Source organism: Acomys minous (genome assembly GCF_964271855.1).
Source record: "Acomys minous genome assembly, chromosome: 1".
Taxonomy (NCBI): domain Eukaryota; kingdom Metazoa; phylum Chordata; class Mammalia; order Rodentia; family Muridae; genus Acomys; species Acomys minous.
Window position 1 is genome coordinate 113,611,277 of NC_140483.1, and position 576,716 is coordinate 114,187,992.

At 39.9% G+C, this 576,716-nt stretch overlaps 1 protein-coding gene across 1 annotated transcript; it reads left to right on the forward strand.

Moving 5' to 3' along the window:
- The first annotated feature begins 99,052 nt into the window (after positions 1 to 99,052).
- Positions 99,053 to 473,848, forward strand: XKR4 (XK related 4). The gene is made up of 4 exons (XM_084776633.1): positions 99,053 to 99,995; positions 325,981 to 326,180; positions 456,781 to 460,347; positions 466,281 to 473,848. Exons 1-3 carry the CDS (start codon positions 99,199 to 99,201, stop codon positions 457,725 to 457,727), a joined length of 1,944 nt encoding a protein of 647 aa, XP_084632759.1. The 5' UTR covers positions 99,053 to 99,198; the 3' UTR covers positions 457,728 to 460,347; positions 466,281 to 473,848.
- The last annotated feature ends 102,868 nt before the right edge of the window (positions 473,849 to 576,716 follow it).

Consider the following 576,716-nt stretch of genomic DNA (forward strand, 5'->3'; position numbering starts at 1 on the left):
CAGAAACTCCTGTCTTCCTTGGGAGCTGTTTGCTGTACACACATTGATCTAACTTACAATTTCTTAACCCTCTAAAAGTGAGTGATTTAAAATAAAATTGTTATACCACTTTAGAAAATGGCTCACTGCTCCACTGAGCAAAAACAGTGCTTTGCTGGTGTAAGTGAAGCCTAGTTGCTTGAAGAGTCAAATCCTCACCATTGTCTGATAGGGGGTCTTGAGGTAGCTTTGGGCTCTGGGAAGCATGTCACGGGTCCAAGAGAAACATTCCTTGGGTTAAATATTTGCCTTGTCTGGGGGCCACAGGTACTTCACACTTAAGAAGGAATTCCCCTCTAGAAGGTAATATGCTGTTTGTTAGGAAGACTGCATGGCTGGGCATGGGCCTTTCCTGGAACGTTATCACTGATTATAACTTGGATAACCCAGGGCAGCGAAGCAGTCAGTGAATAACAAGCTGATGAAACCATGCCACTTTACTAAGGGACCATGTAGGGTACAAAGGGTTATGTTCCTCCCTTTATCTTAACAGATAGCTTTGTCTCCTCCAGGCTAATTCATTTATCCCAGAAGTCCCAGCTTCCAACTGAGAGTTACAGAGTTAAATAATATATTCAGATAAATCTATCAACTTTCTTCACAAGTCAAATATTTGAGGTAGCACAGTTCATTTTACATATAAAAAAGAGGATTCACTTAACTTACATCATTAAAGCCAAAACAACCTAAACAGGCTTTTTTTTGAGAACTCCTTGACAGGTGACACATAGTAGAACACATGGAGAAGAGGGGGTTCAAATCTCAAATCAAGATGCAACAGGAGGCCTAGGGGCCAGGCTGGCTCCCTTTGTAGCCTTCTCAAGAAAACTACCGAGCAGTCAAATGAAAACTGCTTAATCCCTATTATAAGCACATCTCCAGGTGCCAAAGTTCGTTTCACCAGGCCCCACTTCTTAAAAGGTCCACCCTCTTCCAATATTTTCACCTTGGAGATCAAGCCGCCAACTAACTACCCTGCCTTTGGTGGGGGAAGCCATCAAACTAAGCACCAGAGGAGTGAAAGGTGGCTTCAACCTAGAGGCCTTTTTAAGTGCCCATAAATACTCAGTGGGTTCTTACAGTCTGCGTGCAGTGTGTTTGTTTGCCTTTCCGTTTTCAGTTCTCTTTAGTCAAAGAATAGATATGTCCTCTAGAGGTGACTGGGTTCTCACTGGCTTGTAACAATCTAAGGATGCACTTCCATATCCTGGCCCTTCCAGACACGTCAACTAACTGGTGGTTTGTAATAAAAGAAATGAGGGGAATGTGAAGACAGGTGTTAGTTCCAATTCTGTTGGATTTCCCACACGAGGGAGCTCAGGCCAAGTCTCTGACTTCTAAGCTATCTGGGCTGGTAGGCCTTTAAATGGCATTTGGCAGGACTGCCATGGTGATCTCCTGGGTCTGAGCAGAGGCTCCATCATTTAAGTGATCATGCAGGTGAGCGGTTACCTCTGCACTCCAGAATTGCATTTGCCAGGGAGGCACGCATGAGGGGCTCAGACCAGTGATGTCTATGTCTAAATCTCAGGAAGGCTGGGCTGAGAGCAAAACTAGTCTTTGATTTTTTTCCAGGTTTTTCAAAGACTTCAAAGACATCACTTAACTTAAAGGAAATATGATTAAGCCTGGTACTAATGTAAGATTCAAAGTTGACAGAAAATGGCCAAGTTTTCTCAGTCTTCCATTGTGATTCTTTATCACTGTGTGCATCCAACATTCTGTTTCGTTTCTAGCATCATCGTTCTTTTTATTTATTCACTTTGTAAATGAGGAGATACAGTAATCATTAAATTATATCTATTTGCTCTTTTTAAAATTTATTTATTTATTAATTCATTCATATTACATCTCAATTGTTATCCCATCCCTTCTATCCTCCCATTCCTCCCTCCCTCCCACTTTCACCCTATTCCCATCCCCTATAACTGTGACTGAGGGGGACCTCCTCATATATATTTGCTCTTAATTGTAAATTATGGCCAGAAAATAAGGTTGGGAACCCTAATCAGAAACTCAACCTTGTCCCTAACCAAAATCCATTATCTCTAGAAACTGCACTCTACACATCATGATATAACAAACCACGTAGTTAAAATGTCTACCTCAAAACAAATTGCACAGAGATTATAAGCCAGTTAAAAATATAAGCCTAATTTCATTAAATGAACTGACAGAATCAGTGAACAACCACCTACTCTGTCCTTTGGCTACTGAGTTGTGGAATATGTTTAAACAGTGTCTTTTTTATTCATTTGTTTCTAAGTACCACATAGCTATAAAATAAAATGCCCTGTTGTCACTAGAAGCCAAAATATTTGTAAGGATAACAGAAATGGAATTTTCATTTTGAAAGTTGCACTGGTAATCTTACGAAATGTTTTCTTTATTATGAGACTTTATCCTGCCTCAAAGATGCCAGTAAACAGAAACTGTGTTTTACCATTGAAGAAAAGTGTTGTCAAAATATGAAATTAGTTATATAGCAATCTGGTTGGCAGGAACACAAATATCACTTCTGTTGTGCCCTGAAGATTAGAAAGGTACGAAGGAAAATAGAAAACATAAAAATTCCAATGGATTCGTTATGGATGGAAAGCTCATTTTTAAAATAATAGATTCTTCACTTTGTGAAGCAAACACCAGAAATATGGAGTGACAGAAACTAAACTTCATATCCAAAGCTGTAATGATGAAAATCAAAATCCAGGTCCACAAATAAGCCAGAAAAATCAGTAGCAAAGAAAGCAGGCAGATGCAGAACTAGAACATTTTTCATTGTTGGGGTTTTGTTTTAATAACATTTAGAATGCTCTTTCACTTCACAGAGATGTCCAGCATCCTCTCATTAGTGATCTAACGCACTAAGTCATCACAGCAGATGTGGTTATCTGAGTGGATAAACAGAGGTCGGGTTATTGATGAACCACAGAAAATGCATTTGAGACAATGCATGTGTTCCTGAATAGCAAACTTGTATGGGTTTTATATTGGGTTGTTTCAGAGGAATGTGTGAAGGGAATATGAAGGGTAAATCTTTTCACTGGTCTCCTTTGTTCTCAGAACAAAACCTACAGAGTAGCTACTTCCAAGACCCTCTTTGAATGCCCCTCTGACTAACTTCACTGACCATCATCCATCAATCTATTTCTTGTTCACAGTGTTAGTTGATATTTCTAGTTCTTTTTGTTACCATAGTTTAGAACCATCTATCCATAGTGTGTTAAGCATTTTATTTCACCTTCACCACAAGGATAAATTACTGGTTACTTGGGGGAAAAAAATCGAATAATCCCTGACTTCAAGGACACTTAGAATATTGTGTGCAGAGAGAACTGTAAATTGAAAGTGGTGAATTTTATAAAACAAAGACTACAAAATATGCAAATTTTTCTGACCTCACGACATATATTTTAGCAGGTCAGGAAAATGAGTGGGCTACAGTAGCATTTGGAAAGGAAGTTTGGATTTGGAAATGAAATCTTAATTGATATAATAAACTGGCAAGGAGAGGTCTTCTGGGGGAGAACAAAGGCATGGGAAATGGTTTGAAGACTGAATGATATCATCTGTGAGGGATCCTTCAGGGAAACAAGAGTTGATCAACACTGAGAAGAAAATGGATTTGACCAGATGAACTAAATCCTTATTGCTAACTGTGCTTTGAGTCTTATGTTTGTGCAGAACATGGACCCTATCACAGTAGGGCAGGACACAGATACACAATTCACACTTATCTGACTCTCTTTGCCTCCTCTCAGGGTGCTACATTAGAAAAGCATAACAATACAAGTGAGAGCGCAGCTGAACTTAGGTTGTTCCAGACTATAGAAAAGACTGTAATCAACTTTTTTTTTCTTTTGAAATGTCTGATGTATTAGAAATGGAAAAATAGTACATGCTTATAAAAGTTCTAATATACTTTAATAGATATTTGACTTTATACATAAAATAAAAATATACAATGTTGAAGATGGATTCAACAGTGCAACAAAAGCTTAAAATTATATGATGAACAACTTCTATATATAAACATAACTTCAGATGTCTAAGTTAGAAGATATGAGGCCTGATGTGTATTTGTCTTTGGCTATCATTATCACAAGCCTATTTTGTGTCAGACACAATCCCTGGTGTTGACCATAAAGCAGTGAACAGACTCTTGAGAACTTACAGCTAGCATTGGAGAACCATGGACCTTCCATAGTATGTAATTCAGCATTTCTGCAACTGACACTACCTACAAAACAAGTGGACATGCTTGAATAAAATCTAAAGAAAAAATTTGCGTTGCCAATGTAAATCAAGGTAGCTCAATGGTGGGGTAGGGGTCATGATAAAAATGGAAATACTGAGTTGAATAAATATTATTAATTAATGTTTATACTCAGCAGACATTAAGGTGATGGTAAGGGGATAAAATAGAAAACTTCCTATATACTAGATTAATTATATTTCAATCATTATAATAAATATCCAAGTTAACAATGCAAAGAGAAAAGATTCCTTTGACTCATACTTTCACAGGTTCCTGTTCATGAGCAAATAGCCCTGTTGCTTTTGGGCCTATAAAAAAGGCAGTGCATTGTGCTGAGCACTCATACAGAGCAATGCCATTCACTTCATGGATTTAAAAAAAGTGAAGAATCTCTTTGAATCTACTGACCTAATGACCTTCTCATGGACCCTGTCTTTTCAATGGTTTCCTGCAGTAGGATGCCATTATGTGTTGTGGGTGTTTTTCCTCCTATCCCTTAGCTCCCAGAATAATGACTCATGAGACTCTCGTTAAATACATAAATAACTAGGCCATATAGCTAGGCTCTTCCCTGACTAGCTAAGAACTTACAATAACCCTTACTCTAATTTATATTTCCACATGGCTGGTGCTCAGGCACCATGCAACCATCCTCCTCACATCTTGGCGACTCAATCTCACATGCTTGTCTCCATCCCAAAGTCCCTTCTGCCTGCTGGGTATCCCACCCCTGTTCCTGCCTAAGCTATAGGCCACAGGATTTTTAATTGCCAGCTGTTATATCCATATAATACACAAGAGATTCCTTTTACAGTTTCTCATTTCCTAGTAGAATATCCGTGAGGAAGAAGTTAATAACGCATGGACATATTGGGGACATTTAAGATCCAAACTATAGCAAGGTGTTAATGAGAAACTGGACAATATAGTACAAGTTAGTGCTACACTTGTCATGAAAGTGCTGGATGAGAAAATGGTTATAGTCACAGAATAGGGAGCAGGATAAATCTGGCAGAACGTTTGTTTTGTTTTGTTATTTTAAGACAGGATTTCTCTGTGTAACAGCCATTGTGGTCCTGGACTCACTTCATAGACCAGGATAGCCTTGAACTCACAGAGATACACCTGCTTCTGCCTCTAAAGTACTGGGATTAAAGGTGTATATTAACATACCTTATAGACAGTCTCCATCAATGAAATAAGCTAATTAAAGCCAAATTAAAATATAAAATCAGGTTTATTGGTGGCAATTCTTGGACAGGTTCACCAGCCTCAATGAATGGGGCCAGGAAAATCATTCAGAGGGACATATGGAGGACAGTGAAGAAAGAATAAAGTGATTGTGTGTGTGTGTGTGTGTGTGTGTGTGTGTGTGTGTGTGTGTGTGTGTTTGTGTGTGTGTGTGTACATTATATAAGAATTAGTACATTCAAAATTATGTACATGTATTACAATTCATGCTGTACATTAGCTTGTTATTTATCTTATGCATCATAACATTTATTTTTTATGTGTGTGTATGTATTTCTTTGTGAAGGTATGTATGCCACATGCGTATAGGTTTTCTCAAAGGCTACAAAGAGTGAGATGGATCCCCTAGAGCTGGAGAGCTGTGACCTGCCCTCTATGGGTGCTGGGAATGAATTTGGCTTTTGTAGAACAACAGCAAAACTTTAACTTGCACAGCTGTTTCCCCAACCAAATATCTGTCTGTCTGTCTGTCTATCATCTATCTATCTTCCTATCTATCTATCTATCTATCTATCTATCCATCTATCTATCTATCTCTTTATCTATATCTAGTTTATCTACTTATATATGGTGATCCACGTTAGGGCCACCCTCATACTTGCCATGCTGATGGGTTGTGCTCAGGAGCTCCATTCTGAAACTGTCCCTTTCCAAGGCTGTGAAGCTGGTTTTCTAGCACCTGTGGCCTGGGTAGTTGTTGTTGTTGTTGTTTGGTTTTGTTGTTGTTGTTTACAAATGACTTTCTTCACTGACATCTGGAGAAGATAATGTTAAGATACATCCCTGGCTAAAACCCATTCTATAGTCAGAACACATACCTCAAAGGAGCTAGAGTCCTTTGGTATTCACCCAAGGTACCACACTTGATGACAAAGCCCTTCTATGGGCCACATCCAAAGTAGTGTAGGTATGAAGATACAACCTACATCTATATCAGAAGGTCAGATGTTCAGGCTTCCTGGATAAATCATGGCATTTCCATGAGCACACTCTCCCTAAGTAAGTAAAGAAAATATTGGGCACACTTCTCAAGGACAGATAAGCTTAGAAATAATCTGCTCTACATGCGTAAGCTAGAGTGTCTCGGGAATGGTAGTACTGAGGTTTACTACTTAACACAGTAACCCTTCTTTTGGCCCTATACCCCTTTAGGCTTCCAGAATATTTACCACTAGCCGTGCTCTGAGCTCCTTCTTGGTGCAGAACATGGACCCTAGCATTTAGGACAGGACACACATCCATAATTCATACTTATATAAATCTCCTCGCTTCTTCTGAGTGCTACATTATAAAACCATAGTGAATATGAGTGAGAGAGCATCTGGATTTAGGTTTGTTCAGACCTGCCATTCTTAGTGAATGCCTCATTCTTTGAGAGCCTTGTAACATTCTTTGCCTGCTTTGCTTAGTAGTCTGGAAAAGAGAAGGAGCAAATTCTTACTCTGTGCCCAAGCACAGCTTAATAAGTATCACCATATCTCATGGCTGTCCCCAATGTGACATGTCTGTAATACTCAGAGGTCTTTCTGTGACTGGGAAACAATTTAGAGTCTCTTTACGTTTGAGTTGTGACTTCAGACAGAAAACTCTCATACTTTTTTCTTACTGTGTGTTTTCCTTCCTCAGTCCATCTCAGGGTTATTTCTATGTATATTTCTTCCTTAAGAATTATTGCAACACTCATTCTAAAATATGGTTCTTTGATTTTTATCTCCCACAAAAATGAAGCTTGTGATCTTCAAAAAGCATCCAAACTTTAATAAACCATCGGTCTGATAATGCAGCATGACCTCTTTAATATAAATAAAAACTTTAAATCATTCTGTTCTGCTTATTGGAAAGATAATAGATTAAAATATATCCCCTCAAAGAAAAAATGATAGCACAAGAACACTTATTTTCTTCTTTGCTCCTCAAATTTGTCTTTTAGTAGTTGAGAGCAGATGACATCTTTTATCACTATATTTAGACGTCAACCAGGCAGGTCGGTGCCATGGTAACCACTGCACAAAGAAACTAGGGAGGTGGGGCCATGAGTGATCTGAGGAAGGAGTTACATGGGTCAGCAGAGGGGCAGTAAGGGTATTGCTTAGCCTAGGCTGTAGTACCTTCTGCATATGTGCTTACCTGTACAGAGAAGGCAGTCATGAGTACCACTGTCATCTGCATCAGCAAGACTCTGATGTAGGATGCTGTAAATGTGTCCCTGAGGCATCTGCATTTCCCTCTAAATGTATTTTACCTCCTTGACCTCAACAAGGCTGCTGAGCTCGCAACGATCCCACTCACAGTGAGTCTCGGGATTATATTACATGCTTCACCTACAGCAAGGTCTACATAACACAATCTGATCCTTCATGCCCATATTACACTACGACCTTTACCACATGGGAAGAATTCATAGGGCCAATAGGTTCTTAGTGAAAACTTGCCTTTTTGTTCAAGACCCTGGAGATCAAAGGGTGAAAAGACATGCAGTGTCTTTGCCTTGTTGATATTTCATTTTGTTGCAAGAGAGAGATACATGATAATGAGAAATATAAATAATAAGAACAAATACACAGGAGACATATTTTAAAATGTCTGTGTAAATGGTTTGAAGACTGTCTGTGGAGTGAAGAAGTTTCACACGAAGGTGCTGGTGAGTGAATAGAATACTAGGAAATTAGGCTCTGCAAGGCAGATAGCAAGCCACACTGAAGATGGAGAACAGGCTTCCTGGAGAGAACGTGTAGAGGTAATGGCTTGCAGTGTTCCACAAATACAATTGTGGAGGAGCAGGAACAGTCAGTGTTCAAGTGCAAAGCAGCTCTTATGCATGCCGTTTAAAAACAATCTTGGTTCTGTGTGTGCCCTTAACCCACAAGTCAGGTGTACATAGTATTCCCAGTAAGAGCTCACAGGAAAAGCCCAGGACTTCTAGCTACGTGTGCCTTTCCCTTTCTCAAGAGCTCATTTCACTGCAGCTGGATTGAAGCCCAGAGAGGGATGATATTTTTTTTCTTTTGTCTCTAGATTTTTATCCATGGTAACTGCCAAAGCCACGAATGCCATCTGCTGCATCTTCTGATCATACTAACAAGAGAGGCACTGCTGAATCAAGGAGGATTTAAAGGCTTCCTGGTTTACCTGGGACTCAAGTGGCCTCTCCTTCAAGCTTTATCTCCCATACACAGGCACCCAAGTCGTCAGCCTTGTTATCCTAGCTGCTTGTACCAGCACCAGGTGATATGGGAAATTCTCCACTCCTATCCTCTACCAAAGTCTTCTTTCTGCAGAGCCCATCAAAAGTATCTGGTCACCGAAGCTGGGGAAATCCAAAGGCCTCCTCAGTCTCAACCTCTGAGCTAGCCTGGGGTAAAACTTCTTTGGCTTCCTTTTCCTAGAGCCCGTTGACTTATGTGGTAGTACCTGCCCCATCAGTTTCCCATCAATGCAGATGAATGACATACCCATATGTAGAAACACTGTGCATTCAAAGTGGCTCTTGCAAAGGACATTTACATTTTGGCCTGTGACAGACCCTCACCCAAGGCAATTGAGAAACGTGTGCCATAGCAGTGAGCTATGCAGCGAGGACAAAAGTTTTTTGAAGCTGCTCAGAGGAATACACAAAGGTTGGGTTGGATTGAGCTTCCTGAGTATACCGCATTGTTTCCTTGTGCGATTAACCAGATTAACTACAATGGTCTGTAGCTCCATTAAACCCCATGGAATGGAATGCACTTCAAGGGGACTGAGGAGTACTAGGAAATATGATGGGGCTGGGCAGAATACTCAGTGGGAAGTTGTTGCACAAGCATAAGGACTTAAATTCAGCTCCTTAGCACTCAAATAAAACCTGGGTGTGTAGATGTGGTCCCAGCCCAGGGGGTGTTGGGGTGAGGAGGCAGAGACTCCTTGTGCTTGCTGAGGGCCAGTCTGGCAGAAAAAACCAACAACTCCTCATCCAGTGAGATATTGCACACAGCAACGAAGTACAATTGATACCCTCTTCCTGCCTTCTCATGTGCAGATACATGCAAGCAAATGTGTGTACACACAACTTCTAAAAATCAAACAGATAGGATGTTATCAAAAGAAATGGTCTCGAGCCTTAGTCAGATTCCCACCCAGCCTGGCTGTGAATGTTTGAGAAGATGCTGAACACATGGTGCCAAAGACAAGCATGTTCTTAGACTGAGATTGATGTCATAATCTCTGCCCAAGAGGAGACTACGAATTAGAAAGAAAAACTTAGTTTTCCTTAAAAAGAAGATAGAGCATTGAAGCAGGCAGCATATGGAATAATAGTTGAAATGTGTTTTTTAGGCTAAAACACACTTGCTCTGTTCAGAGTGAGAAAAAGGAGGAAATGAAATTTCTTCTTCAAGAGTGTGACTTTGAAGCAGTAGAAGATGTATTATTCCTCACACTGTGATGAGAAAACATGGGGAAGTGGGACATTGGACACTGTTTTCAAGGAACATTATGGAATAGCCATCAAGTGGATTGGCTTTTGGGTGGTTGCTCCCCCGTAAAGGTGGAGTAGTATACTCTGTGTACATTTATTGAGAGGCACTGGGTAAGTCAGTCTGGTGAACAATTGCTCAAGTTAATAGCTGTGTTGATAACACTTTACCAACATGCTTTTCTAGGAAATGAGTGACTAAGTTTGCTGAACAATACTTGTTCACCGGCAAGATATTGATTCAAAGATACTTTTGTGCTTCAGTTCTCTATTTTCAGGATAAAATATTAAAGTTATTGTATGATGTTTTATGGCCCTTTTGTTTGTTTGTTTGTTTGTTTGTTTGTTTGTTTTTTCGAGATAGGGTTTCTCTGTGTAGCCTTGGCCTTGCTTTGTAGACCGAGCTGGCCTCGAACTCACAGTGATCCACCTACCTCTGCCTCCTGTGTGCTGGGATTAAAGGCGTGAGCCAGCATGCCTAGCATTTTTATGGCCTTTTTAAAAAAGACTCCCCTACACCTATCGGGTCTTCTATCTTTTGTCCTTGGGATCCTATTGCAGTGAAGCATTTGTTAGGGGTCAGTCCAAGTGTGTGGCACAAATACCAGGCTTTTGTTGTTTCATCATTCTGTAGGTTATAGGTCTGAAATAAAGATGCAAATAGAGTTGATTTTATCTAATGGCACAAGCACCAGGCTTTTGTTGTCTCACCGTTATATAGGTTACAGGTCTAAAATGAAGGTGTTAATGGAGTTGATTTTGTCTGACATCTCAGGAGAAAGGTCTAGTTTTGACATTTGTCATGGGCATGTATATTGCCATCTTCATGTGTCTCTGGCATTCTCCCAGTAGACATGCATATATCTCTATGTCCCAATTGCCTTTGTTTTCTCTGAGATATGTAGACAAAGCTGGCCTCGTATTCACTGTCATCCTGCCTCAGCTTCCCCAGTGTTGGCTTTTCCGGTGTCTCAGGTAAATTTGCCTTTATAAGTTAATATCACCACCAAATTGAATTAGAATCACCCCATGACATCATTTCACCAGGGTCACATCTACATCATTATTTTTTAATCAAGGTTTATTGGTTGTAGAGTACAACTGAAGGTTGTAACTCCAACCCATGAATTTTTGAAAAAACAATTAAACCCACAGCAAAGAGTCTAGTTTTACTTGCAGTGTTCTGTAACACATTGCTATCTACTTTCTTCTTATTTCTGTTCTTTACAATGCTACCCTCTTGAAGTCTGTCATCCTTCAAATCTAATTCAATGGATACCACCTCCTTCTTGTCCACACAGGGTTTTTTGTTTGTTTGTTTGTTTATCTTTTTTCTTTTTTTCTTTCTCTAGCTGCATTTAACAGAGTTTTAAGGGTTCTGAAAGCAGTTTTTATGACTTATCTTAAATGCAGTTTCATTTATTTTAATAATTTGACTATTGTTTTCATTATGATACAATTCAGTAAATAAATACTTTAAGCTAATATAAGTACCTCTAAATTGTTTCTAATTCTAAATTGGACTGTAAATTCCCCCAAATAACAGAAGTGAAATACGTTTTTCTTAAAAAGCAAAAGCACATGTCTCTGTGTGCAGGATGAGAGGGAAGAGCAAACCTCAAGTAAGCTGCAGGACGCTGACTTGAGAGAGACTCCCAGAAAAGACTTCAGAGGATACTCTTCCTGTTGGTCCTCAGAGAACAGAGGCTGAAGACTCTTCACCTCGCTCACATCTCATCACAGTGCATCGACTACTGGTTCTGTCTAACGATGAACCCTGTCGCTAGGCTGATAGGTAAATTGGTGTATTGATTTGCCGTAAGAAATGGACTGTCATCAATGCTGAGGCAGGTCTCTCCGGATTAGTTCTGAGTGAGGAACTTGATATAAGCAGAAGTTTGCTGGTCAGTGTGTGGAGTCAGATAAAGTGAAAAACCATTAAGTGATTCAAATATTTAATGAATCAGGCTAAGTTAATCTGATCCTTCATGATTCTCTTGCCGAGGCAATATTGTTCCTTAGCTTACTTGCCTAGAGAGATAGACATCAGCATTGTTTGAGCCTTCGGCTATTTCTTTTCATTGTATAACATGGTTATTCTGGCTTTTATAATCTTCTGGAATCACACCTTCATTTTAATAACCAAATAAAACACTTTATGGCACCCATATGGCATGACTATAAATGTTTCCATCACATCTTAAATATCTCTCAGTTTCCTATGTTGCTTCTCATTGACTATCACTCACTTCAACTTCTGCTCAGAGGTGCCTCTTCCTCCTTGTCAGACTGGTTGGATCATGGTAATCACTGAAGGAGACTTTATTTACTTATTTTTTATTTTTATTTTTATTTTTATTTAAAAATTTCCACATTATATATGTTGCTCCTGTTCTGTTTCTTCTTCCAACTTTCCCAGATCTTCCCCACTTCCCTTCTCACTGACCTTTATATTCTTTCTTATTCTCAAAACAGAAGCAAAAACAAAACACACACAAAGACAAAAGAAATACCAACATGAAACAAAATTCCTGGAAAAACAAATCCATGAAATCCATTTTGCTTTGGGTACAATGGACCTGAGGCCTGAGTATGGGTGCTGTCTTGGGGTATGATTAATACATCCAGTGGAACTCCAGTAAAGAAAACGGATTTTCTCTTTCCCATCAGGTATCCATTGTGAATGGCTTCATGGTTAGGGGTAGAGCATTGCGTCCATTTCTCCCTCTGAGGGCTGGGCTTTTGTCTGGTTTGAATCTGTGCAGATCTTATGTATACTGCCACAGTCTGTGAGTTCCTATGTGTATCAGTTCTGTTGTGTCTACAGATGTTGTGTTTTTGGAGCCACCCACCACATCTGGCTCTTTTCACCTCCTCTTCATAGACTCCTGAGCTTTGAGGGAAGGAGGCGAGCGCTCCAAAGTCTTTCCGTTTCTCTAAGTCATCCCGTTGTGGGTCTCTGTATTAACTACCATCTATTGCAAGAAGAGGCTTGTCTGGTGAGAGTTGAGCATGCATTGCTCTGAGTCTTAGCCTAGGATGGCTGCTGTTGTGTCCTGAGAAAGGGTTTTTGGTGGTCATTGGGATCATAAATGGGTAGAGCTGGCCTAGAAGCAAAGCCTGAAAGGGGCAAAGAACTCTGGGCACTCTAGGTCCACACTAAGAAATGAGGTCCCTAGGTTATGTGAAAGGACCAGAATTGTCAAAAGGCACAGCAAGACCAAATTCTCAGCACAAAGGAAATATATTTGCCCCAGAGAGACAAAGGGCAGGGGTAATACACAAAGAGAGAAGACAGAACATGAAGGAGAAAGGAAAGGGAACTGCTTCTGGACATCGAGGAGACAGATGTGGCCCATAGGCAAATGGCAATTTATAAAGGTAAAAAGGGGAACCCCCATGTTAGAATGAGTTGGTTTGTTTTGATTGGGCATGTTAACTAGGGTAGCCAAAGGAGGACTTTTGATTTCTGGACCTCAGTGCTTTGAAAGTGAGAACTTGGCAGTCAGCCTCAGGAGGAGGAAGTGGCCAAGTAAGAGAACAGACCTCTGCAGCCAAGTTTAGGATCTATGGCTTACAAGGGAGAGGGAAGGGAGACAGGCAAGGCCTGCCAGGGCCACATTTGCCATGCTCAGGGCTAATAGAACCCTTCAGTAGGGGGTGAGGGCTCCTGTGAGCAGGCTGCCCTAGGACTAAGAATATATCTGGAGAGACAACTGGAATAGAGAGAGGGACTACATGAGGTGTTGGTTCTCACTGCTCTACCTCTGTTTCCTGCTTACATCTCCAGAGCAAGAGGGTCGGCCACAAGGCTGTAGTAGTTTCCTGATCAGCCAAAGCAGTGTCATTGAGGAATTTCAAAACCAGAAGAGAGAGAAAAGGCAAAATAGCTATCACCACTTCCAAATATGATTGGCCATGGGTTGCCATAGACTAATCCTTATGGCAATCCTTCCTTCATCATCTTGAACCCATATCTTTCTTCCTTTTTGCTCTCTTCATTTTCTAAGCTCTCTAGTTAACTTTTTCAGCCCATGTGGAAGAATAGCAGTAAAATTCCTCATTTAAAACCATAGTAGCCCCATGCTATATGAGAATATACTCATTTCCACAAAATGTGTGTCAATGCTTACTAGGTGCCAACTCTTTTCTAGGCTTAGGATACAATGGGAGGGGAAAAGCCAAACACAGTCTGTGTTCCCAGGAAATGTCCATAAAAACAATTATACAAATGAGTGTATAGTTATAAAATGAGACTGGTGTTCTGAGGAAAGAGACATGAAATTTGGAAAGTGGTGGTGAGAGATGCTGGTGGGCTCATGAAAATATCACACAAAGGACAAGACTATTAAGAGGGTAGAGAGAGAAGGGTGGACATATAAGTGTGGCCTTACAGGCAAGGGAAGCACTGGGCTGCTCAGGATGCCAACAAAGATCAGTGGACTGAAGAGGAAAATGGCAGAAGGCCACACAACGAGACTGGGGACAGAAGCAGAAAGCCAAGACTGAGTATCAACTTGGAGGCTTATTAAGGCTCAGATTTCAGTTGTAAAAAAAAAAAGAATTGCTTTAACACAGCAAGATAGTCTGGTTCAAAAATGAAGGATTGTTAGAGGTAGGAACAGCAGCCAAGTGGGCAAAAAGGAGGAAAATTGAGCTTCCTTGGGAAACATTAATGGCAAGTTGGCATGGATTAGTTTTATCACAGAGATGAATAAAAGGGAGAATGCTACAGCATGATTCACAGATATGTAAAATGCAATAGGAAACCAGGAAGAAAAGCAGAATTTGGAGGCTAAAGAGGTGAGGTCTACCTGTTTATGTTGAATCTGAAGTGCCCTTGAAACATCTACATCTAGTTTGCGGTAGATGCTGAATGTTAGGTGAGCGGTCGAAGCTGTGATTATTTAAGCCACATTTGATTTTCTGATCTAGTTAAAGGTGGATGAGCCTCTCTGGAAGGCAGAGTGAGTGAGGAAAGCAGAGGACTTAGACATGAGCTGTATGTTATTCCACCATTTCATAGAAATACTGTTCCCCAGATACTTTCTATAAAACATGAGAAAAAGAGTTCAGTTACAATAGGGACATATATAAAGATAAATTTTAGCTTAATGTTCATGAGATTTGATTAGGAGAGTTTAAATGACAGCAACACTATTGTTGATAGACAAGGATGACTGGGCTAGAATGTATGGGGAGTGGACGAAGCCCTGAATAACTGTGAAAGAAGCAGCTGAAGTACTAATGAATGTATATCATTGACATGAACACAGCCTTGCCAAGGACTCCAATGCCTCATTCCCACGGATGTAGACAAGTTTTCCCCAGGTAAGGCTCAAAGGATGACAATGCTTTCTTCTGGTACAAGTGGTATTGTTTCTGAATGATTAACAAGTATATGTAAAGTCTAGTAGCTGTAGCTTCCTCCTCCAAGATGACTACAACAAGAGACTGCTCCCCTTAAGAGACCTCTTATTTAACCTAGCTAACCCCTCCTCTTGGGCACTAAAAGTAGTGAGATTCCAGGTCACTGTTGTAGTAGTTACCTGTCCATCACATTGAGTATAACCTACATAATCCCAGCTTTCCTGTATGAATGTCTGTGTATCTGTCCTTTCTTCATCCCTGGTCTACCTGGTGAGATTTTGAGGACTGATCCATACAAAACACATCAAGAGAGATGGCATAAGTGGTAACTTGGGGTTACTAAGGCTAAAACGCTAGTATAGGTACCATCTTGTATAGGAGGGACACTGCTAAACCAGAATAGGAACAAAGTGAGTGTGAACAAACATAGACTAGGTATGCTTGTGCATGTGTGTTATCATAGAACTTTAGTACCTGAAGCAAGGGATTGTGAACTGGGGACAGACTGTCCTATATAGTGAATTTAACGTCAACCTCGACAACATAGTGAGACCCTGTCTCAAACTCCACCACCGCAAGAGTACAAGTAAGTGACATGCTTGGCAGTTGAAGAATCCTGCCATTTCTGTTAGGTAAAAAGTTGTCTTTGTTTGCTAAACAGCAGTTCAGTAGAAACGGAAAGAAGCAAAGACACTTTGAAGTGGTCAATCGAGGCAGATGAAACACACACTGTGGCAGGCCTACTTGGAAGGTGGTTCTGTTATAGGACATGAGAGTAGCACAGATAGAAAAGGGTATGAATAAAGCAAGAAGAAGGACTGGTCGAATTTTTCCATATAAATATGAGGGAAATAGGAGAAAGATAATCCATGGTATTGACAAAACTGTCTCCGAAGAGTGTATAATAAAGTTGGGTAAATAGAGAAGCAAAGAAAATAGAAGAAAAATCTAGATTATTTGACACTGCCAAAGGACCTTGCAAGTTTAGAATGCCACATAATAGGGATAGGTGAAAAGACAGGGAGGCAATGAACTTGGGAAGAGTGATAGTGACACGTCTAAGGTGTAAACTGAGAGTGCAGAGTTGAGGTAGAGAGGAAAGGTCTTTCTGCAGAAAGATATCAAGGAGCTAAACAATTGCTGTATTGGATAGAGCATCATCATGAGAAATGAGGAAGACATATTACTATGAGGATCCTGACTAAATATTGACAATCAATATACAAACCAAAATAGTCTATGAGCATGCTTTCACAGTTAAAATGTGAATCTTTTTTTTTAACTTCATAAGTGGCTTATATCCCAGAAGCCAAATCTGTCTCATCTTTTCCAACACTAATTCTCCAGTTCTCTCACACTGTTACAAACTGTCTTAGTTAGGGTTTCTATTGCTGCAACAAAACACCATGACCAAAAAGCAAGCTGGGGAGGAAAGAGTTTGATTCAGTTTATACTTCCATATTTCTGCTTATTACCAAAAGAAGTCAAGACAGAAATTCAAACAGAGGAAGAACATGGAAGTAGAAGCTGATGCAGAGGCCATGGAGGGGTACTGCTTTCTTCCCATGGCTTGCTCAGCCTGCTTTCTTACAGAATCCAGGACCAACAGCCCATGGGTGGAACCATTCACAATGGGCTGGGGCTTCCACCATCAATAGATAAAAAAATACCTTACAGTTGGATCTTATAGAGGCATTTTCTCAATTAATATTCCCTCTGTTAAGATACCTCATTTATGTGTCAAATTGATATGACTAGCTAGCAAAGAAATGAACTTTATGTTACCTTCCCTGCCCTCCTCAAATCCCTATGTCAAGATGAGGCCATTATCATCAGTATGGATGTGTTTGGAGTAAGGAAGGCATTGGGATCAAGAGCCATTGTAAGGTGAGGTTCTGGACTGTGCAGTTAGAATGCACACCAGATTGGGCTTGTTTCTCTTTTTTTCCATGCATGCAAGGAGTTCAATGTGAGAATATAGCATGAAGGTGCTCTTCTGAAAGACAGGAGGAGAACCCTTATCAGAAATCAACCATGATTGATCTTCGATTTCAAGCCTCCAAAACTGTGAAGAAGAAAAAAATACCTTTCCTTGTCAAAGGCATCCAGTATTCTATTATGAAAAATTCAAGTAGACAGAGACACTAGCTATACAGTTAGTGCACATCCCACAAAGGAATACTCTTAGTTCAAGAACAACCACAGACAAGCATAGCAAGTCCCAGCTTCAAAGTACCTGAACTTCTGTCTCCCATGGCTTCAAATTCAGAGGCTCCTACAATCTACCTTGAGTCTTATAATGCATGATAAAAAAGGAAAAAAAAAACAATACTCTTGGAAATGCTTGCACCTATTGGTTTATAAAGGACACAGCACAAACCCAATGGAAGAGACGGATAGTGAAAGAAGGAGAAGAAGAAGGGAGACACTGCTTTTGCCCTCTCTTCAGGGGTACAAAGCTCAAGTGTCCTGGTGCGTTCACCAAGCCAAAACCTCTAGAATTCTTTTATTTAGGGGAGTTTATGAACGCTGTATTAATGTGTATTGTTGAGTAAATTATTGGCCATTGGTATTTGTTAGAGTTTAAATTTGACATGCCTCCCTTAGGCTCGTGTTTTGAATACTTGGTCACCAGGTGTTGGTGCCATTTGTTGAGACTGTAGAAACTCTGTGACATGGTACCTAGCTGGCAGACATAGGCCATTAGTGGCAGGACTTTGAAGGTTATAATCTTTCCTTGATATGAGTCCTTTTGTTCTTTGTAATCCACCAAAATGAAGGGATACTGCCTCAAGTTCCAACCACCATGAGTGTTGTGGCCCCCTCCCCATAGCCCTTCCCTTCCCTTCCCTTCCCTTCCCTTCCCTTCCCTTCCCTTGACTTCCCTTCCCTTCCCTTCCCTTCCTCTCCCTTCCCTTCCCTTCCCTACATCGATGCATGGTTCCTTCTGAAATGAACAAGAATAAACCTCTTCTTCCCTAAATCGTTTCTGCCAGGTATTTTGTCACAGAAAAGAACAAAAAAGTAATGATTCAATCTCTAACCCTTTAGAGGTTAATACTATAGCTGGAAGCTCAGGTTCTCTTACTATACTTGCACTTTCTTTCGAGCAGCTGCTAAGCTATCCAGAGATTTGCCAAGGGTAACTTCATTAGCGTAAACCCAGTTTCAGTCAAAAGGTCCTGATACCCTTATACTCCATAGTATTCTGAAGCTCTGTGACAGCAAATGAAGACAAAGACCAAATATGTATTCCTAATACTTCCCATTATGTCACCCTTGGGTGATGAACTTGGTTGCAGACAACATTGGAAATAGCAGCTAGGCTATTTATATTTTACATTTTTGTTGCAGTCCTCATTGATCACCAAGCCTCCATGCAATTAGCCTGGGATCATTCATTTAGTCAATTGCAGTCAATCCACCCTAGATGAAAGCTGATGTAATTTGTCCAAATTGATGGGTGGCTCTCTTACCAAGTGATCATATTTTCAGTGTGTACTTCAACTCTCTCTTCTCTCCTCTCTCCTCTCTCTTCTCACAAACTTAAATATTACATTGGATGAATAAGTCTTCCAACATCACTGAAATAAAAATGATAAATGGCCATATGTGTTCTACTACTTAATTAAAGTGTTCCCTATTATGTTGTCTAGCATTAATTGATATCTTTGTATTGCTGAAATAAATAATTGTATATGACACATACAGTTATAGACATCCACCTGAACACTACTACTGATGCTTACTGCTCACTTTCCTGTGCTCAGATGTTTCTTCAAAACACTTCAAAGTTTAAAGGGGGAATTACAGTTTTTTCTTTTCTTTTCTGGAGAAATGTTATGGTAAATTTAGTAAGGACTACTGTACGTTGGTGGACATTTATATTTCAGAATAAAATGTGTCATAGATGCATAAATATTCTGCACAGCCTGTAAATGGTTCCAGGGATCTTAGATTTATTATTAAATAAAATCTTCTAATTTTCTAAAGGAGAAAATTAGGACCCTTGAGACCCATGCTGCAGTAATGCAGACAAGTTACTCTAACTTGCAACTCTGGTCTTTTTTCTGAATGAAGAAAGAACCTTTGGCCCAGATCAGCCCCTTCATAATGTTCTTCTCATAGGTAGATCTGGGCCCAGGGGTCCTGCTCAAACTATGGCACCAAGGAAGGACAATATGTGCAGTAAACTTCGAACCCCTATCCATATCTAGCCAATGGACAGGACATTCTCTACAGCTGAGTGGAGAGTGGGGTCTGACTTTCACATGAACTCTGGTGCCCCATATTCGACCACGTCCCCTTGATGGGGAGGCCTGGTGGCACTCAGAGGAAGAATAACAGGTTACCAAGAAGAGACTTGATACCCTATGATCATATACAGGAGGAGGAAGTCCCTCTCAGTCACAGATGTGTGTGGGGGGAATAGGGGGAAAGAGGGAAGGATGGAGGAATGGGAGGAAACAAGGGATGGGATAACAATTAGATGTAATATGAATAAATTAACTTTTAAAAGTTTAAGAGAGAGAGAGAGAGAGAGAGAGAGAGAGAGAGAGAGAGAGAGAGAGAGAGAGAGAGAGAGAGAACCTTCGAAGTGGCAGCTCAATGCAAATAGGTAAGATAGTTGCTTTCCTAATTCTTCTTTACACTTTACTAACAGGGTGCTCCAAATTCTCCTTCAATGGATGGTGATGGCTTTCAAATTAAGATGAGCTCTTTTTACAGCTCATAATAATCTACTCTTGATATTTGATTACAACCATTTATTGCTTCAGTTGTACTGAGACATAACAGTACGCAGGAGAACACAATGCGCAATGAGCTTGAAGTCTCCAAGGTTTAGCTTTAAATATGTCAGATGATAAACAATAGAATGATGTTTCAGTAGGAGATGATTAGATTTTAGTGTTGTTTATCTACTCTACTTATTTTATGGGATACAATGTGATATTCATTATGTTTAATTTTATTTTATTTCTCTGTGTGTATTACATGGATGTACACATGGATACATGTACAAATGGGTACATGTGCCCATGAGTGCATATTTGTAGATGTGGAGGCCAGAGGCCGGTATCCAGTGTCTTCTCTCACTCTCCACTATATGTTTTGAAACAGAATCTCTTACTGAGTCTGGAGCTCATCAGTCGGCTAGACTGGCTATCCCCTACGGGATACTGCAGTCTCCTTCACAGCCCTATGATCACAGACACAGTATGCATGCCTGGCATTTTTGTTGTTATTGTTGTTTTGAACATGGGTTCTGGAGATTAAGATACTCATGTTTGTATATCAACAATTTACCCATGTAATTTACCCATAGACTGCACTATGAGAGTTGAATAGGTATGTACATATATGCACTGTGCAATGCACAGGTGACTTAGCATGTCAAAGTTCATCCAGCATTTTCTGTACGAGCATCACATTATGTCTAGCTATTTATATTAGTCTCAGATGTAGATCCCAGAACTATGGCTTTCAGAGACTAGGACGCAGTGGCAAGAACTTGATCAGGGAAATTTACCTGGATGCTGTGAGGTTAAATCCCTGTGTTCTACCAACCGGTACAGTGATCAGAGTTAACAGCAACATTTCTATCTTTGGGTGTGTGTGTCACTTAATAGATTTTCTTTCTATCTTTCTTTCTTTTCTATTTTTCTTGTTTTTTTTTTTTTGAGACAGGATTTCTCTGTGTAGCCTTGCCTGTTCTAGACTTGCTTTGTACACCAAGCTGGCCTTGAACTCACAGTGATCCACCTGCCTCTGCCTCCCTCAGTTCTGGGATTAAAGTCATGCTCCACCATGCCTAGCTCCAGCTATTAGATTTTTAAATGTCAGCAGCATAATATTTAAACTCTGTGGGTCTCTATATTCATTGGTAAAATAGACAAAAACAATGCCAATCTCAAAGGGATGTTGTGAAGATAAAAAATTAAAATATGTAGAATGGTGTTTAATGAATGCTTGTTCTTTTCCCTGTCAATAAAACAAATGTTTATTCTGAATCAGTGAATCACTTAGAACGAAGTGTAGATGGAAAACCCCAACTCTCACAGGGTTTATGTCTCTACTTCAGTCAGCAATGACTTCCACAGATCCATAGGTGGGACTGCAGGTTGAACGACTGTGGAAGTACCACTTCTAGGGCTTCTGATGAAGACGGCTTCTTGTATTAATTACAAGAACTCTGACTTGAGGAGAGGTGGGAAACCGTATCCAAGGATAAGCCTGCAAATCCAGACTGTGGAACTGTTCTCAGCACAAGTTTTCAAGTTCATTTCCCAGAGAGGCCCCTACAACGGATGATTCAGCCCCAGGCAGGAGTCAATGGCTTTTCCTTGAGTGAAATTTTGTCACACCTTTCTGCATACAGTTGGACATCTCATCGTCGTGAAGCGAGATGGAACCTGTGGCACACGGATGTGCTCAGAGAAACAGCTGCCTTGGTTTTTTATTAACACTAGATGGGAAAGGCAGGCAAAACTTTGACTGGCATCTGGAAATAATTGTGAAGGAGGCGCTTAGTGATGTCCAGAACTTCCCAGAAACACACCCAAATATTGCTAGTGACACTGAAAATCAGATGGTTTGGTTATTCCAGTTTTTCCTTGTAAAAAAAAAATCATAAATTTGTGCATAATTTTCTAAAATCATTTTGGAAATGCTGTGATATACTCAAACATCATTGCTGTTTGCAACTTGCACTGTAAGCATCCCTGGCATCCGGTAACTACAAAAGCTTTGGCCAGTTTCCACATTGCAGGCAAGGCTGAAGCCCTGGAGTTGGATTGGCTTTCCCATTTTTGAAGCTTATTTATTGGAAGAATTGGGAGAAAGAAAAGAAATGCACTCCAAGCGCAACAAAACCTGTGTTCTCTAAATGCTATCCACTGAGAAAAAAATGTGTGGTTTAATTGGAAAACTCTGTATGTGAAACATCACAAAATGCAGCATCACAGAGTGGTCAGGGCAGCCCTACATCTTTCAGTAAGAACCACTCAAAAGGTAAAGCCTGTGAATACATTGCATCAGCTTGGTGGCTATCCTCAAAAGGCCCCAGGGAGGCCCTACAGTTATAAATAGCAAAATTCTCAGCTTTTGTGGACTTTATGATTCTCTACATTATGGAGGCCTTTGCTACATTGTTTCTAGAGGACCCTAATCTTCTCTGCTGCTATTGTCAATATGTACTTTGCTATCCAATTTTATTTATCTAATCTTAAATTTTTTTTCATTCAGAAGGAAGTGAATAACTGTCATTTGCTTAACTAACCATATACCACACATTATTCAAATATTAAATAGACTTAACAATGAATTCTTAGGAACAATAAGTATTCCAAACCGTGGTGTCAAGTGCTCTGGGAACCACAAGAGCACAGGCTAGCGCCTTCCTGGACGTCATCTAATGGAATTATCAGAGAAAAGTTTGCATGTTATTGTACACAACTGTGCCTTGTTCTAAGCAGTCAGAGTGATAGAAAAAGGCAGACGCATTCAAACCATGATGATGCAGATGATATATAAATCAAGAAAATGAAACATGGTGAACAGTCCGGATCTGAAGCTTTTCAAAGTAGTATGCACGTTCACACTGTGCAGGAGGCCAAAGCTAAATGGAAAAGTGCACTGAAGGCTTCTCAGTTTAATCCTCAGGAAAATGGACAAAACCGTTTAGCCACAAATGAATACACTTGCTCTTTATCACTTAGACAGTGTTTGGCCAAAAACATTAATTTGGATTCCAATCTCCTTTTCAATTAAAAATCCAGGAAATCAAATACTTGCAGTGCCATAGAGAGAGCAATAATGGAAGTCGGGTGGGACCTGGGCAATTCAGCCTCTGTACCCAGTCACTGTCAGCTGTTAAGACTGTGTGTAAATTGCCTTTTGCAAGAAAGCCAGCTGATATGCTGGGCTACTCAAAAATGAAAATAAATTTAGAGTGTATTAGCCAGCCCAAATACACATGTTCATTTATTATAAGCATTTCTTGCTGGTCTCAAGTTATTCCTGCTATAACTTTGGCCCCCAAAAGAGAGAAATTGGTTTTCTAAGCCAGTTCAATTACACCGAATGCCTGTCTCGCTTCAAGGTAGAAGCACGAACAGTGGAAAAAATGCCCCCCGGGATGAGTCTGGCACAAATGAGTGCTCACAAAGAGCGTGGGGAAAGTACAGACATTTATTTCTTAAAACTATTTTTTACTATCTTATAACAAAAACATTTATCTGGTGTTTTATTATTTCTTCATGTAATTTTATTAAAAGGCACATACACACACGTGTATGTGCATGTATGCACATGTGCACACACGTGCACGTGAACACTGTCACACTATGCAAACACAGGGATATGAGTAGTGTTACAGGAGTAGGAGGGGGTACGCTTTAGGAACAATGGGGGCATAGATTTTCCAAAGTCCACCCTCTGGACCACCATCCTAGTCCTGGATACTGAAAATAAGACAACACAAGAAAACTCAGATCATAGAAGGAAGATACCTGAGGACATTAGGACCTGAATATCACCATGGAGAGGGAGACACTGGTTTTTCTCCTCATCTTGTATGCCTCAAGACTAGAAAATAGATGCAAGGGAGAATGTGAGGGGTTCTGTCTTACATCTTGGTTATGGAGTGTTGCAGAATCTGTCCCGTGGAGCATGGTATAGAGCACTGTACACACTTTAAGCTGGTGTCGATTTCCCACTGAGCTTCCACAGAAGAGGCAATCAGTAAGAGACACAGTGTGTGGGAGATCCACAGGGTCATTCTGTGAAGTCTTTGCAATTTTCTGGACGATACAATCATTTCCAAACAAATTTTTTAATTAGCACACATTTATTGTACAAACGAATGTGGTTTATTATGACATTTTCACACACACATATAATGTGCTTTAATCTTATTCATCTCCCACTTAGTCCCTTATGTCTTGTTTTTTCTTTTTCTTTTTCTTTTCTTTTCTTTTCTTTTTTTTTTTTTTGAGACAGGGTTTCTCTGTGTAGCCTTGGCTGTCCTGGACTCGCTCTGTAGACCAGGCTGGCCTCGAACTCACAGCGATCCGCCTGCCTCTGCCTCCCGAGTGCTGGGATTAAAGGCGTGCGCCACCACGCCCGGCTTGTTTTTTCTTTTGAATCTATCTCATGCATATGTGAGAAAATATGACATTTCTCTTTCGGAGCCTGGCTGATTTTGATGGTCTTCCAGTTCTACCTTTTTCTTGCAAATGATATCATCTCCTTCTTTTCGGTGAATAGATCAAACCTACATGTCAGGGGTGTGGCTGTACAGCCCTTCTGGTTGTCTGAAGACCCCACACACGGCCTTCCATGGTGGTTGCACCAGCAGTATAGAACGTATGCTGTCATCTTGGTCGGCAGCTTTGTTGTTTAAACTCTTCATGAGAGCCATTCTGACTGGGGTGAGGGAGAATTTAAATGTATTTTTGACTTGCATTTCTTTGATGGCTGAGGATGTTGAACATCTTTTTATATATTTGTTTGGAATTCATACTTTTCTCAGTAATTTGAAATTATTTGACAAGTTCATACTTGTGTAAAATGTACATAGTCACCCCCTCATTATTATGCTCTTCCGTGTCATGCTAACCCTTGGCTCTCCTCTTAACTGTGTGTGTGTGTGTGTGTGTGTGTGTGTGTGTGTGTGTGTGTGTGTGACCCAGGTCTTGTGCACTGACCATATCATATCCAGATGGTAGTATTTCAAAGTACGCTTTGTCATTCTTTGGCTATTCCAGTCTTCCAGCCCACACTTAGTGGTATTCCCTGGGCCTCGGGTAGAGGATGCTGAGCACCCAGCAGTTCTTTGACTTTTTATAGGTTAAGAGTCCATGATCTGACCTTTGCCCATTTCAAAAGAGGCTTCTACATCCAAAGTTGAAAGCCATGGATATAGTCATAAATGCTTAAGAGGTATGTGACTACATGTCCATTTAGAAAGTAGTATTGGGCCTCACATCACACAGGGAAACAATTGGATCCCCCCAGAACAGTCTTCATTCAAGCCCCACGTTTTCAATTCATTCACCATTTATTGATTAGTTTTGGGAGTGGGTGGGCTTTGGGCTCAATATCTTGAGGTTTTTATTTATTCTAAGTGTTCCTCCCCTGTTGAATAGCCTGCACATTTCCTCTCCTTTTGTAGGCTGTCATTTTACTCCGCTAATTGTTTCCTTTGCTGTGTAGATTTGATGTATTGTAATTTGATGTAATCTTATTCTCAACTACCCAGGCTTTTGCAATTATTTCCTGAGCTATTGTATTTTGATTTGGAAAGCCCATTGCTTATGCCTAGATCTTGGAGGCCTCCCATCACTTTTTCTCTAGCAGTTTCAAGGAAAGGGCTATCATATTAAAGCTTTGTTCTATTTTCAGTTGATTTTGTAGAGGGTAAGAGCTAGAGTTTCATCCTTCTACATGTGGATATCCAGTTTTCCCAAAACATCCGCAATGTTTTTTTTGACTCCTTGTTGAGAAGCAGATGAATATAGCGGCATGGTTTTATTCCTGATATCTTTGTACTATTCTATGGTCCTCATGCCATGTTTGTGTTACTATCTGGTTTCTGTGCAATTCTTATGGTGTTAGGGATCAAACTCATGACACTGTGTACACTAAATGCACACATCACCTCTGAGCTCTGTTCAGAACAGCTTCTGCAAATCACATTTGGTTATATACCTTTGTGAATAAAATCTGTGTTTCACCATCGTAGGCCACACATAGGCCACATGGGGTTTTCTGGAGGACAAGGCCTCAGGAGGAGATAATTTGGGTCATTGTCTTCTCAGCTCTCACCCCTTTCACTTGGGAACAATTGGCAAAATCCGACTTGAGCTGAAGAGTTTGGGAAGCCACAGAGCTGTGCTCTTCATTATTTTAAAACACAGAAGAGAGCAACAATAGGTACTTTTAGTCATTCTATAAATAAAACACTTCCTTTTCCTTTTAATGGAGACAGATGGATGGAGCCCCACTGAGTAGCCATTAAGAGAAACTGTCTGGTGGGGTATGTATCTCACTGCGATAAATGACTCTGGAGGCCAAAGCTATCTAATAGACATGGTCTTCATTATGCTTTTTATATGTTTAACATTTTCTAGAATGCCATCTCTTATTCCTGGATTTAATTTTAGTTAAACTGAAATTTATTTTAGTTTTACTTTAGAATTAGTAAATTTAGACAAGTTTCTTTGGTTTTTTTTTTTCCTTTGTTTCTTTTTTCCTTCCTTTTTACATGCCCGACATTTCCTCTAATGCATAACTGGGCAAGACACTCTATTTTCATATCCCTCTTTATCCTTGAGTGCTACTTTATGACACTAGAGGACCATAGTCAAAGAACTGGAAAAGTCTACCCACACTATCTAGTTCCTAGGCATTGGGTTGGCAGCCAAAGGCACATTCTGCTGTGGATCATGGTTTCCTTTTATCTGATGGAATTTACATTTGGTGTGGAGCTTCCTTTATTTAAGATCAAACCCTATTTAGGGTATGCCATGCTTGGAGTTTTACCATGAGATGCTACTTCTTCTTCCTGAATTCTCAGCTAAGAGAGAAGAGTTTTTTTTCACACTCGCATAGCAAATTCATTTCAAAACTGGGACTCTGCTACATCTCAGGTTCCTGTCTTGCAACTTACTCCACTACTCTGGTATACTCCAGCAGACACCAGGGCCTGAGAACAAGCCAGAAACCCTACCTGAGCAGGAGGATTATCTTTGTGTATTCAAAGGTGCTTAAAAGAGGAGCCTGGCAGGACTCTCCAGCCCAGGACAGAGTGGCCTCTTATTGCTTCATGTGGATCAGGCCCTACAGTGAGAAACAACAGCCCAAAAGGTCTACTCTCTCCTGCCCCCATCTCCACTCCAAATTGATTTTGTGCTTCCTGTTTTTCTGTGCTTGACAAAGAAAGCCAAAGTAACATGCTGTCAGTGGACAGTTGCCAAAAAGCAGAGTGGCCTTACCAAAAAAAAAAAAAAAAAAATCACTGCTTCAAATTTCCAACTGTAGTTCAAAGTTGCTTTGCAAGCAGTCACTGCATTATGCTAATAATATGCAAAATCATTAAGGTCTTCCTATTTGTCTATTGATTGTTTAAGTAGAATGTTATGACAGGGAAGTATTGGTGCTAGGAATATTGATCCAGCCTCAGTGTGTTCTTAAGCAGGCAGCTTTGCTGCAAGCATTACTCTAACTCTGATGTATTGCCTTTCATAAGCCATCTCATCTGGATCCTTGGCATTAAGCAATAGCAGACTTTCGAGAACTTTACCTCGCTAGGAATAAAAAAAAGAAAGACTATAAACCTTCATGTAAAAATAATATTAGTAATCAGATACTTGGTTTCCATGAGCCAAGCAGTCTACAAAGAATTTTGCCTGCATCATTTCAAGTACAGCACTCCTGCATATGGAAAAGACCATCTCCTTTGTCATTCCATGCAGTTGGGACTCAGAAAGGTCAAATCACTTCTAAACAGGTACCTGGTGGTAGCTGCTGTCAGTATTTGAACATAGATAACTCCAAGTTGAAGAACTTGCTTTTAAATGAACTCTTGTCCTACTTAAGGAATGAGTTGAGTTGCTGGTGTGTTTGAGGTAGCAGATGAGGATCAGTTAATGAGTTTTAGAAAAGCCAGCTCTCCCCTTACAGTGGTAAGATGAAGAGGATTGCATATGAGTGGGTTTAGCTTCAAAGTGATCCTAGTGGAAATGGTAACAAATATCCATAAAGAGACACACCCTTGATAACCCAAGAGCCCCATTCATTGTAAATGGAAGTCTGGACACACGCTGGCCACTTAGGTAAGCTACCAAGGAAGCTGGAGAGATCATGGCCTAAGGGGTTCTAAGCACTTACGCATAGTCCAGCTAGTGTGTCAAAGGAAGAATTGGTTCATAAGTTCCTTTATGAAGAAGCCTTTAAGCTGAGCATCATGGAGATGTCTTTGCAGAGAGGAGGTAGAGAAAGAGGCAAGAGTTGAAGGTCAGCATCTGGATGCCACTAGCTTTTTGTATGGCCAACTCTTTTTCTTCTTACTCTTAAGGGCTATGCATAAGCTTTGACATCTAAAGTGAAAAACTGAAGTGGCATTTGAATTGTTCCGAATCACTTGGATACTCATCATAAATAATATAAAAAGATCTATCTAACACTTTCTTTTCTTCAAGTCTAGAAATTAATTATAGAAAAAATTACTCCTTGTCTAGTTCACTCCTTGTTTCCTCAATATTAATTTAGAAAATAGAATTCTTTAACGTTCATACTCACCTGAGTGTGGTCCAATTTCTTGATTTTTCCATGACAACACAGAAGAGATGAAGACAACCAACACTAACTCTCCACTCACTTCCCCCTGCATCAGCTTCCGGTCAGAAGACAGCACTATTCACCACACAAGTCAATGGACAGCCCTCTGTTAATAGAAACTAAAGGTTTTCCTGTTACCGTTGCTTTAAATTTCAAAAAGTCTTTCCCCATTTTGAGAGTATTTTTCCTCCTGTGGTACATTCTTAAATTCATATTTTCATTTCCTAATTATTCTTATGTATGTCACAAATTTCTACACACAAGACAGCTCTCTTTCGTTTTTCTCAACTTGTTGTTTAACTAAGCTTTGGTTTCTGTCCAAAGAGTTTTTAGAGATATGCTTCCACTTTTGTCCCTTTCCTTTTGTGACATTATGGTGTAAAAGCACTTAAAAGTGAAATTTCACAGCAGTCCTCTTGCTATATCCTATGCAGCTTGGGTCCTGAAACCATGATTAAGGGCATCAAGGGAATGGAAAAAGGACAGAAACATAGACACATGGACAATCAAGCCAGGGTCAGGTGGGGTATACTATTACTGCAACCTAGAACATGTTTATTAAGTACAGCACAAGTGTAAGGGTTAGATAGCGTTAGTAGGAGGCATCTGCATCCCAGCAATCTCAAGCTATAAACATCCTGAAGGAGGAAGATGCAGTTACTAGTCTTTGTACACACAGTGCACTCATTCGTAAACTCCTGAAGAAAACTTTGTCATTCTTCTTGAGCCTGGCCCATATAGGTAATGGCTTGGCCATCAGAGGCCTTAGAGTCCTCAATAGACCATTCCTATGCCAAAAATACATTCAGTCAGCTTTTCACTCTCTCAGGACATCTGGCTTCCTATAGTCCTCCCTGTCTTCTGGACACAGCACTTAGGAACTCATAGCAGCTGTTTTCATGCATGCTGATCAGTTTTGTAACCCTGCATTGATCACCATCTACTACAAAAATTAGCTTTTATGAAACAGGTTGAACGATGCATTAGTCTATGGGTATGAAGATAAGAACTCAAGGACAGTTTATTACTATGTCCATTTCTAAGAATAATACTACTAGGTTTTCCACTGGGGCCTCTGACCTAGGCCTCCATGGATTTAGGTATCATTTAACAGTACCAAGCATGAGTGTCATCTTGGATTCTTGGATTTGAATATGTTCATAATATTTATGCCTCTCTGGCACCACTGGACATGTTTTGCCAGGCCAGTAATGTGCTGTAGGTGACAGGGTTCATAGCTGAGTAAAAATATTAATTACTTTTTTTTTCCCTTGGTACTGTACCATAGCACCTTCCCACACTATGAAAGTTATCCAGTAGGATGAGGCTTTTAGGTCAGTATACAGTTGACTTCTCTATGTCTTGTTTCGCAAAAGTGTGGTATCTTTGGCAATTGGTTATTACCATCAAGTTCAGGAGGGTAACCAAGAGCAAAGACAACAGCCTGTAATATCTGGAGAAGTCTGTAGTCCCCACTGACCAACTCAAAGAGAGGTTACTCATACCTGGTGCTGGGTTTTTCGTTAGTAGCCTGTAGTGTCTAGGGAGACATTGTCCCCTCTTGATAGAGTACACTTGTAGTTACACTTGAAGCATGCATTTTAGGGTGGTTCCATAGTGATAGGCTCCCAAAGTTCACTAGTGTTAGTTATCAGTCTCATAATCCTTCTTGCATTCTGCCCTATAACCCCTACCTACTAACCCTTCCTGTTTGATTGCTCTTCTTCCCCTCTTCAACTGCTAACTCATGCCCTAAGTTCTTTAAAAAGCAAAATTGTAAAACTTTTCACTGGAAATGGTTTTCATCAGCTATGTTCCATAGAGAATATCATGGTATTTTAAAAATAAGAAAGCTATAGCATTTTTTAATATCAGTTCAAGAAACATTTGTTGCATATCTCCTACATAAGTCCTGCACACAGTTTATGAGACCAAGTGAGTCACACAGTACCAGAAGCACTCCATATGGTGTCTGCAAGGTCATTCTCATAACCTTGTTCCTGACTTTTTGTCCTCAGCATATGAACATGTTTCTCTGTCTTAAGTGAAAAACAAATTTCCTTTCATTGCGCTCACACCCACATATGATTAATGCTCTCTGCTTCACAGCTAAACTTTAAAAAATGTTAAATTATGTTTCCTGTTCTTGCTTCTTAAATGCCTATCAGATATTCTGGTCTAGTGTAACTTGTTCTACCTACTGGCACATCATTGATATTGTTCTGACTTTGAGGAAAATATAATATTAGCTACCATTGAAAAATCATCACTCACCTTATACTTGGATGTGAATCTTCCTGTTGGCAGAGTGTTCTTGTGGACTGTTTATTTTTGTTCATTCCAATGCTGGTTTTTCCACTCTTCTCCCTGGATCAATCTGGACATTGCATTTTGATGGTTCAAGTTTGTATAAAAATGTCACCATTTGTTCTCTGTACTGCCAATAAAACAAAACAGCCAATGCTGAGCAATAACAGAGAACAGAGTGGGACATGATGATCAAGTGAGTGGGGGAGAAAAAGAAGAAAGGAGAAGATCAAGGCAAATGAACTGGGTTTAGGGGATGATTTAAAAGCAACTACCATGTGGGAAATCTGGATGGGAAGAAACTATACTAGCATGGAAGTTTAGGATGGAATAATTATTGTGCAGCATTGTGCTATAGGCTAATTAAATAGATCTTGGTCTCTCTGTATGGTTATTTGGATATAAAGCTGGTTAAGGAGTAACTGCTGATATTACTAAAATAATAACTGACTATTAAATATTAATAACCTTCAATATCTTCCTCATCAGATTAATGACCATAGAAAAGGACCATATCTAACTGTGTTTCAAATTATGTTAAATTATTTTTGTATTGCTATGAACTTCTTTTAACTCACATAAATATCAATTTAGTATCAACTTACTATTTCCATATCATTTAGCACTAAGCACAGAGTAACATTGCAAAGGTTAGCTTTAATTAGCATTCACCATCTGAATAAAGTAAATAATATCTATAATTTATAATTTAATTAATAATATGCTAAATTTTAAACTTATATTTGTTGATTTGAATTTATCTTACATTTTATTTCCCAAGGGCAAGAAGTTGCCTTGGATCTTAGACCTGAATTCATTGGTCCAATCATATCGCTTGCCACACATTTGCAAACCCTGAGAAGCATAGGCTTTCTTTTCAAAAACCTATTGCTCCCAGAAACAACTTGTTCACCTCTCTGAAGCAAAGTATCATATTTCTCACAGTTAATGCACTAGGCTTTAAAGTATGAGGCTTTTAGCACCAGGTCACAATTTCTTTGTAAATGACCAAATTTTCCTCATTTTGCTATTAGAGACCTTTAGCAATAGCTTGTTTTGTGATATTAACATGATACTTGTGAGAAGCAATATTGGTCGTGTTCCTTATCCACTTTTCTATTGGTGCTCCTATGTCTTTAACACTCTAATACATCTTTCACATTCAGTATTTGCATTCTCAAACACAAGGATCTCTATCAACACCTATCTCTCATCAGGGTCTCATATGGCTTCCTTTACAGCTGAAACCAGTCTTTGCAAGTAATCTGTGAAGGCTTCCCCAGAGCCTTGTACAACCTTAATAAATGACATGAGCCTTTTCCTGGACTCTTCAACTTTATTCCAAGCTAAATGTTTGATCGCTGAAGTGCCAAGGACCAAAGTAAATTTTACTGAAAGAAAACATTGTTCACATGTTATACATTCTAATACATAAGAAAGCTTACAGGGTGAAAGGGGGTGTTAATATGATGAAATTGGGAGTAAAATGTTAGATGTTCCTGGTGAAAGTATTGATATATATCATCAAAAACCACTTCAGGCTATGTTAATTGTCCAAACACAGGACAAGCAAGCAGTTGTAGAAAGAACTAAGTGCACTTAAAAAGAAATGCTGAAGAAGAAGAAGAAGAAGAAGAAGAAGAAGAAGAAGAAGAAGAAGAAGAGTAAAGACCCCCCAAGAATAGACTGAATGATGCTTTGTTAATTTTAACCTTTCTGAATGCTAATGAAAAAGGAACAACATAAGATGCACAAGGGTATAGAAAAGTAGAAAAAAATGCTACGGAATTATATCTGTGACGGCCTCCCCAGAGCCTCCTACAATCTTAGTGAACAAGGTAATCCTTTTTCTGGGATCTTCAACTTTATCCCAAGCTCTTAAAGCTGCTAAGGGACATTGTTCTATAACAACATCAACAGATCAAATTTGTTGTTATAAATCAGTACCACCCTTCCCCCAAGCAATTGTTGTTTGACAATTTCATTCCCCTTGCTCTATTTCACTGTTAAATATCTGTGGCCTCTTCCCTCCACCACATTAACCACTGTAACTGCTGGCTGGTCTCTAACACACCTGTTTCCAGACCCTTCCAATCCTGGGGAATAATTCTATTTTGGGTAGCCCAGTTACTTAATATTGTTTCACATAAGGTGAATGCATTCTGTAGAAAATAAAAGCCTCTTTAAAGCACCTCAGATTTATCCTTGCTATAGGATGCCATGGTATTTCATCATAATCATGATCTGCACCATTAGCAGGCATGTGATAAATGATTACTGGAAAAACTTGTGGTGTTTTGCAATCTCAGGCTACCCTCCTTTGATGGCGTAGTTGGCTCAAGACTAACCCTTTCTCTAAAAATGGGCTGTTTTTCTTTAGCCCCCTCACTGTGCAAAGCCTCCTCTTCCTCTTCTTCCTCAGCCTTCCTCACTGAGCTCTTTTGGGTGCTACGGAGACTGAAAACAGAAAGTGGGGAATGACAGTAAGGGCCATTATCTACCTGCTAGCAGTTTGTTTCCCCCTTCCATCCTGTAGGAAATTGTTGCTCTCTTGTTCAGTGACTGGGTCTGAGCCTTTTATTTCTCCCCTTTCCAGTGCTACTCACTTTGCAAGTGCTTCCATCTCTACCTGCAGTTTTTCCAGCTGCACAACCAACTCTGAAATGAGAGTGGAGTGACCCTTTTTGTTTTCCCATTTCAGCCATTTTTTAATTTTTCAGATTCCTTCATTTCCACTAGCATTTTTTCCAATTTCTCAGCCATTCTCCAAATCTTTTTTGAGGCAGAATATAGGAAGAGGAAAACAAAACAAAACAAACAAACAAAAAGAAAATTGCTCTGGGAGCAAAGCAGGGGAAGTCCTAGAGGCAGCTGCCACAATAAGACTTTTGTGACATCTTAAAACAAGATATTCATCCCTCCATCTCCTGATATTTTATCTTCTGCATTTGTAATCAAATTTCCCGTTATGCCTAGCCCCATGTCTGGGCATGACCCATAGCCAAACTTTTGGTTATTTTATTGGATTCATTCCCATACCTTTCTAGACCACCTTATCCCTTCCAACCCCCAACATTAGGTAGGAAAGAAAAAAGGTTAGAGGGAAGGGAGCATCAATATCTCTAGACTATGTCCTGCTGATTAGGGATAGTGAGTCCCTTGAGGGAAGCTTGATCTTTGCCATCAGGAGACCTCCAATCAGCAACCAGAAATCTAGAAAACAGCAACCAACAGCAACCAGAAACAGCAACGGGAGCAAACAGTCACCAGAAACAGCAGCAGCAGCAGGAGTAGAGCAGAGACTGCAGATGCAGCAGAAGTGGCAGAGGAAGCGCAGCCCCTGCAGGACCTCTCTGGCTCTTTGCATTTATACCCTCTCAAGAGTGCTCAGTATTTCAAATGTAAACTTTCTTCAGCTGCCAAAATCGTGCTCCTGCTAGAGTATGAGGCAACCCATGGTCAGCTGCTGTGGACAGTCTGAAGCAGCTCCATACCCTACACCTGGTATTGAAAAAAAAACATATTCACATAATGTCTCTCTCTTTCTCTCTTTTTTTTAAATTTCTCACTACAGTAGACCATTCTATTAATAGAGAGACAGTTAATTTGGAGAAAACAAATGTCTGGCTATCTCTTAGGGACAGAGAATAGCAGCTGAGGGGGAAAGCCTTGTCAGTTTTATGGGGACAGGTAGTTGTGGGAGGAAGTATGCAATCCAGAACAGTCTGGGCTTGGATTGGTTGTAGGCTCTTTAGTTTAATCAGGACTAGATGTCCTTTGTCCAAGGGAGTTGCCCATTGAGGGTTGGATAAGAGAAGTAATGGCTTTTCTTGTCAAACAGAAATCTGCTTCACAAGATTTCTAAGGAGTGCCAAATTTAGGTTTCTATTTACCTAATAATAATTCTTCTGTTTACCCAGTCAGGGTCCTGACTGGGCTTATCCCAGGCTGCCATTTAGAACACGTCTCATCAGAATTGCCATTTCACGGGCCTGCTTTGCACATAACAGAGATCGTGTTACGTGTGTGTGTGTGTGTGTGTGTGTGTGTGTGTGTGTGTGTGTCTGTGTGTAGGCAAGATAGCAACTTTCGGTCTTGTTTCTTTTTTTTTCTTTTTTTCTTTTTTTGGTTTTTCGAGACAGAGTCTCTCTGTGTAGCCGTGGCTGTCCTGGACTCACTTTGTAGACCAGGCTGGCCTCGAACTCACAGCGATCCGCCTGCCTCTGCCTCCCGAGTGCTGGGATTAAAGGCATGCGCCACCACGCCCGGCTCGGTCTTGTTTCTTAGGCTCTGCCCCATAGGTTTTCCTGGCTCTCTCAGCATCCTGGAACTCTCCAAGTAGGCTAGGCTTTCAGGCTAGTAAGCCACAGGGATCTACCTGTCTGTGACTCCCCAAAACTTGGACTGCAAATGTATAGTATCATGTCTAACTTTTTCAAAACATTATTTTACATATATATGTGTGTGTTCCTGAGTGTAAGTATATGCATCGTGTTGTGTATGTGTGTGTGTGTGTGTGTGTGTGTGTGTGTGTGTGTGTGTGTGTCCACAGAGATCAGAAGAGGGAATCAAAATTATAGTCACAACCCCATACTTCTGCAAGAGCATCAAGTGTTTTCAACTGCTGAGCCAACTCTCCAGCCTTCCAACTTAAAAAAAATATAAAAATAATATGAGTTACACGGAGTGAACTCAGGTTCTCACATTTCCATAGCCAATATATTATCAACTGAGCTATCTTCCCAGCTCCACAAGTTACTCCTTTATGAAAATATTCTCATTCCATTTGTTATACCAGTATTATATTTATTATATTATATATCATGTTTTGTGGTGCTGGAGATGGAATGGCCTTACATGTGCTAGGTACATACTCTACAATGATGTAAATTCACAAGTCCTAGAGGTGTTACTTTAAAATTAAAATATGGAGGCATTTTAGAGTCAAATTTGTAATCTGTCTTAGAATCATAACCTACTTTTCTCTTTCTTATTACAGTGTATCATATCTGTGTGTTATACATTTAAATAATATATGATTTGTATATTATATGGTTTCTAGGCATTTTTCTAACTTTGAGAGTTAAGTTCACCTTAAACCTTTTGCTCTCGTAAGAGACACATGTACTTTCTCTAACTAGAAGCCACGTCTTAAGAAAGGCAGAAAGCCTTTTTACCCTCCAATATCTACAGAAAATCGAATTCAGCTTCCCTTTGTCTGAGTTAATAACACTTTTCCAATTCTCTTTTCAACAGTGTGATGATAATCTTGGATGTTTTTGTTGTTGCTATTGTATTTTTCTTTTTAGTCAATTCAACTGGTAAAAATGTATTGTATTCTTTTCTACAGTAATAATCAAACATATTTTAAGTGAGTTAGTAGAGTAGAAGAAAAATATATGCAATATAGATTGCTGGAGGTATTAGAAACTTGTGTATCAGGCGTAACACTAGCCTAGACATTTACCAGATGGGAGTAAGCTAAGTCTCCCCCAGGACTCTGGGGTTGTCTTCGGGGAAAGCTAAGAAATTAAAATTGGAGCAAAGGTCACATCTCTATATTTTCAAGGAGGAAGTATACAGGAAAGTATATTTGTTAGTTCATCCTCTGGAACAGCTTGTAATAAAAACAATATACACCAATCCTAGCAAAAGGAATATCCCAAATTAAGTAGACTGGGAAGACGTCATTGCCATGTAGACTATGTGTTGTAATCACCTCCACATATCTGTATGGATACACCATTAGCTAGGATAAACTAATCAAAATAAAGACTGAAGAAATGCTTTGGCAAGAAAAGTTCAAATTATGATGCTTAACTTAGAGAAACGTTCATAATTATTCAAGTATTACACGTTCACACACTTTTGGTTAACTTCAAATAAGAACAGCAAAGCTGTTTAAGGGAAAAATGCTAATGTAGGATAGTGTGGTGTAGTAACCAAACAACATAAAGCCAACTGACAAATGATCTGAATCACACACAGTGGCTTTCTGAAATGGAGATATGTGTAAAAAAATTTTAGCTTTAACTATAAATGGGTTAACTGAACAGAAAATCAATAAGAGAGTTCTGGACTTAATACTTCTGATCAAATTACCTTAACAGGACCTCCCACCAAGCAGCAATATAATATTCATTCCTACCACACATGGAGCATTCTCCATAATTGAATATATGTTAAGGTATCAAGCAAGGATTAACTATGTAGAGGGATTGAAATTGTTACCTAGTATCATTTAGATTATAGTAGTACGATACCAAAAGCTGTGTAACTAAGTAAAAGCACTTTTAGGAAGAAGTTTATAAGAATACATCAGGAAAGGAATAAAATACCCCAACTAAACAGCCTAACATTATTTTTCAAAGAATTATCTTCAAATTAATAAGATAAGGAAAATAATAATAATTTAAACTATAGCAGAAACAAGTCAAATAGAAAAAAGAAGCAATAAATTTGTGTTTTGAAAAATAAAGTTGATAAAACTCATAGTTTTCTTAAGGGAAAAAATAGAAGAGTCCATTACATAAAAAAGCAAGTAAAATAACAGCAGCTGCCTTAGAAATAAAATGGATCATATGGAACAAGTCTGTGCCAACAAATGAGATAACCTAAGGAAAATGGATAAATTTGCAGTTGAAAACAACCTACCAATACCATACCAGAAAGAAACAGTATGCCTTAACTAATCAAGAACAAGTAAAGATTAAGAATATTCTTTGGTGGGCCAATAGCTCACCAAAAATGAAAAGCCAAGAACCAGATAAATTCACAGCTGAATGCTAACAAACATTCACAGAAGAATTAATACCTTCTAAACCGTCTTAAAAGTAGTTACAGTAATTCCTTCAAAAAACACTTTATAGAGCCAGCATCACTTTAGTGTTTAAGCCATACAAAAGCATCACAAGAAAACTATAGCTAATTGTGTCTTACGGATATCAATTAAAAAATTCAAGATAAACCATTAGCAAAGTAAATATTATAAATAAGAAAAATTGTATTATGATTAAATGAAACTTATCCCTGGCAAGCAAGGCTAGAAAATTAGTCAATGTGGGTATTACATTAAAAGAATGAAATATAAAATAATAATTGGCCCAGATCTATATACAGGGGATGGAAGTCCCCCTCAGTCACAGTCACATGAGAGGGGAGTAAGGGGAAAATGGGAGGGAGGGAGGAATGGAAGGATACAAGGGATGGGATAACAATTAATCTTAATATGAATAAATTAATAAAATATCTTTTAAAAATTAAACAATAATAATAATTGGTCATCTACCCTGATAAGGAAAAAAAGAATGAACTCTTTTTTAGTCTCAATGCTTCTAAATACTTGTGAGACATAGTAAAGGCCATTTATGAAATGCCACAGCTAACATCACCTTGGGAAACTGAAATCTTTGATTCTGAGATGCATATCCTTCTACATATGTTCAACTGAATACTGGTTTTTTTTTTTTCAAAGCAAGAGCAATTAGAAATAAAAACATCCAAATCAGGGAAAGAGAGTTAAAAATATCTCTCTTTGCAAATGAGATCATCCTATGTCAAAAAACTCAGATTCCACAAAAAAGTGAAATTATAAAAAAAAAAAAACATGATGTGAACAATTACTTGAAATGTGAACAGTAGAATTTGTTCTCAGCAACAAATAAAAGCCCTGTCTAGTGTTTAAAATTGTTGCATTAAGTAGTATTTGATGGAATCATTGGAAATAGTCAGGGTATTATGAACATCAAGAGCATGGACCATGCAGTGGATTTGTAATTATAAAAAGTAAGTGAGATATTAGTGATGTTTGATCCACGTATCAGGGAGGCAGCATAGTTTCCGGGGTCTTTGTCCCACAGGTGGTTGTCCGTTGCCTTCTTACTGGGCCTTGAAATATGGTAAGGCAAGGCAGAAAGAGTTGGGCTGGAGCCAGAAAGAACTGCATCTGAATCCTGCTGGTGTGGCCAACTAGTTACATCACTATGGCAGAGTTACATGTTGGGAGGCAATGTGATCAATGACTAAGTGATTCATGTCTGTTTCAAATTTCATCTGTAACACTGAACACTCTTGCACACTGTCCAGTCATAATTAATATTCCTATCAGATGCAGATGATGAAAAACATTTCTCACGCTATTTAAAAAATGATAACAATGGTTAATATTTATTATTTGTGTTTTGGAGGATATGAAATAGAACACAAACAAGTAGAATGAGCAATGATGGTGAGGCAGCCTGAATAGGCAAACACAATTAATGCCAACATTCAGTGGAAATGGCTGAGCATCCTTTTATTTAAAATGTGACATTCACTTATTCATGTGTGCATATATATACATGTGGCATAGCATGAATGTGGAGAACAAAGGATAACATGTAGGAGTCGATTCCTTCTTTTATCTTTCCATAAGTTGTAGGGATCAAACTGAGGTCTTCTGTCTTGAGGTGAGTGTCCTTGCTGGGTGAGCCATCTCATCAGTCTGTATCTAATTTTTAACTGAATGATACAGTCTTATTGTTGATTAAGAATTAGATATTAATTAACTAGAGACTCACAGAAAAGTAGTTCTTAAATTCATAAATTAGTGTCATCATTAAAACAACAATCTATGTATGTGGTTTTAGGAGAAGATTTAGCATATATACAGACTGCTAATTTTCCCCAGTGTGTGAGGAGACTAAACTAAAATGAGTGTCTGATATACATAGAAAGAGCATCAGACTAATTTCCACATGGCATCCTCATGGTGTGGACTGTGCTGTGGTCTGAGTGTACAGTGTTTCTCAAAGGAAAAAATGTCAAAACTTTGCTCCCTAGTGAAGTAACATAGAATGTGGTCGTGGTTCCTTAAAGTGATATGGTCCAGAGGGAATATTTAGGTTATGGGAGGTGTGGCCTCCAGAGGAACTAATATAGTACTCATGGGGACCCTAGCTTGATTTTGAAGAGCTCCTTATAAAAGAGCAACTCCACTCTCTTTCCTCACATGGCTCGCTTTCCATGTCACTACGTCATTGTCACCATCTCTCAGTTGCACACTTGCCATGATGTAATGAAGCCAGTGTGTCTTAATTAGAGCCACACTTTTGCAACTCCAAAACTCTGATTCAAATAGATAATTTAATTTTTTATATTATTCAGATTTTAGAGTTTTCTTACAACAATGGAAAATGGTGAAGCCAAGGACTATGGTCATCACTCTAACTAGTTCTGAAAACTCTAGAAGCAGCTTTAGAGCCAGACGAAAGACAAACAGACTAGAAATGACCTGGCACAGTGACAGATAGATATGGCCATCATACTGAAAATGGAAGTAAAAGTAACAGCAACCACAGTTAACACCATTGCAAAGATTTCAGCTAGACTATAACATGCACTGGGACTTTCTGAGAGGCCAAATATAAGGACCAATGACTTTTTATTTCTCAGAATAAAAGTGTCAACAATAATGTACTCGATCTATAGCATTTTAGGTGGTATTTTTTCAAATGGAGTCTTGCTATGTTGCCCAGGGTGGTCTCAAACTCTTGAACTCAAGGAATTCTCCTGCCTTTTATAGGTTGCATGTAGTCAGATTTACAGTGAGACTGGTAACCAAAAAGGAAGGGATACATTTGAAAAATATACAATTGACAAAGAGCAAAACAGCATGCTCTAGAAACACAGCAAGGATCAGCTGAGCAATTGCTTGTTGAGGTCAACCGGATAAAGGGGAACCATGTGTTAATCCGCTAAATAAATACAGAAGAGTCCAAGGGCCTCCAAATGTCTTTGAAGATGTCTGGCCAATTACAATTTTGGAGCTGCAGAATACAAAAGCACAGTGAGGGCTCTAGGTGAGCTTCACACCGTGGACCATAGTTGCACCATTTCCTGGAGATACAAGTGATCAGAGACAAGAAGATGGGTTGCCTGTCTCTTCTAAAGAAAACCCAGGAATTGTAGAACACCCTTCTAAGACAATGTCTCAATGGCCTGAAAGTATCCTATGAGGAGTCACTTATTTTTCCTTTTATATAAAACAGTTTTCTTTTTAAACACATAATACACCCTGCTTCTGGCTCTCCTTCCCTCTCCTCCTCCTAGTTTCTCCCCACCTCCACTATCGTATAGATCCACTCCTTTTCTGTGTCTTATTAGAAAACACACTTCTAAGGGACAGTAATAAGATAAGCTATAATAAGATAAAGCAAAAACTAATTCACTGGGATTGAACAAAACCAAAAACATTCTGTTGTCAATTGATTCCACAGACCTTCAAGGGATGATCATCTTTAGAGTTACATTTGCAGGACTGTGTTGGCTTCTTCTGTGAAGAAGAAAGAAAGTGACCAAGGTTAGTGAGGAACTTCTTAACCTATAGAGACATTTTCACACATTGAACTCTAGTGAATAAACTGTGAGAAAGTGAGGCCTAGGAATAACACAAATGTGTCCAAGAAAGGTTCAATGGAGGTGTGGGAGATTGCAGTGGGCAGAGACCAGTATCAGAGACTGACATCTACCGGGATTCCCCACTGTAAAAGACAAGGTAAAGACGGCCTACTCTACTACACTCAGGACCTAGTTATTAATTATTGTCATTGACAGGACCAAAGCAATCATATTTATTTTCTCCTGTCTGAGTGTTTATAGTGTTGTAGACAAAAAAAAATTGTTTTGATGAGGAGTAATCTCACATTTCAAATCTAACCAGGAGGATGTGCCTGGGCATAACCTTTGTTCTATTTAACCCTCCCCTCTCTGTTCACCCTGAGCATAGACAACAAAGCAAGAGCAAACCAACCTCCTGAGCATGAGGCTGTTTCTTTCAGTCTGCAGTTCTAAACACATATGTTTCCTGTTCAGAATGTCCAAAACTAAAAGCAAATCTGCCATTACAGGGCAGAAATTGCACTTACAGCTTTCTTTCTTTCTTTCTTTCTTTCTTTCTTTCTTTCTTTCTATTTTTCCTTAAAAGAACAGGAGATGTATCTTCTTTTCTCTGCTACAGAATCTTGATCTTTCAAATTTTTGTTAATCTTTAAAGCCCATCTCTAGGTTATTTCTCGATTCTCTGTAGCTCCTCAGGACATTAGTGTGATTGTGTGTTACCTACATGCATGTTTGTGTACCTAGTACCCTATCTCTAGTATTCTACATTATTTGGGATAGTTTTGGCACTTTCATGGTGTGAAAGTGGATATGCATGTATTGTATATATTATATAATGTATGTATGTATGTTTGTACATATGTCCTCTATGGTCCATAAACCTAGAGACTGCATGGCTTTGAACGTTAACAACTGGTTTGTGAGTCTATTCATCACACTATAACTGGGTGAAGCCACTTCCCTTTGTTCATTCCTCTTAAAAGTTAACAGTCACTTGATATAATGGAAGAGCAGCTATCATGTTTACAGAACAGAATGTTAACTGCAAACAAGTATAGGAAACATCCTGTCAGCCATCTGCTTAGTGCAGTCACCAAACTGACCCAGTCCAGGTCTTGACTTTTAATGCTGACTCTTCTATATTTTATTAGCCACTCTGTTCTATTTTAAAGGCTAATGTATTCTGCATTAAAAGAACTGGGGATAACTACAGAGAGTTGGATGTGAACATAATGGAATAGGACTTGATAAGTCCTCTTTATGCAAATGTTGCAGAGCTGGAGTTATCCCAGATATCTATCAGTGTCTTTTATTCTCAAAGAAACTGCCACTGAGTGTGTTGCTAAATATGTGCACGAGGAAGGCTGAAAAGACCAATGTGACCAGCTGTCCTTTCTGCAGTGCATTTGAATGAAGGCTGTTCTTTCCTTAGCAGCTGGAGATACTGTGTGCAGAGATTACTGCTATTTTTGACTTAGCCCTCTTCAAAAAGCAGAAAAATAAAAGCAAAAAGTTAAACCCCCTCTACTGGCCCCATGTCCAGCTGTGCTCTGTCCACCTTACCCAGGCTTGGGACTAAAGCAGCCAATATTTCTTGCTTTCTGTTCACCTCTCCACAGTGGCTGCTTACTTACTCAGAGCTGTACATCAGCTTTGCATCTGGATCAGGAAAGAAGTCACAAGCCATGTTCGGCAACGTCAGCCCCGTGGCTACCTCCCAAGGCTTCGTGTTCTTTTTCCCATATTTATTCGTGGATATTGACTCCTGAGTAACACTAGCTAAGTTTCCACAGAAATATCCATGTGGACGATGAGATCATCTGTGTCTTCTGGCTGCAGGCTTGTGGGTCCTGACGTCTTCTCAGCATTCCTGTTTTCCAAAAATTGACTAATTTGAACTGGCAGCCCTGACACAGACATAGCCACCGCCTTTCCCTGTGTGAAGCCAAATGCAATCACTCACTGCTTCATTAGTGAAGGGGAATGTGCTGTACGCTGGTGGATCTGAAACAGCTGCTTTTCTTTGGTTTGCTCTCCCTGTCGTTGTGCTAACTGAATAAGAGAACACAGTTCTGTGTGAGATGCTCCAGGCTCCACACTTATAGCTCTGACCCCTATTGACTGACATAAAAGATCCCACCCTTCTACTCTCCACTGCCTTTAGACACACCTGGATACTTTGCTCATTAGTGATAACTCTCTAGCTAGGCATCCCAAATGTTCCCATTGGTACTTCTTCACACTGTTTCAATGTTCTTCTACATGCTAAGGACTCCCTACGTCTGGTGTTTTTTAAAAAATAAAATAAACATTGCTCAATGAAGATAATTCTAAAATATCTATATAAGCCATATATACTGACAATGGTATAACAGAAAGACATAAGACATCCCCAAAGGAAGTCTAGGAGTTTTTGTCCTTCTCCAAGTGAGGTATCACGTGTCTGTGAAGCTGGGGTTCAAGACTGAGATCTGTCCTCTGTGAATTTATAACCTTTCCAACATATTCCTTTTTAATCTTCTTCAGTTAAATAATAGTACCAGAAAAAGTATATCAGTATTACAGGATTGCTATAAGAAAGACACTTTTATAATATGTATAAGTTATATAAGTATATATAATTAAGGCTTAGGAGGTATTATTTAAGTAAACAGTTCTGCAAGCAGCTGTTAATAATTTCCAGAATCGCCACAACTATGGAGTTTAGAATATTTCAACTGATCATGAACTTTCCATACATGGTAAATGAACAAATATATTTGATGTATATTTCATGATATACATTTCACCTTCCTGGTTATAACCATGAAAATGCTTTCTTTGAAATGTGTGTCTTTTCTAAGAACGTAAGGGTCAAGAAGAAAAAAACACATTTGGAAGTCATCTCTACTCATTGTTTTCAGTTTTTAGCAGAAAATTATCTTTGGGCACCAATTTCTGTCCACTATTGCTATTACTAAAATATCACTATGCATAAAGCCATACATTTTAATAATATTTTAGTATGAACTTATAAATGCCCTTAAATATGCCAGAGGCTACAATTTTCTTCATGTGTTTTGCTGTCAAGTCAAGTCAATGAATTGCATGCTAACTTCTCTCCTTGGAACAGTGCTTAAAAACATGTTTCTTATATTTGATGAACACAAATCAACTAGACTATCATAGTCACTTAGGCCAAGGAAAGCAACCACTCATGTTTATTAAATTCCAGAACCATGATGAAAAATTAATGAAAAATCAACAGATTCTACACAGCTGAAATGAATATACAGTGTATTCTTTGATACTGGGGAGGGTTTATATTCATAGGTAGTCATAATTTAGTAGAGCCATATGAAAAAAACTGTAAATAACTGTAGCTTTAAGAGATGAAGGTCACAAAGTGAGTTATTTTTGGCCAATTAACTATAACTTTCCAATTTACTGTCTAAATCATAAATGCACTCTCCAGTAGTAGATGCACAAAGTGTGAAATATTCAAACAGAAAATTAGAAGCCTTACTAATGAAATTACTACATTTGGTAATTGCAATATAAGGCATATAGGCCATGGATGACTTCCGATCTATAAGCCGCTCTATTCAGAAACCCCTGAGAAAGAGGAGGGGACAGGTAGGAAGTGGGTGATCAGAAGACAGTGTAAGAAGGAAAGGAAAAAACAAATCTCTCCTGCCAGGCTGTGTTTTGCGGCCACAGGATCAAGACCCACCTCTCTGGTTGTCGTCCATACTCTTGGACAGCATCTTGTAGTGCTAGAAAAAGCTCAGAAAGCAGGCATGGTCTGGTGTGACATCATGCTGATACTTCAGTGTGCTCCGCTTGCCTGCCGTTTGGGTTGTGTTTAAACCAGATGAAGGATCCCCTTCAGAGATTTGAGGCATGTCCTCATACATCACACCAATAAACAACTTTCTCAAAGGAACAGAATAATTCCTGCTCTGCCTTTGGGTTGTGGTGAGGATAGTAATATGTTCCTCTCAGATGCCAAGCCAGCATGAGAATAGAAACAGCTTGTCCTTAAGCAGGCATGAGCACACAACATTTTAAATTATTCCACCTTCTTGAATATATTTTCCCTACAGTTTTCCCTATGGTGGCTGCTCTTTGTTTGTTTGGATTTTTAAGGAGAAATGTCCAAAGAGAAGATGGACTTGGTGAAGAGCACTCATAAATCTTTATTCACCTCAAGAGAAAACAGTTTGTGATTTGTTAAGTCACTTTCTAACCTTTTTTTAAAACAATATTAAATAATCTGGATCAAGATAAATTTTATAAAAGGGGGTAGATATAACTAAAATGAACTCAACTCAAACCAGGAATTTTGTTGGTAAGTGTCCTTGAGAAGCCTAGAGGGGGACTTTGGCTGGAGAAAAGGCAGAATTTATATCAACTTTTCTCTCCTCTTCCCTATAATTTCTCCTGAAAGTTGGCTTGATTCTTCCTTGAAGAAGATTTGCTTAATCTACTATGACAAGACAAAAGGAGATAGACTTTCAGGCCTAACCTGGCCTTGTTTGTGGAAAGAAGCATCTTCATTTCCCCACCCAAATGTCAGTGCAGCTATAAGTAACTTTATTTTTAAGTAACCTTCTTAGGTCAAGTCCCCAAGGACTGAATTCTACCTCTTCCCAAAGCACAGCTACTGCGAGAATAACAAAGGCCTGGATCATGACCCTCCTTCAGAAGCAGAGTGAAGGAAGCCCTGTATTTGACAGCTCTTTTAGGACCTCAGGAGACAGCAAAGTTCTTTCAACAGGTGAGTTGGTTCAACCAGAAGATGTGAGGTGCACCACAAATGGTATCCACTGTGGTTCTTCATGCTTGTCTGTGGGGTTTTTAGCAGGCAGGGTTTATCTTCAAATCAACAGGCCAGCTCAAAGGCATGTGGTCCCTAACTAATGATGTACAGCACCACTTCCTTAATCCATAAGGAGCTCTTCAGTTACTGATGTTTATATGAGCTAAGTCTTCTCTCTGACACAGGTAGGTGAGGGTGGAAAGAGCTTTCCTGCCATAGGTCAGTAAGCAGGTGCTGATGGAATTTTGTAGAAGCTGGTTGGGCAATTGCTGGAACATAGCTGTCTATCTCACAGAACATACAGAGCCAAATCCTAGCTTGGTAAGTCAGTCGCTTTAAGATGCTATCTTTTCTGATGCTCAGTTTCTACCTCCTTGGGCTAGTATGATTGTTTAGGATACTATCTACCTCTCTATATTTCTATGTAGGTCTAAGGCCAGAAGTCTACTCAGTGGCAAGGAAGTGCTAATTAAGCAGTAGTCACTACTATTAGCAAGAGTATTGTCATGTGTTCTTGTTATCAACTTCTCTAGTTGGTACTGAGCATAGCAGATTGGGTTGATGGAGACCTCTTGAATGAGCATCTAGCTTGGGCAATGGTCTGTATAGTACTCAGCATTCTGTCACGTGAATGTTTTGCGTACTCCTGTTTAGTCTTCAAAGCCCCTGCTGAGTTCGATGCCATTAATGTCCAGTTTTCAGGCAAGGAATATGCTCCCTGGTAGGATTGTGGTTTTTACCAACTCAGACAACTAGAAGACACAGAGTCAGGATTCAAACGCAGATTTTTCTGGCACTAGATTTCATTCTGTTTTAATTATACCACAGTACACGGACCCATTTCCTGAGATCTCAGCACGTGTCTGAGTGTCCTGTGGCTAATCAGATAGCATAATGGGCAAGAACTCTGGCTTCAGAAAACCCAGAGATTCTCATGAGGGCACCAAGGTTTTGAAGATTTTCCCACTTATTGTCCGAGAAGTTGATAATGGCTGGCAAGTTGTGATCTGTTTAAGAGAAAAGAGAGAAATTGTTAAGAAGTAAAAGAAGCCTTGTGCGATAAAGAAAGGAAGGATTGGTGAGGGAAATTAAAGTCAGCCAGATTGGGACTAGTAGGAATACAAAGTTAAAAAGTTAAATTTTTTTAACTTTACTGTAATTTTAGGTTAAAAAAAGAAACAAAAACAACAAACAAAACTCTGGTTATTCATGACCAGAGATAACCAGTATCACTTGGAGACTCTGTAAAAGGGAAATGAAAATGACTATTACAGGAAAAAAATAAATTTAATTAAATTTTATCTGTGAATCCATAGGTTTCAACCTTTGGAACTAATACCCTTAGATTCTATAACATCAAATCTATTTGCTTATTTAAGTTATTCCTCTTCTCATATGAAAAACTCAATTTTTAACTTGCAAATATTATGACTTAAAATATCACCTTATAACCTACTCTGTTCACTGTGAAGATGGGATTTAATCTTAATTTATGACTCCAAAACCCGCTGTGAACTTCCAGTTGACAATCTGGAGGGATTGATTAGCGGACAGTCATTAAGCTCCCTTGAAGAGTACACAGAGGTGGGTGAGAGGCACACACAAGTGAGAGCTTTGAAAAATGCTAAAACATACACACAAAAGATGAAACTTTAAACTTACTACTTTGAGTTGAACCCAAAACCCCTCCCAGGCTTATTTCTCCCATGGTACTGCTATTTTGTATGGTTGTGAAATCTTTAGCATGCAGGGAACAGCTGGCAAAAGCAGATCACCGTAACCTTTTAAGGGGCCTCATTTCAGGTCTTCACTGACGTGATCATGTAGAAGGCTACAGGTTTCCTGTATCATGGTCCAGCTGCTCTACCATCCCTTGCCCACCACAGTGGGCTGAAATCCTCTGCAACCATCAGCCAATATCAATCATCACTTGCAGAAACTGCCGCCGCCAGGTGTTATGATCAGAGTTCTGTGCAAATAACTAGTTCACCCATCAGGGCTCGTCATCTTTGGTCATCTAGGTTTTCTCAGCCATTCTCTTCCCTATATATGTATCCAAAAAGTACATGTAGGAACTAAAGAAATATGTGGACTCCAGTCACATTCTTCCTCCAACAAGATGGCACTGAGAAGTGAGATGGATACACAGCCCTAGTGACTCGACTTGATTGTCAGAGGAGGCATCAGCAGGTGGAATTTTCAAGCAAAAAGAAACGGAAAACCAAATAATACCTAGACAAAAGTTTCTTAAATGGCATCATATTCAAATAATCTTTCAGGAAAAGATCCTAGAATCCATGCAATGACAGACGCAGCCTTTAGTGACTACACAGGTGCAGGAATTTTGATATTAGAAACCCAAGATCCCAGCACAGATCACAACTCTATCTAAAGACTTGGGAGATGTGGTGACTATTCACTCCAGCAGAGAACCCAGGCCTGTCCCATGAACAAGCAACTTCTCTCTCCTTTTCTCTGGATTCCCCCTTGTGGTGGTTTGAATAGGTATAGCCATCATAGACTCATGTTTGAATGCTTGTCCATAGGGAGTCATACTATTAGGAAGTGTGGCCTTGGTGGAGTGGGTGTGGCCTTGTTGAAGAAAATGTGTCACTGCAGAGGCAGGCTTTGGGGCTCTTAAATGCCCAAGCTATGCCCAGGGTGAAACACATCCAGTCTCCCCCTTACTACTTGTGGATCAAGATGTATAACTCTCAGCTCCTTCTCCAGCATCATGTCTGGCTGTGTGCTGCCATACTTCCCACCATGATGATAATGAACTAAGCCTCTGAAACCATAGGCCAGCCCCAATTAAATGTTTTCTTTTGTAAGGATTACCTCTTCATAATCTCTTCATAGCAACAAAACCATAACTAAAACACCCTTGTGACCAACTGACCTAGGAAGCAGGTTTGAGATCTTTTAAGCTCCCAGCCTCCCTGTATGATGACAGCACAATGGAGTTTTTCTTTTCATTTTGTAGGAATACATTGTCTCAAGCACTGACTTTTCATGTCTGGAAGTGAGCCCTCAGCTCAGTAATAGTGTCATAAAAAAGTTTAGAAGCTGTCGTTCTTGTTCATATGACACCAAAAATGCTGAGGAATGTGGAAAAACTTCCTTAGATCCAGAAGAGAATCAAGATCCCAGGGCAAGTGACTGCTCCCAACATGAGACAGACAGGTGGGCACACATGGAGACTCTCAACTTATGCAGTATAGACTGACAGATGGTGGCCATTTAGAGTGGGCAAGGCTGCCAGCTAACAGCATCAGCAATGAAGTCGCAGGATCCTATAAGCACAACTCTCTTAGTTTCCATAATTTACCCTTACCAGTTCTCTCCGATGCTTTTGAAAACCTCCCTCCTGTCATTGATAAGTCGGACGGGGAGGTATTTTAAACACAGCAGAGTACCCTGTTCTTAACATGGCCAAGCACGCAGGGGAGCTGCCCCTGGGGAAGGGAGATGCTCAGCTCCAGCCCCTTCTGCCTTCCTTTCTTACAAAGGGAAACCAAACCCAACAACAAGGCTCCTAGGAACACGTCCCAGGGACTCGGGCTTAGTAATCGACCGACATGTGGTCACGGGGCGATGGAAGTTGTCAAGTGCTACAAGAAATATGTGACTCGATACACTTGTTCTCTTTGAGGATATAGAATTCATTGAAACTCAAAATAAGAAAGTCTGTTTTTAAAGGAGAATTTCTATATGAACCCACAGGGAAAATAAAACTCCAAGGCCATAGGAAACTCTGCCAGGCCCTACATAGCCTGTACGTTATGTGCCTTCTCAGGTTCAGTTCCTGTCTCTACATCCTCATTCTCCCATTCCATCCTCACAGGCCTCCCAGATGTAATGGTACTATGCGAGAATATCTCTGTCAGCCTCCTGCTTATCTGAATTGTTGCTCTCTAGCTCTTAGCAGATTCACCGCTTCTCTATTCAGACATTTGTTAAAACGTCTGTATCAGAGAGACCTGAGGCCTGCATTAGTGGCCGCATGATGGTCCCTGTGGCTGTTTCCCTGACCTGGCCTTTTCTGTCTTCAGAGCCTATTCCTCAGCTTGTGTTTGACATTGTGTCTAACCATCTCCCAATCCTTCCCAACAAATGGCTTTGGCAGACATCTAGTAAGCACACATGGAATAACTGAAAAATAAATGGAGGAGGGAAGAAATGTACTAAGACCAGAATAATACATCCCCGGATATACTGATTGGGCATGTGGCTTATGAAGCCTCTTAAGACTCCACAAAGGGAGAGAAAAGCTGACATCATGGTTTTCCTTTTGCAAAAGGTCATATTGCAACAAAGAAAACCTGCATCTGTGGAGATATTCCTCTGTGGCCCAGAAAAGGAGGCCCCTCATAACTCTCATTGATAGACAGGTTCCCTCTTGAACCTGTAAAGTAAAGGTCACGAAACAGCCCATGTGTAGTGTGCTGGTTAGTGACACTCATTCAAGTAACCTGGGAAGAAAAAAAAAACCCACTTGAGAAATTGCCTCCACCAGATAGGCCTGTGGGCAAGTCTGTAGGAGCCTTCCTCTTTGTTAATTGATAGAGAAGAGTTCATTCTAAAGTAGGCCGTATTGTTCTTAGGCAGGTGGTTGTAGGCTTAATAAGAAAGGATGCTGAGGCCGGGCGTGGTGGCGCATGCCTTTAATCCCAGCATTTGGGAGGCAGAGGCAGGCGGATTGCTGTGAGTTCGAGGCCAGCCTGGTCTATAAAGTGAGTCCAGGACAGTCAAGGCTACACAGAAAAACCTTGTCTCAAAAACAAACAAACAAACAAACAAAAAAAAAAGGAGGCTAAGCATGATCAGGGAAGGAAAGCAATAAGCAGTGCTCCTCTGTGGTCTCTGCTTCAGTTCCGACCTCCAGGTTCCAGCCTTGACCTCCTGTCCCGACTTCCCTCAGTGACAGTGTGACCTCAAGGTTGTATCATAAAATAAATCCTTTCTTCTTCATGTTGGGTTTGGTCAGTGCTTTACCATAGCAATGGAAATTTAAACTAGACCATGTTCTGTACTTTTCCTGGTCAACTATTCATATGTTACCTCTCTGCCATTGCCCCAGGCTACCTGCATGATGCACAATTTAAAGGATTTGTTTGTTCTTTTTTTTGTCAGCTGCCCTACCTTTGTCTAGTATGACTCACATGACCTCAGCTGAACAACCTAAGGTGGATGGAGGATGAGCATCAGAGACTAGTTTCTGTATCAGTCTTGCCTCTTACCGTCTCTGCATCTCTCTTCTTCATTCTTCTGATGCTACCTAATCACTTTCTGACACTATGATCACTATGTAATTGGGTAACACAAGATGTAGTTAAAGGAGCATTCCCCACACCCCAGCTCTCCCAAAAGATACATTTCAGCTTCATCCTCAACTTGTACTTCCCTCTATCTCTATAGCAGTAGTCACCATGGCTTCCTGTGTGTGTGTGTGTGTGTGTGTGTGTGTGTGTGTGTGTGTGTGTGTGTGTGTGTTGGGGGATTAAGCATCACATTGCTGGTGATTGTAAATTCCCAAGAAACAGAAGAAACTCAAAAATTTTAAATATATTTTATTAATTTATTCATATTACATCTCAATTGCTATCCCATCCCTTGTATCCTCCCATTCCTCCCTCCCTCCCATTTTCCCCTTACTTACTTACCTCCCTTATGACTGTGACTGAGGGGGACCTCCTCCCCCTGTATATGCTCATAGGGTATCAAGTCTCTTCTTGGTAGTCTGCTGTCCTTCCTCTGAGTGCCACCAGGCCTCCCCATCCAGGGGATGTGGTTAAATATGGGGCACCAGAGTTCTTGTGAAAGTCATACCCCACTCTGCACTCAATTGTGGAGAATGTCCTGTCCATTAGCTAGATCTGTGTAGGGGTTCGAAGTTTACTGCACGTATTGCCCTTGGCTGGTGCCATAGTTTGAGCAGGACCCCTGGCCCAGATCTGCCCATCATAATGTTCTTCTTGTAGGTTTCTAGGACTCTCTGGGTCCTTCTATTTCCCCATTCTCCCATGTTTCTCTCACCTAGAGTCCCAATAGGATGTCCTTCCCTCTGTCCTACTTTCCTGGTAAGTGAAGACTTTCATGGGACATATCCCTTGGGCTAGTGTCCAGATATAAGTGAGTATATATCATTTGACTCTTTCTGCTTCTGAGTGAACTCACTCATTATGATATTTTCTAGTTCAATCCATTTGTCCACAAATTTCAGGATTTCCTTGTTTTTAATAACTGAGTAGTATTCCATAGGCTAAATGTACCACAGTTTCTTTATTCATTCTTCTACTGAGGGACACTTAGGCTGTTTCCAGGTTCTGGCTATTATGAATAAGGCTGCTGTGGACATGGTTGAGCAAATTTTCTTGTTGTGCGCTGGAGCATCTTCTGGGTATATTCCAAGGAGTGGAATAGCTGGGTCTTGAAGAAGCCCTATTCCCAGTTTTTAGATATAGCGTCAGATAGATTTCCAAAGTGGCTGTACTAGCTTGCATTCCCACCAGCAATGAAGGAGTGTTCCTCTCTCTCCACATCCTCGCCAGCATGTAGTGTCACTTGAATTTTTGATCTTAGCCATTCTGATGGGTGTAAGATGGAATCTCAGAGTTGTTTTGATTTGTATTTCCCTGATGACTAAGGAGGTTGAGCATTTCTTTAAGTGTTTCTCAGCCATTTGATATTCCTCTGTTGATAATTTTCTGTTTGGTTCTGAGCCCCATTTCTCAATTGGGTTATCTGGTTTGGTGGTGTTTAGTTTCTTGAGTTCTTTATATATTTTGGATATTAGACCTTCGTCAGATGTAGGGTTGAAACTCAAATTTTATAGTATACATCTGAGGAAGTGAGGTTTGATTTTTTTTATTGTTGTTCATTTTTTTGTCTTAACTGTTTTAAAATTTATACACTCTAACTTATTCACTTGTGCTATCCTAATAAAATGCCCCAAGTCTATGTCAGAACAAGAGTAATACAAGTCTAGTAGTTCAGAAAGCACAGAAATCTGAGATTGGGCTGTCAGTCAACGCTTCTCCATTACTGGTTTTTGCTTTTCTCTTCATATTACCTTTATTGGTAGACATATGAGTGTGGTGAGGCAAGTAGCCTGAGAAGCAAGGAGGACAATACAGAGGGAGGAAGGGGGCAATTCTAGTGCAGTGAGTCATGACTGACCTCTTTGGGAGTCTTATGACCCTTTCACAGGAATTGCATATCAGATATCCTGCATTTAGATATTTACAGTATAATTCCTAACAGTAGATAATTATAGTTATAATTGGGACAGCAAAAGTAAGTTTATGGTTGGGACATCACCGTAATATGAAGAACTGTATTAAAGGGCCACAGTATTAGGAAAGTTGAGAATCACTGTCTAGTGTTTTCTTACATGTACAGTAATCCCATTTGACTAGGGCTTCAGGGCACTGGTTTCATGCCACGTAAAAGCTCTGCTTTCAGATACCAAGAGATTGGGAGTCAGAGCTTCAAAACATACATTTCAAGGAGCATAAACATTGATTCCATAATGAAGGCTCAACAAATAAAATAATTAATATAAATATGGTTTTAGATTCATTATTTACCTGCTACAAGTCTTTTTCTTACAGAAGTCATATGAATGGGTCTGGAGAGATAGACCAGCAGTTAAGAACTCTTGTCCTTTCAGAAGACCCTGGTTTGAGTCCCAGCACCCACTTTGTGTTTCACAGCCATGTAGTTACAGGGGCCATATAACTTTAGAGACAGGTGCTACTCCAAAAGGTGAACTTGAAAATTCAAATGGGGAAATTCAACACTGAATACTTTTTCAGTTTTAGTTTTTCATGCAGTTCTCTCTGCATGGACAAAATACAAAGGCTGTTCAAACCCAGAATGCCCTTCCAGAAAGTTTGGCCATTTCCTTTGCTCCAGAGCAACCCTCAAATCATCACTGACTACCATGAAATGGGTTTACGAACCAAGAATAAAAGATATAGCTCAAGAACTATCTCATTTACAGGGGGCATAAAGCAGAGATTTTTCTCTTGTCCTGAAATATCTAAATAATCCATCCACCAGAATGAAATAATAACTCTTCACCCAGGTTTTTTGTTCAGCTTTTATCTTCAGCTTTACTTCACTTGCCTCATCCTGGCATAACTAGATCAAAACCAGAAAAAAAAAATCTGTGTCTGAGTGATGGGTGTGCGGGAGGAAAGGGAAGAAGGCACACATTTCCAAACACTGTCTGTGCTCCAGACATTTTAGACATATTTCATTTTACAGCTACAAAAACCCTGCAGAGGGCATATTGATGTCTTTACTTTACAAATGAGGAAAGTGAGGCTCAGAGATTCAGTGTTTTGTCTCAACCTCTCACTGGGAAGTCAAAATGCTGGCCTCAGACCAGGATGAAGTACAGGCATTTATATTACCCAAGTTTTTTTATTAGGACTATAATATCAAAATCCACATGATTTCAGTCACTTAAATTAGGTTGGAGTCTCTGCAGATCTACCCCACTCTCTCAGCTCCTTCCAGCAGACAGCCCCTGTCCAACCACATGCATTACCTTCCAGAAGAACAGGTAGGCTGTCCATCCACAGACCTCCTCCACCCTTTACCTTCAGACAAACCCAATTTTCAATGGCCATTGGCCCCTCATTGTTGGGTCCTGGCTTCTAACTTGGGCAGACACCCTCTCATCAATCACAGGCCATGCCTTCCAGAAGACCAGGTAGGCCAGCTACCTTCAGAACTTACCCGTGCTCTCAGTTTCCTCAGGAAGACACTCCATGCCCCACCACAGGCCACACCTCCCAGAAGACCAGGTAGACTGCTTACCCATAGACCTCCTCCATTCACTTTGTGCCACATCTCCGGCATGGTACCCAACTTCCACTTTCCTCTTCATCATTGCGCCTAAGCCCCCAGTGTGGATATATGCTCCCTCTGGCCTATGGCCACCAAAACTCCAGGTAGGCCACCCAACTATGGATTCTCTTAGTGCCCCAGACTGTATCCTCCCTCCCCTTTGTCCTTCTCATCACTATATCCTCCCAATCAGGTGGAGAGTCCCTGTTGGATCAGAGCCCATCAGGCCATGAGAGCTCCAGCCCCAAAACTGGGTGGAGACCCCTTGCTCAACTACAGGCCACCAAGACCAAAAACAAAACAAAACAACAACAACAACAACAACAAAAACAAAACAAAACAGAGAGGAAACAGAAACTAAGAAACAAAATACCCATACAACAAAAACAAATCCAGAAATTGGTAATGAGACCTATAATCAACCTAAACTCAGATGCCTAGAGGACAGCTTAAGAACACAATAAAAAAGATCCAAGGAAGTATGTCAGCACAAGACCCAGCTGTCTTCTACTACTACAGCTGAATATCCTGAATATTCCACACAGCTGAAAGATAAGAAAAAGACTTTAAAAGCAACTTTATGAAGATAACAGAGGTACTTAAAGATGGAGTAATTAAATTCCTTAAGGAAAGCAAGGAAAAGAGAAACAAAAAATCAGAAGAAATTAATAAATTCCTCAAAGAAAGGCAAGAAGAAACAAATAAAGAGTTGAAGGAAATGAAGAAAACTGCTCAAAACCTGAAGATAAAAAATAGAAGCAATAAAGAAAACACAAAATGAGAGAATCTTGGAAATGAATAATCTAGGTAAGTGAACTGGAATTATAGAGACAAGATTTGGCAACAGAATATAAGAGGTGGAAGATAGAAAATCTAGCACTGAAGATACAATAGAATAGATATATCAGTCAATGAAATGGTAAATCTAAAAAATTCTTGATACAAAACATCCAGGAAATCTGGGACACAATGAAAAGACCAAATATAGGAATAATAGGAATTAAAGAAGGAGAAGAATCTGAGCTCAAAGGCCCAGAAAACATTTTGAAAAAAAAATCATAAAAGAAAATGTTCCTAATTTAAGAGAAGAGGTGCTTATAATGGTATAAGAAGAATGCAGCACACAAAATGGATTGGGCCAAGAAAAAAGGTCCCTTTGGTACATAATAACCAAAACACTAGATATACAGGAAAAAAAAAAAAGAAAAAACTCCAAAGAATATTAAAGGCTGCACAGGAAAAGAGCAAGAAACATATAAAGGTAGACCTGTTAAAATTATATCTGACTTATCAATGAAGATTCTAAAAGCCACAATATCCTGGACAGAATGTCCTACAGACTCTAAGTCACCATGGATGCCAGCCCAATTTACTATACTCAGCAAAGATGGAGGAAAAAACATATTCCATAATAAAGTCAAATTTAGATAATATCTAGATTCAAACCAGCCATACAGAAAATACTAGAAGGAAACTCTCACAGGAAAAGATAAACTACACACATAAAAACACAAAAAGTAAATAATATTACATCAGTAGCAAAATAAAATAAAATAAAGGAATCTCTCTCTGACATACACACACACACACACACACACACACACACACATACACCAGCAATGACAAAAATAACAGGAATTAATTATCAATTATTAGCCATTGATATCTGTTACTATCAATGGAATCAATTGCTAAATAAAAAGATGCAGTCTAAGTAAAGGAATGATAGATACAAGATCCATCTTTCTGATGCATCCGGGAAACACACCTCAACATCAAACATTGCTTCATAGTAAAGGATTGGAAAATGACTTTCTGAGAAAACAGACCCAAGAAACAAGGTGGTGTAGCATTCTAATATCTAATAAGATAGACTTCAAACCAAAATTAATCAAAAGAGATAGGGAAGGAAACTTCATATTCATCAAAAGAAAGATTCATCAAGATGATCTTTCAATTCTTAGCATCTATGTCCCCAATGCAAAGGCACCCACACTTATTATAAAACAATAAATAAAACATTATTAAATCTTAAGTCACACACTGACCCTCACACATTGATAATGGCAGACTTTTATGCCCAACTTACACCAACAGACAGGCTATTCAGACAAAAACTAAGAAAAAAATAAAAAGAGCTAAGAGACCAAATAAGCCTAACAATCATCTACAGAAAACTTCACCCAAACACAAATGAATATACCTTCTTCTCAGCACCTCACACAACTTTCCCCAAAATTTAGAACATACTTAGTAACAAAGCATGTCACAATAGAGAGAAGAAAATTGAAATAGCTCCCTGTATCATATCAGACTACCACAGATTAAAGCTGGATTTCAATAACAACAGAAATAACAAAAAGCTTACAAACTGAACAACTCTCTGCTGAATGACTACTGGATCAAAACAAAAATAAAGAAAAAACTAGAGCTTTTAGTATTCAATGAAAATGAATGTACAACATACCCAAACTCATAGAACAAAATGAAAATGGTGCTAAGATGAAAGTTGATAGCACTAAGTACCTGCATAAAGAAATCAGAGACATCATACTAACAACTTAACAGCACCCCTGAGGGCTCTAGAGCACAAAAGAGTAGATGACAGAAAATAATCAAACTGAGGACTGAAATGAGAGAGAGAGAGAGAGAGAGAGAGAGAGAGAGAGAGAGAGAGAGAGAGAGAGAGAGAACAATAGAAAAAGTCAATGAAACAGAGACTTAGTACTTTCAGAAACTCAACAAGAAACAAGATAGAAAATTTTTATTCAGGTGAATTTAAAGACGCAAAGAGAGACTATCCAAATTAAATAAAAATGGAAAAGGGGTAAGTAACATCAGACAATAAGGAAATACAAAGAATAATTAGGTTGTACTTTAAAAACCTGTACTCTCCTGAATTGGAAAAATCTAAAAGAAATGATAACTTTTTCAATAGAAATAATTTACCATAGTAAAATCAAGAGTAGATAAACAATTTAAATAGAATTACAACCCGTAGGGACATAGAAGCAATCATTAAAAGTCTCCAAAACAAACAAGGAAATAAATACACAAATAAACAAACAAAAAACCAGTGTCATATGCCTTCAGCACAGGACTCTACCAAACTTTTAATGAATAGTTTACACTAACATTCCTCAAAATATTCCACAAAATAGAAACAGAAGGAACATTTTAAAATTCATCTTATGAGTCTATACTCACTCTGATAAACAAACCACATAAAGATTCAATAAAGATAGAGAATTGGAGACCAATTTTGCTTATGAACATAGATGCAAAATACCCAACAAAATACTTGCAAACAAAATTCAAGAACATATAAAAAAGATCATCTTCTATGTTCAAGTCAGGTTCATTTCAAATATGTAGAGATGGTTCAACATATGAAAGTCAGACCATCACATAAACAAACTGAAAGAGAAAAGCCACATAATAATCTCATTAGATGCTAAAAAGCTTTTAAAATAACCCAGCACTGCTTCATGATAAAAATCTAGAAGATATTTACAATAAAATAGGCAAACTTAAATAAACTGAATAAAAACGATTTACAGCAAGCCTATAGCCAACTTCAAGTTAAATGGAGAGGAACTCAAAGAATTTCCTCCTCTAATATCAGAAATAAAACCAGGCTGTCCACTGTCCCCATATCTATTCAATATAGTACTTGAATTTCTCTTTAGAGCAACAAGACAACTGAGGGAAATCAAGTGGATACAATTTGGAAAGCGAGAAATCAAAGTATTGTTATTTGCAGATGATATCATAGTATATATACGCAACCCCAAAAATTCTACCAGAGAATACCTACAGCTGATACACAACTTCAGAGATGAGGCTTAATACAAAATTAACTCAAAAAATCAGTAGCCATCCGATATTCAAATGACAAACGGATTGTGAAAGAAACCAGAAGAACAATGCCTTTCACAATATCCACAAACAATACAAAATGTCTTGGGATAATCCTAATCAAACAAGATCTGCATGACAAAACTTTAATCTTTGAAGAAAGAAATTAAGGAAGATATTAGAAGGTGGAAAGATCTCCTTTGCTCATATGTTAGTAAGATTAACATAGTAAAAGTTGCCATTCTATCAAAAAGAATCTACAGAGTCATGGCAATTGCTAGCAAAATTCCAACACAATTCTTAACAGACCTTGAAAGGACAATATTCAATTTCACCCCAACCCTAAAATTCTAGGATAGCTAAAACAATCCCAAACAATAAAAGGACTTCTAGGTGTGTCACCATCCCTGTTTTCAAGTTATATCACAGAGCTATAGTAATAAAAGTCACATGATATTGTCATAAAAACAAACCCGTTGATCAGTGGAATTAAATCAAAGACACAGACATAAATCTAAACACCTATGAACAGATACTTTTTGGGAAAGAAGTCACAAATTCACATTGGGGAAAAAAAGCATTTTTAACAAGTGGTCTAGCTAGATGTCTACATGTAGAAGAATGATAATAGATCCATATTTACCACCATGCACAAAACTTAAATCCAAGTTAATCAAAGACCTCAACATAAAACCAGACACACTGAACCTGATAGAAGAGAAAATGGGGAAAAGTCTTGAACATACAGGAGACCACCTCCTGAACAGAACATTAATAATGTAGGCACTGACAATTAATAAATGGGACAATTAATAAATAAAACTGAGAAGTTTCTGTAAGAAAAAGGACACTATCAAAAAGACAAAATGGTAGCCTACAGAATGGGAAATGATTTTTGCCAACTCCATATCTGACAGAAGTCTAATACTCAAAATATATAAAGAACTCAAGAAACTAGACACAGGCAAAGTAAATAATCCAATTTAAAAATAGGGTACAGATCTAAACAAAGAATTCTCAATAGAGGAATCTCAAGTAGCTGAGAAACACTTAAAGAAAGGTTCAACATTCTTAGCCATGAGGGAAATGTAAATCAAAACTACATTGAGATTCCATGGCTAAGATCAATAACAAAAGAATAGTTCATGCTGGTGAAGATGTCCAGCAGGGAGAACATTACTCCATTGTTGGTAGGAGTGCAAACTTGTACAACTACTATGTAAATCAATTTGATAGTCCTCAGAAAGTTAGGAATCCTTCTACTTCAAGTACCCAGATATACCACTCATGGGCATATACCCAAAAGATGTTCCATTCTACCACAAAGACAGTTTCTCAACCATGTTCTTTGCAGGTTTATTCATAATAGTCAGAAAATTTAATTAACTCTGACGTGCCTCAACTGAAGAATGGATAAAGAAAATGTGATACATGCTTTATACATTCACACAATGAAGTATTATTCAGTTCTTTAAAAATTTCCATCATGAAATTTTCATGCAACTTGATGGAATTAGAAAAAAAAAACCACTGGAGTATGTCAATCCACACCCAGAAAGACAAACATGGGTGTGTACTCACTTGTAAGTGAATATTAGCTGCTAAGGATGATCACAGGACAATCCACATACCCAGAGAAGCTAAGTAACAAGGAGAGCTTAAAAGGGATCCAGAATTCTGACACACTGAACCTGCTAGAAGAGAATATGGGGACTAGCCTTGAACCCATTGATACCAGAGACCACTTCCTGAGCAGAACATTAATAGTGTAGGCACTGACAATAGGTTACAGATCTAAACAGAGAATTGGGAAGGATAAATAGAAGAATAGAATTTGTTGTTGGACTAAGGGCATATGGGGATGAGAACAAGAGGGGACAGGTCAGGTTGGAACAGGTAGAGGGAGAGAGTACAGAGAGAAATGACTAGAATTGGGTTATTTGGGGGATATGTAGAAACCTAGTACAGTGAAAACTTCCTGGAATCTATTGAGAGTGACCCTAGTGAGGACTCCCAGCAATAGAGGAAATGGAACCTGTACTGGCCATCTACTGTAACCAGTCAAGGCTTCTCCACTGGTGGGACTGGGACAGTAAACCAGCCACAAAACCTTCAATCTGCAACCTGTCCTTTCTGCAAGATGTGCTGGGGCAATGATGGCTCAGAGCTTGTGAAAATGGCCAACTACTGGCTGGTCTAATTGAGGCCTACACCATGGAATGGAGCCAATGCCTGACACTGTTTCAATGGTCAAGAACTGGAAGCTGGATGTCCCAGAGACCTAAGGTAGAGCCAAACATGGCAGGGAAGAAAATTCAATGAAATGATATTCTATTGTACTCATAGATCAGCATCTAGAACAATCATCATCAAAACTGCCTCCTCTTGCAGTTGATGGAGCAAATGGACAGACCCATAACTAAATATTAAACAGTGTTTGGGGAACCCTGTGGAAAAGAAGAAGAAATTACTGTAGGAGGCATAGGGGTCAAGATGCCACAAGAAAACCCACAGAATCAACTAGCCAGGATTCATGGAGCTAACAGACTTAAATGGCAATCAAGGACCCTGTATGCATGGCTCTGTACTAGGTCGTCTGCATATATGATGTGCTTGTTTAGCTTGCTGCTTTTGTGGGACTCCTAACAGTGGAGTGGGGATATCTCTGACTCTTTTGTCTGATTTTTAGGCCCTTTTTCTCCTGCTGGGTTGCCTTGTTCAGCCTTGTTATGAGAGTTTATACCTAGTCTTGTTGTAACTCATTATGGCATGTTTGGTTGATGTCTTTTCCTGAAAGGAAACAAAGGAGCAGATTTTCTGGGAGAGAAGGGAGGCATGAGGAGGATCCGGGAAGAGTGGAGGGAGATGAAACTGTGGTCTTCTCCAGATACATTGTTTGAGAGAAGAATAAATAAAAAGAAAAAATAGATTAAAGTTTATCAAAGCCTTAAAGTTCTTCTCAGGCCAGAGTGCAGAACAGCACTGATTAGACCCTTTTCATCCAAAAGTGGAAGCTATGGCTGTAAGAACTTTGTCAGCCACTTGGGTACCAGTACTAAGGTTACCCAGCACTCATGAGTCTGTGGGTCCTTGAGGGGTTACACTTTTCAAGCAGTAGGCCTGTCTCTCTTTCATTCTCTCTCTCTCTCTCTCTCTCTCTCTCTCTCTCTCTCTCTCTCTCTCTCTCTCTCTCTCTCTCTCTCTCTCTCTCTCTCTCTCTCTCTCTCTCTCTCTCTCTCTCTCTCTCTCTCTTGTCATATGATGATTCTGTGTATACTGGCTGCTCAACCCTTTATTTTCTTCATCACTTCTCTGAACCATATCTTCATAGTATGGTGTAAATTGTCCTGGACATTTTAATAGCTACTTTCTTATTACCTTCATGGTGAGCCCAAGTGACATATTTTCTTTTTTTAATATCATAGCTTATTTTCATTGTACAAAACTGATCGATTTTATTTTGATTGTGTGTGTCTGTGTGTGTGTGTGTGTGTGTGTGTGTGTGTGTGTGTGTGTGTGTGTGTATGAGAGAGAGGGGGGAGGGAGGGAGGGAGGGAGAGAGAGATGCTTTGTTCATATTTTAGCAAATATTCTGAAAAGCCAGATATTTTTGCAAAATTTTATACTGAATGAGTATTTGTAAAAAACAAAAATGAACACACTAACATTATTAAAGGATTCCCAAACCTTTCTCTCCTCCTAAGGAACATAATGAAACTGGGACTATAGAATAGGTTGTAGTAACACTTACAACATGAGACTTGGGAAAAATCTTAGATGAAAAGCAATTGTTTTTGTTTGTTTTGTTTTGTTTGTGTGCAAAATAAATAATAGAAACGACATTTTATTTCATACTGGAGGCATGAACAGATTTTACATGGGTTTTACATGAAGTTGGAAGTGTCCCATTAGCCTTGACAATTGAACTGCATGTGCACACTGCCTCTTTGAAAGCACTTGATTATACTTGGGGAAAGCTTCCATGCCTCCTCACAAGAGCTGCATGCAGTATGGTATGCTAAAGTCCTTATGAAGCATTACCTGTGTGTCCACTTTTGTTCTTTCTAAGCATTTATTCTATATTTGCTTCCTCATTTTCTCAAATAAGGGCTAATTTTTTTTCCAGATTTCTTCATATGAAATCATGAGTACCAAAATTATTTACGAAGAGTGTCAAAACAACGAATTAATAGCATTGCACAGTTTAAGACTCTTTAATATGTAATCTATTCATGGCAATGCTAAGCAGTTTTTTAGAAAGTTATATAAATAAGGAACAAGTAAATATTCATGTGAATTTCTTATCTGTATTTCTTGTACACTTAGACCAGCCCATGTTCTGTCTTTCCATCTAGCCATTAATTGTCGATAGGATGGTTTCCCCTGCTTATAAGCCTTTGTTTTATTTATAATTTCTTTATTTTATTAATTTAGTTATTTGAAAACTTTATGCATGTTTACGCATTATGGTTACTCTTCCCTCACTCTCTCTCTTTCTTATGTATCTCTCACTTCTAAGTGCTCCACCAACACTTGTCCCTTTCTCAGACTTTGGCTTTGCTGTATAATCAACCCATTTAGTTTAGTCAAGGTGCAGCCATCTACTAGATGATTAGATTGGGGCTGTTCACTGTAGTCTGGTAGAGTCACCAGTGGGTACAACCAAAGCCACTGACTTCTCCTTTCAGAATCTATCAGAAAGAAACAATTCAGCAGCGATGGATAGGAAATCCTGAGTACCTTTTTTCAATGGGTCCATTCTTAGGCAGACCCAGTGCAATCATTAATAGTTGTTGAGAGTTTAGCATTACAGTGGTTGTGTGTTGCCAAGAATATGGCATTTTGAAGCCTTTCTCCCTACCTTTTGGCTCTTACAATCTTTCTACCCCTTGGCCATAATGTTCCCTGGTACTTAGAGGTGAAGTATAATTGTGCATCTATGAGGTTCTGTCTACATTGCAATTCACTGTCAAGATAGGCTCTTCTGTGTTATGGCTGAGAGTGTTGTCTATAGGTATAAAAACATATATTTAGGTTCAATTTAGATGTCAATATATTTAGATGTCAATTTAGCTAACAACAGAATTAGCCATCCCCTTAGACAATATCTATTTGCTCACTGTATGAGAAAGAAGCTTACAGTGCTAGATAGCTTATCTCTCCTATCAAGTGTGCCTCAAATACAATTGAAGAAGTGTTTAGTTACTCTGTAACACTTGTAAAACTATGGCACAAGTGGGTTCATCTTGCCTGGTAGGTTGACATTATACTTTGTAGAGTTCACATCTAGGTAAGTTCATTGATTTTTCCCTCAGCAAATCATCTTTTAACACAATGAAATCTGTCTTCAAGGGAGAAAGCTTCCAATACACTCCCAGATTTATTTCTCTTTATCATGTAACCAAACTTTTTAATCATCTAGTTCTGGTGGTCCACCAAGAACAATGGCAAAAACCTGCATTTTGTGGGTCTCAAGGTCTTCTTTGACCAAAAACTCCTAAGACATCATCTCACTCCTGGTCTGTCTCTGTCTCTGTCTCTGTCTCTGTCTCTGTCTCTGTCTCTGTCTCTGTCTCTGTCTCTCTCTCTCTTCATCCTTCGTGTGCGTGCATGTGTGTGCGTGTGTGTGCATGGGTTTGCAACCATACTTTCAAGTAGGAGTTTTTTCCAGTCATGCAGAATGTCTCCTTCCAACTTTTTAATTAGTTAATTTATTGATTTACTTTTATTTTGGTTATAATATTGTAGGCTTCTTGTGGATTTTGCATATGTCCTTTATTTTGGTTGGCCCTCTCTTCTGTTTAATCATCTCTATTATCTGCCCACCCTCTCTGGAAGAGGATAGCATGGACATCCAAAGACATGCCCTTGTTATGGGATCACTAAGTTTCCTATATAGTCTTTAATAAGATTGTGTGAAATAGCAATGATCAAATGTGAACACAAGTTTACTATTCCTGTATAGAGAGTCATAAATTAATGTTAGTGGTTGAATTGAGAATGTATTGATGGCTTTTCCATTTTCTCTTTCTGTAAACTTCCAGACGTGCTGATAGAGAAGTGATGATTGACCAGGTTCAGTGGCTGTGTTCCATCACTCTGTGATTAGTAGTAGACTGAGAAACTCTGATATTCATGCCAAGACTACTAAGCCATTTACTGGAAGCTTTTTGAAAACAAGCCACCTCTGGTTGGTTTAGCAGTTATTGTTTTGTGTTTTACTGTCAGAAAAGAGACCAGTCTTTGTTTGCATTGTATTCTGTGTCTGTGGTGAGAACAACTGCTACCATGTTGGTTTCAAAGGGGAGATCTCCTTGAGATGCTAATACTGAGAGAACCATAGAGAAGAAAAGATGGAGCTTACAGATCAAGCACTTATAGTTTAGTTAGACAATCTACATGTTATCAGTTTTGCTTAATCCCATTTCTATCATGTTCTCTGTTCCTGGAACCATAGGCTACTTATGGGTATACCCTCCAAACACCCAAGAACCATGAAACATTTCATATCATGGACGGATTTTCCAGTGTCCTCTCCCTGTCTATCTTAATTTAGCTGTAGCAGAAATGTATGAACTTTTTAGTTTAAATTTTCATAAGTAATTTAGCTGAGATGCTCTGTAGAGGTCCTCACATCTCTTAAAGGGAGAGATGATGATCTAGTGTCCAATAATGTGCACTGAGTGTATGCTATGAGATGTGGTTAGGTTTTATCAGCTTGAAACAAAGTAGAGTCATTTGGAAGAGAAAACTTTGAGAAATTTCTTGCATCATATTGTCCTGGGGTCATGTCTGTGGGGGAATTTTCTTCATTAATGACTGAGGTAGGAGGACTCATATCTCTCTGAACAGAACCACCCTTGGATTGTGTTGTGTAAGAAATCAAATTGAGCAAATCATGAAGAGCAAGCCCATAGGCAGCATTACTCTATGGTCTGTGTTCAGCTCTTGTATCCAGGTTCCTATTTTGAGTTTCTGTCTTGGGCTTCTGCAGAGATGGATTAGGATCAGAAGCTGTAAGTCACATAAGTCGTTCTTCCCCATTTTGCTTATTGTTGTGGTGTTTATTATAGCAATGAAAAGTTAGCTAGAATAATATGCAGTGGTATCTCTTCAAAAATGGCCTCCAAATTTACCTGTTTTTATTGTTTTGGTGTCCACATTTCTATTTTGAAGAAACTGTTATATAGCTAAGTATAAAAATGACTACTTCAACCTAACACTCTTATCTAAAAGATTGAAAATTTGATTTAAAAAATTAAGGAACTAAGTGATTTCTCTATGTCTTATGGCATATTCCTGAGTTAGAAAAACACTACTGATTCTTTGTCCAAAGCCTTTTGGCCTTCATTGCATTCCATAACTTGGTTCAAATAGACTCTCAATGCATGTATACTAACTATATTATTCTTATTTCCCAGGCTTTAATTATCTAGATCAGGTTGTCTGAAAAAATTTGAATCAAAATCTAACAAGAACGGAGTTTCCTATGAAATTTCTAGCACTTCCTATTTTCAGACAGGCTAGAAATACCCTGTGAACAGCCTCTCATGAGATTTTGGCATCTGTCTCTTGCTATGATCAGAAATAAAAAGTTTAGAGGTTGGAGAAAGCTAACTAGAAAAATATACCTGAGAGGAGTTACCTCTGTACATGAATGGAATTTCAAACAGACTAGACCTTGGTGTCACCCACATTCTATTAATTTCTCACTGGACCGAAAGGCTGTCCCATTTCACAGCAGTCACTTCCTAAGTTCAAGGTACTGCATGTTGTGATAACCATTCTGCTTTTATCAATCACACTGACTGATCATCTTCTGTTTGACCTTTATTCTGACAGAACTTTGGGGTCCTCTTAGAAGCCTTTCCTTGTTTTCCCATGTTGTGCTGGTAATAATGTGAATGACTCTTCTTAAGAACCAAGTTGATAAATAGCAACATGACACTGGCCTTATGTAAATACCATTTCTTCTCCTAGTCCTATGCTAGAGATTGGAATGGTTCTTAGTTCCAATCTCAGGACTGTAGTTTGGTGGCTTATTTCAATATTCATTACACCAACATTTTGTTGTGATCTGCTATGCTTGTTTTGTCATTAATTTGCTTTTAATTAATTGTACTTTATATTAATTTTCTTTGACGCTATACTTGATTTTCACATGTAAATACCCCATGTCTAATCTGCTTGCTTCCTAACAGTGATAAGAAATGTTTCATTTTAGTATTCTTATTACTCCCTGGAGATGGGGGAGCTAGTTTTGCTGCATGTGTCTGTGAATCTATGTGCTCTTCCATTAGTGAACAACATGGGAAATGAGTTTTGACCTTACAATTCACTGAAGAACATGCTGTTTTCCTATGGTCAAGTAGGAGTGGGTGGCAACTTCCTTCTCTAATATTAGAGATTGTCCTTGGGGATGACTGTTCTTGGCTTTTAAGGAGAGTAGTTTCCAAGTTTCATCTATGAATGGTGTAGTGGGGGGAAATGGATGGGGAACTAAGTAGAAAGACTTTCACTTTAATTAAGAACAGGGAGCCCAAACTGAAGAATAGTACGTTCAGTTTGAACAAGATTTAAAAGAACATTTCTTTTTCTGACTTCTGAAAATTTCAGGATTTCATATGATATTTTTCCTTTTACTTATTCTTCTTTCATATACTACATCCCAACCTCAGTTTCCTCTCTCTCCCCTTCCCCTAGTCTCCCTCCACTTCCCCTTCCCACCTTTTTTCCAGATCCATCCTCCTTCAACTTCCCTCAGAAAAGAACAGGCCTTCCAACGACATCAACCAGTTACAGCATAGCAAGCTACAGTAAGACCAGGCACATATTCTCACATCGAAGTTGGAGGAGGCAACTCAATAGGTAGAAAAATCAGAGATAGCTTCCGCTCCCACTGTTAGGATTCCCACAAAGACACCAAGCCACACAAACATAACATATATGCAGGGGATCTAGGTCAAACCCACACAGCCTTCTTGACCTCTGTGATCCCACTGGGGTCTCCAACAGCTGGTTTTGTGTGCTGTATTCTTACGGTGTCCTTTATCCCTCTGGTGCCTGCAATCCTTCCACCCCCTCTTCCATAACGCTTCCCAAGAGCTCTGCCTAAGGTGTGGCTGTGAGATTCTGCATCAGCTTCCATTTTCTGGATGAAGTCTTTCTGTTCTGTTTGATGACAATTGTGCTAGGCTCGGGTCCCATGCAGGCGTGACAAACTGCAGGGCAGAGATTTTGTGGCTAGGTTGGTGTCTTAATCCCTTCAGTTGATGCCTTGCCTGGCTACAGTGGATGGCCAGTTCAGGTTTCATGTCCCTGAGTGCTAGGAGTCTTTGCTGGTGTCACCCTTGTAGATTCCATGGAGTTTCCATTTCACTAGGTTTTCTATACGCTCCTGAGATGCCCCCCAATTCCAGTTGTCTCTCCCTGTATTCTTTATCTCCATCTCCTGACCCCAACTGACCCCTCCTGTTCCCATCCCCACCTGTACCCATTCCATGAACAGGAAGATCCTTGTGTCCCCCTTAAGCATTCATTGTTACTTAGCCTCTCTGTGTCTGTGGATTGTAGCGTATCTTTTACGTTACAACTAAACTAATGTTTTAATATAGTTTACATTTAGATAAGATCTTCCCCCTCTCTTGGTACCTCTCTCTCTCTCTCTCTCTCTCTCTCTCTCCCTACCCCCCTCTCTCATGCACAAATACAGACACATAAACATACACACATTCACACATTAATGTAGTATTGTGAACATTATGAAAATAAGTAACACTTAAAAGTTGCTCTAAATCAAAAAACAAATTGACATTAAAATTTATTAAGATAAGCCAGGTACAGTGGCATGCCTATAACCCCAGCACTTGGGAAGGGAGAGGCAGGCAGATCTCTGTGAATTCAAGGGCAGCCTGGTCTACAAAGCAAGTCTAGGACAGCCAAGGCTACACAGAGAAACCCTGTGTCAAAAAACAAAACAAAGCAAAAACAGATTATTAAGATTAAAAATGTCTGTAGACTAGAAAAGTTACTTTATATATTGAGAAGTATTTATTTAGTTGACCCAAATGGCTGTAGCTGTCTTCTATTCTTCTTGCTACTCTGTAAGGAAATTGACAGCACTGCCATTTACTGCATTCAAACTACATGAAGGGTACCACAGTTCCTGTTTCCTTTTCCAATTGGGCCTTTCCAACAACATGCATCTGAACACATTCACTTCGGGACCACTGAAGTTGCTAGTGTTTTAACCAGGAGTCGACATCACTCAAGGACCTGTTAGCAATTGGTCCTATGATGATGGAACACCTGCCCCCATATTCCTTTATGCTGGGTTTCCAGTACACCAAGCTAAGTAGTACACCTGAGAGCTTTGGGGTTTCAGCATAGGCTTATTTCTCGTGGATGGGTTTCTCTGGACTGGTATGAGAAGAATCTGCAGTACCAAATACTGCTACAGGAGCTGTGGCCCTCAGTCCTCTGGTCCTTTTCTAAGACTGAGAGCATATATCTGAATCCTATGAAGGATTTTAATCAGCAGCAGCTGAAAGGTCGTTGAAGGCAACACGATGTTTCAGGGTAGTAACAGTATCATCTTTTCAGTGGTCCTCTTCTCTAATAAGTTTCTGTGTTTCAACACCATCCTAAGAAAAATTAACAAGAATCATTTCGCATGGCCATAGCTTTCAGCTCATTCAGTTTATCAACAATAATGATTTCTAGGATCAAAACTAAAAGACATAATGACCTCAAGTCTTCTCTTTGAACCTTAGATTCCCAGCAGTGGTGGGAGTCTCACTCTCCTTCTCACCCTCATCAAGATAGGATCATCTTCTTTCCCTTGAGGTAGCGCTTGTAATTAAATCTCTGCTTTGTATTCATGGGATTAATCCGTAGACCAAGGTCCTAATTGTTTTTTTTTTTTTTTTGACTCAAAATAGCATTTGATGCCCCTTAAGCCTATTTTCAGAAGAATCAAGTCCAACTGACCGCAATACCCTTGAACACAGTGGTTCCCTCCTTTTACCAGAAGTAATTCGTCTGTGGACAAAGCACTTGCTGATTTCATTAGCAATCTGCCTATTCAAAACTATGCTTGTGTTGAATGCATGACTGGCATTTGCTCACTTACTCTAAAGGCATTGGACTCCTTAGGGAGGCTGTACATTGTAGGACGCCCACATGTCATCCATTATGTATCTATGACCTGCTTAGTTGAGCCATATCTTTCACACACCTCCACTCCTCTACTCCCTTGAGTTATTTTACTAGAGACCATGTTTCTCTTTGTTGTCCCTGTGTGAATCCATTACATTTAACCTTCATAACTTTAGAAAACAAAAAACACACTTTACTTTGCTAGTCTTTTTGTGTTGTTTACTTTAATTGTTCACATTAATTCTTTGTACGTTTCTAATGTATTTGTGCAGTTCCTTAAGATATCTCCAGCATTGCAAATAAGATCTGTATATTGCAAATAAGATCTGTGGGTGCTTGACTACCTAACATTTGTTTATTATCACCTCAAGTGTTGTGGAATCTAATTTAATTCAATCAAATAAAAACTCTCATAAGATTGCTTGTATAGAAGATTATCACATTTTTAATTCTTCATGACAAGTCGACAAATCCTTTATTATATCTCCACAATTTATCTACAGCACACACTAGAGCAGTTTTAAAGAAGTAAGAATATTAAAACTTGAAATACCTGCTATATTTCTGTCTGGCTGTTGTGGAATGGTTTTGTTTCTCTCATTTGTTTTTGTTTTCTGTTTTTTTTTTTAAAGTATAACATGTTTGAATATAAGAGAAAAGAGGATTATTCCTGTATTTCAAATTTTAATGAACATGTTTAGTTACATCTTTCTTATCAGAATAATTTAAAACAATTTAAATCTATTTATAATTTATGAAGAAGCAGAATTGAGCGGTGAAACAACTGGTGCTTTTAGTTTCTTCCATTTGTACTAGACAAACAATAGGCAGTTTCATTTCCACCAACTTCCACACCTTCATTTTTTTCTGAGGCATGCATGAACCACCTCAATTTGTTATAATGCTCTTTCTCAGGGAGCTTGGAAAGTTAATTAAGAAATTTGGAAGTGGCTGGATCCAGGCCCAGTCCTTGCTGAGACTACGAAGGGAGTTCATGCTGTAGAGGAGATTCAAGGAAGGGCACTGGGCAGAGAGGATAGGTGTAGGCTCTGTTTCTTAACAATTAAACTTTATTATACAACCCAACTAGCTTACACAAGAGGGAAAAAAGGTTAAAGGGAAAAAAGAGTGAACCTTCTGGTATCTGTTCCACGGGAAGGGTCCTTAGGGGTCTCTGGCCTGTGTGCTGGTCCAGCCTGTTTGCTGATATACATGCGCTCAAGCCCGGTCTGAACCTGCTGCTGCTCTCCTCCCAGCCTGCCTGGGTCCCTGCAAAGGGCGGGTCTCCTTCTCCCATTGAGGGTCAATTAGAAAGACAATAGTCCAGGTGGAGTCCCCAGGTCTGCTTCCTGAATTCCAGGCCCAGGATGGCTCCACTCAGTCTATCACAGGGTATCCATGGGATGCCCAAGGGTAAAGCCCGCCAAGACTGCTTCCGCCTGTGACAAAGCTTCCAGTCTTTCCCACACATCACAGATAGGGTCTCTGGGCACTTCAACCTCCTCTTCCTTAGAATGTAAGCCCAGGGGAAACTGGAGGGAGAGTAAGGGTACTAAGGATCACGTTGTGTGGAACAGCATTTACCCAGCCCACCACCAGGTCCATTTCAGACTTCCACAGGACTGCTTCACCTCGAGTTAGCACCATGGCTTTGAAAATTCCTTAGTCTTTATGTACCTGCGTTCTTCTGATATTTAATCATGTATTATTTAGAAAATATATCAACTCATTTCATATTTCTAGCTAGAAATTCTTCTGGCTCTGCATGTGCCGTGTTTTACTGCTATACTCAGTGACCTTCAGAAGGTCTCATCACTTTTCTATCTCCAAAAGAAAAATGTCTGGGACTCATAAAGTTAATTGTACATGGCTTGGTTTCCTATTCCAGTCTATCATATTGCTTATATATTTTTCAAACTGTAGAGCATGCCAAACAAACACTCCGGAATCTGACCTCTTTTGACTATTGACATGAACTCACACAAATCTAATCTTAAGAGATGATAGTTGTATCTGTTTATCACATGAGAATAAAGCGTTTGAAGGAATGATCCACATGTTCTTCACATTTTATCTTTACTTACCAGGTACCATTCTGTCTATAAATATATAGTAACATTGTTGTCTACACTTTTATTTACCTAATTCCTTACCTAATATTTATATATTTATACCTGTCATGCAAAGAGGATGAGCATCTCCCTTTTTTATTTTCAGCTAAGGAAATTAAGGCCCATAGAGGTAACATCTTGAAGAACTCAAGACCAACTCAAGACCAACACCTAAGATATCAGTCCAAAGTGAAATCATATTAGTTATCCTCAAAGTCCATGATCATTTAAAGCACCATTATGCTTGCTTCAGGCAAGCTGCTACAGGCCACTGTGCTAGCAATTCTCATGTAATTAATAAACAAGTCATTAAAAGAACTTACGGTCCCTCTTGGTACTTATGATTTGTAACATACATGTGAAGATCAACTCACAATCACCGATAGAAATGCATATGTATAGAAATAACACCCTGGATAGGAGAATGATTACATTTTTATGTTTTTGTTTAGAGCCCATGCCCACAGTGGGTGATGTGTGAATATAAATTATAGGATTTGCAGAATACCAAATGCCTTTTCCTTAAGTTCATATAAAGAAAATATATACAGGAGATTGTGACCGTATTTCATCATAATATTAATTTGCAGTGTGCCATGGAACCAACATATATCTTAGTTAGTCTTTATTCCCTTTGCTCTTAATTACCAGTCACAGTTTTACTTTTTAATTTTCTATATTAAAAATATTCTATATTCCTTCTCTTCTAAAATGAATTAAGAAATGGTAACCTGTGCTCTTTGTGCCATCATTGTTACATGACGTTTAAATTTTGTATGACTCTTTGATGCCAAGCATAAAGTTGGAAAAATCCTCCACAGCCCAAAACTCAAAAGTTTGAAAATACTATTGGATCATCTGCACCAAAGAAAAGAAAGACTAAGTTCTAAACTAGTAGAATTAGACCAACTGCCCTGTGTCTGGGCCTTAAGTGTCTAATGTTCTGCTATTCTGTTTCCCAGGGTCTAATAACATAAAAATATCTTATTTGCAAATTCTTTCCCCTAAAAATAAAAAAGATGCATATCTTTGGATGAGAATAGACAAGCCTTCTCCTCTCCTGCCTGCAGCACTCAGATCTTGAGGTTCCATTAAACGATGCAGAGAAGTACCCCACCTACCCATCTATAACTCAGGAACAGAACTAGGAAACACAATAAAAACACATACCTCAGGCACAGGACACTTTTTAAAGTTGAAGCTGGTATTTTTATCTATATTGAGATGAAATTTGTATCTGGTTCTCAATTGACCTAAAAATATAGTATTAAAAGAGATGCTTTAAAGGATATTGATTAATGGCAAAATATGCATGTCTAGGGTTATCATGCCACGTTGATAGTTGTTTTGGTTCCCAGGCATCATAGCTGGGTAGGATGGTTGGTTGCCTTCCTCCTTTGGACACCCGCATGGTACCCTCTGGTACCATGAAATCTAGTTCACATAGAGGAGACTTTCAGGTCAATTCCAGTTCATGAGCCTCTGTCCTGCGTCTGTAGTGCATGCTGGCTTTAGCAATAGTGCCTTACCTTAAACCTTTGTGGGGCAACCAAGAGCAATAGTAACAGCCTGTATGTTTTGGGAGTCTTTTGGACAACCCTGGCTAACAACTTGAAAAAAGGCTTTTCATACCTGGGCTTGGGGGGCTTTGATAGGTGGCCTTTGACTCTTGAAGAGAGCTGAACAAAGACAACCATGGATATGCCAAAGCTTATAGCAGAAGGACCATGAGGCTTTAACCCCACAGAGAGAACTACAGACAATTAAGCTGGAGAAGTAGTCTTCCTCAGGAAAGGGAACACAAGTCGGTTATCTAATACAAAATGGCCAGCTTGAAAACATAGTGACATTTTACATACTGAACATATTTATGCATATTCATACATATGTGCATGTAACAATTAATTTTAAAAGACCAATAATTTCAAAGAAAGCAAGGAGAGGCATAAAGGAGGACTTGGAAGGAGGAAAAGAAAGGGAGAATTCATATTATAAACTCAAAAATAAACCAAATATCCAGCTTTTTGTAATGATTATCCACCAAGTGCAATACAAATTGGTAAAAAAACAATCCACTACCAAGAGACTAATACTTACCAGGAAAAAAATCGGTTCCCTCCATGAGAGAGAGGAAGTAGGCTATCCATGTTCCTTGAGGATTTGAACAGAAATGTGAGGTCTAATGCGGAAGCCACTGTCTACCTTTCTATATAGTATTCAAAATGTGTTTGGCAGGAACCAAGAGTGGCTAGAAAAGCAGCATATATGCTAGATTACAAAAGCTTGTTTAATAAAAAAATAATAACCTCCTCTATATTGATTTCACACTAAGCTTGCAGCATCTTAGATATATTTTGTAAAATAAAACATAATATTTTTATTTATACAAAACTGAAGTCTTGATATCTCATAAGGTAAATATGCTCATCTCCCAGCCTGATGACCTGAGTTTGATCTCTGGGACATGGAGAGAACTGACATTCTCAAGCTGTATACCTACCTACACACACATACACACATGCACGAGCACACACACACACACACACACACACACACACACACACACACACACACACACAGGGTGGGGGCCAGAGGGAAGGAGGGAGGGAGGAAGAGAGAGAGACAGAGAGACGGGGGGGGGGGGGGGGGGCGAAGAGAGAGAGAGAGACACAGACAGACAGACAGACAGACAGACAGACAGACAGACAGAGACAAAATTGTAACATTTAAAAATAATGTAAAAGAGGGGCTAGGGAGGCTAAGGAAATGGTTCAGTGAATAAAGTGATTTTTGCACAATCATGAGGATATGAATTTCAGTCTCTAGCAGACAAATACAAAATCTGAGCACAGCAGTACTCAACTATAACCTCAGAACTGGGAGAGAAGTGCTAGGTGGATCATAGGGGCTCACTGGCCAGCCAGTGACTTAACCAAACCAGTGAGCTCCAAGAGAGGGGTGTGTGTGTGTGGAGAAAAAGTATTCCTTCAGCCTCTCAGCTTCTTGCTTCTACACATGCATGAGTGGGTGTGTACTATCACTGAGGTGTCCATATGCTCATATAACACACACACACACACACACACACACACACACACACACACACACACAAATGAAGATTTTTAAAAGTATCTATGCAAAAGAATTATACAAAGGAAATCTTCAGGCTCTCTTCTGATAACTCTAAAAGGCTTCAAAGAGTTGTTACTAATAGATGATGCTAATAACTCACCGTCTGTGTATATATTCTGTTTTCAGCAGCCTATCCTATTTGTGAGTTCATTGCATCCACAGCCAGCCAAGTAGAACATTTTATAACCACAGGATTCTTTTGTGGCTGCCTACTCTGTCCTTAACCTCTGGCAATCTCCGCTCTCTATTTCTGTACTTTTGTTATTTGAGGAATATGCTATAAAAAGAGCCATACGTTGTATAGCCTCTTGGGATCAATGTTTTTCACTGTTAAATTCTTCAGAGACTTACCCAAGTTTGTGCCTTTGAATTACTGAGTGGTACTCATTGATGGATTTGCCAGAGGCTGTTTAATCTCCTACCAGGTTAGAGGGATTTGGGTAGTTTCTAGACTGTGGTCATTCTGAATCTAGCTACTATATACTTTCATTCTTGTGAGCATAAAAATGTTAACTTCTGGATAGCGGTCCCTGACTTTATGTGCTGGACATTATGGACATTCCACTTAATTATCCTCTTAGTGCTGGTAGATTGTAAAGTGCTGTCCCTCTCTTTCATATCTAATACTGATAAAATCTTGGCTTCTCTTGTCCTTTCCCAGTCTTCCAATTAGCTTTGTCTACTTCTACAAACATCACATCTTCCAGTTTTACAGAAACCAAATTTTAGAATAATTTTAGATTTTTAAGAAGTTTCAAAGATATAATCTAAAATGGCTCAGTTCTTTGAAACATCCCATATATACCTTAAATTAATGCAAATCTTTATACCAGCCTTGGCATATTACTATAATGATATTGAGTCAATTTGTGTTGCACTGGTTTATTGTCCCCATACTTCACCCTTTGTCTGCTACAATGTGCCACCTGGGACACTAGCTACATAGCATTTAGTGATCAAATCTTCACAGGTTCCTCCTGGCTCTGATAGTCTTTCAGAGTTCCCTTGAGCTTAGTGACCTCAATGATTTTGAGGATTATTGATTAGATGTCTTAGTTAGGGTTTCATTGCTGTGAAAAGACATGATGACTATAGCAACTCTTATAAAGGAAAAGTTTTGATTGGGCCTGGCTTACAGTTTCAGAGTTTGGTCCATTATCAACGTGGCAAGAAGCATCCATAGCAGCATGCATACAGGCAGACATGGTGCTGGAGAAGGAGCTGACAGGTCTATATCTTGATCTGCAGGCAGCAGAAGGAGATTGCCATTTGAGGCCTAGCTTGAGCATGTAGGAGACCTCACCTCAAACTTATGTCCATAGTGACACTCTTCCTCCAGCAAGGCCACACCCACTCCAATAAGGCCATATCTCATCAAACCATCACAATGACTCATTGCTGTTGGCTTTATTTGGGGCCAAGGGAGTGTGGGTAGTTTTCTGCCTAAAAAAAAATCATCTGCATGTTCTCATACTTTATTCCATGTAGCAATTCACTAAACACAGAAACATTGAAGGGTATGGTGAGAATTATGCTGCTTCTGCTGAAGATTATACGCCATTTAATTCTACAACTTTTCTCCCAGTACCAGCATCTAAAATAATGAAGTTCTCTCTTACTCAATTCTATAGGAGTCTACAATTTTTTTCTTTGCGTTGTTATGGGGTTGATTTGTTTTGCAGTTTTCCATTATAGATGCTTCAGCTCATTGGGTGTTAAAAATTATTGTCTGACTTAATCACCATCTGCCATGTTGCTCCTATGGGAAAATGAGTTGGTTTTGTTTTTGTTTTAAAGGGTATGGACATATTCGCAGCCACAGCTATGTCTGGATAAAGCCTGGCTTGCAGGAATATTTCATTTAAAATTTTTATTTGTTTATGCATTTTATGTATATGAGTGCCTTGTCTGCATGCATGTATGCACATGAGAGAGAGAGAGAGAGAGAGAGAGAGAGAGAGAGAGAGAGAGAGAGAGAGAGAGAGAGGAGACCGTCAAAAGAATAAAGAATCTTCTGGTCAGGCTCCTAGAACTCTCAGCCAGTCTCAAACAGGTTCTTATTTCTAATTTGAAATGACTGGCTCCTTGGCCTTGAAACAACTCAGGATTACAAGCAATATTTGAGGTGAAGACTTTGAGATGTGGAAGGTTTCTAGGTAGATGTCAGGGAAAATATTCTAGAATGCTTGCTACTGGATAGCTAGAGAAGTTGTCTCAGTAACACTTCAGCCATTCAAACCGAGGGCATTCTGCTTTCTTTAGATCAGCAAGGGAGGTTGCAGAAGAAAAGCAGAAGCATGGGACAGCAGTTTATACAGCTCTGCCTGAGCTGCTGTAACAAGCAAATCACAAAGTAAGTGGCTGCAGCTTAGGTCGGTTCTCACGTTTCTTAGAGACCTTTGATTAAGATGTCAATCACTTCAATTCTTTTTTTTTTCAGTTTTTTTTCCTTTATTAATTTATTCTTGTTACATCTCAATGGTTATCCCATCCCTTGTATCCTCCCATTCTTCCCTCCCTCCCATTTTCCCCTTATTCCCCTCCCCTATGACTGTTCCTGAGGGGGATTACCTCCCCCTGTATATGCTCATAGGGTATCAAGTCTCTTCTTGGTAACCTGCTGTCCTTCCTCTGAGTGCCACCAGGTCTCCCCCTCCAGGGGACATCACTTCAATTCTTGGTAAGAATTCTTATGGCCTACATACATGTGTCTCCTCACTACAGCAGAGAGAGTGGGAGAGAGAGAGAGAGAGAGAGAGAGAGAGAGAGAGAGAGAGAGAGAGAGAGAGAGAGAGACAGAGACAGAGACAGAGAGACAGAGACAGAGACAGAGACAGAGACAGAGAAGGACAGTGTTGAGAGGAGAGGAAGAAGGAGAGGGAAAGAGAGAAAGAGAATAATTGAATGTGAGCATGTGGATCTTTGTGCTCTCTTCCTCTTGTTAGTAACACCTTACCTCCTGACTGGATCTAAACTATCATGCCCTGAAGACCTAACCTTCAGATACCATCATGAGGATTAGCATTTCAATATATGAGTTTTGACAAGACAGAAACAGTGATTACACAACACGCCCCAACCTGAATCTGTCTATTGCCCACTTGTTGATTTTATCTGTTAGGAAACCTAGGTCTATTCCTTTACTTCACCATCCATCTTTCAGTATTAAATAAACAATAAAATATATAATGTTTATTGTTTTATTGTTCATGTCTACCCTAAATTCAGGAGACTTTTCATATTGAATCTCATACATTCCTGTTTTTTTAGTTTTGTATTGTAAGAAAATCGATAAAATATAGTTCATGTATAAAGACCATAACCAGCACACTCCTATATCCCATGCTCACCTAATAAGAAACTTTAGTGAAATGTTAGCTTCAATGTACACCCCAGTTCTGTGCTGGAACCTATGAAGATAAGCACAAAGCATTACAGGATGTGTGCAGGATTTGTGCAGGATGAAAATGTTGTCCAACATGCCCATATTCATCAACACAAAGTGATCTGGAATCTTGTGTATGCAGTAAGAATTGTAAAGCTCCTAATGAGAGAGACACGAAGGCTAGGTTCCCTAGTAAGTTAGATAGAGGAAAAAGATGACTAAATGAAGGCGAGGGAGCATCTCCTATATGATAAGGATAGCCTTAAAAAGTTGTAATATGAAAACTTAAAAGAGTCATCAAAACTTATGGATAGTGCAGCAGAGCGTTCAAGGAGAGAATCATGTATGTGAAGACCCTGGAGCAGTTGCTTACCTGGTTTGTATGAGAATTAGAAGAGCAGTGTACCTGAACTAGACAGAAGAGGTAGATTAACACAAGGACACAGAACTGGAGGGAAACTGGATATCCAAGAGTCATGTTTATGCTAAACCCTGCTTGACACTATGGGTACTCTCCTTTTTATACAGTGTAGGATCTAAACCTGCTGGATATTTATGGTCCAGGCTAGCTTCATTGATGAGTAAATCAATGTGGATAGACTGAACTACATGCCCAGGTGATATTCAAGAGTCCATGCTCTTGGTAAGCATCATTTTATTCCTGAATCTGTATTTTTAGGTAAAGACCAATGAAATGATGGCATCTCTATTTACACATGGTTCTGACTCCTTAAGATGGCCCCCACATATTATCCAGTTGCTTCATAGAACCTCAGTCCTGTCTTTCCCCCTTCCTATGTACTCCCTTCTTGTCCTATTCATCTGAATTCCTACTGCTGTGTCTGGGATATGTATGCTTCTCAAAGGTTCATGTGCAACAGAGTTGGGAAACTCCTTTGAGATGGGGTCTCAGATGGGAGCCATAGGTTATTGTAGATACTGCACCAAGGAGGATCCTCTAGTTCTGGATCCTCAACTCTAGTCCACTAGTTAATGTATCAGTTTTTGTGTTAGTATTATTTTTTTTACTACTATGACTCTGTAACATAATTTGAAATTGTGTGCTGCCTTTCATACTGCTTCATTTGTTTAGAGTTATTTTGACTATTCATGGATTGTTGTGTTTCTGTATGCATTTTTAAATTATTTCTATATTTTTAAAGAATCTTATTGGCATTTTGATGGGGATTGCATTGATTATATATTATTTTAAATAATGTAGACATTTTCAAAATATCAATTTTTCCAATCCATAAGCATGGGAGGTCTTTCCACTGCACTTCATGAAGCAAACTTTGGAGGTTATTAAGAGAGAGATTGTAAAAGTTGCAGTATTGAATGCTAAGGGTAAGCCTGGCATGGTGGCACATGCCTGTAATCTCAGCACTCAGGAGGCAGAAGCAGGAGGATCTTTGTGAATTCGAGGACAGCCTGGCCTATAAAGGGAGTCCAGCACAGTCAAGGCTACAAAGAGAAACCCTGTCTCAAAAAAAAATTTTTTTAATGCTAAAGGTGAAGAAGGTTTTTCAAATAAGAGAATACAGAAATATCTTACAGTAGCTATGAGTGCAGGGTCACAGTGGGTTGAGGAGTTCTGTTGTTCAAAGGATTTAAGAGATTAAATGAGATGTTTTGATATACTTATTTTTAAAAATAACTTTAGTAAATTAGATTATAAGATGTTTTATGTAGTATAGTGTACAGGTTTAAAGGCTGGAAAGATAAAATTTACAGGGCAACAAGGCCAAAGAAATCTTCACAAAACATAGACCACAAGAAGTCAAACATACAGACTGCAAACATGGCTTGTAATATTGTCTGTGAAATTCTCTTCATCCTAAGTCAGCAAGGGCAGAAGCTTCCACACAGTGCTTAATTCCCTTAATTTTCCCTCCCTGTCTATCTTGCCAGACTTCCACACTGTGAGAGTTCAAGCCCATAATCACAAGGGTTGATGATTGTTGAGGTTCCATTTTTTGAAGCTATTTGATGTGAACATGATAGAGATCTTATGTGCATGACCTGCACGAGATCTAAATTTGGAGATCAATGATCATCATCCCATGGGAAACTTCAAGAAAAGGATGTTTTTTTTCTCAGGATATATACAATAACGCATACAGAAGATTTCTATCCTAACCTAAGACTAATATTTAAGCAGGAGGACATGCCTCACTGAGAGGTGCCTAGGCACCACAATGCTAGTGAACTCTGAAGTCACAAGGCAGAATCTCCCAGATTTAGTGTAGGCATGCAAATCATAGAGAACTGAAGAATACATTGTCAGAGATGTCAGGGTCACACACTCTTTATTGCACTTTAACAATGGCACAAGCAACCCTTCTATTGCTGCTAAACTTCAAGTGACATTCGATTTTGTAAGCGAGCTCTCTTTATTTCATTTTAACCTTTGAGTATGTGTATTACTTTGGGCAGTGAACACACACACACACATACACACACACACACACATACACACACACAGTGACACCTCCCACACATAGAGTGCTCACTATATGTGGAGAATATAACAAAACACCAAGCTGCAATTCCCAGAAGGAACCGAGGCAGGGTGGGTTCAAAAACAAAAACAAAAACAAAACTTTCACACATTACACTCATTACAAGTATTTATTAATAGTGCTCCAAAGAAGCACAACAAACCAAGCCAACATAAAAACAGCCATGAATTCTTTTTAAAAATAGTGTGTATTTACATATAACAGGGTATGGTGTCTTTTTCTCTTGTTTAAGGAGAACTTTGAAGACTTCTAAGGTTTGCACACCTCTGTGACAGAAACCTTCACTCTGACTTTCAGGGAACGATGCCTCTGACATTCACCTTGTGAACTGCCAAGGAAGAATGTCTGTGGCAGAAATTCTCACATTGCCCTCATGGCAGCCTAAAGAATTCTTTGTTTCTTGACATATGCTCCAGAAAAAAAATTATTTAAAGGTTGATCTATTTTCTATATCTTTGTTATTTGTTTCTTTAGTGTTATATAGTTTTCACTGTAGACATCTTTATGCCTAGCTATTTTATTCTTCTTGGGGTTGTTGTTCTCCTGATGTATTTGTCTGTGAGTTCTTTACTAGTGTGTAAAATTTATGGGTTTTTGTATTTTGATGTTGAATCTCGATACCTTGCTGAAGCTTTCAGGTTTACATGTCTTTTGGTAGAGTCTTCAGGGTCTTCTACATATAGAGCTTTGTCATCTGCAAATAGGGTACTACAATTTCTTTTTTAAAATTATTTTTTTGTACACATACATTTATATTATTACTCATATATACAATAGATTATCTATGGCAAGAAGAACCATGAAACAATCAGGAATTATATAATTGTTACATTCTTAGTGTTTTGGCTATTTGTATTTGACAGCCTTGAAGAAGACATCTTTCCTATCTTGTTGCATCTAAACTTCTGAATGTAGATCAATCTCCGTTACATATTGTCTTTATCAACTTAGAACACCTATCTAGACCTAAAAATATCTTAACCTCTAAACAATTAAGCTTCCTTGTAGAACTAAACTACCAGGTCTTCAACTCTCTCAGAGACTTTAGAAGGAGTAAACTTGATTATCTGAGTATGTCGAGAATGCAGATTAGTAGCTTTCGAAATGAAAAGATGACAGAGATAGTTTTCTACCTGAATAGTCACCCAAAACTCTCTATAACATTGGAGTATCTTCTTCATCCTTCTGGCCCAATATATCTCACAGACATATTTGTAAGGCAGGAACCATTGAAGACTGGCTTATTCTGTCTTGGTAGAGTTTGACCATTGACTCTGCCTGCATCCAAGCTTGCCCCCCCCCCTTTTAAGGCAGAATTCTGTTCATGGTAGAAATGAGGACCTTTGCTTAGTGGCTATAGCCACATTTGAAGCCATCTCCATAAGGAATTTCTTTGTTGCTGATCATCTTCTTTGAGGTAGGCTGGGTATTGCCATGAGTTAACTGTCACATTGTCAATGAATCTTTAAAGTAACAAAAACATGTTTAAACACCATATTCTGCATGTCTCTGGGGGTTTTGAAGACCTTGTCTTTTTATACAGTCATATCTATCTGCTGTACCTAAGATGTATATTCTTGTGATAAAGGTAGACTAGCAATTGACATGACCATGATTTAATCTACTAACACTTAATTTGTATAACTTATTTCTCCTAAACAGATTGATAGCACTTTTTAAGCATTGGAAGAAAACCTTGTATTATAATTGAGTTATATGGGTACAATAACTCATATTAGAGTATATCTATCTATCTATCTATATATATATATATATATATATATATAGTGTGTGTGTGTGTGTGTGTGTGTGTGTGTGTGTGTGAAGAATAATCTTACATTTGAATCTATACCACTGTATCTAGAACTTATTTTGCATCGGCATACAAAATTCCATGTCAGTTATTTAAAAATATCTTGTGAGAGACAATTGAGGCATTAAGTTGAGGAGTAGATTCGCTAATCTACTTTTTGTTCTATCTTCTCTATACATTTCTATAGTCCCCCTTCTTTCTTTTCAACCACTTTTCTCCAAACAGGATGTCAATGTCCAGTATGCGGCAAGAAATGTATCCTGTCAGGTCTGATCCAAAGTCAGTGTCTGGTTCTTTGTTCTGAAGGCATATAATTTTTCCACAACATTATACAGTTTTAAAATTGTAAGTGTATAAAAGGTGTGCGTGATGCACAGAACAATTAAGGCTGGATTTCTGCTCTTTGTATGAGCAAGAAAAGAAGACATCTGTAAATTTTCATTTACGCCATATGAAGAATGACATCTAATAGTAATTCATAGAGGTTCTTTAGTCAATAAGAATCATTGTCTGTGCCTAGACATTCACATTTTGACAGTCTCAGAGCTAGTCCTATATGGTGTGATTAGCAATATAAGTTACCTGCTTGAGCCTTATTCATAATAGCCAGAACATGGAAACAGCCTAAGTGTCCCCCAGTAGAAGAATGGATAAAGAAACTGTGGTACATTTACACTATGGAATACTACTCAGCTATTAAAAAAAAAGGAATTCCCGAAATTTGTGGACAAATGGATTGAACTAGAAATGATCATAATGAATGAGCTAACCCAGAAGCAGAGAGACTCTAATGGTGTATACTCACTTATAACTGGACACCAGCCCAAGGGGCATGTCCCATGAAAGTCTGTACCTACCAGGAAAGTAGGATAGAGGTGAGGTCATCCTATTGAGACTCTAGGTGAGAAAAAGATAGGGAATAGGGAAGTAGGTCGATCCAGAGGGTCCTAGAAACCTACAAGAGGAACATTATGATGGGTGGATCTGAGCCCAGGGGTTCTGCTTGATCTAAGGCACCAACCAAGGACAAAACGTGCAGTCATCATCAAACCCCTACCCAGATCTAGCCAAGGGACAGAACATTCTCCACAGTTAAGTGGAGACTGGGGACTGACTTTCACAGGATCTCTGCTGCCCCATATTTGGCCATGTCCCTTTGTTGGGGAGGTCCAGTGGCACTCGGAGGAAGGATAGCGGACTACCAAGAAGAGACCTGATACCCTAGCACCATATTCAGGGGGAGGAGGTCCCCCTCAGTCACATTCATAGGAAAGGGGGATTGGGGTGAAAGTGGGAGGGAGGGAGGAATGGGAGGATGCATGGAATGGGATAGAAAATGAGATGTAATATGAATTATTTTATTTTTCAATAAAAATGTGTTAAAAAAATAAGGTACCTGCTTGTTCTGCAGTTTATATTCTTCACATCCTGATTGTAGCTCCCTCCCTCATTCCCTCCTGATAACCTTTCCCTCCCTCATCCCATCTCCCTCCCTCCCTTAGTACTCAGACAGGAGAACCCTCTTCCCCTAATATCTGACCTCAGCCTATCAAGTCTCATCTGTACTAGCTGTAATCTCTTCCTCTGTAGCCTGGCATGGCCATCTTGCCATGGTGAAGTGATCTAAGTTCGGTGACCAGAGTATATGCCTGAAGCAGTCCCTACTCTCCAGATGTGGGATCCATAAGAAGACTGTGTTACTACATCCAAGCAGTGGGTCTAGGCTCACATCATACATGGTCCTTGGTTGATGTTTCTGACTCTGTTTTGTAGTGTAGTTATCCTGTATTATGTGGCTAATGTCTAATTATCAGTGAGTATATACTACGTGTGGCTTTCGGGGTCTGGGTTACCTGCAAATTTCAAGATTTCCTTGTTTTTAATAGCTGAATAGTATTCCATTGTGTAGATGTACCACAGTTTCTTTAACCATTCTTCAGTAGAGGGACATCTAGGTTGTTTCCAGATTCTAGTTATTAAAAATAAAGCTGCTATGACCATTGTTGAGCAAATGTCCTTGTTGTAAGGTGGAGCATCTTTTGGGTATATTCCAAAGAATGTATGGCTGGGTCCTGAGGTAGAGTTATTCCCAATTTCCTGAAAAAGGACCAGATTGGTTTCCAAAGTGGTTGTACAAGTTTGCACTCCCACCCGCAATGGAGGAGTGTTTCCCTTTCTCCACATCCTTGCCCGCATGTGCTGTCACCTGAGTTTTTGATCCTAGCCATTCAGATAGGTGAAAGATGGAATCTCAGAGTTGTTTTGTGTTGTATTTCCCTGATAACTAGGTATGTTGAGCATTTCTTTAAGTGTTTCTCAGCCATTCGATATTCCTCTATAGAGAATTCTCTGTTTAGTTCTTTACCCCATTTTTAAATTGGATTATTTGGTTTTGGTGGTATTTAATTTCTTGAGTTCTTTATATATTTCAGATATTAGCCCCTTGTCCAATGTTGGGTTGGTGAAGATCTTTTCCCAGTCTGTTGGTTGTTGTTTTGTTCTGTTGAGAGAGTCCTTCACCTTACAGAAGCTTTTCAGTTTCATAAGGTCCCATTTATTGATGATTGATCTGAAGGCCTGAGATGTTGGTATTCTGTTCAGGAAATTGTCTTCTGTGCCTATGAGCTCAACGTTCTTCCCCACTTTTTTATTCTAACAAATTTAGTGTGTCTGGTTTTATGTTAAGGTCTTTACTCCATTTGGACTTCAGTTTTTACAGGGTAATAGATATGGATCTATTTTCATTTTTTCTACATGTAGTCAGTTAGACCAGCACCATTTGTTGAAGATGCTGTCATTTTTCCATTGTATGGATTTGGCTTCTTCATTTAAAAATCAAGTGTCCATAGGTATGTGGGTTTATTTCTGGGCCTTTGATTTGATTCCATTGATCAACTAGCCTATTTCTATGCCAGTACCATGCTGTTTATATTACTGTTGCTCTATAGTACAGCTTGAGATACTAATAGCAGGATTGCAGTTAATAGGTAATATGGCCCAAGCTGCTCACTACTTAGTGAGCTTGCCTTGTGTCTTAGCTGTATCTGAGTGGTATGCTTCAGGCAGTTGTGCATATACAGACCATGGACTGATGTTGTTCTTAGGATGGCAGCTAATGCAGACTGTGGCCAGAGCTGGACTCTGCTCAGCCAAGCACAAGGTTTGTTCCCAGCTAGTAGGCAGCTGGGGGTGTTGTAAGAGATCGGGTCTCCAAGCTTCTCATAAGTTCCACAGGCCCTCTTGGGATGGCAGGGGTATATTTATCTGCTCTGTGACTCAGCCAGTCTAGGCCAGGAAGCAGCTGGCAGTCTGAGATAGCTTGGGGCTCAGAGGTCTCAGAGGTACTTGGGTGCCCCGTACTTTTTTCTAGGGAGGCAGCTAATGTGGATTGTGTCCAGTGCCAGGACTAAGCTCTGTCTGTTCCTTCCCTATCTCCAATCCAGGAAGCAGTAGACAGGGCCTCGGGGAGATGGGAGTGAGAGCCCGGATCTGCATGTATATCCCACAGTTTTTCTGTGCGGGGTCCCGCAAGCGGTAGCTGGCACTGAGGGCCTGAAGCTGCAGGGATTTCCCACAGTCCTTCCCAAGATGGCGACTAATGTGGGCTGCCCGCAGGGATTCTTTCGTGGCTTAGCTGGGTGGCCAGGGGTTGGACCCACCTGTGCCCCACACAATGTGGATTCCTCTCACCTGAGAATTAGAAGTGCTGGTGGTTTGTAGTTCTCAGTTTGGCCTTTAGGTCACCGTGCATTCATGTATTTCCTGCTAATCAGATGCAGTGTGTGATCAGTGCTGCCATCTTGGAAATTCCAACTTCTTCCTTCCTGATTGGGTAACCCTTTTTGTTCTCTTTCTTACATTACTTCTTTGGCTAAAGCTTCAAGTGATGTGTGTGTGTGTGTGTGTGTGTGTGTGTGTGTGTGTGTGTGTGTGTGTGTGTGTGTGATATGAACTTCTTTTTGATTTAGAAGAAATGCTTTCAGTATTTCTCTACTCAGTATGGTGCTGGTTATGTGGTTGTATATAGGATACCATGCTTAAATATTCACATGTAATCAAGTATGTTGCATACAGTCTTCATTATGTAAAGTATGCTATTTTATATTTATAGCTTCTTAAAAGCTTTATAATAAAGAGGTCTTAGATTTTGTCAAAGATATTCTCTTTATTTGTTTAAATGATCACTCAAATTTTGTCTTAGAGTATTTTTATATGCCATACTGTACTTAACTGACTTATAAACCACCAATTTATTCCAGAAATGAATCTAACTTGATCATATTTAATCATACTTTTAATGTGTTGCTGAGTACAGTTTGAACATATTTTTCTTGATGACTTTCTATTCTGAGGGTATTTATCTACAGTTATAATGTTTAGTTGTACCCTTACTCAGTTTTGGTATGAGAGTAATTATTGCTCATAGAACAACTTGAAGAGTGTTCTTATAGTTTTATAGAATAGCTTAAGGAACATTAGAGTTGTTATTCCCCAAAATCTGATAAAATTAATCACTAAATATGCCGGTCTTGAGCTTTTCTTCAGCAGGAAACTTCTTATTATTTTATTTTTCTCATTATTGAATATTATCTTTTTATATCCTCTTAGTTCAATTTTGACAGCTAATATATATCAAGAAATTTACCTCTTTTTTCAAGGTAAGAATGTACATTTCCAGAATAATCCCCATTGTTCTCTGTATTTCAGTAGTATGCCTTGTAGTAATTCAATTTGTTACATTCATCGTGTATATAGGTCTCTTTGACAATATTTTATTAACCTAGCTCCGTGTTCATTATTTCTTTCTTTATACTTATTTCACATTTGCCTATTTTTTTTTATGAAGTCACAAGATACAAACATCATTTGGTTTTTTACTAAATATTTCCCTGGGTTTTAAAAAATGGCATACCTATAAACTTCCTTGTTAAACTGTTCCAACTGTTTCCTGGAGAGTCTGCTATAGTATATTTCCACTTTAATTTGATTCTAAGAAATTTATTTATTTTCAATAAGACAATATGCCTTTTTTATATTTATTCTTTAAGGCAACTGTTGTGTCTTACTTCTTAATCAAGTCAGCTAGGCTGTCTTTAAATTGAAAAATGAAATCCATTTCAATAATATTATAATGGATAAGTAATGAATACTATGATTTTGTTTTCCTGCTAGACTCTTCTTTTGTTCTTATTGGCTTATTTACTTTCCTATTGTTTTCCATGTTTTTAAATTCCTTTTGCTTTCCTTCCTTGTGTGTGGGATTTCTTTAAGTGTGTTTTTGAAGCTGTCTCTTGATCATGAATTGCTTTAAATTGTACTTGTCTTTACTTTATTTCTTCCTTAATCTTGAGGGTAACTGTGCTGAGAAAAATCGTCTTTGTTGGAAGAGTTTTTCATTTTTACTTATTTATTTACCCCCAGAATTGACATACATAATTCTAAGTCCTATTGTCTTTCACAGTTTGTGTTAAGAAATATATTATTCTAAAAGAATTGGTACTTCTCCTTTGCAGCTTTCAATATTCATTCTTTGGCTTGTAATCCTAGTATTTTAGCCATAATATGTCAATGGATAGTTTACTTTTTCATTATGTCTATTTGGAGTTATACATTTTGGGGTCATAAACCTTTCAATATGTCTCCAAATTTAAAATAATGTTTTTACAGCATTGTAAGAATGTAATCTTTATGCCTTTAGTCTATACCTTGCCACATTCTACACTTAAAGTAGTTCTGGAGTTTTAATTGTGTCCCAGAGTTCTTGCATTTCTGTTCACATTTTTTCTTTGTTGTTATTACTGTGTGTTCTAACTCATCAATCTTGTCTTCAAAACCTGATATTTTCTGTTTTACTTGATACAATCAAATGATGAGTTGTATATTGAGATTTATATTATCTTCTTCCAACTTCTCATTTCCAATATTTCTGTTTATTTTTAATAATAAAATCTCATTTTTATTGAACTCATTCATATCTTCTATTTTATTTCTTGTTTGGTTGTTTTTCTATATTCTATTGGAATTATTGTTCTTTTAAAAATCACACTATTAAGTTCTTTTATTCTTAACTTTTTAAATTATAATTCTTTTTTAACATACACATTTATATTATACACATAAATAAAATGAACTACATACAACAGGAAGATCCATGAAGCAACCAGGAGTTATATAAATGTTACATTCATAGTGATTTGGCTATTTGTATTTGGCAAGCTTGAAGCAAACATCATTCCTATCTTGTTGGGTCTAAGATTCTAAATGAAAACGAATAACTATCATATCTCATTTTTGTTAACTAAAACATCTATCTAGATCTAAAAACATCTTAACTCCTAACCAACTAAGTTTAATTGTAATACTAAACTATTTGGTCTTCAACCCCATCAGAGACTTGAGAAGGAATAAAACTTAATTACCTGAGTAAACTGTAAGTGCAGGTTAGCAACTCACAAAAAAAAAAAAAAAAAAAAAAAAGAGACAGAGATAGTTTACTGGCTGAACAGTCACCCAAAACTCTCTATAACATTGGAGCATCATTTTCAGCTTTCTGGCCCAATATATCTGACAGACATATTTGAGAGGCAGGAACAATTGAGAACTTGCTTACCTTGTCTTGACAGATTCTGGCTGTAAGCTCTGCCTGCATCCAAGCTTGCCCATTTTTAGGCAGAATTCTGACTGTGGAAGAAATGAGGACATTTTGTACAGTGGCTGGTTAGCCACATTTGAAGCCATCTCTATAAGGATGTTCATTGATGCTCATTATCTTCTTTGAGGTAAGTTAGGTGTTGCCAGGAATTAACCTTTTTTTTTTTTTTTTTGGCAAAGAATCTTTAAAATAAGAAAACCATCTTTAAATGCCATATTCTGTAGGTCTCTGAGGTTTTTGAAGACCTTGTCTAACTATTTTTTTCCTTCATGTATACATAGAATCATATCTATCTGTTAGACCTAGTATCTAGATTCCTGTGAAAAAATACACTAGTAATGTACATGACCATGGTTTGATGAACTAACAATTAGCTTGTATTGCTTAATTATCCTACACAGCCTGCAATGCCACTTTCAAGGTATTGGGAGTAATCCTTGTATTCTACTTGAGTTGTATGGGTACAATACCTCATATTAGAACAGAAGTATATATAATGTGTGTGAAGAATAATCCCAAATTTGAATTCTATATCAATGTATCAAAATTCAACTTATTTTGCATCAATATAAAATTCTATACCAATTAATTAAAAAAATAACCTTATTTGTGAGTAACAATTAAGGCCTTAAATTGAGGAGTAGATTCAATAATCTACTTTTTGTTCTCTAATCCCTATATATTTCTATATCCCCATTTCTTTCTTTTCAGCTCCTATCTCCTTACCTACAAAAGAAAGATAAAGGAAAAGAGAGACATCCCTGAGTCCAACCTAGTTTTCTGTCTGTGTAAAACCAATAATAACTTATACCCAACACCAGATGAAAATAAGCCTCTGTAGCCCAAGAAAGCAAACAGAAACCTACCTAATCCCCCTTAGGGGAAATGGGGTGTTGTTCTCTTAAGGTTTCTTGGGGCTGATTTGGGGTAAATAATACCTTTGAAGAGACCCATATAAAATTTGGGGAAATGATTAAACATGCCAGGGATAGCATTTGTGGTTCAGTTTCTAACTGTTGAGAAATTCCAGGCTCAATAGGAATCATGTGTGGGGTAGTCTGACATGATGGACCAATTGGGGTCAGCAGCTTTCTATGAAGTTGTCCTGGAAGCTGTCCTGCTCTGATGGATAACAGCAATTGAAATGCCTGAGGCTGGAAAATGAAGGATGCAGGATGTCAGCATTGAGCATGCTGAGAGGAATGAATCCTTTCAGGTAGGATCCAGCATCAGGGTCCGGTTCCTTTGTCCTGTAAACATATAATTTCTCGCAAGCATTAACCAGTTCTAAAATTTTAATTGTGTGAGTTGTGCAGGATGCACAGAACAATTAAGGCTGCTTCTCTGCTCATTGTATGAGCAGAAGTAAGACATCTGCAAATCGTCATTCATGCCATATGAAGAATGGCATCTAATAATAAGTGACAGGGACTCTGCGACCAACACAAAGCCTTGTCTATACATAGACATCATATCTCAGCCAGTCTCAGAGCTATTCCCATGTAGTGGAATTAGCAATATAAGCTACCTGCTTTTCTGCAGCTTGAATCCTTTATTTCCCTATTGTACCCCCTTCGTCATCTCCCCTCCCTCCTCCACTAGTTTTCAGGAAGGGGGACACTCCTTCTCTAACATATGACCTTTGCTTATCATGTCTCATCTGTACTGCCTGTGTCCTCTTCCTCTATGGCCTGGCAAGGCTATTATGCCAGGAGGGAAGTGATCAGCATTAGGAGTCCTGAGTCCATGTCAGAAGTAGTCCCTATCCCCCTCCCTGCCCCCATATTTTGGGGCCCACAAAGAGACTGTGCTGCCTATCTACTACATCTGAGCAGAAGGTCTAGGTCCACATCCTATGGTTGGCACATCAGTCTCTGTATTGTAATGCGGTTATCCTGAATTAAGTCGCTAACATCTGCTTATGAATGAGTATATGCCATGAGTGTCTTTCTGGGTCTGGGTCACCTCACTTTTAAGTTGTTTGTTTCTTTTTATTTAAAAATTTTGGAGTCAGTTGCTAGAGAATTATGAGTTTTGAAGTCTTGTTCTCTTTTTATTTTTTATTCTATTTATTGGGTTATATCTCTTATAGTTTTATGTACAAGACTCCTTTCAGCGAACAGATTTCTTTGGCTGTCCTAAGATACTGGCTTTTTGCAAAATATAGAATACGTTTCCAGTTGGGTATTTTACTGTACACCGGTTACTTCTTCAGTATATATAAACCTGATAGTGCTGCTTTATTTACAGGTTTCACAAGAAAAGGGAATTCTAGTAGATCGGGCAGATGTTCTGTAGATGGTGTCTTCTATAGGAGGTACCGTCTCTAATTATTCTTCCTGTTTATATCAGCAGTACGTGCTTTGAAGAGTGGTGTGCTGCAGCCCCCCATAGATTTGTGTCCACGCTCTTCCTGCTGCTTCCTTCTGCTCTTGCTGTAGGCATGGAAGTCCAGGAATGGGTCTTCAGGACTCCCATGCTCTTGCTGTATCTGTATGGAGCCCAATAATATACTTGAGGTTCTTTTTTTTTTTTTTTTAACTCTCCCTTATTCTTTGGGCTGAGGGCAGTGGTTAGCGGCAGAACATCACAGAGTTCACACGACATTTCAGTTCCATGTAGGAAGGAGAAATAGGAGTAAAAGCACATAGTAAAGGAAGTAAACTAGGTGTCAACGATCATATCTAAAACTACCACAAAAATAACAGGAATAGATAGCAAAGATAACCAAAACATATAAACTATAATAAATTAATAAGTAAATAAATAGGAAAGAAGAAAATGAATTAAAAATATTAGAGTATTTGAAGTGAAAATTTATAGTGATTCTTTGTCTTAAACTACAGAAAGCTTTTTTTTTTCTCCTCCTCTTGGGAGAGACCCAGAGAGATCACCCCAATGAAATCAAGAGATACACAGTGAGAATCATAATGAGATAACAGATGATAGATAGATAGATAGATAGATAGATGGATAGATGAAATAATTTTGTTACTAGGAGAGGAAAAGAGATACAAAAGAATAATATGATAAATACACTGAACAGGAATAAGGAGAAATATTTATACAAATCAATCAGTGAACAAAGAAGCATTGTGTTAATTTTAAAAACAGTGAGAAAATATTATCAGTGCTGAGCTATTGTGAGGGCGTGTGTGGACGTTTAGTGCCTCTACCTCAGTCAGTCTGTACTTTCTCCTTGGGCTGTGCATTTCTGGAGGACAGCAAAGGTGGAATCCTCACCTTCCTTTTTTTTGTGTGTTGTTTACCAGCCAGTCAGTGACCGTGACCTGGCTTGCCTTAGACCTAGTTGAAATGGCTTTCTTCTCTCTGCTCACTATTTTAAAGTAGCAGAGTACTAATCTTCTCTATGCTGGGACTTTTCTATGGAAAGTTTAGCTCAGTCAATTCCTGGAGCTGTGCTTGGTGACATCCTTCCAAATATACGACAAGCCTCTAGGTAACTCCACAAAGTCTACAGGAAATGGTGGGCACCATCTAGGTGGAAGTGGAGCCACCTGTATGCTTATAATCACTCTCTCCATGATTTCTGTGGCTCAGGCCATGAAGGGATCTGTGTGCTTCTCCATCTCCAAGTACCTCTTTCACTGGCATCTCAAGCCACCAGTCTGAAAGGGAACCAAAGCTTTACTCCATTCTGGATCTCCAACACAAATCCCATAGCACATTTTTCAATGAGCTGACTGGATGGTATGACAATACTGAGTTCCAAGGAAAAGGAAAACATAGGGACTTGCTTCCCAAAGCAGCACATTTGCATAATACTTTCTCAAGATCACTGTTACAGCTCCACTCTTTCCTCCAGAGGGGACTTGAAAATCGGAGTGCTCCCTTGTCTTGAGAGCTAGTGGCCTCTGCTGCCCTGGCATGGCTCACTCCAAACTGATCTCTTTGGTATCTTCTCCAGTTTTCTTTATTGTGGATCCTTTTCTTTTTTATCTTACCTATCCATTCTTCTGCTCCATTGAACTTGAGTGTACTGAGTTCTGAAACAGTTTTATGATCATCTATGCATAATCAAGGTTTCTAGGCTTCTCCAAGTCTCTGTCCACTGTCAAACTTTATTCTGTCTCCCCAGTCTCCCAACTGCCTTCTGAGACACTGCTGCTTACCTCTAACCTGCCACCTTAACTTCTATTATATTTATAAAAGTGTTTTTCAACAGTCTTTGCATATAATCAGGGGGCATGAGGTTCTGTTGAGTATACTCTGCAGAGTCCCACCCTCCCCTTTCTCTATGCCCCCACTCTTTTGTCTCTCCTGCTTGGTAAATGACTCTCCCCCCTAACTGTGGTGCTGATGGTGGGAAAGCAAAGAAGAAAACAGTAAGAGGGTAAGGTGGGAATCCAAGTGAGAAATCAGCTGAAGCAAGTCAGAGAATGACCAAAGAAGACAAAAGGCCAAATCAAATATATTTTGAAAGTAGCATCTCAAGTATTTCTTGGCAGGTTAGACTTGAGGGTCTAAGAAAAACAAAGCTGAAGATGAGGATAACTCTTTAACTTTTTCCCCCGTCTTGACAATAAAGCTCAGCTAAAATGAAAAGGAAGGAACAGATAGAGAGATTTGGGTTCAGTTCTGGATAATTTCAAGTTTGAGGTATCTATGAGCGTCTAAATAAGAATGAAAAGACAGGACCATGTACAGACAATGCATCCTGCTTGCAGATGTACCAGAGTCACTAGCCTATAGGGGACATTTCCCCTGTGCTATTTTGTGTAATTATTAAGAAACTAAGAGCATAGAAAGAAAAGTTTGGGGACTGGCCTCATTTAAAGTAATGGAAATGAAAGAGAAGTTCAGGAGTGTGCTGCAGAGAGTGATGCGTCAACCAAGGACCATGCATTGTAAGGACCTAGAGCCTCTGCTCAGATGTAGTAGATACGCATCATAGCCTCTTTGTGGGTCCCATAAAATGGGGGGTATGGTCTACTTCTGACATGGAGTCTGGCCCCAATAAGTTGATCAATTCCCTCTGGCAAGGGCAGTGTTGCCAGGCCACAGAGGAAGAGGATACAGGCATCCCAAGACGAGATTTGATAGGCTGAGGTCAGATGTTGGAGGAGGAGAGCTCCCCTCTCTGAGGACTAGGGAGGAGAAGGAGGGGGGAATGAGGGAGGGTGGGACTAGGAGGAGATGGGAGAAGGGGCTAGAATCCAGATGTAAAATGAACAAAAAAAAATTTTTTTAAAGAAGAAAGAGGAGCCACTGAAACAGAGAGAGAGAAAAAAAAGGAGGTGTGTAGTGAAGAAGAAAGTTCATCAATAAAGGAATGGTATCCCAAGTCAAACACACCAAGCCTCAGGAGGGTACTGCAGAATGCAGGAGTTGGGCACAGAGCACTAGTGACTTTGGAAGATGGCGCCCTAGAAACAGCTGCTGTTTTCTGATGTATGCAAGAGCCGATGGGAGATAAAGAATAAAAGAATCTAAGCCCAAGGATGTATTCTTGGTTTTTTTTTTTTAAACCTTCAAAAACTGCAAGGGTTTCTAGAAAAGAAATACGAAAATGCGGATCAGAAGATATGGGTGCAGATGCCTTCATGTGGCTAAGAAAATAGTGGAATGTATGATCTCGGTTTTGATGTTTTTTTTTTTTTTCAGTTTTCCTCAGTGAAATGAGGGCAAGGATGGGAAAGATGTCCAGACTTTAAGAGAAAAATAATTTCCGTTAGTAGAATCTGTATAGACAAAGAAGATGGGATGAGCTTGCTGAATAGCCTCAGGTTTCACCTTGGGCTGACAGTCAAGGATCTAAAAAAGATGTAGCTAAGCATAGGCATGCCTTAGCCCTGCAGGTGTGCATAAATGCCAACTGCACAGGCTCAGACCAGAAGGAAATGAAGAGCAAGTTTTAATGTGCATGCACGTGTGTGTGTGTGTGTGTGTGTGTGTGTGTGTGTGTGTGTGTGTGTGTGTGCCTGCCTGCATGGGCTGTGCTGGGTACAGAGATGCATTTAAGCAGTGCTAAACATTAAGATTAAGTATGGCAAGTAGAAAGAGTTAAAGCAAACGAAAGTGAGGGGGGAAATCTACTTTCTGGAATGAGCTGACCATCAAGTAGGGGCGAATCAAAACAGGACGACGCCTAAAGCTTAGATTGTACAGCTACAGAGCAATGACAGGCTCAGGTTATGGCAATAGTAATTAATCTTTAGGATAAGGTCACTGAAGATGACGATTTCCAAAAGGCCAGGAATCTGTGAACAGATGCTAAGGAAAGCAGTGTAATCCCCGTGTTTGAAGGATTTGAAAAGAAGCTAAATAACCATACACACACAAAAAATTAATCCTGAAGGAATGACGGAATGGAGTAAACGGGGAAACAGAGCAGAGCAGTGTACTGAGTGTGTGGACACACACGGGACTGTCCCTTTGCATTTTTTAAATTGTGGCTCTGGCATTACTGAATTGCAGAGATGAGAAAAAAAAATGAGCATTTGGGGCATGGCCATTATGTACCATGACCAAGAAAAACTCTGAATCTGAACTTTGATTTCTTATCCATTATGCCCATCTTTTTTGGACAGGTCTAGTGATTATGATGAATCAGGTGGAATTAATAACTAACTCTGAGATGTGATTACTAGATCTATGGGATTAGAGCCTATTGAAAGCAACATTACACACAAAGCCAAGCAATACACACGATCTTGTCTAATCCTCATAGTAATCCTATGTATTAAATAATTTGGCAGGATCATGGGGCCAGTAATTAGCAGAGCCTGGGTTTGAAAATGCTCACTCTGACCTTTCTCTATATACTCCTTCTGCTAGCTATGGGTAGCCATTACTTTTCAGAGATGCACCAGTGCAGCTTTAAAGAGACTCTAAGTGGTTTTGAATAAATATACTAATAAGCAAACCATTACTAGTTATTTCTTTTCAGAATCTAACAGAAAAGTCTCATAACTCCTATGTTTCCATGGGAACATTTGTCAGCACAGAATGTAGCATTCTTCCTGTCATGGAATATTCTTTCTACAAATTCATGCATTCACTTCACTAATATTTATTGAGCAAATAGTCTGTGCAAGTGCTGTGCTGGGGGCAGCCAATAACATCTAGAAAAAAAATCTCCCATTTCTACAGGAACTGTCAGTCTGCAGATAAGAAAACCTCAGCTACTCTACAGGGCTTTCTGAGTCTGGTACAATTTAAGACGTTGCATTTGACCTAGAATACACTCTATCTCTGAGGACCTAGTTACCTAAGAGATCTCCCTAATGGGTTGGCACAAGGCACGATCAGCCATACTACCCTGGAGATGGAATCTTAGATTTGAACTCTGGAGAAAAAGATCCAGGGTATTTTCCAACTCAGGGACTTCCAATTCAAAATGGCCCAGTGTTCAATTTGGATTTTAAAATGCCTGATCCTAAGTGGTTTGGGTTGCCCCTCAATTATTGCCCATCTTTTACTAGCAAATTTGGTTTAGCATGCATCATATAATCACTTATGGGCCCTACCCATGGCCACAAACGCTCCTACTAGGGTGCCAGACAAAGACCAAGTAACAGAAGCCCTGGACATTATTAGTCTTTGAGGACAAGGGCTGTGTATTCACTGGATGAGAAGAATCCTGCGTTGGTAGGTTTGGTGCTAAAATAGCAGTGTTGTAGCACGTGGTGGTATGTCAGTGAGGGTTCTTACGTGCTGAGAAATTCCTGAACTTTCACTGCATGGTGCAAAGAATGGTGCTATAAACTAGAGCAAACTCACCTGCTGCTGCCCCAGGGAGGGGCCAGAAACGGGGAATGCTAAGCTTTATCTCCAGATAGATAAGATAACTTGTGTTCTCCTTGGCTACATCATCAGTGGCCCCACTTCCCTTGGACTCGACATGTGAGTCACGTTGCAATTTAAGAATTGCCCTCTTTCTCCCTCACATTTGCAAAAGCTAAGTGAGACTAACTAAAGCACAGGTTTTCTTAATAATAATAATAATAATAATAATAATAACAACAACAACAACAAGAACAAGAACAAGAATTCCATATTTTATTGGTATTTAATTTTAACTGCAACGTTTTATTCTTACATTTTCTTCGAGGATAGATTAAATTCGAGCCATTTCTGCAGTTTGTGAGACCACACAGTGAGTCTGTACCTTTACAGGTTTAAGGGAAGGTAATTGCAGTTTTAAATAAAAGAGGTGGCATTACTATGAGATCTGCCTCTCCCTAAGAGGCCAAGGGCTGGGCCAGTCCTCCGTTTCTCCTGGTTGCTAACCGCGTCCCTCCGCCCGCCTCCAAGCTCCAGGCTGCCGCCAGGGGTGCTGCATTTCCCACCTGCGCTTAGGAGTGGCCCAGCCACTGAATCTGCCCAGTGCTGGTGCCACGGGCTTTTTCAACTCCAGGAGGGTGGGGTGGTGAGAGGGACACACGGGCCTCCTGAGAAGGCTTGAACCCGAGGGCCTTTGCATTTCCCCAGGTTGGAAAGGGTTTGGCAGTACTCAATCCCTGAGGCTGCCACTACCCGGATACCCCGAGGGCCCGCCCTCCTTTCCCAGCTTTGCTTTGGGTGTTCTAGCCCTGCAGGTGTTGTACCTCTCTGTATCTCCGAAGCCTGGCACGCCCACTACCGCTGCCAGTACAGGGGCCCTGGCTTCCTAGTTAGAGCATGCTTTTCACCCTCGCGGGTGCCAGCAACACACCTATCGCATACCACGCCCGGCCAGGTACCAGAGCACCCGGTGCAGTACAAAGAGGTCTGCGCTTCCCCAGCCCTCGCCGCTGCCACGCCCGCTCGTGTCCATGGTCCCCTGCCAAACGCGGACAGTCTTCCACGCGGCGCGCTCTGTTCTCCCTCCCCACCCCACCCCCCAGCGTCGATCAAATCCACCTAGCGCTTTCCGAAATCCCACGAGCCGGGGCCTCCCAACTGTCGCGCTGCTGTCCTCAGAGTCCAGCACTGGCCAACTGACACCCCCACCCCCAGCCAGCCCGCCGCTCCCCTCGATCCGGGCCCCTCCTCCGGGCCCTCCTTCTCCTCGCCCCTCCCCAGCCGGGGTGGGAGCGGCGGCAGCTGGAAGGGAAGGGATGAGGTCATCCTCTCCCTCAGAGTCAGCTGGTGGAGGAGAGGCTGCGGGAGGAGGGAGCGCGCGCGAGGGGAGGAGAGGAATGTGCAGGTCCGAGGAGCGCCGCGGCGGCCGCTGCTGCTCCTGCTGCTGGCGGCGGCGGCGGCTCGTGCTGCAGCCGCGGGGCCGGGACGGCGCGGAGCGCGGGCGGCTGGCAGGGGCGCGCGCGGGCCGGCGCGAGCAGCTGGGCTCGGCGCAGGCAGCCAGGCGGCGCTCCTGCGGGCCCCGAGCGTGCGGCTAGCCGGGCCCAGCGCCCAGCCCCGCGGGCGGCGGCGGGCGAGCGGGCGCAGGAGTAGGAGCAAGAGAGCGGCGCGGCCAGGAAGGAAGCCGGGGCGAGGCGAGGAGGTGGCGGGAGGAGGAGACAGCAGGGACAGGTGTCAGATAAAGGAGGGCTCTCCTCCACTGCCGAGGCATCATGGCCGCTAAGTCAGACGGGAGACTGAAGATGAAGAAGAGCAGCGACGTGGCGTTCACCCCGCTGCAGAACTCGGACAATTCCGGCTCGGTGCAAGGACTGGCATCTGCCTTGCCGTCGGGGCCCGGAGCCGAGGACGCTGAGGCTGCGGGAGGCGGCTGCTGCCCGGACGGCAGCGGCTGCTCACGCTGCTGTTGCTGCTGCGCGGGGAGCGGCGGCTCAGCGGGCTCGGGCGGCTCCGGCGGCGGCGGCCCGGGCGGCGGGGCGGGCTCGGCGGCGCTGTGCCTGCGCCTGGGCAGGGAGCAGCGGCGCTACTCGCTGTGGGACTGCCTCTGGATCCTGGCCGCCGTGGCCGTGTACTTCGCGGATGTGGGAACGGACATCTGGCTTGCCGTGGACTACTACCTGCGCGGCCAACGCTGGTGGTTTGGGCTCACCCTCTTCTTCGTGGTGCTGGGCTCGCTCTCGGTGCAAGTGTTTAGCTTCCGCTGGTTTGTGCACGATTTCAGCACCGAGGACAGCGCCACGACCGCCGCCTCCGGCTGCCAGCAAACTGGAGCCGACTGCAAGACGGTGGTCAGTGGTGGGTCTGCAGCTGGGGAAGGCGAGGCGCGTCCTTCCACGCCGCAGAGGCAAGCATCCAACGCCAGCAAGAGCAACATCGCCGCCACTAACAGCGGCAGCAACAGCAACGGGGCCACCCGGACCAGCGGCAAACACAGGTCTGCCTCCTGCTCCTTCTGCATCTGGCTCCTGCAGTCACTCATCCACATCTTGCAGCTCGGGCAAATCTGGAGGTACTGTATCAGGGTGGGGGGTCGAGGGGGGACTACTGCTTCTCCTACATACCGACCGTGACCACTGCTCTGCTTTTGCATGAAATCGGTCAGGATGACTGATAGTAAACCTAGTCACTCTTTTTGTTTTTTTCTTTTGCTCTCTCTGTCTCTGTCCATCTGTCTGTCTCTGTCTGTCTCTCTCTCTCTGTTTCTCTCTGTGTCTCTGTCTCTGTCTCTGTCTCTCTGTGTCTCTGTCTCTGTCTCGCTCTCTCTCTCTCTCTCTCTCTCTCTCTCTCTCTCTCTCTCTCTCTCTCTCTCTCTCTCTCTCTCTCTCTCTCTCCCTACCTCATGTTAGGTGAGAAAAGAGAAAGCAGAGAAGGACAGGAATGTGTCTCGGTCTCTCATGCTCCCCATTTTCCCACAGTCTCACTAGCTTTTCCCTATATGCCACAACTTCTTCCCAAAGTGTAGACGTATTCTTTCAGGAGTAGAGGATTCCTGTCACACTTTCTAAAAATCATTTTCGTTGTATAGAATTTGTGGTATGTTGTACTTTGGATACCTTCTTTTGTTCTTGGGGTAAGATTACTAACTCTAATTAAACAGGAACTGTTGCTGCTCAAAGGTACACCCGCACGTGAATGATAACTGCTGAAAAAAAGTACTGTGCTAAAAGTAGTGTTAATACATATTTTATTTGTCATATATATAAAACATGAATCAATATATATCAATATTATTTTATATAACACGTATTTGTGTGTGTGCGCACACACACAAAAGTAGGGGACCCTGACTCGTATAGTGTATTCTAATTACCTTCTGGTATTCCTGTGTCTACTTTTGCAAGTACCTGAGAACCTTTGGAAAAGAGGTAGCAAGCACATTGGGTAAGCTTTAATTGTAATTCAAATTTCATTGGCTGATTTGCTGCTTATCACTTAAATTTACCATGTCTCTTTACATAGTTATCACTTCACTTATACACTGAAGTACAGGACTGGACTTGCTGGGCAGCGGGAAGCCATCCATCAGACAGCACTGTGCAGATGTAGGAATGTGGTGGAACAATATGCTCAGAAATCTGTTCTTTTGACTTTTATGTATTTAGAAGCTTTGTAACAGAATGTTTAACACATAAAAAAAAGTGTGTGGAAAAATGTAGAGGCTAATACCCTAGGGATTTCTTGGTTTTAAAGCAACTTAGTAAATATGTAGGGTGATGTGTGGAAACTTCCTTCCAAGTCTACTGATACTGCTCAGTATTTTGCACTTTCACCTGTATCTCAGTTTTTTGTTTGTTTCTTTTTACGATAAAAGACATGGTAAGTCATTGACATGATGAAGTGTCCCATGAAGAAACAGCTTAGAGAAGTTGTAGAATAGATTCATAAACTTTTGTTTTCTTTCTGGTGAACAGCAGTGTCCTCATCTGAGAAAAGTAAGTGTGATAATTGCTCTTCCTAGGACTGCTATTTGTAAATCAGTGTGAGCATGGCCTTAGCTAGTGACCTCTTTCCTCAGAAAGTATTTAGAGAAGATACTTTCGGGAAAAGCCATGCATGGTGTGTTGCCAGACAAGTTGTCATGGAAACATCCATATTTCAGACTCAGGGAGACTTTCTAAAACATCAGTTAACTGTGGCAGCTCTGTTTCCTACAGACATTTACTGGAAGGCGCAGGTTGGGTATTCTTCAATTCTGAGGAAAAACTAGAAGGCATATTTAGTTACTGGAATTCTTTGGTGGCTTGGATGTACATGATCAGCAATTTTATTCTAGTAGTGTGGTGCAGAAAACTTATCATCCTGTTTGGTTACCTGTGAAAACTTTTAAAAGAGATTTTTGAATCACTTCCTGTCAATTATATGTAAGTCATCATTTCAAGTAATTATTAGTTAAGTCACTGGAAAAACTGTGTATGTCTCCTACAGATGGATATTTCCTGAAAAACACATGGTGTCAAACTCAGTGAACTGAAGAAGTAATTTTAATTATAGTGATTATTAGGATCTAAACATTTTCCCAACTGAAAATAATGCTTCATTTTTTTCAGGAAATGTTGAGAAAGTGAGAATAGGAAAACACTTGGAACAAAATATCACAATGAAGCAATAGCCACTGGGTCAATGGGGCTAACAGAGGAGTCATGAGGAGACACGGGTTTGAGGGTGAGGTGGAACTTGGGAAGGAAACCCCAAGCTATCAGATAAGCACATTACTAGATGAACCCTTGGAGAAACACATGACTCACCTTTTGTTAAGCATCCATACAAAATATTCCCCATGATACTTTGAGGTTTATTTTGATAATGGGCTCATCAGGGTTGAAATGTTCTTTTTGGAAATATCAGGTCTATGTCTTCACTGTCTAATGAGATGTTCACTGTGGAAATCTTAATTGTTATTCAACCCATTATTTTGTTTTGGCTAAAATGTTTGAGGGATCTCATGGTAATATGATAGGACCATGGCCTAAAAATAGCCTCTTCATTTTTTGAAAATGTGCTTTTAAATTACTTTGACCTAATGTAAAGAACTGTAAAGAATGAGAATGAATGTGTAATTTAACATTCAGATGCTTTTTGATATGTTCCAGTTTCTCCATGTGAAACAATTAAGGAGAGCTTTGTGGGGGGGGAGACCCTTTATATTAATTGACAAAAAGGGCGTGTCTAAAATTGCTGTATTAGCTATAGTATAAAAATCTTAGACCACTGTAGGTCTTTAAATTAGACGTATTTCTTAGCCTCTTCTAGCTCTACTTTTCAATGCTTTCTGCACAAATGCTGCACTAACACCAGGCTACTGAGTGGTTTAAAGCTCAGAGGTCATTATTCCTGTTTTGATATGCAACTGTCTTGAATAAGGCTTGCTAACTTTTCATTGCATTGCCGTGACATTGTAGTTATTTCAGGGAAGGATCAGAGTCTAAAATCTTTCTGTAGATAAATCTTTTAAAATAACATCCATGTGGTTGTTTGTTCTGAAATAAGCCATTTGAAACATTGTGAACAAAATTTGCATGTATTATACATGCATTATGAATACAACTGCTAAAAGCAATGATAGATGTTCATTTTAATTAAAGTTTACTAATGGGAAATTAATGGAAGCTTTTAAAGTCATAGGAAGTAGTGCTGGGAAGGAGCCATACAAAATAATGAAGATAATGAAGTGAGCTTTTGCTGCCACGTGGAAAGAGCAACCATAGCTTTAAGGAACTGTGTGTGCAAATGAACGAGAGCATGACTCTTTATTTTACTCTTTATATGATTCCAGAATGGCTAAGAATGCAGCTCAGCCAGTGGGAATCATGAATGGCACATCTGATAACTGTGCCTGTAATAATGTGTTCTGCAAAGAAAAGTTATTCTTTGCAGAACGCCTAAGCCTGGGTTAAAACAGTGAAGGTAATGCTATCAGCAAATGTCAAATCCTTGCCTTTTAAACTGGAAGGGAATGGTTAGTGTCTCTTTGTACAAAAAAACTGGCTTAGCCTGGTTAAGTGTTTTCCAGGGTCACCCTGATAGCACATATCTGGCATTCAGAACCAGGCTTATCTTACTCTAAAGTCCATGCTCTTTCTGGAATCATTTGCTAACTCTCTGTGCCCCTTGGATGATAATAACAACAATATGTGAAAATGATGATTCTTCTGTGCTGAGGTTGGTAGAAAGGAAGTTGCATTTAGACCAGCTGAGGGATGTTTGCAGTAGGCACACTTCAGATGAGCGCAAGCTCCAGGCGTGTGCGTGTGGTCCAAGTCCAACAGTCCTCTGGCTGCCTCACTTCGTTGTTTCAATAAGTCCTGGCTTCATAGCATCATCTTATGGTGGCCTTTAGGATTATATGGAACAATGATTGTGAATATGCAACTAGCAATTGCAAATAATGTTTGTCCTAGAGATAAAGAAGAGCTAGCAACAGAATGTAGGCCACATTTATAAAATATGTGCTTCATTGATACAGTCTGAGTCCTGAATCCTGACATGGCTTAGGCAATATTGGTGCCATTTGATAACGTTCATTGAATAACTATTTTCTGTGTATTTGTGTTCCTTCTTTGTGCATACTTATTATTTTATTTATTTATTCAACTCATATTGAATATCTACTATATACAAGACACTGTTCTAGATACCAGTTTTCCTAAGATAAATAAATATACAGAGGATATTTGAGGAAGACAGAAAATACACAGATAATATAAAAATAAGGCTCAATCTTTAGTAGAAACAAGAAATTCAAACAACCTTGATGGTTCATGAGAGGCAGGAGATGTCTGTTTAAAAGTTTAAAAGATGAGAAAACATTATGATTCACTTTATAGCCTTGAGTACAACAAAGCTTAAATGCTAGGGGGCACAAAATGATCAGGATACACGTGTACCCCACACACAGACTTGGGGAAAGTAGCTAGAGAAGAGACTGAATAATTCTTTGTACCAGATAATGAAAAGGATTGAGGTTTTATTCTGAAGTCAAGGAGGAACCTTTGAAGGATTATAAAGGACATGGGTTTGCAAACTTGTTACAGCTTTGTTTTATTCAAAGACTTTCACAGTTGAAAGTCTCAGAAGAGATGTCATTATTTCCTCTGATTCAACAGTGTCTCTTCTATTTATAAAATACATGAACCTCACAGGACTTGATTTTGGGTATTATTGAAACATGTAAAGAAACCCAATAAAATGAAGAGCTATTTCTCAGAGAAGCAGACTATTTAAATCTACTATACAAACTACAAATGAAAACTCTGGACCAAAATATATTTGGGAGTTTTGTTGTTTTGATTTATAAAGACCTTTTCTCTAGGATATGGTGGGCTTTACCTTATATAATTTGTATTTCTTGCTATGATAAGATCAAATTTGCTACTGCTTTAAAATATCTAAATATCTATATTTTGTTTGATCCCCAACTAATGTTTGAGGTAGTACTTCCATTTTGCATATATGGAAATTGAAACAGAGACTTCGATATGTTATCCTCTGTAGGTCACATGGTTTTGTGTAGATTCTAGGATAGAATTTAATATTGAAGTGGGGGAGGGAAGCAAGCTAAACCTGGCTCTCAAATCTGAGGGTGATGATGAATGTAGAAAAGAAGCAGAAAATTCTGATCTGATGAGAGTTGCAGAACTGTAATGAAAAGAAGTCTTGGTGTTTCATGGAGACTCCAGCAAAATGAGGAGGACAAGACTGAGGCTGTGGCTTCACTTGTGGAGCACTTTTGAATCCATAACAATAAAACTAACACAACCAGACAGAAAAACACAAAGATGAGAGTCATGAAAAGAGATTTTCAAAGGAATTAAGTAATCAAAAAATACCCACCAATCATCAGTGACTCTCTGTTATAAAGGTGCCTCAGCAATAAAAAAAAAAAAAAGAAGTTAGAGGCAAGGTCAGGACACTTGGCCTGTCATGTGGAGAGCTGTGCTGCAAGATTATCTTCTAGGCTTGAGCTTTTGTGACCATTTTCTTAATTATATTTGGCTACGAACACAACAGACTAACTTCTGCTTTTTGTGAAAGGATGCTTAGAAAGCCTTTCCCCTTCAATAGAGCACTTGTACTGCTTCAAAGCTATCCTTTGGTTTATGGACCCGCTCTCTTCTCTGGGGCATCACAAATCCCTATAATGGCCCTGAGTAATCTGAGCTAGCTGGTGGTATAAATCTACACACAATCAGACAGCTCCCTGTGCATTTACTTGGTTTTCTGTGTGAGTTGGAATCATTACCCATTGGTGGGTATAAAGTCCAAAGTTGTTTCCATGCCCTTGAACTGTGAATTGCATTTGCTTCACAAAACAGAAATGTTATACTTATTATTCCTCTACGGCATCTCAGCCTACCTTAACAAGGCAACTGAATACAGGCCCTATGTGTGTGTATACACCCTCAGTTTTGAACATTATCCATTAATCGTTTGGACAGTGGTAACTGAAAGGTCAAAGATCAGTCACTTATTTAAGAAATCATACTGGGGCTTGAGAGATGGCTCTGTGGTTAAGAGTACTGGCTGCTCTTGCAGAGGACCTCTGTTCAACCCTCAGCATCTGCTTGACAGATCACAGCTGTCTATAAGTGCAGTCTCAGGGGTTCTGATGTCCTCTTCTGATCCCTGCTGGCACCAGGCTTGCAAGTAGTGCCTAGACATATATACAGGCCAAACACTCATCACATAAAATAAATAAAATAAATCTTTAAGAATTCATACTGATTAAATTTCCAACACATGTGCCATTAAATGTTTTGTATTTATCAGTTAAACAATGAACAGTTGTCTATCAGCTTAAAAACAAATTATCATTTAACTGTGGTGTGACTTGTCTTTATAGCCTCAAGAGCTAATCAGATTATGCATTTCTTTGATTTGTTTTAGAAAGTCATGTGGAATACTCACTAGTCCTATGAAGGCAAGATTCAGGACTTAAGGGAGGATAGGATTTATTGTTCTACAGTGTGGAGTGTGAGGTAGCTGACAAGAACCAGTCTTTAGAAAGATCAGGTCTGAGTTTACAGTTTTGACACAGTGTTAAAGTTCAAGGAAAATCATGCTCAATTGTTTTCAGCTGCTGTTGATACATTTGATCAGGATACTTCATGAATCTGACCCACCTAACAAAGACTTCACCACGTCCCAACCACTGCAAGGTGTTTCTGATACGGGAAAGAGACCATCAAAAAGTCTGGATGTAGTTCTTCCAATGGTTTACATAAAGAAAAACAAATCTCACAGAACATGACATGAACCGTGGGTAAAACCCAGTCTTCCTCTCCCTTCTTTTGGGGTATGTAGCTGAGCTTTCTGTTTGGCTGTTTTGCTAGTTTCTAATGGTACAGAACATTGGGAAAGGTGTAGTGCTTTCTAGAAAAGATAGAAGAAATCAGCCTCCATCTTTTCCAGATTGCTAATGTTGGGGAAGAGGAACTAACCTCACTCTCTGAAGGAAAAAAAATATTCATCTACAAGCCCCGATAGCTGCTCTAATTCTTGCAGATAGAAGAGTGAGCTCGGGTTAAGCCTTAGGATCAGTGCTTTTATTTAAATGTTATGTATATTTGGCTGATAATATGCTTCTATGTGGAATTATCTGGGAGTCTTTGGGGGCCTTAAATATTTTTTTTAATTTGGGAGCCTTGTTATTATAAGGCATAATTTCATATGCGCAGTATGCATAGAGAAAATGCTGATGGCAAAAGACTCTAAGGTTAAGGTGGATGAAGTTGGTGATGTACACTGACACAGTTAGGTAGAGGGATAAAGTTATAGTTAGATCACCACTGCCAGGAATATGTAGAGATGCATTTATCCATGCAATAGCTGAAAATCCATCGATGTTTGCTGGGGTATATGCATGAGACATACCACAGCTTCCACAGTGCCTCAAAGCTTAGATCTTTTTGTTCATCCTTTTTAATGTCAGGTTCTATTTTAAAGGATACCGTTGGTCAAACATATTATCTAAGGTTCTTCTTAAGTATAAAATTCTCATTCTTTTCTTGCTATAAATCCTTTTATATATCTAATACCTAGATTATATATGCCAGGAAGTCCATATAGTTTTTTAGGTCCCTCGAGATAGACTCTTTTGTTTCTGAATGTGAAAAGAGCTTGACAGTGATATTTTCAGAGCTGATAGTAATGGTGTTAGAACTTCTATGGGCTGACATGACTTGCACATGAGGAAGGAATCATAAACTGTAATGCACCTGGCCTTATGCCACTCTCAAATTTTAATTCCAATCAAATAAAACCATTATCATGAAAACATATACTCATCAAGTATTTGAAATGGGTGCTAAAAGTGCTGCGTTCACCAGTTCCAAAATGTATATCATACAGATGTGGGAATCCAAAATTGCCATCTACTATAATGTAGTGAGCTGGAGCTATGTCATTCACAAATAAGGACAGTGCTTCTCAGGCTTTGAAACAATTCTCTGGAATGCTGGTAAGAAGACCATTGCCAAAGTTGAATTTGCTTTACAATTAAAAGCGAGTCTTGGGTTATACTACCACTGACAATGTGCTGGAAACTGGATTCAAGGTCTCTCTGAAGACATCATACCCAGGCCTATGCGTTAGAGAAGATCAGTGTGTTGATCTTCCTTGGGTGGGAAGTACCTGGATTCCTGAAGGTCAGAACAAATTCCACTTCATGCCAACCCTTGAAATCTGAAAAGTTATAACAGTTTTAAGCACCTGTTTTAAGACTTTCTGAACTGAGCATTATGTCAGAGTATGTTCTGGTCTCTGTGATTCACAAGTAGCCTGCTTGAAGTGGTTCCACATCTTTTGTTCAATTTACACACATGCTGCACTTCTCTGCCAGGGGATTCCTTTTGTACAAACACAACAGCGGGCAGCGTGTGGGGTGTGTGAGGATGAGTCAAACAAAATCACCCACATATAGGAAAATGGATAGACAGAGAATATGCCTTGAAAAGACTTTAGATGACTTTGCCTTGACTTCCCCTCAAGCTTACCCTCTTCATTGAGACAGAGTCACCAATCTGAGCTACCAGTCCAAGATTTCATTTATGTTAAAAACACAATTTGAATTTGACTTCTCTTTTTCCTTTGCAGCTTTGACAATACTCATGAATAAAGATCTCAGTTTGAGGCTCAGCTCTTTTCAGGTCTTCTATCTATGCAGTAGCAGAGAGCAAACAATCCAAGCCGAGGGGGCCATTGGAGCGTACTGGTCCCAAGGCAGCCTCTCATAATGCCAGTCATTAGTTCCTGGCACAGGCACTGTGTCATTGTCACAGTGATAAGGAAGAGGTGATCTTCAGGGAGGCAGGGGAAAGAATTTGGAAAAGCCTCTTTTGTCTTAATAGACTTTCAGCTTGTTAATTAATTTCCTGTTTTGCAAAAGTAAAATTAATAACCATCATTTAGAAAATGTAGGTCAATTCAAAAAGGCTTCCCCCAAACAATTTATCATTATTGGAGCTGCTAGTGTAGCACAAATGAAAAGTGAGTCTCCTGGGGCTTCATATTTCTGGGGGTTATGCTACTATTAAAAGTGGAAGTCACAAGTAACCTGTGGGTTTTTTTTTTTCTGATAAAATGATTGTCAGGTTCAGAATGTATTCTAGACTTAAGACAATAGCCTGGCACTGACTGATGATAGTGCGCGCATTAGAGGTGTTCCTATTTTGAAAAACAACCGACTGCAACAATTAGCTGAAGTAACATGACTTAACCTACCTTAAGGGTGAAATCACCTGAGTAGGGAGGCAGGCTCCTGCTTTTTTTTTTTTTTATCAGCTTAGCATGCCCAAGTACTTGAAAAATTGAATTCTCTGGTTTTCACATCTATAGGAGCTATGCATAGATTCACTTCTACTTAATAGAGAAAGAAAAAAAAAATTAGCCATGAGAGAAATAAACAGATCCTGAGAATTTTATTCCATAACTGGCAGATGAGTTTTCAAATCTTAGAAACATGAGTCAGGAAATAATAGTGATGGCGTTGCTAAACTATGTCACCACCAAGCTTCATCACTCTGGCCAAACTCTTGTTAGATAGATGAGTATGTTCTTTTGTTCAAAGAGGCAAAGTTTGAGTTGTCAAAGTTATCGGGCTGATGAGATGGATTTGACATTGATAGCACCAGTGGGCTCTGCTGTCAGAACATCGTCAACTCGAGACTCTGTTATTAGAAGAAGGCAAGAAATCACCATTCAGAGATGCCAGGCAAACAGACATCATTAATGGAGAGAATATATAATAAGGGCCAGACATAAACCTGTGGTAAAAGTCAAGTGTGACTTAATAATCAAAAAATTAAAGAGCAAAAGTTGTTTAGATTTTCCATTTTTTAAAGGAGTGCTGAATATTTGCATATACACAAGGAGAAATTTTAGGAATGGGGCCCAAGTCTGAACCCAGAATTCCTGCATGCTTCCAATGTACTTTATACACACGCGTTGTTGTAATTGTATGTATTGCTTTAGAATAATTTTATTCGTGAAGCCAAATGGGTATACCTAGATGTAGCAGAAGAAAAAAAAAAAGCATAACTCTCAAGACCACCTGTCTTGCTTAGTTTTTTGTCTACTTGATATAAACTTGAGACAACTGGGAGGAGGAGACGCAGTGCTTCCACCAGATTGGCCCACAGCTGTCTGTGGGGCATCATTTGTGGGAGGACTCAGCCCAGTATGAGGAATGCCACCACTGGGCAGATGGCCCTGGTTGTACAAGACAGGAGGCTGAGCAAGAACCCAGGAGCCAGCCAGTAAACAGCATTCCTCCATAGCCTCTCCTTCCGTTCTGGTCCCCAGGATTGTGCGTTTAGTTCCTACCTGATGGTGGGTTGTATCCTGTATGCCAAATAAGCCCTTTTCTCCCCATGTTTCATTTGATTAGAATGTTCTATCACAGCAACAGAGGAGCAAACTAGGTCAGCACCTATATGCAAAAGTGGTGTCAGGTCAGCACTCAGAGGGTTCCAGAGTTTGGAGCATTCCATACTTACTTAGACTTTGCAGGTTAAGGATGCTCAGCCTTTGAAGGACTCTAATAGGTGCACACATGTCATCAGTGGATCCTGTCAGCCCCACCCCTTGCTAAACCACTAGACTCCTTTATTTGACCACTTCCTTATTCGTGAAACTAACTACCAAGGCCCGGCTATCATAATTCCTTACTTGACTATGCTGACCAAAATATCCAACCAGTATTTCCCAATTCACCCTAGCAAGGGCTTCCCCTTTTTTTCTCCTTAAAAGCCATTTCTGCAGAGCCACGTGCTGCTGTTGCTGCCCACTCAGGTTTGGTCACCCTGTCTCTCTGTCTTGTGTAATGGAGGATCTTTTTGTGCTGGACATTGGTGTTTGAGTGTGGTCTGTGCCTAATCTGGGGTCAGAAAGGAGCACCCTGTGGTGCAGGGGTCCCTTTATCTTTCAGTAGAGGTAGGTGATAATTCAAATGCAAAGCATTACTCTTGTGCTTCAAAACACATAGCTAAAGAGAAATAGGTCTGATTTTTGTTTTCAATATATATTTTCTCCGTGGTTAGACATTGAGAAGAAGGCTGAGATCGGAGGTTTAGTTTTAACTTCACTGCAGTGAGGAGATGTAGCTCCCCACAGGAGCTCACACTTGGCAATACTGGTAGCATACAAAGCTATTAAGAATCCCTTGACTACTTGGCCGCTGCCGTCATTTTCCATGACTAGAACACACTTAATTGATCAGTAATAAGCCTTTAGTTACGGACCGACATGCATCTGCTTAAATATTTGAGGGAAATATGTGAAAAGAATACGCTCCCCAAACGTGGTAGCTAAGGAATGAGAATGCTCCTCCTCCCGGTCTGTCTTAACTACGACTAAAGCTGTGGCCTTGCTACCAGGGGTGGTGTAGATCTAAGCAGGGGCAGCCTTGGGGAGCTTCCCAGAAAAACAGCATCTCTGTTCCACCCCAGACTTAATGAATGTCAGCTTGTGTTGTAAAAAGGACCCTGGGTGATTAGTAAGCATAACAAGTTGAAAAGTATGACGCAATTCCTGTTATTTCAAAGAAGGCACCTCTCCTCTTAAGTGGTCAGGAAAGGCTAATTTGAATCGGATATTAATAGAAAATGGATGATCGTACTGAGATGTGATCTGAGTGTCAAACACATGGGGACTTTGAAGATTTGATATGAAAAAGCATAATATATGTCTACTAAGCATCTCACACGTGTTACAGGATAAAGTCATTATATTTTAGGTTAAATAAAATATATGAGTAAGATTAATTTCATGTGTTTTTATTTGTGTGTGTGTGTGTGTGTGTGTGTGTGTGTGTGTGTGTGTGTACACCAGTGCCTTGTGTATACTAAGCATACACTTTTTTCCTGTTTTTACAGCATGATTATTACATAAAATTACATATATAATTTATATTCTGCTTCTATTATACATTGTTCAGCTTGGGAGTGACAGAGCTTCTTGAGGAAGGAAAAGAAGGACATCTAAAATGAAATATTTCAAATAACTAGTAAGCCTTTATTGGAAATGACCAGGGGAAGGACAGTGAGTGTTTTTCACCTTAGGCCCATCAACAATGGAGTTTATATTCTGACTCTTTGGGGTACAAAACCCCCTGCTATATGGAAGCTTACTGTGGTTTCTTGTTTTCCTCTGCTTAACATCTAGAGGCATGGTGGGCTTCTTTGGTATACAGTAAACATCATTTGGTGAGGACAGTAAGGATAATATATTTGCAAATACCACCTTAGATTGTTCATGCTAAATCACGCAGCTTTTCATTCCCACCTGAAGATGACCCAGCTGAGGTTCAGAAAAGGAGAAAGAGTTGCCCAGGTGCACAGAGCCACTAAGTAGCAAACACCTGTGCTCGCCTGCATCTTCATGTTGCCATGCCTCAAGCTTCCCTTTTCTGTATTACTGTTCCATGACTAATACAATACTGTCTTGGAGAAGCATTTCCCTACCTTTCAGCCTAGCCTACAATGCTGGTGACTTCAGGGAGTTTGCTTTTACTGTGACACCAGTGGGAACTTGTCAAGACCAGCTATGCATTTTCCTCCTACAATGAGAGTAGGAGACACACAGAGTCTTGCCTTTGCTCTTATCTTCTTTACTGTAAAAGGAGAGACGAGAGACTGTTCAATTCTGATGTCTCTTGCAGTTCTACACTAAACATACAATTTCTCATTACATACCTTATTAAATTATGTGATCAGAGAAGCCTTCCTGTTTTATCAGCCTGGGTTGGATTTTTATATATATATAAAGGATGACTGATATTGATGTGACAGGTTGAATTTCAAGTACAGGAACTGTAGATTCATTCCATCCATAATGTGTCATGTTCATTTGATACCTATTGGGAAGAAAATATACATTGTTTTCATTGAGAAATATCTCACTGCAAAAATACTAAGTAAGGGCTAGAGAGATACCTCAGCCACGGAGAATGCTTCCTGCTCTTCCACAGTGCACAGCATCTTTATCTGCTGGTTCACAACTACCTATAATTACATTTCAAGGGTGATCCACATTTCTGCTCTCCTCAGCCACCCACATTCAAGTGTCTTCATGCTCTGTAATCCAAACACATGGTGACAATAATATCTTCCCACTACTATGTTTTGGAGGTTAGTATGTAGTGTGTAGGGATCTCTGTGACCCCATTGGCCAATGACTCTAAAAGAGGTAATCAATTCTGGTCCTGGGGTTTTTATTTACTACCATAAGATATATAGTTGAGAGTGTTGTCCTCACAATGTAGAACAATATCATCAAACCTCTTTTTATGTGTGTATATTTTTTATGAAATTAAAAAAAAAGAATACTGTGTATGGCTCATTCCCACGTGAATAGCATGTGATTAGCCTGTATTTATATTTTCACTTCCAGGCAGTCATGCTTCAAATATGCTAGCGCTATATGCTATGAATTATGAATTCACTCCACCACAGGCACACAGGCACATAGGCACAGAAGAACTCCCTCTCTCTCCTCCATCCCCCTCCCTCCAGTATATGGCATTACTTGAAATTCATCTCCTGAGATCTGTCTCAGAGGACCAGCATATGCAAACGCTATAGAAGATTTGCTCTTAGGTGCAAGCAATGAAAACCATTTCAGAATCGGGGATATTTAACAATCAAATGAAGTCCACTGTTACTACTTAAAAGATGCCCTTGGAATGTGGAATGACTTGTGTTGCTGGGGGTCTCTATCTGGAGGCTCATCCTACTTTATTGTTTTGGTGGCATTCCACTAAATGTGCCCGGTATCATTTTCAGTTTTAGTTCAATGACATTTTTGCAAAGTATGATTATACCAAAGGTACTATGTGATTTTCAACATGCTTTATGTCAGAAAATGAGTTTTTATTTACTTGGCGTTTTTAAAAAATGTCTTATGCTTTAAGAAAAATTCATATCTATGCCATCATTGTGTTTCCTTGATTTTGTTCTATGGGAAAACACATGAAAAAAGCTGCTGATCAAGGTATAATATACTGGAAAGAATGCCTATGATTTCATTTAACTCAGAACTTAATTAATAAATATTATCAAGAACTCATTTCATATAGGCTCCCTGCTTACAAGAGTAATAATAATAATAAATATGTTCTGAGTTTTGGAGATTTCCAAGACTTGCAAGTATCTTTCATTCCTAATAGTTTATGCTTCCAACATGGCCTGTGTCCTGAAGGCTGGGGACAGAACTGCTCCATAAAACAGGATCAATGGAAGTTTCTGAGGGGCAACTAGAGGAATGCCAAGCAGAAAGGAAGCAATGGGCATGCAGAGGCAGTGTTTTAACTGTATAAATGGTAAAAACAAGAGCTGTGAGGCAGAGGTTGCCAGTAAGTGAGAAAGGGGAGTTGGATCAGAACTCAAACAGGGCTTTGAATGATTTTCCAAGGGACCTGAACTCCTGAACTTGGTTGAATTTTTTTTTTAATTTTTTATTTTTAGGGAAGTGACCTTGAGTAGAGTGGAGAGACTCAGGATGCGGTTGAACATATCTTTGCATAAAGCTACCTTTCAACCTCAGTGTAACACTGGGGAGGAAGGTGCTCAGGATGACTTTCAGAGTTAGGGAAGGGGAAGCATGGCTCAGAGGAGGGCTTAAAAACTATTCAGAACTTTAAAGTACTGTATAATGAGCGAACACAGTAAATGCACGGAGGTGGGCAATATGGAGCTATCGCCAAAGAGTTGTATAGTAGTAGTTAAAGACTCTATTTAATGAGTTATCGGAAAAGGCATAAACATAAACAGGGTTGGGAGCATGTTAAATAAAGATGGTTGGTAAATGCAGCCTAGGCAATTAAAAAGATTTACCAGACTACATCTAAATACAGTGTAGCGGGTAATTAATGGGCGTCTGACAACGCGGTAATAACCACTCTGAACTTGCACAATGGCGGTTAACACATGCACTGGAGGAGGAGGGCTGGCTTTCGTGATCACACCAGTTAGCTAGAACACCCCCAAGAGAAGTTAGAGGTTCATGGAACACAGGCGGCTGAGCAACCCATCTCCTGAGCCAGAGATACCTGACTTTGTTACTTACTCACGTGCTTCTGCTTGAGGCTAAACAACTTGCTCAAAACCCTATTCTGCCTTTGCCTATTGCTCAGGCTCCGGGCTCAGAAGGTATTTTTTGCTTTTAGTCGGGTTTATCTTTTTTTACGTTCAAGAGTGAACTGATTTCTGTGCATGGAGGTGAAGTCAAACCTAGATAAGACCCGTGTAGATGAAGTGCTGGCACCTTCTGGGTGTGAGCCATTCAGATTATTGGGGTGCAATGAATCAAAGTATCCCTTTGATACTTTTCCATCAGGGGCTCAAAACATCTCAGTAAACAACCTTCCAAGGAAGGGACTTTTGAGACCTCCTCCTTTTATTGCATTGTATATTCATTTGAGCAGTAAGTGTGCAGAAAAATTGACTGGAAAGTACACAATGTCCCTTGTGCCCCTGTCACCTTCCCCAGATACCACTTCCAGGTTCCGCTGTTATGTTATCATGGTGCATTGTTCCAGTTAGTGTGATTATTGACATGTTATCCTAAGGTGAAAACCTATAGTTGTATATTCTGTGGGCTTCAGTGTTTAAGGCCATGTATTTACCATTACATTACCATATGGAGTAGTTTATTACCAACCAAAATCCCCTCCGTTCTGTTTACTTCATCTTCGTGCCTTCTTCTACAACCTTTGATCGTCGAGCCCACTGATGTGTGCACTGTCTATAGTTTCTGCCTTTTCAGTGGCCTGCATGTTGCTGTCTGTTATCCCTTTCGTGGCAGTGTGCGTTTGGGGTTCCTCCATATCTTTTGGTGGCTTGACAACTTATCTCTTTAAATTTCTGAATAATATTCCATTATATGGGTTAATCTCTCGTTTAGCCATCCATCTAGTAAAGGATATGTTGAATGTTTCCAATTTGTAGCAATTATGAAAAAACTGCTATAGACATGTATTTGAAGTGTTTTGTGTGGGCATAGGGTTTCATCTTATTTTTGTTGAATTCAGGTAGCAGAATTGCTGGATTACATAGAAGAAGAATAGTTAGTTTTGTAGGAAACTGCCAAATATGTTTCAAAACCGTGACACCAGCTTTTCACCACACAATTGCTAACTCTTGAACACCTGCCCCAAGTGCCAGCTGAATCTCTGTTGGGGGAACAAATGAAGAATCCAGATGTCATGAACTCATTCAAGTTGCGGATACTCTATAGCTAGGTAGTCATTTATTACTTAGGATCCATGCTGCATCATATAAATGGCATGATTAATTCTTGCCAATAAGTTATAAATTAAAAGCCAAATTATTCTAGTGATACTGGAATACTATTCCACTGGGTAGTTCTATAAAAATATGTTAAAACACTAAAAATTGAGTTCTAGTACCAATGCTGTTTTTTTCAGGGCAAACCAGAAAACTATTAAAAGAAAAAAGTCGATACACCTTTGGAATTAATTATTTTTGTGAATAAACTAACTTACTTAGTAATCATTAGGTTGTAGCTTTTGGGGGCTGGCAGGATAGCTCACTTGGTAGAGCTTGTCTGGCATGCATAAAGCTTCATGTTCTAATATCCAGACCACATAAACTGAGTGTGGTTGACACATGCCAATAATCCCAGCACTTGGGAGGTGGCGGCAAGAGTCACGAGTTCAAGGCCAGCCTAGGCTAGATGGCACACTGTCTCAGAGCAAAACCAGTAACTCAAGGTAAATAAGTAAGTGCTTTTCCTTTTAGGACAAAATTGTGCAGTGAAAGCACACACACACACACACACACACACACACACACACACACACACACTCACTCACACATACACACGAGAGACAGAGAGAGAGAGGGACAGGGTGAGGGAGAGACTGAGACTTTTACTTTGGGGTTCTGCCAAAGATTTGGACAACATCCCCTACTGTCAGGCCTGTTTTGCTTCTGTTACATCAAACTTCATCTCAAATGGACTTGATGAGAGCTCTATGCATATGAGTGGCAGAAGATTGCCTTCCTTACCTGTTAAAAGTCTTGGGTAAGGCTTTTATTTGAGTTGTTGTAATTGTAGCAAAACTTGAGATGAATTATTTTCATAATTTTTAAAGGCAGAAAGTAACTGACAAGTTTTTTTTTCCTCTCATCTATTGGGTGAGTGCCCAATAATGATGACCATGTGAATATTTGCTTGATTGTTTCAAGACAAGGTTTCTCTGTATTGCCCTGGTTGTGCCGTCTTGGAAGCTACCCTGTAGACGAGGCTGGCCTTGAGCTCAGAGATCTGCTTGCCTCTGCCTCCCAAGAGCTGGTATTAAAGGTGTGCAGCACCACCACCTGGCTCTATGTAAGTAATTTAACCCAAGTTATTTAGATGGGCATTTTCCAGTTCCTCTCATACTTGATAGAAACACTTTTGTGATAAAAGTCAGTGTCTAGTGTCACACAAGCATTCCTTAATCTGTTCATAGTATGAACAGATAGTTATTTCACTGTTACTAACTTGGTTTCTTATCTCTAATATTTGTAGGAGTAGGTAGGTTTTAAATTGTGGTATTTTGGTGTGTTCTGACCATTCCAAATAGCCATCTGACTGAGAAAGGCGTTAACACCTTACTGATTTCTTCAAGCAGAGTTAGTCCTTCCTTCTGGTGGATGCCTCTTAGCTTTTAAAGGGACTGAGACCTTTGCTTCTCTGTAATGGATACCTTGTGTGATTAGAGGGGGAACCACCCATGAATGGGCAGCATGTAGCGCTCCCTGATTCTAGACATGCTTCCAGAGACTTGTTAAAGAATTGGACTTTTCTGTGCTTCGTGTGGAGAGTAACAGTTTGCCTGGCTTAGATGGAAAAGCTCTGAAATCCTCTTTCAAGCATGAGATGCAATAATAATAAAGAATACTGTTCACGTGACACCTGAATCTAATTTCATGGTTGCATGACTTATGGCAAAATGTTTTTCTTGTCTTTCTTTCCTTCCTTCCTTCCTTCCTTCCTTCCTTCTTTCTTTCTTTCTCCCTTCCTGTATTTCTCCTTCCCTCTTCTTTCTTTCTTTCTTTTTTCCTTTCTTTCTTTCTTTCTTTCTTTCTTTCTTTCTTTCTTCTCTTCTTCCTTCCCTTTTCCTTTATTTTTTCAATTGAACCCACAGTCACATGAAGCTTTTCTGTGGTATCACTTTGGGTACAGGAAACAGGTGTCCTAAAAAATTGTGAAGAAAGGAAACAGAGGATAGAACAAAAGCAGGAAAAGGGGCCATGCCCCTAGATTCCCCGGGTCTGCAGGCAGATTTCCGATATACTCACACTGTTATCGCTTTTATTCGGAGCTTAGGGACTTTTCTCACGGTCTGTGGCATAGACTGAGTGATTAATTCAGGCTGACCCACACTTGTTTAGTTACATTCCTCAATGTTGCCACTTTCGGAAGTGTTTTTGTTTGTTTGTTGTGAGGACAGCAACAGATCTGTTCATGGAGGTCCTCAGCATTTAAGGCAGTATCTGATTATGGTTATCATAAATGTTGATTTAATGAATGGAATTAAAATTTAAACTACTGGAGGACTTTACCCTCATCCTAACAGTAGTTAGATACATTCTTAATTTCTTTATGACATCCTGCCAGTGGCATGGTAGTGTATGTCAGTGTCCAGGCCAACCCCATGAAGGATGCTCAGTGCTATGCCTGATGCCTGCTTTTTTATAATAGACATTAGGCAGTGGATGGAAGGAGTAGGTTTCTGCAGCATCAGACAAGCACTGAGCTCAGAGTGTGGGCTTGGAGAACCACATGGCATCACAGTAGCCCTACTTTGTCTAAGGCTGAATGACAATTTCCTTTAAGACTATGTCAGGAACAGCAACCACTGAGAATATTGAGTACCTTCCATCAAGGACCAAGCCAAACAGAACTTAACAAACAGACTGCTAGTTCTATTCACTTCCAGAAGCCTCAGAGACCTGCGTGTCGAACATGCCCCTGCCGATGTGTTTGCAGGGAGTGACACCTTGCCTCTGTGTGACAGCCATGATTAATTACAGCAGGTGGTCCCATTGTTGTCTTCTATTGTGGAGTGAGAATGAGCAGATGATATTTGTGCCTTTATTTGAGATTCTAAAACTACATTTCACATTTAACAGCTTGCTTAAGAGATAAAAAATGCCGAGCCAACCTCACTTCCTTTATTCCCTTGTCACCTGAACAATAGTTTATAGTAATAATTCTGCCCTTTGCTACGATATGTAAAACAAGGTGAACACTCTTGGGGACTTTGTTTTGTCTTGTTTTAAGATTTATTTTTATTTTATGCATATGAGTGTTTCCCTATGTGTATTTATAGGCAATGGAGGTGTACAGGTGCTTCTGGGGGCCTGAAGAAGGCCTAACGTCAGATCCTCTGGGACTGGAGTTACAGATAATTATGAGCTATCACATGAGTGCTAGGAACTGAATTCAGCAGGAAATGCCCTTAACCACTGATCCATATTTCCAGACCCATGAAGTCTCTCTTTTAAAAAAGATTTATTCATTTTTATGTGAGTGTTGATCTGCATGTACACCTGCATGCCAGAAGAGGGCATCAGATCACATTATAGATGGTTATAAGCTACCATGTGGTTTCTGGGAATTGAATTTAGGACCTCTGGAAGAGCAGCCAGTGCTCTTAACCATTGAGACATCTCTCAAGCCCCCCTTTAAGTCTCTTAACTGTGGTCTGGCCCTTTGCGGACCATATTACTCAAAATTATAAACAAAAGAATTTTAAATTGAACTACATTATAATTGTGTCTCTGTGTGTATGTGTAGGGGGCAAGGAGAAATGCATGCACCATGTGGGGCTTGTGGAGGTCAGACAACAACTTGCTGCAGTGTATTCTCTCCTTCTACCACGTGGTTCATAGATACCCAACAACATAGGTCTTCAGATATGGCAGAGGGTGCGTTTATCCACTGTCACAGCTTGCTGGTCACCATGCTATAATCTTAACATTGTGCTGCTAAGCTCCCAAACACATCCTGACTTGGTTCTGCCTGGCTTAAGGTGCTGGGTGCAACTTTCCCAAACAGCAGGAATGCTATCTGTTCCTGTCTTCCTTGGTCATTCCCTTTCTCTTGCTGTTTCTGTGTCCCCCTCACTGCAGTGTCTGCTCTATCTGCAAGGTGCCTTGACAGAGCAGGACTGTCTACCTTTGTCGTAAGCTGCTGGCTTCCCCAGAGGGAATAGAATCCTCCTACATCCATGCCAGGGCCAAAGAGCCTTTAATCACTTGGCAATCTCTGGCTCTCTAATTTGTTTCTGACACTCAACTGCCACTTGATTTAAAGCCAACTGTGGTTAACCTGTTTCTACTGGTATAATAGTATCTCCTTTCATTAGTTTGGTAAAAAAAATTTTTTTTGTTTGTTTTGCTTTGTGTTTTACCTTTTAAATACATATTCACAAGAACATTTAAAGATACATGCATTTTCAGTCCAATTGTACTTACTTCACTTCTATAACTTGAAAACAAGCTCAATTTCAAATGCTAGTTAGGTGTCCGATAGCATTGAAGGTCAGCTGTCGTTTGTCTCATCTCCGAGTCACGTGTGCTATCCCAACCTTTCCCACCATCCTTATGTCATTTATAAGTGGAAAGCCTAAGTGAGGTTTTCAAGTGTAACACAGGATCACTGTCATTTTCTACAGTGATGGTTATTCTGTGCTTGAAATATTGGTGGTAGTCATTGAATCATTCATTTGTTTTTAATAAGGCCCTGCCAAGAGTGAGGCAACCACCTAGGGTCTGCTAATATTATGAAGATATTTTAAGTTCAAACAAATTTTATCATGAAGTTATTTTCCTAGAAATTCTGTGGATGGGAAAAATAAGTACACCATAAAATAGCAAATTTTGGAAAATCTGATTTAGAGAGAAGTTTCCCTTTGTTTTGTAATGACTTCCTTGTTAAATTCCACTGGCTTACAAGTTACCAACCTGTTGGGTTTTTTAGAATTCCCTTGTGAATAAGTTGAGTTGCTTAGTCTATTAAGATTGTAAACTTCTTTTACGAAGTATAAATAAAATCAGCAGCAGTGGAAGGCAAATGGAAAACTAGAGAAACAACTTGGAACACGCATTTCAAAGAGCTACATTGTGTCAAGGAAACTCTCACCAAGTAATCAGAAAAAACTGATGAGGAATAATCCATGAAAAACAACCCAAGAAGATTCATAGATAGTTCATAAAGTTCATAAAATAAAGACACGCAAACCAGCTGCTGTGTCTCAAGGCCTGTGTGTTTTCTCAGGATCTGAAGTCTCAGACTGCTGAGGGTCTTGTGAAGCCTACATATGGCCCTGTGGTACTGCACTGGCTTGAGGCTCTTAAAGTGGAACCCTGAAGTCCTTGCCGTTTGTTTTTAATTCCTTCATTTCTATAGAAGATAATAGAGCTGACTCCTAAGATGTGCACGCCCCTTTTCATCTTCACGTTTTAGGGGGCAGACATTAGAGAGTTATGGGGGGAAAAGTAAAGAGAGTAAAGGCTTTCATCTTTTCTGCAGTCTCTGTCCATCTCTGTTGTTTGCCTCTGGATCAGCAGGTGGTAGTGAGGCCTCTGAGGTGTCTGGACTGTGTCCAGCTGCATTGCCTCTGGCCTTGGGACATCTGCGCTAGATTGCTTGATCACTCCGTAAATATTTTGCACTAACTCTTTCTCTACTTAAGCCAGTTGGAGTGGACTTAAAAGGGAAAATTGTGTCTTGGCACAGGGTAAAAGCAAGAGAAGTTCATTAATTTTCAGTTCTGGCCTCTTCACTGCTAAAGAAGAGTATTTATCAAGTGAATTTAAATTTGCTTTCAGGTCTCCCCACCAAAACTCAGATAATGGTGTTTTCTAAGGACTTGCTCATTAAATCCTTAGTTAAACAATCTTTATCAATCAATGCTTCTTCAAATTAGCTGAGGTTACAGAAATCAGGCATACTTTGATTTATGTGATATACCATGCTTAAAATATACAAAGCTGTCTGGGCAGTGGTGGTGCACACCTTTAATCCCAGCACTTAGGAGGGAGAGGCATGTAGATCTCTGAGTTCGAGGCCAACATGCTCTATAGAGTAACTTCCAGGACGGCCAAGGCTACTAAGAGAAACTCTATCTCAAAAGACAAAAACAAAAATAAAGACAAAAGCAAAATTGTAATTTCATGCCTTTTACATTTCAAATAGGAATCGCTTTGTGAAGTAAGGAGAATTAAAATATAAGTACTAAGTAATTTTTATTCCTCAGGGACTTTTCATCATTTTGAGGAAACTGCATAAGAAACCTAGTGCAACATGGTGGCAGTTCCACAAATGGGCTACACAGACTACTGAGGAATGTAAGAGACTGAGTGACGGCTCAACATTTTTCCTCCATTTTTTCTAATTAAAAAACTCTTACATTTATTTATTCAGTTTTCATCCCGATCGATCACAGCTTCCTCCCTCATCTCCTCCCAGCCCCACTCTTCAACCCTCCCACTCTTTACACCATTCCCCCTCCTCTTCCCCTCAGAAAAGGGAGCACCCCTCCTACAAACCCAGCCCAGCACACCAATTCATATAAGAACTAAGAGCATCCTATTCCTCTGAGGCCAGACAAGGCAGCCCAGTTAGGGGAAAGTGATTCAAACACAGGCAACAGAGTCCAATGTCAGAGACAGCCCTGCTGCACTTGGTAGGGGACCCACAAGATCAAGCTGCCCGTTAGTTATAAATGTATTGTGGGCATACATGCATGCCCTTTGTAAGCCACCATGGGCCTAGGTTACGTGACTCTTTTGGTCTTCTTCAGTTCTTGTCTCCTCTAGGACCCTTTGTCCTTACCCCTGCTCTTCCGCAAGATTCCCCAAGCTCTGAGTAATCTGACTAATGGATCTCAGCATCTGTTTCTATCCAGTTCTGGGTGGAGACGCTCAGAAGTTAGTTATGCTAGGTTATAACACATGCTCAGATTTGGCGTGAGGAACCTCCTGTACATAATGAATTCACTATAATAATGAACAAACTTTATTCTAGGTCACGTAAAAGGCATGAACCAAGGTGATTGGAAACAGTGGATAGTTCTCGATAAGTTTCACTGAAGGACTTGATTTTGAAGGTGCATTGACAGGCATTGAAAGGAGAAGCTCTTCTTGAAAAAGCAGATAGTTGGTCCAATGTGTGTCTGCTTAGTGGCTAACAACCCTATGGCAGAATTCCTTGAATTCTTCAGCAACATGATTCGAAGAGAAATGGAAGCTTTTACAAATATTTTTACAGCCCAGGGACACTTGGGAGCTTTGGAGCTCAAATACAGAAATATTAACCTCTTGTCAAGCAAAGCGCTTTTCATCAAAATCCTGGGAAGACACACATACCTTCTGAGCTCTGACAATGCAGAGAACAAAAGGTCTCACTTTTAAAGGAAAACATCCACTTTTCACTTTTGGCTTATAAAGCTCGTCATTCTATATTCTGAGTCAAGAAAATACTAAGATGAAGTGATGCTTGAGAGGGAGTTATCCCTGTGGGCAAAATCTGATGAAAATATCACCGTTTCCCCCTATTTCTGCAAGTCTGATGGCGGGAAGCAGACCGGCCTTGTGTGCTGTGCTATTTCTTGCGGGGCTGGATGTCCATGGACACAAGGTGGGACGAAAGTTGTCTTGGAGTTCTCACAGTTGATTTCTTTACTAACATACCTCTACCTCTATGAACCTATAGGCCCCGAATAAAGTGCTTTGTTTTATAAGTTACCTTTGTCGTGGCGTCTTATCGTAGCAGTAGAAAAGTAATTAAGATAAATGATGAAAGACTGGAAATGTGAAAAACCTAGGGTTTCAAGCAGACAATTAACCCACCAATCCACTAGTTGCATGAACTAGTTAATCTGCTCATGAAGGCTGAGGCTCAGTCGCCTTTTAAATGCCACACCTGGTCCTACCTCTTAATATCTCACAATAGTGGTTGGTTTTCTCTGCTCCAAACCCATAGGCTTGATTGACCAGCTGCTGAAAGGGTTGGTGAAAGGATTGGTTAAAGGTCACCAGGTCATTCAAACCCGCAGGACTGGTGCAGAGACAAACACCAGGCCCGTGGGTACTGCAAACAAAGGGCCAATACAAAGGCATTAGTATACTGTAAATCCAAAGAATGAGGGCCTAAGCCTGGGCTGTAGGTTCTGACTTCTGTCCCTGTAGATAACATCCCCTGTAACACCCCTATTAGAGGTGCCATCTCTCTCATTCAAGAGACCTGTTTCACCAATAACAGCATTCACATAATTTATAAAACGTTTGTGTGTGAGTGTATGTACCAGAGTATGTATGGAGACACACACAGTACAATGCTCCAAGGTATAAAGAAACAAAAGTCACTGCCTGGCAATCTGGTATGACCTGATGACTTTGCATTGCTACCCTGGGTCCTTGGGGCTACTCTGTGTCTGCTCTCACCAGCTGGTTACATATGCAGATTCATGGACCATCTCTCTGCATCAGATTAGGACCACAGTTAATTGGGTTAACTGTGTGGTGTGTGAATACTTTAAACCTGAGAATCCCTGATCTTGAGAATCTCAGGGAAAATGGTTTCCCCCTTGCTTAAGATCATTTATCTGAGATCCTTCTTGCTGCAAGCAGTCCTAACGGGCCTTTGCTGCTTTCTTTGACCAAAGTAGAAACATTTGTATAATTACTTGGCTCCAAAGTGGAGCATGTATCATCTAATCTCTGCTATAATGGAAAATCATTGCCTTTTCATCTTATCTGTCCTTTTAAGATCCAGATCTTTTGTGTTTCTAGATAAGAAGGGTCTGGCCTTGAAGCTTGCGCTACTCCAGCTACATCAGATGCCTCCCTCTAGCTTCCTTTGAATTTAATGGAGCTAAATAGCTCATAGGATATGATTAATATGCTTATCCCAAAGGCTTTGTATACAGTTTTCCAGCACTTCCTGGTAAGTTTAGTTACAGTAAGACTATTCATGCCTGGCCTTGTTCTTCATGAGAGTCACTTTATGGATATAGAAAGACCACGTTTCTGCCCCAGAACTGCAGTTTCACTTGGTAGGCAAAGCCCAGAGCCACCCTGGACATCGGTCAAGCTGTATAAATAACTGGGCCGAGTGTGGTGACGTGGATTGATAGCAGTAAGTTTCCCTGAGTGCAGAGTACCCCTACATTGTGCTTTGCATCTATGACTTTAAATCCGCCTAACTCCTACAGTATGCTGTTATCTATCCTATTTTTTCAAAGAGCTTGAGAGAGAAATTAAGGGTCTGCCCATGACCATAGAATTAACAAGCAAAACTAACCTTCAATTCCAGGCAACTCTTACTCCAGGGAAACACTGTCAACCTCTGTACTGTCAGAATGGAGATAATCAGACATGGATTTCAAGGAATTGCGACTGCTGGTCACAGCTCACCTGCCTGGTGAAAAAACCTGGAGGGCAACACTCCGGAGAAGTAGGGCAATGACATGTATGAGATAGTGTCAGGCTGGAATTGTACCAAGAGAAAAAAGAAAGGCCCAAGTAGAACCGTTCACAGCACACAGAGTAATCAGTCTTGTATGATGGTGTGGAAGTGTGTCAAAGTTCGAGCCGTGCAGCCTGAAGAGTAAAATAACGAGGTCTGGCTGGGGTGTGGCTTAGTCTAAGGATGAGAAATAGCTAAGTGACTAGGCAGGCCTACAAAAATAGATAAGGGTAAATACAATTGAGGAAACAGGATGGGAAAAAAGAGAGAAAAAATGTGATTGCTTGACGGAAAAAATGTGTCACGTGGCTTGCTTCTTTAGTTTCTACAAATATGTGTTTATAAAAATATGAACTCTGGTGCCCCATATTTGACCATGTCCCCTGAATAGGGAGGCCTGGTGGCACTCAGAGGAAGGATAGCAGGCTACCAAGAAGAGACTTGATATTCTATGAGCATATACAGTGGGAGGAGGGCCCCCTTAGTCACAGTCATAGGGGAGGGGAGTAAGGGGAAAATGGGAGGGAGGGAGTAATGGGAGGATACAAGGGATGGAATAACAATTCAGATGTAATATCAATAAATTAATAAAATATATTAAAAATGAAATAAAAATAGGGGCTGTTAAATGAAACATCTCTGAATTTAAGAAATGGAGACACAATGCAGTAGGCTGAATACCCTTTATCTGCAATGATGCTTAGGGATGGAAGTGTGTTGTCGTGTTTAGAAATACCTCCACATATATACTAGAGTTTCTTGGAGACGAGACCCACATATAAGTAGATAGTTCATTTATGTTTCATCTAAACTTCATCATACACATAGCCTCCAATAAATTTTACACAACATTTTCAATGATATTTATATGAAATAAAGTTTATGTATGCCTAATCATTGGACTTTTGGGATTATATCAGTACTCAAATTTTTCAGATTTTGAGCATTTGGGGTCCTTTGGCAGAGGGGGCCGTGATCAACAAATTATATAAAAATATAGCCAGAAGAGAGTGGAAGCAGAGCTGAGTAGAGTGCAGTTGAACTGCCACTGTTTACTCTGCTCTTTCCATACCCAGAGGCAGTCCAGTTGCATCTAGTAGAGGAGTACAGATAGATAAGTGTGTCTGGCTGACTCAGGTGAAGGCAGCTTCCATTGCTGGACAGACACGTTCTGTCTGTCTGTCTGTCTGTCTGTCGCAAGAGCGTGTTGTATGTTGATTTCCGTCAGTGGTTAGTATGTCAGATGAGGATGAAGTGATGGCTCGCGAGTGGGAAGTGTGCACTGGGTTGTTACAAATAAGATTCAGGTGCTGAGCTGAGGTAGCTCATGTCTGGATGAACAGAAGGATTGACTCTTACATGATTGATAGTAGATTAGCCAGTCAATTAATACTCCGAGCCTGGGAATAGCAGTAGATTACATCAGTATGGCAGCATACTACTTTGCTTGGGAAATTTATGCAGTACCAGTTGTTTTGTGCCTGGTTTGTGTAACATGAAGATTCTATTGTGATGGAAGGACTCCATTCTTTCTATGACCAAATTACATCCCATTTTTAAGCCCCTTCTGTCAGGGATAGGTGGTTTATATTTCTTGACTACGTGAAGATGGGAGTGGACAGGTCTCTTTGGCACCTGACTTTGTTTCCTTTGAACATGTAACTAGCAGAGGCCTTGCTAGATCTTAAGTTGCTCTGTTTTCACTTAAAATTTTTATTTATTATTTTTTGTGTTTGAGTGCATGATGTGCTTGTCGCACGGGAAGTGATGCATATGCCACCGAGTACATGTGGAGGTCACGGGAGAACTTCCTCGAGTCTGTTTTCTATTTCCACCTTTACGTTGGTTCCAAGGATTAAGCTCAAAGTGATTATTTGGAAAATATACTTGACACCAATGCTATTTTATTTAAGTGAAGATCTTTAAAAAGTTCTAATACTGAAACGAGAATCTCCTCTTTGTATGATGATCTTTGATTGTATTCTGGATCCTAAAACACCCAGCTACTTTCTTGCAAAATGTGAACTTCCCGTAATTGCTGCATCAAAAGGGTTTCTGAGGATTTCACATTCAGCTGAGAACCAGGGCTCGGCAATAATAAGCTCTCGCTGTTGTCTTCTGCATCAGTATAAAGATAAAAATCTGCTCATTTAATTGGATATGTGCACTCTTATCCACGTGCCCTCCATTTACCAAATCATGTCTTATTGAAGTTAATATATGCACAAATCATTGATCTTTTTCCACTTCAATTATCTAACAATTGATTATTAAGCTAACAAAGTTGATTTTTTTTTTGTCTGTAAGTTAGAAAGCAATGTGTGAAGCCCTTCAGGACTGTGACCTATTCTGGAGTGCTGTGAGTGGGCTAGGAAGTGCAGCTGCTATTCAGGCTGCTCTTGCTGTGTGTGTTAAACACGTGATTTGGGTAGTATGGCGTGGATCAGTGAGCATTGCCAGGTGGATCCAGAGGTGACTGGTCCTTTGCTGCCTCCAGCTCTGTGTACCTCTCCCCCATTACGGTCCAGGTGGGAGCTCACCTGGCATGGCCAAAGATGCTTCCCCATTAGAATATGGTCTGTGTTTGCAAGTTTGTTCTCTGTCAACTGGAAGAATGGCATTCTGCTCACAAGGCCACCAGAGAGGGCCATTCAGGTGAACTACAGTGGGTCATCTGCCTAATTTCATTGTGTGCTGTGGAAATATTAAAAAAAATATAGCTTATTAAAATAGAATCTATATACCTTACAGTTCATCCACTTTAAATGAACAATAATTGCTATAAAAGCATGACCACTTTTTTTTTTTAAATACCCTGAGCAAAGAAAAATAAATATTCATGTGCAATCAGTTTGGATTCCCTTCCTACCCACACCGTCTGGCACAAAGCAACCACTAATGTACTTTCTATCTCTAGACATTTTGTGGCAAATGTTTTATTTTTAACTTTGTAGTAGGCCATCCCTGGCCAGCAGCCTAGCTGTTAAGGTGTGTTCCTCTCCCCGGACTCCCACCCCTTCTACATGCTGTGTGCACGTTCCTTTTTCTTCTTTCTGTTTTTCCCTCCTCTCTGCTCTGCTCCTCTACTTGAAGGGCTATTGGGCTTCACAAATAAGGAACCTACAGATGCCCACAAAACCGATATAGTTAAAGGAAAAGGAGTGTGGGGAGGACTAGGGAACCCCACTATGGGGATTGAGCTGAACTAGCCCCTGCTGAACCTGCTGAACCTGCTGAACCTGCTGGGCCTGTCTCATTGCTGTTTCTCCTCCGTCGCCCTCACTTTCACCATCTACCCCAATCCCACCACATCTCCTTTCTAGTTTCCTTCCCCTTATCTATCAACAGTGATCCTCAGCACAGCTTATAAGACATTGAAATCTCACACTAAAGAAAACAGAGTGGACCGTATTTGACTTTGGATCTGTAGTGGTCCCGAAGGTTACTACCTTGCAGGAGCTGGCTCTCGCACTGATAACTTCCTGATTGGAGCATCCCCTGAGCTTCCATCCTGAGGGATGACAAGGACACCCTGGCTTGTCTTGAGTGGCTAAGGGAGGGAATCATGTTTCCCTGTTGTCTCATTGGCCTCAAGGCCTCCCAGCTGCTGGAGTACTAACATTTTTCTCCTCCTCTTCATCCTTCTTACATTAGGAACCCCAGGACACTGAACCCCAGAATTTTTATCTCTTCTTTTTTTTTTTAATGTTGTTTATCTGTTGGGCAGCAGGATTCTTAATCTCTTCTTTCTCTCCCTACTTTTCTCACAGGCACAGAAAATCTCCTTTCTCCTTGAAACTGCCTAGTGTGGAGCAGGATGCTCTCCTTAGGCGTCTGGCTCACCATGCTTCTTCCTCTCTCCTTGTCCTCGTTCATGGCTATTTCCCTTCCCTCGACCCTCCCCTGGGCCCAATGTGGTACCCCAGAGGTTCTCAGTGGCCTAGTTTTCCCTTCTGGGTTCTCCCTAAGGGAAAGCTTTAGGTCTGCAGTGCAATATAAAAGCCAAAATTTGCCTCAAAGTGTCTTCACTTCCCTTGATTTCTGTATTTTAAATTTTGGATTTTTTTTTAAATGTTCATCTCCAGCATATATCCTTCTCACTGCAGGACTGAGTTATTGTAGTAACCTGATGGTGTTTCCCTCAACTGTATCTTCTGTCATCGCTGAGGTGTCTATCTCCACAGGTTATTATTCATTTTGCACCTCTTTGGCTCAATATTCTTCAATAGGGGTTTCACACCAAATACCTAGGGGCAAGTAATAAAAAATAAAAATGGTCTTTGCATGTTCAGCATCTAGCAAAATTCTTTAGTCATATTAATAATACCTTGCAACTTCTGAGGTCACAAGACAGTTTCACTTGCCCTTTAACGTGACCACCAATGAGGAAGCCAACCACACCTGAGCCCCTAGAGTTCCCAGCAGCCAGGGAGACCACAATGAAGGAGAACTGACTGCAGCTCGTTCGCCAGCTTCTCTGTAAAGATCGCCTCCTATTCTCCTAGGGCTTGTTTCATTTAGACACTCTTCATTTAGACACTCTTTTCTGCTTCCTTTGTGGAACAAGTCGTCTCATGCCTGTGACCATCCTAACTTATCTTAAAGCCTAACTCCTTGTGTGTTTTGTGCTACCATCTATCTCTCTCCCTTCTCTCCTGCATGCTGAGCCAACAATCTGTTTTATTCATGAAGCCAGGTATACTGTTGAAGGAGGAGCTCCAATGCTCTCTCTCTGAATAGACTATACATGACATAGGTATATTTAATATCACCGATAAATACAGTAAACAGTCAAATTAACAGTGAAGGAGTTTAATTACCCAAACAGAATTGTTTGCTTTTATGCTTTTGGACCATTTAGTAGCACTCTCCCTCCCAGCAACATTTGTTGCCGTTTAGGGCATTGTAGAGAGAATTTGTTTGCCTCCAGGATCTAAATGAAACAGAACATTTTAACAAGTATTTCATTGCTTATGGTACATACATAATTTACCTCAGGATGTATTGTTTGCTATTTAAAACCCCAAAAGTGATTTCAATATTATAGGTTTTAAGTTAATTTACTTAATTATATGTATGGTCATAGAAGTACCTTTCACTTATGAAGTTCTTGTGGACCCTAGCTCTCTGTCTCTTTCTCTGACATGGTATTTTGTGTACAGGAAATGTACAAGGAATGCATGTTTTCTCTCTAGCCAGTTTTCTCCATAGTCTCATGAAGAATTTTGAGTAATATCACTAGTCGAAACAGATGAATTTGTGGAGCCAGGACATTAACACACATTCAGATTTGGAAAAAAAAATCAATGCCTTTGACTCATGTAAACATAATCGTGGGTGATTCCAGCAATTACTTGAAATGCAAGGCAAAGCTGCTGCTTTGGAAGCGTGAACTGTGAAGTGACAGTAACCTGAACTGCCAGTGTGCATCAGTGTGGTGTGTAAGACCACAATGCTTCTGTCAGCCTTTATGTTTTGAAAGGTGAATTCACTAGGGGGATTCAAAGAGGTCCTACTGTGGCATTCCTTACCCACACTAAAGACAGGCAAGACTTTCCAGGCTCCCTACTAACTAGCAGCCTTTAGCTTAAACAGAGAATACAGGAAGGGAAGATTCAAATGAAAGAGACCGGGTGATAATAGCATGTAATAACTACAGCAATGGTCAAACAAGCTTCCAGTGTGACAATCTCATTCTATTGTGAAATTCTGTATTTGCCAGAATAGAGCTTTCTATTGCAAAACAGTTTGTAATGATGGATATACGCTATCCAATCTACTTATTTGCACTGCTGACATATGGCAAATGCAGCAACTATGAGGAACTTTAAAAAATTAACAATGTAAAAGGTTACATGCTTGTGGCCACTGTATTGGACAACACAGTGCTGGAAAAGTGGATCTTGCTGTGTCTTTAGAGGGGACTCAGGAAACTTTTGCTCTTCCATTTGAATAGAAGATCAAAAGTTTTTTGATGGCTTTCTTCACTTCTCAGTTTAAAGATGAAATGTCCCTAGGAGGAAATAGGGCACGTGAGCTCTGAGTGTGAAGCAGAGCTGCCATGAAGCAAGGGAGAGGGCAGAATGTCCTCTGCCCCTTGTCACACTTCCCAGTGGTGACTTCTGCTTCAGTCAGAGCTGGTATTTGGGGCAGAAGCATATTGCAACACGTGTGATTTAGAGAGAATGCATACGGTATCTAACTGAAGGAAATGATATTCTTAAAAAGCACTGAGGCCTTTTATTGAAGTAACCACAACATGTCTCATAGGTCACAGTATTAAACTGTCATGCTAAAACTTCCAGAGGTTCTGGGTGTCTAAAGCTAAACATCTGTTTTCAGTGTATGCGTCGCCTCACTAGGGGTAAGAGCCAAAGCCACTAGAAAATCAAGCTTCACTAAGCTCTGCTCTCATCTTGACAAAACAGCTTCAAGGGTTATTTGGAAAAAATTACTACTCATAAAGTAACAGAATAAAGTAAACAATCAAATAATATAATAAATAAACTTAAGTAAGGTTTGGTGAAGGACCTGGAGTCAGTGCTTAGAGACTTCACCTCAAGAATGAGTAGAGAATGCAGGAATCACACTGAAGAAAGGGAAGTTTCCCCTATGCTAATGATCCATAGCTAATAACCTTTTTCAACAATCAGACCTTTTAATGAAGAGCATTCTATTTTGTGCTGAACACCATGATTCAGATTCTAATTTGCATGACCTTCAGATTCTCCAAATGCTTAACAAATAAAGTGACTCCTCGTGTACTGGGGAGAACCTGTAGCTCACTGGGCTCTCTCTCAAGGTGAGAGACCCTGCCATTTGGGGAGTGGGGAAGATGGGTCCTCAGTGACTTCCCAGTTTCCATTGGTTGAAATATAAGTTCTAGTAGGACACTGACGTCTAGAATTGAGAGAAGACCTGTAAGCAAAAATAGGAGATAGCAAGTAGATTAATTACCAATAATAAGCAAAAAACAAAGGACTGAATCATTAAGGCTTGACCTTATGGTATATTTATCATGTGTATATATGTATGGCATGTATATACACACATATATACAAGTATAAAAATTAAATTGTGTCCAGAAAGAAAAAAGCCAATAATATTATATCTACCAATACAATCAAGGCTGATACAGATGTGAGACAAAGCAGTTACACTGGGAGAAGTTGTAGGTGTCCAGATTCATGAGGACAGCACTCAGGATTTGAGTAAGGATGGACAAAAACCAAGCCTTCTCTTCCCCATTTCTCATTTTCCCATCTGTCTTGGAGGGCTGGGTTTCAATGGCAGGTCTTGGCCCTATGGTATATTTTAATATGTGATTAAAAAATGCTCAGGTAGCTCCATAAATTTTAAGTCTTTCATACTTGGTTACTTACTTTATTTATTCATTCATTCATTCATTCATTCATTCCTGAAACAGGGTCTCACTTTGTAGTACAGCATGGATTTGAAGGAGTGATGTGCATAGCCAGTTCGGCTGTGAACTGTCTAACAAGTGGTGAGATTATACACATGTGTGCCACTATACCTAGTGAGGGACAGTCTGACACACAGGCAGATAATGTCTGTGCTTAATAATGAACTCAGGTTATGTTGACTATAAACTGAAGAGGCCCCATATTCTATGGGGAAGGTATCATATCCACAGTGTGCTTTTCTCTTTCAAGTCATTGCTAAATCTTCAGGTAAAATTGAGAGACAAAGCATAAAATATTTTAAAATTCTGACCTTTTGATTATTTCATAAAAAGCATTATATTGTATTCAATTTAATTATCTGCAAGATTATAACTTATCATTTATCTCTAAAATAAAGTTCATTTTCTCTTATTTTCTTTCACAATTAAGACCACACTCATCTCATGAGTTGGTCAGTGAGTTTACCACATTCATTCTTAAGGATATATGGGTTAAGCATAAAAAAAGCAAAATATTAATGGGGAATCCATTTCAGGTTATATATTTTTTATGTCAGTGAGCCAAGGAAGTGGACAATCAAGCTCTAGGAAATAAGACTGTCCCAGCTGCTCCCACCCAAGCTCATTGGTTACTTCAGGAGATGAATGTGGTCATTATTATGAAGGGAAACAAGAGGAAATAAACTTTATCTCAGAGATAGATAATATCTTTAAGATATTTTAATTGAATAGAATTTAATGTTTTGGTTATAGAATATACACGAGACCAGAACTTAAAATTTAAAGTATTTTAAAATAGTGTGGACATAGATGAGCCAAATCCACATGGCTTAATTAGGAAACACTCAAGCATTGCTCCTTCAGAAACACTCTTTCCTCTTTGTTTTCATTCTTCTTTTATTAACATTTAAAGTACAACACTGTTGCTTTTCTTTTTCCTGAGAGACAGGTTTATAGTGTTTTTATTTGGGTCTCAAGCTGTACATCTTTGAGGCAGAGTCTATCCCAATCAAATGTCTGTGATGATTTCATACTACGCTTGACTTGTCCACGTGTCCTGATTGTCCACTGCTGCTCCTTATCACTTCTGCCACTTACTTCTACTAATTGGTCCTCTCTTGCCCATGGACGCCATTTCTTCAGCTGCTAGTGGGAGGAAAAAATGGCATTGTCAAGAAGAGCTTCCTCAGGAAAAGGAAGAAGAGAATTCTGAGAGGCAAAGGTAGGGGCAGGAGCATAGAGGTCATCCATTTGAAAGGCTTGCCACACAAGTGAGAGAGAAAAATGAGTGGAAGAAAAGAAATGATGTACATAGGGAGTGATGAGCCTGAGAAAAGGTTTAAATTTAGACATTACATAATGTTCACCAGGGTTTCACAGCAATAACTAATAGACTGATGACTCTCAGAATGGTCTTCAACTTGGAAGAGTATTGCAGAAGATGGTGCAAGCTCTCCTCTTCAGAGTATTTAGAGCTTGGCTGGATGCACAGACAGCAGGCAGGAATTACTACCCCAGCTCCTATACCAGAGCCAGGTCTTTGCTGCCTACTGCAGAAGCAAAGGTCCCCTAAGATCAAACTCATGAACATACATTTTGGGGATGGTTTTTGTTTGTTAATTTGAAATATATATACAGTAAATGTGCACACTTTAGGTTTACTGATAAGTAGAACATATTCATCACCTCACTTTTTCTCTAACAATTTTCCAGGTCATTTTTTCCCCCTGGTAACCACCAATCTGTGCCTATTCATAACCGCTTGCCTATTCAAGAACTTACTGAAAACAGCAATTTGGCATATTTTTCTTTTGCTGATTTTTGTTTTTCTTTCCCCAAATGTGGTGGTAGTTATTGAACCCAAGGCCTCACCTTTGCTGGACAAGATGTCTCCCACTGGGTTAGTGACACCCCCATTCTGACATGTCTTTTTTATCAAATATTTTTACATATGCCTTCATATTTTATACACACACACACACACACACACACACACACACACACACACACACACACACACACACACACACCCTACGGCAAGAAGAACAATGACAAAATCAGGAATTATATAAATGTTACATTCTTAGTGTTTTGGCTATTTGTATTTGGTAGCCTTGAAGAAAACATCTTTCCTATCTTGGTGAGTCTAAAATTCTGAATGTAGATCAATATCTTTCATATCTCATCTTTATCAACTTAAAACATCTATCTAGACCTAGGAACATCTTAACACCTAAACAACTAAGCTTAATTGTACATATCTCTTTTGTCCACCTTTCATAGATTTATATGTCTTTTACTGATTTGTGGGAGTCTATATATTCTAGACATCAATTCTAAACTTGGCTCTGTTGCACAGAAGCATATTGACTGTTGATATGAACTCCTTACAAGTTTTTTTCTAGTTAGTAACTAATATTAATGTTGATATCTTTTCTTATGTAATGACTATTCTTTTCCAGGCACCTTAATGCACTCCTGTGATCACAGCACTTGGAGGTTATGGCAAGGGAATTGGTACAAGTTCAGGTCCAGCCTGGACGACAGAGTGAGATTCTATGTCCAAACCCCAAACCAAACCAAGCAACCAAACAAAACCAACAAACCCAAATAAAGCAATTAATGATCACACAAAGAAAAGTTACACTGTCATAACATTTAACAACTCTTCCTCTGACTTATCTAATGAGTAAATTTTCTTAGCATTCTTCTGGCTGGATCTGAGGAAACTGGCCCATCTAAACTCACAGTGGCTCCACTGTGTTGGTTTAAAAAATTCACACAAAACAAAGCCATGGTGACTTACCATTTATTTGGGGAATGCTGTCCTCCAAAGGTGTGCCATGGGGTATTAGAAAGATCCGATTCTCAGGCCGGAAGGCACAGACACAAACACTGCCATCTACCTTTGTCTATAGTCCTGCATGACTCAAAGGAAATGTGTAGTTTTGTAAAATGGGGACCAATACCAACTTAATTGTGTTTGTATAAGGCTCTGTAAACACTGTTTCATGTGTTACTCACTACATTTGTCATCAGTCTTACTTACTTGCTGAGTAACTCCTATTGTGCTTCTTTGCCATCTTTTTTTTTCTTTTTGGGATTCAGTTTATTTTCAAATCTGTGCTTATGAATAAAACAATAGATTTCTTACAGGCTGATTCTAAAGTTTTAGTAGACTGTTAGAGCTAGTATGTATAGTAGGAAGAAGCAAGTTGTTAGGGGTTAGATTTAGCTATTCTAGATGATGTAGATAAATATAATTTGAGCATCCTGTGTTGGTGGAATGGTACAGGTGACGCTAAACTTAGCAAGCCACTCATGATCCTTCTTAATGATCTCATTTTTCATCTCAGCTCACCTGCCCCTATCAGCATCATTTGCGCCCTGACCATGCCACAGAAGTTTCTGTTCTACCAGTGTCTTAGGGTCTCATGTCTTCAGACCTCTGAGATCCATTTTTAACATGCTCTCTGTCTGCAATATTTTATGTCTCCTTTCCAGTTTTTATGTTTAGCACATTCCTTACCCCAGGGAAACTCAGTTCAAGTTTCATCATGCAGTTAAATTTTTGTTTGTTTGTTTGTTTTTCCCTGCTGGAGTTGAACATTTTTTTGTAGCTCTTACATAACAGAATTGCATATATAACATAGAACCACTAAACAGCGATAATAAAGAGAGTGGCTTAAATTTTCATAGATTTAAATATATTATAGAAAATATTTTCATTCTTATAAAACAATATTAAGTGTTCCACTTAAGCAAACTCCAAATGATCATGGTCTTATTATTTGTACTCCTTCCATCCTCATTCCACCTCAGATCTCTCAGGAACAGATAGTATAGTTAAGGTGCGATTGGTTGAAACCAAATCTCACCATAGAAATTACCATCTCTGGACTCAATATTCAAAGGAAGTTTAAGAATAGCCGTCCATTAATACTTTTTCTCAGTGTAAGGATCATCTCTTGAAGCACAAGTAATGCATAGTACTACCAGTTACAGATGGACAAAGCAATATATTAATATTTAGACAACAAGGTCGTGTTACTGTCTTACGTAGAGAATTCAAGCCTCCATTTCTGGCCTCCTGGGTGAGTTATTACCTGGTTTAATAGTCATATGATCTAACACCAGACTGGAAAAAGACCAAAAGAGGAGCAGTTATGGCTGCAGACAGAGAACTGGGAATATAAGGTGGATTTCTACCATCAGCTCCATCTGAAGCAAGAGGCATGATGTCATTCGCACTGCAGACTGTCTCTTCATTGTCTCAGACATGGCTGGACTATATGGTGATTGGTGAATAGCTATATATGACAGTTCAGGCACCACACTGTATGGACTCCTAGCTCAGCTGTTCAGCTATATGATGAAATATAAGACCATAGTAATTCGGAGTTCATTTTTTAATATATTTAATTGTTTTCAGAATGATAAAACATATTTCTTATAAGAACTTGAAAGTTTAGGAAAATAAAGACCACTCTACTCATTATCACTATTTTTCTACCTTTTAAAATTGAAATATAAGGATGGAAACTTAGAGTTATAGAATGAATTAGAATCAAGCTCTAAATGGTTCTGAGCCCCATCATTGTGAGTTTCAGGTCACAGCCAAAAGTTCTCTGGAACATGACGTAATTCCATTGACTGCTTCAGTGAGCAAATTTTCCATGATTTATTTAACCATATACCAATTGCCTGCACTATTTTTTACTGTCAAAATACAATGAAGCATTTTGTGAATAATGCTTTCTAGATACCTTCATTTTTTAAAAACTAAATTCCCAGAAGTATAATTGTTGGGTCAGAACCTGAAGACTGTTAAGGTCCCATGAGATAGGGAGGCAAATTGCCCATCTTATCTCACATGTATCTAATAGCATCAAATAATTTTTGCTCTTATGACAAAAGAAGTGGTTTTGAAATTAACCTCAGCTGGGAAGCTTCTTGTGAACAGGGAATACCAAGACAATAGCATGCTTTTGCAAGAACTGTAGATCATTGTCTCACCAGAGGTTAATGTGATTAGGGCTTTCTGGTAGGTTTATTGTCTCTCAAGAGAGTTTAAAGATCTGACATCTGGTAAAAAATGGTTGCTCAGTATTATTTGTCTTCCCTTTGAAGAAACAAATGGCAGATTTAAGCAAAATATTCTAGTGAGGTAAGAACTAAGAAAATAATACACTGGCTGGGAAAGTTCTTTATTGTTTTTAAGGAATGATAATTGAACGAATAATTGTCATTTAGACTCCACAATTCTTAATTATTATGAAGAGGAGACACTTAATTAGATTCTGTCCAACTTTTCTATAAAAATATGATAATGGTACTTAACCAAACAAAACAGTAAAAAAAAGGAACTCAAACAAGGTGAGAACAGGAGTCAGCGAGATCATTTACTAAAAATGAAGAGGAGGCTGGTGGTATAGAGATACTTCCCAAAATGCATGAGGCCTCAGGTTTAGACCTGCACTAGAGAGAGGATTTTCTATAAGTCCATTCATCACCCAAAAAGAGAACCTATGTTTGTGACTGACACTGAGATCCCATTCCAGCTCATTCTTGGTGTTTCCCTACCTCTTGGGAACGCCAGACCTACCAGACCAAACGTGTGAGCTTCTCTGCAGGAAGGTCCAAGTGTCCCAGTGGGTGTCAAGGTGAAAAAGGATAAACCTTGGGATCTCTAGTGGGCACAGAAAGAGGTCAGTGGCACAAGACCTTTTGTCCAGTCTGCGATGGGGCAAAAGGCGTTTTCTGTGCAGTAAGTGTTACTGCTCTTATAGCTAGGCTGCCCTACCAGGCAAGGTGGTAGTGGGGAGCTCAGGGCTCTGGAAACTGAGTCAGGCATCAACAAGGGCCCATTCAGGTGACTGCTTTGGGAACAACTAGGAGGTCAGCACTGCAATGGGCAGAGGTGAACACCAGAAGCTCAAGGTGGCCAGAGAAGCTGTATCAGTGACCTCAACCATTCTACAGCGAGTTCCTGCCAGGCAGACAAGTCTGGGCGTTCAGTAATAAATTCTTCAGGGAGAAGGGGAGCCCTTCTTTCCCTCAGTGTCACAGCTCAGAATAAACATCCAGTCTCAGATGTCCTTTGGTACATGGTGCTCAATGCTTTATTTCATGTAAATCAGGGACTGATAAACCTTGGCTAGTAGGGATGAGCTTTGAGGATGAATGCATCTCATTGGTTGGGACTTAGGATGCTAGTAAGTCTCAGTTTATATGAGGAAAGACAACAGGTGCTAAGTGCATGTGGCTGACCACCTGTAGCCACCTGGGGGTTGTGTCACGTGTCCTGAGGTAGGTAGAGAAACAGGACAGAGCTTCGTCTCACACCTTCCATCCTCAGGATGAGATTTTTAAGTCTCAACTTTTATATTTCTGGGGTTCAAACATGCTCCATCACAGCAGTTCGGTGCCAATTCCTCTGAAGGAGCAGTCCACAAGCCCTACAACACATAACTAGATTAGACCCTAGGCCTGTTACTGTAGGGTTACAAGCCTCAATTGCTCTCACTTGAAATCAGGCATCTGTCCTTTAGAATGTGAGCTCAGGGCTTTGGGAATGAAGAGGAAGGAGGAGAAGAGAGGTTCCTATTTAAGGGCATGATTCTCAACCACTAACTTTCCGTCCCTTCTCCCCTGTGAGAGTACAGGCTCACTGAGTTGATCTCCCTGTGCTCACATGATGATTGAGAATGACCCAAACTCAAATTACACATGATGGGGAACCATGACTGTCTTAACTGAAATTATAGTATTAAAATTATGGACTTTATAGTAGCCCTTTCTCATAACCTCTAGTTCGAAACCAGGATAGTTTCTTCGTGTTTTACTAGCCTACAAGCAATTCTTAGTCCAAGTATGTTATAAGGAAATCTTCTGCTACAGAAACCATCAAAGAATTGACATTTTCAGTGTTCTCACCTTACAGCATTTCTCCCAAAGGAAAAGGTAATGGTGAATGAGCTCTTTATTTCTCAAAACACTGGAACCGTAATGGGAGAACTATTCAAAGTCCATTCAGTCACCCGAGTACTTTCAAAGAGCATATACATTGATACTTTGGTCTCCTAGGGAGACATGAGAGAAATTAGCATCTGTTCCAAAAAGAACTGTCTGTGAAAATGTGTATTCACTGTTCTGGTAAAGATGAACACCAAATGAATCTAATGAAGTCACTTGTTTATTTAGACTTTACTGAACATGTCACATTCTGAGGGATGGATATTCCACAAGTTTCAATACAAAAGGACACTTTCTCTTTTCCTAAAGATTACTTTTGATGTCAAGTTTTAAATACCCAAAACTGCCCAGATATGATTCCCATCTTAACATGGAGACAAAGATTATGTCCTTGCTATAGATGGATCAAATATTTGCTTTGCTACTAATAGGTAGTATCAGCATTTTCTTAATTCTGTACAAATCTACTCAGAAAAAGGAAAGGCAGATTTTTAATACATGGAGATAGTAAGATTACAAACAAGTCAAAGATACTTGGGAACTGACAGAGCGTGTTGGCTTAGTGTGTACTTTTGATGAGAGTGTATTCCCAGGGAAGGTAAACACATTGATACACTCATTGCCCTTGATCTGTCAACACAGTTTGTATTGAATTTCTTTCAGCTCCAGGCACAGATTAAAATGTATATGGCCATTGATTGTGTTGAGCGTTTTTAATGACAAGGGATTGAATTCTCTCTGTATGTACACAAGTGAAGTTGATAGCATTTTTGCCCTAATCTTAACATATCCTTGAATTTGTAATTTTTTACATTCTGTTTCCAGTTTGGTAATTACTTCAAGAGATATGTTTATCACTATCCTTAAATATTTGATAATGTTGTTTAAACATTACATTCTAAGTCACGGTTTTGAACTGTGTACGTTTCGAGAAAGTGGATTGAAGAAACCTAGTATCATTTCTATGTTGCAATGTTATTTATATATATATATATATATATATATATATATATATATATATATGTATGTATGTATAATGTCCACCATGTGCTACAAACATAAATGTTCCCAAATACTTGTGGAATTTTTCTATTTATATATTATATTATTTAAACTTTCATAAACTAAAGATTCATGAGAAAATGTATTGGATATAATGTTAGTCCAATGTAGAGGTAAAATGGCCCCAAACTAGTAAACCATTGATAGTAAACTGTTAATACTCCCCAGTTTCATGCCTTGTGTTACAGATCTCATATAATCCCTTGCCTATGCCAAGTCTCCTATGAAAATAATTTCAGGAGAGATATTCAGGGGTTGAAGTCCTACTCAACAAGACACTGTGTTTTAAAAGAGGTAAGAAACGCATTGCCATCATTAGATTACTAGTGGCAGCAAATAACTTAAACCCACAACACTTTAGTAGGATTCAGTAATAATTAAAATGCAACTTGGTTATTGAGAAGGAAAGGAAGGGGGTGAATTAAACAGAGATTTAAAGGAATGTGTTGACTGGGAAGATTGCCATAAAGTGTATACTCACGTAGGTCAGACGGTGCCATGAGTATGCATCATAAGGGCCAAACTAGAACTTCAGTGTGAACATGGGAGCACGGCATGATCTGCATGGTGTCTGTGAAGCTCCTCTCTCTTCCATAGTAGACTGACACCTGGCTTCTTTTCCTAACTCTTTATACAGACCAGAAATATATTCCCCAGAGAAGCTGATTTTAGCCCTCCAGACCTGGATTGACAGGTCCAAAGAAAAGCAAGTTTTAAGCTGGAGGACCAACAATCAGACATAGAATATAAAGCTGCACAGTTGTCTGTGCGACTTCCATGCCTTCTCACGTTCACACTTCCAGAGTCTGCATCCAGCTGTGTCCTAGTTCCTTGGGAGGGGATCTGCCCCAGAGAAATGAAATAATAGGTGCTAGAGTGTGAACAGACAGAATCAATAGAAGCAGAATACCCTCACTGTAAGAAATAGAACCAAGCTATGTAAATGTAAAAGACTTTTTAGAGGAAACATAATAGTTATAAGAAAAATATTAAAGTAAATGTATATCTTAATTGTTGACATTGCTTATCATATATGTGTTAGATTCTACTGAAGCAACAATACAAGCAGATGAACAAGATACATAAAGAAAAGATTTTAATGAGTCTGATGAAGTTCATTAATCTACCATGCAGTAGAATGAAAAAAATTAATTAGCTAAATTAAACTAAGACTTTAAGAAAAAGAGGCATCTTTGATATCATCTCAAAAAGTTTAGCATGAGTAACTGAACTTACCAAAAAAGAAACAGATGAAATCACAAGATATTCAACAAATACCACATAAAATTGCGAAGGATGCAGAATTATAATTTTTAAATGGACCACCAAATATTCAGTTAAATTAACAATAAAAACATCCAGACATCTAATCACTGTTAAAAACCAGAATAACAAGAGTAAGTAAGTCTTAAGTGTCAAAATGAGAGATGGTTCATCTGAAAGGAACAACAGTCAATTTTGTATCAGTATTAAGTAGGAGAAACCATAGAGTGGCACCCTAAAAATCTGAGAGATGTATGATTTTTTATATAAAAAATATGCTTACCCAAAAGGATATATTTCAAGTAAAACAGCATACTGTGTACTTTTAGATACTCAAGCACTCAACACACATACAAACTACCTCTCAACCTGCCTGAGAAGCCTTAGGTGAACAAGGGAACTTAAGCGAGCATGAACAAGATCAGGAGTCAGTGCTGAGCACAGGAGGGTGGCCTTTGGGAGTGGACTGTTTGCCACCAGTGCAAAGAAGCATGACTGTGGGAAAGCAGCCTCCATAGGACAATAGGGGAAAAGTATTATAATCTAAAAGCAGTGAGAAAACATCTTGGTTGGTATTTGTTTCTGTCTATTAGAAAACCCATGGGGTGAGATTAGAAATGGACAGGAAAGGAAACAACCAAATTATAAAATGACAAAGATTTGAGTTAAAATGAAGACACAGTGATTTACTGGTAAGGGCATGCAATCCTAGCACACTGCATTGTAGATGTAAGTGCTACTTATGAAGTATGTAAGACATAGTAAATGTGCAAAGGGGGGGGGGTGGGCTGTTGTCCACATCTGTACCTATAATAGATTAACAATAGGCATGTGGTTTTCTAATTGTATATAAAATTCACAAGGCAACAAATAACAACATAAAGAGTATGGAGGAAGCGCTTTAAGAGATAATTAAAAGAAGTTGAAAACTGAGATCAGCCTACCAAGCTAGAAAACAGTGAAATGTGAGTTTGCTTTTGTCCCCATTATGTCTTTTGATTCTGTTTAATTTTTTTTAAACAAAGCTTGAAAATCCCTTAAGAAATGTAGAGAAAGGAAAATAATGTTTATTCAGAATGTTCAGGGAGCCAAAATCTTGTTACACCTCCCTAAGCCAGGGTGTGGATTTCAACCTTTCAAAGGTGTATACCAACAACATGTTTTGTAAGTGTTCAGTGTAAGGTAGTCCCCAAGATTATTCACAATGGAGACTATCCAAGCCTAGAATTCGAAATGTAATTGCAGGCCATAAAAAATATACAGCAGATCTTCACAGACAAGCATCATGTCCTCTTCTAAACAACCACTTAGTGAATCAATCTCTCTCTCTCTCTCTCTCTCTCTCTCTCTCTCTCTCTCTCTCTCTCTCTCTCTCTCTCTCTCTGTGTGTGTGTGTGTGTATGTAATCATTTTATTATGTTTTAAGGATTATCATGTTCTAGTAGATAACTCACTGTCCTTCCATCTTAACTAAAACACTACCACTTGGAGAGCTAGCAAATTAAATTATTCCCTAACCATCTATCCAAGTGACCCACTGGCTAGTGTACTGCATTTGGCATGAAGGTTTTGTGTATTCTGCTCACTCTTCCTGAATTTTTAAATATCAAAACATGTACAAGATGTATGTTTAAGGTTGCTTTTGTCTTTCCTTGGTGAGTTTTTCTCATCACCATTCACTGACTCATTTATTCAAGGTGTGGGCTCTGCCACTTTAGCAGTGGAAAAACAAGTAGGAAAACGTAGCATCTACCGCACCCACCAAGGGTGAGTTGATTTTTATCCTTCTCTGCTCTCTGTGTGATGCTCTCCTTGCTCCTCTGTGGATAATGGGCAGTTGGATGCTGACTTCCCAGCGTTCTGAATCATCTTGCCTACCTTGCTGGGCGTCCATGGTGGAGGAACATTTTCTCTCTGGATTTTAACACTTATAGAGTGAGAGGTAATGCATGTTCCCACTGTACTCGTGCTCACCATTCCATCCCTGACCCCTGTGCTTACTCTATCCTGGATGTGAGTGTCAGTGTATAGCAACTTGCCTTAGCTTAATCATCCTATGGAATTCAAGAACAAACCACCCCCTACCTTGTGTGACTTTGAACAAGTTATGAACTTAGCGCTATTTCTTCCTCTGTTGAGCAAACATTGATCCATGCCCTACATTATTTATAGAGCTATTCATGAATAAGTTTAAAAATAGAAGTTATTGGAGCTGTGAGACAAAACTTATGCACCCATTGAACAATGTGATTGATATAGAAAAGGGATTATAAGCCAGGCAAAAGAAGATGTAATCCAGAAAGTGTTAGCATGAGCACAGACGTCATTGCTTTTCCTGAAACACCTGCTGCTTTGGACAGCTGTGTGAAATGCAGATCCACTAACTCATCAGAAGTATTCATATCTCTTTCTGGTAGCTATCAAGACATCTGCAGCTTCTGCAGTAATGTTTCTCCCAGTGCAATACCACAGAAGGCCAGCACCTGCCTCTGAAATACCTCCTGCTACCACTAGGCCAGAAGTCATCACTAAAATGAGCACTACCTTCCTCAGACTCTTGAGGGAAGTAACATTTTTAGGGATAAGAGGGGCAGGGCTCTGTTGTAAAAGGACAGTGCTTTGCAGGCCTTTCTGTTCTAATATGACACATTGGATAGTAATAAACTAGACCCAGAATGTTAGCCAGACTTTCATCACTCTGACCAAAGACTTGAGAGGCACAGTTGAAAAGGGGGAATATTTATTTTGGATCTTGTTTCAAGCAGTTTGGCCTAGAGTTGCTTGGCTGTTTGTGTTTGGGCAGGATATTATGGTGATAGGAGCATGTGTGAGAAGATTGTCTTCTCTTAATGACCATCTGGAGTTAGGGGTGGAGAGAGGGACCTGAAACAAGCATAGCTTTCAAAGACACACCCCCAGTAATTTATTTTCTCCAGGTAGGGCCCTGCTTGCTGAAGTTCCTACCACTTTCCAAAGAGTTATTATAAGCTAGGGACCAAATGTTGAACACATGGGCCTTTGAGGAAAGTTTCTATTCAAACCAGGGTACTCATGATGTAACAGTGTGTGTGATAGGCAAATCTATTTGCTTTCTATGTCTTTATTTTGCCATCCTTTCTCTTTCTCTGATCAGTATATAATCAATCCTGCCATGGCTTCAGCAGAGAGAAGGTAAGAGGAAGAAGTATTTGAGTATCACAGAGTAAGGATAAACTTGGACATGATCTGAACTAAACTTTTCTGTACGTATTCCTTAGTTGATAGCACCTGATATATTTTAAAACACTAAAATGTATCTTTTTCTTAGTGTACACTAATTAATCTACAGTACATTTAGTGTACACTAATCAAAAGCAAATTTAAAAATAAAGCAAGGTAACAATAAAATTGTGTGACCATAAATAAGACCACTCTTTAAAGACCTCTGTGTGTGACATTTATCACAGTGTCTGTTATATGATTAGGATTCATTAAATGTTTGCTGGGTAAATTAATGATGATCCACCAATAAAATTCACCTAAAATTTGAAGGGCAGGCCTGCCATCTTCCAGTGGGTGGGGAAAAACAGATGTCACGGAAAGACAAGGGCACAGTGGTTAACAAGGAGGTGCAGTGACTTCTATACTCTAAGAAGGCTCTGGTACCTGAGCTTCCATGTGCATGGATGCATGGTGGTTCCTTTCTAACAGTCTGGCCAACCCTAGGACCTTCAGGTGACCATCCTGTTTTGGACAATGCTTCTGAGTGTCTCTGTCCTCATAGTGTGTGTGTTGTGGGGAAGGTACTATAGAGTACATGGCAAAGTACAGAAGCAACAACGTTTTACACATCCCTGGTACAACACAGATACCAAACAACTGGATGATCCCATTTTTGCTTTTACAGATACATTTATTTCACCTGATGACACATTTTCAAAACATGATATAACTTTCATCTTATGCGGATATATCTGTGATGCCCGTGTGTGTGTGTGTGTGTGTGTGTGTGTGTGTGTGTGTGTGTGTGTGTGTGTGTGATGATATGGTGGCTTCCCTGTGCAAATCATACATGTCATGATGTACAGCTTCTCCCTTAAGTCCCAGGGGACAGTGAGTGGCTGAAGGTAGGACAGTGGTGGGCCTTACAGCCACCATCTGGAGAAAAGCAGAAGAAAACTCTCTCCACCTTTGCTTGCTATACCAGCACAGTGGAGCTCTTTTCATTTTTTAGCTATGGCTGTATAGTAAAATAGATCCACATCTTTAGGCTGCAATAAAGAGTGCAGGTAATATCTGGACAGTGTTTAGAAGCACCTGGTACCTCCAATGAATTGCTCTATGTTACCTACTGATCTTTGCACTCATTTTATCATCTTCAGTTCCTTCTCCATTACACACTGGCACACTGCAAAGCTAAATATTCAAGGTACTAACAACATTTTGGACATGTTTTCCTTTAAATTCTGCTGTACACCCATGGTTTCAATAAACTTTTCCTGGATGTGTTGACTGCTCTTCCCATTCCTCACTTGTGCACTTCTACCCACTGCAGGCCTTGGGTCTGCAAAAGAGCTGATTTGAATAAAAGAAGACCATATGCATTTACTTTATATATTACTGCCAGTCATTTATGCACTCCTTTCAGAGAACCTTTTTTCATTTTTTTTTTCTCCTGGCACTTGGCACAGTGTACTCTAGTTCTGGGAAACAGGCACAAGGGCCTGGAAGTTTAAGGACATGAACCATGATGTATATTTATATGCATCCTAACACCAGCATTTCCCATCATGTTACAGGGGAGCATCAATCAGAGCTTATTAAGATAAGTGAGTTAGGACCAGTGACATAAGTTGTTCTACTAAGGACTCTCACCTGCCACCAAGCCTGACTATGACATGGAACAAGAAAATCATCAACTCTTGAGAGCTGTTTAGATTTCAACACATTTTCATCACACAAAACAAGGAAATGAATGTAAAGACAATTTAAAATAAGTGAGTTAATGAATCCTTTGACAGCATGTGAACCTAGCAATCATATCACTTCTGTGGGTTTATAACAAAGTGAACTATGCTTCTTAAATTCTTAAAGCAACACCCTTTACATCCTCACAATCAAGACAGTGGTTCTTCTCTTAGAAGCTCTGTGAGTATTTAATAAGACAGGATATCTAAGCTTACACACACTAAGCACCACACATGGTACTGTTAGGATCATTATTTTCAAAGTCAAAATCAGGATTGTTCTTTTTCACTATTGCTGAAAACACAGTAGGACTTTTCCATACAGTTAGTCACCATGTTTTTGAGAAATGCCTATCCAGATTGTTTGTCCATTTCTTATTTGCATTGCTTGTTTTCTTTCTAGTAAAGTTCTTTATGCTTCTTACATATTTTGAGGTTAATCCCTTTTCAGATGAAAACGTTTTCTCCATGTTGGTAAATCAGCCCTTTGGTAATTACTGTTATTTCTGTATAGAAGATTTTATCCTGCTAATTTTGCTTGATTTGCATGTACATTGGTTGGGGTGGGAGGGAGTCAAATATATAAAATCCTTGCCCAGAACAGGTCATTTTATGCATAGAAAAATGAAGGCTAGAAAGATGGTTCAGTGGTTAAGAGAATGAAGCTGTTTTCTGAGAGGTTCAGAGTTGGTTTCCTGGCATCTCACAACAATATATAACACCAGTCTCAGGCGATCCAGACACCACTTTCTGATTTCTGTGGCCACAAGGCATTCACATAGCATGTAGACACAGTCAGGTAAAACACTCATATGCATAAAATAAAAAATATTAAAGGAAATGTCAGCCAATTTGATATTTTTCTTACTTTATTTGTTATTGAATTTCAACAGAAGTTAGCATATGTTCCTTTGTGTTCAGGTGGAAGATGGTTGATATTTTTCAGAACTAAAGTGACAGGTTCTTTCAAATTCTCCATAGAACACTGGCTGATATAATCCCTTCTCCCATATCCTTCAGGTCTGGGATTCAGGATCAGTGTCTGAACTCAAATGGAGGCAAAGTGGTCATTTATTGCCACATGACAAATATCTTAGAAATAAAGGCCAGTGGTGGAAAGGAAGTAGGAGGGCCATGGGAAGCAGAGCAGACAGTTTCTATAGAACACAGGACAATGACAATTCACTATGCTCATTCTTTCCAAGAGCTCTTTGGGGGATGAGGAGACAGCATTGCTAACTAGTCTTTATTTGAAATTAGAGTGCTGATTTCTGACAGCATCTCAATGTGGGGCTAATGACACACTAGAGGTGTATTAATGAACCCATGTAAAGGGAGATAAAGGAGGAATAGGGGCTATTCAACATGCCAGCTATTTTAAGACATTCCTTGACCATGCAATGACCTTCGTGATTATTATGCACATGCACTATTAGAATTCATGACAACTATATGTTTTTTAGTTTTTCTGAGTTGTAAAATATCAATCATCAGTAAGAGCAAATAAGATACTTTTGCCGGAATAGTTTACATAGGATTTTGGCAACACGAAACTTGAAAATACCATGAAATATGTTTAAATAAAGACTCAGAAAAAATAATGCAGAAACAATTCACTACATGTAAATACTTGACAATAAACTCTTGTATCATAGTTGGTGCCAACAAAAAAAGTATTGCAAAAATGTAAGTGATCTAAATGTTTACCTGATATGTGATAATTGACAGTCAACAAGATCTGTGGAAATATGATGCCAATGTTTATATCGCTTTCCATCATCCAATCCAGCTCAGTCAACAATAGGACAAATGTTAGATATTTAGAAATGACTTGACATCACTTTGAACAAAATTAATGAGAATAGGGAAACAAACATGTGGAAAGCTGGATTTAACTCTTATGCAAATGAATTGAGGCAAGAGAAGACAGTAATGCTAAGGCTACTGAAGCTGTGAGCCAATGAAGAACCTTCTCTTCTCTGTTGCACCATGCATGATAGGGGGAAATTAGACCTTAGGTCTACTCTGATGTTCTGGCATGTTCATTCTGTTCATTAAACATGAGAAGACTTTCTGAAATAAGATCAGGGTGATGACCTGTATCTTTAAAGGGAAATGTTTCATTTGTTCCTTTCAGAAATATATCACCAAACAGTGCTCAACAGTCTCATAGCACTGTGGATTCTATACTAGCTTGTCTTTGTCAATTTGATAAAACTAGAGCCATGTGGGATAAAAGAGACCAAATTGAGTAACTGCCTCCATCATATTGGCTTGTGTGGAAGTCTGTGGGGGCTCAACTCATTTTACATGGGGCCATCCTTGGGAAGGCTGGGCTGGGCTGTAAGAAAGGCAGCTGAGCAAGCCAGTAAGCAATGTTTCTCCATGACCTCTGCTTTAGTTCCTGCCTCCAGGTTCCTGTTTGTGTTCTTGCCTTGATTTCCTTCAGTGATGTACTGTGCCACTAAAGTGAAATTCAGATAAACCCTTTCTTGCCCTGAATTGTTTTCATGGTTTTATGAAAGCAACAGATAATCTAACTAAGTGGAAAAAAACAGGAATATATATAAGTGGGAAAATAATGGAAAATCTATGATTTAGCTTACATATGACAAACAAAACTAAATATCTTACTAAAGAAAACATACAGTGTTTATAATGATGGATGATTCCAAAGAAAACTTAAAGCCAAGACCAGCAAAAGGTGTGTCTGAGTGTCATGAGGAATGATTTCTCTCTTTGGAGGATGACATTGAGGAGTTTCATGTAGCTAAGCTATATATATGGATCTTGGAAAACAAGTTCAAGGGCAGCAAGAAGCTGTCTTAAGTAGTCAGCAAGGACATACGGAGTAGTGATGATGGCATGGATGGGGACAAATTAAATAAGAAGTAGTAGACAAGAGCAAGGGTTATCTATTGCTTTGAGCGAGATATGAAGCAACTGGAGGCAAAGTTGCAATCAGATCAATGTTTTTAAAAGATACTTTGGGTTAAGTGTTTATAATAGAAAAAGGGCTTGCCTAAGCTTTTTAAAATATATTTTATTAATTTATTCATAATACATCTCAATTGTTATCCCATCCCTTGTATCTTCCCCTTCCTCCCTCCCTCCTATTTTCCCCTTACTCCTCTCCCCTATGTCTGTGACTGAGGGGGACCTCCTCCCACTGTAAATGCTCATAGGGTATCAAGTCTCTTCTTGGTAGCCTGCTATCCTTCCTTTGAGTGCCACCAGGCCTCCCTATCCAGGGGATGTCATGAAATATGGGGCACCAGAGTTCATGTGAAAGTCAGACCCCAGTCTCCACTCAACTGTGGAGAATTTCCTGTATTTCAGAATAGCTAAGATCAAAAATTCAAGCGACACTACATGCTGGCGAGGATGTGGAGAGAGAGGAACACTCCTTCATTGCTGGTGGGAATGCAAACTAGTACAGCCACTTTGGAAATCTATCTGGCGCTATCTCAGACACCTAGGAATAAGGCTTCCTCAAGACTCAGCTGTTCCACTCCTTGGAATATACCCAGAAGATGCTCCAGCACACAACAAGAACATTTGCTCAACCATGTTCAAGCAGACTTTAAATCTTTTGAAAAAATTTTAAGCTAAAGTAGATGGGAACTTTCATAGAATGGAAGTGTCAAAATTTATGCACAGTGAACTAATCTTGGATATGTATTTTGAAGGTAGGGTCAAATATTTGTTGGTGGCCTAGATGTGAGAAGCCCAAGTGAAGGAGAGATAAACCTGTTTTTTAGGATTCCAAGTGTGGGATCGGAATGGTCTCGTGAGGAAACAGGTGAGGCTAATTCACTAGAAGAGCAACCGCCTCATGCAGGAGGTTAATTATTGCCAGCTGAAAAGATCCCATGAACAGACTCTGGGAGGAGATATATAAATGAACCAGAACTGGAGGCGGGGGCTTTTTGGACACTTGGGATAGATTTGGCTGTTTGGCACTGAACTTCAAGATGCTCCTAGAGTGAACTGCTCTAGGGAAGGCTTTGGGGCTCTGGCTGCTGCTGAGGTTCTGGGTTCTGGTTACCCCAGCTTCCAGCAGAAGAAATCCTGTGGTCACACCTGGAGAATCGTTCCTTGGAACTGATATCCTTAAGGTTTTGTTATTGTGTCCATTAATCCTCATTTCCTATTGTTCTGGTTAGTCAGGTTATTAGTGACGTATGTTCAGTCACTAAGTTGTTAATAAACTATATTGGTTAGGAAAATTGAGCCTACACCCAAGAAAAGTAAGAGTCATGCATTCTGAGGAGACTTGCTCATAGTTCTATACTTGGGTATGCTAAGGAGTAGATGCTTATTGGAATGTTTTCCTCCTCCTCCTCCTCTTCTTCTTCCTTTTCCTCCTTCTGCTCCCCTTCCTCCCCTTCTGCTCCCCTGTTCCTCTCTCCCTCTTCCTCATGCCCTTTCTCCTCTCCCTCCTTCTCTTCCCTCTCCTTCCACTCATCCCCTGCTTTTCCTCTCCCTCCTCCTCTTCCTTCTCCTCCTCTTCCTCCTCCTCCTGCTCCTCCTCCTTCTTCTTTTTCTTCTTCTTCTTCTTCTTCTTCTTCTTCTTCTTCTTCTTCTTCTTCTTCTTCTTCTTCTTTTCTTCTTCTTCTTCTTCTCTTATTTGGCATACAGTTCAACTGTAGTTTCTCCCTACTTGCATTTGGTTTGGCTTTGTGGCTGAGTTTCAAAGTACAGATTGTTTCATTTTGAGTAAAATGAGATGCTGGTAGATTATTACCACAAAAATGATTTTAATATTTTGTAAAGTGTACTGATGTTTGCACTTCTGTGCCCTTTCTTCCTTGCTGTTCTTTAGTCCATAGTCCAGAAACTCTGCCTATAAATTTTCCTCTAAGAATTATATTGAATTTTTAATGAGATCTTTTTCAATTTAATGTTTAATAAGTTGTGTCTATATGTGCATGTGTGCATGTGTGCATGTGTGCATGTGTGCATGTGTGCATGGGGTGTGCAGAGGTCAACCTTTGGTGTCATTCTTCAAGAGATGCCCACTTTTTGACACAGGTCTTTCTTCAGCTTGGACTCATCAACTGGACTAGGCTGGCTGCCCAGCAAGCTCCAGGGATTTGCCTGTCTTGCATCTTTAGTGCGGAAATCACACATGTACACTAACACATTTGAGTTTTCAACAATATATTTTTGTTTACATGGGTATTAGGGTTCAAATTCTTGTTCTCTTGCTTGTACACCAAGCATTTATTGACTAAGCTGTCTCCTTAGCCTCTAGTGAGTGATCTTGATCTTCATCCAAGAAGACATGCTTCCCTGGTGTTCACTCACCTTGTCTCATTTCATCTCTTTGCTCTAGTTTTGTGTCATATATTGTTGTCAGGTCCCAGTATCATATCATAGCAAAATCAAAATTGTGAGAGTTGGAGAGATGGCTCAGAAGTTAAGAGCATATACTGTTGTTTCAAAGGTGGAGAGTTTGGTTCGAGCATTCACAGACACCTGTAACGACAGCTCCAGGAGATTCAGTGTCTTCTGGCCTTGGCAAGCACACAGACATACACACATAAATAAAAATTAAATACAAATTTATTTGAAAGTCAAGATTATTACAGATCATGCTGGAAGGACACTTTTTGGGCATTTTATATTTCTGTCTTAGATTTCTGTGAAAATCATCCTCTTCTTTGTAATGGACTAGACAATCCAGAAATTTTTACTCATATTTTACCAATTAAGACATGAGAGTGCAGCCCAAAGGGCCTGTGGTGAGGATTCTGGATATCACCTTTATCTGTGTCCAGTCAACTAGCTCTGATACAATGAGACAGTTGTTGTGAGTTACAGACTTTTAGATGTGCACTTCACCTTTTGTAGACCACTTCTGCATAAGCATTTCAGAAATTAATAGTTCCTTTAAAATATTTTCTAGTGCATTAAAACATTTTTATTTATACTTTTCTCATATATTACATCCTGACCAAAGCTTCCTCTGCCTCCTATCCTCCCAGTTCTCCCCCCCCACATCTGACTTCCCCTCTCCCCCAGATCCACTCCTCCTCCACTTCTCTTCAGAAAAGGTCAGCCCTCTCATGCATATCAACCAAACATGTCATATCAAGTTTCAGTGATCCTAGCCACCTCCCCTCACATTAAGGCTGGATGAGGCAGCCCAATGGGAAGAAAAGGGTCCCAAAAGCTGACAAAATAATCCGAGACAGCTTCTGGTGCCCCACAAGAGGACCAAGATATAGTCCTATAACATGTAAGTGGAGGGCCTACATCAGACCTATGAATGCTCCATGGTTGTTGGTTAAGTCTCTGTGATCCCCGAAGAGCCTAGGTTTATTGATTATGTGTGTTTTCTTGTGTTGTCCTTGACCTCTCTGGCTCCTATACTCTTTTTCCCCCTCTTCTACAGCATTTCCCCAACTCCACTTAATGTTTGGCTTTGGGTTTCTATATCTGTTATCTGTTTCTATTAATTGTTGGATTAAGCCTATCTGGTGGCAATCAGGCTAGAGACTGTCTATAAGTATAGCCCAATAACACAAGGAATCATTCCATTGACTTTTTTTTTTTTCAGACATGTTTGGTTTTATCCAAGGTCTTTGAGCAATCCAGTCTGTGGGTCCTGGACCTCCAGGTAGTTTCACATGTGAGATGCCTCTCATGGCATAGCTCTCAATCTGGACCATTCATTGGTTTGCCATTCCCACAATTTCCCAGCAAATCTTGTAGGCAGGACAACTTGTAGGTTGCTAATTTTGTGGCTGGGTTGGTGTCCAAATCCCTCCACTGAATCTTATCTGGCTACCAGAGATGGCCAGTTCAGGCTCTATATTTCCCATTGATAGTAGTCTTAGCTAGAGTTACCCTCATAAGACTCCTGGTCATTTCCATTGCACTGGGTTTCTAGCTTGTCCACAAAATGCCCCCCCCCCAAATTCCTGTTGTTTCACCCACTACTCTCTTTCTCCATCATCCCCCAACCTGATCCTTCCTAATCCCATTCCCTTCAACCGTGTCCACCAGGCCACCTATAATATCTATTCTAATTCTTCTGACCCTGGAGATTCATGATCCCCCCATGAGCCCTCCTTGTTATTAAGCTTCTCTGGCTTTGGAGATTATAGCATGGTTATCCTTTACTTTATAGCTAATATCCACTGATAAGTGAGTATATACCAAACTTGTTATTCTGAATGTTGGTTACCTCACTCAGAACTTTTTTTTTCCTAGTTCCATTCACTTGTTTGCAAATTTCATGATGTTATTTTTTTTTAACAATTAACTAATACACCACTGTGTAAATGTACTACATTTTCTTTATCCATTCTTTGGTTGAGAGACATCTAGGGTATTTCCAGTTCCTGGCTTTTATAAATAAAGCTGCTATGAACACTGTTGAGCAAATGTCATTGAGGTAGGATGAAGCCTCTTTTGGGTATATGCCCAGGAGTGGTATACCTGGGTCTTGAGGTAGATTGATTCCCAGCTGGATATTATGAATAAAGCTGCTATGAACACAGTTGAGCAAATGTCATTGAGGTAGGATGAAGAATCCTTTGGGTATATGCCCAGGAGTGGTATAGCTGGGTCCTGAGGTGTATTTCTTCCTAACTTTCAGAGAAACCACTATATTGATTTGCAGAGTGGCTATACAAATTTGCATTCCCACCAGCAATGGAAGAATGTTCCCCCTTGATCCGTATCTTCACCAGCATGAACTATCACTTGTAATTTTGATCTTACAGTTATAAGGTGGTATTTAAGTGCCATGGGACTAAAGATGTTGAACATGTCTTTAAGTGCTCATTGGCCTTTCAAGATCCCTTTGTCAAGAATTCTGCTGAGATCTGAACTCCATTTTTAAAATAAATTTTATTTATTTACCTTACACCATGATCATAATCCCCTCGCTCCTCTTCTCCTTGCCACACCCTTCCTCCCTCTTCTCCCTATCCCCTCTTCCCTACTCCTCAAAAAAGGGAGTGCCTCTCTCCCAACTCACCCCAGCACATAAAGTCACATCAGGACTAAGTGCATCATCTTCCCCTGTGGCTTAGTGAGGCAGACCATGGAGGGACGGCAGTGACCAAAAAGCAGGCAATAGAGTCCATGTAAGAGTCAGACCCTGCACCCCTTACTAGTGGACCCACAGGAAACCTAAGTTGCTCATTGGCTACATTTTTGTAGGGGGCCTGGGTCCAGTCCATGCATGGTCCTTGGTTGGTGGTTCAGTCTCCACAAGCCACACTGGGCCGTGGTTAGTTGACTCTGTTGGTCTTCTTGTGGGGCTCTTGTCTTCTCCAGGTCCTTCTATCCTTTACCCCATTTTCCCTACAAGACTCTCTGTGCTCCACCCAATGTTTGGCTGTGACTCAGAGCATCTGTTTGTATCCACCACTGGGTGGAGCCTCTCCGAGGACAAGTATACTAGGCTCCCATCTGCAAGCTTAGCAGTGTATCATTAATAGTCTCAGAGGTTGGCTCTCTTTGATGGGGTAGGTTTCAGGTTGGGCCAGGCATTGGTTGGACATTCCATCAATCTCTGCTCTGTCTTTATCTCTGCACACCTGGTAGGCAGGGCAAATTTGGGGTTGAGGGATTTGTGGGTAGGTTGGTGTTCTCCTCCTTCCACTAGGTGTCCTATCTAGTTAGAAGGTGTCCTCTTCAGTCTCCAAAACCCCTGCTAATAGGAGTCTTAGCTATTGTCACCCTATATCCTCCCAGAAGCATATCCTTTCCCAGGGTTTCAGCTTGTGACAGAGATGCCACTGCCCAATGTTTAATTGGCTTATTTAATTTGTTGATGTCAGATGTGGGGTTGGGGAAGATCTCTTTCCATTCTGTAGGCTGCCTTGTTGTCCTATTGACGGTGTTCTTTGCCTTATAGAAGCCTTTCAGTTTCATCAGGTTCAATTTATTAATTGTTGATCTTAGTTAATTAATTAATTGTTAGTGCCTGTGCTGTTAGTGTTCTGTTCAGTATGTTGCCTCCTGTGCCAATGTGTTTGAGGCTATTCCATAATTTCTTTTCTATAAGGTTCAGTATATCTGGACTTATGTTGAGGCCTTTGATCCTCTTGGACTTGAGTTTTGGGCAGGATGCTAGATATGGCTCTGTTTTCATTCTTCCACATGTCAGTGTCCAGTTATACCATTTGTTGACCATTCAGCACAATTTGTTGAAGAGGCTTTGTTTTTTTCATTTTATACTGTTGATTCTTTTTCAAAAATCAGGTGTCCAGAGTTGTGTGAATTTACTTCAGTGTCTTCCACTTGATTCCATTAACTATTCTATCCATTTTGATAGATTTGAAATAATGAATGCTGATACATCCAGAAGTTCTTTTATTGTACAAGATTGCATTAGTTATCCTGTTTGGTTTTTTTTCCATATGGAGTTGAGTATTATTCTTTCAAGGTCTGTAAAGAATTGTGTTGGAATTTTGATGGGAATTGTGTTGAATCTGTAGATTGCTTTTGGTAAAATGGTCATGTTTACTATGTTAATCCTACTAATCCATGGGCATGGGAGGTCTTTCCATCTTGTGATACCCTCTTCAATTATTCAACTATGTTTCTTCAAAGCTTGAAGTTCTTGCCATACAGGTCTTTCCCTTGTTTATTTAGAGTTACACCAAGATATTTTATAGTATTTGTGCCTGTTTTGAAAGGTGTTGTTTCCCTGATATTTTTCCCAGCCTCTTTATCCTTTGTATGCAGGCAGGCAACTGATTTTTTTTTTTTTTTAGTTAATCTTGTCCAGTCATTTTTCTAAAGGTGTTTATCATCTGTAGGTATTTCCTAGTCAGATGTTGGAAGTGGGACATTTATGCTTACTATCACATCATCTTAACTTTATCCTGTACAATTTATATCTCCTTGATCTCCTTTAGTTGTCCTATTGCTCTAGATAGAACTTCAATTACTAAATTGGATAGATACAGAGAGAGACTGGGTAGCCTTGTCTTATTCCTGATTTCAGTGGAATTGCTTTGAGTTCAACTCTATTTAATTTAATGTTGGCTATCAGCTTGCTGTATATCGCCTTTATCATGATTAGGCATGTCCTTGTATCCCTGATCTCTTCAAGACTTTTATCATGAGGAGGTGTTGGATTTTGTCAAAGGATTTTTCAACATCTGTTGAAATGATCATGTGGTACTGTTTTTGTCTTTCAGTTTGTTTATATTGTGAATTACACTGACACGTTTTCAAATGCCGAACTACCCTGCATATTTTGGAGGAAGCCTACTTGGTCATTGTGGATGATCTTTTTGATGTGTTTTTAGATTCATTTTGAAAGTACTTTATTGATTAATTTTTTTGTATCAATGTTCATGTGGGAAACTGTCTGTAATTCTCTTTCTTTGTTGAGTGTTTTTGTGATTTGGGTACCAGGGTGACTGTGGCCTCCGAAAATAAATTTGGCAAGGTTCCTTCTGTTTCTCTTTTGTGTAATAGCTTGAGGTATATTGGTATTAGCTCGTCTTTGAAAGTCTGCTAGAATTTTAAGTTAAAATAGTATGGCCCTAGGCTCCCCCCCCCCCACCCCCGTTTGGAGTATTTTGGTCACTGCTACTATTTTCTTAATGGTTATAGGTCTTATTTAAATTGCTTATGTGATCTCAATTTCACTTTGTTTAGTGGTATCTGCCAAGAAAATTGTTTTTCATTTAGGTTTTCCAGTTTTGTGGAGTACAGGTTTTTGAAGTATGAGCTAATGATTCTTTGGATTTCCTTAGTATCTGTTATGGCCCCCTTTTATTTGTTTGTTATTTTATTAATTTGTTATTCTTTCTTTGCCTTTTAGTTCATTTGGATAAGATTTTGTCTATCTTGTTGACTTTCACAAAGAATCACATTTTTGTTTAATTAATTATTTGTATTGTTCTCTTTGTTTCTATTTTATTGATTTCAGCCCTCAAGTTGATTTTTTTTCTGCCATCTACTCCTCTTTTATGTGTTTGCTTCTTTTTGTTCTAGAGTTTTCAGGTGTGTTGTTAGGTTGCTACTATAAGATCTCTCTAATTTCTTTATGCAGGCGTGTTATGAACTTTCCTCTTAACACTGCTTTCATTATGTCATTTGACTATGTTGTTCATTCATTTTCATTGAATTCTAAGGAGTCTTCAGTGAGAAATCAGAGGTAATTCTTATAGGTCTGCCTTCATATGTTACTTGCCCTTTTCCCCTTGAAGCTTTTAATATTCTTTCTTTATTCTGTATGTTTAGAGTTTTGATTGTTATGTAGAAAGCAGACTTTCTTTTCTGGTCCAGTCTATTTGGTGCTCTGTGTACCTTTATAGGGATTTCTTTCTTTAAGTTAGAAACTTTTTCTTCTATGATTTTGTTGAAAAGATTTTCTAAATCTTTGAGGTGGCAGTCTTCTTCTATTTCTATTATTCTTAGGTTTGGTCTTTTCATAGGGTCCCAGATTTCCTGGATGTAAAGAACTTTTTTACATTTAACATTTTCTTTGACCAATATATCAGTATTTTATAAGCCTGATATTCTTCCTTCCACCTCTTATATTATGTTGATGAAACTTGGCATCTGTAATTCCTGTTCACTCACTAGATTTTCTATCTCCAGGATTCCCTCAGGTGTGTGTGTGTGTGTGTGTGTGTTGGCCCCATTTTGGGTCTTCAACAGTTTTATTCATTTCCTTTACCTCTTTGTATTTTTGTGGATTTCTTTAAGGGATTTGTTCATTTCCTTCTTAAGAGCCTCTGTCACCTTCATAAAGTTGGATTTAAGGTCATTTTTAAAAATATATTTCAGTTGTGTTGGAATATCTAGGGCTTGTTGTAGTAAAATAGCTGGGATCTGGTGGTTTCATATTGCTCTGGCTCCTATTAGCTATATTCTTATGTTGGCCTCTATGCATCTGAGTTTCATATAATTATTTATTAGATGCTTTCTGAGTTTATCTTTGTTAAAGAGATGGTTTAGTGGATTTTTCCTCCTTGATTTCTGTTTCCTCTCTGGTCTTCTGGACTGAATGGCTCATGTTTATGGCGACCAGTGATTCCTCGTGTCAGTGGGTTGTCTGTAGTGGGGTTTGGGGTATTGACGCAGCCTTGCAGGTTCTGGGGTTCTGGGAACTGGTGTGGCCTGTATGCTTCTGGAACCAGTGTGCCCTCTGAGGTTTCACATACTTGTGCGCCTGTGTGGCCTCCGAGGTTCCTGGTACCAGCTTGGTTCCTTGGAGAATCTAGTACTAGTGTGGCCTCCTGTAGATCAAGGGTCTTCTCCCAGAGGTGTGTGCTGGGATATGATGCACAGGGAAGAGATGCCATTGGAAACAGCTGGGAGGGCTCCAAGGAGTTTTAGTGGACAGTGGTGGGGGTGTCTTACCTAGGATTCCTAGTACCAGTGGGACCTGCATTAGAGCAGGGTCTTTCTTGAGAATTGTGGCCCGAAATGTGGAGTTGAGGGGAGAGGATTCTGTTGGGACAGCTGCAAAATCTCTGGGATGGTTTTATTTTTCCTCTCTAGATATAGTTCATTAGCAAATTTAAAAAATGTAACAGTTTTTCCTACCCAGATCTAGACAATGGACAGAACACTCTCCACAGTTGAGTGGAGAGTGGGATATGACTTTCTTTCGTACTCTGGTGCCTCACCTTTGACCATGTCCCCTGGAGGGGGAGACCTGGTGGCACTCAGAGGAAAGACAGCAGGTTACCAAGATGAGACTTGATACCCTATGAGCATATACAGGGGGAGGTAATCCCCCTCAGGAACAGTCATAGGGGAGGGGAATAAGGGGAAAATGGGAGGGAGGGAAGAATGGGAGGAGACAAGGGATGGGATAACCATTGAGATGTAACAAGAATAAATTAATAAAGTAAAAAAAAAAGATCAGAGAATCAAGTAAAAAATTAAGAATTAAAAGAAATCTAATAAAGTAATTGCATATGGGGTAAATATAAAAAAAAATGTAACAGTTTTTAACATGTGGCTTGAAACACTGATAAGATCAAAGTTCTAGTATTGACAGCCACTTGTTAATGTCTTTCTATGGAGAATGAAATACAAAACACTTCTTTTGGGTTGATATGGTAGTGGATAGTGGCAGAGGCCTTTAATCTCAGCAATTAGGAAAGCAGAGGCAGGAAGATCACTGCAACGTCAAGGCTGGCTTGGTCTACATGATGAGTTCCAGGCCAACCAGGGTTACATAGTGAGATTAAGTCTTACCCTTCCCTAGCCCTCCTCACCCCAAATAAAATAAAGGACTAAATAACTTATCTTTATTATTTCTCATTGCTTCTATCCTGGGAATGGCTTGATAGCGTTCTGGTCCTTTCTGCTAATAGTGGATTCTAACGAGTCTGTTTCCAGTGAATGCTGAAGGAAAGGAAGAAGGGGGAAAATGGCAATAGTGGCCATCAGTGGTTTCATGTTTTTACAAAGATTGAATTTGAGCAGTAAGTGCCAAAACCAATATAGAAGTCATCCATTCAGGGTCACAGAAGGCCATCAACTAGTTACTTTCTCAAGACTCTCTGCATTTTATGCCCCATTTCTAGCAAAATGCCAAGGAGGCAAGGCTCCAGGCTCAGGTTGTTACTCCCACAAAACCTTCAAGATCTACTGGACACCCAGGCCAGGAAAATCTCTCTTTCCATTCATCAGTAACATCCAAGTGTACAAAAATCATATTCCCTTGTTTTCTGTCTCACTTTTCTGTTGATTGCAGAGTCAGTGATGGTACCCTCCTTTTCAACTACATTAATACTGTAAGCTGAAGCAGTTCATTGAGATAATTTTATTCATACTGTTTGTATGCTATATTGCATGAAGACATTTAGGGAGTCCAAAAAGCCAGATGAAAGGAAGCCATTTTGTCCAGGTAGTTACTGATGCACTCTAACAAGTATGGCATCTTATAAGTAATCACTGTGATCTAACTTATCTTGGCCCTAGTTTAACTTTCATTAATTTTTATTTTACAATTACATATAAATCTTGAGTTATTGAATTACCCAATTCTCTTGTATTCCAACAGAATGGTCATTGCTCTCCTTTGAGTTCATCCTTTATTATCTAATCATAAGTCTGTACTGTGTTCCCTCACACCATTCTTGGGTTATGAACAGTCGATATGCAGAAGACTGTACAGATAATGCATTCTCTTTTCAGAAAAGTACCCACATGTTAATCCCTGGACCCTGTGAAGGTATTTGGTTTCAAAGCAAAGGGAGATTAATGACACTAATAAAATTAAGATTATTAATCAGCTGATTCCAGTGTAGGGAAATTATTCTGAGCTATCTAAAGTAGTCTCAGTTTAAAAGTGATAATGTAGCTGGGCGTGGGGCACATTTATAGTTTCACTACTCAGAATGCTGAGATAGGAATATTGCATGAGTTCAATGCTAGCCTGGACGACACAGCAAGACCCTATCTAAAAAACAAACAAACAAAAAAGAAAACAAAAATAAAAACAAAAAGGGTTTGTATGTGTTTTTTTTTTAAAGTAGAAAAGTAAAGCAGAAATGAAAAATACTGTACAGCAGCATTTTGAGGATGAAGGATTAGAATTCTAGCACCTAGGGAAGAAAGGAACCAGATTCCTTCCCAGAGTCTGCAGAAGAGACAAAATAATGCTGACATCCTGATTTTAACCCAATGGTTATACCAGACTACCGATCCAGATATGTATTCGAAAATAAGGAGGGTTATTTAAGCCCCTGTTTGTGATAACCTTTGACAGTGATGATAAGAATTTTAGGAAGATAACCCCTGTGGTATTGGCACTCATTTTTAATATCCACTGGTTGTACTCTCAACAGCCTTGTTAACAGGCTTTGTAGAAGCATTTTGTCACATAGCAGAAAACAGAGCATTGAGGTAGCTGTGATCTCCCATAGGTTGGCGTCTTAGTCAGGGTTTCTATGACTCTGTTAATACACCATGACCAAAAGCAACTGGGGAAGGGAAGTGTTTTATTTCATCTTGTCCTTCCATATAAATACTCTATCTATCACTGAGGGAAGTCAGGAATGGCACTCAAGCACTTCAGGAACCTGGAGGCAGGAATTAAAACAGAGGCTGTGGAGGAGCACTGCTTACTGGCTACTTAGCCTACTTTCCTAAACCATCTAGGCTTACAGATCCCAAGAGTGGCATGACTCCCCTACCCAGTGGGCTGGTCCTTCCCACATCAATAGTCTATTAAGAAAATGTCCTACAGCCTTGCCTACAGGCAATCTAACGGCAGCATTTTCTCAGTTGACATTGCTCTTCTTAGATATTAGGCAGCACACTTGGATTTTTTTACTTTCCCACATGTTTATTGCCAATATCCATACAGTCAGCAAAGGTTTAAATGAACAGCTTGCTGCTGGCCTGTCAGATTGCAGGTCAAAGACTGGCAACCCTCCCCTCATGATGAACTTCCTACTTCCTGTCAATGTCCTGTCAGTCCTTCTGAAGCAAAAAAAAAAAAAAAAAAAATTACCAAATATCCATAAGAAAATAAAATCAAATCCTCTGTGTGTCACCCAGACTAGGTCTGACACTGCCCTCCTTGTCACCATTTCTAGCCTCTTCCATTTCATGCTCTCTGTTGGAAAGTTTGTAGTGTCACAATCCTTTCATCAGAATTCAGCAGTAGCACTTCTCACTTACAGGATGCAGACCTCAGGAGTGACCTGCCATTTCTCTCCTGAATTTTCTCATCTCTAAAGTGGAGACAAAAATAGTTTATGTTTAAATATGGAAATTATTTAAGAAATGTAAAAGTCTTGTTCCCACATGGAACAACCCATTCAGTTATTTCCAGGCTCACAATTTATATCATTTTAAAGTATTTTCTTCTGGATCCTTTCTGAGTTTCTTCACACAAATAGAAGGTACTCACACAGACAACATTATACAGAGTTATCAGTGTAATTAATCCCCCAGTTTCCTATTTCTTTTAGTTGAATCAAAGCATTTAGAAATGGAAAAAATACAAATGCTCATTTATACAAAAGCATAAAAGAATATCTCCAAATTTAATATAGTATAGGTATTGGGAAATTATATGAGTATATTTTACATGTCAAAAACTTCAAATTTAGTTTAAATTTAAAAAAACTATCACACAAGGTCTTAATAAATTTATCATGTAGCCCATATAGAAAACTAGCCAATGTTTACATGACTATCATAGCCACACACTTTATACCATGTCTTCAGGCATCAGGAATGGAAAGTCGAAAGATCAATGAGTTTTTCATGTTTTCAGCAACTTGGAGAAATACTAATATTTCATTCTTTTGAGAGCCAAAGCTGGGTGGTTGCTTCTTTGAGTTTCCGTTTGTTAGCTCGTTTGGTTTGGATTCAACATTCAATGAAATAATTGTCTTTCTCCTTCTAACTATGAAGCATATTTATTCATCATGACATTGGGGTAAGAAGGAAGTGTTAACCTCTTCATACATTTTGCTGATGAGGTAAAGGCTTTCTTATTTGTGTTACTGTAAGTGAGCATTTCATACCTCCTCCATGACAGGAAGCATTGGATGGTGTGGTGGTTTGAATAGGAACATCTCCCACAGACTCATGTGTTTGAACACTTGGCCCACAGGGTGTGGCCCTATTAGGAGGTATGGCCTTCCTGGAGTAGGCGTGGCCTTGTTGGAGGGAGTGTTTCAGTGTGGGGTCAGCTTTGAGTTCTCATATGCTCACCCTATGCCCAGTGTGGTACACAGTCTCTTTCTTGTAGTACTCTCAGTTCCTTCTCCAGCACCATGTCTGCCTGCATGCTGCCATGCTTCCAGCCATAATGATCATGAAACTGTAAGCCAGCCCCAATTACATGCTTTCCTTTATGGGAGTTGCCATGGTCATGGTGTCTCTTCACATCAATAAAAATCCAAACTAAGACGGATGGGTACTGTAGACATCGACTCCATTAGTAATTCTACATAGTATCCTCCTTCTACACATACAGACACTGAGCTGATAGATACACATGTGCATAAGCTCCCTTTGGTAACCCCTCACATTCATAGCACTGTGGTGGGAATGAGGCAGGCAAGGCATTCGCATGCACAGTAAAATTTATTGTTTGCATGTCACATGCTTAATAAATATTTGATGTTATCGTCGTTATTGATCAATCATGGCCTATTTTGTTTCTGAAACTGAATAATTTATTTTTTTATTATTTAAAACATTTTAAAATTCAAATATATTTTATCATACTCTTTCCCTCCCCGAAGTCCTTCCAGATTCTACCTCCCTACCCACCCAACTTTATGTTCTTTCTCAAAAACACAGAAAAATACAATACAAAAACAGAAGCCCCCATTCTCCCCATAGAAAAATAACCCCCCAAATCTCACAAGCACACACACACACACACCAAACAAAAAAAAATAAACAAACAAAAAAATTTGTGAAAGTTATTATATGTTGATCGGCTACTGCTGAGCTGGAGTGGTTGCTCTACCCAGTGATACTCTGTGAGAACAAAAACGGGCTTTCCCTCTCCCAGCAGACATAAATCACAATTCAGTTGTTAAGATTTACCTAGTGGCTAGGTTTGTATTCATTCATTCATTCATTTAAAAATATAACAAAGTAAGATAAAACAAAAACTAACACACTGAAGTTGGACAAGACAAACCAACAGAAGGAAAAGAACCCAAGAGAACCCCCTCATTTGTACACTTAGGAATCCCATAAAAACAGTAAACTGGAAGCCATAATAGATGGACAGAGGACCTGGTGCAGATCTGTGCAGGTGTTGTGCCTCAGTCTCTACGAGCTCATACAATCTTTGAGCATGATGATTTAGAGGGCCTTGTTTTCTTGGTGTCCTCCATCCCTTCTGTCTCTTATAATCTTTCTACCTCCTCTACTTTAGGATTTCCTTAGCCCTAAAGGTAGGGTTTCATTGAGACATCCAAACTGATGTCTGAGGGTTGAGCCCCCCCCCTCTCTCTCTCTCCATAATGTCTGGCTGTGTGTTTCTGTATTTGTTCCCACCTGCTGTATGAGGAAGCTTCTCTGATGATGGCTGAGCAAGGCACTGATTTACTGAGGCAATAAGTATAGCAAAATGTCATTAGGAGTCATTTCATCATCATTTTTTAATTATTTGGTTTTATCCTAGGTCCCTGGACTGTGTAGAGACTAATTTATACATAACAATATAGGAAAGTACAAAGATACAGTCTACAATTGGCCAAGGACACTACTTTTTCATTGATGTTGGAAGGTGAAATGGCATGTATAGCAGGAAGAAAGAAGAGAGATATGAAACTCATCTATGTCAGGAACTCTTCATGATCATTAAAGCGCTCCAGTTAGAGTCATTAATCCATTTGCATCTTTGATGACTAAGCACTTTATAAAGGTCCTACTTTCCAACATTGCACCACTGAGTATTTTCTTCAATATGTAAACTCTAGGGGACATAGTCAAATGATATTAGGCCTTCCTACTATGCTCGATTGCTCTCAAACATTCCATTTCCTCCATCATCTTGTGCTCCATGTACCATCAATGTCTGAATGTGTACAGCTTTAGAATGTATGGCATGGATATATACTTTATGTCTTGATTGTTCTGTCTTCTCTTCTGGGACTGCATTTCCTTACTTTTTATCCAACATTTTTCTGTTTTTTTCTTAAAGAAATTGAATTCCATTCTTATAGGGCCTCTTTCTATAACTCCACTGCTCTGTGTGTGTGTGTGTGTGTGTGTGTGTGTGTGTGTGTGTGTGTGTGTGTGTGTGTGTGGCTGCTGAGAATATTCTTCCAAAGAATCTAATCAGGTTACTATAGAGACAGTGGCATTCACATTACCATTCACAATAGCAAATATGGAATAAGTCTAGGAGCTCACCAAGGGATGAATAAATAAAGAAAATGTGGAAAATACACTATGAGGTTTTAGCTATAAAGAATTGGATTATGCCATTTCAAGGAAAATGCATGTTGCTAAATCTCGTCATGTTGAGTGCAATAAACCTGATGCATAGAGACAAACATCACATGTTTTCTTTCATTGTAGAATCCAGTTAAGGCAAAAACTGAAAAACACAAAAATAAATAGAAAATTACTCCGGATGTGGGAAGGCTATAAAGCAGAATGATAATGTGGATACAATCAAGTACATTATAAGCTTCTATGAAAATACTACAAAGGACCCCTGAGTTTGTGCAACTTACATGTTGCATATAAAAGATGTAATTGCCTTTTCCCAGTATGTCAGACTTAGATGTTAATATCTCCAACAACCATTCAGGCAATGCTTGATCCAATGACAGTTTTTAATGTTTTGGTAGATTTTTTTGTAATAAATAATGGAGACATTTAGTGGCTTTTGTAGATGGTCTGCCTTAGCCCATCGTACTAAGATGTCGTCCACTCAGTTTTTATGGAACAGCTTCCATTTAAGATGAAAGCACTAGAACAAATGATACACACTTTCTCCTCAAAGAAGAATAAATTTGGCTGCATTGCATCCAATGTTGTTCTCATTCTAAAGAAAATAAGGAAGATGCATGCCTTAATGATGGATGAGACTGTGTTTCTTGTATCTGAGGGGCTACAACTTTGTACAGTGTTGTTCATAAGGCTGGTGTATTCCTACCAAAACAACAACTCTGTTCCTACCACTTTGTATCTTTGCCGGATGGTTTCTTATTATAAGGTGTTGGTCAGTACATATTTAAAGATAGCAAGGCCTGGGGCCTTGACCTAATTCAATCCTATTTTATCAGGTAGTTAAAGTAGTAAGTGTGCATCCTCAGGCCACCTCAGTTGACAGGAAAATCTTACATCAGTTGAAGATAACTCAGGCATAGTTTGCCATTAAGGAGGCATAAGATAGGATGGAAGTAACATGGCCAGAAGTGTCTCCAAGAGAAGCGTGTGACACTATTATTGATCCCATGTAATGGCCTGTTTATCTCAGTTTGTTCCCCTGGATCTCATTAGGAGTCTTAGTCTTTCACTCTGGAAAGAAGAAAATGAAAGACCAAGGTGACACTACTAAGACAATATGATATTTTAGTGATACTATTGAGATAGGGTGAAAATCATGGCAAGATTTAAGATTTTCACATTACTGAACAATGGTATAATAAAAAAAAGATGATAAAATGCTATTTAATTCTATTGTGGGCATGATTAAAAATTGGGATTTTAAACATTACAATCATCTATATGTAATTTGGTAGGGTCCTCATGAAATGGTGGTTTACAAGGAATAATGAGGGACTTAAACTAAATTTTCTGACTGTTAACAACCCACCTAAGGTATTTTTATGAGAAGCTTGCACTTTACAACTTAAAACTTTCATAGAAACTGCCTTTGTTAGAAGGGAGCTTAAAGTCAAATATTTTTATTGTTTTAAGGTCAATTTAAGCATGTTATGTATAATACAATAATAACACAAGGCTTGGTTCCCAATGGCTTGGTGCCAGATTTGAGAGACACTACTATTTGATAAATGATTGTTGACTCAATATTTAAATTGTCCAGTTTTGCAACTGGCAATACTAATACTTGCTGACACAATCAAGCCTTATGTTTGCTCAGTCAATGACTCAAGAAGCCTATTTTAGGCACTTAACAACACATCCAGAATTATGTCACAGTGCTGATTCTGCAAAGAAATCACACTGTAACCAGAACTGCAGCGTTCTTGGTGGCCAGGTCATTGCTGAACAAATTAACACAGCAAAGACTATCAGCTCTGTCAAAAGATAAACAAAGCATCATGTTTGTTTAATATCTACATTAGGTTTTATTTATGAAGAAATTATCTCTCTTTGAGTCACTGAAAAATGGGAAAGACTATACTATTATGTAAAAATATTTAACTGCACATAAAATTAGCATTTATCCAGTGTACAAATGGGACATTTATTTCTGGGAAAGTGAATATTTAGATATTTGTGACTGTATTTTCCCTTCATACTAGTTTTGATAGCTAGGAGAAATACATTATCAATTATAATCATTTCATACTCAATATAATGAAATTCTATGTAGCCATAAAGATGTGAGGCTTCTTTTTTTTCTTTACTCAGCAAATATGAAATGGAGACTCTTGTAAGGCCAAAGTGAGTACATATCTACCTCCTTAATTACCTAAAGGAGTAAATAATCATTATACATATGGCCTGTGGCAAAATTCTGATCTGTAGTTTCAGAAGCAAAGAACAAATTGTACATAGTCACTAATATCTCTCTGTGATGTGTGGAATTTATACTATATCATATTTCAAAGGAGCTCAGAAGTGCCTGTTCTGGAGCCACATCATCTTGGGATGGAGAGTGGACACAACGGCAAAGAATTTGTTGTTGTTATTGTTATTATTATTATTATTATTATTATTATTATATAATTATTATATTATATATAGTTATTATTATTATTATTATTATTATTATTATTATTATTATTTTATTATTGTCATTGAGAGTGTATGGTGTTGAGTCTGACAGCTTTGTGTCCTCAGCAGCCCTAGCCTCTTTAGGAAATTACATGTTTAAAAGGTAAAACTCTATTCACAAAGCTGGGAAATAACATGTGTGCATGTATATACGTGTGTATATGTGTGTATTCATGTGTATGTTGTGTTGTATGTTTATGTGTGTGCATGTGTGTGTGCATGTGTGTGTGTGTGTGTGTGTGTGTGTATGTATGTGTGCATCTGTGTGTGTTTGTGATTGCCAGGACTGGAAGTACACCATGAAGCAATTCTTGCTGAAGCATGCCCATTTGATTTATGACAGACACCAAACATTCACAGTAGTTACTCCTGTAGATCTTTTAAATGTTCAAATTCTCAACTGTGGACAGGTGCTGACTTTGGTCTGACCTTTGTTCTGTTAATAATCATGTGTTTCTTGTTTATAAGCGCATCATGGTATGATTTGATACAATTTTCACATCCAGTAAAATATTCTCCTACAACATTGTCATATTCATGTGCATATGTGTTTGGATGTAAGCATGTGTATGTGTGTGTTCTTAATTTGTGCTCAGAAAAATAATAAAACTACCTAGAAATTCAAAGTAACTACAGTCAGACATAGTAAATACATAAAGAGCAATGGTCTACCCTAGTTTTATTAATGTAAACCATTTTAAGAGAATTTCATACATGGGTACTGTCTTCTTATCATTTCCATTTCTCTTCACCTCTCCAACTTCTCTCATGTCTCTTAATACTTCTTCTCAAATGAATGACTTCTTTTAAATTACTATTATTAAATTGATCTATCAATCATCTATTTATTATCTCTAAATCATCTACCTACCTATCTACCTACCTATTTACCTGTCTATCTATCATCTATTATCTGTCATCTATTATCTATCTGTCAAACCTAATGAGTCCATTTAGTATTGCTCATATGTGCACTGCTGATCATTTGGGTTGGATAACCTATCAGGAAGCTCGTCTCTAAAGAAAACCAACGTTTCTCTCTCGGTACCCATTGACTCCCTGTAGCTCTTCGCTTAGGGGTTGATACTTGTGATATTCCCCACCCCCCATCTACACCTGCACTGGCACATCAACTGGTATAGTCATTATGCAGGTCTGGTTTAGGGAACCAGATTGTTGATATTTCTTGGGTAGAACTTCCCTGTTATAGACTAGAAGATGGTATCAAGTAGACAGTGTCCTCCTCCTGGTCCTCTGTCTCTTACAATCCTCCTATTTCGACACAACATCTTGATGCTTACATTCCTTTGGATGCTCCATACACAAATGTAGAGCTGAACTCAGAGTCCTTCTCAGGCAAAACTTGAGTATAATAGCCTAGGAAAATGTTCATTATTTATAGGGCCTTGTGTTCACCTTTAAGTTTTTCATTATAAATAACCAGACATAGAGCTCCCAACCTGAGTTAAAATCCTAGGTCACAAAGTGTGTAGGCATGTAAGCCTGGAAGACACAGCCATGCTGAGGAGACATGTGTTCTCTTACCATCTTTGTCATTAACATACACTGGTACCACCATACAGATGCTGTGTTTCTGAAGTTTAATTGTCACATTACTTCTCTTTCTGAGGACTGAGTTTTAAAGCATAACCACTTTGGACACCAAAATGTTGGTTTTTTCCATTTCTCATTGCTTATTTATTTGTTAGTTTATCTTTGTTTCTTGAGACAGTATCTCATATATTCCTAGGCTGATTTTGAATTTAATATGTACTAACAGCTGGCCAGAATTACGTAGACCTCAAGAGATTAGTGTCCTATCAGGTCCAGCGTTGGCTCATTTGGTGACACCCACTACATGATGGATGTACTCTTGGATAAACTTCTTTGAATACTTAAACTAACCCTTTAAGAGCAGCAATTTCTAGGGAAAGGAAATCACTACCAGTAGTCTTTACAATGCGCTCTGATTTTAAACCAAAGGGGTACAGATTCTTGTCCTGGGTGTACACAGATGGACTCAAGGTAAGAAGCCAAGTGGCATTGTTTTCCCTTTCAGTGAACACATGTGTGGCTCCTTAGAAGTTACAAAGCTCAATCTTATAGTTGTTGTGGCCAGGTCACAGCTTTAAGAATCTAGTCACTCAGATTCAAAGACTAACTTAACTGTTATGTATGGTTCTGGCCTTAAAACTTTAACACTGTCATTTCTATCTCCTCAGCAGGAACATAGAGACAGCCATTTCACCTACTTACAGTTGTTCTTGGGAAAGGATATTGATTATCAGGTGTCTGATATAATGATCATTATCTTTTAAACAGTGTTTTCCAAACAACAATTACCACTACTACTAAAATGGGTCTTCCAGCCCTAGCCAGGGGAAGGCGTCTTTTTTCATTCCATCATGTGTTGTCTTTACACAGTAGCCTACCCAGGTTTATGCTCTGTGGCAGAGGACAGAGCCTGAGCTGGCCATGACTGTTAGAACCCTGAATTCTATGCTGTGGTCTTACTAATAGGTCATGTGACCTCCAAAAAAAAACAAAGCCAAAATCAGATGACAGAAAATTCTTTGGCCCTCTCTCATCCTTGGCTTTACATATATGCAAGGATCCATTTCTGGATCCTCAGTCTGGCTTCAAGGTGTTGGTTACTACTGTGGTTCAATTGCTTTAGGGTTTCCCAGAGACAATCCATCCACAGAGTGTGTAATTCCATATGCTAACTCTTGCCATCTTGTCAGTGGAGTGTAATAAAGTAGCACAGATTTGCCTGAGTGCTGGGAAGACATGAGCAATAGTGAGAACCTGTTTATTTTTCCTGAAGAATTGGGCATAAGACGAACATGAATATGGCAGGTCGCACTGGCAGGTGTAGAATTGGACCCTGAGCTGGAACGCTAGAACATGAGCTTGTTATAGAAGAGAATATGAGGCAGACTGTTGCATGGCAGATGCGTAACATCCTTTCAGACTATTCCCTCGGCCTGCACAGAGCGGATGAGGGTCTGCCGCATGCCAGTGTTGATGTGTAGGACTTCCCCAAAATCTCTCTTATTCCTAAATTTTTTTCTGGCTTCTCAAGAGGGATATTCTTTTTCCCAGATGAAAAATAATGTTTTTCATTTGTGGATTTCTACCAGTCACTGGCTTTTTGCTGTGCCCCTAGTCACTAGAGAATGGCCTAAGGTCTAAGTGTGATTGACTATAAAAATCGGGTTCCTTAATTTTTTGTGAAGATTGAAGGAATGTGTTTTAGTTCTTCATTCAGCTTTGTAAAATGTCAAAGACACAGACGTAGAAGCTTGGGATGGGGTATTTGTTTTTATATTTCTACTTGAAGGTTACGTGGATCCATTTTTTTTTTTTTGATAGCTTGGCTTTTGTTTTTGCGTGGGTAGTCATCATGCAGAATGAATAAAATGATAGACAGCGGTTGGTGTCGTTAAATATTGAGGAGCCTCTCACACTTGCTCTTTTTAGTTATCGTTTGTGGTATTTGCATCGACATCATTATAATAAACCTGTATAAATGTTCATAGTTCTCTTCAGTGAAAGCTATAAATTTTGAGAAAGCCTTCAAAGACAGTTTCACCCTGCCTTGTCTGATGCTAGAATAAGCAGCTCTCCTGGAAGACCTTGAATGTAATCATTCTTTGGGGCAGTGATGTTTGAATATAACATTATCGTGGCTATATGCACAGTGGAGTATATTTTATGTCAATCCATGGGTTATAAACTTTTATAATTGAATCAAATACTAGTTTAGATGAACTGAATAATCTTCTATTGGGTATTAGAAAAAAAAATCATGAGTCAGAAGGTGCTCTGCAAAGGCCATTAATGGTATAACATAGTTCAGCATTTGTCGGCTCTTTGTTTGAGATTATTTGTATGGGCATCACTCCACAGAATGGTATATGAATATACTTGTCTTGGAAACAACACTGGTAGAAGGCTATACAAGTGTTTGTTAAGAAGAATGAGTAGGCAATTTGACAGCAGTAATAAGGCTAACTCCTTAGGAGTTATTTTCTAGTGTGTGATTGTACAAAATACCATGTATTTTACATAATTATTTATGTCTCCCAGCCTTTATTGTGTGCAAAATCTGGGACTAATTTTGCTTTCAAATGTTGAGCAGGTCCGGGTGTGGTAGTGCACATCTTTAATCCCAGCACTCCGGAGGCAGAGGCAGGTGGATCTCTGTGAGTTTGAGGCCAGCCTGGTCTACATAGTGAGTCCAGGACAGCCAAGGCTACACAGAGAAACCCTGTCTTGAAAAAAAAATGTTGAGCAGGTACCTGGAAAAGTACCACATGCTTTTTAAAGCTGTGTTGATAACTGACATAGTCTCTAGTGATAGGAATGCAAGTTAGTCTGTCGAATAGAAGTGATTTGGACTTAATATCCCTATTGGCAAGTTTTCTGTGAAATCATCTGTGCTCTTATGTCTCAAGGAGCCAATTTGCAATTCCATGGACATGAATCAAGTTTAAGATAGCTTCACTGAACTGAACTCAGTTCTGAAGTTCATCCAGGGTACATTGTCAAAGAGCAATCTGGGTTTTCCAGATCATTTTACCATTGTTCTCTCTCCCCCCCCTCCATTTTCTATCCTTCCTTCTGTTCTTCCTTCCCTCCCTTGCTCCATCAAATTTCTCCTCTATATGTCTCATCATGGCCTAAATACTCCATCATCAGCATCCCTTTGCATGCATCATGACTCCTATAGTTGGTTTCCTCTGATTACCGTACCACAGAACCATGGAACCCTTTCTTCTGAGAACCTGCACTTTCCAGCCCACATCTCTTCGTCTGTTCCCTTCCTGTTTTCTGCTCTTTTTTCTTTGACCCTTGCAGAAAACATTTGCAAGCCTGTATTAGTAGGCATTGGATACACATGTAGGGAACAAATGTGTGAATACCTGTGTCATCTTAAAATGCTCATCTGGGCATTAGCTTAAGGTTACAAGGAGTCCATAAGCTTGCTTCATCCCTATAGGCAGAATGTAATGACAGTAGCTATGGGGTCAGAGAGACTGAAAAGATAAACAGAAAAATTGAATGTTGTTGAGAGTAGATGGACTTGGGTTTTTGTGGAAGAGTTCATATACATAATTAAAGTGTGCATCATGCAAATAAGAACTTATGCTGTGGATAGTTTAGGATCCAATCAGCTTTGGCATCCTCTTCCTGGGAATCCTTCCAGTCCATACTCACTGCTCTCCTCTCTTGACCTCTGCGACATCACTCTAAATTGGAATTGTTGGGTTCTGTAGCATTTAGGCATGCCAAAATTTTGACCAAGGATGGAGCTGATTATGATGCAATTATGCATGCTCTGGTGACTTCATTTATGAATCCCAGGCAGATACTCATACAATGGGAGTCCTGTTTTAGGCTGTGTGCACCACTCACACATTTCTGTGCAGGTGTGAAATACATTCCACCCCTGTCAATGTTTCAGGCTGCCAGGCAGTGTGCATCAGAATTTCTCCAGTAATTTATATTTTCATTAGAAAAATAATTATGGACATTCAGAAGAGTTGAAAAGATAGTACCATAGTACTTTTATACCATATTCATTATAGCACCCCTCTGTTAACATCTTGAATGGCCATGGCATGATAACAAAAATTTAAAAACAAATAATAGAATTATAATATGTAACTAGTCAACATTATTAACAATTAATATAAAGCATTTAATAAAGTACAGATTTTATTAATATTTTCCCAAGTTTCTTCACTAATATCCTTTTTCTGTTTCAGGATTCAAGGCAAGATATTGTGAATTGTTTTTAATTTCATGTTGGTTCCCTCTAGTCTTTCCAAGGTTCTCAATCTTCACTTCTAAATTAGGGTTGGTCACGCACCTCAGTTTGACTTTGACATTTTTCTGATTAGACTAAGATCCTGCCTTTCAGGGAAGAATAGAACAGAGCGCAGTGCTCCCTATCACACACTACAAGGAGTGCATGCTGTCACTGTGCCTTTTGACTGTGACACTAATCTGATCACTTGATCCAGATGCTATCTACAGGTTTCTTATGTCCCTCCAAAAGCTTCTTTTCTCCCCTTTTCAGTCTATATTCTTTGTGACAGATATCACTAAGTACATCTCATAATTAAGGGAAGAAGATTTAAATTCAGAGGCTTTATAGACATTAATTAAAACCATTATAGAAACGAATCCTATTTCGAAGGTTATATTATGAGGCTGTGTATGTATCTTAGGTTAACTCAAAGTTTCAGCACTAATTTTAACATTTACCAATATGTTTTTTGCAGTAACTATTGTCATAATAATTTAAAGCATATTTTTGTCTTTCTTATGTATTTTCCATTATTGAACATACATCTTTTCCCTTTAATTCGCTTATTTATTCATTTACTTCTTTCTGTATTGCTTGTATTTACTTTATTTAGTTATTTAGTTCACCAATATCATGGATCAGTATATGATAGACTGCAGATATAATGAAGTCCTATAAGATTACAACAAAGATGGAAACTTCCTATCACTTTTTATTTAATTTTACTCCTCTCTGTTTGGATGTGTTTATGTATACAAGTATCACTGTATTATAAGTTGCCTACAGGATTCAGCACAGTAACATGCTGTTCAAGTTTGTAGCCTAGAAGCAATAGACGATACCACATAGCCTACCTATGTGATGCGGTATACCATCCAGGTTTGTGGGTATACGTTCTATACATTCTATACCAGTGCAAGAACAAAACAGACCATGGATACATTTATTGGGATACACCACATTGCTTAAGTAATGTATGGATATAATCTTTTATTAATTTTCTTGCTAAAATTGTTGTAGCTTGGTCATAAGACTGTTTTTACAAATAGTAGTCTTTACTCTTGGACTCTTGTAAGAATTTAAAAAAAAAATATGTATACTTAGCTATCCCTCAGTAGATACAGGGGATTGGTTCCACATCCCATGTGAATGTGAAAACACATAAATATTCAAATCCCTTAAATGGACTGCTGTAAACTCTCTAGCTTACTTATTTGCCTAATAATGTGTGTAAATGCTATAGATGTTATTATAATGTATTATTTGGGGGAGTAGTGACAAGAAAAAAAATCTATACAATTGTTTTCCAGGTGTCAATCATGATTCAATCAGTGCTTATGTAATCTACAGATACTGATGACCAACTCTATGTTAATGTATTACCATAAACATATCCACTTCTCTGTCTTCATCAAAAGCCACTTTTGTTGTACTTTTAAACATTATTTCTGGGCTGTGTTACTCTGTTCCAGATGTATGTATGCCTGTGTTTTAACCAATACCACACAGCCTTGATTGCTGTAGATGTATAGAACTCTCTAAAATTATGTAGTTTGAGTGCTTGGTCTTTATTTTTCTTTTTAAAATATAGGTTTAACTATCCTTTATCTGCCACACAAGTTTAAAAATCAACTTGTGAATATGCCCCAAGCACACTAGGTGGGACTTAACTGGGATTATATAAAATCTCTAGATCAATTTAGAAAACAAATGAGATGTTATCAATAACTACCTCTCCACCCAAGATTGTGGCACCCAACCCCATTTGTTTATCTTGAATAATTTTAATGAGCAATGTGTTGCTATTTCACATGTTTCCTTCTTATGCCTGTAGAATTTTGAGCTTTCCCTTAGCGATTTACAATGAGGTCTTGTACCTCAGCCATTCCAGTTCTTCATTGCTGCCATTTAGCAGTAAAATTCATGTTAAAAAATTAACAGTCATAGGGGAGGGGAGTAAGGGGAAAATGGGAGGGAGGGAGGAATGGGAGGATACAAGGGATGGGATAACAATTGAGATGTAATATGAATAAATTAATAAAATATATTTAAAAATTAGATGAAGAAAATTAACCTTATAATCTATGACACTGCTAAACCTTCTTATCTAGCATAGATAGACCAGTGAAGCCACCTGAGATTTTTTTTCCCCAAAGATGTTTAAGCAGAATTCAGTCTCAATCAAGGGTATTCACACAATCTTTTCATTCTCAATGACTTTTGGTAGCTTGTGTCTTTCAGGAATTGATTGATTCCACTCAGGTTGTCCAATTTCTGAAGATGGAGTTGCTCAGACTATCTCATTCTATTATTATCCTTGTAATGTCTGTAAAAATCAATACACATTTCCTTTTTCATTTACAATATTAGCAATTGTGCTTTCTCTGGTTTTTCCCTGTTCAATCTTTCTTCAGTTTTATACAATTTTGCGGTATCATGAATTTCAAAAATTACCTTGTTTTAGTTCATTTATTTCTGCTCTAATATCTATAGCCCTCTTTTTCCCACACAATGTCCATTTAAATTGATGCTTTTGCCTGGTTTCTTAGGTGAAATTTCAGGTTAAAAACTTGAGACCACTCTCCTATTTGAAGGTAACCTTCTGTGCTTCAGACCCACCTGTGCTTTCTACTTTCTCTCAACCCCATCTATTTTATGTTAGATTTTCATTTTCATTTCATTCAAAAACACATTTAAATTAATCTTGAAATGTTCTTGATCCACTGGTTATTTACAAGAGTAGCTGGAAACTTTCTGTATTTTCATTGTTGACTTAGAATTTATGCCTGTTATGGTCTGAGAGCACACACTGTACTGTTCTTGTTCTCTCACGTTTGTCTTGCTTCGTTTGTGCTGCAGACCCTACTTTGTTGTGGTGCTGCTGCTCTGAGTGCACTTGAGAGGAATGTTTATCCTGCTGCTGCTGCTGCTGGGGGGAATGCTCTATAAACGTCAGCGTGGTTCAGCCGTAGAGCCCGTTGTTCATGTCATCTGTCTCCCTCTTGAACTTTCTGCCCACTTGTCCTATCAAGGGAGAGAGGAATGCTGAAGCCTGTGGGTAGAACTGCATGTTTGTTTAGTTCTCTTTCCTGTCCCATGTAATGGGAACCTCTGTGCAGAGTGCACTTGTCATTTACTTATTACTTCCTTTGACATCCCTCCTCTTCTCCCAGTTCCACCCTCCCACCTCTCCCCTCCACGCTTTCCCAGCCACTCCTTTCCTCTTCAGAAACGGGTAGACCTTCCGTGGATATCAACTAGCCATGTCGTATCAGGTTGTAGCAAGACTAAGCACTTCCTCTGCTATTAAGGCTGGATGAGGCAACCCAGGGTAAGGAAAAGGGTCCCATAAAGCAGACAATAGAGTCAGGTACATTTCCTGCTCCCGTTGTTAGGAGTCTCACAAGAAGATAAAGCTACACAAATGTAACACATATGCAAAGGGCCTCGTATGTCCCGTTTAGGCTTCCTGGTTATCGGTTCAGTCTCTATGAGCCTGTAAGAGGCAAGGTTAGTTGATTCTGTGGGTTTTCTTATGGTATCCTTGATAACTCTGGCTCCTACAATCCTTGATTCCCCCCCACCCCCCACCGCTTTTCTGCAGTATTCCCCAAGTTCTGCTTAAAGTTTGGCTATGAGTTTCTGCATCTGTTTCCATCAGTTACTGGGTGAAGTCTGTCTGATGACAATTGGTAAGCATCAACCTATGAGTATAGGAGAATATCTTTAGGAGTCATTTCATTAACATATGTGCCAGTCATATTTGGTTCTAACCTAGGTCCCTGGACTATCCGTAGAGCCCAGAATGCACATACTTAAGATAGTAGTCACGATTACCTCTCCAAGCCAGCTTCATAGAGTATTCTTAGGATTCTTACCAAACTCTGCTAACTTCCTGACAGTGTGTAGAGTGAGATCTTAGGAAAGAATGTGGATACGCCCACCATCCATCTCCATGACTTTACTTTTGATCCTAGCCCATATTTCATCTGAAAAATTTGATGAAAATGAATTTGGCTGAACCTCACCAGCTTTAGACTCCAAAGGGAAGCAGCTGCTAGGCTCTGCTTCTTGTACACACCTGCCCCTTTCTCTCTGCAGTGTTTTCTCATTGCCTGCCTCGCTTCTAACGCCAGTTTTCACACTACTTAAAAGTAGGGGCTAGCCCACTGCTTCTGCAGACTTTTCCCACTATGAGTGCTAGCATGTGTGCTTTGTGATCTTTAAGCTCAAACTAGACTTCAGAAAGGTTTAGATCTTTTTCTTTTTGGGGGAGGGTGATAGAATTTTGGAGAATTGAAACTTTTTTTGCTTGTTCATTTTTTGTCTTTCATGTGAGAGTGTGTGCGTGTGTGTGTGTTTGTGTGTGTGTGTGTGTGTGCGCGCACGTGTGTATGTTTCTTGTGTGCATTATAGTTTGGCTTCCCCTGTTGGAGGAAACACTATTTCCTCATAGTCTCCTCTGGCTGAATTTTATTTATACCTTTCTGATTATTTCTAATCATTGATATTCACAGTGGAAGCGTACACTTCTTTCATGCAAATGGGCATCTCTATGTTCTGTTCCCTTTGTATATATATATATATATAGTTGTGTTGTGGAGGTGACTCTCCAGGCCATGCTGCTTCGCGTCTGAGCACTGGTTAAATAAATGGAGTCCCTCTAATGCTGATAGGGGCACACATCAGTCCGCTTAAAATATCAGGAGAACTATTTCTCCAATATTAATTATGGCTCGAGTGGCTTCTAGTCCAGGGTGTATTGTACTTAGGTTTTAAGATGCATTTTCTTCTCAGAAGTACACCTACTTTTTCTTTATCACTGAACATCTTCTCTGCATGTCATCTTAGAAGGCAACTGAAGGACTGCTGACCTCCAAGAGGGATGGGTAACTAGTGCTGAGGTACCCAGCAACAAGTGCCACTCATTCGTACCTTTCATTAAATATTTGTGACTTAGAGTTCAGTACAATTATGAAGTAAAATGTGAAGACAGTCAAACAACATTGAACTGGTAACTGAGACATAGTAACATTAAGCAACAAAGGAGAACAATTTTATTTTCAATATATGTGTGTAATGTAAAAATAGTTTCTTTATGCATCCAGTGTACCCATACTTCTCACAAAACTCTCTTCATATCCACTGGGATTTCTAATGGATGCAGAAAGAATATAACCACAACTTGAATGACCTTTTAATATTTGTAGGATAATTCAGAAGCTAATGAAAGGCCTTTTAGCTAGCGTCTCCATTAGTATAATACTTAATATAATAAGAGTGGAATACCATCAATTTTATATGAGTAGATGTTGCAAATAGTATTATTTGGAATTCAGGAGCATCTGGGTTCCTAAGTGTTTGCTGGCACTTTCTGTGGTTAGGAAAAAGACACCAAATTAAATATGTAGTTCCGAGCCAGGCTTGTTGGCACACATCTTTAATACTAGTGCACAAGAGGCAGAGGCAGGTGGATCTCTGTGAGTTGGAGGCCAGCCTGATCTACATAATGACTTCTAGGGCAGCCAAGGCTACATAGAGAGATCTTGTTTCATAAAACAACACAAAATAATGATAATAAAACAAAATATGTAGTTCGAGGAAAAAATACATGGTTGATGCCTATAGCTCAATGACATGATCCTTCACTTATTAAAATGGATAAAGGATAATGGAAATCCCAGAGGAACATATCCACTTACAGTGGACCCCCAACTCTTAACTGTCTCTGCCAATCCTGTGGCCTTCATGCAGCCAAGTCATTGCTGAGTCCCTGTGACCCCCTTAGGATCAGAAAATTCGACCTTTCCAACCCAAACAAAGAAGATTATTTTAAAAACTGGATGCTGTAACTTGGATCTTGAGTGACCCCCCTGTGTTAATTCATTGGTTCCTAACCTGTAGTGTAATTAGGTGGTTAAAAAAAAGTTTGAGACGTAAGGCCTAATGGAAGTTGTCATTACAGGTGAATCCTTGAAGGGAATGTTAGGACCTTAGCCCGTTCTCCTCTTTCACGTCCCTATGACAGCCTGAGACCGGGTTTTGTTTGACCATGTACTCCCTGCCACAGTGTGCCACAACAAAGTAGTCATGTATGGAACATGAAACACTGAGCCAAGCTATGCCTTTTCTCATTCTGAGTTGAGTACTTCAGGAATTTTGTCTCGTGGTAAAAGCTTAACATATGTGGCAGTTGTTAAAGGTACATTTGCATTTACATTGAAACTAAGTTCCAGACATTCAATGTACCCCCAAAGAGTGTGAAGAAGACATAATGGAAGCCCAATAGTCTAATTGACCAACCCTAGCTGGTGAGTCACTTCTGAGAATAATGAACAAGGTCAGTGTAAGTACAGCGTTGACCTTTATAATAAAAGTGCTAATTGGTGTTTTCCTACAAGGCAGGGCAATGGTAGTTTAGAATTCTCTTATGATTCCTTTCAGACTCACCACTAGAATTAAATTATCAAAGTGCTAATTAAGCCAAAAAATGGTAAAAATCAGTTAAAGCTGAAAATAAGTTAAAAATAAAATACTGGTTTTAAAAAAATCAGTATAGGGCTGATCCATGTAGCAGAGAAAGTGTGCTATGAGGTCTTTTGTATTGACTGTATATGTATGTTTCTCACCTTTAGATGTGCTTTATAACATAGCCTGCTTTTCTTGAAGGGAAATATGCTCCCCACATTAAGAAAATAATAACAATGAAATAATATATAATTATATTTGTAATCAGTAATTATGTATTCACTAAGTAAGTCACCAGTATCTAGGGAATAAGCAATTACATGAGCCATAGTTACTAAAGAAATAACAATGAAAGATAAATCTCTTATAGTTGTGTTTTTTCCTTTTATTGAAACTATCCTTTTTTGCAAGTAATATATCCTTCTTATGACTTCTCCTCTCTCATCTCATTCCACTTCCTCCCTAACTCCCCTCCTAGCTGGGTTCACACTCCTTCTATCTTTCCTTAGAAAGCAAACAGGGTTAGGAGGGATAACAATAAAATATAATATAATAAGGGAAAACAAAAACTAATACATTGAAATAGGAAAAAACAAACAGAATAAAAAGAGCCCCCATGAATATGGTGCTAGGGTATCAAGTCTCTTCTTGGTAGTCTGCTATCCTTCCTCCGAGTGCCATTGGGCCTCCCCAACAAAGGGACATGGCCAAATATGGGGCACCAGAGATTGTGTGAAAGTCAGTCCCCAGTCTCCACTTAACGGTGAAGAATGTTCTGTCCCTTGGCTAGATCTGTGTAGGGGTTTGGTGTTGGTCACAGTCATAGGGAAGGGGGATTGGGGTGAAAGTGGGAGAGAGGGAGGAATGGGAGGATGCATGGGATGGGATAGAAAATGAGATGTAATAGGAATTATTTTATTTTTCAGTAAAAATGTGTTAAAAAAAAGAGCCCCCCCAAAAGGCACATGAAACAAATGTATATACAGAGACTCAGTTGATGGCACACTAGGGAATCCCATAAAAACATTAAACTGGAAGCCATAGTACATACGCGAATGCCTATAGGGTAAAAAGATATGTTAATGTTTTAAAAGCACTGACACTACATTGTGAGACAAAGAACCTCCATTAAGTTCATTTTCTGTTGGCCATCTACTGCTGGGCATGCAGCCTGCCCTTAACAGCAGTGTCCTTCCCCCTTGAGACTCCCATGAAGAAAACTAAATTTTCATTTCCAAGTGCTTACCAATTGGAGATAGCTTCTGGCTTAGAGATGGGCATGAACTCTTCCATTTCTCCTTTCAGCGTTAGGATCCCTTTTAGTGAAGACATGTTCAAACCCTGTGTATGCCCTTTCATTATCTGTGAGTTCCTATGAGTCTTGATCATGTTGGTTATATGGCTTTGTTTTCTTGGTGTCCTGGATTAAAGTGAAGCGCGCATCTTTCTGCCTCAAGTCAAAGGCATGTTGTCTTCCTACTCAAAACCCAGATCACTGGTATGTCCTCCACTTCTTGACTGTAGTTCATTCCAGATATAGTCAAGTAGACAGACAACCCAAAACAGTCACCACACTGGTAATGGACACATCATTTGGCGACAAGAGTTATGCAGTTGGGGATTTGTCTCCCCACTTATTTGGCAATTTCATTTAGAACCCCTTCATGTATGCCTGTATTTTATGAAGCTCCTACTATAGTATGTTTTTATACGACTACTCAAATGGTCTGGTCCTTAGTTTTAGGTGTTACTCCCTATAGTCTCTCCCTCTTACCCCTCTTCTTTCCCCCTTCTGTCCTAATGCTTGCATTTCAGTCTAACCCACTATGTATCCTAAATTTTTTCTTCTAAGGAGATCTGTCTCTCTCTCTCTCACACACACACACACACACACACACACACACACACACACACACACACACGGTCTCGTGCTCTATACTTAACCTCTGTGGTTTATGGATTCTAGCTATGTTATCACTGACTTAATAGCTAATATTCACATATAGGCAAATGCATGCTCTATGTCTCTTCATGGGTCTGGGTTACCACACAGGGTTTTCAGGGCTTTTCTTTTCAGTTTCATAAGATCCCATTTATTAACTGCAGGTGTAAGTTCTTGTGCCAATGAGATCAAGGTTATTTACTACTTTTTCTTCTATCAGGTTCAGTGTATCCAGTTTTATGTTTAAATTAAATTTTTGATCTGCATTTTGTTCAGGGTGATAAGTAAGGATCTATTTGGATTCTTATACATTCAGTATTTAATTTTTCTATCATGCTTTTTGGAACAGTCTTTCTTTTTTCTAACGTGTATTTCTGGCTTCTTAATCAGAATCAGGTGTCCATAATTGTGTGGATTTATGCCTGGGTCTTTAATTCAATTCCACTGATTGAAGTGTTTGCTTTGTGCCAAAACCATGCTGTTTTTATAACTATAGCTCCGTACTACAGCATGAAATCAGGGATGGTGATACCTCTATCAGTTCTTTTATTGTTCAGGATTGTTTTGCCTATCTCAGGTTTTTCATGTTTCCATGTGAACCTGAAAATTATCCTTTTAAGATTTGTGAAGAATTGTGTTGGAATTACATTGAATCTGTAGTTTGCCTTACTGTTCTAGGTAAGACTTTAAGTATTACCTTGAATAGATAAGGAGAGGCTACTCAACCTTGTCTTATTCTTTATTTCAGTGGGATTTTGTTTTAGTTTCTCTCCAATCAAATGGATGCTGGATATTGGGCTGTTGTAAACTGCCTTTATTATATTCAGGTATATCCCCTGTATCTCTAATCTCTCTAGACTTTCATCATGAAAAGGTGTTGAATTTTGTCAGAGTTCATTTCTACAGCCAATGTGGTTTCTGTCTTTCAGTCTGATTATATGATGGTTTATGTTTATTGATTTACATATGTTGAACCATCCATGCATCTCTGGGATGAAACCTAACTGATCATGATGAACGATTTTTTGGTGTATCCTTGGATTTGGTTTGCAAGTACTTTATTTAAAAATTTGGAATATGTGCTCATAATAAAATTGCTCTCTAATTCTCTCATTTGTTGTGTTGTATATAGTTTGGTTATCAGGATAATTGTGGCCTCATAAAATGAATTTGGCAGCGTTCCTCCCATTTCTATTTTGTGGAATAATTTAAGAAGTATAGGCATAAACTCTTTGAAAATCTGCTAAATTTTTGTGCTGAATCCACTTGGCCCTGGGCTTCTTGTTGGGAGAATTTTAATTACTACTTCTAGTCCAGTAGGGTAGTGGATCTGTTCAAATTTCTTATCTTATGTTGATTTAGCTTTCATAGGAAGTGTGTATCAAGAAAATTATCCATTTGTTTTAGATTTTCCAATTTTGTGGCGTATAGGTTGTTAATATGTATCCTTATGATTCTCTGGATTTCTACAGCATTCTTGTTATATTCTCCCTTTCATATCTAATTTTGTTAAGTTTTATATTCTATCTCCACATTTTACTTAATTTGGCTAAGGGTTTGTCAATTGTATTGATTTTCTTAAAGAACCAACTCTTTGTTTAGTGGATTCTTCCTTCCTTCCTTCTTTCCTTTCTTCCTTTCTTGGATTCTTTCTTACATTGGTCGTTTGTATGTTACTGAGTTTGATTATCTCGTGTTATCTAGTTCCTTTTTGGGTATGATATCTTCTTTTTATTCTAGAGCTTTCAGTTGGGCTGTTACATTAATAGTATGCTATCTTTCCATTTTCCATTTTTTCTTATATTTCTTTCATACATATACATTTATATTATTACACACAAATAAAATAAACTGCATTCTGCAGGAAGAACCTCAAAACAATCAGGAATTATATAAATGTTACATTCATAGTGATTTAGCTATTATTTGGCAAACTTAAAGAAAACATCTTTCCTATCTTGGTGAGTCTAAAATTCTGAATATAAATCAATATCTATCATATCTCATCTTTATCAACTTAAAACATCTATCTAGACCTAAAAATCATTGTAACCCCTAAACAACTAAGCTTAATTGTAATATCACACTATCTGGTCTTCAGCCCCATCAGAGACTTGAGAAAGAACAAAACTTAATTGCCTGGATGAATCTGAAGTGCAGTTTAGCAGCTTCCAAAATGAAAACAAACAAACAAAGGAACAAAACAAAACAAACAAACAAACGAACAAAACAAAACAAACAACAACAACAAAAACGACAGAGACAATTTACTGCCCGAACAGTCACCCAAAACTCTCTATAATGTTGGAACACCATCTTCAGGCTTCTGGCCCAATACATCTGGCAGACATAATTGCAAGTCAGGAACTTTTGAGGACTTGCTTACTCTGTCTTGGCAGAGTTTGGGCATCAACTCTGCCTGTGCCCAAGCTTGCCCATTTTTAGGCAGAATTCTGTCTGTGATAGGAACAAGGAAATTTTTCCCAGTGGCTTGTTTGCCACATTTGAAACCATCTCCATAAGAAGGTTCTTTGATGTTCATCATCTTCTTTGAGTTAGGCTGGGTGTTGCCAGGAGTTAACCTGTCTTGTTGTCAAAGAATCTTTAAAATAATAAAATCATTTTTGTTTTTTAGATTGCTGAGGCTTTTGAAGGCAATATCTAACTATTTTAATGTATATATCTAAAGAATCATGTCTATCTATTAGACCTAGGATACATATTCTTGTGATAAAAGGAAACTAGTAATTGACATGAACATTATTTGATCAACTAACAATTAGCTTGTATTACTCAATTACCCTCAACAGTTTACAATACCACTTTCAAGATATTGGAAGTAAATCTCGTATTATAATTGAGTTGTATGGGTACAATACCTCATATTAAGGTAGAAAATATATATACTGTGTGTGAAGAATAATCTTAAATTTGAATTCTATACCAATATATCAAAACTAAACTTAGTTTGCATCAATATACAAATTTCTATACTAATAAATTAAAAATAACCTTATTTGTGAGTAACAATTAAGGCCTTAAGGTGAAGAGTGGATTCAGTTAATCTACTTTTTGTTCTATCATCCCTATATATTTCGATTTCCCCCTTTCTTTCTTTTCAATTTTTCTGCATTTGTTGATAATTGCTTTGTGCCCAAGTACATGTTTAGTTTTGGAAAAAGTTCCATGAGGTATAAAGAAGAAGATTTTTCTTTTGTGTTTTGGTGGAATGTCCTGTAAATATCTCTTAGGTTTATTTGGTTTATAACATCTGTTATGTCCAATAAAATATTTCTCTGTTTAGTTTTTGTCTGGAAACTCTCGACTGGTGAGAGTGGGCTAGTGAAGTCTTCCACTATCAGTGTGTGAGGGTCAATATGTGATTTTAACTGTAGTGGTGTTTATTTTATGAACTTGGGTGCCCTTATATTTGGTTGCATAGATGTTAGAATTGCAGTGTCCTCTTGGTGGACCTTTTTCGTTTCATGAGTATGTAGTGTCCTTCCCTGTCACTTCTGATTAGTTTTGGTTTGAAGTTTATTTTGTCAGATATTAAAATTGCTACGTAAACTTGTGTCTTATGTCTGTTTGCTTGGGATTTCTTTTTCCATCTCTATACCCTGAGGTGATATCCATCCTTGATGCTAAAGTATGTTGCTCGGATGCAGCAGAAGGATGGTTTTGCATCCATTTTGTTAGTCTGTGTCTTCTTATTGGGGAATTGAGACCATAGGTGTTGAGATATATCAATGATCAGTGTTTTTTATTCCTCTTTCTATTTTTTTCTGGTGTGTGTGTGTGTGTGTGTGTGTGTGTGTGTGTTGATTTGCTTATATGGGCTTATTTATTTCTTGCATTCACTTCAGAGTCCTTAACATCTTTAGGCTAGAGTTTTCCTTCTGTATGTCTGGATTTGTAGATAGATATTACTTAAATTTGGCTTCATCATGGAATGTCTTCTCTATCTTTTGTGATTGAAAGTTTTGCTGAGTATAATAGTCTGGGGTAGCATCTGTGGTCTGTTAGAATCTCCATTGAGAAGCGAGATTTTATTCTAATAGATATGCCTTTGTGTGTTTCTTAGTCTTTTTCTCATTCTTCTTTTAATATTCTTGTTGTTGTTGTTCTGTATTTTTTGTATTTTGATTATTTTGTGCCAAGAGGAAGTTCTTTTCTGGTCTAGTCTATTTGATGCCCTGTATTATTCCTGTAACTTGATAGGCATCTCCTTTTTTAGGATGGGGAAATTTTCTTTTGATTTATTTAAAAATATTTTTGTGTCTTTTGTTTGGGGTTTCTTCTCTGTCCTTTCTTTCTTTTATACTTATATTTGGTCTTTTCATCATGTCCCATATTTTCTGGATGTTTTGTACCAGGATTTTTTTAGATTTATCAGATTTTTTGACTGCGGTGTCCATTTCTTCTTTCATGTTTTCAATGCCGGAGATTCTCTCTTCCTTCTCTTGTGTTCTGTTTGTGAAACTTGCCTCTGTTGTTCCAACTTATGTTCCTAAACTTTTCATTTCCATATTTCCTTAAGTTGGGCTTTCTTTGATGATCCTATATTCACTTTCAGTTTAATTCATATATTTTCACTGACTTCATATATTTCTTTATGGGATTTATGTATTTTCTTTTTAAGGACCTCTATCATATCCATAAAGGCTATTTTAATGTCTTGTGCTTCAGCTATGTTGCAATCCTCAGGGCCTACTATGGTAGGCTGATGAGCTCTAATGGAGACCTGTTGTCATGGCTGTTATTGATTGTGTTTTTATGCTGGCATCTAAGCATCTGGGTTTAAGATAACTGCAATTCTAGGTGCTAATATCTGGCCTTGCCTTTGTTCAGTTGGTGTTTTGTTTCTTTGTTTATGTCTTAGGAAGGTATGGCCGCTGTGTGTTGGCTGGCTGGGAATTCTTCTGGGATCCTGCTAGATGTGGCCAATGGCAGTTCCTGGTAAAATATGTTTCTAGGTATTAGGATCTGGCTCTTCAGAATCGGGATTTTCAAGGAGGGGGGCCTATGTGTGTCCACGGGGTGCAGGAAATCAGTCAGTTCCTCCAGTTTCTGCTTAGTCCACTAGGAATGGGGGCAGAGAGTGGGCAGAGGCCATAAACCTACTTTGCTAAGGGCTGGGGGTGAAGCCTGGGGAGCTGGATACAGAGGAGAGAAGGAGTCAAGATGTGAAGCGACCTGCTTTGCTAGCCTACTTACTTCTGTGTAAGGCTAGGTTGGTGGGTTCTCATAGATGCTTATTAAAGTTGGAGGTTTGCACAGCAGGATAGAGTGGTGAGAGATGTCAAAGGACACTTACTTGTTCTGATGGAGACTGGCGTCAGGGAGGAGGGGGAGGCAGTAGCAGGTATTCTGATACAGAGATGGGGGTCTTACTAGGGAACTAGATTAGGAGGAACATAGGGAAAGGGGAATATTTGCAGTTAGGGGACCTGCATCCCTGGCAAATGTGGCCTGAGAGCTCTAAGGGACTACCTGGGGGTGGGTCTTAGGGATTTGTAGATAGAGATAAAGCAATGAGTGGGCAGATGGAAGGTTGTGGAGGGGGTAGATTTCCATGTGTGATCCACTTGAAATCACACTCCACTGGGAACACGAGGTGGAGCTGAGTCTATAGCAGATTATCTGCTACAAAGTTAGGGATGAGATGGGTGGTGGTGGGGGGAATGAGTTTGAAGGATATGAAGGAGTGAAGATCTGAAATAGCCTACCTACTTCCCTAGCTTTGGTGGCTGTGTGTGTGTGTGTGTGTGTGTGTGTGTGTGTGTGTGTGTGTGTCTTTAAGATTACCATTTATATAGCTTATTTCCTAGTCCATAGAGACTGTATTTGCGAGAATGTGTATCTGCCTAATTTTGAACAGGAACCTATGGCATTCATGAAGCATCCGCAAACATGATGGATGGTTGTGATCATGTGCATGTCTTCTTATTATTCAGTCCAGGGGTGTGTGTCACCCCAGCCCACGTGATTGTGTCACCCCAGTTTAGTGCAGATCTTCTCACCTCTTTTATCCCAATTTAGAAACTCACAGGAATGTCCAGATATTCTTTCTATAGTAACTATAAATCTTTTCAGGCTGGCAAAAAATATTAACCATCAGAAATCTATATTTTGTCAGCCTGACACACAAACATGCAACTTTTAAGCTCTCCCCTTCTGTTCCTGGCCCTAATGTTTCATTTTCATCTCATTGTGCACAATGCACTTTATACATCTCTAAACATGGTCACAGTGTTTAACAGTTCCAACAATGCCTAAAAGTCTAAAATCTTTTCTGATATTTTTTGTGATATTTAAAATCTGAGCCCTTCTAAGTACAAAAAAAAAGTGAAATGTTTCTACCATTTACTGTCAGAGTAAACATGCCCACTCCAAAAGAGAAGCACAGGAGCATGGTAAGGAAAGATCAGACACTGTCTCCTGCCTTACAGAAGCTTCTCAGCCTCATGAGGTCCCATTTGTTAATTATTGACCTTAAGGCCTGGGCTGTTGGTGTTCTGTTCAGAAAGTTGTCTCCTGTGCCAATGTGTTCCAGGCTCTTCCCCATTTTTTCTTCTAACCGATTTAGTGTCTCTAGATTTATGTTGAGGTCTTTGATCCACTTGGATTTGAGTTTTGTGCATGGTGACAAATATGGGTCTAATTGCATTTTTCTACATGTAGACATCCAGTTAGACCAGCACCACTTGTTGGAGATGCTATCCTTTTTCTATTGAATAGAATTGGCTTCTTTGTCAAAAATCAAGTGACCATATGTGTATGGATTCATTTCTGGGTCTTTGACTCAATTCCATTGATCAGCCAGCCTCTTACTGTGCCAGTACCATGCTGTTTTAGTTACTGTTGCTTTATAGTACAGCTTGAGATCAGGGGTTGAGATTCCTCCGGAGGATCCTTTATTGTACAAGATTGTTTTAGCTATTCTTGTTTTTTTTTTTTTAATAAACTCTTCTTTCAGATAAGCTTTTCTTTTCCAAAGATGGAGTTTTCCATTACTAGATCTTGCCTCAGGTCACCTCTCCTGGTGCCTCAGTGCAGAGGCCTAAGATCCCCTTTAATGGCACTAATCTCACTAACAACTAATCACTTCCAAATCTTTATTGTGTGTAACTTTGAACTTGTTCCTTTACCTATTAAACTACATATTTTCATATATATATATATATTTGCTTCTCTTAATGTTCTCTCTCAAACTCTGCACTTGAATTAGGGTAGTGAACAGTAATTGTGACACCCAGAATGCTATGCTATCTTGAAATTTCATTTGAGAAACCAATTAATTCATTGCTTTTAAATTTAACCTTGCTCAAATTATCAGGAAATGTGAATGACTCAGATGGATTATTTTCAGGAATATAAGTCGAATGGCCTGAAGTCCAGTCCCTGATAGAGTCATCGTTACCCTATGAAATTTCATGAGCAGAGCTGCCACTGTCTACATTTCTCTAGGCATTCTGCTCTCCCAAACTCCGCTGATCACACTGCAGGGCTTTTATAGCCCGAAGTTCTAAAACTTTTCTCACTGCTCCTGCAAACTGGTTCCAGTGACCTAAGAACCACCTAGTCAGGTTTATCAGAGCAACAGATGTACTCTTGATACCAATTTTCTGTATTAGTTGCTTTTATCATGACTTTAGCAAAATAACTGACCAAAAAAAAAAAAAAAAAACTCAGAAAAAGAAGAGAATTGACTGGATCTCACAGTTTGAGTGCACAATCTCTCATGGCAGAGAAGACAAGATGGCGGGAGTATGAGACAGCTGGTTAAAGTTCATTTTCCATCAATAAGCAGAGCGTGATGAAGGCTATGCTCAGATGGCTTTCTCTGTTTTATTCTGCCTATGACCACAGCTCCTGGGACAGGGCTGTCCATATGGTATATCGCAATTAAATCAGTCTCACGGACATGCCCAGAGTTTTATTTCTGAAGTGATTCTAAACCCCATCGAACTGATAACATTAATCATCACAGAGGCTTTCGTGCTCTTGTTAGATATTTTAATCAAGTTAAATAAACTTCTCCTGACAGCAGTATGACTACTGGGTATCAGTTTGAGAACTAGAAATCTAACTACCTGCTGTCACCCGAGGTCCACGCTTAGGTGAATAGGGTTGGACTTAAGATCACTCTCTGTCTAGACTCCTAAGAACTCAGTTTCATTTCAGTGAAATTGGGACCACTGTGAAGTATGTAGTTAATTTTAAGTGTCTGCCCCCCCCCCCCATCGAAAACAAGAGTCTCTGGGCTCGTAAAACAGACTCATGTAAACTGGGGAATACCAACTTTTTTGGTTGCCCATCTTACACTTTCTGTTATGCTAAGATGCTCTGAGATTCTTTAAAAAGTATCTGCCAAGTTCTGAGTTACAGATATTAGGGACGAGACTGCTGTGCTGTTTTACAGAATGGAGCCTATGGGGAGATAATGAACTACACCCAGAGAATGCCAGGGAGAGGCCTCAGTGGGTAAAGGTGCTTTGTGCAGCAAGCCTGACAAAGTGAGCTCAATTCCTAGAATCTGTGTATAGGTAGAAGTTGCCCTCTGACCTCCACATGCATGCTGGGGCCCACATGTGCATATGGATAGATGTGTGTGCACACAGATACATACACCAAACAAACAAAACCAATATTCAATTATAAACATCTTTAAATGCATAAACATTGCACAGTATTTTAATGGTTACTTTTTAAAAAAAACCTCTCTCCTCCCTCCCTCTCTGCTCTCTATATATGTACATGTGTGTGCGTGTGTGTGCAAGTGTGTCTGTGTGCATGTGTGTGTGTGCATGTGTTTATGTGCATAGGCACACATGCAATCGTGTGCATACAGAGATCAGAGTAAAACTTTTGAGAGTTAATTCTTTCTTTCACCATATGGCTTCTGGGAATTAAACTAAGGTTCAATTTACCTGATGAGTGATCTCAGCAGCCTGCCAATGGTTGTTTTTAGAACACTGGAAAAGGTGTTTGCTTTGAATTTTGGGTTTTGTTTTTGTTCTGTTTAGAAAACTGCAATGCAATGTTCTTCTTTGCCTCTCTCTGCCAATATTTCATTTTCTAGAAGTAGCTTCACCAGATTTGGGGATATTTTGGCCATAAAGCTGGTCTATTGCTGGACCTGGATATGGGCTTGTCCAAACTTGGGGACTAAGTCCTGGAGAAGCTTCTTGGTGACTGTTGACACAGCCTTTCTTCTGGTGGGGTATGTCCCTACCCACCCTGAGAAGTTTCTACAAACACCAGGATGTTACTGTACCTGAAGGCAGTGGGTTTGATATCACTAAAGTTCTGTTTCCAGTGTTCTCTGGAGGTGTTCCCCTAGGTGCAGACCCCATCTAGGAAATGTTTTCGTCCTTCGGGGTTTACCTGTGCACAGGTGATATGCCTGCAAGTAAGGTCCTTGATGAGACTCTGGCTGAGGGATACAGTTTCTAGCCTGAGAAGCTCAGTATTCTTTGTGTGGAACTCTGTTACCAGTTGCCTTCTAAAAAATATTGGAAATCCAACCACCTGCCCTTTTCATCTTGTTTGGCACCCTTTCTTTTGTCCCAATCAGTCTCTTCCAGTGTAATTTGGGCATTGGGGCAGGTTAGGTCCAGGCAATGCCACCAAAATCTAATGGGGCCCTTCTGGTTCCAGGACAGCCTCCCTGGTAGCTATGTGCCATGTTATCCCATGCTTCTGGGAGATCTCTCTTCTGGTGTCCCTTGCAGTGGACAATGGCCACTTTTTTGAGGTAGGCTTCTAACAGTTCCAGGATCTCCTCTCTGTTTTGATCTTTTTGCTATGGATATGAATAGCTCTTTCTTGGCACTTGGCTACCTGTACACTGACCATGGCAAACACTTACCAGCTATCAATTTATGTAATGCTGACCATGCCACTTCCCCAACAGATCCCCTGAGTTAGTGTTAGGGGCTTGCTTATCTTGTTGAGCTGAGGTCCCTTGGTTGAGGAATTGCATGCTAACAATTCCATCTGAGTTACTACTGAAGCCCCAATGTACCTGATTCCATCCTGAATAAAACTGCTTCCATCAAAATACAGTACATTGTTTGTGTCCTGAAGTGGGGCATCAGTCATTCAAGGCCTGACGTATTGAATCATCTCCATTACCTCAGGATAGTCATGTAGAGCTTCTGCTTGGGGTCCTCATATGGTAACAGGCTAGCAGGGTTGAGGGCTTATGTTTTGCAAATGGATATGGGGTCCAGGTAGTAGGATATGCATTTGGCATACATTTTTTTAGAGTCCTCACCCAAAGGCAGGGTGGTGAGAAACAGTTTATGCCCCAGAGTTAGGTTATCAGCCCCTATCACCAAAAGACAGTGGCAGCTACTGCCTGGATATACGGTGGTCACCCCACCCAGATTATGTCAAGCTTAAAAACAGAAATTTAGCATAATATATTTAGATAAAATGTTTACATATTTCTTAAAACTATACTTTGAGCACAATTTGCTCCCAAGCTTATATTTCATTGCAGACATTTAAAAGGATGAAATAAAAGTTAAAACTGGAAATGCCTTCAATTTTAAACAGCTTTCAACTTTTAGAATTTATGCAGCGACCATAAGTGCTGGGTTGCAGCTGCTAAATGTCAGAATATGTACCTGTTTCTCAAAGTTTTTATATGTGTAACTAAAGTTTAAAGACTGCTATCTAAGCTTGTATCGTGGATTTTAAAGAATCTTGTCTGTGTTCGTTAGGGTTTTTATTGCTGTGACCAAAAGCAACTTGGGAAGGATTATTTTATGTTATAGATTGTGGTCCATAATCCAGAAAAGGCAAGGCAAGAACTGAAGCAGAAACCACAGAAGAATGATGCTTACTGACTTGCTCCCCACTGCTTGCTCAGGCTGCTTTCTTACATATCTCAGGACCACTTTCCCAGTAGTGGCACCACTAAAAATGGACTGGACCCTCTTACATCAATCATTTATTAAGAAAAGGCACTCCAAGTTTGCCCACAGGTGAACCTGGTAGGAGCATTTTTCTCAATTGAGGTTCTCTTTTTCCAAATGACTCTATCTTGTGGTAAATTGGCGTAAAACTAGCCAGTACAATTGACCCACTGTCTACTTGACACAGAAACACATTAGTTAAGCCATAACCTTTCCTTTCTTGTTCATCCCCAAGAATTCATATGATTAATAGCATCATATTCTTCTATAACATTCCAAATTCTAAAAGTCCCACTCTTTACAAATTTAGACACTAAAACTGCATCCTCTATAAAATGGCCAAATTTTCTTTCAAAGTTCAAGCCTCTCTGATCCAGACTCTCTTAACTCTGAGTTCCTGTAAAGTCAAAATAATTTAAATACTGTCTTACTCTAAGAGAGAATAATCAGGCCACAGTCACAACCATACCAAAGCAAAACCTAAGTCCAACTGTGTAAAGGTCAGTGCCAGACTGCTGGGACTTGATGGCCTTGGGAGTAGTAATTCTCCTGCTCTGCTATCGGCAGAAGATGCAACTTGTCTCTATCTCATTGGCATAGGCCAGCTCCACTCCACAGATGCTGTCATTTATGATCATCCCATGTTATTTACACATCAAAACTGAGGGAGTCTCAGCTGCCACTGGGCTGAGCCTCTTTTCAAGGATCTTTTCAAGAATGGTAAACCTGCTGGCCACCTGGTGCCAAGCCATAGCTTCTCTCAATGGCCACTTCAATCCCAGGGCTTTCACAGTGACTGTGGCCTCACCTTCACAAAAAAAAAAAAAGCTTCTCCTGGCCACAGTGTCAAGCCTGTTGCTTTCTGTGACTCCTTTATGCTTTCAAAACCAGTACCACCTGTGAGATCCTTGCACATTACCAAGTTTGGCTGGCAGTACAAGGCACAACATTGACTGACTCGGAGCCACATTATTTTATGTACTGGGCCTGAGGCAACACTTCCCAGAAGTTTTCAATTGTCCTAGGAAAGTACTGATTTCACTTTAGTGGATCTGGTCTCTTATACTTATTTAGCTCCATATGACCAGAACCACCAATTCTTAATTCAAGATATTACATAACCAGCCAGGAAAGAGTCTGTGTTTCCCTCTGAAGTTTCTGAACCCAGTCCACCACTGTCTGCTTTGCTCTCAATATTCTTATCTGCCTAGCTCACACAGAACATGTCACCCAATAGTCTTTCCAGACCAAAGATCAAATGTTACCACAGTCCTCCCAAAAATCACGTGGTCAGATCTACCACAAAGTACCCCATAACCTCTTACCAAGTTCTATTTTAATTGGGGTTTCTATTGTTGTGATAAAACACACCATGACCAAAAAGCATGTGGGGAAGAAAGGGTTTATTTTATCTTATAGTTTATGGTTCATCACACAAGTCAAGGCAGAAACTGAAGGCATGAACTGGAGCAGAAGGCATAGACGAATGCTGCTTACTTGCTGGCTCCCATTGTTTTCTCAGTCAACTTTATTATGTATCTCATGACTACCTTCCCAAAGGTTGGCACCACCCACAATGGGCTGGACCCTCCCACATCAATCACAAATTAATAAAATTCTCCACAGGTCAGTCGGGTGGGGGCACTTTCTCAAATGAGAATTTCTCTTCCAAAATGACTCTAGCTTGTGACAAGTTCGCTGGCATAAAACTAGCCAGCAGACCCTCCTTCAGTGCTACATAGTTACACTTTCAGTTTGCCAGTACAAAAGCTCAGGTAATACCCTCAAACCTGCTGAATCAAAGCCTCGCCTATGTAGCTTAGAATTTATAGTTTGATAGATCATTTCAGGTGAATCAGCAAGAGGCTGAATAGGCAGCTGGCTCCTACGTCTTTGCAGAGAATATAGTAACTCCTACATGTGCGCTCACTTGTGCTTTCACTATAGTGTTTTCCACTGCTTTTAAAGTTCATAACTGAATATGTAAAACACTGAACTATTTTCCTGGATTGTTAAGAATTACAACAAAATTACAATCAAATGCCATAGGTTTATAGATTTACTTAAGTAGGGAAAACAACTAAACGTAAATAACCAGAAGAAGCCATGTATGGTGGTAAACACCTATAAGTTCAACACTTAGAAGCTTGAAGCAGAAGGAATATTGTGTGTTCAAAGCCAAACTGAGCTGCATAGTAAGTTGTAGAGCTACTTGACCCTCTGTCAAAGTAGCAAACACCCAAATAAATTAGAAGAAAAGCATTTTCCGTACCTAGTTTTCTATTGTATTAACTGGACATGATGAGACTGGGGAGAGGGCTCTGTAGTTATGAATGTCCACGTGTCTTCCAGAGGACCTGAGATTGGTTCCCAGCAATGATGTTAGGCAGCTCCCAACTTCCAGAACCTTCAGGTCCAAGGGATCCAACACCCTATTATAAACTCCTCAAGAAACTGTACATACTCAGACGCATACACACATACACACATAATTAAAAACAAGACTCCATTTTCAAAAAAGGAAAAGGAATACGAGGATAAGGAGATACCTCATTTGGTAAAGTATGTCTTTCACATACATGAAGAGCTGAGTCCATATCCTCAGAACCTACATGACATGGTGGAGTCTGGTTCATAGTCTTGGGAGCTTGAAGGCAAGATAATCTGGCATATATAGTAAAGTTTCAAGCCAAGGAGAGAGCTTATCTCAAACAAAAGGTGAAAGACACCTGAGGAAAACACCAGAGGGCATGCCCTGACCTCTAGATATTTAGAGAGAGAGAGAGAGAGACAGACAGACAGACAGACAGACAGACAGACAGAGACAGACTGGGACACAGAGATAGAGAGACAGAGACAGACAGACACACAGAGCACAAAAGACCATGAATGAATTCGAAAGTGGGAAGTGACGTAGAATCTCTCATGGCAATATATTTGGTCCTTTACAGTTGCTAAGACAAAATACCCAAGTCTGGATACTTTACAATGACACTGAGTAGATCACAGTTTTGGAGGCTAAAAGTCTAAGGTCAGGTGCCCCATCTATGTAGTCTCATGAATTCCCTCTCAGCTATCCATGTCATAGCATCATTGTGAGTACATATGGACAGTAACAGCTCATTTGGTGATACAGGAACAGCGAGGACTGAAAAGGCAACAGTCTTGCCCTAGAGACACCTGACTGAGTGAGACCAGCATTAATTCCCCTAAGGTGATGCTTGCAATGGGCTTGTAATGACACTGCAATAAACTCTGCTGCTTAAACTCTGCCTCTACATTCCATACACTGGAGACCAAGACTACACTGGAGACCAAGACTCCAACACATGACGATAATCCATACCCAAACCATGTAAGATTGCATAAAGTGTGAGGAAAGCAGGGTGGTCCTCCCTTTCTTAGGTGCCCCCCAGGTACCCAGCTCTGCTTGCACAAAGTAGACATGATGTGATTCCCTCAAGGTTAGCTAGCACAGGGTCAGCAGAGGAGGTCCAACTGCTGCCTCTTCAATCATCACTGGTTGCAGTACAAGTATCATCACCCACAATGGATATGTGCATGTGTGTAAATGTGTGTGTGTGTGTGTGTGTGTGTGTGTGTGTAATGAAGATCAGTGCCTCTGATGACTGCCTTGTGATTCAACCTGTTGTGATGATGCCACTTGTGACTTGAGTGTAACAAAGTTACAGACATGGTGACTGTTGATTCAGTTCAGTCACTTCTTAAGTTACTTTCAAGTGTTTTAAATCTGATTCTCTGTGCTCTGTGAGACTTTCGATGGACTGTGCCTATCCATAGACTCCTCACTAGGGAAGACTTGGCTGGTTCATCAGTACCACTTGAGAAGTATCCACAACCACAGCAAGTGCTAAGGAGCTCTGGCAAAAAAAAAATGGGGTTTGGGGGATTTTGCTTTTTTTATAGACACAAGATATTTTTGGAGTGTCTTTGATGTGACAAACTACTTATTATGAGAAATACAATTTAAACTTTAAAATGGAATCTTCCTAACACTGAGCCTTAGCTAAATTTTATCAGTCTCTAGTTAAAATTGCCGGAAGTTTTCATTGACTAGCCTAAGAATCCTCCTACTCTCAGGGAAAAAAAAATGAATTCCCTACCTAAACATGTCTATACTGACCAAACAAATGGTATCAGTGAAAACAAAGGCATCACTGTATGGACAAGTGTCAGGACCCCTACTCTTGATATCTTTCATATAGTATCAGAGTATCTCTCGGTTGACAATGATAGATTCCAATGTGGCAGCCAAAAACTAAAGCAGTGTCTGCCATCCATACCAACTAGATTAGGTCTCTGTGACCTGACATTTGAGCCACCAGTCTCTGCTGCGAGCATGGCAGACCCTCTTCACTGGTGGTCTGAAGTAGAGCAACCTGACCCTGGTGACACCCTGCTGGTGACACATTAAACAAATCCCACTCCCTACCTAGAAAAAGAGTGACCACTGTCCCGTAGCATTGGCCACATATTAACTAATCCTGCTTCCTTACTCTGCAAGATCTTCTCTCAGAAACCACTACAGGTAGATACTTTGCTTTGTGTGCTGGGACCAAAGTGGCTTATTTTAGAACCACGTGTTCTGTGTGACCTTTCAGGTTAGCAAATCTCTTACCAAAAGGACACTGGCCCCTGTGTTTTTTCCCAACCCCAGGCCCAAGCTCTGTCTCTGAAAATGTAATCTGTTGTTGCCCTTGTGATTTATTGTAATGGAAGTTGTGGTTTCTTTAAAAACTCAGTTATGTTATCTAAGCATGTTTTTGTTTAATGCCAAGTGTGGGATTTTAGTTTGGGCTTTAGTTTGTCCACAGATAATTGCCTCATGAGGGGGCGTAGTATTTGCCAGCTGGTAACAGCCTGCTTTAGTCACAGGGAGAGGGGTGTGGTCTTTGCCAGCTGCAATTAGTTTAATTCTGAGGACTCTGTGGGGGTATAAATACAAGAGCTCAGAGAGAGAGAGAGCTCAGGGAGAGAGAGAGAGAGAGAGAGAGAGAGACAGACAGACAGACAGACAGACAGACAGACAGACAGAGACAGAAACAGAGCAACAGAGACAGATGAGACAGAGAGAGGTTTCTATCTTCAATCCCTAAACAGCTGGGAGAAGTAAAGAAGTCCACAACCTCTCTCTTTCTCTCTCTCTCTCTCTCTCTCTCTCTCTCTCTCTCTCTCTCTCTCTCCTAACCTTTCTCTCATACCTAGTATTGGGGTGTTGGAAAGGATTGGGGTAGAGGCAGTAATTACCTCAAATAGAATATGGTTTAAAAATTAGTAGCAACAATTTGTCAAAGTAATGACTGGTCAATGCAGTGAAGCTGTATCTAGTCTCCTGCCAGGGCAGCTTATAGCTTGATGGCAAATCTAAAACACAACTTCCAGGACTTCAGTATGTTTATGAGGAAACATCATGTACATAATGAAATCACTTAAAAATAAGCCATGTATGGTGGTTTATGCTTCCAAAATCTATACTTAGGAGGTGGATACTGGAGGATAGCTATAAGGTCAAGGCCGATCTGTGCTACATATAAAATCAAAAAAATCAGTAACAAACATAAAGCAGTTTAAAGCTAATCATGAGAATTAAAAAGTAGTGGACAGTTTAATTTGAGAAGAATTAAAAATCAATTTTATAGATAAAATTTAAATATATATATGTTATTCATGTATTTTATGTAAGTAAATATAACATAGTCGCCTTCATATAAATTAAGAATGCTTTCAACTTTTCAATACTGATCTTGTTGGGAAAACCACACTCTTATTTTAGAAATTATTGAAAAATGCATTTTTATCATTACAAATTGATACAAATTAAGTACAAATGAAGGTAAATTCTAAGAATCATTCATAAGGAATGTATGCAGCATAACAGTTTAAACTTGATAAATTACCAAGAAAGTTAAATATTAAAATAATCAGTAAAAAATGTTTCTGGAATAGAAGCAACTATGGCTTTTCCATGCAATCAGACTTGTGGTTTAAGTTATTTTACCTATCTAATAAATCATTTCCTTTTCTTTCTTTTTTCATTTAAATAATTTATTCAGATTACATCTCAATTGTTATCCCTTTGCAATATGTTGTCGTGGTGGCGTGTTTCAGTGTGCTATTTTCTATTAAAGGGAGAAAGTGCTGTGTGTGACAGGCATATGTGGCACTGTTATTTCTGTACCTAAGTGTTTCCTGCTTGGTTTCCATGGCACATAATCACAGGAACAATAATGTTTTCGTGTTTAAGGAATAGCTAAACCAGTTAAACATGAGGTAGCAAATTCAGACAGAACGTTACATTCAGAACTTTATCTACATTAATATACCAATACTAAATCCTAGTTAACAACAGACAGCAGACTTAACTAAAATGTTCATTTTAACATGTTTTTAATTGAAATAATGGAGTGAGCTAATGGCAAGACAAAGTTATATATAAATAAATGTAGGTCTATTGGAAGAAGCTCTAGGCTGCCCTGGAGGGGAAGGGGGAGGGAGAGAGGAAGGTGGAGGCAGAGAGAGGAGAGAGAGAGGAGAGGCACAGGGAGAGGAGAGGAGGGAGGGGGAGAGGAGAGGGGAGGAGAGGGGAGGAGAGGAGGGGGAGGAGAGGAGAGCAGAGAAGAGACACAGCGAGGGGAAAGCAGAGGAGAGAGAACAAAGAGTGAGAGGAGAGAGAGAGATAGGAATCAAAATGTCTGGACTGTACAGTGAAGAACCTCTGGGAGAAGATAAGCCACGCCCCTGGCTAGGGAATTCAGGGAAGAGGGCAGGGTATGCCATCCACACCCTGGAGCAGGGACCTAACACTTATAACTTATCAGTTACTAACTTGGATGTCATTTCCTATGAAAGAAACATGGCGGGACTCTCTTTAGAGATTCTATTGCTTTGCCGGTTTTAATGATTTTCTTTGACTCCAACTTAGACAATGAAACACATAGGGATTTACATAGAAATCAAATTAATGAAGCTGACTTTAGAGCTCCTCAGCAAAAGCTTTGAGGAAACTATGATTTGTACCTTTTCCATATTTTTGCCATCTACAGACAGTGATGACAAATAAAAAGGAATCAAAAGTAGGCCTAGCTGCAATCAAATTGGAAAGACAATGCAGCTGGAAGATTGTCACATCACTGGGCTGCTTCCCTGTCAACAATTGCTATGTTGGCAGAGTCCTGCTGTGCTAATGAAACTTCCTTTAACCTGAGCACTGAGAAGAATACTATGTTATGTTTAAGTGTCTCTGTCCTCTCTGGATTGCAGAGAAATCGAAACTGTCACTTGTGTCATAGCATCTCTAGGAATTTTTGTAACTTGACAAGGAATACACCAGTGCTGTGCAGCCTGCAGCGTGCCCTCTAGTCCTCCGTCCTGTGTAACCTCTCTATCAAGCTTGTTGGTTCCTTGACGCCAATTTGTGACATTCTCAGGAGACTTCACAACGGTGAGCAATAGTGAGCCAAGCCTTAGACCTCTTCAGGAAATATCCAGTGCTTTATGTGAAAGGAAGGACCATTATAGGGCCAGATTGAGAGCCAGCACTCTAGAGGTGCAGGAGTGGCTCTGTAAGAGGCATGTATGACTAGTCAATCTGTCCCGGCTTCAGTTGCTTGCAGGAAAAGTCACTATAGGGAGGTGGATTCTGATCATTATCGTTAGGTCTTATACATGTTGTTTGACATATTTATAAGCCAATGGGGCATTATTGGTATTTGTCTGCTAAAACTGAGCTGTGCTTTATTTGTAGGATTTGATGGGTTTGGTTTTGCTCAGTATTGCCTGCGCTATACAATAACGGCTCATGAAACTTTTCTACTTAGACAAATAGTAAGATGAGGAAAGATCTGGTGCTCAGAGCTATTCAGACTCTAATAAAAATCAAGTCCTTACAGGAGAGCTAGTTCCTAAATGAAGGACATTGATAGATGGGACTTTATTTTCCACTTCTATGAAGTCCACGGGGCTACAGAGATGACTTACAGCTGTGAGCACTTTCTGCTCTTGCTGAGGACTCAGGTTTGGTTCCCAGCACCAACATGGAAATTCACAAGCCTAGGTAGATGTAGTCACAGTGATTCCAGTGCTGTCTTCCGGCCTCAGCAAACACCACATGCACATGAGGCAGAACACATAAAATGCATAAATTAAAATAAATCCCTTTTGTAAAAATCCATGGAATACATAATTAGCCATGCACAGGAGGATCCCGAGATTCAATATTTATTGGAACGAATTGGCTCACAACCTTCCTGGAAGTGTGGGGATTTAGGACCCGAGCAGAGTGGCCACTAAGAAAAGTCAAGAGTTGCCTTAAAAGAACTGGAAGCAGGGGCTGGAGAGATGGCTCAGCAGTTGAGAGCACTGACTGCTCTTCCAGAGATCAGGAGTTTGATTCCCAGCAACCACATGGTGGCTCACAGCATCTATAATATGATCTGATACCCTTCTCTGGCCTGAAGGTGTACATGTACATGCAGGCAGAACACTGTATACATAACAATAAATAAATAAATAAATCTTTACTGGAAGCAAAGGCTCAACAATGTAGATTTTAAGCTGGATTCTTCATAGATTTAACTCATCTTCCGTGCTGTTCCAGTAAGTCTGGGACAACAGTGAACATTTCGGGTGTTACTAGTAATGGAACCTTCGTGCTTCTTTGGACCATTGATTTGATGCTCAAAACTTTCTCCTTCTTTTCATCAGTGGAGGACAGAACTTGGGGAGTTGCACTCCTGGCCTTTGCTCAGCTGTTAGCTTACAAGTGAGCCCCTTTAGTATACTTCTAAGCTCACCTGGGAATTCTCTGTCCTTATGTCCTTATGCCTGGATTCCCATTTGTCAATTCTACTTATAAAATCCAATAAGACGAGCACTGGAGGTGGAGATTTTCAAAGTTGTTGAAAGGTCTTCAGAAAGGTGCCACTTGCCCCCTGACCTTTAGAGGATAGATTTAGCAGCCAATATAAACCAAAGTCATTATCCTGAAAGCTTGAGCATTTGAAATGACCACAGAGAACACTTTGTTGAGTTCTTATTGAGTATAGAAAGTTTGAACAATTTCAGTCTTAGAAACATGAGTAGAGCTTGGCATAGAGTCGGCTACCAGAGTGTTGGATAAAGTGACAGGCATGTAGGATGCATGTCACAGTTGGTATAAGCTATGACGCACTGTAGGACTGAGCAGTACCCACTGGCCTTTGCCCTACATCCAATAGTTGTCACTTGCTATGCATTATTCCCCATGTTGTCTTGCGTGTCTTGCTTCCCTAGTCCCTATCTCAGTCAAGGTTTCTATTGCTGTGCCAAAACACAATGACCAAAATCAACCTAGGGAGGGTTATTTTGCTCACACTTCCATATCCCAGTCCATCATCAAAGGAAATCAAGGCTGGAATTCAGGAGAAGAACAAGGAAATACGAACTGAAGCAGAGGCCATGAAAGAATGCTGTTGACTTGCTTGCTCCTCATGCCTTGCCCAGCCAGGTTTCTCATACCACCTAGGAACCACCATTGTCAAGCATTAATCAATCATTAATTCCACAACATACTCCCACAAATTTGCCTATAGGCCAATCTTATGGAGACATGTTTTCAATTAAGATTTGTCTAGTTTTGTGTCAAGTTCACAAAATGTAGCACAGCTGAATCTTTGTCAGATTGACACATAAACATATCACTTATTAATCCATAACTTTTCCTTTATTGTTCACTCCCCCTAGATCTCATACTAATATTAACATCACAAAACAAAACATTCCAGCTTTTGTAAGTCCCACAGTTTTTAAGTATTCAAATGCTTTAAACATATTAGGGTTTTAAAATATAAAAATACTTTTAAATTCAAAGTCTCCTTAAAATTGAAAAGTCTCTCAGCTGTGGATTCCTGTAAAATTAAAAAAAAAATAAGTTACCTACTACTCATTCTAAGAGAAAAGAACTAGGACACAGTTATAATCAAATCAAAGTAAAGCTGAAGTTTAATACTATAATCTTTGTGCTTGATATCTTGGATCCACTCAGGATCTTCTGTGCTCCAAAAGGCCTTTGTAAAGCTCTGTTTCTGAGGCTCTGACCTCCATAGCACACACAGCGTAAATTCCAAGGTCACAGCATCTTACTCCATAGCTGCCTTTGGTGGTCATCCCATGGTATTGGCATCTTCAAATTGTTGGAATACCCACAGCAGCTTGCATGCACTTTCACTAGTAGTCTTTCCTGGGCCCTCTTCGTGGACACCAATCCTGCCATATGGTGCCAAACCTTTCCCATTGCCAAGCCTCAGCTGCTTTCCATGACCCGCTCATACCTTCAATACGATTACCACCTGGGAAACTCTTACACATTACCAAGTTTGGCTGGAAGCACAAGGTACAACTTTGGCTGCCTCTGCAGTATAGCTTTTGTGTGCTGACTCCAAGAAAAAACTCCCAAATTTATGACCCTCAGTCATGTTTGTCTCTTCTTAATCACATCTAATTTCTCAGCTCCAGCTGACCAGCATCATTTGTCCTTGCAAAGCAAAAACACTTTAGTGGTTCTTAATTTAAACTATTACACAAATGGCTTGATGGAGTCTTTACTTCTCTCTAAAACTGACAAGCAATGCCTCTATCATCTGCACTACTCTCAGCATTATCTTCTACATTCCAAAGTAGCTCACTGAGCTCTGAGCACTTCATGGCTTTTCCAGCTCAAAGTCCAAACGCCACCACAATTCTACTGAAAACACTTAGTCAAGTCTGTCAAGGCCATAGTCCACTCCCTGGTAACAATTTCTGTATCAGTTGGGGTTTCTATTATATGACAAAATACCATGACCAAAAGCAGCTTGAGGAAAAAAAAAGACTTTATTCAGCTTACAACTCTCAGGTCATAGTCCATCATGAAAGTAAGTCAGGACAGTAACTCAAGGCAGGTACCTGTAGTCAGGGACTAAAGCTGAGGCCGTGAAGGGATGCTGGTTCCTGGATTGTTCCTCTTGGCTTGCTCATCCTACGTTCTTATGCCAACCAAGGACCAGCAGCCCAGGAGTGGGCCCCTCTTTATCAATTAATGAATCATTAACCTAGAAAATACCACTTGACTTGCCTACAGGGCAATCTTATATAGGCAAATGTTCAATTAACATTTCCTCTTCCTGGATTGATGTCTAGGTTTGTGTCAGGTTGACAAAAAACTAACCATCATAAATTTTAAAGATGCCTCTTACTGTATTTCACATCTCTATTCACTAAGGGAAAAGTACTTGAAATTAGAGATGAAAATAGCTTGGCATTAATGAATGTTTGTTGAATGTAATTCACTTCAGGGCTATAGTCTTCTGTGCTTCCTTCAAGATCCTTGAGAAGAAAAATTACTGAAGGTTTGTGGTTAGAATACACATGGGGAAACACAGCACTATCAGACTGAATGAAGACACAATAGAATAGGCATGGTCCTCTCTATGATTAACAAACTGCCTGCTCTTTTTTTTTTCTGGGATGTTTAAGGAATTAAGTACCACACAGCAGTGAGCCTCATATTTGGCTGAGGCCAAACCATGTAGAGGTCAGTGCCATTCCCAAATTATGTAGTAGACATTCCTGGTGATGAGACCCACAAAATGGTATTTTTTAAACTCTACAGGAAACCTTGATGTGTAGCTGAGACTGAAAACCACTGAGCCAGAGAATGTGACCCATCAAGGGATCAATAGCTCTTGGATAGATCAGTCTTCAGAAGTACTCATTTGACACTTTCAAATAGATCAAAGTCTGTGGCAATATGTGGCCCTATTTTCAGTGACAGACTAGCTGTGTCTCAATTTGATTTTTGATACAGCTTTAGGTTGTAGTTTGATGGATCATCTCATGCATCTCTGCCTGTGAATCAAGAGTACTGTAAAGACAGGAATCACTCTGTTACTGAAAATAAGGAAATCGTGAAATTTGTGAAAAAATGGATGGGACTAGAAATGATCATAATGAGTGAGCTAACGCAGAAGCAGAAAGACTCACATGGCATATACTCACATATAATTGGGCACTAGCCCACAAGGCACATCCCACGAAAGTCTTCACTTACCAGGAGATTGGGATAGATGTGAGGACATCCTACTGAGACTCTAGGTAAGAGAATATGGGAGATGGGGAAAAAAGAAGGACCCAGAGGGTCCTAGAAATGTACAAGAAGAACATCATGATGGGTGGATCAGGGCCCAGGCAGACTGCTCAAACTATTGCACTAACCAAGGACAATACCATAGTAAACATCGAACCCCTATTCTGATCTACCCCATAGACAGGACATTCTCCACAGTTATGTAGAGAGCAGGGACTGACTTTGACATGAACTCTGGTGCTCCATATTTGACCACCTCCCCTTTGTGGGGAGGCCTGGTGGCACTCAAAGAAATAATATGCAGGCTACAAAGATGAGACTTGATAGCCTATGACCATATAGTGGGGAGGAGGTCCCTCTCGGTCATAGACCTAGGGGATGGGAATGGGGTGAAAGTGGGAGGGAGGGAGGAATGGGAGGATAGAGGTGATGGGATAACAATTGAGTTGTAATCTGAATAAATTAATAAAACTAAAATTAAATAAAAAACCAAATTGAACTGAATGGACCATATTTTATGCCACCACCTAACATTTGACATCATTAGACATTTGTATTACACATGATTTTTCTGTTAAATCACATTGTTATGCTTAACTTCATGAAGGAACCAATGTGTAATTATATGACATTCAGAATCAGTCCCTCAGCTCTAAAGTTCACGGAAAAAGAATGTTATATTTATAAAGAGTGTTGATAAATACTGCCAGATTGTCATTCACAAAAACCTTACCCATTTACTTTAATGTGACTCAAACTCAAAACAATACTCCCCACTAGAGAAGTTATTTACAAAATGAAAGAAAGTCTGAGTAACACAAATGTGAGGGCACAGAATAGAGAAAGGCAGGATATGGGTGCATGAGGGCGGGTTACTTTGGGAAAGACTCATTCAAGCTGTAATCCCTAGTGTACAGTTTTTCATCCCTGAAAACACCTTAACAAATGTTAAAAAACTCATCCTGAACTTTTCATATTTTATTATAATAATGGAAATGACAAAATGGAAGACAGGGGACTCATCAGTGTTATTGTTTGGATCTTATGTATCCCAAAAGGCCCAGGTACTAGAGGCTTGTTACTGTTGGAAGACTGTAGAACTTTTAGGATGTGGGAGAAAGTTAAGGCATTGGAGGTAACAACCTTGAAGAAAATATTAGGATACCAATCCTGTCTTCTGTCTCTTCTTTTTTGACCACCACTAGGTGAGCTGCTGTGATGTCCTGTGCTTCTGCCTAGATGGTCTACCTCACCACAGACCCCAAAGAGCAGGGCCAGGAACCACAAACTCTAAAGCAAACCTTTCATCACTACGTTATCTTAGGTAGTTTGTTAGAGACAGAGAGCTTACTATCATAATCAGGGATGAGGTTTGAAAGAGAGTACATTTCCCAACTAGTACCCACTGAGGCTACTATTGGTAATGGGATGGAAGGTTGCCTGAGTGGCCCTCTGGGTTCATGGGTCACCCTCAGTGGAATTACATGGACTACATGTCACTTGGTTCCTAATTGTTGCCGAGACTGATTGTGAAGAAAGGATCCCAGGAGGTTTTTCAGAGTTTTGTGATTAATACCAACGCGGCTGGAAAAGTGAGAAACACACACTTGACTCTGCTTTCTTACATGTACTAAAACATATACAAGAACAATAAATCTTTTTTTATGGTTTTAATCTTTATTTTTTTTAATTTTTTATTAATTTATTCTTGTTACATCCCAATGGTTATCCCATCCCTTGTATCCTCCCATTCTTCCCTCCCTCCCATTTTCCCCCTTATTCCCCTCCCCTATGACTGTTCTTATTTGGAATAACTACTGGTCCAGCCTTTTGTGACACTTTGGCTTTTAAAGCAAAAGCAACCAGTTTCCTGCCTGGCTGATCATGTTTTCAAATTTTATGCTATACAAAATGCACATTGCACTTTCACAGGTTTTCTTGTGTTTTTACATGAATGATGTTACATGCATTTGTTTCAAGCACTCTCTTCTGAAAACAGAGGAAGGCTCCTTCTCTGTTCCTGCACTGGGGTGTTTTGTGCTCAAAGGACAATAAACATGAATACAGTGCCACCAAAGTGGAAAAAAACTCAAGTTCTTGGGAAACACAGTTAGCTCACTGGGGATACTAGCTAAAGGCAGTGCCATCTAACTTCTCCTGAACAAAAAACTATTAATAAAATATTTGACATAGAAAAATCTCCATTGCCTGATTTCTGTTCATTTGCAATACAATTTTTAAATAATTTTAGGGAAGCAGTCAGTAAATATACAGCAACATTTCTCTGCTTCCCTAAAATACCTGTGCAAAAATTTAACTAAGTCATTTTCCTCTTAAATACCACAATCTGCCAAATTAGAGGGGTAGGCAGTAGTATCCCACAGAACCCATAGCATTTCAACCGGTACCAGATGCTCCCAAGAAAGACTGCATACTCCAAGAACTCCATTCAAATCAGGAGTGAGTCAGGGCTGTTCAAGACCCTCATCCCTTTTCAGTATGTTGTCTGAGGCCCTAGATAAAGCAGTAAGACAAGAGAAGGACATGAAAGAGATACAAACTGGGGCGGGGGGAAGCCAAATTATATCAGATTATATATTATACATAAGGGATCCCATAAACTTTACCAGAAAACTTTTAGAAATGATCAACACTTTCAGCAAAATAGTAGTGTATAAAATCATCTTACAAAAACCAGTGGCCTATCTCTGCACCAATAATGCTAAGAAAAAGCATGGAAACACCCTTTTTCATACTATTCTTAAAAAATACTGGGAATAAGTCTAATCAAGTAGGGGAAAGACCTCTACAATGGGAAGTTTAAGTCTCTGAAGAAAGAGATCAAAGAAGACACTGGAAAATGGAAAGCCCTCCCGTGCTCATGAATTGATAGAGTTCATATTTTGAAAGTGACAAAATGCAATTTACAGATTCCATGCAATCGCCATCAAAATACCTGCGAAATTCTTCATAGAAATGGGGGAAATATCCTAAAAGTCTTATGAAAACACAAAGGACATGAGATAGTTAAAGCAATTCTGAGCAAAACAAAACAAAAAAACAAAACAAAAAACATAGTTCTGGAAAGATTACCATTCTGGATTTTATCTGGATATTAAAGAGCTATAGCAATAAAATCTGCATGGTTCTGGCCTCTCCAAATTATAAAACTATGTCGAAGCACACTGTTCTTTCCTAAAAATACAGACAGAGCACACATACCCATGCCTGGCTGCTTCCCTGTTTTGTGTCTCATCTATCTCTGCCTCAGTGGAAATGATGTGTGTTTCTCTGTAACCTACTAGTTATAATTTGACATCTAGAAAAATATAAGTCTTTAGGAAAGGTCAGAATTCTGGGCAGACAGATGATGTGCTCAGTAACCCTGTTTTGACATGCTACTGTACCTTTTCTGCAAAGAACCTTCTAGAGACAGAGACCGCATAGTCCCTGGATCCCCACTGGCAGCCCCACCTTACAAGAGCTAATGCATTTTCCAAATGATTTGTAACTCTTGCTCTCCAAGACACCCCTGTCCCACCTTCTGCCTATTATCCTGATAGATCCAATTGCTTAAATTGTATCACATTCTGTTTATAGTTTTCTTTCTTCTGGACATTCTTCAGCTACATTACGGTTTGAACTTTATGCTATAGGTTATCGTTTTTGTTGTCTTGATTTCATTGTCTGCATCCTGAGTTCCCCCAAATTTCTTCTTCCATGCTCCTGAAAAACATAGGCTTTATCCTTCACACACACACACACACACACACACACACACACACACACACACACACACATACACACACACCTCTCAGCATAATGTTGTTATTCCTGTACACCTAGTTACCTGAGTATTTCTGTCAAGTCAGAATAAATTATTTATCATCACAAGATCCCTTTTATATATAATATGACCACTTAACATGTACCCTCTGAGAACATTTTAGTGCACAGTAAAGATAATCACAACCCTTGAGTTGTTTTCTTAGTTGAAGGAAAGCAGGTGCATAGACCACATCACCTTAATCTGTGACGAATATGGCTGTGAAGATATGACAAAAATTCCTCATGGTTAGTCCTGGTGCTACTTGATGAACTGGGGTGGATGGGTAGGGGGGCTCCCCTTTTTCAAGCAATAGGTAAGGAGGTTGGGACAAGGAAGAGAGGAGGGAGGGGACTACTTCCAGGATGTAAAGTGAATAAATAAGTAAATATATTTTTTAAAGAGAATGAGAGTTCACTTGTTGTAGAGTTTTTGTCTCTGCTGGGATTGTCACCTGTACTTCTCCTGTAGCATGTGTGATCAAGGTTTACTAATGTGTAAACTCAAATCATTCCTATGATAATCATTACAGCTTTTGTATATTTTCATTTTTATTCAGTCAATAAAATGGCAGGTGTGTAAGTAATGACTAAAATAATAAAAATCATTGCAGAAATTCCAGTGTGATGTTTAAAGTATTAATTGGCCAGACAGCTTTGCATGGCAGTTTAGGAGCTCCTAATGGAACTAAGCTCAAAGTGTGTCCATGTTTGTTCTTTGAACAATTATAATTTTGCCTTTTATGTCTTTCATAGAAGATGAAAATTTGATTTAACCCTTAAATTATACATACACTTGGAAGTTAATTAGCTACATTAGGCCAAGTTATTTTTCTCACTATTTTATTGATGAAGAGTCTAAACACAACCTCTTCAGGAGGTAACTGTCATGATATCTGGCAGTCAGAAGTGAGCAGTGCTACTTTCACACCACAGTTACTTGCTGGGTCAGTTTCAGGTGTAAAAGGAATAGTCTCTTTCTCTTAGTAATTAGTAATATGAGAGTTTCCTTTGACATTTTGGTCCACTGATAATGTGAGAGAACTGAGACGTTAGTTCTCTGTATTTAAAAGAGCTTCCCTTCCCTTTTTGGAATGAGTACAATAGAGGCACTTAGAATTGTGGCTGAAGTATGCCCTGCTCATTCAGATATCAATGTACCAGTTTCAGGAGCAGAAACAGAAAAAAGTATTCTCACTGGCATTCCTCATTGCCTTGTTATGTAAGCTTTATACATCCAGAAGCTAATATAAGCACTACACATAGCATTATATAGAAGTAAATCTAATTAAAGTAACATTGTGCAAAGGTGGTAGTTTGTTCCACATGAGCTCCAACCTCTGGATAAAATTGCTACCCACTACTCACCCTGTGTTTGTATCAGGTTTTAACAATAGCTAAACTATTAAAAAGCATCATAATTGCTAAGGAATGCTGGATTATTAAAGACTATGAGAACCATTTATTAAAAATGTTGAAATATTAAAGTATAATTTTCTGAAAAGTATTGCTTTTCAGTATAAATTCAGTATAAATTAAAGTATAAATTTCTGAAAATTATAAGATACAAATTATTTATTATTTCATATGTTGCAAAACAATAATGAATATCCAATAAAGTTAGGATAGAAAATATATATTTCTGTCTCATGAGAAACTGATACAAATTGACACCCCAGTTCTGCAATTCTTTTCTTACTCATTTCTTATTTCCAGAGCCTGATGTGGGGTTTACCATTTTCCTAGAGTCTTTTCCAGTACTGGAATATTATTCATTCTTCTACTGTCACGTAGGTTACCACTCTACATCCACTTCCTAGAGAGAGTTGATCCTTCCAAGTTATTATGCAGTGCTGGGTACCCACCCTGCCCATCACCTCTAAAGCTATGCTATCTTCTTGCTTGACCCTGAACTCTTCCCTAACTCATGTGTGCTTCTCGGGTATGTTGGACTTATGTATCACTTGTTCTATTCAGTTTCTTATGACTTTGTGCTTTCTATATACGTGAGCCAACAAAGGGTATTTGTTAATAGAGTATTAATGGAGTCACTTCCGGATTTCTTCCCATACAGACAGTAATTCATTCTTTCTACTTCTTCCATTCAAACAATAGTCATCTTCCTGGCATGCAGCATGTAAAGAATGTCTATCAGAACACAGCTGCTCTGGCAAGAGATCCATTCAAAGACCTACTAGGTCTATGTGATTTAGATGGCAAGAGATCACATCTAAAGATCTTGATCTGTGTGATACAGATGGAATACAAAGAGATCTTTAATCTAGGAGACAGAGGGAAACAGATCTGAGTTCAAGGACAGCTTGGTATAGAGCAGGTATCGGATAAAGAAAAGCTTAGGTCTAGAAGTGGTATAATATGCCTTTGATCCCAAATGAAGGTAAGTTAGTTCATAGAAGGAAGCACACATATTGAAAGTAATGTCTAATTGAGTGGCAGAAAAGGTGACAAATCAGAGAAGACTTGAAAGAATAGAGTATGCCCAACTCTCGCGAGAAAGAAGAGGAAAGGGAAGCTACTTAAGAGGCAGATTTCAGAGAGAGAGGAGGCAGTTTTTACCAAGACACTAATAAAGAGATGGGTTTCAGAGAGAGAATTCAAGTGAAGACAGAACTAGCCAGAAAATGAGAAGAAGCCAGAAGATTAGAGGCCAAAAAGATTCTAACCTTTGGTTAGACTGTATAGAGGCTAGAAGCTTCCAGGTTAGCAGAAGCAAACAATAAGCCTCTCAGACAACAATTGAAACAGGCAAATAAAAGATACTTTTTCACACTAATTTGTTAAGCAGCATTGAATAAGTGGCATCTTATTGCTAATGTTTCTTAGGTGAGACAAAGTAAAATATAAGTAGAAGGTGTATTCTGGCTAGTTTTTTGTCAATTTGACATAAGGTATAGTCTTCAGCAGTGGTCCGGGGTTCATGTGAGAAAATGCCTCTATAAAACTGAGCTGAATGCAAGCCTATACAGCAGTTTTTAAAAATTAGTGATTTATGTGGGAGGACCCAGCCCATTGTAGGTGATGCCATTCCTAGGCTGGTGGTCCTGCATTCTATAAGAAAGAAGGCTGAGCAAGCCATGATTAGCAAGCCAGTCAGCAGCAACCCTCCCTGGCCTTGCATCACCTTACTGCTCTGCTTGAGTTCCTGTCCTGATCTACTTAGATGACGAACAGTGAAGCAGATGAAGTATTAGGTGAATAAACCCCTTCCTCCCCAATTTGCTTTTGGTCATAATGTTTCACTACAGCAATAGGAACCCTAACAAAGACAAGACACTAGACTTCCATTTGGCAAATGAAGAAGTTCACGTGTGCATATTGTGAAGAGCAGTAGCGGACAGATGGCCTGCTCCATCTCAGGAGTTCACCAGCACAGGAGTCAGAGGTGAGGCCCTTGGCCTTATGCCAGGATCATGAGGCCAAAATCCTCTTTATAACCTAGAGATGATAAATATTGTAAACAATAAAGGAAATGCTATTCCTAAACTAACCAGAGGCAACAATACTGCCATATATAACTTCTTCATTTGCCTATACTTGAATATGATCAAACACTCACTTAATATGATATTTTAGTTATGCTTCATATTGTATTCTGATCGGTTTTCATTTTAAAAATCTAGAATTAGGTAAGCAAGTCATACAGTCTCTGTAATCACCCCAATATCTGAGTTGAAGGGCTGAGTGATGAAGGCCCCTTTTTGTCTGCAACACAGTGAACAGAGGCACAGAGAACAGGGAAGGGGATTTCATACTGTTCACCAGAAAACATACCAAGCTAAAGCAAAACGTTATTTATTGAGAAGTTATTTTTCTTGATGTCTTGGAGAATTGAATTCATGAAGTGCATTCATTTTAGAACCAAACACGAGAAAAGAACGACAGCTGTGACTCTTCCAGGCTGCTTCCGCGGCAACGTGGGGTCGTACATTGTAACCCACTGTCAGTGTACATTTGCTGTGTTATGAATGCTAGCATTTTTATTTTATGCCTGCTCAACTGACACAGGGTTAAAGTAGGGTGTGATAATAAAACTCCTGACCCCCAGGCCAGCTCGCTCAGTTCCTGTATTTTTTTGTGCAGCTGATCAGCACATCTCATGGGATAGATCAGAACTCTATTACCCTTTAAAAATTAGAATTGATTCTATAATGTTCAAAACATATAATGGGTGTATAATTTATTCTGGTCCAGTGAAGTTCTTCATGTGTGTGCAGAATGATAATGCTTTCTCTAGAATTGGCCATGGAGGATTATATCAATATTATTACATTGTTTCCACTGCAGGAAAACAAGTGGTCACGCCCCTAATTCATTGTACAATATTGAAACTGTACAATATCAAAACGTTACAGCCCAATAATACTCACTAATATAGATGTAAGGCTACTTTACTAAATATTTTCAAACTGTATTGAACAAAAGTTGCATTCATTTTAGAATATAAGGAAAATTTAAGATTAGGAAACTTACAAATATATCTTACTGTGATAATAGACAGTGGAACTGAAAAACATCTGATTATTGGAGTTCTAGTTTTAGAATCTTTACTTAATAATCTCTTATAGGATGTTAAAAAATATTAAGTTCAACAACTAATTATTATAGAAAAATTCTCACGGTCAAGCACAAAACATCCTACTTTATCTTGTTAAGAATATTTAACAAAAACCTACACTATTTTTTAATAGTGAAATACTTTTTAAATTCAAAACAAACTATCCAATCGTGTTGATATTGCTTAAGAATGATTCTGAGATATTGATTAATCCAAAACCACACTTAAAAATAATTACTAGGATTGACTCGAGTAGAATTGTTCCTATGTGGAATCCCAGCATCCAGGGATCTAAAGCTAAAGGAAAAACACTGCTGTGAAGTTTAGGATTGCCCTAGCCTGCATAATGAGTTCCAGTACAACCTGAACTTCAAAATGAGGCCCCACGTCCAAAATCAAATGCAGGATCATAAAGCGTAGACTCTTCTATCGTCTATAGTTTTTGTCTCAAAGCATATCATGCTTATATCAATTTCTGTGACTGCATTGTAGCTGTGATTCATTTACTTAAGGTTGTTAGTAATTCATTTTCTTTGTGGACTATACCACAAAGTTCCATGATAACCCTTCACTATACATCCACTCTGGAATGAACTGGTTCAGACAGCACTCTCAGGTTCAGGGTTAGGAGATATACTGCATTGATTTATAACAATACTAGAGCTAGTTCACCTACCACGAGTGGTATAGAGGGGATCATAGGTCAAATCTCTCTCTGTACCCAGTATCTCCAGCATTATTTAGTTTTAATCCAGAGGATACCAAATGTTGTAATCTTGTAGTTCTTATTTGAGATTTTCAGATGCCTAATATAATTAGCATATATTACACTTTTTGGTCATTCACATAACTTTTCTGAAGACCATTCATGCCTCTTGTACACATTTCTTTTATATGATTTTGCTTAAATGTGTTTGTTTAATCTAAATTATTATCAAAACTTACATGTGTGGCAAATATTTTGCTCCAGATCAGAACTGGTATTTTTAACATAAAACTTCTTAGTTTTGACACTTTATCATTAGCATTCTTGTTCCCTTATTAAACAAGCTTTCTTTTTCTTTTTCTTTTTAGTTTTAAATTTTATTTATGTATTATTATGTATACAATGCTCTTCCTGCATATACACCTGCACACCAGAAGAGGGCATCCGATCACAATATAGAAGTTTGTGAGTCACCATGTGGTTGCGTGGAATTGAACTCAGGACCTCTGGAAAAACAGCCAGTGCTCTTATATTCTGAGCCATCTCTCTAGCCCTTAAAGAAATTTTCATTCCCCTGGGTTCTTGAAGACATCTTTCTGCATAAACTTTGAAATATTTGACCTTCAGTATCTAAGCCTTTAATCCACTTGGAATTGATTTTTGCTGATAATATGGCTTAGAATTTGATATCAATTTTTACACACTGCTAAACAGTTGCCACAGCAACAGCTGTTCTTGCCACTTATCCATGATGCCTCCTATACCATAAGTGAGTGACAAGTGTGTAGGTTTGTCTGAATCTAGTCTTTTGGTTCTGTTCCCTTACTCTATTTATCTCTGCCTGCAAGGTTATGTTAATGTGCCACTTTGCTTTACTTTCTTTGGGGTACTTTGTGGTGATGCTTGTCCCTTTCTCATCAATATACAGTTTTCAGTCACATTGCCAACTATCCAGGAAACTACTCTGTAGATTTTGATTTGATATTTCTTAACTAGTCTGTGTATTCAGCAGCTTCTGTGTTTAGACTCTATTGAATGCAGTCTCCTTTTCTTTGATGGAGGGCAGAGGTTAGTGTCCAATGGAGATGATAATATATGAGAGAATGGTTCATTTCTGCCTTTTCAAGTTTCCGTTTTGGCTCAGAGTTTTGGATGTTGCAGTCCAGATGGTTGTAATTTTTCGATAATTTTAGGCTGTGGTAAGGCTTTCCATGTTAGCAGGAGGAAGTAGCCAAACAAAACCAGTTGCTTCATGGACTAAAAACAAAATAGAAAAACAAAGGAATCTGAGGGTTCAGTCTGTATTTTAAGAGCATGCTCCCAAAGACCAGAAAACCTCCTAATATGCCTTGTCTTTAAAGTTTAACCTCAACCCAATAAGTGTTACTTTAAGAGCCATGCACACAGAAACACAGATAGGCAAGTGGGTCAACAGATGGGTGATGGATGGATGGATGGATGGATGGATGGATGGATGGATGGATATGTATATATATGGATATGCATATACAGGTAAACACAATCTCAGAAGACTGTTGCAAGGACAAAACCATCATCAAAAACCTTTGCAGAGCAGTGACTTCTGTATAGAGAGTGTAGCAATGATAAACATAAAAGCGGATTTTATACAGGAAGTTTGGGAGACAAAGCCAAACAACAGATCTCCATTCTAACTGGCCTCAACCTCTTTTTCTTTTTTTTATCAGCTGTTTTCCAACTCTTTTCTCTCAAAAAAAAGTAGTAGGGAGTGCAGGAATGGAGCTGTGGCTCTACACTCAACAGTGCACGTGCATTTACTTCTCAGAAGTTCCAGGAAGCTGTGTGTTGCTTTACTTCTTGTAAAGATAGAAAAATCAAAGCCAAGAAAGTGTAATTATCTGCACAGTGTCCCACAGCTCTGAAGTAGTGGACCTAAGGCTTGGATTCATATGTCTATGAAAGCTTATTTTGTAACAAGTGATCCAGTCATGCCACATGATGTCCTTTACCACCGAAAAGCATTTTTCTCTAAGAAAGAGGACTCTACTTAGCTTTTATCCAGAAACTAAACAGTGTAAGATGACCTATAAATTAAGGGGATATAAAAACCGTCACCTTCTGGTGGTAAGAGACAGGAAGTTTGCATTTCTGTTTTAAAATAGGCTTTCAAATAATTGCCCTAGTGCGGGCCATAGATGATGTGTTTCTTCATTAGGTGACCCTCCAACCAGACATTCCCATTTTCAGCCTCAAGACACATTTATATAAGTTATCAAATAATTTCAGTTCAGATGAGAATTTGAACAAACAACAGGCAATCATTCCCCAATTTTAAGATATTACATTCCTTTAAATAGAAGTACCCTGTATGCTCCATGCCCTGGCTCAGCTTACTGAGGAGCTCTTGGAATTGTGGAGAAATGGGTCTCGCTTCTAAGACACAAAGAGCAGGGCACATTCAAAGACACATTAGTCTTTGGTGACAGCAAAGTTGAAAGCGTGTATCAGATTCTAGAAGCAACCATTCCCTTTCTTTTTAGACAGAGAGGATTTTATTCTGGTGTGAGCTTTGCAAAGAAGGAGAGTTGTGAACTCCTCCTCAGAATCTGGCGTCCTCTGAGCTGCTTCTCACGCATTCAAGAGTTCTCATCTTCTCGGGCGATTAGGGGAAATCGTGTAGAAGGTACATGCCAAGAGCACTGTAGTTTTCCCTTCTTCTAACAAGCTAAATGCTAGCTGATTTCCTCCTGGTCTTGCTGTGGGTCTTACTCCCTTTTCCATTGAGAATCTCTTCACTCTGGATGTTTGTAGTTCATGCTGAGCAGCAAATCAGTTGTTGGCAGAGGACCCCCTGAGACTTGGATTGCATAGCTCCCCTGCAGCTGAGATCAGCAGGAAGTGTAGCCAGCTGAAGTGGAGTGTACCTCTCTGACTTTAATTTTCCAAGCTCTCTCAAAATTGATCTGTCCAGCAAAGGGCTCAGAGAAATCAAACTTTCTCAATTATTTTGGCTGGACTCTGGAAAAGATGTCTGCGTTTGCATAATGAGTGATGCTCTCTGTTCAGTCACTTTCTGGTAAACCAGAAAAACGACTGAACTCTTGCTTGCAAACCCATAAGCTCTTAGAACCCATCAGGTACTAAATCTCTCCAGAGTGCATATCCCTTTAAGAAGCCAAAGCAGAAGCTCAAGAATGTAAACTATTCAATGAATTTAATTTTCTAAAATAACTTTCACTGAATTACAAGTGCATAAAAGTAAAAAATAATATCTTATTCTTCTGTCTCTGAAAGCCTTAACGAAAAGTAAAAGTTATAATATACTTTTGTTGTCTATGCTTCTAAAATTATCAAGGATTTCAATTTTTATTTAATTTTTTTAAAGAAAATATATTTTTTTAATTTTTATTATTAATTTATTCTTGTTACATCTCAATGATCATAATGAGTGAGTTAACCCAGAAGCAGAAAGACTTAAATGGTATATACTCACTTATATCTGCATACTAGGCCAAGGGGCATGTCCCACAAAAGCCTTCACTTACCAGGAAACTGGGAGAGAGGGGAGGACATCCTATTGGGACTCTAGATGAGAGAAGCATAGGAGAATAGCAAAGTAGAAGGATCCAGAGGGTCCTAGAAACCTACAGGTAGAACATTATGATAGGCAGATTTGGGCTCACAGGTCCCGCTCAAACTAAGGCACCAGCCAAGGACAATACAGGCAGTAAACTTTAAACCCCTACCCAGATCTAGCCAATGGTTAGAAAATATTTTTTATTTTAAAGTTTATACGTATATATGTACACATATGCATGAATGTGTATGCGCACATGTTTTGTGGGCAAGGAGTGTTCACATGTATGTGAATGTATTTATAGATATGCACCTGTTTGTGAGTGTGCACATATGTGGACCTATGTGTGGGAGTGCACACATGTATGCATGTGGAGGCCAAAAGAGGATGGCATACATCCTTTTTTATCAGTCTTTGCCACTTTGAGGCAAACTTTCTTCCTGAAATGTTGGCTTGCTCTCTAGCCAGCAATCCTCCTGCCTCTGTTACCTGGGAGCTAGAGTTACAGGTATTTGGGGGTATTCTCTGGGCATATTGATATCTACTTGGGCACAGAGAAACACCTGTTCTTAAGTACAGACTCATCTTTCTGGCCCTGTTAATTAACATTTCATATGTTTATAATCAGTGTGCAGATAGTGCACGTGTGTGCCTAGTGCCAACTTCCATGAAGATAATCTTGCTAGTGTGTATCTAGTGTGCATCCATGAAGAGAATCTATCTAGTGTGCATCCATGAAGACAATCTATCTAGTGTGTAGTATGTGCTGGAACCTTATTTAGTCCACATGCTTTTCCCTCTCTCACCTCACGTTGTTCTCCCCAGGTTTTTTTTTTTTTGCTTCTTCCATTTCTTTTCTGGTTCCCTACATGTATATACATACATAGGAGGGAGTAAGGGGGTGCGTGCAGGCATGCCTGTGTGTGAAGTTGTGTGTCTCGGTACAATCTGGAGTTCACAAATGAGACAAAACGTGTGATGTTTGTTTTTCTGAATATGTATTCATTTGTCTGATATGATGATTTCCTGTTGCAACCATTTTCCAGTAAACACAAGTTTATTCTTTTTCCTAGATAGATATTCTCTATGTAACCATGTTCTAATAATGTACAGATATACTGCATATTCTTTACCTGTTCACCGGTTGATGGCACCTAGGTTGAAGCCTCAGTCCTTAGGTTCAGGACGCGAGGTTTGACACCTAGCATCACTTGAAGAGTAAGATACTAATTGCAGAAGCAACCACAACTAGCTGAGAGACTCGTGATGAAATGCAATACTATCCTATCTAAAACAGCTGCCTCTTAAAATCCAGCAATGGCGGGGGCAGGGTAACTGGCTAAAGGAACAAGGGTAATACTAGAGATGCTAGAGATATTGGGTATTAAGTGTGGAAATGTAAAGAAAAGAAGCAAGTAAGACTGCTGATTAGTGCTAAGCAACAGGAAGAATAGAAGTAAAAATAAACAGGAGGTGGAATGAGGAGGAGGAAGGGAAAAGCCAGCTTGAGCCAAAGGCAGCGTGAAAAGCAAAGGGAATGCAAATGACAAAATGGTGTTCGTGGGGTGCTAATCCACATGCTCTAAAAGCATTACACAAACAAATACACACAAAAGATTATTTTTTCAGCATGTAGAAGCTTCAGCCCAAGCCCTTTATTTAAGGCTTTTGTCTTAGCTCTGTTCATAGTTGTAGGTATAGTCGTTGTTCAAAAAACAAACAAACAAAAACAAAAACAGCAACAAAAAAACGTTTTTTAAAAAATGGGAACAGTCATAAGGGAGGGGAATAAGGGGGAAATGGGAGGGAGGGAAGAATGGGAGGATACAAGGGATGGGATAACCATTGAGATGTAACAAGAATAAATCAATAAAGGAGAAAAAAAAGAAAAAAGAAATAAAATAAAATAAAAAATGAGGTCATGTTTTCAATTTTTCCTTAGCTAGGACATGTTGATGCAAAGCTTTCCTAGGCATGGTACACTCTAAATATTTTCTGGTCTAGTCATTTGCACCTTTTAAAAAGACTGGCCACAGCATAGTAAATTGATTATTTTTAACTTGAAAATAAGTCATAGCTCATACTCCGAACAGAATAGTCTGTAATGAGGGTATTTACATAATGCTATTGGCAATTTGCCATAATGCACTACAACAATCTGAGGTCACAGAATCAAAATAAATTAATACTCCCTTTCCTCATACTAATTACTGTCATAACTTTTACAGAAGCCTGAGTGCATTCTATTATTTATCTATCCTTTATTTCTCTGTAATTGATTAAGAGATGAATAGTTATAAAATAAAGACCATCAAATTTATAGTTGTGTTATGAAAGAGAGTCTGCTTTTCTTATTATCAGTTTGAAAATGTATAAGATGAAATACTGGGATAGAAATTTAAGTGGTGGGGCTTGGGTGATGACTCGGAGGTTAAGAGCATTGGCTGCTTCTCTAGAGGGCTGAGTTCAGTTCCCAGCAACCACATGGTGCCTCTCAACCATCTATAATGAGGTCTCGTGCCCTCTTCTGATGTGCAGTTGTACATAGAGATACAACATTGCATACATAAAAAATAAATAAAATCTTTATAAAAAAGAAAAGAAACTTAAGTCATATTTGTTCCTGGGCCATCTCGAAGATACTCAGTGGTTTTGTTATAGGTTTTGTTGATTTTCAACATTTGCTTTTGCTTTTAACTCTCCATACCTTACCTGGATTATAACATCTCTTAGACATACACTTCCCAAGGTCCTCTTTATCCAGATACAACCTCAAGAGATCTTTCCATTATAAGAGGATATGAAATATGAGGGAAATACCAGCTTACACAAATTTAACAAGTTTCGTTTGTCAAATGTACAGTATTCATGAAGATAGGATATAATATACAAAGCCTTTTAAACCTAGCTACACTTTCTTTCTTTCTTTCTTTCTTTCTTTCTTTCTTTCTTTCTTTCTTTCTTTTTTTTTGGCAAAGAATATTTGGCAACTGTTTTGTTAAATGCTATCTTATCCACTTCTGCAAGAACAATGATTTCAAATGGTGACATTTACATGTTTTCAAAAGCACTAAGGAACTGTAAATTTATTTTGGGAAAAATAAAGGGGATTTTCTGATACTGGCTTACTACCTATTACAGTATCAGGACTGATGCTTGCCTTGGTTTTGGTGCAAAGCATTGCATTCATGAGTTAAAATAAGTGCAATGTTTATTACTGTGCTATCTCACAGGAGAACGTAGAATAAAGCTTACTTCATCTCTTCCCTCCGTCTTCACTGTTGTACATTGCTGAGCCTCCCTTGATCTGTTCCTCTATCTGTCTCTTTTGGTACTTGCACAGCATGAAGCTCTGCCGTGTGACTTAAATTCCATAGTCCACAGCTCGAGTAGCTTTTTTATGTCTTCATTTGGTTATTTTAACTCTGGCAAGGTGACGTTTCACTCACAGTGTACAGTTCACAAAAGTAATGACTAACTTTCCATGCTGAAGTTACGTAGAGGTATCCTGTGTGGTGTAGCACAGTTATCATATTAGAAACTGCTCCTTAGGGGGTCTAGAGTGGATAATGAGCCATGTGAGATCTCTGTCTCTCGCTCATTTATACTGCATACAGCCTCATGAGGGGACCATTGCTATCACTGACCCCAGCATGGTGCTTGGCAGCAAGCAGGAACACTGATGATATTCTACTCAGGAAAAAAGCCTAAGGAGACATTCTATGGAGACAGATGGTGGGTTTAGCAATGGCCTACCTTGTGCCTCTTCTTCTTTTCATTTTATTTGTTAAGTCTTCAGCAGGAAAGCTGTGCAGGAAACTACAACACTCTTAGCAAAGGCCCACATTCACATGTGCACAATAAGCCTGTTACACACAATCACTTGCCTTGATTAAATGGTTCTGTGCCACATGTATGGAGCCGACAACTGTTTTACACAGGTCTCAACCAATAAGGGAAAGTAGACAATCCAACCAAAGACATTGTTGGACAGACACCGCTAGTGTTTTAGTTTGTTTGCTTTTTTAGAAAGGAAAGTCTGTTTGACAGGAACCATTGCATGACTAGAATTGCCAGGAAGAAATAAATCAAAGTCACAGGTCCCATGCCTCCCCACAATCTGACACCTCTGCCATCTACTGTAGCTAACCACTGTGCATCCTGACGTAACTGTGGTCTACTCAGATGCTCAGGATAAAGCAATAAATGGGCCTGCACCCTTGAAAATAAATCCAAGCAACTAAAAGCCTGGTAGATGGAGGTCAGTATCTTTATACACAAAGTTTAATAACTAGGATTTTACTGAGATTGCTGAAAGCACAAAGGAGAGACAAGAAATGTGGTCTGATGAACTTTAAAATTAAAGAAAGAGCACAAAGTAGGAGCTTTTGTTTTAATTCATGGAAGAGAAAATGTCCATACACAATGAACATGCATATTTTGCTGAGGCAGAAATTCTTCTAGTTGTGAAATTAAAAGACCAATAAAAGAAGATGATCTTGTAGCATGTGCATGGGGCATGATTGCCTTTTCACAAAAATAAAGCTCTTACGTGGCTCAAAGGAGACCAGCAGTGACACTGAAACTATGGCTATGAAGGATGCAGCTTCTTGATTGAAAAATCTCTCTCTCTCTTTCATTTTTTAAAGCTTCACTCTAGGTTCCTTCCTCTTCCCAGTGCCTAGTAAATCACCTAGTGACCTGTCCTACTTTCTAAGTATCTCACAATTCTGTTTTTTTTCTATCTCCATTGCTACTACATTAGTCCAGCATGATCATTTTTCCATTTTCTCCTCTCACTTCGTCCAGTATCTCTTGTTTGGTAGACAGAGTGATTGTTTTAAAACATGAACCCCATCCGATCTCTCTCTGTCTCTCTGTCTGTCTTTCTGTCTGTCTGTCTCTGTCTGTCTCTGTCTCTGTCTGTCTCTCAGTGTGAATCATGAAGCAGAAGAAGGCACATGAATAGATTACCTTGTTTCTCCTTTCGGGCCGCTTCCTTAACTGTGCCTCACTAAAGTTGTGGAAGTCTTAGAAATCATTGTCTGGGGCACCAAGAAACCCTCATGAGACACACAATACACGTGCCCTCCAGAGTGTGATATGAGCACTGAAGAACTGGGCAATGTTCTCATGATGTCACAGACGTTGGAAGTCTTAGAAATCATTGTCTGGGGCACCAAGAAACCCTCATGAAACACACAATACACGTGCCCTCCAGAGTGTGATATGAGCGCTGAACAACTGGGTAATGTTCTCATGATGTCACAGACGTCGCCACTATGTTCTTATTTGTGTCCTTCCCTAGTCCCTGAAGAGCGCTGCCATTTGATAGCCTCAACAGCTACTGATATTATTATCACACATGGATTATTTAATAGTGACACTTCCTGCTGCACACACACTTGAAACATGTCACTTACCTATTTCACAGATACAATTTCCAGAACATGGACTTATTCAATCAAGAAGAGCCAACATGAGCACAGGACAAAAGGTAGCATATGTATTCACCCATCCCCCGCCTGAAGGGACTGCATGATTAAAATGCCCATCCCTTCTGCAGAAATAGCCCGAAACCCTGCAGAGACAGAAGAAGGAAAAGAGGGCACTTGCCACAGCACCTGCAGTGAAACTTACCTCAGGCAGCAGTGCCTTCCTCCCTGCACAGGTGCAGCCTGAGATGCTGCCTGGGTGCCTTCAGTGGAGGCTCCCCTTCTATGGTTCTGCATTTGCGGCATAATACCTTCACTGTTAAAAGTAGCTATACGCTGTGAAAACTGAGGTAGACAGAGACAGAGACAAGAGTCACATGTGCCTCTGAGTATGGTAGATCTTACAACAACACAGTAACTATGTGGAATAGTCAGTAAATATTAGATATCAGAAAGAATGACTTTTTAAAGATAAAATGTCATCAAAAAGGATGAACCTATAGGAACTGATAACTGTTAAAAGAAGTCCAAATTTAAACCTAGTGTCGTTTGAGAAACTTTTATTTAATATGTATTGCTTAGACATTAAAAGTCCTCACTTCTCAGAAGCTGAAAGCACACATGAGAAATAGAAATGAAATAATTAAATGTAATACTTAAAATTCTCAGAAAAGAAAAAAGTATAATGCACTATTATTTTTTTGCAACTTAATTGCAGGAATTACTTAACAAATGTAAAACTTACAGAATTTAATAAAGCTTCTGTTGAGGTCTGCAGAATGAGGAGACCAGTCTGGTTCCCCTTGTTAGCCTTTATATAAGAACATCAAATACATATTAAAGTAGCACACCTGCACTTACACTGCTTTCTTTGTGCATACTTCTTTAAATGTTTTTGAGTGCTTATACATATTGTGTATATGTGTATGTTTATGTATGGTAAACAGCATTGAATAAGCATATATATCAAATGCAAGAATATATACATCAACCATGCAAGATGCATATGTGTATTATTTCTAGCTCTGGATTTAAGCTATTATGCGCGATTAGGAAAATATTAAGAGAAAAGCTCCGGTCTTGGTTGCTTTTTCTGTTGTTGTCATAAAATACTTGACAAGCTCCTTACGTGAGGTTTGCTTTGTTTGTACTCGCATTGATAGAGTGTCATCCGTGAAGCTAGGAAGTCCTGGCAGGGACTTGAGGAAGCAGCTGGTCCTACTGTATCCTCATCCACAAAGCAAGCTTTGCCTGTCCTTGCGTAAATCGCAATCCCTTTGGGCAGTTGTCCTTGAGACCCCAGAGTCATTCACCTCCTGTCTTTGGCCCGTGCACTTGTTTCAGCAGGGAGTGGTGCATGCTTGCACTCAGCCCACTCTCCTTTTAATAAAATCAAGGACCACATGCCAGAGAACAGTGCTGTCCCGAGTTGGCCAGCCTTCCTGCCTCGAAAGGCCTACTCAAGACAATCTCCCTCAGGACCCACAATGGCCTGCCCCTCCAGGTGATTTTAGAGTGTAACAACAATAGCAATGGTGCTTAACCATGACAGCTGGCAAACAGCTCAAATAATTGTTCTTTTTCACACCCAAGTATTGTTGGGTTAAAGAAAAAAAACATTTCTTCAGAAAATTCTTTCTGGCTATTCAGTTTATTCTGAAGAACTTAAAACAGTTCTGTTTTTGCAGAGGGGCAGGGCAGCCACTTCTGTCCCCAGCTGCACACTTCTCTTTTCTCCACTGTCTTCTTTGGGGCTGTGAGGGGGTGAGGTAGGCTTCTTCTGTGTAGCCCTGGCTATCCTGGAGTGAGATCTGTAGACCCAGCTGTCCTTGTGCTCACGGAGATCCTTCTGCCTCTTTCTCCCTAGTGAGGTGATTACACGTGTGTGCTACCACAGCCACCCGCACTCTCTTCTTCTTTTGGTTCATAGTGTCTGATCTTACCTAGGAGTATTTATGAGAGTTGGGATAAGATATCACAGGCAAAATGGACTTAAGCAGGAGCCACTGAGATCGGCACAGTCCATGTAGGCACAGGGTGGAAACCTGGCCACACACGTCTGTTCTTTGTGTGTGTCACCCATCTTGTGTCTCTCTTTTAGGATAATTTCGACTTGCTATGGATTCTTAGTCTTGCTGTTGCCAACTCTGCTTAAGTTTTTTTCACGTATGCAGCTACCATTCTCAAAAGAAATATAGTCATATTTTTCATTTTGACAGGCTTTACCTATCCCTGTGTACCTCACAATCCCTTTGAGCAGCTGGACATGGGACTACTAAGTCACTTTGCCTGTCGCCCTTGGCGCCCTGCTGTTGTTGTCTCAGGCTGCCATAGGCTTCTGCTTGCTCATTCCTCCTATTCCACTAGCTTGCGTTGCACTGGTATTCTAAGTAGGCTTCATGGCTCCATTTTCTTCCCACTAAAGTTGATACTATCCACTAAAGCACAATTAATTTTACCAAATTACTTCTCTGCTCATGTTAATCCCTGATTTAAAAATCTCTGGTGCCTTGTTATGGCTTAAGGCAGTGGCTTCCCAGAATGTGAGCTATGACAGAGCAGTAAATAAAGCAACTAGAAGAAAGATGAAGAGTAGAAAACAATTCAGAGGGTAAGTCACTTATTATTCATATAGAATACGAATAGCATTTATTTCAAATTGGAATCTAAAAATAACTATTTTGGCATTTAGGAAAAGACAGTCTCAAAATGTATGAATGAAAAGTTCAGAATAAAACACAATCTGAGACAAGGAAACAGTAATACTCAGGGTAACCTGCCTTTTATGGAAAGCTTAAATATCGGTCAGGGTCACAATTATCTCCAGGCTCCTCAGACTAACACCTCAGAAGATTTCCTGCAGAGCCTCTGGCTGGGGAGAGAAGGGCACTTTCACAGCTCTGTGAGTGTGCCATTTAGCTTCTCATTCCTACCACGTCTCAGCTCTGAGGATTTTGCTTCAGAAACAAACTGCATGTTTCCTGATCTGTTTAGGACTTCGGCTTCTCCCCTGTCCAATGGCTAGGTGGAAACTGACGAGGGGGTTCTTTCCAGCTCCATCAATTGATTGACTTGCTTGATTGCGGTAGCTCTTATTTATTTCAATCTGGCTTTCTGCTCCATAAACTCAAATTAAAATGCCGGGGATTAAACGTGGACTTCTTGCCATTGGAGCATGAAGGATAAACCAAAGGATGCAGCCAGAATCTTTTTATTCACTCCTGGTTTGCTTGACGTCTGCAGGGAATAAAGTGGGGCAGAGTAACAAAAACTCTTGCTCACACTCAACAATTTGACGTGTGCTGGGGGAACATAAGAGAATATCTGCCCTTAGCTTTTAGTTAACTATAAAAGAAACGTTGGCTCAAATTACACTACTGGCTTTGATCATATTGGCTGTATATTTATTCACCACACACTATATGTATCCTTCTTGCCCCAAAGTAGAGTTCAAATAGATGCAGCCAAGATGGAAGAGTCTAGGGATAGCCACCTCATGATATCAGTTTCTGTTGTTTCTTGGTTTGTTTGGCAGTGGAATTTATCAAGCTTGGGATTCCTCATCTTGGAGGAGATGCAATCAGGCAAGCCTGAGTCAGAACCTTTGAATGCCACGGAGAAAAGGCCAAATGAAAACAATCCCAGAGAAACACAAATACAGGCTTTAGCATGGAAAAGCTTACCTTCAGAATGTTACTTACAAACCCACCCTAATTCCTCATTTTGAAAGGCTCTGCTCTGTGTGTGACAAGTAAAGATGAGAGAGCTTCACATACTAGACTGCAATGTGTTCACATCCATTTCCCCCTACCTGACAGCCAATCCCCATCTCAGATATACTCCATCATAACTGAGAGTTTCCCAAATACTTCTTTGATATGGACATCACTATTAAACGGACAGATGGTCTCATGAAAGGAAGCCTTTGTCCTTTCCCATTTTACGTCTCTCTGACAAGTCATTTCTGGTTCAAAATAGAATTCTGTCTCAGGGTTTCCATTCTGACCCCAGATCACATCTGGCTTCTCCAATGCCATTTTCTGGTATACTGCCTATCCAAATCCCCTGTCTTCTCTCGCCAAGTTGAGGGTCTTATGGGTAGCTCTCTGCAAATATTAAAGTGGCGCTCTCACTTTAGGAGTGGGCAGGCAACTTGCTAGCCATTAGTGATGCTCGACTGAGTGCCAGGAAGAAGCCATTAGCTGGTGCATTGCTGGGAAGAACCCATTAGCACCCAGCTGCCAGGCAGGGTTTACAATGTGGAGCATCCCATATATTCACAAACTCGAAATGGTGCTTCTCTCAGGATACTGCAGATGGCTTGGGACGCAGGAAAGATGAATTGTTCTCTATGTTCACCGTGATGCTCTAATTCCCACAACATGCAAAGGGTAAAAGAAAAAGACGAAGGTTGTTATTTTCATTTACATGCGGTTGCATAGCAAGTGAACATTTTTAAAAATAAATTATTCAGATTACAACCCAATTGTAATCCCCTCACTTAAGTGAACTTTTTTTTTTTAAATCTTTGTGAACATACAGAGAGAATCAGTTTGGTAGTTGCTTTGTGTGTGCACAATATGTTTTGTCCATTAAAAAAGATGTTTTTATTAAATATAAACCCATAGAGTAAAACATTACTGTGAGCAAAATGATAATAACAATATCTCAAAATCTTGGGATGATGACCCCCACCTATATTCAGATGTCTGGCTTTGCCCTCCAGGTCTGAGCCACTCAGGAGTTTCTAAGATGATGCTTCTGCTTGTCTGCACTTGCTAGGCTGCTGGACCTTCCTTCAAGGCCCTCATTCTCTGTGTTCCACACGTGTTGGTCTCCTTTGTGTGCCCTCTCTCTCTGTCTCTGTCTCTGTCTCTGTCTCTCTCTCACTCTCTCTCTCTGTCTCTCTCTGTCTCTCTCTCAGTCTCTCTGTCTCTGTCTCTCTCTGTCTCTCTCTCAGTCTCTCTGTCTCTGTCTCTCTCTCAGTGTCTCTGTCTCTGTCTCTCTCTCTCTCTCTCTCTCTCTCTCTCTCTCTCTCTGTCTCTCTCTCCTGGTTCTGTGTGCTCTCTGGTCATTCAGTGCCTTCACCGTGTCCACATACTTTTCGAGCTGTATCTGTCTGTCTTTGCTGCCCACTGGGCAGGCAATGGGGACAATGCATGTGGGAAAAGGGGGGATGGTACGTGGAAGTATGTGCTGATTATTTGGAGAGCATTTAAAGTCCATGCTCCCGTGCAGGAAATTGACTATTAATTCAATGTGCACAAATGAGAATAGGGGTCACTATAAGGATACAGAAGAGCTTTGCAGAAACTCAGAAGTTACAACACCTAACACCAGAAAAAAAAAAAAAAGACGCAGGATATGTTTGTTGACATGTGGTTGAACAGTGGTTGACAATTTCACACTAGTTTTACACCATGAGTGGAATTTGCTTATATGTTTTGTTTTCCTGACTGCTCTCAACTTAGTTTCCTCTCCTATGCAAGGAGAGTAGGGCCCATCTCCAGGATAGATGTAGAGCATTCTGTGAGTAGTTCTCTTCAGCTGAGTAGAATCACATTTGGTCTAATCAACTCAGTATGCGAATCAAGTTGCCTGATGTGTGCAAGCACTCTACAGGCTTGTAAAGGAATAGCGGTCGTTGAGCAGATATATGCATGCTACATGGGCAGAACATATGTAATTATGTCCAAGAGCCATGATCTTACTACATAGCTGTGTACTGGGTTCTCTGTTCTCAGAGTGCATTGGATGCTATGAAAGAAGGTCCCATGTATGCATATGCCTGAACTATGACTTTAAGAGGAACTTACAAAACTGTGAAACTGGACATTTGTTTTATCTCATTTTTTTTCCAACCCGAACACCCTGCTTTAATATTGCACCAAGAAAATGCAACAAGCTTATGCTTGTTTCAAGCAGAGTGCATACTGAAGGCTTAGGAAAAATGCAACAGTAAAAGGTGACATTTTGCAGGCTGTAAGTATTACATTTGTGGGCTTGCAGATGAAATGTAAACATCGGATAAGAAAGCTTGTCCCAAGTAGGAAACCTCAAAAATGTATGTCAGAGCCAAAAAGAACACATGGGTGAGTATCTTAGTCAATTTCACTAACAATCCCCAGAAGTCCAAATTAATTAATGGCATACCAGACTTAAAAAATTGTAGTCAAGATTGCTATTAGGAAAATGTAATCCTGTGGACCAGAGAGAGGGAAGCCTTCATTTCCCATACATGCAGCTTTCAGTTTCTGGTGTAACTTTAACAGCTAGGGGCTGCACAGACCCAGAAGTGCTGCTGCTGGCATTACACATAGGTCTAGACTTCTACTCTGCCTCCGGCCTTCTTGGCCCAGAGTTGGGATCTTCTTTGAAACTGTGTTGCCTCTAATGTATACCAAGGAATGCAAATGCAAAGTTACTCTTTTTTTAAAAAAGAAAACTTGTGTTCCATTCTTGTTAGCATGGAGCAACCTTGAAAACACTTCTCCGGCTGCAGAGGTGGCTCAGTGGTTAAGAGCACTGTCTGCTCTTCCAAAGGACCAGGATGAGATTCCCAGCACACACATGGCAGCTCATGACTGTCTGTAACTCCAGTTTTAGAGATTCTGACACCTTCATACCAATGCAAATAGAATAAAATAAAATAAAACACATTAATATGAATCAAAGAACTAGATTTTAAGAAAAGAAAACATTTCTCATTAAAGATGAACATGAATGTTGACTTAAAAACAGGGAATAAAAAGAAGTTGCAGTGTTCTCGAGGTCAGTGCATACTGGGAATACATTTAGGGGCCACAACTGAGAGCTACTTTGGAACTGGGTTTTTTCAGTCTCAGTCAGCCATAACTGCCCTGTCCTGAAATCCTTTGGCATTACATCTCTCACAAAGCATACTACCTCCAAATACAAAGTCTTGTTGAATTTGTAGTGTATCAGTAGTTTTATGCAGTAGGATACTGACAACATTGAGTGACTTTGGTAGAACTGAAACATATTCATTTTAACAAGCATTGTAATCTGGCAGCCAGTGAAGCAAATATAGGACTATTTTACCATACCAGGGTATAGAGCATTTTATCATTATGACTATAACAAGCAAATCCTTAAATGTCAGGTGAAATCAAGGCATAAAAGCTGCAGGGAAGCCTCCCATGACACAGATGCACTTCAGCTGTAAAGGATATGAAGCAGAGAGCCCAGGAGTATGGAGTTAGGATTTAGAGAACTTGCTTTGTGTTAACAGTCTTGTGTGTCTGGGCAGGAATCTCAGTTTCTGCATTGTTTCTATGGCTCCCATACAAGTTATGTAAAGTGTGTGAGTTAACGATGATGATGATGATGATGATGATGATGATGATGATGATGATGATATATGATAGCAATAATAATATATTATTTAACAGTGTAGGGATGGAACTCCAAAGTCAGTGCTTGAAAGGGTTGGCTTAGACTTGGAAAAAGGATATGACCTTTGTTGGTTTTTGTTTTGTTTTTTCTTCTTTCTAGTGGTTGCTACGTCTGATGAGGTTTCTTGGCTTATAAATATATCTGCCTCCATTCCCATGGCCTTCTCTGTGGCTCTGCCATCCCTCTCTTCTTTGTATATGGAGGTGATGAAGAGTCTACACAAATTCAAAATGTTTTTACCACCATCTTTGTCTTTGTTACATCTGCGAAGCTTCTTACCAAATGACTTTACATCTTGAGATTTCTAGCAGACATAAATTTTGAAATGGTCAATATCCAACTCTGTAAAGTTGCCTTAGCTGTACATCATGCACACTAAGAATATCTGCCTCCCAGATTGGTGTAATATGTCAGCTGATGAAATAAAATGCTTAAATAGGATTTTGTATATGTTGAGCGTGCTCTCTCTCTCTCTCTCTCTCTCTCTCTCTCTCTCTCTCTCTCTCTCTCTCTCTCTCTCGATATGTGTGCGTGTGTGTGTGTGTGTGTGTGTGTGTGTGTGTGTGTGTGTGTGTGTTGATGATAATTGAGAGTTAAAAGCTGTTTGTTCCTGATGTGGAATCATTAGCATACATTTCTAAGAGTGTCACCTGTCTCTCAAGCATCAGACCTTTCCCTTCCCCCCTCCTTCTCTTTCTCCCTCACCTTTACCTACAAACCCTTTGTGTTCTTTTGTTTGTTTTAAAATTGGAAGCTGAAGGAAAACTTTGGCACAACATGATGTCACAACAGTAGCAAAGGAAAACTGAGCCAAGGTAATGCACAGCCTTGTCCTGGGTGACAGGGTATCCAGAATTCATTAAAAGAAAAGGGAAAAAAACCTCATGGCTGAAGGTTGCCAAGTTACAAATTGGCAAGCCTTGTTGGGCCCAGATCACCAACTCATTTTAATTAAATTGCCTTTGATTGAGCTTTGGGCTATGTCTTCTCATATTGAATTTGGCTCTGTGTTGAGCCAGCTTGGGTCTCTTTGCATTAAATTGTTCAGAGGTGTGTTCATTGGACTATTTTACTCCTCCTACCCCTCAAATTGACTCACTCCATGCTCACTTGACTGGTGCCCCCAGCAGACGTGGTGTGTACTGATCATGTATATGGCATGATCCCAGGCAAAGGACATACTCCACAAGGGGGAATTGAGGGACCTAAGCACCTACCTAGTTAGAAACAACTAAGTAGCAATTGGAGTTTTTCTCACAGCTATAAGAAGGGTGCTTGTCGGGAGAAGGTGCTGTGATGCACAGCTGTCTACCACTGGCCCACCTTCCAGTGCACTCAGCCTTCTGTCTTCCAGTCTACACAAACGTGCACTTTGCTCTGCAGAGATAATCCATTTGATTTTACTCCAGTGCAGTCCAGATGGGGCTGGAGACCTTTCCAAATGCAGTTGCAAGGAGCCACCTGCTCCTACTGTCCACAGGACAGCCAATCAAGTGGGTGATACATAGAGCAGGCCTTGGGTGCATTGCCTGTCATCAAATACTGCATGACTAATAAGACCTGTTCCCCGACTGTGGGTGACCATTATTGACTGGCGAAAATCAATACAGTACTTCTATGGATGGATGCTCCTGTCCATACTCCTGTCCCACCTCATCTCACATCAACACACCCTACTCGGGCCATCTGTTAAATACCATTTCCTCAGCACTATTGCTGTAACTGTTACCCCACAGCTTACCTGGAAAATTGTTATTTCTCTTTAAAGCAGAATCTTGCATGGGATGAGTTTCATATCTTGGAGAGTGAGACAGAAAAAGGGCTGGCAGAAAGCAAGCCGCTTCTAATCCCACTGGTCTACAGACAGTATGCGTCTTTCTAATCACAGTTTCCATCTCTGTCTCTGCTGCTGGTTTTAATGACCCTTTCAGCTTCATGTTAACTATGATGATCCTGCACTTAGCTGAGCAGTGCTGGAGAGCTGGCCCCAATGCTGTGAATGTGGGAAATCTGGCCCCACCCCTTCCCTGGACAAAGCAGAGACCTGGCCCTGGTGGTAAGGGGACAGGAGAGAGAGCAGGGATGCTGGACAACTCATCTACCACACCGGCCTAGATCCAGAGCTTTGAGTTGACCCAGCCCCAACATCTGTCCCTTCTATGAACAGCTGGAGTTCGTGAAGGGGCAGGTCCTGTAGAACCAAAGCTACAGGATCTCCATGGCACAGGGCAACAACAGGACATCAGAGAGGAGTCCTGGTGACGATGCACTATTGACGGTGTAGCAGGGGCCAGAGGCCTTCAACCAAACCAAGGTTTCATTGTAATGAACATTTGCACCTAAAGCTGTTTGGGTAAAAACAGTACATACAGTGTGATGTACCATGACACACTGTAGCTTCCATGGCGAGATGTTTTCACTCATTTATTTTTAATTTTTATAGTGAGAATTTTGGCATTTTGTTTTCTTTAAAAACACAGAACTATTATAAGAATGTGTTTTCATTTTAATCCCAAGGATGGGGCTATGGGCCTGCTTCACTTCAGACTGTCTGCAGCTGCTGACTACGATTGGCCTCATGCTCTAGCAGAGGCGTGGTTTTGTCAGCTGCAGATAGGTTCTGCGACTGTGTGATGCTTGGAATTCTGGGAACTTTTCAGAGGGTATATAAATGCTAGAGTTCATGGTTGTTGGTCTTTCAGGAGGGTTGGTTGCGGTTTGTTAGTAGTCATGCTCAAAAAAAGAAACAAGAAGAAAGAAACTAGAGTCTCTTCCTTCTTCCTCTGAGTCCATGGGGCTTCACAGAAAAAAAAAATGTCTGCCTCATTCTCCTTGGGATGCTGAGGTCCACAGATGTGTGTGAAGATGCAGAAGCTGTACCTCTGCCATCATGTGTCTTGTCTATGAAGAGAGATGTAGCAGATAGCAGGTCAATAACGTGCAAGGGAAGAATGCTATGTACCATCACTAACCGCAATGTTTATGTTAATGACTTTAGCTTGACACAGGACTTCAAATTTTTAACCCCTCCTCCAAAACTGTAGCAGGAAAGGAATAGTGTAGTAACTTTATTTAGTATAAATCAACCTGGTTTGTATCACCAAGTTCATCATGCTGCTTGGAGTTTGGGAAATTAACCTGTCACAGTTTTCTTCCTAAGTCTCTGAGGTTGTTGGTATTTGGTTGGGAGATCTTGGCTGGTACCAACCACCTCAGTAGGATGGATGCCTGGCCCATAACTGGGAAATGCTAGTCAACATCTAGCAATTTGTAATGTCCCTTCTGGACTAGAACATGCCACTGGACACAGTCACTCTCTGGACACTTGTCCCCTCTCATTAGTGGATGTTCCTTCTGGCTCTTGCCCAAAGGAGCCAGGCCTAGTGCTGTGCTCTTGGCTGTTAGGCTCTTCCTTCTCCTTTCCCATGCCTGAGAGAAGTGAGGTTTTTTTGTGCTGTTTTGTTTTGTTTTGCAGACAAACATTTAAAAGCCTCTGATATAGGCTAGGTTTTCTTTTGTTAGTAATTGAAAATAGACTTTTCTGTCATACAATAAATCCTGAACAGTTTCCCCTTTCTTCACTTTTCCCAGTTCCTCCTATCTCCCCTCTCCCAGATCCATTCCCCTCCATTTCCTTTGAGAATCCCTCAGCAGAGGGTGGGGAAGGCGGGTAGAAGATTGTAGGAGCCAGAAGGGATAGAGGACACCAGGAGAATATGGCACACTTAATCAACTAAGTAGGACTCACATGAGCTGAAAGACACTGAAGCAGCAAGCACAGGGCCTGCTTGCCTGCGTCTCTGGATGAATGAAGACACATTTTTTCTACTATAGAACCATTTTATGTTGCTAAATAATTAAACTTTTGGCCAAAAAAGTAAAAGAAAAACTGAAAGATAAGACATGTAACAACAATTAAAGAAAAGGATACCAAGAATTTGAAGGACAGCAAGGGGGAACAACACAGGAGGGTTTGCAGGGCAGAAAGGAAGGAGGAGTAATGTACTTGTATTATATTAAAAAATAAATTAAAATATCTTTTTAAAAAAGAGAAATAAAGGGGTGGGGGAGATCAAGTATATTCCCTGTAGCAATAATACACAGGACTGATTTGATTTGGAGAAGCCAGAGGCCACATGACAGCCAGGAAGCAAAGAACCTCCAAGAACAGTAGCTTGACTCAACATACATCTTTTCATTTTCTAAAACAATCAGGAAGTAGGTCGGCCACCTGCTCCATAAACACTAGCTGCACACAAAGCTGTGAATCACAATGTCTGTGGCCCCGTCCTCTCCATGCAGCTTCCATTTCGGCACCCAAAGCTACCGTTTCACCTATCATCTTACTCTCCACACAGCAGGAAGAAGTGCCCGATACAGGCCAGCTCAGCCAGGTTGAGGTGACGGCCCAGAGCTATGCACATATTTGCTCACCTTCATGAGCACAGACTTAATGTTGACAATTCAGCCATAAGAGAGATAGAGATGGAAGAAAAGCAGCTGGTAGCCTTGAGCCCAGACTAAGTCCACATGGTAAAACCAATACTGTTAGTAAGACGAGAGGAGTAAGAACAAACCATAGTTGGGACAGAGAGATCATGCCACGCATCTTCCAGCTGTGCTGGCAGCAAGGCTATCTGCTTCATTTTTAATACAATAAATGGAGATCAGAAACCAATCATTCATTTATGTTTCTACAGGCAGAAAGCAAGTCAGTGGTAGAGTTATGACTCACCCTAAACTTGACTCAGATGCCTCTGTTTCATTATACTGTAGTGGTCACTGGGCTTCAGTGACACATTTCAAAGGCCATCCTTAGTTTCTATGGACAGCAAACAGACTTTTATATCAAGATACAGAAAAAAAATGGTAATAACTGGGCTTGACTGTTCCATGTTGGGTAGTGAGGTCATGAACCTATGGCATTTTTTACATGAAATACTTGGCTTATAAGTGACAGCGTGAATTGTGTTCACATAGGACAGGAAGTGAAAAGACTAATATCAATGAACTCCATGCTCTTATATATGACATTTTATATACAAAAGACATAGTGCCTACAGGCGTGGTGTTCACTAAGACCCCAGCAGCACATTTGCACTGGCTGTTGGCTCTGCAGAGAGATATATCTTGTTGGTTTACCTGTACTGGTTCCTGTCTGCTCTCCTCTTCCCTGGCATCTTCCAAGGTCATCTTGTTCCCTTCCTTTCTGCTCTTTCTCTTCTATTGTTTTCCTCTCTCACAGATCCAGTGGGTGGACATGGAAGCACTGGCACATTTATTATCCATATGTGGAGCCCAGCTCACAGGAAGATTTCAGTCTTTCCTCTTTATAAACAGGCAACACTACACATACTTTCAGAATATCTGATTGATCTGACCCAAAAAAAGCCATCCTCTCTTCTGTAATTTAGTGTCTTCACTTTAACATGTATGATTGCTTCTACTAACACATAGTGCAGAATTAGTAGACACTCCATCCAAGCTTGAAATCAAATTTCTGCACACTCAGCTTTTCCCTTCAAGGGCAGCATTCAGTGATGAATATTTTATTGTATATAAAAGAATATATAACAATAACATCACCTTGTGTTTATATAGGGTCTCTATTTCTGAAAATGCCCATATATTTGTCCTGTCTCATTTATCTCCACAGGGTTTTCTATTGTTGTTGTTTTGCATGTTTCACAGAGGTGCCTGCCTAAACATAATTTAAGTATTTCTGTACAGCCAGATATACACATCAGCATATTTTCAAATGTAATATTCTTTCACAAAAGGCAAACTTTCATACTTGTAAAACTTTTGAAATTATAATTATATTATTCCCCCTTCTCTTTTCACCAATATCTCTCATGTATAGCCCCCAACTTTCATTGAAGGTAAACTTCTATTATTTACTTCTGCTGGGCTCTGCCATTTCTCCTCCCCTCTTAGTAGAAAAGACCCCGATTCTGTTTGACTGTGGTTTGTCTCCAAGAGTTTCCACTGCTGCAAGTGTGGCCCCTGTTTAGCAGTGTGGAGGTGCAGAAACATGTAGGGGGTGGTTCCTAGTGGGAGATTTGTAATGACAGTTTTGGCATTTTGGTTTCTTTTAAAAACCACAGAAATATTAAAGTAATACATGTTTCTTTTGATCTCAGGTCTGGGGATATAGAGCTGCCTCACAGCAGCTGACTATGATTTACCTCTAGCAGGGACATGATACTTGCCAGATGCAGATAGTTTCTGAGATTGTGTGATATTTGGAATTCTGGGGACTTTTCAGAGGGTATATAAATGCTAAGGCCCCAACATAGGTGGTGGCTTGTTGGTCGGTTATTGGTTGCTGTTGGTTGTGCTAATTTAAGTAGTTGTGCACAAAGAAGCAAGAAGAAGAAATTAGATAATCTGACAGCGAAGATCAAAACTTGCCCCAAGGAACTCAATGCCCCAGTCAGCAGGAAGCAGTCTAACAAAAATGCCATCCCTCCTCTGACCACTGATTTTATTCAAGGATCAATTACTTTTCCTCTCTGTCCTTTTTTCTCTCTTATCTAGTGTTAGGAGGTTGAAAAGCTGGGAAAAATAGGTTGGAGAAGGGTGGAAGAAAGAAGAACACACAAACACCAGTGACAGAGACTGATCCTGATAGTCTCTTCCTTGAGGGTGGATTCAAGCTGGACTCCAGGATGGGTTCAAGTCTCATAGGAGCAAATTGTTTCTCAAGTGAGTGTGTGAAACTGTGGGGCCACCATACATGCTTAATTTTTCTATGTGCCCATTTCTCTTCCTACTTCTCCTCTGTGCTGTCATGCCAACAACTTCATCAGAACACCAGTGACAGGCTATTTGTTATACATTAATTACTTTGCTACTTTTCTCCTTCCTGTCACTACCTACCTGGTAAAGGATTCATATTGGCTTGCGCTTTGAGAGGGCACAGTCCCTTATGGCGGGGAAGGCATGGTAGAGTTTATGGTAACAGAAGCATATGACCGGAGTTGTGCACACTTGAGCAGACCAGGAATCCCAGAGCAGGATACATTTGCACCCAGGTAGATTTCTCCTTTCCCCCTTTGATTCAGTCCTCAACTCTGACCATGGATAACCCTGCCCACATCCGTGGTAAGTCTTGTCAGTTAAATCTCTTGGGAAATGTCCCTACAAGAAGCACCAAGCAGTGTGTCTGTCTGGTGACTCTGACCATAATAAAAATAACCATTAATATTAAGCATCTTTCTGGCCTTCTATCCAACAAAATCATTAAGTACTTTTCTTATACGTTTATGTTTCTTTATGGGGTTTTGAGACAGAGCCTCACTCTGTAGATTAAGCTTGGACAGAATTTGCTCTGTAACCCAGTTTGGTCTCTAGTTCATCACAATCACCCTGCTTCCTCCTTCTGAATGCTAAGGTTACAGGTGGAGTCATGGTGTCTGACCTTCAAGTGCAGCTCTTAGCTTTTCATAACTACTGATTGTAGCCGGACCCCTGACCTGTGTAAAATACCCCATTCAACAACCTTGTTGTATCATTTTGCTTTGTTTTGATTTGGCTCAAATGACCTTGAGAGGGTTATATTTTCTTATAGCAAAACAATTTCTGGACAGAATGTGCCTCATAAGCAGATTCAGTCTTTTTAATATGATCGACAAGCCATACTTAGCAGTTAGCAAATATTATTGATTGAAGTACAATTTATGAGAGAGACATAGGAAGACAAATAGAGAGACAGAGAGACACACGAAGGGATATAGTCTGCCAAAAGGAAATCTGAGAAGACTAGATGGTGAAAATCCCATCTTCTTTAGTCAACTCTAGGTTCTAGAAGGTTTATCTTTATGTCACCATTGATATTTGATAATGAAACAGTACAAGTAAGACAGATCAGAAGGCAGTGTGGGGTCACACCTCACCAGACTGTTCTGAAACCTGGGCCTGCCTATCTCTGTCACTGCAGCACTTTTTATAGCTTAGTTCGTTTTGCATCTTATAGCAAAATACCTGACATCAGTTACATTTATAAGAAAATAACTGATGATTTTGTTGACTAGAAGACCAAGGATATGCTTAATATTAATTGTTATCTTGGTTATATTTATAATATTTAGAATCACCAGACAGACACAATGCTTGGTGTTTCTGTAGGGGTATTTCCCGAGAGATTTAACTGACAAGACTCATCATGGATGTGGGCAGGGTTATCCATCGTCAGAATTGAGGATTGAATAAAAAGGGGGGAAAGGAGAAATCTACCTTGGTGCAAACCCTGAAGATTGGCCCTCATTGGACCCATGACGATAGCTGTCTTTTCCTCTTCTATTGCTGCAGCCTTGTGGGCTTTTGTGCCTTTGTTTCCAGGCAATATCATTCTCCTCCCTGTTTACTGACTCCCTTGACTTGAGTTATGCATATGTAAAATAGTTGCCTTGACATGGTGTCAAATGATCACCTTATAGAACCTCTGCATGCTCAGTTCTCAGGATTTACCTCATGAATATATACAAGATGGTCCTTCACTTTTTGAGTAATTAAAATACTGGGTGAATCTTTACTTTAGCACCATGCAAACAGTTGTATTAGGCATGTTGAAAGAAAGAGGAATTGTCATCATAACCATTCCTATATCTGGAAGAACCATGTATTCATAGATTTTACAAAATTTCTATACAGTACATTGTGCAGTGCTGGAGACCCAATGGAGACAGGTAGAATATAGGAACAGGTGGAGTTAGAGATATAGGTAATGAGGTTATTATTGTTTCTTGCCTATTGCATTACTGTTACTACATTTGAGTTATAGTCTCTACCTCTGGCCATTAAAGCTAGGAAGACTGGAGTCAGGGACGTTTTTCAGTCACTGAGTCTATCAAGGATGATGAATTTCTAATTTCACACAAGTGGCAGCTAGCTCCACTGCAAGTTTATGTGGGAATTTATCACAGCCACAACTGTCTATTAACTGTCTTTAAACACAAATAGTACCAAGTGAGATATTAGGTATGGGCCTGTATGAGAATGTATTCTGTAGACCTATCTAGCTTTGACAGACAGGAAGTACCATTTTCTTATGAAGGACTTAGAAACATGTTGAATAAAAACACAGAATTTTATTTTAGAAACTGTGAAGACTAAATCTGTAAACTGTGAAGAGAGTCCACTACCCCTTATTTGATTCTAACACCATAGGATTGGAGGATGAGAATGAGTGAAGTCCATTTGTGCTCACAGTCTTGTTTCCTGTGCGGCTTCTCAACCTCAGTAATGATGGCTTGTTCCAGAACATTCACGTTACTGAAAGGACTTCACACATCTTTGGGAGCACAGTTTATCGGTCTCTAGAATACGCATCTCTCTCTCTCTCTCTCTCTCTCTCTCTCTCTCTCTCTCCTTATCCTCATTTTCATATTATAGGTCTGTGCTATTTGTAATTGTTGTTAAATCCAATCATTTTTCAAAACATACCCTCTTTGCTGCCAACTCCATGAATACCAGAAGCTTTGTATTCAAATATAAGAGTCACTTTCCTACCAGATGGAAAGTCCATATTTGCTCCATGATGGGCCTGAATGGTTAAAACTTTGTAAAATAATGTCATCCATTGGCCAGCCGATTTAAATCATGTGCATTTGTTGGACACTTCATGAAGATTATGTTCCAGTTGCTATGACAGGACCCTTCAGTGGCAGCAACTACATACTGAACATATGAAAAGCAATTTTGCTGATGGCAGTCATGGCTTGGTTTTGGTTAAGTTCTTCATAGTACAGTGGCGATATTCTCTTAAACCTCTTAAGCTAAAAACTTAAAAATGCAGATGTAAACTGTATAAACCATTTACTCTCAAATATGCACCCTGAAAGACAAAGACTTTTTTCAGTTCTTATTGCATTTGGGCTGCCCATGTTGGAAAACAAGCAGATATTGAAATACTGCTAATTAAAGATGGACGTTGCTGGCTGGGGGAGGGCATAAATGTGATGGATGACCTGAACAATTTCCATAGACACAACGTCAGGATGCTCTGAAAATGCTGTAGGTTAACCTGGCCACATTCTTGGGCATAAGCAGCCAAGGATGAGCTGCCTTAAGGGCACATAAAAGTGAAAACATTTATGTGCTGTTTATGTCAGAAAGTTCATTGGTTATTGCTTATGGACCATTGTGTAGGCTATCCTTCCCCTAAGGATTTCTCAGGTAAAAGAAACTGTGAGGAACTGGAGTTCAGCTTATTCACAGTACTGGGGGGCAGGGCATGTCCTGCAGTAGAAGATACATTGGAGGGAGTGCGGGTCAAAATCAGCCAAGAGGACAGAAGAGATGTGCAGCTATTTCTGGAGTTCCATGCCTCTGGCTTGCGCTGCCTCTTACTAAATTTAGGTGGAGAAGAGAAGAGGGTGAAGCCATCCTGACCCCAAGTTTCCTAAAATCACAGCAAATAGAATACAATAGAAAGAAGCAAATGGGGAGTGAAAAAGTCAAGAAGGGAGAACAGGAACCAAGTAAGTTCACCTGCTTTTAACTGTTGATGAGTTTTGGGAGCTAAAACAGAGTCTTTTTGCAGAAAATGGAGTCTCTCGGTTAACTTATTTTAGTTTCTATGGTATTCTGTTCCTTCCTGTGCAAAGATTCTCTTCCTTCCTTAGCTCCATGAAAGCTGAAAGCCACCACTAAGACTTCTCTCCGCAGTGGGCACCAAATGCAAGTTGGTCGTGTTGTACTACCATATCGTATCCGTGAGATGCCCTTTCACTGCCATGAGGGGTGTGGTTCTTTTTATCAAATAGATACTATACTTGTGGGTAATTTTCATTTACCATTTTTAGCAGGCTTACTTATACAGTTATAATTTAAGATACAGTAGGCTGTTTTCCAAACCTGTGATCTTTTTTTCAGAGTAGCCACTACGACAATCCAAAGACCAGCACATTTATGTGCTGTTTGCTTTACAGGACAGCTTAGGTTGTACCATAGTCCAAGACCTTACCTACTGGGCTTCTGGTGATCCTTAATGCAAGCAGCAAGTCACTAAGTCTAAAAAGATTGAAGCCCAGGAAGGAAGGGTCATTATTGTCTTTATGATATGTTGGCTGAGCTCTCTCAAGCTGATGAAAACACACACACACACACACACACACACACACACACACACACACACACACACACACACACACCATCACTTCTGCTGCTTAGCTTTACCCTTCTCTTCACCAATGGATAACACTATCAGAGGTGAAGTGGTTGAACTAATACAATTTTTTGGTCAAACTTCTCTTCCTTATTGTATGGTGCCAAAAAGACCACAGAGAAAATGAGAAGATATGACTTATGCTTTCTGCTATCAGAACCCTTATTTTTCTCTCCAAATAGGAAACATAATTACTCACTCACACAGTGCCTAGGAGAGTAGACCTGAACAAATCCTAGTCACGCATTAACAGCTGATTCCAACAAAATAATCCATGAGTGCACTCTCCTCTGCAGTCGTTGGAGGTGGAGTGTGTCATTGCTCCTAGAGTATAAAAGGAAGGAAACCTCGGGGGCATTCTCTTCCTTCAGGCAATGCCCACGAACCTGTCAAGTCTCTCCTTCTTTGCCTTGCCATATAACTTCATAAGAAGAGCTATTTTGCTAGAAGGCAAAAGCTTGTTTATGATTTGATAAAGATTTCAGCACCATGACTGTCCACAGACCGTGTCACGGCACAGAGCCATTAAGTCCTAGTCAAGGGCTCAGGTTTTGTCAGCAGACTGGGGAGAGTATGCCAAACTGGGCCCATGAGCCCCAGGAGCCAAGTCCTCTCTGGAGTCAGTCATTTATTCTACCACTCAAGGAATGGATCTCCTACACATCTCAGCAGCCTTATTTGCTGGCTGAAAACTTGCAGACTAACAAATATTCATGGTGTTTCTCTCGAACTTAGTAGCCCCTCAAATGGAAGCATTTTCTGTAAAAGAAAATTGTGTTTCTGAAGTAGTAGTCTGCTTTTGTGCTACTGAATATCATACACAACTCAGCCTTCCTGGTGCCAAGAGAGACTCAGCACCATCACACTTTGAGTAATTTGATCTATAGCAAAGCAAAAAGGGTAGATATTTTAAAAGTATTCTGTAAAGCTGTCATGACTAAAAAGGACTACTTAGTGGACACCTGTGTCTCAAGTGTGGTTGGGCTTTGAAAAGACACTGATCTGTGTAGATGTTCTCTTGTCTTCCTCTGGATAGTGAAAGTCCTGGCATTTTAAATGTTACAGATGCAGTTTGAGATTTTACTAGATGTATGACCTTTAACAACTTGTATTACTTTTCAGTGCCTGTAGAAAGAACTGAAGACAAGATATATTAAGTGCTTGTAACTCCACTTGTTGCATAATAAGCACTGAAGACATGCAGCCTTTTAAAAAAATTAGCTAAGTATTATTTATTAACTACCACTATCAGCTGCCACACAATTCCTGGAATATAGTGCTATATTTTTATTTTCATGCACTAAAGTTGAAATAGTAAGCTTCCCAGGGAATAGTGCCACCCACAGTGGGTGGACCATGGGTTTGAATTTTCATGGGATAGGCTGTCACTCTCCAGCTATCTGTCTCCTACCTGGCTGGACCGTAGAAGGCATTGATAGTCACTCTGCTATTATGAGTCCTGGGGCAACACAATCTGTTTGTTATAAATCCAGTAAATTTTGTCCATGAAAAGATGACTTTGTGGACATTATTAAGGACATGAAGAAGTAAGGTTCTCCCCAAACTACTTAGGGAGACATGAATAACCTTCCTAAAAAGGAACCTTATGCAGAGGAGGTTATATATGTCTAGCATTGTACTCCAGATGGCAGGAGCCACACTTCATGGAAACAGATTTATAGCTAGTCGACAGATATAGCCTAAAAGCCCAGCTAACTTTTGCATGGACTTTAGGATACAACAACTAATTTAACTGAAGAATTCTGAGGCTTTGAACTCCAGCTGAAATATTTCCTAAGTATCTTCTGTGTACAAAGACATCGACACCAGAGAACCAGAGATCTTCTGTCTTACTGTTATCTTCACCAGCCTTTCTAAGCATTTTTTTCTTTTTTCCTCCATTCCTGGGTCTTCCCCACCTCCTCCCCATTTTGATGCACAGAAGCACCATGCATTCACCTTTTAAATGATAGCATTTGCTTTCAGCCAAATTCTAGAAGAATCCCAGGGAAACCAACAACTCTGGTTTGTGCGGCAAGTTTGGAGCCTTTACAAGCATGTCTTGTGTTCTTATACCCTCATTGTTTTTTTTTTTCAGGAATATTGACTAAATACAACTCTGACCATCTGATTGATCTCACATGTTCTTTTATTGGTACTAACATATGTACACCAACACAAGGATCTTTCTGCAGGTTGATGGCCCCATTACTCATGCCTTTCATTAAAGGAACCTATTGGCTTCTAGGAGGGGCTTAATTCCTTAAATTTCTGCTACTCTGCTCACTGGATCAGTCACATTTAGGAAACTTCTGATGGTCTTTAAGCAATTATTCTCAATGTTGCATGGACAGGGAAAGAAGAAGTGGAGGTAATGTTGGGTTAGCCAAGTACCCTTGCAGCTGTCCGTCCTCTGATGCTACTGCACCCTAGAAAGAATGGCTGACTCAAGTGTGGCTGAGAAGAAACCCTGGGGTTTCAGATCCATAATTCAGGATGCCGGTTGTTGTTTTAGAATATTAATTTTTTTCTAACTCTTGGCTTTCATACTTGTGAAGTGCTGATGAATTGAAATTGAGAAGATGAAATAATATTACTGCATGTAAGGTGCTTAGTGTTGTTTCATCTTTTAAACATGATATACAAGTTGGTTTAGTCCTTCTTCCCTAATAAGGCTGAGTGGCTAAGATGCAGTGTTTGGAGAACACCTGCCATTGTAACAGATCTGTTATGAAATAAGTGAGGCCAGGGTTTGTGTGCAAGTGTCTGTAATGTCAGGGCCCTTTCTCCAGAGCCATGGAAACATAATTTTAAATGTGTGGGAGTCCCACTTAGTGGGTGTAAAGATAGAGCCTTATCAGGGACCTGAGAAAGTGGCTTTTCTCCAGCAATGCTTCTGCATAGCAGGGATATAAATCATTAGCCCCATTGATCTGCTTGTTTGGTCGTTTTTTATGGCACATTTCAGTGCAGAACACAAATACAAATGCTAATTAATAAATCTGAATTCTAACAGGCTGTCTGACACTTAAAAACAGGAAGCTGCTATTAAATACAATTGAACCAATTCCTTCTGGCCTATGTTCAAATAGTGCTTTGGTGAGTCCTGTTTTTGCCATTTAATTTTCAGAAAGCACAAGGACATGAACACATACATACCCCCAATGTAGGGGAAATTCTACACCCTGCCATTCGTTATATGCCCTATTAGCACCCATCAGTGTAGAGGATGCTCTACATTTACTTGTTTTTCCTCCCCTAGAGTGTAATCCTGCAAGGCTGCATACATACTCACATCTGCCTACATTAACACCTATAGCTGGTCTAGAATAAATGTAAAAAAAAAAAAGACCTATTCTGATGCCCACATCTGTTCACTCTTCATTCTGACTTGACTAGAGAACCAAAATCCTCCAGCTGATTAAGCTCCTAATCTTCCCGGTGTTCTATCTCTGCTCTGTTAATCATCCTGACTTCAGCTCAAGCAGTAGATACATATCACAGATCTGGGTTTCTTTTGTCATATTTAAGTTATTTGATGGAAGGAGACTATTTAACATTTCTATTATGCTTCCTGAAGGATGAGATATTGGAGAAATCATATACTAAGGGAAAAGAGAGGAAGGAAAGTTGCAGGGAAAGAGTCATAGACAGAGAATGTGGAGCATCACTAACTGGTAGCTACTAAGCATGAAAACTTGGAAAAGCAAGAAACCAAGTTCACTTCATGGAAAAGCACCCCCCATGTTCTCCAAAGTACTTTCAGTTTAGATCTGCCCATTAATAGATCTTATCAGCTCTAATGCTCTGAATCTGAGTGCAGGTGGAGCTGGAAAAACAGCTCATCGTTTAAGAACACTGGTTACTCTTCCTGGAGACTGGGTTTGATTTGCAGCATCCATATAGTGGTACATGACCATCCTTAACTCCAGGTACAGGGCATTAGACACCTGCTTCTGGCCCCCAAGGGCACTAGGCCTCCAAGTGGTGCACAGACACAGATGGAAGCAAAACATCTATACTCATAAAATAACAAAAACAAACATCAAACTTTGGATAATGGAACATTTTGTAATATCAGAATGCTGTTCAGGCTTCTCCTTCCCCCGTATGTATGTGTGACAGTAAATAAATTGTTGTCCTTGTGCAGGTACTAAACTTGGTCCCACAAGGTTTAGCTAAAACGTCTTTTTATTTTGTACCTTTGTACCTACCCTTTCATTTTTCTAAATACTAATAGGAATAAACTGTCAGGATTTTCAAAATTGGTAGAAGGTAGGCTTTGGCAATCTTTTAAATGTGTGCTCAAGGATCATGCAAAATACGCTTCAAGCTGGCTTTAGAATTGAAATTGGCTTTCAACCAATAGGAATTTGGAAACAGGCAGCTGAGCAGACTCTTCATGGAGCATGGTAAATGCAAAGAAATTAAAAGTTAGATTCTTGGTATTAGTAAGCTAATTGATATTGCTGCTGAAACCAAGTTCTTTCCATAGAAGAAACCATAGGAGGCCTTCTTCTTCTTCTTCCTCTTCTCCTCCTTACTTTTATTCTTATTCTCCATATTCTTATTCTTCATATTCTAGTAGGTCAAGACTAATTATCTCTTTTTGACTATAATCAGTATTTTATCCAAGACCTGTAAAAAGGAAAGCTATTAGTTTTAATAAGATAATAAGTCATAAAGCAATTAATTGGGAAACTTTGATGAGCAATGCCAGGAAAATATGCTTCCCATATATCATCTGAAACATGACCTAGACAACCTTGAAAATGGCTTTGACTTTGGGTAGGATTAAAGAGAAAGTTTATATAAATATTTTGTGAGCATTAACAAATAGTGAGAATATAATAAATTAATTCATTAATAAAAATGTTAACCATAAGGACATTGACATAGATTAAGATTCTTCTTTGAACAAGTTCTTCATATAAATGGCCAAAAATAACTCATGTAAGATATGATAGGGAGACATTACTTGCCCATCAAACTCATGTAAAAGTAACCTTCTTGGCTACCAAGATGAGACTTGATAGGCTATGACCATATGGTGTGGGAGGAGGTCCCCTTCTGTCACAGAACTAGGGGAGGGGAATAGAATGAAAGAGCGAGGGACGGAGAAATGGGAGGAGACAAGCAAGGGGATAAAAACTGAGATGTAATCTGAATAAATTAACAAAAATGGGAAAAAGTAATTTTCTTGAAGCTCAGCAATTTGCCTAAATTAATGCAGTTCCCGGGCCTCCAAAAAGTCCTAGGTTGAATAACCAGTCCCAAATAAGAAGGGCTTAAAAGGAGAGGCTTTGGGGAACTAATATATCCTATGAAATGAGCTCATGTGATGAAGAAAGAAGTATAAGATACACACACACACACACACACACACACACACACACACACTGAAAATAGGCCATCTGAGACATATCAAAAGTGTAATTGTATACAAACCAAGAACCTTCACCAGAAACACACTCTTCCAGCATCTTGATCTTGGACTCTCTAACCTTTGGAGCTATGAGACATCAATATTTATGGGCCAGCCCACAAGGTCTGTGGCACTTCATTATAGGAGCCCAAATTAAGTGCCAGAGCTGACAGTGGAACCCTGCCCTGTCCATGCAAATTAGGTTCATACTTGTATTGTATAGAGAATGATCCATGCTTCTGTCTTTTTGAGTGAAAGAGTTTGGCAAGTCCATAGATTCCCTTTGGCTTTCTTGCAGTTGACACACAGCAGGCCAGGTTTCTATGGTGACATCATCACTCCCTTCATCCTTGGTTTAATCATCAATTCACATATCCCCTTTTAGCTTTTATAATAGCTGCTCCTTCAAATCAGAAACAGCACGTCGTAGATCCTAATGATTGTGCAATTATGTTTTGGACATAAAATAATTTCACAACCATGCTTTAGTTTTGAATGAGTGAGTTTAGTAAGGATACAGCCAGCAAGAATGAAATAATGAAACAGCAAAGCAACATATAGATAGCAAAGCATCAGACCAGTTGTTTATATTACCCAACAGAAACTGACTTGAGATAACCCCTAAATAAGAGCCTCTCAAACTATGGGTCAGGATTCCTTTGGGGATCAAGCTACACTTTCACAGGGGTAGCTTAAGATGATCAGAAAACACATATATTTACATTAAAATCCATAACAGTAACAACAAAAAAATTTATGGTTGGGGATCATCACACATGAAGAACTATATTAAAGGGCTGCAGCATTAGGAAAGTTGAGAAACACTGCCCTAAATAAAACAATCCAGCTGGAGATGCTGGTTAGCAAGGAGAGTCCCAGTTAGAATGACTTACTGGGCAGAACTTCCAATTATATTTTCACTGCAGGCATTTGCTCTCTAGCTGTGCTCAAGGCTACAATGTTTTTACTGTTTTGTGGTCCACTTTACCCCATCACAGAGTTGGTAGGCAACCTGCTGAAAACTAGGATTTGGGGAGGACACAAAATGAAAAATGCTTGAATCTATAACGTTGGAGAATCATCGTCCGCCTTCTGGCTCAATGTATCGGACAGACATATTATAGGAACTATTGAGGACTTGCTTACCCTGTCTTGGCAGAGTTTGGCCTTCAACTCTGGCTACATCCAAGCTTGCCCTTTTTTAGGCAGAATTCTGTCTGTAGTAGAAATAAGGACATTTTGCTCAGTGGCTTGTTTGCCCCATTTGAAATCATCTCCATAAAGAGGTTCTTTGATGTTCATCTTCTATGAGGTACACTGGGTGTTGCCAGGATTTAACATGTCTCATTGTCAATGAATCTAGAGCATTTTGGGTGACTTTTTAGGCAGCAAACTGTCTCTGTTATCTTCTCATTTGGAAAGCTGTTAACCTGCACTCCCTGTATAATCAGGTAATTAATTTTATTCCTTTTCAAGTCTCTGGTAGGGTTGAAGACCAGATAGTTTAGTTTTACAATTAAGCTTAGTTGTTTAGGGGTTAAGATATTTTTATGTCTGATAGATGTTTTCAGTTGATAATGATGAGCTATGATAGATATTTACTTACATTCAGAATTTTAGATGTACCAAGATAGGAATGATATTTTTTCCAAGGCTGTCAAATACAAATGGCCAAAACACTATGAATGTAACATTTATTTAATTCCTGATTGTTTCATTGTTCTTCGTGGTGTAGGTAGTTTATTATATATGTGTGTGATAATATGAATGTGTATGTAAAAATATTTTAAAATATGCCTGAGTCTGATGTGAGTGGGTGGGTACACCCTGCTTCCAGAGCCAAAGCCTCAATGAGTTCCAACAGCACAAAATAATCCACCAATAAAATATACATTCCATAAGAATACAGTATAAAAACAGTAGAATGGATTGGATGGATAGATGGATGGATGGATGGATGGAAGGATGGATGATGGACCAAAGGACTACTGTGAACCTCTGTGACTTAACAGGTGGAATGATGGAGGTGTCCTCTTTCCAACAGATTTAGACATATAGAGAGAGGACCATGCCTTCTTTAATTGCTTTCCCAGGTTCCTGAGTCCTGCAGCATCTTCATGCCTGGCTTCATGACTGTCAAGCATCCTGGTCTTCCTGCCTCAGGGCTAGCACATGCTATCTTTGTTTTTCTCTTAACCTTTAGTGGACACTTTGTGCCCATCTTAATTCAGGAATGATCTTCTTAAAATTATCTATTCTTCCCTGCTTCAAGCCCCTTATCTGTACAAGGAGAGAGGACATAAACATGTCATTAACCAATATGGTCATTACCAGGTTTTCACTCTACGGAGAACATATGGATATACAATACAGTAGTAGCCAACTCCTTGTGTCAAAAGTAGTGCTGACGGCTGAGTTCTATATATTAACCCAAGTACCATGTGATAAGGGACCAGGTATCATGCCCACTTTGTGTGACTTGAGAGCATTCTTCTTAAACCTTCCCGTTTTCCCTCCTAGGACTGCTTAAGTTTAGTCATGAAATATGCTAAGCAACTAGGCTTTTCTAGGAATAAAGGGATAAATAAATTCTAAAAAAAAAAAAAAAAAAAAAAAAAGACCACCACAACTTTGTGCCTGAAATTGTATGCAAATATAAACACTGCATATTTAATTTAATCACTGTAATGCTATTTATATAACATCTTTTTAAAGGCTTTATTCTTTTATGTATAAGGTTGCTTATCCTGAATGTTTGTCTGCACCATGAGCATACCTAGGTCCTGTAAAGGCCAGGAGAAGATGTTAGATCGTCTGGACCTGGATTTGCAGATGGCTTTGAGCTGCTATGTGGGGTTTAGAAACTGGACCCAGGTCCTTTGGAGCAACCCGTACTCTTAACAGATAAGCCATTTCTCCAGTCCTTTATGTAGTATTTTTTCCACTCAAACTGGCAAAGCAGTTTACAAATACTCTCCATTCTTCAATAGATTATTCTGTCCATACTGGTTTGAACCATAAATCTTTTCCTAACTTTCATCTACCTACCAAATGATCTAGTGGTAATTTGTTGCTTTAACAAAGGGGCCACATTCAGAGGGAATGCCTTTGTTGTGTATACTGAAGTGCAGTGCAACGCAGGTGAAAGAAACATCTGGCTGTCTCCAGGCGTTGCCGTTATCAGTCTACAGTTAAGTTTGCAGACACTCATCATAGATCCATTAAAGCCACTTCTAATTTTCTTAACTGAAACTAGGTAGAATGGTTTTTGTGAGGGTGCTGAAGTTTGGGGGATCTCTGTACATGACTTGTGTTAAGGGCACATCCTTTTGTGAGGGTGCTGAAGTTTGGGGGATCTCTGTACATGACTTGTGTTAAGGGCACATCCTTCTGTGAGGGTGCTGAAGTTTGGGGGATCTCTGTACATGACTTGTGTTAAGGGCACACCTTCTGTGAGGGTGCTGAAGTTTGGGGGATCTCTGTACATGACTTGTGTTAAGGACACATCCTTCTGTGAGGGTGCTGAAGCTCGGGGGATCTCTGTACATGACTTGTGTTAAGGGCACATCCTTCTGTGAAGGTGCTGAAGTTTGGGGGATCTCTGTACATGACTTGTGTTAAGGGCACATCCTTCTCCGTCTAACTACGTCCTGTGTCACATGTCCTCACTCTTCACTCACTGTCCTGTTTGTCCTCTGTGCCTATTTGACTCAGATTTCTGTTAGTAGAAGAACTGAATGCCAGGTCCTCTCTGCAGGCAGGACCTGTGTGAACTCACTGGTTGCAGGATCTCCTCATGTGCTATCCCAGATGCCTCCTTCCCGATGAGTTCCAAGTAGTACCTCTAAAGAACCTAGCTTCCCCTCTTGCTATATCATATTTTGATTCCACCTTGTTCAATATTGGCCTTTGGTAGTATCTGTGGGGCAACCAGACTAATCAGTACAATTATTTACAGCTGTGGCGGCTAGCTACGCTAAAGTGTTAATGTCTCTGTTTCAGCTGCAGTGCATACCGTGGTGTGTACAGGTGTGTGAAGTTCCATAAGGATTATAATTTTAGCTAAATTGCCCCCAGAAGGGAGAGAGTTTTATGATCGCCAAGTTTTCATTAAGCAGAAACTTCTAACTGCCATGAAGATCCAGGGTAAACTTAAATGACAGAATGCTGGGCACAAACGCTATCAGTCACCACTCCTTGTTGTCCATGATTGTCTCTGTCTGCGCGGCATCTGAGACAGAATTAATCTGCATAGCACATATATCGCGTGCAGGGTTTTCAGCTGCTTCTGAAAACTCAGGCATAATGCCATCATGATCTGTGTGGTATATGTCAATAATTTCAAAAAACTTTCTAAACGAAACCAAATGGAAAGTCTCTTCCAACTGCCAGATGCCAGATGGTTCTGTCTGCTGCAGCTGTTTCCCAGAATTCCACGGGCTATCTGCACTGTCTTCAATTATGACTTTGACACATTTCATTTGACCACTTGGTTCACAATCACCATATAGCATCTGCTTCTATATTGTACTGTCTTCTTCCTCCCACCTAAGATCCAAACAAGCAGAAAATATTTCAGCAAATGGATCAGATTCTAGTGGTAGCAAATGAATCAGATTGCAGTATTATTTCCACTGGTCCATTTAATCCCATTGCCCAAAGAGAAAAATAATCTCCATATGAATATTGACCATCAGGAGGACTACTAGCCAACCACCATTCTGCTAAGTGTTTTTCCAACTTATCAGGAGATAACTTAACAGAAAGGGAAAAAGAGAATACTTAAAAGTGTGGCTATAGGTTTGAATGTGTAAAACATCACATTCAGTATTAAAAAAAAAAAACCTTCCAAGTGTGGTTTTAGACTGATGGGGCATTCTTGAGTGCATACATGATATAAAGTGAGTTCAGAGAGAGTGGTCAGCAGAAAAAGTCAGAGGAGGGGCATGAAGCAGTCCACTGTTCTCAGAGGACTGAGTTCCCAGCCACCTCCCTGTCTTAGTATATTGTCTGGCCCCAGATGTTCTAGGCTTAAAGTCTGCACAAAGCTGGACCCAAAATTGTCCAAAAATAGCATAATAGAGCAGAAAGAATGCCTATGGCACTGCTAATGATAAGGCACACACACACACACACACACACACACACACACACACACACACACACCAGGAGGAATGTTTAGTCCTTTCAAAAGAAGATAGAACTTCAATATACTTTTGAAAAAGTTGAAGAGATGATCCAGTATCAAATACAAGAGGTGCAGAAGGAGGAGGGGATATCGATCCACTCAAACACAAGATTAGCAATGGATGGTTTTGTGACTCTTCGGAAGGTGTGGCTGTAGATTGCTCTCAAGGCACCAGAGCATGGTGATCCTCATATGGTGCTGTGAACAGCAACTCTCTGCTTCTCACGTTTGGGTCCTGGGCTATCATCATCTTAAAAAGACATGGCCTCTTCTTCCAATTACAACCAAGTAGAGATCACTGAGGGCAAAGGCACAAACCCTGAGTTCTCCTTCTTACCTTCACCGTCCTATGAGAGAAATGAACATTACATGTGGTGCTGGGAATGGAATTATGAAGCTTGTGTGTACTGACAATGATTTCCAAAGGGAACCTCTGTCTCTCCTCCTGACATACAGGGAAAGTATCAAAACTCAGCAATATTTTAATAAGTACTAGAATGAGGAAAGGTGGAAAACTCCAGTGGGACTGAAGCAAGAATATTTTTGCATGTTTTCGTATATCCAGGACTTGAGAAAGGTCAGAATATCCAATGAGTATGGGAAAGGCAGTTAGCCAGAGATCAGCAGGTTTAATTTGGGGGCTCAGACAAAAATGTGAGGTAACTTGGATTATTCCTAATAGAAAATATCTAAATTACCTCGGGACATAATATTTATCTTTTATCAATTGGGCATGACAAATAAAATGAAATTCTACCCTACAGGGAGCCTAATACTAGTAACTAATATTTATGAGGCTCGGTTCACTTTATAATAAGCATCTATATGAAATGCAAACCTCAATTTTCTTAACTGCTTTGTGCAATTAGTTTGGTATTCTTGTTCTCACTTCACAGGTGAAGAATTAAGACCCAGAAATTTCAATGATTGTCTTGAAAGCATAGCACCATGATTAAGTAGAATAATGCACACATATGCTGGTGAAACAAATATTCCCCAGGAGCAAAGTGGCTTGATATGGCTCATGGTTTGCAATAAATAAACAAACAAATGCAGCAGTAAGCTGTGAGCATCATGTTAACATGTGAATGATAGCTGAAGTAGTTTGGTGAGCTTAGGCGTGTTGTTCCTTTTATTTTTCTTTCTATTTTTAAATGTAGTTTTGTTATTTTGTAAAAACTACCATAATGTTACGAATGAAGCATGCCTAGTTCAGAGGAAGATCTTACCACTGTGCAGAAGAGTAAGCCAGTCTGCAGCCTCCTTCTCTTTGTGAGTCACGTGGGCATTCATCCAGAGGCTTGTGGAAGAGGTCAGCAGGGAAATAATGAGCTCCACAAAATGTTGTGGCCCCATCTGATAGATTGAAGGAACGGAGACAACCTTAATTTCCTTTTAGAATATCTTAATTTAGAAGAAGAATCCTGACCAAGGAATGGAAGAGGAGGTAAGGAAGTGAATGGAAATGAAAGGTTGAGAGATTAATTGGAGAAAACACCCACAACTATTTGCCTCGGCCTGATTTGGAATGCTCATTACACCAACTAATGGACAGAAGAGGTGATGATGAAAAGGCATTGTGGAAACAGCACACAAGTATATTGATTTGGCCATCATGAGCGCGTGGCATTCCTCCCTTCCACAGACTCAAGGGAGTGGAAGGAATAGCAAGATTCTCCATAAATGAAAGTCATTGATTTTCATTTTGAGAGTAAAAAAAAAGGATATTATTTTATAAACATTTTAATTGAGATCTAGGAGATGAGAACTTCACAAGGTAGTCATTTTTAAAAAGAATTTATTTCCAGCTCAAGAATAAATAGGTCTAGTGATAACAATGTTAGCCACAAGGTACAATGTTGAGGAAATTGTGCCAGCATGCATACTTTAATGTGTGTTAAGCAAAACAGTTACATTCAAAACTCAATTTGTACTGTTAGAGGAGTTGAATACAAATATACCAAAAGCAGCCCCCCCTCTTCTAAATAGTTTTAGAAATAAAAAAGAATTTTAGCGTGTGGTCCTTGTCACTGAAAAGGAGGTGGAGGCTGGAAAGGTAACAATTCAAGCCCTGGCTTCAGTCTGCAGTTCAGTGACAAAATGCTGAATGAGAAGGAGGGAACAGCGCCACCAGCAACTGTAGCAGCGTTGGCATGGGCTGTACACAGTAAGTGTGTCTATTGCACTAACCACGTGCTGGTTGGTTCCTGTTCCCAGTGCCTGGGACTCGTCCCGCTCAGATGGAGATGGGTGACCCTGAAGGACAAAGTGCTCTGCATATTGAGTACATCCACACATTTTAGTCATTCTGACCAAACTTGGGCAAAAGTTTGTGTCCAAACATAGGACTCTCGCAATCCTCACCTTTCGTTTGCTTGAAATTCGGTGACTGAAAGGCTGCAACACCTTCCTGAGTCGTGACAGCCTGACAAGCAGAAGATAAGATCATATAAAGAAAAAGAAAGAAAGAAAGAAAGAAAGAATAAAGAAAGAAAGAAATTGTCTCTGAATGAAATTCCAATGAATGGACTCTATATAAACTGTGTGTGTGTGTGTGTGTGTGTGTGTGTGTGTGTGTGTGTGTGTGTGTGTGTGTGTGTTATATGAAGGGCTGGGCACGCATGCACTTATGTAGAAGTCAGCAGTCTATATCACTTCCCACCATATTTGAGTGTGATGAACCTGTAGCTCAGAGGTTGCCTGATCTGTCTAGGCAGTGAGGCCCCAGGTCCCATGTATCAGCCTCTGTAGCTGAGGTTACAGAGAGGTGCTACCATCTTTCCAGCCCCCAAGCAACACCTTTGAAACAAACTATGTGGGGCTGCCCTAGGGCTTTAGTCCCTAGTCTACTTGAGTTGGTCTCCATTTGCTTTCTGTTCTGAGGTATTAGAATCTCCTCCTCAAAAAGGATGTTGTGGAATGTACTCCAAAGTGAAACTATAAGCAATGTTTGCACCTAAATTTAGGTAGGACCACTAAATTATGTTTAGGTTATAAAATGTTTAAACTGAGACTTTGCCATCAATAAGGCGACCCCTACACCCTGGGATGCTCCCTTCTGGAACCTGGGTTAGGCTCAGATCACACCCAAACACCAATTTCCAAAACAAAGAGATCTTTTATTAAGCAAGATAGAGAGATTGAGTGGCTGAATCTGAGTGAGGCAGAAACAGCAACAGTTTTTAAGGAGAAAAAAGGGGAAGTCCTGCTTGGACTTGTTGGTCAGTGTAGGTAAATGAGGAATTTTGATAGATGGGCCTTGATAGTCTGCTTCAGGACTGAGGACATGGCCAAGACCTTGGTAGTCAGCCTCAGGAGTAAGGAAATGCCCAGAAAAGGGAGTCTGGTGGTTTACCAAAAGAAAGAGGAGTGGGGCACGACCCAGCAGCACCATGCTTGAGCCTGTTAGAGCCCATCAGTCAGTGTTACCCTTCATGACAAAAATCGTGTACTTTTATTTGCACAGTATGACCAAAGTTGTAGAAGGTGGATCACTGTTCCTCTCCCCAAAGCCAACATGCAATTGCTCACTGACTGACAGTGGAGATAAGTTCAGCAGAATTCACACTTAGGTGATTGGGTCATGGTGTGAGCATCACAGATCAGCACACTTAACAGATCAAAGCAGCTAAGATCTCACCAAAGATGTCGTCTAATGAGATGTCACCATGCTGCGGTCCTGTGCCAACTTGACCAACATTGTGCACACAGGTAGCGACATTTCAATAGAGAGAATCAGGAGACACAGCATTGAAAGCATTGAAATAGGAACTGTACTGACACCCATATCCACCTTCTTTCCAACTCCCTCCCCACCCATCCCCTGCCTTGCCAGGAACTTTTATTCTACTCTACTTATATCTAGTCAATATTTTAGCTTCGAACAATGGGTGGGGCAGCTCTAATGTCCTATAAGTAAATGGAGATACATAACAAACACATGCCTGTAGCTCCAGGTGCTTAGGAGGCTAGGTTAGTAAGATCATGCATGAGTTTGAAAACATCGTGAGCAGCTCAGTAAGGCCCGTTCTCTAAAACAAACAAATGAACAAACAAACAAGACGAAGGATGCCAATAATTCTAAAAACAGCACTTTCCAAACAGTACCACTGCATCAACAAGCTGCCTCAGTGACACTCTAGTCACTGACCCTACTAGTCAGAACCTTTTACTGATGCTAACATAGTTAGGGCTCCCGGTTTTCTCTCACTCTCTCCACATATACTACAGTGGACCAAGTGTCAAGTAATCACTCTCCCTCTGTCACCAGCCCCTTGACTTAACTCACTATAAATGGAAATGTGTTGCAGGAATCTTTCTGGAGTAAGGACCCCAACACCAATGTCAAGACCCACAGGTTGATAACTGCGATTTTAAATGCATCTGTTATAAGTGGTTTTGGTGTAAGCCTTTGTGGTCATGTTGTTAAGGGCAGTGGCCATTGTCACAGCTATTTCTCCAGGTCATTCTGTTCCAAGAAGCAAGTGAAGTCATGCTGAGAAATGGGCAGTGCAGACAGTGCTTTAAGAAGCCATTAAATAAACCAACAAATTGGTATCTGATAATTGTCCTTTTGTACCTTATTTTTACGTCAAATATCCTACATTTATGTATTTTTTAAGCAGGGCAAAGAACCTTTCTTGGGGCAGTGTGCTGCCTGCTTCAAGGAGCTCCAGGAGAATGGATGCCACAACCTGGCAGCCTAATGAGAGGTGTGGGCATCAGATGTAGTGGATGAAATCACTTTTGAACTTTGACTCCCACACAGGTTCCCACTCTTTACCCTGAATGTTCTGACTCAGCGGTAGTTTCCTATCCTTCTTTCTTTTCTTCCTTCCTTTCTTCCGTCCTTCCTTTCTTCCTTCCTTCCTTCCTTCCTTCCTTCTGAGATAAGACTTCCCAGGCTAGTCTCAAACCCCTGCATTCTGCCCATCATCTACCTCAGGCCCAGAGTAGCTGGACTATAGGTGAATGGTGTCCACTCTTGGGTGTTGCATTTCATCTCTCCTGAGACATCGTGTCTACTTGGCAATTTTCTAATCCTCCACTGAGTGGCAGCTCAAAGTCTCAGCATTGCCCACACTTGGCCCAGAAGAACTAGACATTTCCTCGTGATATGCCTCACTGTATTTGACCCAGTTTTACTGGGGCATTGGTCATGTCCTGTTGTTGCCATCTGGTGCTTATCACCATGAGCCTCCCACAAGGGGCACCATGTGTTAATTAGGCTTATGTGCATGCATTCTAATAGAGGTTCTGTTTGTTACAAAACTCCAGTATTTGATCTTGGGTGCTGTTCCTCCCCAAGAACACTATGCAGCATCTGAATCCCTACAGTCCTCTTCCAGAGATTCAACCAACTGTGGACGTAACATTCAGAACTACTTTGCATCTACACTTACATTTACACATATCACCTTATAATTATTTTTAAATAATGCACTATTTACCTGCATATCATTTGTATTGCAATAAGAATCATAAGATATCTATAGGCAATCTGAAATCTCTAAGAAGACTGTGAGCAATGTGTACATCCTATGTCATTATACATAAGGGACTTGATCATCCAAGAAGATCCCATCCCAGAACTGACCTTCACAGACACTGAGGGACAACTAAATATTCAAATACATCCACATTAGAGAATGTTGGTTGCAGTATTTAAACAGAAAGCCTTAAGTTATCTGGAGTTGAAGAGTGTGAGGTTTTCTTTCCTCAGATAAAGTACAACAGGCCCTTCACCTTGTGGATGGCTCCCCTCAAAGAAGAACTTGTTCATTTTTAACACATGACTTTCTGGCCACTGTGCATCTGGTAAGGTTTGGTACAGAATGGAGAGAATGTACAGACTTGGACATTTGAAGTGACCAGAGCCCTTGACTCGATCATGTTTCCCAGTGGGTCATCATGACACCACACCTAAAGGCTCAAAGGAATGGACAGCAAACATTTGGGGAGACAGCTGGCTTTCTCACCTACTAGGGACTTCTATACCCCCCTGTTCTTTACTTTTCTTTGGAAGAACAATTAAATGTCTTAATATAATATATTCAGACCATGGTTTACATCCCTCAATGCCTCTCAGATCCTCCCTACTTTCCATCATTCTCATCCCATTCCCTCCCTCTCTCTTTGGATAACAAACGGTCAAACAAACAAACAACAAAATTAAAAATAAAAAATGCAACAGAAACACACACATTCATATAAACATAAAAATTGAAACCCATAATATATAACCTTTTCAAAAAGACAAAAAAAAACACCCAAGGAAAGCAATATGAGACAAAAAGTCTGCAGAAATACCCCTGAGTTAATTTTGTGTTGACCAACTGCTTGGCATGGGGCCAGCCCTTAAGTGTGATCAATATACCCAGTGAGACTCTAGTGGAGACAACTAATTTTTCCTTTGTAAGTGGTTGTCAGTCAGAGATAGTTTCTAGGTTAGGGGTAGGAGCAGGTGTTTACTTACCTCTCTCAGTGTTGGGACCCCATCTGGCTTGAATCAGTGAAGGACCTATGCATGCTGTCACAGTTTCTGTGAGTTCATGTGTGGGTCAGTGCTGTTGCGTGTGGAGGACATTTGTCTTGTTCAGATTCATCCCCTTTGGCTCTTATAGTCTTTACACCTCTTCTTCTGCAGCACTACCTGATGGAAAGGATTTGATAATGATATTCCATTTAGGACTGAGTATTTCAAAGTGTCTCATTCTCTGCACACTGCCAAGTTGTGGATCTCAGTATTAAGAGAAGAAGCTTCTCTGATAATCACCAAGTAAGACATTGGTCTATGAGTATTGTCATTAGTAGTCATTTTATTATGTGTCCCTTTAGCAGAACAATAATATCTGGCTTTACCCTAGTCACATGGACAATCCAGGCTCAGGTTCTTGTCCACTTTAGCAGTGTCAGGCAAGAATCCCATCTAATGGAGTGAGCCTTAAGTGCAATCAGAGAGTGGTTGGTTACTCCCACAATGATTGTGTCATAGGTGCACCAGCATATCATGTGGACAGGTCACCAGTGTAGATCACAGGGTTTGTAGTTGGGTTAGTGTTTACATTTCTCATCTACTAGAGTCCAAAGAGCCTTCTAGTAACTTGAATGTTAGTCAGGGTGAAGGCTCTAGTTAGGCTTGATGTTTTGGTGTCCATTAAGAGATATAGGTATTGAATTTCTTTCTATCTAATATGATATTGACAGTGGAATTGTCACATATGACCTTTATTATATTAAGTTATAATCCATCCATTCATAGCCTCTATGGCTTTTATCATTTTGTGATAATGCATTGCCTATATTTCTGGGTCTATTAAGATTATAGTGTGTTCATATGGTTACTTGATTTTTGACAAAGAAGCCAAATCTATTCAATGGAAAAAGGATAGCATCTTCAACAAATGGTGCTGGCCTAACTAGATGTCTAGATGTAGAAAATTGCAATTAGACCCATATTTGTCACCATGCACAAAACTAAGTCCAAATGGATTAAAGACCTCAACATAAAACCACAGACACTAAATAGGTTAGAAGAAAAAAATGGGGAGGAGCCTGGCACACAATGGCACAGGAGACAACTTCCTGAACACAACACCCATTAATAAATGGGACTTCATGAGGCTGAGAAGCTTCTGTAAGGCAGGAGACAGTGTCAACAGAACAAAGTGACAGCATACAGACTGGGAAAAGATCTTCACCAACCCTATATCTGACAAAGGTCTAATATCCAAAATATATAAAGAACTCAAGAAATTAAACACCACCAAACCAAATAACCCAATTGAGAAATGGGGCTCAGAAGTAAACAGAATTCTCAACAGAGGAATATCGAATGGCTGAGAAACACTTCAAGAAATGTTCAACATCTTTAGTCGTCAGAGAAATGCAAGTCAAAACAACTCTGAGATTCCATCTTACACCCATCAGAATGGCTAAGATCAAAAATTCAAGTGACACCACATGCTGGCGAGGATGTGGAAAAAGAGGAACACACCTTCATTGCTGGTGGAACTGCAAACTTGTACAACCACTTTGGAAATCTATCTGGCACTTTCTCAGAAAACTGGAAACAGGGCCTCCTCAAGACCCAGCTATTCCCCTCCTTGGAATATACCCAGAAAATGCTCCACCACACAACAAGGACATATGCTCAACCATGTTCATAGCAGCCTTAATCATAAAAACCAGAACCTGAAAAAAGCCTAAATGTCCCTCAGAAGAATGCATAAAAAAAAAAACTTTGGTACATTTATTCCATTATATGTGGAATACTACTCAACTATTAAAAACAAGGAAACCCCAAAATTGGTGGACAAATGGATGGAACTAGAAATTATCATAATGAGTGAGTTAACCCAGAAGCAGAAAGACTCACTCATATTTGGGCACTAGCCCAAAAAGCATGTCCCATGAAAGTCTTCACTTACCAGGAGGTTGGGATAGATGTGGGGACATCCTATTGAGACTCTAGGTAAAAGAAATACAGGAGATGGGGAAATAGAAGGATCCAGAGGGTCCTAGAAACCTTCAAAAAGAACATTGTGATGGGTGGATTGGGGCCTAGGGGGTCTGCTCAAACTACTACACTAACAAGGACAATACAATAGTAAACATCAAACCCCTATTCTGATCTACCCCATGGACAGGACATTCTCCACAGTTGTGTGGAGAGTGGGGACTGACTCTGACCTGAACTCTGGTTCCCCATATTTAACCACCTCCCCTTGGTGGGGAGGCCTGGTGGCACTCAAAGAAAGAAATAGCAGGCTACCAAGATGAAACTTGGTAGCCTATGACCATATAGTGGGGTAGGAGGTCATAGACCAAGGGCTGGGGAATAGGGTAAAAGAGGGAGGGAGGGAGGAATGGGAGGATCAGGAGGATACAAGTAATGGGATAACAATTGAGTTGTAATCTGAATAAATTAATAAAATAAAATTTTATTTTAAAAAAGATTATCATGTGTTTTTAGTCTATTTATATAATGAATTAGATTAATTGATTCATATATGCTAAATAATTCCTAATGACTACATTATAATAAACTTGGTCATTATAAATGATCTTTGTAATCTGATCTTGAATTTGGTTTGACAATTTTTATGTTTATGTTTATCATAGAGGTAAGTCTATAATTTTATGGTATATTTATCTGGTTTTGGTGTCAAGGAAATAGTAGCTTCATAAAGTCAGAATGGAACCTTTTTAAAAAATAATAAGTAATAAAAGTAAGCATATTTTTATTATTGCTTCAATCTCATTGCTGGTATAAAGTTGTGTCCATTATTTATTTCAGTTTGCTTTACTTTTCTATATTATATGCATCTAGAACTTCATCCATTTCTTTCTAGTTTTTTTAATTTAGTGAAGATAGTTTTAAAAACATCCTCATAATTTCCTAAGTTTTATTGGTATCTGATGTAATGTCTCCCTTTTCATCACTAATTTTATAAAATTTGATTCTTTTTTCCCCTTTGTTCTGTTAATCTGGCTAAGGATTGGTTAATTTTCTTTCTCTTTTCAAGGAACCAACTCTTCTCTCATTATTTTTGTAAATTAAATGCTTTCCTCTTTCATTAATTTTTGCCCTGATTTCAATCATTTATTTTAGTCTACTGTTTTGGGTTTGGGTTTGTTCTTGCCTTTCAAACACCTTAAGGTGAATTGTTAGTTTGCTTATCTGCAGTCTCTCAAAATATTTCATGTAAGCATTTAGTGCTGCAATCTTTCCTTGTAGAACTGTCTACATTGTGTTAAATAAGTTTTGATGTGTTATATCCTCATTTTCATCAAATTCCAGTAATGTTTTAATTTCCTTCTTGATTCAATGATGTGCTGTTTCGTCTCCATGGGTTTATGTACTTTTGTTGCCGTCGAAATCTAACTGTTTCCCATGGTGACAATATAGAGCACAGGATGTGATTTCAATTCTCTTGTTTGTTGAGACTTCCTTTGTGTCCTGATATGTGGCCAAGAGTGGGGGAAGTTTGATAGACTGCTGTAAACTATGTGCATTTTTGCTTTTTTATGTGAAATGTTCTGTAGGTGTCTGTTAGGTCCATTTGGTTTAATATTGTTATTTAATACCAGTATTTCTCTGTTTAATTTTTTGGTTGGATGAGCTGTCTATTGTTGAGAGTTGGGTAATGATGTCACTCACGTCATATGTGGCTTTGCATAGAGTAGTACTTATTTCATAAAACTGTTGTCTTGAGTTTTTCACTTTAATCATAATTTCAATTTGGTTTCTCTTCAGCAATTTTATCTTTTTAAAAATTAAATTCGATTTTCATATGTGATTGAATTCTTTGTCTTGACCCAATGAGACCCTAGTAGACTGGACCACACTGCACTACACTAGACCACAGCAGACAGTACCATAAGGCACTATACCAGACTACACAGGACTGTGCCATACTTTACTGGATGGGACCAGACAAGACCAGACCAAACAAGATGAGAGAGATGAGATAAGACCAGACTAAATGAGAACACCACAAGACAAGACAAGACCAAATCAGACCAGACTAGACCCTTACAAAATGACCCAATTATCCATTGATGGATACCAATGATGATTCTGCATGATAGCTGTTGTGTCTAGTGCTGTATTAACTGCAGACACGAAGCTGTGTCTTTGGAATGCTAAATTTATCTCCCTCAGATATGCTACTTAGAAGTAAAATAGATGAATCATATAAGTTTATTTTTCAGTTTTATCAGGAAACTCCATATTCTTCTTTACAACTGCTGCACTAATTTACATTCCCATAAGTTCTCCATTTTTCACATTTATTGTATTTATTTACATTTCATTATCTACTTATTTATAATAGTCATTCTAATTAGAATAAAATGATTGCTCATTATAGTTTTGAGATACATTTTATTGATGGCTAATTATACTGAACATTTTTATACATATGTTTTCAATTTATTTCCTCTTTTAAGAATTTTAAGATCTAACTCTCACACAAACTCTGGTGCCCCATATTTGATCATATCCCTTGGATGGAGATGCCTGGTGGCACTCAGAGGAAAGATAATAGGTCACCAAGGAGAGACTTGATACCGTATGAGCATATTCAGGGGGAGGAGATCCCCCTCAGACACAGACATAGGGGAGGGGAGTAGGGGGGGGAAGTGGGAGGAAGGGAGGGATGGGAGGATACATGGGATGGGCTAACAACTGAGATGTAATATGTATAAATTAATAAAAATGTATTAAAAAAAAAAAATTCTTTAGAGAAAAACTAAGCCATTTTACTTTTTGAAATTTAAAGTCAGCATTAAAGGTATGTCCAAAGGAAAAAAAAAAAAAAACAAAATAAATAAATAAATAAATAAAAATTAAAAAAAAAAAAAAAAAAAAAAAAAAAAAAGAATTTTGTTAATGTTCTGTGTGATGAAGAAATGGTCCCTCCCTCAGTGAATGCTATAGAATCTTTGCAGAAAACCAATTGGCTGTGGCCTTAAGGGCTTGTCTTTGGCTTTTCTCCCTGTTTTCCTCCACTGGTCTTTTTCATATTCGTACCATGCTATTTGATGTACTAGGACTCTGCACTAACACTTAAATTCAGGCATGTGATGCCTTCAACTTTGTTCTTTTATTTAAGATTGCTTTGGCTACATGGTATCAATCATGCTTCCATATGACTTTTAGGATCCAATCAACTTCTAGCTCTGTGAAGAATGTTTTGGTTTTGGCTTTTGGTTTGTTTTGTCGTTTTTTTGTTTGTTTGTTTTTTGTTTGTTTTGTTTTTGTTTGTTTGTTTCTTTAAAGACAAATTCCATATTTTGAATTTTTCATAGAAATTTGTTAGACCTGTTCATCGTTAGGTAATGTTGACCCATGCAATCTCCTTTTCCTATCTACTGCTTCCTTCTTAGGTCAAAAGAGAGTATGATATCTCAAAGTTCATCATTAATTGACATAAAGGCAAGATAATGAGAGAAGTAGCAATAACAACTACTGCTAAATATACTTAAACTCTAATCGGAAATAAGACTATGGGAAGCAAGTCTAAGTAAGGCTATCTCCTAGTGATTCTGTTGATGTTGTTGTTGTTGTTGTTGTTATTGAGAATTCCTATAAGAAATGATTAAGAGAGGAATGTTAGTTGCACATGGTGGCTCCTGCCTATAATTTCACCAGTCAAGGAGGGAGAGGCAGGTGGATCTCTGTGAGTTTGAGGCCAACCTGGACTATAAGGCGAGTCCATGACAGGACAGCTAAAGCTACACAGAGAAGCCTTGTCTCAAAAAATGAAAAGGAGATGGGGGGCGCAGTGTTGAATGAAAAACTTGGAACACTGGAAAACAAATCAAGTGAAAAAGGAAAGTGTGGCATAGTGTTTGATCAGCCAGGTCATTGTAATTGACAAGAGATTCACTGGCCAACCAGCTGAATGGAGAAGCTTGTGCAACAGAAAAAGACACTCCAGGTGAGCTCTGATTGGTGGTCATTAGCATGTGGAAGCTGCAGGAAATCTTCTGAATGAAGATAGCCATGTAGTGGTTGTGGTACATTTTGGCTTCAACTAGTTTGTGTAAGCTGGAAACATCAGACTAGATTATGGGAACTGTTAGCTGTGAATCAAGATCAGACCATGTGGGGCTAACTGTTGCTGAAGTCATTGTATACACTGGGTTCGGGGTGGAAGCGGAGAAAACTCACTCCAGATGTAGAGGCTTAAAAGGAAAGCTTTATTTTCTGAGCTCAGGGAGGCAACCAGTTCAAGATCGGAACCACATCCCTGAGGGGAAGCTGTATTGCATATTTAAAGGGTGAAATCCATAAAGCAAGGGGATTGGGGTGGGCTGAAGCATTGTCTAATCATATTTTGACATAAGGGGTTGAGCAGAGAAGTTTCCATCAGTCAGGATGGGAGTAGGTCCCTCGGCCTGAGCATATGAACTTGTTTGACCCTGCCAGCAAGATAGAGAAGTTGTCCTTGAGATGTGTGGACTCAGACAACTGTACTCTTACATCAGAAGCTATTCAGCTATTTGGAAACACCTCAGTTCCCGTAGGGCCTGGGACCTTGAATTTAGATTTTTCCTATAATTAATGGAGTCTGAAAATGAAATGGTAGTGCTTAGAATAAGCTTCTTTTGCTTGTTCCCAACAGTACAACTTTCTGACTATGACTGCAGATAGATATCTGGACTCCTAAGTCTGAATGGAAACAGGCTAGTCTTCTGAGTCATATATTATCTATCAGGGAGGTTGGCTTCATGGCAAAATTTGAACAAAGAGTTTATAGGTTTGTTCATGAGAGTGGTGGTCACAATGGATAGAGGAGACTTGGGTACACAGATATTTAGGTGTGGAAAGCACATATTAAAAGAACAAAGACTAAAAATCAATATCCTGGGATCTGGAGAGATAGCTCAGTCAGTGGCCAAGGGCAATTGATCCTCTTTTGGAGGACCTAGGTTCAATTCCCAGTGCCCACCTTGCAGCTCACACCTGTCTGTCAATCATCTCTGGGATACAACAATTTCTTATGACCTTTGCAGGCACCAGGCGTGCAAATGGTGCACAAATATGTGCAGGCAAAAAGCTCAAGCGCATACAGTTTTAAAATCTTAACTAATGTTCTGCTGTCCATAATACTCAGTTTGCACAGTGGCTGGGGATATTTTATCCAAGAATAAGTCAAGTGTTAGCACTGTCAGAGCAAGCACACAGCTGATGGATTTTGATCTTAAAAGGAAAAGTAGAGGTAGGGGCGATAAATTCAGGGTTCATTGGCAACAGGAGGAAAAAAGGCATCTGGGTAGTAAGTAAAGTGTAGGACTGGGTAAACTCTGCCTTAAAGAACTTTCTCAGTAAAGTGACTATGGTAATAGAAAACCCCTAAAAACAGTGATGGCACAGTTGGGGGCTTTGCACTCCATCCCACATTCTTGCATTGTTTTCTCTGCCAACCCTCAGCTCTGCCTGAGCTAAGGCTGCTCTCACTCAATCCATCTGTGATGCTGCCTAATCCAACATTAACCTGAGTCAACCTTGGTTTCTGTCTCTTCTAACCCCAAATAGTGCTCCATCCGCCTATCCAGCCGGCACTAGTTTGTACATAGTAAACATTCTCATGCCCTCGGATTTGCTCCAGATGGTGTGTCTGTTCAGCTACTATTATGGCAAATAGTTAATTAATCTATTCTGTTCTTTAAAGAAGAATTCCAAGGATAATGTTTCAGAGTAAATTTTAATTAGCTGTGGAATGACTTACTTTCCTCTATTAATTAATCACGTCTGGAGATATGTAAGCTATTGGTCATAAATGCGTCTGATAAACACCCTCTGCCCCCTTTGGCAGTTAGTTGAATTTTCAATTAAAATGTCTAGAATCCCTCTGCCTGTTTCAAATGATGTGAAATGGTGGTATAATTCCATTCCTTGTGTTAGCATGCCTGCCTCTAGGTTGCTTAGCAACCTCTGACATCATCATAGCCCACCACCAGGTGTGTGCCCGGGGGGGCCCAAGATTTAAAAGAACAAACCCATGTCGCCTCTCGCCCCCTCCTTTCTGTTGTCTCTCTGTCTCTCCCCCTTGGGTTCCCCTCACCCACTTCCTTCTCTCTCACGTTTCTATAATAAATCTCTCCATATTCATATCTGTATTATGCCAACTCATTTTTAATCCTAACACCTTAGAAGTAAACAGTACATGTTAGCTTCCCTTTCCCAGGGTCAATATGACTAGCACAGGATGAAAGTAATATACTATTAGCAAAAGAACGACGTATGTATGGGGTGTAATGGGTGGACACATATGTGCATGTGTGGTTGTGTACAAAGTGTTGCCATGACCAAAATTAAGGGTGCCATAGATTACTCATGAGTCAGTAGCACCATGCAGTGAAGCTAAAAGAGGGAGTATATGGGAGCAACCCAATTCTAAACTGTTGCCTTAATATGAAAATCCCCCGATGGGTACATGACACATGTTTTGATCTCAGTTCTGAGGGGGCTGCAGTAAGAGGATTGGGAGTTGGAGGATAGCCTAGCCTACATAGCTAGTACTACTGTGTCTTAGGCTACGTAGCAAGATCCTAGCTCAGGGAAAAAAATACGAAAAACACAGATATACTTTTGTTTCTCCCAACCATTTATTTCTCTCTGCACATGCATATTCCTTGCAACTGACAAGGAGCAACTCAGGAGTTGAAGCAGCATCCAAACAGTTAGGAGAACCTTGATTGAGAAACGGGGAAGAGAAACGGAGGGCGGTGTTTCCCCTGGGAACATTTGTCACTAAGATTGCAGTGAGAAATACAGTGAACGAGATGGCTTGAGCAAGGCACTTCTGGGATCTATGAGATTAATGTTAAGATACTGACAGGTGAGGCTTCTCCTGGAGCCTTGGCCTTTGGCTGGCTGATGCCAACCTTCTCTGTGCTCAGAGGGTCATTTCCCTCACATGTCCAGGTTTGCTGCACTCCTCCTAGGTCTGAACTCTTCTTCTTCTTTTAAGGATATCAGCCATATTAGATCAGAGTCCACCTCACAGACTTCATTTTAATATAATGCCCTCATTGAAAACCTCATATTCATTTAGAGTTTTGTCTAATGTACTGGTGATATCTGATTTGGAATTAATAATTTGCAAATTTCAATCCATAGCAAATACAAATCCCAATATGAACAGGTTCCTCTCTTGTCTGCCTGGGGTGAAAAAAGAATTCCAATATGGACACTAATCCCCAACTACTTCTTTCCTAGGGAAAGATTAGAAAATTGGAATTTTAAAATCTTACTTTAAATTCACCACGGTTCTATGTATTTTGCTACTAAAACATCTGCAAATATTTTGAAAATAATATGATATTTTAGTTCTGAAGAAAATAATTTGGATTCAGAAAGTAAAAATATTGATCACTCCAAATCTCTATTTAAGATACTAAATGGAAATAAATTATGCAGTAATACTATTTAAAGCATGTGATTTTGGAGTCCTTGGGAGATGGTTCACTCAGGGAACTGCTTGCTGCACAAATGCGAGGACCTGAGTTCAAGTCTCAGGCACGCATGTAAAAAGCCAGATGTGGCAGTGTATGCCTATAATCTCAGTGCTGGAGAAGCAGACAAATGTGGATGCCTGGATGTCTCTGTCTAGTCAGTCTAGGAAGGTTTAGTGAAAAACTTCTCAAAAATAAGATATAAAGTAACTGAGGAAGATACCCAAGACCAGCCTCTGACTTCCACCCATTTGTGCACACACGTGTGCATCTGCATGTACACACACACGCGTGCACACTCATACCATATGCACACATATAACAGACACATGTGTGATCTCTAAGAGCATGCTGTTGCTATAAGCTGCCTCGGTGCTATTGCTATAAAAAGAGTGTACATTGGTTTTACATTAACAAATGTAAGATAATTCAAACTAAATAATTTAAATAAAATGGAATATGAACATAACATTTGATTTTCAGTTACACAGAGAAAGAAAACTGGTATCATGTAAATATCCTTAGCTCTTTCCATATATTATATCATAAATATATTCATTTGGAGATGAACAATAAAAGTATTTTGGTTTAGATGTAACTAAGCTAGAAAATCCTCCTGACCATGTTAAACTAGGTGCTCTTTCTTCATGACTGGGTCACTTTATGGAGAAATATATCTATCAACTGAGGGCTTAGATCCATAGAACTGATGTTTTGTAATAAAATATGCTTTAGCATTTCAACAGGATATTATATCTACTTACAAATGTCTCTTTGAGCAATTGCTGGGCCGAGCAAAGTTCAAAAGTGTTTGTTGAGCTCAAGTCACCTGGTACATCCCAAGTTCATGTCACCTGGGTACATCAGCTCGAGTGAGATTGGGAAATGTGTTTTTTGTCAAATTCCTCTCAGCATGCCCAGTGCTCACAAAAGGATCTTTGGTCAAAATACCTTCCTGAGGCAAACATTTCTCCCAACTGCCCTTCTCTAAGTAAATCATCTGCTTCCCTTTTTTGATCATTAAAAAACAAACAAACAAGCTAAGATATGTTCCATTAACATTAACAATATTTTGGTGCCTCCTTTGAATATTAGCTCTTGCAAACGTCTCTTAATAGTGTTTCTTAAAGGGGAATCTTCTTTAAAGCTTCAGTAAAACATGTAAAAAAAAGTTTAAAAAAGAAAACTAGTCATTTTCTTGAAAGGTCAAAAATCATTCCACATGGTGCATCCCTCCTAACAGAACTGTGCTTCCCACATGATTTAAAGTGTCATTATCCTCCCAGGCTTCTGATATCATATTTTAAAAATGATTTTAAAAGATTTATTTATTATTTGTTTATTCATATTCTGCCTGTATGTACACATGTAGGCCTGAAGAAAGCATCAGATCCCAGTATAGATGATTATGAATTGAACTCAGGACCTCTGAAATAGAATCCAGTGCTCTTAATCTCTGAGCCATCTCTCTCACCTCCTCTGAGATCATATTAGTATGACATCATCAGTGCTTGCTTATGCAGGCAATGAATAATGTAAAAAGTACTTTAGCCAAGCTCAGCAATACATTATATGTTACCCAACACAGAAGGTTCTGGGTGTTGTCCCAGTGGTCTACAAAAAGTGCAGTATGGTTTTGTGCCCTTTTAATCCTTTATGTTCAAGTAGCTGCAGCATAGTACTGAACACTACAATATAAAAACTAATGGAGAAGTGAGAATTTTATGTAGGAATCAATAACTACCCTCCCAATCACCCACCTTTTGCAGAAGATAGTTTGAATAGACTGAAATTCTGATAGCTTGGCAAACTAAAATTCAGACTAAAATTCTAGAGATCTTGATGACAAATATTATATTTATTTATTTCCACTTACTATTCAATCCTCTGAAACTGATGGATTCTGAAAGCCCTATTATAGAAATGAGTCATCGTTCTTAGTTTTTAAAGTAATAAGATAACTTTGACTTACATTATTTTGGTAAATTTTAGACACATTAATTGCTGTTTGTGAAACTTCAAGACAGAAACAAATCATTATCTATTGTTCTGTTTTGCAATCCTTAGAAGATGGCAGTCATTTTATTTATTTATTTTTGCATATTCCAGAAAAGCAATAATATCCCATATCTGATCTGGAAAGTGAACAACAAAATAAAGCCAACCAGACAAGAGAAAACAAAATCATACTTAGGCATAGCTATGCAAACAACAGCATTGCCAGAACATTTATTGTTTTGAAGCTACTTATGGAGGGTTTAACCAGTAAGGACCAGGCTTTATCAACTGTCTTTACAAATAGCTGGGGCTGGCAACACTCAGAGGAAGCTCATGAAAAGGCAAGACGATGTAGTTAGCTAGCCTTGGTGGAATGATGTGACTTGGATTTATCTTACACAGCCTGCACAGAGAACACTGAGACTCTAGAGAAGTCAGCTGGAACTACAGACACATGATCTTCAAAATAGTTATGGTACAGTCGCGTACATCTGATAAGTGTCATAATGCTTTATAAACTCAATATGCCATGTTGTTGGTAGTAAATGGTTAAGTAAATGGAATACAGAAGCACAATACTAGTAAACTAAGTGAAGACAGACCAAGCTGTGCTGTAGTTACAAATATATGCTTACATATGCACAACTGTATGGCATTCTAGGTTGTAGGACAATACCCAGGGAAGCCAACCCATCATAGCTAAATAATTTTTAAAGATTCTTTTTATTTACTTTTATGTGTATGTGTATGTGTCTGCATGTATGAAGATAGTGGCTCACAGAGGCCATTGTCAGCCTTGGAATCCCTTTAAGCTGGAATAAAAGTCATTTTCTGAGTCGCCTATTGTTGGTCCCTGGATTTGAACTCTGGCCATCTGATAGAATAGTGTGAACTTATTAACTGTTGAGCCATTTCTCCACCCCACTATGTGTACATGTTTTTAAGTCTTACACAAAATTTACAAATCATTAAGAAAATATGTCCTACTACATTTATCCTCTGACCTTGCTAAAAATGTCTCCAAATCATCAAAATAAAAGGCACATAAGTATTATGTATATGGTTTATAAACGACTAAAAGTCAGGGAACGATCAATCAGTCAATACTGAGTTTAATTAATAATGTACAAGACTAAACATTAGGCTTTGGATCAGAAGCACTTGCTAAGTAATAAAGCAGACATAACTCACAAATTATGTGTTATGTTAAAATATTTTATTTCTTTGCTTTACTTCAACAAAAGCAGTAAACACAGTGCTGCAATGAACATCTTCACATTTTCGTCCTAAAATAATCTGTTTCTGTGGGTCACTGTAACTTTTAGAATTTGTTTTGTTAATTTCTATTTAAGAATTCTTATAAAAGTAGTACTAAATTAGATTGTTTATGAAAATTGATACCAGTAGTTAGGTTCAGAAGTTGTAGTAAAATAATCTGAGGAATTATATATGACAAGTTGCCATTAATTTATAAAATATAAACTATTTAACATTTGTTTATAACCTGCTATCACACAGGATATTTTTATAAACAAAGTTAATTCTTATTGATTAATGAAACAAGATTCTATTGTTGATTTTCATGTCTGCTCTCCTGTACTTTTTTCTTTTCTCCTCTTTTATTGAAAATAGATTATTTTCCCAAACAATATGTCCTGATAACAGTTCCCCCTCTCTGTTCCCCTCTCAGCTCTTCCTCACATCTTATCTTATCTGGATTCACTGCCTTTCTGTCTTTTATTAGAAAAGATCAGATTTCTAATATATTCCAATAAAACATAACAATAAAGTAAAGTATACTAGCTGGGCGTGGTGGTGCATGCTTTTAATCCCAGCATTTGGGAGGCAGAGGCTGGTAGATCGCTGTGAGTTTGAGACCAGCCTGGTCTATAAAGTGAGTCCAGGACACAGAGAAACACTGTCTTGAAAAACAAAAAACAAAAACAAAAATAAATAAAGTATACTAAGGTAAAAACAAAGCAAACATATAAAAGTTAGACAAGGACAACAGAAGGGAAAGAGCCTCAGAGATGGCACAAGAATCAAAGACTCATTCCCACACTCAGGAGTCCCATAAAATCACTAAACTGGAAGCCATGATATTTTACCCAGAGGATGTGGTGCAGCTTACATTTTTTTCTTTTCCGTGGGGTTCTCTGAGTTATGAGGGGAGAGATTTGATGGAGGTATCCCATTTATATCTCAATGTTCCATGCGCTCTTAACAAATGTCTGGCTGTGCATCTCTGCATTTGGTCCCATCTGATATAAGAGGAAGTTTCTCTGATTGTAGCTAAGTTACTGATTTATGAGCAGACTATCTTTAGGAGTCATTTTATCACTAATTTTTTCAGACCAGGACTTGGTTTTCTCGTAAGTCTCTGGGCTATTTTAGTCTCTGGTTCTTGGTCACTGAAGCAATGTCATGGACAGGTTCCATCTCGTAGAGTGGGCCTGAAGACAAATCAGACGATGGTTGGTTATTCTCACTAGCTTCGCACCACCATTACCCTAGCATATTTTTCAGGCAAGGACAGCATTGTACATCAAATGTTTTGGGGCTCAATTGATGTATAAGTTTCTCTTGGCAGCCTGTAGAGCACTTTCTCATACCAAAGACATGGCGCTGAAAGTTCTATGTAGGCACCAGCTCAACCTCTCCTCGTTCAGTGACTTACGTGGGTGCTGTCTTCAGCAACAGGGCCCCTGCTGTTGGTTTGTGGAGAGCACTCATTGTCTTAGCATCAGCCTGGGTTGTGTGGAGATTTCTGGACCCCTTTGGATGATAACTCAATTGGATGTAACCCAGTCCCAAAACTGAAGCTTCATTTGGTAACAAGAGATGGCCAGTTAGGACTCTGTCTCCTCCATTATTTTGGAACTTCATTATGATTGCCTTCATATAGTTTAGGATGTTTCCACTACACTGTCTCCATATGCCCCCTCAGACATTCCTCAACTCCAGCTGTCTTTCCCCAAATTTCCTCCCCCTTCCCACCTGATCCTCTGGTTCCAGCTCCCCCAGGCATCAATAAATCTATTTATTCCCCATTCCACCCCAAGGAGATCCCTGTGTCCCTCCTAGTCCCTACCTCTATACTTAACCTCTTCCCAGAGCACACTTTATTTACGACCTTTGGAAAGATTGCTACTGGAGCCATTGCCCTCCACTTAAAATGGCTGAGCTTCCTGAGGCAACTATGGAAACCCTTGTCTAACTTGTGGGTACCTCAAGGAAGCACAAATTGGAACATGAGGAGGAGAAAAAAAATAAAGGAACCTGGACCTTTGGTCACTGCTGGGAAATCATGTTTGTTTAAGAACCTCTTGTCCCCACGCCTTCTCAGGGGAACACTCCACAACTACTGTTTCCCCTTCCTCTTGTTTAATGAGTTCTACTGTTAAATCCTACTCCTCACACATTAAAGTGCATCTAACTCCAATGACAACATAGCACAAAACTTCAGGGTATCTCCTTATAGTCTTCTACCTTGGGCAGAACACCAGCAACATAAGGGAGAGGGGAAAGTGTCGCCTGATCCACCCTCCATCCAGGCTCTGCAAGGCCCTGATTGCCCTTTTGACCTCCACCTCCAGACTGTCTATACATTCACACAAGATGATGCAGCAGGGACTTTCTTGGGTGCTCTCCTCTTGCCTTGGCAGAATGTACTAGAACTGTCTCAACTATGATGGGCTCTGTTTGCTCTCTCATAAAGTCTCCAACTATTGTCAAAATAAACAGCGATTCACTTTTCTGCAGTGTGAAATATACCAGAGCAGTGAAGGGGCCAAAATACTTATCTCTAAATTGGTAAAGACTGGGGAGCTGAGATACGCACGAGTTAGGGTGGGAGTCAGGTGGTAGTGTGGGGTAGTTGAGGCTCCAGGCCTTTTGTCTGTCCCGAGGCATGACAGCAATATACTCCTGAGTACAGCTGCCTAACAGCTCGGCCCAGAGAAGATATCCTCAGATGCTAGAGGACTCGGAAGGCAGGCTTACTTCATGAGTTTCTGTTTCCAATTGTCTCAACTCTGAAAGACAGATTTACTCTCTCCTGTCTTGGGCTTACTGTCCCGTGTTAGGTTCCTCTCTCAGAAAGCATCCCAGGCTATGGAATAATTTACCCACTCATGATAAGCACGACACAGATTGTTAAGCCTGCTTTATTATCTCTTCTTGTTTGTGTTTCGGGAGAGTGTCTTCACTACAAACTTAGGAGAGTTCAGGCCAGAGTGGGACATTTTTGTCTACCTTAGAAGCAAATGATATTTATCGTTAGAGGTGCTGGAGATGGAAGCCAGGGCTTCATACATTCTAAATAGGCACCCTACCACTGAGCTACATCCCCTGCTCAAATTATATAATCTAGGATAAGTTGAGTATCTGTTGTCAGAGATGCTTGAGATCAGAAGAGTTTTAGATTTGAGGTGCTTTTATTTTGAAATACATACATATCCATAATGAAATATCTTGATGATGGGACCCAAGTCTGAATTCATTTCTAAAACACTTTATTAACATAGAGGGTGTTTTTAATAATGAGTTTTTTTAAATGGGCTAGCATTAAAACTAGCACCTATCACATGATATAGAATTTCCTGCTTATGGTATCCTATTCTGATTTTGGAGTATTTAGGATTTCAGATCTTTGCATTAGAATTTGTCATCTATTGACTACAATGTTTAACCCAATGTGTTTAACCCAGCTGTCTTGGTTTGCCAATTTGAGAGATGTCCTTGTGTGAGAAGAGCCTTTCTTTTCTGGATGCAGCACCTTTGCCGAGGCCAGGAGAATGAGGCAGGTGATATGTTGGGGACTCTGCTCCTGTCAGCTCATCATCCTGTGTGGGCACATCTATGGTGAAGACACTAGCCTCCTTCAGAAAGGTGGTAATTGCTTAGTGTATTGTTCCCCAAGAGACTTACCTTTTGCAAACCAACAAATCATTCAATGAGTAGAATAGGGGTGAACAGTTGTACTTTTCCACAGAAGAAAGTCATCTGGTGTGAGCCAACGGTGAAGTGAGCATAAGATAAACAAGAATAATGACACTATTACAGGAGAAAATGCTCGCCTTGTGACCCTCTAGCCATGTGTGCATTCTTTCTTCCCCCTCATGTTTAATGACAATAGGATTATAGGACCATGACACGAGCAATACAACAAATGTGTAATGGTAGCAACATCATTAATAACAGCCAAATAGGTTTTCTTTTTGGCTTTGGGCTCTGTTTGTGATTTGTTCAAGCTACCTAATGTTAAGGCCATGCTTTGGAGCCCTGTATCAGGAGAATGCAGAAGAGCATTGCAGCATTCCTCTTTGAGTTTTATTCTGGGGTCTCTGGCCTGGTGAGAATTAGCTAACATGCATATATTTGCAAGAGCCATATCCCTCCTTTCATCTGACTCCAAGTGGAGTTTTCTCTCTAGACACTAAGGCCTTGGACTGATTATGACTGACTAAGACCTGATTATGCTGTTGAGACTGAATAAACAGACAAATAAAATGCACGAGCTTAAACTACTTAGTGCGGATTGTCCTAAACACAAATGTTTGGCTAATAAAGGTCCTGCTGTTATTTAGTTTGCACCTGCCCATGTTATAACAGTAAAGATTTGGTCTCTCTCTAGTCCTCTAGTTACACACCTAGCTCAACGCACGTTTTCATGACACGACACACTGAAGAGCACAGCGTTAGCTAACAGTTTTTCTTGATAAGCCATGTGAGTTAATTTTCACCACTGTGACAAAATACCTGATATAGTCAACTTTTAAAGAAGAAAATAAAACTTAGGTTGGTGTACAGTGTCAGAAGTTTCTATCCATCACTGCCTCTTCATATTGCTTCCAGTCTGTGGCGAGGCAGAATATCATGTTGGGCACATTATAAAATCAGGAATCCAGTGTTCTCATACCCCTTTCATGGGCATGCCTGCAACAACCTGCTTACTTCCTCTGCTACAGCCTCCTCTCACCCCTTGTTAGCACTTCAGCCTGCTGAGGGGAAAGATTTAAGATAGGAACTCCAATAGTATACTAAGTCTTCACTTCGGCCTTTCCATTTAGAATCCTTGCTAAGGAGTTAGATAACTTTGAACTAACAGGATGTCTGATTTTTTTTTAAAGTGCTTGATTTGAAATGTAAACACAACAATTATTTAGATGCTCTCATGTGAGCCAACTAACAATGGCTTTATTGAAAATAAAAATAAAATTGGAAAACAGAACTAAGCAAGCATTCAATCAGATAAGATATTATCACTCATTTAGGTCTATAGAGTCCAATATTGTTCCCTAAGGTCTCCATCCATTTCCCAGTGAGCATCCATCCCAAATCTCCCAATAACCCATTTTAAGTTGGTCTCAGAAGATTGTATTCCAAAAGATATTATTCAAAGGGTTTCTTGCTCTACCTTTTTCTGATTTGCTTTTGGGAGAAAGCATAGGTCTTTCATGGTGTCTATGTTTCAAAGGACAATAGGTACAGGGGATATGAAGCCCTGATTTGCCTCTATAAAAAAAATGCACAATTTCTTTCCATTTTATTTGTCCCCCCTCTTAGTTTCTGGCTGTTGTATTTCCTAAGAGTATTTGAAAAGTCATTCACTGTAAATTTGTAAGAATCAATTTCTACGTTTATGGATTTGCCCTAAATAATGATCCAAAGATCTCAACTGAGTTCTGTTGACAAAGTTATTCGTATAGATACTCATGTCCATTCAAAAAGTTAACTCTTTTAACCTACAGAGTGGTAGGGGCCTCGGCAGCACACACGCATATCACCAATCTAAAAGGAATATGTGTGCCCAAGAAGAGGGCCGAGGAGGCAATAGAGGTCAAAAATGGCAAGTGGGAAACTCCTACAGTTGAAACTTGGGTGGGAACTTTAGAAACACTACCCATCATGAGCTGTAAGCATTGAAGCCACTGTTGTTCCTGGTGTGGGGAAATGAAAGAGGAACATAGACTTCTCAGCACTCCTTCCTGACTTGAGGGGAACAGGAAATGTTTATCTCTGAGATGGGCTAAGAAAGCCCTTCTCTTGCTCTATGTTATGGGATATTAGTTTGTTATGTCAAAAACTTTCCTTAACTTTCTCAGACATGAAGTTGGTATGAACAGGTGATTCTGTCCAAAATTTTGTGAATAACACGGCATATTCCCAAATCAATCTGGCAAAGTAACTAGGGCTCCTTTTGTGTCTTCCTTAACTAAATGATTCTTCCCAGGAGGAGGAGAGAGCGAGCCACATTCTGACCTCAGCTCTGTGAAGCAGTTGGCTCCACTCTAGTAAAAGAAACTGGCAGCACTGCATCACATTGCTCCTGTAATGCTCATGACAATGACATGTCTTACTATTACATGCTCAGTATAAGGCTGAGATTTGTACCTTTCGTGACAGTTGAGAGACTTGGGGAAGGCCTCAGACTACACAGAGTTAAAGGCTTTCTTGGTAATACCAGCTCTGCCACCCACTGTGCTGAAGCAAAAGCTGTTCTGAGCTCCTCTGGCTCTCAGAATCCTGTCTGTCAGCTTTATAAGTGAACATTTCTTGATAAGTCTATGATGCAAATTACATATCCACTAGTGTATGTGAAAGTGCTTTACAAACTATAAAGTGCTATACATATATTAGCTCTGAATATGATCAAAATTATCTAGTAAATGAGCCCTGGAATTAAAACTAGTAGACCCTACAGTCAGGGAAGTGTTTGTGGAGCAGAAATGTCAGTGATGTTTTCCACTAGCTAAAAGGCATAGCATTCCTTTTTCATGACTGAGTTCTAGTAAGACTGTACCTAGCAAAGCATATTTTTGCACTTGAAATATATACATGTATGCATATTGATGTGTCTGTAGGTGCTGTCTTTAAAATGTGCAAACCTCCTGCCTGTTGGCCTTGGTTCAGTAGTGAGGCCAGCCTGCTTCACAGCTGGTAATATTGAGACACTACTAAGAAAAGAGAAAAGGAAAAAAGCCAGGCATTGCTTATGTCAATTTTTATTGTGAGAGATCCAAGTGGTACTTCTTTGGGGCTGACGTTCCTGCCTATCAACCCCCCCCCCCTCCGCTGTGGTTACTCAGTAGAGACTGCTGGTAACAGAAATTCAATACAAGTAACCTACAGGCACAAATGTTCACTCCTTCTCTCCTACCTCATACTGATGGTAGGAGAATCATCTACCACCTACTTCTCTAGTAAGAGGTATAGAGCCCTTAGTCATGAGACAATGAGGAAGAAATTGTGGAAATCATACCTATAAACATGCTAACTTGTATCATGTAGTACCTCATTAACATTTGTAAATATTATCTGAAATTTTGATGATATTGGTTGGTATATTGTTAAAACCCAAATATTTATTTTTTCCTAATTTCCATTGATCATAAATTCAGATTAACCACAGAAGAGTAGTTTCTGGGCTCAGAGAGCCATGAGATTGCTGAGAAAAATCACCCAGGACTGTCCCATACAAAGCTTGACTGGGTTGCAGAATCCATTTCCAAGATGGCTTCACTTAAGAGACTCTTGACATAAGCATCTCCCCGACTGCTGTTGGTAGCAGGTCTTGGCCTCTTTGCTATGTGGCTGCTTGAGTATCTTCAGAGCATGCCAACTGGCTTCTCCAAAACCATGGGGGAGTGGGAGTAACACTGACTTTGTGACCTGGGTGGCGCAAAGGTATCAGATGAGACACACAGCATCACTTGTACCCCACTCCATCTTTAAGAGCAAGTCACTACATAGAGCCAACATCAGTGGGGCAAAGTTAGTCCTAACTGCCCTTCTTAGACGTATGAGGGTTCGAACTTAGAATGTCACTCATGCAAGGCAAGCATATCTCCAGTTCAACAAGAGCTTCTAAAGAATGGACACTGAGAAACAACCCTGTGCTCATCTTCTGATAGAAATAAAGAGAGCACCCCAGGAATTCCTGAGACACTGCTGACTCTGTACCGCCTAAGAGTGCTGCAGAGAGCCCTGCTCACCTAGGTTGGGAATAGCCCGTGGCGTTTGTTCCTGTGAGAAATAGTTCCCACATATACTGTCAGATTATCTCCAGGCTCTGTACCTTAGGGCTGCAACTGTGAAATGAATGACTCTGATAGGAGAAATTACAGACTAGGAGAATGCAGTCATCCCCACAAAGAGTGTCTGAGAAGGCCTGAAGACGGGGAAGGTAGAATTAGCTTGTAAAGGGAAACGGGAAAATGTCTCAGCTGCTATTCCTGTTCCTGCGATAGAGTGCCATAACAAAGAGTTTATTTCACAAAGGGTTAATTTCAGCTTGCAATTTAGGGGAAGTCGAGGTTGCAGAAGCTTGAAGCTGCTGCTGATGTCATGTCCACAATTAAGAACAGAGAGCAGTGAATACATGCTGCTGTTCAACTCATTTTTGTTTCTATTTTATACAGTCTAAGAGCCCCTGCCCAGGAAGTAGTCCCAGCCAGAACTAAAATGGGTTTTCCTACTTCAGTTAACCTAATCAAGATAATCCTGGTAAGTGAAGGCTTTTATGGGACAAGCCCCTTGGGCTAATATGCAGATATAAGTGAGTATATACCATTTGAGTCTTTCTGCTTCTGGGTTAACTCACTCATTATGATCATTTCTAGCTCAATACATTTGTCCACAAATTTCGGAAATTCCTTGTTTTTAATAGCTGAGTAGTATTCCATAGTGTATATGTACCACAGTTCCATGAAAGCCTTCACTTACCAGGAAACTGCAACAGAGGGGAGGACATCCTATTGGGACTCTAGATGAGAGAAGCATGGGTAAATAGCAAAGTAGAAGGATCCAGAGCATCCTAGAAGCCTACAAGTAGAACATTATGATAGGCAGATTTGGGCACAGGAGTCCCGCTCAAACTAAGGCACCAGCCAAGGACAATACAGGCAGTAAACTTTAAACCCCTACCCAGATCTAGCCAATGGTCAGAACATTCTCCACAGTTGAGTGGAAAGTGGGATATGACTTTCTCATGTACTCCGGTGCCTCACATTTGACCATGTCCCCTGGAGGGGGAGACCTGGTGGCACTCAGAGGAAGGACAGCAGGTTACCAAGAAGAGACTTGATACCCTATGAACATATACAGGGGGAGGTAATCCCCCTCAGGAACAGTCATAGGGGAGGGGAATAAGGGGAAAATGGGAGGGAGGGAAGGATGGGAGGATACAAGAGATGGGATAACCATTGAGATGTAACAAGAATAAATTAATTAAAAAAAAAGATAATCCCCACTTCCTGTCTAAAGGTCATCCTGGATTTTGCAGAGTGCCCCGTTCCCACCACTTATCACTGCCTGCTGCATCTCCGGGACTGAAAGTGTCTGTTCTCTCATTTCTCTCTATTGTGAGTGCCCAAGGCAGGAGTCCACCAAAGACTTTGTTCCAAGGCCTAATCTAGGTTTGACAGGAATATGGGGAAATGCAAAGACTGTCTTGCAAAGAGAGCCTACGGTGAGGTAGTAGTGGCTTTGGGGGAAGCAAATCTGCAGGGCTTGTAAAGACATTTTTGTCCAGGAAAAGCAAAGATGGGTCTTTCTAAAGACACAGAAAGATTTTTTTTAATTTAAATATACAGGAAAAAAATAATTACTTTTAACAATAAATACATTAAGATATAAAGAAGCAGATTAGATACTAAGATGTGGAAGCCCAGTCTGCATGTTTAGTCACCAGGCGCTGGTGAGGGGTGAATTTCAAAGAGGCCGTCTCTGTGGCATTGCTAAGTCTGAGGCCATACCCAGGAAATGCATTTAGTTAGACCTGGGCTGAAGACTTCAAATCTGTGTGCTCATCCTGACAAGCACGCAGCCATCAGCCACCTCAACACACAAGATGCCTTCACTTTTCCTGAGAAGCCCTGGAATTCCAGCCAACAAACAAAAGAAAACTGTGGACATCCAGCTGTGCCCTAGGCTCCCAAGAGGCCTCCGTGCTGGCAAGCAGTCCAGTCCCTTGGCTTCTGATGTGGAGTCACTAGTAGCTTGCTTGCTATTTGTAGGAAAGCAATAACCTGCTGTGCCTTCCTTCCTTTCCTGTCTCTGTTCTCCCCAAAGACTTTCCACCTCCAAACCAAGTTAGAAACATGGAAGAGCAGGCTGCCTTACTGCCAGAACCCAGCAAATCCCACTGCACAAGGCATATCCCCACCTCTTCTTTTTCCTCCCGTACATCCAAGAAGACTAAGGGGAATTGCTATCCATTTTCAGGGCATTGTGTCCTCTCCAAGGGAATGCTCAGCGTTCAGTCACATACAAAGGCTGCAATTCGGCTTTCAAGGGCTGAGGGAAAAGAGCTCGGTTGTATGTGAAGAATACAATGCCTGGTGACTTAATTTTAGGCTTTGCTGTTTTGCAGCTAATTAAAAAATAATAGCCAAATGTGTTGCCAAGAAAAGTAAGGGATGTGAAATTCATTTAATTCACTTAAGAACTTTATGTTCAAATTTTCGAAAATAGTGCTTCTACAATGGATCCTGAAGGTGCTTTCTGGAATGAGACCAGATATTTAATTCACTTGTAAAAGTAATCTGAGCCTCATCCTCATTCTGTGCCAAATAATAATGAATTTTATAGTTGGAGAATATTTAAGCTGAATATAGAGCAAAATGTCTTAAAGTAGACATCCGTTGGTTCCTCCAACTGTCATTTTCTCTAGTGTATTTTTAATTCCATTTCTTGTTTGAAGAAAATTGCAAATTGACATGCATCTGTATGAAATAATAGAGATATTATTATTCTTTTTACTCAGTTGGCCCCATGGACAAATCCTGAAATGGCTGAACAGGACATCCCAGCAGGAGAGTTCCTCGTGTTGCCCTTTTCATCCGCTCTGAATTCTCATTTTTCACCCACAGCTTGAATAATGGCAACAATTAATCTGTTCTCTGTGTGAAACACACCATAAAAGGGCTGGAGAGATGGCTCAGTCTGTCAGGTGCTTGCTGTCCAAGCATGAGAACTGAAGTCAGACGCCCAGCAGCCATATAAAGAGCTGTGTTCTTGCCACAGCTTGTAATTCCAGCTCTTAGAGGCCGATACGGAAAGGTTTTGAAGCTCACTGGCCAGCCAGTCAAGGAGAACTGCTGAGCTCCAGGTTCAGTGAGATATCCTGAGCCCCAAAATAATGTGGACAGCCATTGAAGAAGATATCCCATAACAATCTTTGGCTGCAGCATGCAGTATACAGACATTTACTTACATCTGCATGCTCTTGTGCATGCACGTAAGCATATATACATAGGCACACCACATGCACAATCTGTAAATAATAAACAGGCACAGCTTATTATGTTTGGGGCTTGATGAAATTTTTTTCACCACACATACTTATCTGGAGATTGAACCAAGTTGCTGCCTTTATCAACAGTCTGATCTTTCTACTGCCAGGTGGCTTGGTTTTCTGTTTCTCTAATGGGCTGCAGTGGTGAACATCTTTATGTGTACTTATTTGGCATTTTTAAAATCTGCATAAGTAGAAAGTCTCTTCAGTTTTGCTTATTAATCTACATTACTTATTTATTTTTATTAATACACAGTCTAGATATTAGTCCTTGGCCAGATATTTAACTGTTAACACTTTATTTTAAAATATTTGTTTACATTTATTGATTGGTTTGACTTCTGCATCATGTTGGTAAAGGTCAGAGGACAATGAGGAAATCACATCTCTCCCCGAAGTGAATTGTAGGAATAGAACTCAGTTCTTCAGACATAATTTCACACATCTTGACTCACTGAGCCATCCCACTGGTCCAACTGTAAATATTTTCTCCTGCATTATGGGTTTTGGAGGAATAAAATCTGTACTTTTGAAATAAATTTCTTCATTAAACTTCCTTTGTGGCTCACATCTTTGGTGTCAAATTTATGAACCATGTACCTAATTCTAACTCCAAAAGAAAATTTTCTCTTTTATTCAGTATATATTTGAGAACTTCATATTCTACCTTCAAAACTAAGATGCATTTCAAATTGGTTTATTGTAGATTGTGAGATGTGATGTGTAGGTTAAAGGGGATTTTTTATTTTATTGAACTTCTTTTGTGTCTTTTCTCAATGTGCACTGAACCTAATTGTATGGCGCTGTCTGCTGTGGCACTGAAGCCTCTTTCTGGTAATATCCAACTGATTACTTAAACTAAGTCTTGAAATTTAGTCAACAGACTGCATTAACTGTACAGTGTCCAGCTGTTTTGATATTTAGTCCATCCGTTTAAATGCTAGGGTGATCCTCTCTCAGCCACAAATAATATTGTGGAGATATTTATAGAAAATGTAAAACCATATATCAATTTAGGGAAAGAACTGAGATCTTTACTATGCCATGTCTTCTAATGCAACACTGTGGTAAGCCTTCCACCTTGCTTAGGATGCTCTTCATACTAGTATCATGAAAATCTAAAAGCTTTAAGATACACACATAGATGCTTTATCTATGTAAATAGTTGTAAAACATAATAATGTTAGCTTCATTGTTCAGAATTTATTGCTGCCAAGTGGGATCACTATTGCATGTGGTTGGGTACCCTGCAGACAGATGAACTGACTTCATAGCTCAAGAAATATTGTTTTAGGATTCATTTTATATACAATGAGATTTTCACTTAGAAAATCATGTCACCTGCAAATAGGGGTCAAATAGATATTTTTGTAGATGTTCATAGCTGTTCATATCAAGTTACAGAAGTGCCTTTTATTCTGATTTTACTGAGTTTTTCTTTCATTTGATGAATGGATGTTGGCTTTTTCAGACTATTTTTGTGTATCATTTGATATGATTTTTATCCTTAGACTTTTAAGATCAAGTTGATATTTAAATATAAAATAATCTTACATCTCTATAGTAGACTCAATTGATTATGGTGTGTAGTTTTCTGGGCTGCTTAATTCTACATGCCAAAAGTGGCCCTCCTTCCTCCCAATAGCTGACAATTACTAGTACCTCTTTATTGAGTGCTGGAGCTTCATGAGCCCCTCCTTCATTCATGCTGGGACTTCGGCTGCCTCGATTTTACATATATCTTGTGGATGTAGTCACAGATTCTATGAGTTCATATGGGCAACTACTCTGTTCTATCCAGGCTCTGACAAACATTTTGCCTCTTCCGTGATGATCCTTGAGCTTTGAGGGTGTGGCATGGTAGAGATGTCCCATTTGGAGCTGAGTGCTGGCCAGTCTCATTCTCTGTACACTAACCACTCTGTGGTCTCTGTATTTCCCACCATCTCCTGGGGAATAATCTTTGGGTATAATGATAAGAACTTAAGGCCCACTTACTGTTTCTTCTCTTTTCTTCTTTTTCAGTCTTGACAAAGGTTTGTTGGTTTTACCAGTCTCTAAAAAACCAACTGTCTTATTGGTTTTCTCTAATTTTATTTTTTATTTCATTGGACTTTGGCTCAGTCTCTAGTGTTCCTGCTTTCTTAAGTTCCCTTTCCACCTTCCATACAGTCTTTAGGCACGTGTTAAAAACATTGATCAGAGACTCTTCTTTACCAACATGAGTATTTTATTGTTTTGTGTCCTAGAAATTTTGAAACTTGTTTTACTGTCATTTAATAATAAACCTCATTTAACTCAATGTCACATGGGTTCTGGGAACTGGCCTGGTCCTTTGTAAGAGCAGTAAGTGTTCTTACCCACTGATCCATCCCTCCAACCCCTTATTTTCATTCTGTTTATTTGTTTCTCCCCATGTCTAGTCAACAGAACCACACAAGACAACCCATGGCACATGAATATAACACTTTTGTACGTGTTTTGTTTTGTGTATTAAGATATCTGACAACACTAAGACACATTCATACCAGGAAAAAAAATCAAGAGACATTTATGGTCTTGATCTCTGCCACCTCCCTGGCCCCATTTACTGCTTTTATTGCTTTCAAGCTCCCTATAATAGAGAAGAGGAGACAATGTGAGTTTCTGTAGCAGGAATGGATGACATGAGAGGAACCAAGTATACTCACTATGAGAAGTCACAGAGCAATATCTTTCACAATGAAAGCAATAAGAGTATCTGTTGGCAGGCATAGATTTTGAGTTTGTATCAAGATCACTAAGACACTTCAAAGTAGGGAATAAATATTCTTCCCATATACACTAATTGAACCCTACTATATTTTAGTAGCAGGAACAAAGAAAAGAAACACTATATGTTAAGTTATTCTTGCATTTAACTATATAACCAAGTTTGGCTAGAGATATAGGTTGAGGCAAGGAAAGTTATAAGGACAAAGCTGTAAATGAGTTAATAGATCTTTGATTTAAGATTTATGTATTGGCTGGGTGTGGTGGTGCACGCCTTTAATCCCAGCACCCGGGAGGCAGAGGCAGGTGGATCACTGTGAGTTTGAGGCCACAGCCTGGTCTACAAAGCAAGTCCAGGACAGCCAAGGCTACACAGAGAGACCTTGTCTCAAAAACAAAAAAAAAATTGTGTATTAATGTAACCACTACAAAATACATTTCCTTGACACTTACTGGATCTCAACTTCTTTTTTACTGAAGACTGTGTCTTCAAAATATATTGCCAAAACCAAATGATAATAAAACTGTTGAATGAAACATAAATACTAATTATCTGTCTACTCATGACTACCTTAATAATGATACAGATTTATTGATCCTATTCATTCACATTAAGTTCATTCCAGTGAATGTTTTATTCCATTTTGTTATTTTATATACATCTATTGAGACTTTGATTAAATAGAAGTAAAAATTGCAATTCATAGTCTATCAGGTTGCCTGCTGTAATTGAAAAATTCAAAATGATAATTGTATAAATAAAAGTTTACTTTTTCTTCATGCAAAGTCTGGGAGTGGTTGTCCAGAGCTGGTAGGGAGTGGACATCAACAGCAACCCAGAGTCCACATGTCATCTTATGTAATGTTCTTAACACTCACCTACCATGTCTTGCTGAAGGTAAACACTGCATGCAGTAACAGATCAGAATTCCAGCTGACATGAGGGGAAAGACAGCGATGAGAGCATAGTCGTCCGTTTAAGGTCATGGCACTGTACACTTGTTTTGTTCTGTTCTTTAGGAGCTATTCATGGAGCCACAGAGTTGCTGCAGCTAGAATGAATGCAGATGAGGCTTTCAACATTCACTGGAGCTGCTAAACTGTGCCATCCCATTGCTATGAGAGAAGCATCGATATTGGGCAGAAAGTAATAGCTCGGTCATAATTACTTATTAAGACTTTAACAACTCATTTCAGTGACAAAAGGCTTTATATATTTTCTAATCCATGGATTTTCTTTTCCTTGTGGAGAAAACAGATGCAGATTAAACCTTGAAGCCTATTGCTGTAATCCAGTTCCTTTGAACATTTAGAATAGAACAAGACTAAATGTTACTTGAGTAAAACTAATAAATTCTATCTCCTGCTATGGTAAGAAGTACATATTATGCCCCCAAATAAAAGAAATTCCATAACACTGCATAGTGTCAGTGGAGACCCCAATACTGAAGGAAACAAAATAGAGTCAATAATTATCACACTCATTACAGCTTTTGCTTTGGATCAAATGCCTTTGGGTAGACAGGTGGAAGATACTTAAAGAAAGAACACAGGTGGCCTGGAGAGATGGCTGGAGGTTAAGGTCATATACTGCTCTTGCAGAGGCTGCCAGAACACAGGTCAGCTGAGCCATAATTTCCCTTAACTCTAATGCCAAAGTAATATGACACCCCTGGACTCCATGTGCACCTGCACCTTGTGTGTGTGTGTGTGTGTGTGTGTGTGTGTGTGTGTGTGTGTGTGTGTGTCTGTGTGTGTGTGTGTGTGTGTCTGTGTTTGTGTGCATGCACACACACATGTGCACACATACATTAATGTTTTAAAAGAAAGAAAAAAGGTGATTATAAATAAAATGAAGAACAATGAATAGCAGTTAAGAACTCAGGATTCTTAGACTTTCAGTTGAATGACCCTGAGCAGGTCTTCACTGTATAGACTATCAATTTCTTCATCTGTATAGTAAGCAACAAAGAATGCCCTTTGAAGCATCTTCTGTGTTGAAGGACATTATAGATCAGTGTTTTAAGGATCTCTTGGCGTCTTGAATTGGAGCTTGAGATTGTCACAGACTAGGGGCAGGATTGCTAACATTTTGCAGTCAAGGCAAAAAGAAAAAGAGGCACTGGGTGCTTGGGAAACACACTTAGAAAGTACTATGAATTCATAGTGAACACCTCAGATCTAAAGAATGAGCTGTGTAGGACTATGATTTTATTAATCAAGACAAGTTCAATATTATGCTAACATTAGCAGTCAACTTACAGGAAGAATAAAATGTTTGCTCCAGGCAAGATGGATTACCATGAAGGTATATAGACACATAATGTATTTGTTAAACATCAATATGTGCCTGATGTACAACAGAGGTTGGAACAGGAGGACTCTTCCCTCAAAAACCCTGTAACAGTACACTGTTGCCATAGAGAATTCTGCATTTTAGCATAGAGCATTATGTAACGTAATATCAATTACAGAATCACAGATTTGTTGTTTTACTGGAAAACTGATGAATATAAGGATAGGAAAATTATCTTAATTGTTCAAAACTATAAAATGTTGTGGATAGTTCTTTCTCAAAAAAAATTCAAAATTATCCTCCTTAGATATATGGATAATCAAGTAATCTAAGACATTTCTCAAGAGGGCTTTGTCTAGATTTTTTTGTTCACTAGACATCTCCAGCCAGACCTCTGGAGAAAAATGAATTTACAAGCTTTATTTTATTTATATTCATATTTACAGCATTATGTTTTACATTTATTTTATTACACATGTATAAAACAAACAACATGCAGCATGGAGAACCATGTGACAACCATGAGAATAATTAGTTCTATACATGTTACATTCATAGTGAATTGGCCATCTGCATTCATCCAGTTTGAAGTCAATGTCTTGCCTGTCTTGTTGGGTCTAAATTTCTCAATGAAATTCAATATCTATCCTATCTCAACTCTAATAGCTTAACTTCTTTATCTTGATCTAAAATGACCTTATCCCCTAACCAACTAAACTTGGCTGTAAAACTACAATTTCTTGTCTTCAATGCCCCTCAGAGACTTGAGAGGAATAAAATTTAAATTCCTGAGTGAACCAGCAGTGCAGGTTATCAGCTTCCAAAATGTACAAATTGACTAAAGATGGTTTACTGTCTGACCAGTCACCCAATACACTTTATAACGTTGGAGCCTCATCTTCAGCTTTCAGGCCTAATATCTCTGCCAAACTTGCATTATATTTTGACTTTTATAAAGAAACTTGTTTTGAAACTAAATAATTTTTAATAGAAAGCAAAACACTAAGTAACTCTTTTTAGGAAACAGAAATATGTAATACCTTTCCACACATCAGAGCTTGCTTTGTCCTTAGAACATGGTTTGATACACATTTTAAGTGTGCATCCATGTTCCACTCCCATGTTCACTGCACTAGTATTTCAGTGCAGGGTGAAGCAGAGCATTGAGGGAGAAAAAGACACCCAGAAGCCACATCTAAGAATAAACAGTCATATGGAAATTCAGCATTTCTTAGTCTACCTTGTGACTTATTCAAAATTATTCTTTAATGCAATTTTGTTGATGACAGGGATAGAACACTGGCTGACTGATGCAAGTGCTGAGTCCCACCCTCTGCTCAACATACTGTTTCTTTCTGACAGAAGTGCATTATCCACAAACTTTTAAAACAAGCTATTTACACCATAAGCATTCCATGGCACCTTTTAATTTTAATTCTTATATGTCACGAATCATGTTGAGGACACAGCCTCTCACATTTGCTTAATTAGCATCACAAAGCTGGAATCAAAGAATCCTAGAACTCCTCTTTTAATTTTTATAAAAATCAATCTCAAACTCATAGAAAAGTCAACAGAATACATGGATCTCCTATGTATTTTCCCCAAACTCAACAGAATTATCACATTACCCTTGTTATTATTCTGTTTCTCTCTCCCTCATTCTTGCTCCTGTTCTCACAGTCTCTCTTCACGTTTATGTATGTATGTATATATATATATATACATGGTATAAAAATATTTATTATCACACAGCTCTACATACACACATAATAAGTCATGTGTCTAAAATTTATTTTTGCCATACTGTAGATTTGAGATGTCATGTACCTTAACCCTTAGTACTTGGAGGGTATTCTCTGGAAAAGTGTTGTTCTCTAATGTGACAGTCACCAGGGAAGTGAACATTGATCCAAATCCAGTGTGATCTGCACTACATGCTCTATGTTCTTCAGTTGCCCAGCTCTTACAGCATCTTCTCATGTTTAGGATGGTGTCCAGCCTATATCCACTTACTGAATTTAGTCCTCACATTTCTTTAACCGAGAATAGGCTTATCTCCCTGTCTCTCATTCCTGACATTTTGGAAAGCATCAGCCAGCAATTTTACAGAATGATTCTCAAAACAGATTTGTCTGGCTCTGCTAATTTTAATAAGTAGGTGCTAATAAGTACCCACTGGGAAAAAATAGAAGATAAAGATATTCTTGGCAGCAAGAACAGCACAAGACAAAGAAAGAAAAATAACCTTGTCACAAATGAGAAGACGATGGAGGCTGAGTATGCCCTGATTGTCATTTGATGAGGTAAAGGGCAAAGGGAGGTACACACCTTGAGACCAGAGAGCTCCTCTAGGGGCCAAAGGCATTAGAATGTGAACTTGATCCTGAAAGGCGTGGGAATCACCAAGGAATGAGAATTAAGGATAAGTCAGTATTTATTTCTGAGAAACAAATGTCATAAAGATAGTTTAGTGCCTAGAAATGAGTGATAGTATAGTAAAATATAGAGGAGTGCACATAAAATGAATGTGGGTTGAACTGTAATGAGTTCAGATGGATAGATGAAACATAATGGGAGAAATTTAGGAGAATTTAAGAGGAAATGAGTAATGAGTAGAAATGATCATATGACTTCTAGGATACCCCAGTGTACTCCAGGTCAGATTCACTAGCCACCAAGGCGGGGAACACAGAGGAAGCACCATGGTAGCAGAAGAGGCTGGAAACTGTTTTGGACATTTTGTTTGTACTGTTTGTTGTTTGTACTGTACTGTTGTTCAACTGTACTGTTGAACTGTTTTTACCTGTTCATTTCTGTTGCTGCAAAAAAAAGACTATAAGCAAAAGAAACATATTTATTTTGGCTTAAGGTTCTTGAGGGATAATAGTCAATCATAGAAGGCAGACGTGAAGTAGGAGGAAGCTGGGAGATTGTACCTCAGCTGCACATGCAAGAAGCAGAAAGAACAAGCTAGAAGTGGGGTGAGCCTATAAATTCTCGAGGCCCACCCCTACTGACATGCTTCCTGCAGTAAGGCTCCACATCTTATAAGCTTCATACCCTCTCCAAAGAGTGCCACCAACTTGGGACCAAATGGACAAACGCATAAGCTTATAGGCACATGTTTCTCGTTCATATACTTGAAGTGTACGAAGGGAAAATCGGGGTGCCTTAGGTGAGACACTTGGACTCGAGGGACAGGTTTAGTTATCATGAGCTCAAGATGACTGGAAAACTGAGATAAAGGAGATCCTTTGGGAGAGGGACAATTTTGTGGGAAGGAACTGAAGGAGACTTGGGAGACCAGCAAAACTGTCTAGTAGTTTTGATGGCCCCGGGAATTTAACAAACCACAGGTTTGTGGCCACTATCAGTTGATCTGGTGGATTTTCCAGAAGCACAGTATAGTGTTGAAAGTAAGGAAGAAACAAGGAAGATAATTGCTCTGGGCTGGAGGTCAGCATGGTGAGTGACAGAGCTCAGCAAAGGAAAGGAGCTGAAACATTAGTAAATGAGTGACTTAAAAGACGAAGAGCAGACTTACACTGCACAGGAGGAAGAGGAGATGGTGCCTGAAAGACATGAGTCAGAGAATGAGATGTGTACATCATCCAAATTTCTTGAGCAGAGTTTTCGGAGTGACAGTTTTAGGAAAGCTAGCTAAAGTGGAGTAACAAAAACTTCAAGATTAAAGAAACCATGTGGAACCATGGCTTGGATGTTTGTTTCCTCCAAAATTCATGTTAAAATTTGATCCTGTCTGAAATGGTGTTGAGAGAAGTTAGAAACTGTGAAAGAAGGAGGTGTGGTTCTACCTTCACTAAGATTTTCCTATGTAAGAAAGTTGTTATAAAGTAGATCCAGTCCTTGAGTTTTGGCTATTCTTTATAAATTGCTCAGTCTCAGGTATCCTTGTTATAGAAAACAAGCTAAGGCAGTGGTGATGGAAACATGTGGAGAGTAAAGGGTTTGGGAATTGAAAGGATATTTATGAACAAGTAACCAAAGAGTTCAATGGACCATTGAAAGGAGATGTGGTTGTGCAGCAGCATTTGGTCATAGCAATCTGTGGATGATTCTGAAAAGAGGGGAGAGGTGCTAGTCCATTTTCCCTGAGGCATCACCAATGTGGGGTTAATGGGATGTTGTCTCCTGAGAACCCACAAGACAAAAGGCAAGGCAAGATAGTGACCTCCCACCCAACAAGGATGATGCCCCCGCCACATCCCGCTGTGGAACTTCCAGGCAAATAAAGCTTCCCGGGGTTCAATGGTGGTGTAGGAAGAGAGAACAAATGTGAAAAAAGATTGACACCATGAACTTAAGATCACAGTTTAAAAATAAATGTCTGGGTCTGAAATACTGCTTCACATTTCATCACTCCTTTATTAAAAGAGACAGAAGGGATGGGCTTATAATATCAGAGATGATAAAAGGGAGATTATTAAATAATTAAATAATTAAGTAAAATTATTAAAATTTAAAATACTTTCTTTGCATGTGTGTAAAGCTAGGAGGTAAGATCAGAAAAAAATAGAAAGTGAAGAGGCAGCAAAATTCTGAGCAGCTAATAAAGATAGGCACCCAGATGCACACTTACAGCTTTCAAATTTAAATTTTAATTAACAGTAAAATTCTACTCCCACAGTGCCACATTTCGACTGTTTACGTGGTTGTACAAAGCCTGGCCACCATATTTGGGCACTACAGACTCAAGGCATTTTATGTATGAAGAAGTGTTGCTCCAGACTAAGAACCCTGAACTAGGCAGGCTGGGACCTGATGCCCTGCAGTGAGGAATTCTAGAAATATCATTGTTCTAGAGAATCTAAAGATGATAGAAAAAGTCAGAGCAGCCTTGGGAAGAATTTCTCATCTCTTCCAAATTAGCCTGAAAGGTCTATGCCTTGTAACAATGACCTGATCATTAATGGTCTGCGTGTATGGTGTATTCCCATAAAATTTTATCTCCAGTGATATCATAGACATTTTAGCTCATAAAAGTGCACTCTATATCATGTACCACAAAGTCAGCTAATAGTGAATCTTTCTGAAAGTATATCTGTCATTCAGCAATGCGTAGCTATATGGTTTGGAGGCTGAAGATGGTAATTAACTTTGTGCTTCGGGTATGTCATTTAGCAACTCCAATTTTCAGACTTTATTTACGCAGATTGGATGTAATGCCTCACAGTGGTCATGAACACATAAGTTTTAAATATTGTGCAGAAATGATTATCATCAAACATAAAACTATGTAAACATGTAACTAATGCTAGTAAAATGGGAAATTTAAACATGATGAGAGAATGCAGCAATCTTTGTTTCCAGTCAACCAAATCCAAGAGCCCCCTCAAATCACTGTCAGGAAAAACACAATCTGCTCCAGTTATGAGGGTATGACTCTTTAGCACACTCTCCCCAATACAAATAAAGTTCCTATTTATTCCTTGGGCACCAAAATACTCAAGCAAAAAATATGACTGCATCTGAATTGTAAGTGGATATGTCATGTATGTCAAGCTTCTGAGCTTGATCCTGACACTGAGTAGTGAAAGGATTGGGTGAGGGAGTGGGCAGCCTATGGGTTCAAGCACTAGACAAGGAAGACCTTGTTTACAGAAAGGCTTATTTACCTACTGCTAAACAGGGAGGAGTAGAAAGCTGTGTGTGTGGGAGGATAAACTTCCTGTAATTTGGAAAAAGTAGTAGTCTGCATTCTTTAGGTAATGTGTTTATTGAGACAGCAGTTCTATGGATTCAATTTTCAACACAGAGACACAGCAGAAAACTGTAATGCAACTAGGAATACTCATTCCTTAGCGGTTCAAAGGGCCTGTAATACATGGTGCAAAAGACTGTGGAACCAATCAAATGCGCTGAATTGGTTTGAGTTTCTTACTTTCACGGCAACAAATGTTTTAAAGAATGAAATGAAAGTCCATAGTCCGGGGACTAAGAGATGGGCAAGTCAGTACAGTGCTTGTCATATTAGCATGGAGGGTCTGAGTTCAGAGCATCACATAAAAAGCCAGGATGACCATGCACACCTTTCATCCCAGTGCTGGGGAGGCAGAGAAAGGACAGTCTCTAGAGTTCACTGGTCTGCAAGCCTAGCAAAATTGGTGAACTCTGGGTTCAGTAACAATTTCTGTACCCCAAAAACTCAAAAGTGACTGAGGAAGATATCTGATGCCAACCTTTTGCCTCCACATGTACAGAGAAATATGTAGTCCCGATCTACCTTGAGAATGAATCACCAATAAACACAATCTACTTTTACATCTTAGAGAATTTACTTCAGATTGTGAGATTCCTAAAGCATCCCACACAATCTTATGCCAGGTTCTTGTGTAAATTGATTTTGAAAAGGATGTATGAGAAAATCCATAGAGGAAAGCATAGCTTCAGAGATGGAGAAATATGGAGATTCTGGGATTCTGCATGAAAAATCAAGATTTCCTTGAGTCACTATTCATGATGTTAAAACAATCAGGCAATTAGGCAAAGAAACATGCTAACCTTAGCCTAAACCTCACATGTAATAGACAAGTCAACATGATCATAGACGTAAGTATAAAACTTACACCTATAAAATTGGAGGAAAATAGAAAACCTAGATCTAGAACTAGATGAAACGTTCTTACATTAGACAACAAAAACATTTTTCACAAAAGCCAGTTGGCGGCACAACAGAACCAAAGTTAAAAGCTTTTGCTCTGTGGAAGACCTTCCTGAGGGAATGTTTATTCAGTTGTACCCAGGAAACACTCAGGGAGCGAGAAGTGGGACAAAGAAGGGAAGAGGTCAGTTCTGCAGTGAAATGGATTACATAAGCCGTCGAGAATCATCCTTTCTGGAAACTAGGGTATGGATGACCCCATGACAGTTGTGATTTAAGGACAGCTCCCAGACATTTCCTGCTCTGGGTATGAGTCAGCTCAGCAATTCTGACCTCAGATGGTCTGCCCCTGGTAAAGAGATGTAAGTGGTTTAGAGGAGTGAACCCCATGGGAGGCTATTGTGCCTGAAATTGGAAAGGGGGCCCAAGGGAGTAATAGAGAATGTGAACGTCATCTGCAAGTCAGAGCCTAAATGGCTCTTATGTGTAGGAGACCAGGAGATGGGTTAGCAGCTTCCCCGTTAACGGGTAGTCATGGGGAGGGTGAATTGGGCAGGAGCAGTGATACAGGACTTTCATTATTAAAAGATGGAAGGAAATAATTTAGCGAAATGGAAGGAGTGAAAACAGCCCAGGCAACTACAGAAAAGCAGGGCACTGAGGAACAAAGAGAAGCCCAGCATAATCAGATCAGAGCAGAGAAAGTGGCTGGGACTAGGTTGCAGAGAATGCAGAAGCCAGGCAATAAATTCAACTGCATGAATTACTTGTGAGGGTCAAACACAGTTTGGTAAAGACATGACCCATAGCCAAGAGACAAACTCAAGCTTCTTGACTCAAGAGAAGATGCTTCTCACTGAGTCCCCCACATCACAGAGGAAGGAGCACCAGGCATCCCGTGGAAAGGACCAGTGTTCGGGAAGGTTTACACTCCCTTTCATTTCCTCACATGCTGGTGGTAAAAGAAAACATTACATACTGACTAACTTTACTAAAAACATCTATGTGGATGAGTTTTTACTAAAGCAGAAAACTGAAGAGGAGCTCCCATGGTTCTGTGCTCATAGTGCTGCGTGTTTTCCTCATTCTGCTGTCTGGAGTAGTCGAGCATCCACTAAAGTAGGTTCTGGTTTAGATGTACTGCGAAACAGCCTGTTCTAGCACAATTTAATTTCATGGTCAAATGGGGATAATTATTCCGAAAAGCTTTCGGCCGTGTGCTTCTTGTGACAATTTTTTTTCTCTTTTAGCACAACATGAAACCGCTTCTAAACCCATGCTGGAGTTTTTAGGCACAGATTCAAGAAAGAATTTACCCGAGCTTACTATGACTTGCTTTATATTCTGATTGTTTTCTTTCTTTTCAAGTAGAAAAAAAAACAGACATTATTATTTGAAAATGGGAGGCTAGCAGAGGGGACTTCTGCTGTTTTAAGTTCCTACACTATTTTCCCAAGGTAGTTAGAGGTAGCACCACAATTCCACCTTTGCAATCCATGACTAAAATAAATAAATAGCCTTTTTTTTTTTCAAGATTCAGAAAGTGAGATTTTTAATGATAAATTTGTTGCCTACTTCATTTCTCTTTATGACCAATTATAACAGTGTTGGATATTTAATAAATTTATGTCTTCAAACTACTGCATTTCTGCCACCTCAGAGATCCCTATTTAGGTAGGACTATAATTTAGCAACTAAGAATTTGAACTCTAAATCATCAACATTGCAAGCGCTTCAGGGTATGATCATTGGAATTTAATCTTAAAATCAATATTTTTACATTAGACTATTAGGACAGCAGTGAATCTTTAGTATGTAACTATCCCTTAAGGATCTTATTTGGAGATGTTTTCTTTCCATGGATTTCTGAAGATTACTTTTAATATAATAATTGCTTTTTATGTAATGCCTTGGTCCACTTTCTGTTGCTCTAACAAAACACCTAAGGTTGTGTGATTCACAAAAGAGATTTATTTGGGCTCATTGTTCTGAAGTCAAGAGCTCCCTGGTGGGGACTTCATGATGGAGAACAGAAAGCAATGAGTGTGTATAGAAAAGCCAGTGTCCCTTAGAGCAGCCTATTTGCCGCAGGCTAACCCAAGTGCTTGCAGAGCACAACTCCCTTCCCGCTACAGGAATCCCCTTCATGAAGTGGACATCTGGAGACCCTGTACATCCCTCAGAAACTCCAACTCCTCTTGCTGTCATTACGACTTTTCCTGGAGAGACATGAACCATTCCTTCATTCCAGATACTGCACCAAGACATGGTTCTGTCTAAGCTCCACTTATAACCAATACATTTGCTAGGATCACTTACAGAAGCATGAGTGACTCAGAGCAGCTTCATAAAGGGCCACCCCACAGTCCCTAAACCTTCCACCTCCTCTTTCCCTAACACAATCCAAGGCCCTGTGCAGCTGGGGCCAGAAGGGAATCTTAGCTAGAACTCAGGTTGGGTGTGATGACCCTCCCATCCTCTACAAGGGAATACCAACAGCCTCATTATGATTACGGTTGATCAGGCTGTCACTGTGTTTTGTCATCATGACTCTCCCCAAAGGCATTATGTTTCATGTTAGCAGTGGACATTTTCTCCCAGGGAAGGTAACATACTCAATAATTTAAAACTAAGCCTCAGTGATCAACTATGCTCAAATAACAGAACAGGATGCCCTTTTCTCCTCTTTTTTGACTTACTTTCCATCTTTTTGATAGAGCTCTAGCCCCTAGAATCCTAAGCAAGCTAGACCACCTTCCACCTGTGAAAGGGATGGAGACAGACAAGATTCAAATTAGTGTATTTCCATGTGGAATCTGCTTTTCTCCCTATTTGTAATTTAAAAATTAACATTAATTTATAACTATATCACTCTCCCCTTTCCTTTCCTCCCTCCATCACCTTCCAAGTCATGTCCTTCTAAGATCCCTTCCTTTTCCTCTCTCAGTTCTTCTCAAATTAATGCCCTTTTTTTCTATGACTCTTATTTTAACACATGTATTTTACAAACACACACACACACATACACACACACATACACACACACACACACACACACACAAATAAAAGAGGACCTGCCAAGCCCAGTGAGTGTGGCTTGTATATATACGATTTCAAAGACAAGCAAGCAAACAAAAACAAAACTGTCAAAGCAAGAGAGCAAGAAGTCAGCTGCGAGATTATGTATCCATGTGGACTCTTTTTTGGACACTTCTCCATTGAGATTCTTTAAATAAAATGGAGTTTTTGATTAGGTTTTTTTCCTTAAAGAACTTCACATAACACAGTGTTTGGTTACATTATTCTGCTTCCTTTCTCTGGGTTTATAGGATTTTAATTGCTGTTTTAATCCCGTGTTTTATATAAAGCATCCATAATTTCCTTGGAGGATAAAGCTTGTAAAAGTAAAGAGTGTTATTATTATGCATTTACCAGTCTGTTAGTGTTTTGATAGATTTCCTAATTCACTCTTCAAAATAAAATTGCTGTATACATTGTGTTCTCTTTACAATGTTATTATCATGAGTGGGAGGAATATGTTAGGGTAGGCTAAGCAGTAATTGGCAAGGAGCTATACAACATTGATTTGTACAAGCTTCGTGTCCAGCCTATTCTGACAATGCTATTAAGAGTAATGGGAGAATCGAAAGAAGTGCTAATTTGTTAAAAATTCACTTGAGGGAACGACCAAAGTGGTGTTTAGGCTCTGGAGGTGGTAGCCTTGGCAGACGCCTAACGTGCTCTCTATCTCTAGCCAAAACAAGGGCACAAGCTAACAGAGTGACAACACAATGGTTAGACAGAAGTGCCCGAGATCCTGTGAGAAGCAGGGTACTGTCAAAACCACTAGATGGAGGTATCTACTTATTTAGTTTGGTCAAGTAGTCCATAATCAAGCTGGCATTAAAAAAAACAAGGGCCAAGGTTGCCTCAGTGGTTAAGAGCTCTTCTTGTTCTTGCAAAGGACCCAGGTTTGATTCTCAGCTCCCACATTGAGGCTCACCATTTCTTTGGACACCAGGCACACATGTGATGCACAGATGTACATCCAGGCAAAACACTCATACAGATAAAATAATAATAAAAAAAATAGCTTTCCATACTGTTCAATGTCACTCTTCTACACAATATCAATAGTAACTTCAAGGTCAGCCCAGCTAGCCAGCAGCTGCTTCCCATGATGCATCTGGGAAGGACCACCATTACATCTCACCCTGGGATCACAGGCACTGCGGGGGAGCATAATGTTCTCTGTAGCAGTACGTGTAGAGTGATGGATTGAAGCAGAGATAAGGCCTGGGGCTAGTTCCACTGTGCTGGGTTGAGTTCTTCTGGCCTGGCATTTGAACCCTGGGCACCTGCAGTTCCCTACCTTCCCAAAGAATAGATTAATCCCTGTTGATCTTGAATGCCAATCATGACAGTAAATTATGACTGATAAGCCGGCTACACATGTAGGAAGTCCTAAAATAGATGTGTCCAAGCGGCAGTAACCACATCTCCAGACTCAGCCAGCACCAGACGGAAATTCCATCATTTGGTTAAAATTCTTCTAAGTTCTTAGCCAACTGGCAAACTTGGCAGACCCAGTTATTATAGCAATTAAGATTTTTCAATGTGACTTAAATTATGAGCCAGCTTCATGCCAAATGCTGGCAGGAAGATATCCTGAATTTAGGTCAGGGACATTGTCCCTCCTCCCAGAGGTAATTCAATTACACCTAGCCCTAGGCTGGCAGGCCAGACCATGGCAGAGCTGATAGTCACAATAGCTCTTCTCCAGTCTTAAGGCACCCTGGCACACCCATCCTGCCTCAGGGTCTGGCAGGAGGCACTGAGCTAAGGAATAGCTACAGATGCCGCCTTTTCTCCTGACACTCAGCTTCCCTAGAAATTGTCATACTGAGATGAATGCCTGTGAGGGCCAAGTTTGTCTTCTTACAGTTATTAAAGAGTCCTGAGGAGCGGCCTGTATTCCCTTGAGATCTTGAAATGAAAATTGTTTTCTTTGAGGTGCAGACTCCTTTTTACCACATTATTTGCCTTTTAGTATTAAAATTTCTGCCTTTAAAGTACTACTGCATATTATTAATTGTTGCCATTATTATTTAGTTGTATTTATGACAAAACCTTCCATGTAGTAAAATTCTATATATTGCTACATTGAAGGGAACTATTTTATATGACTGTGAGTATACAGCTAAAATGGTGTCTACAAAGTGACATTAAAAGTAGACAGGGCCAAGTTTCCTTTTCTTGTATTAAGAAATTTTAAACATTTTGCCTACATTTTCTTTATTATAATGCACAAAAATATATAAAATATGTGTTGAAAGTTTAGAGGGTGTCTGTCTGTCTGTCTTTCTTGATGACAATATTTGACCCTCTCCCTAAGCTCTCCATCAAAAAAGTAACAACAAAAGGAAGCCAGGGTAATTCTGAGAGGGAGAAGGATGGGCAGGGGAGGGGGAAGGGAAGAGGGGGAAGGCAAGAGGGGGAAGGGAAGAGAATGATGGCAGTCTATTGAAATCTGAGAACCAGTGCCCTCCTCATCCAACAAGGGAGCTTCCTGTTACTCTGAACAAATTTGCTTCCCAGCAAATGATGAGTATGGGGCGGGATCAGGAGAGGGTAGTTTCTTCTATGGCGCCAGATGCTTGGGGAACAGACATGGTATGTGGCAGTATCCACTGAAGGAGTGACCTGGTAGATAGGCCATTTTTTGATGTAGGGTCTAGAAAGAAGAGATTAAAAATGCATTGGAGTGACACTGCAGGAGGAGGTGATGCCAGGACATCACAGAGAGACTTCAAGATTGTATGTGCAGTTTCTGGACGTTCTAGTGAAAGAGCATCCCCTAGTAGAACAACGTATTGGCAGTACCTCTGAGCGGAACTGCACAGAGACCTGTTGGAAGTGGCAGGTGCTGCTCTCATTGGCAATGACCTTCAGCTCCCACAGAGAAACAGCTGTTGCGTACCCAGAATGATGCTGAGCTCCAAGGACGTCATGCACATAAGAGATCGGGGCATTAGATGCCGAGAGTTCACAGTTCAGTTGCTCCAGAGGAACTCTTTGAAGTGTGACACATGTTTACATTTCCTCTCCAGCCTTGGTCAGTGGCAGCAATGAGTATGTTCCAGTCTTTGCTACAGAGTAACCAGAGCATTGCCATGATGCCATCTACTCTCTGCAGGGACTGCTTCTGGAGAGGCCCGCTCCAGGCGACTACCAGTTAGGTTGTGCCATTCACAAGAGACAGCTAGTGCCCAGTGCAAAGAGCTTTCTAGCCCTCAAAGCCACAACTTATTCTTATTCCTTGTCAGTACAGAAAATCGCCAAGATGTGCTTAACCAATATTCTATGAAAACGAGAAGCGAGTATCCATTTAATAAAAGTGACATCATAAATAAATTTCCTTATTTTCTGTTTCACCAAATGAAAATCACATTGAAAAAAAAATACATAGAACATACCTCTAAAAATCCAAAAACTTCCATGCACCCTCATGGTCTGATAAAATAAATTGCAAGGCATGCTTGTGTACTCGTAAATTCCTTTGCATCCTGGGATTGTAGGTCTCTGCTGTGGCCTCTCTCACCCATCTGTCTTCCATTCCTCACCCAGTGTCCCAGCATAAAACAGGCATCTTTGATTCAGAATTAAAGTCATGCCATGTGTAGATAAATCCTTCTCCCCAGAGTTGGTACTGGCACATATTTATATGTACGGAAGTGGAAAGCACCAAGAAGCTCACATGGTAGGTGGCGTTAGCAAAACAGCTGTGTTGACTTTGATTGAGAGATATGGCTTACAGACCTCCCAGGGTTATGAGGGCCCACGTTTCAATTCACCCTCTTGAGGCCCCCTTCCTTCCTTCTTTTCTTTGCCTCTCTGCCTTGCTGTCTGTACCCCACCACTGCAGTGTAGCTAACCCATCTAGATTGCCCAATCCCTCCTTTCTTTCATCTCTTACTCTGGTTTCACTTCAACCCTCAAAGGCATCCAGTAGGACGCAGAACCAGGGTGGTTTAGACGGAATTAAAAGGATGAAAGTGAAAAGGGACGCTTACAGTGTTCCTGTCTAATGAATTTCCCTAGTGCAAATTCAATATTTGGTGTAAACTGCAGCCAAAATGCTTCGTAGGGGAATAACATGGATATCAGATTTTAAGAGAACTAGGAATCGAAAAGACCAGCTGTCTGGAAAGCTTTTAATAAGCATTTTCTATGGCTTGAAAAATAAGGCCAGCAGAACAGTGGGTGAAGTGTGGTAAGGTGTTGTGGGAGGAGTAGACCCCAGGATTGATTAATCCTGCTGGTGTACTTAATTAGACATTTATTTTCCTCCTCAACATGAGAGAGGCATTTGTTTGGCCAGTTGCATCAATAAACAGTATCTCAAGGAAATAGATTCAGGAAGATGAGTTACCAGGGGCTGGTATTCTGTGCATGGGTCATTGGCATCATCTGGAATTTTATCTGCTACCTGTCACTCTCTTTACAATTGTCAACTTGAAACATCATCTGCACTCCATCTGTGTCAATGACATTATTTTTGTCCTCTCCCTTTTATGTCCTTTCTTTGCTGGGTCATTTCTCCATCAGAAAAAAAATATCCTTACATTTTCATTTACTGGGCCTGTCCTCCATCCAACTTGGGATAGTAAACATTTTGTTTGCCAGAAGTGCAATGTTTTGATGGTAAACTGTAACTTTAACCTTGAGGAAAGAGACTCAAATGTATACCTGCCTAAATATCTGAAAACCTCAAGCAAAGTCCTGTGGTAGCCGAGGATCTTCCCAAGCCTCCAGAGATCCGAGATGCAACACTGTTGCTTCAACTTGTCATTGATCAAATTGATTGCAGTACCCTAAAATAAAATCCAAGAGGGTACCAGGACAAATATTCCAAGGTCATCTTTTGAGAAATGCCTGTGGCTTTGTGGTGTTGGATCCTGAGACCCTAAATAGGTACTGTTCTTCCATGCTGTGGATAGAACAGTGCTATACCAGAAGCAGATAAATGTAACTCATCTCATTGTACCCTAAAGATTATTTTTTATTTTCTCTACCTACTATTAATTCACCCCCTAACCCGCATACATTACTCACCAACCTGGTCTCTAAAGTAGCAAATTAATAATTTAAAAAAATCTTTTCATGATTGAGTCTGTATAGACAACAGTTCTGCTGTGGGTCTTTCTCTTTCCTGAGGTCATTGGTTACCAGTCCTCAGGAACAAGAGAGCAGAAGCAATAAACTGTGGATCCCGTGGACTGTGAGCACAAACAGAAATGACCTCCCATGACCATATTCAAAGAGGTAGATCAATTTTATTCAGGGTGAGTGGGGGTTATATAGAACTTTGGGGAGAGAGTAGGGATATGCTGGGTGGGCAAGCGTCATTGGCTGAAGGGCTGAGGTGCTGAGATATCTCATTTGAGCAGGAAGGCATCATCCATATGCTTGCTGAACAGGCTCTTATCCAGAGAAAGGGAGTTGGAGTTGTAATTTCCCTAAGGACTAGGTGTCGTTTTGTTGTTGTTGTTGTTGTTGTTGTTGTTGTTGTTGTTGTTGTTTTGTTTTGTTTTGTTTTGTTTTCAGATAGAGGGTGTAGTTACTGGTCTGGGATCCTGCAGTCTGAGAAAAGGAAGCCTCGCTGACAAAGGGAGTCCTTCATTTGGCACTCAGCTCAGGGCTTTCTGGAAATGGTGGACTGCAATCCTAGTAGTAGGATTCCACAATATTCTGCCCCAAAAGTTTGATACTTTTTATCTTGCTCATTTAGGAAGTATTTTTTACTCATTTCCTGGGCATGCCATCCAGATTATAACTGATAAGACATAAAAACAATATATATATATATATATGTATGTATAGATATATATAACACTCACCTGAGCTCCGCACTTAAATATCTCTGCAATAACTATTCACAGAAGATCAAAGAAAAATCCCCCCCCCCTTCTAGTTAGCCATTGTTCCTGTAACCTCAGATTCATTGACTCTTTGAGTTTGAAGTTTCAGTCTAAGTTTTAATTCACCAACTTAGACTTAGTGAATTAAAAGAGCCTCATATTTCACTGTCAGTGGAAAGCCATTCAGGCCCACAAAATGGTTCAGTGGGTAAAGAATGACAATGATACATTTATCCTCTGGAGCCCGCATGTGCTGCCCATTGTCATACACTTGGTTCTGTAATAACACTAAGACTGTTTTCAATCGGAATAACGGTGAAGATATAATTTTATTCAGATTATGTTTTATTTCCTTACATTGAATGTGAAGAATATAATGTAGCTTAGTAAAAGGTATAATCAAAGCACAATAGTAACTTTCTTTGTTTATATTATTTTACTATGTAGGTGAATATTTTTAATCGATTTGATTCTTCTCTGAGGGTGTTGCTATTTAATGAAAAAGAACATGATAGCTAATGCTTTTTCTTCCTGCTCTGTTTTCTGTTAACCATTATTTTAGTGTTTCTGTGTTCTTAAAAAATAATTACTTTAGTTTTAATTATTCCTAATACTGCTTATCAACATTACACTATAATGCTTATTAATACATAAGCATAAGGAAGAGAGCATTTAAAGATTGCCAAGACTAGTCTGAAGCTAAGCTAGCTGATCTTTGTCATTTTCTTTGAATTATAACATACAGCTATCAAAAATAAAGAAAACCCTGAGATCAGTGATGCCAGAAAGAAAATTACCAATACCTCAAGTATCAGCAAATGTGGATACAGTTTGAGCATTGCAAATCCAAAAGCCTGAGCTTCTCTGAAATCTAAACCTTTTTTGAGTGACCACATGACACCGTAAGTGGGGAGTTTCACAAGTGGCCTCATTTATATGTCACTGTCAAAATACAAGCACACTCAAAATATTGTATAAAGTTACCTTCAAGGTGGCAATGGTGGCTCATGCCTATAATATCAGCAGTTGAGAACTCAAGTCTGGGTGTTTTTCCATGAGTTTGAGGCCAGCCTGGGCTACATAGTGAGTTCAAGGACAACCTGGACATAGACTACCTCAATACAACAGTGCTTTCATTTTTATTTTTTATAACAAATAAGGTTATTGGTGACCCGTGTTTTAAGTTATACACAAAACGTAAATGAATTTTACATTTAGATCTCTAAGATGTATCATTTTATACATATATACGCAGATAGTCTCAAATCTAGCACATAGAACAATGTAATCTCAAATCTTCCCCATGTATTTTAGACAAGGAGCACATATACTACACTGGGTGTCTATTTAACTGGGGAAAGCTAAGGAAACTTTGATCATGCCAACAAAATGGTCTGTCCTCGGTGTCTCTATTCTGTGCCCTTAGCACTTTGTCCCACCCTGAACCAGTTCACAGGCCCAAATCAAGGAGCAGGCAAAACGTGATGACAAAGGATTTGCCTGGCTCTTTTGTCAAGTGATAAGGGGTTTGCTCTTACTCTCAGAAAGTGTTCATTGAGATTTTGCCATGTGCTGAGGCATGATGCTATGCTGGAGCTCTCAGTGCTAAGATGAACACAGAGTTGTTGCTGTCCTGAAGCTTCTGGTGCACACAGGAAGGCACACCCCAAGGAGGCTGCCTGAGGAGGGAGCAGGTTCCTCCCATCTCTGCACTAAAAGTTCATACAAACTGCTGCTACCAGACTTAGAAGAAAAAGGGTTTTGTAAGTTCCTCTCTTAACAAATATAATGGACACAGATCCAAAGTACAGAAGAATGTTTGAGGGTAGAAGTATTTGGTTTCAAACTTAAAATCAATGTCACTGGACTGGAATGTTCTAGCATAGTACATTTTGTTGAAGCAGTTGATTAGGGATTCCTAGGAAATTGTTAAGTTGTCTGATTTTTTGTTCCTTTATTTTTCTTTGTGGAAACTTGCTCCCTCTGCAACTAATTTTTCCCATATAAAACTCTTAGGGTCATGATGACATGGAATGCTGGAGGAAGGGAGAGAGAGAAATGCAGGAAGACTCCTAATCAAATTACAGCAAAGGAACGCTTACATAAGCTAGTTTTTCTCTGATATTTTTTATAAGGACATTTCTAAAGAATAGTAAAACCTACACTTAGAGACATTAACTTCATGCTGAAGAGAAAGGAGCACTTCATTATTTTATATTCTTCGATGAATTTTCATTTTACTGTGAAAATCAAAAGTGCTATTTGACCATAAGCATAACATATTATGAAATATTTATTGCACACTTGAGGTATGTCACATGTCACCCTTTTAGTACATGCACTGTTAAACACCAAATGAGTCACATACTGAAGTCATTTGCCATGTTCCTCTTGGGCCATTCTGTTATAATAATATGAGATTTTTAAAAAAATTATCAATTCCAGGGCATGCAGTTATAATATATGTCACTACTCTCCAAAAGAGTGACATTGTGATTCCTTCCTCTAAGGAGCTTACAGTATGCTGGACCGCATTATATGGAAAGTCAGGCTACATAAATGGCAGTTGTTTCTCCATATCCATGAGTTGCATGTCAGTGAATTCAACCAATCAGGAATATCAGAAAACAGCATTCATCTACACTAAACTCAGATATATGTCTTTAGCCATTATTCCTTAGGCAATATGATTTCTTATGAAGCATTTATACTGTGTTAAACATCCAAATCACCTAGACTGATTTGACTTAAGAGTACACAGAAGGATATTTTCAAATTTTATTCAAGTACAATACTATTTTATAGATGAGACTTCAACATCCATCCTCCATCGAAACACAGTGGGAATTGTACATGCATAATACACACCACAAAGTATGAAACACCTACACTGGGCAAAACTACTTTCATCTGTTCTATCTTTATAATCTTATGAAATATACTATTTTTGAGACCCAAAAATAATTACCTAGCTTTCTCAGATAGACAGTGGTGAAGTTAAACTTTATGACTCTACGGTCCCATGCTGTAGAATCTGTGTTTCCTAGCAAAAGAGAGGCGCCAGGAGGCAGTAGCATCCACTGACAGCACAGAACAAGGACGAGCTCTAATGGGAGTCATTATGCACACACTCTGACACTCAATTTCTTGCCAGAGAGATGAAACTTGACTTCTCTCACTTCCACATTCATTTTAGCACTCAGTCTCCTTATGAATGTAAGGGCCTAATAACCCAGCAGCTAGTGCATTCAATGGGCTCAGTCAGGCTAGGCAGGCTAGAGAGCCTTATTAGTCACTGATTGGAAATACAGAGGTTGAAAAGCTGTGCTTTACCTGTGCAAAACAACAGGCCTAATGGGGCATGCCAACAATGAGTAATTGCAGTGAGGGGGGGACAAAAGCTAAACCATTTTGTTGTCTTCCTGGCAACTTCTGAGCCCAAGAGGCATGAGATTAAGCGCACACACAAAGAAGACATGAAAGCAGATGTCTCATTGGGAAGAAGAGATTCAGAGGGTAGGCTGGAATGTAACACTCGATGTGTCAATGTATGGGTAAAGTTGTAAAAAGAAATTTAAATCATTCACAAAGGAAAACCATTTGACATCAGCTTCTGAATGGCAGAAATGGGTTGTGATGAAGTACAGTAAAGATAAGGTAGCCACTGTCAAGCTCTCTTCTCCCATCTTACTCTAAAAACCTGTCTCAGGAGGATCTTCCATTTCTAAGACAATTTCTCAGACACCTGCAACTGACAAAAGTCTCAGTCCTGAATGAACCCATCCCCTCGTAAGAACCAGAGCAAGAGCATCAGTATACTTCTAGCAGGATGAAGAGATCTGGTAGAAATCAGGGCCACCACTTCATGTGACTGCCAGTGTTATTCAATATTACTGTAGCCTTTGGTCAGTTCAATTTCATAGGCACAGAAACCTATGTCCAAACACCCTGTTCTACAGGTGAGAGTTGGAGCAAGCGAATCCTTTGGCTTCCCAACAAACTTCTCTTTTCACTCTCTTCGCTTCTGTCATCCGCTGGTAGTGCAGGTGGGAGGGATAACCTCCCTTCCCTGGGGCCAGGTCTTCTAATTGGCTTCATTTGCCATGGTCTCTTCCTCTGCCTTTTTAGACAAAGCCCCTACATTGATTGTCCTCTTACCATTTTGTAGGCTTGAGTTCTTTTAACAGATTCATTTCTTCTCAGTTTAAAAAAAGCTCATTTCTCTCTCATCAAAATAAACAACACATATTTCCCCAGCAACAAATTCAACTTCTCATTCCCCAACTCCCTCTAGTCATCTTGAGAGTATAACCTCGTGATAGTGTTTTCTGTACTCCATGGTTCTGTTTCCTAATTGTGACTTCCAGCTCAATGTACTTAACTCTGTTAGCAACTTCACCCAAGTAGTTTTCACTACAAAGGAAACCACTGAGCTCTTCATAGGAGACTATGTGAGAACTGCTTATCTTCATTTTCATGCATTTAAGGCTGCATTTGAGATCTATGACTGGGGCCTTGAATTCTGTAACTCTGTTTCTTTCACAGTTCTGTCTTCTTTATATTATCATTCTGCTCTATGTACCCAGCATAAGTATCATTACGAGGGTGAGATTGAGGGCACATACAGATGAGCACTGGTGCCTTAGAAGGCTAGCAGGAAGTATCAGATCCCTAGATCAGGAGTTATAGGTAGTTATGAGCTGCCGTATGTGGGTGCTGCTGACACAGGTGCTGGGAACTAAACTCAGGTTCTCTACAAGAGCAGTAAGAGCAGCAAGGGGCTTTTTAAACTGATGAGCAATCTCCCTGTTCCCAAGATTTTTTTTAAACCTTTAATGCTGAAAAAAGATATTTTAATGACCACAAAGACTGTTGCAGTGATTCAGCACATGTGTCTGAATCTATCACCTGTTAGCTTGGTTACGGTTCCTCTTGTTGAGATATGATACCATGACCAAAAGCAAATTGGGAAGAACGAGTTTATATTTCAGCTTTACAGTCCCATATTACAGTACATCACTTATAGAAGTCAGCACAGGAACTCAAACATAGTAGGAACCTGGAGGCAGGAGCTAATGTAGAGGCCTTAGAGGAGTGCTACTTCTTGGCTTGCTCCTCCTGGCTTTCTCAGTGTTTGTTTGTTTTCTTATATACCCTATAACCACCTTCCCATGGGTGGCATCATTCACAGTAGGCTGAGCCTTCCCAGACCAATCATCAATAACAAAGGCGCCTCACAGAATGACTACATTCCAATCCTATGAACACATTCTCTGGATAAAGATTCCTTCTCTCTAGATGACCTTACTTGTGTTAAGTTGACATAAAACAAACCAGCAAACACATTAAAAGTTCATGGCCTTAAAATCTCTGTGATTTCTCCACTCATGTCTTGTTTTTCTTCACAGTGATAACTTCTTTCCTAATTCTGTCATTCCTTATTCCTATACCATTCATCACTATTTTATCACATATATATATATATATATATATATATATATTGTGTGTGTGTGTGTGTGTGTGTGTGTGTGTGTGTGTGTGTCCCTGATAAAAACAATTAACTAATTTAACACATTTTCTGCATTTTGTATAAATGAAATACAAGCACAAAAGAAAGACTGGGAAATTACACTGACATGAGAAGAGATAAATGCCTTCCCTTGGGAACCCAGCTCAATCCTTTCCCCAGCAGGCAAGCAAGAACTTTAGCAAAAGTAACACCTGCTCAAGGCCTTTCTCCCTTTTCAGGTATAAACTTACAGTTTCCCCCTTCTGAAGCTCCAATGGCTCCTGACTTTTATCTTATCAGACAATAATTCTATCCAAGATATCTATCCTATAATATCACTTATCAAAAGGAAGAGGAAAATGGTTTCCTAGTGATATCTTGAGATAGAACTTGTATTGCTAAGACAATCAATTATTCTCTGCCTTGAGGAGTCTGTACCATATTTGGGTATGTCTTTCCCACTACTGTCCCTCAGAAAGTATGTAGCACTCTTTGGGTGTGTCTTCCACACTGAGCACTTCTCTCTCTCTTGTTTAAAGTGTATACTAAAATACTTTTAATAAAATTTCAGGTTCTCATTCAAATTTCAAACTGAAATGCTTTTTTGCATTGAAGCCACAAAACCTGTGTTTGGCCTGAGTTTAAAATCCCTGAAAGATTACAGGAAATCCCCAGGCTCCTGGGGCTGACAGAGTAGAGATGTGTGTCTGTCCCTCACCACTGATGCACTGATGCACTTTTTCTCAACATGTTTTATTCATTCAATAATATATGTCCAAGTTTTACCCTTAGTCTTGCTTACAAATGTATATCCTTTATCTTCAACTTTTCGTAATCCTATGTGCATCTATTTTACTCCTAGCATACATTTTATGTACAAGCCATTTACTAGGAAAAGCACAATGGCCATGCACATCCTTGGATTGTTTCAGATGGCTCTGTGACTTGTTAATGAGATTACTAACCAAATATCAAGTATGTAAAGCATGTTGTGTTAATCCCTATCAAGTTAGAATAAGACCGCTACCACAATCCTTGAGCCAAACTCAAAGCAAGCTTTATTAAATTCTGGCCAGAAAGATGGACACTGGCCAGGTCCATACCTGGGATTCCCAGACAATGGCTGAACATTAGGTTAGTCCAGTGCTTCGAAAGGCAAACGCCACCTCCATCCACTCAGGGGCAATCATACATCCTGACACACTTCCTGCCCAAGTACCTCCTAGTTACATGTGATCAAGCACATACTGTGCAGTTAGGCCAGCCAACCTTGTTTACAGAAGTGAAAACACATGGCTTGTTGTCGTACACAAACAATAGCTCCCAACATTCTAGGATGTTATCTGTCCTTGGGCAAGTGGGGCTTACAAGCTAGATGAATTTTTGTTTTATAGATCTCTTGAGCACAGCAACTACAACTTAAAACATATAACTTTAGCCCTCACGGCTGCAGAATAATCCTCTTGTGAATGCTGGGCAGGTTGGGTTACAAACATATTCTGCAAGTCTATATTTGTGCCTTCTATGTCTAGTTGATTTGAATTTTTAAAGACAAAAAAAATTCATCAAAAGGGTCAGAAAATGGCTGTGGTAAACTGTAAAATGAAATACTCATAATGGAACTTTCAGGAGCAACGATGATGCTCATCCCACAGGAATATTTACACTTGATATTGCTTTACAAATAGTCAAACCTAAGAAGCCCATCATTTCAGGGGAATGAAAAATAGACCTACAAGATACAAGGCATACAGCAATTGTTCTCAATCTTTTTAATGCTGCAACCCTTCAGGAAAGTTCTATGACCTCCGTCTATAAAAGAATTTTGTTGCTAGATGGGATTGACAGATTTTGGACAACTAAGCTAGCCTCCAGAACCGGAAGACTAAATAAGCCTTTTGTTTTACAAATGACCTCATCTTGGAAATTCTGTTACAGCAACAGAAAGCAGACTATGCTAAGAGCTATAGGAAAGGAGTGCAGGCATCACTAGAACCCTCATTTACATGGAGTATATAAGACAGGGTGATGCTATTGAGCTTTCTAGATTTTCCCTCCACTTAGAAAAACTAGAAATATGCACAATATTTGAAAAATCCTTTAAGATTTTTCTATTGCTTTATAGAAAGCAAAACAGAAATTGGTTTCTTGTTTTTATGCCGTCTTTTATATTGCCCCCAATTCAAAGGGATAAAGGAAAATAGGTGTCCTTAACATAACCAGTGATAAAGCATCGTGTTTAAGAGTGTGCCCTCTTCAATTTCTAACCAACAGTGTCATCTATTCATTGCTAGAGATGCCAGGGAGGTCACAGTGGACTTAAAATAAGCTTCCTTAGTGCATGATAATTACAGTTATTGTTGTTTTTGAATAGCCTGAAGGTTGTTCTTCACCAGATTCATTCTTCAGCAAGACCTTGCAATCAAATAGCACTGTCTCCTTTAATAAATATAAATGTAGCAAAGTGCCTTTTTAGTGATTGTGTTCATCTTAAATTAGCATCCTTTAGACATAAAGAGCCATGTTTGACATAGGATTGTGGCAGAATATATGAGTGAAAACAAATATTCCCCATAATAACTTTGACTTCTGTGACATTTTAAATAGAGAAGCATAAGTATGCCTGACCTTTGAGCCAGCAAAATATAGGATGCCAATTGCCAAATTCATAAGGTTTCCAGCAGCAGAAAATGAGACACAGCTTTTCAATAAAAATGTAAGTATGGTGTGGCCATGGTGTCATGAAAACCTTAGAAAAGCATGCATTCCATTTTCTGTCCATTGAATTTGTCACATACAGGTTTCATGTTCAAAATTATTGTTCTTGGAATAGTATGTAGTAAATAAGAAAAGAGTAAAATCTGTCATCAGGTAGCTTGCTTTCTCCAGTGTGCCAACAATGTCACCAGTGATTAAATAATGTTTGCAAAATTCTTCAGCTTTCTCAGTGGCCTTGGGATGTTTGCTTCTCCTTCTCACATCCAGCCATTTAGAAAACAGCAGGATGCCAGCCTCCTGCGAGTTTCCACCTGGATTCCCTTCAACCCAAATTCTCTTGACCGAAGATTCCAAGATCCATCACCTGGGTCCCAAGCAAAGCCAGGCTGCCTACTGTAGCACTCAGATGGATCTTCACGGCACACACAGCCAGAGCCAGCCCTTTCCCAAGGCTCCTCAGTCCTATCTGATCCAGTCCAGCTATACTCTTATCTCGTATGACTCGTAGTAGTGCTACCTGCATCCCCCTCATTAAGAAGGATGTCCATGGCCCCTTCCACCAAAATGCTCATTAGGAAAGAAATTGAGCTTCCTGGAAATGTCAACAAGGGACTTCTGGGACCAAATTGAGTTCAAGGATCCCACTGACTAATTCATGCTTTCCTTGTTCTTCACCTCAGGAGGTCTGTATAAAACTCCATATGCCTTCAGACATATGCACATTTCTCACCTAATAATGACAGTCCTCAAATGTGTGCTGAATTTGACTCAAAAATGTACCAGGCTGTATATTTTTACTCCCTTTTGTCAATTTCTACCTTGGAAAAGGGGAAATGTCTAGTCCGATCATATTTAAACTTGTGTCAGGAGGAAAGAGAGAGGGACAATCAGGTAAGGAAGACAAAGAATTTACATAGAGTGGGGATAGTTGTAGAAACATGGTAGATATTAGGGGGTGGATGTAAAAAGATTTCGCGATCCAAAACCATCAGTGAACCGTGTGAGATGAAGGCTTTCTTTTCTTTTTGTTTAAAATATATTTTATTAATTTATTCATATTGCATCTCAATTGTTATCCCATCCCTTGTATCCTCCCATTCCTCCTTCCCTTCTATTTTCCCCTTATTCCCTTCCCCTATGACTGTGCCTGAGGGGGACCTCCTCCCCCTGTATATGCTCATAGGGTATCAAGTCTCTTCTTGGTAGCCTGCTATCCTTTCCTCTGACTTTCACAGGAACTCTGGTGCCCCATATTTGAGATGAAGGTTTTCTAAAGGAATTTGTCGTCTTCCTCTCTCTCAGTATCTCCTGCTCCTCCTGAGAATAGAAAAAATGGTTTTGGGTTTTTGCTTGATTGGTTGTTTTTTATTCTTGATAAAAAAAGAGAGACTATTTGTTTCATTATGTTATGAGAAATTCAAACAAGTAGTATCCTATTGCCTTGCTGTCATATGCAATGTGAAATACCTTCCTTTTGCTATGAAAAGCGTGTCTCCTGTTTTGTCTCCTGCCCATACCGCCTGCAAACAAAAGTGAACCTCAGAAGTAAGCAGAACTTGGCATGTTCTGTATGGTACAGTTAGCTGAAGAGTAAGTTTACAAATGTGAAGCTATGCAAAAAAGGAAAGTTATATGGATGTAAGAGATATTTGCATTTGAAGATAAAAAGGAATGTGTTTTTCAAAATGCTGATTGTACTCCCAATTCCTTTTTTAAATTTGCATCTTTAATGTGGACAACTTTTATTTTCCTCAACCCCCCTCCAATAAAGCTCTTGAGAAAAAAATGAAGCTGTAGATTCACTAGTGGTAAACATCTTAGCCTGTGTCTCTGGAAAGCCGAGCCAGACAGGAGCACAAGTGTGGTTTTCTTTGGGCGCTGTTCCAGAGAGCGGGAGGAAAGTAAAGTGGGCAGGGACAGCCAACCAACCCATAGTGCACAGCCCACCTGGCCACCCCGGTAGGAAACAGTAAAGACACACCGGAAGGAGGAAGGGGAGAACCACTCCTCTCATCCTCACTAGTCACACTGGGTTCACATCTTGGTGCTTCTACCTTGTTTCTAAGAAGTTCTCGGACAAAAGCACAAGAAACCGGAAAGCTGTTAGATTACACCCATACAAAACTGTGTAAATCCCTGGACTCGATGGGGATGGGGGATGGGGGAGGTGGTGGTGTGGTACAATACAGTAGAGAGCATGACATAACTACATTCAGTGGGTTCATTTAGAAAAATCATCCCTCATTGTTCTCAGGTTCCAAAGTTAAGGTTTTCCAGGTGACTTTTATGATTCTTTCAGATGTAGTTGAGCTGTCCAGAAAGGAGATTTCTCCCAAGCCACTGCCTAGGGGAAAACTTAGTGTTAGCACTCATAGCACAGTTCCCATCTTTTCTGAAATCAGTGCCTAAAAGTGTCTCTGAGCTACCCAGTGTATCAGCATCAGGCTAGGAGCAAGATATTTTGTACTCAAATACAATTTTAACGGAAGTTCAAGTGTCAGTTTTGGCAAGGGTTACATACCTTTTCCTGAACCGACAACAGGACTTTGACAGTTTAGTAAGCTGTGGAATTGGGCCTGGCTATGTGGAGGTAGCATAAGCTTTCTGTTTCCCGTGACTTTCATGCCTGACCTTCCCTTCCCATGCTGATGGCTCCTTATAAATCAGGGGAACTGGTTACAGCATCTTTGTAATGCTTCTGAGAGGATCAATAAGGGACCAGGTAGCACATTCCTCCATCTCTAAGTTAGGCAGAATAGCACTGTGGACTCCCAATGCTTGGTCACATGTGTTCATCTGGAAAGCTGAGTAGCAGAGCAAACCTTCAGATTGTCCATGCCCACTGCTCAGAAGTGTTCCTAGGACTCCCACAGTGGCTCTTTTATGCCAAATTGATGGCTAGGTATGGGTGGCATGGTGTTGTCACTTTTTTTTTAAATTTCAGCAAGTTTAATTTTAATATACTGGGCCACAATGAAACAACAGAAGGATGTAGGCAGTCTTTGTTATTTATATAGCTTGCTAAAAATTTTGTGCTAGACAGTAAATTAAGAAAAGCTGCCCTGTAAATTTAAATTAATCTTACATTAATTTTAATATTTAACACTTCACCATGAATCACTTTTCCAAAATCTACAACAGAAGTTCAGGAAAAATATATGAGTGTGTTAGATTTTTTTTGTTTTGTTTTTGCTGCTTTTTTTTTTTATTAACCAAAGCCATCCACTAAATCTAGTGGATTTTCCTTTTACATCTACAAAACAAAAATCAAGCCTTAATTGATGTTGACAAATTGAATCCACAGTTATGTAAAACATAACACAAGTGACGGAACAGTTCATATTACACCCAAAAAGAATTCATGGTCGCATCCCTTCTTTCTTGATTGATTTGGTGAGTCTAAAGAAAATAATTAAAGAGGTACTAGTTGACAATAAAATACATCTGACACAAAAGGAAGGAGAATTCTCAGAGAAATCTGTATAGAAAACAAAGATAAATTTTAAAGCCATTTATATTCCATTCTACACATAAGTAACTGTGATCAGACAATTAACCAAAGTGTAATTTCTACTCTGCTTATGTGGTGTACAGTGTTGTTAAGATGTTCTTAACACTATACATGTGTATGTGCACATGAGTGAAGGTATGCACAGTTGAACTTCATTATTTCATCTTTAAACTTGGATTATTGAATCAAGATTTAGACTGATTAGATACACAGGAAGGAGAGGAAAAGCCTGTACCATTTTATTACTACTTTAATGACAATGTAATGAGAGTGTAAGACTAACAACCATGAAAGTAAGGCAAGCAAAACCTTGTTGCACCAGCTCCTGCTCATCAATGGGCAGTGTTACTAGTTCCAGGGAGCACTTTTTCTACTCACCCTAGATAGGAAGGAAGCCCACAGTGACCAAAGTACAGGTATATCCAAAGTCCAATTTGGTGAACCATTAGTTTTTTGAGGGCTACTTACAGGAAAATAGGTGAGAGCTTACTTAGATGAGCAGAAATGACTCAAAGACAGCAACATCACCAAAGCCCACTCCAGCATGGGTGATAGCTCACTAAAGCTGGCAACCTGGAGCACAATGCACATCCTACAGGCAGTTCAACTGATTGAAGAGTCTGTTCTAAGTGGCTCAGTTGGTCTAAACCTCTTCCAGGGAGATCAACCTGATTACCCTCCTCTAGGCAGGTGGTCTGATCTTGGGGTCTTCCTTATAGAGCTTGGCCTATCTGAAAGTCTTCTTTGTAGCTTTGCTTTGCCAGTCTGAGAGTGGCTATCCGGTCTTATTGCTTACTCAGACAGGAAGCAGCCTTGTGAATCTGGTCAGTTTGAAGAACTTCCTGAAATTATTGTGAGTCATTTACCTTCCTGCTTAAGCAGCTTTGCTGCAGGAAGGAATGTTTCAATCTTGGTGGAAACTGTTACAGAACAACTTGTTCCTGGAGTGATGTGTCTACCTCCTGTCCTCTGCTGGCTCAGGTTTCAAATGGAGAGAGCTTACTTTTTCCTCCCCTCTTGGATTTCAAAAAGACTAAATATTTCCACTGAATTTCCCAAGCCCCACATCTAAACCAGGAAGTACCTCAACACTCCTTACCCTACTCTTGGCTTACTTCATCTTTGGCGTATAGAATCGGTTTACATGTTTTATCTGGTTGATTGCTTGTCTTCCTCTTAACATGCAAGACCATTTCATGTTGCTGGTGCTTACCTTTAGACCCAGAATAAAAAGAATGCAAATATTCCAATATATTTTCAATCAATGCTTACTGAAAGACTAAATAATGAAAAAAAAAAACCCAACAATATTGTTTTTAGGGACAGTTCCATGCAAAGGGTGTAAGTGTGTATTATAACAACTACCATGATAGGTAACAACCAAGGCTCTGGGATTGTCCTGAAAAGACTCTGGAAATTAGAGTATTTAGTTGGGGGGATCATCCAAACCCTGCTTTTTTACACACTCCGTTTCTCAGTCCATTTGTCAAATTCATATAGCTGAATAGACAGTTTTCCCTGGAGCATTGCAACACTTGAGAACACAGGTTGATGCACAAATAAGATAGGAAAATAACTATGTATTAATTTCTGCCATGTTATGTGGAGCGATTTCCAAGAATTTTCCAGATAGCATAAGCCGACTAAACGTCAGCACAGTAAGTGTGCTTTCTTCCTGATGAACTGACATCACCACATCAAAAAAGTAGACCTCAGAATATTTTATTGAGTTTTAGAGAGTAGGCAACTAGAAGAAAAATATGGTGAACTCTACACAAAGGCAGCCAGTGAGACCTTAGAGCAAAAAGAACTTTATCCTTTTTTCTTTCAAGTCTTGCTATCCAGAGGGCAACTGGTAACCTCCATGGGGAATGAGCTCTGCTAGGCTCACAAGACACCAGGAGGGAACACTGTACCCACAAGATATCCCTCCTGGACACAAGCAATCATTTCAGACCCTTTTTGTCCAGACGCCCGAGCCTTTAGTCATTGTCTTTCAGTGGCACTATATTTACATTGTCAACTCTGTCACGATTTTGGAGAGAAACAGTTTTATTTTCTTCTCCTAACGTGGGAAAATGAGTGGATACTTAGTAAAATCCGAATTCAACTTCAATGAAAGGAAAACTCATTGCCTTCAGACGCAAATAGCTTCAACCATTCAAGCAAGATCTGGCACATGCAAACTAGTGCAGAGAGAGATGCCCTAAAATCCCAAGCATTTGGAAGTTGACGTTTTGCTGGCAAAATCAGCTCTGTAATAACCATCTTTCTTGTAAATAATTTATGTGAGGTCCCAAGGTCACTAGAAAATCAGAAACCTCGGCTTTCCACCCTTCTTTTCCCTTCCCTCCTCCCTGTTTGACCAACTGTAGATATGACGGGTCAGGTGCTCCAAGATGATAGATTTTCAGTTATGTTTTAGGATGATGCATGCCATAGATCTGTTACAATTAAGTGTAAAGAGCTATTAGAGAGAGAGAGAGAGAAAGAGAGAGAGAGAGAGAGAGAGAGAGAGAGAGAGAGAGAGAGAGAGAGTTTTTATTTGTCATAAAATCTGCTAAGTCAGTCTTAAGAGGAAGGTTCCGGATTTACCCTGAATAAATATTGCTAACCTCCTTTTTAAAAATGAAACTAAGTTATTTCTGCCAGTGATTACAATCCTTATAGGACTTGGATTACAGTAGGTGCCATGCCAATATCAAACAATAGTCGCTGCTGGACTTATTTCATGAATCTCTCTTATATTTTAATACACATTTATATTAAAATGCCATTACATAGAAGTACTTTAGAAAAAAAGTGACTTTGGAAGGGATATGGCTGTACATATTTAGAACCACAGCATGTGGAAAGCAAAACCAGGCAAACTTCAATTCTGAGGCCAGGAATTTGTCTCAACAGCAATAAAACAATAGTTAACGAAATGTTCCTTATTGTCTGAGGGATAGCTAAAAGCATTATGATGAGTTATGTGTGGATGGAGAACGTCCCTTCCACATTCAGGAATTTCTTATGCTATCTCAGCTGGATTTTCCAAGCCACTCTTGACACTATACCCACACTGTCGATTATAGGAGAAATTACTTAGCAGAGAAAGAATTTTCCTGTGTGTTTGGGGAATTCCTGAAAGGGAACTATTTTTATAACTGATATCTTTATGTAAGAGGTATACCATCCCTGAAATCAAACAAAACAATAATAAATATGCCCCATGGATGAGTTGTGTTTTTATAAAATACATTTGAAATCAATACAAATAGTCCCTATCAAATACAAATGCCCATATTGAACAAGCAGACAGGGGTGCACACCATGAAATACAGCGACTATTAGATCCACGTTACTTCTTTGAGATCCAAATTAATTCTAATTCTTTTCTATCTGGTGGAAAAGAAGAGAGACTAAAATACAGCCTTGGGGTTGACTATATAGAGGGAGAGCCAAAGCTTGGGTACTTGGAGAACTACTGTAGCCCTCTCAGGGAGAAAACATTAAGGAGGAAGTGGTTGTCAGGTTCAAGGATTTCCAGGAAGATCCCAAATCTGCTTTCCTGTGTCTCCTTCTGTGAGTATTCACAGCATGCCCTCTGGGAAGGACATTGCAAACAGCTAATTATTTGGGGAGAGCTTTTGTGCTGCTACTGAAAGGTAGAGCAGCCAGGCACTGTGAAAATGACAACGTGGAATAGAATGGTGTCAGGAGACCCAGGGTGGGTCACAGATCCTTCTCGTCCTATGGGGATAGAAGGAACAGTCCCATCTGTCCTCATGTGACTGTGATCCTAATGTTGGTGTTAAATGGTAGGTCAACTCATTCATTTTTTCCCCTCATTCAGCAAATGCACAACTTTTCCCTTTGGATGATTAATGGAAAATAGAACCTATTCTTTAAATAACAGCAGGTTGGCAGGCTTCTAACATAGAAATGCAGGATAGACTTTCAAGTCAAGGTCGCTGTGTTGGAGCATGAAATGGAAATGACAGCCACCCAAACACACTCTCATTAAACAAGGTGATGCTCTGGTGGAGCTGCTTATTTTCAGAGTGGTTCTGGGACAGAGCCTTCCTATGTTGCCCAGGCTGGTCTTGAACTTGGAGGCTCAGGGGATCTATCCCTTCAGCTTTCTGAGCAACTGGGACTACAGGTATGCACCACCATGTAAGGTGTGGTTGTGGTTCAGCGTGCCCAGTGGGGAACTTCCTGTGATCGCAAATAATGATTGCACTGGCCATAGAGGTCTCATAAACATACCTCCATTTAGTAAAGCTTTGTAGCCAGGCAACGGAAGAAAATAGCACTTTCTGGTATCGCTGTTTATTAGTGTTGTCTATCTAAAGCTTTTCTGCCAGATTTTACTCTATTTTGCAGACAGAAAAAAAAAAGAGCTACTAATAGTTGAATTGCTTAATGTGCCACAAGTTAGTGAAATATAATTCCATATTAAATTCAGTATTAATATATATTAATATATATGTATAGTGATAGTGATATGTATAGTGATATATATATGTGTATATATATATATATATATATATATATATATATATATATATATATATATATATAGAGAGAGAGAGAGAGAGAGAGAGAGAGAGAGAGAAACATACATTCTACCCATGCATATATTGGAAGTTAATAGAACGCTTGATCAAATCTTATATATGGGCTACCTGAAACACAAGTTACATGCATCTTATACTCAACCTCATTCAACTTTAAATGAAACACATATTATCCATGTAATGCTTCACAAGCCCAATGCACAGGACAACGAGTTTGTCACAGTAGCTATAGTATATTTCAGTCTGAAGTTTGTGACTTGCGTCTAGGTTATGTTTATTTTCCCAGTAATGGTGATTGAACCTTGTGCTGAGTAATCTCTCTACCACCAGGTTATACTCCAACCTAGTGAGAAATGAAATCAAAATAATCACCACAATTGGTAAGGAACTATATCCATAATCTATATGTGTGCATATGTATTATGTATATATGTATATATGTATGTCTATCCAAAATATATCAATGTCCAGCAATGTTCCACCATGAGTTTCTTGGATCTAAAAGTGTTCTTGTTCCTTTGGGCCACATGCCTGGAAAATAAATGAGGAACGAATGTGAAGCATCTCTCATCTATCTTTCACAACAACTTTGTGGGAGATAGCATCTTTCCTAACTTCAGATCAGAGGCCAGAACACATAGCATCCAAGAGTAAAAATCACTTGCCCAGTGAGAGCCTGCTAACATAGATGGATGTCAGAGACAAGTGCATCATTTCAGATGTACTATTTTCCAGAGAGTGGCCATTATCCATCTTTCTCTTCTGCCATAATATATATTTACAATGTAGTCTGCAGCATCTCAACTGACCAGATTAATGATTAATGATAATGATGGTGATTATGGATGTCAGATTAAATAAGTAGATAGATGGAAGATAGATAGGTAGATGGTAGGTAAATAGAGACAGGTGGACAGGCAGATGAGTAGATGGACAGGTGCTAAGGCAATGTTTTTCTATGACACTGAGAAAAAGATAGGACATGGAGGCAGCACAGTGACTGTCTACAGCTTTACAACCTCTGAGATATGTTGGCCTTCGTGTGTCCTTAAATGAGATGACAAGTCTATATCAGATAACTAAAGAGAGTATCTGAAGCTTAGGGTATCTTTCTTTTTTCTCCATTTAACTCCTGAAACCAACAGACTTATTCTAAAGGACATCTGAAACTAGGGATTGCTCACTAGATATGTTATGCATATAATTCCATCTTATTTTTTTTTAACACTTTCAGGATCTTTTTTTAAAAATTACACGATGAAAGTCTCAGGCTAAAATGATACAAGTCTTCCTCCCCGAGTCCCAGAGCTATAGCATCATGAGCCAAGTTTCATCTAGGTCTAAAATTCTTCACAGTGACAGCTATTTTCTCTCAGACACAACAATAAGAACATGTAGAAGACAGGGAAATGTAGTGAATGCTGTGTGTTCCACATGTGGTAAATTCCAGATTTACTAAAGCCAGATGGACATGACAAAATATTATAGGCCTTGGCATCAAAACACCTGGGGTCCTGGTCCAGTCTCCATTTCTCAGTGTGGCAGCTCGGGCAGCTGATCCCTGAATCCGCTTTCGCTTATTCAGCCCACGGTTCTAGGTAATAATGTTGTCATGAAAACATGAAGTGGGGGATTGCTATGATTTAGTTACCATGGCGCATAGAAGAGGCCAAACTGGGGATCAGCACTTTAAAAACTCACAAGTCAGTATTGAAAATGATCTGTGGGGAAATCATCGAGTCACTGTACAAGCAGAAATAAGTGTATGCAAATGATAAGTCTCAGGAGGAACAGAAACGCTCTCGCAGATCTAACCAACAGTGGATCAAAAATGGAAGACAAGGAGTCACACCTGAGCTGCACGTGTACACACCCTTTTGTTGACATTACATGCTAAATGATGCAGCACGACCCCTGTTTCTTCCTGTTTGCTTTGTAGTGAATGTTTTGAGTAATCTAGAGATTATGTCCAGGTACGGGGGATGTATGCAAGCTTTCTGTAAGGGACTTGAGCATCCGAAGAGCTACAGTGAGTGAACGGGCTGTGATTTCAGTCACACTCCATTGAGCATTTGAACTTTAATCCCACCATGTTCGGTAAATAATTTGGTGATGTTTACGTCTGCAGCTCATTTTAGCGGAGTGCTTGTGCATGTTCTTAGCCTGTGGCTGTTTTTAAAAATAAAAAGCACAAACATATCCCTGGCTCTTCACAGGACCACCTTTGCTCCTGCCTTATAGTGGCAAGACCTTCAGGCTACATTGGACAAAACTTTATTAGCGGATATTTTTCCCATTTCATTCTTTGTAGGCTAACACGCATCAACTGGTCTATTGTAAAGATTCACGCATCTAAAAACTTCCTAACTAGAATGAAATTTGGCGCCCACCACACTGTGGATGAGCTTTAAGGATATTATAATAATTTAAGGAAACAAATCACTGGACAGATACTCTATAGTCAAACTTAAATAGGTAGAGGAAATATACTCACAGAGACAGAAAGGAGATTGGAAGTGTCAGGGGCAGTTGGAGAGGCAGCCAGAGTGAGGAGCTGTTTTTGAATCAGTACAAGGCTTCAGTTTCATGTAGGAATGTACTAATGACATTGAGCTGTTCACATAAAATTGTTATGGTGCTAAATTTGGTGTTATTTATTCTACTATAGTAAAAATATCTAGGAAAATGACCCAAGATATGTCAAAGCTTTACTCACTCTCCTTGGGTTTGGGGTGTTTGGATTCTGTCTGTCTGTGTGTGTGTGTGTGTGTGTGTGTGTGTGTGTGTGTGTGTGTGTATGCGTGTGTGGTGTTGGGAGGCTTCACTTCATGTTTCATAAATACGAAACTCTAATACACCAAATACTTCTCCAAGAAGAATCCTATCTATAGTTTTAGGTTTACTGTGAGATCAAAGTGCTAAGAGAGCCATGTTTTCTTGTGTGAGGAGTGCCAGTCCTTGAGAACCACAGACCAGGGAGCTGTTCATAGACTTTAAACCCATGGGAGCAAAATGTCAAGAATATTCATCCTTTCTTCTCAGTGGGAACCAGAAATAAAGTAGTTCAGAGAATTACCCGTGGGAGTTCAAAGACAATTGCTATGTAATTGTGCATTTATTCATTAACTTGGTCCCTCAAAATGCAAATGGTATTCATGAAGTCTTTAGAAGATGCCCCAGCATGTCACACCTGGGATCCTCCAGTACCTCAAAGCCAGTGCCTGTGCTTCTTCCTTTGCCCTCCTGTCTTCTGATTTCCCAGCAATGAGCAATGGTGATAAAATGCCATTTAGATTCCTTTCTTTTCTATCCAAAACTCTCCAGCAGGTGTGCGTTTCCTGGGGGCAGGGGGTGGGAACAACAAAACGACAGGTGTTTCATGTGTTCAGCATGAACTCACTGAATGAATGAAAGTGTATAAGTTAACTGAAGGCATAGGGTGCATAAATAAACAACACTTTCTGGTAATTAATGTTCTGAAGTACAGTAGTAACACAATGAATACATACAAAAGTATTTTTTCTCAGGTCAAATATGAATAAAAGAAGTTGTTGTAAACAGTAGAACAGTTGGGGCTGGGGAGATGGCTCAGTGGTTAAGAGCACTGTCTGCTCTTCCTAAGGACCCGGGTTCAATTCCCAGCAACCATATGGTTGCTCACAACTGTCTATATTGGGATCTTCTGCCCTACTCTGGTCTGCAAGTGACCTGCAGATAGAGCACTCATATCTGTAAAATAAATAAATAAATAAGTCTTTAAAAAAACAATAGAACACACACACACACACACACACACACACACATATATATATATATATATATATGAAAGAAGGCAGGGGCAGGGGGTTGATGTTTGAACATTTCTTTTTTTTTTTTTTTTTTTTTTTTTTTTTTTTAATTTTTTTAATTTTTAAATTTATGTGCATTGGTGTGAGGGTGTCAGATCGTGGAGTTACAGACAGTTGTGAGCTACCATGTGGGTGCTGGGAATTGAACCCAGGACCTTTGGAAGAGCAGACGGTACTCTTAACCACTGAGCCAACTCTCCAGCCCCTTTTTTTTTTTTTTTTTTTTTTTAATTTTTTTAATTTTTAAATTTATGTGCATTGGTGTGAGGGTGTGATGTTTGAACATTTCAAGGTGACCAGAAAGGTGGAAAGGCATGACATTCCAGAATAAGAAAATCATAAGGACCAAAGTTTAGTGGTGCTGATTCGAATCCAAGGAATAGAGATACCAGAAGAGGACAAGGGCATAGGGTGTACAGGGCCAGACTCTTAGAAGTGAGCAGCAATCTCTAGTAAGCACCACAGAACTGGAGTGTGGAAATGAGGCTGCGAAGATGGAAGAAGCTAATAAGACCCAAGGAAGGATGGAGTCCATTCCCGCTAGAGTCCTTATGTCTAGCTGAGAGCCGAGGATTTTAGAGGACTGAAGAGAGCAGACTCGCGTCCCTGAGGGACAGCTCAGACAAGAGTATTAAAGCAGCTCATGAGCCATGCTAAGCAAAAGATACGTCTTAAAGCCTCAGCTTTAACTTTATCCCCATCAACACTCCTCTCGTCCCTGAAATTAAACAGTGTACCTCATAAACCACATTAGGATGTCATCTACAAAGTTAAGTTCTGTAAGAGAAACAAACCCGTTTATATTTCTTAATTAATTTTAAAAGTCCACTTATTTTTAAACTTTGCTTAATCTTTGAACCTGCTTGTAAACTGCAGCCTTTAAACAATATAACTTCAAAGCCTAGAAAATTAGGCTTTGATATAATTTGGTGGCAGAGTGCTGGTCTAGAGTACACAAGACCCCAGGCTCAATTCCCAGCATTATAAGAAAACAGATGCATGACCACAGCAAAAGCCACCAAATCCTGTATGTACCTATTGCTGCACATCTAGGTCCATCCTTGTCTTAAAACTGCACTCTGGTCATCCTCTGAGGTGCGTGTTTTCACCATGACTTATCCTGAAACCGTTTTCTGTGATGGGCTCCACAGCCAGCCAAGGCCAGGTTACATTTCCTGATGCAGGAGGCATTGCCAAAGAAATGTTATTCTCATCCACTGCAAAATGGTTGATTGCGTATTCTTCGACATACCTAAGAATTCAAAGAATATTGTACCTATGTGCCTTTCTTGAGGGATCTACTAGAAAGAGCAAATTTCAGACGACCAAACAGACCGAAGACCTGGAGTTATGTGCTTAAAATGTCAGTGCTGTGCAGCTCCAATTTTGATACCATGCCTGGGTGATAGCACTGTAGAAGGGAAAGACAGGTCACGGTGTCCTCCTCTGAATGAAGGTGACAACACCTGCTGAAGATCAAGCTTATGTGCTAGAAGAAAGCCATCTTGTGCTCACAGTGGGTCACACACAGGATCTGACAAGAACGGGCAGAGGTGAATTTTAAGGAGAAAATCCCTTCCATACCCCGTGTCTCAATGTCCACATGATTTCACCTCCTATCTCTTCATATTGCAATTCAATGGTTGCCTGGAAGCGGCTCTTACAGAGCAGCTGATCTCCCAAACTGAGCAAGTGAGACTGTGGTGATGGTAAAGACTGGTACCTTCGAACTGTACTCGTGGCCAAGTTCCTAGTTCTGCATGCACGCTTGCATACGTTGGTGTGCACCAAAGGAAAAAGGCTTTCGCGTTTGAATTTCAAGTTGTCACTCATCTCTGTCTTATCTCCATGTTTCCTTTCAGGTATTTGCACACGATCTACTTAGGTATTCGGAGCCGGCAGAGTGGGGAGAGTGGCAGGTGGCGCTTTTACTGGAAGATGGTGTATGAATATGCCGATGTGAGTATGCTGCACCTTCTGGCCACCTTTCTGGAAAGTGCTCCACAGCTGGTCCTGCAGCTCTGCATTATCGTCCAGACGCACAGCTTACAGGCCCTCCAAGGTAAGGCCTTGCGCTGTGGTTTCTGAACTGAGGGAGAGATTGGCTCCTTTTGTCACAGTCCACGGATTTCTGATATCTTTCATTGACAAGGGTCTCTTGTATGTCTGCTGGTTTGCACATGATTTGTGGATTATGCATGAACTTTTCTCCACCATAACCTGTCATGGTTAACTAAAAGAAAGGCAATCCCTCTTTGCCCACCAGCTGTCCTTTTAACAGGGAAAAGCATATTTTATGATTTTTTCTGCTTGCTCCCTATGGGCATAAAGTTAAAGCCTTCTGATTTTTATAGTAGAATAATTTGCAAAAGTTACAAGGACAACAATAACTATTATTCTCTGTCTAATGTATACATGGACAGTCCTTACCATTGCCTTTGACGTTAAGAGAGGGAAAGATGAAAAAGAAATGTTAGAGGTTACCTCGGTAATTCTTCCTAAAAATCACATGGAAATATTCTGAATATTTAACAATATATTCTGTCTGTGCTATGGAGTTTGCCAAAGGTATATAATTATCTGGTTAATATTCTGTTTTGTGCTTTTGCTTGGCCATGTGGTCACAGAGACTGGTGGATTTATAGGAAACTGCCCTGATACTTCCCTAAGCACCAATCTCAGATCCATCCTAGAACAGGCTGTGAAGGAGAAGGCAGAGCTACTGTAGACAGGTGAATAAGTTGGTACAGTATGACTGGTAAGGGGCACTTGTAATTGACGCGTTTCCTGATGTGTTTGTCAATCCCGTGAGCAGATAATGTCTCCTCAGTAGTACAGAGCAGTGTGAATGTCATTTCTCCTCAGCAGAGCTGTCTGAGTTCCTCTGAGTTAAACACACCATTGTCAAGCTCCACCGTGCTCCAGCCAGAGGCTTGATCTGAATGGTGTTTGCACCTTCCAGCATCTTCCTAGCTATTGTGGAAAAGAACATGTTGTGTTGGGCTGGATACTTTCACGTAGAGATAAGAGGCTAGGGCAAATGTGACATGGAAGAGAATCCAGAAGGTGCTGTGGAGAGGAAAATACCAGCCGTGCTTTGCCAGTTTATCCTGAGCCAAATGCGAATGGCTACATCTCAGAAACAGAGACTCAGTTGGAAATGCCATGTTACAACATAAGTATGAAAGTTCACCATCTTATTACTCATTTATTTATAGCTGATAATGGATAGTTTTAAAAGACAGTAACAAAGGAATAAAGGTAGCCCAGGATGCCCTCAGATTTGCTGTGTATCAGAGGCTGGACTTGAATTTCTTCTCTTCCTGCTTCCACAGCACAAGTGAGGAATTATAGACATCTGACCTCATGCCCAGCTTCACAGAAACTTTTATATAGTCACAGAATAGAAACTATGTGAACTAGTGTCACTACAGAACACATCCTGGGGTCGCCATACAGTTGAGTTATAGACACACAAGGGATTTGAATTAAGTCCTTGTCATATTATCAGCTGCAGGGTTGGTATAGAATCAGTGTGGCAAGCTTAGGAGACTTTCCAAAAGCTAAGAGGTGTTGTATCTGCTACAGAAGAAGGGCATACATGATGAAGGACAGCCCAAGATAATTTTTCCCTTTTATATAGTCACAATATTCTGCTCGGTCAAGGCTGAGCTGCTTACATATCTTTAAAGACTGTTGCTGCCCCAGAGAATTTTATTCAGCCCGCAGAGCCATGGTAGTGGCCCATTAGTTAAGAGATTCTTGACCCAACCCTGATGCCATGCTAGAAACCATTGTTTCCTGACACTTTACAGAAACACGTTAAAACCATAGTGTCTATTTTCTGTTGGGAATCTTCTCTTGGGACATGGGGTCTGACCTGGAGTGTCATTATACACCCAGTGTCACTCTATTGGAGAAGACTGCTTTTTCCCTTCCCAGAGACTATCAGTTGAAATTGGCTTCTTGGTAAGGAGTAGGAGGTTGTATTCCCTTTGCCCTTCTCCATGCTGAAATTCTGTCTGGTTTTAGTTTGTTTGGTTTGATTTTTCATTCTTCTTGTCACATTTTGAAAGAGAAACACACGAGAGATTTAGCATGAATTTAGGTGGGTAGGGCTGTGGGGAGGACCGGGGGGAGGGAGGGGAAGGAATATGATCAAATATATTATATGAAAAAAATTAATTAATAAAAGAAAGATAGAAAATATCCACAGGACATGGTGCTCACATGCTAGACAGCAAGCTAGAAGAAAAAGAAAGTGGACATCCATACAGAAACAGCAGAGAAAAGCAGGAAGAAAGAGAGGCCATGTAAACTAGCTGTGGGTGGCTGGTTGGTGTAGACAGTGAGCCGGCACGCAGAGTTCTCCACAGTAAGACAATGACAAGTTATCTGGTGCCTTAGACAATCTTGAGCTGAGTGTTGTTATTTAACTCCAGTACTTTGGGGATAAAGGCAAGGCAGTTAGGAGTTCAAGGCCGGCTTCAGTTACATAGTGAGCTTTGGGCCAGACTGTGCTACATGAATCTTCATCTCAGTGGAGCATAAAAAAAAAAAGCACAAATAAACAAAAATCCCCTAGAGTCGTCAACTCTCCAAGAGCTGTATCATCTCCTTTAGCAAGTAAATGCCTAATGGGTAGATAGATGATGCCAGGTAAATGCTTAGTGTTCTATGGGTAACAATGTAAATGCCAATTCAACAAAGCCAATTCAAATCAAAATGCCCTCCAAGAATGCAGTATGTGTGTCTTCAGAGCCACTTAGTAACTCTTTAGATTAGTTATATAAGTAGTTTTCTTCTCATTCCTGCTCCTGAGTGCTGAGATTTCAGTGGGATGAAAGACAACAATGGAGCGAACTAAGAAGAGGATCAAAGCTCTAGGGCCCCACTCTAATGTGGCCCCAACTGCTGCAGTTAATTGTATCTGTATGACCTAGGAAGCCAATAACTGACACAAAGAGACTGAAATGCAATTCAAAGCTGTAAGCACTAAGCTGGGCAGAATCTAAACTGCTACTAATGTACTAGTAAGCTAAAGCTAAACTAATCTAATCTTATGTCCTCATAACCTACTATATCCCAAGTGTTTGCCAATCTGATGGTTCTTGGGCAGCTTTCTCTCCACCAACTCCCTCTGTCAACTGTCAGCCCCTCCAGGATCCTCCTACCTCCCATGGAAGTCCTGCCTTCCACTCCCTGTCCTTCTGCCCAGCTGATTGGCTAAACACCGCTTTATTGACAATTGCTACATCCCCTCAAGGCATTCCTCCACCTGATACATCCAGTGTTTAGTGGAAAACTGGGAGAAGGACAAGAGAGGTTAAAAAAAAGATGACCTTTTCAGTTTGAAAATGTCATATACAATTACACACACATACACACACACACACACACACACACACACACACAGACAAAGGTAAAGACAATCCTTAGCACAGTGACTAGTTTGATTTTGGCATTCTTAAGTCAGGGTCTCACTCTACAGCCACAAGGGACTTTCAACACGTGAGTCTCCAATGTACTGGAGTTACAAGTGTCTACTACCAATGCTTTTAGTCTTTCTCAGATTATTTATCCTAAACAAAGGAACCAGAGATTGATTTTCTTTTAATTGAGCCTCTTCATTGACACAGTTTCTCTTCCCATATCCACTAAGCCCTCTACGTTTATGCCCGACATACTCTGAGTATACATGTTTGAGTTCTGTGTTAGCCAAAGAAAGCTTACTACCAAGTTTCAGAGTACTGCAGGGGAAATTAGGGCCTGTACCATATTCCCCAGGTGATCAATGGTGACCAAAAATATCAATAGAATCAGGCAAGCCATTGAATATAGATGGCAAGTAAACCCACAGGGTTGATTTTATCATTATTGATTTTGAACAAAGGGAGGGGCTAGGATGATGTTACAAGACAAAGAATGAAAACTCAGAAAGCAAACAACAAGAGCATCTACCACAGACCTTCCAGCAGCCAGAGACCAGCTCAGGCACAGTGCAGACGCCTTGCCGTAGAAGGATGTCTATTATCAGGAGACGCTGCTGCTCACAGATCATCACTTACAATGAATGAAATTGATGTGGGTTATAAGAACATAGCATTTTTCCTCTGGAGGAAAAGAAAAAGCAATTCAATAAAGGAGCTTAGTTTGACATGTATTTCGTGCTTCTTTAGTGATGAAATTCTTGGGATTTGAATGCAAAAGCCTGGTCCTCCCTGAGTGCAGATAACCCACAGGCAGGAAACCTGTGAGGTATTTTCAAATAGCTCTCAATTAAAATCTCAAAACATTCTTGTTTAGTAGGCCGAGAATCATCCTAAGTCTGGAAGCTATTTCACGTGACTATGACTAAAATTACTATTATAGCGAAAAGGGGAAGTTGCTTTTCTGCCCCAATTTCAACCATCTACCCTGTGAAGGACACTCTTAGAAACAAAAAGAAAATCAAACAAGAAGTATGACATTTTAAAAACAAAGGTTAGAAATTGAGTTCTTCTTGTGGAAGTGGGTTATACCTAAAATTCTGTTAAATGTGAAAATGCTCCCTCTCTCCTCTCTTACTGAGTCATTAAGTTGGTGCTGCTTCATTGTTCTGGAGGCTGACAGGCTTAGGGGAGAACTACTGAATATAATCGTCCTTCAGTTCCTCCTGGTCCAGGAAGACAGCCTGACTGCTTCTCTGAGCCCAGAGCTCTGCCTCAAACCTGAGCAGCCAGTGCTTTTCCTTCACACTGTCAGCTGAGTTCTGTTAACATGTGTTAGCTCACTGCTCCTCTCTGGAGGTGGAGTGTTCCTGGATTCCCCTCTACTTTGTAAAAGAAACACTCAAGGGGGTCCAGCTGCAAGACACAGGGTAGTCAATGAGCCCTGCGCTTCCTGTGGCCAGAACATCCCCATAGCACTCTCATATCCCAAGAGGAGAGGGAGAGAAGACAGGCCAGCAGGGAGAGATTGGGGACTGACAAGCGGAGATGAAGTGTGTGCTTTCACTTGCCTTGGAAAACCAGTTCCACTGGACACATGCCCATAGGACCAGCCTACCACCTTACACCCGCTCTTCTCCTCTTCTTCCATTCTCCTTGTGGTTACCACAGAGATCTTTAAAGACTGCGGGACCTACAAACACACTCAACACTTCTGTTGGCACTCGCTGAAACTTTAATTCCTGGACAGGTTTCATAGGTCATTGGGTCACTGTATTTCATTCAGTAGTCATCACATTCTTTTCCTCTCTGCTCCAAGAATGTCTGAATTTTCTTCTCTCCTTGGACATTAATTAACTTCCCCTATGCCTAAGCCTGGTACACTCATTCTTATGCTCTAGAACACGGCACAGCTTCCTCAGCTGCAACTGATGCCTATTCCAGTTCCTGTGGTCCAGTTCGTATTTCCTCTTAGTATCCTGAAATTCAGCCAAGAATCTTAGGCTGCTCTCACATCACGGCTCAGCCTCCATTTGCCTGTGTGAACTGAAGGGTGAAAGTGGTGCCTAATTCGCAGGACTGTGGATAAGCAGTGAGATAGAGAATGCAGCGCACTTGGCAAAGATGGCATATAACGCAGAACACCTAGAGGATAATGTGTGTATCATCTGTCTACTCAAGACATTTGCTAAAATAAAAGTTCTGAGTGCGTGAGTCTTAAGTGGGGTCTGATGGTTTAGAACAAGAAAATAGCAGTAGTTAATATGAAGAAAGTAGAAACAATAGTCCAAATTTTAGATGCAAATTAATGAGTGTTAACTGAAAACAAAGCACAAGAAAATTTGGATAGAAAGGATGAGCAGACCATTTCACAGGCATGAAGGAGAAGAAAAAAGACTTGGGCACACGTGTACCTGCACATCACTAAAAGGAAGCCTGGTGACAAAGGAAAAAATAGGTCTTTGAGAGCAGCCTGATTTTAAAACATTCATTCTGATATGTCAAAAGACAATGACAATTAGAAATCCTAAATACTACAGAGAGTAGGACTTGGGACAAGTAATCAAGAACTTAGGAGTTTTGGTTTGATCTTAATAGTCAAATAGTCACACTTGTGCCCATAAGGCCTATCAAGGAATCAGTAAAATGCCAGGCTGAGTAGAGGGTCTCTGAAGTCACTTTTAGCTTCATGGTGGTGATTTCCTGATTTTAGTGAGCCCTCAGACTCATGGATTCACATCCGTAGGTTCAATGAAAAAAAAAATGCACGGGGAAAAAATGTCTTGGGCCTTAAATATCTGATCTGGAATTGTGTACTATTTTTTTCTTGTCATTGTGTTCTAAGCATAATGATTTACAGAGCATCTACATTGTATGAGGTGTCTTAAGCAGTACAGAGATGAATGGGGGGGTACATAAAAGGACATGCAAAGCCGTTTTATTTTAGATGTAAAACTACAGACCTGACATATGTAGGGAGTCCTGGACTCTTTATCACACAAAAGGACCATGATCTCAATGAGGTTTGTCTAGAGCTAGTCTCTCAGAATGGTGGAGAAGACACTGACTCATATCAGACTGTTGTCTACCGACGTTCCTCAGCAGAAGAGCATTGCTCAGTGTCAGAATTCCTATATCCAAAGATGTACTCCACCAAGCAGCCCTAGGACTTCTGTGTAGGACCACAATCTACTATGTAATGTTCACAGTTACTATTCCTGTGCCACAACCAAGCATGAAAATATGTGTGCAGCACGTGACTCTGACAGCCAGGTGCACATCTGGCTACATACCCAAGCCCCATTCAAAAGGTGTGTTCCTCATAGGAACTGTGTAGCTTATGCAAACAAAACCAGACTTTACTAGCTGGCCAGTGCCCATCTACCAAGCCAGAGATTTCCATGTTTTCCCGTTGTTTTAATTCTGCATTTATAATGTCCCACTTTGCTTGCCATGGTTGGAAAGATCACATTCTATCACTGAAGTGTATCTAGCTATGGTGTGCCCAATGAGTTACTGACTTCAGTGTTTTGGATATAAAATGCCACCCAAAGATCCACGGTGCTGTTGAAAGATGACAGAATCTTTGAGAGGGGACTTTGCAGAAGAAGCTTGACCGTGGAGGGTGTGCCTTCTGAAAGGACATTCCCTTTCTCTCACTCTGGCCACAGATACTGTGACATGAGTAGCAGCTTCTGCCACATGTTACCGCCACCAGGAATTTCCTCACCTGCCGCCCGAACCGCCTTCACCAGTAATCATGGACCAAACCTTCCAAGATTGGAAGCCGAAAGAAATTTTACCCTGTATAACCTGATACTTTGTTAATGTTGAAGCTGATGCATAGACACATGCCCAGGAGAGCTTTGCTAAGCAAAACCAAGTCATTTATACCAAACATCTACTCACATTTGCTCATACTCCAAATGCCGCTGTGTGCATTTGGAATGGTGTACATCCCTCTCCCCAATGGGTTTCTTCTAGCTAGTCTAGGTACTTATGACATGAGGAGGGGCTGGGATGTACCTTAGGCAGCCGAGTACTTGCCTAGTATGTAGAAGCCATGGATTCCATCCCTGAAAATGAGTAAAACCAGGATGACTTTCTTGAGAGAGAAAGGAGAATCAGGAGTCTGAGTTAACCTTATAATGGGAAATATGAGGCCACTTCTATCCTATATTGAAGTGGAAGCCCTAAGGTTTAAAAGAAGTTCTTTTAATGAATATATTTTTAATTTCTGTCTTGCATCATGTGAAACTATTGGAGAAGTTAGCAATTAAGAGCTTAGCTCGAACATCCAGAAAAATGTTGTCCCCAGTAACTAGCTAAGAAATCTCAGCATTCTGAAAGCTACCTTGAGTGTAGTGCTGAGCCTCAAGACCTACAGCATGGTAAAGCTGATAGAGACAGCACTGGCCACCTTGCTATGACCTCCTCAGAGAACCCCCTCCTTCTTCACTCCTCCCACCTCCCAGAACTTGTCACTGTCTTTTGAACCTCACAGGAGGTTCCGTGTCGGTACTTTTGCAGAAGAGACAAAGCACAGGACAGAGTGCCAATCTGGGCGCAGTCTGCCTCCCAACTCCCTGTGGACCTATCTGCTTTGCAGTTTCTATTTTTGTTACTTCATTAACACATTTATTGAATGTCTAGTATATGTGTAATGGTGCGTGAAGCACTATACGAAATTTGCCCCCCCCCCAAAAAAAACTCCAACTTCCTGTTGTTCCTGTTGTGCTGAAATTTTATAATGCAGCATTGCAAACTACAGAGCAAAACATACTTAGTAACACGTATGTCTACGGGCATTGCAGAATTCATGGTTTCTGGATGCAAGATTAGGAGGAGCCCTCAAAGTGTGTGTGTGTGCGTGTGCGTGTGCGTGTGCGTGTGTGCATGTGCGTGTGTGTGTGTGTGTCTGTCTGTCTGTCTGTCTGTCTGTCTGCCTGTCTGTATGTGTGTCTGTGTGTGTGTCTGTGTCTGTGTGTGTATAACTTGGTGTTTTCTTAGCATGTCTTAATCATGCATAATAATAAGTTTTATAATGACATTTCCATAGATCTATATAATGTTTTAATCAGATTATAGTCATCCCGTTATCTTCTCTCCCACGCTCACTGTTTCCCTTCCTCTTCTAAGCCAGGCCCCTCTACTGTGCCACCTCTTCTCCTCCTCCTCTTATTCTCTTTCTTTCTTTCTTTCTCTGTCTGTCTTTAATGGGCCTGCCAAGTTGAGGTAGGGTTGCTTTCCTAAGCATGGGTGAAGATTACTTACAGGGATACCTACTAATGGCTCCACCACTGAAGAAAATGTCTCCCTCCTCATCATCCCTTAACTGCAAATAGTTTGCTTACGCAACTTCATAAACTTCTGCTTGAGGGGACCTTTGTTCATTCTCAAACAGTTCTGACAGATTCCAGACTCCAATTTAAAAGGAACCATCTGATATATATGTTTGATCAAATCTCCTTTACTTAACATATCCAACCACAGGTCCACAACCTCCACAGAACTGAAACTCAGTATTGTAACCGAGACAGTAAGAACTCATGGTGGGTTTTTCTCCCTCAGTGTTCTGCCTCACACTCATAGTATCCAACATGTTACCTCTAGTCCACCAGCAGAGTTCTCCCTAGGTTGAGCTGAACACTCAACCAGAGGCAACTTGGGCTCCTGAAGCTGTTTGCTTTAATCCTCTTTGTATTTAAAAATGTAAGTTAATGTTGTGTAGTTTGATTAAATTACCTTAATTAAAAACCAGAAACTGATAGATGAAAGATAAGTTGAAAAACAGAACTTTGACTGATTTGGAAGGGTTGGGTAGGACTAGGCCTGCGTAGGAAAGTCCTTATTTAGACCCCTGGGTGGAGGGTCTGTGTCCACTCCCATGCAGTGGATGCTGAAGGCTGTGCCCGGACTCTGCCCCTCCCCCCACCATGTTGTGTGTGTCCTGTATGCCTTTCCCTGCACGACACGTAAAAAGATCAGTCTGCAGAGTAGCATTCAGCCCCAAGCCACTCTAGTTCTCACTATGGTATATAAGATAGCTTGGTGCTGGGTTTTTCCTCTGCTGCTGATGTGATAATTAGAGAACCTGCATCTCCTGCAAAGGAGGAGCACGTCAGATATTTCAAAATGAAGATATCATATCAAGCCATCATCTGTACAGGTGCTGGAAGGAAGAAAAGATGAGAAGCAGCTTCTCATGAAACAAGAGATGAATGCCTAGAGGAAGATGTGCCTGCATCAGGGCAGGAGCCAAGAAGGTTCTCAGATTAATTAAAAATAAATAAATAAATAAAAAGAGCACACACAGGCAAATTCTGGATGACCAAGGGGACCAGACCGCCATACTGCTAGAACTATCATGAAACAAGCTAGGCAATGCAGCATGGTGGCGTATGTGAAAAGAAGGAAATAGAGCAAATCTGGTTTTATAGATTGCAATTGGTTTTATTTATAATCTTTGAATCAAGCCGCATGTTGAGTCCAAAATGCTAGAGAGTCGTGTGTGTGTGTGTGTGTGTGTGTGTGTGTGTGTGTGTGTGTGTGTGTGTGTGTGAGATCACAAGGGCAACTTAGACTCATAGCCATAGAAAAGCAAGTGACATAAAGAAAACTGAAGGGACATACAGATGGCCCAGCTAGTTACGCGCTATGTCTTAAAAAGAAGAGGAAAGGAAAAAGGCCTGACTTGAGCAGGGAGCTGCTGTGCATACTTGTTGCAAAAGTAGCATCTGGTGACCTACCACATCTATTTATGTCAAACACAAAGAAACCCTTTTGCAATCTGAAAGCCACAAGCTCTTGTTACATTCTTACGCAGAAGTAACAGCCTTCTCAGGCTGTGCAGTTACTGGTAGCCAGGGTGACAGGAGCTGAAGATTAGAGGCCAGAGCTTTGGAGGTCTTGATTGCAGGATTCTAGTTTAAGCTGGCAGCCAGGATAAAGAACTTCTTGCCACCCACCTTCCACTCTCCCACGAAGGCTACGTATTAACAAAACCCGACAGACACCCTGTCAAGGAGCCTGGAAAATGTTGTCCACAGAGCCTGCATCAGCCTCATTCTGTCTGGGTGCCTGCTCTCAGCTTAGAGGCTCCATAACCACAAGTTCAGAGGAAAAAGCTCCTCTGTGTGGTAGCAGGCACAACCACCCAGTGGCTGAGGGGACACTCACTCGGTGTGTCTCTCCTTAAGAACACACCCAGACATCTTAAGTGGCCACGCAGCATTAGCCAGCAGTGCCACTTTATCTCCTTTTTTAAATTCACGTTCCTGCTTCCATGATGATTATTTCCTGCTTTCTGTGACCTCACACTTCCAGCACTCTAAAACAGGAAGACTTGCTCCTTACTCTGGTGACAAAGCTTGAGTAGTAAAAGACAAGCTCCTCATCCCCACCACTGTACCTACCTCTCCCTCTGGTACTGAGTGGACCGGGCATGTGTGCTGTGACACTAGGTCTGTGCCTTCTGCTCTTCTCTGGGTTTCACCTCCTCTCTCTGTTCACATCTTATTTAAACTCGCTCTGTCTCTGTGTCTGTCTGTCTGTCTGTCTGTCTGTCTGTCTGTCTCTCTCTCTCTCTCTCTCTCTCTCTCTCTCCTTTTCCTTCTTCCGTCCTTTTTTAATTCCTCACATCACCCCTTCTTCCTTCCATTTATCACCCATTTAGAAAAAAAAATAGGACCATTTTCATGAGCATATAAATATATAGACTCTAATAACTTTCATCTTTATTAAAGAGAAAACTGGACCTATATCACTTATCACCATGTTACTTCTTGCTCTGGGCAACAACAACAACAAAACAACAAACAAATATACAAAAATCCCCCCCTTAAACGCTCTATCTGTATCCTCTCTCTCTCCTTTGTTGCTTATTACCTACCCTCTTTCTGTTTTGCCTAATAGTTTTGAGCACTATGACACAGAAGCAATATTTGTATGATACATAGATGCAACCTAGCATAGTATACAAAAAGATATGCACCTGTAAGCAACTACTACCAAGGTGGAAAGGCGTGAACAATACCACAGCGACTGTGCTCTTACCTCAGCTGATGTTATGCTATTAAAACTCACTCGGTCTCTGTCTCCTTATGTCCCTTTTATCAGTAGGACTGTTATTCTGAAGGAGTATCTTTAGCTTTTCATAATCCTGTGTGTGTGTGTGTGTGTGTGTGTGTGTGTGTGTGTCTGTGTGTGTGTGTGTAGATATATATACTTGAACTCCATCATTCAATTTTGTCTGTTTGTTTTTCAAGACAGGATTTCTCTGTGCAGTCCTGACTGTTCTGGACTCACTTTTATAGACATGGATGGCCTTGAACTCACAGAGATCTGCCTGCGTCTACCTCCTGGGTGCTGGAATTAAAGGTGTGTGCCAGCTTATGCCTGGCTCAAAAATATTTTCATGACTTATAATTGTATGTAGTAGTCAGCTACTCATTTTTGCTATCCTATAATGATGTACTAACAAATTAGCCTCACTTTATTTATCCATTCAATAGTTGTGGAAGTGTTTCTTGATTTTGGAGGTATTACAGTTTTTACTAGTAGGCATGTGTTTATGCATTTGTTTGCATATTTCTGCCCGGTTAATACATAAAAGTGAATTTGATGAGTCATCAGGTACACAATGAATGTGGGAAGACAGTGCCAAAGCATTTTCCACAGTGAGAGTGACAATTTACATTCCCAGCAGCAGTAGGAACCTATGTGTGAGAATATTTAAAATCCTCTACAAAGGTGAACATTGGGAGTTTTAAAAATACTATCCGTGTGCAGTATTTCAATACTTTAAAAGAAAATATCTTTTTTCTTCTTCACTCTTAATCTATTCTCTTTGAAGTTGTGTCTGTTCCACATTCAAAATACAATCCAGATCTGATTCTCCTTCATCATCAGCATCAGTACTCTTTAGTCCCAAACACAACCCAGCTGTACTCTACAATAGGCCAGCTTTGCACTCTGTATGCCACACAGAGGCCACGGTGTTCTTATGTCTTCCTCTGTGCCACACAGAGGCCACGGTGTTCTTATGTCTTCCTCTGTGCCACACAGTGGCCACAGTGTTCTTATGTCCTCTGTGCCACACATAGGTCATGGTGTTGTTATGTCTTCCTCTGTGCCACACAGAGGCCATGGTGTTCTTATGTCTTCCTCTGTGCCACACAGTGGCCACAGTGTTCTTATGTCTTCCTCTGTGCCACACAGTGGTCATGATGTTCTTATGTCTTCCTCTGTGCACATAGTGGTCATGGTGTTCTTACGTCTTCCTCTGTGCCACACAGTGGCCATGGTGTTCTTATGTCTTTAGCAACTTGTTTACACTCCTTGAAGGTTCCTCGTTGTAGTACATCCAACTAGAACTCTGAAGAATGTGTGACAAGATGCTCTCGACTGAACTCCACGTTACTTCAGTCCTCCCATAGCCACCCATGTCCAGCAACACTGGCCATGTTCTGTTCCATGAATTAGTCCTCTCTCGGGCTATTCCTCCTTACCTTCTCATGACCTTCTTGTCTTCATCAAGTACTAAGCTCAACAGTCACTTTGAAAACACATAGTCCCTTCTGTGACCAAAAGATGCTACCATATTTTCTCCACATCCCTTTGGAATGTTCTCTCTTTCTCTCTCTCTCTCTCTCTCTCTCTCTCTCTCTCTCTCTCTCTCTCTCTCTCTCTCCTCTCCCTCCTCTCTCTCTCTCTCTTTCTCTCTCTGTGTTATTAATATTCTCTATCACCTGCACTAAAGGGTGTGAGTGTAGAAAAGAACCTCAATAACAAGGGCACTCTAAATGTGTTGGCTTGAAGAATCCTGCCACATGTTTACTGTGTTGAGAAGACTGTTTCACTTTTTTCTAGGAAGTAGAAAAACATTGTACCTCTATTTAAATAAGGAAACTATCAGAGAATGTTGACAGAGTGACAGAAGTTTTCATAAGAAGAGCAGACTTTCAGCTGGATTACAAATCATAATTAATACATTTTTATGATGAAATAAAAGAGAAAATGTACATTCTATAAGGAAAAGTTGGCAGAGTGAAGAAAACTAGAGAGAGAGGCCATGCGTTTAATACATACCTGAATCTATTGAGCCATTTGAGTAATAGCCTCCTCCAAGTAACAGAGATCAAGGAAGTTTATTGCACAAAATTGGGTTGAATCTTAACACTTGAAATATCTGTCTAACAGCAGTGATTATCCACCAGAAGCTGTTTTTTGTCCTGTTTAATATTTATTTCTATAGAGCTTCTAGGGATCAAACCCAAAGCCTTGCACATGCTAGGCGTGTCCTCTGTCATTAAGGCCCATCCCCAGCCCCATGCATTTTTTGATTCAGTAATTTGTTATTGCCCAATACTGCAGGTATTTTGGAAATATCAAAAATAAATCAATAAAATTCTAAACTACTAGTCTGATCGATCAACACATGGCATGGATTTCAATTTCAAGGACTCGTCAGCGATACTTTGCAATGATAGTCTCATAAAGCTCATGTGGTTTGGGGCCATTTTTTTTCTACTCTGCTTAAGTGTATGAGATGAATAAAGGATAAGAAATAATATTATTGATCTCTTTATTACACCCCATAGTGTCTGAGTCATGGTACCACCCCAAGTTATACTTAGCAGAACAGAGAGAGGCTGCATCTGCTTATCACTAATTCAAGTGCTTCAAATCAACCCTGTGTGGTTTATCAGCCCCCAGCACAGCTGTGAATAGCTCTGAATTTGAATCATTTTGAGCATAATATGGAATAAGAGTCCTGACTATTTTTAGGTTCTCTTAATTATCTCCAATAATCAAGCACACATCTTGGTGTTTTTCCACTCAGTGTTCCTCCTCTCCTCTTTCTCTCCTTGCTTCGAATATGTGAGCAAAGCTGTGTGTCCAGGTGCAGGGTGATAGACTAAGCTCTGGTGAACAACATGGTTAGGCATGTCTGCTATGCTAACGGAGAAGGATCCCTGGAAGAAGTTTCTAGCCTTCTTGGGACAAAGAGGAGGCAACCAAAGGCCATGTACCATGAGCAATGTGCAAAACCAGGGCTGCCTTGCTTGGTAAAAGCTGACGTCCCCAAATTGCAATCGTGTTTTAGCACCTTTACATTCAAGGAGTCAGAAGCCCACTTTTATTTTCCGTTTACCTCACCTTTAACCAGTGCTCAAACTTAGAGCCAGTGTTGGTTTTGAATGAATACCCATGCGCCATACTTACAACCTTCTAAACACTGAAAATAACCTTTGTAAATAGCGATCAAAATGTTTGCTGAGTGAGGACAAAAAGAAAGAAAGATGAGGTCAACCTAATAAGAAATTCAAAAGTGTTTTGCTATATTATCTGTTTGAGTGGATTTTTTAAAAAAATGAAACTGCAGGTAGTTGCATGATCATGTTTTTTTTTTAACCTAACGCTGATTGAGTGGGTTGGTGAAGGAAGCTCCCACAAAATCCTAGTTGCTACATCAAAACATGTAAACTCTTATGTAAAAATACATATTTGTTTACTCAGTAGATTGAAGTTATCCTGAATCCTTTGTACATGTAAGCCAATTCGTGATGATCCATGAGAATATAAGAAGGATAATTTCCTGTGACTCGCATTACACTTCTTTAAGAAAAAAAGCTTCTCCTACATAGACCTCTGTGGGGTGTGTGTGTGTGTGTGTGTGTGTGTGTGTGTGTGAGAGAGAGAGAGAGAGAGAGAGAGAGAGAGAGAGAGAGAGAGAGAGAGAGAGAGAGAGAGAGTGTCAAAGACTGAGGAGAGCAACTGATTCAATCAGTATGTGAAACGTTTGCTAGTATAAAATCTCACAGAGATTCACTCTGCAAAGCTCACAATGAGCCTCTGATTGCAGAGGGACAGGCCTGCTGAGTGCCGCTTGACTAAGGTTTTGTCAGCATTCTCATTATAACCCTCAGTTTCCACAGCTTAAAGCTCAGCTGTAGGAAACGTCTGAGTCTATGAGTCTGAGGAAACTCTGAGAATTCCAAAAACTCTTAAGCATCCATAATATTATCAGCTCAATCACTAGGAGAAGTCTATAGGGTGTGCAGTTTGCTGGGGCAGAGCGAGGACAGCTGAGGTTCGGCCTGGAGTTGTGTTAACCAGCTTTCCTTTATGCAAATGAAACCATTGGGATTGACGAGAGAACAGATTTACTTTGACTGTGCTGCTGAAGGCTGAAGTTCTAGTCATTTGATCTAGATGTTCTGATTCCCACAACAAGACGGCTGAACACCGAAGTTGAGGTCCCTAGCTCATCTCATGGAGACAGGAAATTAAAAATGAAAGGAAATTGAACTTCCTTCCCTCGAAGGAATCTCCAGTCACCTACCATGAGGCACCAGCAATTAAAAGTCTGACCAGCTCCCAGTAGAACCAGGCTGAGGACCAAGCATCAGACACACAGGCTTTGGGGAGAAATTCTAGATTCAAACCGTAGCACAATGTGTCAACCAAGGCTGGTACTTCCATATTTTATTGTTGTTAACTAAAATCTTGAGGTAAAACTTAAGTGTGAACCAACCAGAACATATCTCCCAAAGTAGAAAGCAAATATTTTTAACATAATTTCTTCAGAATAAATAACTGAATAAATGAATGCAAAGTAACTATTTCAGAGTCTTAAACATAAATTTCAAACAGTGGAAGTGACGCTTTTACAAAAACCACACAGAATTTATTTCACATTGTAAATGTTTTGTGAACATTTCTATATTTCAAATCAATCTAGATCAGAGGGTTCCAATCAAGTGAGAATCTTGGACCCACGGAAGAAGTGAAGTAATTCAAATAAAAAGTGCTTGGAGAGAAATCTGATGAGAAACCAGGGCCCTGGTATCTTTGTCACCTTACCTGGACCTAGTCTGTCTCCTGCTCACCTAGGAGGCAGGAAACATTGACCCTGATCCTGAGGACGTTCAAGCATCCTATGAACCGTTCTGTTTGATGGGTCCAGCAACACATCTTACAAAGACAGGCTATTGTGTTTTAATTAGTTCCTGAAGGAGATCTTCATTAATTATTACATTCATTTACTTTAAAAACATTATTGAACGTGTATATATGTCAAGAACTCAGGTGGATATTTAAAAAGTAAAGACGGCTAAAGCATTTACCCTTAAGGGGTTTGTAGCCTAGCAATGGGCAGCAACATCTGAATCAATGTAAGAGCCCCTGTCATGAGATGAAAGAGGTTAACAAGAAAGCTTCCTTTCCTGTTCTGGTCCATAGAAGTGAACTGGGAATTGACAAATTCATTGGAGAAAAAAATTGTACATCCAAGAGGGAAAATTACAGTGCTCACGTCAAACACAAAGTATAATTTTCTTGAAGGTCAATACTTAAATAACTCCAGTGCTTCCTGTTGGAACAGAGATTGGAGGCTTGGATCAGTAGGAGGTTGCCTTATCCTGAAGGATGGCACAGGACCTCCATGTAGAAAAACGCATGATGGATCTGCTCTTATACCTTCGCTCACCTCATAGCCTGCTTGTGTTAGCCATGAAGAGCCTTGTTTTCTTTGACAAGAAAATTGATTTATCTAAAAATAAGTAATAAAACCACCATAAACTCCTAACACAGGAAGGGAGTCGTGGAAAGAGGGGAGAGCCTTCAATATTTTAACAACAGAAACAGCAAAAATACCATCTAATTCAAAGCTGAACAGAAGTCTCGAAGAGCTATGTGTCTACAGAAGTATGAAAATGGCCCATAAGCTCGTGAAAAATGCTCACCAATACTAGTCACCAGGGAAAAGCGAGTTAGAACCACAGTGGGATACACCTTACACCTAGGATCTTAGGATGAGTACTATAAAAAACAAGACTAATAAAAGGTCCTGCATGCAAACAAGTCCTGTGGAGTATGCTAAGAAGTTGATGAACTGATGCAGAGCTGATAGCAATATAAAATTGTGCAGCCACTATAGAAATCTATATTGTCTTCCATGGAAAAATTAGAAGTACTGTTACGCTATTACCAGGCAATGCTGCCGCCTCTGGGTATTTGTCCAAAAATTTTAAAATGAGGTCTGGAAAAGACAATGTGCACAGTCATTTTCATACCAGAATAATTTGCAGTAGTTAAAACTTGTAACAACCGAAGCATCCACGGTAGATGAGAGATAAACAAGATATACAGCATCCATGGGATGAAATGCAACACAGCATTAAACATGAAAGGGTCATAGGTAAGGCTCAGAGGTATAGACCATACTTAGCACACAGGGGGCCATGGATTCACACTTCAGCACCACTAAAGGGATGGAAACCCATACACACACAACACGGCTAAACTTCACATGCTGAGTGGACAAGCCAATCACAGCAGACGATAACTACATGATTCCATTCATATGAAATACTTAGAGGGGTCAAATTCTTGAGACTAGAAAGGGAAACAATGCCTTTCCCAGTCTGTCAGGGTGGAGGGGGTTGGGGGTGGGGGCGAGGTGGAAAGAGGGGTGAATTGATCAGCCAGTCATCTCAGTTTTGCAGAATGAAGATTTCGAGAAGGAGGTGGTGGTGATGGTTGCACAAAATGTGCATGAACTTACCCCTGTTGGCCTGCGCACCTATGATAATTAAGATGTGCCATGGACCAGCTCAATTGGGGATTAGGTCAACGCCTTATCTCGTGTACACCGATGTCCCAAGAACTCCCGTTCCCAAGGACCTAATCCCCAATTGAGCCGGTCTGTGGCAAAGATGGACATTTTATGCCATTTATTTTCTATTGCTTAAAATTTTTTTTGAGATTATAATATAACTACCATATTTTTTATTCCCCTTTTCTCTCTCCAGACCCACCTGTATACCTTTCCTTGTTCCCTTTCAAATACGTATCTTTTCTTTCCACTAATTTTTATTGTACCCATATACATATACATTCCTAAATATGACCTGTTCAGTCTATATAATGTTACTTGGATGCATGTTTTCAGGGCTGACCATTTCGCACAGGACAGCAACTTGATGTGTTCTTCTCTGTGTAATACCACTGCTCCTGCTCCCAACCTTACTAGGTTCTTGGTGGGGGACTGAGGGCTCCTGGGCTTTCCCCTGTCCAGCTTGGTACATCTGTTGGTGCCCTTGCTCAGCTCACATTTGGTCACTCATGTTGGTGAGACTTTATGGGTGTAGCATCTGAGGTTATTAGGGGACACCTTCTCAGAGCAAAGTCCCTGATCCTCTGGGTTTTACAGCTTTGTTGCCTCCAGCCTTTGCCTCCCCACCGCAACCCTCAACCCCACCCTACCCCCCCAACCTTAGGTACAGGACCATTTTGTAGATGTGGAGCCCAGTGGGCCTGTGCACCACAGCTTGTCCACATTCATAATGAGAGAAAGGAACACAGTCCTCCTGCCTAAAGAAGAATGCAAGCAATGCTGCAGTCTGGAAGGCATTTACTCCACCTGCCTCATTTTCCTTCCTTTCTAGTTTCACATGGAGACATGAAAGATAGCGCTCAGTATGTTTCTAAATTTATTATGAAACAAATATCTTTTTTTTATTTACATGAAAGCTATAAACTTTTTTGATACACATATATATTTTTATATTTTATTAATTTATTCATATTACATCTCAATTGTTGTCCCAGAGGGAGGGAGGAATGGGAAGATACAAGGGATGAAACAAATATCTTAATTCACATTTTATTTCTCTGTTAAATGCATGTAGATGAATTTAAATTGCGTTTGATTCACTAGGTGAAGTACTAACCAACCTTCCCCAGAGCTATCCGGCTGGCCTTAGGTTGCCCATGCCCTTCAGGGCCAACTACTGCCATTTGTTGTGATCTTGTCTTTTAGCCCAAATTACCCCACAGGGTTTGAAAAACCTCACAAATGCCCCAGAAAATGTCACTTGTCTGCTGACCTATATTTTTTAGCAGAAAATAGTTTAGCCTTGATACTTTTTGGAAGAATATACATTTATTAGAACAGAAAAGTTGTACCTTTTTCTTGAAAGCTTCTTAACATACCATCTCTCTTCCATTACATATGGACACTAACTGCTCACTGCCTCATTGCTATATCTGTTGTGTGGTAAGATCATTTCTATAGTCCTGAGATGCTTAAAACATGGCTTTATCATGTTATACAAAATCTGGGTTGAGAGCATAGCCTGTATGCAAATCACCAAAAGTGAGTATTTTCCCTCCAGTTCCTCATCCCCAAACCCTGTGCCCAGAAGCTCACACACATGCACCTGGGATTCCAGGGACACGCTACTGATGCTGTGACATGAAACATAAACCATGACAGTTGCAATATAGGATGATGGTGGTGCTCATCTGTCACCTCCACTCCACCCTGGAGGGTGAAAGAGAGGATTCCATGCTCCCTCCTTCATTTAGCACAGAGAGCATGTTCAGAGGCAAAAGCCCTTGCTGGGAGCCTTGGCTTCCCCTCCATCTCTGTGTGTGCTTCCTCTTTGGAATGGCGGGAGAGCAAGGTGTGTGCCACAGGGCAGGCATCTTGGAGGAGCTATTGCAGCAAATGAAAGGCAAATGCCCTCTGTATGGCCTCCACACGTGTCACCTAAACACATGACAAGTGATCAGGAACTGTCCTTTCCTCCTGGTCCCATGAGGGGTATTTGGCTCTGATATGTCAATCTAGATCTCAGACACAGGCTATTCATCAGTCAAAACATCTGCTTCATAGCCAAGGCTGCACCATGGAAGTAATCCAGGGAAAGAGTCAGGTTTATGGCGCTGCTTTCTCCTTAGAGGAAAGAGGAAGGAAGACATGGAGAAGGAGATTAAAACAAACAAACAAAACAAGCAAACAAACAAAAACCTCCTCAAGTATGCAAAGATGAGAAAAATAAAACCCAAACTTTGGATGGTAGATAGTGTCTCCCCCTGGCTGCTGCCCCAGTGCCCGTCCACTCTCCACTGGGGCTGGAACATCTCTCCATAAATCTTATACCTTGTGTACCAGGTAGGGGGGGAGGGTGAAACAGTAATCTGATATTACCAGACTCAGGACTGCACTTCTGCAAACACTAATTAGATTTTCTCCAGCCTTTTTTAATTTAGTGAGTTCCAGGAGCAGATCACACCTCTCCTAACACTTATAAAGAGAATTTGTGAGTGCGGTTGCGTGGAGTAATACCTAGTCAGTGCTTGAGGCAACATGTTGCCATGGTACCAATCAGATTTTTGTCTTCACTGGGGAATAGAAATTAAAACCGACAGTGCTGGAGTACAAATGTTTTTGTCCCTCTGAGCAGTGTTAATGCTTGCAAAGGATTTTTGTTGGTGGCATATTCTGTTTTTTTTGAAACAATAGTATGTTAAAATGTAGGGTACAAAATAAGGCAATAAACATAGAGGGGGGAAGAATTTCCCAGAGGAATTCATTATTTTTCCAAATTTACATTATCAAGCAATGTGGACAAGCCAGAAAGCAAGTATTAATGGTCAAAATCGGTGGTGTCATCTCAGAGCAGGAGACACTTGGTGGGTAAACAGTACGGATCAAGTGTGAGATTGATCTGAAAGCCTAATTGGCTGGTTTTATGGCTTGAGAATTCTTATCTTATATTAGAGCTATAAAGTATCCATTGCGCTTCGGGGAACATCTGTGCATTCGGCTCTCATAATAAAAGAAATATTGAAAATCACAAGAAGAGGCTTGCTATAGACAAAACGAGGCAATGACGAATACGGGATGCAGGAGTGTGGAGCTGCCCGTGGGGCTGAGACAGAGGGAGGAGGGGCCTCACAGGCATCCATAATGTTCGGTTCCTTAAGCTGAAGGGCACTGTATTTTTAAACTCCATGTAGACTGTGTCTCTACTCATCACAGTGAAACTGACTTACAAAGAGGAGAGGACGTAGGATGTGGCAATAAGCAGACTGCAGGCTAGGGATCCAAGGCTCAGCAGGACAAAGCAGCTGAGAGCATCCCTCACTGTGGATGACACCTGTTTGTGCACCTATGAAAAAAAGGCATGCTGCCACCAGGGTCTCCAGTCTCCCTCCTATAGCTTGAAAACTGCCCAGCTATTTACCCATATCACATCCCACACAGCAATAAGGAACGGATTGTATTGGACCAGTGGTCCTTTCAGCATGCACAGCAAAGCAGACAAAGCCTCCGAGTTCCCCTAATTATTCACCCCAGTTCAGCCATTGCTGCGATTTAGTCTCACGTTCCAGAGAAACATGTCACAGATACTCCTGCTGTTGGCTGAGCCGACATGCAGAGATTCCTTCAGAAGCCTGATAATATAAAGTCATCAGTAGGCCTTAGAGCCAAGGAGTCAGAGGGAATGTCTGTCACCAGCATTCCACCTCGCTGTCAGCGGACTTTTCACCTTTCCTGAATGCAAAAGAGCCATATAATGTATTCAGGAGGCATCGTGCTTCATGCTCATCAAATGAGCTTCAGGTGACTGTCAGGTGTTGTCTCTTCCACCCCCACCCCTGTTACCAAGGAAAGAATTATAGTTGTAGGGCCAAGTTCATCATGACACCACTTGGAATTGCTTCAAAGGAACATTCCTTTGGAGTTTCCATCAAGGTGTCACAAATGTCTTCTTTTTTTCTGTTTAATGTTTCTGTTCTTTTACCATATGTTCATCGTTCAAAGTTGTAGTGTTCACTACACACATACACCAGGGCTTCTATTTCATTCAGTCCCTCTTGTCCTCTCCTGCCTCCCTACCCCGCTATTTAGCCTGTTGTTCCTCTTCTGGAGATCTCTTCTGCTTTCAAGTTTTGTTTTGTTTTTCTTTGTTTGTTTGTTTGTTTAAATTCTAAACCCTGCATATGAAAAACATGATGTATTTATGCTTCTGAGTCTGGCTTATTCCACCTAATATGCTGCTCACCATTTCCATCTGTCCTTCTTACAAATGAATAATTTCATTCTTATCAGTGGGACAACACATGTGTGTGTGTGTGTGTGTGCGTGCGTGTGTGTGTGTGTGTGCGTGCGTGTGTGTGTGTGCCATTGTCTCCATCTGTCTGTCTATTGAGGGACACCTACACTGATACATGCTTTGACTAGTCTATATGTTGTAATAAATGGGCATACAGGTGTCTCTGTAATATATTGACTTGGGTTCTTTGGGATGTATACCAAGTAAATGTATGGAAGGGCCATGAGGCAGTATGATCTGTAGGCCTTTGAGTACTCTCTATGCTGAATCCCATAGTAGCTGCAAGGAGGAACATTTGCATCAATAGTGAGGAAGTGACCCTCATCCTCACCAGCACTTGTTGATTTTCCCATCCTTACTGGGTGAGCTGAGAACTCAGTGTGGTTCTGATCTGTATTTCCCTGATTACAAAAGATGTTCGACATTTCTCCTATACTTATTAGAAATTGGTGATTCTTCCTTTGAGACTTGTTTTCTAAAATCCTTTGTCCACTTGTTGGTTGAATTAATTGTTGACTCTTTAAAAGTTCTTTGTGGAGTCTGGATATCAGATATACTGTTGACAGAAGATACTTTCCCACTCTGCACTCTGTCTCCTTGCACTCCTGAGTGCTTTATTTGATATACAGATGCTTTTTAATCTCATGCAATCCCAACTGTCAATTCTTTCTATTATTTCCTAAGCCACTGAAATCCAGAAACACAGTCTTTCCACATTCATTCAATCAATTCTCATACAGCCCTTGCTGGGGATAAGACTTGGGATGGGAGCTGGTCCCTACTTAGTCCCTCAGAGCACAGAAGGCTTTCCTTGCCTTGCCAGCTTTTAGCTTCTTCCCAAGAGTATTGTGCCCTGCTGCCTGCTGCCTGCTGCCTGCTGCCTGCTGCCTGCTGCCTGCTGCCTGCTGCCTGCTGCCTGCTGCCTGGATTCCTCCCTCCCAGTCCCTGTCCTTGTCCTCCTTCTCTCTACTGATAGAGACCTAAAACTGAGCATCAAACTGAAATCTGGGGCAACTTTCTCTTCTTGTCCAGGGCTATCAAAATCCACAACTCTCTCAAGTATTGTGGGCACTATGGATGCTCATTACTGTGCTAAGTACCTTAAGGCACTAACTGCAAGCCTCATCTGACTCAGGTGACATCATTTGGCCATCTTTTTGCTGTCCAAGTAACAATTTAATGGGAAAGTGTCTTTGTGCAGAAGAACTCTGCCCTCGCCGCTGCTTTAGTTGTGTTTGCGTTGATGAGAGCATGACTGAGGGACTCTGGCAATGCCATTTCTATCTGAATATGCCTAAGAATCCTTGGAAGATAATCAAATGTAGCATGCTTTTAAATGAAAGGGAAGGATGCTTGATGCTAAATCCATTGTGGCATCGTGGAAAACAGAGTCAAAAGCCTAATATCATCAAAACCCCAACTGAAAGCAATAGTGACACTTTAGTTACTCCAACCCCTTTGAGTGGGAATTTAAAGGATAATGAGAGAAATTTGAAAAATATCTGTAATAACATTCAGATAGTACAAAATAGCCTTATGATAGTCAAAATCATCAAGAGAATATATATGTATTCTAAATATTGAAATAAAAATCCCATCAGGAAATCAAACAGGAGTTCTGTGTATCTTTCCACAAATCCATAAAACAACACAAACATAGGAGATATTTGAACTCTTGCTTTATTTTCTTTCACTCACCTGCTATTTTTAATGTCTTCACTGTATTAACAGAACTCCTCCATGGTTCTTTGTGAGACACTAAGCAGGATTTAAGCTCCTGTAAATAGAGAAATGAAACTCTATCGTGAAAAGGGAAGCCCACTTCTCCACTGACTCCCTGTTGCTGTCAACCTCACAGCGTGCCTTTGTTAGCCCCACCACTGCGTCTGCTACTGATTCACATAGTAGTTACTCAACTAAACACATGCATTTGATAAAAAAAATCAAAATTGGTCATCTCACTGACTCCTAAGCTTCAAAGTAACTAAACTGTTACTTACCTCAAGCCATAGAGCACTTTACTTATGTTCTACTCAGCTTCTTCTTTAATGAATCTAATAGTAATAACATTCACCTTTAAAGCAATCCCATATCTACCTAAGAAAAATTAACAGTGGGGCTGAAGAAGTGGCTCAGTGGGTAAATGGAAAAGTAAAATTACTCTGAATATGGTGTATTTCAAATCTTAGTTTTTACATTTTACTATCTTATTATTGATTCCAAACTATCTCTCTTTGTTGCTCTCTGAACTTGGAAACTTTCTATGTTTTGTTGCCAAGGCCAATGAAAGTAATTTGGAATAAAAAAGAAGGCACCTTTGTTTTTGACTATGGTTTATTTTGTGAATGTTTAAAAAGATTTCAGGCTAAGCGGAGGCCCAACAGAAACATTTCTATAGGATCATTTCTTTGAAATGGTCCACTCACATCACACATATTTATTCCTAGCATATGGGTAATGTGGATTCTTTTTTTTTTTCTTTTTTTTCTCCTTTATTAATTTATTCTTGTTACATCTCAATGGTTATCCCATCCCTTGTATCCTCCCATTCTTCCCTCCCTCCCATTTTCCCCTTATTCCCCTCCCCTATGACTGTTCCTGAGGGGGATTACCTCCCCCTGTATATGTTCATAGGGTATCAAGTCTCTTCTTGGTAACCTGCTGTCCTTCCTCTGAGTGCCACCAGGTCTCCCCCTCCAGGGGACATGGTCAAAGGTGAGGCACCAGAGTATGTGAGAAAGTAATATCCCATTCTCCGTAATGTGAATTCTTATCCACCTATTCCACATAGAAGCTGAGACTCAGAAGCTTAGACACCAAAACATGAGAAAGTTCAAATCAGACTCAGAAATAGACACTTGCTTCATCTTCTTGCTAGGTGATATTTCTATTGTAAAGTGACTCAAAAATGTAAATAGTATGCAAATTCTGAATACCAGTAGTAAAGGGGAAAGATGGTCCACAAGTCTTCCTGACATTAACCAGAGATGTCAACTTGCCTCATTCTAGACCGCCAGGAAGGCAGTTTTATTTGATGCTAAGGTTTGATGTTTTAGGAGATCTCAAACTATGGCTAGTCTTTAATGGAATTCCAATGAGGTCTTTAATGAAATTCCTCCTTCCAACGGAGGAAGTCGCTGACCTAGAACAAGGTCACTTTGAACATGACACTATTACATAAGTGGTAGCATTTATTTTCAGATAGCTACTTTTAAAAAAGAAACAGTTATGAATGTATCCAAAGGAATAAAATGCAAGCTTATAGGTTTTTGAAAAGCAGAATAAAGATGATACTGAGTTATTGAAGAGTGAACCTACTTTGGCTGATGTGTCTGAGGCAGTTTGTTCTGGACAATATAGCAATGAAGGTAGTGGGTGACTCTTAATGTCACCAAGGCCAGTGCAGTGGCTTTATTAAAGGAATGAGAAAAAGAGGGCAGATGGAAGTCAAAACTTTAGTTCTGGAAGACTTCAATTAGGTATTGATTCCACCCAGGAGGCATTCAAAAGGTGGGGAATTGGTTTTTGAAAAATTGTTTTGTTCTAGTGGATCGTTTGGATAACCAGCTAATACCAAGTTTCCTCAGCTTATGTCCTGAGCAAACATCCTACTTCTTTTTTTCTTTTTTTATTAAATATGTTTACATATAAATTTATATTATTACACATGTATACAATAAACTAGCTACAGCAAGAAGAACCATGAAATAATCAGGAATTATATAAAAGTTACATTCTTAGTGTTTTGGCTATTTGTATTTGGCAGCCTTGAAGAAAACATCTTAGACTTGGTCAGTCTGAAAGTCTGAATGTAAATCAGTATCTATCATATCTCATCTCTATCAACTTAAAACATCTATCTAGACCAAAACACATCTTAACCCCTAAACAGCTAAGCTTAATTGTAAAACTAAACTATCTGGTCTTTAACCCCATCAGAGACTTGAGAAGAAACAAAATTAAATTAATTATCTGAGTATTTAGGGAGTGCAGGTTAGCAGCTTCCAAAATGAGAAGATGACAGAGACAGTTTGCTGCCTGAACAGCACCCAAAACTCTCTGTAATGTTGGAGTAAGTTATAAAAGTTAATTGTTAATTGATCAAATCATGGTCATATCAATTACTAATATATTTTATCACAAGAATATACACCCTAGGTGTAACAGATGATATGATTCTATAGGGAAGATAAGGTAAAATAGTTAGATAAGGTCTTCAAAAACCTCAGAGACCTACAGAATATGACATTTAAAGATGTTTTTATTATGTTAAAGATACATTTACAATGAGACAGGTTAACTCCTGGCAACATCCACTCTACCTCAAAGAAGATGATGAACATCAAAGATCCTCCTTTTGGTTATGGCTTCAAATGTGGCAAACAAGCCAGTAGAGGAAATGTCTTCGTTTCTACCACAAACAGAATTCTGCCTAAAAATGGACAAGCTTGGATGCAGGCAGACAGCCAAACTCTGCCAAGACAGGGTAAGCAAGTCCTCAATAGTTCCTGCCTCACAAATATGTCTGTCACATAGATTGTTCCAGAAGGCTGAAACATCCTACTTCTTAATACGTTATTTCTTTCAAATGCATGCATAAGAATTACATGTACTTATGAGCTACAGGGTGATAGACAACATAAAATGGTCAAATCAGCATGATTAAAATTCCATCTCCTTCTATATGTGTAAGTCCATTGAGTGTTGTTACTATGTCCATGTGCTTTGGGCTGACCTCATGGGATGGAGTGACTTGTCAGGAGGCGTGTTCCTAGAGAAGTCTGAATCTCCCTTTTCAGTAGCTGTTAGTTGCTTGTAGCTCTTCGTTTAGGGATAGGTCCTTGGGAGATTTCCCCCATGTGCATTGGCATGTTGCCTGGTATTGTCATTGTGCTTGTGTCTTTAGGTTGCTGCACCAGTGAGATTTCATGGCATTCACACCTTTCTGTGACTTGCTGATTTCATGTAACACAGTGGCCTCCAGTTTCCACCAATGATGGGATTTTTGTTCTTTTTATAAGGTATCTCATTATATAACAGTGGGGTTTTAGGTATATAGACTCATCATTTACCAAATGGTTCTAGTTTGATTGAATCATAGGGAGAAACCAAATGTGTAGGAACATAAACCCCACACCAAAACAAAGGCTGAACAAGTAAGTGAATAAATGAGCAAATATTCAACTGAAAGAGGCTGAAAAGGCAATTGTGTTCACACTGGCTTTTTCTGCCCCATGGTAGCTGAAGCCTGAAGGAACTTTTTATAACACAAGTCTCTGGAGTGGGTCTGGGCTCGTGACTCACACAACAGAGGCTACAGGCATTGGACATGTCCAGGAAAGGGACAAAGAGGCTAAGTCCTTTCAATAAAAGGAGACATGGAGGTATTTTGTATATGTATTCTTCCTGTTTACATGAGCCAGAACTTTTGATGTAGGTTTTTAATATTTTGGTTTAGCTGATTTTTGTATTATAGAAAAATTAGAGGTATAATTCGTAACTTAGTAAGGTTATATCAACTAGTGAAATTTTCAGAAACCATTGCTATGCTTCTATTAATTACAATGTAATTAATATACTGAATAAGTTTTCCCAATACCCACCAAGTGTTATTAGTATCCCCACTGCATAACTTTGAATTAGATGAGAAAAAATTTGAAGGTATTTTGGGATCCTAATTTCATTTATAAAAAGCAACTTGTCTAAAGCTACAGGAAGAAACCAAACAGAACCAGGGTTTATAGTCAGAAGATGTGGTCCCAGGGACAGCACTTATTAATTTGTCTCACATTTCAGCTTGTGCTATAATAAGCAACTAGTGAGGGAGGCATTGGGTGAGAATTTGCATCTCAGGCCCACACGTCTTTGGTGTCATGGCATTGATTTTGGACACAGAGGTGTAACCTTGGGGAGGGTGGCATTCACCCTTCCAGGCAAGAACTAGTGGCAAAGCAGCACCATGCTTTCCAGGGCTGAGGCACAGGCTCCAGAGAGTGAGCTCCAGGCTGAATCCACATGAGAAAACCACGCAGGGAAAAGTCCTTCTCACTTCCCAGAGGAACAGTGAATGCACACTGGGATAACTGTGTAAGGCAGCATGCATATTATTTAGTTTATATTTCTTTTTAAAATATATTAAACTTGTCAGATCATGGCTACAGGACTGGAATGGGGAGAAATGCTGTTCTAGAAATGGTATGTGTAGCTTACATTTGGGCTCCTGAGGGGTGTGTGTGTATGTGTGTGTGTGTGTGTGTGTGTGTGTGTGTGTGTGTGTGTGTGTGTGTCTTTCTCTCTTTTGCTTTTAAAGACAGGTTGCACCAACCTTCCTATGTAGCCAAGGATGGCCTTGACCTACTGGCCCTTCTGCCTCGGCCTCCTGAACCAGTGTTACCACCACAGGGTTTATAAATGCTAGGGATCCACCAACCACAAGACTCCACGCATTGCATGTAAGCGTTCTGCTAACTGAGCTACACATTCAGCCCTGGCACATATATTTATATAGTCAAAGGAGAAAATAACAGTCAAAAGTAGAATGTTGGAAAAAGATATATCAGTTCTAAGTGAGGCCTCTGTGCTTTTGTCTGTTTATTTTTCACTGAGCCATTGAATAAGAAGAACTCATGGAAACAAGTGTATCCTGCCTGGAGCAGATGTGTTCCTGAAAACAGAGCGATAGGAAAACATCTATGACACATTTACAAATTGGTAGATCAGGGAATATGGGCATGATAACAGTATGTCCATGCTGTCAAGAAACAAGGCAAAAGCCAGGAGGAAAATGGCTGGTGCCTCTGAAAGTGCCAGCCCATACACAGTACGGTGAAGGTGGGTGAGTCTGGTTCATTAGCAAATACACCCAACTTGCAGATTTCATACTTTTGTTTCTTCCAAGCACAGTCCTGTGTACAACTCGTGAAAGTTAGGAAGGGAGCAACACCATATGACTATATTATGTAAAGGTGGTATGCTCAGGAGGTGACCAGGACGAGATAAAATCCATCAAGAAGAACGGCCCCCCCAATATGGAGCTCTCATTCAAACAGCTACTCAGTCTTATAACACGAGGACACGTTTTGAAGTTTTGCTGTTTCACTGGGGATAGGTGTGTCCTACTTCACACAGCATCTAACTGAAGTTCCATTCTGAGTAGGTATTTCTAGTGTCCCTCTTCTCATACCACAGCTACCGTCACCCAGGAAATGGGGGATCCATGTGGGACCAGGGTCAGGACTTTTTAGCCACACCTATGGAAAAGAACTGTAACACAAAGCTGGGAGATGGGATGGACCATCTCCTTATTTGATGCCTTGAAGCTTTCAGCTGTGTGAGAAAACCATGTCCTGTTCTTCGCTGCCCCAGATTACCCAGGAACAGAAGTTTGATGTACCCTGATGCACACTGGGACCATCTGCCGTCTCAGAACCCCAATAACAGAACAGGAGCTTATTCCAGGAGAGGTGTGTTGTTGTCCCCTACCTGCCTGATCATGGCACAGAAGCTTTGCCAAGGGAGAAGCAAGGCTGACAATGAGAGCTGTAGTGTTTCTGCCTCGGGTAACCTACGTTTATTCTGAACAGAGAAATCACAGGTTCTAACCCTTAAGGGTGTTGTCACAAACAATGGCAACCTTTGGAATAAGAGAATAAGATGGTGACCTGCAAAATAGCAAGAGTGAAAGTGAATCCACTCATTTAACACACAGAAGGTCATTCCTGTTTCACAAGAACTTTGGAACAGGCATGCAGAAAAAAGGGCCATGACCTGTCCCTCTTGGGAAATGTCGGATAGACAAGAGAGCCACTAGCTAATGCTTACCAGATACCGGCAGCCAAGAATGACCACCACAGAATCAGACTCTATGGGAGCTTAAAAGTAGGATAGAAAAGGGCAAAGAAAAACCCTAACTAGAACTCTGAGACATTACCAAATTAAGTTCTAGATATGAAATGTGTTTGGTGTCATATGCCATTTTATGTAATATTGCTACATTATTACATTTGTTACATTATTACAAAATATTGTTAATAACTGCTGAAGCCAGAAGTATTTGCTTTATGATATGGTGTGGTGGATTTGATTCTTTTCAGATGGGACTTTGGCTACTATGCAGCAACCATATGTTATCTGTGGTTTTTTTCCCCTGGAGTTTGTTGCCTGTAGTTAGCCATGGTACAGAAGTATTAAAGGGAAAATTCCAGATGTAAGTAATTTACAAGTGTTAAATGTGCACTGTTGTTAATAGTGTGAGGATAGCTGTGATAGCCTGCTCTGTTTTGTCAGACTGTAAATAACTACGCCATCATTCAGTGTTCTCACCTGTACCATATGTGTGTGTGTATACACACACACACACACACACACACACACACACACACACACACACACACACACACACACAAAACCAGGACAAGCTAGCCTGGCACTGTTCATAGTTTCAAATTGTTCAAAAATCATTCTAGATTTGGTGTGTGTGTTTGTCATATTTGTTAAAAGATAACAAAAGGCCAGTGTGTGTGGTCTCTCCTGTTAGGAAGTGCATAATCACACTCATGTGAGCACATTGTGCTTAATCCGTTCAGAAAACCCAAGAGGAGAGACATTCTTTATACTCAAAAATAAATTGACATAGGTAGCAATAACAACAAAAATGTTATTTTATGCACCCAAATTCATTGTGCTGTTTTCCATATATAGAATTTAAAACTTGAATGTGTGAGTTTGTGTGTATGCGTGTGCGCGCACACACATGCACATGGGACTGTGTGTGCACATGGGTGTGTGCACATGGGAGTGTGTGTGTGTTTGTTTGTGTGCATGTGCATTCATGTAGAGGCCAGAGGTTAAATTTGAGTGTCTTCCTCAGTTACTCTTCAACTTGTTTTTGGAGATAGGGTCATACATTCATTGAACCTTCAATTCACTGACCTCCAGGGATCTGCCTGTCTTCCCCCAACACACACACACACACACACACACACACACACACACACACACACACACCAGTGCTAGGCTTTTAGACATTCTACCAGAAATGCCATCCTTTGATTGCACTGCTGTGCTTGGAAACAGAGTAAGGTTAAGTAAGTATTTACCTGAGGTTCATTACAGGGGCAGAGGAATGCAGTTTTTATTATTTAGTATATTGCTTGGTAAATTCTAATATATGGATTCCCATACCCCAATAAGATCAGGCTGGTCTCCAACTCACAGTGCTCTTGTCTCAGCCTTTCAAGTACCGAGATTATAAAGACTAGTTAATTCTTTTTTTTTTTTTAATTCACAGACTGACAATTGATTTCAAACCAGGAAAACATAGTAATCCACAATCATTATTCTACATGTGCATAATCAGATTTTATCAAACTGGTTATCATTTTTACATTGTGAATGTTTAAATGATTTTGCCAAAACTATAATTTATTAGTTACCTCAAGGTAGTTGTGAATAAGAACCATCTGTCCCTTCAGCCACCCCTGATATCCACTCTGTTTCCCCTTCTCAGTGAGAATCATGCATCCTCCTTTGGGCCCTTGTTACTTAACTTCTTGGATCTGCAGATCATAGCATGGTTGTCCTGTACTTTATGGCTTCTATTCACTTAGAAGTGAGTATATACCAGACTCCTCTTTCTGGGTCTGGGTTACCTCACTCAGGATGATATTTTTCAGTCCCATCTATTTGCTGAAAATTTTATGATGTCATTGTCATTAAAATATAGTTTACTCTTAAAGACACACTCTCAAAAGACTTTTTTTTGTAGGAAAATGAAAATTAAAGAGCAGTCTATCACTCTGAAGTCTTCCTTATCAATAGTTTTTTCTGGCTACTATAACCAAATGTGATAGACTAGGTGGCTCACAAACAAGAGATATTTCTGTGTCTCATTTCAGGAGGCATGGGCTAGTAGGTTTAGTGCCCGGTGAGTGTCTGCTTCCTGCATCATGTATGACTTTTTCTTTCTGTGAGGTCACATAGTGAAAGAGGTGAGGCATTCCCTGTTTTCCTTGGGTACTGATCCAATTCAGGGCGTACCTTGTTCATGACCTATTCACCCTTCAAACGGCTTCACCTTCCACCAGATTAGAGGCTAAGATTTAACAGCAACTTTGGAGGGCATATACATCCAGATTGTTTCAGGAAGTTTTCTTGACCCGTTGGGTAAAAGTGGGTTCTGTGAATACTATGTTAAGATCTGCGTCCTTGGATTTCATCCATGCACTTAATTACAGTCAACTGCTTTCCACTGATATTTTACCACTAAGATTACTGTTGTTGGTTGAATTATAGTACTGGATTCCTAAACTCGGGATGAAGCCTTCTTTGGAATATGGTCCCTGAAGATACAATGCGTTAAAATGAGAACATTAGTAGGGATTTTAATTCAATTTAAAACTCCTTGTAAAATATTGGGCTTAGGTGCATACATACATAGAGAACACCAAGCAAGGATTGGAGTGGGGCTGCCATATAGTAAGGAGCTTTTTAAAAGGCCTGAATGAATATTCTCTCCCACCTCCAGAGGCTGTGTGGTCCCGCAAACACCTTGGTTTTGGACTGCTAGCCTCCAAAACTATGAGATAATAAATTTCTTTTGTTGAAGCCATTTGGTCTAATACTTCATTAGTATAACCCTAGAATGCATACAGTCTCCATGGTAATAGAAAATGATTTCTGGCTAGCTGGCATACCACTTCCAAATCTCTATAACCTACTCAGAGTCAATGTCATGTACAGGGGACTTCAAATTACTATGAAATTGATCCCATAAAATAAAGTGCAATATACAATGAAGTCAGAATATTCACCAATATATTCTGTTTGTCTCAGGGAATCAATCAGAACATGCATTGGGAGAAGTGAGTTTTAATATAAATTTTCAAGAAAAAATGGAATGAATCTGCTAGGAAATAGTAAAAATAAAATATGGCTGTGCTGTCTGTGTAAGAAAAAATATAAAGGTGGTACTAGATGTTATCTTTCTAGAGAGTCTATTCCAGGGTTTGACAGTCATTTACTCATTTAAGGAGTATTTGCTGCCTACTCCTGGTTTACTGGATTTTTCTAGTCCTGCTGCTTATTAAATGTCTACTGAAATGAAGTTGTATGTGTGATTTTTACCTCCATGGCAACACTGTCCTCTGCTTAGTTACCGCTGTCTCCTGGTCCTTGGAAACATGTCCCTGTCCTCAGTTTCTTATTGCCTGCCAAAACTCATCTATTCAATATATTTCATTTTCTCCCTGTGACTCAAGGCTCAGGCTCCACATCCTTGACAAGAGATGATGTTTACATTCTAATTGTTATGTTGCACATGTGCAGGGGCTCCTAAAGGGACCTTTGGTCATAGGGTGAAATGGTAAGGGCAAGAACAAGACCGTGAGAAGTAAAACCTGGGCTGTGCTTACTGAAGCTTGCAGTAAAGTTGTCTTTAAGGCCAGAGATAAATTTAACAACTCAGCTGTGGTCAGATGGATGCGTCTGTCTCAGTGAGACTTAAAAGACAAAACAGCAGCCAAGCATTCATCTCCGGTAAACACACTGGCCTCGGGCTTCTCCTAATGTTTGTGTGAATCACAATGAAAACACGAGTGTGTTAAATAAGGGTATAATTTTATAATTTCAATTGAACACGTGATTAGCAATAGAAAGTCTAATAAAAAAAAATACCAGAAAGAAACTACAATTATTTGTGCTGTGCCGTTTGCTCTTATATTTTTTAGGGTTTAGGATAAAATGTTTTACAAATTAAGGACTACATTTCTGCCATCTCAGCATGAACTATTGTTTACATGAATTATTATTGTTTCTAATATGTGGGAGCCCCTGATGTTATAGATGCCTGTAAAATTAACTCCGGGGAGCATTCTTGCTCTTTGAAAACTGATGAGATGCAGCTAGTGGAGAGAAAAGTCTTTTCACTAAAGTGTGGGATGGTGTACGCACATATGTGGTTCTGCATCATTACTTCCTTACAGTCTTGAACACAGTGGTGCTCCCTTGGCATGTCATGCTGGGCACCTTTTCCCAGCTGTTGACCCTGAGGTACAAGGAGCAGGCTTGCTCCCTCTGCAGCATAGTGGTCGCCCCAGGAATTATTTTACTCATCATACTTTGGTTGGCATACTGGAAAACTAAGTTAACTGAAGGAGAAACCCTTCCCCAAGAGTCTGATAGATGGAAGAAAAAAAAAACTTGGATTCCATTCTCACTTTCTTTATTTTTCAACTATTAGGTTGATTAACTTAAAAAGAAATTTAAATTGCCACAGTGTCTTTTGTTTGTTTGCTTCTGGATGTTGTACTCTAAAAAGCAAACCCCAGATACACTGAAACTGATTGAAGAGAAAGTGAATAGCCTTGAGCCCAGTGAAACAGGAGAAGACTTCCTGAACAGAACACCAATAGCACAGGCACTAAAATCAACAACTAACAAATGGGACCTCATGAAGCTGAAAGGCTTCTGTAAGGCAGAGGACACCAGCTGTCTTGGTTAGAGTTTCTATTGCTACAACAAAACAACATGAACAAAAAGCAAGTTGGGGAGGAAAGGGTTTATTTGGCTTACACTTCCACATTGCTATTCATCATAAATGGAAGTCAGGGCAGGAACTCAAACAGGACAGGAACCTAAAGTTAGGAGCTGATGCAGGGGCCATGGAGGGATACCGCTACTGGCTTATTTCCCCTCATTTGCTCAGTCGCCTTTCTTATAGAGCCCAGCACCACCAGCCTAGGGTTGGCACCAATCCCAATAGGCTGCACCTCCGCAGTTGATCACTAGTTGAGAAAATGCCCTGCAGCTGGATATCATGGAAGCATTTCCTCAGCTGAGACGCCTTCCACTCTGATGAATCTAGCTTGTGTCAGATTGACACAGAACCAGCCAGTACCCCGTCATTCAGATAAAATGGCAGCCTACAAAATGGGAAACAGTTTTTACCAATTCTACTTCCAATAGAAAACTATTATCCAAAATATATAAAGAACTCAAGGAACTAGATATAAAAAAGCAAATGATCCAATGTAAAACTTTAATACAGATCTAAACAGAAAGTTCTCAGTTTAGAGATGGCCGAGAAACACTTAAAGAAATGTTCAACATTCTTTTTTTAACTTTTATTATTTTATTAATTTATTCATATTTCATCTCAATGGTTATCCCCTCCCTTGTATCCTCCCATTCCTCTCTCCCTCCCATTTTCCCCTTACTCCCCTCCCCTATGACTGTGACCGAGGGGGAGTTCCTCCCCCTGTATATGTTCAACATTCTTAGCCATCAGGAAAATGCAAATCAAAATGACTTTGAGATTCCATCTTATGCTCGTCAGAATGACCAAGATCGGTAATGCAGTGACAGCACATGCCTTCAAAGATGTAGAGCAAGGGGAACACTTCTCCACTGCTGATTGGAGTGAAAACGTTTAAAGCCACTATACAAATCATTGTGTCAGTTACTCAGAAATATGGGAATAGGTCTACCTCAAGATCCAGCTACACTACTCTTGGGCATATACCCAAAGGATGTTTCCCCTTACCACAAAGACACTTGTTCAACAGTGTTCATTACTGCTCTATTCATAATAGCCAGAAACTGGGAACATCCTAGGTATCTTTCAATGGAAGGATGGATAAAGATCACATGGTATATTTACCCAGCAGAACATTATTCATCTGTTAAAAAGAGGTGATATAAAATTTGCAGGCAAATGGATGGGACTAGAAAAAATTCATACTGAGTGAGGTAACTGAGACACAGAGAGACACATAGGATCTGTAGCCACCTATAAGTGGGTATTAGCCAGGGGTAAGGGGATGGGAAAAGGAGGAAGAGAAGGGGAAAGAAAGAGTTGAGATGGGAATGTGGGGAGAGACAGCTAGAATTGAGGGGCATTTGAGGGATTGTATGGAAACCTAGTTTTGTGGAAACCTAAAGTGTATGAACACCATTCTAATGCCTACATAGAACTTTCACCCCCATGTTCTAGTGTCTTTGGTGCAACCCAAACATCAACCCAGCCTTTGATTTACAATGACACCCTGCCTGCAAAATATGCTATGCCAATGGTGGCACAGAACTTGTAGGAGTAACTAACCAATGTCTAATTTGACTTAAGGCCCACTCCATGAGATGAAACTCATACTTGACACTGCTTAGGTGGCCAAAACCAGAGACTAGATGGCCCAGAGATTAATAGTAAAACCAAATACTACTTTTCTTAAAAAATTAAGTAAACATTAATGATAAATGACTCCTAGTGGTATTCTACCAGTTTTATAGATCAGTGGCATAAAGTCAGCCACCACCATCAAAGAAGCTTCCTCCTGCATTAAATACACAGAAAGACATTACATGCAAGAAAGCTTGGAACATATAACTCTAAATAGAATGTCTCTATCAAATCCCTCAGAGTTCATGGAACCCTGTGAAAGAGAGCATGAAAGAGCGTAAGAGCCAGAGATGATAGAGGATGCTAGGTGAACAAGACTATATATATATATATATATATATATATATATATATATATATATATATATATATATATATATACATCAATTGAGCAAAGCTTATATGAACTTACAGAGACTGAAACAGCAAACACTGGGCCTGCACAGGTGTACACCATATCTTCTGAATATATATCTTTCAGCTTAGTATTTTATAGGACTTTCAAGTGTATGAAAGAGTGGGTCTCTGACTCTTGTGCCTCCTCTGTTGCTCTTCTACTTCTGTTGGTTTACCTTGTCTAACTTCAGTGTGATAGTTTTTGTTTTATCTTATTTTGCTATGTTCTTACCTTTGGTTCTTTTTTTTTTAAGTTCTGGATTTGATCCTCAGGACCCATGTTGTATTTTATTTTATTTTATATAATTTTAAAATAATATTACTACTGACTGTTCCTAGACTCAGCCAGCCACAGTACCACAGAGCAGTTCAGAAAAGGAATCGAAAGGGACCAAGATATAGCTTGATACTCACAAAAATAAGTAAGTAAATGGAAACCAACCAGGGGCTGAAGTTCCTTGTTTAGATACTGGCCCAGAATCAGCAATTCTGCAGATATTAAGTCCTTATAAATGTCCACACCAGTCCAATATAACATGCTACATTAAATGCCACAGAATATACTTTTTCTGATTTGTACAATTGAATTCTAAAGTAAGACAGCATTACAGAGCAAAAAGGCAAAGGCTGAAGGGAGTTGTCAGTCTTTACTTAGTCGTTAACTGATTTGGTGCCTTTTAGAATACTAGTCACTTCTCTGAACCTTCACTGTTAAAGTGAAAACATCAGATCAAAGCCCAGCATCAGATTCGTTACTTTCAGGAAGAGGCATAAAAAATAAAACAGACAGGGTTGTAAGGAAACACCATGACAGCATAATTGATGGACAAATTCCGTGCAGGAACATTAATGGGACCTTCCCTCTGAAAGCCTTTAAGAACTTCAAACATTGTCATCTACAAAATGATATTTTGCTTTGTTGGGGCCTTATTAAAATACTTTAAAAATTGCTTATGCCCTTTTAGAAGTAATATTTCAAATTCAAAATGTTCTTATGATTCATAGCAGTGTTACAGCAGACCACCCTACTTTCTCCTAATATCCCTGTTAGTCTCTAGGTTTTCCTCAATGAGAGAGATTCATTCCAAGGGGGATTCTCGTCTGTCTTTGGTGCTGACTTCCTATCAGAAGGTTTAGAATTGGTGGAAATATTTTTCCTGTCCAGGATAGAAAGGGGGACATCTTCACACTGAAAGTGTCCATACCTGCTATGTCACACATGCTAATAAATGTTGAGCATAAAATAAGGCAGCAAAAAAAAAATCTGAAGGAAAAAAGTTTCACTCACCCTGAAGTACAAGGGGCATTTATAGCTATGCTTTCTGGAGCAAGTCAGTAACTAATCAAAAGGCTTGTGTCTTTCCAATGACAGCTCACGTGTCCCATGTTCACTGTATGAACAGTACAGTCTATAATCTTAATTTTTTTACCTGATTTTATTAAAGATCTCTTACTACTTCTGTCACTTAAAATGTAAGTTCCTGTTCCATCTTCACCCACAAGATGTGTAGAAGTCCACTAGAGACCTTGGGAACCTTGAGAATTAGGACACAGACAAAAACCCAAATATGTGGTCACAGGAGTCTACAAGAACAAGGCTGCCTCTCTGGTTCTCTGACATGGATGGTTTTGCTTATGAAGCCATGGGTAAAAGGCACACTTATCAGATTGACAACAGGATTCAGACAGAAGATTCAAGCTTTCTTCCTGGGAGGAAGAACTACCAGTCAGAGTGAACATAAGAACAGAAGTGACAAGGCAAGCTGTCAAAGTCAGCACCAAAACCCAGTACAGAAAGGCTGTGTGTACATAGAATGTTAAACTTCTGAGACAGGAGCAGCCAGGTACTTCAGGCAAAAAAAAAAAAAAAAAAAAAAAAAAAATGAACATCTAGAAATCTAGCTGCCACTGGCCCAGTACTCCTATGTTCTAGTACAGTTGTCCCTTGGCATTCCATGAATAAATTAATAAAATATATTTTTAAAAAGGCAACTCCATGTAGCTTCCCAAGAAAAACACAATATAGACTGAGCATCCCTAATCTAAAGACAAAAATCCAAAATACTCCAAAATCCAAAAGAGGTGGCACAGTGGAAACTTGTACACCTGATCTTATGTTAAAGGGAGTCATCAAAGGCACACTTGAAACATATAAGATTTTTTAAATTTTTTATTTAATTAATTTATTCAGATTATATCTCAGTTGTTATCCCATTCCTTGTATCCTCCCATTCCTCCCTCCCTCCCACTTTCATCCTATTCCCCTCCCCTATGTCTGTGACTGAGGGGGACCTCCTCTGCCTGTATATGGTCTCAGCCTATGAGTCTCATCTTGATAGCCTGCTTGTCCTTTCTTTGAGTGCCACCAGGCCTCCCTACCAAGGAGAAGTGGTCAAATATGGGGCACCAGAGTTCATGTCAGAGTCAGTCCCCACTCTCCACTCAACTGTGGAGAATGTCCTGTCCATTGGCTGGATCTGAGTGGGGGTTCGATGTTTACTGCATGTATTGTCCTTGGTTGGTGCAGTCGTTTGAGCAGAACCCCTGGGCCCAGATCCACCCGTCATGATGTTCTTCTTGTAGGTTTCTAGGACCCTCTGGATCCTTCTATTTCCCCACTCTCCAACACTTCTCTCACCTAGAGTCCCAATAGGATGTCCTCACATCTATCCCCATTTCCTGGTAAGTGAACACTTTCACGGGACACGCCTCTTGGGCTAGTATCCAATTATAAGTGTGTATATACCATGTGAAACATAAGATCATCTTTCCATTCTTTGTATACGATATATAGGTAAAAAATTAATTTTGTATTTAAGTACTATCACAAGATAACACGCTATGTATATCCACATAGTCCAAAATCTAAAACCCCTGATATTTACAGACACATCACACACCTTTAGTGATACTCAGGCTACTGACCCCTGGCTGGAACTAAGTGAAAATATACAGGAATGGCCCCGGTGAGCTGACTCTCCATTCTGATAGTGGGAATATTAGCCAAGTGCTCTACGCTCTACTTTCTTCTCTGAACTGACAGGGCATATTGGCTATGCTGATGTTTATTGTGCCTGTCCCGAGAACAATTTCCTTTGTGAGGGAAATGGTTCGTTTTCTTTCCGTCTGGCATCTCAGAGCACAGACCAAGTTTGGGGTATCGCGATTACCATGAAGCCTCTAGGAAGCATAGATAAAGAGGCAAAGAGAAGGTACCTACAAAAGTCAGGTCCCTGAAGGATACAAAAGCAGTCTCCTTCCCCCCAGCTGTGGACAAAAGCACTGACACACCCCTGATCTCTCCGCCCAGCAGCTACCAGAGCCTAAAAAAGCTGCCAGACTTGCAGCCAAGCAACTCTACCCACAGTTTTTCACTGCTGCTTGATATATTGCCTTTCTGCCTCACAAACCTGCAGAATTAGCCTCAGCGCGAGCATTAGCCACATCCAAAGATAAAAGCACTGGAGAGCAGCTTGCCAAGTCCTTAAGGTAGGGGATGTGTCAGGATCTATGCCCAGGCCTGTGGATATCCCACCGTGACAAACAACACACAGGATGTTTATGAATAGATTCTCTTTTCATTTTCGAAGATTATTGATTATTGGGAAGGGCCTTTGTCTATATTGATTCGATAGACAAGTAGATAGTTCATGGATATGTATGGATGTCTTTACTGCAAGTTAAAACAAAAATTTAAATATACATTTTTCAAATTATTTTAAATGAACAATGATAAAGTTAATATTTACATGTTAACAATAGTAATTTTATAAAGAATACCAACAGCTATTCATATTTCTTTATACTATGAAAATTTTTTTTCATATGATCAATATCAGAATTTATTATTCCTACTATATTTAACTGTTGAAATAGCACTCTGTAACCTTCATAAAAGCTCTCATTGCTAGCCAGGCATGGCAGCATGTGCCTGCAATCCATCACTTGGGAAGTGAAGGCAGGAGAGTCAGCAACTCAAGCCTCATGCACATAATGAGTCCAAGACCAGCCTGGGCTACATGGGATTCCCACCAAAAACACACACACACACACACACACACACAAACAAACAAACAACAGAAAAAAGATAGCCTAAAGGTTATTTTATAAAATGTTTTAAGTGATCATGCATTTGAAGGCCAAGTATGGCACATTTTCCAAAGTTTTGAATTTTGAGAATTAAAGATTTCAGGTTGTTTTTGTTTTTGTGTTGTTGTTGTTGTTGTTGTTTGGATTAGGGATGCAGTCCTGTTCAAAATAATTAGAGGCTTTTAGTATGATTCAAGCTGTCTCTTTATTTTATGTTTTCTCCATTGTCACCGTGTAATCTGGAGTACATTGTGTGTTGTGGAAGAGGATAAGCAGGTTTTGAGACTGGGGAGCACATCCACACTCCTGTCCCAGCTCAGGGTCACTACTGCAGCCCTGATCCTGATCATCTTTGACATTGACAAGTACATGAGCCTTTCTTTCCTACCACAGTCTCCCTAGGTAAAGGTTAAGGTTAGGACCCCGCGCTTATTCTCCGTGCAGCCCTTGCGTCCCTCTTTATCTGTTCTTTATTTATGGAATAGACAGGGTCAATGTAGCGGCCTCCTCAGTCCTGCACTGTCACCATCTCATTTTCTTTCTTTTTTTCTTTCTTTTCTCTTTGTACCCTTCATTTCTTTTACATCTCGTGGGAAATATGCAGTGCTCCAGTTTACAGACTCCATGACTCGTATACCTGAGAGACCAATCTATTCTGTTGTTTAAGTGCATATCTTTACTCTCTCTTTTCAGTCTACCTTTTAACCACAACTATCACATGTCACCCCACCAACACCTTTTTCCTTTGATTCTACTATTCCTCTTTCTGTGTGTGCTCCCTCTTCAACTTCATATGCCCCCTCCTCTACTTCCTCTCAGGCAACTTAATCCTGCTGTGGTATTTTTCTTCTTTTTCTTTATTTTCTCCACTCATCCCCACAATAACTACTATACTTCTATATACAGTACTATTAGTGTTCATTTTATTCCCCCAAATAATTGGTACTTAAGGAATGACTGCTTAGTGGTCAGTTGACACTATTTTCACAGTCTATTTACTGCTGGAAAATGAATATAGTTGCACACAGTGCTCAACTGCCAGTGAAAGTCTGGTGTTAGAGCCTGGTGCACTGGAGAACAGTTTAAAAGGGAAAATGTCACATCATCCTTATTACAATTTGAACTTCATTTAACACTGCAAACACCTACACCCAAAGTAGAAAGGTGGTTTGAATGAAAAATAACAACAATAACAACAAAAAAAACCTTAAACAATAATTGACCCCAGATGATCAGGTCCCAATACAAAAACACCAGGGACAAGAGAAAACAAGACAACTTATCTCCTCCAGAAATTGCCAACCCCATGGGAATGTCCCCAATGACAATGAGCTAGACAAGATTCCAGACGCACAATTCAAAAGAACAATTATAAGTATCTTCAAATAACCCAAAGAGAACGTGAACATGTTCCAAAAGAACACAAACAGGAAGTCAGAACAGGATATGAAAATAAAATTCAGTAAAGGAAATGAAGAGCCAAAGAAAAACAAAACTGAAATGAGGGTGGGAATGAAGACTGCAGAAGGTCAAACTGAAGGTGCGGTGGAAAGCCTCACCAAGAAGATGACTCGTGCAGATGATAGAATTTCCAGACAAAGTGGAGAAGCTGGAACACTATGTTAAAGTCAGTGATGACTTTTATGAATGGAATCCTTAAGGTCATTGGAGCATCATGAAAAGGCAACAGTTACAAATTATAGGCACAAAAATTAGAAAAATTCCATGCCAATGAAATAGAAAAAAAAGTCAATTAAATCAAAGGAGAAAATACGTCAAAGTTAACAAAAGAGGTTTATCTATACAGATATAAGAGGCTCATAGAACACCAAAACAACAGAACTAGAACCCCTCATGTAAAAACACTATATATATATATATATATATATATATATATATATATATATATATATAAAAGAAAATGTATTAAAAGCTGCAAGACATAAGGGCCCAACCACGTTTAAAGACAAACCCATTAGAATAGCAACTAACATCTCAATGCAATCTTTAAAATCCAAAAGGTCTTAAAAGACATGTTTACTTTCTGAAAGATCCAATTGACAACCCAGCTTAATATACCTAGACATAGTATCATAATTGAAAGAGAAAGAAACACTTTCCATTTCATAATCAGACTGAATGAATTTATGACCATCAACCCAGCCCTACAGAGTATTCTGGGGGAGATACTTTAAACTTAAGAGAAAGATACCGAAGGTATTATAAGAAAAACATAAACAAGGCTACAGTAGTTATTAAATAAAAGAGAACCAAGAAAACACCTCAATACTATAAAACAACAAAATGTGAGTGAGTTCACACAGAAGCAAAAAGAGCTAAATGGTATATACTCACTTATATCGAGACACTAGTCCAAGGTTTACGTCCCCATGGAAAACTGTACCTACCAGGATAGTAGGTAAAAGGGGAGGACATCCTATTGAGACTTTAGGTGTGAGAAGCCTGGGAGAAAGAGGAAATAGAAGGATCCAACGGGTCCTGGAAAACTACAGGCGAGTCTGGGCCCTGGGGTCCTCCGCAAACTATGGCAACAGCCAAGGAAAAAATAGGCGGTAAACCTCGAACCCCTACCCAGACTAGCCGATGGACGGGACACTCTCCACTGTTGAGTGGAGAAGGAGATCTAACTTTCACACAAACTCTGGTGCCCCATATTTGAACATGTCCCTTGGATGGAGATGCCTGGTGGCACTCAGAGGAAAGATAATAGGTCACCAAGGAGAGACTTGATACCCTATGAGCATATACAGGGGGAGGAGGTCCCCCTCAGACACAGACATAGGGGAGGGGAGGGGAGTAGGGGGGAAGTGGGAGGAAGGGAGGAATGGGAGGATACATGGGATGGGCTAACAACTGAGATGTAATATGAATAAATTAATTTAAAAAATGACAGGAATCAATGAAGACCTTTAAATAATAACTCTGAATGTTGATAGTATCAATTGTCCTATTAAAAATGCAATAGTAGATTTCAATACTCTTGAAGCCTCCAAGAAACATTCCTCACCATCAAAATTATAATTGCTGTAGTGTCGAAGTATTGAAAAAGATTTAAACAAATGGGACTAAAGAACAAGCAGGTGTCACCATTCCAGTATGTAACAAAATGGACTTCAAACAAATATAATCAGAATAAACAAAGAGAGTCACTTCACATGAATCGAAAGACCAATTCCTCAAGATAAATGTACAATTCTAAATATATATGTACTGAATGCAGGCTCACCCCATTTCATAAAACAAACACTATTAAATATAAGATTACAGGTTAATCGTGACACATTAATAATTAGTGACTTCAATGTTCCATCTGACAATAGATCAGCTGGACAAAATAATAAATACTGGAATTAAATAACACTATAGATCAAACGGACCTAGCAGACATACACTGAATAGTCCATCCAAGCACAGTCTTCTTTGCTGCCCATTGAACTTTCTCTAAACTATAACACACGGTAGGACACAATGCAAGAGTCAAGCAATACAGGGAAATTGGAAGAGTTCCTCATATTCTATCTAATCACAGTAAAATAAGATGCCAAAATGATAGCAAGAGAAATTATGGAAAATAACACACTCCTGGAAATGAAACAACACAATACTGAATAATAAGTAGGTCAAAAAAGAAATCTAGGAGAAAATTTTAAGTTCCTAGAATTGAATAAAACTGGTGCCACCAATAATAGGATGGGATTTCCTATATCAATTAATGCAGTCTTTCACAGACACGCTTACAGATCTACCTGATTTTTTAAAATTATGTAATTCAGACACTTTTCCTTGTGTTTCTAACTGTGTTAAGTTGGCAGGTAATACTACCTAAGACATCTAGTATTAAATACTTGTAAAATACATCTAATATGCTTAGCAATAAGAATTCTTCAAATTAAAACTGCCTTGAGATTTCATCTGACTTCAGTTGGAATAGCTATTATCTAGTAAACAAATAAAAATAAATTCTTATAATGAAAGGAGATGCATATTTGCTATTATTGAGACTATAAAATGGTGCGCCCACATGGAAACAGTCTGTAAGTTCTTCAAAACAATAAAAGTAGGGCTTTTATATGACTCAACTAAAACATCCTTGTCATATACACCCCCAAGGACTCCATACTAAGCAAAAGAGATACTGGCACTTCTGTGTTTTTTGCAGTTATATTCACAACAGGGAAGAAACGGAATCAGCCTTGATTTTCATCAACTGATGAATTGGTAGAGAAAATGTGGTATATATACACAAAGGAATTTTATTCGGCAGTAAAGAGGAAAGAATTTTACAGGAAAATGGATGAATCTGGATAGTAAGGTGAGGTTACCCAGGCTCAGAAATGCAAGCACCACATGCTCTCACTTAGAATAAAATCCTAGGTATGAGTTTTTAAAATAGTGAGTGTGGTAACTGTCAAATGCTTGGAACAACCAGAAATGTGAAAGAGCCAGGTAGAGGGAGGGATGTGGGATAGAAACCATCAGACATGAACATTGAGGAGCAGAAATGGGGGTGGGGTTGTTAAAAAAGCATCTTGGGGAGAATTTGAGTTGGACAAAAGGAAAAAGACAGGGGAAGGAAGGAGAGGTAACCCAAACCAAACCTGTGTGGGAAAGCCATGGGAAAATCTATTGTTTTATAAGCTTACCAAAATACAATCTAAAAATGAGTTTGCATATCTATGACCCAAATGGAGGATAAATGCTCCTCTTGGAAGTCATAGGTTAGCAAATTAAAATTTCAGAGCTGGAGGTGGGGCACTACCTCCTGAGTTGTTGGCTAGGGAGTGCCCAGAAGCCCATAAGAACTTGATGGTAAGTCCCTATTTCTGAAGACATCATATAATTTGGTTACAAGACAAAAAGAATGTGGCTTTTGTACTGGCTAGACCTTACGATGCCAGCAGATGCTATACAAGCTCCTGGGAAGAGAAAAGTTTTCAGCAGTCTTTTCCAACTATAAATTCTGTGAGTAATGGCCAATCAAGGAAGATACACATTCAAGTGCAACAATGATGTGACTGTTATGAGAGTAATCAACCTCTCTTTTATCTGATTTGAGGCCAGTCCACAGGAAGGAACTCAACCTGATTCTACAAGCTCAGTAATAGCCCTTATCCTAGGAAACACTCATGTTGTTTTGCTAAATGGTCATGATATCAAACTGTCTTCTAAATGTTCATGTTGGTACCCGTTAGATTAGTACTATGCTTAGCCATCAACAAAGAAACTTCTTACTGAGGCAAGAGGTAGCTAGTGCAGTAATCCATAACGTGACAAAAAATAAGTGATAGTAATGTATTTTGCTCTAAGATTTATATGTTGTCCCCTCAAAGCTCAGAGACCATCACCATGGAAGATAGGCTAGAAAGGCATCCATAAATGTAGAAGGGAGGATATGTGCAGCATAGAGATGCCTTCTGGACATGACAGGTTTGGAATATAGAGATGGGATCCCAGAGCAAGCCAACTAATGAAAGTATGGGTGAATAATTTTCATTGTCTCCAGTGATTGAGATTGATTTCTGATGTCAAGTTTGAACCATCAACCATCACATGCATAACGTACACATGCACACATAAAAATGCAAGAAAAGAAAAAATTCAAATCAGTGGGTACTTCTTGCCTTTGAAATTCTGTGGGCTCAGCAGAATTAAAATGGCATTCAGGATAATGATCAACAAACTGAATTATATGGCAAGTGAAGCAGACAGAGGACTGAATCATGGTCACAGTCGTTTCCTGGAACTGGACTAATGGAACGGTGTTCCCTGCAGTTGCATAAATCCATCTGATCTTCAGAGCACACCTGGTGGCTCTCCTCACAGCTTGACCTCAATGCTGGTTCCTCATTGGTTGGGAATTTTAATGCTCTCAGCCAACCTGCTAAAGTCTTGGGGAAAAAAAGGGAAAGGCAGAGAGGACAGGTAGGTCCAGGACTAGCTTCTAAAAGAATACGCATACATTTGTGAATAGATTGCTTTACTTACATTAAATTCTGCTTTGTAGTATCCTCCTAGTGATCCAGGATAGTGATGTGCAGTTTCTCTTGGTATCTGTTGATACTGCAGAGTGATAAGAAGCACATAACTGATAGAATTGAGTGGATGGATGAGTGGATGGATACAAACTTAGATGGATGCATGGACAGATAATCACATACAGTAACTTTAATATTTTCTGAGACAAGATCCTTCCCTATAGACTGAAACTCGCTGTGTAGCACGGGCTGATCACTAATTCCTAACCCTACTGCTTCCACACACAATCTTAAAGCTCAGGTTACAGATATGTACCACCATGCTCTGCTATCAGTCTTTAAAAAAAAAATCCTCAGATTACAATCCCTTCATTCTTTGATTAAGGTTGCTAAACTTAGACTGGTGTTATATTTAGCAATAAGGATTAGCATAAACTCTTGTAGAGTGCCCTTGTATGTTAAACTCCTCTGTGCCTTGCAGTTGAGTCATTCTTACATCAGGAATCTCTTCCAGGAAGAAAGAACACAGGAGAACATATCATTTCCATGTTGATCACAGAAATCCTGCCGTGTTTTCTTTATCTTCCTAACTTATTTTTGTTACTTTCATTTCCATGGTCAATACATAACAAGGTTAGCCGATTAACCTGCTGTGCTCTCCAGTCCAAGCACATTCTATTTCCCAGTGTAAGCCTTTGACCAGCTCTCTCTTGATTTTTGCCTGTCTTGCTTTGTGCATGAGGGAAAAAAATAGAGATGCAGGTGCCACAGTAGCTACAGTAGCTCTTGCCAAGGCATTTACCTGTCCGTCATGGCAGAGCTTTGCATGATGTTTGTATTTTGCTTTGCTCACCGGGTGTATTCCTAGTAACTCCTGCCTCGCAGAACGACAAGCACCAATTATGTCTTTGATGCCGTGTTGTGCCTGCTGCCTTATGTGGTTTGACATCTTTGCAAAATCCCTGTTTCTCCACAATGAAAAAATGTCTGGTGCAATTTGCGGAAGAATTTGATGCCTTAATAGACCAGATGATTTAGACATTTCTTTTAAAGTGTCTCTATGCTTCCTGAGAAGGAGAAGTTTGCTTGGGCTTTCAGCACTATATTGGTTGTCTTAGTACTCACTGGGTAGAGAGGAAAAACCCTTTCATGGGCTTCTGAAGTCAGGGTGTCAGTACGGTAATGGTCAGATTGGACATGTGTAGCAAGAAACTGAGCCTGGCAACCTTCATGCACAAGCCGAGAGCAAGCTAATGAACATGTGGTGTAGGAAAGAGAGTAAGAAAGGCTAGCTATTATGGGATGACAAAGGGTTCAATGTAGGTAATGAACACAAGTCATAAAAGAAGGGTATAAAGCTAATTGGTTTTCCTGTTATAATTCTGCCATGGATTTTTCACCTGTGATAGCCGAGGAGTACATAAAAATATATTTGATTGTGAAAGTATAAAGTTCAACATGAAGATCCACAGCTCCCATTCTAAATGGGTACTCTAACTATATAGAGGAAGTCCATTGAGTAGGAAGTGGTGGGAGTGAGTTCCCTGATAGACTGAGGAGTAGATGTGGGCTAGGGAAAATGGCTGAGAGAGGCAATGCAAAAGAGCTAGGGGGATCCTCTCTACACCAAGTAGTGGCATCTGAAGAGATTTGGAGGAGGGGGAGGGGGAGGGGAGCCTCCAATCAGGCTACTACACAGCTGAAGTGAGACTGGAGACATCATAATGGAGAACAGAAAGGATAGTGAAAATTACTTTTAGTCCCAGCCCAGTGTGGCCTGGAGGCCCAAGGTAGAAAATGTTTCTAGATATCTGCAACTAACACAAAGAAATAAAGATGAGCTAGAAGAAGGGGAAGGCTAGGCGGGTCCAGAGCAGAGGGTCTGGAATTTTTTATTTACAATATTTTTGTAATAGTTCTTTAATGGAATAATGGAATAATGCCATGGTGTGGGGGTAAAATTGCTGCCTTCTCTAACTTTTCTGGTCAACTTCATCACCACAACCTGGAGGCTCAGATGGTAAGAAATTCAGAGAAGGCTGAGGAACACTAGCTGACAGTCTTCAACCTGAAGGGATTCTGGGAGGCACTGGGTGGTGGCACCTGCCATACCTAGACCACAGCAGAAAGACCCACACAGAAAGAGTCTGGACTTTTTCACTTATTCTCAATCTTATCTAAGCCAGAGGAGTCTCCTCCGGTAAAGGGGAGATCTGTGGGACTCATACAGAGCTTGTGAGTGTTATCCCCTAATTGTTACCACTATAGATAAAGGTAGAAACTCTAGAGTGATAGGGAGGTGGCCAGTGATCATCAAAGTGGTCTTCAGTATCCTATTTGACAGTTAAGAACTTAGAAAAGCTTCAAAGTCATCTGAATCTCTCATTATCTGAGAATGTCACTACCAACATGACCTAAGAGGCAGCCACGTGGGTGAAGAATGCCAAGTGGCCTTGTGTGACAAACACACTCTTCTTTGGGTCCAGCACCACCCGAGCTTACTTTCTGCATGACCCAGGAAAGAGCCTCTCTAGGACTCAATTCTCCGTTCTTAAATGTGTTTTTTAATTCCTACCTTCAGACTTTTGTCTGGGACAAAGTAAGGCATTATAGATGGAGCAAGGGTAACAAAAAGTGCTCATAACCCAGCTGCCCAAAGGGCAGAAAGCACTGCATAGCTCACCTTTATGAAATATTATCATTTTTTTCTTCCAATGGGAATATGGCCCCCAAAAGGCCCACATTTGTATATTATTAACAAATGGCAGATGCAGAGTACAGAAAATGAACACAAAAGCCTGACACAATGGAAGAATGCAAGCTTCTGAATTAGGATTATTGTTCTTCCTCTGCATCCTAGCTCAGGTCTTGGTCCACGGCAATAAGAATACTGTTTGGGGCCCAGCATTAGTCCCCTCTGTTAGATAGTACAGGTCCCTAAACACCAAAGGGTTGGAGGATGCAGAACATTCAGAAAGACATCTGAGTGTCTAGGCTCTCTGTCCTGGAGGAGCTCCAGGTCTCGGGGCAGATGGGTAGCTTGGTAACCAGAAAACATAATCCAAATTTATAAGCTACAGAAATGTGGCCAGGCTCTGGGCACCAGTCATAGCACCAAGATAGATGTGCATCACCAAGAGGGTTTGATAGGGTCATCAGTAGGGTGACATACAGAAACCGAGTCACAGAAATAAAGCGGGAATGCCCTCGCCATACCTGATGCCAGTGGAAGGCGACTGACCAAGAGGAATAAGGTGGACCCTATGAGTACACTTTGTGTCAGGAAGACATCATAGACTCTGGCTCCATTTCTTCTCTGGGATTCTTTAAGGCTGCCTTGCCCAAACCAAACTTCACCTAGCTAGCTAAGCTATGAGTGGCAATGGATCAGTGGCAGCCAGGTGTGGACTTTTACAAGTGATGCTCAGGAATTTCTAACTCCAAGATCTAGGGTAAGTGATCTTACCAGAGTGCACTTCCAATAGTAATAAGAAGAGGCAGCGTGTGCCGACATTAACACTGGCTTCCATTTGAGTGTCTGATACAGTAGAGTGAATCAGCAAGAGCAGTGTGACTGTTACTTGTCAAAAGGGGTCAAACATGAGGCAAAAACAGCAAGAGTGCATTTGAAGTCACCTAACCCTTAACAGTTGATATCAGGTGAATGATGACCTGTGATTTGCTCATCCATGAATTGGGAGAGAGGTGTGAGTTCTTCGGGCATGCTCCAGTTTTAACAGAAAACATTTCTGCTGTGCTAAGATGACACGTATAGCAGAAATGGTAGTGTGCCCGAGGCTTCTTATATTGTATTGGCTATTTCAACATAGATAGAAGGGGGGATTTAGAATGTCTTCATCATAAAGAAGTGATAACTTCACCAAGCAATGGAGATGCTAAATGCCCAGATTTCATTATCACACAATGTGATCATGCCTGTAATAGCAGCAAAATTATACCTGCAGATATGGGCCATTGTTACACATCAACCAAAAACTGTTAAAGTTTAGAAATAAGTACAATCTATGGCCCTGAGATCTCTTTTTAAACACAAACCTGGATGTTAAAATCAGAGCTTCCATTTAACTCTACTAGCCAGAAAAGACGGTGTGTAAGAGTGCTGACATCTAAGAAGTAGAGAACACGCAACTACCAAAGAAGAAAGGCCACCCAAATGTTTCTGCGGCAGCATCCCACTCTCCTCTTTAATTGGCTGCTCCCAGTGATAAGAAAGCACATCAATTTTGTTGAAATATATATATATTTCTACTGTAATATGAGTTATTGTACCCATATAACTCAATTATAATACAAGGTTTACTTCTAATGCTTTGAAGGTTCTATCAAGCTGTTTAGGAGAAATAAGTAATACAAATTAAATGTTAGTAGATTAAATCATGGTCATGTCAATTTCTAGTCTCCTTTTACTACAAGAATATACATCCAGGTACAGCAGATAGATATGATTCTATAGAAAGACAAGGTCTTCAAAACCCCCCAGAGACATGCAGAATATGGCATTTAAAAAAATGTTTTTATTACTTTAAAGATTCATTGACAATGACACAGGTTAACTCCTGGCAACACCCAGCCTACCTCAAAGAATATGATAAGCATCAAAGAACCTCCTTATATAGATGGCTTCAAATGTGGCAAGTTAGCAAAACCAAATGACTTCCTGCCATTAATGATGAGCAATGGAGGGCAGAAAATCACTTGTCCTTTAAGGCGTCCCAGACACAAAGATGAAGTTTCTGAAACTACTCAATTGGACTTTGATGGGAAAGTAATTAAAGCCACTTGCAGAATCATCCCTGTGTGTGAGTCAGATAACAATGTCACTGACAGGAGTCTGTGAGGAAGGGTGGGGTTAGGCAACTAAACCACATCTATCCTGGATGTTTTATTGGCAGTGTCTCTCTCTTTTTTATTGGGGGGGTTAATAATATTTGATTCAGAAACACACACACACACACACACACACACAGAGAGAGAGAGAGAGAGAGAGAGAGAGAGAGAGAGAGAGAGAGAGAGAGAGAGAGAATATCTAATTCTTCCTCTTCTTTGTAAGAAAAAATGAAGACACATCAGCTACTATACTGACCCCATGACAAAGATATATGTCAAATTTCTTTCCTAGTACAGACCTTACTTATTTAGATTTACTTAATTCTCTTCCTTACTGCTGACTTGTGTGGTGGCAGGAAATGCCATCCCTTATATATCTTTTAATAGGAGCAAATAGAAAAAAAGTTTACAAAAAAATCCTACCTGGTTGGACTTAATACTTTTAAAACTCAGGCTGGGTATAGTGGTATGTGCCTGTAATATTACCTCTTTAGAAGCCAAAAACTTCAAGCCCCAGGACAGCCTAGCTACCCAGGGAGATACTGTTTAAAAAAAAACAAAACAAGGAAGAAGGAGGAGGAAGGAAGGAAGGAAGGAAGGAAGGAAGGAAGGAAGGAAGGAAGGAGGGAAGGACATAAACATTGATTACTTTCCCCCAACTAACAGCCATGGGTATGATTTCTCTGTGCCATGTCTACTTCCTGAACAGAACTGGTGCACAGACTCAACAGTTCCCACCTAATTATGGTCTTCCTCCTTTCCCTGTACTAGTAATATTTTATACTAAAAGGCAATGAAAAACTAGAGATAAGTATATGATTAACATTTAGGTAAATACATTGTTTTGCTGTATATGAGCCCAGTTCTTATAGCAAATCAAGACAATCTTTTTGTCCTGTTAGCTTGCACACAATGACTCCCTTATACAAACCATGGCTTTTTAAGAGTAGAATAGAGATTGTGCTTTGATGTGTGATCACACGTTGTAATTCTCCTATGTTGCAGAGAAACAATGAACCCATGTCGTTCACGCAAACTTAAATTGGGTCTTCTACAGAAGAAAGAAATCTCATGCAGAGACTCTGCTTGTAAATCATCCATTACTATATTAAGATGTATAAAGAAGCAAGTGAGAAAATTAGCAGATCAAATTGAAGCCTTGTCTTCATGGAGCTACAGAGTCATTCTTTGGTCCTTGAGGCAAGGTGTGCCTCGTATTTACCAGCCAGATGTTTAGTCAGAGTCTGCATTAAGCATGACATATTTCTGGGACCTAGAGGAATTCAAAGTCACTAGAAGGGACTGTTTTCCATATACTTATTTTTTTTTTAAAAAGCAGGAAAAATGATGGTCATCTGGGATGCAGAACAAAAGATGGTGAATGCCACAAGAAAACACATTTACATTTTGGTACAAGGTACCAGTGAGCAAATTCACAAACATAAATCCTTCTTAGCTTGGTTTTGGCTGTGTGAGAGGTGAGCTGTAGCTAAGATGGTCTATCTGAAGTGTCTTGTGGGCTGTAGATAAATTGTCAGGTGGGGCTCCACCATCACTGGGAGTTTCTGCTAAGATTTAGTATCAGTTACTTTCCTTGTTTCTGTGAGGAAATAATAAAGGTAATATTGGGATAGAAGGATCAACTTGGTCTAGTCTGAATATATAGCCCGTGGTGTCAGGGAAGGGGTAGCAGCAGGACCAGGAAGCAGCTGGTCCAGTTGCATCCAAAGGCAGAAAACAAAGAGATGGATGCTGGGCCTCAGCTTACTTTTTGCTTTTTAATTCATTCCAGATCTCCAGCCCATAGGACCACCCTCATTCTGGTGGGTCTTCTCTCCTCAGTTAAATCGTTCTGTAAATGCCCTCAAAGACACACTTAGAAGTGTGTCTCCTTGGTGGGTGTTTCTAAATGCTGTCAAGTTAGCAATGGAGATTAACTCCCGAAGGTGGGGAAAGGGATGTCTGTTTTCATACTCTCAAACTAACCAGTCTTAGTGCTCTTCCTGGGGACAGGAGATCTCTGAAAGAGAAATCTCCATGCCAAATGGTCCAAGACCGAGCTCCCAAGTTGGAAACTTACTAAACTGTAGGAAGTTTAATAAACAAATCTCCTTTCTGCCATATGCTATGTGTTATGCTTAAGAAAAAAAATCTTTACACTAGAGCATGAAGATCAGAAAGTAGGGGGGTCCTCAAACACAATCAGGGAAAACACTGACACAAATATACCATCTTTCCTATTCAAATACCAAGACAGAGCCACAAGATCCGCTGTGGCCTATGCTACTTTCCAAAATCTTAAGTCTGCTAAGGATGCTGGGAAGAAGACAAGGCACCCAATGGCTCTCCTGTGCCTTCTATATATTATTAAAGGAATGTTATTTTTTTATTAATTTATTCTTGTTACATCTCAATAGTTATCCCCTTGTATCCTCTCATTCTTCCCTCCCTCCCATTTTCCCCTTATTCCCCTCCCCTATGACTGTTCCTGAGGGGGATTTCCTCCCCCTCTATATGCTCATAGGGTATCAAGTCTCTTCTTGGTAACCTGCTGTCCTTCCTCTGAGTGCCATCAGGTCTCCCCCTCCAGGGGACGTGGTCAAATATGAGGCACCAGAGTACGTGTGAAAGTCATACCCCACTCTCCACTCAATTGTGGAGAATGTTCTGCCCATTGGCTAGATCTGGGTAGGGGTTTAAAGTTTATCACCTGTATTGTCCTTAGCTGGTGCCTTAGTTTGAGCGGGACCCCTGTGCCCAAATCTGCCTATCATAATGTTCTACTTGTAGGTTTCTAGGACCCTCTGGATCCTTCTACTTTGCTATTCACCCATGCTTCTCTCATCTAGAGTCCCAATAGGATGTCCTCCCCTCTGTCCCAGTTTCCTGGTAAGTGGAGGCTTTCGTGGGACTAGCCCAAGGAATGTTATTTTTTCTGGCCAGCACCAAGAAGATGATATGGTATTTCAATGCCTACAAGGCAGAGGTTAAGGAGAGTTACCCAGGGTAGTTATACTCTATTCTCTTTATTTCCCATTGAGAACATTTAGTACTGTCAAAATAGGCAGAGTGCACCTTGCATTGCTATCAATAGTCTGTGATCATGCAGAAGAAAAAAACTTGAAATCTTAAAGACAGTTTGACGGTGAAATGCCAGACAACAATATGAACTGCCTTTAAAAAGTCCTGTTTATAGCTGAGATTATGCAGTTCAGGTATTGGGAAAGTTTTGCCCTTCAGAATTTCTGATTACCCTGCTCAGTTTGTCAGAGGCAGAGAAGACATTGATTTTGAAGTGAGGAAGGTCACACCATGACATTGGAGGAAGTTAGAAAAAAAGAGTACACAACCACAGTCGTAAAGAAGCACAATTGTGTCATAACCTAAACTCATTCACATCTTAGTTACTTCCATGTAGTACAGGCCAAGAAATAAATCCCTGGGTCCATACCTTGCCCTCACAAAACACTTACTAAGTTCCTGGTACTAAGACCAAGGATAAAAGAGAAGAAAAAAATTAAATATAAATCAACAAAGTATTATTACAGAACATTAAGGACATCTTTGATATTTGTAAACCAATGGGCTACCTCAAAGAACACTACTGAAGAATAAAGCTGACTCTACATTATTTTATTTTCTAATATTCAGACAAGTTATACTTTATTAAGACTCCAGATGTGGTTGGTAACTGTAACTCACTTCTCTAGAGTGTGAAGCAGGAGGATTGTCATGAGTTTAAGGTGAGCTTGAACTATGTAGTGGGTTCTAGGCCAGCATGAACTATACTGTGAGCCCCCATCTCAAGTAAAAGAGTTCATACAGATTTCACTAGGAGACATTTTAAAGTCAGAACATGCAGCAAGGTACACAAATCATGCAGTTAGAGGCAGATCATAAAATAAAGTCAAAGCCTATTTGCTCTGAGCTGGGGATACGACTTGGTGCAATGTGCTCACACCCAAGTGTGGCCTTGGGTTCAATCCCTAAAACCCACATGGAAGAGTTGGATATGAAAGTACATGCCTGTAATCCCAGCACTGAAGAGCTAGAGATGGTATGATGTCTGTTACTTGCTGGGCAACCAGTCTGTCTGAATCATTAATCTCCCTCAACATAAACTGTCCTTAAAAATAAGGTAGATAGTGGTTGAGGAAGACACCAGACAAAGACCTCCAGTCTCCACCCATATGCACGCATACAAGCACACTCGCCAACATGCACATACAGAAGCACTAGCACATACACATACACAATTATACTTAAGAAAATTGAATCACATCTTCTACTTTGGTACCTGGCTTTAAGCAACCCAGCAGTAAATGAAAGCCATCATAATTACCAATAATAATAATAATGTTCATAGAACCTTGATAGCTTGTAGATTGGAGTACTTACGGGTAAGGCTAAAGCTGAGGCCAAAGACACAGCAATGTGCCTTTAGGATCAGGTAGGACACCAAGCAATATGAGCTTATTATGTCTCCACTCTCTCCATAATTTTTAAATTTGTAATTAAAGTCCTGGTCTGAAGCCCGACATGTTAAATGCACATGCAGAGCTAGGAGAGAGCACTGCAGGAAGGCACTGAAAGAGATTTAAAGAGATGGAAAATGCAGCCAGAAAGAAAATCCAGCAAGAAATAAATGAAAAGTTCATAGGAAAGAGAAAGCTAAGAAAGACTCTAGCCTGGAGCGTGTATCTGATGGTCGTGATTCTTTCTCTTTGAGATACATTAATGAAGAGACCTCTTCACCAGCTACCCGAGGGATGCTTCGGCTGTGAGTGTGGATTTATGCCCACCTCTGCCCACTCTGCTAGTTTCTTAACCTGTACTTTCACTAGCTGGAGTAAGAATGAATTCCCCACACGCAAGGATCTGGCTGCATATAATTTGGCATAGATCAGTTCTGTTGAGAGAAAGACGATTCTGCATCAAGGTGCTAAACAATCTGCGGCAGATAATCTCTGACAGCTCTGAGAGCATGGTCTGCTGTGAAGGCCAGCACAGCTGGAGCATCATGACCAAGGGGCTGACCAGAGGCAGAGGATGCCAGGAGTCAGTGTCCAGAACCTATATCAGGAAACTTAATTGCATCAAGTACTTCTATGTCTAGCCAAATGTTTTCTATTTCATTTTTAGACAAAAAACAAAAACAAAAAAGCCCACAAAAATAGAAAACAAACAAAACCTTCAAAGAGCAGAGGTTCTCAACCTGGTGTGCATGTTAAAGTCACCTGTGGAAACATTTACATATGTTGACATCCAAGCCATAACCCAAACTGGTTGACCAGAGTCTCTGATTAAGAGTCCAAACACAAAGCAGCCAGGTATAGGCATATCCATGGGAGATTCTACAAACAGCCAAGTTTGATAGCATTGCTATGGAGGGTAATGATGAAGCTCTGTCAAGGAACCCCCCAGATGGGACTAAGATTACTCACCTGTGTACATCCTGGGCCACACACACACACACATACAGAGAGAGAGAGAGAGAGAGAGAGAGAGAGAGAGAGAGAGAGAGAGAGAGAGAGAGAGACAGACAGACAGACAGACAGACAGACAGACAGACAGACAGACAGACAGACAGAGACAGAGGCAGAGAGACAGAGACAGACAGGCTGTGAGAGACAGAGACAGAAATGGAATCCAAAGCTACTGGATAAACAGTAAATTCCTAGCTCCCTTTCCCCTAATTATAGCTTTTAGCAGTCATGTGGGCATGTCCCAGGTGCACTGTCTGGGAGTGGATGAGGGGATGTTTGTGGATCTATTTTGCACTCAGAGCAGACACTTCCTTCCTTGTTATCTTCCCAGCTCAATAAGTGGCTAAACATTTCACATAGTGATTAATTCAGTTCACAGGTCAGTCCACTCAGAAGGGCATAGCAGAGCAGGTATCTCTGCCACAGTATGCACAAAACAGTGGCTGAGAGATGCTTCAGTTTTTCTGCTTTCAAATTGTGCAGAATACAAATCCAGTTATTGATTGGAGGCCCGAGAAGAAAACTAACTATAAACATGCCATCAAGGTAGCAGAATGGACTAATACCCCAAATTTAAAAGAAAAAAAAAAGGTAGCTAAACTATATTATGATTTTTCTTGATGTGTGGAAGCCTGGAAGAAAATGATCTCAGAATTCAATTCAAAGTAGTTTTCTTAGTTGTGGTTTTTATTGATATGCGGAGACACCGTGATTGAGGCCATTTTTATAAAGGTTTAGTCCATTATCATCATGGTGGGAAGCATGGTAGTATTCAGGAAGACATGGTGCTGGAAAAGGAGCCGGGAGTTCTACATCTTGGTCCCCAGGCATCTAAAGGAGACTGTGTGCCACAATGATGTAGCTTAAGCATCAGAGACCTCAAAGCCCACCAAAATAGTGACACACTTCCTCCAACAAGGCCACACCTACTCCAACAAGGCCAAAACTCCTAATAGTGCCCCTTCCCAGGAAGGGGCAAACATTCAATCATGTGAGTCTATGGGGGACATTCCTATTCAAACCACCACAGTAGGGCTTTCCATCTTCAATTTCTCATGTTTAGTTTCTCTTCAGAAACATCAGTTATGTGCTAACTTCATGGCCAATATTCCTTCCATACTTCCCGAACATATAACAGTGAGAAAGACTTTTTAATACATTCACATCTGGCTCATTCTCACTGTGGTCCTCCAGAAAAGATGTGGGGTGGAATGGGAAGAAGATCTCCAGTCCAAGAAAAAAAGACATCACTTGTTTTAAGACAAGCTCCTAGGGAAACAGACTGAGACATGAAAGCAGAAACATTACTAGCAAAAGCTCCAAAAAAAAAAGGTGGGTGGGGGGCATCTATGGAAGGTGAAGCCAGTACTTGCCAGGATGTCTTAGATGTCATTTGCAAGAAAGCCTCAGCCATGCCTCTGAAGGTAGAGGCTTCAAGTTGCTCCACATTAAGGAACGAGATGACTCCCTCCTATTTCTGCCCAAAGTAGACTTTAGACTGAGTACAGGCTGCTCACCAGGAGGCATAAAGTTGGCATGGCATGGTGTGCCTCATGGTTCTGCCTGAATCTGGAAATCAACTCTCCCATGTCAGTCAATGCTGAATTTATCCTTCCAGTTGTTGCAGTTGAAAGCCTGTTCTCTCCATGACAACACGTCTTTTTACACACACACACACACACACACACACACACACACACACACACCCTCTTTTCTCAACAAAGACCATTGATTTTTAACTTAAAAATAGGTCCCTAATTCTGCAGCCTTTTGCCCTGCACAAGCCTGATTCAGTCTTCAGTATCTTCCCAAGTTTTTCTGACCATCCATGACCAAAGTCACTGGTTCAAACTCAACAAAGGTGAAGTCTGTTCACAGATTAGTAGCCATGGCTGTGTGCTTTGCTGAAACCCATTCCCAAAATCTATGGCCAGTCATTTCACTTCTTCTGGCACTGAATAAAATGTCACCTTAGAAATGGCCCATAGTCCATCTCTTCTCTCCTGATTATGTTGAAGGTCTTGTCCTACTTGCTTGTTAGTATTTATTTCCATCACGCTTACACATATGATTTTAGATGTGTTGCATGACTGTCTTCACTAATAGGCTGTCAGACAGACAGAGTTTGGGGGTATTTTGTTTATTAAATATCTCCAAGCATCTACTACAGTATCTGGCATATGGTGCAGGCTCAGTTAACTAATATGAAAACCAAGAAGAGAACAAGGAGTTGGAAATTTTAGAGGCCTCGTGTGACCTTTTTGCCATTCAAATCTATTAGACTCAATTTTAGTCTAATAGTTCTAGACTCCTTGGTCCAATCTACTCCATGAGTTCTAACAATTTCTATTTTAATGTTCTATAACCACTCTAATAGTATCCAAATATTTTAATGCATGGCATAATTGGTCTAGCTCCCTGAGGCTTTTAAACCAAATGATACATTATTAAGTAGATGAAGAATCAACAAATGATCTTCCAGGACCCTGCACTTAGCAAATTAATAATGAATTGATTTCTTCTTCAGTACTATCAAGAAATTCATCAATAGTTGACTAGTCTCTTCATCATAAAGAGAGGCCAAAACACTTGTGTTTGGATTTACTTTGATGACTTTTCCTCAGGATGCATAGGAGAACTGAAGAGAAAAATGGAAATATTGAAGCTATCTGCCTATTTTTTCATATCTTAACAATTGTTTCCTTCTACATCCAGTTCTCAACACAACCCAATGGTAACAACACAAAGCCCTTCTGCAGTAACAAGGGTTGTCTTGCTAAGATTTTGGAACTAAAGATGGACACACTCAGATAACTCCAATAAGGAGCTCAGTATCTCCAAACAAAAACAGAGGGAACCCTGTTTTGTTGTATTGTGTTGTGGTTTGGGTTTTGTTTTGAATTTGTCACTGTTTTACATGTTGGATTAAATAGATTTCTTGAAGAATGCAAGCAATAGGCCAGGTAAGCAACTCTCAATATATATCTGTAATCTAGAGCAAAAAAAAAAATACATAAAGATGTCCATCAGTATCTTTTGGCTATTGTATAGACAGTATGATAAACCATGTATTTTTATTTAAATTTTTATTTTCTTTACAGATTATGAAGGTTCATATCCCATGGTGCAATTACAAATACAGTTAATAGATTTGAGGAGCATAAAGCACTTACAAATACTCAAAATAACCCAGCAAGTGTCCTGCTATCTTGGATTTATAGAATACTTCTCTAAGGCACTAATAAGCAAATAATTAGACCTTTCATTTGGGCTTTGGAATGGATTGAATTCAAGCCCTTGCTTAATTTTCCTCTTCTAATAACAATAACACTTTTAATAACACTTCACTTTACTGAAGTGCTTTGATGTTTATCAAGTGTTTTCCCATATATTATCCTGTTTGATTTTCACAGTAGCTTTATTTAGAGATTAGGTAATGAAAACTCTGATAACTTAGGCTATTTTCCAGGGGTCACAAAACAATTTGAGAAGAGGATAGATGAAGTATGAAAACTTTTTTGAAGTTTATGTCTAGGAATCTTCTTACTTTACCAAATGATTTATATAGGTAAACAGGACAAACAGACAGACAGACACACACACACACACACACACACACACACACACACACACACACACACACAGAGGGAGAAGGAGAGAGAGAGGGGGGAGAGAGAGAGAGAGAGAGAGAGAGAGAGTGAGAGAGTGTGTGTGTGTGTATTCTGGTGTACCCAATGAGCCACAGTGATGACTTTAAAATATCAGGCTTTCTAATTACTTTCCATTCAGGTCTAAACTCTCCCACTCTCACTGTCCACTGTCTCCCTCCTTTCTCAATCTGCCTTGGGAAACAGGCATACATGCAATAATACTACTTAAAAATTAGTAAATTTTCAACTACTATACCACCCACACAAGCTAATTTATAACTTCTCTTTTCATTTTCCTATAGCAGATGTGTTTGATTGTAATTGGAATTTATATATACTGCAAAAGTATTGCTTTCAGCCATGGTACTTACATTGAACTGAGTCTTCAGAAGAAAGAAGGAAGGCCTAGAAGAAAACAGATGCAGATGGTGGCAGAAGACAGAGCAGAACTTAGTTCCAGCCTCTACTCTGCTACTCACCAAGCCTAGGATCCCTGGAAGCTATTGTGTCTTCTCTTCTTCCTGTGCTTTCACCAGTGCTATATTTATGTGTGTACTGATGTCCCATGAGCTTAGACACAATGAAAGAATCTGCACAGAATTAATTATCATCTATATCCTACAACATTTAAAAGTAGTGGTTTTCTGTATGAGAGCATACTAAATGCAAAGACATACAATCAGGATTCTGGAGTCATACATAAAATAAATTATGGAAAAATGATTATAGAATTGGTAGACTTCGATAAATGTCGGTCAGTTAGAGTATGAAAAAGCTTTTGCTAAAATATACCAAAACACAATGTGGAGTGATGTACAATCTAGCCCCAGTGCACCAGAATGCCTTTCAGTGAGATACCAAAGAAACGCACAGTACTGTGCATTGTATATGGGCACAGGACTTTGAAATTAAGGGAAATAGGGAATACAGTGGTGAGATTAGAAGGCAAAAGGAGAATTTCACAAGGAGTAGAGCATTTGAATAGGTCCATGAGGTGGCTATTTCAACACATCCTAGCTAGAGAAGTAAATTCATTTGAAACTGAAAGACAATATAAACACAAGCTGATGAAACAAGAAAGCAACAGAAGAGACAGTCAATGTTACAGTTCATAAAACAACTTTGCAACACGACATAAAAGGAAAACACACCTTCAGGCAAGGAACCGCATGAAGACAATATTGCATTCGTTAAGTAAAAAGTAAAAAGGTCTAAACTAGAGTGCTGCTTATGGGAGAGGGAAGGATAAACAGGTGATAGATTACTTGTCTCTGTAACATCAATACACACGTGAGTGCCTTTGAGCTCTACAGGATGAACAGCGTGTGTGCTCATTTGAAATAGAATTAAGTTCAAGATGACGTGTGTTTTAACTAATCCATTGAACTACAGGACTCGCCTCAAAAACCGTTCCAATACCAATTTGAGGCATAATTTAAATATTTAAACATGATGGCCAGCCGAGCAGAAAGGTGTTCTAGATAACTGAGTTGTGCAGTAAATATTTGTTCCTTCTCCTCTTGGAGTTCTTGTCACCTTGCTTCAGGTGGTTTACTCTCTTATGGACTTTAAATGTCCATTTCATGACACTTCTATTTGGAAGCCATCGTTGTTAATCATATAGACTGTTCATTCTGTGTATCACCCTAAGACCCTCAACTTCTGAGAGTACTTTCTTTTATTTTCCATTAATTAACTAATTAATTAATTCTACATCCCAATCATAGTTTCGCTTCCCTCTTCAGCTCCCAATCCCTTTCTCTCCCCTCCCTTCCCCACCATCCTCCCATATCCCTTTTCTCCTTAGAAAAAGGGAGGCCTCCCATGGATGCTGACCCACCTTGGCATATCAAGTTGCAGTAGGACTCCTCGGTGCATCTTCTCCCATTGTGGCTAGACAAGGCAGCTCAGTTAGGGGAATGGATCCAAAGGTCCACAACAGAGTCAGATACAGCTCCTGCTGTCATGGAACAACGTGAAAACAGAGCTGCATCACTGTTCCATATGTGCAAAGAACCTAGATCCATTCCACGCCTACTCTCTTGTTGCTGGTTCAGGCTGTGGCGATTTTCTTATTGTCCTGATTTCCTCCTTAACCTATAAATGTCATGAAGACTAGAAATATACCCATGGTCTTCTTTTTTTTTAAATTTTTTATTAATTTATTCTTGTTACATCTCAATGGTTATCCCATCCCTTGTGTCCTCCCATTCTTCCCTCCCTCCTATTTTCCCCTTACTCCCCTCCCCTCTGACTGTTCCGGAGGGGGATTACCTCCCCCTGTATATGCTCATAGGGTATCAAGTCTCTTCTTGGTAACCTGCTGTCCTTCCTCTGAGTGCCATCAGGTCTCCCCCTCCATGGGACATGGTCAAATATGAGGCACCAGAGTTCGTGTGAAAGTCAGACCCACCCATGCTCTTCTTTAATCTAGCATTTGTATCCATGTAAATACTTTGTGCTGAAAGATTTTTTGAGTTGCATACCCTTTGTAGGCTCCCATGACACTTACGGGTTCTGTCACATGTAATCAGCTAGGCCAAATCACCCCAGAGGGTCAACAGTGAACTTTATGACTCTATCTTCTCCAAAGACAAATGTGTAGGAATAGGAACAGAGTTTGAGCTGAACTCCCTGTTGTCGAGAACATCCCCATCATCCATCCCTACGGCATGCAAGAATCCATTACGCTCTCACAGGAGTTCAGCTGAGGGATCTGGTTTGTATGAGCATGTGGAATGCAACTGACTAGGCATTAGTCTATTTTTTCACCTGCTTCAGATCACCTCAGGGCATTACTTTGGAGTCCAAAAATCAGTTTCCTTATAGTTTTTAAAACATAGGCTTGTCTTTCAAATGGTTACTCATAGTTCCATTATAAAAATCACCTTTACATCCTCCGAGCACTAAAAGAAAAGTTTGAGTTGATGTGAGAGCAGGATGCCAAGTCAGCCACCCTCGTAATTATTATAGCTGAGCTTCTCAAGTTGATATAAACCAAAGCACTGGTATAGTGTCTTACAGACATTAGCTTGCTTTACTACAATAAATAATCAGTTGCTCTTCATGATATCCATTTTATAGGCAAGAGGGAAAAGAAGCCCAAAGAAATTCAGAACATCCCTAGGATCTGTTTGTAATGGATTTAGAGCTGAGAATGTGTGGTAAGTTAAGAACTAAATATGAACCCAAGGGTTAGAGTAACCAAGGGCCACGTGGTTCTTCCTCCACAAACACCAAGGTTTGTATAAAACACAGGTCAGTACCACCAGGATACAGATTTTAAAAAAAGATAGTTTATGGAGTAACTTTTATGTATTTTTTTACTTGAATTTCTCAGTAAGTCTCTTGGACTGGGCAATTATTAGGAATGCAGTAAGTAACCCCCTTGTGAATGTAGTGCAGTCATCACTTCTTGGCCCTCAACACCACTCTCAGTTATTTCAACCCAGGCTGTCTGTCACAGAACTCAAAGAACCAGGCAGCAGACAGCAGACATGTAAAACATATTTCCCATGGGCCCCAGTGTAGAATTTTAAATCTAGATACCAAGACCAAAATAATAGAATGCTTTACAAAAAATACCAGTGTTGAGGAGATGACTCAGTGGGTAACATCATGTATAGTGAACTGAGTCCCAGAACCCAGATTATAAAAGCCAAAGGCAGCAGCACAAACATATGTGACATCAGCACACCCCTTTGGTATGCCACATACTGACATAGGTATGTGCATAAACTCACTCAGAAACACACACACACACACACACACACACACACACACACACACACACACACACACACACATCACTAGAGAGAGGAATTCTGTAAGAAGACAAACACCAAAACGAAGATGTATTATTATTTTGAAAAGATCTGGACTTTTCAAAGATAGATGTATGCAGTTTGTTTTGCTCCTATGCAGTTCTGATTTTTCTCTCTATTTTTCTTGCCTGTCTCATTTATACTCAGCATTTAAGACTCAAGTATAATCTTCTCCTGTAAATTTTCCTCAAAATTCACAATATCCACTCTCCTCTCCCATTTAGTGACAGTTTATATTTTAAACCTACATATCTTTCTTCTACATGACTGTATATGTGTATGGTGTGTGTATGTGTGTGTGTGTGTGTGTGTGTGTAAGCTGTCAGCTTACATCCAATGCCTTTTTCCATAGCTCTCCACCTTATTAACTAAAGCAAAATCTCTAGATTGAGCAAGATCTTGCTAATTTGCCTAGTTGAACAGCTAGTTTGCCCCAGGGCACTGGGATTAGGGTGGTCCACAAAACTCACTCATCATTTGCATGGGTTCTGGGAACCTTAGGTCTTCATGTTTGCCTAGTAAGCACTGAACCACCTTCCCAATCCACTTATCATTTGTTTTCAGCTAACAAAATATATTTGCATCCTCTTTTTACATTTCTGCTTCGACTACTAAATTTATACATGCTGAAAAATAAGGATGTATTATTCATTGATCCCAAGAACCAATCACAAAAGTGTTTAAATGAAAAAGAAAATGAATGAGCAAGCAAACTTTTGACACCAGAAACTTACACTTGGATCAGACACTAAATTTAGACTCATAAATGTAGAATAAATTGGATTAGAATCAGTCAACCACAACTTTTAAAGAAGAAAACCAACACAAAATATGCTAAAAGTTAAACAGTCAATCTTCTCTTTATTGTATAAATATTTGTTATTTGAACACAAAAGAATAGGATCCCTCTATCATAGAAAAAATCTATTTTTAAATATTGAATGACTTTCTGTAAGTTCATAGATGATGTAATAACCTTTGTGGGGTAATGATTTCCTATCACAGTTGCTATTCACAGCAAATTATTTACTAGAATTTTCAAGTAGTAAAAGCAAATTAAGTCAATGTTGCATATACAATATGGTAATTGTTAATAATAGTCCTTTTAGATTATTACTGTAATGCTGTGTTTTGTATTCACATAAACATATATTCAGATAATAATAGCACTATTGAATTTAGTATTCAGTAGTAATCTGAAAGCGTTTCAGATTAAATAAATGATGCTTCACCATGATAGAAGTGCTATCCAATAATAGGAAGAGATGTGCTCAACAGAAAATTATATAAGATGGTTATTACCAGGATGGTTACAAAATAAAAGGAAATGTTAGTATCCATGTAATTACCTTTGCAGTTGTTAAAAGCATCCCAGGTGTATCAGTTGTGTATTTATCCAATATATGTGTATTAAGTCCTGGCTATGTTCTCCAAGTCTGGAATGATGGCAGGAGGCTTGGTGCCCACAGCTTTACACTGTGTAGTTGTTATTTGATCTGCAGTGGAGCTGACTAGAGACCAACCTTGCTGTTGTCAGGGTTGTGCTTCTGTGGGTGGCAGGCAGCCTCTCAGTACAGATTAACATTTGTCTGAACTGATCCAAATGAGCTAGGAATGCAACTGTGGGGCAGCGTTCTGAACCACACATGGGAAGATACTTAACACCACACAAAGTTTATATAAAATAACAATAACTTTTATTGAGGTTGTTTCTAGTACATGGAGAGCTGGTGTCCTTTATACTACTTGTTACAAATTTAAATGTTGTTAGTACTTCCACCTCCAGGACAATGAAATATATTACCTGTATCTACTTCTCACACTAAGTACAACAAAAATCTGGACACTAAAAGCATTTTTAAAGGCTCAGAAAGACAAAGGAGTTATCTAGACAAAAAAAAGAGCCTCTAGTGCCCAATGATCTGCACAGTAATTGGCTCCCTATGTTTTAATTGGGCTCATATGTCACAGAGCTTAAATCTGGTAACATCACAAGTACCAAGGTACAGATAAAAGTGTCCTATGTACCCTCACAGCACCTGACTTTCCCTGGAGAAAGAAAAATGACTAGGAAGACCACTCCTAACAAGACAGAGAGCTATAAGACAACTAGTGTGCCTTGCTCAATACTACCAAACAATCAAACAAATAAAAACCTAGGTCCAGGACCCCAAACTGTCCAGGCTGTGACTTAGTGTCCAAAATTCCATTGGAGTAGTATTGGAAAAGGGGCCTGAGCTTTCACCCCTACCAGGTGGTAATGAGTCACTTTGTCCAAACATTCCCTATGTTAGTAAAGGCGTATGAGAACATGGAACTGTAAACCCTCCACAAGAGTATAAATACAACAGAGCATGCACTTATGGGGGCATCCATGTTAAAAATCACAAACCTAGTTAGATAAATCAAAGAGAATTCAAATAAATAAAGATGTGCCACATTCATTAAGGTTAAGACTAAAAATGATAAAAATATCAGTTCTAGTGAATCAATACAGGATGATTAAAATTCATAAAAAAATATCAGCCATGTTCTTTCTAGACATAGACAACATTGTTTTAATATTCATTTAGAAGGAAATGAGACTATCTCAGTTTGGAAAGAGAGGAAGAAAAAGTGAGCACTCAGACTATCTAATTGCAAGGCCCAGTGAAGATAATGCAGACTGCACGGGCTTGATAAAGAGGTAAAAAGATAAATGGAGCTAGCATAGAATAGACACAAAATTGTACCCATAATTTTAATACAAAATGTGAAAGACAGTCAATAAACAAAGATAATCTTTTATCACAGATGATATTAGAACAACTGGATGTCTGTAGGCAGAAAACAAAACAGGTAAAAACCTGAATCTACAATCTGAGTTCTTTTGCCCAAAACTATCTCAAAGTGGGTCACAGACGTCAGTGTACTACTTGAATCCTGAAGACATTTAGAAGATATACATGAGGAAATCACTTGTGTCTAGAGTTAGACAGAGGTTATTCCACATCACCAAAAGCAAAACCCAATAAAAGAAAAAAATTAAAAATTGAACTGTGTCAAAAAAAATTTAAATATCTCTTAGGTGACTCTATTAAAGAGCCTAAAAAGAAATTACGGATTGGTAAAAAATATTCATAAGTTACACATCTTCCGTGGTAGCTAGACAAAGAACTCTCAAGGCATAACATTAAAACCCAATCCACGGAAACTCAGGGCAAAGGTTGTCAAAAATACATCACCAAATAAATAAATAAATAAACATACAATGAGCATGTGAAAAGATGTTCAGTGTAGTTAGCTGTCACAAAGATATAACTTCTGCTACATGGAGACTCCTTTTTAACAATTAATATACTTATTGTTGGAGAATTTAATTCAGCATACTTTGCTCATATTCTTCCTCCTCCCCCAACTCCTCCCAGGTCCTCCATCATAGTCTTACACACCCAACTTCAAGTTCTTTTTTCTTTTTTCTCTTAAATAAAAAACAGAGTCTATTTTGTGTTGGGTGGCTGCTTCTGAGCATAGAGCCTGGCCAAGGGTGTGGTTGATATACCCAGTGTCATTCCACTGAAGAAAAGTAATTATCTATTTCTAGGCAGCTGTCAATTGCAGATAGCATCTAGGTTGGGAGTGGGCCCTTGTGCCCATGTTCCCCTTCTGTCCTGGGGTTTTATCTGTCTTAAGCTTGCTGAGGAGTAAAACTAAGAAAATAGAGACAACGCCAAAATGCCTCTGACGACGTGAAGAAACATGCCCATCATGCAGAGATGAAAGTATAAAAGATAGAGTCCCCTGTCCAGAGAACAGTTCAGTGAGTTCATAAAAAGCTGTGTCCTGTATCATATTACTCAGCCACTGCATTTTTTGAACACTTGCTTCAAAAACTGAAATCATGTTCACATAAAGCACGAGATACCAATATTCATAGCAGTTTTATCCTATATACCCCTGAACTAGAAGCAAGTGATAATAAATAATACTGAAGGAACAAGCAAGCAAAATCCCACCACTTGTGTACAACTTTTCAAATGATAAGATTACATAGATAAAGAACACATTATTGGAAGAGTAGAAGAACACATCTGAGTGATAGAGTAGCTTGCCGAGTATGTACAAGGGTTTAGACTCAGTGCCCAGCACTGCTGCAAAAAACAGAAAGAAAAACAAGAAGGGAGAAAGGAGAGAAGAGGAGAGAGGGCACGAGTGGAGGGGAGGAGAAAGGGATTTGTTTCCATGGGATAAGGATGGGGAGAGCCAAGAGGAGGTGAGTATGCTGCTGAGGAACAGCCGGAGGAGCCCTTGTGACTAGGGAAATATTCCACTCAGCTGTGCCAACATTCAGGCTTCGGTTTGTGCAATGGCAATGTAATTCTGGGACCGAGGCAGCAGTGACAGCATTGCATGTTTCAGTATCGAACAGCAGACGTGTAATGCTCACAGCACAGGCTAGACATCTGAGATCAAGGTGCAGGCAGGGTTAGTTTCTGGTAAAGCCTCTCTTCTTCTTCTTTTTTTTATTTTATAAAAAATTTATTTTCTATATTAAGAAATTGGTATCTTTAAATTTTAATTTAATTTTGATTGATACATACTTTTTACATATTAAAGCGGCAAATGTTGTATTTTGATGCACATATATATCATAAGCAGTGACCAGCTTAGGCTATTCATATACCCATTACCATAATCTTTGATCTTTTCTTTTTTTAAATGTTTTATTATTTATTAATTCATTCATATTACATCTCAATTGTTATCCCAACCTTTGTATCCTCCCATCCCTCCCTCCTTCCCTCCCTCCCACTTTCACCCTATTCCCCTCCCTTATGACTGTTCCTGAAGGAGATTTCCTCCCCCTGTATATGCTCATAGGGTATCAAGTCTCTTCTTGGTAACCTGCTATCCTTCCTCTGAGTGCCACCAGGCCTCCCATCAAGGGGACGTGGTCAAATATGGGGCACCAGAGTTCATGTGAAAGTCAGTCCCTTCTCTTCACTCATCTGTGGAGAATGTCCTGTCCATTGGCTAGATCTGGTTAGGTGTTCGATGTTTACTGCATGTATAGTCCTTGCTTGGTGCCATAGTTTGAGCAGAGTCCATGGGCCCAGATCTGCCCATCATAATGTTGTTCTTGTAAAGCCTCTCTTCTTACCGTGGCTCTTCTTCCTGTCCCAAACATGGTTTCTCTATCCCAGCTACAATGCAGCAAGGTTCACAGGAATGATAGACTAGGATTTCAATTACATTATCTCTTTCAAGACCCTTTCTTCAGGGACCATAACATTCTGAGTTATCTAGGCATGAAGGGACTTCAGTATATGAATTTGCGGGTGTTTGAACATGGTTCAATCTGATTCAGCCAGGAACTTTAGCATGGGGGTGAGAAGGACTGAGCAAATAGTTTATAGATTGCTCTGTATTATTTCTTACAACTACATGTTAATCACAGTATCATAAATGAAAACCTTAATTTAAAATATTTGCAAGGGAATTTGATTAATAATTCAGATGTCATGGAAGTGTCTGGACATTGATTAAGCAGAGAAATAATTAGAATGTACTCACATGAAGTTTGGTCTTCTCCATGAGATAAGGGATAATAGTCCCAGAGTAGAGAAAAGCCATCAAGGGCCTCTGCTTCACACAGAGGCTTTTTCAATGGACAAAAATGTTTTATTCCTTCAAGCATCAGGCTGCGTGTGTATAGACTCCAAATTCACTTCAGTTAAAAGTTGTGCAACATCAAAGTTCAAAATACATTTAAATGCCAGTGTTTGTTGATAGCAGTCAGTGACTGCAACTAAAGATCAATTACTTTGGCACACAGAACTTGGTGAATGGGAGTTGCTTTCTTCTTTTAATATGATCTTTCTGCTTAAATTTGGGAACACATTATCATTTAAAACGGTTAAGTATTCTGTCTGTGCATTATGCATATGTTGTATTAGAATTGGTATTTCCAAAATTCAGTTCTTTTACTTTTTTTTCTATTTATATATTTATTATGGATAAATACAGATATTCTTCAGGAAGCATAAAAGAGGAAAGGTAATAAACTACTATTAATTTCATACAAATCTATTTTCACTGAAAAAAAATATTTTTCTTTCATTGAAAATAGATTTATTTCATATAATAAATCCTGATTACAGTATCCCTTCCCCTCTCCCCCAGTGATTCTCACTTCCCGTCGTGTCCAGATCAACCTGCTTTCTGTTTTTTATTAGAAAGAAAACAGGCTTCGAAGGGATAATAATGAAATATAATATAATAACATAAAAACAGACACATTAGAATAGGACAAAACAAACAAATAGACGGAAAAGACCCCCTCCTTCAAAAGACACAAGAAACAGATATGGTTGCAAGGACCCACTTGTTCATACACTTGGGCATTCTATAAAAACACAAAACTGGAAGCCATGATGTGTATAAAAAGGAACTGTAGGGTGGGGGGATAATAGGAGGGGCCCAGCTTGAGACCTATGCCATAAGAGAAAATCCACCCCATTGTGTTGATGATATTCTGTTATACTTGCCGACAGGAACCTAGCAGAGCTGTCATCAAAGAGGCTTCACCCAGCAACTGATGGAAACAGATACAGAGACCCACAGGCAAACATTAGTCAGAGCTTAGGGAGGCCTGCAGAGGGGTCAGGGACAGCACCAGAAGACCCAGAGAATGAACTAAGTGGGGCCCATAAGGACTTTCAGAGACTTAATCACCAGAGATGACGTATGGTGCTGACCTAGGCTGTCTGCATATATGTATCAATGGTGCAGCTGGGTCTTTATGTGGGACTCCTAATGTCGGAGCAAGGGCTGTCTCTGACTACACTGCCTGCCTTTACGAACCTCTCCTCTGACTGGGCTGCCTTCAATAGGAGATGTGCCTAGTTCCACCTCAACTTGATATGGCAAAGGTGGTTGATAGCCATGGGAAGCCGCCCCTTTCCAGAAAAGGAGAAGTGGATGGAGGGAGGAGAGATGGAAGGGAAGGACTGGGAGGAGAGGAGGGAGGGCAAAATGTGGTCAATATGTAAAGTAAATGAATAAATAAATAAAAATTTTTTAAAGCTGTGAATTTAGTAGAGAAGATATTTTGAGAGCATCTCAGTAATTTGCCAAATTCCCTTCATTATATGCTACAGGATATAAACTTCGAGTGAACAAAGAAGTTTTAAAATAAGAAATAAAAAAATAAAATATTTTAAAATTAATAAAAACGAAGAAAGAAGTTTTGACATGACATTATGAGACAAGCAACCTTCATAAATGCCAATGACTTTGTTTTCTGTTTGCCATCTACTGCTGGGCAAGTGGCCCACCTTTAAGATTAGTTTGTTTCCCCAGTAAGACTACCTTAAATTTTTTTTTTCACTTGCAAGTGTGCTATCAATTGAAGACAGGTTCTGGGTTGGTGGTGGTGTGTGGGCATGTGTCTACTTCTCCTTTCACCTCTAGGACCCTATCTGGTACAGACTAGTGCAGGCCCTATGTTTTAGTCTCTGAGTCCAGCTGTGTTAGGCCTTGGTGTGTGTGTGTGTGTGTGTGTGTGTGTGTGTGTGTGTGTGTGTGTGTCCTCCGCCTCCTCTGGCTCTTACGCTCTTTTCGTCTCCTCTTCCTCAGGGTTTCCTGAGCCCTGAGGGAATGGATTTCATGGAAACATCTCATTTAGGGCAGAGTTTTCCAAGACCTGTCTTGCTCTGGGTCTCTGTATTTGTTCCCATCTGCTACAGGACAAAACTTCTCAGATGATGGCTGAGTATGGTCTAATCAATGTGTTTAGCAGAATGTCATTAGAGTAATTTTGTTGCCATGTTCCCTTAGTAAAACTGTAATAGTTGGCTTTACCCTGGGTCTCCGGAGCAATCTAGGCTTAGGTTCTTTGTTACGTCAGAAGCGCTGAGTATAACCTCTATCTTATTGGAGATTGGCTAGTTACTCCCGCAAGCTTTGTACCACCATTGCCTTAGCTTATCTTTAAGGCAGGACATCACTGTGTATTGAAGAGTTTGCAGCTGGGTTGGCGTATACATTTCTCCTTCGATAACTTCTAGAGTGACTTCCTACATCAAAGTTGCTAGCTTGAAAAAAATGAGAGTTCTCAATTTCTCCGTGTTCAATGAGATCTATAGGCGTTGTCTTCAGCAATGCAACTTGACATCAGTTTGTGAAGAGCAACCTGTTGTCTTGGCAATAGCCTGAGTTGTTTGAGGATTTCCATGAGACCCATTTGGCCAGAAATTTAATTGTATATAATCCAGTCCCAGTACTAGAAGCTTCTTTTGGTGACAAGAGATGGTCAGATGGGACTCTGTCTCCCCCATTTTTGGAGACTTCATTAAAATCACCTTCATGTAGTTTAGGAAGTTTCCACTGCACTCGGTTTCCGTACCACTCTTCAAATGCCTCTCAGTTCCAGCTGTCTTTCCCTGCATTCCTTTTCTCAACCCTGCTCCCTACTTGATCCCATTCCTGTCTCCATTCATTGCCAGTCTTCCCATAAAATGTATTCTACGCCCCTCCCCACCAGGAGACCCATGTATTCCTCTTGACCCTTCTTCTATGCCTATCCTCTTTGGGTCTACAGATTGCAGCTTGCTTATAATTTGTTTAATGGCTAAATTCCAATACAAGTGGATATATATCGCTGTAGGCTTTTACCTTTTTAAAACATACTTTATTTGAGGTTCCTTAATGCATCTACCTCCCTTCCTACCTACCTACACTAGACATGAGAGAAAAGGGTTAATAGAGACAGTGGAAGCAGACCTCTTTAAACTCAGTTCCTTATGGTGATTCTACTTTTTTTCCTTCAGGATTCTAGCAGACCCCTTAAACAGAAAACCAGCAATTCATCAAAAGCAACCCCACCTGCAGCATTAGGATCCTCGAAGCATTCTCTGGAATGTTTCTCTCCTGGAGTGTGTCAAAGCAGAGCAATGAACAGCCAAGGGATGCTAAGCAATGCAGAAGTGATTGAACTTTGTTCTTTGGGATATGTATAACCTCCCATAGTTGATACAGGATATTTTTCAACTAGCAAACACCATGTGCCTGCAATAGGCAGTTCTCTTTCTAGCAAACAAATATCACATCCTCTCATGAGGCAGTTTCAAGAGGACAAATATCACATGCCCTCACACAAGGCATTTTCACTTCTCACACTTGGGATCAAAACAAAAACATGTTTACATCCACAACATGCCACATTTATCTTTATGGATCTGAGTTACTTCACTCAGGATGATCTTTTCTAGATCCATCAGTCTGCCTGCAAATTCCATTATGTCATTTTTAGCAGCTGAATAATACTCCACCAAGTAAATGTACTATGCTTTCTTTATCCATTCTTCAGTTAAAGAACATCTAGGTTGTTACCAGGTTCTGGCTATTATGGATAGAACAGTAATTACTATAGTTGAGCAAGTGCCCTTGTAGTAGTGGTGAGCGTCTTTTGGAAGTGGTATAGCTGGATCTTGAGGTAGATTGATTCACAATTTTCTGGGAAACTCCCATATTAATATCCATAGTAGCTTTACAAGTTTGTACTCCCATCAACAATGGATGAGTGTTCTCCTTGTGAATATAAAACACTTTCAGAAGAAATCTGAAGTTCTGAAAAAATTCCATTCATCAGAAATATTTTGTGAGCTGTGTTCTGATTTTTCCCCTTTATTTTAGAGCCTTTCTTATTTTCACTACTTTTTCCAAGATAGGATAGTATTTCACCCTCTAAAATAAAATATGGTTACACTTATATTTTTTTCTTCTTGGTAAAACAAAAAAAGAGATGCTTATAGGGTTCTCACTCCAGCATGGGTAATCCAGGCCTCTCCTATTCTTCATCCACACCTGCCCTACTTGAGCTTGTTCTGCAAAAAGGAGGAACCCAGCTCTTTCAGGAGATTGTTTCTGCTGAGATAATTTTAAGTACTTTAACTCTAATCTATTTTAAATACTTTAAGTTATAAACTCGAATTTATTTTTATTTTATTTTGTATATGTGGTATTCTTTTCTCAAGCAATGTTTCTTCTCTAATTCAAGAGTTCTTTCTTTTCAATAATGAGACAAAAATATATCACAGAGTGGAGGACAATATCTAAGTCTAATTGATATGTAGTTTCCTAAAGAAGTTAACACATGAGCTTTGACTTAGACTTGTAGTACATCAAAGAGGCGCTGGTACACAGTAAAATTGAATAAAAAAGAAGCCAGCTTAAAGATTACACACAGAGGCCAACTCCCTTTGCATAAGGGTGACTGTAGCAGACAAAAACATCAAATTACTAATGCTGGCTTTACTTGCTTTTTTTATTCTCTGATTTCCAAGTGTACTGGATGCTTACTTAAGTGATTTGCTCTTTTGGTTCCACTGGCATTTGTTTCTAGACTCTATTTACCCCAGAAAAAAAGCACTATCATCTGTGGGGTGAAGTGTGGTTCATTCCTTGAACAAATGAAACCATTAAAGGCAAGTTTAATCAAAAGAATTGAAGAGAAGGAGCTAAGTGTGCTCTGCAGAGCAGGGAGATGCTCAGTGTTTGCTGAAGGAAGGATGGGCAGGAGGGAAAGGATACAGAAATCAGACTCTTTAAGTGGTCAGCAATTGCCAGAGCAAACCACCTTCAATTTAGCATGCATTACTTTTTCATTTCCTTTTTAATTATTACATTTTATGTATAATTTAGAAATAAAAAATATCATTAAGTGAAACTAACCAGAACCAAAGAAGAGAAGTTAAAACAGCCATTCCCATACTGTGGAGTTTCTCACTGGGTTTCACATTTTCACTTTCAAATATGCATTTTATGCAGCTACCTGACTCAAAAGAGATGGGGGTTGGGCAGTGGATGGGATAAGGAAGAGGAGGAGGAGGAGGAGGAGGAGGAGGAGGAGGAGAAGGAGGAGGAGGAGAAGAAGAAGAAGAAGAAGAAAAAGAAGAAGAAGAAGAAACCATGTCATAGGTAAAACTAGAAAAACACTAGGTTCATGGTCTCTTTCATGACACACTGTTTCCTGCATTAAGTTCTTAATCACCTTATGTTTACCCTTTCTTGTTCTCCTTTCTACATGTTATACTATACTTGCATGTACTTTTCCAGCAGCTGGGGAGTATCACAATTGCTGCAGTGCTGGCCATGAAAGCATAAGGGCCTGCGTGCAATCCCTAGCACACATGAAAAAAGCCAGATGTGCAGGCACACACTTGCCATCCCAGCACCGAAGATGAGGAGACAGGAGGAGCTCTGGGGCTTGCTGGCTAGCCAGCCTAGTTAAGTACTGAGAACCTAGTCCCAATGTTACACACACACACCTTTACTTACTATTCCTAGTCAGTCTGTCTGTCTGTCTGTCTGTCTGTCTCTGTCTGTCTGTCTGTCTCTGTCTGTCTCTGTCTCTCTGTCTCTCTGTCTCTCTCTCTCTCTCTCTGTCTCTCTGTCCCTGTCTCTGTCTCTGTCTCTGTCTCTCTCTCTCTCTCTCTCTCTCTCTCTCTCTCTCTCTCTCTCTCTCATTTTTGAAATGTAATCTCATGTATACAAGGCTGGCCTTGAGCCTATTGTGTAGTTCTCAATTGAGGATGACGTTGAGCCCCTATTGTCCTATTGTTAGGGTTCTAAGTATGTGTCACCATATGACACTCTCTATATATGTCCAAATGTGTGCACTGACTTTATCAGTTCTAAAGGGACTCTTCCTAGTCGAGACTTTTTGTCTATTTAAATAGTCTTACTAGCAGAAGAAAAATTAAATCCAGCTCTGAAAATATTTCATGAAGAACTTTATGTAGGCTTGAAAAATCTTCATTTTTCATTATTCTTTCTTGTTGTTAACTTCTACTCATTTTTAATACTCAGAAGAATATATGTGCAAATGACACAATAATGGTTATTCATTAGGTGACACCCAATCATTATACCCATGTGAGGTAGAAAGGGAGATTGCATCGTGGACTTGGAAACATGGAGGCAAAAGCTGCACTTGGTTAGCATGGACAGAAAAGCAGTGGACCTGATCTCTGTCCATGATGGTCCTCATACTGTGTTTGCAAACACAGTCTCTTATGGATATGCTGGACTTGTCAGTGTGACTCTATCAATAGAAATTGGATTTCTTTTGGCTCAGCAAGAAGATTATCTCCACTATCTTCTCGCTTTGGGGCTTTTAAATTTGTTCAGTGGTGGGGGAAAAACCATTTAATTCAAACTGCCTTTGGCAAGAATGCTGTGTCTGTCCACTCTCTGACATGTGCCCTTGTCTTCAAAGTCAATATGGGCACATGTGCCAATTATGCCTACCTGGCATGTAATTAATATTATCCCTCTAGATATAGGTTTGGTCCCTAGTACCCACATGGTGGCTTACAATTGTCCATAACCAGAGCCATTGCTAAAGTGAACTTTTAAGTGTAAAAACTGTATCCTGTATTAATACAATCCAATTAGCAAGAACCATTAGCCAGATGCAGAACTAGAAACCAAAAAGCAAGGTTAGCACCTTTAGGGATTTTCCCAGGTCAATGGGCTTTGATGAATGAGGCCCTTGATTTCATTTTAGCAGGTGCTACTGCCTGAATGCTGTGCTACAAGGCCTGAGATTTACTTCCATCATGGTGTTAGTTGTGTTACGGTTTTGGTACCTACTAAGGTCTGGAGTCTGCTACTGCATTGGTTTTGGGCTCATCATACACATTTCAACATACTAGAGTCACTTTGAACATCAGGTTTAGTGAACAAGGCTACTCACAGTCACAATGGTACCGAGATTCTTGGCTGCCCCAGATATGTTCCCACTCATCTGCCAGAGTCAGAACTCTCCCAGTATTGTCGTCAGGTGCTCAGGGTTTGAATATTTAGCCAGTCTGTGGTCTAAAAGATAAATTTGATGACACATTAAATAGGATTACTTTGACTTCCTGCTCATCATTGCCCATTGTGCCTTAGAAAAGATGGGTTCCCTTCTGTAGAACTGAGTTCAGTGGAGGAAAACAACCATGCGTCAAAGAAGGCGACACAATTTTGAGACACTGTAAATATCCAAAGGGCAGGGCACAGGCCTGTCTAAAGCCCCTGCCTCATTACTGAATCAGGAAAGAGTGAAATTTTGAGGCAGACTGCCATGGATTTCCCTATAAGCTGGTTCTGACAGGCACCCTAACTGCACGGTCTATTAAGGAACACACTAGCGACAGGTTAGACGGTCCTGGTGCCTCCCATGTGATCTTTGGTGGATTCTACTTGAGAATGAAACATGCATGCAGCGCTCTGCAAATGTGTGTGACTGTTGAGCTGGCTCAAACCAGGCACCGTACTACAAATCACTTTCAATATAGCGCATTGTCCCCCAGTGCTACATGCTTATCCAGCACACCACTTCCCCTGCACATGTGCAAAGCTTCCTTGCTCTGTGCTAGTCGCTAATGAGCACATTCTGTTACGGATGGGATTTTTATGCGACCTATATGAGACATTCAATCAGAACTGTTTTTCCTATTCAGACAATTTAACAGGTTCTCAACTCCCATGCAGTGTCTAGGTGCTTTGCTTTACTCTGGTTCTTTTTTTAGTGACACTGTGTAGACAGCCAAGATGTCACTCCTGCCCATCCGCCATTGGCACCACCACTGAAGGACAGAGCAGCACGCTGGTGGTGCAGCTCTGCTGAGACTCAGCTGCAGATGTGTTTTTAAGTGAAGAGGGATTTAAAAATAAATGCATTTGACAAGTTGCTGATCAGAAGCCTATATTTACCACAGCGGAAATAGAATGGTGTTGTGCAAAAGTTGATGTCTATCCTGGAAAATTCCTGAGCTAGGTTCACGTTTGACCTCAGAAGTCCTTTTCCACTATTTTGGAAAGGCATTCTTCTTCCTTGGGAGTGTGCTTTTTTTTATACCTCAAAGAGGACTTTTCTCTCCCATAGTCTTTGACCGCCAACCTCAGACATTGACAATTTATTGCCAAATACATGTTATCAAATATGGCTTTATCTCGTGTCTCTGTAGAGGGATCTGCAGTTCCAGAGCAGAGTTCAAGGGTGGCCACTCTGCAAATGAGTTCTCTCCATAGAATGTCTATTTCTCCCCTGAAAGTAAAGGTGCAAGGATTGATTAGCTTTACGGACCTTTCAAGCTTCACAGGTTTATTGATCCAAATACCATAGAAACTCTGGCTGCAGGGGTGCCTCAGCCCAGAGCCTGCCTGTGCTGGGAGGCTCTCAGAGTCCGTGTCTGTGCCCAGCATTGTTTATTACTTTCACTAGTTCTACTTTTTCTGCTCTGTCTGGTCTTTTAGACAAAGAAGAGGAATCTGTGATATAAAATGTTATGAGATTTGCTATTCCAACTCAAGCATTCAACACTGATTGAATATGTGCTTGCCGTAGAAAAGAGAAAAAAGTATGGTTTTGTTAAGGAAGTATGTTGAACAGAAAAGTGTCGATAACGAGATTCTGCTATCCAAACCAAATCCACAAATAATTTTAGCAAAGAGCTTATTAAATTTGCTATATTAAAGTGGGAAGTTTCTAGCCCAAATAAGATTTAGAAGTTTACCTATGATTCTTGAATTGGGCTTAAATAGCAAAGCAGCTGCCTGTTTGGAAATTGCCATCTCCTCTGAGGGCTGTTGGCAGCATCCTGAGCTCCTCAGTGCGATGATGCTCACAGACATCTATGTGGTCAGCTTCAGGGCTTTACCGTTAAAATGTCACACTCCCTCAAAATCCTACAGACATGAGAATGTGAAAGACACAGGAGAGACAATACTGGCCAAATGCTTTCCTGTGGCATGCTAAAGGCCATTACTGAGACAAATGTTGTGCTGCACAGAACATACTGTGTCTCAGAAACTAAATTGTCTATGTAACTCCTACCACAGTACTGAATAGCAAGAAAACATAAGCATTAGCCTACCCGAGCTTCAATTCCTCATCTACAGAACTAGGCTATTTAACTATGGCCTATTGGGTGGGTGGGGGGGTGACTGGGAGGATTGAATGACACAATGCTACACAGTCTTTAAAGCAAGATCCGGCAATGGAAGTCACCAAGGAAAACTAATAAGTAACAGGTTTGCATTTGTTTAAAATGCATGGCTGGGCAAAACATTGTTTTGCATGTGATTTCCAGGCAGGCTTGATGGTGATTGTTTGTGTAAATAATCAGAACAAGAAAATGTTTAAAAAGAAAATGTTAAGTGACTTGAAACCAGCAAAGCAGTAGCAATAGGGCAACTTGTGGGGTCTTCTTCAAATGAAGTAGAAAGGACCAGAAGCAAGATGAATAGACAAAAGCAGAAGACTTCATGGGTGCAATCGGGAGAGAAGATGAGCTAGCCAGTATGACAGCAGGAGTGAGGGAACCGGAACACAGAAGTGACTGTGAGTGAAGCCCCTGGGGTCATAGAAGCAGGAGACCACTTCACTTAGTCTGAGCTCAATCACAAGGGGGCCATGTAGAGCAGTGCACCAAAACAGCCTCAGTATTCAATGAGCACTGGTCCCAAACAGGCTCCCCATGCCAGGAGATAAGTGAAATGTAGACATGGGCTGCAGACCACAGAGAGAGGATCAAAAGGAAATCACATAAAGAAGATGCTGAGAAATACGCCTGCCAAAATCAATGTAGAGTGGCCAATGTTCTTTTGTTTCTGACAACATGGCTCATTTTAGAGATAAACATAGCTTCTGGCTCAAAAACTCAAAACCTGCTGGACAAAATACAGTAGTATCATAAGGCAGGCTCTTGAGAACAGATATAGTTTAGACTAAGTGCTAACTCATAATGAAAGATATGGAAGCCATATTGTTTTGGAATAATATCTTCAATGTGTGGAGATGAGAGTAGGGAAGAAGAAGAGAATGAAGTGGAGAGAGGTGGAAGAATAAGAGGAAGAGAAGGGAAATTTTATTGACATAGAAGTATATATTCAGTGAAATATGTTTTGGTCATGTGATATAAAAGCAAAACTAGGAAGACTAAATATGAACACACAGGCATAAAATAAGCTCATGAAACAGTTTATCTTTACATAGAAAACCTATTCTATAAAGAAAACATGATGTGCGAGAAGTGATGAGGCAGAAGGCAGGAAGACATTACCAGGTGGGTAAAACTAAGCCAACAGTGAAGATTTAAAGAGTAAAAAAGCAATGTCTTAAATTCAAGATAGAATTTAAATCCTGGAAAAATGGCATGTAGATATGAATGGGGTAATTGGATTTAAACAAAGTCACAATCTGGTTGGTACATAGGAGGAAGACTGAGATTCAGATAGGCTTTGGGTGAAGAATTTCAGGTGATGATTTCTAAGGCAACCTCTAAAAATAAGAGTAAAGCATCAAATAGAATGGGTTGTTCAATAAAGTAATGGCAAGAGGAGCTAAATATTGAAGCATGTGTGTGATGGCGCATACCTGGAAGATATATACATGTGGAAGGAGATGCCAATTGGGTCAGGAGTTCAAGGTCAGATGAAGCCACAGAGCAAGTTCCAGCAGTCTATGCTATGTAGGACTCTGTTTCAAAAAAATAAAAATGGGAAGACAAGAGGGAATTATGAAGCACGTTACCTAAAGTTAATACATAAGAATTGTACGAGTTTTTTGTTCTACAGAAAGAAGTAGTAGCTGTTGGGGAGCTGACTCAGTGGATAAATGACAAGCCATGCAAGCAAGGAGATCTTAAAGTTTTCACTGTGGAAGTCCTTTACCCATTTGGTTAGATTTACTCCAGTGTATTTCTTGGGGCCATTGTGAATGCCATTATTTTTCTTACATCTTTTGCATGTTTGCAATTTGGTGTAGTGAAAGGCTACTGCTTTTTTGAAGAATAATGTCTTATCTTGCCCTTTTTCTGAAAGTTGTTTGTTACAGAAGCCCAAGAAGTTCCCAAAACAACACAGGAGATTACATTCTTTTTGGTGGCCTATTAGAATTAAAATGATTAGATATTATTGCTGAAGAGAGCATATGTTTTAGTTCTAAGTCATAAAGACATTAAGCTGTAAATGAGCTGGAAGCTTCCTCCCGGCTGGCTAGCTTTCATAGTGCTGGAAGGTGCTATGCCGGCTGCTGGGGAAGGAAAGGCATCAATAGCCCTAATTAGGCTTTACTCCTACAAACTGTAATGCTAATCTGCAAGACAAGTATGCGCACTTGTACACTAGTGGCATGACTGTCACGGGGGTAACCAACCAGTTAGACTCATAGCCTACTCCACATGAGGGAATTCATGTGTGGTACTATAAACCTAGTAAGAAAACCATGGCTCAGGAGATTTTAGGATTTATGAAGGAGCTTATTATTTTTATGTTGATAAATTGGCATGTCCCCAAAGTACTGCCTTTTAAACACAGAGAGGGGGGGGGAAGGGGTAGGGGGGAGGAAGGGAGAGAGAAAGAGAGGGGGGGATTACTCTTAGCCTTAATTAGATAAGCTTCTCTTTGCAATTAACGATGGTGCTGCTCTAAGTTCTGTGAAAAACATTGATGGTTGAGTCTTTAGACCTGAAATTTATCCTACTCCCTCTAATGCTCAGGGAGCACCATGTAAAAAGGGACAAGAATACTATCAGATCCAGAAGATAGAAAGTCAGGAGATGATTTATTTTGTTCATGACACAAACATGATCTCACACCAGCTGAGGTTGCTTCCTGTAGGTCTAAACAAAACTAAGTCTGTTGTTAGTCAGTCATGCATGAGGAAGCACCTCACAGGTCCCTATTCCTCCTTGTTAGACTATTGGCTTCCAATGGATTCTAAGGGACAGGTAATCATTGTGTTCAGTCATATAGGCATGAGCACTGGGCTACAAATATCAGTTCCAAACTTACGGTCACACAGACTGCCCAGGATAAGTTAAGCTCAGTGGATCACAAAACAAAACAAAATCACATGACTTGTAGAGAAGGGGTAATTGATATAGAAGAGCCTGAAAATCATAGATTTGACTCTCTGGCCTTAAATTTTTCTCCTCAGGTATATTTTTAGATCAGGACTAGAGAAAGTAAGTGGTTTCTTCCCTGAAGAAGAAATGGAATGTCCCTGATCGAGTGTGTCTTGACTATGGTCACTCTTAGATTAGAAGACATGATCTGTACCTGCCCCCATCACACACCAAAAACCCCTAGGAGAAGAAGAAACCACCTACATATGAGCTGTTTCCACAGAAGAAGCAATGCCTTGTCTAGGGTTTCTGATTCCTCTGTATCCAGGCAAAACAGCCTTCCTAGCCTGCAGGTGATGGGGGATACAAAAGAAAAGCCCATGTTGCCTATCAGAAAAGGTTCTACCCACCTGTGAAAACTGGGCTACGTTCCAAAACCAGACTCAAGGGACAAAAGAGAGAACTGACTCCTACAAATGTCCTCTGGCCAGCAAGAGCAAGTTACACACACAAACACACACACACACACACACACACACACACACACACACACACAAAGACTGGTGCCGGTTCCACTGTAGTGAGTTTTCCCAATAAAGTTTGAGGACAGTGGCTTAATGTCTTCACCACCATGCCTAGTCTGAGACTCCTTCAACTAGGCAAAGCCATGGCCACCTTCCCTGTACCTTGAACGTCTCCACTAGGAAGGGAGTTTCCAGGGAACAAAGCCTTACAAAAAGCCAAATCAGGCAGCCCTTTTTGATAACATTGATTGTTTTTGAAACATCAGTTCTTCCATGAAAAAAAAATGGACCAGAAAAGGCTTCATTAACATCAGAGTGGGAAAAAAATGTTGGTTCTATCTTGGTTTTTAATTGATAGAATAGTCTATGTGTCTACCAAACAGATAAGGCCAGTGATCAGAGGAGGATATAAAGTGGATAACTCTGAAGTTATGGATCTCTAGACGTACTTGTGGTATTTATCATGATGGGCCCAGGCTACAGAGCCAGCCACAAAGTGAGCCGCCCAGGAAAGACTGACATATAAAAGATCAGAAGCTGCAGGGAAACCATCCCATGTCTAAGAGTGGGAAGAGGCTAAGGATTAAGTCTGTGGGTCAGGCCAAGGCTGAACTCACAAAGACCAGGATCCTCACCTAGAGTGAGTATGAACAGAGCAGCTTGTATAAAACAGTTGACCAAGGGAAAATGACTACTATGGTAACAAAGGCAGAACCACTTGAAGGTCTGTAGTGCTTTGACACTATTTTTACTATGTCAGTATCAGAATGTTCCAGAGCCACGATTCTTCCCTTACAACTGAGCACTGGGAAGTGGTTTCTGCCCCCTACTGTCTAGGAGATAGCCCCCATGGGCTGCCTGCTATAGAAAAGAGCTACTGGTACCATGTTTCAGCTTGCAATGTATTCAGGCAAGACAGGGCCTTTACTTTTAGAATGTTCTCATTGCTAACCTCTAGGATATTTTAAAGGGCAGCTAATAAGCTCTGCACACTTGCATTTGCACTCTCTCTGAAGCTGGGGAAGTGGGAATCTGGGACTGGGGAATGTGCAACTTCGTTAATTTGCTTGGTTTCCTAAAGTACTCATTGTGAAGGAGGGTCACATTAACCTCTCACTGTAAACAGAGCCTCGCTGACAAACACTCTGGGTAGCATGTAGGCTATCAGTGAGAGAGTGAATGACACTCAGCTGCCTCCCTCACTCTTCAGACCGAGTAAGCCGCAGTGACAAACTCCCCCACAGACAACATGCTTGTCAACTTTGATCAAAAAAAACAGCCAAGCTCCCACAATTTTATAGAGTCTTTCCTTCTTTTGATTATTTTTAGGATACCAGGAATTGATTTCCTCTTCTGTGTTTTCTATGTTTCTATTCACAAGCCTGGTGTTACCAGACAACTTATTAAATGTCATTTTATTAATATAAAATAATGAAAGCTCTGGGAAGGAGTGACCCAATAAAATCCCAAAAAAAAAAAGTGACCATCTTCCTCTGTAGCTGGACTTCCAGGCAGAAAACAAGATATCAGATACACAATGGCCAATCACTGACATAGAGAGTACTTTGTATGAAATAAAACTTAGTTTTGAAAAATCTACACATTTCTTTCAGCAATCATGACTGAAGGGTTCCTAGCCATCCACATGAAACCAGGAAACCCCGTGCTCCCAGGTGTTGACCTATTAAACAGCAGTTGGCTTGTCCTGTGATGTCGATCTCACAAATGAGATGATTTTATCCAGGGAAAAAAACATGGTTTGTGGACGCAGGATCTGGGCAGGGTTTACTAACTACCACATCTTACTAATAGCTCTCTTATTGGGCCTCTGCTGTTTGTCAAAGTTATATAGGCTCTGAGTTTTTTGGTTTCTTACCCACTACAGCTTGAGATCTCCCACATGATCAGCACCATGATATTAGTGAAATACAGTGTGGTCAGACTGTGGGCCAAAATTTTCTTTCCTGGCCCTGGGAGGAAGCTAGAGACAAAACAGGTGTCTCATGTTACATAACATTACAGGGAGCGACCGAGGAGCCAGGAGAGTGCAGGTACCAGCATAGGCTACATTAGCGCTGGTGGCTCGGTGGGCAGGGCCATATCTACCAGAAACAGCGTTCCCTTAGACTCTTCCAGTACTCATGAAATCAATATGATAATTCTTTATTATATAAACAATATAGCTTGTACCTCGCTAATGTTAAAAGCTTGTCAGTTCTCGTGTTTTTAAAGTATAAACTAACAAGTTGACCCGGAGCTCCAGATGAGGACAGAGGAAGTCTGTGGTTTTCTACACAGAGCCCTTCTGCTCTCTCTTCCAAACTCAGTCAGTAAGAGCAGTTATTTTCACACCTGAAATTGGACATGGAGTCAGTAGCACTGGATGTATCAATTGGAAAATGAGTTTAAAATGCCATTTTTTTTTTTACTGTCAATGGCAAAAGAAGACTTGCATCTTTTCCAGAGGTTCGGTGCCCATGCCAGCCCAAGGCTGCTGGCAAGGTTATGACAAGGGGTGTAACAATGATGAATTTAATGAAGTGCATTAGTTACTTTTCCATTGCTGTGATAAAAAATGCCTACATCAAAGTAAACTTATAGAAGAAAGGGTTTCTTTAGGCTTACAGTTCCACAGGGTAGTGCTCATTTGTGGCAGGAAAGCTATGTCATAGAGGCAGGAGCAAGAAGCTGGATCATCATGTTTTCATCCACACAAAGGACACAGAGAGAGAACAGGGTGCTTGCTTGTACCAAGCCCCTCAAATTCTCTCCAGTGACATACTTCTTCCAGCAAGGCTGTGCCTTCTTAAAGTTTCATGATCTCCATAAACACTGTTACCAATGGGACTAGATGTTTAAATGTGTGAGCCTATAGGGATGTTTCCCATTTAAACCATCAGCCAAGGTTCAGCTAGAAAAGAGGGATCCACGGAACAGCCGCACGGGCTTTCCACGCAGCCCTGACCTGCAGAAGAGATGCCTGGGAGCCTTGCAGGACGCTAACGTCAAAGCCAGAGCCAAGAGTGGCAGCATTAAAAAAAATGCACTTCTTAAGCCCCACAACACCAGCCAGGTGTGGGAAGAAGCATTGCAGGCTGGGGGTGTTTGAAAAAATCTTCCAAAATGCGTCGCCAAGCTATCCAGACAACCCCTGCAGCTGCAAGCCATAGGGAAGAATTATTGAACAGTTTAAATGTATGGATGTTACTTAAATAATAACAACAAAACCATCAGAAAATAAACCAAAACTCAGAACCATCACAGTGTATTTTCCAAAGTTAGCATTCTTAAGAAGAACTACTAAAATTCTTTAAATTACTAAAATTACGTTCAAGGAATCAGGAACATGTAACAAATACCCAAAGGAAACAAAAACATACATAGCCACAGCAGTGACTCTGGGTAGACCCAGATGATGTATTTAACAAACTACTGAAGAAAACTATGACTGCTGTGACTCCATCATTAGGGACTTTCTATAATGCAATTGAACCAAACACTTAAATATATAAAAGAATCAGATAGTAATTATAAAATAGAAAAGTACAATATGACTTTGCTTATATTCAACAAGAGATTTGATATGAAATCACATGCAGCGAACAGGACAGATCAGTAGAGACTTATGTCCATAGAAAATATACACACAAAAATGTAATGAATAAAAAAATAAAATAACCTCAAAAAGATGGGAGAAAATACTAGCCATACCAGGATATGTGAAATGGAAGTTGCAGAAAGAGGTGTGGCTAAGAAGATGTCTGTAAAAACTAATAACCAGAATCCTTTCAAAAGTGAAAGGAAATTAGCTTTAAATTTTAGACATCCCATGATCCACTTCCAGTGTGTGCGTACACACAAACACACACATACACACACGTACACAAACACACACACACCAGGATATACCATGTTCATGAACTACAAAATTGTTGTTCACGTGACTATTGATCTGTATTTTTTATTCAATCCTATGAAAGGATGTTGTTGTTGTTGTTGTTGTTGTTGTTGTTGTTGTTGTTGTTATTGTTGTTGTTTTCAGGCATCTTAAAAGTTTATATGGAAAAGCGCAACATTTAGAAGATTCAAAAATTGAATAATGAACACAAATTTGGTGAATGTACATTGACTAATTCTAAAACTAACCATAAAACTTCGGAAGCCAAGAGAATATAGTTATACTATAACAAACAGAAGTGAATCAGTAAAGCTGCAGAGTGCATATATAAACTCTCACCTTTATGTTTAATTTGTTTTTGACAAGGACAGAGGCAAATTAGGAGAAAGAGATCCATTTCAAAAATTGCTAGGAGAATGGAATACTCATTGAAAAAAAAAACTCACAAACCTAGACTTTTGGCTCATATCAAACATGAAAATAATTTCAAAATGGAGCATAAATCTGAGTATAAGATTTGGAACTAGAAAACTTTAGAGAACAGAGGGGGAAACTTTACTATTTAGGCAAAATTTTATTGAATATGACATTAGAGCCTGATATATAACTGAAAATTAAATTTCATAAAAATGATAAATTTCTCATTTTCAGAAGACACCTTTATGAAAGTGAAATGAGAAGGCATAGTCTGGAACAGGATACCTTACAACTGTATTGTAAAATAAGACTTATAGCAAGGGCTAAGTAACTTGTACAGCTCGGTAACATGGCAAGGAGCTCAGTCAAAAGTGAGCAGAAGATAACATGGTTCTTCACTGGGAAGAGACATCTAGTGGCCATGTAGTCAGCTCATGAAATAAAACTCAACATCTTCATATAATGGGAAAATACCAAGTAAAGCCGCATGCCCAACAAAATGGCTTCAATATGAAAAGACTGTGCAACAGGTGATAATGGTATGAATGCAAAAATCTATAACCTTATCCCTTGTTAGTGTTGACATAATGTAGTAGGCTCACTTGGGAAGCAATCTGGTTTTATTTCTTCATTTTTTTCTTTTATACATATACATTTATATTATTACACATATATACAACAACAAATTACCTATAGCAAGAAGAACCATGATACAATCAGGAATTATATAAGTGTTACATTTATATTGTTTTGGGTATTTATATTTGGCAATCTTGAGGACAAAATCTTTCCTATCTTGGTGCATCTAAAATTCTGAATGTAAATCAATATCTATCATATCTCATCTCTATCAACTTAAAACATCTATCTAGACCTAAAAAACATCTTAACCCTTAAACAACTAAGCTTAATTGTAAAACTAAACTATCTGGTCTTCAACCCCATCAGAGACTTGAGAAGGAATAAAATTAATTAAGTATATACTTAATATGTGACCAGCAATTCCATTCCTAGGCATCTTCCCAAAATAAATGAAAGCTTATGCACACACAAAACTTTTCATGCTTTTTTTTTTCTAAAAAGTCAAGTGAGTTTTCCAATTTTCATCTCAGAAGATGATCAGGGATGATGGCGTGGAAAGTAACATGCAGAGATGTTTGAGATACAGTGTCCTCCAACCATCCAGCTGTTACATAAGCCAGTTCTTAGCCTGCGGTACCCAGCCTGACAGAAGAACACATAATTCCCCTCAGAAAGGGAATCCATCACATCACTCAGCTAGCATCCTGGTCCCAGATGTCACCTCCAATTTTGTCTCTCTCACTCTTGGCTTTGGGTTATCAAATTACATCTCTGGGTAGTTAAAAACAAACAGAGGGATAAAACCAACTCTTTCTAAAGGAATTTGCTTTGATCTGGGGTTTTCTCTCTAACTCTAAGCAACTTTTTTTTTCTTGTTGCATTGTCATTTTAATCTGTGACGTAAAATATGTCACAAAAACAAACAAGCAAGCAAAACCCTTTGGGTGACGTCTTTTAGACAAGATCATTTCTTCCTCAGGATGCTCAAAATAATGAGGAAGTGTTTCCCCAAAAACATCATTAACCCCTTTATGAATTATTTGTTAGTGTCAGTCTCAGATTCCCCCTTCATTGGCAGATGATTGAATCATAAGGGTTTAAGGTCCTTATCTATCCCACCCATGAAACAGGAAAGTCACACCAATCACTTCCTGTTAACCCTACTTGGTCTTGGCTCTTGGTTTTCTGGCATTTTTTCTTTTTTATTTCATTGAGTATTCCACAAGGCCTTTCTCTCTGGGGCCTCTTGTTCTCCACAGTCTTGTACTTATGCCACACTTCTCCTTGTCATTCAAGCAATAGCTTCTGTCTCCTTAATTTCCCTACAATTCTTCCAGTGTCCTGTGGATACTGTTGAAATTTCTGTATCTTTTTGCCTCTTCTGGTAGGATTCATCCAAAAATACTATAACCACATTAGTACTCCTGCTAATTATTTCCTGCTGAATAAGAAAAAACTTCAGCTTGAAGACATCTCTGTACATCCCTACAAGGAAACATCTCTTTGGAATTAGCAGAGACCATTACAGAAAACCACAACTACTCAAAATGAGGTGCCGTGGAGCCCAATCTCAACTGACACACCCACAAGACAACTCCTGCACCTATGGCGTTAGGATCCCTGCAAAGGACTGTAAGAGCTAAAGGAACAGGGAGACTGCTAGAAGACTGTGTCTTCTAAAAGTGTCAGACGTGAAGTCTCACTGACGTGCCTAACTAAACATGGCCAAAACAAGAAGGACACACATGTTAAATAGATAGGGGAGATCTCACAAGCTCTCATTCCTACACAAAAGAACTACAGGCAACTAAGGAATGCTGACAGTAGGTTATATTTATGTATTTAAGAATATATATACATATATATATATATATATATATATATATATATATATATATATATATACATACACACACACATATTGTATATATGGTTCAAGAACAGCTAAGGCTACATGGGGAGACCCTGTCTCAAAAACAGAAACAACAAAAATGAATATATATATATGCAAAATATACTTGAGTATATACGTATTCTTCAGATATATGTGTGTGTGCGCGCACTCACACACACACACACACACACACAGAGAGAAGGAGTTCATGAGTCTGCAAGAGAACAGATGGGATACATGGGAGTGTTTATAGGGAGGTAGGGGAAGAAGGAAATTTAATAATGTTATAATCTCAAAAAAAATTTAAAAATCTATGCAGAGTGTGTGAGAGGCGAATGAACTCTTGAGACCCTTTGTCCTCATTTCTCTCTGTGAGGGCAGAAGAGTGAGTTGGCTGACTCAAGTGCATAGAGCTATTTAGAACAATCTTATTCATCAGGGAACAGTAAGATCCACCTTCAGTACATTCAACAAGTGTGTCTTAGTGCCTACGACTTGGGAAGTGCTACTTCCTGACAAACAAAACTGAAAGTCCTCTATTTTATTTTTTCGAAATAGTGTTTCTCTGAGTAGCCTTGCCTGTCCTGGACTCATTTTGCAGATCAGGCTGGCCTTGAACTCATAGAAGTCTACCTGCCTCTTCATCCTGTGTGCTTGTATTACAGGCATGCACCACTGCACCCAGATGAGAGTCCTCTTTTACATTGAATACATTCTACCAAAAGATCAATGTGGAAATAAAGTAGATGTGATAGAAGCGGTTTTACTTTATGTAACAGAAAAAGCAGATAGATTAAAAAAACACACACACAATACTTTGGGTGGACCATCAAGTGGTCAGTATTACCAAAGGCATAAAAGCACAAGTGAGATTAAAGTGTTTATGAGAAATGCAAATAATTCAGAAAATTGAGAAGTTATTGCATAAGACAAAACATGAAACTTTTGGTTAAAAATCAAGATTGTCATTTATTAAGAAGGGATTTGGAAAGCTTACAAAGATATTTGAATTAATAATTATTGTTGTGGTTAATGATTATAATTATAACTATAATTAATGCATTCTGTCAATCACTTTCTGTGATCATTATGAAAAGTGCTTTACATCAACAGACAAGGAGACTGAGAAGCAAAGGGAAAGCAACATATCTATTAAGCACTTAATCTCCGGGTTTACCCATCCCAGTTTATAATCCACCTTCAGCCGGGGAGAACCAAAGAATGTTAAGTGGAGAAGAAATCTGCATAGATTCTCATCCTGAGTAGCCTGCCAATGAGATACAGCCACACAATCCAATACCATTAGCCCAAGCCACAGTGAAAGTCAAATTGATGTTGAGTGACAGGATCCAGGTCCTCCACGGCCATTGCTACATTTAAAGGTCTCAGTAGGCACATGTGTCTCTTGGCCGCAGAACAGAGCAGGGCAGAAGGAACAGGTTCATCATCTGGAAAAGTTCTGAGCCTCAGCTCAGTGTTACCTTGGCATTTCTTAGGAATACATGATCTCAGCCCCACGCCGCTCATCTGTGTAGGGCATCCTGGGAGTAGGCATGCTCACCTGAGTGGTAAGGCACACCATGGGAGATACTGAGAGTTGCTGGACTGTGGAGTTGGAGAAAGATTTTCAAAACAAAGCACGGAAACACAGATAAGTTTTAAGCCACGGGAGTGGTGTGGTGAGGAAAAATGTATCTAGAATATGCCCAGACAAGCTATTGAAACAAAAGTAGCATGTGAGAGGTGATGAAATTGAATTTCAATTCCCAGGGAATATTTATTGTAATGATCCAGTTGGAAGTGATACCGCAGAGATCTAAAGAAACTTCTGAGCTAGAAATGAATCTTTCAAGTTGCCAGGATCCATGTGGAAGAGTCACCACGAATGAATGGGCTAGGCAGCCCTCAATTCTTTAGACTACTCAGATAACAGGATCTGTCTTAAAAGGCTAGGCTAAATCTAGGCTTCGCTCAACTCTCCAACTTCAGTTCCTCTTTCCCCTAATTCTCAGAGGACCCTCAAAATGTAAATTCAGTCAGATAGCTGTAAATTTATTCTTTTTTTAGAAGCTGGATAATTCGCATGAACTGTTATTCTATTATTAGCATGTATAACTTGTTAAGCAAATACATCTAATCCTAAAGTATAATGTTAAAAAGAGAACAGGTGTAAGGAGGGACCCTCGTGTTCTCCAGCATCGCAGAATGGGCTACAGTAAAGGGACCAGCTAGAAGGAAGATAAGGACAAATCTAGGTGAGCAGGGTACTGCACGTCCAAAGAATCCACACAACACACGATGAACAGTGTGGGACTCCAAAGGAGTTGGTGCAATAAGATGTTGGACTTGGCCATTAGAAGGCCAGCAATCAACTTTATTAATGAAATTTCTGAAGATGTCTTGGGACAGGGTGGTCAGCCAACTCAGAGACTTCAACACACTGGAAAACATAGAGAAGGGGAAGAAATGGAGGCAGTAAGAGGAGGTTTTGTTTCACAGAGTGACTTAGTTGTAGCTGAGCTGCCTTATGATCTCAGCGCCTCATGGGAGATTCATTGAAACTGGTCTCCTAATTTCTATACTTCTCTCCCAAGGGACCCTTGCATCATTATGGCAGGACAGGCCATCAGGCCCCACATCCCATCATCCCTTCAACTGGCATCCATCCTTTCAGACACATTGTTTACAATGCTTTCCTTTCCCTGGGGCAAATCCCTTCGCTGGTTTGTTCTCTGCCCTTCATGGTCTTACTCCACGTTTGCACATTCCCTAGTGATGACTCCAAATCCTTCAAGCAAAAATAGCTCAGTGTTTACAACTGGGACTCTCCTACAAAATGTGAATTGGGTGGTTCCTTACAACGGAACTGGCTGAAATCCATCCTCACACGCTTGCGATATTGAAGGAAAACAATACGTATAAATCCTAGGCTCAGTGACTTGCCCAAGACCTTCACTTGCCCTGTACTGAAAAACAATGTTGCATCTTATTTACTGGACTAATGCATTCACTCCAGTTTTCCATGGACAATTTCAGTCAGGAGGCCCCTGAAAAGTAGTGACTAGAGTGTCAGGACCAGGTGACAAAACAGCACAGACATTTAGCTCCTATGTTGCCACAGACCTGGCATAACTGAGCTTTAAATTTAGCTCTAAGTTTTTTGGCAGCCAAACAAAAAAACAGACACTGTCAATTATGCAGTTCCCTTTTTCCAAAAGGAGCCAAAGAACGTCCTTGCTGAAGTTCCAAAACAGGCTTCAAATCTTCATCTTCATGTAGACAGCATTTCTCTAAACCAGTGCACAGCCTTATACTGTTTTCTTTTGGTAAAATACCACAGGAACCCTTGAGTTGAAATAGCCTTTGCACACAAGCCCAAACACACAATGTAATGATCACATGGTAGATAGTTGCCACAGAATATAAAACCTTGACTCTTGGCTTAGATCCCAATGTTCACACATGTGACTAAATTGTACGCATTGATTAGCATGAAGTAGTGCGGGATGCTTGCTCTTCAGTTGATCTAAAAGTCAGATAGCCTTTCTAAGTATCTATACCAATGCGTAACATGTGCATGTGTGTGCACAGCACATGCATGTGCACATGTACACACACACACACACACACACATACACACACACATGCATGTGCACCCACAGGCACATGCATAAACCACACAAAGTAAAAGAAAGAAAGCAAAGTCTTGAGATTTTAAAAACTGATTGGCTTAAGTGAAATGTCATCTATCATTCTTCTGTTCCCCAAACAAATGTACCCTGAGAGAACTAGAAAGGACATAAATCTGAGGCGCATTGAGGAAATAATCACAATAGACACCAAGTAACGTGCCTATGACTCTTGGGCATCAGCACTCACTGATGCTTTTAATTAATCACAGATCCCTCTTGGATGCCAAAAAGGTTGTCTCAAAATGGTCCCTTCCCTCACATAAAGTGCCAAATGAGCCATGCATGCCATGCAGTAGCTGTGTGTCTCATTAGGTAGTCTATACATGGATACCGAGACACTACATCACATAGGGCTCCCCAGGCAAGATCACTCTTCTGAAACTGCCTGTATATGTGGGAAACCAGTCCCTTGAAATGCATTTAATGAACACCTGCTGGCCCCAGAGGCCTGAGCAAGGGACTGGTCCTGAATATTAAAGAGACACGTCATTGTCTTCATCTATGAGGAATTTAAAATGTGGTTAAAGAGGAAAAAATACGCACACAGGTTATGCATCTAAGAACACATGCAATTTAAATAATACACAAATAATATGTGATCAGTGATGCTAAAATATATTAAAGATCAAGGCAGTGGATAAAGGGATGGAAGGATGAAAAGTCAACTGCTGACTCCCCCACTCAACAACTGCTACAAACAGCACTTAAAGACTACAAAACAAACCCCAAGGACAGTAAGTTCAAGGATCCTATGCGAAGACAACTGCCCAAGGCACTAATACAAGATCAACCTGTGTAGGCATAAATGTGAAGACATAGTGAAGGCCACGGTGACTTTGATGCTGCTGATCATAGCAACACATAGAAAGGGATGGAGATCTTGTAATGATCCCATAAAGGGTCAGAATGCCACTCAAGGCAAGAAACAGATGACACTTTACCCGGTGAATTTCACATTAAATAGAATTCACAGACACATGTACAAGCCTGCATAGCATGTATTATTTTATGATTCATTTACTAACCAAAAAATTCATTTAATTAAACTCATTGAACTTAGAAAGGAGCACAATATAAATTCAAAGGGTTATAATAAAAGATAATTGTTTGCATTAGATTTACTACCTAATAATTTTCCTTGAATGTATTTTCTAAAAATGAATTTCTATTCTTTATTATTCAGCAGGCCTCAATTAGATATATTTGTTCACTCACACTAAAGACTATAATCACATTCTGTGAAATTGCATACCATACTGTTATTAATTATATATTTTTAAAACTTTGCAGACATGAGATTTTCTTACTCCAGGCATTTTGCAAGTGACTGTTTAGAAAAAAAAAAAAGAGAGAGTCAGCAGGCATGAGAAATGTCCTCAACATCTCAAAGCCAAAAACATGAGTGCAAATTGACTAGAAACTGGACCCATCAGGTGGGGTGACATGTCATGTGCCTCATCAGGTGGGGTGATATGTCATGTGCCCCATCAGGTGGGGAGATATGTCACATGCTCCTGGGACAAGCAAGTGTTTCCTGGTGTTTGCAAACAAATGATATCCATAGATAGGAAAAATGTCCTACATACTGGCCTGATTGCTCTTTCTAGACTATGTTTTTTTTCATCATTTCGGTCTGTCTCTATCAACTACAGAGTTCTTCTAGACTAATAAAGCTTAGTATACCTTTTCCTATGAGATAGCTTTAAGGTGTCTTTGCAACTGCGGTTTATGAAATACAAACTTGATCACCAAAGCATTCCAAATATAAGCAAAAATGAGATATCAAGGAGAAGCTCAAGAGAGGAATATATAAATTATGGTATATGCCATTGAATATGTCTGAAAAATGAGCTTTCTTCTGGAAGCAGCAGTGGTAAATAGAATTTTAAAATAGATTGAGGCAGATCTACAGCATTTAATATTCTAGCAGATCTCTAAGTGTGATCAACAGAGGCCTGGTTAAAAAATACACTAGTAGAAAATGAAGTCTAAAGAAATTTTTGTAAATAATTACATTGAGCCAAGTGTTAAAACAGCTGATAAAAACCTATAGATGACTACAGCAGTACTGAGGGAAATTCATAGCACTAAAATGTGTCTATTCTATGCAGAAGATTCAAAAAGCCCCTTACCTTAAAAAAATCAATTAATCAGTAAAAACATAAACCTAGAAGAACAAATAAACTCAAAATAATGAGAAGGAGGAACATAATAAAAGTCATAAAAGGAAAGAGGTGGAGTAGATGTTATGTAATTAAAATCAGAGAAAAATAGGAAATGGTGAAACAAAAGTGTAGATTTTTTGAAAGACCAACAAACTTGACAAATCTCCAACAGGACTAGTTAAGAGGGAGCAGCCATGTTAGGAATGACATAGAACATCACTACAGATCCTGCACCCTCCAAAGGAAACTGGCCATACTGGCAATAACATGATACTCAAGTTTGGACAACTTAGATAATATGAAAAAATTCCTCAAAAACCACCCCAATTCAAGCTATATAAAGTAGATTTTTTTTTACTAGGCCTATATATCTGTCACTAACCTTAAGACTTCAAGAAAGAAAAGAAAAGAAAAGGGCTCTCCAGACTAAGATGGCTTTACTGGAAATTCTAGTAAATGTCTTAAGAATTAGCACTAAAGTTTGAGAACCCCCCACATCAAAGAAGGATGATCATCTACACCTCCCTTTATGAAGCCATGATCATCCTCACTCCAAAGCAAGATAGGACTAAGGATTGTCAAACCAATATCCTTTATGAGCACAGATACAAAATATTCTTGATAAAACATTAACATCTAATGTTGGGAAATATGTAAAAAAAAGAATTCCATATCATAATTTCTGGATAAGTTGATGTTTTTATTATGAGGTTGAGTAAAGCAGTTGCCCTACCCAAGTTAAGTGTGTCCCATTCAATCCACCGAAGGCCAGGCTAGCACTAAAATTGAGGAGGAAAGAATATCGCTATTGACATTTGTGTTGGAACATCAGCTTTCTCCTCCATTTAAACTCACAATTGCACTAGAACCTGGGCTGCTGGTATTTCTGCTTCACAGGACTTCATAATTGTATGAAGTGACTTCTTAAAATAATTATATTATAATAACATAGTAACCAATTTTCTAAAGAATAGTGGATATTACAGTTGACGAGTTCAAAGGTACAGCCCACCATTGTAGGGAAGCCAAGGTGGCAGGAGCTTGGATGACAATCAGGAGCAATAAATGAACACTGTTACGCTCTTTCTTCTCTCTTCAAGTACAGTCAAGTATCCAAGGCAGGAAACGGTGTCACCTGCCGACACTCCTAGGCCCATCTTCCCCAAGAGATTCCACATTTTTCACATTGACAAGCAAGGTGGACCGTCACGCACAGTATGGTTTTCAGATTTGTTTGGTTCACTTCCCATTATGCCTTCAAAGCTTCTTCAGGGCTCTATTGCTTGCTGGCTCGATTCCCTTTAGTTTAATAGTCCATTATCTGGAGGCGACACAATTTACTTATCTGCTCTCATACCAGAGGACTTGTCAGTTGCTTCCAAGGTGTGAAAATTAGAAATAAGCTGCTGACAAATACGTTCGTATGCATTTTTTTGTGTGGACACGAGTTTTCAATTCACTTGAGAATACATATGCTGGATTGTATGATAAAAGCAGTATCAGTTTTATAACAAGCCACTGACATGTCTTCCACATCATCTGTACCATTCTGTATTCCCACCAGCAGTGAATACAGCTTCACATTTTTATATTTGTGTGTTGGCAGTGTTTGGTTTTAGCCACTCCTAGTGTACTTCTATATTATTTCAATTTTAAAGTCCCTGGTGACATGATGACAGGTAGCTTTTCATATTCTTGTTAAAGTCATTTGTGTCTCTTGTTTGGTAAAGCACCTCTTAAAGCCTTTGTGGAGTTCTGAACGAGAAATGTCCCTTGTGGGCTCTCATATCTAAAAACGTGGTCCTCAGCTGGCGGTGCTGCATGAGGAGGTTGTGAGACCTACAGACGGGCAGGCTTGCTGATGGAAGTGTTATTGGGCAGGCTTTGAAGGTGTGTGGCCTTGACCCACTTCCTGCTTGCTCTTTGCTTCCTGTGTGTATGGTGGAGATGTGCTCTCTCAACTTCCTGCCTCTGCTACCATGCTTTTCCTGACATTGTGGACATCTAGATCTCTGGTACCCCAACCCTCTAAGTTGCTTTTGTACTTGGTGTTACATATTCTGTTCAGTGAAACTAGAGCACCAGGCTGTGCATCCTTTGCACAAATCCTGGAGTCATTGTGGAGCATGGAACTCTTACCTTCTGTGGTCCTTGGGATCCATTTGCAGTATGCAGAATCCATCATTTTCTCCTTTGCTGGTGCTACATAGTCCCTGGGCCTCCAGTATGAAGCATCCCTCCTCCTCCTCTGAAGCAGCTTAGCAACTTCAGATGACTTTATTAGTACATTGTACTGTTGAGCCTTCCAACCAATGGCCCCTTTCACTCCCTTTTCCTTTCTGTAACTCCAGTTCATCCTTTTTGCTGTCACCCTACCAATGTCCATGATTCAAGAACTCTGTGCTCTCCCTTACATAGCTCTCCAATTTCGGTACCATAGACTGCCATTTTAACTTTCTTTCACTAATGCCCCCAAGCTTTCTTAAACATCCTCCATGTCTAATTTCAGGTGATTGCTATATTCACTCCTAATTTCTAGACGTGGAGCATATATTATTACCATGGAAAGTGCTAGGACTTGGCCATTTGCTCATCTACCAAATTCACATCCTTTTCCAAGAAAACTAGAATGGGATTTATAATTTCAGCTGTCAGCTTGACTGGATGAGGAAGCACATGGTGCACTATCAGATGCATGTATGCATCTATGAGAGCATCTTCATTTAACCAAGGAGGGAAAAATCACCACGAATGTAGGTGGGGCCCAAAACTGACTAAGAAGAAACAGCCTTTCTCTGCTTCCTGCTCAACACCACAGATGAACTCACTCCTGTTGCCACGCTGCCCTTGTAACTTCTTTGTTGGCAGCCTACAATCTTCTAAATGGCGAGCTACAGTAAGGCCTTGCTCCCTTGCTCCCTTCAGTGTATTTTCGTTAGGAGAGAAGTAATGCTTGCCATGGTTGTCCTAAAGTTTGACGGTCTGTGTGTGCACTTGCACAGGTTTTTAATCGACCTGTAAAAATTCCAGAATGTTAAATCATTAAAAATGCTTATGGCATATTTTAGTATGGACATTTTAAATGAAAATGTTGCACGATCCTTTCAATGAGTCTAGACTGAGAGAAATGCCAAGGTAATTGGATGCTTGTCATCATAATTACAAAAGCGCAGGATGTCTTATTCCTCCCTAAAGCTTTACCTTCTACATCCTGAGCTAGTGTTCTGTGCTGCTTCCCCCCAAGTTTTAGTCTAAGGCAGATTTGTGTTTAATGTCATCTGCTCATCACCTTAGGGAGCTACTCTAGAATAGAATACAGAGGGGCAGTATTTACTCATTCATTTTTACTAACTGTGACTATAACATCATACATTTTAAAAAACTTTTCTTTTTCTAGACAGGGCTACCATGGAAACCATGCACAAACATGGACAGATTTTGAGAAATATTTATTAAACATTATATTGAGAAGACATTTCTTAATTAAAATGGTGGAAATGGGGATCTGGTTACTTAATAGAAGGAACCATTTTTTCTTATAATACCTAGAGTTTTTAACACCCAGGAAATGAACAAAAAAAAGGAGAAGAGTGCTGCTGTCTTTTGAGAAAGTGAGATTCAGTAGTTGAAAGGGAAGTGAGCAAAGACATTCTGATAAATTCTTCAATAAATTGAACTTAAACAAAAATATCCAGGGGCAGGAGGATCGAGACATCAGTTCCACTTAAACTCTCTGTGACATGTGCCCTCGGGGACCCTCATATTCCACTTTGAAGCCATTATCTTTAACTCTACTCTTCCTCCAAACCCTAGTACCTAGGCAATGGAGCGAGATCAAAGACCATCCTGCACTCCCCACTACGACAAAGACCTAAGTCCCCCTTATCCACTTTTTACATACCCCAAGGTTATAGCCTATTGGTTATGAGGTTAATATTTTCCTTTAAGATGCCCTGGTTAGCCTAACTGTCAACTTGGCATATCCTAGAGTCATCTGAGAGCAAAAGCCTCAACTGAGGAATTATCTGTGCTGGATTAGACTCTGGATAAGAAAAAAGAATAATATTCTGGAAAAGGTAATGCTGTACAGACAATTAAAATACTGAGAATTTTCAGAAGTTGGGGGAGGAATAAGGAGGCAAATACAGACTGTGCTCATAGCACAGAGCCTATTCTATATAAGGATGGATAAAGAACAGTGAACATCCACCCAAGACCATAAAATACAGAAAGAAACAGAGAATCCTCATACAGTGCAAGGCTGCAGTTAATAATAATGCATCAATATCACCCCATCAAGTGGAATATCAAGTAACAATAATGTAAGGTGCCAATAGAAAGTGAAATCATAGCAGAAAGGAAATGAAATATCTTATGCTTCATATCGCATTAACCTACTTATGCAGCTCTAAAACCACGCTATTAATTTTTTAAACACAGAATTCAGTAGTAACATGTTACTATCTCAAAAAATTATTCATCTATATTCCCAGTAGAAGGTTTCAAGCACTTGCTGTTTGTTAAGAAAACAATTATGATAATGCTTATGCAAAGTAAAAAAAAATCCTACAGAGATGTATTTGAAAATAAGTAGGAGGGAAGAGGTGACACTGGCTCTTGACGTTCTGTTATTTTAGGAGTTCCAGTTAACCTCTCTGGACCTTGTCCCATAACTTCAGTTTAAAAAGAGATACTCATGATATAGCTGACATTTAAACTAAATATGGGAAATAAAGATGCCTGATAATCAAGAGTCAAGTCCTAAAAATGAAAAGACAAGTTAGACTGAGAGGAAATATTTGTAAAGTGCACACCAGGCAAAGGTCCCAAAATATGCAAGGAATTCTTAAGACTCAACAGTAAAAAGCAGAACTTCCAATAAAAAAATAGACAAAATGCAAAACCAAAACAAAATACAAAAAAAAAATGTGAAAAAAATAAAAAATTAAAAAATAAATAAATAAAAAACAAAAAAGATGTGAAAGTGGAGGGAAAGTTGTTGAGAGCAGGGAGTAGCATGAGGTGGCATAAAGATGAGTGTGGTCAGAATGCGTTCTATACATGTGTATGAATTGTGCTTCCTAGAAATGAGATAAAAGCTACACCCATGATACCTCACCAACATGGCTGCCTAAACAAGACCTGGGGAAGTACTACATCAACAGACATGCTAATACGGAAGGCCAAAATTTTATGGGATCCCACTCCTAGACAAAAGCAATTATGGAATGCTGAGCATGAGAGAAGTAGCCTTCCCCGGGGATGAGCCCCTTAATTGGCTACCCAATATCAAATTGCTAGCCCCTGACAGCATATACATGCAAGTAACACTAAATGACTGGAAAGGATTTGTGTATACATTTAAACACACACACACACACACACACACACACACACACACACACACACACACACACACACCAATAATAGTTAAAGAAATGAGGTCCTGATTCTGAGAAAGAGCAAGGAGGCCATGTGGGAGAGACACAGTGGTTCTCAACCTGTGGGTCACACCTTCTTTGGAGTCACACATCATATATCCTGCATATTAGATCCTTACATTATGGTGCATAACAATAGCAAATTACAGCTATGAACTAGAGATGAGATAATTTTATGGTTGGAGTTACCTCTACATGGGGGACTGTATGAAAGGGTCACAGCATTAGGAAGGTTGAGAACCACTGGATTAGAGGAGGAAAAGAACAAGGGAAATGATATATTTTACTTTTGAAAAGAAAAAAATTTAAATGAATTTAATTTTTAAAAGGCAAAAAAAAAAAACTTCAATGTGCTTAATATCTTTTGTATTTCTTTAAGAATTTCAGTAGCCAAAGTGAAAATTCTCAACAAACCTTTCAAATGCTGTGTAATTCATAGAAATATACCATTTATGTTTTCAGGGGTGTAGTTAACCTCCTTCAGTTGGCATTTTCCTTCTAGCACCTTCTCTAAGGCTAGATTTGTAGACAGATATTGTGTAAATTTGGTTTTATCACAGAGTATCTTATTTTCTCCCTCTATGGTGATTTAAAGTATTGCTGGGTATAATATTCTAGCCATGAGATGCTCCACCATATCACATTCATACAGTCTGTTTCTGGGCACATAGCCAAAGGGTACTCCACCACGTCATCTTCGTATAAGCTGTTCTAAGGTGTTTTCCATTGGGATTCAGTTATATTGGCATTCACAGGCCTTAGATTTGATCCCAGATTTGGAAAAAAAAGCCCTTTGGGTTCATGTGTTGGTTAGCTTTAACTGTTAACACATCACAGCCTAAAATCATCTGGGAAGAGGGTCATAGTGAGGACTTCTTTAGATCAGCCTAGCCTGTAGGTGTGACTGTGGAGTTTTGTCTTTGTTATTGACATATGTTGATATATAAAGACCTAGCCAGTTATAGGCAGCACGATTGCCTAAGCAGCGGGTCCCCAATAAGTGTACAGGAGGAGAAAGCGAGTTGAGAGTAAGAAAGGTAGGTTAAGGAACAAACAAACACGTCCAAGTAGCTCTCTCCTCTTGTATAGTGTTGATTTCAGTTTAGTTCATACTTTTGAAAAACTCAGACTCTCAGAAGAAGTCCACCCACAACCTTTTCTGCCTGTGTTTAGGATTCCATGATTTGAGGGATGTCAGGGAGGGAACTGAATTAGCTAATTACATCACTTCCCCAAAATCATGGACCGTAACCTGAAATTGTAAACCAAATATACATTCTCCACTACACAGCTTTTTGTCAGGTATCTTAGACATACATAGCATAAATAAAAGCGGAAATGAAACGAGAACAGCTTCTTCAGCTTGGGATGCTTCCAGGGGTCCATCCTGGCTCTTTCTCTGGACACACACAGCTTTTTTTTTTTTTTGGTAAGACCACTTTGGGAATTTGCTTTTCATTTATTACAGCATTTTTTGTTTGTTTGTTTGTTTTGATACAGGGTTTCTCTGTGTATCCTTAGCTATGCTGGACTCGCTTTGTAGACCAGGCTGGTCTTGAACTCACAGGGATCCAGCTGACACTGCTTCCTGAGTGTTGATATTAAAGGCATGTGCCACCATTTCTGGCTCACAGCATTTTAACAATTTGGTTAGGTAGTGGTTCTGAATGTGTGCTGTGCTGTGTGTGTGTGTGTGTGTGTGTGTGTGTGTGTGTGTGTGTGTGTGTGTGTGCATATCTCTGTATGTGCATGCATATGTATATTTATCTTATGGTTTATTGTGGTTCTTGGTTTATACTTTTGAAAAACTCAAAAGTACTCTCAGGAAAATTCCTTCCATTACTTTTCCTGCCTGTGTTTGGGATTCTAGTTACACATGTGATACACAGCTTGCTACTGATTCATGGACCAGTGGGCTAGTTCTCTGATTGTGTCTCTGTGCTTCCATGCAGGTGTTTTCTTGCATGATGCATTTGTGTTCGCTGACTTTGATTTTTGAAATCTATTTCACTAATCACATCCTGGATAGTTTCTGTTTCAGATCTTGGGTTTTCTTCTCTGAAGTATCATCTGGGTTCTTTCCATTTTCCATTTTTTTTGTGTGTGCTGTTAGCATTTTTTCCTGCACTCTTGGACGCATTTGTTACAGTGGGCCTAAGGATCTTGGCTAGTGGCATCATACTTAATACCCAAGTTTTGTTCATATTGGCTGATTTTTCTCATTATTGATAATTGTTTTGACCACCTTTGCATGCCAGTGGTTTCTGTTCAGATGTTGAGCATGGCAAATGTGGAAGTTTTTGTCTTCTTTCAAATTAAAGAATGCTGAATTTTGTTTGGGATGAAGCTAACTTGCTTGTGAATAAGCTTGACATTTTTCAAGACATATTTTTAAGCAATATCATGGCAAGTCTGAAAGATCCTTCATTCTAAGGCCTGTACAGGCAAGGACTTTCTCAGCTTGCTTGCTTGCTTGCTTTCATGTTGGGTATGTAGTTGGGTGTATGTGTTGGGTTTATTGAGGGGGTGCATTGTTGTTTGTTTGTTTGAAACAATGTCTTGTCACAAGCTTAAGATAACTTTAAACTACTATGTAGTCCTGATTGGCCTAAACCTCCTATCTCTTCTTCCCATGGGCTGGGATTACAAGTGTATGCAGCCATGCCCAATTACTGTAGAGCCTTTTCTGAATATTCTAAGCACTCAGAACTCAGAGTGTTCCTGATGCTGGTAAGCTCTGGGATTGCTCAGCTGAGTGCATAGCTGAGTTTTGCCTGGCTTATGTACATGCTGCTTCCTATTCAGCAATAATATGGATGGCTGGTATCTGAAGCTCTTTCTCTGCGTAAGACCCTACTCTCTGGTACACTCTCCTATACACCCCAACCCCTCGGTGTCCACGGCTCCGACGTCAGTCTCTTTCAGAACAATGGCCTGCTAAGCTTCCCTTCCTATGTCAAAACACCATGGACTGACTTTGCTGATCTCAATTGGTTTCATTTCTGCTAATGACCAGACTGAGGGCATACGTTTATTTTATAGATTTATTACATAAATTATCCAATAGTTTCTAAAATGCTATATGTTTAGGGCAAAAAAATTATCTGCAGACATGTTGTCAATGCCGTATAAATTCAGTAGTAGCTTAAGACAGTCTTTCTCATAGGTCTGATTTTTAAAAACATTATAAATATCTTCTGAATGCATGTGTTCTTTCCTCAACACCCTAATGCCACAGCCCTTCTCCTCTTAACCTTTGTTATAATTCGTCCTCTACCTTACTAATAGTGCAGATTCTCATCCATTAAGACTGGCAATAGCTATTGCAGCTAACTGAACAGAACTCAACCATAATGTGGATCCTGAGCAGACTCGATGGGTCTCCTTTGTCGTTACTGCATAAATGACGACATGACCCAGAAGCCCTCTAAGCCTTCTTTAGGTTCAAAATAAGCACACTATTTAATTCATGCCTCTCATGAAAGAGCTCTGAAACTCTACTCAGACAATCAGTTCATTAGACCTAGAAGTCTTTTTGTTCCTAAGACAGACAGACACACACACACACACACACACACACACACACACACACACACACACACACACACCACCTTTATGTCTTAATCACCAGTAAAGGTTTTCATTTTCAAGACTTACAGGTAATACTGTTGTTCTGTTGGAGCTTTGACTGCTCACATGGCTTTGTCATACTTATAGCTGTCTGTCTGAGCTTATTCTGTTGGCATAGGCTCTGTGAACCTACAAGCAATGTGCTTGTGCAGGATTAAAGAGTCCCTGCACCCACCACTCCGATGGAATCTTGGTAGGAAGGGAGTGAAGATTATGCCAGCAATCACTTTTCAGGATTGGAGAAAGGATGCTGCCCATCCCTATGGACATGGACTGCACACAGTAGGCTTGAGGAGTAGTTCAATCCAAGTGGATATAATACTGCCACCTTTAGGAAAAAACAGTGCCTTCAGGCCCTCAAGAAAATCTAGAAAACATGCTGGCAATCAGTCATGAGAAATTGCAGGAAGCCAAATTACCCTAACAAGAATGACGTCACCAAGCATACACACACACACACACACACACACACACACACACACACACACACACACGCCACTTCAGACTGTGAACACACTTCCAGATTGCAGAAGACACAGCAGCTTTGCTCACTATTATCTCCACGCCTTCCTCCTGGGATACTGTAACGGCTGGCACTGGCCACTGCCAGGAACAAGGTCATTTCCATTTTCTTCCCACATTTATTAGTTGTGAGTGCTTCCCACCACCACCACCAGATCCCAATTGAGCAGAGAATCTGGAAAATGAAGTTTACAAGTTGCCAGGCACAGTGTTTCAGAAAAGAATGAAAAACACTAAGCATGGGGCTGAGTCAACGACATCACATGGCACAGTTGCTGAGGCCAGCTTCTCTGTGAACTAAGATTCAGTCTTCCCATCCAGAAAATAGCAACAATTATAATCCCCCCCTCATGGGATTATTGTGAAAATTAATGGAACCATGCATTTAAAGACATATTTCTAAACGGTTCAGTGTGTCAGATGCTCTGATATGTGACGGTAGGTTTTGCTATTTGCCATGAGTAAGTAGTAAAATGAAGTCAGTCCATACCTGTGTGACCACAGATGGCCATACACTTTACCCAGGCATGCTACCTATCCACTACAGTGCCCACTTTACAGTTCAGGAATGAAATAGAGCATATTGATTTCCTGCCTACCAGAATATTAATTGCTTGTGGCCCCAAAGCACTGCATAAAGTGATCACTTTTGTATCTGTACATCCACAGTGAATGAAGTTCTTTACCAATTGCTTACATCCACACACTTCAAAGGGATCATGTGAAGATGGCTTTAGAATTCTGAAAATGTAACACTAAGGTCAAATTAACTTAAGGATATGAAGTCAGAAATGTTTCTTTAGGAATCAATTCAGTCTTTCAACCAAGGACCCCCTACTGACACTCTCTAAGCTTCCCTGGAGCGTGCAGGACTTTCACATGTGTTTTATAAGGAGGAAAATGGCACACAGGCATCAGCTAACATTAGGCAGTGTTACTGAGCAATTTGTATGTGCAAACCTGAGTGGGTGGAGATGTTTAGAGGAAGGCAAGCTCTTCTAATGATGCCTAAGGAGCAGAATGAAGACTCTGGAAACATACCAACCAGTAGCCTTGCTTTCTCTTCCCCTGTACCTGAGTCAGGCTTGGGGTAGGAACTAATTGCATGTACATCTCTTGATAGTAGTCAGCAACAGCTCATCCAGTGTTTGTAAGGACATCATTATTTTGAGACATCTGGTGGTCAGGGTTCAGTTTCTGATCCCATCTCTTCCACATGGGATTTTAAAACAGTAACTGCTCTGAGCCTCAGTTTACCCTTTAAGAATTGAGAGCATTGAGAATAATACCTAGTGATTGCAAGGTACTTCTCACACACACCATGACCCACTGTGATTGTAAAGTTATCTACAATCAGAGGAACCTGTGAACTAATTATTCTCCATATGAGGCAACAGCCAAAAGTTAGACCCAAGAAATAGAGGGAGGGTCTAGAAAGCTATTGCAAGTGATTTTATATTTGAGCCTCTTTGTGTCATATACACTGTCAATGCAGCTCAATAAAATAATAAATATTCTGTGTAAAGCAGGAAATTGATTTTCTACCTTGACACTTTGCGTGTATTTGAAGTGTTTCCATGGGCTATCATCACATCATGACAAAGTGAATCTGACAAATCACTCTGATCCAACAGAAGAAAAGGTCATAGGGGAAATCCTTAAGACAAATATTCATGTCTGCCCCTTATTTAATAATCCCTCTCCTGGAAAATGAGACTTGTCAGAGTCCTTAACACCTCATACCTAAAAGTTATATAAACTTCTCATTCTACTTCCTCATGATCAGGGGACTGACTTACCAAGAAAATTTTATCCATAAAAATGCCCCATTTCTCTCCAATGATCTGGGGAAAAAATCAAGTTCCGAAGATTCTTACCAATATTCCCAGATGCCCATTTGCCAAACTGCCAATCCCACATCATTTTGCAATTAGTCTAAACACTGAAACTCAAATAGAAATTTTAACTATAGACTTGTGTTGTTCAAAATACAATTATGAAGAAGTCTTCCCCTGGATCTTTACCCAGGCTGTAGGACACAGGTGCTGCTTATTTGTTCTGCTACATGTTTAAATGTTCTCCCGCTCTGGGAAAATAATGGCCAATGCTTACTGTTTCTGAATTTTACTCTGAATGTGAGTCAGTGAAGTCAATCCCATCAGTGTCATCATTGTTTCCCCAAGAAAACTCTGCCTTCAGAAAGCATTAGATTAGTGTCATTCTTCTACTTGGTCAGGCAAACATTGGTGTCATCCCCTACAAACATCCAATCCAAACCCAGAAGAGCAAGCAGTGAATTCCTAATGCCTATTTGAAAATATCTCCTGTCCTCACATTCTCCCATCCTCCTCAACTATTCCTTTGGTCTTATAACTAGCTGGCTTGCTTTGGCCCTTGTCTCTAGGCCTAGTGACCATCCCATGACCAGAGTGAACCCTATAAAATGCAAGATTAGTGGCATCTCCCCTTGTGTCAGAGCATATCAACACTTCTGTACCTCTAAGGAAAATGAAGCCTGAAGAGTCGCGCTCTCTGCGAGCTCCTGCACCCACTGACCAGAATGTCTGGACTCACCTTATATTCCCTCTCTAACTCACTTCTCAAGATAACCATACCCTGAGGCCATCACACTAGTGGCAACCAGACCAGACCAGGCTTGGGTGTCACCATTTTGAAAGGCTTTATAAAAGTACTCCTGGAAGTATGTTTGTTGAGCAAAGACCAAAGGTGCCTGCTTCTCTCTTATTGGACCAATCAAGTCTCAATGTCAGGAAATGCAAAGATCTATGATCATCTTATGCTTCTAGAAGGGATCTGCTCAAGGTGTAAAGACAGTCAGAGTACATAGCGTGCACACACACACACACACACACACACACACACACACACACACACACACACACACCTTCACAGCAGAACTACAGCAATACACCACAGGAACAGCTGCTATAGTCTCTGGGGTCACCTGCCTGCTATGAGGTGAGGTTAGTCTTACAGAGAAACCCTTCCTTTCCTCTTGTGCTGGATATTTAGTTGGCCTGAGATATTTAGCTGGCCTGCTGGACTCCTTGAGGCTTCTCCATCTTTCAGGCCCCATCTTAATGCTGGGCAATGGGATTTTGCTCTGTCTAGACAGGTGCTCTTCAGATCCACAGAGCTCATGTGATGGTGATCCTACCTGGGACTTTCTGCCTACCCAGAAACCATTCAACCTCATGGAAATTTCATTCTTCATATCTTCATTCCCTTTAAACCCAAGTTCACAGGGACAAGGCCGTTAGTGTTTTGCTCATTTCCTTCCTCCTATATCTTTGACCTTGTATACTTGCAATAGAACTCACCAAACATTGGGGGAAACTGAGTCCTGATTTCAGAGTTAATGAAATTGGCACACTTCTGCAATATGGAGGGGCTCACCTAATCAGGACTAACTCACAGGCTTTTGGTCTTTAGGACAGTGATTTAACATGTGCTGATGCTGAAAGAGGACCACATCTTCACTAGATACACCTAAAGCCAATTTGTCAGTGGACATCTGACTCAGGCAAAAGATAAAGAGCTATCAATGTTACTTAGATGGGAAACTATCTTCAGAATTCAGAAGATAGAGGAAATGTGAGAAGCTACTCAGGCAGATGCTAGACAGCGAGCCGTTCATGGGAAGCTTCTGCTGCCATTGAAAAACTGCAGGGGTACGTGATAATGGCTGTGTTCTCACCCAAGTAGAGGTGTCTATAATGTGGATGGAGTAAAAAAAAACCTCTTGATACATACCTCGGGTGTCTTTGTCACTCAAAAGGAATGAGTAACCAACCAAAAGTTTACAAGCAGGTAGCAGCTTACACCCAGCATACAACCTGCTTCCTGAAGGGCCTCAATTCCACTCAGTAGAGCTTTCTCTCTTCACAATATATGAAGCTAGAAATACAAAAGTCAAGTACTAAAAGGGCACAATATCAAACCTACAGTGTATACTAAGACAACCTGGGGGCTGGAGAGATGGCTCAACAGTTAAGAGCACTGACTCCTCTTCCAGAGGTCCTGAGTTCAATTCCCAGCAACCACATGGTGGCTCACAACCATCTATAATGTGATCTGATGAATATTGTATACATAATAAATAAATTTTAAAAAAAGACAACCTGCGGGCAAGCACTTTCAAACTTATGATCAAGGTATTATTCTTATTTTAAGTGCTTAGAGTATATAGAGAATCCCATTAAAGCAATCAGTGATTAGCATGCTCCTCCATCAGGGAAACTTTTCTCCCAACACTGCTCTTGTCACCAATTGAAAACCATTTTTACCTACCATGTGGCACACCCTGCTTAGCCCCTGGGGTCTTGGAGGTAGGAACTGGTAGGAAGGAACATTAGTGACCTGTAAAATGTCCTTTCTGTTATTGGCCCTGCGTAGTGTTTCAGATGTGTGTTCTGTGAGGACAAGAGGGACGTACTGTACCATATCTACAAGGATGGGTTGTGAGATAGCCCCCTCCTGTCAGATTTGAGCCCTAGGCTGAAACTCACAAAGAGAAGAAGTAAAAGCAGTGGGTCGCAGCTTGCTGAGGAGAGTCATCACCCACTAACAACCCCATTTAGTTCTGAGATTCACATTTGCACAGGGGGCCACGAAAGATCCAGCTGTTGCTCTGTCTTCAGCTCATGTTTTTCTGTTCTGATTTTGCCTTGTTTGTGTTGAAGCCAGAATTCAGGATGAAGCCTAGATATTTCTTCCAGCTAATGGCTTTATGCATCCCATCGTGGGTCTCCCTTGTGTCTAGATGAAGCAGAGGATTTGTGGGTCTTGAAGGTAAGAGGAAGGGAAGGAATTGGTAATATTCATTTATTCTTCTCATATCTACCATCTCACTTCCCTTGAGTAGATGTTCCCCTACTGTCCACAGCATCTCCCCTTTGTGTCAGAGGGAGGACCAGCAAGCTGTGTGCAAGTTAGTCACAAGTTCTGGGGGAAATATCTTCTTCCTCAAATAAGCCAAGAAACTTAACAAACACAAACACAGCAGCAACAGGAACATGAAAGATGTCTGAACATGCACGAGTTCTCCTTTATCTGGCATTAAGTTAATTTTCATCTAGATTTCTGGAAACACTGATATTCTTTTTTGTTTATTTGTTTTGATTTTTGGTTTTCCGAGACAGGATTTCTCTGTATATCCCTGGCTGTCTTAGACCCACTATGTAGATCAGACTGGCCTTGAACTCACAATGATCTGCCTGCCTCTCCTCACCCAGCATGATCCCCCACCCAGTGCTGTGATTAAAGGTGTGTGCCACCATGCCCGGCTAAAACATTGATATTCTTTTCACCATATTGAAAGGCATATCCTAAGCCAAATTCAGAAAGGCAAACATCATATGTTTTCTCTTAAATGAGAAATATATGTATGTGTTTGATTTGATGGGAAATATATGCATATGTTTCATGTACAAACATGAAAGTAGAAGGGCAATTTTAATGGGAAAGAAAGGACCCTAAAGGAAGAGACTGATGAGATGGAGCAGAAGATCATGTGGGAGGAGACAAAAATACCCTGTTTTCTATTACATGTGGAATCTACACTGAACTGTATATACACATATACATGTATGTGTGTGTGTGTGTGTACATGTACACATGCATATATTACGTGAAAACAGAAGAATGGACTGGCAAGATGGCTCCATCAACAAAGATTCTGCTTCACAAGCAAGAGTTCTCAGCACCCAGATCAAAAGCCAATCATGGCAGCTGGTGCCTGTAACCACAGCCTTAGAGAGTGAGATGGAGACTGGCGGATCCTTGGAACTCAGTGGCCAGCCAGAAGTAAAGGCGGAGAACAATCTAGGAAGATACCCAACACCAACCGATCTCCACACATGTGCACACACACACACACACACACACACACACACACACACACACACACACACACACCGTGATTTGAAAGACAGAGGACCCACAAGGGGAAAGAGGAAAGGACAAGAGAGAAGAAATGGGAGAAGGCTGAAGGATATCAAATATGAAGAAAGTGCAGTGATATATAAATGTTAAAATATCATATTGAACCCATTATTTTACACACTAGCTAAAACATTTATAGTGATAACTAAGCCATATTGTATTCACAAAGGTCTACGTGTCCAACTTTTGTCTCCCTGATATCTGTCGGTAAAACTGACAATGCCATTTGATGCTTGGTTTACCATGCTGACAAAATGCAGCCATTGCTCTCTAAGGATTTACAGAACAGCATGTTAAACCTCAAGTCAAGAGGCAATGTATACACATGGCTCCGCTCATGCCAGAGGTGACAGACAGCTCATCACAGGATCTCCCCACATCAACTACTAAACCACCTTGCTGTGTTCCCCCACTGCTGACACACGGCACACTTAACCAGGAAGAAGCTATGGGATGATGAAGGAAACTGACACTTAACTGACTCTAAGAGTCTGATAGCAAATGTCAGGTGCTATGTATTCATGGCCTCCTTTAACCTTCTCAGTACTCTGAAAGATGGATGTCTTTCCTACTTTACAGATGAGAAAATTGAGGTCCATGTGTCAGACTGATAAGCAAAGCCTAATGTAGATCTAAAGCCATGGGAAGGCCCAGGACCCAGCCTCTTGATGCTCCAGCACTTATTTCTGTGGTTTCACCCAGCAGACACGTGATGGCAGGATGATGGGAGCTGGGGGTGTGAGGTGGAATTACATGGCTTTCAGACTGGTAAAGTACCTGGGTGCTGGCAGGTAATGGTCTCGGAAAGCCACGCGAGGTATAATATTAACAAAAATGTCAGCGCAGACTAGATATGCCAGTCAGTCCAAAGCAACAAATTTGATTTTCTTTTTTTTTTTTTTTGGAAATTTAGAAACATCTTGTGCCAAATTTAGATATTTAGAGCCTATAACTTGTGAGTATTAGCCAAGTATAATGAGGAATAACATTTGGCTATTTTTATTGTGGCGAAATTTAAATAGCACAAAATGGCTATAGTGCGTTAACAACTGTTGAGTAAATGGTGCAAAATTAGTCACATTTACCTTGGTTTAAAAACAGTGGTTCTCAACCTTCCTAATGTTGCAACCATTTAGTAACAGCTCCTCATGTTAGGGTGACCCTCAACTGCAAAACTATTTCATTGCTACTTCTTAACTGTAATTTTGCTACCTTTATGAACTCTAATGTAAAGATCTGATATGCAGGAGATCTGATATGCAACCCATGTGAAAGGGTCATTCCAGCCCCAGAGGGGTCATGACCCACAGGTTGAGAACCACTGTCCTAGAACTATTACTACCATTCATCTCCATAAAAATGTCATCTTCTCAAACAGAAATTATGTCCCTACTAAACACTAATTTGCCAGTTCATGTTTTTAACCAGGAATTAAAATGAAAACTTTCAGTCCTTCCCCATTGATGGTTCTCTTAACTGCGGGCTTTTCATACATAGCCTTTAGTGTGGTAAGGAAATTTCCTTCTATCCTACTCACGTGAGAGTAATAATAGTGTTGGTGCTGCTGGTATCATTATTGGGTTGAATTTCATTAAACATTTTTTCTGTATATTGGGATGATCATTTTCACTCTATACCTTGTCAATTACTACATTAATTTCCTTTTATGGATTGGGTATGTTTTCTTTCACGGTTGTTGTTTTGTAGTCCTGAGGATTAAAGCTAAGCAAGGCCTCACACTCCTTGCTAGGCAAGCACACTCAACTGACTGGATCATCAGCCAGTTTGTATTTATATATTAAGCCCCACATTTCATCATTTGGTTGTGGAATATAAACCTTTACAACATTTTCAAACTGAGCTTTCCAGTATTTTGTTGAGCATATTTACTCCAACATCCGTTGGTGATTTGGGTGTGTGCTTTTTTCTCTCAGTGTCTTTGTCTGCCTCTGAAATCAGGCTAATGTCTTCATGGAATTCCACAGAAACGTTAAACTCTTCACATTTCTAGTAGTGTTTGCAAAAGACTGGTGTTGACTCTCCTTTGACGCTTTGGTGGAATTCACCAGAGGCTCCATCGGGCCTCTCGGCTATTCTTTGTTGACAGATGTTTGTTATTGATTCAATAACCCACAAGGTATGGGTTTGTTCAGATTTTTTTCCATCCTTTCATTACTCAATCCTGGTAATGTGTGTGGCAAGGAATGTACCCGAGGAGTAGGGGCACAGTTATGGCCCTGCTCCTATAAGCTCCTCATTCTTGGAAAGCCACACAAGGTGCCACGTTCACTTGTGATTTTTAACAACTGGGTGCTTTCTCCTTTTCTAGTCAGTCTAGATAAAGATTGGTCAGTTCTGCTGGTCGTTTCTGGACACAGCTGGTATTTCTGATGCCAAACTCAATTCTGAGTGACAGTGAGCAGCTCCTCCCTAATTGCTGGGTTGTATAAAAGCGGCTTCTGGTCTCGCTTTCTGTGTCTTCTGTCACAGCGTCTCACCATTATCAGCTCCTTGTGCTGCAGGCTGTGGACTTGTTGTCTTTTACAGTTCTAATTCCTAAGCTGTGATGTTAGATTGCTGACTGGACATTTCTTTGTGTCTAGTAATTTGTTACTTTCTTTTTATGTGAGTGGGTTGTTTTCTGTTGTCTCTTGCAATTTCTGCTTTATCCAATTGGCTGCTTAGTGTCATCCAGTGAGATCTGCCAGAATCATTCACTTTATTTCATCATGAACTTGTACTTTGTATTTTTTCCCTGAGATGGTCTTTTAATTGTAGTTCTTGCTTTTATTTTTAGTTTTTGATATTGTAATGTTATTATATCGTTTCCACCTTTTTCCCCTCCCTCCAACCTCTCTCATGTACCACTTCTCTGGTCTTTTTCAAATTCGTGATCTCTTTACTTAATTATTGTTATGTGAATGTGTGTGTGTGTGTGTGTGTGTGTGTGTGTCTGTGTGTGTCTGTGTCTGTGTGTGTGTACTCTCAATCTCACTAGTGTTTTGGAGCTTGTCTGTGGCTACACTGTGCTCTATCTGAGATGGTGGAATTTACTTAATTGACCTATATTCTTGTTTTATCCCTGTTTCCATATTGATTTTCTTTGTGATTGGTTAATATATAATATATTAAGAAGAAAATCTTAGAAAAACTCAATCAGATGACAGGATACTTGGCATAATCTGTTCTAAGATAATTATTATATAGCCATGCCATGCAGGTAGGCATATGTTCAAACATCGGAGGCAGAGCTATCAGATGTGGTGATAATTGTGAACAACCAATGTAGATTTTTCTACTTTTACTTCCAACACACCAATAGGTACCACTTCGGTATTTTAGAAAGACACAATCAGCTGTTCCTCCCAAAACATAGCATGTATCCTGGTGCAGACTTGATATGCAGACCGCTCAACTGGTATTTTCTGCCAGCACATAGCACACAAGAATACAAATAGAGAGGTTAGGGTAGAAAATGATGCAGGGTATTAGCCCAACGGGCATGTCCCACGAAAGCCTTCACTTACCAGGAAACTGAGACAGAGGAGAGGACATTCTAGTGGGACTCTAGATGAGAGGATCATGGGAGAAAGGCAAAGTAGAAGGATCCAGAGGGTCCTAGAAGCCTACAAGTAGAACATTATGATAGGCAGATTTGGGCACAGGGGTCCCGCTCAAACTAAGGCACCAGCCAAGGACAATACAGGCGGTAAACCTTAAACCCCTACCCAGATCTAGTCAATGGACAGAACACTCCCCACAGTAGAGTGGAGAGTGGGATATGACTTTCTCACATACTCTGGTGCCTCACCTTTGACCATGTCCCCTGGAGGGGGAGACCTGGTGGCAATCAGAGGAAAGACAGCAGGTTACCAAGAAGAGACTTGATACCCTATGAGCATATACAGGGGGAGGTAATCCCCCTCAGGAACAGTCATAGGGGAGGGGAATAAGGGGAAATTGGGAGGGAGGGAAGAATGGGAGGATACAAGGGATGGGATAACCATTGAGATGTAACAAGAATAAATTAATAAAGGAGGAAAAAAAAAAGAAAAGAAAATGATGCAGGGGAAAATATCTCCTGAGTCTGTCTGTGTGCTATGCTTGAAAAGCTTCCAGCAGAATTGTATCCTAGCCCCTAATGCTGGCAATCAAGGCCCCACGTCAGGTACACAAAGTATGTGTGTCTGCAATGCCTTGCTCCCTCCACCAAAGCTCCCGGCAGCAAGACTCCAGGTGTAGCTTTGCTTTCTTCTGGTGACTCTTGAAGAACTGGATGACACTGGCAGAGTGTCAGCTCGTATTCTCTACCTAGCTTTGTTTTAATATCTCCTCTTGCTAGAAATGTAAACAATCACATGCCAGTCAACTGTCCCAGGTCACATGCCAGTCAACTGTCCCAGGTCACATGCCAGTCAACTGTCCCACACCACATGCCAGTCAACTGTCCAAGATAAATATTCCCCTCCCCAGTGAGTATCTAATAAAAGGTGATTTTCTGTGTTTTTTTCACTTAGATGCTAGGTTTATTGTTCCTGGGGTGAAAACCCATTGCATACCTACTGTGGGTGGGAACGGATTCAACTTACTCTGCCCATGCCTTATGCAGACAACACTCCGTGAACTCATTCATTGTGCTATGTAAGAATGGTGCAGTTATGCTGCCCATGGTTAATCACTGTGGCTTGAGTAGTCTCCCCAAACCAGTACTACTTGCTTTTATACAGTGGAGAAAGTATTTCACCAAGGATGTCCCTTTCCTTTCGGCTTTCTGTACCTGAGAGATCTAAACTGTGCGCTCAATGGGAAGAAGCACCTAGATTATGGTGTTACTTTTATTATTTTCTGTTAATTATTCACTTAAAAGTTTTTCTTCTGTAGTTAACTGCCTCAAATCTTTCTTGTAAGTTCATTATTCAAAACAGGCATAATAGTGACATTTGACGTAGAGCAACTGTGTCATTGTCATAAGTACATGTGTGTGTTTAAATTACATGTACAATTCTCTGTAATTTATTAACCTCCAAATTCCAAGACAAGCATAATACATAGTTAACACTATCAAAATCATCCTCCTATGCATTTGAAAAGCTTATATAATTTTTCTCACATATCAGAAGACTTGGAGGGAGCCTTGAATCTAGAGTTGATCGATTTCACATAAAAGTCTGTCTCGGGAAATTACTGCTCCTTTGCTGCCCACTAGCATACGAAATCCTAATTGAAAACCCTTTACACTTGCTGATGGCGTGCATTTAATTTACTTCTGTCCTGTTAGCAGCATGTCTTCATCAGGGAATAAATGCACGTTGGATTCCTGATGATTTGTGTTTTATACAATGTCCCTAAGGGCCAGTCCGTCCCTAGGGACACTAATAAACAGTCCCAGAGCCAGATCGTTTGTGTCTAAGAATGGCATCCAAGCAATGCTTCAATTTAAAACATCTCCAAGTTCTATTCAGTTCAATCCAATGTAATTTATCAAGTAATTATCACATGCACTAGGCATTTTCATAGTCTCTGGAAGCACAGCAGCAGACGGAAGTCCATTTCTACCCTCATGAATGCCATAAGCATGGAAGATTATAAATAGTCTGAAGCCTGATTCTAAGTATGCATGAAGACATAAGGGATGGGAAATAATGGATTCCTCGAGGAGATGGCCCATGGTACATCGCTGAGCAGTGAGCCTAGAGTAGGAAGTGAGGGTACGTATGGGAAGTGTAGGCCCAGAGAATTCAAAAGTGTTAGTACAGGTGAAGGAAGAGGGTCTCCCTGAGAATTCCAGAGCCAGGCACAGCATCCAGTGTTTGTAGATTGCACATGTAAGTGTAAAGGAATATGAGAAGCGTAAACAGCAGGGAATTGAACTGACGAGTTTCTGTTTTGCTCAGCGTTCATGATCTACCCTGGCAATAATAGTGGGGTACACTGAGGTTAGCTATAACAGGACATTAAGTTCTTCTGATACACCTAACTGCAGCCTATCTTGCCTTAAAAGGCAAATTTTGAAGGAGCCAAAACTTAACTGCAAACTCACACTACAAGTGTAACCCTTAAACTGCATTCAGTTCCTTTACTGTCTTGTTTTGCTTTGGTTTTTCTCTTCTTTTTTATGAGTATACATAAAAAAATTATTTACTCATTAAATTGTACTAAAACATCCACAATCAGAATTCCTTCTTGAATCTTCAGCTTTTGGACATGAGTAAAGATCACAAATAAGTAATAATCCTCCCAGAAGAGTTTATTTCAATGTAAAATAAAAGTCAATTTTCCAGAAATAAAAATTATTCATTTAGATGAGATACACTTACATTTTTATAAAGTATCCAAACTGACATATTTCCCAAAACTACAGGAGAGAATGACAGTGACCAGGATAGTGCACCAACATAAACCTCCAGATCTCCCCTAACCATGAAGACCACTTAGCTGCTGTCACAGGGAAATCCTCTGCTAAGAATAGCCACATTAAAATCCAGGCAAAGATACCCCACTCATCTTGCTCCCCTTCAGCAGATCTCTCAGCCAAATGTAACCATGTGCTTGCGAGCCCTGTGGTGTCTTGTGGCATCATCTTCAATTCCTAGATCAGCTTCCTTTACTGGGGACAGAGCCAGCACGTGGAGGTCACTGCATAGTCAGCTTGTGTTCTACCACTGAACTATGACCCCAGCCGTCTCCCCATGTCACTCAGGTTGGCCCTGAATATTTTATGTCACCCAGGTTTGTCTAAAACCTAGGAATGTCCTGTTTCTGCATCCGGAGTGCTGGGGTTACTAGTGTGCTATATCCCCAAGCCAAGATTGTCTGGTTTATTTGTTTGTTTGTTTTGCTCTACCATCCTTGAGATTTGTTTGTTTGCTCAGTCTTCCATAAAGTCCTGTTGTACATTAGAGGTAAACTTAGCCCAGCAGTCCTGAGGTGTGTGGGTGACTAGGAAGAACAATGCGGCAGGCTCCAGGCTCCCAGTACGGTCACCCAGAAGCCTCTGAGGAATTTCTTGGTGTTCACTTTAACAAGCATCGGCGCACACATCAGAACAAGATTCGAATCTTTTTGTCCTGATGAGCACAAATAGTATCATATGAGTGTTCACATAACTCCAGAAAACAGAGGCAAGTGTGCAGCTAAATCACAGAAGCTCTTGACAGAAGAACATCCGAGTAATACTCCCCAATTAAAAGTCAACCCCAAGGCTAATTGAGGCCAAAATATAACCGCTTTAATTAACAGGTCAATGATGAAAAGAAGTAAGGATGGTGTCCCCAAAGCTATACAGTAATAGCTCAGGCACAGGAGAATGGCCCAGTGCCAAGGTCTGTTGTCTCCAGCAGCTAAACTGTGAGTTGCTGTTCTCCTAATCAACAGGGGATGCCCAACCATGCAAGATACATGTCACCCTATGGAAGGTGTGTATGAGTTCACTACAGCCTACAGGCCCCACAAAAGCCTACTGGATAAGCAAGTCTCCCAGCCCAGCAAGCACAGCATGGCTCCTCTCTCTTTCTTTTGTTTATTCTGTCCATAAATATTCATAGTCATCTCAATCTTGCAGCAACCTTAGATCATTTCAAGTTATATATTCCGACATAAGACTTGCTATTCAAAAAAATACAACAATTAAGAAAAAAACCTAAAAATATTTGCTCCCTCTATTCTAAGAACTGTGATTAGGAATGAATCTTGCCACGATTATGTATGAGGATAAATGTGTTAGTCAGCTTTCTGCTACTATAACAAAATATATATAAAAAAGCCAACTTATGAAGAGAGAATGTTAACCAAGTTTGACAGTTTGAGAGTTTCCAGTCTATAATCAATTGGTCCTGTTGCTTTGTGCTACACATCATAACCAGAGCACAGGCCATAAAAGCTTTGTACTACATAGCCAAAAAAATACAAAAGGAAGCAAAGAGTCTAGGTACCCATCAGGTTCCACCCGTTCAAAGCTTCCACCACCCCCCAGCTGATGAGAGGCTTGTTAATTCTCAAAATATGGTTGTGATAGGAAAGGGCAGTTGAGGGGGGTCTCAATACTGTCCAGTCTGAAGCCAAGCTGTCACGTAGAAGTTTTGAGGGCCCCCAATGGGCCACATCGTGCAAAAATGCTAAGTTAGAAGGCTCCTTGACAGGTGTGATCAGCTATCCTTTCAGAAGGAAGGCATCTCTCACACCCAGGGATTTTCCTACAAGAAATTTTATAGCCATATCCAGTAACCCACATTGTTGGCCCCTTCCCTTAGACTGTATCTTTTGAACAGTAGAGAAAATGCCTAATATTTATAAGCTTTCTTGAAAACACTTCCACAGAGTGCCTTTCCCTCATGCTGAGAGTTAAACATCTAATCTGTTTGCAGGTGGTTAGGGCTCACACTAGCACGCCACAGGCAGAAGGGCCCACCACTGCATTTTAGGGGACAAGGAGTCAAGCATGTCTCAGTCAAGGCAGATTCCTAGAAGTGAAGCATTGTGATGTGGTGTGTGACAAGAAGCTGTGAGGCCAGGCAGGGCCTTGTGACCTGCAGGCAGGAGGAATGGAAGGATAGGCCACTGAGTTCCAGGGCAGTGGCAGAAGTCTTTCCTGACATTGCAGGAAGTGGAGATTGTGCAAAGACTCCACGCTCACTTCTTGTATGTGTCCATAAAGAGAGTCTCTGAGACTTTTTAGCTAGGGAGCAACTTGCTTAGACACCACTGCAGACAGTTCGCTTGAAGCATAGAGTGGAATCTGATGGAGTCTCAGACTTGGAAAGAAGAGGTAAGAGGTGATGCAGTGCGCTCATTCACTCAAAGACGACAGATCCATACCCACCCACCACTAATTCTAAATCCTGGACAGGACCAGCTTGGCTCAGCAGAGGCATGGAGGAGCAGTGTGACACAGGCTTAGGTAGTTTTTATCCCGTGGCCAGTTGCTCTGAAGCCCTTTCTTCTCTGAGCCTCTACTTTCTCAAAACTACTGAGTATTACATAGGAAGTGTTTCAGACCCCTCCCCACCCCCCACTCCAAAAAAAGGAAGAGCTTGAGAAACTATGAGGAGACAAAGGTGGTGACTAATCAGAAGGCGATACTAAAGAGCAAGCCATCCTCAAGAGTCCTAGTTCTTTTTATTGGTGGCTTAAAAATTGAGGCAACCCATGGAAAATAGAGAAGAAGCTGAGATTCTAGCCCCCTCCTACCAGAGGAAGCTCTGTCCTGCTCTTTAACTCCATACGGTGGGAGAGGTATTTGGCATCATGACAAAGGCATAGAAAACTATGTTATATTAAAGGCAAGATATTCTTAACAAACTTTACAATGGCTGCAAGAAATTGATGAGGGGGTGAAAGCTAGGAAAAATCATCAAGAACAATCCGAGGAGCTGCTCTGCTACAGGGACCTCAGAACAGCTGGAGGCAGCAGCCTTTCTCGTGTTCCCACTAACTCCCACCTCTGCGCTCTTCCCTTTTCCTCCCAAGTTCCAGCCTTAGGAGAGGCCTCTAGCTTGACCTCCATATTATAATCCACATGTGAAGTTGGACAGACACTTAGACACTCATCTTTTTTGCACAAATTCCAGAAGGACCTGAGGACCAACTGTCCCTCTTACCTGGACTTTGCCAAGAAAAAAAAAATCACCCAACCTCTTGCCCCATCCTTTTCTGCAAAGCTGCACAGTAAGGTGTTAGATTTTCATTTCGTGTGACATCTTCCTGAGGGAAGTAGGCCTTTTTGTGGCTCACTGTCTCAGGAGTTTCCGTGTATGGATGACAGAGGTTTCCGGTCATCATGTTATGGTGAAGAAGCTCGTACTAGAGCTGCTAGGGCTTGGGACGAGCGAGCAAGCAAGCCAGCTCTGGCTGTCTTATTCCTCTTTTCTTTTCTACCACTGAGACCTCAGTTAATGGGAAGTTATCCTCAGTGTTCAGGTTGGATCCTCCCCACTGTCTAATCCTCTCTAGAAAGGCCTCACGATACAACAAGGTATGTATGACTCACTGATCCTATCCAGGGGCGTCTCAATCCAATCAAGTTGACACTTAAAATGAACCATCATAGACATATACCATACCTTGCCTTTCGATCGCATGGCCTCTGATGAGCAGCTCTTTCATTCAAATAAAATAGCATGCTTTCTCTGCACAAGTTAATAAAACCAAGTGGATAGAGAGAAGGAGAAAGGACAGCAAAGATGATAATCTTGGAATTTGTGAGATATAATATCCCTCATGTAAGTCAAAGATGGCTTACCCCCATGTATCTCATCCCATGTTCTTTCCTGTGGAAATTCCTTCACCATAGATACTAATTTTCTTGACAGAGTCATTTTTTCTCTTCTTCCCATCTCTCCTACCAGAAAAGAGCTTTGGCTCCCAATGTTCTCAGCATCAATATCATTTCACCTAGTGTCATCATAAACATCATGTGGCAACACTGTCTCTACCCATTCCACCTAACCAACACATGCCTCGCCCTCCCCCCCCCTAATTTCATGTACCTGGATCCCAGTTGGTGAGTGAGATTTAATGTCACCATGCCAGGGCACATTTTCATGTTCTTTATGAATGAATAACTGTGGATGTGCATGACCAGATGGGCCTCACAGAAACTAAACTCAGTACCAGTCACTGTCACTCATCCAGGCTTGTACCACATTTACAGTCCCTTTAAGCAGACCAGTAAACCATTAATGCTGGTAACATTAGTATATGCTTTGCATCATGTGGGCCGCTGAATCCACACACATGACAGAGGGCAAGTGCACCCTGAGGACATTTGGCAGAAGGAACATAAAGCTCCCCTCTGACATCTGTACTGGCACAATCAGGGGCCATGCTGAGAGGAGGAGCTTGCCTTCTGGGAAGCAGGGTACAGAAAGGAGCATATGACATGTGACAGACCAGCTGGAACTCAGGGACCATCTAGTCCCTTTCACTTAGTAAATTCCTACCCATTTCTTTAAAATGAGTAAGTTCATATAACTGCACACCCTGTGTTCTTTATTAGATTCCTTTAGGGATAAAGAGGTAGCCCATCTTCCTTATTCATGGCCCAGCTCCAGCCTCTGTGGGGGATGTAACAAAACTAAGAGGTTTACTGTAGTTTGCTTGGCTAGTTGACTAGACGCATGGCTTCTGAGCTTCCAAGCTGGCAGAAACCATCTGGAACTGTGACACAGGCAGCCATATGCAATGTCTTCCTAAGGTCATCGGGTTTAGTAATTGGCTTCAGATGTTTCCATTTATGAAGAGTAACATTAAAATAATTGTTTTTAATCTGTCTGCTGTCTGGCATGTGTCTAAACATCAGGTAAGGAGGCAAAGAGCTAAAGCATGTGTGTTGTACCAATCCTCTTCTCTCATGCACATACTGTCTGTGGCTGCTTTTCACTATTAGCTCGCATGGTCACGACAGAGAACCATGTGCCCTGTGAAGCCCAAACTATTCATCAAAGACTCTCAGGAAAAGTTTAGTTCTCTTAGAGTTTACACGAAGCAAATAAGTTTTCCAAATTGCTTCAACCTCTTTCACATGAACACGGGGAAGATTTTCCTGGAGTGTTGCTCTGTCATTTCCATGGTAGTCTACAGTTTGCTTTTCAGAGACAGGGAAATCCTGAGATGGATTACAAAATGAATGTGTGTGTATCCCTGGCAAAACTAAGCAAAACACTTAACTATTTTAATGGGAGCTATCACAAGATTCAAAATAAAGATCAAGTAGACCTCTGAGTACAAAGACTGGAAGAGCGTCAGAGCCCCTAAACACTGACATGTTTTCTTTAGTGTCACAGTACTCAGCAAAGGACAGAGAGCAGAAAGCTTTGTACTTCCCCATTACCTTCTGGCTAACAAGGGGGATTGACACTCTCCTTACAATTCTAAGGCTCTAAACATGTCAAAGAAACTGAACAGCATTCTGGTTTTGGACATTAATTCTGTAACCTAATACTATCAGCTCAAGTTGGACAACAATTCAAGACTAAGTGAACCATCTTAATAAACCAAGAAGCACAAAGAGAAAAGAAAGCTTCCTTCCTTCCCCGTAGCCTGTGATTCTGATCCATTTCATGAAAATAATTCCAAATAGGAGTCTTTGGCCAGGTATAAACATGGCTGCTATGTATGGGTTGAGACTAGCAAACAGATAGGACCCATTAGTAGTCTGATACCTAAGGAGATGGTATTAATTGTAGGACCTCTTGAACAGGTTGTAGGAACTAATCAGCAGTTCACGTGAGGATAGACCATACGTCATGATTATGGGAGAGTCTAGAACTCACTGTCATTGTCTGGGTCAGAACTTAACCACTCCAACCTCTGTGTGATGACAGCTTTGGACTCCTTGCTAATATCAGGAGCTCTGAAAAGTGACTTAGCTGGCCTCTGGTCCTTGTTTTTCCTGTTTACAAAATCATACTTGCCTCTGAAAGTTACCCTAGGATTTAAACTGGACAAAAACATAGATAGGCCTCATGCTCACACCTGCACATGTACACAGAGCAGCAGATGTTCATGTCTGTGACTGTGAGCTGCACTCTGAGGAAACTGGGAAGTTTCTTACCGAGCAACAGTGTCAGGATGCTCCTCTGCAATGGGGCTGTGGCTTAGCTCGGCACTGCCGTAAAGAGGAGAAAGTATTCAGAGCTTTAGACCAGCTTTTGATTAATTCCAATGGGAAGGCATGCTGGTATCATCCTGTCTGCTTTTGTGTACCATATGTTTACCACCATAAGACACACTTCCCCCGCAAAAAAAAAAAAAAAAAGTTGGGGGGCAGAATAAGGGTGTGCCTTATGGTCCGATTGCTGTCCATCTGACTTCAACAAAGAGGTCACTTCCTGATGTCCTCAGTGTGCCAGCCAAGAAATGCGTCCAGGTTCACTTTGTCCATAGGTGGGTGGTATCCCTTCTCACACAGAGCTTGGTTCCCTCCTCCCCCGGCCCTACCCCGCAGCACCCCAACTCCCTCAGGCCCCCAAACCACCAGCCCCCCTACCCCTGCTATCAAGCTGATCTTAGCCTCCTGGGTAAATAGGTGCTTGTCAGCTTTTGCTGCAGGGAGTGTGTTCTGAAGTCACCATTCACCCAAGGCCATTGTCCAAGCCATTGCTTGGACATGTTCCTGATTTTAATAAAAGAGCTGTGTCCCTTTCCCAAACAGCAAGGCCTCAGGGAAAGTGTCAGATCAAACCAGCCTTCAACTGCTTTCTTCTGGAGAAAGCCTAAAAGCAGATGGCATCACAGTGACAGGTATATGTGTGTTTGTAACAAAAGGCATTTGGAGAAGTGGTAAACAGTTAATTCTGGTGGGAGAGATCAGACACATTTCTATAATCTATTCATGTGATAGATCCCTCATCAACTCCACATCAGGCCTCACCTCTTAAAGCTCCCTCCATGTTACCAACAACATAGTGAGAACCAAGGTTAAAACAAGCCAACTTTGAAGGCCAAACACCAACCAACCATTGCACAGGCTACTGGTGAATTACTTTTTTTTTTAAGTTTGAGGTTAGGATTGGGCAACATTAAAACTTTCTTCACTGATAAAATCACTTATTTTTAAATAATTAAATTCCAAGTTGTGTGTTCAATAGCAGCCCAAAACATGAGGAAACAAAAGTAAGAGTATAATTAAGGAAAGGGAGAAAAGATCAAGGGATGGAAGGAAGAGAAAGGAAGGAAAGCTAAAGAGAAGGGAAGAAGATAAAGGCAGATCTATGGGGCAAGACATCCTAAAAAGCACATAAGAAGTATGGTTACTGCGCCCTTACAGTGCCTGGCAGGGACAACGTCAGCTTACTGAGTCACCAGATGACTTAGTAGTTGGTGTTGCACACATACAGTTCTGAAAAGTCTTCAGTCAAACTAGGTGAACTTCTTGAACAATTTCTGGGAACTTGCCTGTAGCTTACTAAGCTCTGACTTCAGTATTAAAGGCACAAATTTGAGGGCCAAAACAGCCCTGCCTTCGCCTACAAATCCAAAACTAAACCACTGAGAATGCAGTTATTTCCAAGATCGTTGTATCCTTTGCAACTCTAATCCAAAGGGAAGAATATTTATCATCTCTCTATCAACTGTATATCATCGATCTATCTGTCTTCTGATCTCTCTACAAACTCTGAATGATAGAGTTAACTGTCATTTCAACCACATGATCGTTTTATTCAAAGTCAGACTGGTTGCCAGACTGCGACACAGTAAGAAGCAAAGCAAAGCTCCAGGATCCTGTGGACACAGCCTGACTGAATGCTGGGCGCTGCATCAGAATACATGGCTTTGGGTGGCTTTGATATATGACGTTTCACTCGGGCTGCACATAAGCCCTATTCTTGGAACTGCGGCACCCTGCCTAATTCGTGTTCTCTCTCATTCTGAGAAGAATGTAGACAAACAGCAGGGAAGACAAAGGGGGGGGGGGTTGTTCTTTCCAAGACAAAGTAAATTTTGTCCCCCAAAAGCCAGGCTGCTTCCAGGTGAGGCCTCGCATAAACAGACAGGGTTCCAGAACTCAAAAGGGAGTGTGGCGAGGGTGGATGTTAGAGTTGAGGCATAGCAGGATATGGAATGATTAAGGCTGGGAAGGGCGAGGCCCAGAGCTACTTCCCAAGCAATGTCAGAAGCTCAAAGACCATAGACAGAACCAGAAAGTCAAAAGCAGCAGGAAGCGTGCCTTAAATAACAATGAAGTGAGAATCTAGTGAGTGGGTGTTTCTTAAGATGATGGAGGCCCAGGAAAAGAGCTTGTAGATAGAAGAAAAGACTCCAGAGAAACATAACATAGCCAACAGAGTCTCTTCTTGAGAGAAAGCCAGAGTCAGCTTTGAGGTAGATTAAGGGGGGGGGGGGAGATAAACCACTTATCCTGTTAAGAGTAAGCCTCAGGCTCTTCCCTACAAAGTGAGGTCACTTGTTGAGCTGGGTAAGCCCAGGGGTCCTTATCTAGTTTATCTCAGTAAGAAATTATGTAACCTGCTTAAGTGCCTCCATCTGCTTTTAACCACAAGGATAAAGTTTGCCTAGGACGTGTGTGTCATTCCTTAAATAAAGCACGCAGAGACTGTCCAAAGAACCTTTATAGTTCAGTATTTAATGTGGGAAAACTAGAGTATCTCAGCCAAAGGTAATCATAAGAAAAGAAAAAGTAGACCTCAAATGAGGACTACGGCTTCTCTATAGTGGTACACCATGCTCTTCAGAATATTCCAGTGTCATGATGAAGCAAAGAAAGCCTGGAAAAAAACATTCCATAGCACAGAAAACTAAACAGAGGGAGCTACTGAATGTAAAACCTTATCCTGGATTCAGCCCTGTACTGACAACACTGGAATGGACACCATCAAGGTCATTTGACAAAGATGGAAAACTGATGGTAGATTAGTATAACGTGTTGTGTTGATATTGAATTGACTGAAGGTGTTAGTTTTACCGTGATGTGGGGAAGAAAATATCCCTGCTGTATAAGTATGCACTGATGTACTTCAGGGTAACTGACTGTACCACCCATGTAATTTAAGCATTGTAAGTAACCAAGCTGGTGTTATTTGCATAAGGAGCTTATACTCTAAGCGCACCATGGTGGGTGTGAATTTATCACTGCTCTATTGTAATTTGTAAGAAATAAAACTGGATTATTGAAGGTAGATTTAGAAAAAGAAATTCACACCAGGGATCTTAACTCTAAAATGGTCCTGAACTTCTGTTTAGATCTATGTTTGTCTTGTAATAGTTTACTGCTAAATGGAGAATGTGTATATATTTATGCATACACATACATACATACATACATACATACATACATACATACATACGTACGTACCTACGAATTAACAATAATGAAAAAGACTATCAATTTCAGACTGGGAGAGTAATGAGAGGGGCTGGAGGGAGGGTAACTGGGGAGGGGCTGGAGGGAGGGTAACTGGGGAGGGGCTGGAGGGAGGGTAACTGGGGAGGGGCTGGAGGGAGGGTAACTAGGGAGGGGTTGGAGGGAGTAAGAGGAAAAGGAGAAGTGATTTAATTCTGTTTTAATTAAAAACACATTTTTAAAAGAAAAGAAAAAATTAATCAACTGGAAAAATGTAAAGGACACTCCCACTCATGGTTAAAAAGGTCAAGATTGCTGTGAGTACCTCCCCGATATAGAGCCTCTTAACTATAAGACATATATGCAGAAATCAAAGTAAGCCAAAGTGTTCTTGTTTGTACTTTCAGCCAGTCTTCACTTCCCAGTGTGTAACATAGGCAGGATTACAGGAAAATTTGGAAGCAATTCACTGTCTATATTTTTATTTGACAACAGATAACTTTATAATAATGTAGTAGCTTACAGCTACTACAAGGTGACACTTTATCTTAAAATTTAGGACAAGAAGTATTTCTAATTTTTAATTATGGCATAGGAATTCAAAATATTTGTTTAGACATGTTTATACATTTTTAAATATGAGATTCAAGTCAAACACAAATTCATTTGTTTCGTATATGCCTTGTACACATGCTCTAATGGTCACTTTACACCGTGTTTTTAGTGCAACTGCATTTTAATTGTGACCCGTCCCATGAGGCCAGATGGAAAGCTTTCCACCCACAGTGCCATGTAAGCACACCAAAACTTGGGGGTTTAGGAGCTGCTGAGATTTTTTTTCTCTCTTTATTGAGGATGTTCAACCTGCTTCACAGCATTAGAAAACAGACATCCCTGTAACAACATCCCTGGTCAGGTCAAAGGGTTCCTTGGTCTGCAGGGGCCTGACCGTAAGCCAGTTGCCTTTCCCAGATGTTCTGCACTTGAGCACTTTCTGCAGAGAGCTAACATGTGGAAAGCAAAGAGGCTTCACAGGAAACCAAATGCTCAGGAGCTCCGGCAAAGATAGAGTGCAGTCTGGTCAAGAGGTTTCTTGCAGCATTCAGTATCCCCAGTGCTCAGAGATGGGTGAAGGGTTTGGGGTTTGGAACTAGCCTATGTGTGACCATCTCAAAGCGGAGGTGGTAGTGACTGATGATGTAATCCCGAAAATGTTACAGATGAAGAGAGGAGACAAGCAGCTGCGGGGCTGTGCAGTAAAGGTGTTCAGATGAAAATGGCACAATCTTTATTATTCGACCACAAATTCATCATAAATATGTTGGTCACATGTATGGCCTTGTCAGCTTTTTGTTTCCCATCCTTTCCGGTTCTCTGTGTTTTGGTTTTTTTTTTTAAACTCTTCTTTCTCATACCTGAATTTTCTGTAATGGGTAGTTTCCAATACATAGAAATGGGATATCATAAGCTACTTTGTGTGGTAATCTCTGACCATCCATAGCCGAGTAAGACGTCTAGCAATTAGCATTGTGTGTGTTGGCTAGGTAAAAAATCTGTCCCAGTGCCCACAAAAATGAAAAGATATTTCTACTTGATTCATTGGGAGAAAGGTGAGAAGTGACTACTAGAACCTATTTTTAAAAATATTTTGGAGTATTCACCTTGACCAAAGATGTAAAAAGTGATTGTTAGAGTTCGGTGGGTTTTTTTCCCCATGAGTTTTAGTCTCTTCCATCATAGTTGCTTTAAAAATTCATTTCTCATGAGTGAATGAGAGAAATAAAGGTTTCTTCAATAAAAGTATTTTTAAGTCCCAATTCCACATATTTTCTATCATTTCTGAAGGCAGGGGTATTATAGTGCAGCCCACCTATGATTAATGACAGGTCTGGTGAGGGAAAAGCCAGATGAAATTTGCAAGTCATGAGACTTTCTTAGTCTTGGAAAATTTTGTCATTGCTCCTGAAGCAAGCCAGGTGCCACACAGATTGACAAAAGAGAACTCTCCGAAAGTCTTTCGGAGTGAAGCTTCGTGTTTTAAGGATAACTGTGTCCACAGATGGACCGTACACATGAATTTTGGGACACAGTGGAGAGAGCCAGAATACAGAACCTCAGTGGAGTGATCTGCTCTCCTAGAAAATACTAACCAACTGGAGCTGATGATAAGTTATAAAAAAAGTGACTTCCGTGTGGTTTTTAATTTACAAGAACCTAAAAGAGAAATGACAGTGAGTAGATGTTGCTTCCTTCCAGCAAGGGCAGTTAGCAGGTACAAAAGCAAGGAGAATACTGGATAACGTTAAGAGGAATGGCACAGACCACTGAGTGAGGTGTAGGAAGCCTTGGGGGGAAATGGGGGGAAGGAGAAAGGACATAGAGGAGACAGGAGTTTCACAAGCAGACCAACAGAGCCAACTCACCAGGGCTCAGAGGGACCTGTTGAGGCACAATCATCAGCCAAGGACCTTGCCTGGACTGGGCCTAGGCCCCCCCTACACAAATGTAGCTGATGAGCAGTTCAGGCTTCATGTGGCTCTCTCTGACATGGACTCTCTTGTCAGCTTTTCAATTACTTCCTCCTGGCAGGACTGCCTTGCCAGGCCACAGGGGAAGAGGACACGCTCAGCCCCGATACGACGTGATGAGCTAGGATGGGTGGGAAGTGGGGGTGGGGGGGTTGACCTTTTCTAGGGAATAGGGGATGGGGGAAGGAGAGGGGAGGGAGGGTAGGACTGAGATGTGAGGAGAGATGGGGCTACAATCACCCTCTTTGCCTCACTGATTAATTTTTAAAAAGAGGAATGGCACAGCAGGTGTCACAAAAAAAAATAGGAGCAAACTGGTTCCATGAACTCTGGCCTTTAGCATAAAGGAGTAGCTGCCTCTGGGAATGCACTACATCATTCTTTCTTGGAAGCAAAAAAAAAAAAAAAAGAAAAGAAAAGAAAAGCAAACCAGCCACTTGTCTGTTTGGTTTCTTTCACTACTGTCCCTTTTAAGCATAGAAAAACTCTCCAAGCTGATAGGAAGCCTTGGAGATCAGCATTTTTAAACAAAGACACTGGTTTCAAATGCCAGCCACAGTCATTCTTGAAGGCAGTACTTTTTCAACAGCTAGTTCTCTAGCATATGGCAGTTTCCCCACTAAACAAAGTAGGGTCCTTGGTCAACTTACACCAACACACTAGTCCCAACACTTATCCAGATCTCGGATCATGTGTTGGGTTTGTGTTCCCATTAACTCCTGGCCTTTCAGAATGTTTGCCACTTTATGGAGGATGGTTCCTAGGATTTCCATGTGGCTGTTCAGCCCAGTTGAAACTCAAAGAAATTAATAGGCTCTACTTAGCTCTAGCTAGAATGCCCTAAGCCACCAGGCCCATTTGACTTGACTTCCTACATCATCTCTGCCTTTCACATTTGACAGATATCTTCCTGTTTTCTTTTGTAGGTTTTACAGCAGCAGCCTCCCTCGTGTCCTTGGCTTGGGCCCTAGCCTCCTACCAGAAGGCTCTCCGGGATTCCCGAGATGACAAAAAGCCCATCAGCTACATGGCCGTCATCATCCAGTTCTGCTGGCATTTCTTCACCATCGCCGCCAGGGTCATCACATTCGCCCTCTTTGCCTCAGTTTTCCAACTGTATTTTGGGATATTCATTGTCCTCCACTGGTGTGTCATGACCTTCTGGATTGTCCACTGTGAGACAGAGTTCTGTATCACCAAATGGGAAGAGATTGTATTCGACATGGTAGTGGGCATCATCTACATCTTCAGTTGGTTCAATGTCAAGGAAGGCAGGACACGCTGCAGGCTGTTCATTTACTATTTTGTAATCCTTTTGGAAAACACAGCCTTGAGTGCACTCTGGTACCTCTACAAAGCTCCCCAGATTGCGGATGCATTTGCCATCCCTGCACTGTGCGTGGTTTTCAGCAGCTTTTTAACAGGTGTCGTTTTTATGCTGATGTACTATGCCTTCTTCCATCCCAATGGGCCTAGATTTGGGCAGTCTCCAAGTTGTGCTTGTGATGACCCTGCCACTGCCTTCTCTCTGCCTCCAGAAGTGGCCACAAGCACACTGCGGTCCATCTCCAATAACCGCAGTGTTGCCAGTGACCGTGATCAGAAATTTTCAGAGCGGGATGGATGTGTACCTGTGTTTCAGGTGAGACCAACAGCGCCACCCACGCCATCATCCCGACCACCACGGATCGAAGAATCAGTCATTAAAATTGACCTGTTCAGGAATAGGTACCCAGCGTGGGAGAGACACGTGTTGGACCGAAGCCTCAGAAAGGCCATTTTAGCCTTTGAATGTTCCCCATCTCCTCCAAGGCTGCAGTACAAAGACGATGCCCTTATTCAGGAGAGGCTGGAATATGAAACCACTTTATAAGACAGAAGGAGCCACAATGTCCACATGAAGGGATGACAGCAGTGCTGTGGCGATAATGACACCTTTGTTCAAGAGTAGGGCAATGAGCTATATGTTCTTAGTCCAACCATTGTCATGGTATGGTTTGATCTTCCATCAGCTGACTGCCTGCTGCTGGTGTCCATTCAAGCCAGCGGTGCTGAGAGTCTCTTACTCCGCCTTGAAGGGCAATGCCAGCTTAGTATGACTGTTGCTACCAAACTCCTCTGGCACAGGCTTGGGGCACATTCACTGAAGGGTACCATTGTTATGAAAAATGTTGCCTCTAATCATTATGATATTTTGATGGAGTTTACTGATTTTTTTTTCATAAATATGTTCACTCACACCACCACCACCACCACTACCACCACAACCAGCCCTCTATCAAAAGAGTTAAGGTGGGGCTGGAAAGATGACTCAGTGGTTAAGAGCACTGACTGCTCTTCCAAAGGACCCAGGTTTGATACCCAGCACCCACTTGATAGCTCACTGCAACTGCAATTCCAGCAGATCCAATGCCTCCTTTTGGCCTCCTCAGGCACTGCACACACATGGTGCACAGACATATATGCAGGCAAAGCACCCATACACATAAAATAAAATAAAAATAAATTACAAAAAAAAAAAGCTTAGGTGATTTCCTTGATGCAAAGCTCACAACAGACTCCAGGAAGAAAGTAGTAGTGCTTAAAAAGAGTCCATAAACCATCATCTCATTTGTAAACAAGTAGCATCTGTGACAAAGCCTGTACAGTGGACAGCAAGACTCAAGTGTTTACACTCGTACTAGCATTGATGAAATGATTCCTTTTCTATACATTTCAGGATTTGTTTTTTACTTTAGGTTTTGCAGTTGAGAACACCCTTTATGACAGAAATCCTATGCAGTACATGTATGGCTTTTGATGAGACCAAGGAGCTTAATATCCGTGATGTAGATTAAATGATAATCATGATTCAGTATTCAATTGCAAAAATACAACTCATATACAAAGAGCAGTTGAGGGAGGGACAAAATGAGAGTCGGACTCTCAGGTGTGTGCAGCTCGAATTGGTATGCACCCCCAGAGCCACGGAAGAGGGAGGGGGCCTTTTGCAGGTCTGTTTCCAGGTGCTGAATGAGCAGATCTGAGTCTGGAAACTACATGCCACGTCTTTCTAGTGCCAAACTTTGTCCAACCACAAAACTGATATGGAATCCCGCAAAACTGAGAGTAAGTGGTGTCCCAAAGCAGACAGGAGAAGAATAATCAGGTTCTCCGCTGTGTACAGACTTACCTCTCCCATCCGAGGTCAAAGCGATGTGTCTCCTAGAAACATTGGGACACCATGTAGCAAGTGTGAGCATACAGTGTATGCTACAAGAAAAACTGCCTGGACTGCTTGAGGGCTTACCACTCCATCAGCTAAGATTTGTATTCAAATCATCTGTAAAGTCGCACTCTTACAAGCTTCTGAGTTTTAAATACCTCCGTACAGCAAGTAAACATTCCCGCTTTCTGTTCTCAGTGTCCTTGGTCATGGTGCTTTTTGTTGCATTAAAAGTGCCGGTCAAACTTTGATAGTATTTTTTTATAGTTGGTGCAGAGTGGAATAACTCATGGATTATTTCAATATTTTTGTAATAAAAATATAGGGTGTACATATAGGCATCGTTGCTTTTTTTATAGACTTGGAATTATTTAAAATATGTCAAATATCATATTCACTTGGGATGTCAGAATCTGGTCTACAAATCCATCAGCTTGCCTTGGCAGATTGAAAACACTTGTCTCTGGTGAGATCACTTTACTTTTTGCAATTTGATGTCCCCAAGAACCTGACCAGGGGTGCTATCAGAGTATCAAATAAAGAGGGAAGTACCTTAACCAGAAAGGGCTTTGTGAAGACTGGCCAACGTCTCCCAGGAGATCAAAGATGTGATTTCTTTCATCCATCCATTAGAGCAACCTGACCACAGTGGAAGATGTCTTAAACTTTCTTGCCTGGTTTTATATTAACCCAGCTGATGTATTAAAGATTAGCCAAGTCACACAAAAAGAAGGAAGAAAGTCGGTTTCACTTAATTATTCACTTAATATAGCCAAGCTATAGAGCCACCACCTGAAGTGGGTGTGTCATCCAAAGACTGTGGTCCCCAAAAGTGACATCCACAGGAAGAGACAGAGGGCTCAACCTAGGACTTCTTTTGGTACAAAGCCCCATAGCAGTTTTTTTTTAATTTTAAAGACAGACGATTTTGATAACGACTTGACCCTTCAAGCAAGATTTCCACTACCACACACTCTAACCTTTTGTTGGAATGAAAAAATATTATCTTGACACAGTAGAGCTCCAGGAAGACACTTGGCTTCTAGCAAATGGTGAACACATCCCATTCCTCTGTAGAAAGGAGTCAGAATAATTTGGGCAGATAATGCGCTGGTTTGCAGAACCCTCAGCTATTAGCTTCATTAGTTCTGAGACAACTTCTAACTGACGAGCTCCGAAGACTGACCTTCCCAGGTGGACTGCAGCTTTGGTTCTGTGAGTGAATGACAGATACATTGTATCAGTGTCCAGCCAAGCAACCCAACAGGAGCCTCTGCTCTCCCAGCACGTAAGTTCTAAATTACTTCTCAATTTGATATCGTCTGTGACGTGATAAGGGTTAAAACAGCTGAGGTACAAACAGCAGGTTTTGTGCTGTGTTTTGTCTTGATGATAATATAGGTAGTCAAATAGATGGAAAAGGCTCGAATTTTTCCGGTCATGCCCCAAATACCGCAAATGTTCTTGGACCTGAGTTATGAGAAGATCATGATGTTGGTGAATGATGAATTCTTGTTAAAGGAAGCAAATTATCTACCATGTTATAGCTGTGACTTTCAAATATAAGAAAAGCTAACAACAACAATTGTAATACTGCTCCAGCAGCACTTAATCTCTCTCTGTTGATACAGAAAGCATACAGTGTCATCAGACAGTTGTAGAACATAAACACTGGTATCAGCAGTAGAAGGCAGGGTTTAGTGAGGTATCATCAATGCACAAGGGCACAATTTTCATTCTTCCTAAAATGTTATTTTCATATGACATCGATCTGTGCATAAAATAGCTGAAAAATAATCAAAAGGGGGAGGAAGCAATGGCTAGCATACAAATGGAAATGTGGTCTGAGACTTCCTGGGCCTAAGTCCACTTGGATTCACTTAAAAGCAGGAACTTACTATCTGTGGTATTCAATGTTTGCACAGGATGGTGATGTTTTCTAAAAAAAAAAAAAAAAACCTCTCTAATTAGCAATTATAAATTAATCCATATTTCCAGAACCCAGACAAATACACCTTAACCATTCTGAGACTCCATTTGTGTGGAAGAAAAGCAATTTTTCATACCTATCAAAGTCTGATTCCCAAGGGATTATGTCCTTTACATTCCCTGCATATTTACATTATCCTGCTTAACTGTGTATTTTCCAGTTCAGGAGCTGCCTTTGCAGACAGGCCGTGAAAATTCAGTTGTGAAGAATACTATTAGTCCAATAGATGAAATACATTTCATCTAAAAGAGGTTAAGATTCTGTAATTCAAGTGTTAGCAGCAGACAAACTACAAAGATAATCTGAAGATAACTAATCTGAGGATAAGTGTAAAATAGTGAATCCATAACCACCCAGTTTACTTTGCTTTATGCATCCGTGGAGTGATACGGGCCGGCGAGACAGTTTATCAGGCAGGCCCAGGTGCCACTAGGCCTGATAGGATGAGCTCAGTCCCTAGAACCCGCATGGCAGAAGGGAGAACTGACTCCAGCAAGCTGATGTGCACATACATGTCAGGGCAGGCACAGCCACATCCATGTACATTAAGTAGGTAGATTAAATTATAGATGATATATACATGATAGATTGATTGATGATAGATAGATAGATAGATGATAGATAGATAGATGATAGCTTTATAGAGTTGTGCCTATAAGATGGCTCAGCAATAAAGCTAAAAATCATTGCAAAAAGATGCAAACCTGACCTGGGTTTGATTCCTGAAACTCATGTAATAATGTTAGGAGAGATCCAATTCTACAAAGTTTTCCTTTGACCTCCATACACACACTATGGCATATTTCTGTACTTCCATACACACACACACACACACACACACACACACACACACACACACGATACACAGACAAACACTGATGCACTGATGTAAGTATACACACACAAATTCTCACACAGAGAAATTTAGATTGGGAGCATCTTAAATCTTCATGATTTTTTGAGATCCCTTCCAGGAGTGTTGCTACCATATAAACGAAAAGGATAAAAGTGCATTCGGCTCTTTGGTGTATAGAAAGTGGCATTTTATTGATATGTGGCCTGTGGACAAGAACCTTCTATTTATCCCTTTTTTAAAAAACAGCCAGCCATGCTTACAGTCTATGCCTATAACCCATGCAATTCTTTGCTTCTTGGCTTGCATGAACTTTAGCCCCCTTAAGCATCTCATCTTTTAAGTGTCTTAATGGAGTAGTTTTCTTGTCTTTTTTTGGGGGGGGGCTATTTTTTGGGTTTTGTCTTTGTTTTTTGTTTTGTTTTTTGTTTGTCACTTCAAAGTTCCTTGAACACATTGATTAAGCCAAGGAACCCCTTTATGTCCATACACAGTTGTATTGGGTGATAGTCACTTTCAAATGCACTAGATATTACTGAGTGGAAGCAACTTCTGACACAATGTTTAGACAAAAATCCAATGAATTCATTCTAATGAACTACTTTCTAGACTAAATATATGCTCCCTGGCATTTGCCACATATCTTTGCCATTAGCCATGACTGTTTCTATATAAAGCTTGGGTGAGATGCCTGCATTTTTATGTTTCCAAGGAGAATTCCTTAAAGCCTCTTTTAAAAATAGTTCCAACTGTCTTTCAGAATCTGACTCTGGGAGGATGAGAGAGGCAGAAGCTGGCAACACAGCAGGACTGGGCTAGACCTTGTTATAATTTTAGTGATGGACACAAATCATATTCTTTTGACCTGTAATCTAGTATCACTTTTGAAAATAATCAAAGCTGTTACTTCTGCCAGCTTTGACTAGGAGTAGGTGATTTCACGTGAGTTCCCATTTCTGAGTCTCTTTCCCCAACCTGTATCCAGGTGAGAGATGACCTAAACACCATGTGACATCCTTCCTCCTTTCTCAGTCACCTGCAATAGCGTCAGGTCACCACAAAGCTCTCTGTTGGCAGGTCTTGCCCAGTTGCTATCCTGAAAACGGGCATATCGCAAGACCTTGCATACTTTCCTGTGATGGACAGCCTCAACAGGATCATTACCCATTCCAAAGTAAAACTGCAGCATGTGGGAGGAATTGGATGAAAGCATAATGAGTCATTTAATTTTACTAATTGTAGCAATTAGGCTAGCTCAGAAGCAGCTACCACACCAGAGAGCCAAATGGAAGAAGTGGCAAGCAGCCATGTGCCCACAGGGGCTCAGGAACTCCCTGAAGAGTAGTCAAGGCATTAGATAATCTCAGCGTCAACCTGGACCCTCCTCTAGACTCCACGAGGAAGCAATGACGAGACTCTTACTATATTTCGTGCAGTAATAGTTCTCAGAAATGCAAAACTTAGCAACCTGGGTGTCCTTGGCTTTGCTACTCAAGGATGCTGGCTGCTCCTGGCTTGCCTAATCATTTTGTTAAAATGCTTGCATGTTATACTGATATAAAACAAACTAAGGTGACTGTAACTTTGATTGCTTTGTTTGTATATAGATTTCCTTGCTGTTTGAGTCCCATATCAGATAGAGTATCCTTATTAATAATTTAAAATACGTTTGCACTGTACTGAAGACCTTTACCTCCGGGATCCCACTACCCTTCATTTCGGAGCCCCACTATATCGTTTTCAGGTGGCACAGCTTCAGCCCAGAGCTGGTAAGTGGCTTTCCAGTGCCACCACAGAGAAGCGAGGGAAAGATGAAGAGAAAAGTTAGGCCCATCTTCTCCTAACAACTGAAAGATTTCCAAGAATGGTAGCCCACCAAAGACTACTTTTGATTCAGCAAGTTAAATGGAAAAACAGAATCACATTCCAATTTTTTTCCAGGAAAATTTCATAAAATTCAAATATGTATGCCAGAGTGAAAAATCTAAACGAGCTGTCGATGGTGCAAAATGGAAGTCGCTATCACATGAACCTGAAGTGACTTCCCAAGTTTGATTCAGTGTGTGTGCATGTGTGTGTGTGTGTGTGTGTGTGTGTGTGTGTGTGTGTGTGGTGTTTTGTTTTGTTTTGATTCCGTTAGTCAGCAGTATCCACTCCATGACCCTGCTCTTCACGAAATAGAGTCTAAAATTTAAAGTAACCTGAGGCTTCTTTCCTTGTACTCTATCCATGTCTCCAATTATTAGCCAGTTAGGCAGGCTGAAAAAATAACTAATCAAAACTACTGAATGAAAAAGAGAGACTTTGAGATGACATTAATTTCACATTATAAGGTAATTCATTTCCATTGTTGTATATTACTAAATTTTTAAATATATTATATGTCACAAAATTAATGTTTAGGCGGATTTTTAAATCATTAGACCTGATCTAGAAGTGTTATCTCAAATTGAAGAGGTAGATTGTAGAATATACCAAGTGGTTATCCAATACTTACTGAATTCTAAAGCATTTGGCATGTTCTTTTCCAACCCAATTTAAAGGCAGTGAAATATAGGGCATCGGTGCCCGTGCATAGGAACAAGCGTTATATGGGAACTGTATGTGTTACTTGAACAGATGCTGAAAATATAGCAGATAATAAACCAAACAACTTCCCAGCCTGGCCATTTGTTCTTTAAAATCTTCTTGATGTTCAGTTTCAATGACATACTCAAAACAGAGTCTTTTTTTTTTTTTCTTTTTTTGAGGCAGGGTTTCTCTGTGTAGCCCTAGCTGGCCTCGAACTCACAGAGATCCAATGCACCTGCTTCCAGAGTGCTGGGATGAAAGCAGTGTCTTACCTTCTTACTTTTAACTTAAACAGCTCTTAGAGAATTTGAGTTAAATTTGAGGTCAGTTATTTTAACAGAATATTAAAAGATATTCGCTTTATTTTATAGATGTAGCAGCTGATATCAGGTGAGTTTTATAATTAACGTCATGTATCCAACCCTTATTGATTCTCCTGGTAGTTTACTCAGCAAGCCTGACCCTCTGAGTGCACCCCTTCAATTATACACAGGTTTAAAACACCCATGCATGTCAGCAACTCACAGTCTGCTCTTAGCTGCTTCTCTGGCTCCTGAGCTTCATCTCTAAGCCTCTTCTGCTCTCACATATGGACCTTTCTCTTATCACATACACACTTAATTCTAAATTAAAATGGTAAAGAAACACTTTGTGCACAGTGACAGATGCGAGGCCACTACATAAATGTGATGCTACATCAGTAACATCAGGGAGAGGAGGGGATAAGGGCGCTACATCCTGACCACAGAGGTTCAAGCCACCATCGTTACATTCACCCACGGGTTGTCACTTTTTTAGACACTTAGACACATATAGTTACTGATGAGATGCTTGCAGAACAAAGATCTCATTTAACATCAAATTAGTTAATTAAAATAATAAGCAAATATTAGCAGTAGGGTACAACACAGAATTTTCTTTTGTGCTATTATTGAAGCCTGCCACCTCCCGTACTGTTATTAGAGTTTCAGGAAATGTGAGGTTTTGTGTTTTTATTATACTTCCATCTACCAAGTTAAACAGGTTTGCCCTTTCTTTCTCTACTGCTTAATTTGCATTAAAATGGAATTAATCAAATTCTTACTTAAAGTGTTAAAAACAGGAACAAATGGAGATGTTGTGTTTAAACTAATTCAATTTAACTATTGTAGTAGCATTCAGGCATGACGTTGTATCTAATCAACATTTTTGATTATGTCAAATTAGGTTGTTATCAGTAAGTTCTAAGATACCCCTAAGTGTGTTGAAAATCCATTTTGAGTTTCTACCACTGTAAGAAATTACAAACTAGCAAAGTGTTTTAATGCCTATAAGCACTGTGATTGGAAAGTCAACAATTTGTTTGAGTGTGTTGGGCACCACGAAGTTCACACAGCAATTAAACATTGACCTGTGGTTTTCTACGGAGTCACCATGATGTTTTATTCTCCTCAGAATAGGAAAAATGGGTCACCACCCTATAACCAGAGAACACTAGCCAGCTGTTTTCTTTTCTTTTCTTCTTTCTTTCTTTCTTTTTTCTTTTCTTTTTTTAAGTGACTTTAGAACCAGATTTCAATACACTACAATACTCAACTTCCCTCATGAGGCCATCGAATGTGTTATGCGTAGCAAGGGCAGGAGTAGGTCTTCAAAGTCAGCTTCAAAGGCTCGGAGGGAAGGAAACATTTTCCTTGGTTTGAATTAGACACAAGGAGCTCTGGGAAGAGAGCTGTGGAGTGTGGGGAGCCAGGACCCACAGACACAGCCCAAGCTGTCACACAGCTCAGACTGCTGATGTCTTGATTCCCTTCTTCTTTTTTTACAGAAACACCTTGGAACTTATCAAGTTTTACTGGAGATGAATTGCAATTAATTAATCCAACAGACACTTTCGTCTCACAAATTCTTGACTTGTAATATTGTATTCAAGCTACTGGAAAAGACCATGAATGGAAAGGAGTGCTTGAGGAGTGCTTGGTTCAGCACTGTGCCCTGATGTGTTCAGGCCTGAAGAGACAGACCTCTGAGGAGTAGAGCTAAGGAAATTTTGCTACCTGGTCGCTCAACACAAATGCCATCAGTGTCCATGGTATCCATCTTCTTTCTTCATTGTATGCAGTAAGAACTGCTTTTATAAAACCAGCCAATGAATTCCTGGGAGCTTGCATAGCTCAGGAACTGGGTATGGGCCAAAGGGACTTGCTTCCAGTGGATTGAAACCCACTTGTTTGGAAATGAAAACAGTCTCTGTCATCTGTTAATAACTGATCTATCTTGAGTACCTTCACTGCTTTTAATTTGTTCCATTGTCATCATTATAATAACCAATGTGCAGTACTTGCATTTATAATTCATCTTCAGAGATTAAATGTGCACAGGTGTAGCTATACAGAGATTTGATGCCTTCCTTCCTATGTGGCAGCATTACCCGTCCCACACCAATATCTGTTCCTACAAGGAATCAACTAGCCTATGGCTTCTCAGATCTTGGTTATGACCTTAGAGATGACCAACCAAATGGCCTTAATGCCTACATTTTCATTTACAAGAAAGCAGGTATACTAAGAATTTCCAATCATGATTCCTCCCATTTCTCTTGTTCAAATAAAGGTGAAAAATGAAGTTGTCAGAAGTTCAGGTATAGTTTTAGAGTACACAAGAGTCGGATGTGTTGTGGTCTTGTTAAATTTTCTATCTAATCTTTTGGCATCAGTTTTAGAGGTTAGATACAGGTAAATGGGTGAAAGTCAACAAGTGTATCCATTAATCACTCCAGAAAAAAAAATAAGAGGATGGAGCAGGAAACATTGTGTTCCCTACACAAGCATCTTGGTGGCCCTACCCAAGATTTCTTTAGGGCTTCTGAGTGGCATTCCTGGTCATCAGCTCTCATGCCCAGGCAAGTCATTTCTCAGAACTGTCTCTGGGTATAACAACTAAAATTGAATGGCAAAAAGTCAGCCTCCCACCATGTGACTTACTCTCACATGCCAGGCAACCAAAACTAGCAAGTTGAAGAAAATGCTCATGTCGTAAGCCTACAGCCTCCTGAGCAATGTATATTGAGTTGGTTAACTGCAGGTTTATAGGGGCAATAGCAGTCCTCTCTAACAAGGATCAGGAATAAGTGTGTGTGACCATAGGAGTGTTGAGTACCAGGACAGAAGATCTCTACCAATGTAGAGACCCAAGAGAACAAACCTGTTCATCACTTGTCAGGAACACGTCTTTTTACAAAGTAGACACATAAATTAATCTCTGAAATTTCATTATGGCAAGGCACATGTCTCCTTATGAAGGAATGAGGCCTGGCTAACATGGAAAGATGAAGGTCATATAGGAAAGCTTCGTGTCTAGACTGGCTCTTTCTAAGAAAACATTCCCTCCTGATGGTTCTTCTTGACTAATGGACCCTGGAATGCTCTGTACATCACGAGCTTCTGATGGATTATAAATCACTCTGGCTTATTAGACTAGACTATTTAATTATCCCTCCTTTAATAACAATGAGATTCAGGGTTACCATGGCCTTACTCATCATCCATATAAATAGAACATCGCAACAGGCCCGTGTTCAAACATACTCAGCCCAATTTCACCAGTATCATCTTTCTTGCAAAACAGTTTGAATTTTGATTCTACCAGTCAGTTACCTTATCTGCATACCTATTCCCAGATTCATAATTTCTGTAAGAGTGAGTAATTTTCAGAACAATGGAAGAAAATAAAAGGAAACTTATGCAATGTTTCCATGTAGACAAAAACTATTAGACTGTTGATCACCCCCAAAGTTCTGACATTTTCCTCATGACTGAGTTTTTCATTTGCCGGATTGCAACATTTGAATTTTCCAGGTGATTGCTGAACCATTTTTCACCAAACCAGACAGTGCAACATTATTAAAAAGGAAAGACTGTCCACATGAATGAAAATATCTCTGTGATCAAAAAGTCCATCATTCAAGCAGCACATGTAGCTTTGTGATAACACACATCTGGAATCTCCAGATGTTTGAAGCATACAGTTTTCTATCCTGTTGTCTGGTGTGTTGACAGACAAACTGCTCACATGTTGCAGGTAGAAGTTTACTTTCTTGTGCAGTGACCTTTGCTGGCAACATTGTGTTGCGGAGTCTCTTTGTTGTACAGAGAGACAGAAATCATGCAGAGCAACTACAATCCATTTTTATTTACTTTCCGAAAATGCATGATGGCAAGAGGTTGGTTGGCTGTGCTTCGGATGTTCTAAACATGACTGCATGAGGACTTCCTTCAAAGTGGCAGTTCATAGAGGCCTTCCATTGTCTTTTCGGGGCAAGGAACTTTATTTTATCCTTCGCTATTTTTCATCATTTTATCAGTGTTGTTCTGATGTTGATAAATCTTAAAACATTTACAAAATCTACTGGACCGAATGGTTTAAGGGAAATATAAAATCTTTAAGTTTTTATTGTTCAAATATAATTTTTCATTTTAAGTGTCCTTTATAATACCTTAAATCTAAAGTTGCTTAATACAATTGCTTCATAGTGAATTTTATGGCTGCAGTTGGAAGAAAAAGACTACTTCCCCCAAACCAAACCAATTATCTAACTTTCGGGACTTTGTTTGCTAATATCATTTTAATTATCACCTGCTTGCTGGTTTCCATGAATATTGTAATGTTGGTTATTTTCTCAGTTAATCCTGCTACATTTCTCCATGAGAGAAAGAGAGAAGATGTTAACCACGAAGGAAATTCACCTTCTAGAAGGAGGACCAAGGATATTCCTCCTGGCCAAAATTTGGTTCTTCCTGTTGGTAACCTCGGGAAGTTGGCCTTGCTCCTTCTGATCTGCTGGGTGGTGAAGATGTGGCTGTCCTCGAGTAGAGCGCCTCCCTCACCCACCGATCTAAAGTTCGGCAGAAAAACGCACAGGCTGTCTGACCTATTTCCCTTTAAGAGCCCTTGAGCTGCAAGACTTGCTCTGAGGCACTTATTGTAGGTGAACAGAGATCTTGGAGAGGCACTCAGCTATGCAAACATCTTGAGGGATTTCCAAATACAGTGCAAACAGTCCCTAGGTAGTGTTTTGATTGTGTGAAATTCCACCTTCAGAGCCAAGAATAACGTCACAAGGCAGACGATGAAATTCCTTCTGGAGTCTCTCCTTTCCTTAGGACACCAAAGCCTCACCACTAAGCCATGGTTGTCCAGCCACTATGCTAACACTTTTGGACCCTACCCTGAATGCAGGCAGTGGCCACAGCCCTGGTGCCCATGACCCTCCAAAAACAGCTGACATGTACACTAAAGGTTTGGGTGTTGTTTTTTTGTTTTCCTTGAGATTTTACATCATCGGTCTCTGTGCTTGTGTGTTATTGAGAGAATGTATGGCTGATATTACAACAAAAACGGTGACACTTGATTGGTAATCACACATAAAAAGGCTGTTTCTTTTATTGTCTTTGCTTATGAGGTGATTGATGTGAAATATATAGATTAATAGAAAAGCAGAAATCTCTGTGTTGAATATTATGACTGTTTTAAACATGTTTAAAGATATTCTATGAAACAATATTCTTTAAGATATAGAGTATATTACATTTGGGTATAGGGACATGAGAGCATGTGGTCCAGTAAGAGCAGTAAAGGAAATAAGAATCTGTACACCTGAGTCCTAATCCCTACTCTATCTCTTTACCTCAAAACTTACTTTAGCCTCCTTGTTCCCCATGTAAAAGAGTGAGGATGTTTGTTTACCTACCTCACAGGGTATTGTAAAGACTGTGACAGCTGGTAAACCTGGGTCGTACAGCATCATGCTCCTCACTAACGTGCAGGCGCACAGAGGACTGCGTCCATCACAGGGATAAGAAGGGTGGGCACTGCGGTTGTCCAAGAAGCAGCAGCTACACAGGGTAACGCAGGGTAGACTTTCCACTTACAGGTCTGGCTAGAAATTATAAGCTCTTTAATGAGAACAAATAGCTCCCTGTATAGACACGGAGTATCTTCATAAAGATCTTACTTGAACTGAATTTTACTAAATGTTTGGAAATACGTCTAGAAAGCCGGGCCCTTTCTGGTTGATCTCTGAGGAGTTTGCGTGGCTGTCTCCATCTGTCAGAACCAGGTAGAGTCGCAAGTGCAGCCCTAGTGATGCCAGTTGCTGTTCTAGAATCAACTCCTGGACGCTGTATAACAGATGTTATTAAGATGAGGTGTGGAATGATTTACTGGGGTTCCTTTTCATTTCTAACACAACACCTTAGCACCAAAAGGATACGGAGTCTTGTTCCAGCCTGGAACTCTTGAGGTGATTCATCTCCACCTTATAAATGCACTTTAAATATTTCAGAGAAGTGCTTGTATGCGGGCTTCAGTAATACATTGAGATATGAGATAACGTAATACACAGACATGAGTTCGACAAAAGGTTTTAAAAAACGGAGAGATGGTAGGAAAAAAAGGCCTCAGTGAAAACCTGTACAACTCTGCCAAAGTAATATCTATTGCTTAAATAACTAGACTTGACCAGAACTAAGAGCAAATAAGATGGTTTGGAGTTATAAACATTTGTAATTTTTGAGTCATAGGGGTAATATTACAAAGTAAAAACACGTCTATGGAACTATGCTCGCAATAGGGGTAATTTTTTAATGATGTGGCTCCATTCAGTACCCTTATTTAATAATTATACTCATTTGCAAAATAAATTCTATAGTCTTAAAAATATGAAGTGGTTTCCAAATTTTCCCTTGAGGAGTAAATTCAAAATCATGTTGTGCTTGGATTATGATTGCACACAATATTGACATCCAATATAATCTCTTCTGTTTCTCTAAAATTTAGTTCCAGTGGTTAATCAAAGGTTTAAATTTTCAAATTGGCTAACCATTTCTAATGTATGACATTAGGCTTTCTGAAGCATGACTGTAACATAGAAAATTGTGTGGCCCCTTAAAAAATCTTCTGCATTGTCAGAATGGAGTTACTGCTAAGGTATACTGCTCATGTAAGTACAAGTGAGTAAAAGGTCATTTCAATATTCCTGAATTTCTATCCTCTTCTGAAATCAATATTTTTCTACCCCCAAATGCAAAAGTGTATCCATTTTATCATGAAAATAAACATCTGTTTTTATTTGTTTTATACAGAAAGCTAAAGTTGACTATTCAGTCTAGTTTCAAGTAGATATTTTTTTTCAGACTAACAAGAGGCTGTGTAGAGAATACGGGGGGGATTTTATCACAAAGTACAAAATAAAATCTAAGCATGTCAGAGGGAGCTGGACAGCTCCTTGGAGGAATGGCTTAGTCTTCACCGGCAGAAAAAAGCACACGCCTCATACCAACACTGTGTCCTGTAGACAGAGCCACACTTAGCAACAAAGCATCACTGGAGCAAAGAGCTGAGTCTCTTCAGTGATTTCTGTTTCATGGGGAACTCTCTAGAGCCCTCCCTGAAAATAAAAATGTCTTAGAAAAACCTAGATTTTTAGCATGGATATGTGTGATTTTTCAGCTATGGGCCCATCAATCTATAAGCATCGCACTTTGGCTACATCTAGCTAATGTTCTTTTCAATAGGCAAGTGATAAACACAGACATACAAAGAGAAATTCTCTACTGCTTAAAAGAAGTATCTCCCAGCTTATTAATGTCACCTAGATCACTGACATAGTACCTTCACAAAACTTTTTTCATGTACCCTTTGGTCAATTGTTTATTTAGACCCCACTTAAAAAGCCTTTCTCTGCTCAATAGGGCACAGTGGAGGAGGGCACAGTTAGCCTTGGTGGAAATCTTGCTTCCACTGGGGAAAAAAAATCCTGCTTCTCTTCTCTGTAGACAGATAGCTCAGTAACATCAAGACGGTACAGTGGTGGATGTAAAGGTGACTTCCTGCTCTCATAAAGAGAGAGCCAACAGGAAACCAGAGATGTCTGCCCTCCTTGAAGCCAAATGGTACCCTGGATTTAGAGCTAAGGCAAAAAATATTGTTAAAACAAGACACTATTATTTCTCCTTTGGGTTCTTCACCACTTTCCCTCAACCTTTTACAGTTAGGATTGGAATTTCCAGTAATGATAAATAATGCTATTTTGTACAATGGCTTCAGTATATACATTGTGAAGGAAATAGTGACAGATGAGAAGACTAGAAAGCAGGCTTCCTCTGTCTTTGCATCCAAAAAAATTGCATGGGAAAGCAGCAGTCATGTTGACACTCCGGCTGAACCAATAGCATCCAAGAGAACAACCGCTTCGCTTCCCTGCGGTGAAGCCATTGTACACGGTGAACCTGCTGCCAAATGGCAAGAGTTCGGGCTCCTGACATTGGTTCTTCATGTTTTCATTATTTTTTTTAAGTTATGTAAGTTTCACATTTAACTACCTCAGCTACTGTTGTTTGATTTAGAAACACAAAAACAATCTCTTCACAATTAACAAATTATTGCATTGAAAAATGTCACCAGGTTATTTAGTGCAAAACAAGCTTCAAAGATTTTAAAATAACACGAGCAACCCAAAACGCATCAGTTCTGCCTCACTTCATTGTTTTTAAAGCATGGTTTGGGAGTTTGAAAAACTTGTCACCTCCACTCAACACAATGAGAGGCTGTATATATTTGCTTAATTTGCCTTAAATATTTTGTGCTCCCCCACCCCTGTCCAATTTTTGTTTTTTAAATTTATTGCTAGAAAAAGAAGTGATGAGTGGTAGATGCAAAGCAACCTGAAGAGAACAGGCCACTAGGTTCTGCGCTCCCCGGCTTCAACTGTGTATAGAATTTCAATGCATAGTTGCCATTCTTGAGTTTCTCTCTTCAGTTCTGAAATAAAGTGTGTGTGCAGGCAACGTGAAGGCATTTCCCCTGGGCAGCACGGTGCCTGGCCTCGGATGCAAACCTGCCAGTCCTGTGCTCTTACTTTGTAAACATTGTACAAATGTATTTGGAATTTTATTTGAGACAAAAATTAAATGAGTTATTAAATTCTTTCTTGTAAATATATATAGATATATAGATATACATATTCCAATCCCATATATCCAAACATTCCTTTAGCATTCAGATTGTAAGTGTGTCTTTCTTGGCTGGAGGCTGCTGCCCTGGGCAGTGACTCCAAGTGCTCTAGGTCAAAGCACAGTGCGTGGAGTAGTTGATATACTGCAGTACCATAGTTATTTTGGTCAGTTAAGTACGTTACAATTTGTGATGAAATGAAGTGGAAAGTAGTACTTCCTAATGAATAAATTTCCTTGGTTATCTTTTTTTTCTTGTAAACCTTTAAAAAAAAGAAAACTTGAAATTTTATATATTTGGATTTTGTAGATTTTTTTTTTATTTTATTGCAACACAAAGTACCAAAATCATTAAATAAAGTACACTGTGGTCATTTTAACAGGAGTCTTTTCCTGATTCTTTCAAAGTCCAAGGAATCGAGTAAAACGAGAGTAAAGTGATGGGTGGGATCATGGAATAAATCTATTTGTTCTTAAGAAATACAGCCTGGAATGGAAAATAAGCAAGATATGTAAAATATGTCTATCTAAGTAAAAGCATCATAGATGTGCAGAACTCTCAACATCGTTTAACACAGTCTGCAAGAGGCCAAAGGCCTGAAACAAAAGTTACACTATGATGGAGCCTGAACCCTCAAGTGAGCGAAGATCTGCATCCTGTCCCCTTGTGGGACCTCAGGGAGCATTCTGATATGCATGGACACAGTCATTCCTGGCGCCTACTATCCTTGGCCCAACGGTGTGCAAACAGACCAATTAACATGATTACATCAGTGTTCACTGTCTGAGAACACAGGAGAAGAGAAATAGATAGTTATTAATGTCATTTCATGCTTGCACAAATGAGTAAGAAATGTTATTTCAACTTGAAAACAAAACTTGTATTTAAGAGAGTTTTGTTTGTTTGTTTGTTTGTTTGTTTTAAAGAAAAATACTCCAGAATCTTGATTCAGAAACTTTAATGTGAAATGCAAGTTTCCAGAGTCATCTATAAACTCAACTCTAAATCAAGTGCCAGTGTTGTATTATAAAACTTGACGAGGCAATCAGGAAGTATAATTAAGATCAAATATTCTAGACAATAAGATATTTTAAGATAAAGACACTGATGGACTCCTATCCTGTCAACTTATTATGGGGTATAATATTCATGATCAGGTACTACAAGTACAAGAATATATAAACCAGTAAACCCCACAAAAATTTAGCAACAGAATCTCCACGTACTTTAACAAATTATTTTAGTTATGTAGTAATTTAAGGTCAGTAGAGAACAGATAGCTTTTTAAGCACTGGTTACCACAAGGGACATGTTACAGAAAAAAATAACATGTAGATTAAATACACATTGTGGAAAATACAACTACTAAAACAATGTATAATATTGTCTTGGAATGAAAACTATCTTCCAAATTTTATACCAAGTGTAGGAGAGAGTATAATCAATAATTTCTATTTTTTTTAAAGCTCTTCTTTAAACACAGATGTACAGGAAACAGGTGACAAAGCTGTTGTGCTTCCTTAGATTTGACAGATGTCCTAAGACATGCGCTCAGATGTCCATTACAGGGAAACCTGTGAACACCTGTAAACAGCAGGAAACTAAACTTCTGGCTGATCTTATGGTGAGAGGCAAAACAACAGAAGTAAGTACTTTCACACGCCCAATAGATGGAAATGTTAACTGTTAAAGTTAATTTTGAAAGTAAAGAACAGGACATAATGTTCACGGATAAACCATAAACAATAACACAGAAAAAACAAGGTGCAATATACGTTAAGTATGTTATGTGCCAAGCAAATGGTGGCTTCATGAGAAGAGTGGCAGAAAAGAAGACGGCTAATGAGAATTGAGCACACAATTGCCTGAAAGTCATCTTTCACCAGTAAGTAAGAGTCTCATAATTGTGTTAGGTGTGAATGAAACTCATTTAACAGATGTTTTTAAAACAAGGGAACCTTGTAGGAGGACTGCTAAATTTACATGAATGGTTAGTGCATAGTAGTAGTTTATATAATCTATGCGAGTTACTTTAGGAAAAGGCTGGATTTCTTTAAAACTAAATAAATACTACAGAATATAATAATAAGAAGGCCTGGAGAGATGGCTCAGCAGTTAATAGAGTACTTGCTGCTCTTTCAGAGAACCAGGGTTCAATTTCCAGCACCTACGTGATAGCTCTCAACCATCTGTAACTCCAGACTCAGAGGACCCTCTTCTTCCATAGCCGCTGCATGCATGGGGTGCACTTGCCTACATGCAGGCAAAACACTCATACACATAAAATAAAATCTAAAAGCAAAAAAGAAAAAGTGATAAGAAGAGATGAGAAAGCCACCTCAGACAGGAAGCTGAGCCTGCTGGAGATGTGAGAGACATCCCTCTGGGTTGTTCAACAGCAATTCAAGTTCAGTAGCACAGGTGCTGCCAAAGGGATCTAAGGTGACTTGTAAAAGAATCTGAGGCCATGGATAACCTAAAAAAAATCTGCCACTGTGCTTTTGGCTACTTTATTGGGCTCTTTTTCCCTACTTCCCTACACCATCCCAATTCCTTCCAACCCTTCCACAACATTAGGTAGGAAAAGGGGGCAGAGGGGAAAGGGAGCATCAATCTCATTCTACTACTTCCTGTTGATGATGGGCATCGAGATCCTTGGGGCAAGTTTGATCTTCGTCTTCAGGATATCGCCAACCAGCAACCAACCACAGCAGCAAGAACAAACAGCAACAGCAGCAGAAAGAGCAACAGCTACCCTAGACTCCCTTGGGGCTCTCCCATTTATGTCCTCTCCAGAATCCCCAGAATTCCAAACATAAACTATCTTCAGCTGGACAAATCATGTCCCTACTAGAGCATGATACAAATCATAATCAGCTGCTGTGGGCAATCTGAAGCAGCCTCATATCCCTCACCTGGGATTGAAACAGAAAAAAAAATTCATATAACATTTCTGTATTTTTAAACAACAAACAAATTCTTCATTGAAACCATCCATGGACTTGGGGCTGATTTTCAAAGCCTCTGCTACTGCATAAACATGTGTTCCTACCGAAGCACATACTGTGCTTTCATTGTCCTTGTGACAGTATGTTGAAGTTGGACTGTTACAGAGCATAAAGTCATGCAGGTTCAACCTCATGAGATGCTATTATCAGAGGACAAGATGAATGCCTCTTGTTCCTTGCTTCTCCCTCTTCCTGTGTCCTTAGATTCCCATGATGCCTTCCCCCATGCTATGAGGCAGTAGGAAGGCTCTCAGTAGGCCCAGCCCCTCCACCATGCTATTCTCAGTGTCTAGAGTGGTAAACCAACACATTTCCCACTCTGTGCTATTCTATTAGTACAATTGAGACCACATGAAACATGCTTCTCCTTTCTAGGCAATTCCTTCTCTACAAGAATGGACATTTTGGTGGAGAGAGGTCACTACTATTACAGTTTACATAGTTCCCTGGTTGTCTTTGTGTCTTGCATGAAATAAGACTAGTAGGTGTAAGATGAGATTTTACCCTCCATAATTTGAAATCATCAATCTTGCTGTCTGTTTTTCTCAATCCTTAAATGTCTATCCATGTTTGTTTCTCTAATTGGTTGATTTTGTTTGGTTAGGAATATTTTTATATGTTTTGGAGACATATGTTTTGGAGACAGAGTCCAAAGTTGCCCAGGCAACCTTCCAATTCTGGTTCATTCCCACCTTCCTGCTTACCCTCCTGTGCTGAAATTACAATATGTCCCTCTGAAGTGGTCCTGAGGGAGAGTTCTGGGGATCAGAGATAAAGTCAAAACAGGGAGTCTCAGGTTCTCTTGAAAACACTACGTCTTATGCCAAGCAAGCTTATTAAGAAGAACACCAGTCAATATTTCCAGGGGAGAAATGGTACAGCATAAACTATCACACAAAGGAACAAAATCATCAAGCGGCTAATCAAGTAATGTTGCATGGGGAAACACAGGGTATGTCAAGAACATTACAGCACACTGTAGCCTTGGGACTGATAACTCTATTCTCTTCAAAGAGAAAAGCCAAGTTCCCAGGAAATGAAACATTCACTCTTTCAAGACCCAGACCTCAGCCACAGACTGGCTTTGTCAAGTCTGTTCCAAGCAAGAAAGCCTTGGATCCGTCCAGCTCTCAACATTCCACCACACCTTCCCACCACCACCACCACCACATTTGCTGGCTAGATCTCTCATTTGGCTTTGGTTTATGAGAAAAAGTCTCTGTGTGTGCAGGGGGCCTCAAACTCTTAATTCTGCTGTCTCAGCCAAGACACACAAGTTCTGGGGTGTATGTCTGCAACAACATTCCCAGACATCAGTCCTTGAGTCTGAAAAGCCCAAAATTAAGATGACATCGGATTTAATTCTTCATGAACATGTCTCGTCTGGCTTGTGATGAAGGACTTCATATGGCCTTAGATCTCCACACGTTCATGAAGGGATAATTTTCCCTCTTTGTATGATTATACTCCCACTATGAATGGGCCACCCTCAGTGTCATAAGCCTGACATCAGATATTTGCATAAAGAACATGTGCTATATCCCCTCCTAGACTCTGAAAAGAAAAACATGCCTCTTTCTCTCTCTGAAGGGGAGGAGACTTTGCAAATAGTTCTCAAGACACTGGTTTATGTTGCTAAGGCAGTATTAGTTTTGCTGTAGCAGAAGCAACATGGAACAGTTCTCTCTGGCTAAAGCTACCCTACAACAACATAACCAGATCTTCATACTGCATCTCTTTTGGTCATTATAAGAAACATCTGCTTTTAAAACCACTTCAGTTAACACCACACACTTAGGACACAGAATTTATTCAAGATGGATCTAACCTGAAAATCTCCTCCTTGCAATCTAGCTTCTATGGTACCAGAAAATATGATGTAAGCTGCCAAGGGAGGTATTAAATACTAGTAGTATTAATTACTATTATTAATTAATAGTTCTACCTAGATGCAACACCTATGAACTACAAAAATGATTAACATGGCAAGATACCCATAAAAGTGCAGTAAGTGGAGTAAGTGGCACTCACATGTTGGTGGTAACCAACTGCTGTCCAATTGGACTTTGGGCCAACACAATACAATAATTAACAACAACAATAATAATAATAGTAACTTTAAACATTTCAAAATATCTTCACTAAGTTATTAACAGTCATACAAATTCATAATCTACACTTTTTAATCTATTCCTCTCAAGTCTAAATCTTTTTTTTAATAGGTGGAAAGAAGAAAGAAGGGGAAAATAAGAGGAAAGATGAAAAAAGCTAGCATTCTTTCTGTTTCACTGTTGTAGAATTGCAAAACAGTTGTCAGTCTTAATAGAATTTATAGGTCCCCAGATAAGCTCCCACCCTTAAGTCTTGTTGGCATACCCACACCAAATTTCTCTTAAATTAACAAGTACAGAAATTGGAAAAATGAATACAAATGTGCACATTGAAAATCCCCAAACATGATTTTAAGGAAAACAAATTAGAATTATAGTATTCTCTCACAGAATAAAAATATTATTTTTAAAGAATGTTTACAATTTTTAAACGAAATTCAATTAGCAGAAGTTTCCTTGGGTTGTGTGACAAAGGATATTTGTGTTAAAATCCATGGAAGGGGACCCTGCCTTAAGCTTTGTTGTTTCATGAAATTAGCTGTGAATCAATTCAGAAGACTTGCTTGTTTTTTTTAATCTAGGAAAGAGAGCCATACTAACTAAGACCAGGAGATTCTAGGGACCTCAACTGTCTTCCACCCCTAATAGCTCACTCTTATAGCCAGGATACAGTTTACACCATCAACAATGAAGAATTTGCTCTGTGTCCCATTGGCCATTTCTCTTTACATGACTCCTGGGTCCTAGAAATTGGAAGAAGGTCAGAGTTCATGTAGAATCAGAGAAAAGGCTAGAAATTTCTGTCACTCTTGAGTCTCTATTTCTCAAGCCCAAAAGCATGTGCCAGCATACCATGGACCTTTTTCAAGTGACGTCAGGACTGCTAGATAAGTTTTCTATGTAACTTTATAACAGCCCCAACTTGGGCTCAGGACAAGAGCTCCAACTCAGCACAGCAACATCTCTTGTCCTGAGCCCAAGAGCCCTCATTCCCACTGTAAGGCAACTGCACCCCGAAGCTGTCTTTTGGCACGAGAGGTTCATAAATGAGAGATGAGGGGCATGTTTGCTCCCACTCAGTGCTAACTATGTCCAGTCTTGGACCAACAAAGGCAAAAGCCTCTCCTTCTAGATCTTATCTGTCCTTCACTTAGGCTGACCTGCATCTTGAAATATTAACTCTTGGTTAAATTTGAACTTCATATAAGTGTATTTAAGGGACTCTTCACAAATACTGTTTATCCAACACTCAAATGTTATTAGTTGTCTGCTGAGACTTTTTCCTCAAGGAAGAGCTTTAAATGTTTATCCAATACCAAGTAGTCCACACAACACTAAATAGACTCAGAAGAGTGCATTTATATACTTAATCATATATATTCACATATGCTATTATTGTTACACATACACACACACACACACACACACACACACACACACACACACACACACACACACACCATGGCCATGATGAATTTGAGGGGAGTGTTGAAAAGAGGAGACACAACAAAGAAATAGTGTAACTATGTTTAAATTAAAATTTTTAAATGTTAGTGGGAATGCTGCTTTGTTTTTTGTTTGTTTGTTTTGTTGAATTTCCAGAGGCAAGGAAGTGGACATGGAAAAAGACCAGCAATATAGGAAGGCCTGAAAAAGCAGGTTGCAAGCCTTTAGCCTAGCTCTGCTGTCCTTTCAAACTTTGCCTACAAAACACAAAGTTAAAGATAAAACTACAAGGGAATGAAAAACAGTAATCACAGAGTGAACACCACAGGCTCTATCCCGTGTAAGCTGTCCCTCTGTAACCAACAGATGGGCTGCTCACTGCTCCCCAGGCAGCCCTGCTAACCCTCCACCCAAGCTGCTCTCAGATGATTATGGCTATTTGTTCACAAAAGAATTCTGTCATACACCATGCTTTCCAGTTGTAAAACAAAAGGCAGTGGCAACAGTAAGATCAACTGTTTCATGATTAATTTTTATTCCTTGATATAAGAAAATATCTCTACCTAAGGCATCCAAAATTATACTAGATTCAAGAAATGCTAAATAATTCTTATTTGTCATTATTTCTTTCCTGTCTCCACACAGCAGATCAGACAACTATCTTGGTAATAATAAATGTCATCATTAATTAGACCAAGTTTATTAAAATTATATTCATATTATCCCCTTGAGAATTGTTCCGGTGATTTAAAAGACTTTCTTCCCTGTGTCATCAGTAACAAATTATCTCTGAAGGTGATTTCCTTACTTTCATTTCACCCTCCAGCCCTGAGGGCATACTCTCTTGGTGGTGTACATCATTTTTGCGCAAACTATAGATTCTGATAAAATTGCATCTACAGGAATTTTGCAACTGGAAAGTCTGCCTTTCACATAGATCATCTCTTCAGGGACAAGTGTTTAAATCAAAAAGGGAAATACCAGGCTGAACCCATTTATCAACGCAAACTTATAATGTTAAGTGGCAAACTCTGCAGCAATTCAAGGGGGACTGCACCCAGGTCACTCTCTAGGGGCCTAGCATTACTGACTATTTAATAATTGTCCTTTGATTGCCTGTCTCCATTCTTAAGATGGATCTCCAGACTACTGAAATCAATACGTCTGCCTCAAATGTGTACAGTGGCTCAGCGCTGCTGACCCAAACCTTGTGAGTCAGTTCACACTGACAGACAAGGTGGATGAGAAGGTGGAGAAGGGGAGAGTTTATACAGACTTGAGTTCTCTGGATCTTAAAGGTTAGCAAAGGCGTAACAAGAAAACAATATGGTAAGTTCATGAAATTAACAACACATCTATAACAAATTTGATAGGTCTACTTTAAGATTTTTTTTAAAGTATGTGAATAATGAAAACAAATGTCATATGAAAGTTAATTTATGTAGGAAGTGTAACAATTTTTAAGTGTACATAATAAAATTATGACACTAATAAATATATAAATATTAGATTACATAAATAACCAATCATAAAATCGTGAGACCACTAGGATTATAACACCAGTAGAGACACATAAATTAATTCTAAAAAATCTGCTGTGACTTTTGATATGCTATTCTAGACACTGCTCATGTTATGTTTTTATCAAAAATATTTACAATGTCCATGCCATCATTCTTCTGTGGTTATAGAAAATGGTTTTTGTGGTCCTTGCCTGCTGGCAAGACATCAACGTTCTTCCTCACACTCCATGCATTAGGACTGGCTAGCAAATTGTTCACAACTCTAAAAAAAAAATACAAAAGCAGGCTATCACAGAACACCATAGACCATGTGATTTAAATGGCAGGCATTGACTTCTCAGAGTTTGGGAGGCTCTCAAGTCCAAGATCAAGGTACCAGTTGGCCCTGATTGGGTCCTTTTTCTTCATTTGTAGACAGCTGTCAGCTCTCCTGAAGGAGAAAGAGAACATTGCTCTCTTCCCTTCTTATAAGGACATTAATCCCATTAAGGGAAAAGAGATCTACCCTCACGACCACATCTAGTCTCTTTACCTCCCTCAGATACAACTTTCTGATATTGTTACAATAGAAGTGTGGCGTTGGCATATGAATTTTGAAAAGACAGAAACATTCAGTTCATAAAAACCCGGAAGTTCCTGGTTTGAGGCAGGAAATGGACAATAAATAAAATGTGAAGACATCATAGTACACAGGAAATAAATGCTTTTTAAGGAAAAACATTTGAAATCTTGTCAAATTGTGAAATTTATTTAGATGAGTGCACTATATTAGACAATCCTGTGGATTGAGAAGAATGTGGAGGTTTTCTGAGAGGAAAGTGGTGAAAAGAATCTAAGGCATGTGTCCCTAAATCTTCCCTTCTGAATTCTGTCTGCAATGCTTTTGGACAGATATTTTGCTTATATGTTGAGTTCCTGTGACTTGGAACATAGTCCTCTATAGTTATGCTAGTGTCTTCCTAGAACCTGCAGTGTACGTGCTCCTCCTGTCGTGACACTCTCAAACCCCCTTCCAGACCTTCGCATTTGCATGAATTCCTTCTGATATTATGGATTTTTCCCAAATTAACAAACTAAACATGACTATAACGGTACAGGACCATGTTGTCACATTCTTAACTTTACACTCTTAAGTAACAGGACAAAGAATTAATATGAGGGAATGGTTTTTCCGAACTAATATCAACCAGACTAATACACACTTACTTTGCCATTTAGATCTAGAATGCTTTACGTATTAACATGGTTGCTACTGTTAATTTAATGTCATAGCCACCTCTGCACCCAGGTGGCTCTTTCCTATCCCAGAGTGATTGCTCTTCTTCCTCCTCGATTGCCTGTCTGCTTCTCCTTCCCAAGGAAAAGTTAAACAGCAATATTTGGAGTACATGACAGCTTGTGCCTATACAGGAAGCATCTGGGGGGAGGAGCAAGCAAATACAAAATTCAAAGCACCAGACCATACTCTAACACATGGCAAAATTAATATTTCTCCAACTATGAACATCAAAAACATGTGACTCTTCCTCTTACCATTTTTTTAAAAACTGAAGTAAACTCAAATAATTATGAAGTTGTTTTTCTTGCCAAAACACTGGTCTTTTCTCATGGAGAATTAGTTCTTAGTTTCTTGTAAATGTTTCCCATATTTTCCAGCCATTTAGGAGAAAGATTCACATTCTCAGTCATCTCAGCTCAGGAAATATGAGCTTGTAAATTATTCCTCTTATAGTCTGTTTAACAGTTGGACATGTAATAGGCAAATCTGTCCTTGGCTTAGATACCTCACTGAGAGTCTGAAAATAAGTGGGTTTTACATTTGTTTCTTTTCTAAGAATAAAACTACTTTTCCAAGCATACCTCAAATATTTCATGCTCAGCCTCTGAACTTGTATTCCACAGAATCTCTTTTCAATAATTTACCAAACACACAGCTCTAGTGCCTTGAATCTTTACTATGTCGTTATGCAACAAATGGGTAGCATAGCGAGTGGAAGGGAAGGTTGAGGATGGAAGGAGGCGTCCTCCTCTAAGCCCCAGGAGACGGCACAACTGATCCTTCTCATACCAGGCTTACTTTCTGAAGCTTCAAGTGTAGCTTGTGAATATTTTAATAAATAAAAATGTAAATTGCCCTGAGTAGCCTGGTGAACTTAATCCTGCTGAAGCTCTGTCCCACCAAGGCCATACCCATCCCTTTGCCCAGAATAGCCATGTTTTCTTTTATTCCCTCCTCTTTTCTATTTTATTATTTTTCCTTTTTACATATATATACAATAAGCTACATCAGAAAGAAGAACCATTAAACAATCAGGAATTATATAAATGTTACATTCTTAGTATTTTGGATATTTGTGTTTGGTAGCCTTGAAGAAAACATCTTTCCTATCTTGGAGTGTCTAAAATCTGAATGTAAATCAATATTTATCATATCTCATCTCTATCAAATTAAAACATCTATTTAGATCTAAAACATCTTAAACCCTAAACAACTAAACTTAATTGCAAAACTAAACTATCTGGTCTTCATCCCCATCAGAGACTTGAGAAGGAATTATATTAATTACTGGAGCAAACTGGAAGTAGAAGTTAGCACCTTCCAAAATTAAAAAAAAAAAAAACAACAACAGAGGCAATTTGCTTCCTGAGCAGTCACCCAAAAACTCTCTATAACACTGAAGCATCATTTTCAGACTTCTGACCCAGTATATCTGACAGACATATTCATGAGACAGGAACTATTGAGGACTTGTTTAACCTGTCTGGCAGAGTTTAGCCATCAACTCTGCCTGCATTCAAGCTTGGCTATTTTTTAGGCAGAATTCTGTCTGTGGCTGAACCGAGGACATTTTTTCCAGTGGCTGGTTTGCAACATTTAAAGCCACAAGGAGGTTTCTTGATGCTCATCATATTCTTTGAGGTAGGCTGAATGTTGCCAGGAGTTAAATTGTCTTATTGTCAAAGAATCTTTAAAATGATTTTTTTAAATCTTTAAATGCTGTATTCTGCAGGTCTCTGAGGTTTTTGAAGACCTCACCTAACTATTTTACCTTATCTATCTATAAAACGTAGGCTATATATTCTTGTGATAAAAATTGATTAATAATTGACCATGAGTTGATCAACTAACAACTAACTTGTATTACCTAATTATCTAAACAGGCTGCAATAGAACTTTCAAAGTATTGGAAGAAAACCTTGTATTATAATTGAGTTATATGGGTACATCATGTGTGTGAAGAATACTCTTATATTTGAATTCTATACCATTGTACCAAAATAAACCTTATTTTGCATCAATATATAAATTCTATACCAATTAATTAAAAAATATATTTTGAGTTACAATTAAGGTCTAAAATAGAGGAGAAGAAAGCTTCCAATCCCAGTTGGTCCAGCATTCCAGACTGTCCCACACAGGATTTCTATTAAGCCTGGAATTTCTCAACATTTAGAAATTGGACCAAAAATGCTATTCCTAGCTTGTTTAACCATTTTCCCCAATTTTATGTGGGCCCCAAGAAAGGCATTATTTGCTGCAAATCACCCAGAAGAAACCATAAGAGAAGGATGTCCCACTTCCTCTAAGGGGGGTTGGGTAGGTTTTTGGTTGGTACTTGGGCAATAAATGGTTATTTTCATTAGGAGTTGGTTATAAGTTATTATTGATTTTATTTAGAGAGAAAATGAGGTTGGATTCAGGAATGTCTCTCTTTTCCTTTATCTTTCTTTCATAGCTTTGGAGATAAGGGTTAAAAAGAAAGGAGAGGGAATATAAAAATATATAGGGATGATAGGACAAAAAGTAGATTTGTGCCCTCCTCTTAGCCTTAATTAGCTGAGTTATCAGCATGGCTGACAGGGCAACAGTGTTTGCTTTCTCTGCATTGCTGATGAGTGGGCAATAGTGCTGGCAAGTCATATAACTCAAAAAAACTCAAAAAAAATCTTCTCTTAAATAAAAGTTCATAGTACTCATAAACTTATTTAAAAAAAGAAATTGTAAATACAAAGTTTAGGAATTATCCCTGATCTCAGCCATCCACTGTGGGGATTCACAGGAAATATCTTCCAGAGAAAGGGGAGAAACCACCGTAGTATGACTACAGATTTCAACCTTTTCCAAAGCTATTTTATCTAAGGTTCTTTAATGCTTACACCTCCTTTCCAGCCCACTTACCCTAGATGGGAGAAAAAATAAGTCAAGGGGAACAGGAGAAGTAGACATTTTTGGACTCAGTTCCTGGGAGTGATTTCCCTGGCATAGTTGGCAGGATTTCAGCAGACCAGCAATTCAATGAAGGTTGCTGCTGGAGCCTGGAACAGGAGCTGGAACCCGAAGCCTAGAATAGTTCTCTGGAGTGGTCCTCTCTAGAAGCATCTTGAAGTGGAGTGATGAACAGCCAAGCAATACCAAGACCCAAAAAGATCCCCTTCTCCTGTTTTGGGCATGTGTGTGTGTGTGTGTGTGTGTGTGTGTGTGTGTGTGTGTGTGTGTATCCTCTCACAGTCTGTACTAAGATGCATTTCAGCTGGCAAAAACCAGCATGAGGTGGTTCGTCTTCTAGAAGATAAACATCACCTATTTTCTCACAAGTCTGTTCCCTATCCTGTACTTGGGATGAAAATGAAAACGTGTTTACATCCACTAGATATCCTACACTTGGGATCAAAACTAAAACATGGGTACATACACTACATATGACCATCTTGTAAATCATTCAATTGATCCATTTGGGTTGTCCATTTGGACAGTACAAGAACATGAGAAGAATCCAAATTTAGGTTTCGGGTACAAGGCTTTCTTATTGTGACCTCAGTACAAAGCCTGCCTCTTCACCTTCGCACAGTGACCTTTGTATGGAGATCAACCAACCCATATACTATTGACTTGAATGAACAGTAAAAATAAATAAAACAATGAAACTTGAATGACATTGCTCATGTATGAGGAGTTCGGCCAGCGGGACACCAGAGTACACAATGTTGCTTGTATTCCTGGGACACACCTAATTTCATGAAACCCTAGAGAAGGGGAAGAAGAGGCCCCAACCATGACAAATTATAAACAGTTCAGCAACTCCACAAAGTGGAGGCCAGTTCAAATCCATTTCACTTACAAAAAACATTAAATATTTGTTCTGTTTTATCCCAATATGGTGAAATAAAATTGGATTGAATCTGTATAGTTTGCAACCAAAAGAGCTGAAGAAAACCAGTTGTCTTTGCTATCCAAACTGCCCCCTCCCCCAATTCTGTGATGACATCTTAATCACACCAAGAAGCTCCTGACAATTTCAGTAGCAAAACTTGTAATTCAAGCATGACTTTACCAACAGCAGGTGGAGTGATCCCATAACAGACAGGGAAACTGCTGATGGGCTGAAGACAAAATGTGGCCACAGAAAGGATCCTTTAAAACTCTTCCTTGGCATGTCTAATTTCCATAGTATTCCATCCTTTAGAGCAAAGCCTAGGCTCACTTATTCATGAACTTTTATTTACCCAGTCTTTGCCTCATGAATTTCATGTAATGTAAAGTAACAGAAAGCATCAGATAAATGTGAGAAATTATATAGCAGCCTAGTAGATCACCAGATGTGTTGTAGATAGTTACTGTTATAAGCAATTTCCATTAAGGATTTCCTGTGACTTCTAGACCAAATTAGCATACTCTTGATGACTTCAAACACTGTGAATTTATTTTCTGACAGTTAGTTCTACAGGTTCAAAGATGTATCAAAGGGACTGGATTCTTCTGAAGGCTCCAGTAAAGAAGCTGGTCCCCTCTCAGGCAATCCAGTGTGAGCATGGCCTGACCTGTAGTATCACAAAAATACTGACAATAGATCAGACAGACTCCAGGGAGGAAACTCAGGATGGGGCTAGGATAGATGTAGGAAAAAGTATATTATTTAGACATGGGGCTTCAAGTCTAAGAAATAACTTTTTAGAAGAGGAATACAACTTAAACATGTATGGAGAAGATGTAGCTTTCCAAGTTTACAAAAAAAGTTTCCTTCCAGTGACATTGACATTGTCAAGGAATTATCCAGAATAATTATGTCATATGTCATATTCTCTCTCTCTCTCTCCCTCTCCCTCTCCCTCTCCCTCTCCCTCTCCCTCTCTCTCTCCTCCCCACCCTTTTGCCTGATTTAAAGTAGTATTTCCCTTTTCTTATTCAGATGTCCAAAAGCACCTATGACAACTTTGGATCTTGATTGAATATTTCTCCAAAGACCCATATGTTGAAAGCTTGGTCTCCATCCTGTGGCTCTAGGTGGCTTAGGAGGTGGTGGAGCATTTAGACGGAGGTCATTAGAGGCATGGATTTTAAAAGGATTTCGACCCTGCTTTCCTCTTCTTTTGCTTCTAAATTCCTTGGGATAAGCATTTACCCATTGCTTCTGGCCTAGTGTCCTGCCTTGACACAAACGGAAAGCTAGTGAGCCTCCTATGATGGATGGAAACCTCCACACTACAAGCCAAAATAGATTCTTCCTTTTTACAAGCTAATTATCTCAAGTATTTGCCATCAGAACAGAAAGCTGCCTAAGGAAAGATGAAACATTTGAGCCCTTTCCCTGACCCATTCCTCACACTGAAGAGGCCCCTCTACACAGTGTGAAATCCATGAATACAAAAACAACTGAATGTGCAACACAAGCTTGAATGCAGATGTTAACACTGCCTTTGAAGGTGAAAACATCCCAAGGCTCAAACTCACAGCAAGTTTCTGAAAACAGGATGTGTCTCAGGAGGTGTCAGAGTGTAGTCTCACTCACCTCATTGGGAATGAGCTCTTCCTTGAATGTGAACCTCATATTCTAACAGGAATTCTTACTTTGACATTGGACTTCGATTTTCCAATATTATGGGCCATCATGGCCTTTCACCCCTAATTTGACTGTTAATGTTACTGCTTGACACTCAGGTATTAGAGTAAGACAGCCTGTCCCTTTAAGATTATCCTATCAGGATAAAATAAATCTAGTTGTATTTTTGGGCAATGAATTTATTAAAATGTCTAGTGAACACAGAGAATTGTGTGCAGTATAATGAGCATACAAGAAGGTGGATGTTAATTAAGCGTTTCTCTTGGTGTGCAGTGATAGAATTAGAAACAATTTCAAGAATGTTAGGCACAGGTCTTCCTAATAAAGTTGCTGTTTCTCTCAACTGTACCTGAACAAAGAGAAGAATGCCAGTAGAATATCTCAGAGGTTGTTGTCAATGGTTAGGTAGCACCTATGCATTCCAGGGACTTTGGGATGGGATTGTGTCTCCCACTAACAACAGAGGTTTTAACCATAAAGTCTCAACAATGTGACCACACAAGTGTGAGCTGAACAAGAAGGACATCAACAAACATCCCAAACAGCATGTGGGAAAACATGAACCCTCAACCACACACAAAGAACTACAACAAAAACAAGTAAAGCTGGGAGTGGGAGAGATGTCCCTCCCAAGGGAAGAGCATAGCAATGGTCCAGGGCCAGATGATCGGCCCTGAAAAACATACAATTAACATTATATGAAGTCAACATGTTATATTTAAGAATAGATATAGATATAGATATAGATATGCATACCTTTTATGCAATACCTAACAGTTGATTTTGAAAAAGGCCATTAATTTGAAGGAGAGTAGAAAGAGACATATGAGACCATTTGAAAAGCAAGAAGGGAGAAATGTAATTAAAATACAATTTCAAAAATGAACTCATCATCATCATCATCATCATCATCATCATCATCATCTTTGGGAAAATGTAACCGCAAGAAGTTTTACAGAGCATATGGGGGAAACATGTAAATTGAAAATCCTCTTTTAAGACATTCTGAGCACTTCCCTTATTCAGAGGATCTCTTCATCCAGTTCTTGGAACCTTGGTCGTTTGTCAGATCTACCATAACAAAGAACAAGGAACTGGATAGCTTAAGCAACAAAAATATGCTGTCACCTACAAGGCCAAGATCTGGTGAGTGTCTGGAAATGTGTGGTGTCACATGGCTCACAGAAGCATTACTGCCATCTCTGCCAGCATCTTCACATGAAGCTCTACATACGTGTACTTCTTAGCACATCTCAAATTTCTCTTCCTTGTGAAAACCTTAGGATTGGATCTGGGGTGGAGCCTAGCTCCTCTGTGACTCCATATTAACTAATGGCATCTCTGCAATAACCTCATTTCTAAATGAAGTCAAGTTGTGAGACACCAGAACTTAGGACGTCCAAATGCACAGCCATATGATTTATCAGTCGTTTTTCTGATCATTTTGTTGAAATACATGACAGAACAACTTAAGGAAAGAAAGATTTGGTTAGGCTTAAGGTTGAAGAATGTGCAGTTTATCACAGCCATGTTTGTAGAGCAGGAAACAGCAACCTATTGCCTGGCACAGGCCAAGAGATGACAAATGAATGTTGACACACAGATGGACATTTCCCTCTTCCATTGGTATCCAGTCTAGGACCTTGGCCACTGAGATGGTCCTCTCCACACTCATGGTACTCATATCCACTGATCGTGTCTAGAAATATCCTTACATATACTCCCCCAAAAATACGCTTCACCAGTGTTCTAGGTGTTTGATTGACCCAAAATTACCCATTATAAGTACTCTATAATTCAGCCCATAAAATACCTAAAATGTTAGCTATATACATTTTTAAGGTCAATCTCAAATTTAGAATTCAGTTACATTGACAGTTCATTTTCTGCTTTGAGCATAACTTTTGTTTGCAAAATGACAGTCAGTTTTCTTAAAGTTTAATCCTATAAACAGCACTCGGTAGTGTCTAGCTCTGTGTGTATACTGGAAAGGACAGATGGGAAACTAAAAAGCAGTGGTACTGGGGAACCAGGCTAAAATACTGTAGGCATCATTCTCAAGCCTTCTCTATCAAATGTTTGTCTTAATCTGGCCTGGATCTGCCAGATTCTCTGCTCCTCGCACCCCATGTTCCTCTACATGGCTCTTCCACTCCAGTCCAGAATCTGTTCTTAGACATATGCATTTCTCACCTCATAGAAGATTTTCCTCTCCTCTTCAATATTTTCACTGCTCTACAATTTCAAACATACCCAACTCCCCTTACACATATCCTTGCCCCACAGGCCCTCCTGACCCTCATGTAAGTTCTCCTATAGGTTGTAGGCAATTTGTTCTAGAGAGGATCATTGCCTATAACTATTGCATAGTTCAATCTCACTGGACTGTGAATATTTGTTGATAACTGAACAGACTTTGGTGACAAAATAAGACATAGCCATTCACACTAAAAGCCTCATTCTTTTTTTTTTACTTTATTAATTTATTCTTGTTACATCTCAATGGTTATCCCATCCCTTGTATCCTCCCATTTTTCCCTCCCTCCCATTTTCCTCTTATTCCCCTCCCCTATGACTGTTCCTGAGGGGGATTACCTCCCCCTGTATATGTTCATAGGGTATCAAGTCTCTTCTTGGTAACCTGCTGTCCTTCCTCTGAGTGCCACCATGTCCCCCCCCCCCCAAGGGAACATCGTCAAAGGTGAGGCACCAGAGTATGTGAGAAAGTATATCCCACTCTCCACTCTACTGTGGAGAGTGTTCTGTCCATTGGCTAGATCTGGGTAGGGGTTTAAGGTTTACGGCCTGTATTGTCCTTGGCTGGTGCCTTAGTTTGAGCAGGACCCCTGGGCCCAAATCTGCCTATCATAATGTTCTACTTGTAGGCTTCTAGGACCCTCTGGATCCTTCTACTTTGCCATTCTCCCATAAAAGCCTCACTCTTCACAGATGTGGAGGGCATGGTTCCAGGTTCCAAGGGTTGTGTCTGGTTCCAATTTCCATAGACCTACACATGTCTGCAACACAACACTAAACATGTCATGCTGAGACCATTAGTAAACTAGTCTATTATGCATGATATTTACATTGATAAAAGGATCCATTTGGTACAGCTATCATAGCAACCTGTGATTATTTTATTACCTATGGCACCATTTTAATAACGTAATAAGTGTGTGCTATTCAGGCAGAAGTTTCTGTGCAGTCAGTTCTCACTCTTTCTCCTTTTTAGAAAGGCGTGTGTTAGCAGTTCTCACTAATCAGCTGCCATTGTTTCAAGCATTCACTCACTGTATTGACGAGTTCACAGCTGCAGAAAAACCTGCATGCTGTGGGATTTTTCATCTTGCTTTCCATACTTAACTATTGTGCAGCATATAAAAGCTGCACCTGGGTTCAGCATTGTGAATATCTTAGTGAATGTGATTTGGGAACAAAGGCAAACATATTTGAGGTTAGTGGCAGAACCTAGATGATATCATTACCTTAGGAGAAACTGTTCTTATACAAAGATCATATTTCTCTAAGCTCTACCATTTTGTTTTCTTGTACATTTCTGGGTACTGGGCCCGAGGTCTTGAATATAAGCGCTGTATTACTTCTCTGTTTCTCAGCCCTTTTGACAAATGTTATCTTGAGAAAGTATCTCAATAAGTTCCCCAGTTAGGAGTAGAACTAGCTGTAAAGTCTTGACTGGCCTCCGTACTTGTAATCCTCTTGCCTCAACTCCCCAAGTGCTGAGATTATAGGCATGCTCTACCATGCCCATTCAATGCTGTCTTACAAAGACAACTGTAGACAAGATAGATTTGGAAGGCTAGAGGTCAGGAAAGTTAGTCCCTGATATCTCACACAGCAAGAATTTCATGAAATAGACAGATCACCAGACTCTGCATCTGGACCCAAAATTCCTTAGAAGTGAATCAGGGTCCTGACTCCATAATCTTTAAGGTTATGTGAGGAGTCTCTGAGATGGACCAAAGTGCTGTCCACAGGGCTGGAACTAAAAAAGATAAAGACGACCCTGAATGACACTTGTTCAAGCATGTTCATAGCAGCTTTATTTGTAATAGCCAGAATCTGGAACCAACCTAGATGCCCCACGATTGAAGAATGGATAAAGAAATTGTGGTGCATTTACACAATGGAATACAATTTAGCTATTAAAAACAAGGAAATCATGAGATTTGCAGGCAAATAGTTAGAACTAGGAAAGATCATCTTGAGTGAGGTAATCCAGACTCAGAAAGATACGCATGGTATATACTCACTTATAAGCAGACTTTAGGATACAGGATAAACATACTAGAATTCACAGACCCAAACAAAATATTTAACAAGAAGGGCCTAAGAGGAGATGATTAAATCTCACTCAGAAGGGGAAATAGAAAAGACAGAGGAAGTGGTTGAAGAGAGGGAACAAGGTAGGAGAGGGAACACAGAAAGAAATGAAAGTGGAGATCAGCCCTCAGTAGAAGAATGGACAAAGAAACTGTGGTACATTTACACTATGGAATACTACTCAGCTATTAAAAACAAGGAATTCCCGAAATTTGTGGACAAATGGATTGAACTAGAAATGATCATAATGAGTGAGCTAACCCAGAAGCAGAGAGACTCAAATGGTATATACTCACTTATAACTGGACACTAGCCCAAGGGGCATGTCTCATTAAAGTCTTCACTTACCAGAAAAGTGGGATAGAGGTGAGGACATCTTACTGGGACTCTAGGTGAGAGAAATATAGGAGATAGGGAAATAGATGGATCCAGAGGGTCCTAGAAACCTACAGGAAGAACACTATGGTGGGCAGATCTGGGCCCAGGGGTTCTGCTTGAAATATGGCACCAACCAAGGACAATACATGCAGTCATCATCAAACCCCTACCCAGATCTAGCCAAGGGACAGAACATTCTCCACAGTTAAGTGAAGACTGGGGACTGACTTTCACAGGAACTCTGGTGCCCCATGGCGATGTTTCCTTGATACGGAGGCCCGATGGCACTCGGAGGAAGGATAGCAAACTACCAAGAAGAGACTTGATACTCTAGCATCATATTCAGGGGGAGGAGGTCCCCCTTAGTCACAGTCATAGAGAAGGGGAATATGGTGAAAGCAGGAAGGAAGGAGGAATGGGAGGATGCATGGGATGGGATAGCAAATGAGATGTAATATGAATTATTTCATTTTTCAATAAAAAAAAAGTGGAGATCAGACCTGGGGAAGTCAGAGGTAGAAAGACAGAGGGCTTGCAGAGAGAAGAAAAACCATGGGCAGAGACATCTCTGTGACAAGCTGGATACCTAGCATAGGGTAGGCTTCTGGGAGAATATGGGTGTGATTCTAGCTGTGACTTCTAGTACCAGGATTCATGGAGATGGAATAGGACACACTTTAATTAGACAGGACTCCTAGTCAAGAGAGGGGAACACCAACACACCCACAAAAACTTTGACCCAAAATATGCCCTGCCAAGAAGATGTAAAGGTATAAAGATAGAGCAGAAATTGAAGGAATGTACAACTGATGCCAGGTCCAACTTAAGATCCATTCTATGTGAAACAGCCAACCCCTGACACTATTAATGATTCTCTGCTATGCTTACAGACAGGAGCTTAGCATAATTGTCCTCGGAAAGCCTCTACCCAGTACTGGATATACACAGATGCTGAGACCCCCAGCCAAACATTAGGCAGGTCTCTGAGAGTCCTGAGAAAAAGTGGGGGGAGGGATAGAAGAACCCAGAGGGGACAAGAACTCCACAAGAAGACCAACAGAGTCAACTAATGGAGAACCATGGGCGTTTATAGAGACTGAAGCATCAACCAAGGACCATGCATAGATTGAACCTAGGGCCCCTACACAGATGTAGCAGATGGATAGCTCACGCTTCATATGGGTCCACTCATAAGGGGAGTTGGGGCTGTCTCTTACATGGACAGTTTTTTTTTAATCACTCCCTACTGGTTGGGCTGCCTCATCAGATCACAGGGGGAAAGGATGTGCTCAGTCCTGGTGCAACTTGAAGAGCAGGGATGGGTGGGTGGGTGGGGCTTCCATATTATGAGGAACCAGGGACTGTGAATGGGGGCAGAGAGAGGGAGGGTGGGACTGGTAGGAGAAGAGGAAGGGGGCTAGGGTTGGGATGTAAAGTGAAAGAAAAAAGAAAAAAGCTTCTCTGGAACATAATACCAAAATACTTCCTTCTGAAAATGTCTCTCCCAGTAGAATTTAGGATGAAGACACGTGGTGAAAGTACTTTTGAATGATGCTTGTGTTCCAGTATTGTGGAGAGAAGAGTAATGATCGGAATGTCAATGGACATTTAGAAGATTTCAAACAAAGAAATTCAGTGCGATTAATACACCTATCATTTCTAGGTGGAAGGGGATGCAGGCTACCCTAATGAGACCTGATAGACTGTGAGCAGATGGTGGGGAAGGAGGTCCCCACACCCTTACCCTTCCACCCCACCCCTGTTAGAGGTCTAGGGGAGGAGAATAGGGTAGAAGAGGGAGGTAGGGTGGGACCTGGAAGATAAGATCAAGGGGATAACAATCAGAATGTAATGTGAGCAGATTGTAATAAATAAACAAAATTTTAAAAATCAAAAAATTAATTTTTAAAGGACAGAGATAAATCAAGTTGGTATTGACAAGGAAGCTTCTCCCTTATGGCTAGCTTTCACAGCACCAGAATGTGTTAGGTAGTTTCCTGGGGTATGGGGAAAATTATCAGCAGTCCTACCCAGTAGTAAAACTTGAAGCTACAATAATGATCGTCATGGCGAAGTATGCCCATGAGTACAACAATGGCATGAATGATAGAGTAGTAACCAACCACTTTCTGATTGGATTTAAGGATCCCTCTGCAGAAGAAAATGCATGTCTTATACTGTAATCTAACCAAGAAGCCATGGTTTGAATATTATAAGTCCCAGGGATGAACTTACTACTATTGTTTTGATAAATGATTATAGTAATAAATTATAAATTTATCTTTCTACACCCAGAGATTAGTGTAGTTCTCAGACCTCACCAGGATTGTTTCTTTGTGCAAAGAACTCAATGTAACACACACACACACACACACACACACACACACAAACACACACACACAAACACACACACACAAAATGAGATTTGATTGATGTGCAGAGAATAAGTATCTGTAGTGTGCTTAGCTACACATCACACAGCAATATCATATCTTCTAAGTCTCAAGGACAAAGGAGGAAGAAGGAGAAAAAAGAACCAGACAAAACCAGACACTGGGAAGAACTGCTGAGGGTCTTCTGGATGTGATGGGACCACCACACTCATGAACTCACAGCAGTTATGGTTACCTTCCCAAGATCCAGCAGGAACAGAGGAGGAGCTCGCCGGCCTCTACCTTTGGCTGAAGAGCTACCCACAGTTGGTGGTTTCTTGGGGAGGAAGAGTAAGTTTTATTTGCTGTGGCTGTTGTTAGATCAACTATGTCCCCATATCCATGAGTATATGAACAAAAAAATTAAATTTTGAGAATTTTTTAAAGGACACAATCTTGTAAGCAGGTGAGAAGATTAGATCTGGGAGGAGTAACAAGGAATGAATACTGAATATGATCTAAGCATATAGTGCACACGTATGAAATTTTCAAAGAACCAGTATATATGTATGTGTATATATATATTAGAAATTCTATTTTTCCAGACACCCAGCCACTGGTATTCCTCTGCTTTATTTTGGAGGATAGTACATATTTGTCTTGCTGTCATTGACAGCTCTATCATAGCATGGGTTTACATTTTATTGTGTGATTTGCTGTTAATCCTTCAAGTTAAGTAAGGGCTTAAAACTTTGATGCATTTTTCTCATTTACTGAAAGACTAGAAAATCATGAGAGAAAAAAGACTTTGCTGTTGTTTTTATATGATAAAACTTGTGTGAGGCCAGGGAGAGATGGCTCAGTGGTTAAGAGCATCTGTTGCTCTAACGGAGGATCCAGGTTGGATTAGCAGTACATGTCTGGCAGTTCACAGACTTCCACAACTCCACTTTCAGGGAATGCTACATTTTTTGGCTTATATGAGCACTATTCACACACAGACACACAGACAGACAGACAGACAGACAGACAGACAGACAGACAGACACATACACGGTGCACATACATAGATGCTGGCTAAACACTTATGTACCTAAAATAAAATAAAAATGAACACATCATTAAAAACATATTTCCCATCACTGTAAATTTTGAACACTTTTTTTCACCTTGTATCATTCTGTAAGAATTCAGTAGGGGATTAGAATTTTACTTCCCTTTCGCTGTGGAAAGGGCTCTTCTTAGACTTTTTTCTTTAACTGTTTCGCTGAAATTGTCTTACAATGGCAATCCAGCTGATAGTGACCATAAATTTTTCATAACTGCAAGGCTTAGAGAGGTCATTTATCCTGTAATATATAAGAAACTGGGGACAGTTGCTGTGTCCCTGGGTCTGCTGAAGTTCTGCTTAACAGGGCATTGGGAGCGCAGTGCTGGGTGAGGTGGCAGGACGGCGAGCATGGCAGCATGTCCACTGCCTTCCTGCTCAGGAAACACCTTCAAGGACCCAGCTCTCCTTCAGATGTAGTACTGAGTGGCAGAGTAAACGGTCTCCAGGTTAGGGAACTATCACAGTGCTATTTCCACCTCTTATAACGATAGACTGTAGGATATTTTCTAAACTGAAGATGCCATTCAGTGTCTTAACGAAATTTCTGAGAGTAAATGACTTATTCATATGCCCTTGAATTTCAAATCTAATTAGCTGTGGATGAGATAGGCTTAGATGCTCAAAAAAAAAAAAGTCTGTGTCTCCTGTTAATATTTCCATATATGTCCATAAGTCTTCATAATTACCTCAGATGTGTGGTTGTTTATACATATTGCAGGGGCACAACTATGTTAGACATGGAAGGTGATACAGCTGTGTTCATAGGCACTGCAGGTGTGTGGCTGTGTGACCCCTCAAGTGCATGTCTGTGTGCATAGACAACCTTAGGGGCGTTGTTTTATTCATACATATCTCAAGTACATGACTATGTTTTGCTGTATCTCAGGTGGCACAGCTGTGTTATGCATGCCTCAAGTATATACACTCACTTCCATGTTCATATAAATCCCACTGTGGCACAGATGCATAATATGACATATGTTTACAGCTGACTTGGCAGATACAACTTTTGACTTTGGTAACATTTAGCAAAGAAGAATCCAGAGGAGTTGGAGAAGTCAGAGCAACTAAACAAAAACAAAAACAGAAAAACAAAACAAAAAACCCACAACGGTTCTCCATGTAAATATTCAATAGAAAGTGCTTAGCTTTGCACCCTGTTACCCTGCAGCTTTTTCTCAGCAGGACGTTAAGCACTAAACACACTCAGCAGGTTTCTCACACAGCACATCCAGTTTCAAAGCCTGGCTCTAGTGCTTCTTGCTAACATCAGTGTGTCTCCCTCCATCCTCAGCTAATGGTACCCTGTGTAATTCTGGTGGCATGGGATGCTCTGAGCAGTGTCACAGCTCAAGAATGTGGTATAAATATAATAGGAAAGGTTCATGTCTGCTTAAGCTTATGGAGAAGCTGGCCCTGGAAGCAGAGTTACCCTCCTGCATTTCAGGCCCAAGTTTACTTATCTCAAAGTACCTTCCAGGATTGTCTAGGGACAAGATGGCCCCATGACCCTGTAATTTGGAAAACAACAAGGAAAAGGAACAAAATAATCCAAGAGTAAAGAAACTAAGCCCTTGGGAACAAGAGAAAAGTAAATCTTTTGAGAAAAAAAAAACTTGCTCTTGAAAAGGGGACTGTCTGATGCCTTCTCAAAGGTCAAGACTAAGATTTTTTCATTCATTTATGTAATTACTTTACAGCCTGATCCCAGCCCTCTCCCCCCTTTCCTTATTCTCATTCTTCTCAGAGAAGGGGTGCCAACCCACCCTGCACCTTAAGCTGCAGAAAGACTAAGTGCATCTCCTCCATTGAATGGCAGCCCAGCATGGAGAGCGGGGACTGACTCTGACATGAACTTTGGTGCTCCATATTTGACCACCTCCCCTTGGTAGGGAGGCCTGGTGGCACTCAGAGAAAGAATAAACAGGCTACCAAGATGAGACTTAATAACCTAGGACCATATAGTGGGGGAGGAGGTCCCCATCGGTCATAGACCTAGGGGAGGGGAATAGGGTGAAAGCAGGAGGGAGGGAGGGAGGAATGGGAGGATACAAGTCATGGGATAACAACTGAGCTGTAATCTGAATAAATTAATTAAATAATTAAAAAAAGAAACGCAGCCCAGCTGGAGGAATGGGATCCAGAGGTAAGCAACTGAGTCAGAGATAGCTCCTACTCCCATTGTTGGGAGATCCATAGGGTGACCAAGTTGCACATCTGCCACATATGTGTAAGGAGCCTAGGTCCATGCTCTTTTGTTGGTGGTTCAGCCTCTGTGAATTCCCATGGGTTTGGCTTAGTTTACAAGAAAAGATCATCCTGAGTGAGGTAACCCAGAAAGTGAGGTAACAAAAAGACACACATAGTATATACTCACTTATAAACGGGTTTTAGCCATAAACTACAGGATAACCATGCTATAATCCACAGACTCAAAGAAGCCAAAGAGAGCCCAAGGAAGGATGCTTGAGTCTCACTCAGAATAAGTAAAATAGACATCTGAAGTGTGGGGAACTGGGTAGGAGAGGGTGTGTGGGGGGGGTGGATAATTGGGATGGGTATCAGGTGTGGGAAGAGCAGGAGTGGAATTCAGGGAGGGGGAGGCTCCAAGGAGTCTATGAGGGTGACCCTAGCTGAGACTATGAAGTCTGAAGTCACCACCCTCTGTAGCCAGGTGGGAATTCCAATGGAGGGAGGGAGACACTAACTCATCCATAGAACCTTTGCCTCAAATTTCTCCTATCTCAGATAGTATTCGTCCCACAATATAGAAAAGCCAGCAGTAAGATCAGCTAATTGGAAGTCTCAGGTGTGGGATATTCTGCACAGAATCTCTTTATCAACCAGGGGCTCCAGCTGATGGTCTCCGGGGAACTTTTCCAGTCCTTCTTGCCGGGTGATTTAAGTGCCTCACTTGATCTGATGCTTCTATTATTTATCTACTCCTTACTATTGTATTCCTGTACCTTTGCTCACTCTCTACTTATTAAACTCATCCAAAACCAAGAACACAGCTATCATGGATCATTCTGTGTATGGGAACGTGAGTGCTGCACCACAGTACACAGGATGTGTTCTTGGAGGCAGGGCTGTGTTAGAGGTGATTCAGTGAAGGGAAGACCATCAGGGTGGCTCCATTCTAATGCAACTAATGTAAAAGAGAGAAGACAGGGTACACAGAGGCCTCAAGAATACTCACACAAAGAGAAGACCATCTAAAGGCTCAGGGCATAGCCATCTGCTAGCCAAGGGGAGGGACCTCAAGAGCTAAATCTCCCAGTGCCTCAATTCCATACCTCAGTCTACAGAGCTACAAGACAAGAAATTTCTCCACTTACTATGATGTTCATGACAGGTCTCTCATATGTACCTTTTATTGCATTGAGGTAGTCTCTCTAGCCCTACTTTCTCTGGGAGTTTTATTTAAAAAGAGCTTTAGATTTTGTTAAATGCTTTCTGTGTCTATTAAGATGAATATGTGATTTTTGTCCTTAAGTCCATTTATGTGGTTTATTATCTTAGGGATAATGCCAATGTGGTGATGCCAGATAACTCTCTTGATACCTGATTGTATTCCATCTGTAAGAAACTTAGTAAGCATCTTTTTTAAAATTTTATTTTATTAATTTATTCATATTACATCTCAATGGTTATCCCCTCCCTTGTATCCTCCCATTCCTCCCTCCTTCCCATTTTCCCCTTACTCCCCTCCCCTATGACTGTGACTGAGGGGAACATTCCTTCATTGCTGGTGGGAATGCAAACTAGTACAGCCACTTTGGAAATCTATCTGGCGCTATATCAGAAAACTGGGAATAGGGCTTCCTCAAGACCCAGCTATTCCACTCCTTGGAATACACCCAGAAGATGCTCCAGCACACAACAAGAAAGTTTGCTCAACCATGTTCATATCAGCCTTATTCATAATAGCCAGAACATGGAAACAGCCTAAGTGTCTCTCAGTAGAAGAATGGATAAAGAAACTGTGGTACATTTACACTATGGAATACTACTCAGCTATTAAAAACAAGGAATTCCTGAAATTTGTGGACAAATGGATTGAGCTAGAAATGATCATCATGAGTGAGTTAACCCAGAAGCAGAAAGACGCAAATGGTATATACTCATTTATATCCGCATACTAGCCCGAGGGGCATGTCCCATGAAAGTCTTCACTAACCAGGAAACTGGGACAGTGGGGAGGACATCCTATTGGGACTCTAGATGAGAGAAGCATGGGAGAATAGCAAAGTAGAAGGATCCAGAGGATCCTAGAAACCTACAAGAAGAAAATTATGATAGGCAGATTTGGGCCCAGGGGTCCCGCTCAAACTATGGCACCAGCCAAGGACTGACTATACATGCAGTAAACATCGAACCCTGACCCAGATCTAGCCAATGGACAGGACATTCTCCACAATTGAGTGGAGAGTGGGGTCTGACTTTCACATGTGCTCTGGTGCCTCATATTTGACCACGTCCCCTGAGTGGGGAGAGCTGGTGGCACTCAGAGGAAAGATAGTAAGCATCTTTTAGTCTAGTTCCACCAGGAATATTTGCCGATAGACATTGTTGCTGTTATTGTTGTTGTTGTTGCTGCTGCTGTTGTTGTTCTTGTTCTTGATGTTGGTTTTAGGTCTTTTCTGGTATTATAGTGATACTGGTTTCATAGAAGGAGTTTGGGTTGCTCCTTTTGTTTTTATTTCTTTGTAACAGTATGAGAAGAATTGGCTGTAGATCTTCAAATATGTGCTTTTCTGCAATGAATCCATCTGACCTTGAACATTTGTGCTTGAAAAGCAGTACATTAATTGCCTCAAATTTCTCATTTGTTGTGGTTTTATTTAGGTTGCTGGTTTCTTGTTTTAATTTTTTGGTTTAAAAGCAAATTAGAGATTCAATGCAATTTCCATCAAAATGCCAACACAATTCTCTACAGACTTTAAAAGAACAATTCTCAACTTCACTTGGAAAAAGAAAAAAACCTGGAATAGCCAAAAGAATCCTACACAATAAAAGCTCTTCTGGAGGAATCTCCATCCCTGATTTCAAGCTGTACTACAGAACAACAGTAATAAAAACAGAATGGTACTGGCATAGAAACAGACAGGTGGATCAATGGAATTGAATTAAAGACCCAGAAATAAACTCACATACCTACGGACACCTGATTTTTGGGAAAGAAGCCAAAACTACACAATGGAAAAAAGATAGCATCTTCAACAAATTATTCTGGTCTAACTGGATGTCTACTTGTAGAAAAAAATACAAATAGACTTTTATTTATCACCCTGCCCAAAATTAAAGTCCAAGTGTATTAAAGATCTCAGCATAAAACCAGACACACTAAGAAAAAATGGGGAAGAGCCCAGGAGATAACTTCCTGAACAGAACAGCAATAGCTCAATGCTCTAAGATCAACAATTAATAATTGGGACCTCAAGAAACGGAAAAGCATCCATAAGGAAAAGGGCATTGTCAACAGAACAAAACAGCAGCCTAAAGACTGGGAAAAGATCTTCACCAACCCTATATTTGACAAAGGGCTAATATCCAAAATATATAAAGAACTCAAGAAATTAAACACCACCAAACCAAATAATCAAATTAAAAAATGCGCTACAGAGCTAAACAGAGAATTCTCAACAGAGGAATGTTGAATGGCTGAGAAACAGTTAAAGAAATGCTCAACGTCCTCAGTCATCAGGGAAATGCAACTCAAAGCGGCTCTGAGATTCCATCTTACATCTATCAGAATGGCTAAGATCAAAAATTCAAGTGACAGCACATGCTAGCAAGGATGTGGAGAAAGGGGAACGCTTCTCCATTGCTGGTGGGAGTGCAAACTTGTACAACCACTTAGTAAATCAATCTGGGACTTTCTTGGAAAATTGAGACTAGTGTGACCAGCTATCCCACTCCTGGCCATATACCCAAAATATGCTCCACCATACAACAAAGGCATTTGCTCAACTATATTCATAGCAGCTTTATTTGTAATAGCCAGAACCTGGAAACAACCTAGATGTCCCTTGAATGAAGAATGGATTAAAAAAAAAACCTGGTACAGCTACACAATGGGATACTACGTAGCTATTAATAACAAGGAAATCTTGAAATTTGCATGCAAATGGGTGGAACTAGAAAAGATCATCCTGAGTGAGGTAACCTATACCCAGAAAGAAATGCATAGTATATACTCACTTAAAAGCAGATATTAGCCAAATAATACAGGATAACCACATGATAATACACAGACTTAAAGAAACTAAATAACAAGAAGGGCTCTAGAGAGAATGTTTAATTCTCATTCAGAAGGACAAATAGAGTAGACAGCAGAAGCAGCTGAAGAGAAGGAACAGGAAGGGAACCTACCATATAGGTTCTGAAGGACTCTACCCAGCAGGAGATCCAAGCAGATGCTGAGACACACAGCCAAACCCCAGGGTGGAGCACAGGGAGTCTTATGGAAGAGTTGGGGTATAAAGGGACTAGGAGGGGTCAGGACTTCCACAAGGAGACCAATGGAACCAACAAATCTGGGCAAAGGAAGTGGGTGCTGCAGAGACTGATGCACCAGCCAAGGACCATGCATGGTATGTAGATGTAGTTGATAGACAGCACATTCTCCTTGTGAGTCCCATAATATGGGAGTAGGGACTCTTTCTGACACGGACTCTGGCCCCCACGGTTAATCACGTCCACCTGGCGGGGCAGCCTTGCCAGGTCACAGAGGAAGAGAATACAGGCAGTTCAGATGAGACTTGATAGGCTGAGGTCAGATGATAGGGAAGGAGTGTACCCCCTTCTGAGGACTAGAGGAGGGAGGGAGAGGGTGTGAGACAGGATGGTGAGGTGATGAGGGAGGGGGCTATAATAGGGACGTAAAACACAACTAAATAAAAATAATTAATTTGTGGTTTAGCTTAACTAAATATCCATTTCTTTAGGTTGTCCAACTTAAGTACAGGATTTTAAATATCCTTTATAATAATCTCAATTTCTTTGGTGTCTATTATAGTGTTTCCTTGTTATTTTCTGGTTCTGCTAACTTCTGTCCTCTCTTTCATTTGGTCTGTCAATCTTATTTATCTTCCCAAAAACCATCTCTTAGACTCGTAATTTTTTGTATTGTTTTTCTTATTTCTATTTCATTAGTTCCTGCTCTATTTTTGCTGTTTCTTGCTACTGACTGGGTTTGGATTTTGTTTCTAGTTATTCTTGCAATTTAAAAAGAGACTTTTTATTGATTCTTTGTGAATTGCACATCATGCAACCCCCATCCCACTCATCTCCCTGTCCCTTTGTATCCTCTGCCCTAAAAGAAAAAAAAAAAGTAACAAACAAAAATGCATCTCGTTGTGGAAACTACAGTGTGTCACACAGTATACCCTTTTGTCCGCAGATCTTTACTTGTAAAAGTTCATGGCAATGAGTCATTGGTTTGGGTCAAGGCCTGTTGCTTTTGCTACACCATCAATACTGTAGTCTCAGAGGGACCCCTCTTGGCTATCCCCTTGTTGTCTTTGTCATGGAGATCCTGCAGCTTTGGATCTGCAGTATCAACCTCTTCCTGTACTCCAACAGTTCATGGACAGGGTAGATGTTGGGTTAGGCAAACTCAGTGTGTGGGATCTGTGCCTGAATGGTAGCTGAGCTGGTCAGTCTGCTAGCTCTCCCTCACTCATACCATCAGGAGGAGCTCTGCAGCACTACTGCAGCTAGCTCACCCAATGCTGCAGCTGGCAAGGGACAGGGCCAGCTCTCCTACTCTCATGCCCTCAGCGCCAGCTCACCTGCACTTTCACCACCAGGACCAGCTCTGCTGAGCTACCCAGGAGAGGTGCAGCCTGCAAGAAGTGGAGTCAGCTCTCCTCCCTTGCTCACTCCTCAGTTCATTCGTGCCCTCATCAATTTATTAAATTGTATCATTAACTCTTCTGGGTTTTTCTATGGAGGCATGTAGAGCTATACATTTTCCTCATAGGACTATTTAATGTGTTCTGCATGCTTTCTTATGTTGTGTTTTCATGTTCATTTATTTCCAAGAATTTTTTGTTCTAACCAGCTATGACACCTGTAAATGACAATTCTAAGAGTATAGTAGTAGTATGCACACCATGGTGGTACACAACAGCTCTGTAACTAGACTTAAAACCTAAACAATGAAGAGAAATTATGCCTTGTACTGGAAACCTAGCCAAATATCCAAGGAGGAGAACCAGCAACTATCACTCTCCTAAACCATCAGACTCCCTAACTATATTCTAAATCCCAGTCCCAATTAATACATCTACAAGACAATTCCCTAACCTTAGGCATAGAATTCATTGTGAAAGAGGGAGTAGAGAGATTGTAGGGCAGAGGACCAGAGAGTTTGCTTTGAGATTGTGTCCCCTAGAAATGTCAGAAACTACATGTGTAAAGTCTCACCAGTATGGCTCTCTAAACATTACCTGAACAAGAGTGGCACCAATAGACATTTCTAACATTGATAGGGGAAAGATCCAGAGGCCTCAATGCAAGACAATGAACTACAGGCATCTAAGGAATGCTAAGAGTATGATAAATAGTCTTCCCCAGGGAAGAGAGCATCATATGGTTGTCCAATACCAAATTCTTAGCCCTGAAAATACATACATGCAAGTAACATTATACAGACTGAGGTGGCTGTATTTCTGTACTCAGGAACATAGATAGATAGATAGATAGATAGATAGATAGATAGATAGATAGATAGATGATTGATAGATAGATTAAAAAGAGGCCATGGATATGAAATAGAACAAATGAGGCTCCCTGAGGGTTTCGATGGAAAATATAAAAGAGGAAATGGTATAATTATATTATAGCATCAAAAATAAAACATACATTACAAAAGAAATTTCTGGATTTGTTATTAAGGATTTTAGTGTATTAATTTTGTTTTTGTTTTTCTTTTATTTGAAAAGAGAGAGAGAGAAAGTGTGTGTGTGTGTGTGTGTGTGTGTGTGTGTGTGTGTGTGTGTGGTGTATGTGTGCATGTGTATGTATAAGTACATGCCTATGGACACATGGAAGCCAGAATATCATTCACTGCCTTACTCAAGGAAGGCTGTCTCGTTCAACCTGCAGCTGGGCTGGCAGCCAGGAAAGCCCACCAATCCTTCTGTCTCTGCGTTTATAGTGACTCTCGTCTTTTTCCCTGAGATCTGGAGACTCAGACTTGAATACTCATATGCTTATGCCAAAAGCCCCTGCTTACTGAGATATTTTTCCAGTTCTTGCTGTGTGAGTGGATCTTTGTTATGTAGCCTAGACTAGCCTTAAACTTGTGATCTTCTTGCTTCTATATCTATAATTCTGAGATTTAAAGAATTCTATTGTCTAAGTGTTCATTTCTGTGGCATTTTGTCATGACAGCAATGCAAGTTAATATGCAGTTACAATGGGACTAATAGAGTTCACCATTTAGAAAAGGAAAAAAGGTGCTATTATTGCTGTTATAATATTTTATTAGTCTTTTCATTAGTCCTTTTTCTTTCCTCTTCGATGTCTTAAAATCATCACAAACATAGGTTAAAATCTACTAATTTTATTCTATCAGTAGTCATTATCCCTTATGAAAACTATTTACCATTAATCTCACATTTTACATCCAAATAAAAGGAGGCAATTGCTTTTTGTAACAGAAAAAAATAAAACAAAATAACAACCATGTTGCTCTAAAGTTCAGTAGTTTAAAACTGGATTCAGATTTGATTGAACAAATTACTCTGGAGATAAGAGATGAGCCCAGAACCAGTACAAGCTTGCGCTGGCAAGAGGAGCTGAAAGGGTGTCCTGGTGGTGCCCCAGCTCAAGCACGGGACTCTGATGGCATTTAGAAGAATTGCTCCCCTGGGCCCATGTGAAGGGAAAAGTAGTTTGCAGGCATATGTTGCGGAGACAATGAAAGAAGAAAAAGTAAAAACTAAAAAGCCAAGTATAAAGTTAGGAAGTGGATAGGGTGCCCGCAACGTCATTTGACAATCCTCGGGTGATCTCAAATATCTGAAAGGGATCTAAGCTGAAACACGGGGAAAGGAAGGAAGATGTGGCATTCTCTCCTGAGACACTGCCAGCATTTTAGGAAAAGAGGGACACACACGAGCTGAGTGTGAGGAGCAGATGGCGGACACAGCATGCTTTATAAATAGCCACGTGCAGTTCAGGCTCTTATCCTATCTGGCCACATAGCTCCACTTCTTCCTGGAAGAAATGTATTTTTGGAAAATAGGACATAAAATTTTGGCCCAAATGAAAGAAAGCTGCATGCATTTGTTTCACATTTTAGCACATTTCAAGCTGTCTTTCACATAAATGGAAAGTAATTAACACAGATACATATCACAAGTAATAAACATGACATAGCAGAGATATTTTTATTCAAATTTAACCCTTGGAAAATAAACCTAGGCTCTGCATTTCACCTACAGTTAATCTTCGTCCATTTTAATTTAGAAGATACCTGTCTCCTCTTACTTGTCTGAAAATATTACTCAAATTTTTGGCATTAAGTAAGCACGCATTTGGGATCCATAATACATAATGTTTGTTATCCAAGCAAACCCTCAGAGGCTTCTCTTGCAAACTCCTGCTCTGTCACTGTGGAGACAAACATAGTTATCTCTAAAACTGGCAGCCAGTGGCTAAGAAAACGATTTCTCCTGGGACATCTCATTCTCCTTCCTTCACTTCTGAAAGTGTTATTGCTGCTAAAGGATGTGAAGCCAAGCTCAAGCTCTCTCCAGATGGGAAAAGATATTTTATCAATGGTGGGGGGGGGAATAAAAAGCCAAAGAAGAGATGTAGAGAGTAGCGAGCCTAGAATTATATGGACTTACCCTTAATATTTAGATAAACAGAACACATTCTCAAACAGGCATGCTAAATCCCACATTCAGTCCCAACTCAGATGGCAATGAAAGTGCAGAGTCACTGCAAAATTCAAAGCTAGCCTGGGTTACTTGTGAGTTCTAGCCCAGCCAGAGCTAAAGAGCCTGTTTTAAGACAAACAACAGAAGGAAAGGGATCGGGGTCAGGGTTGGGCAGAGACGCAGGGGAACAGGCAGAGACACAGAGACATTATAAAGCCTTGTTGCTATGGTGTAACCCTTGCTAACTTTCCATGTAGGCTTTAGATGAAAATAGACTATAACAGAATCTGTAGATTCATTTATTTCCCTTACCTTTAGTGAAAAGTTTGACAGAGAGGGATTAGAAAGAACTGAAGTCTCCCACACTCATCTCAAAGCCAAAGAACCTGCTGCTGGAGACTCTACCAATTGTGATGCATCATGTGGCAGAAAAAAAAAATTGACTGAGAAAAGGAGGCAGGTCCTCATCTGCCGTCCTGCTGTCTAACAGATTGGCTGTAGCCAAGTCTTTAAATCATTCCAACATACTGTTTCTTCATCTCTGAAGGCACAAGTTAATCTTGAAAATCCATCTCAACTGCTTATTTTAGAATCAGGAGCCTTGTGCATGCTAACCATGAGCTTTACCACTGAGCTACATGGCCACCTCCTAGTTCTGATGATTGGTTATTCAGACATCAGGTCCTGCCCTCTAAGGTTGTATAGTTTCTTCCTCCTGAAGGAGGTGGATGCTCTTAAGACTCAGGAAGCTCAGAAAACTAATGAAGTTAATAGTGGCCCCTTCCCCCAAGATTATTAAAGTGATCAGCAATGGCTGGGGAGAGAAGAATTCTTAAATGGAGCTGCCTACAAGTTGAGCAGAGAGAGCTTCAGGGATGTAATGACCGTGAGCTGTCACCCATCTGCTTCTGTAAGTTATCCTTCAGCCAAGCTCTCATGAGTAAGTCATTATGTCACCAAGCTGCATTTGAGTGAACGCATAAATTTGTTGCCATATGTGAGAATGGACACTTGTTCACATTTCCATGGGAAGAGTCACACAGTACTAGCTGTAGATCTCCCTGATCTTAGCTCAGATTGCTGAAGCAAAATAAAATTCCATAATTTAGGTATCTTTAAATTTATTTGCATTATGTTAGTTCATGTGTATGAGTGTTTGTTTGCCTGCATGTCTGAATGTGTTCCGGGTACACGTCTGGTAACCATGGGCATTCAACATCTGGTATTGGAATTATGAATAGTTGTGAGCTACCATATAAGTGTTGGGAACTAAACCCAGGTCCTCTGAAGGAACAGCCAGTAGTCTTCACTGCCTTAATGGCCAAGCAGTCACTGCAGCCCCAGACTGGGTAGGTTAAATAACTACCCAGTTTATTTTTCACAGTTTGGGAGTCTGGGACGTCTGAGATCAGCATAGGAGCAGATGTGTTGTCCAGTGAAGGCCTGCTTTCAGAGCCTTAAATAGGAACCTTCTCTCTATGTCCTCTCATATCTCTCCCATCAAAGCCCCCCCCCCCAACACTACCTCATCAGAGGTTAGTGTTTCAGTGCACCTGCAAGAACATAGACTGCAGCTGGCACTGTTTTTCACACTTACCCTTCCACTGCTCTGTCCCAGATGATGGACCACATGGTGTGTTTTCCACCTTTCAACAGATTACAGTTACAGTGGCATGTAAATTCCTTTGTCCAAAATCCCGAAGGAATGTTATTTGTGTGTTCAACATGCACACATCTAGGCCATTTCTATAAAGTCAAGTTTTATAAAAGAACTGTGGCATAGATACATAAAAATAGCAGGGAAAGATGTTCTAAAGGCCATGATCAGTGAAGGGAACAGAGCCATTCTGAGAAGTTAAATACGTTACAAACTCATAGCTAGCAAATGGTACTGATGGAGGAATAGCCTGGGAGCCATCTCCCACAGTGACACATCTCGGTGCAGGGAAAAGGTGGCTTTCCACAGCACTGGGACACAAGGCAACCTGAAGGGAACAGAGAAGATGAGATATGTCTAAGCTTTCATGCTGCCAGAAGGTAAACTCTGGATGTCCAAGATCTCACTTTCTTTGAAAAGAAGCAAAATAATAAGATGCACCTTTCTTAATAGAGTACAGCAATGCTCCAAAGTCGAAGGACTTAAAATCTACAAGCCTCTTTCTGTAAGAGGGGATTTTACTGAATTGTTAAATGTCCACACGGGGTAAAAATACATAAAGCCATAGGGAATTACATTTTTCAGTCTACTACCCCCGAGTGGAACGAAATAACAGACTTGCGATGGGTTCAAGTACACCCAGGACCTCACTACTTCTGAGTCTCTGAGCCCCAAGTTTCCCTGTCTCCAACAATGAGAGGTCAATGGCCCCTCCTTTAAGGCTGCCTTAAAGTTTCAGGCAACAATAGGTGATTAATGCTCAAAGCTGTGCAGTGGCTATAAGAGTTTCATTCTCACAGACCATCTCTAGTTAATTTCAGTTCTACCCTATGGTAGGTATGTTGAGAATAGGGGAAAAGCCAGTGTCAGTGAGTGTTAAGAAAGGCTCTTGAGACAAAGTATTGATAATTGGGAGATAAACCACAGAAGACAGGCTCTGTGAAGCCTGGGCCACACTTCCTAACAGACGAGCCATGTGGAAGGACAGGACCATGGAGCATGCTGTGAAGGCAACCCCCATGCCCAGCCATTGGGCCTACTGTGGAACTTCTTCATAAGTAGAAAGTCTTTGCTTTTTGCAAGCCATATTTGGTTTTGAAATTTTGCTTACTGATAAGTTCATCACAATAAAGTCACTGCCAATCAGATGCTAGATGTGTGATTAGCTTTTGTCATAATCCCTAGACTGTTAGAGCTGTAAAAAGTAATGATTCACATTTATTTACCACCTATTCTCTGCCAGTCACTGTACCAGCCACCTGTTCTATATCCAGTCAAATATGTTCATGGGCGAGTGTTGTCACGATCATCCGGAATGCTGTCCACAACTCCACAGAGCTCAAAGCTTAGTGCGATTCTGGACAGTTGACAGCAGATATGGCACAGACGCTGCAAAGGGAGTCCTTGTACCAGATCTGTCCCCCCAAAAAAGATCTCAAACAGCTCAGCAGATGCCATTGTTTTGTTGTTGGTTGTTGTTGTTGGTTAGATTTAGGGTTTTGTTGCTGTTTGTCGTGCAGGAGGATCTTTTACATTTTATTAGCATATATATATATATATATATATATATATATATATATAGAGAGAGAGAGAGAGAGAGAGAGAGAGAGAGAGAGAGTTTCTTTGTGATATTTTCATAATAATATAATGTATTTTGATCATTTGCACCCTCTTCCTTAACCCAGTTCTGTTCCTTTTCCACTCTGACTAATCTCTTTCTCTTTCCATCTCACTCCCTATTACTTTCTTGTCTTTTTGTGTATGACTCAAAGCGATTCATCAAGGTTTCCCAGAGTTGCAGCATGGTCGAGGTTTAGTTTAGAGGAGCATGGGCACTTTACCAGTGGCTACACCACAGACAAAAACATCTCTGTCCCCCATTAACCTCTATCACTCTGGAAACCATCAGGGAGAGGTAACATCCAAGATCTTCATCTTCCTTCCATGACAGGATGTTCACAAGGCAGATCCTGTGCAGCTCACATCCACCAGTAGAAATTCACTGGAACAGGATCCACATACTCAGAGGGCAGCAACCCACACCTACCCCACAGCCCCCACCCCTTACATTCTATTTTCTCCTTCTTCCATGATACTCCCTAAGACTTGGATGGGGTGATGGTGATAGGGTTTGTAGCAGAAGATGTGAATTCTTTCAGAGAAGGCCTCAAACCCAAGCATAAAGCAATCAGTTACCCACACAACAGGCTCACCACTATTGCACCGATGGCTTCATCTTCCCTAGATGGTTGCTATTTTTGTATCTACAGGACCCAGAGATAAATGAGGTTAGTGATGACAATTCTCTCCCATCATCCTGAACAGTACTTTCTGCTACTACGAGGGCTATTGAGTAGGAAGACAAGGCCGGGCTCTTTTTTTTTTTTTTTTTTTTTTTTTTTTTTGGTATGTTGTACAATCCATGTGCATGGCATCTTCATCAATAGAGTCTTACCATCTATTTCTGTAGGTAACCAGGGAGAATGACAACAGCCTGTTACAGGAACCTGGGGGATTCATATAAAACATCTTATAAGGCATTGAAACTTTCATGTAATAACCTATACCTTCTAGGAGCCTTGCCTCCGTCTGAACTCTCTTATATTTTATCTTATCTTCTTATTAGTTTAAGGTCCATATTTTTAATTGATTTTTTTTTTTACTTTACATCCTGATTGCAGAGATCGAGGGAATAGCAAACCAATGACTGGCCCAACCTGAGATCTACCCCATGGGAGAGAGCCAAACCCTGACACTACTAATGATTGTCTGATATGCTTGCAGAAAGGAGCCTAGCACAGCTGTCCTCTGAGAGCTTCCACCAGGAGTGGATAGAAACAGATGCTGAGACTCACAGCCAAACATCAGGCAGAGTTTGGAGAGTCTTGTAGAGGAAGAGTAGGGGGAAGGATAGAAGGACATGGATGGGACAAGTACTCCACAAGAAGACCAACAGAATCAACTAACAGAGGACCATGGAGGCTAATACAGACTGTAGGTTGCCATTTTATTCTATTGATAGTGTCTTTTGTCTTACAGAAGCCTTTCAGTTTCATGAGGTCCCTTTTATTAAGTGTTGATCTTAGTGCCTGAGCTGTTGGTGTTCTGCTCATGAAGTTGTCTCCTGTACCAATGCACTCAAGAGTATTGCCCACTTTTTGTTCTATTAGATTTTGTGTACCTGATTTTATGGTGAGATTTTTTCATCCACTTGGACATAAGATTTGTGAAGAGTGATAAATATGGAAATATTTGCATCCTACTATATGCATATATCCAGTTAGACCAGCACCATTTGTTAATGATGCCATCCTTTTTCCATTGTGTGGTTTTGGCTTCTTTGTCAAAAATCAAGTGTCCATAGGTGTGTTGATTTATTTATGAGTCTTCAAATCAATTCCATTGATCCATTAATCTGTTTCTGTGCCAGTACCATGCAGGTTTTTATTTCTGGTGCTTTGTAGTAGAGCTTGAAATTAGGAATGGAGATAACTCTTGAAGTTCTTTTATTGCACAGGTTTGTTTTAACTATTCTGGCTTTTTTTTTCCAAACGAAGTTAAGAATTGTTCATTTAAGGTCTGCTGCAGTTTTAATGAGAATTTCATCGACTCTGTACATTGATTTTGGTAAGATGGCTATTTTTACTATGTTAATCCTACTGATCTATCTTCTGGTATCTTTTTTCAATGTCTTTCTTCAGAGACTTGAAGTTCTTGTCATACAAGTCTTTCAGTTGCTTGGTTGGAGTTACATCAATTTTTTTTTATTTGTGGCTATTGTGAAGAAGCTGTTTCCCTAATTAGCACTAATTTCATTAGGTCACACAGGTATGGGTATATTGTACCTTCATTTTCATTAAATTCTAGAAAGTCTTTAATTTCTTTATTTATTTCCTCCCTGGTCCATTGGTCATTGAGTAGGGAGATGTTCAGTTTTCATGAATTTGTAGGCGTTCTGTTTTTTTCTGTTGTTGAATTCCAGCTTTAACCCTGGTGGTCTGATGAGATACAAGGGGTTATTTGTTCCTATTATTCTTAGCCTTGTTTAGCCTTTTCTTTGGCTAGCATATCAATGTTTTTAGTCATATCGTCTATGCCTGAGTCTCTCATCTATCTCGTGTATTCTGTTGGTAATATTTGCATCTGTAGTTCCTGTTTTCTTCCCTATGTTTTCTCTCTCCAAGATTGCCTCAGTTTGTGTTTTCTTTATTGCTCATATTCTCATTTTCAGGTCTTGAACAGTTTTATTCATTTCTTTCTCATGTTTCTTGTATTTTCCCGTGTTTCTCTGAGGGATTTATTTGTTTCCTCCTTAAAGGCCTCTATCATCTTTATAAAATTAGATTTAAGGTCCTTTTCTTGTGCATCGGTTGTAGTAATATATCCAAGGCTTGCTATAGTAGAATAGCTAAGTTCTGGTGGTGTCATAGTGCCCTGAGCTTTGGGTACTATTTTCTTGAGCTGCCTTTTAGCCATCTGGTTGTCCCTGGTGCTGACAGGCTTGGAGGACTCTGATGGTTGCCAGCCTCTGACAGTCCCTGATGGATGTAGCCTCTGGGATTGTAAGTAGAGCTAGGATTTGAGAACTAGCCCATATAGGGCATGGTGCAAACCACATTGCTGCTGGGTTGCCCAGAGGGACCCCTACATGCAAGGGATTAGCGTAGGATTTCACCTGGCAGTCCCTAATGGTTGCTGCCTCTGGGACTGCAGGTAGAGCTGGGTAAGGTCCAGATTTCTTCTTATTCATACATCATTAGCTTTGGCTGACCTTTCCCTCTGTACTTCTCCTTCTTCAATACTGAGCATTCCCCAACAATGGCTTGTACCTTTTCACTTACAGTATCTTCAGTCTATTTTCTCATGTGTTCTATTACCCCCAAAACAGCTCTTTTTCTCCTCTTAAGACTTCTTTTCTAGTTTCCTAGACTCTACACATTCAGCTCCTCATAGGTGTGTAGACATAAAAGTTAGCATCTAAGATTCATGTGTACAAAATAATATGAAATATTTGTCTTTCTGACCCGAAGTTACCTTGTTTAATATTTTCCTTCTCCAGTTCTTATTCTCCTGAAATTTTTATGATTTTACTTTTCTTACAGCTGAACTAAATTCTATTATGCATTGTGGTTTTGCATGTGTGCACACTTTTACAGGCCACATTTCATTATTTGCTCATCAGTTGATGTGATTTCACTCCTTGCTGTTATGAATCCAACAACAAGGAGTACAGGTGTACAATAAATATCTCTGTAATAGAATAGAGAGTTCTTTGGGCATATGCACAAGAGTGATACATCTATATCATGCGGAAGTTTCATGTTCAGTTTTTTAGAAACCTCTATGTAGATTTTTCATAGTACTACACCATTTTATACTCCTATGAACAGTAAATAAGGGTTACTCTTTCCCAGCATTTACTCTTTTCCAGAATTTATCATCTTGTGTTTCATTGATATTGGCCATTGAGGTAATATGGAATCTCAAAGTAATAATTTGCATTTGCATTTCCTGATGGTTGCTATTTGTATCTGTTTGTTGTTTTGATTTATTTACTATCTATTTAATATATATACACACATACACACACACACACACACACACACACACACACACACACACACATATATATATATATATATATATATATATATATATATATATATATACATATGTACTATGTATATATACTATCCTTATTGAGGCAGAATCTCACTCTGTAGCCCAGGATTTCCTGATAATTCAGAATTGCCTGGACCTTAATATACAACCCTCAGTTGGCCTTTACTTCACAACCACTCTTTTGCCTCAGCTTCCCAAGTTCTGGGATTATAGGCATGAGACACTATTCCCATTTTATGCCATATTCTAAGGAAGTAATGAGAACAAAACAAATATCCAAAATTAGTGAGTATGCATCTGTCATCACAAAGATTGGGAAGGCCATACCAGTCTAGACACAAATAGGGACTCAAAAATGTTTTCTGAGAAAGCTATCAAATCTTAGTGTGTTGACTTAAACAGTAAGACATAGAAAAGTAAAATTATTTAGACAAGATAATGAATTTCTTCAATAACAAGGCTAGCACACACAAAAAAATCATTCAACACTGGTTTTGTATTCAGCCCTTTATTTAATTCACTGACCCTTTGCTCAAAAACCCTCAGTCAAAAATAACTGCAACAGGACAGGGCATGACCTTTCTCAATTGCTTCACTGTCTCTAAGCACCACTTAGTTTTGTTTCCATAGCCGCTGGGGAACATCAATTCTTTGATCTGAAATAGATCTTGATTCCTTCTGCACTTGTTCAAAACAAATGCCAAGCAACATTTTATGGCTTTGCTATTTCTTTATAATCAGAAAGAGGTTCTTGAAAGACCCCTTATGGAAGACATGTTATCTTTTATGTATATTGTGTACAGCTATTTGGAAAAGTCCTTATTGAGGTATTCCTATAATGTTTGTTTTGGGTTCTTTGAGCTCTAACTCACTCTCCCCCTGCTGTTGATCACTTTCATGAGTGTACTCTGCTTTTCTGTTTTTGTGTGTGTGTGTGTGTGTGTGTGTGTGTGTGTGTGTGTGTGTGTGTGTAAGCATTCAATATGTTCACAAAGTTGATCCTGGTCAGATGGGTTTCTACAACTCTATTATAACATGGTAGTCTCCTTGCTATAGTTACATTTTCTCTTAACTCGTTTCATGGATAGACAGATACAGCTTCACTTTGCCACATACCAAAAAAGAGATGTTATTTCCAAACAAAATAACTTATACTTTTTCCTCAGACCATTTGGAAAACCTGTGAGCCATGTCCATGAAGTAATATGAGAGAAACTAAGTTAAAATTAGGTCATTGTTCAAACAAATTTGTTCTACCTTCATGATTATTGACCTCTTCTCCAGAGTGTGCTGGCTAGGCTTATGCCAACTTGACACATGAGCTAGAGTTATCTGAAAGGAGGGAAGCTCAATTGGATGAATGGAGGAAATGCCTCCATAAGATCTATCTGTAAGCATTTTCTTCTCTTTTTTTTTATTAAGTTATTTATTTACTTTACATCTCCGTTACAGCTTCGCCTCCCTCCTCTCCTCCTAGTCTCTCCCTCTCACCTCACCTCCTCCCAAGCCCACCCCTCTTCCCCTTCTCCTCAGGATGAGGGAGGCCTCTCATGGATATCAGCTGGCCTTGGCATATCAGGGTGCAGTAAGACAAAGTGCATCTTCATCTCTTGAAGCTAGACAAGGCAGTTGAGATAGGAGAAAGGATTCCAAAAGCAGGAAATGTAGTCATAGACAGCCCTGCCCCTGTTTTAGGAATCCCACATGAAGGCCCCGCTGCACAACTGTTACATATGTACAGAGGACCTAGGTCCATCCTGCCCATGCTCTCGAGTTGGCAGTTCAGTCTCTATGAGCCCCTATGGGCATAGGTTAGTTGAGTCTGTGAGTAACTTTATGCGTCATTGACCCCTCTGCTCCTTCAATCCTTCCTTTGCCTTTTCCACAGAACTCCCCAGGCTCCACTGCATCAGTTTTCATCAGCCGCTGAGCGAAGCCTCTCTGATGACATTTATGCTAGGCTCCTATATGCAACTATAGTAGAATATCATTAATATTGTCATGTAGGATCCCTCTCATAGCATGGGTCTCAAGCTGGACCAGTCATTGGTTGTCCCTTCCTTCAAATTCTGCTCCATCTTTTACCACTGTACATATTGTTGGCAGGACAGATTTTGTAGCTGGGTTGGTGTCTCAATCCCTCCATTGGAAGTCCTGCCTTGTTACAGGAGATGGCTGGTTCAGGTTCCATATCTCCCATTGCTAGGAGTCGCATCTAAGGTCACCCTTATAGATTCCTAGTAGTTTCCGTTGTCCATGTTTTCTAGATTGTCCCAGAGATGCCTTCTCAGTACACTCTCCCCTCCTGTTTTCATCACCAATCTCCCCCAACCCACTCTCCTCCTTCCATTCACCCGCATGTATTTTCCCATCCCAGTAAGACTCATTTTCTTAATTAGTAATTAATGCGGAGGACCCAGCCCATTGCGGTAGTGTCATCTATCCCTGGGCTGGTAGTCTTGTGTTCTAACAGAAAGCAGGCTGAGGAAGTCATGTGAAACAAACCAGTAAGCCCCACCCCTACATGGCCTCTGCACCAGCTCTTGCCTCCAGGATCCTCCCCTGTTTGAGTTCAGTCCTGTCCTCCTTATGTGATGAACAGCAATGTGGAAATGTAAGCTGAATAAACCCTTTCCTCCCCAACTTGCTTTTTGATCATGGTGTTCCATTGCAGCAATAGAAACACTAACATACAGAGACTTGCCAAGCACCATGCCATGAAGCATTGGTGGAGAAAGATGCCCACAGACCTGCCCTGCCACCACGCCACAAAGACAAGCAGTAAACATCTAGAGGCCCACTAGCCACCACCCCAAGCAGTGAGAGGCCTTCCAGCTGCGTGGCCTACCTAGATGCAGAGACTTTACAATGTGCAAGTAGTGGTGGATAGATGGGAAAGAAAGAGAAGTAGAAAGCTTTGAGCATTATGAAGAGAAATAGAAGTGGAGATGCAAGGGTAGATTGTCTGTTATGAGTAACTCCCCCAATCCAACCACCACCACTTGAGCTCATGGTGAAGTCCCAATCCAGGCTCTCGTTCTGCTGCTGAGGGCCATGTCTGGGTTCGTGGTTATGCAGTGGAAGGACTTGGTGTCGAATGGTTCATAATACCATTAGAGATAGTGAGACATCCTGGTCTAGGCAGCCATCAGGAACCACATGGAAATCCAGGGGCTGTGCAGAACCTGCCCCTCACTGGCAGCAGTTATGGAAAGTTGGCCCCTTTGCTCGCTGGTGACAGTACTTGGGAGAGTGGGCCCTACATCTTGCCTGGGCAGCAACAGTGGATCTGGCCCAGGGCATGGGGATGGGTGAGCCATGCTAGGTCATGAGTATGGGAGAGGTAACCCCTCCTTGTGTGCCATGAGGTGTGATACCCCTGCTACCTGCCCCTCACCAACCCCAGCAGTCATGAAAACTGACCCAGGGGCCCTGAGATTATAAGAGCCGGCCCTGCCCCCTCACCTGGACAGCACAGCAGAGATGGCCTTGGGGCGCTGGTGAACCACCCTTAGGGGTGGTGAGAGTGTGAGGTAGCAGGCATGCAGAGGCGATGCTATCACAAGGAAAAATAAAAGTGAGTCCAGTTAGAGAGCATGCCTAAGAATGAAAAACTCTACCCAGGGGCAAAACATAATGAGGACTGAAATTTCCACTGAGATTTTTAATCATATCAGTCACACCACATAAAACTTAGCATTTTAAAATTCACCAGTACTATGGTCATAAGGATGTGCACCTACCAGTACAGTCTAATTCCAGAATATTTCATCATCCACAAAGGAAACACAGACCCTTAGAAGTGCCTTCCCACTACCCTTTTCCCGTCTAGTAACTTTTAGCAACTAACTGCATTTCTACGGAAATGCCTATTCTGAGTATTTTATGTAAACATAATCAACCTTTTCTGTTGGGCTTCATTAACTTGGCATACTTTCAAGAGTCATGCATGTTATATTTTCTATCAGCACTTTATTCCTATTTGTAACAATCTATTGCATAGCATTTTCCAGCCTATTTTTTTTTGTTTCATTACTTGCGGAGAGCTGAAAAGGCCCCTAGAAGTAAAGAAGACACAAGTAAGGAAGTTTCTTTCTGCTCCTTGAATTCTGCCACTTGCCAGCAGAATCTCCGCTAATGCCTTTGGGAGCCACAGAAAGACAGACCTCACCAGCCATACCTCAAAAGGAGCATTGACTGACTCAGAGGCATCCTGGAACATGTATCATAAGTACACTGCAGTTGCTTGTATACTCTGTGTTGTTTCAATATTATTTTAGCAATAGAATTTTTAGGCTGTCTCAAGGCTGAGGTTATCATGAATTAAACTAATGTTATGAAAATTGAGATAGAAGTCTTTTCATGAATATAATTTTCATTCCCTTAAATGAAACACTTAACAGTAGAATGGCTGGGTCATAGAAAGTGATATATCTAAATTTGTGATATCCTCTCTCACAATGAATTCAAGTCATGCCACACACCTGTGAACATTTGCAGGTGTCAGTGTTCAACAATTGAGTAAAGGAACGTCTTGCTGTGGTTTTCACTTATACTTCTCTGGTGGTCAATGATGTTGATTATGTTTTTGTATGCTTAGTGACATTCATAGTCTTGGTTTCTTATGTGCTTGTTCAAATATTTCATCCTTTTCAAAAAAGAAAACTTGTCTTATCATTGTTGCTACAGATGAAAGGAATTTGTCATGTATGCATTGTAAATATTTTCTCCCAGCATGAGGTTGGTCATTTCCTAGACTTTACTAGTATATTTTGAAAAGTAGATTTTTTTTTTATTTTGATGAAATTCAATATGGATTTTTTTCTTTTATTGTTAAAGTGGCTTATGTCTTTAAAAAATTGATCACCCAAAGTCATAAACATTTTTCTTATATTTTTCTTCCTTTTAACTTCTACATGTAGAGCAATGATACAGCTCAGATTAATTTTTTAAGTAGTGCGAGGTAAGCATTGTATCACATTTTGAAAATTCAATTAGGCCATGTGAAGCTGCAGGAAAGTGTATCCTTTTCCCCACTTAATTATCTCAGCTCCAATATTGAGGGTCAGTCGGCGTGTGTGTGTGTGTGTGTGTGTGTGTGTGTGTGTGTGTGTGTGTGTGTGTGTGTGTGTGAATCTGCTTCTGGCTTCATCTCATAAAAATATTCTTGCACTTAGTTCTTTTTTATTTTTATTTTACATCCTGGCCTCAGTTTCTCCTTCCCCCTCTCCTCCCATTACTGCCTCCCCATTCACTCCTTCTCTGTTTTTCTTAAAAAAAAAAAAAAAAAAAAAAAAAGTCAGGCCTCCCATGGATATCAACTAGACACAGCATTTCAAATTGCAATGAGATTAGGCACCCCCTTTCCTATGGAAGGAAAGGTCTCAAAGGCAGGCAACAGAGTCAGAGATGGCTCCAGCTCCTGCTCCTGCTATTACGAGCCCTACAAAAAGACCAAGCTACACAACTGCAACATATGGGCAGAGGGCCTCGGTCAGTGCCATGTGGGCTCCCTGGTTGACAGTTAAAAATCCAGTAGGTCATACCCTTCAATTTTATTTTTCACAATGGATTTTGATTCTACATATATTAATAGATTTTAGGATCATAGCTTGATTTTTTTTCCCTACCTTCTTGTCCAAAGAAAATGTGCTCTGATTTTTTTTTATTGGAATTGCACTGACTCTATGAATCAATTCAGTTAACATGACTCCATCAATTTTGGATTTTACTGTTTGTGTTTTTACATCTTGCCACCATTAAATTTTCAAAACATGAACATGGTACATCTCTATTTATATGAGGTTTATAAGATGCTTATTTTGTGTATTTGTACATGTGTATATGCATCTGTGTGCAGGTGTGCATATTTGTTCATGCCAAAGGAAGATGCCAAGAATCTTCTTTAATAACTTTCAATCTTCTTATTGAAAAGGGGTCTCTTCCTGAACCTGGGGCTAAGCAGTTCAAGCTGACCAACATGGCACAGGAATCTGCCTGCCTCCATGGGCATCACAGATGCTCACCACCACCACTAGGCTTTTCATGACTGATAAGGATCCAAACTTGGCTTGTCATGCTTGTGTGACAAGCACTCTATCAACTAAGCCATGTGCCCAAGCCCTTTAGTTTCTTCCCAATGACCTTTGACAGTTTGTACCTTTCAGAAAATTCTTACATTGCATCTGTTAAGCTTTATTTAATGGCTTCTCCCTATCTGGTGTCTTTGTGTTCCTGTAACAAAATGCAAAGAAATTCAAGGTCAAAGAGCTGGCATCTCCAGTGCTCTCTCTGCTTCCTAGCTGCCCAGCAGCTTGGTGCTGTGTCATCAACACGGGGAAAGCACTGTGCAGGAAGACACAGAATGTAATGACACAGAAGAGGCAAATTTGATCACTCAAGGCCTTATGTAAGACACAATTCTATTCATGATGACAGAGTCTTCATGGCCTTGATGGTCACGTAGAAGCTCCCATTTTTAATACCATCACCTTGATGGTTAACAAGAATCTTTAATGGGATATAAACATTCAGCTTACAGAATCCGACTTAATGTCTATGGCCTTCCGTAGTGATGTCTCTCCTTCATTTTGATGCCGTTGGTTTGTGTTTATGCATTCTCTTGCTTGTGTTTCATTTTGGTGTGTTGACACAGTCTCACTCTGTAGCTATGCTGGCCTCATGCTTGCCATATTTCCCTTATGGTCGACCTTGATCTCACACTCTTGCCTCACCCTCCTATGTGCTGGTCTTTCAAGCATGCACCACCTCAGATGGCTCCCTTCTAAATCTCAATTGATGTTTATCAATCTTATTATCTCTTCAGAGAATTTACTGGTTTGTTACAAGTTTTGCTTTTGGGTTTTTTGTTGTTGTTGTTGCTGTTGTTGTTGTTGGGTGTTTGGCTGGTTGGTTGATTTTTTTTTTACTGTAATTGATACTTTTATCATCTTGCTTTTACTTCCTGAAAATTTAATAGTTAGATTTTAAAAAACAATCACTTAACTGAGAGTATCTAATTTGGTTTTGGTTTATTTTCTACTCATGAATTACTTAGACATGTAGTGTTAAATTTCTAAACATGGTAATATTTTAAGATATATTTAAGAGCCAGCACTCGGGAGGCAGAGGTAGGCAGATCGCTGTGAGTTCGAGGCCAGCCTGGTCTACAAAGTGAGTCCAGGACTGCCAAGGCTACACAAAGAAACCCTGTCTCGAAAAACCAAAAAAAAAAAAAGATATATTTAAATTGGCTTCTAATATAGTTTGTTGTAGTCAGAGTGCATATCACATACAATAGCATGTAGCTTAGTGAGCAATCATAGACACTTGAAAAGAGTGAGTTTTGCTGTTGTTGGTTGTTGTGCTTTATTAAACTAGTGTTGGTTGCTTCTGGGCATTTTAAATTACTTTTTTTCCTACATGTAGAGCACATATTAAAGTCTGCTGTGGTTGTCACATCCTCCTTAATTCTTCTAGGTGTATTCACAAAATTTGCCACTATGATATTAGATTTAGGTACGTTATATTTGGGATTTCTCATTATTTACCACTTTATCATTTTAAGTAGCTCATTCCCATTAGAAAGTACCCATGTCTTCACCTCTATCTTACCTTGTAATTATCCAGTTTTCATAATTACTGTTGGTATGGCATAACTTTTGTTATCTTTTCATTTTCAATCTGTGTTTTCACTTGTATTAATTCATATCTTTTAACTTTTTATCTTATTTCTTCAATTAGCTTTGTAGGTTTGTCTCTAATTATTATTGTTATTGGTGTTGTTTAGTTGATTCACCTTCCATTCTCAAAGACTGTCAGCAGGTCTTAACTGCTAGCCACACAACTGGAACTAAAACTTGATCAAACCCACAGTTTTTAGACGTTGAATGCCAGCCAGCGCCATCTACTGTTCACGTTTGCAAAGGCTTCCCTCTTGCTTTGTGCTCCGTTTAACATTTACAATGAAAACTAAATTCTGGAGTTTCAGCCCTTAACATTAGTAGGCAGGAAGCATGCCCTAATGTGGATGGAGTATTTTACATCCTTTTTATTACTCGTTATTTGTTTCTTGAGCCAAGAAACCTGACTTGAGTCATTTGACTTGAGTTTGTCTAAAGAATAGAAGTTCATTGGGATTTTGAAAAGAGAATATAAGCAACCCTACAGGCATCTCCGCTATATGTGATATGCCCATTTTGTTGTTCACAGCAATTCTACAAGAACTGTATGATGGTTGCCCTTAATAAATGAGAAAACTGGACTCTAAAAAACTTATACCTTTTATCTAGTGTTAGCCAAATAGATATGGAGATCTGGCAGGCAGAAACAGGGGCCAGAGCTCCTCACATACATACTTTCTCTCCAGTTTTTTTCAATCCTACAACACTTTGAGACAGACTTTAAAGGTTTAGAATGGTAGAAGTAAATAAAGATTCAGACATTAATATTTTTGCCTTCAGACACAAGTGACATAAAAATAATGAGTATCAAATAAAGCCCATTCCTAAGCACATAAGCTTTTCTAGTGAAAATAATGTTGTTATAATTCAGTTTGTAAGAACATGCCCACATCATCTGTGACTTGGGTGAAATTCCAAAACCTATTTTCAGCTATTGCTACTGACACAGTAATGTGTCCTAGGGGTGTTCTGGTCTCATTAGTATTGTAGATGGGCAGAGTTGATGCCTCTGATGTTGCTTCAACTCTGGCTTTGATCATTTTTTATCCTGCTGGTGCTTTAGTAGTAGAGGAGACAATCTAGACAGAAGCAGCTGCATAATACCTCACCCCAGGAACGTGGGGTATGATTGAGAAAACAGCCAGTTCTCATGAGCATTTGCCATGCATTCTAGAAAGCCATGGACTGTGTGCCTTGCTCCTCACTATCCATTTTTCCCATGGACCTATAGCACACACTAATCACTGACAGAAAAGGAGAAGATATGACCACAGCGTGGAAGGACATGCCCTGCCTCCTAACAGCACTCAGCTGGAAGATCCCTCCTGGCAGTGGGGAGATAAATAACAATGTGAGGATTATGAACTGACTTTCCTCAAAATGAGCATATCTGTCACCAGGTGACAGATTCAAATGCTCCACTGCTTCAAACAAAGAGTGATCACTGAGTGTCGCTTGGCACTAAATTTAAAGCGGACAGTAGACCTTGATTAACCAGAAGCATAGCATAAAGCTCTCAGAATTTTTTATGGCTTATTACTTTTGGAGAGAAAGCTTGGGTAATAAGAAAATCAAATTATTTTAATATTTTATTCAAAGTATAGCTGTTCCACTCCTGCCCTCGGGTGAGAGCAGACTCTGCTGTAACCTCCTATGCATCTTCGAGAAAAACCAGCTTGGTGTCTGGACATCATCGTGGCCTTGAGGCACTAAGTAGTTTTAACCTTCAGAGAAAAAAATCCATTTTGGTTAAAATATCATGATAAGTTATGAAAGCAGAATTGTTGAAGCACATTTCAAATGGATATTACAGCAAAAACAAACAAAAACACTGAGTAGGCCAGCCACTATAAAATGAAATCACTGTGAGATAATGTTTTGGACACTTGGTCCTCCACCTATTATGTCCAAAAGCAGAGGAAAATAAAGTGCCTATGTAATTAGAACTAACAATCCTACATGGGTGCTAGTCCTTATTTCTTTATGCTAGGACTTTCACTTAACAATACTGGCTTCTCTCCTCCCCAGCATCCTTCAGCTAAGGTATCAGTATTCTGCTACATTGTTGGTTTGTAGTCAACATTTTTATGTTGTTTTGGTAGAGCTATATTTATAACATAACATTCATTTATTTTATCTTTTATAACCATCACGTTTTGGATAGTTGCTGTCTTAGTTAGGGTTTCTGTTGCTGTGATGAAACATCGTGACCAAAAACAAAACAAAAAAACAAAACAAAAAAAACAACAACAAAAACAAAACAAAACAAAAACAAAAACAAAAAAAACAAGTTGAGGAGGACAGAATTTATTTGGCTCAGGACAGGTACTCAAACTAGGCTGGAACCTGGAGTCAGGAGCTGATGCAGAGGCCATGGAGAGGTGCTGCTTACTGGCTTGCTCCCCATGGCTTGCTCACTTGGTCTGCTTTCTTGTGGAACCCAGGACCACCAGCCCAGGGACAGATAGCACAAAGCAAAATGGGCCTAGGCCCTCCACCACTAATTAGTAAAATGCTTTACCGTCAGACCTTATGAAAGCATTTTCTCAATTGAGGCTTCCTCCTTTCAGATAACTCTAATTTATGTGTTAAGTTGACATAAGACTAGCCAGCACAGAGCCTCTACAAAAGGCTAAATGAGAAAATACTGCAAAGGACATAAGTTTATAGCCAAATACTTTCCAATCACTGGAATGGACAAAAAAAAAAGTAACATAGTGCACAGCTGTGCAAACCCATGGGGCTAGCAATCAAGTGCAATCAGGCAAAACATTATAGAAAATTATCTGGGCCAAGTCTTGAACAATAGGAATTCATCAGGCTTGTGAACGGTGTATTGCCTATGCCCACTGCCACCCCACCCCATCCAAACAAAGCCATTCAGTGCCTGTGTACAGTTACCTACCCAACAGATGGTGATAGACCATCCACAGGTACCCTCTCACTTGGTTATTATTTACCTTCTTCTGGTGGCTGCATCTTCTTGAAGTAAGATGAAACCACAGCTAAGAATACAGTGACCAATGCTGAGTCTGCCTTTTTGGGGAAGGCATCAAAATCTAAAAATAATCCAAAAGCATGGGAACATGTCAGAATCCTCCTTGCTGTGGACGTAAGACACAACAGTGCTACTCCTTGCATTGATACAGAACTTCAAGAGTATGTAATTAGACCTCACAGAATGATGGATACATTAATCCGCATCCTTCTTGCTAGGCTAAAACACTGACCCAAAGCAGCTTGGGAAGGAAAGGGTCTATATGACTGACTGATTCTCCCATATCATAGTTCACCACTGATGAAATTCAGATCAGGAATTCAAGCAAGAGCAGAGAGGCTATTTAGCCAAGGAGATATCCTCTGGATTGGCTTGTTCCTAATAGCTTGTTTAGCCTGCTTTGTTTTTTGGGTTTTTTTTTAATTTTTATTTTTTATTAATTTATTCATATTACATCTCAATTGTTAGCCCATCCCTTGTTTCCTCCTATTCCTCCCTCCCTCCCATTTTCCCCTTACTCTCCTCCCCTATGACTGTGACTGAGGGGGACCTTCTCCCTCTGTAGATGTTCATAGGCTCTCAGGTCTCTTCTTGGTAACCTGCTATCCTTCCTCTGAGTGCCACCAGGCCTCCCCATCAAAGGCACCAGAGTTCACATGAAAGTCAGACCCCACTCTCCACTCAACTGTGTAGAATGTCCTGTCCATTGGCTAGATCTGGGTAGGGGTTCAAGTTTACTGCCTATGTTGTCCTTGGCTGGTGCCATAGTTTGAGCAGGACCCCAGAGGGTCCTAGAAACCTACAAGAAGAGCATTATGATGCACGGATCTGGGTTCAGGGGTCCTGCTCAAACTATGGCAACAGCCTTCTTTGTTATGCAACTCAGGACCACCTCCCCAGGGAGTGGTATTGCCCACAGGACTCTGGGCCTTCCCACATCAATCTTTAATCCAAAGGCATGTCCACAGGTCAATCTGTGGAGGCATTTCCTCAGTTGGGGTTCTCTCGCCTGGAGACACTTCTAGAAAAGGCCCACGTTGTTAGTCCTCACAGACCAGCTCCCTAATTCATACACCAGTCTCCTTTGTCTATATCCAAGATTCATCCCTCACCAACACCTGGTCACTTCAGGGGGCAGTCAAGGATTACTGCCTATGTTGCTCAGGTCTGTACAAACTATCTCAGTGTAGGCATACTGCCTGTCTCAGTCACTGCTAAAATGCTGGCTCCTAGTAGATTGTCTTGTCTATACCAGGGCTCCAATAAATGGTCGGTGACTAGGTGTTACTTCAACAAAACAGTTTGATACTGAGGCTGGTGCTCTGGGGAGGCAACTGTGAGAAGACAACATTTAAGCTGAAGATAAAAAGTTTCCATTCTTGATGGGCTCCAAGGTATGATTGGTTTAGGAAGAGGAAGTAGTAAGTGTGAAGATCCTGGCTTTGGAATAAAGTACAATGGCTCCCCTCTGCTTCTCACCTCAACACTGGCCCCCAACACTCCCCTGTGCTTCCTTTCCATCATCTTTTGCATATAATGAGCAAAGCTTTTTCTACCCAGCCGCTGTCAACTTGGGGTGGGACTCATATAGATACTGAAGACATTTACCAACAGTGAACTTTTGGCCTAAAGAGTAATTCAGTAACTTGGAGTTCCTTATGATGTGTTAACCTACAGAAGTACTGGGAGTCATTCTAGCTGAATCCTGAGAAGGAAGTCAAGCCCTTTCTTCATAACATTGCCTGTCCAACAGAGTGTATTTTAGGCTGGTATGTAGGACATTAAAAGGTGTCCAGAGTGTACCAAGCATAACACAAATATGAAAATTTCCATTGGATTATAGTGAGCCTAAATAGCAGCAGTATTAATGTGGTTTGAGAACTATGACAAAACAAAATGAGCAAAGCAATAAAGCAGCCTGCAAGTTATTTTAGACTGCTGCCTACCACTGAGACTAATGAAGGCTCAACTTGAACTCTGTTAGAAGCACAACTCTTAAGTATGTGAAGCGAACATTCATCTATTAGTGCACATATTGCCAAAAAAGACTTGGGGGTTTTCCTTTTAAAAAAAAATGCCAGTTTTGCACTCTGCATAAGTACAAAGAGTCAAAAGAGCTTCTTATCTGTCTCCTTTTTTGGTGTGGTCCTCAGCTCCTATCTGGATAAGTGAGAGAATTCCACTCATCTCCAAAGCTGCAGGCACTCCTCGCTTCACCATTCTGGACAATCTGCTCTCACGTTGCCTCTTTTGAATGTTCTCATACAGAGAGGAAATGCAGCTTGATGTGGGGAGAAGAAAAGCATTCTGCCAATTCAGCTGATTCTTCAGCTTCAAAGTGATTGAGTGAACCGAACTAATTCAGGGCCCCACTTTACATTTCTGGCAAATGAGCAAATATGCAGATTGGTCCCTAACAGATGTGTCTGCTAGTTACCACGGGAGCAGTTCCCAAAGCCGAGTTCATTGAGGCATGCTCGAATTAGTGAGAGCATCGTGGCAAGTATACAATTATCCTGGAACCTGTTGCTCTTTCATGTGCTCTCAATTGCCGTTCATTTAAGCACATTCAGGCTGAACTTGCAGTGAACTCTATAGTTTAAAGGTAGCTGCTGTCTTAGAGTGGCACAGCTTTTGTGCCTATGCTGTAAGCTTTGAAAAGGCTGGAGCACCGCCTTGGAGGCAGCCAGGAGGACAACCTCATCTGTTCTCTCTGGTTGACTCCAGTGTTACGTCAGTGCTGTGACCATGACTGTTTACAGTACTGTCCAAACTTCTGTAGTAAGTTGTTTCCTAAATGGAAGGGAGGGGGTAGCTTCTTGAACCATCACTCAGTTCATTCCTTCAGTTTTCCTGTCAATCACACTGTGCCAGGCCCCTTGCTGGGAACACAACAGTGCTAAATGGTGGTTTCTGTGCGCTGAGCACAGGGTAGAATAATCAACTGGATGTCATGGCAACTCAGCAGCAACCTGGTGATACCCAAGGACAGTGGGAAGGAGGGGGGAGGGAGGGAGACACACACACACACACACACACACACACACACACACAGAGAGAGAGAGAGAGAGAGAGACAGAGAGAGAGAGAGACAGAGAGACAGAGAGACAGAGAGACAGAGAGAGACAGAGACAGAGACAGAGACAGAGACAGAGAAGGGGAGAGCTTGTGTAGGTCACACACGACAACTTTTAAGTCAGTTCTCTCCTTTCACTGTGGGTCCAAGGACTGAATTCATGTTGTCAAGCTTGAGCAATAAGTGCTTTTATTTTCGGAACTATCTCACCACTGTAGTTATTTTCATTTTCTTGTGTCCTTATCTGCTTTCTGAATTAAGATAATGCTGGTCTTATAAAGAGTCTAGAACAGCCATTCTCAACCCTCCCACAGGGGTCACCTAAAAACCACTGGAAAGCAAAGTTGTTTACATTATGATTTATAACAATAGTAAAATTGCAATTATGAAGAAGCAACAAAAATAATTTTATGTTTGAAGGTCACCACAACATGAGGAACTGTATTAGAGGGTCGCAGTGTTAAGAAGGTTGAGAAACACTGCCCAAGGATGTCAGTGGAGACTACCAGGAAGAGGGCATGCTGGGACTGGGGATGTTAATTGTTTTCAGTCACTAAGAGTTAGCTATTCCTGTTATGAGTGGGTGGCCATTTCAACACTGGAGAGGAACACCGTCCGTTAAAAGTGAGGCCATCGTGAAGCTGGGTTTCAACCAGAGCTCTGATGGTGAGCAATGCAGCAATCCATGTAGAAACAGAAATTCTGATGCAATGTCTGGTTGAATAAAATCAGAGAGGTTGTGTAGTGCCCAACTAACACACACTTCCAAAATAAGTGATTGTGATTATTTTATAGGAAAATAAGAATGTTTTCTTTTGGGGAGGGGCTTAAATGTTTTTGAACCTAATCACATAAACAAAAATCATATGTATTTTATTTGACCTCCATTGCATTATGAAAAATTACTGAGACACCAAGTCTTCCCTATATCAAAAAGTTTTGAAACTTTTACATTTTAATTGTTTCTGTGGTTCAGGGAATATCAAAAAAGAGGGAGTAGGAAGACTGTACAAGCCACAATACCCAAAAGCATGCTATGAAATTGTCTCACTGAGAAATAACTCCATAAATAAGATCATAACAAGGGCAATATTAGTAGATATGTTAACGTCGAAGGCAGGAAATATTGTAGGGCCCCTCCCTGGGGCAAAGAACTAAAGGCAATTAATGATGGTTAGGAAAAGGAAAAATAGCCTCTATCAAGGATGTGCCCCCTTATTGGTTGTCCTGTACAAAACAGTCAACCTTGGAACCATGAATAGCAAAGATGAAACCAGCAGAGAGAGAGAGAGAGAGAGAGAGAGAGAGAGAGAGAGAGAGAGAGAGTGTGTGTGTGTGTGTGTGTGTAAATATAATAATTAAAGAAAAAGAGGGTACCCCGTATAGTACAGGATATACTACAATTCACAGAACCAAAGAAACTAAGTAACAAGGAGGGCCCATGGAAGGATGCATGAATCTCACTGAGAAGGGGACATAGAATAGCCAGAGGAAGGGCTTGATGAGAAGAAACAGGATATGAGAGAGAGTGCTGAGTGGAAATGGGGGTGGAGAGCTGATGGGGGGGGGAGGGACAGAAAGCTGGCACAGAAAAGAGAAACTGTGGCTTGGGGCATCTCTGAGACAGGTTGGAGACCTACCACAGGGTAGGCTCCAGGGAGGATATGGGGGTAACTCTAGCTGAGACCCCTACTAGTGGTGCACACGGAGAATAAAGAGGCCAAGGTCTAACCAGACAGGACCCCTAGTAGAGGAAGAGGAACACTAACCCACTGACAAAAACTTTAACCCAAAGATTACCCTACCTACAAGATGCGCATGGATAATGGTAGAGCAGAGACTGAGGGAATGTCCAACCAATGCCTGGCCACACTATTACAAGAGGGCCAACCCTTGACACTATTAACAACACTCTGCTATGCTCACAGACATGAACCTAGCACTTCTGTCCTCTAAGAACCTCCACCCAGCAATGGATTCAAACAGATGTTGAGATTCACAGCCAAACATTGGGCGGAGTGCAGAGAGCCTTTTGGAAGAGTGGGAGGAAGGAAAGAAGGACCCAGACGAAATAGGAGTTCCAGAAGAAGACCAAAAAAGCCAACTAACCTGGGCCCAGTGGGGGCTTATAGAGACTGAAACATCAACAGAGGACCATGGATTGACTGGGTCTAGGCCCCTTATACATATGTACCCAATGGGCAGCTTGGTCTTCATGTGGGTCCCCTAGTAAGGGGAGTAGGGACTGTCTTTGACAAGGATTTTGTTGCATGCTTTTTGATCACTTTCCCATGGCGGGGCTCCCTTCCCAGGCCATTATGGTAGAGGATGCACTCAGTCTTGATGTGACTTGACCTGTTGGGATGGGGGCGGGGGTCAGTTACAGGGAAGAGGAAGGGAGGGTGAGGCCAGGAGGAGAGAAGGGAATGGGCTACAATTGGGATATAAAGTGAATAAATAAGTTAATTTTCAAAAAAAAGAGGCTATCAACTTGGGAGTGGCAGAACATGAGGGGCCGGGCGGGGGTTTGAGGGAGGGTACATGAAAGGGACCAGAGGAAGGAAAGTGGTGTGATTCTATTGCAATTAGAAACATATTTAAAATATTTTTTAAAATTCCAAAATTTGAGAGCTGAAAAGATGGCTCAGTGTGTAGGAACACTTGTTGCTCTTGTAGAGGACCAGGATTCAGTTCCTAGTTCCTACGTGGTGGCACACCAGCATCCGTAACTCTAGATTCAGGGGATATGAAGCCATCTTCTAGCCTCCAGGGCCACCACACGCACAAGGTGCACATAAAAACATTGATACAAAGATGGAGGCAAAACACTCGTACACATAAAACAGAAGTACATTTTCAAACTAATTCTCATATTTGCTGCATTTAGTCTTTAGTCTTTTAAAACCATTCTTGTTTTTTTTTTTCACGTGCCTGTATTCTTACACCTTCCTCTTAAACTTGGCTTTCCTTTCCTTTTTTTTTATCTCTAGCAGACTTTATTTACTCAGTTCCAACATTCCCTTTTCCTGGAGCAGTGTGATTGACAGGGGAACTGAAAAAAGTGAATGAAAGCTGAAGGAGCCCATTATCTCCATAGCAGCTTACATTTAGGATTCACATTCTTTCCATATATAACATAATATCCTCCTGTGTGAGAGGGGGGGGGCTGGGTCTCTACCTTGTCTGTTGTGTACAGTGCTGCAATAAGTATGGCTATTCAGTTAACCTCTGTGGTACATGACTTTAACTCCTTTGGATGTACTCCCAGGGGTGGTGTGCCTTTATTATATGGTAGTTCTAGGTTTAGATTTATTTTTTCTCTTCTGGGAGTCAAGGCCATTTCTTATTTGCAATTTCCTGTGACATAAAAGTACACATTACATACTTCCAACATATAGTAACATATTCCAAGTATGAGGAATCAAGGCACAAGTGAGGAGTAATTAGGACAAAGCAAGACCAAAATCCAATAAGGCAAACCCAAATCCTGTATCTTTATGCCTGGTGCTTGGGATTTTATTAATTTTTAAAATTTGTACATATACATTTATATTATTACACATATATACAATAAACTATCTATAGCAAGAACAGCCATGAAACAATCAGGAATTATATAAATGGTACATTTTTAGTGTTTTGGCTATTTGACAGTCTTGAAGAAAACATCTTTCCTATCTTCATGCATCTAAAATTCTGAATGTAAATCAAACTCCATCACATCTTGTCATTATCAATTTAGAACATCTATCAAGACCTAAAAACATCTTAACTCATCAACAACTAAGCTTCATTGTGAAACTGAGCTACTTGGTCTTCAACTCCATCAGAGATTTGAGACGGAATAAACTTGATTACCTGAGTATGCTGGGAGTGCAGGTTAGTAGCTTTCCAAATGAAAAGATGACAGAGACAGTTTGCTACCTGACTAGTTGCCCAAAACTCTCTATAACATTGGAGCATCTTCTTCAGCCTTCTGGCCCACTCTGTCTGACAGACATATTTGTGAGGCAGGAACTATGAGGACTGTTTACCCTGTCCTGTCAGAGTTTGGCCATTGACTCTGCCTGCATCCAAGCTTTCCCTTTTTTAGGCAGAATTTTATCTGTGGTAGAAATGAGGACATTTTTCTAGTGGCTTGTTTGCCACATTTGAAGCCATCTCCATAAGGAGATTCTTTGTTGCTCATTATCCTCTTTGAGGTAAGCTGGGTGTTGCCAGCAATTGACCTGTCTCAGTGTCAGTGAATCTTTAAAATAATAAAAAAAACATTTTAAAATGCCATATTCTGCATGTCTCTGAGACTTCTGAAGACCTTATCTAACGATCATACTTTATCTTTCATGTTTAAATATTTTCAAGAATTTATTTCCATAGTATCTCACCTCAATCAGAATAGTTAGCATCAGCAAAATATTTTTTAAAATGAAGAAAAAAATTGGCTAAGATGTGAGAAAACAACATTCTTTTTTTTTTAACTTGTTTTTTTTTTTTTCTTCACAAAAGGAGTTTTTATTTGGGACAAAGAGAAGACTGGCCCAATGGATTACAGATCTAAGCACTCAAAACCTAACTCTTAATGGCACTGCTTGCCTCAGGATCCCATCCTTCCTCACTCATACCCTCTCCCTCCCTCCCCTAGTTCTCAGAAAGGGGGAGCCTTCTTTCCTACCATCTGAGCCAGCCTATCACATTTTATCTGGACTACTTGCATGCTCTACCTCTGTAGACTGGCAAGACCACCCTGCCAGCGGGAAGTGATCAAGGAGTGGGCAACAGAGTCCATGTCAGAGGCAGCCCCTGTTCCCCATATTATGAGACTCACATGGAGACTGTGCTGCCTATAGACTACATCTGAGCAGGGCGTCTAGATCCTTTCCTTGCATGGTCCTTGGTTGGTGCATCAGTCTCTGCTGGTCCCTCTGGGCCCAGATTTGTTGGCTCTGTTGTTCTTCTTGTGTAGCTACTGTCCCCTTCAGGTCCTTCTAACTCCCAACTCTTTCCTAAGTCTCCCTGTGCTCTGCCCCAAACTTCTGCTTGAGTCTCAGTATCTGCCTCATTCCCGTGCTGGGTGGAGTCTTTCAGAGAACCTCCATGGTAGGGTCCTGTCCTGTTCCCTCTCTTCAACCACTTCTGGTGTATGTACTATTAGCCCTTCTGAATGAAAATTAAGCATCCTCCCTAGGGCCCTTCTTGTTATTTAGCTTCTTTAGGTCTGTGGATTGTAGTGTGGTTATCCTGTATTATATGGCTAATATCCTCTTATACACTGTTTATGGAAAATTTAAACTATCTACCCATCTCATTTGCTTTCTTACAGTGCCCAAAGACACCTCAGCACTCAGCATGGCAATAAGTTAGTGATTAAGTTAGTGTCAATGTAAGTATATCATGAGATGTTTCTAAGATGTAATTATAATATTCTGGGGATAGTAAAGGCATAATCAGCAGGAAGTGTCTTTGAACTAACTTCTTAAAGAAGATTTTAAGATGTGTAGATGAGAAAATATTTTCTCTTCACTCAAAACTACATTTTTAAAATATAATTTTTCTTTACAGTGAGGGGCTTCATAATAACATTAATTTGGAGTTTTAGTGTTTAATATTTTCTCTCTTTTTTGGTTTTTGAGGTTTTGTTTGTTTGTTTGTTTGTTTGTTTGTTTTGAGACAGTGTTTCTATGTGTAGCTCTGGCTGTCCTGGACTCGCTTTATAGAGTAGGCTGGCCTTAAACTCAGAGAGATCTGCCTTCCTCTGCCTCCACAAGGGCTGGGATTATAGGAATGTGCCACTATGCTGACTTCATGTTTAATATTTTCTACATGTTAATTTCATGTCAGACTATATAAATAGCAAATATTTTCTCCTATTCTGAATGTTGTTTCTTCATTTTTATTTCCTTTGCTATGCAGACTGCTTCTACTCTCAAGTTTCAATGATACTGTTCACAGAAACATAAAAAATCTGAAACATATATATTAATAAAAAAGATAATCCAAAGCAATTCTGAACAAAAGAAACAATGCTAGATATAACACCATAAATGATTTCAAAATATACTAAAAAGTAGTAACAAAAGTAGCATGGTATTATCCCCAAAATGAGCACCTAGAGCAATAGAATAGTCGAGAAGGCCTGGGTATGTACCCACACTGCTTTATTTATTTATTTACTTATTTATTTGTTTATTTGTTTATTTATTATTGTCTAGTAAAATTATAATGAGGTAGGCAATTTACACAAATGTACACACATATGCAGTTTTGAATACCATTTCATAAAATTTATAGAAGCTTAATATCATACAGTTTTCTAATGTTTTAAGACTCCCCACTAATAGAATTTAACTTCATTTTCTTTTTTTTTATTTAAAATAAATTTTTTAATTAAAATATGATTACAACATATCCCCCTTCCCCTTCTTCCCTCCAACTCCTCCTATGTCCCTCTCAAAATCATGGCCTGTTTTTCATTAGCTATTATTGTTACATACTTATGCGAACATATAGATATACATACATATAAATACAACTTGCTCAAGTCCTTGTAATTGTACTTGAATGAATATGATTTCAGGGCTGACCAGCTACCACTTGCTATGAAATAACTGCTCAAGGGACACATCCCTGAAGGAAACCATTTCTCCTGTTCTCAGCATTTCTTGGTTGCATGTAGTTCTTTGTCTACATGGAATGCCTTGTGAAATCTCCCCCTTTCATGTTAGCTTATCTATTGGTGTTTGATTTCCTCGGGTCTTGTTTAAAAGTTTCCCAGTCATTTCTAAAACACACAATCTCACAGCAGTTTTCTTGTCCTCTGGCCCTTACAATCTTTCCAACTTCTCTTTCACAATGTTCCCAGAGCCTTTATAGATGGGTCAACTTGTTCTGGGAACCCTACAATAACTTCTTTGCATTTTGATCAATTGTGGTAGTCTATGAGGTTCTACTTCTATTGCAAAGAGAAGCTTCTCTGAGGAGAGCTCTCACTAGCTGTTAGTATAATAATAAATATTTAGAAACAGTTGGGAATTATGCTAGTCTAGTAACGTGGCTGTAATAGGTTATCTTCTACGATTCATGACCTCACTCGCACTACGTAGTTAGCTAGGTTTCCAATCCCAGGGATGATTTCCCTCCTGTTAAGAGAGCCTTAAGAACAATTAGAGAGCTATTGGTTACCACTGTTGGGGCAATCTTTTGTGCGCTGTGTAAACGTTGACTCTGTATTATTCAGTTGTTAATTCTGTATGGATTTAGATGAGCACTGTCCAGATTTTGGTATTGTTAGTCTTACCTCAGTATTGCCTTAGTATTTTGTAAACATGCACCCTCCTCTCTCACTGATTGGTTAAATAAAGAGCTGACAACCAATAGCTGAAGCAGGGAGGGAAGGCAAGACTTCCGGCCAAGATAGGACTCTGTAGGAAGAATCAGACAAAGGGATTAGCCAGGGTAACAGGGAGAGGGACAGGTACTGGGACTGAATTAGAGAGAGGTAATGAGCCACATGGCACAAAATGAATTAAAATCGTCTGCTAATTAAGTTAAGTGAGCTACGTAGGAGGTAGCCTAAGCTATAATAAAAATTAATAAAAATCATTATTCTCTGCTAATGGGTCAAGAAAGTCCTGCTATATACCACCAAGATATAGGTGCCGCTAACGCAACCTCCAGATTATCCTGCTATGCTGACCATCGTTGTAGTTCAGAGGTGTCACCGATGGGTGGGACTATCGGTTGCTTTCCTCCCTTGGAAGATTGCAAAGTGGGTCTCAGTACTGTGAAAGCTGGTCCTCAGAAGGAGGCTTTGAGGGGTATGCTTTCAGGTCAGATACAGCTCAGGTCATCCAGGACTTGCACCTAAAGTGAATACTGTCTTCAGCCTCTGGGAGGCAACCAAAGACAGCAGCACTAACCCTTATTATCTTGAAAGTCTCTTGTACCTCCTCCACCAACAACTCAAAAAAGGGGTTTCTCACTTCTGGTGTTTGGTTTTTGTTAAAGGTCTATGGCTCTATTTGGGGAAGTATTGTCACTCCAAATGAGATAACTTCATTTGAACTATATATGAATATGTATGTCTATAGACATGTATGTGATTTCTTTCTTTGTCAAATCTCCTTACTGTTATTTTACCCTCCTTATCCCCTCTCCTTCTGTAGTGACCTCCTTCACTCACCCCGAGAAAGCATGTGAGAATGCATGCACACACACTCCACCCTCCCAGATAACTTAGAGCCTTCCACTCCTCTCTATTGTAATCCTATCTCCCCCGTGGCCCCTTTTTAATCTACCTTATTTCTCCAGTTACTCCAAGTTATATAGTCACATCTGAATATTTAGAAGTAGAAACCACAGGTGAGAAACAGCGTGTGATGTTTCTTTATCTGGGTGTGGGTTACCTCACCCCCATATGATTTTTGTTAGTTCCTCCATTTACCTGCTAAGTTCATGATTTTCTTTTTCTTTACAACTGGGTAGAATTCTATTGTGTACATGTATCACTGTTTATCATTCATTGCTTAAGGACATTTAGTTTTCTTCCTTTTCCTAGCTATTGTGAATAGAGCAGCAATGAACATAGCTAAGCAAGTATCTATGGTCTAGGATACCGGGTCCTGTGAGTATTTGCCAAGAAGGAGTATGGCTGGGTCGTACGGTAGATTTACTTTAGCTCTTGAATGGCTCTGCACATTGATTTCCTGAGTGGCCACCTACTTTGCAACCAACAATGAATGAGGTCTCTCTTTTTCCCAAATCCTCTTCAGGATTTGCCGTTTTGTTGATCTAGCCATTCTGACTGAGGTAAGAATAAATTCCAAAGTGGTTTTGATTTGCATTTCTGTAATTTCCAAGAAAGATGAACATTTTAAAACTATTTTTATTTCTTCTTTTTGAGAACTCTCTGCTTAGATCCATAAGACATTTCATTGGGCTGTTTGGTCTTGTTTTCATTTTTTTCTTGAGTTTTTAAAATATATATTCAGGATATTAATCCCCTATTAGATGCACAACAGGCAAAGATTCTCGTTCTGTGGGATTTCTCTTGACTTAATTAATTATATCTTTACCACACAGAAGCTTTTTGGTTTTATGAAGTTCCACTTGTCAGTTGTTTGCTTCAATTCCTGGGCAAATGCAATCTATTCCAGAAGTCCTTTCTTACACCTCTATCTTTTAGGGAACGTCTTGTTTTTCTTCTAGCAGTTTTAGTGCTCCAGATTTCACATTGTGCTCTTTGATCCATCTGGAGTTAGTTTTTGTACAAAGTGAGAAATACAGGTCTAATTTTATTCTGCTACATACGGACATCCAGTTTTTCCAGGACCATTTGTTGACCGTGTCGTTCCTCCACCATGTGTTTTTTGGCAGCTCTGTCAAATATTAAATACTCTGCTCATGTATACTCTTGCCTGGTCTTTTATTTAATTCCATTAGTTCACATGTCTTTTTACATGCCAATAATGCTTTCTTGTATTTTTGTGCCAATAATACGGCTCTGCATTATATCTTGAATTCCTGGATGGTAATCCTTATGGCACTACACTTTTACATCAGGATTGTTTTGACTATATGGTAGTTCTGTTGTTTAAAAAAATATTAGAACAGGTTTTTTATTTCTGTAAAGAATGAAATGGGGATTTTTACTAAACTTTGATTGAATGTATAAATGGCTCATTTTTACAATATTAATTCTGCCAATATAGAAGCATGAGATTTCTATTTTCTAGACTCTAGAACCTAGAGTCTTTTTCAATCTTTTTTCTTCAGGGCTTTAAATATTTCATTCTAGAACTCCTTCACTTTTTGGATTGTATTTTATTTTATTTTCTTTGAGGATATTATAAATAGGACCATGTCAAAAATCTCTTTCTCGGCATGTTTGTTGGTGGTACATAGAAAAGCTATTTATTTTGTAATTCTATTCTGTATCCTGCCGATTTGCTAAAGCTGTATTACTTCTAGATGTTTATGGTAGAATTTTTGGGATCTCTTATGTACATTTGTGTATCACATACAAATAAGGATAGCTTGACTTCTTTTCCTATTTGTATCCCTCTCATTTCCCCCCTTGCCTTAATTCTCCAGCTAGTGCTTCAAGCGTGATACTTTAAAAGAATATGAATAGGAAATTAGCTTATTCCATTTCTGATTGCAAAGAAAATACTTCAAGTTTTTCTCCATTCAGTATTATGCTGCCAGTGGGTTTGTAATATGTAAACTTTTTATGCTGAGTTATATAATCTCCAATTCTATACTCTTTAAGATATTTATCATAGAAATATGCTATATTTGTCAAAGAGTTTTCCTGCATCTATTGTGATAGTCATGTGACTTTTGTTTTGAAGTTCATTTACATAACTTATTACATTTTTGACTTGCATGTATTGAACCACACCTGCATCTCCAGAATAAAGCCAACTTTGTGATGGTGGATAATCTTTTTCATATATGTCTGTCCTTGGTTAATAGGTATTTTATTAAGGATTTTTTAATATATATCCATTGTAGCCTGTAGGAATTTTGTGTTTGAGTGTGTGTGTGTGTGTGTGTGTGTGTGTGTGTGTGTGTGTGTGTTTTAGGCTTTAAGGTAATACTGGCTTTGTAAAAGATTTTTAGAAGTGCTCTTTCTGAGTCTAGTTCTTTTACTGATTTAAGAAGAATCTTTGACAGTCTGGTAAAATTTTGCTGTGAATTTATCTGGGCAGAGCCTTTTTTTATTGTTTAGGTTTTTCGAAACTGGGTTTCTCTGTGTAGCCTTGGCTGTCTTGGACTCACTTTGTAGACCAGGTTGGCCTCGAACTCACAGAGATCCACTTGCCTCTGCCTCCCAAGTGCTGGCATTAAAGGTGTGCGCCACCACTGCCTGGCTTGTTTAGGTTTCTTGTTGCTGTTTCAATATCATCGTTTATTAGGTTTAAGTTGTTAAGCTTTTCTTGGTTTAGCTTTAGTGGTTTGAATGAGTCTAGAAGCTAGTTCATTTCTTTCCAATTTTCTCTTTGGAGCAGTGAATTCTTTTTATGAAGTTTTTGACATTTGTTTTAAATTTTGTGTTGTGGGGTTCATCCAGGCAATTCTCACTGGAGGGAATTTCTATAGGACTGGGGGGCTGGGGGAGGGGGATAATGTTGTGATCTTTCACATGCCTGGACACAGAAGGCTGGAGCAGAGCACTGCATGTGTGGGCTGGGTTTGGCCTGAAGGTTGGCTATGGGATGGGTGGGTTGAGATCAATGGGCACAAGGGACTGACCTAGTACACAACATGTACAACCAGGCCCAAGCCAAGAACTTGAGATGAAGTGGGAAAGGCTGATGAGAGCAGGCTAGGGTTGGTGAGGGTACTGTAAGCAGAGCCCTAGGGGCAGATGTGCAGGGCCTGGATGGGCCGAGCTGTCCTTATTTATCATTACCAATTCCTAGTGGCTTCTTGGTTAGCTAAAATAATATTTAAATATAAAGACAATGAAGATTTCTGTAGCTAATTTGTATACCTCTCTCAATACAAGCTCTTGATAATATGAACTTTTAAAAAAGATTTACTTTGTTTTTACGGGTATGTGTGTGTGCGCATAAGTGTGACAAATGTGCAGGTATGTGTAACTGTCCAAGACCAGAAGACAGTTTTAAACCTTCCAGAGCTAGAGCTACAGGCAGTTGTTAGCCACCCAACATGGATCATGGGAACTAAAATCTAGAAGAGCAGCAAGCACTCTTAATCAGTCAATCATGTCTCCAGACCAATATTATAAGCTTTTAACATAAAAAATCACATTCACCTGCCTAAAAATGGGCAGTTTATATGCAGTCAGAGTTGATGGCCACACTCTGCCAAGACAGAGTAAGCAAGTCCTCAATAGTTCCTATCCTGCAAATAAGTCTGGCAGAGATATTGGGCCAGAAAGCCAAAGATGAGGCTCCAACATTATAGAGAGTGTTGGGTGACTGGTCAGGCAGTAAACTGTCTCAGTCAATTTGTACATTTTGGAAGCTGCTAACCTGCACTGCTGGTTCACTCAGGAATTTAAGTTTTATTCCTTCTCAAGTCTCTGAGGGGCATTGAAGTCCAGATAGTATAGTTTTACAATCAAATTTAGTTGGTTAGGGGATAAGATCGTTTTAGATTAAGATAAAGAAGTTAAGTGATTAGAGTTGAGATAGGATAGATATTAAATTTCACTCAGAAATTTAGGCCCAACAAGACAGGAAAGTCATTTATTTCAACCTGGACAAATACATATAGCCAAACCACTACGAATATAACATGTATAGAACTCATTATTCTCATGATTGTCACATGGTTCTCCCTGCTGTATGTAGTTTGTCTTATACATGTGTAGTAAAATAAATGTATTTTTAAAATCACATTCAAAAATGTTTTTAATAGCAGTATTCCTAAGAACCAAAAAGCTGAATCATCCCAAATACCTATCAACTGATAAATAGATAATTAAATTGTATGTACATGCACTGGAATATTACTTAGCCATGAAAGTGTGAATAGGTGTTAGAACAGAAAGAAATCTTAAAAACATGCTGAATATAAGAAGCCTGGCACAAAGGGCAGCATAGTATATGATTGTATTTGTAAGAAATGTCCAGACTAAACAAATCTATAAAAATAAATTTGCCAGGGGTTGCAAGTGGGAGACTAAGAAGTAACTTCTCATGAGCTTGTCTTTCTTTCTGAAGTACTAAAACTATTCTGCATTAGATAACGGTAATCACAAATTGTGATATTTTTTAAGTGTGAACCCTATGGCGTATGAATTTTACCACAAGGTAGAAAAACAGGTATCATCAGTTGCTTAAATTTCTGTTCTCCACTCCAGACTGCTCAAAGATGAATGTTCAATGATGTCTCATTGAAGCCACTGATGGCTTGGAATCCCCTACAAGGCACACTACTGGATATCTGTGCATGCATTTACGGAGATGCTTAACCGGGGAGCAGGTGACACTATCCCATGGAATGAGTCTCAGACTGAATAAAATAAGAAAAAAAGACAGACCAGATGAGCACCAGCATGCTTTGCTTTCTGGTTGGTACCATAGGCCAAGTTGTTCCTACTGTCATGATGTGTCCACCATGATGTATTCAGATATGCCTATTTTGGGGGGAAGAACTGGGTAAACAGTACATGGGACCATGTATGCTGCTGAACTATACACCAAAACAGATTCTGTTCTCCTTAAAGTACTTGGCTGCAGTGACAAAAAAAAAAGTATCTAATATTAGCCTAAATGGAAGGATGAAGTCATGTTATACTTACCACACATGAAAGATTATGGCCTCCAAATTTATATTGTCTCTTAACCTAAGCTTTGACAGTATTCAAAGCAATATTGGAATCTGCAAAACATATTACCACAATATCCCTGCCCTCAGTGGGAGAGAATGCACTTAGTCCTGCTGAGACTTGATGTGCCAGGGTGGGCTAGTACCCATGAGGGCCTCCCCTTTTCTGAGCAGAAGGTAAGGGAGGGATGGGGGAGGGGTATGATGGTAGGGCTGAGAGGAGAGGAGGGAGCGGGCTATGTTCAAGCTGTAAATTGAATAGATAAATTAATGAAAACAAAGAAATTACTCCCCAACTTCATCTTCTAGCCTCCAAATGTGTATGTGCATGCATGTGCGTGTGCACACACACACCCCACATATACATATGTGTGTGTGTGTGTGTGTGTGTGTGTGTGTGTGTGTGTATATATATATATATATATATTGAAGTTAAGTCAACTGATTTTTGAATGCTCAGCCTTAAGTGCAGTAGCCATATCATACCCTCCAAAGCCTAGGGAAGAAGGAACAGAAAGATATAAGATCTAGACAATGAAGAGAAGGGTGATAAAATGCCATCTTCTGGATATCACATGACCACGGCACTCATGAGCTCGGAAAAGCTATGGCTGCCTGCATAAGGCACACATGTAACAGACTCATAGATTGGGAAAGAGATCACGGGGCTTCACTCCTCTATGGGAAACAAACCTCTATGGGAAACCCTCTCTCCTGGGAGAAAAGAAGTCTGGTATGTCTTCAGTGATGTAGCCCCTGGTGGTTACTCATGCTCTAGTGGATGGATTCTCAGCCACACACATGCAAGTGACCCTGGTTAAACCCAGGGAGTCACAAAGCAAATGATATGAAAGTGGGGTGCAGACTTAGTGGAAGGACAAGGTTTGGTGGGGGTAGAAAGACGATAAAAAATAAGGAAAGAGCAAGCGTGGCCAGAACGTATTATATGTGTATATAAAATTGCCAAGGGATAAATATTTTGATTCTAATATCGTACAGTGAAGAGCAGCTAATAAAGAGAAAATCAATGAGTTAAAGTGCCAAGGCTGTGGAATGCTAAGCCACAGATGGAATATGCTGATCACACCTTCCCCAAGGCTCAGGAAGAGGCTGGTGAAAGATTGTTAAGACCAGAGGTCAGAAATGACCAGAATGAATCAGTATTTTTCTGGAAATGATAGGACCACTGTACATCTCACAGCAGCTGTGGTTGCCTGTACAACATATGAACAAGATCAAGCCAGTCAACATTTTAGCATGGGAAGAGGGAGGATCTCACCAGCCCTAATCCCTAGCTGAGGAGTTATTGACAGCTGATGGCTTCTTTAAGGAGTGGCCCCTGATGGATGGCCCCACGTCTGTGAATATATGGGCAGCACAGATTGGATCCATTGGGTTAACTGAAAAAGAAAGAGGATCAAAAGTAGAGAGGAGGTATGGAAATATGGGGAATCTGGTTGGAAATAAAGGGAGAAGTAGGATAATATCAAAATACTTTGTATTTATGTATAAAAACTCAAAGAATTAATTAAAATTATTATATTATATATTTAAGTGATATTTTAAGTTTGGAGTTGTTTTGTTTTGTTTGTTTGTTTGCTTGCTTGCTTGCTTGCTTGCTTGTTGAGATAGAGCTGCATAGTTCTGGTAATCCTGGAATGCACTATATAGACCAGGCTGGCCTCAAAATCACAGAAATTAATTTGCTTTTGCCTCCTAAGTCCTGAGACTAGAAGTGTACAACACCATGCCTAGCCTATGTATTTTAATTTTTCTGAACTGTGATTGTAAGACTATAACCCATATTTGTATTACCAAAGAGGGTTCTGGTCCATTCTCACCACCAAAACAAAGTTGATCCTATATATGTCTTTCCAAGGTTATCCAAGGATATTGATTTCTAGAGTTTTAGAATGTCCTCAAGAATTAAAATGTTCCAGACATTTGTACTATGTAAAAAAAATAAAGAAAAAGGAAGAGAGGAGTGTTATTTTTAAAAAAAAATACCACAATACAAATTTTCTCAGAATGAGTCCATTACCTTTGGCTGTATTTCCATCAGTTGGGCAGTGGGATCCTACAGCAGATCACTTTTTGTTCTTATCACCAGAAAAATGGCAAAGTTAAAGAACTGGGTACCCTAAGTGTCCTGAGTTACCAATGCATAACACGAACACCCTGCGATATCCCACTGTGCATCATGAAAATGTATAGTTATTACAATGGAGGCAAAGTAAAAAATGAAAACTATTGACAAAATATCAGAAATAAACAAGTGACTGGCTGCTTTGGAGGGCATAGAGAATTCACAGAGGAGGTAAAAGCTGAATTTTTCTGTGAAGAATTTGCTAACATTTCATAGGAGGAAGAGGGAAGGGAAGGATCCCACAGAGGTAACATCAAAAAGCCAAACACACAAGTCATGGTGACTCAGGTCTGTAATTTCAGCTATCCAGTAGGCTGAGACAAGAACATTGCAAGATCAAAGCCGGTTGAGGCAACATATGTAGTTCAGTCATAGAATGCTTTTCTAGTAAATGCAAGATGTCAGTCCCAACTCTTAAACACACACACACACACACACACACACACACACACACACACACACTCATGCACATACACAGATACACACAACCAAGCCCTTCATCACATATTTTCCTTTCAAGAGAATGCCATTGTTTAATTGGGCTATGTTTCCTTTTATTAAGTAACTTACTTTTAAATTGTGACAGTATAAAAGAGAATCACAAACTACTGCACCAACCAAGGACAATACGTGCAGTAAACCTAGAGCCCCTCTCCTAGCCAATGGACAGCACGTTCTCAACAGTTGTGTTGACAGCAGGGACTGACTCTGAGAACTCTGGTGCCCCCTATTTGACCACTTCCCCTTGGTGGGGAGGCCTGGTGGCACTCAAAGGAAGTGTAAGCAGGCTACCAGGAAGTGACCTGATAAGCTGTGATCATATGGTTGGGGAGGCAGTAGGTCAGCTTTGTCTCAGGCCTAGGGGAGAGGAATAGGGTGAAAGAGGGAGGGAGGGGAAAACGGGAAGATACAAGTGAGGGGATAACAATTGGGATGTAATCTGAATAAATTATTTTTAAAAATTTAAAAAGTCTCAATGTTCTCACCATTTCCCAAACCAGCATCTCAGGGATAAGTCATTTCTGGTGATCCTAAAATGAGCAGGAGTGGGGGCTACACACATCAGAATTGTTTAGCTGTTGTTCTGGAACCTTCACTTTTTACCTAATAATAAATATTTAAATGCATGCAGGAGAACACAGGTCACCATCACCCATTCTAAAGGCTGCAGTGCTTTCTTTCCAATAGCTGTGTCATCATTTATTTGAACAGGATACTGCCTGGCCCATAAACACTGCTAAGCAGGCACAAACTTGACCAAGCCTTTTAGAAAAGGTGATGCTAGCAAATATCACAGGAACAAGCTTGTTACTTGTGCTATTTTAATGAGGTACAGAAAATTGTACTGTGGAATCTCCCACATTATTTCCCTAACTTGGCACCTATGTTCACCTGGAGAACAAGGATTCTCGGACCCTGTTTAACCTTCTTTTGCTTACCTATAATAATTCAGGAAAGTTCCTTAATATCAGGGGCATATTTCTTGAAAACATCTGGAGAACAAAGATAAGACTCTTTTCATCAGTTAGTGTTTATGAAGCTTTTTTCCCAGTGAAAAATAACTATATTGAAAAAGAGAAAACTAAACACAAGGTCAGTAAACACAGGACTACCAACCCAGGGTACCAATTCAGCAGGAACACAGATTAAGAGTCCCTTGTCCAAAAGTGCTGCAGACTGTAAGGGGTTTACAATTTTAGAATATTTGGATATACATAATGACACATTCTGGAGATAAGACCCAAATCTAAATACAAACTTATGTACGACTCATATACATGTTATACACATAGTCTGTGGGTATTTTACACAATGTTGTTAGAGCTCCAACATCTGACTTTACAAAGTGGTCGCACATGGAATTTTCTGATTGCTAGACCATCTCAGCACATGAAAAGCTTTTGTTTGGGGGGGGATCTAAAATTTCAGACTTTTGAGTTATGGATGCACAACATGTACCCATAAACCGCTTGGCTTCTTTCCCCCTTTCACAGAAAGAGAAAGCTTCCTGCACAGGGGATTACAGCAGAGCCCTCATGATGGTCAGTTAGAGACACGTGTACTACAGGCTGGGCAAGACAATCTACAGACGGTCAAGTGGAAAACACTAAAGCCTCGTGCCTCCTTGGGGGTTAGATGGCTGGCTCCTTAGTGATGGATATCATACCCATATGATTCACATGCTCAGTCAACAGAGCCAGATACCCAACTCACACCTCTTCTTATTATTTTACTAGTGTTTATATTTTATCACTAAACTTACATTTCTATCCCACTTAGCCACTGAATTTTATTCAAAATATATTTATATGTAAAGGCCTCTTCCTTGATTATAACAAATGGACAAAAGTCAAAATTAATAATCTATCTGGGTGTGGTAGCACATGCTTGCATCAGGAAGCCAAAACAGGTGGATGGAAAGTTTGAAGCTAATTTGTGCTACAAAATAGATCATGTTAAAAAAAAATAAACCTGAGCAATTTAATAATAATTTTAGTAGTTGAAAACAGTTGTGAGATACTTGCTGTATATGTGATTTTGAAATATCGCTATATAACCCAGGCATGTGATCTCAGCATCTGAGAGGCCAATTTTGTCCATCTAAAATTAGTTGTAAAGCTAATGGAAAAGTGTAAGCCTGCATATCTAAATGAGTGGATCCAACTATACCTAATTGTTGGTCATGAGTCTACTCATTCCCATAAGTATTTACCTAAAAGATTTTAGGATAGTCAGTCTAAATAATTCTTTATAAGACTATTTATAGAGTATTCAGTCTTTGAGAGCCACCTATACTTGTGACTATAAATAACATCCTTTCTGTCTTTCAAATTCATGGCCTTTTTTTCATTAATTGTTGTTATATACTTATATGTATTTGTGTATATGTGTATGTGTGTGCACGTGTGTGTACACATATGTGTATTATCTAAATACATAAATACAACCTGCAAAATTGTACAATGTTTCTTATAGGTGTACATATGTAGGACTGACATTTTTCCATTTGTTTGTTCCGTCTGTTTGTTAATCAATTGTTGTACTCTTCCATGAAGAAGACTAATTCTCCAAATCCATGATATCACTGGTCCTGTGTCTTTGTAGAGGTTTCCACTAACAAATATGGTTTCCATCTAGTTGAGAGGGGGTATGGGTATGGGTATGTCTTTCCCAAATTTGGGGAGGTTTTCTTCTGTGATCTTATTGAGGATCTGTTCTATCGACTGACTTGGGATTCTTCCTCTTCATCCATACCTATAATTTAAAGATTTGGGATTTTTCATGACACAAATTTAACATATGTTACTTTTCTGTGTTTTAATTTTTTTTTCATATTTCTTGGTTATTTGGACCAGATCCTCTCTATCTTCAAGTCCTGATAGTCTGTCTTCTGTTTGACTCACTCTACTTATAACGCCTTCTTTCCTTTGAATTTTCTGGTTAAGTTGTTGGGTTTTTCCAATACTGTCTTTACTTCAACTTGAGTACTCTTTAATGCTTCTGTTTCCTTATTGAATTCCATTCTCAAGTCCTGGAATGTCCTTATCATTTTGAACATTAGCCTTACGTTTGTGTTTTCTCAGCTATCATTTAGGGCCTTATTCTTCTTAAGTTCTCTCTCTTTATTTCCTTGTGTCTTCTTTAAACTCCTTGTATTCTTTGATAAAGTGTATGGTTTTTTTTTTTAAGTTCTGTGTCCTGTGATCCTTCTAGATAAATCTCCTTGGCTAACATGTCTATGGTGGTCTGTGGGGCTAGAGTTATCTGAGAAGAGGGAACTATATTTGAGAAAATACTCCCATAAGTTCAACCTGTAGTCAATCCTTTGGAATGATTTTCTTATTGGTGATTTATAGAGGACCCAGCAGTTGTGGGCAGTGCCGCTCCTGGACTGGTAATCCTTGGGTGTATCAGAAAGCAGGGTAAGCAATCCAGGAGAAGTAAGCTAATAAACTACATCTCTGCATGGATTCTGCTTCAGATCCTGCCACTAAGAACCTGCCTTCAGTTCCTGACCTGACTTCTCTTCATTCTGGTCTACAAAGGTAAAACCTTTTTCTCTTCAAGTTGCTTTTGGCCACTGTGTTTTAGCACAGCAAGAGAAACCCTAACTATGACAGTTGCTTACAGTTTTATATATTTATTATAAAATGAATAATGCTACACTCATCAAACCCCATGAAATACAATGAAACATGGGCTCAGGGGGATGGGAAATTCCATTTCCTTTCATTTTCGAGTTAGAAAGTGTCCTAAAGATGAGCGTTCCTAACCATCCACTTAATGTAGACATTTCAACTATATTCTCTCCAACTGGTGATTTTTTGTTCTCTGAGTACTTTCCATGGTTTTAAAAAAAAATCATTTTTGAACTACACTCTTTGTTAGAAAGTTCTTCATATAAGTAAAAGTACAATGCACTTTTCTGTAAATTTCCCCCTGGGTTTTGATTCTGTACCTTGAGCTTCATAGAATATTCCTGGTGGTACACAGTATGAATGAATGTATACATCTCTGTGCACATGTGCATACAGATAGATTTATATGCAAACATAGATTTATATGCATGTAGAGGCCAGTGGTCAACACTAGTGTCTTTTGCAATCACTCAAAACCATTTTTCTTTTAGGCAAGATCACTCATGGAACCTGGAGATCACCAATTTGGCTAGACTAGATGGCCAACAAGCCCCCATGTACCCACGTGCCTCTACAGGGCAATGCCCTAGCAGTGGGACTACAGGTGATATAAGCTTACCCACATCTGTTTTAAAATAAGCACAATGCATATAAGTATCAAAACTTCACATAGTATTCCATCAATATGTACAATTTGAATGTATCAACTAAGATTCGGGAAATCAAAGATGAGAAAATAAAATGCAGACATTGTGGTTTGTATATGGCATGTCTTTTGAACTACTTTTGTGTTGAAAACTTGGTATCCAGTGAAGTGTGCCGAGGTATGGTTTGGGGAAAGTGAGTGGATCATGAGGGCACTGATGTAATCAATGGAGTCACCTTCTATTGGGGGTACTAGGCATGGAAGAAGGTGGAGAGAGTCAAAGGGAATGTACCTCTGGATGATTTGCTTTGTCTTTTCTTCTCTCCATCTCTGTTTTCTGACAGGCATAAAGTGGACAGCGTTCCCTCACCAGACCGTTCCAACATATAGTACTTGTAGCTTTCCAGAGGCCTGGGGGCAGCAGAGCAAGCTGATTCAGGAAGTACCAGACAACAAGGCAGCATAGAGGACAGGAGAAGCTTTCACTGTGTTTCCTTTGTTTGCCTGTTTAAGATGCTGGTGACAGGACTTAGCCTCATGCACATGCTAGGCAAGGGCTCTGGATCCCTACTGTAGCTTTTGAGGGGAGGAAGGGGACAAGTGGGGTCAGCAGAGTAGGTTTGTTTTGGGATGTCATATTTTGACTAATTTCCATGGGCTCTGAGTTCCAGGAACGAGTCCTAGTTGTCCAGTGCCTGGCCTTGGGGCACTGAGATGGTGTTCTGGACTACACAGGGCTGAAGAATAGAGGGGTGGGTGGGCATGGATGGGTCATGTTGGTTTAGATGTCAAAGGTGGTTCCAGCCATGGTATTTGCTGTTTCTAACATTACTTGGCCCTACAACGGAAGGTCACTGGCTCTGATAAGTTAAGGCTGATATATCACTTTAGTCACTCCTTATCCGCATGGGGGAAAGTTCCAGGAATGCAGTGGATGCTCGGAACTACAGCACTACAAATTCGGTATGTTTGCTTCTCCTTGTACACAATTGCAAATGATTACATTAAAATTAAATATTAATCACATTAAGATTGACCACAGTAATTCACTACAAAAAAATTCACTCTAGCCAGGCATGGTGGCACACACCAGTAATCCCAAGGGAGGGAGAGGCAGGTGGATCTCTGTGAGACCTCTATGGTCTACAAAGCAAGTCCAGGAAAGCCAAGGCTATACAGAGAAGTCTTGTCTTGAAAAACAAAAAACAAAAAAAGTTCACTATAGACAATATGTAATTGTTTACTAGAACAACTATAACAGTACACTGTAATAAAAAGTATGTTATCCTAGACGCTAGTAACTGCCAGGGGCAAATAGCTTTTGCAGCACAGTTGCACTAGACACAGGGTGATTCACACCCACTTGCATGATCAGCAGGACAGTGAAAAACTCCATCACACCCTTTAGAATGATGCACGATTTCAAACTTGTGACTTGTACATTTCTGGAATTTTTTGTTGAATTTTTGTGAACTACACCTGATCTCAGATACCTAGGTCAATCAAATATGAAACTACGGCTAATTAGAAATGGCTGCTACTCCAGGACTGCAGAAAAAAATACAGCTAATTTGATGCCACCACCTTGTCTCTAAGGACAGCGCCTTGCTCTGACTTAACAATACCTTACCTTATGGCGTTCACCTAATCTCCCGTCTGAGCTTTTTCACCACAGATTAGAAAGACAAGTCTCTAAGACAGAGTGTACCCTTTAAAAATATGCAAGATGGCAGAAAATGACATTTACGAGCAGGGAACAAACCAGAGTGGTGAAGACAGACACCACGAAAAGCCACTTGGACTTCGGAGCTCATGCAAACTTCCCTGGGGACCGCAGGCCTTGTGTAAGACTCTGTGTCAGGGCAGACTTGTAGAAAACCTCCTTCCTGAAACGAATTTCTCATTTTCTGAGGAAAGGATGTGACTCTGAATTGTCTGGTGTATATTACTAAATGTTCCCTGACAAGTCTGGGGACTATGATAAGTTCCCAGGTTTCCATGCAGAGGCACAAACAAAAAAGAACTGTCAGCACCAAGGGCATCCATCCATCTGTGCTCTCAGCCCAGAACTGCTGACGGAGGCTTAGGGCTGGGATCATCTTGCACGTAAGAATATAGTTGCTAAAGCCCAGAAGTGAAGGATCTGTCTGGAACTCTGACTGTGACTCTCAAATTTTTCTTTTCACCCATACTTTTGGATAAAATCTCTGCCAAGACACAATCGCAGGCAATAAAGAATGAGCCTAAATCGTCACATGTTTCATCTCTTCTAATTTACTACCATAAAACCTGGAAAAGTAAAAAGTAAGAGCCGGAATAAAAATGGTGATCAACCTCACTTATTTCTAACTGTCGACGTGACCCTTGACTTGCTTGGCCACCATCAGAAAGAGGCAGATAGAAGAGCAGTCCAGCTGTATCTGACCTATCTCCCAACCCAAACCTTGCTGGGGTTGCAGCTCGGTGGTACAGCCTATTCTTAACATGCACAGTGGTGTTTTAAACATAAATACAAAGTGCTACCTAGTAGAAAATCAGTTTCGTCCCACATTTCTTCAGTAAGGGTTAAATGATATGCAGTGTGCTTACCTAGCATGCACAAAGCCTCAGGTTCAGTTTCCAGCACCACGTAATCTAAGTGTAGTAGTGCACACCTGTACTCTCAGTATTCAGGGGGTGGAGGAGAGAGGATATCCTAGGCTACATGGTGATCTGGAGGTCAATCTGGGGGTATATGAGACCCTACCTCCAAAAATATAAGTGAATAAATAAAAGTAAGAATTAAAAACATATAAATGTAAAATGAGAATACAAACTCCAGGGTAGTAATATTATTAGTATTTTACAGAAAAGCACAGGTATATTACAGCACTTGTATGTGACTCTCAATGGTGACACTGACTACACAAAGTGCATGTTACCCTCAATAGGGACAGTCACTTAACCAGCCCATAAAGTTTTGGTACATAAATTTATGAAACTAAGACATTGAACGAAATGACTCAGATAGTGAAAGAGCTTACTTCCAAGCCTCATGACCTGACTTCAATTCCCAGAACCTACATAGGATGAGAGAATCAACCCTTCTAAGCTGTCATCTATGCGTATACAGCAAAGTGAGTATGTGTGTGCACACACATACACACACACACACACACACACACACAAACACACAAACAGAGGGGTGGTGGAACGAACAGTGTTGGACACAGTGTGGCATGTTGTTAATCCCAGCACTGTGATAGAAAAGGGAAATCTCAAGATTCAAGCCAATTGGAGGTAGAAGAAGAGGATGAGGAGGACAAGGAGAAGGAGGAGGAAGAAAAAAAAGAAGAAGAGGAAAAGGAAAAAGAGGGAATTATGAATAGATGATAACAGGTTTTATCAGGAACAAAATGAAACAGCTGAGGACCAGTCAGCATGGAGCCGAGACAGTAAAAGGTTTTGAGTTGAAGGTTTTTATCTAGGACCATTAAATACACAGAAATTGCACTTGTGGACATAAATATCTCTACCACCAGAGAGCCTGTTTTTCAAGGAGGAACAGAATGCTCCATCTCACCTCACAATTTCCCGGAAAAGGACTTCCTTTTTTTTTTTTCTAGGAATCATTAAAAGAGTGTTTTAAACCTAAAGCACAGAAGTCAGTTTGTAATCCTAGCACCTGGGAGGTGGAAGCAGGAAGATCAGGAGTTCAAGGTCAACCTTAACCACATAAGCTTCCTGAGACCCAGACTCAAAAACAAAAGCCTCTTCAACTGTAAAATAGGTATGATATTGTATTCCTTGTAAGTTTGCTGCAAATATAAAGTAAAAAAGGGGGGCTATAATTAGAAAAGGACAAGTATTGCTATTTCTAAACCAGGAAAGTTCTGGATTAACTTGGCCTGTAGAATTATTGGCAGCATGAGTAGCACAGAGCAACTTACACAGCAGCCCCGTCCTAGTCCTGCTGATGCTGCAGACCAGTACATCAGCTGTCACATGCACACACTGCAGTCCTGTGAGTCTGCTCGTCTAGTCGTCTTGTTTTCTCTGCAACATTAGTGAAACTGTACTTAAAACTAAGCTGAAAAGTAAGGAACATACACTCTAGAACAACCAGCGTCAGTTTTTGTCTGAGACTGTTTCATGTTCCTATAAGAAAATGCCTGAGGGCTGGAGAGATGGCTCAGCCATTAGAGGCTGGGATCACAACCAAAAACATGAGAAGACCTGAGGTTGGGTAATTACGGAGGTGTGTTTTGGCTCATTATTCTAAGGGCAACAAAAAGTGAAAAGGGGAAGCAAACGTGTGAGGAAGCAGTGTGTGTGTGTGTGTGTGTGTGTGTGTGTGTGTGTGTGTGTGTGTGTGTGTAAGAGAGAGGGGCTGGGGGGGACAGGGAGGGCCCAGCTCTCTTCAAAACAGCTCGACTTAAAAACCAATCCATTTTCGTAGGACTACATTAATCTTGACTTCATGGCCTCTGAAAATTCTTACATCTCAACTTCCCCAATTTAGAAAACAAAGCCTCCACACATATTTAGTAGAATGACCAACACATTGACATCATAATAGACTTCTACCTGGTGAAGCCAAAACTGCCTTGCCCTTATGTTGCTGTCACATCCCAGTGTCTGATGACAGCCTCTGGAGACATGGGAACAAGAGCTTGAGAAAAAGTCATCATATTCCCTTCAGCCTTCATGATGCTGAATATTTGATGAGATCATGTAAGAGAGTCCCAGACCTTAAGTAGACCTCAAGACATTAGCACAGCTGACTCCATGATGGAAGTACCATTGAGATTGAAAACCTCAGCACATAGACAGCACCGCCTGCCAAAACTAAAACAAAGGCCCAGTCCCTCAAGTCTATAGTTCTGGGAAAGTCTCTAAACGTTCCAAGCTTGCTTTTTGGCCTCTGTAGTTTTGCTTCTGGCTAACTGCTCTTCCTATCTGAAGTACGTCAATATAAGACCTGACTTTGGGGCTGAAAAGCTCACCCTGACAAAGACTCGGGGCTATCCTCGGATCCTAAACATCCAGTGTAGTCACCAGCCAGCTAATAAGGACAGACTAGTAGGCATCTCTGGTGAACACATCACTTGCAAAAAAACGTAGTGCTACACTTACATGTATGCAACTTGGAGCCTCTGCTTTAGTGCTGACTTTTTTTTAAGCGAAAATGTCTCTTTTGCAATCACTTCTGTTGTTAGAACAAAGTATTAATAAATAATAAAAGTTTAAACCATAAAAAGGAAACAAATGTGGTGAATTGGTGAGGGTAGGCTGAACTCCTGAACTTACAAGAATGAGCTGGCAGCAGCAATGCTTCCTATGTGACCAATACTCATGCAGGCAACACCTGTTAAAACTCTAGATAAACTGTCAAAAACAACCACCTGAAAACGCATTAGAACAAACTAAAGGAAGAACATTATTGGGACACTGAGTTTCCCCGTTCCTATGGTTACAGCCTTGAGGGGAAGTTCTAAAACATACTGACCTGAAGACTAAGCAGCTGGTAGGTGGAGGGATAAGTCTCAGAAAGGAGAGAGCCAGAGAAAGAAATCCAATGTAAACCTTTGCCACCCACTACCAACCTCTGAGTCACATTTGCCCAGCACTAGCCCAGGCTAAAGAAGAGGAGGCAGGCAGCACCCACACACTCCACAGGCTGCTGACTTGGACAAAGACTATGTGCTTTGAGAATAACAGCAAAATCCAGAAAACACATAAAGATCATTCACAATATTCAAAGCACACTCCACAGCAATTTGACAGGCAAAGGAGGCCAGCGATGCATACTTAAAAGAAAATGACCGCACACTAATTCTGAGATGAGGTGGAGGCTGGGGTTAGTAAACAGGGATTCCAAAGCAGCCACAAAGACTGTACTCAGCATGAAAAAAAAAATGTGTTTATCGTTGATGCAAAGGGAGAGTCTAAGCAGAGAAGAGGGGAAAAAAAATCAACAAATTAAAAAAAAAAAAAGAACTTTAGGTCTGAGAGTTTAATACTTGACATTTGAAATTCACTAGATAAACCTGAGAGGATTCAAAATGTCAAAAAGTAAACAAGGCATAAAAATAGAAATCATCAATCTGTAAAACAAAGAAAGAAAGATACTTTTTAAAGTACATGGGTGAAAGTCATACCCCACTCTCCACTCAGCTGTGGAGAATGTCCTGTCCATTGGCTAGATCTGGGTAGGGGTTTGAAGTTTACAGCCTGTATTGTCCTTGGCTGGTGCCATAGTTTGAGTGGGACCCCTGGGCCCAAATCTGCCTACGCCTCATATTTGACCACATCCCCTGGAGGGGGAGACCTGGTGGCACTCAGAGGAAGGATAGCAGGCTACCAGGAAGAGACTTGATACCCTATAAGCATATAAAGAGGGAGGAGGTCCCCCTCAGTCACAGTCATAGGGGAGGAGAGTAAGGGGAAAATGGGAGGGAGGGAAGAATGGGAAGACACAAGGGATGGGATAATCGTTGAGCTGTAACAAGAATAAATTAATTTAAAAAATTATTTTGAAAAAAAATAAAATATAAAATAAAAAAAATAAAAATAAAGTACACGGAGCTTCAAAGAACTGTGAGCCCTCCCTTGTAAATGGAAACTGCAATTTCTCAGTACTTGTTCTCACATAAAATCTTTTCAGGGTGACAGTTTAAATCCCAAAGAGGAGAATAATTCTTCAATCACTTAAAAATGAAAACACTGGGTGGCCTTGGTAGATATAAGGCAAGACACTCACAATTCCCAATAATCCTAGGAAATTGAATCACAACGGCAAGATAAGCTTTGAGATGGGCCTTCTCGGAAATACACAAAGCTTTAGTAACTAAAAAGCCTCCTGAAAGACAAGGAATTAAAAGCCATCAATTTAAAAAGAGAAACCGAATTACAAGAAAAAAAGACTTAAGCGTCTATGGAAGCTTGCACTGAAAACTCATGGCCTGACAATGGATGCTGGTTTCCGGCCAGGAACCAGTTGCTTAATTTATCTATAAGCTAGCTCGGCAGTCTAGGGTCAGATCACCAAACCACTCTTTATAAAAATGTCTGCAATTTCAGGAAGACGGGCTACAGAAAGATATTTTAAATGAACTACTTTATCCTAATAACAGTAGGTATAATCAGTTTTATAGTTATTAATTATATTTACTTGCCCTTTTATTCTTTTCAAAAAATATGTGAAACATTGGCTGTATTCGTTGGCCTTTATTTAATAGGAGTTTGATTTAATAAGTTTGCAATCAGTACTAAAATATTGGGTAACCTAATTCTTGAAATGTATAAACGTTGATTTATTTATTTTATTTATTTATTTATTTAGGAAACATGCAAGTACTTAAAGGACATATTATATACAGCTGGTGTTCACAATATATAAATTGACATGAAATACAATGAAGGTGGTTGACAGTGTTCTTTAATATTTGGATTGATTTTTCCATAGAGAAGAATACAACCTTTTTTCAATAATGTTTTACAGAAGAAGCAGGCAAACCTAGAAGAAATGAGAAATTTGTATAAGACGACATAGATTTCTACTTAAGATGCTACTAGCCTTAGAGTTCTAAATTCCATTTTCAGAAAATCAGACAAGAAAAATAGCATGATATTGTCTAAGTAGCTAGAACTGCACATCAAGGAAAAGGGTTGCTTTGTATTCCTGGCTGATATGTTGTTGTTTCACACAAATGTATTTGATGTTTTATAGTCTTTCTTTTCAATGTCCACATCTAATCTCATCTGTTAAGCAAGTAAGAGGCCATAACCCATTTCTATGAAAATAAATCCCATAACAAGAAGAACAGAAAGACAGATCCTTCGAGCTAGCCAGAACAATATTTTATCTTATATATAAATTGTTTACAAGACTTCAAAAAAAAAATGATAAACTAGCCCCACCCACATCCAAAAGTGATTAGTAGGGAAGAAATTTTGGTATCATAACTTTGTAAGTCTTAAGATAATTTAATACATATGTTGATTTATTGCAATATTTTCCTTTTGATAATCAAGTTGCCTTTCATTAATGTTTCTTACATCTTTTTCTAATAACACTAGTAATTTTTAGATTGCAGTAATGTATACAAGGCATGGAATTTTGCAATCTAGTGTGTTAAGTATATTTATACCACTGCCATACACATTACCACCTACCCCCAGAACCTTTCCATTTTCTCATTCTGTAACTATCTCTATCCACTAAACATTAACTCCCCATTCTTTTCCCCCTCCAGCCTTCTGGTAACCACCCCTCTGCTTTCTACTTGCTAGGACTGAATTACTCTAGGTACCCCTAGCTTATTTCATTTAGCATGGTTTGTCCATGTTGTAACAGGAATCAAAATCACCTTCCTTTGAAGGAAGGCTATTGTCCCACAGTGTGTAGGAACCACATGGTATTTAGCTGTCTGTCTGCTGAAAAACACTTGGAACTTCACATCAGTGAGTGATGGTCCTTTATAATGGTTGGCAATGTCTCTTTGAGACATTTAGATTCAAGAATTAATCTAAAAATAAAGTGTGGTAATTCTACATCTAAGTTTTTGAGGAACTACCAGAGGGTCTTTCATAGCAATTGCGCCAGTTTGTACACTGCATTCTTACCAACTGTGTAAAATGTTTTCATTTCTTCATGTTTTCACCAACAGCTATTATTTGGAGGTCAAGAGAGAGAGATGGTGCTTTACATGCATTTATTTCTGTGCATGAGTGCACACAAGAGCACACAAACTTTTGTCACTGCCTGGAGAGGTCAGAAGGCAATTTTTGAGAGTCAATTCTTTCCTTCTACCATGTGGGTTTTAGCACTGAACTTGGATCATCAGCTTTCTGAGCTACCTCATCAACCCTTGTTTATAGTTTAATAATAACCATCTTCAAATGTTATTTTCATAGTCCTAGCTGGGGTTCATATTTTGTTTGACCATTTCTTTTAAATGTCCATGTCTGGGCTGTCTGTTCAGCTGACAAGTGTTCACAGATTAGCTAGTGGGCAGTAACCGCTGATTTGGAGTAAATGAAAGTACGTTGGGAGCTCAGCAAGAAAGAGATCATGGACACACTCCACTTCACAAGACAAAAACAAGACAAACAAACAAAACTAGGAACAAGCCTTACATAGGAAGTGAAAGGCCTGTGGGAAAACACTAGGATGCTCATAAATTAGTAAAAATAATATAGTAAAAAATGACCAAAAGCAATTTACAGAGACATCATAATTTCAGTTAAAATCCCATGACATAGGTATTCTTCACAGAAATAGAAAGAAAGAAAAAAAACTCCATAAAATTCATATGGAACAACAGAAGAGACAAAGTAATCCTTGGGAAAAAGGAACAATTCAAGGGGGCAGGGGCTCAAGCTATTTTGCATAGCTAAGTAATAAAAAAAAAATCACGCCATACTAACACAAAAACAGACATGTAGACCAATGGCACAAAATAGAAGACTGAAATAATATGGATACATTATACAAATATAAATAAATATTCAGTGGGATGAGAAAGTATAAGGTCATTTATAAAAAGGGAGAGGTTTTGAGGAAAAATTCAAGTAAGAAATTTGAGGTTGTACAAAAATGATGTGGTTATAGTGATGAACTAAAATGGCTGACCTGTTGTTACACAATTGTTGAGGCTGAGGGCAGGATTTCCCTCTTTGATGATCCTTCCAACTTCTTCTCCATTTAAATTTAAATGTGAGGTGCCTCATTAGTGCAGTAAGTAGGTAGCGAGTCAGTCTCATAACTTTAAGTGTAATAAAAATGGTAAATAAAAATCACAGCACAAAGTAACTGAACTACGCAGATACACACAACTGTCTTTAGAAATAGTCAGTAGAATGTTACCATGGTCATTGTCACACTTGGGTCATTGTTAATTTTTCAACACAGGACTGCACCCTAGTGGGCCTCTTAGATAACATGAACACTTGTCACAGAACTAATCACATTTACCAGGAAATCAAAATGAGCAACAATAATAGATAAAGCTATCTTAAAGAAATAAGTGGAGAAACAAAATGTATTTGTAAGTATGTTAAAGAAAGTGTTATTCAAAAGAGCAACAAACCAGAAAGCATGTTTTCTCAATTCTTAACACAGAAGCCATTATTAAATAAGTGATGTAGCTATAGAATAAATATTTCTAATAAATATAAAATTGATAATTAAGATCAGTATGCTTTTAAAGGCTGCAAGAACGGTATGCATAATACAGTCATATCCTATGTTTATAAAAACATATGATCTGTCTCCAGGGTCTAGTCCAGTAAGTTGATGAAACTAGTAAAGTTTATATAGAGAAAAATAACCCAGACCCATAAGGAAAACACCCTATGTTCTCTCTCATCTGAGTAGCTGTAGAAACCAAGGAAGTAAAAAAAGGACCATTGTCAGGGTGGGAGTTGAGGGGAAGAATAGAGAGGGGAATAGCTGAGTATAAGTGCTCTTATCAGGAAAACAAAGGGTCTCTAATTAGGGAGGACATAGCAAGATAAAAACACTAAGAGTGAACCAGGCAGTAGTGGCGCATGCCTTCAGTCTCAGTACTTGGGAGGCAGAGACAGATGTGAGTTCAAGGCCAGCCTGGTCTATAATGTGAGTCCAGGAGAGTCAAGGCTACACAGAGAAACTCTGTCTCGAAAAAAACAAAACAAAAACCAAAAAGCAAAAATGAACAACAAAAAAAGCCCACTAAGAGTGTCTGAAAAGCCATAAGAAATCATCCTATTAACTATCTAACATGACCAGGCCGCTGCCCTCAACTTGGAGCGTTCTAGTTGCTCAGGTACAGGCCACACCAGTCAGAAGAACAGGGGGAGTGACCCTCCTGCCAGTTAAACTGCGCTGCTCTCTAAACTCAGCTCCCAAAGACAAATCCCGCTGACTTCCTCTCCCACCTCACTGCCTGCCCTGTTACCAGAACCATGCCCTAACTCTAGAAGACTCCAGCTGCTCAGGTACAGGGCACACTAATAAGAAGAACAGGTGCATGCCCTACCAGTCAGAGAGCAGGTGCAGGCCCCAGCAGTCAGAGTAGAGACACCCTGTTGCAAAGGCCAAACTAGCAGGCCAGAGTCCAGCCCTTCAACCTGGTTAGAGACTCCCTAGTGGTTCAGAGATTATGCTGGGCATCAGAAATCCAGGCCACAAAGACCAGAAGACCAAAGAGAAAAGAGAAATCAAGGAACAAAAGACCCATTCAGCAAAGACAAACTCAGAAATGATTACCAAGGCCTATAATCATCTCAAATCCAGATGGCTAAACACCAGTATAAGAACAAAATCAACAACAGCCAATGCAATATGACACCACCAGAGCCTATGACTGCAAGACCTAGAGATTTCAATACTTCTGAAGAATAAAAAAAAAATGATCATAAAACAAATTTTATAACAATAATAAAGGCCCTTAAAAAGAAATGAAAAAAAATTAAGGGAATTGGGAGGTGACGAGGGAGGGGGCTTTAATCAGGATGTAAAGAATTCAAACTGCAGAACAAGCAGGTAACTAATATTGCTAATCCCACTACAAGGGAACAGCTCTGAGACTGGCCGAGCTATGAAGGTTTATGCATAGACAAGGCTTCATGTTGGTCACAGATTCTCTGTGACTTACAATTAGAGGCCATTCTTAGTTTGGCATGAAGGAAGATTTGCAGATATCTTACTTCTGCTCATACAATGAACAGAGAACCAGCCTTAATTGCTCCGTACATCCTGCACACTTCATACAATCACAATGTTATAACCGTATAATGCTTGTGAGAAATTGTTTTCAGAACAAAAGAACTAGACACTGACGCTGGATCAGACTTGATAGGATTCATTCCTCTCAGCAAGCTGGGTGCTGACATCCTGCTTCCTCCATGGTCCAGCCCCAGACTGCTGCTGTTACCCATCAGAAGAGGACAGTGTTGTAGAAAGCTTCTGACCCCAATTGATCCAGCATTTCAGACTGTCCCACACAGGACTCCTATTAGGCCTGGAATTTCACTCCATTTGGAAAACAGACCACAAATGCTATCCCTGGCTTACTTAACCATTTTCCCCAATTTGGAGGGTGGGTAGGGCCTTCAAAAGTATTATTTGCCCTAAATCAGACTAAAGAACCCTTAAGAAAACGAGGTCCCATTTCCTCTCAGCAGGGTTGGATAGGTTTCTGTTTACTCTATTGCTTATTTTCATTGGGAGTTGGTTATAAATATTATTAGTCTTTTACAGAAAGGAAACTAGGTTTGACTCAGAGACATCTCTCTTTTCCTTTATCTTTCTTTTGTACATAAGGAGATAGGAGCTGAAAAGAAAAAAAGGGGGATATAGAAATATAGAGGGAGGATAGAACAAAAGGTAGATTATTGAATCTACTCCTCATCTCAAGGCCTTAATTGTTACTCACAAATAATGATTTTTTTTTAATTCAGTGGTATTGAATTTTGTATATTGATGCAAATCATGGTCATGTCAAAAACTAGTCTAATTTTATCACAAGAATACATATTCTAGGTGTAATAGATAGATATGATTCTATAGATATATAAGGTAAAATAATTAAATAAGGTCTTCAAAAGCCTCAGAGACTTACAGAATATGATATTTAAATATGTTTTTATTATTCTAAAGATTCTTTGACAACAAGACAAGTTAACTCCTGGCAACACCCAGCCTGCCTCAAAGAAGATGATGAGCATCAAAGAACCCCCTTATGGAGTTGGATTCAAATGTGACAAACAAGCCACTGGGCAAAATGTCCTTGTTTCTGCCACAAACAGAATTCTGCTTTAAAAATAAGCAAGTTTAGATGCAGGCAGAGTTGATGGCCAAACTCTGCCAAGACAGGGTAAGCAAGTCCTCAACAGTTCCTGCCTCACAAATATGTCTGTCAGATATATTGGGCCAGAAGGCTGAAGAGGAAGCTCCAACGTTGGAGAGAGTGTTGGGTGACTGTTCAGGCAGTAAAATGTCTAAGTCATTTTTGCATTTTGGAAGATGCTAATCTACACTTCTGGTTCACTCGGGTATTTAAGTTTTATTCCTACTCAAATCTCTGATGAGGTTGAAGACCAGATGGTTTAGTCTTTCAGTTAGCTTAGTTGGTTAGGGGTTAAGATGTTCTTAGATCAAGATAGATGTTTTAAGTTAATAGAGATAAGATATGATAGATATTGATTTTCATTCAGAAATTTAGACCCAAGAAGATGGGAAAGATGTTTACCTCAAGCCAAATCACTATGAACGTAACATTTATATAATTCCTGATTGTTTTGTGGTTCTTCCTGCTGTATGTAGTTTATTTTATTCCTGTGTAATAATATAAATGTATATTTTAAAAAGGAAACATAATAAAAATTGTATTAAAAAAAGAAATTAAGGGAAAAACAAAGAATTGAAGGAGACCAATAAATCCCTTAAAGAATGCCAAGAAAGCCAAGAAAATAAAAGTAGATGAAGGAAACCTGTTAAAAACTTGAAAATAGAAACAATAAAGAAAACACAAATTGAGGGAATATTGGAAATGGAAAATCTAGGTAAGCAAACAGGAACTAAAAGATGGAAACATCATCAAGAGAATACACGAGAAGGAAGAGAGAGTCTGAGGCATTGAAGATATGATAGAAAAAATAGGTTATTCAAAGAAAATGTTAAATCTAAAATAGTCTAACACAAAACATCTAGGAGATATGAAACACTATGAAAAGACCAAACCTAAGAAAAATAGAAATAGAAGAATTGCACCTCAAAATCTAAGAATATTTTACAAAATCATAGAAGAAAGTTGTCCTGACCTAAAGAAAAATATGCCTATAAAGATACAAGAAGCTTATAAAACACCAAAGAGATTAGACAGAAAAAGAACTTCACTTTTCACATAATAACCAAAACATTAAACACACAGAAGAAAGAAAGAATATTAAAAGCTTCAGGGAAAAGGTGCCAAATAACATATAAAGGCAGCTATATCAGAATTGCACCTGACTTCCCAACAGAGACTTTAAAAGCCAGAAGGCCTAGTAGGTGTCTAACAGTCTCCAGTTTGTCTCAGAGATGCCCAGGCCACAGTTTCTCTTCTCTCTCCAAGCCCTCTGCCCCTCCCCCCTATATCTGTTCCATACATTTCCATCATTTCCCTCAGCACTCCCTCTCCTATCCTGTTCCCTCTCTTTAACTATTTTCTCTGCCTATTTCCCCTTCTCATTGAATGCAAGTAGACACCTTGCACAAACTTCAAGTACAAATGGACCAAAGATCTTAACATAAAACAAGATACACTGAACCGTATAGAAAAGAAAATGAGGCAAAGTCTTGAACACATTGGCATACAAGACAACTTCCTGAACAGAACACCAACACTCAGCCACTAAGATCAGCAATTAATAACTGGAACCTCATGAAACTGAAAAGCTTCTGTAAGGCAAAGGACACCAACAATAGAACAAAACTCAGCCTACAGAATAGGAAAAGGTTGTCACCAACTCCACATCTGACAGAGGGCTAATATGCAAAATATATAAAGATTTCAAGGAACTAGACATCAGCAAACTAAATAATCCAATTTAAACAAATCTAAACAGAGAATTCTCAACTAAAGAATCTCAAATGGCCAAGAAGCACTTAAAGAAATGTTCAACATCCTTAGTCATCAGGAAAATGCAAATCACAAACTACTTTGAGATTCCGTCTTATACCTGTCAGAATAACTAAGATCAAAAACCACAAGTGACAACTCATGCTAACGATGATGTGGAGCAAGGAGGACACTCTAAAACTGGTAGTGGGAGTGTAATTTGTGTGGTCATTTTGGAAATAAATATGGAGATTTCACAAAACTCGGACTCTGATCTACCTCAAGACCCACTCTTGGGCACATACAGGAAGGACACTCCACCCTACCACAAAGACACTTATCAGCTCTGTTCATAAAAGCTTTATCCATATAGCCAGAAACTGGAAACAAGCTAGATATCCCTCAAAAAAAAAAAAGATTTTTAAAAATGTGGTACATTTACACAATGGAGTATTACTCGGGTGTTAAAAACAATAATGTGAAATTTGCAGGCAAATGTATGGAACAAGAAAAACCATCCTGAGTGAGGAAATCCAGGTCCAGAAAGATAAACATGGTATGTAAAGACAATCATGCTACAGTCCACAGAGCCAGAGAGGATAAGTAACAAGGAGGGCTTAAGGAAGGAAAGCAAGGATCTCCCAGGGAAGGGGAAATAGAATAGATTCTGCAGGGGGACTTGTAGCTGCTTGGGTTGGGAACAGGAGGCATCAGGTGTGGGGAAGGAAGAGAAAATATTGGGAGAAATTACTGAAATTTGGGGGAGTTTGGGGGCGGAAACCTAGTGCAATGAAAACTCCGTGGCATCTGTGAGAATAACCCTAGCAAAGACTCCCAGTAATGAGGGACACGGAGCCTGAACCGTAATCTTCTGTAACCAGGAAGGGCCTCAAATGGAGGGACTGGGACACCAACCCAGCAACAAAACCTTCTACCTGCAGATTGCCCTGCCTGCAAAGTAGTCTGGGACTGTATGTAGCCTAGCAGAATTGTCATTTAAAAAAAGACCAGAAAGACTTCATCCAGCAACTAATGTGAGAAGATGCAGTGTTCCACAGTCAAACACTGGGGGTTCTACAGAGGAGAGGAGGAAGGATTGGAGGAGCCAGAGGTACCAAGGACATCACAAGAACACAGCCCACAGAATCAACTGACCAGGATTCATGAGGGCTTGCAGAGGTCTGGAAGCCAGCAGGAGTCTGACTTAGGCCTCCTGCACATGCATTATGCCTGGTGTTCTTGTGGGATGCCTAACAGTGGGAGCAGGGGCTGTCTCTGACCCTTACACCTGCTTGTGGAACCTTTTCCTCCTACTGGGTTGCCAGCCTTGACTTGATGGTATCTGTGTGGTCTTATTGTAGCTTATTTGTGCCATGTTTGATTGATGTCCTTAGGAGGCCTGCTCTTTTCTGAGGAGGAGGTAGAAGACTGGGATGAGGGAGAAAGAGGAAACTGCAATTGGGATATAAGATATGAGAGAAAAATAAAAAGAGAGAGAAGTGATGTAAATATAGTACACATGTATAAAAGTTTGAGTAGAGAGGTAGGGAGAAGCTGAGTGAGACTGAGGTAGGGAAAAACAATAAAAATATATTATATGAATAAAAAATATTTTTTAAAAATATAAAAAGCTCACATCAGAATGTGAATGTGAATTTAAATAAGATAGAAATAGGAACCCTCAGTCCCCCACAGCTCTACAGGTTAGCAACACAGAGGCCAAATGTCTTTTGAGAACCCAAAAAAATAATTAAGACACCTAGATAAGAATATGTTGCTTTCTTGTAGAACTCATAAGAATAAAGCAAATAAGTGTGTCTAGAAAAATGGATGTGAAGATTCCTGGTATCTTGTGTACCTACCCATATCACTCCCAATATCCAACCTAGCACGTTGCTGCTTAGAGAAACTCTAGCTCATCAGAAAGCTTCCCTCAAGTCAGAGATAAAGAAGTAAAGGAAGCTTGCATCCATCCAAAGTTCTGGTTAGCCTGGAGACTGCATCTGTCTTGTCTGATGTGGACCACTCATGGGCCACCAACTGGGCCCAGATGGACCGCTGATGGGATGGACAAGCAGCTTTGTTTGGAGGCTGCTGAGAATAGACATTACAACCACAGCATGTTAGAACTGTAGTTCCTCAGGCAGACAGCAGGCACAGCAACAGATTACAGGTTTCTAAAAAGAAGCAAAGGTAAGCTGCTTAAGGAATTATAACTGGTGGGAAGTTACACTCAGCCTAGAGAAAACCCATCGTCAGGAAAGGTTAGAGGGATCCTAGAATCTGCAGGAGGCTTGACTTGGTAAAGTCTTTGCACACAAGAAGTCATCTCCTATAGACTAATCACTGCTTGTTTGTTTTCAAATAAATGTCTTAAAAATAATCACAATACACACACAAAAAAAAAGCAGAAAAAGAGTCCAATCAAAGGAATACAATAAAACTATGGAAATTAAAACATGTGTGAACAAACTCAGAAGAATGATGAAAAGATGGGGACTCTCAAACCAATTAAATTCTGAGGATGAAAATTCCAAAAATAGAACTGAAAAATTCAACAGTGGGTTCAACAGCAAATTTGACCTGACAGAATTAAAAACCTGAAAGGAGGTGTGTAACTCATTTGAAATCGAATCAGAGGCAGAAGAGAAAGAAAGAAAGAGATAGGAAGAAAAGAATGAGGAAACATGAGGAGCCTAAGTGATTTACATATGTGAATGACATTTACCAAGTTATGTGTTGGCTATGAAAGAGCTAAGGCTGTGCCAGGGCAAGAAGACTGGATTTATTATCTGAGCTTTGATGTTCTTTCTGTCTATCCTTTCTTGACCTAATATTTTGAAAAGAAAAATCAAAGGGGTAAAGGGTTTTGTTAGATTGTTTGTTTTACTGCTTTTTTCTTTCTTTTTTCCCATTCTGCAATTCTTTTTTTCTATTTTTGAGATTATAATTACATTATTTCTTCCTTTTTCTCCCTTCAAACCCTCCTATATACGTTTTCTTGTTATCTTTCACAGTCATGGCTCCTTTTCATTGTTATAACATACATATGTATATATGTGTATATGATGTATATATATATATATATATATTCTTAAATATAATCTACCTAGTCTCTATAATGTTGCTCATATGTATGTTCTCTAGACTAACTACTGGACATTGGATAACAGTTAATGTGCCCTTCCATACAGAAGACTATTACTGCTGCTCTGACCATTCTTTGTATGCCTGCAATTGTTTCTATAGGGTTGAGACCCCCTGGGCTTTCCCTGTCCACATTAGCATCTCTATTAATGATGTCATTCCTTGCTCAGTTCATGTTTAGGCAATTATGTTGATGAGACTTCATAGATGTAGCTTCTGACTCTGAGAGACACAATCTCACAACAAATTCCCTGATCCTCTGGCTCTTACAATCTTTCTACCCCCACTTCCACATGGCCTCCCATATTAAAGGACACAATCTAAGAAAAATAAGAATAGAAGGAGAAGAATTCCAGCTCAAAGTCCAAGAAAAAAATCTTCAACAAATGATAGAATAATAATCAAAACACTAAATGTACAGCAACAACAACAGAATATTAAAACCCACAAAAGATAAAAGCCAAGTAACATATAAAGGCAGACCTATTAGAATAATACAAGACTCTTCCACAGAGACATTGAAAGCCAGAAGGGCCTGAGCAGGTATCATGCAGACCCTAAGAGATCACAGATTCCAGCCCAGACTAGGATATCCAGCAAAACTTTCAGTCACCATGGAAGGGGAAAACAAGATATTCTATGGTAAAACCAAATCTAAACAATATCTTCCCACTAACTCAGCCCTACAGAGGATACTAGAGGAAAAATGCCAATACAAAGAGGGTAACTACACCCAAGAAAACACAGAAAATAAATAATTTCACACAAGAAAAGCCAAAAGAAGTGAATCACACACTACCACCACCACCATCAAAATTATAGGACTCAACAATCAAAATCAATGGACTCAATTCCCCAATAAAAAGACACAGGCTAAGAGTGTGGATAAAAAAACAAGATACGTCTTTCTGCTGTATACAACAAACACATCTCAGCAACAAATGTAAACATTACCTCAGAGTAAAGGGCTGGACAAAGGTTTTCTAAGCAAATGGACCCAAAAACACGCCAGAGAAGCTGTTCTAATATCTAAAAAAAAAAAAAATAGACGTTCAACCAAAAATAATCAAAAGAGATAGGGAAAGATCATACTGATCAAGGGAAAAATCCACCAAGAAGGCATCTCAGCTCTGAACATCCATGCCCCAAATGCAAAGGCATCCACATTCATAAAAAAACATTACTAACACTTAAATCACATATTGGAGCCAACACATTAATTCTGGGAGACTCCAACACCTCACTACCACCAATCAACATGTCAACAAGACAGAAGCTAAACAGAGAAATAATGAAACTAACTGATGTGAGGAATCAAATGAATGTAACAAAGATCTACAAGCCATTATACCTTCTTCTCAGCCCCTCTCAGAACCTTCTCCTAAATTGAACACATACTTTGTTAAACAGCAAGCATCTGATACAAGAAGATTGAAATAATCTCTTGTATTTTATCCAATTACCATAGATTAAAGCTGGACTACAACAACCATAACAGAAATGACAAAAAGCCTATGCACTGATGGAACCTGAACAACTCTCTACTTAATGATCACTGGGTCACGGAAAATATAAAAAAATTAAGTGAAGACTTTCTGAATTCAACGAAAATGAAAGCAAAACATACCCAAACTTATGGGATACAATGAAAACAGTTCTAAGAGGAAAGTTCATAGCACTAAGTGCTTTCATAAAGAAGTTGTAATTATCTCATACTAGCAACTTAACAATACAACTGAAAGCTCTATAAAATAAAGAAGCAAACACACAAAAGACTAGTAGATAGCAGGAAATAATCATACTCGAGGCTGAAATCAATAAATTATAAACAAAGAGAACAATTTAAAGAATTAACAAAACCAAGAACTAGTTTTGAGAAAATCAACAAAATAGAGAAACCCTTATGCAAACTAACAAAAGGCATAGAGGCAATATTCAAATCAACAAAATAAGAAATGAAAAGGAGGACATTACAGCAGATACTAGGGAAAAGAATCATTAGGTCTTACTTCAAAAGCCTGTAATTCACAAATTTGAAAAATCTAAATAAAACGGACAATTTTCTTGATACATTCCATTTACCACAGTTAAATCAAGATCAGGTAAACAAGTTAAATAGTTCTATAATCCCTGAGTAACTAGAAGTAGTCATCAAAGGTCTCCCAACCAAAAGAAGCCCAGGGCCAGATGGTTTTAGCACAGATTTCTACCAGACTTTTAAAGAGGAGCTAATACCAATACTCCTCAAACTATTCCACAGAACATAAACAGAAGGAACATTGCCAAACTCATTCTATGAAGCCACAGTCACCCTGATACCTAAACCACAGAAAGACCCAACAAAGAAAGAGAATTTTAGACCAATACCCCTTATGAACATTGATGTAAAAATAATAAAATATGCACAAACTGAACCCAAAAACACATCATCCACCATGACCAAGTGGGCTTCACATATAGGATGTAGGGATGGTTCAATATATGAAAATCCATCAATATAATCCACCATATAAACAAACTGAAGGAAAAAACTCATATGATCATCTCATTAGATGATGAAAAAGCCTTTGATAAAATCTAATACCACTTTCTGTTAAATGTCTTGGAGATATCAGGGATATAAGGCCCATATCTAAACACAATAAGGACAATATACTGCAAGATGATAGCCAACATCAAATAAAATGGAAAGAAAATTAAAGCAAGTCCACTGAAATCAGAGACAGGACAAGGCTGCTGACTCTCTCTCCATATCTTTTCAATATAGTATTTATAATAAGCAATAGGACAACTAAATGATATCAAAGGAATGTAAATTGAAAAGGAAGAATTCAAAGTGTCACTATTCACAGATAATATCATAGTGTACATAAGTGACCCCCAAAACTCTTCCAAAGAACTCTTATAGCTGATAAGCACCTTCAGCAAAGTGGCTGGATACAAAATTAACTAAAAAAAAAAAAATAGCCCTCCTTTATACAAATGATAAATGTGCTGAAAAAGAAATGAGGGAAACAACACCCTTCACAATAGCCACAAATAATATAAAAGTATCTTAGCATAACTCTAACCAAGCAAGTGAAAGACCTGTATGACAACTTTAAGTCTCTGAAGAAAGAAACTGAAGAAGATATCAGAAGATGGAAAGATCTCCCATCCTCACAGATTGGTAGGATTAACATACTCAAAATGGCCATCTTACTAAAAACAATCTACACATTCAATGAAACGAGATAAAATATTTGAGTAGGGTAGTGATGGCACATGCCTTTAGCCCCAACACACATGAGACAGAGGCAGGTAGATCTTTGTGAATTCTAGACTAGCCTAGTCTACACAATGAAGTCAGGATGGAGCCCCCTGCTGATAAGATATAGCCACTTAAAAAAAAACAGTCTAGAATTCAAAATGAATTTTTCCTTAAAGTTACTATGTAAGTTTTTTCTTAATAATGGATAATAATGTCCTACTGATCTAGAGGATGGATACACATCAATCTTGGGTTTATGTAAGGAGAGGTTGATGTCAGACTGCCATAAAAAGTCAGCTCCTAAGGGAGAACTGGTGCCAAAGGCATTTTAGGCTAAAAGGGATATTCTGTTTTATCAATTTAAGGACCCAAAATTAGGCTTGGAGATGAACGTACAAGTTGCATGCTTCCCACAGCTAAGAGGTATTGAACACTAAGGTGAGATTGCATGCTGCTCTGGGAGCCGGCTTATTCCTATAGATGTGAGGCTCTCTTGCAGGCAAAAGGTGAGGGCTCAGCCTGGTGCAGAGAGACACAGGGGACAATACAGGCAGCAAAGTACATGCCAGCCTAAGTTAGTTCCCAAAACACAGGGGCTACAATTCCTATGTTTGAAAGGCAAAACCTCCCATTCCATCTGGAGGAACAGAAGGATGAAGATAGCCCCAGTGAATGTAAAGACCCATGCCCAAACCTCGAAACAGGTGCAAGATGCCTCAGGTGTGCTTGAACACTAAAGGTAGAAAGGAATTTAAATAAAGTTGATTTAAAAGGCAATGCCTTTTCTGTTGCTCTGGGCAGCAATCCAATGCCCATCAATGTGAGGTACTTGCAGGAGGCAGGTGGTGGCTTGGCCTGGGGCAAGAGTGCCAGGGCCCCCAGAAGAGGATATTTGGACACTATACAGTCTTGTTTTAATTTCAACATGAAAGTGATTGTATATTCAATGGTAATGGTAATATTATGCATCCTCTTTGAGAGAAGCTAAAATGAAATGGGCCTAGGTAAAAGAGAGACTGCTAAATTAAATCAGTCTGTACTTACATGACTTCAAACTGTAGAACAAGCAGGTAACATATATTGCTGATCCTGCTATATGGGAACAGCTCTAAAACTGGTTGAGACATGAATGTCTCTGCATAGCCAATAAATCTTGTTGCCTACAGAATCCCCATGCCTTACTATAACATGTCATTCTTCATGTAGCATGAATGAAGATTTACAGACGTCTTTCATCTGTTCATATAAAGAACAGAGAACCATCATTAATTAATCTGTGCATTCCACATATCTCATACATTGATAATTTTAGGACTATATATATAACTTATGAGAAGTTAAATACTTTCAGAAAAAAAGAACTGGACACCGATGATGCTGGATCAATGCTCACAGAAGACATTCCAGAATCCCACATATTCCAACCCCAGCTGCTTCACTTGCTGTTCCTTCAAAGCCTGCTTCCAGAAGGGCTTCAAAGAAAACTACTAACCCCAATTGGTCCAGTCTATCAGACTGTTCTAAAACAGGATTTCTATTAAGTCTAAAACGTTTCAACATTTAGAGACTGGACCACAAATGTTATTGCTAGATTATTTGACCAATTTTTCCCAATTCTTTGATGAAGTTTATTATCATTCTTTTAAATTGTGTCCTGGGGTTCACCTAGGTAATTCTTATTGGCAAACATTTGACCTTGATATTTCATATCATTGATATTTTTGTGTGAAAGCTGGGCATCAGTCTTCTTTTCTTAGTTCTAAGTCTAATATTAACAGACCAGGTTGAGGCAGAAGAGAGCATGTATGGGGAGGTTAGGCCTAGAGATTGGAAATGGCTTAGATGGAACAAAACCCATCTAAGCTAGAGCAGACTGGGTTGGTGTGCTTCCTGGTCCAAGCTAGAGCATGCAGGTAGATTTGATTGAGTGGAAAAATTGGAAGTGGCATGGAAGTATCAAGTAGGTTATGGGATAACTTTGGGATGTCCTGACTAATGCCTAGAGATTGGCAGTGCAGGCAGGTGAGGCAAGACTAGGCCAGAACACTGTATATGGAACACAAGCTAGATGTAGCAAATTAAGGAGAATGTGTAGATTGAAAGGTCAAAGATTCTCACCAGACTTGACCCTGGAGGAGAAAGTGCAAAGACTGCTTGAGTGGGAGGGTTGAAAACAGAACAGAAGGATCCTATGGATAAAACCAATCATGACTGAAGCTTGGAGTTTGGCTCAGGACCTGGCAGCCAGATTGGGCTGGTACACTGGCCTAGAGACTGGGCTAGGCCTGGCATTTCAGAGATGGAATGCATGAAGTCAGGGAGAGTCACAATCCTAGGTTGTTTGAAGTTTGGGTATGTGAGGTGCTTGGAAGCAGAGCAGAAGGGATCTGTGGGTAGTTCCAAGTAAGACAGCCTGGTGGATGCCTAAAGCTTGGCTTTAGTCAAGGCAGCAATGGCCAGAGGAGGATGGGGCACTGGATGTGGGACCTAGCAGGTGGAGGAGAAAGTGTAGATCTGGAGACCAGGGTGATTCATCTGGCAAGACCCTGGAGGAGACATGGAAAGTCTGGTTGTGTGCGATGCTTGGAAGAAATGCAGAAGGGATCTGTGGGTGGGTTGCTTCCTTTTAATTTTTTTTTCTCTCTCTTTTTTCTTTTTTGTCACTATGTTACTATCATATTGTATTATTTGTTTATCCACATCAGCCTAGAGACCAAAGGTGAAAAGAGACTTCAAAGCACCTATTGTTTACTGAGGGCAGTAATTACTCTCCTTGGAAACCTACTGTTTTCTACTAGAACTCAGTCCCTACCTTGGAGCAACACTTTGCCAAAAGCACCAGAATTTACTTTTTTTTTTCTATATCAGAATATCAAGATTAAAAGTTAACAAAATAAGCCCTTAGTGGCATGTGCATGCTCCTTCTATAAACAAGCAGCCACAGAGCAACATGTCAGACTTTCTGCATGTGTTGTGAAATCCAGATGCTCATCTCTGTTCACAGCCTGAAAGCATCTGTGCCCACCGTGCTTTAGCAGAGCAGAACTTCAACCAAATCATCCACATCTCCAGAGCTGGCGAGTTTTCATTCCTCGTGATCCAAGGAATTGACATGCAAGATTCTGAAGCCAGAAGAAGTCACTGGAGTCACACCATGAGCAGCGCTGGGCCTTATCTTGGTCCTCTTTGTTCCCAGGAAGTTATGACCAGTTGGGAAATGAAGTGATAACCTTCTTGTGGTTAGATGGCTAAGCACTGAGTCTGTTGTGCTCTTGGACTTAAATATGAACTCTGCTACTTCCCAGTTGTTGATCTCGGGGGAGTTACTGAGCTCTTACATACATAAGCCTATGGCATGTCTCTCATCTGTAGAAGTGGAATATCAACATGTCACAGTGATTTTAATGTAGGGATTTAGTATGATTATTCATGCTAAGGTGTTGTTACTATGCCTAGAACTCAAAACTTTTCACTAAGTCATAGTGTTGCTGTAATTATTGCTAATTCATCATCAGCCATTAACATTGTCCAGATGTGACATCTTCTCAGAAGCATTCCACCCACGTAGTGACAGATGACACAGTCGGAAGGAGTGATGGAGAGATCAAGAGGTTGTTTATCCAGGTAACTGAGGAGGAATGGGGGGTCGGGGGGTGGGAGAAACATTCTTGTGCCAAAAATGGAAATCACTATCCCCTCAGGCCTGGGGGAGCAAAGAAAGAAAATGCATCAGATACAGGAGAGGTTCAAGTGGTAAGAGACGGAGCCCAACAAGGAAGGGCAAAGATTTAAAGGTAGGCATGGGCAGGTCCCAGGGTCATGCAGATTGTGTCTCCTCCCATTCCTTATGTGTCTTACTTACAGTCTACTGGCGAAAGTTATAAAGCAGGAGGCAAAGAAAATGGCTTTTGGGGCAGAGTACAAGCAGGGAGTGAACCAAACCTACACGCATAAGGGTCTAACTAACAGAAGGACCAGGAATGAGAAATAAAGAAGGCAGATGGCTGGGACCAAGAGGTCTTAATAAGCCTGGGACTTATGTGGAACATTGCAGGAGTAGAATGGGCCAAGGTCAGCAGAGAGATAAGTCAGATAATGTCAGCAAAGATAACACAAGATTTCTCAGGCACAGCTGCCTTAGGACTGATAACCACAGCCCTTCAGCGGAGGACACCTGCTTCCCAAGAATCAAAATCTTAACTCCTCTGAGGGCCAGTCCCCACCTCAAAGCTGGAGTGTGCCAAGTCTGTCCCTGGACAAGGACACAGAACTTATATTCCCTTTGTCCCTTTATCAAGGCCTCTAAGAAAATCTTAAGGGATGATAATGTATTAATCTTCTGAGACAAATAAACTCAGAAATTGTAGTGTTCCCCTTTAAAGTGGACATTGATACAGGAAATAATATTAGAAAAAAGATGTATTAGTGGAGAGGTCTTTGGTAGTAGTGGAGTTTCTAAAAAACAAAAGGAAGTTTAGAATCATTTGTAGATTGCTCCAAGAACTCACTTGTAGGATTGCCAGGCAGTGGTGAGGGTCTATCTGATGCTAGAGATTACTGATGCCCAACTTGCAGACTATGTTCAATGCTGACCAGATCAGCAATATTAGCGGAGAAGTGAAATGATTGCCTTTGATAGGAAATGCATGTAGAGAGAGGAGCAGGTGTGCTGACAGAAACTGGATAGATGCAAGATCTCTGAGCTGTTTATGAAATAGAGCCAGGAATTAGAAGAAAGGGTTATGTGATTGATGGCATGCCAGTATGATTAGAACATGTGAGAATGGAATGCAGGATGAAAGCAGTTCCCAGATATAGCTAGGCCTGCAGTGTGCTCATTGGAACAGAGGCCAGAAGTTTGAAGGCAAAGACCCAGAAGTTAAAGAAGTGCCATAGTCAATACAATACTCCATGCTGTAGGGTGTGCTGAGATGCCACAGAAAATTCATAGCAAACACAGTGCAATGGAAATCAGGCAGACACCACATAGATTACAAACTTGAAGGCATTGACTTTTTCAATGTTAGATCATGCTATGTTCTTTCAATGGCATTGTTTCTTTGCAAATCTGGGTTTTCTGTAATTGTTGACAGCAAAACAACACCACAAGACAACAAATAAAAACAGGAAATGAGGACAGAATTGCGTAATCAGATTTCAGTTCCAGAAAAGTAATGTGTCATGATACACAAGAATATTTTCTTCCTGCAAGAGACAAGCTCTTTAAATGATCTTATTAAGCAGGTGAGAGCTCTGCAGGAAAGTAGACAGAAGCCACTGCAAATTGACATAAATTAGCACCCAGCTGAATAACGCTGTGCACGTACATTGGAAATCAGAAGAAAGTGCTTCTGAGGAAACAGAAGAAAGTTAATGCAGAGTATGAGGAGCTGGCTGAGGTCTGTGGGAATGATTAAGCAATGACTTACAGCTGGAGAGAGAGGGGGGCAGGAGGGAGGAAGGAGAAGAGAGACAGAGAGAGGCTCTGGGGAACACTGAGATTGCTGCTGCTGAAGTTAAATCTGCTATTTGTCCCTCTTGTACATGACACTGAATAAAACCAAATAAAAACACCACAAAGGTTAAAAAAAAACACACACACACAGACTAGCAGCATGGATTAAAAGGAAATCTTTTGTTTGTTGCCTCAAATTAAAAGAAGATGCTCCATAAGGGTGAAAAATGAAAAGGTATGCCAAGTAACTGAAAATAAGGAACACGGCGTCATTGTTCTAATGACTGACAAAATAGGCTTCAAGCCAAAACTAGTAGAAGAGAAAATAAATGTCAGTTTTTCCCAACTAAGGCACCAGTTCTGGGCTGGAGAGATGGCTCAGTGGTTAAGAGCCTGTACTGTTCTTCTAGAAGCAGTAATGCCAAGTGCCCAGGTCAGTGTTTTTTACAGCTACCTGTAACTTCAGCTTCAAGGGATCTCACACCTCTGGGCTACTTGGGCACACACACTTATGTGTAGACCCATACACAGATATGTGCAAATTAAAAAATAAAACAAATTTTAAAAAGAAGAACCCACCGAATGACCATTACATTCTAAATATATATGCATCAAACGCAGGTATACCTAATATTGTAAAATAAATATTACATAGAAAGCCACATATTAAGGCCAGAACAGTGGTAGATGAGTAATATGACAAGAGATGTCAATGAAAGGGATACAAATAGGAAAAGGAGAAATCCACATATTTTCCACTTATTTGAAAATGATATAATTCTGTGCATAGGATACCCTAAAGACCACCAGAAAACTCTCAGAAATGATACACATTTCCAGCAAAGTAGCAAGGTACAAAATCAATATACAAAAATCAGTAGCCTTCCTGCTTACTAACAAACAGGTTGGAAAAGAAATCAGAGAAAAGTTCCCATTCACAGTACACACACACACACACACACACACACACACACACACACACACACACACACACACATTGAGGGGAAAAGCCTAATCAGGGATGTCAAAGACCTTACAAATAAATTTTTTAAAGTACTCAAGAAAGAATAGAAGACACTGGAAGATGGAAAAGTCTTCTCATGCTTGCAGATTGTAAGAACATTGTGAAAGTGGATAACTTACTCAAAGAGGTCTACAGATTGAATAAAACTTCCATTAAAAAAAATCCAATGTCATTCTTTACAGAAATGTTTATTAATCTTAAATTTTATTTGGAAACACAAAGTATCTAGGATGTATTTCATAAAAACAACAACAATGATAAAAATGTAGCCATTGCCATACTGGATTTCAAGCTACATTACAGAGCTATAGTTAGAAAAGACCATAGTATTGGCACAAAAGAAAATGTGTAAATCAATTGAAAAGAACAGAAGATTCAGATACAAACCCATACAGATTCAACTATATGAGTTTTGATAAAGATGCTCAAAATACTCACTGAATAAAAGATAGCTTCTTTAATTTTTTAAGGTGCTAGAAGCACTAGATAAATAAATATAGAATGCCGAAAGTATGAC

What these genes read in the sequence shown, in the direction of transcription:
- XKR4 (XM_084776633.1), top strand. Translation starts at nt 99,199, where the DNA reads ATGGCCGCTAAGTCAGACGGGAGACTGAAGATGAAGAAGAGCAGCGAC. An exon ending in CAGCTCGGGCAAATCTGGAG is followed by an intron (nt 99,996 to 325,980) that starts GTACTGTATCAG and finishes GTTTCCTTTCAG; the next exon opens with GTATTTGCACACGATCTACT. An exon ending in CAGCTTACAGGCCCTCCAAG is followed by an intron (nt 326,181 to 456,780) that starts GTAAGGCCTTGC and finishes TTTCTTTTGTAG; the next exon opens with GTTTTACAGCAGCAGCCTCC.